This window comes from Ambystoma mexicanum, chromosome 9 (genome assembly GCF_040938575.1).
Source record: "Ambystoma mexicanum isolate Mex_15411 chromosome 9, UKY_AmexF1_1, whole genome shotgun sequence".
Classification (NCBI taxonomy): Eukaryota; Metazoa; Chordata; class Amphibia; order Caudata; family Ambystomatidae; genus Ambystoma; species Ambystoma mexicanum.
Window position 1 is genome coordinate 23,637,135 of NC_090931.1, and position 576,716 is coordinate 24,213,850.

Here is a 576,716-nt window from a genome sequence, read left to right on the forward strand (position 1 = left end):
AGCACACCACATAAACATAGCAGTGCCACACTCAGTATTAGCACTCCTCCTCTGGGGTAAAACACAACACCTATCTGCTGCACATCTCACCAAATATGAAAAACTGCTCCTCTCTGCCACCAACATAACTCTCATCAGATGTGCCCCACTCAACCTGCATTCCTCCTACCCACACCTGATGACAGACACCTGCACGACTGCCTTGCAGCTGTTGATGTTGTATCATCACCATGAAATATTCCCCTCATTTTCTTTGTTGACAGTTCTTGTCTTAGAGATTCAACAGGTAGTATCCAGGCAGGGTTTGCCATTTGCTTCTCATTTCTAGTGTTAGAAGCTTTTCAGCTCCCATCAATACGATCAGCACAAGTTGCTGAACTCATTACCCTCACACAGGCTTGCACAATCGCCACGCAATGCACAGCCACTATTCACACTGAGTCACGGTATGCCATTGGTATCTCACACAACCTTGGGACCCTCTGGAAACAAAGAGGTTACATAACTGCACAAGGTATTCCCATTCTCAATGCACCCTATGTTGAAGCCCTGCTCAATGTGATCTTGCTACCTAACGAGTTTGCCATTGTGAAGTGTAAGGCCCACACTCGACTTTCTAACACCACCTCACAGGGTAACACGCTGGCTGATGGTCATGCGAAAAATGCCGCCCTCCATGACCCTCAGGCTCCTGATTATGTGCCACTGTTTCTTCTCTCTTTTGAGGACCCCATAGCATCTCTTTCCATCCTGGCGGACCTCCAAGAGGTGGCCCCCCAGGCCGAGAAACATGGCAGGGAAAGTAAAGGATGTATTTGTTGCTCTGATCGCCTATGGCATGATAACTCGGGCCGGTTTGTGGCCTCACTCTCGTTATTGCCATATCTAGCACATGTTGCTCACTCTGTGTCCTATTCAAGTGAGTGAACAATTACCTTAGAGGTCCAGAAATATGTGCTTGCTTCTAAGTTTCCCTCCATTGCTGAGAAATACTGTGCTCACTGCCCAACATGTCTCACGTTCAACCCTGGAAAGCATGTTGAACTCTTACTCCTAAGAGCCCTTTAAGATGAGGTATCAATACTCAGAGGCGGATGGGGATGCAGAAGTTACTCAAACATCAATAATCAAAGTTACTCAGTTTGGCAAAGTGCGTTTCTGTTTTAATATCAATTATCTAAAACAGGGAGTACAACGGGCATCATCTGATGCTGCATGGATCCATCTCCAACCATTTCATAAAAAACAGCTCTTTTATAACAAAAAATCATCACCGCTGACATTATACTATGTGGCAAACTACAAAACTTATGAGTACCTGTGGTTGGCTCTCAGTGAACATCCATGTATATGTTCTAGAAAGCCACTGGTTATGATTGGGTACCTAAGTCAGGTGGACATCAAAACCCACCCCCAATAACTGGTCATCATTGTCATCATTAAATACATAACAATTAATTGGTTCTTCACACTATAGGGCTCTTCATTACACAGACCACTATGATTGGTTCGGCACCCTTGTACCCCTCTAGAATATTCCACAAGCTAGCAGCATGCAGGCTACCATCCCCTGTGCATGGAAGCTGGGCGTGATCATGTCTACTCTCCAATTAACCCACTATCTTTCAACACTCCTTCAGTTTATCAGACAATTCATCTTTTGAACTTGGGCTTGTAACTGTTGACTTCATGTGGGAAATAAAGGGAGTATAGCTCTGTCTTTCAGTTTCGGCACAGCCTGACCCAAGCTATTTCGATCTCACCCATTTGACTTGAAGACCACTGTTTTCAAGCTTTTTGCAGCGTTTAATCCTATTAAACGATGAACTGTAGAAACCTTTAATGCTGCTTCAAAAACAAGAGCGTTCCTTTCTCACATTTGTTGTAGCCTTTTTGACAGGCATCAGTTTCACTGTGGTCTTATCTGCTTGGTTCTGGGCCAGCCCCATCTTCTCTGAAACTTGCCTTGCCATCTGGAATTTCCAACTGCGCCACTCATTTGAAAGTATTTTTCTTGTTCATGAGGTCTCAGGCCTGCTAAAGTGTGTTGTGGAATCATCCATGTTATATACATTCCTATGTATATACATTGGCGTATCACCACAATCTAATTTACTACATAGCAAGCCTCATGAATACGTTTCCCTACTTGTGTTTTAGCAACTGTGCACGTGTAAACTGATTAACAATTTCTTCAACGTTTCTGTAGCATGAGCATCTTCATCTCGAGCCTGAAATTTGCTCATCTGTACCATCTGTTCTTCAATTCTTAGAGAATACTGTTATGTTTCTTCGGTCCATTCAGCCTCAAGATACGTTTACTCCTATTTCATGTGACATCACCAGACTCCTTTCTTTGTTCAAATGCACATTTCTTCCGGTACTTCATCCAAAAGAATACTATGTCTTTGTGCATTTAGGTAGGGTTTCTTCAAAGGATATCTTGTATCAAAGGTTCTCTGCAGTATTGGTATACTAACTGGGACTGCACATTTTGTCATCTCTAGTTCCCAACATATAGGCAACATAGGGGCGCAGCTTGGAGTGAGGATATCTGACTGTCCCTCTACACTCCCCCCTCTGGGAGATTCATCAACCACTTCCTTATCAATCTTTAAATCAAGACATCCTACTCTGAAAAATTGTTTCTCCGAGACCCAAATCTTCACAACACCTTTCAGGCAGCCTGCTGATTTGACATGCTCATCAACGCTCCAGGTCATAAGAGCAGTGTCCAGTAGGACTACAGTAGACCATTCTTCCCACGTACTTCTTCCATTGTCTTGGATACAAAAACTTTGTACCTTCAGGTGCGTGTATGCTGGTTTTCACATAGTCTCTGATTTCTTCATTTGTTAGTTCCTTAGTCTTCCATCCTGATTCAACATCAATCATGATCTTCATTCCTACAGCTTTCTTTGCAGTCTTCTTGCACTAAGTGATTATAATTCTGATCACAAAAAATCCAAGCATGATCATCACCAACAGGGCTCCAAGAAACTTGAACATGTCTGCTATCCATTGTGGAACCCATGAGAAAACTGCTCCAAACCAACTGTCATAAGCGATGTCTTCCACTTCATCAATCATCTGTACGTGTAGGTCTGTCAACATGGATATGGCCTCTGTCAAGGTGCCATTCTCGTCGTCATGAGAAGGTACAAATGTGCAACATGATTCTTCAATTGTGGCACAAACACCTCCATCCATAGCTGCAATCATGCCTAGAACATGAAGAGTCATCAGTCTTATGGCTCTCAGCTCCTCCTTGATTGCATTGAATCCTTTTATGGTAGTGTTGATCATTTGCAGAAGCTCCCATCTGGTTATTTGCAACCATTTCGTATTTGCATCCGTATGGATTCTGCACATGAAGATTATTGTGAATATCAATGAGGTCTTGCTGAACAGTCTGTGTTCATATTGAATATAAACAAAAGCTTCTATTGATTTTGAATCTGCAGGGGTACATGATAAGGACACCCCTCTTCAGCTACCCACCGGGGTCCCAGCAGCTAAAACCTCTGTCACTCTGCATCCAGCCCTCCTCGATGACAAAGTTCTGCAACCGGTACAAAGGTAAAACTTGAGATGTGCAGCCACCATCTCACCTGACATCAACAGGTGAACCACACCTTCCAGCAGTACGCCACTGCTACACCTCTCTCCTACGGGTGGCCTATCCCTCTCAAAAGTTTGCTACACTTGTCTCCTATGGGTGGCCCATCACTCTGAAAGGTGTTTGTCACCAAGCAGCTACAATAACGCTGCACACCTGGAGAGTAGGTCTATAAGTGATCCAGTCCAAAGGGGTTTGGAGGCCAGCAGAATGTGCCCAGTGACCCAGCTGATTTCTTCCAGCTCTGCGCATCTGTCATTGTTATTCTAGTGGGGATCCTGAACTTTTGCATCATCATCTCTCCTGTCTACCAGGCCCTGTAATGACACACACTCTCTGGAACCTTTGGGCATAAGGCCCCAATCCCCATAGGGTTGGACTCCTGAATCTAGGAATAGCGCTGCTATTGCATCATTGAATCTGAATTGTTCCCACATGTTGCTGTTCCTTGCCATGCTATTGGCTCTGTGTCATGATGCCTGCCCCCGGGAAGCCAGACCAGGCCCAGCAACCCCGGAAGCAGGCATCATGCCACTTGGAGCATGCCCAAAAACCCCAGTTAGGGGCTGTTTGGGTGCAGTCCTGGCGCCTATGGCGCCAGGCTCATAAGGATAAAGTCAGTCCTGGCGCCATGGGCGCCAGGCTCATTACAGAAAACTTACCTAATGCAGACCATGCTGCATACTTACCTGGTGCAGACCATGCTGCACGAAGCCACAAGCCAAATGGGGCTTAGGAGGGACTATTTTACCTAAGGGACTACTTTTTTCTTGGGTGGGGGCTGTGGAAGAATACTTACCTGGGACTTCTTCCTAGGCTATTTAAACCACGCCCGGACAGCCACACGTGCTTCGCGTTATTCTGCATTCAGCAGCGTAACGCTCACAGTGCCTCCAGCTTCTTCCAGTCTTCAGCCACGCCCACTTCAGTCCTTGACCACCTGGAAACGAAAAGAAAGAAGGAGAAGAGGTTCAAACTTGAAACCTTACCTGAATTCTTGATCCATCGCACCGTCGATCTTGAAGAAGGAGTCATCGCACGTGCATCTTCACGCACCTCGCAGCGCCGCGCTGCACTCACCATCCAGTGCAGCTTTTCCTCACTCCATCGGAGACTCTGCATTTCCACACTGCTCTCCGATATCTAAGGGGACAAGAAAAGCCAGGTGAGCACGGGAATGCAAAAGGGCAATACAAACTACCCCCAAAGACTTACCGGATTACCACGGGGGGTACTCACATCATTTCGGGTCGGCGCAGTTAACTCTGCATCAACGCCGTACCCCAGCCCCTAAGGGGAAAACCACTATAGACTTACCTGACTCTCACCAACTGCCCTTTGGACTCTTCGTGGTGGTTAAGTCGGCAACCTACAAGGAATCGGAAAGAGTGAAGATCAGACATTTGAACTCTTACAAACTATTGGATCCTAGAGTCAATACTGGAACTCACCAATTCCTCCACGCCAGTGAAGTAACTGGTCGTCTACGCGCCCCTGCGCTCGATGCAGGATGGAGAGCCCACCTTTCTAAACCATCAGGTGAGAACAAGAGGGAACATCGGGAGTGGTCAGTGGGCAGACAACGGGAGTGGAAGGTGGGTTAACGCTCGAATTACGGGAGGTTAATTCCCTTTCTCCTTTGCAGAAAGATATTCATAAGAGCCGACAAACGAAGTAAGTGGGGGTGTCCAGTCAGTCATCTCGGCTCAATGTGGCACCAGGCCTGTCCAGATCGACGTCCCCGTGGGAACCAGTTGAGCGTAACAGAACGCAAAGCCTACCCACAAATACCCACCTGGGCGTCATGGAGACCTCGGAAACGGATCAGTTGGCCCAATTATTAGGGGAATTAAGGGCCGAAGTGCATTCCGCCCGTCAAGAAACTAATGCCCTCAGGAGAGAACTGATAGTATCAAAAGAACAAACCGATGATTTGGCCAGACAACTATTGCAAAGCCAGGCTGGACAAACACCTCTGCCAGGACTTGGGGCAAGTCCAGCTCCTGTACCACTGAGTAGCCCGGTGCAGATAAATCTACCTGGAGCCGTTCCCTTGGCTCCGCCTGAACGCTTTGCCAGAGACCCAAAAAGGTTTGCTATATTCATGAATCAATGCCGCTTGCACTTTTTATGTAGACCTGGAGCCTTCCCGAATGATCAGGCCAAGGTGGCCTTTGTGCTGTCATATCTCAGCGGCAGTGCGGCGGATCGATCCATTCCACTAGTCAATCAGGATGACACGATTCTTCGAGATTTCCAGGGTTTTCGAACAAGCATGGAAAGACTATTCGCCCGACACTCCCAAGGACAGGCTTTGGATAACAAACTTTTATCCTTACGACAAGGTAATCAGGATCTTTTATCTTACATTGCAACCTTTAACAGATTAGTAGTGGAAACCGAATGGCCTGAAGCCAAGCGAATCACGTTATTCCATCGAGGGCTTCGAGGAGAACTCAAAGATGTTTTAGCCCAAATAGTGAGCCCGCCTCAGGACTGTGCTGAATATATAGATTTAGTGGTCCAGTTGGATCACAGACTTCAAACCAGAAAGGCTGACCGAACCAAGTTTGAGAATAGGGTGTTGATTAAAACCCACGTAAGCTCCAAGGGAGTAGATGCCCCATAACCTATGCAACTTGGGGGGGTTAGAGGACCCCTAACGCAGAAGGAAAGAGAAAGAAGACGACAACTGCAATTATGTCTCTATTGCGGAGCTACCAGGCATTTCCTTCGGAACTGCCCAGTAAAACCACCCAAGAAAACTATAGGAGCAGCAGACGAAAGCCATTTAGAACCTGACTCGGGAAATGATCAAGCCCGGCAAGTGTAGAGTTCCGCTTGCCGAGCCTAAAGAAGGACACTCTGACCTCGCATTTCACCATACCCATGGTCTTTGTAGATCCAGATCAACCATCACGCATGCACGCGGTAAAGGCGTACGTTGATAGTGGAGCCATAGGAAACTATTTGGACTGTGAATTGGCTTCCAGGATGAATCTATCTCTCATCCGAAAGACCACTGCCGATGTCGTCACCACAGTGGATGGAACGGAAATTGTCTCTGGGCCCGTAACTCATTCCACTGCAGAAATGACATTGCTGGGTCAAGATGGGCACCGAGAGGTTATTGTGTTTGATTTGATCAAGGCCCCACAGTTCCAACTAATACTGGGAATACCTTGGTTAGAAAAACATAATCCCTGCATTGATTGGCGAGAGAAGAGACTAACCTTCCCAGAATGTGCTCACACCTGCTACCCTAAGAAAACTCAAAACTCAGCCCTGGCCCCAGTAATCCCAGCTGCCACGCAATTACCTGCTGTATACCAAGACTTTCAGGATGTCTTCCAAAAGGAACAGGCAAACACTTTACCACCTCACAGATCGTATGATTGTCAAATAGATCTTGTACCGGGAGCACAACCACCTTGCAGCAGAATCTATGCCCTTACGGAACCCGAAAATCTCCACTTGCGCCAGTACCTTGACCAGTACCTTGCTAATGGTTTCATTCGCCCGTCCAAGTCTCCTGCATCTTCAGCTTTGTTCTTCATACCAAAAAAGGAAGGCGACCTTAGAACATGCATAGACTACCGCGCTCTGAATCAGATAACCATCAAGAATCGATACCCATTACCTTTGATATCTGAACTACTAGACCAGGTGAAGGTCGCTTGTATATACACTAAACTAGACCTTCGGGGGGGCACATCATCTGGTACGTGTCAAAGAGGGCGATGAATGGAAGACTGCTTTTCGCACCAAGTACGGATTATTTGAGTACCAGGTGATGCCTTTCGGACTATGCAATGCACCAGCAGCCTTCCAATTCTTCATGAATGATGTCCTCCGAGAGCTCATCGATGTTTGTGTGGTCGTTTACATTGACGATATTTTAGTATACTCCTTATCAGAATCTGATCATGTAAAGCACGTCCGAGCAATCCTAGAGAAGTTACGCCAGCATAAACTATATGCTAAACTGGAAAAGTGCGTCTTTCACACTACGGAAGTGGAATTCCTTGGATTTATTCTGACCCCGAGAGGAATCAGGATGGATACACGTAAGGTGGATGCAATTCTTAATTGGCCTTCGCCAACTTCAGTCAAAGGCGTCCAAAGCATGCTTGGCTTTGCCAATTTCTACCGCAGGTTTATCCCGGACTTCTCACACATTGTGCATCCCATTACTACGCTATTGCGAAAGAATAAACGCTTTGTGTGGACAGAGGAAGCCGAAAACGCCTTCCAAGAGTTAAACGCAAAATTCACATCTGCCCCTGTATTAAGACACCCGCGCCCTGAGCTTCCATACATAGTGGAAATGGATGCATCCAGTTCAGCCATGGGAGCAGTGCTCTCCCAAAGGGATCCCGAAACTAACCAGCTTCATCCAGTGGCATTCTGGTCAAGAAAGTTTTCGGCTCCCGAATTACCGCCATTACCGACAAGGAGCTGTTAGCCATCAAGTCCGCCTTCAAGGCTTGGCGGCACTATCTGCTGGGTGCCAGACATACCATCATGGTCGTCACTGATCACCGAAACTTGCAATACCTAAAGACTGCTAAGGCCCAATCTTCGCGCCAACTCCGTTGGGCATTATTCTTCGCCGAGTTTGATTTTGTAATAACCTATCGACCAGGTTGTAAAAATGGTAAAGCAGACGCCTTGTCCCAAATTGGAATGGGAGAAAAAGAAATAGCCTTGGAACCTGTACCCATAATTTCCGAACAAAGGATCCTTGGCCTGACGTCCATACATTCACTGGACGACATTCAAGAAAAGATCCACCAGCTCTTTGTTCAGTTGCCTTACAGGACTGGGCCAAGAAAGGTCCAGAGTATTCTGTCACCGATGATTTACCTTATTACCAAGGCCGGCTATTTCTGCCACAAAAGGAATTACAAGAACTTATCATTTCCCGGTATCATGATACCTTACTGGAAGGACATCCTGGTATTGCAAAAACTGAAGCCAAAATTAAGAAACAATTCTGGTGGCCCACCTGGTGCAAAGACATTAAATTGTTTGTCATGTCTTGTGGCATTTGCGCCCAAAATAAAAGTCAAAAGAAAAGACCCGCTGGACTATTGCAACCTTTGGATATCCCACCCACTCCTTGGCATACCTTGTCATTAGACTTTATAACAGATCTACCCCCGTGCAATGGCTTTAACACCATTTTAGTTATTGTGGACCTTTTTTCCAAAATGGCTCACTTTATTCCTTTAAAAGGGATACCTTCAGCTTTAGTCCTGGCCAAAGAGTTCCTTGAAAACATTGTTCGCCTACACGGCTTTCCATCCGTGTTGATTTCGGACCGGGGCAGTCAATTCATTTCGCATTTTTGGAGAAAATGCTGCCAATTGGCGCAGATAGATGTTAGGCTTTCCACCAGTCACCACCCTCAGACTGACGGTCAAACAGAGAGGACCAACCAGACTCTTGAGCAGTACTTGCGTTGTATGCTACATCAGTCTGAGGGTACCTGGAAAGACATTCTTTGGATTGCCGAGTATGCGTACAATAATTCCGTACACTCGGGAACCGGACAAAGTCCTTTTTTTACCATCTATGGACACCATCCTCGAACCTCGGACCTTGATTCGCCCCAACTCTTGGAGATGCCTGCGGTGGACCATCTCCACACTGTTATTACACAAGCCTTTAAGGAAGCAACTGCACATTTGCGAAAGGCTAAGGAAAAATACAAGAAAGATGCGGATCTGCACAGGAGTGAAGCACCGCAATACCAGATAGGGGACCAAGTATGGTTGGCCACTAAGTACATCCCACTCAAGGGAACAAGGACCTTTAACCCTAGGTATTTAGGACCTTACTCCATCAAGGCCATCATTAACCCGGTGGCTGTCAAGTTGGACCTACCTGCTCATATGCGGATTCATCCCGTTTTTCACGTATCCCTTTTGAAGCCAGTACAACCTGGAACAAGACTAACCAAACCTCCGGACCCCATCCTCATAGACGGAGAGCCCGATTTTGAGGTTAAGAGCATCTTGGACTCAAAAATAAAGTGAGATCAAAAATATTTTATCTAATCGACTGGAAAGGCTACGGTCCTCAGGAAAGGTCTTGGGAACCTAGTGACCACGTGCATGCACCTCAATTAGTGAAGAGGTTCCACCGAGAATTTCCTAACAAACCAAGGCCAGGGGCAAGAACGACTTTAGGAGGGGCCTTGAGGGGGAGTTCTGTCATGATGCCTGCCCCCGGGAAGCCAGACCAGGCCCAGCAACCCCGGAAGCAGGCATCATGCCATTTGAAGCATTCCCAAAAACCCCAGTTAGGGGCTGTTTGGGTGCAGTCCTGGCACCTATGGCGCCAGGCTCATAAGGATAAAGTCAGTCCTGGCGCCATGGGCGCCAGGCTCATTACAGAAAACTTACCTAATGCAGACCATGCTGCATACTCACCTGGTGCAGACCATGCTGCACGAAGCCACAAGCCAAATGGGGCTTAGGAGGGACTATTTTACCTAGGGGACTACTTTTTTCTTGGGTGAGGGCTGTGGAAGAATACTTACCTGGGACTTCTTCCTAGGCTATTTAAACCACGCCCGGACAGCCACACGTGCTTCGCGTTATTCTGCATTCAGCAGCGTAACGCTCACCGTGCCTCCAGCATCTTCCAGTCTTCAGCCACGCCCGCTTCAGTCCTGGACCACCTGGAAATGAAAAGAAAGAAGGAGAAGAGGTTCAAACTTGAAACCTTACCTGAATTCTTGATCCATCGCGCCGTCGATCTTGAAGAAGGAGTCATCGCACGCGCATCGTCACGCACCTCGCAGCGCCGCGCTGCCCTCACCATCCAGTGCAGCTTTTCCTCACTCCATCGCAGACTCTGCATTTCCACACCGCTCTCCGATATCTAAGGGGACAAGAAAAGCCAGGTGAGCACGGGAATGCAAAAGGGCAATACAAACTACCCCCAAAGACTTACCGGATTACCACGGGGGGTACTCACCTCATCTCAGGTCAGCGCAGTTAACTCTGCATCATCGCCGTACCCCGGCCCCTAAGGGGAAAACCACTATAGACTTACCTGACTCTCACCAACTGCCCTTTGGACTCTTCGTGGTGGTTAAGTCAGCAACCTACAAGGAATCGGAAAGAGTGAAGATCAGACATTTGAACTCTTACAAACTATTGGATCCTAGAGTCAATACTGGAACTCACCAATTCCTCCACGCCAGTGAAGTAACTGGTCGTCTACGCGCCCCTGCGCTCGATGCAGGATGGAGAGCCCACCTTTCTAAACCATCAGGTGAGAACAAGAGGGAACATCGGGAGTGGTCAGTGGGCAGACAACAGGAGTGGAAGGTGGGTTAACGCTCGAATTACGGGAGGTTAATTCCCTTTCTCCCTTGCAGAAAGATATTCATACGAGCCGACAAACGAAGTAAGTGGGGGTGTCCAGTCAGTCATCTCGGCTCAACGTGGCACCAGGCCTGTCCAGATCGACGTCCCCGTGGGAACCAGGTGAGCGTAACACTCTGCCTCCACCTACCACCGCCATACTACACCCAGATACCAACACCTTCCTCAACTTCTCTTGGGCCTACGCTGATCTAATACATGTCTCTGATTGCTATATATGCTCCCACACTCTTATGTATGCCAGTGGGGGGATTCCCTTCATTCCAGTCCCATTCAATCTTGCTGAATGGTGTTTTGATCTCCTGATCAATGACTATTCTTGTCCCAATAAGACCCACCCCTATTCCCAGGGATTCTTCTACCCCAGCTACTCCAATACTTTACCTCCCAAAATACTGACCGCATTAGTTGCACACGCTCTTCATTCTTTCAGGATGATAGGCACCCTGCCTTCAATGTGTATCACATTAACCACCTATGTCCTTAACCAAAGTGCTATCACCACCACCTATAACCTCTCAGCTGTCAGTGGGATAGGAAAGTTTCATGGTAATGGCACACCTAGCACTGCAGAGGGTTATATTTCTTTTGTGGGGTTAGCACCTACTAATGGCTGCCAGTTTACTGGACTGGCCAGTGCACCATTTGGGTCATTCAGCCAGCAATCTGCAATTTGTCTCTTTTTCCAGAGGCTCACTACACACCCTGCCAGTCCAAACACAACACCTTGAGAAGGTTTAAAGGCCTCATAGTGTTCCTGGTCCCGAGCATTTGCTCTACAATCAACAGGGACGATCTTCATGCCCAATCACTACTCCTCAAACAGGTAGCCAACAACACTGCCAAAGGAATACAGATTCTTAGAAGAAAACATATTGTACTCAGAACTCTGGTCCTCCAGAATAGAATGGTGCTTAATTATTTACTAGCTGCCCAAGGGCGTACCTGTACAATTATAGGACAAGAATGCTGCACATGGGAACCCAATAACACCTCCAAGGTTGAGGATGTCATAAATACCTCTCAGGGGTTGGTACTACCTTACATGATATAAACTAAAGTTATGCTGGCTCACTGTTAACTTAGTTTACAAACACTTTTGTTTCACTGGGCTCTTCCATTCTGGTATGAATTTTTGAATTGAGGCCTTAGAGATCGACAATCTATCTCTGAAACAACTTCATTTTGGTGACAATCCCTGTGGCTATGCACCCTATTCCTACGTCACACATGTACCTGGGCATCTTTGAGTGATGCTATGCCCCAATCCTGCTCCCTGTGGTCTCTGCCCTGTCTCAGGGACAACCAAATGTCAGGTTGATGTGGCAAGATCGTTATGCTATGCTATGCTATGCTATGCTATGCTATGCGATGGTATGCTACAGTATGCTCTCTCATACATTTAGGCCACAGATCCTCCATTTTGACTTTCCCTCTGTTTCCCTCTGCCTCCCTCTTCCCCCCTCTACACTCCAATCCTCTGACATGCCCTAACCCCTCCTGGGGGTGATTAGACCATGACCCTGTAACAAGGCAAAGGGACACGCCTGGCATTCTCTTCCGCTTGCTCTCTACATGTATAGCAATAGCACCATATATGGTAGATAACAGTAGAGTTTCTGCGAATGCTGCTTATACATAGCACAACACGATGTACCCACCCAATGTCCCACAAGGCTTCGTCACAAGGTCACAAGTGAGATGTTGATAGCACAACACGATGTACCCATCCAATGTCCCACAAGGCTTCGTCACAAGGTCACAAGTGAGATGTTGATAGCACAACACGATGTACCCATCCAATGTCCCACAAGGCTTCGTCACAAGGTCACAAGTGAGATGTTGATAGCACAACACGATGTACCCATCCAATGTCCCACAAGGCTTCGTCACAAGGTCACAAGTGAGATGTTGATAGCACAACACGATGTACCCATCCAATGTCCCACAAGGCTTCGTCACAAGGTCACAAGTGAGATGTTGATAGCACAACACGATGTACCCATCCAATGTCCCACAAGGCTTCGTCACAAGGTCACAAGTGAGATGTTGATAGCACAACACGATGTACCCATCCAATGTCCCACAAGGCTTCGTCACAAGGTCACAAGTGAGATGTTGATAGCACAACACGATGTACCCATCCAATGTCCCACAAGGCTTCGTCACAAGGTCACAAGTGAGATGTTGATAGCACAACACGATGTACCCATCCAATGTCCCACAAGGCTTCGTCACAAGGTCACAAGTGAGATGTTGATAGCGCAACACGATGTACCCATCCAATGTCCCACAAGGCTTCGTCACAAGGTCACAAGTGAGATGTTGATAGCGCAACACGATGTACCCATCCAATGTCCCACAAGGCTTCGTCACAAGGTCACAAGTGAGATGTTGATAGCGCAACACGATGTACCCATCCAATGTCCCACAAGGCTTCGTCACAAGGTCACAAGTGAGATGTTGATAGCGCAACACGATGTACCCATCCAATGTCCCACAAGGCTTTGTCACAAGGTCACAAGTGAGATGTTGACAGCTATTGCCAAATGTTTGCAATTTAATGTCAAGTATGTCCAATCATTGTGCAAATGTTATAATATATTAGTGATTGCTTGCATAGGATATGCTATATAACCTGTGCTTTAAGGGCTGTCCCTTGAGAGCTCTGAGTGCTGACTGCCTGCCACTTGTCCTGCAGTATTTTCCTGCTTAACAGCTGATAACTCTGCATGCTGCGTATTTTCTATCTAATAAAAAGAAGCTTGGTTTACCCATCAGTCTGTGTCTAATCTCCTTATTTGCTGCACACCAAAGCTGGGGCGCAAGTGCTTCTTGGAGATGGGCTGCTTCTGCTACCTGAGAATCAAAACTAAGTAGTGTGGCAACGTCCCCGGCCAAAGACTGATGTTCAAGTTTCTTTATGAAACACCATGTCGGGAGACAGATGGATACGTCATCTGCATCGCCGTCCCCTCCCCCACCTCCATACTGAAGAATCAAAGTGAGGGCAACATTCGTGGAGCCTGTCCCCTCTCCACCACGATATCTTGGAAGTAAAAGATTGTATATACTCAGAAAACCGTACCAGCCTTATCTTGAAGTAATCGAAGAGGAGTTGAGCGTGCAGGATCAAGAATAACTAAACCTGTTGTGACAAGGGTGAAATCAAATGACATCTCTGTTGGCACTGACACACATAGACATATTAGACATGAAGCAGATACACATCCACCATGAAGCTACACAAACAATAGGTCAAACTGCACTTAGACCTGAGAATATGCTTGCATCTAATAGGTTAGAAAACATAAACTCTATATACGCTGAAATCCAAGGCGCATGAGAATACACATAAAGCCTGCTTAATGCAAAATAGCAATAAGGAAGAGTGGCCATGTAGAACAAGATGGACGGCGCAGTCTCAGTCGAGTAAGTGGAAGGCGCAGTCTCTCCAGGACTGAAATCTCTACACTGGCTCCCAGTGGCTGCGAGAATTAAGTTCAAAACCCTCTGCATTGTCCACAAGGCCTTCTGGGGCCTGGGGCCTAAATACCTTCAACTCTCTCTTCCTAAATATCTTCCTTCCCGAGCCCTACGCTCATCCGTCTCCAACTCCCTCAGGGTCAGCCGCTTCTCGAAGCAACGAGCTGGGGGTAGATCTCTCTCCGCGGCAGGGGCCTCCCTCTGGAACAGCCTTCCTGCCTCCCTGAAACTTGAGGAGAACCATCTCCGGTTCCGGAAGCACCTCAAAACCTTCCTCTTCACTTCTGCTTTCTCTCTCCCTCTCCCCTGCTAAATTCTTCACCTAAACTGCACTGATTCTGCAACTGGGCCACTCTCACCGACCTCGGTCCTGGGCACAGTCACTCTTCACTTGCACTGCCTCCCTGGCAACCCCTGCACTGCGGGACTGTCTCTGTATCCCTACAGCCCCCCCCCCCCAGCACTTGTCTGCACTTACCTTGCACTTGCCACCAGCTGGCCCTATTTATTTATTATTTTATCTCTATTCTACTTATTTGTACTGCACTCCCCCCTCCCCCTTCCCCTTGCACTTTTTCCCTTCACCCTACCCCTGCACTTGCGCGGTCTGAATGACACCTGGCCTAGTAGGATCGTTGTCTGTCTTCCCCTTGTTTCCCCCCTCCCTGCCTCGTCGCGCCTTGAAACACTTGTGTATAGGCGCGTTACAAATGCCATATCATATCATATCATATCATTAGGGAAGACGTAAAGTCTGCAAGTGGAAGAGGCCTGCTGAAATAAGCTGAAATCACTGGCCCAGTGTAATGCTTTAGACTAAAACATGGCGTTTGTGCGCAGTGCATTTTGGGCGCTCCCATAGACATAATGGGCATTTTATTCAGGCCTCAGTGAAAGCTGCATGTGATGTGAACTAGTAGCATGGTTTGTATTATTCCACTGACAAACATGTTTTCTTGCTTCTGCATTGTTTCAAGGACTGTTTTGAAGAAGGTGCCAAATGGTATTTGATAATTGTGTGAGGGAATCTTGCAAAGCTGAAGAAAAGTTATGTAACTGTTTTTGTGCTTTCATGAGAAAGGGAAGAGTTTTGCCTCTTGGGGTTATCATGAGTCACTCCGGCTATTGGGCCCATGGGAACTGTTAACAGGTAAAGACTTTGAAAGCCAGAAAGTTCTAAAAAATGCCATCATCCATTTCCGGATGGTTTAAAATGAGGGGCATCAGAGCAGTCAGTCAGAACGCTTCTTTGGAAGAGTGGACACACGGCTTCCAGGCCCGTTGACTCAGTAATCTCTCTGCCTGCCTGTTTTGGGGCTTTTCAGTGCATTCCTTGCGAGATGAGGATTATTTTCCAGTTGCTTCAACAGTGAAGTATTAGAAAAACTTTACATTCCTTATATGTGCAGTAATAAACATTAATTTATTATATTTACTGCATATATTCATTCATGTATGCTTTTTGGAATAAAGGGCTGTAAAAGGGCCATTTTACAGTTTTAAATGAGTTTTTGTCTCCATAATTGCCCTTCAGTGTTCAAGGTTTCTTCATTGTGCGCGCTGGGGCTGTGAAATACTTTCTGTGCACATTTGATTCAAAACATATGGCGCTGTGAGCAGGGGTGCCTTGTGATGAGGAATTCCAGGCATCCAGGAATCTGTGCTTGAACACTGAAGGACATTTGTTATGCTAAAAGGGAGGTTTTTGATCTTTCCTTGTAGTGGGAGCCACGCAGTTTTGATAAGTGTTTTGTGTGTGCGCTTTGCGTGACTGCATTTATGTTGCTGCGAATATATTTCTGTGAATAGATCATTGTAAATTATTATAAATATGAATACATTGTTTATAAAAATTGAAGGGGTCTTTCACATGCAGAGATTGTCTTAGTGTTGTGATTCCAGGCTGGGCCAACAGCCCATATGATACATTCGCACAGTGCTGAGTGAGCTGTGGGATGCAAGCTTATAATGGTAGGCAGGACCCATGGAGGTTGGGTCTTGTTTACATCAGGTTTCAGTGGAAAAGGTAAAGGAATTTGCTGAGTTAGGAAGAGGGGGGTGGATTTTATGGCATGCTTATACAAAAATGCACCATAGAAATGTTGAATTAAGCGAAGATATTTTATCTTTGGAGAAATAGTTAACTGCTGAGAAACACATTTCACTGATACAGCAATTACAATTGAAAATATGGCTTGATAAAGCAAATAAATACCAAGGAGTTGCTGAAAGGGCAGCTGTCAGGGTTGATCGGTATAAATATAGAAAAAAGTTAAGTAACATAAACAAGAATGAACGTTGCTGCTGTAACTGCCACTGCGGGGCAGAATGGGACCCAGATAAATGGGATGGTGATATTTGAAATTCTACGGACTCAGAATGTAACCCAGAGGTGGAAACAGAATCGGAATTGAAACCTGAAAAAAATTAAGTCACTGCCAATCCAGTAATGAGGTATAGGGCTGGCCCCATCCCCATAACCCGGGAGGAGGGGTTGTGGATTTGACTACACTAAAAGATTACACAAAACAGGAAGTGGGTGCGATTATTATTCAGTTTAGGCAGAAGTCAGGGGAGCCTTTACTCACACGGATGGTGCGGATTGCTCAATGAGGGTGCCGAGGGCCTGTTGGTAGACTCCACTGACTCCCTGCTCTTCCTACTTTTATCCAATGACACCAATATACAAGAAGTATTGTGGGAAGGGCTCCACCAAATGCAAAAGGCCAAGCTTCGCAGGTGTCACTGTTGCACCTCGCAGCCCAAGGGTGTAATCGCAAATATCCTATTACCACAGATTGGCCCAGTGAAGAGAAAAAGTGGTATATGGTAAAATAGGCAATTCAGAAAATCAGAGAGCATGCTATGAAGGGGGCAATTTGTGTAAATGAACTGTTACGTATGGGCGTGGTGCTACTGTCAGTGTCAACCGGAAATGTGGTTGTAAGAACTTCCCCATCCGCATATAAGAGTGCCATTATGACTTTGTTAGTGGGTATGACTGGGAAGACAACTGATGAGGTGGTGGATGCGATTCGTCAATTGTCAGATCTGGGTGAATGGGCCAAAGGGAGGACAGACCGAGAGAGAGAGAGGGGTGCAGTGAGAGAAGAACAGAGGGCAGGAGACAAGATGCCAGAGAATCCCGAGTGTCAAGAAAGGACATGTTTTTGGCATTGTTGAAAGATGGTGAGCCACGGGACGAGATTGATGGTATTGAAACCAGGCAGATGTACGAGTTATACAAAAAGAGAGGGCTTGTTGGGAAGGAGCACTATGAACAAGTTAAGAGGCAGGTGGTGACTAAGCCAAAAAGGGACACTTCACCTTCAGCGCCTCCTGAGGAGGAGTCGGGAGAAGGGTCTATGGGGACCACCTCCCAATACCAGCCAACATATTCTTATTTGAGAAAAGTGGTGAGTGCAATGTTAGAGTCTGAGTCCGGATACACTCATTCCAAATTTGACTAGGATTATAGCCACACCCCAGCAGTTTCAGCTTGTATAAAAGTTGACAGACATCCTCGTGTTAATGTTAAGATATTTTGGAAGCCATAAGGAAATTTCAGACACTGCGGAGAATATATAGAGACAGGAGTGTTACGCCAGTTACTACTGCTTGGAATAATCCAGTCTGCCCTGTGAAAAAGGGGGATGGGAGCTGGAGAATGACAGTGAATTATAGATAATTGAACAAATACACTCCCTTTTAATCCCTGCAGTTCCCGATGCTGCCACGTTGGTTGAGAACGTACGAACATTTGAGGAAACCTGGTATGCTGTGTTAGATTTTGTGAATGCCTTTCTCTCTGCGCCAATTGTTGAGGAGTACCAGGAGCAGTTTACATTTTCCTGGGGTGGGCGTCAGTACATCCTAACAAGATTGCCTATGGGGTACTTGCATTGTCTACGCATCTGTCACCTGCTGGTGGCAGAACATTTGGACAAAATACCATGCAAACCTGTCGTACAGATTTTGCATTACATTGACTACATTTTGATTCAGGGCAAAGATGAGCTAAGTGTGTGAAATCAGTTAGAAGTAATCATTGACCGGTTGAAGAAGGAAGCATGGGAGATTAACCAACACAATTCAAGGGCCAGCCGAGACTGTAGTATTTTGGGGAATTCGGTGGCATAATGGGCATCAAGAGATGGTGCCAAAGGGGAGATAATGGATATTTGAATTTATCACTCCAGTGAACAAATCACAAGCTCAACGGTTTATAGGGCTGTTTGGAATTTGGAGACAGCATATACCACATTTAGGGCAAATGTTGGCCCCACTTTACAAAGTGATGTGAAAGAAGTATGAGTTTGAGTGGGGTGAGGCGCAGCAAAGAGCGTTTGTTTTGGCAAAAAACACAGTGCAGTGTGTGATTGATTTGTGGCCTTGGAAGTCAGGAGAAGTGGAATTGAATATGTCTGTACAAGAAAATTATGCTAACTGGAGTCTATGACAAGAGCAAGACCGAAATCGTGTTCCGTCTGGATTTTGGAGACAGAAATTACCCGTGGTTGGTGATCTGTACACCCCATTTGAGAAGCAATTGCTAGCTTGCTATTGGGATCTTGTTAATACTGAGCAAATGACAGTCCTCATTACGACCCTGGCGGAAAGCGACTGACCGGAGCGCCACAGCGTAAATAGCGTTTCCGCCATTGCACGAAGGAGCAAAGTGCGGCCCATTCCGACCCATCGGGCACGAGCACCACGGCATGGCGGAAGTGCAAAGTCCGCGATGGCGGAAATGACCCCAAAACGGCCCACACCGCCGCCGTACGGCGCCCTAGGTGCAATACCGCCACCCCTCTTAGCGGTCACCACAGTGTGCGCCTACCGGAAAGTACGGTGCCCGGAAATATACGGAAACGGAAGTTAAAACATGGGCCCGGAACGGGAAACATCCCGGCGTACACCTATAAATACACTAAAACCACACAACCACTAAAATCACTACCCTGAAACACACCCCAACCCGTCAACCACCCTAGCGAAACCAAGAAAAATGGGAAAAGTAGCGAAGAAAGCGTGCGACCGCAAGCGGCAGGTCCACTTCTCCCGTGAGGAACTCACCGTGCTAACAGAGACCCTCCAGGAGAATGCTGCCGTCGTCTTCTGCACGCAAATGACCAGGACGGCACTTGCAAACAAGAAGGCCATATGGGCTCTGGTGGCACAGCGGGTAAGTGCGGTGGGGACCGCACCCCGCACCCCACAGCAATGCCGCAAGCGATGGGACGACCTGCGGATACGCGTCCGCAGCATACTCTCTGCCAACCGCAACATTGCCACAGCCACCGGGGGAGGTCCTGAATCACCCATCAAGTTGACCCCCTGGGAAGAAATCTGTGCCTCCACTATCGGAATGGAGAGCATAGAGGGAGTCGGAGGGATGGAGAAAGGAGTGCAGACATCCGAAGATTCAGGTAGGTGGGCCAGATAAAACAATGCCAAATCCACACAGTCCATCCATGTGAAGTACCATGCGTCCACATAGTGCAACAGAAACACATGTCCAGGAGAACGTCCACACACATCGGCCTGATAGCGCACGTTAAAACCCACAATAAATACATAAATAATTAAAAACCCCTAATACATGCACTACACGTGCAGCAGGCACACCCTAACTGCAGGCTGCCAAACAACTGCACCCTCACTCCACACACAAATCAAAGCACCTCCAAGGCCCCGACCCAAATCACCCTCAGGTACCACCCCAATGCATGTGATACAATGCCATTCCAATTCCCACAGACCCATCAATAACCCTCGCCCTCCTTTACTCCACCACAGGGTCCGATCCAAACGACGAGCTACAGGACACCCCTACCAGCACACCTGCAAAGAGGGCCAAGACCAACGGCCAGAGACCCTCCACCTCAGCTGCACGCATCAAGACACGGCAGCAGCACAAATCAGGTGGCAGCACAGAGGAGGGAACATCAACAGGCACCCCAGCAGCCAGCATGCCCACAACACCACCACCACAGGTCCCCCCAATGGATGCCACAGAAGGCACTGCCTCTGGTGGCAGCAGCACCATAGGTGACACCCCATTGATGGCAGCATGCTCCGACACAGAAAACGGGGATGCCGAAGTCAGATCCATCCATGACCTGTCCCAATCCCCCTGTCTGTCCCATCCCGTACAACATGAGGATACCACGCAGGGGCACCCACAAGACGACGACTGGCCATCCCCCACAAGCCCTGTGGCAAGGCAACATGAGGTCAACAGCCCCTCTGTGACACCCCCGCAAATGGCCATGGCCCAGCAGAGGCAACAGTCCCTCGACCAGTTGATCGAACAACAGCAGCAACTGGCCACGCTCCTCAAGGACCATGCTGATGAATGTGGGGGCACTAAGGCAGACATAGAAACATCAACTGAGACACTTAGGGCACAAATCGAGAGTAGCACCGAGAGCCTGAGAGTCCAAATGGAGAGAAGCACCGAGAGCCTCAGGGGGGAACTGCATGCGACGGCCAAGGACGTATGTGCCGAACTTGCCGCAGTGCGCCGTGTGCTCACTGAGCTCTCGCAAACCCTTAGGGACATGCATGGACGTGAGCAGGCAGACACATCATCCGTTGCAAGTTCCGTCCAGGGCAGCCCCCAACGTAGATCTGGAAGGAACCTGCGCTCCACAGGCAGGGGTGCCCCTGATACCCGCAGAGGGGGCTTGCAATAGCGACTGCCCACTGACAATGAGCATCTTTGGACACTGGTGTTCGGGGGGGAGGTAGGAGGGTGGAGGGGGTGTGTTGGGCTCACTTGGGTGGCGGGTCGATAGGGTGTTCAACATGACATCACATATGCCATAAAAAGTGCACGATCAACCAATGAGATGTGTGGACATTGATCTTTGTGTACTAGGCCATCATAGGCGTACAGTCCATATTGTGCATGTCCCAGACACACGCAGTGCCACGAGTCCCGTGTCCATGTATCAGCCACCAGGCGTGAGTGCTAGAAGCATACATCAATGAGATGCTGACGAATGTCACGGGCCTCCGGTGCCTCGCAGACTCCATGAGGTGCTGCCACATCCCCACCCTCATCATGACCATCTTCAGGTGCTTGCAGTTCTGCGTCAGGGGGCATGGGCACATTTCTACGTACGCACATGTTGTGGAGCATGACACATGCCATCACCATCTTTGCAACCTTCTCATGGCGGTACAGGAGTGCCCCGCCAGACCTGCTGAGGCAGCGGAAACGGCCCTTCAGTAGGCCGAATGCCTGTTCTATGACTACACGGGTACGTGAGGGGGCATGGTTGTAGTCCTCCTCATGCTGGTCCCGTGGGTTCCGGACTGGTGTGAGGAGCCATCTCTTCAGTGGATATCCAGCATCACCTGTATGTGGACGAGAAACGTATGATGTGGAATGCCATTGATACGTACGCACACCCCCCCCCTTCCTGCCAGGTCATTGCCAATTCACATACCCCACATCATCATGCATGTAATGAGACTCACCGAGTAGCCAGGATCTGTTCCCTGCGTGTCGCTCCATGTAGCGTGGTATTGTAGAGTTCCTCAAGACCATAGAATCATGGGTTGATCCAGGGAATCGGGCACAACAATGTGTAATGATCCTGTTGGAGTCACACACCATTTGTACATTCAGGGAATGAAATTGTTTTCGGTTGCGGTACTGGGCCTCCATGGCATGTGGGACGACCAATTCAACATGGGTGCAGTCGATGGCACCAATGCAACCCGGTATGCCGGCAAGTGCATGGAATCCCACTTTCGTGTTTGTAATTTCCTGCTCCGAGCGTGGTAGGGAGATGTAGTCGTCTGCGTGCTGCAGGAGGGCATCGAGCACTTGCAATAGTGTCCGTGAGAACAGTGGCTGAGAAATGCCATGCAACTGTCCGACTGTGTGCTGGTAGGTGCCTGTGGCCAGGAAGTGGAGTACAGACACCACCTTCAGTAGGGGTGGGATGGCGGTTGGGCTATCTATCATGCTGACAAGGTCAGCCTGTGTCATGTCCACAATGGCGGCTATGGTGTCCCGGTCCAAACGGTAGAGGGTGTGGATCTGCTCATCAGTGAGGTTGAACGGATGTGCTCGGAGGCGTGGGATTGCGGGCTGCCTGCGTGGTGGTAGTGGCTGTGCTGGTGGGCCTTGCTGGCCCTGCCTTGGCCTCCTCCTCCTCCTGCGTCTCCTCCGTGCTGCTGGTTGTAGTTGGTGTTCGTCTTCTTCTTGGAGTTGGAGCACTTGCAGTGCTATCAGGGTCCCCAGGGCCAACATCGCGAGTCCTGCCGGTAGCATTTCGGTGTGGTTGTGGGAGGAGACTGGCTGTGCAATTTATGTGTTTTCAGGCTGTATGGCCTCCACCTGTGGTGATTCATTCCACCTGTGCAAACTGCTCTCCCCTTTGGCCGAGCACGTCACGCGCACAACGCTGCAATTCGGGGAATGGTATCTTGCTATTGCTATCATGTATTTGTACCCGATGGCCGTGTAAGATTGGTTGATATGTTCATTCTGCTGTGGTCCCATTGTTTCCCATACTATCTGTGCAGTCGCGAACAGACTTGTGAAGGGTCAGTGGAACGTAGTACTCGAGTAACGGTGGGCCCTCATGCATCACTGTACCGAGTTGCAACGACGGGCGGGGCGTCCCATTCGTGGGTGAAGGCAGTTGCCATTTTCACACACAGCCGCACTCGATGGAATAATTAGTGATTTCAAATGGCCACAGATGCCTTTCCGACGTGGTGTTGCAAATGAGGAATTCGAAGGGCGGCGCTTTCGGTTTCCAGCTAGCGGCGAGGAGATGCCCACAGGTCTGACTGCAAATATAACGTTCTATTGTTCAATGTCCTTGAGACAGGGCCCATGGCGAGGGAGCAATGATTGATATGAATAGTTTGGGATGCGCAATATCTACGTGGGCGATGAGGCCGGCCGTTCCCAAATACATGTTACTTCACAACACTGGAATTACGGGCTGGGGCACTGTGGATTTTGCAGGCTGCATAACGCACAGACTCAATGGATGTTTCTAATGTTATGTGAGTAATTATTCAGGCGTTTTGATCCCGGGATGAGGGAATGATGAATGGATGCATGGGCAGGTGATTTGATACAGAGTTTGCCATGTACAGGGCTTCTTGGGATCTATCCGCCTCCCCTACGCTATGTGATGCAGGGCTGCCATAGTGGGACCATCGTCTATCTGGCCTTGTTGAGCCCTCCCTGTCTCGAGGCGCCCTCAGACACTTGTGTCCATGCACGTTAACATTCCCATCTGATGGATTCTGTTTTGACAGACGCATGCACAGGTACACTCGTTTGTGATGGTGTTTGCACCTCGATATAGATGGTTATGAGTCGCAAGTGGTTTTGGGGTGGTGATGATCCTTTTGAGTGGGCTAGCATGCATATGGCTGTGGATTTCGTGTGATCATTGAAGTGAGTTGTTCGAATGTAGTTCTGATGGCCATTCTGTTCTTTTTCTTTTCTTTTGGTTGACAGGTATCTCCTCCCCTTTTGCCACTGCCATCTGTATGCCACTCCTGCAGATGGATTTTACTCCCGACACCTGCTGCTTCGTGTTAATCAGTGGAGCAGCATTACGATCTTATGGGACGATCGCCAATGGGCCACATGCCCTTACGCAGTACTGGTGGCTCGGAGCAACATTTCGGCCTTTCAGCTGGACTAGTGCCTCCCCATTGGGACGGCCCTGCGGTTCTGTGCGCTTCCATGTTGCCTTTTCGTACGTGAATGTGGCTCTGTGTACCATGGGGGAACAGGGCGACACACAAGTAGTGGCTGGTCATTTCTTGCGGATGCAGCCCACAATGGTGATTAGTGTTTTGGAGTTCATGGCCTGATGGCTGTATGGGCTTGGTGACTTTGATGTGCATAAATTTCTATTCTGATTTGGCCCGTGTAGCGTTTTTCTTTGCAAGTGATGTGGCATATGCCTATTTGGGGGGCGATGTATTGTGAGGAGATCTGCATTGGGTTCCAGCTTCGGGGTTTAGTTGCGTGGTACTGTACTGGGCGCGTTTGCCTACTAAGCCCGTGAGGTCAGGGATGGGGGCTGCCTATATGACAGTTTGAATGTTGTCATGCTCAGGGGCGGGGGATTGGGTTTTGTGTAACAGATGCCGGTCAGCCAGGTGGACTGGTGGAATGATGTGATTTTCGGAATATTGCTGGTCACAGGTGCCTGTGTTTGCGTGCGTTTCTTGGTGGGGGACTGTGGTCATGTCCATTGGGATGGCTTCTGTATTCGTGCCATCTGTGCCCTGCAGCTCCCATTGGCCCCTCTTGTGTTTCTTTTGTTCGTTGGCATGCATGGGTGACTTGTACATTTCAATGGTTGCATTGTGACTTCATTGCACCTACGGGGAGTTGTACTTTGTGGGCAGGGAGCGGTGTACAGGCACTCAGTGGGGCCGTTTACGGTTGATTCGCGATGCCGTACTTCTCGCCATGGCGGAATGGTACATTACGCCATGCCTGATGGCGTTAGGTACATGTCCGCTAGGGTCGGAATTGGCGTACCCTTGCGCCATGGTGGTGTTTGCGGTTTGGCATGGCGCGCGCGCGCGTGCTTGGTGCAGTTAGCGTTGGCGTTCACTACGGTGTCGCTAATGGCTTCGTACTTTGCGGTGACGGGTCATAGTCGCACCGAGCGCTATTCGATGGCGGTATTGCATTTCCGCCATCGTTTTTCGATTTCCGCCAGGGTCGTAATGAGGGCCACTGTCATGATGTACTGATCCGGCCGAAATACCAATTATGCAGTGGGCTTTAAATTCTCCTAAAACACACAGGATAGGAGAAGCACAAGAAGCCAGTATAATCAAGTGGAAATGATATATCCAAAATAGAGCAAAATCAGGAAAGGGGGGGGTTGCGAAACTATATGAGCAAGTGGCAAATATACCACCCTAGACTACATCCTGCAGGACATGAGAGAGTCTCCAGTTAAATGGGGTATACATTATGGGGATTTGATGGTAGAACAGACAGAACATGCTTGGTTCACTGACAGCTCAGCCCGTTATGTTGGAACTGAGCATTATTGGAAAGCGATGTCATAAAATCCCAAGACAAAAAAGATCTTAACAACATCAGGTAAAGGGAAGAGCAGTCAGTTTGCAAATCTTCATGCAGTATATCAAGTTTTGAAATAAGAAATACCTGGTCAATGTCATTTGTACACAGATTCGTGGTTAGTGGGTAATGGGCTAGTGGTGTGGCTGCCAACATGGCAGACTAATAAGTGGAAAATTCACTACAAAGAATTGTGGGGAAAGCAAATGTGGCACCATATCTGGGAAATGCTTTCACAAAGTGAGGTAACAGTGTATAGAATAATGGTTCAATTCTGTTGCAGACAAACACACCAAGATTCCCTCTCTAGACAAAGAGGATTAGGAGGGCGTTTTTGAGAGTTTGGCCTAGTGAGCTCACCAGAAATGTTGACACATGTGAGAGAAAGCTACTTGCAGGTGGGCACAAGCTCAGGGTTTAATATCCCTTGGGTGGTAGTGAAAACGATAATTTTGCAATGTCCCTGTCAGCATCAGCAGCATAGACCCATCCCTCATATTGTCCTGGGCACTTTATAAAGAGGTAAGTTCCCAGGCCAAATCTGGCAGATCGATTCTATCGGTCCTAGGCCAATCAGTAAAGGTGGTCAGTGTGCATGTGCTATTGTGGACACTTGTTCTGGAATTTCTGATGGTGCTGCCATGTAATAGAGCCACGCAACTGATCACCATTCCATTGTTAGATCGGATTACGTTGTGTTACGGTGTGCTCTTGCAAATTCAGAGTGACAATGGCTCACACTGTAAGATGATTCAGGAATATTGTCAGGAAAAGAACACTGAGTCGCTCTATCATATACCACATCACCCTGAAGTGGCAGGTTTGATTGAACGCTGGAATAATTTGTTGAAGTCGCAATCGTGCAAATGAGGCAATGGCAGCCTAGCAGACTGGCATGATCGTGTGGTTGATGCTGTGCAAATTGTGAATAATAGACCATTGACTGAGAATGAGATACCTTTGATGCGAGTGGTAACACCAGCATTACAGATGCAACATAATTCAGCTGAAGAGACTCTGTTATTCTGGGAGATAACTGCAAAAACAAAGGGGCTGATTCATCAAATTAATTGCGCTGAAAAACAGAGATTTGTGCGCCATTCTGTCTGCAAATCCCTGTTTAACAAATGGGGATTTGTGGGCAGAATGGCGCACAAATCCCCATTTTTCGGTGCAAAAAATTCCATGAATCAGCCCCTAAGTGCCCTCAATTGACGGACACTCCCGTCCCATGCACACCCTTGTCACTGGTAAATGCCAGTCAAAAGTTAAAGGAATTTATTGAAGTGTAATATTTCTCAGTAGATATAATTATGATTATAATTCTAATAGATCTGACTTGTCTAATTTCAACTCAATTCTGGGAAAATATTTCCCTTCATCAGGAGAAAATAGACTTTACGTTCAATCAATTAATTGATGATTCTTTAAAACTTCAAGAGTATCTAAAAGGTAGAGGAAATATTGCATCAGTCACTAATATACCATTCTAAATATTTGATCATTTGTGGTAGGAAAGCAACTACATAAAAGTCACCTGCGTTTTAGGATGTTCAAACATAGTTGGTATACATCTGATTCATGAATTCCTCTTGTAATCCGACTATTGTAACTGATTACTGGGTCTTTTTGAAAAGTAAGAAATTAAGTAAATAAATAAAGAGGTGTCTCCCCATGGTGACCATCTGTCATGAGAATAGTCAGGAAAATATACCTCTTGAGGGGTAGCCTCAGTGGGGATAAAATTCTTGTTCCAATGTTGGGTGCTCTTGCGGGCGTCAAAACTGCCACTTTCGGCATTAATTCATGAAACATACATTGATTACGTTTTTTCGTGTCACAAGTAGATGTGTGCAACACCCAAATGGGGTACCCTTTGTATGGATGATGTATGTTGTTTCCACGAATCACATTGTGGCAGCAGTCACAGTTGTTGCACGGTACAGTGCCATTGTAGTTTCTTTTCTTCATTCTTTAATGTCCAAAGTCTTCTTTAATAAGGTGGTCACGTAATGATTTGCTTTTACTGTAAGCAAATAATGGAGGACTCGGAAATAACTTAGCTAATGTTGGATCAAAAAGATTTCACTGTTACAGACATCGACTTGTGACACGAAAAACGTAATTTATGGAATCAAATACCCATTGCCGAGTATTGTACGTCGGGGTGACAACAAGAAAAGCCAAAACACGATGGTGCGAGCACAAATCAAATATCAGACTATCATCTGAGATACCACCAGTAGCACAACATTTCAATCAACTAAGACACTCAGCAGCACAAATCCAGTTTATTCTTTTGGAGCATGTTGTGTTACCCAGGAGAGGATGTAACCTCAATAGACTGATGCAGCAAAGAGAAATACACTGCGATGCCCAACTAGACTCGATGAACCCACGTGGGACGGATCTTGAATAGGATCTGAATTGTTTTCTATAGACCTGTACTTTATCCTGACCATAAGAATGTCTCCTAATGATTTAATTGTTGAATGATATAAGGACTACTACCTGCCTTACCCCTCACTGATTATTGCCGATATTTAACAACCACACGCACTGATTTTACCTGTATTGGAGATTAGATATGTAGAAATATAACTAGTATTGAAGCGATCATCTCTTATATGGACACTATCTAGTTTACATTAAATTTAGCTATGACTCATAAACGCCAATTATAGTGACAGCTACAGACCCTTAAATGGACAATTTAGAACATTTTAGACACTATGAAACACAGTCTAAAACGGCGCTCACATTCATCTGTTGAGTCGGCCATATTTAGAAACACACAGGCACCCATGTCGCCTAGCAGCGAAAACCGTGATTGAGAGTGAGGAGAGAGAGCCCCTGCATACCGGAGTCAGCGAGGAACTCTGCCACTGCAGGTATGCAACAGGCGATGTAATTAATAGCTAGCAGCTCAATCGGTGGAAATATGAAATGTGCAGACAAACGCTGGCACATCAGATACAACCTCTTATCAGACTATACTTATTATTAGGAACAACCTGCCCCGATCGTAACTTGTTACACGTCACAGAGCTCCAAACTCAATCTGCGAGCCACTCGAAGCGGCGTCCATGACAACCACCAGCCCAATGTGAGTACGGAGCATGAAATATATATAATTAACTAGTAGCTGCATGTGTGACTGTCATAGAATGCTAAGAGAGTATCCCAGCGACGTTATCTACTATAATTATTCACATGTTGGTCCACAGACATGCTCTGATGTACCCAGAGAAAGCCAAATATTACCTGATCCGTATGCTTACCAGATAGAGAGGGCAACCAAGTTCATCCATTAAAACAGGGATTTTGGAGTATAGGTGAGTTAACATCATAGAATGTGAAAACAATAAGACAAATTAGTTAGCTGACATTTTCCGCTCTCCAAGTGAGACCCAGCACTACATTTAGCGACTGGCCCCACAAAAGACCGTTATAGACGTCACATCTCAAAATACTCATGCCTTTTCATTTTTGCTGGCAGACACATTGATTGGACTGCTGAAAACGCATGCAGCACACAACCAATCGTGGTCACACACACCTTGAGGTCAGTGACAACAGTTGATTGATCTGTTATAGTTTAATTCTGTTGAGAATACAATGATTTACATGGTACTTATATACACTTATTCCTATTTTTAGAAATTCAGCTATTCCCTCAGATATCCATACCTGAAGAAGGGCACATTGGCCCGAAACACATAGTAAAACAAATAGGTGGAGTTCACCAGAGAGATCTTCTCTCTTCAAGAACTCTAAAGACTTGAGTGTATTGTGATATTTGATCCCTAGAAGAATCACCAATCTCAATTGCTTATGACAAGAGAAACTATTGTTACTATATGTGATCAATATGCATGTTTATGTCAAATGTATTTCCTATGTCAAGAAGCTCACATGCTTGTGATTTCTACTGTTCATCTCTCATAACAAGATGTATGTCATATCTTGACCTTTTTCTTGATTAATTTAAAGAAGACGATTTTCAGAAGCTCTAAAGTCTCAATCGAAAGACTTTAAAGAAACTCCTATTGGGGTAAAACAGCACAGGGGAAACCCCAAACACACATGTTACCAAGACCACTCATTTGGAATCTAACCATAGACCAAGCTCTCTAGATGAATGCAAATATTTAATCATTAGGCATGTTTACATCTAATCAATGAATTTGAATTACATTTTCTGTTATAAATCCCTCCTGATGAGCCAAAAGATTTGGTGAAACACGTGTAGAGGGCACTACTATATAAGAACAATTTTTGGAGGATCATTTTTGGAATAAAACAGCCTCATGATACAACAAACATGATTTTTGGAACATCATTTAACCTATAGTTAGCGTTAACTTTAGGTGCGCTAGAAGGTGACTTGAAAATTCTGTTCTTCATAAATTGTGACACACTCGGCAGTCTGAGTGTTACTAGTCACCACCAAGCAGCACCCAAATTACCTTTATCAAAATAAAAACACTGTCAACCAAAGACCAATTTGCTATCAATTGTATTTGAGACTGCAAATGTATAAACAATTTAATTTCATTTTAATACAAATCAACCAAAGAAAGTTTTTGATGTTTTTCCACCTTTGGAATTTGAACAATTTATGTTTGGATGCAAATTGATTAACAATTACATTATTGAAAGTGTGGCCTGTTCTTTGCCCTCCGTTGCTCACAGTTCACCATTCATTTTCACTATTTCACGATCTTGTAGTCACAATCTTGAAAGGCGCACCTAAGGGAACACTTTGTATAGATAAATGTTGTTTACTCAACTATTGAATTATTGAAATTCATGAGTGCACCTCAACCTCAGATCATATTTGAGAAATTAAATGGAGTCAGGGAGATTACTATCAGATTACAGAGTCAAAAAGGGAAGAAGGGCAGGGCATATGCTATCTGAACGACACAAGGCCTAGTAAAATCGTTGTTTCGTCCTCCCTATGTCACCCCCCCCCCCTTGTCTTGTTGTGCCTATCAACACTTGTGTACAGGTGCGTTATAAATGCCATATCATATCATACACTCAGCCTGACCCAGAAACCCCTCTATGACCTGATGACCACAACCACAGACCTGTCTGCTCTAAAGACCTACTTCCATAGTTAGCGTTGGGGGTATGTGACTCCAGAATGTCGACATTTCAGCTAGAAGAAGACAATGATGACCCTGTAAGCCTGCAATGCCTGAGGAGGGGAAGTGAAGTAATCTACATAGAACTGGATGGACTCCGGCATTGGCCCCATGAGTTCAAAGGCAAAATTGCCCGACATACGGTGGGAGAGACATTTTTAGAAGACCATCCAGATTTATACTTTGTTCTTGACAGACCCCACTTTTGCTTTCCAATTGACGCTCACTTATTTATTGTCCCCAAATGAAGATACTAAACCAACAATTCTTGTTTGTGGCTTCCTTCTTAACACCTGGTGTTCTATGTGCCATTTGGTGTCAGATGTGGGACTGAGAAGGCTTAGATTGGTTAGCTGACTGGAGATACCAATACCAAGACAAACTCAAAGGCAAACAAGCCTACCCTCCTAACATTGGACAAAAAGTGCATTTCTTCTCCTCTTAGTTTACCTGGATTTGAAACAAAATGGTTTCTCCTCTATGGGCCATGGCTCAGCCACCTACTTATGACCAGCAAAGGGTCACGTTTCATTGCCACGCAACCCAAAGTGTCCACCACCCTGACTCTGAAGGTGGGCACCTGAACATCCACACTGACAAGATCTTAAAGGACCCTTTTTAGATTCACCAAGAGGACTCGACATGCCCGTCTACTTACTGACAATCAGGACTCTGACACACTCTGGGATTCCGAAGCTGGAATCAGTGCAAAAATCACATGTTCTAAAATAAGACCACAGCTCCATAGGGAGGAGCAAGTGGGGAGAAATGTGGATTCTTCATCAGCCTGTGTGAGGGGTTAGAAATGTCAGGCGGACAATGTTTAGATGATTTCTCAAATTGTGCCATTTTATTCAACTATAAGATTAAACAAACGCCTCACTATTCCTACCCTGACGAGGATTTCCTTGCCTGTCAAAACGAAAGTGAAACACTCTAACAGAGGATATCTGGCCCTCACACTTAAACATAAAATACACAAAACTATATATGACAATTCACAACAACTCTTAACACTGGCATTTCCAATATGTACAGTCTTCTTTGTAACCTGGGTGAACTCCCCTTCCACAGGTTTGAAGTTAGGTTTTAATTCCAAAGTTCAACAAAAAAGAAACAAGGAAATCCAGGTTTGCGACAGAGTTCCAATTCAGTTCTTGTCTCTACTCTACTTTTACAACTTCCGATTGTTCGACAATCAACGGTAGATGTTGTATTGCTTTCACTCACATGCGAGTGATTCTTCTTGGCTACAGTTGCCTGCCTGTGTTCGTGTGAGAGTTCAGAACGCTCCGTCACACTCACAGGCTTCTGTAATGCTTGCATCGTGGATTGCAGGACTTGGACTGCTTCGGGGTCCGTTTTGACACGCACTCACTTCCTCTGTGAAGGTCTTCACAACCCCACCACATAGTCAGAGAGCTGCTCTCACTCCCGGGACCTTCAGCTGCACGCCAACACTTGGCTCCAGTCCCCAGCACGCTTCTGGCTGCACAATCTATGCAATTAGGTTCACATGGGGAAAAGCAGTCTTGCTTCACATCTTCTGCTGCACAACATCTGCACTTGAGATTTTGGGGAAACAGGACTCTCTCAGGACAGGTAGTTGAAATGTGCTTGGATAAAGTCCTGGCATCCCTTTTGTTTACCCACTTCTGTCTGGATTTCCAACGCCGTGCTTTGCTGCTGCTACTTCTGTGACCACTGAGATCACAGTTCCATTTCCATCTACATCTAATGGCCTGCACCTGAGGGGGCCTTTTCAACATCTCTGCTTCCCTTAGGTGTGGGCCATTAGACTGAACAGGCTGATTACTACGACTGCATTCATCTTCAGCCCTCTTCCTCTCCCAGCACTCAGGGGATTATGGGACTTGCAGCCCCAACCAAAAAAATGTGTTGTTTTATAAACTTCTTATTTTTAAATGTATATCTATTGTTCTTAAATGCATCTAAAGAAGAATCATTATGGTTTGTTTGAAAGTGGAAGTCAATTTGTTTAAGCCATTATTTTCAGGTTTTCCTCTTCCTATACCGTTGGGAGTAAAGGGGATTTTTAACCTTAAAGCTTTCAAATGGCCTTTTCATTTAAAGGTGTCCTATCAGCTTTACCCATATCCACAGGTTTACTATGTGCTTCAAATGTATAACTACAATAAGCCATTACCTGTCTTGGCACCTTTAAAATGTTCTTCCCTTTCATGGAGAGATACAGTGTCTCATCCCACAGAATCTCCTCACCACCCTGGGGTGGGGTCTCCCCCCAGGTGATCCTCCCGCAGTACAGCAACCCCAGGGCTGGGATCAGGAAGCACCTGCCTTTCACTGGCCACCTCGGGGGAGTCTGTAGGTAGTTGTTTAGTGAGGGATCCATATGATTCCTGACACATGGTTCTGGGAATCACCAGGGCAATCACTCAGGGGCCCAGGTGTCATTCTGCCGGTTGAGGTTGGGGGAGGGATAGGGGAGGATGCTTTCAGAACTATGTCCTGGCGCAGGAGAACCACATTGCCTCATCACAGGCTAATCTCGAGGGTCCAGTCACTCTCCAACCCGCCGGCCCCACAGTGCAGACAAACCTGGAAGCTGAAAACCTGGTACTAGTGTGCAGGCTAATAAGAAGGCTCCCTTCACCAACTGAAAGAGCCGAAAGCCTACCCTAGCTAGACCCAAACCACCCACACTGAAAACAAGTCCTTGCCAATAAGGTATACACTTTCTATGCAATAAAGGAAGGTCGCTTGTACAGTGCCATTGTTCCTGCCGTTCACCCTGCACATTTAAGGAGTTATACTTTTAGTGCCACAGAACTTGTGGCAAGCGCTGTGAGGATATCATATTTCCAGTCTATGATGTCCCAAATGCAGGGTTACTGATGAGGGGAGCAGCATTACAGCAGAGCAGCACATTCCTATGGCGTGGAGGCAAAGTGTCAACATTCCAGCTTGCAAGTTCTACCAGTTCATGTAAAATGGATCTGCTTTCCTTTCTCCACTTGGAAACCCCAGAGCCCTCAGATAAGTGCAGGCACCTCAGGGAAAGAAAGAGAAACAAAATAAATCCAAGATGGCAGAAAAGCCCCAAATAGGTTTGACCCAACACCCTGGGCCCAACGTAGCCTAGGTTCACGCAGGAAAGCTATTCAATCCCAACACTCACTCAAATACCACTCCCAGGTGCAGACCCTCAGTGAAAGCTCCACCTGTAGGTAGGAGGGAACACCGTATACATGCAACTGTCCCCAAAAGTGGGAGGAAGGAGCAGAAGGCTGAAGAGGGAAGAGCGATGGAGGAATTAGTGGCTGGAAAGTTTGAAGAGGCAGCAGCATTAGCGAGCAAGAGGTGCTCGTGAGAGCTGAGAAGGTCAGGGGGAAGGTGGTAACATCAGGAGCAGAGAGTGGGCAGAGGGTGGTGGTGATACACAATGCTGAGGAGGAGGTGGTAACATCAGGAGCAGAGAGTGGGCAGAGGGTGGTGGTGATACACAATGCTGAGGAGGAGGTGGTAACATCAGGAGCAGAGAGTGGGCAGAGGGTGGTGGTGATACACAATGCTGAGGAGGAGGTGGTAACATCAGGAGCAGAGAGTGGGCAGAGGGTGGTGGTGATACACAATGCTGAGGAGGAGGTGGTAACATCAGGAGCAGAGAGTGGGCAGAGGGTGGTGGTGATACACAATGCTGAGGAGGAGGTGGTAACATCAGGAGCAGAGAGTGGGCAGAGGGTGGTGGTGATAAACAATGCTGAGGAGGAGGTGGTAACATCAGGAGCAGAGAGTGGGCAGAGGGTGGTGGTGATAAACAATGCTGAGGAGGAGGTGGTAACATCAGGAGCAGAGAGTGGGCAGAGGGTGGTGGTGATACACAATGCTGAGGAGGAGGTGGTAACATCAGGAGCAGAGAATGGGCAGAGGTTGGTGGTGATAAACAATGCTGAGGAGGAGGTGGTAAAATCATGAGCAGAGAGTGGGCAGAGGGTGGTGGTGATAAACAATGCTGAGGAGGAGGTGGTCACATCATGAGCAGAGAGTGGGCAGAGGGTGGTGGTGATAAACAATGCTGAGGAGGAGGTGGTAACATCATGAGCAGAGAGTGGGCAGAGGGTGGTGGTGATACACAATGCTGAGGAGGAGGTGGTAACATCAGGAGCAGAGAGTGGGCAGAGGGTGGTGGTGATACACAATGCTGAGGAGGAGGTGGTAACATCAGGAGCAGAGAGTGGGCAGAGGGTGGTGGTGATACACAATGCTGAGGAGGAGGTGGTAACATCAGGAGCAGAGAATGGGCAGAGGTTGGTGGTGATAAACAATGCTGAGGAGGAGGTGGTAAAATCATGAGCAGAGAGTGGGCAGAGGGTGGTGGTGATAAACAATGCTGAGGAGGAGGTGGTCACATCATGAGCAGAGAGTGGGCAGAGGGTGGTGGTGATAAACAATGCTGAGGAGGAGGTGGTAACATCAGGAGCAGAGAGTGGGCAGAGGGTGGTGGTGATACACAATGCTGAGGAGGAGGTGGTAACATCAGGAGCAGAGAGTGGGCAGAGGGTGGTGGTGATACACAATGCTGAGGAGGAGGTGGTAACATCAGGAGCAGAGAGTGGGCAGAGGGTGGTGGTGATACACAATGCTGAGGAGGAGGTGGTAACATCATGAGCAGAGAGTGGGCAGAGGGTGGTGGTGATACACAATGCTGAGGAGGAGGTGGTAACATCAGGAGCAGAGAGTGGGCAGAGGGTGGTGGTGATACACAATGCTGAGGAGGAGGTGGTAACATCAGGAGCAGAGAGTGGGCAGAGGGTGGTGGTGATACACAATGCTGAGGAGGAGGTGGTAACATCAGGAGCAGAGAGTGGGCAGAGGGTGGTGGTGATACACAATGCTGAGGAGGAGGTGGTAACATCAGGAGCAGAGAGTGGGCAGAGGGTGGTGGTGATACACAATGCTGAGGAGGAGGTGGTAACATCAGGAGCAGAGAGTGGGCAGAGGGTGGTGGTGATAAACAATGCTGAGGAGGAGGTGGTAACATCAGGAGCAGAGAGTGGGCAGAGGGTGGTGGTGATACACAATGCTGAGGAGGAGGTGGTAACATCATGAGCAGAGAGTGGGCAGAGGGTGGTGGTGATAAACAATGCTGAGGAGGAGGTGGTAACATCAGGAGCAGAGAGTGGGCAGAGGGTGGTGGTGATAAACAATGCTGAGGAGGAGGTGGTAACATCATGAGCAGAGAGTGGGCAGAGGGTGGTGGTGATAAACAATGCTGAGGAGGAGGTGGTAACATCATGAGCAGAGAGTGGGCAGAGGGTGGTGGTGATACACAATGCTGAGGAGGAGGTGGTAACATCAGGAGCAGAGAGTGGGCAGAGGGTGGTGGTGATACACAATGCTGAGGAGGAGGTGGTAACATCAGGAGCAGAGAGTGGGCAGAGGGTGGTGGTGATACACAATGCTGAGGAGGAGGTGGTAACATCATGAGCAGAGAGTGGGCAGAGGTTGGTGGTGATACACAATGCTGAGGAGGAGGTGGTAACATCATGAGCAGAGAGTGGGCAGAGGTTGGTGGTGATACACAATGCTGAGGAGGAGGTGGTAACATCATGAGCAGAGAGTGGGCAGAGGGTGGTGGTGATACACAATGTTGAGGAGGAGGCGGTAACATCAGGAGCAGAGAGTGGGCAGAGGGTGGTGGTGATACACAATGTTGAGGAGGAGGCGGTAACATCAGGAGCAGAGAGTGGGCAGAGGGTGGTGGTGATACACAATGCTGAGGAGGAGGTGGTAACATCAGGAGCAGAGAGTGGGCAGAGGGTGGTGGTGATAAACAATGTTGAGGAGGAGGTGGTAACATTAAGGGGCAAACATGGAGCAAAAGAGACAAAAGAGGTGGCGGGAGTCGAGAATGTGAAGGAGGAGTTGGCAATATTAGGGGATGAGGGTGGTCAGCAGTAGGTGGTGGGAAAGAAGAATCAAAATAAGGGGTTCCAAGAACAGTGAAGAAAACTGAACAATAAGAGCTGCTCAGCATTAAGGCAACACGAGAGGTGGTGATCGGAGGGAGACAGGAACAGGGGCTGGGGGTGACATCAGGGCCCAGACATTGGAAAGAGATGGCAAAAGGACGGGGACCAGTTAAGGTGGCAGAATCCAGGGCTTTGAAGGAGAGTGTGGGCTTCAGCTCCCAGGAGTGACCCAGAAGCAGTACCACCTGAGGTAGAAAGCTGTAGCGAGGAGGTGGGAGGAAGGGCGGGACACACAGGGGGCGAGTAGGAAGCTTTCAGTGGTCCTTGTCAGCACTAGGCAGGACCAGACAGTGCAGGAGGAATGGGACGGGCACAGGTAGGGTACGATGAAATAGAAGGTAGAGGGGGTGAATTCCAGGGTGTACTCCGCCTGACCCAAGGACCCCCCACTTGCTTTCCCTGTTCACAATGACCAGAGAACTGTCTGCTCACAAGACTTGGTCCTAGAGTTAATTGTGCCGTGCAGGATGCCAGAAAACCTTCAACCCAGCTAGACAGATGAAAATGGGTTGTGTACCCCTAAATCTGCTAAGCTAGAGGAGGAGAGGTGAAGTAACCCCTCAAAAACTGTGTGGACTCTGACATTGTCTTCATTAACCAATTTCTTGCATCAGGTGGGACAGATATTTGTGCACCATCCTGAATCGTATTTTCTTCGAGGAGACCCCCCTTTTGCATTTCAGTCCCCACACTTGTTCGTATTCCCCAACTCACATTACTGAACTGACAATACTTGATCTTGGCATCCAACTTGACCCCGGGTGCCCCAGGTGACACTCGCTTTCCCTGCATCTCATCTGTGGCGTGAGTCTATTCCACAGTCACTAGCACTGTAGTTCGTATCTCTATTGTACTCTTGCTTCCGTTCAGTGTCTCGGGATGTGTGTATTTATCTAGTAGTATATATGATATCTATGATTTACTTTTTACCACTGCTTCTATCTCACTGCAGACACAGCTCCATTTCCTGGTGCCAGTATTTGTTAGTATTTCTCTTTTTTACGACCTATATCTCAGGATGCCCAAACTTCCCCTCACTATGTAACCAGAGTCCCTGGTGTTATCGCTCACCGTTACCTCAGTACCTCTCGCTCTCTATAGTTCAGTCAGTATGTCTTTAATCCTAAGTCTGTGTTTCAGGCCCTCAGTGTCCCTGGATATCTTTATGCATCTTAGTATCACCATATCCCAAGCGTACTTGTTCGCAGAATCTCTGTGGCTAAATAGCCCTGTGCCATCAGTCTAGTCCACGGTCTTCACAGCACTAGCTATTTGTTTCAATGTCTCCATCTCAGAGTCTTCATATCTCTGGCCATTTCTCTGTGTATCTCTTGCCCAGTCATCCTCACCTCTAGGTGTCATATATCTGTATTTCAGTATTGCCCTACGTTACTATCTTTCACACTATCCCCACATTTTAGCATCCTCTCTCACCCAGAGCCAGCCTTAGGGGGGGCGAGCCGGGCGACCTCCCGGGGCGCCACACCCCCAGGGCGCCATTAGCCCCCGCCACGCCAGCTCAAGGGAGTCTTTCAAGGGTTCCCCCGAGCTGGACATCGCAGCAAAGTCCTCGGCGAAGCAGAACCATCACAAGGCAGCTGACCTGCGCTTCGCTCGCCTCGCCCCGTGCCCGTGGGCACTGCTCAGCACTGATCGGGACATCTGGCCTTGTTTACACTCTGAATAGGATTTTTGAATCGGGCGACACGAGGCCTGCCCCTCAGATGGCCGCCGCCGGGCCTGTTGTTCAGGGGGTTCTAGGTCACTAGCTCAGCTGCTGCCGCTCCCTTTTCATCGGGGCAGCACCCGCATAACTTCCCGTGCCTGGTCTACATATTCCAACGCAGCAGCATGGTATCGCATCCCTGCCATATTACACTCAGACGAATGTTCTCATATGTGTACCGGCTAAGCCTCGCCCATATGAACTGTATGTATTACAAGCGTAACTGCAAATTGTTTCCGTTTCATACGCTGCTCTATCTTGAATTGTTATAAGCACCACTGTCGTTATCCATAAGCCACACGAGCTATTTTGATCACACGACATACAGGCTTTGATGTAGAACTGGTTGTACCACTCAACTGTTTATATCATGTCATAGGCCACACATGAGATCACGATGCACAGGCTCTAGCAGTGTTTAATGCTAATATAGAACTGTACTGCTATTGAACTGTTACATTTATGGAGCAAACGCCCCTCTATGTACGTGCAGATTTTGTACTCACGAAGTTATTTTGCATTTGGTTAACCTATACCCAACTCCTATCACACCGACTACCTAAAGCTCTAGCCCATTCACTACAGTGTACGAAAAGAAACACTATAACTAATTGGACACTCCACCATGTTGACTAAGGTCACTCCCACTGCACACAATGCACGCCCTAACACACTTGCATTCCTTGCCACCCTCTACGTAGCCACCCACCTGGCATAGACAGTCTCTCACCCAACCATGATTTCTATCAATCCTCCTCACACACATCGCTATCGCTCCTTAGTGCTGCACTCCCAGGATCGCTCCAGAGAGGAGACTGAAGCATCCCTCATCCCTGTTGACATTGCCCTCCCATTGTCCCAGCCCCCTAACACATATGCCAGACATCACAGACTTAGAAGCCGTACACTACCTACATTCCTAATCGGCTCCCCATTACCTTCCACCAGAAGAAACCTCAGACTAAGCAGCCGCACTGCTCCAAGACCTCCCACCCACCGCAGCCTGCTCAGCTGCTACAATACCACCCTACATTAACCGTGCACCTGCACGCACCAAGCCTTGCATCCTCCTACACAGAACCAAACCAGCCAGCCAACAACCAAAAGCAAAGAAAAACACACCCCACCCGCACCTCAAATGTGCATGACTTAACGTACGTTCACTTCCTGCACATGTCCTGGAAATAAATGACCTCATATCCAGGCAAACTTTGGACTTACTAGGCATCAAGGAAACCTGGTTACATGACGCTTCCGGCCCTGCTGTCACACGAGCCCTACCTCCAGGTTATACTATCCTTAGACAGGATCGACTTCACAAAATAGGGGGAGGAGTAGCCCTTATCTACAAAAATACTCTAACCATCGGGCCCATTACTAGCACTTGGTAAGGTAATGCAGACTTCCTATCAGCCAAATTAACCCTTTCACCCAATGACACCATCAACCTGCACATCTTATACTGGCTCCCAGGCCTCCCCTCCAACTTTCAAGATCACCTCACCCAACTACTTAGCAACAACATCAAAAATCCTCTAAAATCTTACTCCTCAGGGATTTGAATTTAGGCTCCAATGACCCTAAGGACAAACCCGCCACAGTACTAGTGAAAGATTTGGGAGACCTGCACTTTACCCAAAATGTTTTGAGCCCGACTCACTCCAAAGGCCGCACCCTAGATTGGATAATGGATCACAGTTGTGCATCTTCCATCACTTTGAATTCTGCCTACACCTGGACGGACTACACATGCATTCAGTTCACTATCCCCACAGTCCCCAACACCAAAACCCTCACACACGCCCACCAGCACAAGCAAGAAGCTCCAAAAAACATAATGCGGATAACCTCCGACCATACCTTGACACCCCATGTCTAGCACCCCCATTCTCAAAGGATCCCAACATAATAGCGGACATCATTAAAGATACACGCACCAATGCTATAAACTCCTTAGCACCACTCGAAAGTAAGAAAGAAAAAAGATGTTTCCACTGCAACTTATGGTTTACAGACAAGCTCCATGCCCTTCGCTCACATAAACGTGAAGCGTGAAGCACTTAAAAATTGGCAGGCTAAGCCCAATGACTCAACCGAAAAATAACTTCAAACAGATAGCTTCACATTACAAAGAAGCGATCATCTCCGCCAAAGCCAATTCCTTCAATGACAGGATCTCTAAAGCGAACTCCCAAACCAAAAAGATATTCACCATCTTCAACTAATTTATCACACCTCCAACTAGCACAGATGAGATCATTAAGTATAAATCCTGGTGTACTAGCATCCAGACCGCTTTGCTTAATAAAATAGACCTCCTCCAAAAACGAATTCAAGACCATTACACAGCCCTCCCCAGCCAACAGCTGCCCCCACCATCCCAAACCACACACTCCCCCACTCTCAGTTTTCGTTTAGGGACACCTCGGAATCAGAGGTCATTGATCTCATTAACCATCTCAAGCCGTCCCTCTGCAATGGGGACATTTGCCCTCCCAAAATCATCAAGGAATGTGCCAAGTATCTCGCCCCATCCTAACAGCTTTCATAAATGCCTCTTTCAGATCAGGTATTGTTCCTGACAGCCTCAAAGAAGCTTGGGTATGCCCCCTCCTAAAAAAGACCTTCATTAGACCCAGCACAGCCCAATAACTATAGGCTGATAACCACCGTCCCATTCCTTCTCAAAATTCTCAACAAGGCGGCTCATAACCAGATCCAACTCTACTTGGAATCCAATTCCATATTAGATAAGAGACAATCTGGGTTCTGCAAAGGTCACGGAACTGATATGGTCTTACTAGACCTAAAGAACCAAATCACTCAGATCTTGGACAAGGTTAAACCAGCCCTCCTCCTACTCCTCGATCTCTCTGCTGCCTTTGATCTGGTTGATCACAAGACGCTGACCACACACCACACACAAGCGGCCCACTTCAAAAAAGCAACCACATGGATCACCTCCTTCCTTGAGGGCAGAGCAATGAAGGTATTCTCCAACATAACGAATGCCAACCCCACCACCATCCACTGTTGAGTCCCTCAAGGCTCTTGCACAGCCCTGACTCTGTACAACCTTTTTAGAAAGCCTCTCTTTGACTTACTTGATTCACTGGGTAGAGCATATACTAATTATGCTGACGATACCCAAATACTCTAACCACTGTCTGGGTCTTACTGTGAAAACAGAATCAAAAATATCGAGGCTGAGTACCCCAAAAGGAAATACACCGAACACGGTTTACAAAGGAACATACCAAGTACTTTATTCTATACTGAATCCAGTTACAAAAACAGAGCAAAATCAGATAAATATCGGCCCTCAGTACAACACAACGAACTCCAGCGTGGTTCAGTGTGTTCAGTGAGAGAGGTTGTACATTAGAATGCATTTGCTTTTTATACACTTGGTGGGCAGAACGTCCAGCCCCACTTTGGGTTAATATTCCATGTAATATATCACCGATCTAGGGTTCGTGCCAAGTCTCGAACAACCACATATAACTGGTTTGCCTTTAATACATGTAATGTATCAACAAGCCTATGCAATAACTGTGTATTCTAAGATTTCCCATGCAGGTCTTCTCAAGCATTAATACAATGTGTAAAACAAGTGTTCTACGTTCAGTATTTGAATACATTTTTTCAACATATGCTCGTGGGTTAGTTTCGTTGCACAAGTAATCCTTTTACACACAGGTCATGAAGGACAAGGTCTCAGTTCACAACCTCAACAAGTGGCCTGCAGGCAAGTTACATATTAGCTATGTACAGAAGTCAAGACGACCATGTTGTATTTTGGAATGACATCGTCCACCATTTTAACTCACAGGGTGACTTTTACAAAGCGAATCCTACAATGGCGGATTGGCCTAAAATGGCAGCTTACAATGATTTAAGGTCAGGACCTTGCAACATGGATTCTCTCGCAAGCAACTTTCGAGCAGCGTAGGCCAATATACATATATTTATTGCAATAGGAGGCACGATATAATTTCTCTTTTGACAAACCCTCCTTTTGGCCTATGCCAAGTGCAAAAACTACTGTGGATCTCCTTGCAAATAACTCCATGCATCATCGTCCATGCACCCGGAATCACTGTCGGAAATATCTATTGCCATTAGGTCATTGGCTAAAATATCTTTCAACACATATTCTTTGGAAGTTTTATCCGGGGCATACATTACATTTTATGTCCTATCGAACCTATCGCTTGTGTGCAACATCTCCCTAGCATCGAACACATACCAGGTAGACACTGAATACAGCAACAAAGAAACAACAGGATTCCCAACATAATTAGCAAGACCGAAAGTACCTTCCAACCCCAAGATCGCAAGAAGTCCCAGAACCAAGCGCTTAGATCCCAGTTTCCCTCGGGAACATGCACGTCGGAACTAAGGACGTGCAGATCCTGTATTACCTTGAAGATAGTTGGGGAGGAATCTGGGTGAAAACACAGCAAGCGGACCCCTCTAATTTACAAACTCCACCACGCTCAGCCAGAATGACATCTAATGCCATTCGGTTTAGAAGTGCTACTAATCTTATCGCCTTTTGTTCTAAAATCATATTATAGAGTATGTCCGTGGTCTGGTTGATGGTTCTCTCCAGTACTCTTGCTAGTTTTCTGATATCTTCTGAATTCGCTATTTGCCCCCAAAATGGCACAACTGATTTAACTATATCTCCCAATATTTGTGCTGGGGTGTCAACATTCTCGTCCCGCCGTGGACGAGTCTTTGAAACTTCTCTTGTACTAGCTATAAACACCCCAGGCAACAGGATCCCTAAATAACAGGTTCCCTGTCAATCCCTGGGCAACCATGGGAATGCTACATTACCGCCGACAAAGTAGACAGGTTTGCCTACATACAAAGGTCTGTTTTCCCAAGTCAAATTTGCAATGTTGGCACAACCTAGAAAATTTCCCGTTGACAGAGTTCCATTCCTTTGTATGCAAAAAGAAACTGAATCGGGGCTATGATTAACAGTGTAAGAAGGAGGCATGGCATCATTATTGCCTATTGGAGCCATTTTAAAGGAAATCAAAGATTGGAAAGGATGAGACAATTTATCAGAAGGCCTAATAGAAGCAACATTCGGTTTACTCCTGTTTGCGAAAAGCGAGCATCCCAGGGGAGTTAAAACACGTTTCTCAAAATTATTCAAATTGGTGCAATCAAAGTTCCCTGAGATGCTGTCATTCCACCGGCCAAAGAACAGTGCTCTAAGAAAAGCATAGCAAGCAGTTGTCAAAGGTAAAGGATGAATATACCAACCTAGCCCCTTATCCCTGTGTTGCGGTAAACGTGAGCAGACCCAACAGTTAGATTTGTTAAAAATGGCATGCGTAGCATTCATGATAAGCAGTGGAGTGTTATTGTGGTACCTGTGCTGAGAGTCCCTAGGGGACAGAGTATGCAAATGTACAAAGGGAGTAGGAACAATAGGTGCACTTTCAGTAGGCAACAAAAGTTCTAAAGAATGAGTTTCCTCGAGGTACCACACTCCTAAAGCAGCGACTATTAAAAACCCAAAAATCATTATAAAAATACAGCAATACATTTTCGGGGCCCAGGCATTTTGTCCATTGTCCGACCCCCTTATTTACAAGTCCCATTCGAGCGGTAGCGGTAGCAGGCATTGTAGTCTTCAAACGGATACTCCAAAGTTCGTTGCTGGCGACCTCCCGGTTGAGCGACTTCTTAGTCCTTCCACAACCCTAGCCAACAGAATCCCCTTTCTCAAATTTTTGGGCAAAACAAAAACGAGCCCTCGTTGATCCTTTTCTTCTTCAAATTGCACAGCCGAACCGTGCCGTAAGTCTATCAGATGCACAGCAAAACTGTGCCATAAGTCTATTTCCTCGGACGTAGATTGTACCTTACATTTCCCAGTACTGATTGATCCGGAAACAATATGTCGTCACTTCCTGCTGGAAGCAACGTGTCGGAAGCAAGTGAAGGTGCCGAATTTGAAATGGCAGTTTCCGGATGCAAAACCTTTGGAGAGTGTGGAGACAAAATGGCAGCTTCCCCAAGCCTCACAGGCTCAGAGAGATTCTCTGACACACTCTCAGTGCTACTTACTGCTTTGGGATCGTTGGTTGCAGTATCAGCGAGGGGTTCTGTTTCTTCTGTAACATGTGGCACAGGGTGAGGAAGTTTCTTGATGTGGGACGCGTGGACCCAGTTCTTTCTCCCAGCAACCCGCACCGCTGTCTGGGTGACCAACAGGACTTGGAATGGCCCACGCCAACAAGTCACGAGGCAAGAAGAGCGCTCGAACGATTTGATGAGCACCCAACTTCCAGGCCGTATGCTGTGGCCCAGGCCCTCGTATCGCACAGGTAAAGCTTCTCGTACCTGGTGATAAATCAAATACAGGTTTTTAGTCAACTGGCTACAATAATCTGAAAGTAATACATTTTCAACATTTCTCAATGAATTACATTTGGGAAGGTTCCAAATATCGGCAGGTCTCCCCATTAGCACCTCAAATCGAGAGAGCCCAGTCTTAGTTTGAGGGGTTGTACACACGGATAACAACACGATCGGTAAGGCGTCGGGCCATTTTAGTTTGATGCCGGCACACGTCTTAGCGAGCTTGTTCTTGATGATACCATTTTGTCTTTCTACTAGTCCGGCGCTCTGAGCATGTCTGGCCGAATGGAACCGTTTGCCATTTCGTAATGCCGCACATATCTGCAGAATTACAGCAGCGACAAAATGTGGACCATTGTCCGACCAGATATATCTTGGTAGCCCGAATCGTGGGAAGTATTCCCTTAACATGATTTTTGCAGTCGTCATAGCTGTAGCATCTTTAACAGGGAAAGCCTCAACCCATTTACTAAAGGCGCAGATAATCACCAGCACATATTTCCTATTATCACATTGTTCCATTTCAATGAAGCCAAAGTGGATCACTTCGAAGGGGACAGAGGGTGGCCCAAAACTTCCCCTTGGAGTTACTGTCCCCTTTCCCACATTGTGTTGTAGGCAAATCATGCAATCCTGGACGTAGTGCTGGGCAATTTTCGAAATCTTGTCATTTACCCAAACTTTCTCTAACATTTTTGTCATCTTCTGGGCACATATATGCGTAGGACCATGGGCTATGATGACCATCATCATTACATACACGTCAGGGAGTAGCCATTTCCCTTCCACTATATCCACCCAACACCCATCATCATCAAGTTTCTCCAAGCCTTCAGCCCACCTTTTGGATTCTTCTAACGTGGCATCAGCTTGGATATCCCGTACAGACCCAACACCCTCATCCATCGCATAAGCATTTACAGTCTCCATTGAAACATACATCTCCGTATGGGGATCGGTAGCAGTTTGTCCATCTATCTGATCAGCGAAAGCATTCCCTTTCCCTATATCATCTGTAATCTTTCGATGTGCTGCACATTTCATAATTGCTAACTGAGTAGGGAGCGCAAGCGCTGAGAGTAGTTTTACGATTAGGGAGCTATGTTGAATTTTGGTGCCATGTGAAGTTAGGAACCCTCTCTCTGACCAAAGTCTCCCAAAGTTGTGAACCACGCCAAAGTCATACTGACTATCGGTATATATATTTACTGCAAGCCCTTCGGAAAGTTCACAAGCTCGGGTCAGTGCTATTGTCATGCACAACAGATCAGCTACACGACTACGCACCACCCTGCTTAATACCCCGACACACACTGCTAGACTCCCCGGGTCACAGTCCACCTCCCAAGCTATCCCTTCACCTGTGGTGCGGGGGAGTCTTCATCGGCGGTGGTTTCAGGCCGTGCGCAGGGGCCGGCCCAGTTTGTTGCCTCGTTTCCATTGGCAACTCCCATGGAGACTACGGTCGGGCTGGAGCACCCGATCGCGGTTACTTCCTGGTTCCGCGTCGGCTTCACGATCACGTGCTCAGGGTTCCGCTCACGTGATTGGGAGCCGGCACACGTAAAAGCCGGGAAGTTTGAATCGCTCACCGCTTCACAGCTGTCTCACGACTCTGTTCGGCGTTGTTTTGCGTTGTTTTGCTGCATCGGATCTTGGTAGCACCCTCAGACTTCCCTTGGACACAGGCCGTAAGTTTGTACCATATAATTCTTTTTTCTGGAATTATAGTTTTAAATTTTGCAATAATTCTATCAGGCCAATTTAGTATTGCCTGAGGCGGTCTTTCACCAGCTGGCCTTTCTCCATCGAGTCTAGTTATATTCACCCATGTATCTCCCAACCCTGGTACGTCGTCTATAGTTCTAATTTGCTTCCACAAATCTACGGGCAGGAGTACAGGGAATAACAGATCAATGTCGCCTAAGGTGAACACCGAGGATTGCAAGATGGACTCTATTTCTTTATAGAATCCTGTCGGATTTTTCCTAATATCAGGAATAGATTGCCTAATAGTATTCACATCCTGTCTTGAGAACGGGACATGAACAAACTGTGATACATAATGTGCGGAAATGTTCACAGCAACTATATTATGACCAGCATTGGCCGCAACCTCAACCTTTCGGACAAATGTCGGAGGGACCTCTCTCATAGGCAACTGAGAAGTAGGCAACTCCGAATGCTTACTAAGCAACAGAGCTAAATCGAGCGCTAAAGCAGTCGAAGAAATGTCAAGTGAAAAAGCTCTCTTGTAAATACTCAATAACTCTGTGGGACAACTAATCTTTCTTTTTACACAATCATCCTGTAGGTACTCTATCATTACCTGTATCATTTTCCTCTGCATTTCTGGTGTATACTGACTATACGTGTCATTTACTTCAACTGGAGTTATTGAAATATCCGAAATCCATCTAAGTGCATCTTTCGCACAAATTTGTGCTTCCTCAGATATCGATTTACGACAAGGAAGGAACCGTTTCTGTGCATACATATTTTCCTCCTCGTCATCCTCATTCTGTAACTTTTCTAACTCCTTTCTATACCCAAATAACCTCTCGACATGCTCATTTTCCTTCTCCACAGTGTCTCTAGAAAACGCTAGAGTATTTAGATCCCTTAACCCTTGCGGAAGATCCGCATTATTTAATTTTCCCCACATTATACATAACTGAATCCCTAAACCTTCAATAAAAACATTTTTCTTAGGAAAATTATCCATATTACAAAGTGTGGCAAAAACACCAGCTTGATCATCCTTCTCCATACAATGCTTAGCCCATGCAATTAACTCACGTTTCTTCTCCGATGGTACAGTATTGCGAGTAGCAACCTTAGACCCTGCACCTCTATCGATTACAAGCGGCTCAGGACCACTTGGAAGAGAGGGAGCAGGCAAATTCAATGGAAGTACTGTAACTGGTGTGATAAGAAGAGGTGGAAGAGCTGGAGAAAAGGGAACATCAGGAGGAGCAAGAACAACAGGAACAACAGCAGGTGGAGCAGGAATAACAGGAGGAAGAGGCAAAGCAGCAGGAAGAGGAACATACGGAGGTGGCGCAGAAGCACCAGGCCTTCGTTCATTTAATAATTTATCTATAAATTCATTTTAAGTATGGAGGTCTTTGTACGGATATATTTTTTGAATTCCAAGTGAGAAAGCCCTGTCCATATTTCTAGCTGATTCAGAATGTTTATCTTGGTCATAAAATAATGCTTTTTCGGCGTTCGTCTTATGACGGCGTGCATGCTTCTCTCTACTTTTAAGTTGTTGCAACGCTTCTTTTTTCCAATTCTGCAAGATATCAAATGCTCAGGTCGAGCCTTTTTCTTTAATAGAATTGACTCTAAATACTCAATACGAGGGATTTCGAAACTACCATTGATTGGCCACTGAAGTTCGGAGGCGTGTCTGGTTTGTCTGTGCCAAATGTCATTAAATACTATACTTCCAATGCCATGCTTTCAGTACGTAGCACATTGCGGCGACCCCTCCTGTGGTGCCGGACGGCTACATTCCAAAGATTGTTTATCGCTGCAGAACAATGCCCTGAAGCAGGTAGACAATTTCCCAAGCATATCAAATTATTGTTGTTACCTGGTCAATAATTGTGTCTGCAGATACAATGCGCCAAATTCACATTTTCAGGGTTGAATTAAGTTGGGTTACGACTCACCTGAACAAACCTAAGGAGGTCCGATCGGATTTCAAAGAATCTTACCTAACTAATCTTACCTCGTGTATGGTGATTTCGGCAGATCTGCTCGCCTCGATAAGTGGACCCTCGTCAAGATGCCGTCTCAGACCAAGAGCTAATCGTCCAGGGATCGGGACGCGCAGCACTGCTGAGGTGTAGCTTCTCATTCAGTGGGGCCCCTTTTTTTCACACCGTCCGATCCCGGTCCGATAGCGTGTGTCAACCTTCAATAATCCGGCATCAATCTTGAGGGTCCCTATTCGGGCGCCAACTGTGAAAACAGAATCAAAAATATCAAGGCTGAGTACCCCGAAAGGAAATACACCGAACACGGGTTACAAAAGAACATATAAAGTAATTTATTCTATACTGAATCCAGTTACAAAAACAGAGCAAAATCAGCTAGCTATCGGCCCTCAGTACAACACAACAAACTCCAGCGTGGTTCAGAGTGTTCAGTGAGAGACGATGTACATTAGAATGCATTCGCTTTTTATACACTTGGTGGGCACGATGTCCAGCCCCACTTCGGGTTAATATTCCATGTAATACATCACCGATCTAGGGTTCGTGCCAAGTCTCGAACAACCGCATATAACTGGTTTGGCTTTAATACATGTATCAACAAGCGTATGCAATAACTGTGTATTCTAAGATTTCCCATGCAGGTCTTCTCAAACATTAATACAATGTAGTAAAACAAGTGTTCTACGTTCAGTATTTGAATACATTGTTCAACATATGCTTGTGGATTAGTTTCGTTGCACGAGTAATCCTTTTACACACAGGTCAACGAAGGACAAGGGGCCTCATTACGACCCAGGCGGTAAGTTACCGCCTGGGTCGTACCTTTACCACCATGGCGTAAACTACGTTTACGCCATGGTGGTTGGCGGACTTACCGCCCCATTCCGAGGTTGGCGGGGCGGTAAGTCCCCAATCCCCATTTACCCTTCCCCATTCCCATTTTTGCCCCATAGGGCATAATGGGAGTGGGGAAGGCGTTAATTACGCCACCGTAAATTACGGTGGCGTAATTAACAACATGGTCCCTTAGTGCCATGGATTTTAACACCTGCTAAAAGCAGGTGTTAAAACCTCCATGGCGCTAAGGGACCTCGGAATCAGGCGGTAAGGGTCGGTGCTGTTTACGCCGCCGTAAACCCCTTACCGCCTGGGTCCTAATGAGGCCCAAGGTCTCAGTTCACGACCTCAACAAGTGGCCTGCAGGCAAGTTACATATTAGCTATCTACTAAAATGGAGGATTGGCCTAAAATGGCGGCTTACATTGATTTAAGGTCTGGACCTTGCAACACGGTTTCTCTCGCAGGCGACTTTCGAGCAGCTTGGCATAGGCCAATATACATATATTTATTGCAATAGGAGGCACAATATAATTTCTCTTTTTACATTACGACCAAAACTCCACCACATTACATAAAATTTACTCCACAATCCATGCTTGGATGGCGGCCAACGGCCTATGCCTAAACGGGGATAAAACAGAAATTCTTATCCTCAGATTAAAAGTCACCTTAGCCAAACTTGACATCCAATACTCCAATTTCAACATTGACAATTCTATCATCCCAGTCTCGTCGTCTGTCAAGATGCTAGGCGTTCACATTGATGCTACTCTATCAATGAACAAACAAGTCAGTGCCATCGCCTCCGCCTCAGCATACAGCACCAAACTCATAAATGCCATAAAACCTTACCTCTCTAAACCAAACTGCCTTGCAATAGATAGAGCAACCATAGGCTCCAAACTAGACTATTGTAATGCCCTCCTAGCCGCCACATCCACAAAAAGTCTAAGCAGACTCCAAACTACCCAAAACAATGCCCTTAAAGCAGCACTAAGCATCCCTAGATGGGACCACATCTCTCAAGCCAGACAGGCAGCACAGTGGCTTCCTATTAAAGACTGCATCACACTCAAAATCCTCACTATCACGCACAAATGCATCAACCACACAGCACCTTCATACCTAACAGAATCAATATCCAGAAAATCCTCCATGCGTTCCGCAATAATGCAGTACGCCAATCAACTCCATATCCCTCACATCCGCAGAGCCAAAGCAGGAGAGATTAGCTTCTCCTACATAGCCCCGAAACTATGGAACTCACTACCTATCACCCTCAGAGGTGAAACCTCCGTCCCAGCTTTCCGCAAGAACCTCAAAACTTCCTTTGCTAACTAACCCTTCCTCTCTATCCTTACACTTTCTTTCACCTCCTAATTTTCCTCAATTGTAATTGTATATACTTTGTATGTAAATACTACACTATTTGTGAAGTATAAATGTATAACTGTAACAATGATTGCCACTCCCTGTAACAAGCACCACAATGCCTTAGGGCTGCTGCACAATTTACACATTTGAATAAATAAATAATTACATTAGTATCTCAATAAAACCCTCAGTGTAAGACTTTCATTCTTAGTGTCTCCATCTTTTTGAATTCTTTTCTTATCTGCATCTGCCCCCCGTGTCATTACCTTGTAATACTGGATGCATCTGCACCACTGTCTCATTACCTCTGTAATACTGAATGCATCTGTACCACAGTCTCATTACCTCTGTAATACTGGATGCATCTGTAGCACTGTCTCATTACCTGCGTAATGCTGGATGCATGTGTGCCCCTGTCTCACTACCTCCATAATACTGGATGCATGTGTACCCCTGTCTCATTACCTCCGTAATACTGGATGCATGTGGTCCCCTGTCTCATTACCTCTGTAATACTGGATGCATCTGCACCACTGTCTCATTACCTCTGTAATACTGGATGCATCTGCACACCTGTCCCATTACCTCTGTAATACTGGATGCATGTCTGCCCCTGTCTCATTACATCTGTAATAATGAATGCATCTGCACCACTGTCTCATTACCTCCGTAATACTCTATGCATCTGTGCCACTGTCTCATTACCTCCGTAATACCCTATGCATCTGTACCACTGTCTCATTACCTCAGTAATACTGGATGAATCTGCACCACTGTCTCATTACCTCTGTAATACTGGATGCATCTGCACACCTGTCCCATTACCTAAGTAATACTGGATGCATGTCTGCCCCTGTCTCATTACCTCTGTAATAATGAATGCATCTGCACCACTGTCTCATTACCTCTGTAATACTGGATGCATCTGTAGCACTGTCTCATTACCTCTGTAATACTGAATGCATCTGTACCACAGTCTCATTATCTCTGTAATACTGGATGCATCTGTAGCACCGTCTCATTACCTGTGTAATACTGGATGCATGTGTGCCCCTGTCTCACTACCTCCGTAATACTGGGCGCATCTGTACCACTGTCTCATTACCTCAGTAATACTGGATGCATCTGCACCACTGTCTCATTACCTCAGTAATACTGGATGCATCTGCACCACTGTCTCATTACCTTTGTAATACTGGATGCATCTGTATCGCTGTCCCATTACCTCTGTAATACTGAATGCATCTGTACCACTGTCTCATTACCTCTGTAATACTGAATGTATCTGTACCACTGTCTCATTACCTCAGTAATACTGGATGCATCTGCACGACTGTCTCATTACCTCTGTAATACTGGATGCATCTGTAGCACTGTCTCATTACCTGCGTAATACTGGATGCATGTGTGCCCCTGTCCACTACCTCCATAATACTGGATGCATGTGTACCCCTGTCTCATTACCTCCGTAATACTGGATGCATGTGGTCCCCTGTCTCATTACCTCCGTAATATTGGGTGCATCTGCACCACTGTCTCATTACCTCTGTAATACTGGATGCATCTGCACACCTGTCCCATTACCTCTGTAATACTGGATGCATGTCTGCCCCTGTCTCATTACCTCTGTAATAATGAATGCATCTGCACCACTGTCTCATTACCTCTGTAATACTCTATGCATCTGTACCACTGTCTCATCACCTGCGTCATACTGGATGCATCTGTACCACTGTCTCATTACGTCAGTAATACTGGATGCATCTGCACCACTGTCTCATTACCTCTGTAATACTGAATGCATCTGTACCACAGTCTCATTACCTCTGTAATATTGGATGCATCTGTAGCACTGTCTCATTACCTGTGTAATACTGGATGCATGTGTGCCCTTGTTCCACTACCTCCGTAATACTGGATGCATCTGTACCACTGTCTCATTACCTCAGTAATACTGGATGCATCTGCACCACTGTCTCATTACCTCTGCAATACTGGATGCATCTGCACCACTTTCACATTACCTTTGTAATACTGGATGCATCTGTAGCACTGTCTCATAACCTGCGTAATACTGGATGCATGTGTGCCCCTGTCCCACTACCTCCATTATACTGGATGCATGTGTACCCCTGTCTCATTACCTCCGTAATACTGGATGCATGTGGTCCCCTGTCTCATTACCTCCGTAATACTGGATGCATCTGCACCACTGTCTCATTACCTCTGAAATACTGGATGCATATCCACACCTGTCCCATTACCTCTGTAATACTGGATGCATGTCTGCCCCTGTCTCATTACCTCTGTAATATTGAATGCATCTGCACCACTGTCTCATTACCTCTGTAATATTGAATGCATCTGCACCACTGTCTCATTACCTCTGTAATACTGGATGCATCTGTAGCACTGTCTCATTACCTGTGTAATACTGGATGCATTTGTGCCCCTGTCTCATTACCGCCGTAATACTGGATGCATCTGCACCACTGACTCATTACCTCTGTACTATTCTATGCATCTGTACCACTGTCTCATTACCTGCGTAATACTGTATGCATCTGTACCACTGTTTCATTACGTCAGTAATACTGGATGCATCTGTACCACTGTCTCATTACCTCTGTAATACTGAATGCATCTGTACCACAGTCTCATTACCTCTGTAATACTGGATGCATCTGTAGCACTGTCTCATTACCTGTGTAATACTGGATGCATGTGTGCCCCTGTCACACTACCTCCGTAATACTGGATGCATCTGTACCACTGTCTCATTACCTCAGTAATACTGGATGCATCTGCACCACTGTCTCATTACGTCCGTAATACTGGATGCATCTGTACCACTGTCTCATTACCTTAGTAATACTGGCTGCATCTGCACCACTGTCTCATTACCTCTGTAATACTGTATGCATCTGTACCACTGTCTCATTACCTGCGTAATACTGGACGCATCTGTACCACTGTCTCATTACCTCAGTAATACTGGATGCATCTGTACCACTGTCTCATTACCTCTGTAATACTGAATGCATCTGTACCACAGTCTCATTACCTCTGTAATACTGGATGCATGTGTACCCCTGTCTCATTACCTCCGTAATACTGGATGCATGTGGTCCCCTGTCTCATTACCTCCGTAATACTGGATGCATGTGGTCCCCTGTCTCATTACCTCCGTAATACTGGATGCATCTGCACCACTGTCTCATTACCTCCGTAATACTGGATGCATCTGCACACCTGTCCCATTACCTCTGTAATACTGGATGCATGTCTGCCCCTGTCTCATTACCTCTGTAATAATGAATGCATCTGCACCACTGTCTCATTACCTCTGTAATACTCTATCCATCTGTACCACTGTCTCATTACCTGCGTAATACTGTATGCATCTGTACCACTGTCTCATTATGTCAGTAATACTGGATGCATCTGAGCCACTGTCTCATTACCTCTGTAATACTGAATGCATCTGTACCTCAGTCTCATTACCTCAGTAATACTGGATGCATCTGTAGCACTGTCTCATTACCTTTGTAATACTGGATGCATCTGTATCGCTGTCCCATTACCTCTGTAATACTGGATGCATCTGCACCACTGTCTCATTACCTCTGTAATATTGGATGCATCTGTAGCACTGTCTCATTACCTGTTTAATACTGGATGCATGTGTGCCCTTGTCCCACTACCTCCGTAATACTGGATGCATATGCACCACTGTCTCATTACCTCAGTAATACTGGATGCATCTGCACCACTTTCACATTACCTCTGTAATACTGGATGCATCTGTAGCACTGTCTCATTACCTGCGTAATACTGGATGCATGTGTGCCCCTGTCCCACTACTTCTATTATACTGGATGCATGTGTACCCCTGTCTCATTACCTCCGTAATACTGGATGCATGTGGTCCCCTGTCTCATTACCTCCGTAATACTGGATGCATCTGCACCACTGTCTCATTACCTCTGCAATACTGGATGCATATGCACACCTGTCCCATTACCTCTGTAATACTGGATGCATGTCTGCCCCTGTCTCATTACCTCTGTAATATTGAATGCATCTGCACCACTGTCTCATTACCTCTGTAATATTGGATGCATCTGTAGCACTGTCTCATTACCTGTGTAATACTGGATGCATTTGTGCCCCTGTCTCATTACCGCCGTAATACTGGATGCATCTGCACAACTGACTCATTACCTCTGTAATATTCTATGCATCTGTACCACTGTCTCATTACCTGCGTAATACTGTATGCATCTGTACCACTGTTTCATTATGTCAGTAATACTGGATGCATCTGTACCACTGTCTCATTAACTCTTTAATACTGAATGCATCTGTACCACAGTCTCATTACCTCTGTAATACTGGATGCATCTGTAGCACTGTCTCATTACCTGCGTAATACTGGATGCATGTGTGCCCCTGTCCCACTACCTTCATTATACTGGATGCATGTGTACCCCTGTCTCATTACCTCCGTAATACTGGATGCATGTGGTCCCCTGTCTCATTACCTCCGTAATACTGGATGCATCTGCACCACTGTCTTATTACCTCTGCAATACTGGATGCATATCCACACCTGTCCCATTACCTCTGTAATACTGGATGCATGTCTGCCCCTGTCTCATTACCTCTGTAATATTGAATGCATCTGCACCACTGTCTCATTACCTCTGTAATATTGAATGCATCTGCACCACTGTCTCATTACCTCTGTAATACTGGATGCATCTGCACACCTGTCCCATTACCTCTGTAATACTGGATGCATGTCTGCCCCTGTCTCATTACCTCTGTAATAATGAATGCATCTGCACCACTGTCTCATTACCTCTGTAATACTGGATGCATCTGTAGCACTGTCTCATTACCTGTGTCATACTGGATGCATCTGTACCACTGTCTCATTACCTCTGTAATACTGAATGCATCTGTACCACAGTCTCATTACCTCTGTAATACTGGATGCCTCTGTAGCACTGTCTCATTACCTGCGTAATACTGGATGCATGTGTACCCCTGTCTCATTACCTCCGTAATACTGGATGCATCTGCACCACTGTCTCATTACCTCCGTAATACTGGATGCATCTGCACCACTGTCTCATTACCTCCGTAATACTGGATGCATCTGCACCACTGTCTCATTACCTCTGTAATACTGAATGCATCTGTGCCACAGTCTCATTACCTCTGTAATACTGGATGCATCTGCACCACTGACTCATTACCTCTGTAATACTCTATGCATCTGTACCACTGTCTCCTTACCTGCGTAATACTGTATGCATCTGTACCACTGTCTCATTACCTTGTAATACTGGATGCATCTGCACCACTGTCTCATTATCTCTGTAATACTAAATGCATCTGTACCTCAGTCTCATTACCTCAGTAATACTGGATGTATCTGCAGCACTGTCTCATTACCTTTGTAATACTGGATGCATCTGTATCGCTGTCCCATTACCTCTGTAATACTGGATGCATCTGCACCACTGTCTCATTACCTCTGTAATTTTGGATGCATCTGTAGCACTGTCTCATTACCTGTGTAATACTGGATGCATGTGTGCCCTTGTCTCACTACCTCCGTAATACTGGATGCATCTGTACCACTGTCTCATTACCTCAGTAATACTGGATGCATCTACACCACTGTCTCATTACCTCAGTAATACTGGATGCATCTGCACTACTTTCTCATTACCTCTGTAATACTGGATGCATCTGTAGCACTGTCTCATTACCTGCGTAATACTGGATGCATGTGTGCCCCTGTCCCACTACTTCTATTATACTGGATGCATGTGTACCCCTGTCTCATTACCTCCGTAATACTGGATGCATGTGGTCCCCTGTCTCATTACCTCCGTAATACTGGATGCATCTGCACCACTGTCTCATTACCTCTGCAATACTGGATGCATATGCACACCTGTCCCATTACCTCTGTAATACTGGATGCATGTCTGCCCCTGTCTCATTACCTCTGTAATATTGAATGCATCTGCACCACTGTCTCATTACCTCTGTAATATTGGATGCATCTGTAGCACTGTCTCATTACCTGTGTAATACTGGATGCATTTGTGCCCCTGTCTCATTACCGCCGTAATACTGGATGCATCTGCACCACTGACTCATTACCTCTGTAATATTCTATGCATCTGTACCACTGTCTCATTACCTGCGTAATACTGTATGCATCTGTACCACTGTTTCATTACGTCAGTAATACTAGATGCATCTGTACCACTGTCTCATTAACTCTGTAATACTGAATGCATCTGTACCACAGTCTCATTACCTCTGTAATACTGGATGCATCTGTAGCACTGTCTCATTACCTGCGTAATACTGGATGCATGTGTGCCCCTGTCCCACTACCTTCATTATACTGGATGCATGTGTACCCCTGTCTCATTACCTCCGTAATACTGGATGCATGTGGTCCCCTGTCTCATTACCTCCGTAATACTGGATGCATCTGCACCACTGTCTCATTACCTCTGCAATACTGGATGCATATCCACACCTGTCCCATTACCTCTGTAATACTGGATGCATGTCTGCCCCTGTCTCATTACCTCTGTAATATTGAATGCATCTGCACCACTGTCTCATTACCTCTGTAATATTGAATGCATCTGCACCACTGTCTCATTACCTCTGTAATACTGGATGCATCTGCACACTTGTCCCATTACCTCTGTAATACTGGATGCATGTCTGCCCCTGTCTCATTACCTCTGTAATAATGAATGCATCTGCACCACTGTCTCATTACCTCTGTAATACTGGATGCATCTGTAGCACTGTCTCATTACCTGTGTCATACTGGATGCATCTGTACCACTGTCTCATTACCTCTGTAATACTGAATGCATCTGTACCACAGTCTCATTACCTCTGTAATACTGGATGCATCTGTAGCACTGTCTCATTACCTGCGTAATACTGGATGCATGTGTACCCCTGTCTCATTACCTCCGTAATACTGGATGCATGTGGTCCCCTGTCTCATTACCTCCGTAATACTGGATGCATCTGCACCACTGTCTCATTACCTCTGTAATACTGGATGCATCTGCACACCTGTCCCATTACCTCTGTAATACTGGATGCATGTCTGCCCCTGTCTCATTACCTCTGTAATAATGAATGCATCTGCACCACTGTCTCATTACCTCCGTAATACTGGATGCATCTGCACCACTGTCTCATTACCTCTGTAATACTGGATGCATCTGCACACTTGTCCCATTACCTCTGTAATACTGGATGCATGTCTGCCCCTGTCTCATTACCTCTGTAATAATGAATGCATCTGCACCACTGTCTCATTACCTCTGTAATACTGAATGCATCTGTGCCACAGTCTCATTACCTCTGTAATACTGGATGCATCTGCACCACTGACTCATTACCTCTGTAATACTCTATGCATCTGTACCACTGTCTCCTTACCTGCGTAATACTGTATGCATCTGTACCACTGTCTCATTACCTTGTAATACTGGATGCATCTGCACCACTGTCTCATTATCTCTGTAATACTGAATGCATCTGTACCACAGTCTCATTACCTCTGTAATACTGGATGCATCTGTAGCACTGTCTCATTACCTGTGTCATACTGGATGCATCTGTACCACTGTCTCATTACCTCTGTAATACTTAATGCATCTGTACCACAGTCTCATTACCTCTGTAATACTGGATGCATCTGTAGCACTGTCTCATTACCTGCGTAATACTGGATGCATGTGTGCCCCGGTCTCACTACCTCCATAATACTGGATGCATGTGTACCCCTGTCTCATTACCTCCGTAATACTGGATGCATGTGGTCCCCTGTCTCATTACCTCTATAATACTGGATGCATCTGCACCACTGTCAAATTACCTCTGTAATACTGGATGCATCTGCACACCTGTCCCATTACCTCTGTATTACTGGATGCATGTCTGCCCCTGTCTCATTACATCTGTAATAATGAATGCATCTGCACCACTGTCTCATTACCTCCGTAATACTGGATGCATCTGCACCACTGTCTCATTACCTCTGTAATACTGGATGCATCTGCACACCTGTCCCATTACCTAAGTAATACTGGATGCATGTCTGCCCCTGTCTCATTACCTCTGTAATAATGAATGCATCTGCACCACTGTCTCATTACCTCTGTAATACTGGATGCATCTGTAGCACTGTCTCATTACCTCTGTAATATTGAATGCATCTGTGCCACAGTCTCATTACCTCTGTAATACTGGATGCATCTGCACCACTGACTCATTACCTCTGTAATACTCTATGCATCTGTACCACTGTCTCATTACCTGCGTAATACTGTATGCATCTGTACCACTGTCTCATTACGTCAGTAATACTGGATGCATCTGTACCACTGTCTCATTACCTCTGTAATTCAGAATGCATCTGTACCACAGTCTCATTACCTCTGTAACACTGGATGCATCTGCACCACTGACTCATTACCTCTGTAATACTCTATGCATCTGTACCACTGTCTCATCACCTGCGTAATACTGTATGCATCTGTACCACTGTCTCATTACCTCTGTAATACTGAATGCATCTGTACCATAGTCTCATTACCTCTGTAATAGTGGATGCATCTGCACCACTGACTCATTACCTCTGTAATAGTCTATGCATCTGCACACCTGTCCCATTACCTCTGTAATACTGGATGCATGTCTGCCCCTGTCTCATTACCTCTGTAATAATGAATGCATCTGCACGACTGTCTCATTACCTCTGTAATACTCTATGCATCTGTGCCACTGTCTCATTACGTCAGTAATACTGGATGCATCTGTACCACTGTCTCATTACGTCAGTAATACTGGATGCATCTGTACCACTGTCTCATTACCTCTGTAATACTGAATGCATCTGTACCACAGTCTCATTATCTCTGTAATACTGGATGCATCTGTAGCACTGTCTCATTACCTGTGTAATCCTGGATGCATGTGTGCCCCTGTCTCACTACCTCTGTAATACTGGATGCATCTGCACACCTGTCACATTACCTCTGTAATACTGGATGCATCTGCACCACTGTCTCATTACCTCAGTAATACTGGATGCATCTGCACCACTGTCTCATTACCTTTGTAATACTGGATGCATCTGTATCGCTGTCCCATTACCTCTGTAATACTGAATGCATCTGTACCACTGTCTCATTACCTCTGTACTACTGAATGCATGTCTGCCCCTGTCTCATTACCTCTGTAATAATGAATGCATCTGCACCACTGTCTCATTACCTCTGTAATACTCTATGCATCTGTGCCACTGTCTCATTACCTGCGTAATACTGTATGCATTTGTACCACTGTCTCATTACGTCAGTAATACTGGATGCATCTGCACCACTGTCTCATTACCTTTGTAATACTGGATGCATCTGTATCGCTGTCCCATTACCTCTGTAATACTGGATGCATCTGCACACCTGTCCCATTACCTCTGTAATACTGGATGCATGTCTGCCCCTGTCTCATTACCTCTGTAATAATGAATGCATCTGCACCACTGTCTCATTACCTCTGTAATACTCTATGCATCTGTGCCACTGTCTCATTACCTGCGTAATACTGTATGCATCTGTACCACTGTCTCATTACGTCAGTAATACTGGATGCATCTGTACCACTGTCTCATTACCTCTGTAATACTGAATGCATCTGTACCACAGTCTCATTATCTCTGTAATACTGGATGCATCTGTAGCACTGTCTCATTACCTGTGTAATACTGGATGCATGTGTGCCCCTGTCTCACTACCTCTGTAATACTGGATGCATCTGTACCACTGTCTCATTACCTCAGTAATACTGGATGCATCTGCACCACTGTCTCATTACCTCAGTAATACTGGATGCATCTGCACCACTGTCTCATTACCTTTGTAATACTGGATGCATCTGTATCGCTGTCCCATTACCTCTGTAATACTGAATGCATCTGTACCACTGTCTCATTACCTCTGTAATACTGAATGTATCTGTACCACTGTCTCATTACCTCAGTAATACTGGATGCATCTGCACCACTGTCTCATTACCTCAGTAATACTGGATGCATCTGCACCACTGTCTCATTACCTTTGTAATACTGGATGCATCTGTATCGCTGTCCCATTACCTCTGTAATACTGAATGCATCTGTACCACTGTCTCATTACCTCTGTAATACTGAATGTATCTGTACCACTGTCTCATTACCTCAGTAATACTGGATGCATCTGCACCACTGTCTCATTACCTCTATAATACTGGATGCATCTGTAGCACTGTCTCATTACCTGCGTAATACTGGATGCATGTGTGCCCCTGTCCACTACCTCCATAATACTGGATGCATGTGTACCCCTGTCTCATTACCTCCGTAATACTGGATGCATGTGGTCCCCTGTCTCATTACCTCCGTAATACTGGATGCATCTGCACCACTGTCCCATTACCTCTGTAATACTGAATGCATCTGTACCACTGTCTCATTACCTCTGTAATACTGAATACATGTCTGCCCCTGTCTCATTACCTCTGTAATAATGAATGCATCTGCACCACTGTCTCATTACCTCTGTAATACTCTATGCATCTGTGCCACTGTCTCATTACCTGCGTAATACTGTATGCATCTGTACCACTGTCTCATTACGTCAGTAATACTGGATGCATCTGCACCACTGTCTCATTACCTTTGTAATACTGGATGCATCTGTATCGCTGTCCCATTACCTCTGTAATACTGGATGCATCTGCGCACCTGTCCCATTACCTCTGTAATACTGGATGCATGTCTGCCCCTGTCTCATTACCTCTGTAATAATGAATGCATCTGCACCACTGTCTCATTACCTCTGTAATACTCTATGCATCTGTGTCACTGTCTCATTACCTGCGTAATACTGTATGCATCTGTACCACTGTCTCATTACGTCAGTAATACTGGATGCATCTGTACCACTGTCTCATTACCTCTGTAATACTGAATGCATCTGTACCACAGTCTCATTATCTCTGTAATACTGGATGCATCTGTAGCACTGTCTCATTACCTGTGTAATACTGGATGCATGTGTGCCCCTGTCTCACTACCTCCGTAATACTGGGTGCATCTGTACCACTGTCTCATTACCTCAGTAATACTGGATGCATCTGCACCACTGTCTCATTACCTCAGTAATACTGGATGCATCTGCACCACTGTCTCATTACCTTTGTAATACTGGATGCATCTGTATCGTTGTCCCATTACCTCTGTAATACTGAATGCATCTGTACCACTGTCTCATTACCTCTGTAATACTGAATGTATCTGTACCACTGTCTCATTACCTCAGTAATACTGGATGCATCTGCACCACTGTCTCATTACCTCTGTAATACTTGATGCATCTGTAGCACTGTCTCATTACCTGCGTAATACTGGATGCATGTGTGCCCCTGTCCACTACCTCCATAATACTGAATGCATCTGTACCACTGTCTCATTACCTCTGTAATACTGAATGTATCTGTACCACTGTCTCATTACCTCAGTAATACTGGATGCATCTGCACCACTGTCTCATTACCTCTGTAATACTTGATGCATCTGTAGCACTGTCTCATTACCTCCGTAATACTGCATGCATGTGGTCCCCTGTCTCATTACCTCCGTAATATTGGGTGCATCTGCACCACTGTCTCATTACCTCTGTAATACTGGATGCATCTGCACACCTGTCCCATTACCTCTGTAATACTGGATGCATGTCTGCCCCTGTCTCATTACCTCTGTAATAATGAATGCATCTGCACCACTGTCTCATTACCTCTGTAATACTCTATGCATCTGTACCACTGTCTCATCACCTGCGTCATACTGGATGCATCTGTACCACTGTCTCATTACGTCAGTAATACTGGATGCATCTGTAGCACTGTCTCATTACCTGTGTAATACTGGATGCATGTGTGCCCTTGTTCCACTACCTCCGTAATACTGGATGCATCTGTACCACTGTCTCATTACCTCAGTAATACTGGATGCATCTGCACCACTGTCTCATTACCTCTGCAATACTGGATGCATCTGCACCACTTTCACATTACCTTTGTAATACTGGGTGCATCTGTAGCACTGTCTCATAACCTGCGTAATACTGGATGCATGTGTGCCCCTGTCCCACTACCTCCATTATACTGGATGCATGTGTACCCCTGTCTCATTACCTCCGTAATACTGGATGCATGTGGTCCCCTGTCTCATTACCTCCGTAATACTGGATGCATCTGCACCACTGTCTCATTACCTCTGCAATACTGGATGCATATCCACACCTGTCCCATTACCTCTGTAATACTGGATGCATGTCTGCCCCTGTCTCATTACCTCTGTAATATTGAATGCATCTGCACCACTGTCTCATTACCTCTGTAATATTGAATGCATCTGCACCACTGTCTCATTACCTCTGTAATACTGGATGCATCTGTAGCACTGTCTCCTTACCTGTGTAATACTGGATGCATTTGTGCCCCTGTCTCATTACCGCCGTAATACTGGATGCATCTGCACCACTGACTCATTACCTCTGTAATATTCTATGCATCTGTACCACTGTCTCATTACCTGCGTAATACTGTATGCATCTGTACCACTGTTTCATTACGTCAGTAATACTGGATGCATCTGTACCACTGTCTCATTACCTCTGTAATACTGAATGCATCTGTACCACAGTCTCATTACCTCTGTAATACTGGATGCATCTGTAGCACTGTCTCATTACCTGTGTAATACTGGATGCATGTGTGCCCCTGTCACACTACCTCCGTAATACTGGATGCATCTGTACCACTGTCTCATTACCTCAGTAATACTGGATGCATCTGCACCACTGTCTCATTACGTCCGTAATACTGGATGCATCTGTACCACTGTCTCATTACCTTAGTAATACTGGCTGCATCTGCACCACTGTCTCATTACCTCTGTAATACTGTATGCATCTGTACCACTGTCTCATTACCTGCGTAATACTGGACACATCTGTACCACTGTCTCATTACCTCAGTAATACTGGATGCATCTGTACCACTGTCTCATTACCTCTGTAATACTGAATGCATCTGTACCACAGTCTCATTACCTCTGTAATACTGGATGCATGTGTACCCCTGTCTCATTACCTCCGTAATACTGGATGCATGTGGTCCCCTGTCTCATTACCTCCGTAATACTGGATGCATGTGGTCCCCTGTCTCATTACCTCCGTAATACTGGATGCATTTGCACCACTGTCTCATTACCTCCGTAATACTGGATGCATCTGCACCACTGTCTCATTACCTCTGTAATACTGGATGCATCTGCACACCTGTCCCATTACCTCTGTAATACTGGATGCATGTCTGCCCCTGTCTCATTACCTCTGTAATAATGAATGCATCTGCACCACTGTCTCATTACCTCTGTAATACTCTATTCATCTGTACCACTGTCTCATTACCTGCGTAATACTGTATGCATCTGTACCACTGTCTCATTACGTCAGTAATACTGGATGCATCTGAGCCACTGTCTCATTACCTCTGTAATACTGAATGCATCTGTACCTCAGTCTCATTACCTCAGTAATACTGGATGCATCTGCAGCACTGTCTCATTACCTTTGTAATACTGGATGCATCTGTATCGCTGTCCCATTACCTCTGTAATACTGGATGCATCTGCACCACTGTCTCATTACCTCTGTAATATTGGATGCATCTGTAGCACTGTCTCATTACCTGTGTAATACTGGATGCATGTGTGCCCTTGTTCCACTACCTCCGTAATACTGGATGCATCTGTACCACTGTCTCATTACCTCAGTAATACGGGATGCATCTGCACCACTGTCTCATTACCTCTGCAATACTGGATGCATCTGCACCACTTTCACATTACCTTTATAATACTGGATGCATCTGTAGCACTGTCTCATAACCTGCGTAATACTGGATGCATGTGTGCCCCTGTCCCACTACCTCCATTATACTGGATGCATGTGTACCCCTGTCTCATTACCTCCGTAATACTGGATGCATGTGGTCCCCTGTCTCATTACCTCCGTAATACTGGATGCATCTGCACCACTGTCTCATTACCTCTGCAATACTGGATGCATATCCACACCTGTCCCATTACCTCTGTAATACTGGATGCATGTCTGCCCCTGTCTCATTACCTCTGTAATATTGAATGCATCTGCACCACTGTCTCATTACCTCTGTAATATTGAATGCATCTCCACCACTGTCTCATTACCTCTGTAATACTGGATGCATCTGTAGCACTGTCTCATTACCTGTGTAATACTGGATGCATGTGTGCCCCTGTCTCATTACCGCCGTAATACTGGATGCATCTGCACCACTGACTCATTACCTCTGTAATATTCTATGCATCTGTACCACTGTCTCATTACCTGCGTAATACTGTATGCATCTGTACCACTGTTTCATTACGTCAGTAATACTGGATGCATCTGTACCACTGTCTCATTACCTCTGTAATACTGAATGCATCTGTACCACAGTCTCATTACCTCTGTAATACTGGATGCATCTGTAGCACTGTCTCATTACCTGTGTAATACTGGATGCATGTGTGCCCCTGTCACACTACCTCCGTAATACTGGATGCATCTGTACCACTGTCTCATTACCTCAGTAATACTGGATACATCTGCACCACTGTCTCATTACGTCCGTAATACTGGATGCATCTGTACCACTGTCTCATTACCTTAGTAATACTGGCTGCATCTGCACCACTGGCTCATTACCTCTGTAATACTGTATGCATCTGTACCACTGTCTCATTACCTGCGTAATACTGGACACATCTGTACCACTGTCTCATTACCTCAGTAATACTGGATGCATCTGTACCACTGTCTCATTACCTCTGTAATACTGAATGCATCTGTACCACAGTCTCATTACCTCTGTAATACTGGATGCATGTGTACCCCTGTCTCATTACCTCCGTAATACTGGATGCATGTGGTCCCCTGTCTCATTACCTCCGTAATACTGGATGCATGTGGTCCCCTGTCTCATTACCTCCGTAATACTGGATGCATTTGCACCACTGTCTCATTACCTCCGTAATACTGGATGCATCTGCACCACTGTCTCATTACCTCTGTAATACTGGATGCATCTGCACACCTGTCCCATTACCTCTGTAATACTGGATGCATGTCTGCCCCTGTCTCATTACCTCTGTAATAATGAATGCATCTGCACCACTGTCTCATTACCTCTGTAATACTCTATGCATCTGCACCACTGTCTCATTACCTGCGTAATACTGTATGCATCTGTACCACTGTCTCATTACGTCAGTAATACTGGATGCATCTGAGCCACTGTCTCATTACCTCTGTAATACTGAATGCATCTGTACCTCAGTCTCATTACCTCAGTAATACTGGATGCATCTGCAGCACTGTCTCATTACCTTTGTAATACTGGATGCATCTGTATCGCTGTCCCATTACCTCTGTAATACTGGATGCATCTGCACCACTGTCTCATTACCTCTGTAATATTGGATGCATCTGTAGCACTGTCTCATTACCTGTGTAATACTGGATGCATGTGTGCCCTTGTCTCACTACCTCCGTAATACTGGATGCATCTGTACCACTGTCTCATTACCTCAGTAATACTGGATGCATCTGCACCACTGTCTCATTACCTCAGTAATACTGGATGCATCTGCAACACTTTCTCATTACCTCTGTAATACTGGATGCATCTGTAGCACTGTCTCATTACCTGCGTAATACTGGATGCATGTGTGCCCCTGTCCCACTACTTCTATTATACTGGATGCATGTGTACCCCTGTCTCATTACCTCCGTAATACTGGATGCATGTGGTCCCCTGTCTCATTACCTCCGTAATACTGGATGCATCTGCACCACTGTCTCATTACCTCTGCAATACTGGATGCATATGCACACCTGTCCCATTACCTCTGTAATACTGGATGCATGTCTGCCCCTGTCTCATTACCTCTGTAATATTGAATGCATCTGCACCACTGTCTCATTACCTCTGTAATATTGGATGCATCTGTAGCACTGTCTCATTACCTGTGTAATACTGGATGCATTTGTGCCCCTGTCTCATTACCGCCGTAATACTGGATGCATCTGCACCACTGACTCATTACCTCTGTAATATTCTATGCATCTGTACCACTGTCTCATTACCTGCGTAATACTGTATGCATCTGTACCACTGTTTCATTACGTCAGTAATACTGGATGCATCTGTACCACTGTCTCATTAACTCTGTAATACTGAATGCATCTGTACCACAGTCTCATTACCTCTGTAATACTGGATGCATCTGTAGCACTGTCTCATTACCTGCGTAATACTGGATGCATGTGTGCCCCTGTCCCACTACCTTCATTATACTGGATGCATGTGTACCCCTGTCTCATTACCTCCGTAATACTGGATGCATGTGGTCCCCTGTCTCATTACCTCCGTAATACTGGATGCATCTGCACCACTGTCTCATTACCTCTGCAATACTGGGTTTATATCCACACCTGTCCCATTACCTCTGTAATACTGGATGCATGTCTGCCCCTGTCTCATTACCTCTGTAATATTGAATGCATCTGCACCACTGTCTCATTACCTCTGTAATATTGAATGCATCTGCACCACTGTCTCATTACCTCTGTAATACTGGATGCATCTGCACACCTGTCCCATTACCTCTGTAATACTGGATGCATGTCTGCCCCTGTCTCATTACCTCTGTAATAATGAATGCATCTGCACCACTGTCTCATTACCTCTGTAATACTGGATGCATCTGTAGCACTGTCTCATTACCTGTGTCATACTGGATGCATCTGTACCACTGTCTCATTACCTCTGTAATACTGAATGCATCTGTACCACAGTCTCATTACCTCTGTAATACTGGATGCATCTGTAGCACTGTCTCATTACCTGCGTAATACTGGATGCATGTGTACCCCTGTCTCATTACCTGCGTAATACTGGATGCATGTGTACCCCTGTCTCATTACCTCCGTAATACTGGATCCATGTCTGCCCCTGTCTCATTACCTCTGTAATAATGAATGCATCTGCACCACTGTCTCATTACCTCCGTAATACTGGATGCATCTGCACCACTGTCTCATTACCTCTGTAATAATGAATGCATCTGCACCACTGTCTCATTACCTCTGTACTACTGGATGCATCTGTAGCACTGTCTCATTACCTCTGTAATACTGAATGCATCTGTGCCACAGTCTCATTACCTCTGTAATACTGGATGCATCTGCACCACTGACTCATTACCTCTGTAATACTCTATGCATCTGTACCACTGTCTCATTACCTGCGTAATACTGTATGCATCTGTACCACTGTCTCATTACCTTGTAATACTGGATGCATCTGCACCACTGTCTCATTACCTCTGTAATACTGAATGCATCTGTACCACAGTCTCATTACCTCTGTAATACTGGATGCATCTGTAGCACTGTCTCATTACCTGTGTCATACTGGATGCATCTGTACCACTGACTCATTACCTCTGTAATATTCTATGCATCTGTACCACTGTCTCATTACCTGCGTAATACTGTATGCATCTGTACCACTGTTTCATTACGTCAGTAATACTGGATGCATCTGTACCACTGTCTCATTAACTCTGTAATACTGAATGCATCTGTACCACAGTTTCATTACCTCTGTAATACTGGATGCATCTGTAGCACTGTCTCATTACCTGCGTAATACTGGATGCATGTGTGCCCCTGTCCCACTACCTTCATTATACTGGATGCATGTGTACCCCTGTCTCATTACCTCCGTAATACTGGATGCATGTGGTCCCCTGTCTCATTACCTCCGTAATACTGGATGCATCTGCACCACTGTCTCATTACCTCTGCAATACTGGGTGCATATCCACACCTGTCCCATTACCTCTGTAATACTGGATGCATGTCTGCCCCTGTCTCATTACCTCTGTAATATTGAATGCATCTGCACCACTGTCTCATTACCTCTGTAATATTGAATGCATCTGCACCACTGTCTCATTACCTCTGTAATACTGGATGCATGTCTGCCCCTGTCTCATTACCTCTGTAATAATGAATGCATCTGCACCACTGTCTCATTACCTCTGTAATACTGGATGCATCTGTAGCAGTGTCTCATTACCTCTGTAATACTGAATGCATGTCTGCCCCTGTCTCATTACCTCTGTAATATTGAATGCATGTCTGCCCCTGTCTCATTACCTCTGTAATATTGAATGTATCTGCACCACTGTCTCATTACCTCTGTAATATTGAATGCATCTGCACCACTGTCTCATTACCTCTGTAATACTGGATGCATGTCTGCCCCTGTCTCATTACCTCTGTAATAATGAATGCATCTGCACCACTGTCTCATTACCTCTGTAATACTGGATGCATCTGTAGCACTGTCTCATTACCTGTGTCATACTGGATGCATCTGTACCACTGTCTCATTACCTCTGTAATACTGAATGCATCTATACCACAGTCTCATTACCTCTGTAATACTGGATGCATCTGTAGCACTGTCTCATTACCTGCGTAATACTGGATGCATGTGTACCCCTGTCTCATTACCTCCGTAATACTGGATGCATGTGGTCCCCTGTCTCATTACCTCCGTAATACTGGATGCATCTGCACCACTGTCTCATTACCTCTGTAATACTGGATGCATCTGCACACCTGTCCCATTACCTCTGTAATACTGGATGCATGTCTGCCCCTGTCTCATTACCTCTGTAATAATGAATGCATCTGCACCACTGTCTCATTACCTCTGTAATACTGGGTGCATCTGTACCACTGTCTCATTACCTCAGTAATACTGGATGCATCTGCACCACTGTCTCATTACCTCCGTAATACTGGATGCATCTGCACCACTGTCTCATTACCTCTGTAATACTGGATGCATCTGCACACCTGTCCCATTACCTCTGTAATACTGGATGCATGTCTGCCCCTGTCTCATTACCTCTGTAATAATGAATGCATCTGCACCACTGTCTCATTACCTCCGTAATACTGGATGCATCTGCACCACTGTCTCATTACCTCTGTAATACTGGATGCATCTGCACACCTGTCCCATTACCTCTGTAATACTGGATGCATGTCTGCCCCTGTCTCATTACCTCTGTAATAATGAATGCATCTGCACCACTGTCTCATTACCTCTGTAATACTCTATCCATCTGTACCACAGTCTCATTACCTTGTAATACTGGATGCATCTGCACCACTGTCTCATTACCTTGTAATACTGGATGCATCTGTACCACTGTCTCATTACCTTGTAATACTGGATGCATCTGCACCACTGTCTCATTGCCTCTGTAATACTGAATGCATCTGTACCACAGTCTCATTACCTCTGTAATACTGGATGCATCTGTAGCACTGTCTCATTACCTGTGTCATACTGGATGCATCTGTACCACTGTCTCATTACCTCTGTAATACTTAATACATCTGTACCACAGTCTCATTACCTCTGTAATACTGGATGCATCTGTAGCACTGTCTCATTACCTGCGTAATTCTGGATGCATGTGTGCCCCTGTCTCACTACCTCCATAATACTGGATGCATGTGTACCCCTGTGTCATTACCTCCGTAATACTGGATGCATGTGGTCCCCTGTCTCATTACCTCTGTAATACTGGATGCATCTGCACCACTGTCTCATTACCTCTGTAATACTGGATGCATCTGCACACCTGTCCCATTACCTCTGTAATACTGGATGCATCTGTAGCAGTGTCTCATTACCTCTGTAATACTGAATGCATCTGTGCCACAGTCTCATTACCTCTGTAATACTGGATGCATCTGCACCACTGACTCATTACCTCTGTAATACTCTATGCATCTGTACCACTGTCTCATTACCTGCGTAATATTGTATGCATCTGTACCACTGTCTCATTACCTTGTAATACTGGATGCATCTGCACCACTGTCTCATTGCCTCTGTAATACTGAATGCATCTGTACCACAGTCTCATTACCTCTGTAATACTGGATGCATCTGTAGCACTGTCTCATTACCTGTGTCATACTGGATGCATCTGTACCACTGTCTCATTACCTCTGTAATACTTAATACATCTGTACCACAGTCTCATTACCTCTGTAATACTGGATGCATCTGTAGCACTGTCTCATTACCTGCGTAATACTGGATGCATGTGTGCCCCTGTCTCACTACCTCCATAATACTGGATGCATGTGTACCCCTGTGTCATTACCTCCGTAATACTGGATGCATGTGGTCCCCTGTCTCATTACCTCTGTAATACTGGATGCATCTGCACCACTGTCTCATTACCTCTGTAATACTGGATGCATCTGCACACCTGTCCCATTACCTCTGTAATACTGGATGCATGTCTGCCCCTGTCTCATTACCTCTGTAATAATGAATGCATCTGCACCACTGTCTCATTACCTCTGTAATACTGGATGCATCTGTAGCACTGTCTCATTACCTCTGTAATATTGAATGCATCTGTGCCACAGTCTCATTACCTCTGTAATACTGGATGCATCTGTAGCACTGTCTCATTACCTCTGTAATATTGAATGCATCTGTGCCACAGTCTCATTACCTCTGTAATACTGGATGCATCTGCACCACTGACTCATTACCTCTGTAATACTCTATGCATCTGTACCACTGTCTCATTACCTGCGTAATACTGTATGCATCTGTACCACTGTCTCATTACGTCAGTAATACTGGATGCATCTGTACCACTGTCTCATTACCTCTGTAATTCAGAATGCATCTGTACCACAGTCTCATTACCTCTGTAACACTGCATGAATCTGCACCACTGACTCATTACCTCTGTAATACTCTATGCATCTGTACCACTGTCTCATCACCTGCGTAATACTGTATGCATCTGTACCACTGTCTCATTATGTCAGTAATACTGGATGCATCTGTACCACAGTCGCATTACCTCTGTAATACTGAATGCATCTGTACCATAGTCTCATTACCTCTGTAATAGTGGATGCATCTGCACCACTGACTCATTACCTCTGTAATACTCTATGCATCTGTACCACTGTCTCATTACCTGCGTAATACTGTATGCATCTGTACCAGTGTCTCATTACGTTAGTAATACTGGATGCATCTGTACCACTGTCTCATTACCTCTGTAATACTGAATGCATCTGTACCACAGTCTCATTACCTCTGTAATACTGGATGCATGTGTACCCCTGTCTCATTACCTCCATAATACTGGATGCATGTGGTCCCCTGTCTCAATACCTCCGTAATACTGGATGCATCTGCACCACTGTCTCATTACCTCTGTAATACTGGATGCATCTGCACACCTGTCCCATTACCTCTGTAATACTGGATGCATGTCTGCCCCTGTCTCATTACCTCTGTAATAATGAATGCATCTGCACGACTGTCTCATTACCTCTGTAATACTCTGTAATACTGGATGCATCTGTAGCACTGTCTCATTACCTGTGTAATCCTGGATGCATGTGTGCCCCTGTCTCACTACCTCTGTAATACTGGATGCATCTGCACACCTGTCCCATTACCTCTGTAATACTGGATGCATCTGCACCACTGTCTCATTACCTCAGTAATACTGGATGCATCTGCACCACTGTCTCATTACCTTTGTAATACTGGATGCATCTGTATCGCTGTCCCATTACCTCTGTAATACTGGATGCATCTGCACCACTGTCACATTACCTCTGTAATACTCTATGCATCTGTGCCACTGTCTCATTACCTGCGTAATACTGTATGCATCTGTACCACTGTCTCATTACGTCAGTAATACTGGATGCATCTGCACCACTTTCTCATTACCTTTGTAATACTGGATGCATCTGTATCGCTGTCCCATTACCTCTGTAATACTGGATGCATCTGCACACCTGTCCCATTACCTCTGTAATACTGGATGCATGTCTGCCCCTGTCTCATTACCTCTGTAATACTGAATGCATCTGTACCACAGTCTCATTATCTCTGTAATACTGGATGCATCTGTAGCACTGTCTCATTACCTGTGTAATACTGAATGCATCTGTACCACAGTCTCATTATCTCTGTAATACTGGATGCATCTGTAGCACTGTCTCATTACCTGTGTAATACTGGATGCATGTGTGCCCCTGTCTCACTACCTCTGTAATACTGGATGCATCTGTACCACTGTCTCATTACCTCAGTAATACTGGATGCATCTGCACCACTGTCTCATTACCTGTGTAATACTGGATGTATGTGTGCCCCTGTCTCACTACCTCCGTAATACTGGATGCATATATACCACTGTCTCATTACCTCAGAAATACTGGATGCATCTGCACCACTGTCTCATTACCTCAGTAATACTGAATGTATCTGTACCACTGTCTCATTACCTCAGTAATACTGGATGCATCTGCACCACTGTCTCATTACCTCTGTAATACTGGATGCATCTGTAGCACTGTCTCATTACCTGCGTAATACTGAATGCATGTGTGCCCCTGTCCACTACCTCCATAATACTGGATGCATGTGTACCCCTGTCTCATTACCTCCGTAATACTGGATGCATGTGGAACCCTTTCTCATTACCTCCGTAATACTGGATGCATCTGTATCGCTATCTCATTACCTCTGTAATACTGAATGCATGTCTGCCCCTGTCTCATTACCTCTGTAATAATGAATGCATCTGCACCACTGTCTCATTACCTCTGTAATACTCTATGCATCTGTACCACTGTCTCATTACCTGCGTCATACTGGATGCATCTGTACCACTGTCTCATTACGTCAGTAACACTGGATGCACCTGTACCACTCTCTCATTACCTCTGTAATACTGAATGCATCTGTACCACAGTCTCATGACCTCTGTAATACTGGATGCATCTGTACCACAGTCTCATTACCTGTGTAATACTGGATGCATGTGTGCCCCTGTCTCACTACCTCCGTAATACTGGATGCATCTGTACCACTGTCTCATTACCTCAGTAATACTGGATGCATCTGTAGCACTGTCTCATTACCTGCGTCATACTGGATGCATGTGTGCCCCTGTCCCACTACCTCTATAATACTGGATGCATGTGTACCCCTGTCTCATTACCTCCGTAATACTGGATGCATGTGGTCCCCTGTCTCATTACCTCCGTAATACTGGATGCATCTGCACACCTGTCCCATTACCTCTGTAATACTGGATGCATGTCTGCCCCTGTCTCATTACCTCTGTAATATTGAATGCATCTGCACCACTGTCTCATTACCTCTGTAGTACTGGATGCATCTGTAGCACTGTCTCATTACCTGTGTAATACTGGATGCATTTGTGCCCCTGTCTCATTAGCACCGTAATACTGGATGCATCTGCACCACTGACTCATTACCTCTGTAATATTCTATGCATCTGTACCACTGTCTCATTACCTGCGTAATACTGTATGCATTTGTACCACTGTTTCATTACGTACCACTGTCTCATTACCTCTGTAATACTGAATGCATCTGTACCACAGTCTCATTACCTCTGTAATACTGGATGCATCTGTAGCACTGTCTCATTACCTGTGGAACACATGCATGCATGTGTGCCCCTGTCTCACTACCTCCGTAATACTGGATGCAGCTGTACCGCTGCCTCATTACCTCAGTAATACTGGATGCATCTGCACCACTGTCTCATTACGTCCGTAATACTGGAAGCATCTGTACCACTGTCTCATTACCTTAGTAATACTGGCTGCATCTGCACCACTGTCTCATTACCTCTGTAATACTGTATGCATCTGTACCACTGTCTCATTACCTGCGTAATACTGGACGCATCTGTACCGCTGTCTCATTACCTCAGTAATACTGGATGCATTTGTACCACTGTCTCATTACCTCTGTAATACTGAATGCATCGGTACCACAGTCGCATTACCTCTGTAATACTGGATGCATCTGTAGCACTGTCTCATTACCTGTGTAATACTGGATGCATGTGTGTCCCTGTCTCACTACCTCCGTAATACTGGATGCATCTGTACCACTGTCTCATTACCTCTGTAATACTGGCTGTATCTGTACCACTGTCTCATTACCTCAGTAATACTGGCTGTATCTGCACCACTGTCTCATTACCTCTGCAATACTGGATGCATGTGTTCACTGTTGCTGCATTCCCATCACCATACATTCACTTTGTGACATTTACCTATTTATTTATTTATTTATTTATTTATTTATTTATTTATTTATTGATTGATTGATTGATTTATAGGGAGCTGAAGCCCACAGGTATCAGGGCACACAAACAAAAACACAGTGGACAAACATAAAGGCACAGGACAAAAGCGCAGGAAGAACAGCGTGTCAATGAAACGGCATTCGTTCAAGGTAGACTTAAAAGATTTTAGATATATAGAGCAGTCTTGAGTTTCTGACACAAGATGCGTATTCCTTTATCAGCCTAAACTCCAGAGGCAGGGCATTCCCGATCTTAGCAGCCCTGATAGAGTAAGCTCTTCACAAGCAATCGGCGAGGCCGAATTTGGGAATTTTCATCTCCACCAAGGTGGTTGAGCGTAGTTTCCTCGTGGCTCATAAAGAGGGACCAAGTCCTTACTATAGATTGGAGTGGTGCCAAATAGCGCTCTTTGGGTCAGTGCAGCAGCCTTGAGTTCTAGCCGAGCAGTAACCGGGGGCCAATGAAGATCTCTCCAGCTATCTGAGATATGCTCTCTTCTAGATTTCTTCGCAATATTGCGGACTGCATTGTTTTGAAGGATTTGCAGAGCTTGCATTTTTTTTATTGGCTCTGACAAACAGAGCATTGCTGTGGTCCAATCTAGAGATAATCACTGAACGAGCAACCGAGGAGCAGTTGGGCGCTGACAGGACGAGGCACAGTTTCACAGCAGCCGAAGATAGTATGATCTATTCTTTACTGTCCGATTGATGTGGGCATCTGCACTGAGTAATGGGCCGAGATAGAAGCCCAGGAGCTTAATACTCTTTGAAACCGAGATTGGGCAGCCATGGATAGAGAATGGTCGATAGTTAGAGTGTCATTTTGATCAAGCATGCGTGGTACCAAAGACCAGCAACTCGCTCTTATCTCCATTTAGACACATCCAGTTCTTACTCATCCAGGTCTCAATGTGGTGATAGGTGGTCTGAAGAAGGTTTGCGTCCTTGGCATAATCCCCTGATAACTCAAGTACTAGCTGGGTGTCATCAGTATACTTTGAGAAATGCACTCCAAGCTCATCCAACATATAACAGAAAGGTTGGATATAAAGGTTGAACAGCAGAGGGGACATACATGATCCCTGAGGAGCTCCACGACAATTGGGAGAGAAGAAAGAGGTGGCCTCACCCCAACACACCCAGATTGTAAGATTCAGAAGGAAGGATTTCACCCATAGAATAGAATCAGGGTTGCAACAGCCCTGTTTCTCTAATACAAGCAAGAGTTGATCATGATCGAGGCGATCGAAACCTGCTGATAAGTCCAAAAGAACCAACAAGCCAGAGTGACAAATATCGGAGATTTCCAGCATGTGTGTCTGTAATTCTAGCAAAGCAGTCGCGGTACCGTGACGAGGTCTGAAACCAGACTGTCTTGGGTGCAAGATATTACATTTCTCAACAAATGCGTGCATTTGACTGGTGGCACTTTTATCAAGTAGCATAAGGAGGAAATGGCGGTTGGTGATGGGACGAAGCTTACTGGGTCATTAGGGTGAAGTCCTGGCTTTTTAATCAGAGGGTGACAGTAGCTTTTTTTAATAGAATCGGGGACTTTGTTGTTAGAGAAAGAGGAGTTGACAAATCTTGTCAAAAAAGGAGCAAAGAGTACCTTAGGATCTTGGATAAGGTTTATCTGGAATAGTATTCTCTGAACACTGGGAAGGACGCATGGTGGAGAGGGGAGCCATCATATCACCGAGAGAGTCAGGAGCGCACATAAACATACATTCCAGCATATTAATCAAGGGGGTTGGGCCAGCGGGGGACAGAGGGGAGGGTGTTTCTCAATCAGGAGTTTAGCCCTGATTTTGTCCCTCGCCTTATCTACCTTAGCATTAAAGGCGCACTGTATGTCAGAACATACTTGGTCCGTGGGGACTATAGCTATGGAAAGGGCACTAGGCTTTTCTAAAGATCCAATAATCTGAAAGAGCTTTTTAGAGCAGTTATTAGCTTCCTCAATTTGTTGTAAAAGGTTTTCTTTTTTGTTTCTTGGATAGCTGTCCTATAGGCTTTTTCTAGGGTCTTCATTTATCTTTATTGTGAGTGGAAGGACATTTAAGTCATTTAGTCTCGGCCTGATGTTTTCCAATTTTCAATTGGCACAGATCTTGTGCAAACCAATTCTGATGGGAAGGGTTGTCTCTAACCAGCTTATGCCTAACTAGGGCCATGCTATTCAGCATAGAGAGCATAGACATAATGAAGGTGTCAGTAAGAGTAGAAGGAGAATCCGAGTCAGACTTGACTGACCTAATGCACTCCAAACAGTCTTTCAAATCTAGCTGTGTACCTTTGGTAAAGTTCTGTTTTTTTTACGGTTTTCTGCGGGTTGGGTAGTTTAGGAAGTGGGGTAGGAATGGAGACTATGAAAGAGATATGAAAGTGGTTACACCAAATACATACATACATGGAGGGGTGACCACTGCCTTTACGAGGAGATTGTTTGCAAGAACCCAGTCAAGGGTGTGACCTTTGATGTGAGTGGGAGCACTATTGAGGACATGGAAATTGGCGTTACTTACTGCATTTCCTGAGGTGGCTGCTTGTTTGTCGGCGGCACACTCATTAGGCCAGCGATTAAAGTCCCCCACCAGCAATGTGGAGCAGTTCTTAAGTGAACTTCTTCTGTCTTTCACTTCTTTCAAAATTCACTATGTCATAAAAGGGGGAGGGGTGCTCCCCTTTGGCTCCACTTATTTTATTAACTATATAGTTTCCCCTACTCCACCCTTAAGCCTAACGTTTACCTCATACAGCTAACCTCATACAGCTAACCTCAACCATAACTCTTGTCTTAAATTTGCCCTAATCCTAATCCTTCCCCAATCCAGTGCCCCAAACCTTCTCCTTACCACTACCCTTAAATCTAACCATAAACTAAACCCTGGCGCTAACCCTAAAACACCCACTTTTAAAATTCACTTTGTCCTTAATGAGTGGGAGGGAGGGTCTCCAGTAATCTCCCTTCTTTTCTTCTCCTTATACCTACCACAATCCCCAAAATCCCTAGCACTAACCCTTTTTTCACCCCACCTTTGAATCTAACCCTTAACTAAACTCTTACCCTAACCCTGGTCTTAACGCTAACCCTTTCCCTCGCCCTAACTCTAAACCTCAACTTGACCATTTGAAGATATCGACGAGGTAAACACAAGGAGAAGGAAATGTAGAAGAAGTGAGTGTGGAAGAGGTTTTGGGGCAAAGTACATTGGGGAGACTTGTCATACATACTCTGTGTACTCACTATTTGTAGCTCACTACCTGTGTTGTATTGCATCTGTCTTGGTCTGTGTGGTGCTATTTCACTATCTTTCATATCATCATATCATCATCTTTATTCCCATCTAGCTCGCCCTCCCAAGCTCTAGCTCGCACTAATTCTAGATCCAAGAAGCTATTTCTGTATCCCTTTGCCCCCCCATTATTCGTATATGTTGCCCTGAATGTATCGTTCTATCTCAGCAGCTTTATGTCACTAGTTCTGTGTCATCATCTGTATTGCTGGTACATCCTTTTCAACTATACAGACAGAAAACGTGTGAAAACTGAATTAAAAGAAACACAAAAAATGTAAACAAAGAAGAAAACGGGGAAAAGAAAAGCCCCTGAATTAAAAGGGCAAAACATTCAACTTCATGACATCTTAAGACAAACTATAGAAACAAAAGATAACATGAACCCACAAAGTATGAACTCACATTGAAATCGCAATTGTAATTCAGAACCTATGGATTTGGGGCTCCCATTTGGGCTCCAAGACTTCTCTTCCATAGGCCCCAAGAGAAGCACCTTTATTGGGCCACTGCATATTGCAGCACACTGTCGGGCAGTAAGGCTTGCTTGACCATCCTAGTTCCCGTCCATGGAAGGGGATTTCTCTGCCGTGTTTCCCAAAGTTCTCTTCAGATGGGGCAAACAGGAGTCATGGTCTCTGGGGAACGGTGGCTACATACGCAATGAGGAGAACTTTTCATAGCCAGGGCCTTGGCCCAATGGGCTATCGTTGCACGAAACTGGGGGCAACCCAATCAGAACTGCATGAATAAGCTGTCAATAGCCGGCCATGCCCCAGTCCTTCCCGGTTCCTTCTTCAGGATGGTGAATACGCCAGTCCTGTCGCCCAGCCCCTCCCTGCATCAGAAGCTGACTGGAAGAAGGAAAAGGAGCCATACCTTGGAAAAGAACAGGATGCCCAAGGGGAGGAGACACGGGGTGCAGAACAAGGAAGACACCAGCAGGGAAGAAGAGGGACATTTCAGGAAGAGAGGAAAGAGGACCGAAGCAATGAAGCCTTGAGTTCTTAACATCAACACACACAAGAAGGAGGGGACCAGTTGCTTTAGAGGCATTGAACATGGGAAGGCGGGTGCAGAACGTTTTGATGTGCCTAGGAGAGAGTTAGCCACCTACTGATACTCCTGGAGGCCCCCCCCTGCCATCTTGGAAAAGGCCTGGTTGGACTGCTCCACTTGCTGGCACCATGATGCAATGGGTGCCTGTTTTCCAGTAGAGGAGCACGGCCTACAGGCCTCTCATTCAGATGCCCAGAGAAGAGCGTGGGTGGTCCTAGTGGGAGCACTGGAAGGCAACGCCAACACACTGTGCTGCTGCATAGGCACAGAAAGGGACCCGAGCGATTCTATGCTGTTTCGCGGGGGCAAAGGTCAGCTGTACAGGACAGACTACAGCAGCACCCTGCCAGTGGGGAAGAGTACATGCGAGCAAGTGACAGCAATGTGCCCCCTCCCCCACTCCACAGAGACTTGGGCTTCCACAGGGTGAGTGGGTAGAAAAGGCTAATATGATATGATATGATATGGCATTTGTAACGCGCCTATACACAAGTGTTTCAAGGCGCGACGAGGCAGGGAGGGGGGAACAAGGGGGAAAGACAGACAACGATCCTACTAGGCCATGTGTCATTCAGATCGCGCAAGTGCAGGGGTAGGGGGAAGGGAAAAAGTGCAAGGGGAAAGGGAGAGGGGGAAGTGCTGAACAGGGTAAGTAGAATAAAACATAAATAAATAAATAGGGCCAGCTGGTGGCAAGTGCAAGGTAAGTGCAGACAAGTGCTGGGAGGGGGGGCTGTAGGGATGCAGAGACAGTCCCGCAGTGCAGGGGTTGCCAGGGAGGCAGTGCAAGTGTAGAGTGGCTGGGCCAAGGACCGAGGTCGGTGAGAGTGGCCCAGGTGCAGGTTCAGTGCAGTTTCAATGAAGAATTTAGCAGGGGAGAGGGAGAGAGAAAGCAGAAGCAAAGAGGAAGGTTTTGAGGTGCTTCCGGAACCGAAGATGGTTCTCCTCAAGTTTCAGGGAGGCAGGAAGGCTGTTCCAGAGGGAGGCCCCTGCCGCAGAGAGAGATCTACCCCCAGCTCGTTGCTTCGAGAAGCGGCTGACCCTGAGGGAGTTGGAGACAGATTAGCGAAGGGCTCGGGAAGGAAGATATTTAGGAAGAGAGAGTTGAAGGTATTTAGGCCCCAGGCCCCAGAAGGCCTTGTGGACAATGCAAAGGGTTTTGAACTTAATCCTCGCAGCCACAGGGAGCCAGTGTAGAGATTTCAGTCCTGGAGAGATACGGTCCCTGGGCTTGAGGCCAAGGACAAGTCTCACAGTCCTCTTCCGGATGAGTTGCAGAGGGCGGAGAGTGGAGGCAGGCAGATTAAGATAGAGGCTGTTACAGTAGTCCAGCTTCGAGAGAACCAGGGCTCTGGAGACCGGGAGCTTCTGGGGGAAGGAGAGGAAGGGAAGAATACCTCTGAGGAGGTGCAGCTGGTAGTGTGACTTCTTAGAGACGTCAGATATATGAGGAGAGAAGGAGAGTGTGGAGTCGAAGATGACCCCGAGGTTTTTTGCCTTGCAAGTAGGAGCAGGAAGCGGGCCAAGAGAGGCTGGCCAGAGCGCTGCAGGGAAGGAGGGAGTGGGTGTGCCGATGAGTAGAATCTCAGTCTTACTGGCATTAAGGCAGAGGTCATTGGCGGCACACCATTCCTGGATAGCAGACAGACAGTCGGAGATGAGGGAAGGAGAGGAGGAGGCCGAGGGTAGCCTGAAAATGAGCTGGGTATCGTCCGCATAGCACTGAAAGTTGGGGCAGAGAGTGGCGATGCGGTGGGCAAGGAGTGAATAACAGTTCCATAAGGTGCAGTTGAATTACAGGCTTTGAAGAGTGAATGGCCGGTCGATACCCATTCAAAAAAAGGAACCTAGTCAGCCAAGATGGTAACGGGGGTCACACATGTCTTCAAACACTGATTGCAAATGAAGCGCCGAGAAGGAAGAGGACTCAAATAGATGGAACTGATTCAGAGAGCACACGATTCAGTTGGGACACATGGAACACGTGGTGTACCTCCCATGGGTAGCATTAGATGCACGCCATAAACATGATGACATGGAGCCAGTTTGGTGGCCAAGCACTTGGTAGCCCAGGCACTGGGCTAGACAGACTTTCCTTGTCTTATGTGGCACAAGATACAGTATCTCTCAGGCCATTGTCAGTGCTCGGTCCCTTGCAGTCTTGGATGTCCTGGAAACCTGGGGGCATTAGGGCACATGTCTGACATATCGGATGTGGTGTCACTTCTGGTGCTGGCTCCTTAGACAGAGGAAATGCAGAAGGAAAAGTGCAAGGATGTAGATCATGAATGTAAAAATATAGGCGGTGTCGCAGTAGATGAATGCAAGGTGCCAGTGGATGAATGTGTGGGGCCATTGGATGAATGTGTGGGGCCATTGGATGAATGTGTGGGGCCATTGGATGAATGTGTGGGGCCATTGGATGAATGTGTGGGGCCAGTGGATGAATGTGAGGTGCCAGTGGAAGAATGTGAGGTGCCAGTGGATGAATGTGAGGTGCCAGTGGATGAATGTGATGGGCCAGTGGATGAATGTGTGGTGCCAGTGGATGAATGTGAGGTGCCAGTGGATGAATGTGTGGTGCCAGTGGATGAATGTGTGGTGCCAGTGGATGAATGTGTGGTGCCAGTGGATGAATGTGATGTGCCAGTGAATGTGTGGGGCCAGTGGATGAATGTGTGGGGCCATTGGATGAATGTGTGGTGCCAGTGGATGAATGTGTGGTGCCAGTGGATGAATGTGTGGTGCCAGTGGATGAATGCGACGCACCAGTGGATGAATGCGTGGGGCAAGTGGATGAATGTGTGGGGCCAGTGGATGAATGTGTGGTTCGGTGGATGACTGTGACATGCCAGTGGATGAATGTGAGGTGCCAGTGGATGAATGTGTGGGGGCAGTGGATGAATGTGACGCACTAGTGAATGAATGTGACACGCCAGTGGATGAATGTGTGGTGCAAGTGGATAAATGTGAGGTGCCAGTGGATGAATGTGTGGGGGCAGTGGATGAATGTGACGCACTAGTGAATGAATGTGACACGCCAGTGGATGAATGTGTGATGCAAGTGGATAAATGTGAGGTGCCAGTGGATGAATGTGTGGGGGCAGTGGATGAATGTGACGCACTAGTGAATGAATGTGACACGCCAGTGGATGAATGTGTGGTGCAAGTGGATAAATGTGAGGTGCCAGTGGATGAATGTGTGGTTCGGTGGATGACTGTGACATGCCAGTGGATGAATGTGAGGTGCCAGTGGATGAATGTGAGGTGCCAGTGGATGAATGTGTGGGGCCAGTGGATGACTGTGACATGCCAGTGGATGAATGTGTGGTTCCAGTGGATGAATGTGAGGTGCCAGTGAATGAATGTGAGGTGCCAGTGGATGAATGTGAGGTGCCAGTGGATGAATGTGTGGTGCCAGTGGATGAATGTGATGTGCCAGTGGATGAATGTGAGGTGCCAGTGGATGAATGTTGGGGCCAGTGGATGAATGTGTGGGGCCAGTGGATGAATGTGTGGGGCCAGTGGATGAATGTGACGCACTAGTGAATGAATGTGACACGCCAGTGGATGAATGTGTGGTGCAAGTGGATAAATGTGAGGTGCCAGTGGATGAATGTGTGGTTCGGTGGATGACTGTGACATGCCAGTGGATGAATGTGTGGTTCCAGTGGATGAATGTGAGGTGCCAGTGGATGAATGTGAGGTGCCAGTGGATGAATGTGTGGGGCCAGTGGATGAATGTGTGGTTCCAGTGGATGAATGTGAGGTGCCAGTGGATGAATGTGATGTGCCAGTGGATGAATGTGAGGTGCCAGTGGATGAATGTGAGGTGCAAGTGGATGAATGTGAGGTGCCAGTGGATGAATGTGAGGTGCCAGTGGATGAGTGTGTGGTGCAAGTGGATAAATGTGAGGTGCCAGTGGATGAATGTGTGGTTCCAGTGGATGAATGTGAGGTGCCAGTGAATGAATGTGAGGTGCCAGTGGATGAATGTAAGGTGCCAGTGGATGAATGTGTGGTGCCAGTGGATGAATGCGTGGGGGCAGTGCATGACTGTGACGTGCCAGTGGATGAATGTGATGTGCCAGTGGATGAATGTGTGGGGCCAGTAGATGAATGGGTGGTGCAAGTGGATGAATGTGTGGTGCAAGCAGATGAATGTGAGGTGCCAGTGGATGAATGTGTGGTGCCGGTGGATGAATGTGATGCACCAGTGGATGAATGTGACATGCAAGTAGATGAATGTGTGGTGCAAGTAGATGAATGTGTGGTGCAAGTGGATGAATGTGTGGTGCAAGCAGATAAATGTGAGGTGCCAGTGGATGAATGTGTGGTGCAGGTGGATGAATGTGATGCACCAGTGGATGAATGTGACATGCAAGTAGATGAATGTGTGGGGCCAGTAGATGAATGTGTGGTGCAAGTGGATGAATGTGTGGTGCAAGCAGATAAATGTGAGGTGCCAGTGGATGAATGTGTGGGGCCAGTGGATGAATGTGATGCACCAGTGGATGAATGTGTGGTGCAAGTGGATAAATGTGAGGTGCCAGTGGATGAATGTGTGGGGCCAGTGGATGAATGTGTGGTGCCAGTGGATGAATGTGAGGTGCCAGTGGATGAATGTGAGGTGCCAGTGGATGAATGCGTGGTGCTAGTGGATGAATATGAGGTGCCAGTGGATGAATATGAGGTGCCAGTGGATGAATGTGAGGTGCCAGTGGATGAATGTGAGGTGCTAGTGGATGAATATGAGGTGCCAGTGGATGAATGTGAGGTGCCAGTGGATGAATGTGTGGTGCAAGTGGATACTTGTGAGGTGCCAGTGGATGAATGTGTGGGGGCAGTGGATGAATGTGACACACTAGTGAATGAATGTGACACGCCAGTGGATGAATGTGTGGTGCAAGTGGATAAATGTGAGGTGCCAGTGGATGAATGTGTGGGGGCAGTGGATGAATGTGACGCACTAGTGAATGAATGTGACACGCCAGTGGATGAATGAGTGGTGCAAGTGGATAAATGTGAGGTGCCAGTGGATGAATGTGTGGGGGCAGTGGATGAATGTGACGCACTAGTGAATGAATGTGACACGCCAGTGGATGAATGTGTGGTGCAAGTGGATAAATGTGAGGTGCCAGTGGATGAATGTGTGGTTCGGTGGATGACTGTGACATGCCAGTGGATGAATGTGAGGTGCCAGTGGATGAATGTGAGGTGCCAGTGGATGAATGTGTGGGGCCAGTGGATGACTGTGACATGCCAGTGGATGAATGTGTGGTTCCAGTGGATGAATGTGAGGTGCCAGTGAATGAATGTGAGGTGCCAGTGGATGAATGTGAGCTGCCAGTGGATGAATGTGTGGTGCCAGTGGATGAATGTGATGTGCCAGTGGATGAATGTGAGGTGCCAGGGGATGAATGTTGGGGCCAGTGGATGAATGTGTGGGGCCAGTGGATGAATGTGTGGGGCCAGTGGATGAATGTGTGGGGCCAGTGGATACATGTGAGGTACCAGTGGTTGAATGTGTAGGGGCAGTGGATGAATGTGACGCACTAGTGAATGAATGTGACACGCCAGTGGATGAATGTGTGGTGCAAGTGGATAAATGTGAGGTGCCAGTGGATGAATGTGTGGTTCGGTGGATGACTGTGACATGCCAGTGGTTGAATGTGTAGGGGCAGTGGATGAATGTGACGCACTAGTGAATGAATGTGACACGCCAGTGGATGAATGTGTGGTTCCAGTGGATGAATGTGAGGTGCCAGTGAATGAATGTGAGGTGCCAGTGGATGAATGTGATGTGCCAGTGGATGAATGTGAGGTGCAAATGGATGAATGTGAGGTGCCAGTGGATGAATGTGAGGTGCCAGTGGATGAGTGTGTGGTGCAAGTGGATAAATGTGAGGTGCCAGTGGATGAATGTGAGGTGCCACTGGATGAATGTGAGGTGCCAGTGGATGAATGTGAGGTGCAAGTGGATGAATGTGAGGTGCCAGTGGATGAATGTGAGGTGCCAGTGGATGAGTGTGTGGTGCAAGTGGATAAATGTGAGGTGCCAGTGGATGAATGTGAGGTGCCACTGGATGAATGTGAGGTGCCAGTGGATGAATGTGAGGTGCAAGTGGATGAATGTGAGGTGCCAGTGGATGAATGTGAGGTGCCAGTGGATGAGTGTGTGGTGCCAGTGGATAAATGTGAGGTGCCAGTGGATGAATGTGAGGTGCCACTGGATGAATGCGTGGGGCAGTGGATGACTGTGACGTGCCAGTGGATGAATGTGATGTGCCAGTGGATGAATGTGTGGGGCCAGTAGATGAATGTGTGGTGCAAGTGGATGAATGTGTGGTGCAAGCAGATGAATGTGAGGTGCCAGTGGATGAATGTGTGGTGCCGGTGGATGAATGTGATGCACCAGTGGATGAATGTGACATGCAAGTAGATGAATGTGTGGTGCAAGTGGATGAATGTGTGGTGCAAGCAGATAAATGTGAGGTGCCAGTGGATGAATGTGTGGTGCAGGTGGATGAATGTGATGCACCAGTGGATGAATGTGACATGCAAGTAGATGAATGTGTGGGGCCAGTAGATGAATGTGTGGTGCAAGTGGATGAATGTGTGGTGCAAGCAGATAAATGTGAGGTGCCAGTGGATGAATGTGTGGGGCCAGTGGATGAATGTGATGCACCAGTGGATGAATGTGAGGTGCCAGTGGATGAATGCGTGGTGCCAGTGAATTAATGTGAGGTGCCAGTGGATGAATGCGTGGTGCTAGTGGATGAATATGAGGTGCCAGTGGATGAATATGAGGTGCCAGTGGATGAATGTGAGGTGCCAGTGGATGAATGTGTGGTGCCGGTGGATGAATGTGATGCACCAGTGGATGAATGTGACATGCAAGTAGATGAATGTGTGGTGCAAGTGGATGAATGTGTGGTGCAAGCAGATAAATGTGAGGTGCCAGTGGATGAATGTGTGGTGCAGGTGGATGAATGTGATGCACCAGTGGATGAATGTGACATGCAAGTAGATGAATGTGTGGGGCCAGTAGATGAATGTGTGGTGCAAGTGGATGAATGTGTGGTGCAAGCAGATAAATGTGAGGTGCCAGTGGATGAATGTGTGGGGCCAGTGGATGAATGTGATGCACCAGTGGATGAATGTGAGGTGCCAGTGGATGAATGCGTGGTGCCAGTGAATTAATGTGAGGTGCCAGTGGATGAATGCGTGGTGCTAGTGGATGAATATGAGGTGCCAGTGGATGAATATGAGGTGCCAGTGGATGAATGTGAGGTGCCAGTGGATGAATGTGAGGTGCTAGTGGATGAATATGAGGTGCCAGTGGATGAATGTGAGGTGCCAGTGAATGAATGTGTGGTGCCAGTGAATTAATGTGAGGTGCCAGTGGATGAATGTGATGGGCCAGTGGATGAATGTGTGGGGCCAGTGGATGAATATGATGTGCCAGTGGATGAATGTGTGGTGCCAGTGGATGAATGTGTGGGGCCAGTGGATGAATATGAGGTGCCAGTGGATGAATGTGAGGTGCCAGTGGTTGAATGTGTGGGGGCAGTGGATGAATGTGACGCACTAGTGAATGAATGTGACACGCCAGTGGATGAATGTGTGGTGCAAGTGGATACATGTGAGGTGCCAGTGGATGAATGTGTGGTTCGGTGGATGACTGTGACATGCCAGTGGATGAATGTGTGGTTCCAGTGGATGAATGTGAGGTGCCAGTGGATGAATGTGAGGTGCCAGTGGATGAATGTGTGGGGCCAGTGGATGAATGTGTGGTTCCAGTGGATGAATGTGAGGTGCCAGTGGATGAGTGTGTGGTGCCAGTGGATAAATGTGAGGTGCCAGTGGATGACTGTGACATGCCAGTGGATGAATGTGTGGTTCCAGTGGATGAATGTGAGGTGCCAGTGAATGAATGTGAGGTGCCAGTGGATGAATGTGAGGTGCCAGTGGATGAATGTGAGGTGCCAGTGGATGAATGCGTGGGGGCAGTGGATGACTGTGACGTGCCAGTGGATGAATGTGACGTGCCAGTGGATGAATGTGTGGTGCCAGTGGATGAATGTGAGGTGCTAGTGGATGAATGTGTGGTGCCAGAGGATGAATGTGAGGTGCCAGTGGATGAATGTGTGGTGCCAGTGGATGAATGTGAGGTGCCAGTGGATGAATGTGTGGTGCCAGTGGATGAATGTGAGGTGCCAGTGGATGAATGTGAGGTGCCAGTGGATGAATGTTGGGGCCAGTGGATGAATGTGTGGGGCCAGTGGATGAATGTGTGGGGCCAGTGGATACTTGTGAGGTACCAGTGGTTGAATGTGTAGGGGCAGTGGATGAATGTGACGCACTAGTGAATGAATGTGACACGCCAGTGGATGAATGTGTGGTGCAAGTGGATAAATGTGAGGTGCCAGTGGATGAATGTGTGGTTCGGTGGATGACTGTGACATGCCAGTGGATGAATGTGTGGTTCCAGTGGATGAATGTGAGGTGCCAGTGGATGAATGTGAGGTGCCAGTGGATGAATGTGTGGGGCCAGTGGATGAATGTGTGGTTCCAGTGGATGAATGTGAGGTGCCAGTGAATGAATGTGAGGTGCCAGTGGATGAATGTGATGTGCCAGTGGATGAATGTGAGGTGCCAGTGGATGAATGTGAGGTGCCAGTGGATGAATGTGAGGTGCCAGTGGATGAGTGTGTGGTGCAAGTGGATAAATGTGAGGTGCCAGTGGATGACTGTGACATGCCAGTGGATGAATGTGTGGTTCCAGTGGATGAATGTGAGGTGCCAGTGAATGAATGTGAGGTGCCAGTGGATGAATGTGTGGTGCCAGTGGATGAATGCGTGGGGGCAGTGCACGACTGTGACGTGCCAGTGGATGAATGTGATGTGCCAGTGGATGAATGTGTGGGGCCAGTAGATGAATGGGTGGTGCAAGTGGATGAATGTGTGGTGCAAGCAGATGAATGTGAGGTGCCAGTGGATGAATGTGTGGTGCCGGTGGATGAATGTGATGCACCAGTGGATGAATGTGACATGCAAGTAGATGAATGTGTGGTGCAAGTAGATGAATGTGTGGTGCAAGTGGATGAATGTGTGGTGCAAGCAGATAAATGTGAGGTGCCAGTGGATGAATGTGTGGTGCAGGTGGATGAATGTGATGCACCAGTGGATGAATGTGACATGCAAGTAGATGAATGTGTGGGGCCAGTAGATGAATGTGTGGTGCAAGTGGATGAATGTGTGGTGCAAGCAGATAAATGTGAGGTGCCAGTGGATGAATGTGTGGGGCCAGTGGATGAATGTGTGGTGCAAGTGGATAAATGTGAGGTGCCAGTGGATGAATGCGTGGTGCCAGTGGATGAATGTGTGGTGCCAGTGGATGAATGTGAGGTGCCAGTGGATGAATCTGAGGTGCCAGTGGATGAATGCGTGGTGCTAGTGGATGAATATGAGGTGCCAGTGGATGAATATGAGGTGCCAGTGGATGAATGTGAGGTGCCAGTGGATGAATGTGAGGTGCTAGTGGATGAATATGAGGTGCCAGTGGATGAATGTGAGGTGCCAGTTAATGAATGTGTGGTGCAAGTGGATACTTGTGAGGTGCCAGTGGATGAATGTGTGGGGGCAGTGGATGAATGTGACACACTAGTGAATGAATGTGACACGCAAGTGGATGAATGTGTGGTGCAAGTGGATAAATGTGAGGTGCCAGTAGATGAATGTGTGGGGGCAGTGGATGAATGTGACGCACTAGTGAATGAATGTGACACGCCAGTGGATGAATGTGTGGTGTAAGTGGATAAATGTGAGGTGCCAGTGGATGAATGTGTGGGGGCAGTGGATGAATGTGACGCACTAGTGAATGAATGTGACACGCCAGTGGATGAATGTGTGGTGCAAGTGGATAAATGTGAGGTGCCAGTGGATGAATGTGTGGTTCGGTGGATGACTGTGACATGCCAGTGGATGAATGTGAGGTGCCAGTGGATGAATGTGAGGTGCCAGTGGATGAATGTGTGGGGCCAGTGGATGACTGTGACATGCCAGTGGATGAATGTGTGGTTCCAGTGGATGAATGTGAGGTGCCAGTGAATGAATGTGAGGTGCCAGTGGATGAATGTGAGGTGCCAGTGGATGAATGTGTGGTGCCAGTGGATGAATGTGATGTGCCAGTGGATGAATGTGAGGTGCCAGGGGATGAATGTGTGGGGCCAGTGGATGAATGTGTGGGGCCAGTGGATGAATGTGTGGGGCCAGTGGATACATGTGAGGTACCAGTGGTTGAATGTGTAGGGGCAGTGGATGAATGTGACGCACTAGTAAATGAATGTGACACGCCAGTGGATGAATGTGTTGTGCAAGTGGATAAATGTGAGGTGCCAGTGGATGAATGTGTGGTTCGGTGGATGACTGTGACATGCCAGTGGATGAATGTGTGGTTCCAGTGGATGAATGTGAGGTGCCAGTGGATGAATGTGAGGTGCCAGTGGATGAATGTGTGGTTCCAGTGGATGAATGTGAGGTGCCACTGGATGAATGTGAGGTGCCAGGGAATGAATGTGAGGTGCAAGTGGATGAATGTGAGGTGCCAGTGGATGAATGTGAGGTGCCAGTGGATGAGTGTGTGGTGCCAGTGGATAAATGTGAGGTGCCAGTGGATGAATGTGTGGGGGCAGTGGATGAATGTGACGCACTAGTGAATGAATGTGACACGCCACTGGATGAATGTGAGGTGCCAGGGAATGAATGTGAGGTGCAAGTGGATGAATGTGAGGTGCCAGTGGATGAATGTGAGGTGCCAGTGGATGAGTGTGTGGTGCAAGTGGATGAATGTGAGGTGCCAGGGGATGAATGTTGGGGCCAGTGGATGAATGTGTGGGGCCAGTGGATGAATGTGTGGGGCCAGTGGATGAATGTGTGGGGCCAGTGGATACATGTGAGGTACCAGTGGTTGAATGTGTAGGGGCAGTGGATGAATGTGACGCACTAGTAAATGAATGTGACACGCCAGTGGATGAATGTGTGGTGCAAGTGGATAAATGTGAGGTGCCAGTGGATGAATGTGTGGTTCTGTGGATGACTGTGACATGCCAGTGGATGAATGTGTGGTTCCAGTGGATGAATGTGAGGTGCCAGTGGATGAATGTGAGGTGCCAGTGGATGAATGTGTGGTTCCAGTGGATGAATGTGAGGTGCCACTGGATGAATGTGAGGTGCCAGGGAATGAATGTGAGGTGCAAGTGGATGAATGTGAGGTGCCAGTGGATGAATGTGAGGTGCCAGTGGATGAGTGTGTGGTGCAAGTGGATAAATGTGAGGTGCCAGTGGATGAATGTGAGGTGCCACTGGATGAATGTGAGGTGCCAGTGGATGAATGTGAGGTGCAAGTGGATGAATGTGAGGTGCCAGTGGATGAATGTGAGGTGCCAGTGGATGAGTGTGTGGTGCCAGTGGATGAATGCGTGGGGGCAGTGGATGACTGTGACGTGCCAGTGGATGAATGTGATGTGCCAGTGGATGAATGTGTGGGGCCAGTAGATGAATGTGTGGTGCAAGTGGATGAATGTGTGGTGCAAGCAGATGAATGTGAGGTGCCAGTGGATGAATGTGTGGTGCCGGTGGATGAATGTGATGCACCAGTGGATGAATGTGACATGCAAGTAGATGAATGTGTGGTGCAAGTAGATGAATGTGTGGTGCAAGTGGATGAATGTGTGGTGCAAGCAGATAAATGTGAGGTGCCAGTGGATGAATGTGTGGTGCAGGTGGATGAATGTGATGCACCAGTGGATGAATGTGACATGCAAGTAGATGAATGTGTGGAGCCAGTAGATGAATGTGTGGTGCAAGTGGATGAATGTGTGGTGCAAGCAGATAAATGTGAGGTGCCAGTGGATGAATGTGTGGGGCCAGTGGATGAATGTGATGCACCAGTGGATGAATGTGTGGTGCAAGTGGATAAATGTGAGGTGCCAGTGGATGAATGTGTGGTGCCAGTGGATGAATGTGAGGTGCCAGTGGATGAATGTGAGGTGCCAGTGGATGAATGTGAGGTGCCAGTGGATGAATGCGTGGTGCTAGTGGATGAATATGAGGTGCCAGTGGATGAATATGAGGTGCCAGTGGATGAATGTGAGGTGCCAGTGGATGAATGTGTGGTGCCAGTGAATTAATGTGAGGTGCCAGTGGATGAATGTGAGGTGCCAGTGGATGAATGTGAGGTGCTAGTGGATGAATGTGAGGTGCCAGTGGATGAATGTGTGGTGCCAGTGGATGAATGTGTGGTGCCAGTGGATGAATGTGAGGTGCCAGTGGATGAATGCGTGGTGCCAGTGGATGAATATGAGGTGCCAGTGGATGAATATGAGGTGCCAGTGGATGAATGTGAGGTGCCAGTGGATGAATGTGAGGTGCCAGTGAATGAATGTGTGGTGCCAGTGAATTAATGTGAGGTGCCAGTGGATGAATGTGATGGGCCAGTGGATGAATGTGTGGGGCCAGTGGATGAATATGATGTGCCAGTGGATGAATGTGTGGTGCCAGTGGATGAATGTGTGGGGGCAGTGGATGAATGTGACGCACTAGTGAATGAATGTGACACGCCAGTGGATGAATGTGTGGTGCAAGTGGATACATGTGAGGTGCCAGTGGATGAATGTGTGGTTCGGTGGATGACTGTGACATGCCAGTGGATGACTGTGACATGCCAGTGGATGAATGTGTGGTTCCAGTGGATGAATGTGTGGTTCCAGTGGATGAATGTGTGGGGCCAGTGGAAGAATGTGTGGTTCCAGTGGATGAATGTGAGGTGCCAGTGGATGAATGTGAGGTGCCAGTGGATGAATGTGAGGTCCAAGTGGATGAATGTGAGGTGCCAGTGGATGAGTGTGTGGTGCCAGTGGATAAATGTGAGGTGCCAGTGGATGACTGTGACATGCCAGTGGATGAATGTGTGGTTCCAGTGGATGAATGTGAGGTGCCAGTGAATGAATGTGAGGTGCCAGTGGATGAATGTGAGGTGCCAGTGGATGAATGTGAGGTGCCAGTGGATGAATGTGTGGGGCCAGTGGATGAATATGAGGTGCCAGTGGATGAATGTGTGGTGCCAGTGGATGAATGTGACATGCCAGTAGATGAATGTGTGGTGCAAGCGGATAAATGTGAGGTGCCAGTGGATGAATGTGTGGTTCGGTGGATGAATGTGTGGTGCCAGTGAATGAATGTGAGGTGCCAGTGGATGAATTTGATGTGCCAGTGGATGAATGTGAGGTGCAAGTGGATGAATGTGAGGTGCCACTGGATGAATGTGAGGTGCCAGTGGATGAGTGTGTGGTGCCAGTGGATAAATGTGAGGTGCCAGTGGATGACTGTGACATGCCAGTAGATGAATGTGTGGTGCAAGCGGATAAATGTGAGGTGCCAGTGGATGAATGTGTGGTTCAGTGGATGAATGTGTGGGGCCAGTGGATGAATGTGAGGTGCCAGTGGATGAATTTGATGTGCCAGTGGATGAATGTGAGGTGCCAGTGGATGAATGTGAGGTGCCAGTGGATGACTGTGACATGCCAGTGGATGAATGTGTGGTTCCAGTGGATGAATGTGAGGTGCCAGTGGATGAATGTGATGTGCCAGTGGATGACTGTGACATGCCAGTGGATGAATGTGTGGTTCCAGTGGATGAATGTGAGGTGCCAGTGGATGAATGTGATGTGCCAGTGGATGAATGTGAGGTGCAAGTGGATGAATGTGAGGTTCCAGTGGATGAATGTGATGTGCCAGTGGATGACTGTGACATGCCAGTAGATGAATGTGTGGTGCAAGCGGATAAATGTGAGGTGCCAGAGGATGAATGTGTGGGGCCAGTGGATGAATGTGTGGGGCCAGTAGATGAATGTGTGGTGCAAGTGGATGAATGTGTGGTGCAAGCAGATAAATGTGAGGTGCCAGTGGATGAATGTGTGGTGCCAGTGGATGAATGTGATGCACCAGTGGATGAATGTGACATGCAAGTAGATGAATGTGTGGTGCAAGTGGATGAATGTGTGGTGCAAGTGGATGAATGTGTGTTGCAAGCAGATAAATGTGAGGTACCAGTGGATGAATGTGTGGTGCAAGTGGATAAATGTGAGGTGCCAGTGGATGAATGTGTGGTGCTAGTGGATGAATGTGAGGTGCCAGTGGATGAATGCGAGGTGCCAGTGGATGAATGTGTGGTGCCAGTGGATGAATGTGAGGTGCCAGTGGATGAATGTGTGAAGCGAGTGGTTGAATGTGTGGTGCCAGTGGATAAATGTGTGAAGCGAGTGGTTGAATGTGAGGTGCCAGTGGATGCATGTGAGGTGCCAGTGGTTGAATGTGTGGTTCCAGTGGATGAATGTGTGGGGCCAGTGGATGAATGTGTGGTGCAAGTGGATACATGTGTGGTGCCAGAGGATGAATGTGTGGTGCCAGTGGATGAATGTGAGGTGCCAGTGGGTGAATGTGTGAAGCGAGTGGTTGAATGTGAGGTGCCAGTGGATGCATGTGAGGTGCCAGTGGATGAATGTGTGGTTCCAGTGGATGAATGTGTGGGGCCAGTGGATGAATGTGTGGTGCAAGTGGATACATGTGTGGTGCCAGAGGATGAATGTGTGGTGCCAGTGGATGAATGTGAGGTGCCAGTGGGTGAATGTGTGGGGGCAGTGGATGAATGTGACGCACTAGTGAATGAATGTGACACGCCAGTGGATGAATGTGAGGTGCAAGCGGATGAATGTGTGGTTCGGTGGATGAATGTGTGGTGCAAGTGGATGAATGTGACGTGCCAGTGGATGAATGTGAGGTGCCAGTGAATGAATGTGTGGTGCCAGTGAATTAATGTGAGGTGCCAGTGGATGAATGTGTGGGGCCAGTGGATGAATGTGAGGTGCCAGTGGATGAATGTGTGGTGCCAGTGGATGAATGTGAGGTGCCAGTGAATGAATGTGTGGTGCCAGTGGATGAATGTGTGGGGCCAGTGGATGAATGTGAGGTGCCAGTGGATGAATGTGTGGTGCCAGTGGATGAATGTGTGGTGCCAAGTGATGAATGTGTGGTGCTAGTGGATGAATGTGTGGGGCCAGTGGATGAATGTGACATGCCAGTGGATGAATGTGTGGTTCCAGTGGATGAATGTGAGGTGCCAGTGGATGACTGTGGCATGCCAGTGGATGAATGTGTGGTTCCAGTGGATGAATGTGAGGTGCCAGTGGATGAATGTGTGGTGCTAGTGGATGAATGTGTGGGGCCAGTGGATGAATGTGAGGTGCCAGTGGATGAATGTGTGGTGCCAGTGGATGAATGTGTGGTGCAAGTGGATACATGTGAGGTGCCAGAGGATGAATGTGTGGTGCCAGTGGATGAATGTGAGGTGCCAGTGGGTGAATGTGTGGGGGCAGTGGATGAATGTGACACGCCCGTGGATGAATGTGAGGTGCAAGCGGATGAATGTGTGGTTCGGTGGATGAATGTGTGGTGCCAGTGGATGAATGTGAGGTGCCAGTGGGTGAATGTGTGGGGGCAGTGGATGAATGTGACACGCCAGTGGATGAATGTGAGGTGCAAGCGGATGAATGTGTGGTTCGGTGGATGAATGTGTGGTGCCAGTGGATGAATGTGACGTGCCAGTGGATGAATGTGTGGTGCCCGTGGATGAATGTGAGGTGCCAGTGGATGAATGTGTGGTGCCAGTGGATGAATGTGTGGTGCCAGTGGATGAATGTGACGTGCCAGTGGATGAATGTGTGGTGCCCGTGGATGAATGTGAGGTGCCAGTGAATGAATGTGATGTGCCAGTGGATGAATGTGAGGTGCCAGTGGATGAATGTGTGGTGCCAGTGGATGAATGTGTGGTGCCAGTGGATGAATGTGACGCACTAGTGAATGAATGTGACATGCCAGTGGATGAATGTGAGGTGCCAGTGGATGAATGTGAGGTGCCAGTGGATGAATGTGTGGGGCCAGTGGATGACTGTGACCTGCCAGTGGATGAATGTGTGGTTCCAGTGGATGAATGTGAGGTGCCAGTGAATGAATGTGAGGTGCCAGTGGATGAATGTGAGGTGCCAGTGGATGAATGTGAGGTGCCAGTGGATGAATGTGTGGTGCCAGTGGATGAATGTGAGATGCCAGTGGATGAATGTTGGGGCCAGTGGATGAATGTGTGGGGCCAGTGGATGAATGTGTGGGGCCAGTGGATACTTGTGAGGTACCAGTGGTTGAATGTGTAGGGGCAGTGGATGAATGTGACGCACTAGTGAATGAATGTGACACGCCAGTGGATGAATGTGTGGTGCAAGTGGATAAATGTGAGGTGCCAGAGGATGAATGTGTGGTTCGGTGGATGACTGTGACATGCCAGTGGATGAATGTGTGGTTCCAGTGGATGAATGTGAGGTGCCAGTGGATGAATGTGAGGTGCCAATGGATGAATGTGTGGGGCCAGTGGATGAATGTGTGGTTCCAGTGGATGAATGTGAGGTGCCAGTGAATGAATGTGAGGTGCCAGTGGATGAATGTGATGTGCCAGTGGATGAATGTGAGGTGCCAGTGGATGAATGTGAGGTGCAAGTGGATGAATGTGAGGTGCCAGTGGATGAATGTGAGGTGCCAGTGGATGAGTGTGTGGTGCAAGTGGATAAATGTGAGGTGCCAGTGGATGACTGTGACATGCCAGTGGATGAATGTGTGGTTCCAGTGGATGAATGTGTGGGGCCAGTGGATGAATGTGTGGTGCAAGTGGATACATGTGTGGTGCCAGAGGATGAATGTGTGGTGCCAGTGGATGAATGTGAGGTGCCAGTGGGTGAATGTGTGGGGGCAGTGGATGAATGTGACGCACTAGTGAATGAATGTGACACGCCAGTGGATGAATGTGAGGTGCAAGCGGATGAATGTGTGGTTCGGTGGATGAATGTGTGGTGCAAGTGGATGAATGTGACGTGCCAGTGGATGAATGTGAGGTGCCAGTGAATGAATGTGTGGTGCCAGTGAATTAATGTGAGGTGCCAGTGGATGAATGTGTGGGGCCAGTGGATGAATGTGAGGTGCCAGTGGATGAATGTGTGGTGCCAGTGGATGATTGTGAGGTGCCAGTGAATGAATGTGTGGTGCCAGTGAATTAATGTGAGGTGCCAGTGGATGAATGTGTGGGGCCAGTGGATGAATGTGAGGTGCCAGTGGATGAATGTGTGGTGCTAGTGGATGAATGTGTGGGGCCAGTGGATGAATGTGAGGTGCCAGTGGATGAATGTGTGGTGCCAGTGGATGAATGTGTGGTGCAAGTGGATACATGTGAGGTGCCAGAGGATGAATGTGTGGTGCCAGTGGATGAATGTGAGGTGCCAGTGGGTGAATGTGTGGGGGCAGTGGATGAATGTGACACGCCCGTGGATGAATGTGAGGTGCAAGCGGATGAATGTGTGGTTCGGTGGATGAATGTGTGGTGCCAGTGGATGAATGTGAGGTGCCAGTGGGTGAATGTGTGGGGGCAGTGGATGAATGTGACACGCCAGTGGATGAATGTGAGGTGCAAGCGGATGAATGTGTGGTTCGGTGGATGAATGTGTGGTGCCAGTGGATGAATGTGACGTGCCAGTGGATGAATGTGTGGTGCCCGTGGATGAATGTGAGGTGCCAGTGGATGAATGTGTGGTGCCAGTGGATGAATGTGTGGTGCCAGTGGATGAATGTGACGTGCCAGTGGATGAATGTGTGGTGCCCGTGGATGAATGTGAGGTGCCAGTGAATGAATGTGATGTGCCAGTAGATGAATGTGAGGTGCCAGTGGATGAATGTGTGGTGCCAGTGGATGAATGTGTGGTGCCAGTGGATGAATGTGACGCACTAGTGAATGAATGTGACATGCCAGTGGATGAATGTGAGGTGCCAGTGGATGAATGTGAGGTGCCAGTGGATGAATGTGTGGGGCCAGTGGATGACTGTGACATGCCAGTGGATGAATGTGTGGTTCCAGTGGATGAATGTGAGGTGCCAGTGAATGAATGTGAGGTGCCAGTGGATGAATGTGAGGTGCCAGTGGATGAATGTGTGGTGCCAGTGGATGAATGTGATGTGCCAGTGGATGAATGTGAGATGCCAGTGGATGAATGTTGGGGCCAGTGGATGAATGTGTGGGGCCAGTGGATGAATGTGTGGGGCCAGTGGATAAATGTGTGGGGCCAGTGGATACTTGTGAGGTACCAGTGGTTGAATGTGTAGGGGCAGTGGATGAATGTGACGCACTAGTGAATGAATGTGACACGCCAGTGGATGAATGTGTGGTGCAAGTGGATAAATGTGAGGTGCCAGAGGATGAATGTGTGGTTCGGTGGATGACTGTGACATGCCAGTGGATGAATGTGTGGTTCCAGTGGATGAATGTGAGGTGCCAGTGGATGAATGTGAGGTGCCAGTGGATGAATGTGTGGGGCCAGTGGATGAATGTGTGGTTCCAGTGGATGAATGTGAGGTGCCAGTGAATGAATGTGAGGTGCCAGTGGATGAATGTGATGTGCCAGTGGATGAATGTGAGGTGCCAGTGGATGAATGTGAGGTGCAAGTGGATGAATGTGAGGTGCCAGTGGATGAATGTGAGGTGCCAGTGGATGAGTGTGTGGTGCAAGTGGATAAATGTGAGGTGCCAGTGGATGACTGTGACATGCCAGTGGATGAATGTGTGGTTCCAGTGGATGAATGTGAGGTGCCAGTGAATGAATGTGAGGTGCCAGTGGATGAATGTAAGGTGCCAGTGGATGAATGTGTGGTGCCAGTGGATGAATGTGTGGTGCAAGCGGATAAATGTGATGTGCCAGTGGATGAATGTGTGGGGCCAGTAGATGAATGTGTGGTGCAAGTGGATGAACGTGTGGTGCAAGCAGATAAATGTGAGGTGCCAGTGGATGAATGTGTGGTGCCAGTGGATGAATGCGTGGGGGCAGTGGATGACTGTGACGTGCCAGTGGATGAATGTGATGTGCCAGTGGATGAATGTGACGTGCCAGTGGATGAATGTGTGGTGCAAGCGGATAAATGTGATGTGCCAGTGGATGAATGTGTGGGGCCAGTAGATGAATGTGTGGTGCAAGTGGATGAATGTGTGGTGCAAGCAGATAAATGTGAGGTGCCAGTGGATGAATGTGTGGTGCCGGTGGATGAATGTGATGCACCAGTGGATGAATGTGACATGCAAGTAGATGAATGTGTGGTGCAAGTAGATGAATGTGTGGTGCAAGTGGATGAATGTGTGGTGCAAGCAGATAAATGTGAGGTGCCAGTGGATGAATGTGTGGTGCCGGTGGATGAATGTGATGCACCAGTGGATGAATGTGACATGCAAGTAGATGAATGTGTGGGGCCAGTAGATGAATGTGTGGTGCAAGTGGATGAATGTGTGGTGCAAGTGGATGAATGTGTGGTGCAAGCAGATAAATGTGAGGTGCCAGTGAATGAATGTGTGGGGCCAGTGGATGAATGTGATGCACCAGTGGATGAATGTGTGGTGCAAGTGGATAAATGTGAGGTGCCAGTGGATGAATGCGTGGTGCCAGTGGATGAATGTGTGGTGCCAGTGGATGAATGTGTGGTGCCAGTGGATGAATGTGAGGTGCCAGTGGATGAATGTGAGGTGCCAGTGGATGAATGCATGGTGCTAGTGGATGAATATGAGGTGCCAGTGTATGAATGTGAGGTGCCAGTGGATGAATGTGAGGTGCCAGTGGATGAATGTGAGGTGCCAGTGGATGAATGCGTGGTGCTAGTGGATGAATATGAGGTGCCAGTGGATGAATATGAGGTGCCAGTGGATGAATGTGAGGTGCCAGTGGATGAATGTGAGGTGCTAGTGGATGAATATGAGGTGCCAGTGGATGAATGTGAGGTGCCAGTGGATGAATATGAGGTGCCAGTGGATGAATGTGAGGTGCCAGTGGATGAATGTGATGGGCCAGTGGATGAATGTGTGGGGCCAGTGGATGAATATCATGTGCCAGTGGATGAATGTGTGGTGCCAGTGGATGAATGTGTGGGTCCAGTGAATGAATGTGTGGGGCCAGTGGATGAATGTGTGGGGCCATTGCATGAATGCAACACACCAGTGGATGAATGTGTGGTGCAAGTAGATGAATGTGTGGTGCCACTGGATGAATGCGTGGGGCAAGTGGATACTTGTGAGGTGCCAGTGGTTGAATGCGTGGGGGCAGTGGATGAATGTGACGCACTAGTGAATGAATGTGACACGCCAGTGGATGAATGTGTGATGCAAGTGGATGATTGTGAGGTGCCAGTGGATGAATGTGTGGGGCCAGTGGATGAATGTGTGGGGCCAATGGATGAATGTGTGGGGCCAGTGGATGAATGTGTGGGGCCAGTGGATACTTGTGAGGTGCCAGTGGTTGAATGTGTGGGGGCAGTGGATGAATGTGACGCACTAGTGAATGAATGTGACACGCAGTGGATGAATGTGTGGTGCAAGTGGATAAATGTGAGGTTCCAGTGGATGAATGTGTGGTTCGGTGGATGACTGTGACATGCCAGTGGATGAATGTGTGGTTCCAGTGGATGAATGTGAGGTGCCAGTGGATGAATGTGAGGTGCCAGTGGATGAATGTGAGGTGCCAGTGAATGAATGTGAGGTGCCAGTGGATGAATGTGATGTGCCAGTGGATGAATGTGAGGTGCCAGTGGATGAATGTGAGGTGCAAGTGGATGAATGTGAGGTGCCAGTGGATGAATGTGAGGTGCCAGTGGATGAGTGTGTGGTGCCAGTGGATAAATGTGAGGTGCCAGTGGATGACTGTGACATGCCAGTGGATGAATGTGTGGTTCCAGTGGATGAATGTGAGGTGCCAGTGAATGAATGTGAGGTGCCAGTGGAAGAATGTGAGGTGCCAGTGGATGAATGTGATGTGCCAGTGGATGAATGTGAGGTGCCAGTGGATGAATGCGTGGGGGCAGTGGATGACTGTGACTTGCCAGTGGATGAATGTGTGGTGCCAGTGTATGAATGTGATGTGCCAGTGGATGAATGTGACGTGCCAGCGGATGAATGTGTGATGCAAGCGGATAAATGTGAGGTGCCAGAGGATGAATGTGTGGGGCCAGTAGATGAATGTGTGGGGCCAGTGGATGAATGTGTGGGGCCAGTAGATGAATGTGTGGTGCAAGTGGATGAATGTGTGGTGCAAGCAGATAAATGTGAGGTGCCAGTGGATGAATGTGTGGTGCCGGTGGATGAATGTGATGCACCAGTGGATGAATGTGACATGCAAGTAGATGAATGTGTGGTGCAAGTGGATGAATGTGTGGTGCAAGTGGATGAATGTGTGGTGCAAGCAGATAAATGTGAGGTGCCAGTGGATGAATGTGTGGGGCCAGTGGATGAATGTGATGCACCAGTGGATGAATGCGTGGTGCCAGTGGATGAATGTGTGGTGCCAGTGGATGAATGTGAGGTGCCAGTGGATGAATGTGAGGTGCCAGTGGATGAATGCGTGGTGCTAGTGGATGAATGTGAGGTGCCAGTGGATGAATGTGAGGTGCCAGTGGATGAATGTGAGGTGCCAGTGGATGAATGTGTGGTGCAAGCGGATAAATGTGAGGTGCTAGTGGATGAATGTGATGGGCCAGTGGATGAATGTGTGTGTCCAGTGGATGAATGTGATGTGCCAGTGGATGAATGTGTGGTGCCAGTGGATGAATGTGATGTGCCAGTGAATGTGTGGGACCAGTGGATGAATGTGTGGTGCCAGTGGATGAATGTGTGGTGCCAGTGGATGAATGTGAGGTACCAGTGGATGAATGTGATGTGCCAGTGAATGTGTGGGGCCATTGGATGAATGCGACACACCAGTGGATGAATGTGTGGTGCAAGTAGATGAATGTGTGGTGCCAGTGGATGAATGCATGGGGCAAGTGGATGAATGTGTGGGGCCAGGGGATACTTGTGAGGTGCCAGTGGTTGAATGCGTGGGGGCAGTGGATGAATGTGACGCACTAGTGAATGAATGTGACACGCCAGTGGATGAATGTGTGGTGCAAGTGGATAAATGTGAGGTGCCAGTGGATGAATGTGTGGGGCCAGTGATTGAATGTGTGGGGCCAGTGGATGAATGTGTGGGGCCAGTGGATGAATGTGTGGGGCCAGTGGATACTTGTCAGGTGCCAGTGGTTGAATGCGTGGGGGCAGTGGATGAATGTGACGCACTAGTGAATGAATGTGACACGCCAGTGGATGAATGTGTGGTGCAAGTGGATAAATGTGAGGTGCCAGTGGATGAATGTGTGGTTCGGTGGATGAATGTGAGGTGCCAGTGAATGAATGTGAGGTGCCAGTGGATGAATGTGATGTGCCAGTGGATGAATGTGAGGTGCCAGTGGATGAGTGTGTGGTGCAAGTGGATAAATGTGAGGTGCCAGTGGATGACTGTGTGGTTCCAGTGGATGAATGTGAGGTGCCAGTGAATGAATGTGTGGGGCCAGTGGATGAATGTGATGCACCAGTGGATGAATGCGTGGTGCCAGTGGATGAATGTGTGGTGCCAGTGGATGAATGTGAGGTGCCAGTGGATGAATGTGAGGTGCCAGTGGATGAATGCGTGGTGCTAGTGGATGAATGTGTGGTGCCAGTGGATGAATGTGAGGTGCCAGTGGATGAATGTGAGGTGCCAGTGGATGAATGTGTGGTGCTAGTGGATGAATGTGAGGTGCCAGTGGATGAATGTGAGGTGCCAGTGGATGAATGTGAGGTGCCAGTGGATGAATGTGAGGTGCCAGTGGATGAATGTGATGGGCCAGTGGATGAATGTGTGTGTCCAGTGGATGAATGTGATGTGCCAGTGGATGAATGTGTGGTGCCAGTGGATGAATGTGATATGCCAGTGAATGTGTGGGGCCAGTGGATGAATGTGTGGGGCCATTGGATGAATGTGTGGTGCCAATCGATGAATGTGTGGTGCCAGTGGATGAATGTGAGGTGCCAGTGGATGAATGTGATGTGCCAGTGAATGTGTGGGGCCATTGGATGAATGCGTGGGGCAAGTGGATGAATGTGTGGGGCCAGGGGATACTTGTGAGGTGCCAGTGGATGAATGTGTGGGGCCAGTGGATGAATGTGTGGGGCCAGTGGATACTTGTCAGGTGCCAGTGGTTGAATGCGTGGGGGCAGTGGATGAATGTGACGCACTAGTGAATGAATGTGACACGCCAGTGGATGAATGTGTGGTGCAAGTAGATGAATGTGTGGTGCCAGTGGATGAATGCGTGGGGCAAGTGGATGAATGTGTTGGGCCAGGGGATACTTGTGAGGTGCCAGTGGATGAATGTGTGGGGCCAGTGGATGAATGTGTGGGGCCAGTGGATACTTGTCAGGTGCCAGTGGTTGAATGCGTGGGGCCAGTGGATGAATGTGACGCACTAGTGAATGAATGTGACACGCCAGTGGATGAATGTGTGGTGCAAGTGGATAAATGTGAGGTGCCAGTGGATGAATGTGTGGTTCGGTGGATGAGTGTGTGGGGCCAGTGGATGAATGTGTGGTTCCAGTGGATGAATGTGAGGTGCCAGTGAATGAATGTGAGGTGCCAGTGGATGAGTGTGTGGTGCAAGTGGATAAATGTGAGGTGCCAGTGGATGACTGTGACATGCCAGTGGATGAATGTGTGGTTCCAGTGGATGAATGTGAGGTGCCAGTGAATGAATGTGAGGTGCCAGTGGATGAATGTGAGGTGCCAGTGGATGAATGTGTGGTGCCAGTGGATGAATGTGATGTGCCAGTGGATGAATGTGTGGTGCCAGTGGATGAATGTGATGTGCCAGTGGATGAATGTGACGTGCCAGTGGATGAATGTGTGGTGCCAGTGGATGAATGTGACATGCCAGTAGATGAATGTGACGTGCCAGTGGATGAATGTGTGGTGCCAGTGGATGAATGTGTGGTGCAAGCGGATAAATGTGAGGTGCCAGTGGATGAATGTGTGGTGCAAGCGGATAAATGTGAGGTGCCAGTGGATGAATGTGATGGGCCAGTGGATGAATGTGTGTGTCCAGTGGATGAATGTGATGTGCCAGTGGATGAATGTGTGGTGCCAGTGGATGAATGTGATGTGCCAGTGAATGTGTGGGGCCAGTGGATGAATGTGTGGTGCCAGTGGATGAATGTGTGGTGCCAGTGGATGAATGTGAGGTGCCAGTGGATGAATGTGATGTGCCAGTGAATGTGTGGGGCCATTGGATGAATGTGACACACCAGTGGATGAATGTGTGGTGCAAGTAGATGAATGTGTGGTGCCAGTGGATGAATGCGTGGGGCAAGTGGATGAATGTGTGGGGCCAGTGGTTGAATGCGTGGGGGCAGTGGATGAATGTGACGCACTAGTGAATGAATGTGACACGCCAGTGGATGAATCTGAGGTGCCAGTGAATGAATGTGAGGTGCCAGTGGATGAATGTGATGTGCCAGTGGATGAATGTGAGGTGCCAGTGGATGAATGTGAGGTGCATGTGGATGAATGTGAGGTGCCAGTGGATGAATGTGAGGTGCCAGTGGATGAGTGTGTGGTGCAAGTGGATAAATGTGAGGTGCCAGTGGATGACTGTGACATGCCAGTGGATGAATGTGTGGTTCCAGTGGATGAATGTGAGGTGCCAGTGAATGAATGTGTGGGGCCAGTGGATGAATGTGATGCACCAGTGGATGAATGCGTGGTGCCAGTGGATGAATGTGTGGTGCCAGTGGATGAATGTGAGGTGCCAGTGGATGAATGTGAGGTGCCAGTGGATGAATGCGTGGTGCTAGTGGATGAATGTGTGGTGCCAGTGGATGAATGTGAGGTGCCAGTGGATGAATGTGAGGTGCCAGTCGATGAATGTGAGGTGCCAGTGGATGAATGCGTGGTGCTAGTGGATGAATGTGAGGTGCCAGTGGATGAATGTGAGGTGCAAGTGGATGAATGTGAGGTGGCAGTGGATGAATGTGAGGTGCCAGTGGATGAATGTGATGGGCCAGTGGATGAATGTGTGTGTCCAGTGGATGAATGTGATGTGCCAGTGGATGAATGTGTGGTGCCAGTGGATGAATGTGATGTGCCAGTGAATGTGTGGGGCCAGTGGATGAATGTGTGGGGCCATTGGATGAATGTGTGGTGCCAGTGGATGAATGTGTGGTGCCAGTGGATGAATGTGAGGTGCCAGTGGATGAATGTGATGTGCCAGTGATTGTGTGGGGCCATTGGATGAATGCGACACACCAGTGGATGAATGTGTGGTGCAAGTAGATGAATGTGTGGTGCCAGTGGATGAATGCGTGGGGCAAGTGGATGAATGTGTGGGGCCAGTGGATGAATGTGTGGGGCCAGTGGATACTTGTCAGGTGCCAGTGGTTGAATGCGTGGGGGCAGTGGATGAATGTGACGCACTAGTGAATGAATGTGACACGCCAGTGGATGAATGTGTGGTTCGGTGGATGAGTGTGTGGGGCCAGTGGATGAATGTGTGGTTCCAGTGGATGAATGTGAGGTGCCAGTGAATGAATGTGAGGTGCCAGTGGATGAATGTGAGGTGCCAGTGGATGAGTGTGTGGTGCAAGTGGATAAATGTGAGGCGCCAGTGGATGACTGTGACATGCCAGTGGATGAATGTGTGGTTCCAGTGGATGAATGTGAGGTGCCAGTGAATGAATGTGAGGTGCCAGTGGATGAATGTGAGGTGCCAGTGGATGAATGTGATGTGCCAGTGGATGAATGTGTGGTGCCAGTGGATGAATGTGACGTGCCAGTGGATGAATGTGTGGTGCCAGTGGATGAATGTGACATGCCAGTAGATGAATGTGTGGTGCAAGCGGATAAATGTGAGGTGCCAGAGGATGAATGTGTGGGGCCAGTGGATGAATGTGTGGGGCCAGTAGATGAATGTGTGGTGCAAGTGGATGAATGTGTGGTGCAAGCAGATCAATGTGAGGTGCCAGTGGATGAATGTGTGGTGCCAGTGGATGAATGTGATGCACCAGTGGATGAATGTGAAATGCAAGTAGATGAATGTGTGGTGCAAGTGGATGAATGTGAGGTGCCAGTGGATGAATGTGTGGTGCTAGTGGATGAATGTGTGGTGCAAGTGGATAAATGTGAGGTTCCAGTGGATGAATGTGTGGTGCTAGTGGATGAATGTGAGGTGCCAGTGGATGAATGTGAGGTGCCAGTGGATGAATGTGTGGTGCCAGTGGATGAATGTGAGGTGCCAATGGATGAATGTGTGAAGCCAGTGGTTGAATGTGTGGTGCCAGGGGATAAATGTGAGGTGCCAGTGGATGTTTGTGAGGTGCCAGTGGATGAATGTGAGTTGCCAGTGGATGAATGTGTGAAACGAGTGGATGAATGTGTGGTGCAAGTGGATGAATGTGAGGTGCCAATGAGTGAAGCGAGTGGATGAATGTGTGGTGCCAGTGGATGAATGTGTGAAGCGAGTGGTTGAATGTGTGGTGCCAGTGGATAAATGTGAGGTGCCAGTGGATGAATGTGAGTTGCCAGTGGATGAATGTGTGAAACGAGTGGTTGAATGTGAGGTGGCAGTGGATGCATGTGAGGTGCCAGTGGATGAATGTGTGGTTCCAGTGGATGAATGTGTGGGGCCAGTGGATGAATGTGTGGTGCAAGTGGATACATGTGTGGTGCCAGAGGATGAATGTGTGGTGCCAGTGGATGAATGTGACGCACTAGTGAATGAATGTGACACGCCAGTGGATGAATGTTAGGTGCAAGCGGATGAATGTGTGGTTCGGTGGATGAATGTGTGGTGCAAGTGGATGAATGTGACATGCCAGTGGATGAATGTGTGGTGCCAGTGGATGAATGTGAGGTGCCAGTGAATGAATGTGTGGTGCCAGTGAATTAATGTGAGGTGCCAGTGGATGAATGTGTGGGGCCAGTGGATGAATGTGAGGTGCCAGTGGATGAATGTGTGGTGCCAGTGGATGAATGTGAGGTGCCAGTGAATGAATGTGTGGTGCCAGTGAATTAATGTGAGGTGCCAGTGGATGAATGTGTGGGGCCAGTGGATGAATGTGAGGTGCCAGTGGATGAATGTGAGGTGCCAGTGGATGAATGTGTGGTGCCAGTGGATGAATGTGTGGTGCTAGTGGATGAATGTGTGGGGCCAGTGGATGAATGTGACATGCAGTGGATGAATGTGTGGTTCCAGTGGATGAATGTGAGGTGCCAGTGGATGACTGTGACATGCCAGTGGATGAATGTGTGGTTCCAGTGGATGAATGTGAGGTGCCAGTGGATGAATGTGTGGTGCTAGTGGATGAATGTGTGGGGCCAGTGGATGAATGTGAGGTGCCAGTGGATGAATGTGTGGTGCCAGTGGATGAATGTGTGGTGCAAGTGGATACATGTGCGGTGCCAGAGGATGAATATGTGGTGCCAGTGGATGAATGTGAGGTGCCAGTGGGTGAATGTGTGGGGGCAGTGGATGAATGTGACGCACTAGTGAATGAATGTGACACGCCAGTGGATGAACGTGAGGTGCAAGCGGATGAATGTGTGGTTCGGTGGATGAATGTGTGGTGCCAGTGGATGAATGTGACGTGCCAGTGGATGAATGTGTGGTGCCCGTGGATGAATGTGATGTGCCAGTGGATGAATGTGAGGTGCCAGTGAATTAATGTGAGGTGCCAGTGGATGAATGTGATGTGCCAGTGGATGAATGTGAGGTGCCAGTGGATGAATGTGACACGCCAGTGGATGAATGTGTGGTGCCAGTGGATGAATGTGATGTGCCAGTGGATGAATGTGAGGTGCCAGTGGATGAATGTGTGGTGCCAGTGGATGAATGTGAGGTGCCAGTGGAAGAATGTGATGTGCCAGTGGATGAATGTGAGGTGCCAGTGGATGAATGTGTGGTGCCAGTGGATGAATGTGTGGTGCAAGCGGATGAATGTGAGGTGCCAGTGGAAGAATGTGATGTGCCAGTGGATGCATGTGAGGTGCCAGTGGATGAATGTGTGGTGCCAGTGGATGAATGGGTGGTGCCAGTGGATGAATGCGTGGTGCTAGTGGATGAATGTGTGGTGCCAGCGGATGAATGTGTGGTGCCAGTGGATGAATGTGTGGGGCCAGTGGATAAATGTGATGGGCCAGTGGATGAATGTGAGGTGCCAGTGGATAAAAGTGAGGTGCCAGTGGATGAATGTGACGTGCCAGTGGATGAATGTGTGGTGCCAGTGGATGAATGTGTGGTGCCAGTGGATGAATGTGTGGTGCCAGTGGATGAATGTGATGGGCCAGTGGAAGAATGTGATGTGCCAGTGGATGAATGTGAGGTGCCAGTGGATGAAAGTGCGGTGCCAGTGAATGAATGTGAGGTGCCAGTGGATGAATGTGAGGTGCCAGTGAATGAATGTGAGGTGCCAGTGGATGAATGTGCGGTGCCAGTGGATGAATGTGAGGTGCCAGTGGATGAATGTGAGGTGCCAGTGGATGAATGTGAGGTGCCAGTGAATGAATGTGAGGTGCCAGTGGATGAATGTGTGGTTCGGTGGATGAATGTGTGGTGCCAGTGGATGAATGTGACGTGCCAGTGGATGAATGTGTGGTGCTAGTGGATGAATGTGTGGTTCGGTGGATGAATGTGTGGTGCTAGTGGATGAATGTGAGGTGCCAGTGGATGAATGTGATGTGCCAGTGGATGAATGTGTGGTTCGGTGGATGAATGTGTGGTGCCAGTGGATGAATGTGACGTGCCAGTGGATGAATGTGAGGTGCCAGTGGATGAATGTGTGGTGCCAGTGGATGAATGTGTGGTGCCAGTGGATGAATGTGTGGTGCCAGTGGATGAATGTGAGGTGCCAGTGGATGAATGTGTGGTGCCAGTGGATGAATGTGAGGTGCCAGTGGATGAATGTGTGGTGCCAGTGGATGAATGTGAGGTGCCAGTGGATGAATGTGATGTGCCAGTGGATGAATGTGTGGTTCGGTGGATGAATGTGTGGGGCCAGTGGATGAATGTGAGGTGCCAGTGGATGAATTTGTGGTGCCAGTGGATGAATGTGTGGTGCCAGTGGATGAATGTGATGTGCCAGTGGATGAATGTGTGGTGCCAGTGGATGAATGCGTGGTTCCAGTGGATGAATGCGTGGTTCCAGTGGATGAATGTGTGGTGCCAGTGGATGAATGTGAGGTGCCAGTTGGATGAATGTGTGGTTCGGTGGATGAATGTGTGGGGCCAGTGGATGAATGTGAGGTGCCAGTGGATGAATGTGTGGTGCCAGTGGATGAATGTGTGGTGCCAGTGGATGAATGTGATGTGCCAGTGGATGAATGTGTGGTGCCAGTGGATGAATGCGTGGTTCCAGTGGATGAATGCGTGGTTCCAGTGGATGAATGTGTGGTGCCAGTGGATGAATGTGAGGTGCCAGTTGGAATGCCTGCAATGGTAATAGTGTAGCTGCTGATGTCCTCTCTGCATTTCCTCTGAGGACGAGACCCAGTCAAAAGTGCCTTGTAAATATTCAGAGCCTTACAGCGAAAGAACTAGAACCGGACCATGTTTTGAGTCCCCTGTTGGGATGATATTACATGGCAAACCATGTAAATGCATGATGCGCATGAGTGAAGCCTGGGTCATACCCAGGACAGATGGTCGGCTAGTAATGGGTGTGAAATTAGCCATTTTGGAAAATTAATCAACTGTGACTATGATGGAGTTTTTCACTTTGGGATGAGAACGGTCAATTTTGAAACCCATTGAAACGCTGTACCAGGGGTCCTGGGGCTTCTCTAAAGATTGTAAGATTCCCACAGGTCTGGATACCATTAAATGGGCACATGTAGGACGTGTGGAGACACAGGGGGCAACATCCTTCTTCATGGATGGCTTTGCCATGGCTGGGGTTAAGAAACAACTCGAAAACAGGTTCCAAGATTTGTGGGTCTTTATAAAAAAAACAAGCATTGCAAAACTAGGGACTAGTGTTTAACTGAGGCAAGCAAAGGGAAATTCAACACGATAGAATAATGTTGGTTTCTCTACAGGACAATGGTGTTCCTTGCTCTTTTCTCTTTCTTAGGATCTGCCTCCCTGGCTGCAAGGAAAGTCTCCCTCAGTGCTTGGGGTTTTAAGTGTCCCACCCTTCTTTCTAGGCAGTGTTTATGATAGATTTGGCTTTTGTAGGTGTCAGGGTGGTTCCAACTTGTCTCCAGGAAGTACTGACACCAGCACCACTCCTGGTTCCTTCGGGCGTCAGACTGTTGAAAATCCTTTACAGGATCGCGGTGGATCCTGGCGGCATTCGGCTAGACCTTTTTGCCGTACTGCTACAAACGATGCTGGCCGTTACTCTCCCCACTAAACTGGGATCATCTCCAGTGACTTGGATCTCAACTCTGCATCTTTCCACTTGCTCCCTTTATTTTATACTTTTCACTTCCTTGTGGTACTCTCTACTCTTCTGCTGACTTTCACCACGCGTTCATCTGACTCTTTCCTTCCTCGCCTCCTCCTCACATTGTCACAGTACTCTGCTCTTTTCCTCCTCCGCACCTATAATGCTTTCTCTGGTATACCTCCTCCACCCCACCTTTCTCTGTCACTCTCTCTCTCTCCTCCTCCTCCTCCTCCTCCAAGTGGCTGCTCTTTGCCTCTTTCACTGTCTTTCTTCCCCTTTCCACCCATAGTCATACCCTCTTCCTTCTAACTACTCTTTTCCCCTCTGTCGCCTCCTCTTCTCTTCTCGTAAGAATTGCCTCCCCTACTCCTCCTCTCCTGTTCCTTCACTTCTACCTCTCTAACACCTTCCTTCTACCACTTCACCAAACAGGGCCATTAGTTTCTTGTCTTTTTTTGATGCTCCCATCTAGATAGGTCTTTGCAGGAACCTTAACTTTAAAGTGTAAAGACCTTTCCTGATCAGACGCCCTGGTGGGCCCACATCGGCATTGTCCTGGCTTCTTGGTTGACTTGGTATTTGGCCCTAATTGACATGTTATTTCTTTCTGAGCTGGCCAATTCACTTTGAAAAGTGGGGAGGACCTGGTCCCATTTTGAGTTATACTGGTAGATCAGGCTTTATGGTGACTTCAAGGGTGCATCATCCTGGAGTTCTACCTCAATCTGGGCCTTGGAGTAGGCTTATTGCTCACCATGGAAGTATGAGGTTGGTACCAGTTTCATGCACAGATTGTCTGGATGCACTAGCTGATGACTGTTTGAGTCGATGAGTGCCGTCACAGTTCACCATCTACTTTGAATGTCTACCAGGTATGACAAACACTGTGATGTCTTGACAGTAGTGATGATTGTAGGAGTAGCCCACTAAAGTATTCACAGACCTGAAGGTAAATACAGAGCTCTGTGTAGCCAGAGGGCAAACACCTCTGGGCCTGTAGATGAAGGGTCAGAATCAGGAATGCTGATATCCTCAGGAAGGCAAATTGAAGGGAAGCGAAGTATGAAGATGGAGAAATCCAATGGAACAAATTGCGAGGTTGGAGAGGATCGCAGATAATCAGAAGGAGGCAGAATGCGGAACGGGAAGACAACAAGAACAGAAAGGGATCCGAGAGTAGGGAGGCTCACCGCGAGAACAAGAAGAGGGCTACTTAAGAAGGTACGAAGAAAAAGGATGGAATTACGGTGAAGGTTTCAGAAACGAGGAAGGAAAAGCATAGCCGCATTGTCCGTTTGATTGAGGATGGAATGTGGACTTTAAGGCATGTTCTATTCCTAAAGATAAACAAAGACAAGTCCAAAAAGGCTGAAGTATATTGTGGTCCATGGTTTGACAGGATGGTTTTTGGCAGTCCATGAAGGTGAAATATGGTATGAAGAAAACAAGTATCCATTTGTGATGCTGATGGTAGTTTAGGCAAAGGCAAGAAATGCGCCACTTTAGTCATGGAATCAACAGTGACCATTATTGTGATATTTCTGGAGGAAGGAGGTAAGTCCACTATGAAGCCGGCTGAGATGTGCTCCCATGGTTGAGAGGGCAAAGGAGGATTAACCATCTTTCCCAAGGGTGATCTAGGAGGTGTTTTCATTTGTATACAGATAATACAAGCTGTGACGTAGTCCTTCACGCGTTCTAACATTTTAGGTCGCCGGAAGTGGTGTGCTTTCAGATCATATGTGGTACAAATGTCGGGATGTCCGTCAGTCTTATGATCATGGCATAGCTGCAGGATTTCTGGTCTTAGTTTAGGAGTGGGAGAATATAGCTGTTGTCCATGGAAGAGAACGTTGTGTTCTTCTTGTAGTTCGTGGCCCGGCATATCTTTTAGAATTGAAGAGTTGGCGGTCTTGCTTTTACCTTTTGATTATCTGCAGTAAATCAGTCACAAAAAAAGGAAAGATGGTTTTGGAGACATCCTTTTAGAAGACAGCGAATTACATTTGTCTATATTGTGTCTGGATAAGGCATCTATCATTTATTATACTTTCCGGGGAAGAATGCAAAGCTGATATCGTAGGAAGAGAACAAATAAGTCCGCCTGGTCTGGTGACTGTCTGACCCTAAGAGCAAATGTCTCCATTCCTTACATGCCTTCTTGATAGCCAAAAGCTATTTTTCAGAAGGAGGCAGAATGCTGAATGGGAAAGACAACAGGAGCAGAAGGGGAGCCGAGAGTAAGGAGGCTCACCGCGAGGACAAGAAGAGGGCTGGTTAATAAGGTGCGAAGAAAAAGGACGAGAATTACAGCAAAGGCTGCAGAAAGGAGGAAGGATAAGCATAGTGATGCTTTAGAAGAAAGGGTCAGTGCTCACAGAAGCAGAAGCGACAAAGAGACCTACCTGTGCTCTCACCTAATGTTTCTGTGGTGTTCTGTCTTTGCGACGTGATGCAGCGTGAACACCATATTGGAAAGGACTAAAACGATCACGTGGAACGTTATGGAGTTCATCAGTCGCAGTCTTGAGGAGAAAGAACAATATCCAGGGTATCCTCCTTTCCATTTGTGCCATAAGGATCTGTATGACGTATGCTTCCTACCATAAGGATCTGTATGACGTATGCTTCCTACCATAAGGATCTGTATGACATATGCTTCCTAACAATGTCACACACTCATCCTTTCCCTGGCACCATTTGCCAGCATCTCCAGTTCTTCAGGTCCGGTCTCTTGAGGTTTCCTAGGATCCAACCATCATTGCTGCACTTTTGATAGATCTGCATCTCGGAAGCAGTAACAGGTGTCTCTTGGTTCCTCCCCTGGTTTATCTTTGCAATTGCATGCAACATAGCCACGTTTTAGACAAACCTAACACTTGACGACTTGTTGATTGAAGTTTCCAGGGAAAGTGTTCTGTAAGATCGCACCACTCCTTCTTTGAAATGTGACAATGGACCCTGGTGAAAATCCCCCTTGTGTGAGATTCCCACACTGCATGCAACAGTGGGTCTGTAAGACTGGACGCTCTTTTCAGTAACACAGCAACCCCCTCCATTGGTGGAATTTAGAGTTATCCTGGCCAGGACTGACGGCCTCTCTGAAGTCTTATCATTCTGTGTACAGCCAGTTCCACAATGGTGTAACTTGCACACTGGCAGCTGAAGTGATGGACACAGTGAATTGCAGAATTGTCCTAATGCCCAGGTGCCTTTGACTTCTTTGAAGACCAGGCCCTCTATCTACTTGGTTAGCGTGTGCTGTATCAGGTAATATGGCTACCTTTGCATTGCTGAAGTTTGAAACTTAGGTCCTGGATCTGCTGACTGTGATATTTTGGGTCATGCGCCAACTGTTCAACAACACCCGTCTTTATTTCTCCATAGGTGGCCTTGCCACCCAGGTTCAAGATTGTCGAGGCGGGCTGTAATTCCCCAGTCAAAAGGTGGGTGCTGGATTTGTCTCAATGTTCTCTTTCCTTCCTAATGGTCACGATGATCCTTATGAAATGAGTGAAGAAGGCTCTCAGGTCTTCTCCTGAGCAGCACCAGTGGTGGGTGTGGTGCACTTCAAGGCTGGGCCTCAGCTTCCTTCAGTTCGTCAATGATCTTCAGCTGCCCCAACATCAAGTCATTTTGGATCCATTCCAGTGCCATCTTGGTCTTGGAATTTCTGCTGAATGGCCATGGTCTCCCTCTTTCTCTGAGAGCTCACTGGGGAAGAGGGGGTGGTGCTTTGGTCTCCTGGGAGGTTGTTCGCTCTGTCTGCCTTTTCTTGCTCTTGGTCAGGTTCCCTCTTTATTTCAAGCTTCATCCCATTTTCAGTGAGTCCCTCTTTAACTGGGCCCATGGCCTGACTAAGAATCCCCTGTACTGAGACCATTTTGCTTTGGCTCCCGGCGGCCATTTTTGGTTGGTTTGGTATCCACGAGTGCAGACAGATTTTCCTTAACTTATGGAGGTCGGGAGAACCTCAATCTTTGCATCTTTCTGATAGACTTTCATTTGGCAGGACCAAAGGTCTGATTTTTCCCTGTTGTTAATATCTGGAAATGGGTTTTCTTCCCTTGTGACAAAGGTGTGACCAGACTCAACATCTGAGTTTAGGGACATAGGTGAGGGCCTGCTTGACCTGTTGCTGGACCCTCTCCTTATCCCCCAGGACTAAAATTCAAAAGGCAAAGTTCTAATCTACTTAATTTCGTCCTACCCAGTGCAGATGGAACCTTTAAGTTGACCTTTACTGGGCCAATATCTGCAGCCTCACCTCAGACACCAAATGCCACAGCCAATGGATCATCAGAAGAACTGAAGCCACCCCCTACTAAAAGATGATGCTTTAACTGAGGCCTAGAAAGCAGAATTAAATGCAAACAGATAACATAGGCTACCCCACCTGACTACGGTCCTCGTCCTCGCCTCTCTCCCTTAGGCTTGGCCTTCCTCCTGGCAAATGCAAGGTCACTCACAGTCTTTTGTGTTTTCAGTGCCCCACGCTTCTCTCTTGACATGTTGATCCTCATCTCCAGGAAACACCAATTCCACCCTGGTTGCTTGGGCTATAGAGACAGAGGTCAGGGGTCAAACTCTTATTAAGATGATCTTTTGCAGGAATACACTGGGCCATGGTTCTTTTAGGCTTATCTCTTGCCAGGATTTCAGAGGCCTTCTTGGATATTACTACTAAGCTAGAAGCCTCTCCAGTGACTTGGGTCTCAGCACGGTCCGCTCTCGTCTTAATTCCCTCTCAGGTCCTTTCCACTTCCTTGGGGTTCTTTCTACTCGTCTCAGTGACCATCATCACCTCCTTTGATTCTTTCCTGCCTCCATTCCTCACCAATAAATCCCCATGTTCCACGTGACTGAACCTTTTCTCAGCCACTCCCCTTCATCTCTCACTGCCAATTCTCTGTACTGATACTATCCCTCCTCCTTAATACTGCTCCTCTTCACCTTTCCTATCTCTTCCACTCTATGAGAATGTTCTTTCCTCCTCGTCATCCAAACAGTTGTTTCCTTCCACCCACACTTTGCTCCTTGCAACTCCACCGAGTACGGCTCTTCTTCTCTCATATCCAACTCCTGACTCCCACACTCCCCATTTCTCCCCACCCCTTAAATACACCAGGGGACCTCTCAAGAGGTTAAGGAACCACTGATGATGAAATGAGCCGGTCCTGGGAATGCAGCTCACGTTGAAGCTCTACACATTTCCGACCTGCGTTTACTCTGGGAGCGGACCCCAGTGCAGATCCCAGAAGGAGAACATATTATACACACATGTCCCAGAGCTCTGTTTGCCGCACCGGCAGGGTTGGTTTAGAGTTGCTCCAGTGTGGAAGGCGTGTGCATCTTTGCTCTGCACAGGCTCTTCAGCCTCTCCATGACACGCCGTGGTGTCAATGCCACTTGGTCATTCCTAGCATTACAATGTGTTTTCTGATCTCCGCAGAAGTCCATACGGGCGTGTCTGTCTCCTGCCTTTAATGGCGATTGGGAGACCAGCTTTCATAAGAACAATGTCACGTGCATTTATATTTATCATAAAATCAAGTGTATTGTCTCACCTGATTCCCATGGGCTTATCCAAATTAAAGTGCATCCTGAACAACACACAACTCTCATGGGTGTTCTTAGAAATCAGAAAAGGGTCATGTATGTTGAGTCTGCATTCTGGGGAACAGGGCTTATTTCATTAAGTGTACTCTATGTAACCTCTTTGAAAGGTCTCACCCTGGATTTTAGGGGTGACCTAGATGGCTATATAGATACATGTTCTCCTTCTCTTATACTTCTTGAGCCATGGACTTTTAGAAAGCCACCTTTTAGGCAATCCCACATGTGCTTCCCAGCCAGTCAGGAGTTATCAAAGTCTAGGGAGTGTGGGACAGACTTTGGGGAGCTTCACAGAACCTCTGCGTTCCTCCTCCTGGCCCTGCATCATGGAGCAGATGGTGACACCTGGCCCCCAAAATCACCCCAGTCCTTCCCACAGACAATGATATGTGTCTTTGTCACACCCCAAAATGAAAATAAAACAAATTCAGCAGTGGCTCCCTGCCAGCAGTACCTGGGCAAAGTAGCCGTGACATAGGTGAATGGCCAGCTGTTGCAAGTACCGAATGGCCAGCTGTTGCAAGTGCTGAATGGCCAGCTGTTGCAAGTGCTGAATGGTTCAAACATGAGGATGATCTTCATGGAGAACTACACCATCACGGATTGATTGATTGATTGATTGATTGATTGATTGATTGAGAGTTTTATATTGCGTGACATAACGCAACTTAATCGTATCTAGGTGCAGTTGACACAGAGAATCACAAAGAGGTACACGTTTCAAGACAGTTTATCTAGGTAGTTGTCAAAATCCAATTTATTAAAAAGATGTGTTTTTATCATTTTGCAGAACTTAGAAAAAGACTCCTGATCTTCATAGAAGACTATTCCATAATTTGGGTCCACACACTGAAAATCTGTGATCTCTTCTATATACACAGGAGGAGGAGGGGATGGACAACAACGTATCCCCAGATTGAAGGGCCAAAGTTGGTGTGTATAGGCTCAGCTTCTCTGCCAAGTATGGGGGGGCGGTGAGGTTAGTATATCATACACAAAATCTTGAGGTTGATCCTATCCTCCACTGCAAGCCAGTGGAGGGGTGCCTCAGCCTGAGATGGGTGAGGACTTACTCACTCCAAACACTAATCTGACCGGAGCATTCTGAGTCTTCTGGAGTCAATGGGTTTGTTTTGCTGCAGCACCAGCTAGCAAGCTGTTGCAATAATTCAGCTGTTAATTTACCAAGGCTCCCACCACTGCCGCATAGTCCTTCCCAGGAACAAACAGAAGACCTCCCATAAAAGGCAAAAAGAGTACAAGACAGCCTCTACTTTGGCCCCAGTTTGACCTTCGCTGCTCAAGTTTTTCTGCAATATGCAGCCAAGATTCAGACCTACCCAGGTAAACCAGCTTTCCCTGCTCCGAGGCATAGGACCTACTGAGGTAAAGCAGCCTTCCCTGCTCCGAGGCATAGGACCTACTGAGGTAAAGCAGCCTTCCCTGCTCCGAGGTATAGGACCTACTGAGGTAAACCAGCCTACCCTGCTCCGAGGCCGCAGTAGGGCTCTGCCCAGTACCTATCAGAAGAACAGCACCTGTTGAAGTACTGACATCTTAGAAAACATGGACAGTAAGGTACCCATTGAGGAAACCATATCGACACTTGAGACAGAATGACGATTGTCGGAATGCAATCCCTGAAGAAGCTAAAAAGATACTGAAGGAAGACAAATGGTGACGTCACAAGAACCCGATTGACTCACATATACAAGATATGATGACCTGTGAATGATGAAAAGAGATGAAACACCATGGACAAGTAACATACTGAGCCTTAAGTGAAATAATCGATGTAAAAATGTCAGAAATTATGCCACATGCACGATGAAGCTATTCAGTTAGTTTAAACGTGTACATATGCAAGGAACCGCAAGAAGCAAGAAATCGTGAGGCTTGCTTATGCTTAATAGTAAAATAGATTGCGGCAAGCGCCACCTATACATGTGTACCTCAAAAGGAGCACTTTCTATATGTATACTTCCACTACGCACAAAAGCAGAATCAACCAAATGTTACTAAAGGTCTGAAGTGGAGAGTTTTGCAGCAAACAAATCGAGAGTTAAAGACAGAGAGAAATTGAGATGAAGGTAAATCGTGCCAAGAAGCCAAGGTCGTATCGGCTGAAATAGACCAGCAGTGGATACAATTAATAAGAAGAAGAACTTTGTATCCTGTTCAGAAAGGTCAAGATAAGCCACAGATGGCAGATGGCTGGCAGAATTAAATCAAATACACGAAATTGCATAAAGAATAAGACGATTTCACGGTGTTGAAATCACGTGACCAGACCAGCAGGAAGGGATGAAACTTTCACACCTATGCGTGGACCTGTGCCATGCACAGACGCCTTAACTTTTCCAGACCAAGAAGCAGTCTCGAGGCCAACCACAAAGAAATAATTGACACATGACCACTGAGGTGATGATTGATTGTAGCAATAATTGGAGGGAAGCTGGGGGTGCAGACAAACTCCCTGCACCTGGCCGGCTATTCTGCACGCTGCTAAGCAAGTGGAAAAGTTTGAGTGGGGCCGATGCCAACCCAATCATAGTGGACCAAGTAATCTAGGGTCCTATAGTTAGTAGAACCAATGAGACGTCGTACTTTTAGTGGCGTCTACAGTAGCCATTTTGAAGAAAGGGCTTAGATGCCCCACCTGACAGTGTTTATCCAATCCCCACTCCCCGTTACAATATACAGATATAGTGCCTATATTAAAGTTACCTTCCTAGAACCAATAGAGTTGCATGCTAAAGTTTTAAGAGTTACACGTCAGTAATGACGAGTTTTTGTTATAAATACTATGTTTAATCTGAAATTAATTGGAGTTGAAGCAAGAAGGAAGAGCAAACGTTTGCTGATATTCATAAACTTCCCGTTTTTTGTACTTGTCATTTAACGGACTCCCTTTGCCAAACTATCGGTCGTCATTATTGATTTGATGCAAGGGTATTAATCTGCATCACCATCCATTTTAAGGGTGCTGCTGCTCATCGTAAAGTGCTGTTGGGAAACCCCCAGTCCTATGGGCGGCTGGGGTCCTACTGCAAAAAGGCACAGGACATACTGAGGTAAACCAGCCTTCCCTGCTCCAAGGCATAGGACATACTGAGGTAAACCAGCCTTCCCTGCTCCAGGCATAGGACATACTGAGGTAAACCAGCATTCCCTGCCCCAACACATGGGACATACTGAGGTAAACCAGCCTTCCCTGCTCCAAGGCATAGGACATACTGAGGTAAACCAACATTCCTTACTACAAGGCATAGGACATACTGAGGTAAGCCAGCCTTCCCTGCTTCAAGGCATAGGACATACTGAGGTAAACCAACATTCCTTACTAAAAGGCACAGGACATACTGAGGTAAGCCAGCCTTCCCTGCTTCAAGGCATAGGACATACTGAGGTAAACCAGCCTTCCCTGCCTCAAGGCATTGGACATACTGAGGTAAACCACCCTTCCTTGCTTCAAGGCATAGCACATACTGAGGTAAACCAGCATTCCCTGCTCCAAGGCATAGGACATACTGAGTTAGGCCAGCCTTCCTTGCTTCAAGGCATAGGACATACTGAGGTAAACCAGCCTTCCCTGCCTCAAGGCATAGGACATACTGAGGTAAACCAACATTCCTTACTACAAGGCATAGGACATACTGAGGTAAACCAGCATTCCCTGCTCCAAGGCATAGGACATACTGAGTTAGGCCAGCCTTCCTTGCTTCAAGGCATAGGACATACTGAGGCAAGCCAGCCTTCCCTGCTCCGAGGCATAGGACATACTGATGTAAACCAACATTCCTTACTACAAGGCATAGGACATACTGAGTTAGGCCAGCCTTCCTTGCTTCAAGGCATAGGACATACTGAGATAAACCAGCCTTCCCTGCTCCAAGGCATAGGACATACTGAGGTAAACCAGCTTTCCCTGCTCCGAGGCATAGGACATACTGATGTAAACCAACATTCCTTACTACAAGGCATAGGACATACTGAGTTAGGCCAGCCTTCCTTGCTTCAAGGCATAGGACATACTGAGATAAACCAGCCTTCCCTGCTCCAAGGCACAGGACATACTGAGGTAAACCAGCCTTCCCTGCTCCAGGCATAGGACATACTGAGGTAAACCAGCCTTCCCTCTGCCAAGGCATAGGACATACTGAAGTAAGCCAGCCTTCCCTGCTTCAAGGCATAGGACATACTGAGGTAAACCAGCCTTCCCTGCTTCAAGGCATAGGACATACTAAGGTAAACCACCCTTCCCTGCTTCAAGGCATAGGACATACTGAGGTAAACCACCCTTCCCTGCTTCAAGGCATAGGACATACTGAGGTAAACCACCCTTCCCTGCTTCAAGGCATAGGACACACTGAGGTAAACCAGCCTTGCCTGCTCCAAGGCATAGGACATACTGAAGTAAACCAGCCTTCCCTGCTCCAGGCACAGGACATACTGAGGTAAACCAGCCTTCCCTGCTCCAGGCATAGGACATACTGAGGTAAACCAGCCTTCCCTGCTCCAAGGCATAGGACATACTGAGGTAAACCAGCCTTCTTCTCAGCCTTCACCAACATGGGGTGGTCAAGTAGACATTGTTGTTGAGATGTTGAACATGCTATTTGTGGTGTTTAGATAACAGGAGAATATTGTGCAAGTAAGCAGTGCCTTGTACATTTAATGAGTCTGAGAATATGTCAACCAGCTGAGATGTTACTGATTCCCAAGAGCCTGACCCTATATTCATATGTGCCAAAGGGTGACCAAAAGGCAATATTCCACTTATCACCATCATTTATTTAGAGCTTTTGGTAAAGCCCTCAAAGCTCCATCTCCCAAAATATCTTGGCCTGCCAGAGGCCTTCCCCAATGTCCACGAGTCACGGGTATGGCACATCCCAAATGTAGAGTTAGCCATGATTGTGTAATATGTACAGTGGCAAAGGTTTGCTATTGTCTTAAACAGTAAAAACTGAAACCAAAATGGAGATCTGGATGTCATGATAAATGTGCTGGCAAGACGCCGAACCCTTGAACCAGAACTTAGGAAGGGGGAGGATACAAGTCTCGGCCTCAACTATATGAGCAATGCCAGGAATGTGTTGATCAAACACAGGGACCATCCATTTCCAATACAAAAGGGCGACCCTATTGCCCAGTTGATTTGTAAACCCATTTCTAGACCAGACTTACTGGAGCGCCCTGGACTTCCACCTGTGCTGTGGTTGCCTGTCTGGCTCTAGCGAATCCCAACCGAGTGACTCAGGGGGCCAGTCACCCCCACGTGCAAGTTAATCATGGTCACGGGGGTATGGGGAGTCTCACCTGGACACCTTCTCTTAGTCCCTGGCACATGGCCGGGGACAGTCACAGAAACACCTTGAATGCTCCCCTTCCCAACTGGCAGAGACTGACCCTCACTAAGATAAGACCCACAGCCCCAGCATTGGAAAAAGCACATCCCCGTTAAGCAGAATCAGGCTCATTCAAACAGTAGATGGTGTTTAGATACTGATACAAGTCAGCCCGCAACATCAAGGAATCAAGGAAGTCTGCTAGCAACATCAAGAAAGTCTGCCCGCAACATCAAGAGAGTCTACTAGCAGCATCAAGGAAGTCTGCTAGCAGCATCAAGGAAGTCTGCTAGCAGCATCAAGAAAGTCTGCTAGCAGCATCACGGAAGTCTGCTAGCATCATCAAGGAAGTCTGCTAGCAGCATCAATGCGACACATGCTCAGCCCTGGAGTCCCACAGACACAATGCTGCAAATGTGTGGCTTTCACAAGAAATCGAGTTACACATGCATTGACTCGCAGCTGAGTGTTTCCTCGCAGGGGGTACACCACAACCTGACTGCATGCACACATTATGATATGATATGATTGTTTATTTATATAGCGCCTATACACAGAAGTGTTTCTCCTAGAGAAACAAGGAGTTTTAACAATTTACCGAGGGGTTCCAAAGTATTACATTCACAAGCAGGAAGATACGGGTACTTTACATGAGCAGAACAGCATGAGCGAGTCAGGGCAGGCAGAATGAATTCCATGTGGTGGACAGTTCAGTAATAGTCTTGGTCAGTGCACATAGGCCATGCCATTCTCAGGTGCACTCAGGAAAACACAACACAAAGCAACCAGAGTACAAAGGTGCAGAACCCCACCAAGAGTCCCACCCATGGTGAGCAGAAAGAGTGATATACAACTCAGCCCTCACAGTAAGTTGGTATGGATTGTTGGACTGGTTTTGAGAGGTGGAAAGGTTGTGTTGAGGAGTGATACTAGGAGTGATAAGAATGTGCTGAATGAAAAAGGCGGAGATTGAAGAGGAGGAGGTAGTAGGAGCAGGAAATGAGCTGGTAATTACAGGAGAAGAGGTAGTTACAGGTGCAGTGGGTAGTAAAATAGGAGATGGTAACAACGGAGTAAGAGTGGTAACAACAGGGAAGGAGGTGGTAACAGAGGTGGTGTAGGATGTAATAGCTGATGTGAGAGCAGTGAAGAGGAAGTAGGAGGGCAACCCCTACCCACAAAGAATAGGAATGCAAGAGGAGACTGGGTTGGCCTCAGGCTGAAGAATGAGACACAGTCTGGGAGAACTAAAGGGGATTAGTCGGGTTCACCGTGGGGGATCCCAAGTCTTGGGGAGCAAAGGGTCCCTTGAAGAGTGGCACAGTGCTAGTGAACAGAGCTGTTAACACCTAGGTCCATCTCCAACTGGTGGAGACTCTGCTTTTATACCCAGAGATGGTTGAGGTGACAATCCTACTGACAGAGAGACTTTTGTCGTTTTTGGAACAAGGACAGAAGAAATGGTTCAGGAACTTCTGGGAAGCATACAGCAAACTACTACCAGATGAATCTTGAGGGTTTGTGGAAACCTATGAAACCCGTGTGGCCAATGACAGGTAAGTCGCAGATGAGGTTTTTGTATCTTGTATGTTTTTTTGGCATACCCCTTGTGTTAATTTATTTTTTGTGATAGTAAACCTGGTCAACAGTATCTTCAGGGTTCAGTCACCTGGGAATCCTGTGCGGACCTCCTGACACACATCCCAGCCAGATCTAAAGCTTCCTTCAGAGGTGCCAGAAAATCTACAGGAGTTTCCTAATGTTGCCACCACCCAGAGCAATGACTCACACTTTAAAAGTACCTAGGAAATGGAGGACAGGCCGAGCCAGGTCTCGAGCGTGTTGAAAAGCAAAGATTATTCTGTAAGACATAGAAAATTGCCAACATAAGTGGCAAAACTCGGTTGCAATTACTGGTGCTCAAGTTCCCCCAACGCACCGTTCTAGAAATGGCTCACTCATAGCTCATCACTGCACATTTGCAGTGTCTTAGACCAAGGGCAATGTGCATTCCCCTTCTTCCTGGCCTGGATGTATCATCATTTTGAGCAGCAGAGGTTTCCAGGGCTTGTCTATGCACCCTGACCTTTAATGATGTCCTCTTCACTTGCATTGGGGGTCGGATAATGGGATCCTTAGCTTCTTCAAGAGCGGGAAACTAGCCTGTCTTAGTCTGGACCAACCCACCCTACACCTTAATAATAAGCTGTTTCCTTATGAGAAAAACAATGCAATAATATAACAGGAGTGCTTGGCTATTAGGTGGGCAGTAGAAACTTTAAACTACTACCTAGAGGGATGCCAATTCTGCCCTATGAGGGATAACACAACCGCAGGAATCATCGGATTATGCATGAGTGTCTGAGACAACAGATGCATGTGTCTTATTCAGACACAGATTGGATGAATCACAATCTAATGCCGATGCTTTAAGCAGGAACCTAATATCCTAATTTGAGGTCACAGGGTCAGGGTGCGTCCGTTACTGCCCAGGCAGAAGGCCCATCCTCGGGAACAATCATTGAGGAAATCACTACCCAAGAATAACTATACAGGGAGGCAGGTGCTTCCTGATTTTGATGGTCTTAGGACGGCGTTCCAGAGTGAATGTTGTGGAGTAAAGAGGGCAGGACGAGAAGAGCAAGAAAGAGAGAACCTGCATTGGCCAAGCCAACTAGGCCACATAGTGAAAAAGATACAGAACCGGAGGTGGTTCAGCCAGGGAGGGCATCATGTGGAACATACAAGGTTCAGTGGAAAGGCTGTTAGAGAACTTGTTGGGCTCCTTATGTTATGTTATCTTGCACTTGCATAGCGCCTAGTAACATAGTTCATGGTGTGAAAGCGCTTCTTCCTGTCAGTGAGAAAAAGGAGGAGTATCTTAGAACATTCTGACCTTTCGTGTGTACTCCACCTGCTCCCCCGGTCCACCCCACCCGTACATGTTCACTTCTTCGCCAGGGGTCTACACCTCATTGTGTTTGCGATCATTGTAAACTAGGGTTTTTTCTCCCCTCGCAGGATTTTCAAACTTAGGTGGCCTCTCCACTGGGTACCTGATACGCATTATTGTGTTCACTGTGTCCTGAATTGTGGTTAACTAGGGCCTGCCGCTCTCTTCCTGTCCGCTTGCGCTCGTCCTGTCTTCCCCCCAGTCCCTCCTATTCCATGGTGCTCTCCATCTCACCTATCTTTTCTAACAGCTTCTCCATTAACTATCCTGCTCTCCTCACTAAATTTGGTAGGAAAAAGTTTAAAAAGTACATCCTGGTCTCCAACCGAGGCCTCCCTATCGCTGACACCTACACCAGTGCCTCCTCCAAAGAAACTCTCACCGACATCATCTTTGTCGTTCCCTCGCCAGACCTATGAACCCTTCATATGGTCTCTGTGCTCTCTCCTTTCTCTTCTTCTCCCATTAATGGTGGCACCCGGTGGGATGCCCTGCTGGCCTCCTTCCACTCCTCTAAGGTCATCATTAATGTCTATGCTCATCCAACTTCTTTTCCTCTCCTGCTGTCCTCCCTCCTCTGTCCTCAGCTTGCTTGCCTCCACCCTCCCTCCCTGTCCCCTCTCGCTCTCCCTCTTCACCTCCGCAGGACATACCTCTGATCTGTACCGCTCCCCGGATGTCCTTCAAAGATGGCAACCTTCTCCACATTGCCACTCTTAACTCTCTCTCTGCCGTCAAACATTCCTCCAATATCTGCCACCTTCTTGTGGAACTGGACCTTGACGTTCTCGGTCTGACTGAGACATGGTTCACGGCCAGCTCTGACACACTCTTACCTGACGGTTACAAGATCCTCTCCATGCCCAGGCCCAACCTTGCTGGGGGGGTGTGGCCCTTATCCTCCCTGAGTGGATTCCTGCCACTGTTGCTCCCACGCAGACCTACTCCTCTTTTGATAGTCTTGTCTGCCGACTCTCTCTCTCTCTCCTAGCCATTCCCTTACCGTGGCTAATATCCATCGGCCTCCTGGTCAAATTTCCTCCTTCCTCTCTGAGTGGGCGGACCTCCCCTCCTCACTCCTGTCCTCAACCACTCAACTCCTCCTTCTTGGAGACTTCAACATCCACCTGGATGCCTCCTGTCCCCCCTCTGGACTCTTTCGCAACCTCTGCGACTCTTTCTCACTCTCTATTCTCCCGTCTGGGCCGACCCATTCTGCAGGGCACACTCTTGATGCTCTGATCTCCTCTGGCCTTCCCCTCTCTGTCCCTCTCTACACTCCTCTCTCTTGGAGTGATCACTTTCTCCTATCCTCCCACCACACCTTCCCTACCCAACAGGCAAAGCCACCCTCAGCACTGCCACCTTCCTTCTCGGTCATCCGACCCATGAAGCGCGTGTCAGTTGAGGCTTTCACTGCCACCTTCTCGCCCCCTTTTCCCCCTTCGGCTTACACCCACCCTGACACAGCCCTCTCCACTCTGCTATATCTTATACTCTTGATATCCTTGCCCCTGTCATGAGAATCCGCCTGAAGCCCAAAGCCAAATGTAACTCCTGGTATGACTCGGATCTCGTCACCCTTAAACGCAAGTGCAGGGTGGCGGAGAGGAAATGGCATGCTTCATGTTCATCCTCTCCCAAACTGGCCTGCCGCCTGCTCCAAAGGCAATACCGGCTCTCCGTTCTCACTAAGAAGAGAGCCCTTATCCAAGCCCGCATCTCTGCGGCACCTAACAATTCGGCCGAACTCTTTAAAATCTGCAAGGAGCTGGCCAACCCTGCTGCAGTCTCTACCTCTCCTGTCCCCTCCCAGGAGCTCTGCACAGCACTGGCCTCTCACTTCATTTCTAAAACTCAGAACATCCTGTCCTCACTCTCCTCCTATCACCCCCCCCCTCTATTCCCTGCTCTTCCGCTGGCCCTTCTGCAGCCACCCCTCCTCTCCCCTTCTCTGCCTTTCATTTTTTTCTGCTGACAAGGTTTCGAGACAAGTCCGATCTATGAAAGTCTCGTCAAAACAGGTCCACCCCTGTTCCTCCAAAACTATCAAGGACCACATTGACTCATTAGCTCCTGCCCTTGCTGACTTCTGCAATCACTCCTTCGCCTCTGGAGTCTTCCCATCCCCTCTCAAGCACTCCCTTGTGCACCCCCTTCTTAAGAAACCCTCTTTCGACCCCACCTGCCCAGCTAACTATCGCCCAATCTCTATCACTCCCTTCCTGGGCAAGCTACTGGAGAAACTGGCCATCTCCCAGCTCAATCTCCATGCTGAATCTGCTGGTAGTCTTCATGACCATCAGTCTGGCTTCAGAGCTGCCAGAAGCATGGAAACAGCTCTTCTGAACATCTGTGAGGACCTGCTCCCGAACCTTGACTCTAACACTCCATGTGCTCTCATTTTGCTTGATCTCTCTTCTGCCTTTGATACTGTCAACCATACCATCCTGCTCAACCGTCTCCATGATAACCTGGGTATTACTGGTCAGGCTCTGGCCTGGCTGACCTCTTTCCTCTCCAATCGACCACCCCAGGTCCAACTGGGGTCCTTCCTCTCTGACATCTTTTTCTCTACCTGCGGTGCCCCCCAGGGATCTAACCTCTCTCTCTGGCTTTTCATCCAGTATCTGGTACTTCTCGCGCACCGCATCGCCGCTCTCTGCCCCAACTTTCAGTGTTATGCGAATGATACCCAGCTCACTTTCAGGCTACCCTCGGCCTCCTCTTCTCCTTCCCTCATCTCTGACTGTCTTTCTGCTACCCAGGACTGGTGTGCCGCCAATGACCTCTGCCTTAATGCCAGCAAGACTGAGATTCTACTCATCGGCACACCCTCCTTCCCTGCAGCTCTCTGGCTGGCCTCACTTGGCCCTCTTCCTGCTCCTACCTGCAAGGCAAAAAACCTCAGTGTCATCTTCGACTTCACACTCTCCTTCTCTCCTCACATAGCCGACGTCTCTAAGAAGTCACACTACCAGCTTCACCTCCTCAGAGGTACCCTTCCTTTCCTCTCCTCCCCCCAGAAGCTCATTGTCTCTAGAGCCCTAGTTCTCTCGAAGCTGGACTACTGTAACAGCCTCTATCTAAATCTGCCTGCCTCTACTCTCCGCCCTTTGCAACTCATACAGAACAGGACTGCGAGACTTGTCCTTGGCCTCAAGCCCAGGGACCGTATCTTTCCAGGACTGAAATCACTACACTGGCTCCCAGTGATGTGAGGATCAAGTTCAAAACCCTCTGCATTGTCCACAAGGCCTTCTGGGGCCTAGGGCCAAAATACCTTCAACTCTCTTTTCCTAAATATCTTCCTTCTCAAGCTCTTCGCTCATCCGCCTCCAACTCCCTCAGGGTCAGCCGCTTCTCCAAACAACGAGTTGGGACCAGATCTCTCTCCGCTGCAGGGGCCTCCCTCTGGAACAGCCTTCCTGCCTCCCTGAAACTTGAGGAGAACCATCTCCGGTTCCGGAAGCACCTCAAAAACTTCCTCTTTGCTTCTGCTTTCTCTCCCCCTCACCCCTGCTGAATTCCTGGCTGACACTGCACTGGTTACCTGGTCACCCTTTCTGATCTCGGGCCCAGGCCCCACCAGTTGCACACCTGCACTGCCTCTCTGGCAACTTCTGCACTTGGGGACTGTTTTCTGTATCCCTACAGAAATGGGGAAGGCTCTTCCGTTTACTTATCATAACTGTGCAGCGTTTCCCCCAGTGTTTGGGCAGCGGTAGGGCTTCCAGTGTTAAGATACTCTTGTGCGCTGATGTATTCAGAGACGGAATTGGGACAGAACAAGATGGAGCTCTCTGCCCTTTGAGTGCCGCCAATCTCCCGACGTGAGCCGCAGTGTTCGCAGCTTCCTCTGCAACTGGGGGAGGATGGGTCTCAGACTTACACAGAGCGCTGCTTGTTGCATATCACATAGAGAAACACTGGGGCTCATTGGAAGTCTGGCGGTCCGGAAATAAGGTGGCTGGTAGCAACGTACCAGCACCCCTTCTGGACCACCAGACTACGAGAATGCCTGCAGAGACCATTGCTCCCGACAGGTGTGACCTGCCGGGAGCAGCGGCCCCGGCAGGCATGGTTTTCACAGAGGCACCGGCACCTATAGGACTCCACGGGAATGGGGACTTATAGTTCGCACCGCCTGACATCCCGGGCCGCCGGGACTTGTAATATCCTGGTGGCACCGGGAAATCATGTGGTGGAAACAGTGTTACGAGGTTGGCGGCACCGGCGGGTTACAGCCGACCTCGTAATGAGGTCCACTGTCTCTATACGTGCAGCTGACTTCACAGAATGCCTCTGACAGTCGTCCTTGGCTGAACAGCCAAAACTCAGCGAAAGCTGTATACATGTCACATGCTTTGCACACATTTTACTGTCAGGGTGCATATTTTGACAGATGAGGGGATCATCATTCCAAGTGTGCATTCCATGTATGTTCTGCAGGAATGCATGTTTGAATCACTGGCACTTTGTTTTATATGAAAACCAGACAGCATCCAATATTCAAGGCACTCACATTATTAGACTCTGGCTCCTGCCCTCCTGCCCTTAGTCCCACCCACACCACTGACAATCTACCCCGATGGAAAGGGGTGGGCAGGGTGGGCGAGTGGGGGGGCTTGTCCCAGTAAAATGTGTCCATTTCCAGCACTGGATATATTGGGGGAGGGTCGAGGCTTGCAAGACTGCCTGAGCTGAGGCACTCTGTCTGTCTCTGCCAAGCGACGGGGACTGTGGGAGAGGGACCCAAAGACCCTCCCCATTCTGCCTCAGGCCCATCACCCACTATCTGTGGGTGGTCTCCAGAGCCAGTGTTGCAAACATTACACAGAACACACAAACACTACCAGAGTTCCACAGAGTTCAGGAAAAAAGATATATTTGATTTGTCTACAAGCCAATATCTCAAGTTTGGTGCATGTGATTCTTAACATGTTTAAAGCATGCACGATGTCAAGGTCAAGTGTACAAATTTCCAGAAAACACACAAAAAATGAAGCAGGCACTTTTGGGAACTTTTCACTATGGGTGTGTTTGTTTATTTATTTATTTATTTATTTATTTATTTATTTTTTTAAGACCTTGTGACCGTGTGACAAAATTGAACACGAACACACAGAAATGCCATTTTGCAAGCCACATTATCAGTAAACAGACATTTGTGTAAGAATATGGATTTTCTGTGACCATTCCTTAAAAAACCACATTTTATTTTGCTACAAAGTTTGTGAGAATGCATGGCTGTTTTAGATATACCTCTTCCAGGCAGCGGCAATTAATATGAGTTTCCTGGTAGTAACACACGCTACACAGTTCAGACTTTTGCATTTGGAAGCAATGTGGAGGATTGTGTCTGTGACGTCATTTACACCTTCTGAGTACACATGAGCATGAGGAGTATGCACGAGTAGACGTCAATGCACTCCCACATGTAGATCTGTAGCCCAGTTTCCTAGAAACTCTGCTATAGGCGATTTAGGAAACATGGGAACACGAGTGTGCAATTTACCAGCCTTGCTGGTCTGAAAGATGACCCATGAAGCAGACAGGCGAACCACCACCATTGTGCGAAGTATCGTGTGAAGGCAAGAATGATTTCCATGCCCCTACCCAGAGTTTGGTGTCAGTAATAGTAAGTAATAGTTTATTTGTAAAGCGCTTAAACACAAGTGAAGTGCATCAAAGCACCTGTGAATCACTGCAGACTATCACAGGATTGCTCATACCACAACCTGCACACCTGCCGTCACTTTCATGCACATGCTGGTTTTCTATTTCTCATGGTGGTACAATCTATCTGAAAGAGAGAGAGAGAGAGAGAGAGAGAGAAAGAGAGAGAGAGAAAGAGAGGGAGAGAGTGATATGGCACATGTATGCAAATGGCCTAGGGTTGAAGGGCAGGGTTACGGTCTGTTTTGCCTTGGAAGGCCCACTCCCACCTTCAACCGACTAAATGACTCCCCTCCAAGAACTCCTACCACCTTACAAACACAACCCACCCCCCCTCCACAGAGGACCACCACAGGCCTAGCCGTGAGCACATGAACACTAACTGAGCCACGACTAAGCTCTCCTCTTTAGCCTCATTGCACTCTCCCACATCCACGGCTAATCAGACCCAAAGTTCTCCAGTCAGATCGTGGTCTCTTCCCTGTGGATAACAGACTCCCAAGTTCCTCTGCCAAACCCATACGAAGCAGATTTGCGCTCAGGAACCGGGTACTTCAGACCTGCACCCATTAACACCAGAGGTTTCACATCTGCCTTTCCTACTGTCCCACTAATAACCCCCCACCCTCCTTTTTCTTACAAAGCCACCCAAAGTGATGCCACCAATCGTGGCAGAAGGGGGCTACACAAAAACACTTCCATCACATTACAAACCAGCTTCAAGGTTGAGGTATCAGTGCCACCTACTGTCTCCAGTCTCCATTCTCATCAGCAGTTCCACAAACTCAATTTCTAAGCCCTCACTTTCAGTCAGGAAGATACGCCCTCGTAGCTCCAGTTTCATCCTAACCCCTCCCTCTATCAGTCTGTCATCGGTTACTCCCCAGGGTCTTTCTTCTCCCTCTCCCGTTCTCTCAGTTCAGCATTTCTTACCCGGGTCCACCAGGGTCTTTCTTCTGTCTTTCCAATTCTATCAGTTCAGCGTATTTTACCCAGTTTCACCAGGGTCTTTCTTCTCTCTCTCCTGTTCTCTCAGTTCAGCGTTTCTTACCCGGGTCCACCAGGGTCTTTCTTCTCTCTCTCCAGTTCTCTCAATTCAGTGTTTCTTACCCGGGTCCACCTGAGTCTTTCTTCTCTCTTTCCCATTCTCTCAGTTCAGCGTATCTTACCCAGTTTCACCAGGGTCTTTCTTCTCTCTCTCCCATTCTCTCAGTTCAGCATATCTTATCCGGGTCCACCAGGGTCTTTCTTCTCTCTCTCCCGTTCTCTCAGTTCAGCATATCTTACCCGGGTCCACCAGGGTCTTTTTTCTCTCTCTCATGTTCTCTCAGTTCAGCGTATCTTACTCGGGTCCACCAGGTCTTCCTTCTCTGTCTCCCGTTCTCTCAGTTCAGCGTATCCACCAGGGTCTTTTTTCTCTGTCTCCCGTTCTCTCAGTTCAGCGTATGTTACCCAGATCCACTATTGCTGTCACTTTTCTTATGACCTCCCTCCCACCCCCTTCGATGTGCACCCCGCCTGCCCAGAATCATGAATAGGTCTATACCTCACCCACAGCTCAAACCGTTTCTAAAACGGTATCTGTTTTCTTTAATGGCACCTCTCCCGCTACCTCCTTTTTTCATCCAACCAGAGAAACCCTCTGCTCCACTTGCACAAACACAGCCGATAGCTCACTCAGTTCATTGGTTCTTTCTCTGGTTCTGACCCCTGCTCCCTCCATTTTCCTCCACTTGCCAGCACTGCAATTCCCTTCTCTGCAGTTTCTGATTGGATTAGTACCCGCGTCTTCACAGCTTTCCACCAATGGGTCTGCTCTTTCTTCCCCCATGCATCCCTGAACTCCTTAGTTCATCATGGTCCATTCTCCCTCTGCTTTCTACCCTTGCTCTCTGCAAGGTCCTCACTCGCCTGCTTTTCAGAAGTTCATCTGCCAGTGCCACCTTGGTGCCATCCTGTTATCCTCTGCCCATTGCTCCTGTCTGCTGCATACCCTTCCTTTAAAGTTACTAGACTTTCCAAATGGCATCTGCCATTCCAGCGTTCCCATCCCCCTGAAGACCGCTCTAATGGCCCAACATTGCAAGCAAGTGTCATCTTTATTGCATCTATGTTAGGGCACCTACTGGAAGGGGGCAGGCAGTTCACATATGAAAACATAACCTTGTCTCCCATCAATCTCGAGACCCGACGTCTTTTGCCAAATCTAGACCTAGGCATTGGTCGATCTCCCTGCCTGGAGCATGGCCGCAGGATCCCATCAATATTCTGGCCTGAGAGATCCTAGCCACAGCACTGGGGGGTTACTTTGCAGTATTGAGCTGCTGGAGATGCTGGAAGCAGAACCAAAGGGTGGGTGTTGCTATCTTGGCGTACATGATAGATTCTAAGTTGATGAGACCCTGGTGTGGAGCGTGATAGAGGTTAGAGCTAAGATCCTGGTTTGCAGTATAGTGATAACCTTGGCCTACAGGAAAGATCCTTAAGTGGTGAGATCATGGTGTGGTGCGTGATAGAGGCAGGACATAAGATCCTTATTTTGAGTATAGTGATAACCTTGGCATACAGGAAAGATCCTGGTGTGGCGCGGGAATTAAGTGTTCGTGTAAAGCGCTGGAAGGTTCTCATTTGTAAATCTAAATGCCGATCGCTCCGCCTTCTTGTGATAAGTGGCAATTAGTCTTCAGTCATGTTAAACCTGACGGAGGTTATCACACGTGCATGGCGACGAGCGCTGCATGGCCTTTAATGGCCTTATTCATCTCTCAGTTTGTTACATAGGCTGAAGACCGAACCCCCGAAGGCTTGGAATGTGAAGGACTACCCTGCGGGAGTCTAACCGGCTGAGGCTGGGTGAGTTCAAGACAAATAAGCATAGATTACTAAATAATGACTGTGGGGGCTGTGTAGCTGATACCACCTGCTTATATTCTGTTATTAGGTTGGACGGACATACAAGACTGCTTTATAGCGTCTAAGGTTCATACCAGGTAAATCTTATGGAGCTAATTGGTGAGCGCACTATATCAATGTTGTTTCGTAAGAGATACTAAATGGAAGTAATATTATGATTTGGTATTTACTTACAGATGAAAAAGTGACTGTAGATTGTTTGTGAAGAAAGACCACTCAAAGCCCTGAAGATGGATATTGTATATCAGAAACGTGTTGGCAATATGTAACACGCATGTTTGAGTTGAATGTCTGTAAAAACAGAGCTTTGTGTAGAGGAGAATTGTTTCTTACTCTCCTTAGAAATTAGTTTCCTAGTACTAAATGTTTGATGTCATTTTCAAAGTAAGGATTTCGGAGTGACAGCACCCTGACAATAAATAGTGGTGATTGGTTTCAAGTGAGCCTCTCCAATATTGAAATTCATTTATGAAAATACCCATTTAAGCTTGTATTGTTTATTATCCTTGGCCTCAAGCTCAGGGATTGTATCTCTCCAGCTCTGAAATCTCTCCAGTGGCTCCGGTGGCTGGAAGAATCAAGTTCAAGACCCTCTGCATCATCCACAAGGCTTTCTGGGGCCTGAGACCACTATACCTCCAACTTTCCCTTCCAAAACATCTTCCTTCTCGAGCCCTCCGCTCACCCACCTCCAATTCTCTGAGACTCAGGCGCTTCTCCAAGCAGAGATTTGGGGGCAGATCTATCTCCTCGACTGGGGCCTCCCTCTGGAATATTTTCCCTGCCTCTCTCAAACTTAAGCAGAACCACCACTGTTTCTGGAAGCCACTCAATACCTTCCTTTTTTCTTCCACTTTCTCCCTTCCTCTCCCCTGCTGATGCACCTGACTGCTCCGCGCACTGGTCACCTGGTCACCCTCTGAACTTGGGCCCAGGCTCCTGCAGGTCTAGTTGCCCTTGCACTTCCTCCGAGCTCCCCAGCACTAAGGGTCTGTATCTGCAACCCTACAGTCCCTTCTCGCTGCACGTATTTATTTATTTATTTATGTGGCTTTATAAAGTGCCCAGTGGCCCAGAGGCATCATGGCGCTGTTACAGTATATTCACTTAGATACAGCTTCAGACAGGTACTTCAAAGGCAGAATTGCAGGTTCAGTTACAATGTTCAAAAACGAGTGTAGTGTTCCATGGTTACAGAGGAACAGCCTTACACACAATCAGGTACAGTCTAATTGAATAGCCTGGTTTTTAGCACCTTTCTGAACGCCGTGAGAGAGTGTTCTTTTCTTAGGTTGAGTGGGAGGGCATTCCACGCTTTTAGGGCTAGCACTTCGAAGCTGTTGCCTCCGGCTCTGGCTCTGTTGAATGTCAGGGCTGAGAGTAGGTGAGAGTATAGGTCTCGATTTGGTCTGTGGACGGTCACCTGACGTATTCGTTCTGCTAGGTAGGATGGGGCGGTCTGAGAGAGGCACCTGTGTATAATTGCTAGGGCTTTGAATATTATGCGCTCTTTGACCGGGAGCCAATGGGTGTCTTTTTTAGCCTGAGATATGTGCTCCCTCCTAGGGATATTTAGGGCTGCCCTAAGGGCGTTGTTTTGCGTAGTTTGCAGTTTGTTGATGTTATTGGCGGATGTGTCTAGGAGTAGGATGTTGCAGTAGTCCAGCTTTGCGCCAACGGTAGCTCTTGCAATGTTGAGGCATCTTTTTTGGCGATAGGTGGGGTTTCACTGCTTTTATGATTATTGTCGTGAGAGCAGCAGATGATGAAATGGATCTGACTTGTCTTTCCATTGATAAGGTGGAATTCAAGCACACTCCAAGGGTTTTCACTGCATCAGAGACTGCAATAAGAGTGTTCTCAATACTGAAGGAACTGTATTTGTCATCTAGTTTTTTTAGGGACTCTTTGGGGCCTACCAGTAGAATCTCTGTTTTATCCCCATTTAGACATAGGCCATTGGCTGCCATCCAGGCCTGGATGCAAGCATATGTCTTTTGGAGAGTGTTGGGGTCTTGCTCATAGTCACCTGATAGCGGGAGGATAATTTGTGTGTCATCTGCATAGTTGATAAAGGCTATGCCAGACTCTTCTAGGTAACTGAACAGGGGGAGAGTGAAGAGATTATAGAGCCACCCGCTGGCTGCACTTCTGAGTTAACTGAACTTCACCCTTCCCTTCCCCCTCACTTCCCTCTTCCCCCGTTAGGATTGTTATTTTGTCCTCCCTTCGTTTCGCCCTCCTTGTCTTGTCATGCCTAGAAACACTTGTGTACAGGCGTGCCATAAATGCCACATCATATCATATCATATGCAAACAGCTATGAAGAGCAACTGCAGTTTATCCCCATAGCTCTCAATTGGATGCGGATGTGTTGGTGGTGTAGACTTTTATATATTGGTAACAGAATTACAGAATGGCACTCCTTGCTGGGCGTAAAGACTATTTGTAAATGACTGTACATGTTCTGCCCTCTCTAATCATCTTCATAAGAGCTCATGCTATGCACATGTATGTAAATATTATCTACAGGGGAGTCACATCGTGACTGGCAGCTTCTTGGCAGTGACATAGCTCTGTGAACATTGACTGTTCTGGGGTTGCAACTATACACATGATCACACAGCACTGCAAGTGATTACATTGCACTCAGCACTGCGAGTGATGACGCCACGCTGACAGTGTAGTGTTCGCACAGCACTGACATGCCTGCTTCATTGCATGTGCAGTTGAATATCAGTGCTAAAATGAACCAATAAACAGCACACTAACAACTAACATGTGAAACAGTGACCACAGTGTGGGGAGGAGATCCACTATGTCACCTCTTCACATGCGTCTTCAAGAAGGCATGTACCCAGGGCCGGCCTTAGGGAAGTTCCGCCCGAGCGACCGCCCAGGGCTTCATTAGCCCCGCGCCACGCCAGCTCAGGGAGTCTTTCACGGTCTCCCCTGAGCTGGCATGGTGGGACAAGGAGTGGCAGCTGCCCTATTCTCATAAAATGTGCCCGCGGGGTGCATTTGATGACAATAGGGTGCTGATGCTTTCGTATCAGCACCTATTAAAAAATTGGGCCCACACCCGCATAACCAGGGGCATGCAGGGGGTGCACATTTCTGTTTTGTTGCACGGGGCGATGCCCGGCCCTGCATGTACTCCAGCCTGGGCTCTTTTAGAGTGGCACACACCAAGAACACATGACAGGAAGAGGAGGCGGGCCTTCGAGAGAAAGGGGACGAAATGGCAGTGGCGTGTCTGGGCACCAAAAGGGCCCTCCTTCGTGTATCTAGAGCAGGTTGCTGAAGCTCGGTTCATCTTCACGATGCAGAAGTCATGGAGACTAGTCCCCCAAGGGATATCCCAGTGTCAACAGGTCCATCCAGTATCATCCTCTCCTGCAAGGAATAGGAAAGAGTTAGCGCAGTGAAGACAGTGGGCAGTCTGTGGGAACAGTAACCCCAACAGCCCAAAGCGTGCACACACCCTACACCCTACACCCTAAACCACAGGGGATGAAAGGGAAAAGCGCTGTGCAAGGAGTTGCTGATTCCACTGGACTATCCATCAAACCACACCCAGGAAGTACTAGACTGTGGTGTCAGGTTTCAGCCACTATCAAGCATTTGCACTTAATGCAAATGGTTGCCCTTTGACTCTGCAACAGAATGAGTTGGGAAACTACCATAATACTTGCTATCTAACAGGATTTCACTATTCGGCAATGTTTACAGTGTGTGGACATTCTTTCTAGGTACAAATATATCAAAACAAAATATAGACTTCTAAAATATTCTTCTAAAACGAAACAGTGCATACATTCTCACATAGTGCCCCTCGGAAATCGCAATAAAACAAAAGCAAATAATTGCAGAATTCATGGGGAAGGAAGTGGATAACAGCCCATGTCCCTTAGGCCACTCCACTGTCTCTCGCTCTTCCTCCTTAAACATTTTTATTTTAATTGACATATCTTTACCAGCTATTGGGGAAACATATTTAGCACCATTTCTCTGTAAAATATTTACTGTGAACTGGATATCAAAATTAAGAGCCAAAGGTCAGAAGAGAGCTTCTACTGCCACCAGTATCCTGCTCCTATACATTTTAAAGAAAGGCATCAGAAAGATTGTGAGTTCATATCTTTTTAAGCCTCGACCAAATGAAAAACACACAACACTGGAAAAAGAAGAATACATGGAGTCTGGTGATATGATTTCTTCCTGGATACCAAGAACCCCACAGGCCTGAATATAGAGGAAGAGCAGCATCTGCTTCTGCGTTAATTCACTGCTGCTAACATATTGATCCATTATTTTCTTCTCTTGGGGAATTCCTTATAGCAGAATATTAATCGGTTGTTCGCATGTAATAAGCATGTGCGAAACAAATGATACAAATGCAATGAGGTACAATATTGGAAGAAATAACTGCAAATAACAAAGCACATTTGAGCCAAGGATCTATCAAGGAGAAGGAGTACTGGAAGCAACCTCTTAAATTTCGTGCTATCATTGAGGTGTGACTTGATACGTTGGAAGTGTTTTCCTCGGCTTGACTAGCGAGAAGTGTGTTGTGAGCAGTGGAGTGTGTGGCAAATGAGATCTGGAGAAATAGCCCGGCCGAGGCACTGTAGCCAGGTTGTCGCAGAAAGGCAGACTTCCTTGGCGGTAATTCCCCGGTGTGCCATATTTGGGTTCGAGGAAACAGATGGGCTGAAAATCCCCGTCCAGTGAAGCTGGTGAGGCAGGTGAAGCTGCTGTGCAGTGCAGCCCCTTGGGAACCTGGGGGCCCCAGGCCGGGGAGGCAGTGAATCGTGCCACACGCCAAGGCCGAGGGATGTTTTTAGAGCGGGACTTGTGTCTCCTTGTTGGTAAAATCCAGGTGCTGTCCTAGGGCAACCTTTGTTTCAACCGTGTCCCCATTGTCACACACAGGCAGGCCCTGTTCTGTATGCGTGATGTTCAATTCATTATTGAAAGTGGCGGATCAGGGCAAGCTCTCACTTTTGGTGATGCTTGACCTATCAGCCGCCTTCGATACAATCAACCATACAATCCTTTTGGACAGATTAAGAATGGTTGGGAGGTTTCTAAGCATGTCATTTGGTGGTTTACATGTTTTTTGGAGAGGCGTCAACAATGTATCAGACTGGGAGCCTTTACATCACATCCCAACACAGTAGAATGTGGGGTTCCACAGGGGTCATCATTGTCACATCTTCTTTTTAATGTGTATCTCCGACTGGTTATGGAAATTCTGAGACGAAATGGAATAAGTTTCCAATCCTACGCTGACGATACTCAGATTTTCATCATATCATCACAATTGACAAGGTTGAGGAAACCTTTGCCAAGATCAGTGAATGCCTTCAAGAGATTGGTGACTGGATGGCTTTTAATCCATTGCAACTGAATGCATCTAAGACAGAGTTAATCCTGTTTGACCCTGAGCACCTGGCAGCCAACATAAAATATCTGTCACTTCCAAAGCTACTAGTAGTAGAACTTAGGTTTTCCACTAAAGTTAAAATTCTTGGCTGCATATGGCAGGACAACTTGGGTAGTGAAAGCCAGGTTGGAGCCAATGCGAAGGCTATTTTTTACTCCCTACGACTTCTTCGGCAAACTCTCCCCTATATTCCAGAAGAGGACCATGCGTTGGTGGTACGAGAACTCACGACTACCCACTCAGACTATTTTAATAGTCCACTGTTGGGCATTCCAAAAAAACAACTCTGTGGACTGCAAAGAGGGCAGAATGCAGCAGTTAGGTTGATTTATGGACTAAATAAAACTGCTCGTGTCCCCCTTTTGTCGCCTACTTCATTGTCATCAGTTGAGGACTGCATTCAATTCAATGTAGCATGTTTGGTATTTAAGTGTGTGAATAACCTAGCACCGGATTACCTGAAAGATATGCTTCCACACTATCGACCATCCAGATGTCTCCGCTCAAGGGACTATGCTCTGCTAGCTATCCCCCTCACCCCCATTTGTGTCCAGAGGGGATAGAAGATTTGCTGTGTTTGGTCCCAGACTCTGGAATAGTTTACCCAGGGAAATCAGGACCTTGTGCTCATTGTTTCAGTTCCGAAAAGCCCTAAACACGTTTTTGTTTAAATAAAGTAGACCATCCCTGGAGGTTAGAACATGATGCCTTTTTGGATGGAATGTGGGTACTATTGCATTTCTGTTAAATCGTTCTCAGCATAAAGTCATCTGTGCCGTTATACGGTTTGGCCCGTTTCAAGCTCATTATAAATTCTTCAAATCAAATCAAATCAAATCAATTCAGTGCTTATTTAAGTGCTACACTTACCGGAAAGTGCTTTTGAGCAAGTGGACTTTGTTGGAGTTTGGGGGGTGTTTCCAATGATATGTTCCCACCTTTTCTACTTTTATTGTCCCACTTGTAAAAAGTAGAGGGATTGAGAGGTGAAGCAGTGTTTGCTTGCCAGTTAGCAGGCCAGGCGACCGATTATCTCTGAAGTTAACCTGCAGTTGGTACAGTTTGCACCTCCAGAGGAATGTATGATCTGCAAGGTAAAGTTGGGTGGGTGGGGAGCCTGGTTCCCCTATAGGCCCACGCGTGGGTCAGCCCTCTTTGCTGCTGCCATTGATGCATCTCGCGACTTCACTGGCCACCTCCACTCCAGCTGCTGCTGATGGATGTGACTGTCTGCCACCCAGTATTAGGATTGATGCTTTCACCTGCACTGTGTGACTGCTCCTGTTTTATGCAAGGAGCAGTCTGTGACCTCTAAGGTATTGCTGGAGGGGATGGATGACCCTCGAGTAAGAAGGCCCTGCACTGTCATAGAACTATCAAGCAGTATTTCCCCGCCATTAATGATCCTGGTGCTTAATCCAGTCAAGGTATAACAGAGTCAAGGGGGTTGGTGGCCTTAACCACCAGGGCAAGAGATTTCAAGGAAGCATTGGAGATGATGAAATGTTGGCAGGAGTGGACGTATCCTTGTCAAAAGAGGTGGCAATAACTATAAGACTGTGGCCCTGTATCTGTCTTTACAGTCCTTATCCTCCAATCCCAAGATGTGTACAGATAGTATCAGACCCACCTCAATTGATTCCCCTGTGGCCACTACTTCGCAAATCTCCAAGGTTTATAGGGGGTGGAGGGAACCGGAGCCTGGGCCCTGCATACATTTAGTGTTAAGTTCCATTATGGACATGTATGACAACATTAGGGATGAAGTAAGGCAGCATACAATCATCTTGAATTCCATCGATTCATGATTGGATCAATGGAACCTGAGTGATCTATATGCTATGATCGATTATGCACATCATGAAGGAGTAGCGCGGCCCCAAGTTATTCCGAGCCCAGTGCTCATTGAGTCACTCTCTTTACTAATTGAGAAGATTAATAGCAAGGGAATCTTCCCCTCGAAGTGGAAGGAGAATTTGGCAGATGATGGGCTACGGGGCAAGCCCATGCATGAAAAGAGTAAGACATTGACTTTCATTCAGTAGCAAGGGCTTCATCAACAGACATTGAGAACAGGGACCAGAGTAGGGACGGAACAAAGGAAATGGACATGCATTTGAGATGCCTTGGAGGGGGTGAAAGGAATGTTATTGATTGTCAACCTTTGCACTGTAGGGTTGAGGACAAATCTACTCAGAGTGACTTGCCAAGTTCCTTGGAGGCGGGACTGGGGAACAATGGATATCTAAGTGTTTTGCTTAGAATTACAGTGGGTTAGTGGCCTCTACAGTTCTTCATAAAGGAACCCCCTGTATTAAATATTCCTGGAAAATTAACTTTGGATTCTTATTGTTAAATTGCTAAAAAACTGTTCTAAATAGACAGAATATTCTAGATGTATTTTTAAATATACCTAAACTCCAGTTGATTACCTCTACTGATATAGATCAAGTCGAATTTTTTGATGAGTCTAGGCTGGATCTAATTGCCTCGAATATTCTCTCAAGGACTATTTGAGAATTAATCTTATTTGAGGTGGAGAATTTTAGAGTGATGGGGTATGACCATAGGACGGATTTTGGATGGGAACTGCAGCAATTTAAAAAAAGCGGCCACCTTTGAATGACTATGTCATTGATCTGTAACCCCCGCACCCAAAGAACCTCAGATAAGGTTTAAATTCACTAATGCAGACCATTATGAGCGCAAGGTAATAAATCACGTTAAACAGTTCAAGAGCGATGTGAAGGATTGGTCTTGAGTTTGGCAGCAGCTTTAAACAAAGATCCGTGTCAGTGGAGAGGGACCTCTCAGCGCCTTTAATCAAATTGATATCCTGGAGATCCTTTTGTGGAATAGCAGAGGGAATGGCCAGTTATTATGTAATGAAGCCTTGGGCTATTTTCTAAGACAGTTTGTAATAGTTACCTTACAAGATGTATGGCTTACCGCAGCTATTTCTTGGGATGGCTATAGTATTAGTCAACAGTTGGCCTCTCAGGGTCTGCTTGGTCATCCTTCTTGGGGCCTTGTGACTGCAGTAGTAACTCCTTGGGTTGGAATTTTAAAGGAGTTCATTCAGATACATACGGGTTGCTGGTGAACTCGTTTGTGATAGAAGAAGGCATTGGGTTGTGTAATCTCTTTATTGCAAACATTTACTGGAATCTGAAAAGAATCTCCATTGTACTGTTTTTGAACCAAGTATCATCAATTTTGGGGAAGTGGTATTTGAAGGTTTTGGGAGGCCTTATTCTTCTGATAGGGGATTTTAATTCTAACCTAGATAAGGCAGGTGATATGGAGAGGATGGGGGATGAGTTATTACATTTTAATCAATCAAAGAAGTCAACAATATAATACCTTTTTTTTTTTGGGTGACAACCAGTTTTTTCAACATAATAAGGATTGCTGTGGAACATGGAGTCCCCATTGAAAGGAATCCCCTATCACTATTGTAGCAGTACTCAAAAAGTGTAACACTCTCCCAGGATACAAGTGGTTGAACACGGAATAAAAGAAAAGGATATCCCCTGAGGAATGTCTGACGTAAAAGGTCTTCTTGACAGAAACATGTTGGGTTTGATGTAAAAACACAACAAATAGACCTATATGAATTTTATATATTGGCACTTTTGTGTTGTAAAGACAATTGTTCAATGGTATTTTTCTAATGTGTATTGTTGTATTGAACATGTCTGTATTGTGACTTATGGAGTGGGGTCTAATCAAAAAAGAAATGATTCCTTAAAAAAATGTTGTAGCGTTTTTGTATCATATTTTCTACTGTGCATTGAATGAAATAAAAAACAAGTGCATATTTTATACTGAATAAACTGTGTGTATATTATATTCTGTTGAAAAAACCAGTTGTCACCAAAAAACGGTATTATATTGTTGACTTCTTTTGTGATTCAATTTAATAACGTCTTTCCCAAGACAATGGAGTCAGAATGGTCTTGCAATTTACCAGTTCTTAGGGAATTGGCTTTGACCTGTATAGTATTGGATGAGTTATTACTCCATGTCTCATCACCAATGACGTGAGGAAAGAGTGGTTGGAGTTTATTGGTAAATGGTGTCTGGTATCTTCACATGGTAATGTGGCTGGGGATCTAGAGTTTTGCGATACTTGGTCTAACCAAATTTAATTCTCCAAAATAAATGATGCATTGGTCAACTAAGAATGAATCCTACTTTGTTTAAGATTTAGCATCGCTAAGGCATATTTAAGTGATCATAGTATGCTAAGGACACAGTTCCACTTGGCTCGTGCACAGGAGGTTGGGGAAGGCACTTCTGTTGGGTGCGTCAACTCAGCGGGTAACTGCATTCAGTGGCCCAGGCACACCCCCTTTAAGCTAAATGATGTAATTGCTAAGGAGATTTTGAGTCGGGATGAGAAGGGTGTAAATGAGCTAACTTTGCCTTTGACCTTTACATTGTTTTTGTAGGAGTTGATCCCTGCTATTCATAAGGATAAGAAATTGGTCAAATGACCCATGTGCATACATTTGATTTGGAGGTGCATAATAAAAAGATGTTTTAAGAAGGGACCTCAAGATAAGGAACTCAAAATGGGCCATGAGCTGCGACAGCACATTTTCTATATGGGTGATTAAGAAGTTGAATAACTACCATGCTGTCGGTCCCAATGGCCTGACTAATTCAATCTTAAAACAGGATCCAAAATTATGGCCAACTGTCCTCTATTCCCTTTTGAATATTATTAACAGTGGAAATAACCATCATCCTGGTCTTTCTCTTAAGTAGTCCCTATATTTAAAAAGGGTAGCAGAAAAGATCCCTTGAATTATAGGCCCATCACACTTTTAGATGTTGACAATACAATCTTTGGGTCCTTGATACTCTGAGAACTTGAACATTGGGCCATGTGAACAGTTAATATTAATATGTTTCAATTGCGCTGGAGGTAAAGAATAGGAACACATCCTAATGCCCTAATTTTGGCCTTATTACAACATAAGGCGAGCAGATCTATTGCGACTAATATCTTTCTTTGTTTTGTTAACTTTTCGTCAGTCTTTATGTGGTCAATAGGGACTTGTTGTTGTTACAAGTCTCTCCCCTTCTCACCTGTTTTTCCTGTTTGCTTGCGACCTTCTTTTGTGACTTCTTTCGCACGGTCTCGGATTTGTATAAGCCCGTGCGTGGGTTTTCGGATTCCAGCATGCTTCGTTCAGATTGCCCAGGACGGAACCAGGAAGGAACAATGTCCACGCGCGGAGGCACGGAAGCCGTGACTCAAGCGCGGGCGGAAATCCAGGAAAGTTCGGTAAAGTTTGAAGGATGAAAGGAAAGGAGGAAGAATCAAGGAACCGGGAAATAGAATTCAGGAAATTAGCCCTGAGCGAACTCCGGCAGCACACGTCCAGCTACGGCGAGCAGTGGCGTTGAGACACGCAGAGCCGCGGCAGTGTGTCTGTTTAGTATTGCGCCGAGCGTGGAACCTAAAGGCTGGCAAGCTGCATTTCGTATTCGACGGACATGTTGGCATGGTTACTGCATTCAGTGCTCTATGGGTCAGGACCACGAGGTCCAAAAGGGATGCAGGCGACGGTTCATGACAGCATGCCTCCTCTGAAACCCAGCTCCTCCGGGTTTGCCTGGATGGATAAGGTGGTATCTTCGAATCAGCCTGGGGGCATTCATGTTTGATATGGGTTCCCAGGTGCGCTCACTAGGTGGATATCCTTTCCATTCGACTAGATATTGCAGCTGACCACGTCGGTACCTAGAATCACAAATTCTGGAGACCTCGTATTCGAGTTGGTCATTGACAATCACTGGAGTAGATCTTGGAGCAGTTCGAGAGGGTTGAACATATGGCTTCAACAGAGAAGTATGGAAGACTGGGTGGATCCTTTTCCATGATTCTGGTAGTCAGAGCCGAAAGGCCACTGGATTGACAATTTGTTTTATAGGAAAGGGACTGTAATACCTGGGAGCCAATTTATTTGGTCGTTGGTGATGTGGGAGGAGTTTTGAGGATAACCAAACCTTATCACTTATTCAGTAGGAAGATCCTGGTCTTCTTTTGGAGTCAGCATAATGTTTAACATCTCTTCGGGCCCTTTCTAGGTTTTCTTTAGCTTCTTTGTGCACATTGATTAGTGTTTCAATCAAGAAATCAACCGTAGGAACTGGGGTTGGATGTGGAAGAATGGATGGTAGGACTGAAGGATGAAATCCTTGACTACAGAAAAAGGGACTGGTTTTGAAAGCTGAATGATCCGAATGTTGTATGCGAATTTAGCCACAGGTATTAAGAGTGACCAATCATCCTGGACCTTGGTGGCGAAGCAATGAAGATATTGTTCCAGAGTTTAATTTACTCACTCAGTAGCTCCACTGGTCTGTGGATGATAACCCAAAGACAAGGCACACTGGATTCCCAGTATACAACATAACTGGTTCCAGAACTGCGATATGTACTGGGGCCCTCTATCAGAAATGATCTTGGAAGGTAGCCCATGAAGCCGGAATATGTGTTCCAGGAAAATTCCAGCAAGTTCAGATGAGGATGGCAGTTTGTATAAAGGTGTAAAATGAGCCATATGAGTGAACAAATCAATGGTAAACATTATAGTTGTGCAGCCCCTGGAAGAGGGTAGTTCCACGTTGAAATCCATGGCGATGATTTCCCAGGGTCTTGTTGGTATTGCCAGTTGGAGCAGGAGACCTGCTGGTCTTTTGTTATCATGTTTGTTCTGATTGCAGACCGCACATGTCTGGATATGGATCTTGATATCATCCTTCATCGTTGGCCACCAAAAATGTCTTTGTATTAGATGGAGAGTGTTGGTGATGCCACTGTGTCCTGAATGGAAAGTATCATGACATACGCTTGCGATTTTTTGTCACAGTCCAGGAGTGGGAATGACCAAGCGATTGTCCTTGAACAGGTATCCGTCCTTTGTTTTGAGATTCCATCAATCGTTTCTCTTAAACTCCTTCCAAGGTTCAGAGGACTGGGTTTGAATTTGAATATCCTCCAGGAGGGTAATTGCTTGGGCAACAAATATTGTGTGGGGAAACATTTTAGGAAAGGTCCGATCCTCAAGGGGTTCATAGTCAGGACGCCTGAATAAGGCATCGGCTATAATGTTGTGTGTTCCAGGGAAGTGATGGGTTTGGAATTGGTATTGAGCAAAAAAGAAGGCCCAGCGGGCTTGGCAACTGTTTCTACATTCTAGGGATTGCAGTACTTGGAGATTCCGATGGTCTGTGCAGACTTGAACCGGGTGTTTAGCTCCCAGAAGGAGATGACGCCAATCAGTGAAGGCCTGACGGATGGCTAACAATTCCTTCTCCAGGACGGAATAATGGGTTTCACTGGGAGTCAAGGTGTGGGAGAGATATGCGATGGGGTGTTCTAGTTTGTCGCCAGGTTCCTGTTTCAGGATGCCCCAATGGCATAGTTGGAAGCATCAGTTTCGACAATGAAGGGTCTGTCTGTGTCAGGTTGAGCAAGGATGGGAGCTTGTGTGATCTCCGACTTTAATCGTTGAAACGCCAAATTTTGGACTGAGGTCCACTGAAAGGGGGTGTCCTTTTTTAACAATGTAACAATAGGATGATCAATCTCCGAAAATGCTGGAATAAACTTTCTGTAGAAGTTAGCAAGCCCCAGGAAGGATTGAATTTGCTTTACGCTAGTGGGAACAGGCCAAGATAGAATGGGATCAACCTTCGAAGAGTCCATTCCAATCCCCTTTTGGCTAAGAACAAATCCGAGATAGTGAACACTAGATACGTGAAAAAGGAATTTCTCGGGTTTGGCCAGGAGTTTATGTTCCCGTAGACGTTGTAAGACTGCCCTTACGTGCTCTTCATGTTCATGATGGTCCTTGGAGTAGATCAGTATGTTGTCTAGATATACAATGACGAAGAGGAACAGCATATCAGAAAATACCCGATCCATAAAGCGTTGGAAGACTGCTGGGGCATTAGCAAGTCCAAAGGGCATAACTAGATATTCAAAATGGCCGAAGGGTGTTCTAAAAGCTGTCTTCCATTTGTCGCCTTCCTTTATACAAATAAGATGGTAAGTGCACCTGAGGTCTAGTTTTGTGAAGATGACAGCACCTCTGACGGCTTCCAGGATTTCTGAGATGAGAGGCAATGGATAACGGTCCTTAAGAGTGCATTGGTTAAGGCCACGGTAATCGAGACATGGCCTAAGCTCCTTGGAATCCTTCTTGGGAACAGAAAATAGTGAGGCGCCCGCCGGGGACTTGCATGGTCGAATAGTTCTGTTTTCCAGATTGGTATCCAGGTATTCCCAGAGTGCCCTCTTTTCAGGTTCTGACAAGATAAACATTCTTCCAAACGGAATTACTGCTGAAGGTTCGGTATCAATGGCACAATCTTCAGGTCTGTGGGGTGGTAGAGCTTGAACTATGGCAGTTGAGAACACATCTTTGTATGCCTGATAGGCCCTGGGAATCTGGATGACGTTAGAGATGGTGACTGGTATTTGTTGATTTTCTTGGAAGTCTTCAGAGGGCTTTGGTAAGGTGTTCAAGGACAAACAGTGAGACATACAATGTTCCGAACCAAGAAATATAGAGCCTGCTGCCCAATTGATATAAGGATTATGCTTCTGTAACCAGGACATGCCTAAAACCATTGGATAGTGGGCAGATCTTATAATATCAAATTTAATCCTCTCTTGATGGTGGTTAATGGAGAGAAAAATCTCCTTGGTTTGAAGGGTTATGGGTCCTGAAGACAGGGGTCTTCCATCAATTTCATCAAAAGGGTGCATAGTCTCTCGTGTTTCGCATGGAATGTGATGAGTTGTGACCCAATCATGATCTATGAATATGCCAATGGCTCCGCAATCCACTAATGCAAGGATGGGGTAGGATTATTTCTTGGAAGGCGATAGAAAGGCCTGTAGAATCACAAGGTTATTTTGTCCAGGAGAGTTCAAGGAAGGAATTGATGTGGAGCAGACATCATTCTCTCGAAACTGTGCCCCATCTAGGATCGGGAGCTGGCGTTTCCCGAACGCCGTGGAGGAGCAATAGGGCACTCTCTGACAAGATGTTTATCGGAGGCGCAATACATGCAGAGACCAGTGTGAATACGGCGCATCCTTTCTTGTGGGGTAATGGGTCCACAGAATGCCCCCAGTTGCATGGGTTCTGGATCTGAGGTCAGAGAAACTGCGGGTTCTGGGCTAGAATAGTGGTCTATGACAGCCTTTTGGAATGATGATTTCAACTTCTTTTTCTCTGCCTTTCTTTCCTGGATTCGAACATCAATTTGCAAGGAAAGGTCCAAGAGGGCCTGGAAGGAATTAGGGTGAGCTACCCTGGCTAGCTTGTCCTTTATTTCTTCATTCAAGCCTATCAAGTAGACGTTCTTGAGCGCTGTAAACCTGCTCAGGACAATCAAACATGGCCTTTAGGGCTTCCACAAATCCATTGTAATCATCCAGGAGGGCGTCACCCGAATTGACTAGGGGAGTTGTCCAGGTTAATGCGTTGCCAGTGAGGTGCGATATCATAAACCCCACCTTTGCTCTAGGGGTGGAAAAGTAGTAGGGCTTAAAGGTGAAATGCACCAAGCATGAATCAAGGAAGGCACGAAGGGTCTTTGGAGAGCCATCATATTTGTCCACCACTCCTCCCAATAACACACTTTCCTTGGTAGCAGAATCATGAGACAATACTAGCTGATTTAAGGCAGCGTTCTAAGCTTTAAGGTTTTGAACTTCTGTGGTGAGTTCCTGCATGCCTCGCATGAGGTCTTGAACCGCGGCTTCCATCCCTGTATCCGTATCGATTTTTAGGTGTCTCAATCTGTCACAAGTCTCTCCCCTTCTCACCTGTTTGTCCTGTTTGCTTGCAACCTTCTTTTGTGACTTCTTTCGCATGGTCCAGGATTTATATAAGCCTGTGCGTGGGTCTTCGGATTCCAGCGTGCTTCGTTCAGTTTGTCCAGGATGGAACCAGGAAGGAACAATGTCCGCGCACGGAGGCACGGAAGCAGTGACTCGAGCGCAGGCGAAAAACCAGGAAAGTTCGGTAAAGTTTGAAGGATGAAAGGAAAGGAGGAGGAATCAAGGAAACCGGGAAATAGAATTCAGGAAATTAGCCCAGAGCGAACTCTGGCAGCACACGTCCAGCTACGGCGAGCAGTAGCGTTGGGACGCGCAGAGCCGCGGGGGTGTATCTGTTTAGTAGTGCGTCGAGCGTGGAACGTAAAGGCTGGCAGGCTGCATTTCGTATTCGATGGCAATGTTGGGAGGGTTACTGCATTCAGTGCTCTATGGGTCAGGGACCACAAGGTCCAAAAGGGACGCAGGTGACGGTTCATGACAGCTGTGGGCTAAAGTGGATAGGTGGAGTCTTCCAGGTGGCATTTTGGATACATCTTCATTCAGGCAGCAGGTTGAGAGTTAGACCCGATCAGGAGGGGAATTGGTCTTAAGAAATCCACACCTCAAAGGGCATCTGCCAAGGTTGTATCCTGGCTCTGTGTTTCTTTAGTATCTTCCTTTTGGACATCGGGGATGTTTTGGAGAATTGTTCACTTGTTTCTCCAAGATTGGGAGAACAGCGTCTGCATTCTCTCGCCTATTTGGAGATGTTCTCCTAATTAACTACACACAAGTGGGCACACAGAGACTTTTGACAGGGCTTGAGTCCTATGTGAACTCGAAAGACATCATCATTTTCAAAAGAAAAAATGAAAATTCTGAGGTTACGTCACTTCAAAAAATGATAACATTCTACTTGCCATTTAGGAATGTCGAAGTAGGTGATAGTGGAACATTTTGTATATCTGGGTACTCCTATTTTCAAAAACCCTAACAAAAACGCCCTGTCCTCCTATCTAAGATTAAGATGGTGTCCATGATCTCCAAATGGCAGAAAATGAAGAGTAAATATGGCCAATTTCTCTTCAAACACAGGCTAAATATTTTGGGCCTCATAACAAGTTGGGCAGTATCCCGGCAGTAATTCCACCGGGATACTGCCCAACGCAAATAGCATTACTGCAACTCGGTTTGGCACTATTTGTGAAGAGGAGTAGACTTTCTCTCCCTTTGGTGACAGACAGGTGAATATGGCATTTAGGGCCCATGCCCCGCCCTCCTGTCTAAACATTGTAAAAGGTAGAAATATTGTACATTGGGGCAGCCATGTTGCCCTTATCCCAAACAGGTACATTAGGAAGTAGGTATAAAGTAAATTGAAGTTGGCATAGAATAGATGAAAGAGGTATATATATACACATGTATTTAAGAGATGAGGAAATTATTACATGGCACACATTGATTTATGATAACATATCAGAATAAGGCTCATATGATAACAAAAGGGATCCATTCATTTTAAAATAGAAGCCATAGCATGCATTACAAATAAATGCAGGTCTAAAAGCCCCATGAACATTTACATTTCTGAAAAACACTGAAATATAGGTTCTGTGTGGAAGCTCAGACAAGTAGCAACTCAAGCTAAGGTTATAGAGAAAAGGGTGGATCTGGGCAAGCCAGGTGAAAGAATTGGCAGAATCAAATGGTAGAGTAGTTTATTTTCAACAGTGCTGCTCTCAAATGAAACTGGCATAAAGTCACACAAAAGATAAAGTAGAGAAATTAGGTAATGAAAAAAGAAACACTCAGCTAATATATATCGGGAGGCCAGATCTTTGGAGTATGTGTCATTTCCAAAACCTGCTTCAAAACCGGTTCTTAAAATTGCGAAATTTGTCTCGTGTTCACTGAAATAAGGAATAACCTGAGTCATATTGACAAGAAATAATCATGTGTTTCAGAAAGCTTTCATGTCCACTGAAAGAAACTGATGCATTTCGCCCATAAGAAACCTGGCCTATTCTATTGTAAGGTTTATATTAAAACAGGAAGAACCATTGTGCAATACTGTGCTTTCTATAAAAGTGTGTTGAAGGTGGAAAAACTCTGAGTATTCCGTGCTAACTGAACATCTGTGGCAAGAGAAATTCTTCCAGCCAGCTGTAAAGAAAATATAGGCTTTTTGTTTTCTGCACAATTACGTCTCTGAATGGCTTATATTGAGTTATTACTGAGAAGTGACCTCTTCATCATTAGCGCCAGATCCCTAGTTGCGGGTGGGGCGGTAAGTCTCCATTCCCATTGGGTATATTGGAACCAATGGGGCATTTTGGGTGCTATTACCACAGCGCTAATAGCGTCACGGTAATAGCACCGTAAATTGTCGGAAAGTGGCAACACTTACCTCCAGCTCAAAGCAGGAGGTAAATCTCCAGCTTTCCGCCCGAACTCAGGATTGGGCAGGGCGGTAATGCAGCAGTAATAGCGTTACCCCTTCATTTGTAATGCTTGCTGCCCACCCGGGTATGAGGCCCCATGTGTCTAAGGTGATCCCAACAATGTTTTATGGGATTGAAACTCTGGTTTGATTGGGATGAGGTTGAACTCTTGGAAGCCCTCCAATGGTGAGTAGTGCTCCAACTGCCGCAATGTGTGCCAAGAGGAACTGTTAGACTAGAATTCGGCCTGAGTTCATTGAAAGCAAGACTTACATGGAATGCCCTCCTTCTTTTTAGACACTTTTTTGCTCCTTCTAAATATTCCTTATTTGAGGATCTTAGTAGTCTCTATAGGAAGCATGAATAGTTCAGTTCCTGGTGCACGAAATGCGAGGATGTCCTAAGGCTGACTGGGTTGAAATGTGGGAGTCACTTGGGAAATACAGGCTGTACCAGGACTTGCTTCTAGAACACAGACAGTGGGGTTCCTTGCTTCACTCCTTAAAAAGGTTCCCCAATACGAAATGGCACCAGGACTTTCTGCGATTGAGGATGAATTTATTTATAGCCCAAGAAATTGTGAACTTAAGGGATATGATGTCTATTTATACTGTGGAACGTAGATTTTGTCAGCTTCCAGATACTGTGGAATCTGTTAGACACATCTTATGACAATGTGCTACACTGAGGAGGGTGAGGCAGTTGCTTTTAGAAAAGCAATTGAGAGAATGGAGACTAATTGATGAAGAAGTACTTTGGTGTAGGATTTTCTGGGTTCTTCTACTCCAATGATTTTAGCCATATTGAGAGTTCTAAGCTATTTGGGCCTACTTGAGGGTTCCCATTAGTTGTGAGGGAAGGAGAGTAATGGATTTGTGTGCATGACGGAAAAGTAACCTTTTCTCCCCGTTGAGGATAATTGAAAATTAGCCTTTTCTCCTTGTAGTAGATTTTAAGGGTGGCAAGAAAGAAGAGCGTGTGTTTGATGCCCACCGATTGAGTTTCTTCTCCACAGAATAAAATGAGAGTCTAGCTTCGAGAACCACCCTTGTGAAGTCAGGGAACTGTGCAAAGTCACTTTGTACTGCAAAAATGATCAATCACTTGCACTAAATTTGCACTGCAAAAATACACTTTGCAGAGTTTTATGAATCATGGTATGTGTCACTTTGAACCATGCAAATATTCCATGAATCTGGCCCTATTTCTATTTCTCCAGGGAGACTTTCCTCCATGCCGCCTGCTGGATTGCGTCACAGTATCTATAGTTTAGGAACCTAGCAGCAATTATGTGTAGTGGGGCTCCTGGAGGAGCCACACAGCCTGGGACGCTATGCACTTGTCAATCGAGAACAATCTGGAAAGACCAAAGGATCCCACCCACAATGGTCTGGAACAACTTCACCAGGTATAGGTCGATACACTGCCCTCCAACTGTTTCAGGGACACCGAAAATGCGCACATTATTCCGTTTAGACCTCCCCTCCTCATCTTCCACTAATTTCTCGAGAAGTTTGGTCTTTCTTTGGAGGTCAGAGATGTGCCTTTGCATCTTGGAGGAATTGCAGCATTTTCAGTATGTTTTTATATTTTGAAGCTGAGCTTCAGTAGATGGGTCTATGTGACATTGTTCAAAAAGATGGTTTAACAAAGTAAGTTTAAGTATAAGGTGATGCATTCCTGTGAGGTGACTGTTGAGTCAAATTCTCTGTGATGTCACTTCGGTTAACCCTATTGTTTTGGTTGAAAGACCCCACAGCTTATGTCTTTAAATTGCCTAAGGGCTGCAGGAGGGGTGGTGTAGTGAGTGATCGATCATGAGTTACACTTAGTTTACAGCACACCACGTGGATCGTTTATTTTCAGTTTCCATTGATCGCTGTGCCAGTGGAAGAGTTTGGTATACAGAAAACAAACACGACTTGTTGACTCACCCTGTCATTGTCCCGTGAAGTCCATACGATTCCTCATTGCTCTTCTACAGGAACAGAACAGTTTTCCTTGTTTTCAGAAGGAATGGCCAGGTAATCCGTGCTGAGGTCAGGGTACAAACAAGGAAAGGCACTACGTCATTACATGGAAAACCTTGAGAAAAGTCACTGCAGGTGCTTTACATGGCATGACTAAAATACTACTTTCCCCATCAGTAGTCTGGCAGAGTTAATTTCCGGATCTATGCACGTGGAAATGGCCATTACCGCATGCGGAAATCTGAGGGACTCTGCGGCATTAGGCCTGCACCACTCGACTGGTGGTAAAACATTCAGAGTTCTCTGCGATTTTGCATAATGTACTTTGGAAAATCAGTATATCATAGGTTGGCACTCAGTGAAAAAAAAAGCAATGTCCATCCCTGTTTGGAGGATGTAAATGAAACGGGTACAGAAGCGGTTATTTCCCACGCCCATTAATACACAGTAATGGCCCATATGTGTGATGCGAATGATGTCAGAAGGAGTGCAGGTGAGATGCCAATGACCCCCCCAGAACATTGTCAAGGGTTGCACTGGGGCAAAGGGGGTGACGTACTTAACATTTGTTACCCCACTGTTTGAAATGTGAAATAACGCCTGCCTTTGATCCACTCTGCAGACATAGTTACTGTCCCACCCTCTATGGGTGATGCTAGGACTCGTGCCACCTCCCAAATGGGCACCGGCCATGGATGGTCTGGCCACCTACCTGTCCTGTTCCCTATCCCAGCTGCCCATCAAACACATTCATACTCCCGCCTGCTACCCAGGGCCATTCTCAGTCCAACACAGCTCCAAGCCACATTCACAGAAGCATCTGCCTCCCGCATTCAGTATACTGCCCACCATTCACAATCCAACCCACTGGCCACCATCCACACTCAAATCCACTGGCCACTTCATTCACACTCCAGCACACTGCCCACATCATTCACACTCCACCCACTTCCCAGCATTCACACTCCAGCCCACTGCCCACCAATCACACTCCAGCCCACTGCCGCCACTCACAATCCAACCCAATGGCCACCATCCACACTCAAATCCACTGCCCATTTCATGCACACTCCACCCACAGCACGCCATTCACATTCCAGCCCACTGCCCACCAATCACACTCCAGCCTACTGCCGCCACTCACAATCCAACCCAATGGCCACCATCCACACTCAAATCCGCTGCCCCCTCCATCCGTGCACACTCCACCCACAGCACGCCATTCACACTCCAGCCCACTGCCACCATTTACAATCAAGCCCACTGCCCACATCATTCGCACTCCAGCCCACTGCCACCATTTACAATCAAGCCCACTGCCCACATCATTCACACTCCAGTACACTGCCCACATCATTCATACTCCATCCACTGCCCACCAATCACACTCCACACCACTGCCCACCATTCACAATCCACCCCACTTCCACCATTCACAATTCAGCCTACGGCCCACATCATTCACACTCCAGCACACTGCCCACATCATTCACACTCCACCCACTTCCCAGCATTCACACTCCATCCCACTGCCCACCAATCACACTCCAGCCCACTACCGCCACTCACAATCCAGCCCACTGCCCACCATTCACACTCTAGTCCACTGCCCACAGCATTCACACTCCAGCACACAGCCCACATCATTCACACTCCAGCCACTTCCCAGCATTCACACTCCAGTCCACTGCCCACATCATTCACACTCCAGTCCACTGCTCACTTCCATTCACACTCCACCCACTGCCACCATTCACAATCAAGCCCGCTGCCCACCAGTCACACTCCAGACCACTGCCCACGATACATAATCCAACCCATTGCCCAACACCCATACTCGAATCCACTACCCATTTCATTCACACTCCGCCCACAGCCCACCATTCACACTCCAGCCCACTGCCCACATCATTCACACTTCAGCCACTTCCCAGCAATCACACTCCAGCCCACCATTCACACTTCAGACCACTGCCACCATTTTCAATCAAGCCCACTTCACAGCATTCACACTCCATCCCACTGCCCACCAATCACACTCCAACCCACTACCGCCACTCACAATCCAGCCCACTGCCCACCATTCACACTCTAGTCCACTGCCCACAGCATTCACACTCCAGCACACGGCCCACATCATTCACACTCCAGCCACTTCCCAGCATTCACACTCCAGCCCACTGCCCACATCATTCACACTCCAGTCCACTGCCCACTTCCATTCACACTCCACCCACTGCCACCATTCACAATCAAGTCCGCTGCGCACCAGTCACACTCCAGACCACTGCCCACGATTCATAATCCAACTCATTGCCCAGCACCCATACTCGAATCCACTACCCACTTCATTCACACTCCATCCACAGCCCACCATTCACACTCCAGCCCACTGCCCACATCATTTACACTTCAGCCACTTCCCAGCAATCACACTCCAGCCCACCATTCACACTTCAGACCACTGCCACCATTTTCAATCAAGCCCACTGCCCACCATTCAAACTCTAGTCCACTGCCCACATCATTCACACTCCATCCCACTGCCCACATAATTCACACTCCAGTCCACTGGTCAGAATTCACAATCCAACCCACTGCCTAGCACCAACACTCTAATCCCCTGCCCACTTCATACACACTCCACCCACAGCCCACCATTCACACTCCAGCCCACTTCCATCATTCACAATCCAGGCTATTGCCCACCATTCACACTCCAGCCCACTGTCACCATTCACACTCCAGCCCACTTCCATCATTCACAATCCAGGCCATTGCCCACCATTCACACTCCAGCCCACTGTCACCATTCACAATCCAGCCCACTGCCCACCATTCACACTCTAGTCCACTGCCCACATCATTCACACTCCAGCACACTGCCCACCATTCACAATCCAACCCACTGCCCACTATTCACAATCCAACCCACTTCCCACTTCATTCACACTCCACCCACAACTCACCATTCACACTCCAGCCTGCTGCCACCACTCACAATCCATCCCACTGCCCACCGTTGACACTCCAGTCCGCTGTGACCATTCACAATCCAGCCCACTGCCCATCATTCACACTCCAGTTCACTGCCCACATAATTCACACTCCAGCCCACTGCCCACACAATTCACACTCCAGCCCACTGCCCACACAATTCACACTCCAGCCCACTGCCCACCATTCACAATCCAACCCACTACACACCATTCACAATCCAACCCACTGCCCACTTCATTCACACTCCACCACAGCCCACCATTCCCACTCCAGCCTGCTGCCACCATTCACAATCCATCCCACTGCCCACCATTCACACTCCAGTTCACTGCCCACATAATTCACACTACAGCCCACTGCCCACACAATTCACACTCCAGCCCACTGCCCACCATTCACACTCGAATACACTGCCCACTTCATTCACACTCCACCCACAGCCCACCATTCACACTCCAGCCTGCTGCCACCATTCACAATCCATCCCACTGCCCACCATTGACACTCCAGTCCGCTGCCACCATTCACAATCCAGCCCACTGCCCATCATTCACACTCCAGTTCACTGCCCACATAAGTCACACTCCAGCCCAATGCCCACACAATTCACTCTCCAGCCCACTGCCCACCATGCACAATCCAACCCACTGCCCACCATTCACAATCCAACCCACTGCCCACTTCCTTCACACTCCAACCACAGCCCACCCACCATTCACACTCCAGCCTGCTGCCACCATTCACAATCCATCCCACTGCCCACCATTCACACTCCGGTTCACTGCCCACATAATTCACACTCGAGCCCACTGCCCACACAATTCACTCTCCAGCCCACTGCCCACCCTTCACAATCCAACCCACTGCCCACCATTCACAATCCAAACCACTGCCCACTTCATTCACACTCCACCCACAGCCCACCCACCATTCACACTCCAGCCTGCCGCCACCATTCACAATCCATCCCACTGCCCACCATTCACACTCCGGTTCACTGCCCACATAATTCACACTCCAGCCCACTGCCCACACAATTCACTCTCCAGCCCACTGCCCACCCTTCACAATCCAACCCACTGCCCACCATTCACAATCCAAACCACTGCCCACTTCATTCACACTCCACCCACAGCCCACCCACCATTCACACTCCAGCCTGCCACCACCATTCACAATCCATCCCACTGCCCACCATTCACACTCCGGTTCACTGCCCACATAATTCACACTCCAGCCTACTGCTCACGCAATTCACACTCCAGCCCACTGCTACCATTCGCACTCCAGCCCACTGCCACCATTCATAATTCAGTCCTCTGCTCTCATACCCACACTCCAGTTCACTGCCCACATCATTCACACTCCAGCCCACTGCCCACATCATTCACACTCCAGCCCACTGCACACCATTCACAATCCAGTCCCCTGCCCACATAATTCACATTCCAATCCACTGCCCATATACTTCACACTCCAGCCCACTGCCCACAATTCACAATCCAACCCACTGCCCACCATTCACACTCGAATCCACTGCCCACTTCATTCACACTCCACCCACAGCCCACCATTCACACTCCAGCCCACTGCCACCATTCACAATTCAGTCCACTGCCCACATCATTCACACTCCAGCCCACTGCCGCCATTCACAATTCACTCCACTGCCCACATCATTCACACTCCAGCCCACTGCGCACCATTCACAATCCAGCCCCCTGCCCACATAATTCACATTCCAATCCACTGCCCATATACTTCACACTCCAGCACAATGCCCACCATTCACAATCCAACCCACTGCCCACCATTCACACACGAATCCACTGCCCACTTCATTCACACTCCACCCACAGCCCACCATTCGCACTCCAGTCCACTGCCACCATTCCCAATTCAGCCCACGGTCCACATCATTCACACTCCAGCACACTGCTCACATCATTCACACTCCTCCCACTTCCCAGCATTCACACTCCAGCCCACTGCCCACCAATCACACTCTAGCCCACTACCGCCACTCACAATCCAGCCCACTGCCCACCATTCACACTCTAGTCCACTGCCCACAGCATTCACACTCCAGCACACGGCCCACATCATTCACACTCCAGCCACTTCCCAGCATTCACACTCCAGCCCACTGCCCACATCATTCACACTCCAGTCCACTGCCCACTTCCATTCACACTCCACCCACTGCCACCATTCACAATCAAGGCCGCTGCCCACCAGTCACACTCCAGACCACGGCCCACGATTCATAATCCAACCCATTGCCCAGCACCCATACTCAAATCCACTACCCACTTCATTCACACTCCACCCACAGCCCACCATTCACACTCCAGCCCACTGCCCACATCATTCACACTTCAGCCACTTCCCAGCAATCACACTCCAGCCCACCATTCACACTTCAGACCACTGCCACCATTCTCAATCAAGCCCAATGCCCACCATTCAAACTCTAGTCCACTGTCCACATCATTCACACTCCAGCCCACTGCGCACCATTCACAATCCATTCCCCTGCCCACATAATTCACATTCCAATCCACTGCCCATATACTTCACACTCCAGCCCACTGCCCACAATTCACAATCCAACCCACTGCCCACCATTCACACTCGAATCCACTGCCCACTTCATTCACACTCCACCCACAGCCCACCATTCACACTCCAGCTCACTGCCGCCATTCACAATTCAGTCCACTGCCCATATCATTCACAATCCAGCCCCCTGCACACATAATTCACATTCCAATCCACTGCTCATATACTTCACACTCCAGCACACTGCCCACCATTCACAATCCAACCCACTGCCCAGCATTCACACTCGAATCCACTGCCCACATCATTCACACTCCACCCACTTCCCAGCATTCACACTCCAGCCCACTGCCCACCAATCACACCCCAGCCCACTACCGCCACTCACAATCCAGCCCACTGCCCACCATGCACAATCCAACCCACTGCCCACCATTCACAATCCAACCCACTGCCCACTTCCTTCACACTCCTCCCACAGCCCACCATTCACACTCTAGCCCACTGCCCACATCATTCACACTTCAGCCACTTCCCAGCAATCACACTCCAGCCCACCATTCACACTTCAGACCACTGCCACCATTCTCAATCAAGCCCAATGCCCACCATTCAAACTCTAGTCCACTGCTCACATCATTCACACTCCATCCCACTGCCCACATAATTCACACTCCAGCCCACTGGTCAGCATTCACAATCCAACCCACTGCCCATCACCAACACTCGAATCCCCTGCCCACTTCATTCACACTCCACCCACAGACTGCCATTCACACTCCAGCCCACTTTCACCATTCACAATCCAGGCCATTGCCCACCATTCACACTCCAGCCCACTGTCACCATTCACAATCCAGCCCACTGCCCACCATTCACACTCAAGTCCACTGCCCTCATCATTCACACTCCAGCACACTGCCCACCATTCACAATCCAACCCACTGCCCACTATTCACAATCCATCCCACTGCCCACCGTTGACACTCCAGTCTGCTGCCACCATTCACAATCAAGCCCACTGGCCATCATTCACACTCCAGTTCACTGCCCACATAATTCACACTCCAGCCCACTGCCCACACAATTCACTCCAGCCCACTGCCAACCATTCACACTCCACCCACAGCCCACCATTCACACTCCAGCCCACTATTACCATTCACAATCCAGGCCATGGCCCACCATTCATACTCCAGCCCACTGCCCACCATTCACACTTTAGTCCACTGCCCACATCATTCACACTCCAGCACACTGCCCACCATTCACAATCCAACCCACTGCCCACCATTCACACTCCACCCACAGCCCACCATTCACAATCCAGCCCACTGCCCATCATTCACACTCCAGTTCACTGCCCACATAATTCACACTACAGCCCACTGCCCACACAATTCACACTCCAGCCCACTGCCCACCATTCACAATCCAGTCCACTGTCCACTTCATTCATACTCCACCCACAGCCCAGCATTCAAACTCTAGTCCACTGCTCACATCATTCACACTCCATCCCACTGCCCACATAATTAACACTCCAGCCCACTGGTCAGCATTCACAATCCAACCCATTGCCCATCACCAACACTCGAATCCCCTGCCCACTTCATTCACACTCCACCCACAGCCTGCCATTCACACTCCAGCCCACTTCCACCATTCACAATCCAGGCCATTGCCCACCATTCACACTCCAGCCCACTGTCACCATTCACAATCCAGCCCACTGCCCACCATTCACACTCAAGTCCACTGCCCTCATCATTCACACTCCAGCACACTGCCCACCATTCACAATCCAACCCACTGCCCACTATTCACAATCCATCCCACTGCCCACCGTTGACACTCCAGTCTGCTGCCACCATTCACAATCAAGCCCACTGGCCATCATTCACACTCCAGTTCACTGCCCACATAATTCACACTCCAGCCCACTGCCCACACAATTCACTCCAGCCCACTGCCAACCATTCACACTCCACCCACAGCCCACCATTCACACTCCAGCCCACTTCTACCATTCACAATCCAGGCCATGGCCCACCATTCATACTCCAGCCCACTGCCCACCATTCACACTTTAGTCCACTGCCCACATCATTCACACTCCAGCACACTGCCCACCATTCACAATCCAACCCACTGCCCACCATTCACACTCCACCCACAGCCCACCATTCACAATCCAGCCCACTGCCCATCATTCACACTCCAGTTCACTGCCCACATAATTCACACTACAGCCCACTGCCCACACAATTCACACTCCAGCCCACTGCCCACCATTCACAATCCAGTCCACTGTCCACTTCATTCATACTCCACCCACAGCCCAGCATTCATACTCCAGGCCATTGCCCACCATTCACACTCCAGCCCACTGTCACCATTCACAATCCAGCCCACTGCCCACCATTCACACTCTAGTCCACTGCCCACATCATTCACACTCCATCCCACTGCCCACATAATTCACACTCCAGCACACTGCCCACCATTTACAATCCAACCCACAGCCCACTATTCACAATCCAACCCACTGCCCACTTCATTCACACACCACCCAAAGCCCACCATTCACACTCCAGCCTGCTGCCACCCCAGCCTGCTGCCACCATTCACAATCCATCCCACTGCCCACCGTTGACACTCCAGTCCGCTGCCACCATTCACAATCCAGCCCACTGCCCATCATTCACACTCCAGTTCACTGCCCACATAATTCACACTCCAGCCCACTGCCCACACAATTCACACTCCAGCCCACTGCCCACACAATTCACACTCCAGCCCACTGCCCACCATTCACAATCCAACCCACTGCCCACTTCATTCACACTCCACCCACAGCCCACCATTCACACTCCAGCCTGTTGCCACCATTCACAATCCATCCCACTGCCCACCATTCACACTCCAGTTCACTGCCCACATAATTCACACTACAGCCCCCTGCCCACACAATTCACACTCCAGCCCACTGCCCACCATTCTCAATCCAGTCCACTGTACACTTCATTCATACTCCACCCACAGACCACCATTCATACTCCAGCCCACTGCTACCATTCACAATCCAGCCCACTGCCCACCATTCACAATCAAACCCACTGCACACATCATTCACACTCGAGCACACTGCCCACATCATTCACACTCCAGCCCATTCACACTCCAGCTCACTGTGCAGCATTCACAATCCAGCCCCCTGCACACATAATTCACATTCCAATCCACTGCCCATATACTTCACACTCCAGCCCACTGCCCACCATTCACAATCCAACCCACTGCCCACCATTCACACTCGAATCCACTGCCCACTTCATTCACACTCCACCCACAGCCCACCATTCACACTCCAGCCCGCTGCCACCATTCACAATCCATCCCACTGCCCACCGTTGACACTCCAGTCCGCTGCCACCATTCACAATCCAGCCCACTGCGATCATTCATACTCCAGTTCACTGCCCACATAATTCACACACCAGCCCAATGCCCACACAATTCACTCTCCAGCCCACTGCCCACCATTCACAATCCAACCCACTGCCCACCATTCACAATCCAACCCACTGCCCACTTCATTCACACTCCACCCACAGCCCACCCACCATTCACACTCCAGCCTGCTGCCACCATTCACAATCGATCCCACTGCCCACCATTCACACTCCGGTTCACTGCCCACATAATTCACACTCCAGCCCACTGCCTACACAATTCACTCTCCAGCCCACTGCCCACCATTCACAATCCAACCCACTGCCCACCATTCACAATCCAACCCACTGCCCACTTCATTCACACTCCACCCTCAGCCCACCCACCATTCACACTCCAGCCTGCTGCCACCATTCACAATCCATCCCACTGCCCACCATTCACACTCCGGTTCACTGACCACATAATTCACACTCCAGCCCACTGCCCACACAATTCACACTCCAGCCCACTGCTACCATTCAAACTCCAGCCCACTGGCACCATTCACAATTCAGTCCTCTGCTCTCATACGCACACTCCAGTTCACTGCCCACATCATTCACACTCCAGCCCACTGCCCACATAATTCACATTCCAATTCACTGTCCATATACTTCACACTCCAGCACACTGCCCACCATTCACAATCCAACCCACTGCCCACCATTCACACTCGAATCCACTGCCCACTTCATTCACACTCCACCCACAGCCCACCATTCACACTCCAGCCCACTGCCCACATCATTCACACTTCAGCCACTTCCCAGCAATCACACTCCAGCCCACCATTCACACTTCAGACCACTGCCACCATTCTCAATCAAGCCCAATGCCCACCATTCAAACTCTAGTCCACTGTCCACATCATTCACACTCCAGCCCACTGCCCACATAATTCACATTCCAATCCACTGCCCATATACTTCACACTCCAGCCCACTGCCCACAATTCACAATCCAACCCACTTCCCACCATTCACACTCGAATCCACTGCCCACTTCATTCACACTTCACCCACAGCCCACCATTCACACTCCAGCCCACTGTCCACACAATTCACAGTCCAGCCCACTGCCCACCATTCACAATCCAACCCACTGCCCACCATTCACAATCCAACCCACTGCCCACTTCATTCACACTCCACCCACAGCCCACCATTCACACTCCAGCCTGCTGCCACCATTCACAATCCATCCCACTGCCCACCATTCACACTCCAGTTCACTGCCCACATAATTCACACTACAGCCCACTGCCCACACAATTCACACTCCAGCCCACTGCCCACCATTCACAATCCAGTCCACTGTCCGCTTCATTCATACTCCACCCACAGCCCACCATTCATACTCCAGCCCACTGCTACCATTCACAATCCAGCCCACTGCCCACCATTCACAGTCAAACCCACTGCACACATCATTCACACTCGAGTACACTGCCCACATCATTCACACTCCAGCCCATTCACACTCCAGCCCACTGTGCAGCATTCACAATCCATCCCCCTGCACACATAATTCACATTCCAATCCACTGCCCATATACTTCACACTCCAGCCCACTGCCCACCATTCACAATCCAACCCACTGCCCACCATTCACACTCGAATCCACTGCCCACTTCATTCACACTCCACCCACAGCCCACCATTCACACTCCAGCCCGCTGCCACCATTCACAATCGAGCCCACTGCCCATCATTCACACTCCAGTTCACTGCCCATATAATTCACACACCAGCCCAATGCCCACACAATTCACTCTCCAGCCCACTGCCCACCATTCACAATCCAACCCACTGCCCACCATTCACAATCCAACCCACTGCCCACCATTCACAATCCAACCCACTGCCCACCATTCACACTCGAATCCACTGCCCACTTCATTCACACTCCACCCACAGCCCACCATTCACACTCCAGCCCGCTGCCACCATTCACAATCCATCCCACTGCCCACCGTTGACACTCCAGTCCGCTGCCACCATTCACAATCCATCCCACTGCCCACCATTCACACTCTGGTTCACTGCCCACATAATTCACACTCCAGCCCACTGCCCACACAATTCACTCTCCAGCCCACTGCCCACCATTCACAATCCAACCCACTGCCCACCATTCACAATCCAACCCACTGCCCACTTCATTCACACTCCACCCAAAGCCCACCCACCATTCACACTCCAGCCTGCTGCCACCATTCACAATCCATCCCACTGCCCACCATTCACTGGTTCACTGTCCACATAATTCACACTCCAGCCACTGCCCACACAATTCACACTCCAGCCCACTGCTACCATTCACACTCCAGCCCGCTGCCACCATTCACAATTCAGTCCTCTGCTCTCATACGCACACTCCAGTTCACTGCCCACATCATTCACACTCCAGCCCCCTGCCCACATAATTCACATTCCAATCCACTGCCCATATACTTCACACTCCAGCACACTGCCCACCATTCACAATCCAACCCACTGCCCACCTTTCACACTCGAATCCACTGCCCACTTCATTCACACTCCACCCACAGCCCACCATTCACACTCCAGCCCACTGCCACCATTCAAAATTCAGTCCACTGCCCACATCATTCACACTCCAGCCACATCCCAGCAATCACACTCCAGCCCATCATTCACACTTCAGACCACTGCCACCATTCTCAATCAAGCCCACTGCCCACCATTCACACTCCAGCTCACTGCCACCATTCACAATCCAGCCATCTGCTCTCATACCCACACTCCAGTTCACTGCCCACATCATTCACACTGCAGCCCACTGCCCACATCATTCACACTCCAGCCCACTGGTCAGCATTCACAATCCAACCCACTGCCCACCATTCACAATACAACCCTCTGCCCAGTTCATTCACACTCCACCCACAGCCCACCATTCACACTCCAGCCTGCTGCCACCATTCGCAATCAATCCCACTGCCCACCGTTGACACTCTGTCCGCTGCCACCATTCACAATCCAGCCCACTGCCCATCATTCACACTCCAGTTCATTGCCCACATAATTCACAGTCTAGCCCAGTGCCCACACAATTCACACTCCAGCCCACTGCCCACCATTCGCAATCCAACCCACTGCCCACCATTCACAATCCAACCCACTGCCCAACAGTCACACTCAAATCCACTGCCCACTTCATTCACACTCGACCCTCAGCCCACCATTCACACTCCAGCCCACTGCCACCATTCAAAATTCATAATTCAGTCCTCTGCTCCCATACCCACACTCCAGTTCACTGCCCACATCATTCACACTCCAGCCCACTGCCCACATCATTCACACTCCAGCCCACTGCACACCATTCACAATCCAGCCCCCTGCCCACATAATTCACATTCCAATCCACTGCCCATATATTTCACATTCCAGCCCACTGCCCACCATTCACAATCCAACCCACTGCCCACCATTCACAGTCAAACCCACTGCACACATCATTCACACTCGAGTACACTGCCCACATCATTCACACTCCAGCCCATTCACACTCCAGCCCACTGTGCAGCATTCACAATCCATCCCCCTGCACACATAATTCACATTCCAATCCACTGCCCATATACTTCACACTCCAGCCCACTGCCCACCATTCACAATCCAACCCACTGCCCACCATTCACACTCGAATCCACTGCCCACTTCATTCACACTCCACCCACAGCCCACCATTCACACTCCAGCCCGCTGCCACCATTCACAATCGAGCCCACTGCCCATCATTCACACTCCAGTTCACTGCCCATATAATTCACACACCAGCCCAATGCCCACACAATTCACTCTCCAGCCCACTGCCCACCATTCACAATCCAACCCACTGCCCACCATTCACAATCCAACCCACTGCCCACCATTCACAATCCAACCCACTGCCCACCATTCACACTCGAATCCACTGCCCACTTCATTCACACTCCACCCACAGCCCACCATTCACACTCCAGCCCGCTGCCACCATTCACAATCCATCCCACTGCCCACCGTTGACACTCCAGTCCGCTGCCACCATTCACAATCCATCCCACTGCCCACCATTCACACTCTGGTTCACTGCCCACATAATTCACACTCCAGCCCACTGCCCACACAATTCACTCTCCAGCCCACTGCCCACCATTCACAATCCAACCCACTGCCCACCATTCACAATCCAACCCACTGCCCACTTCATTCACACTCCACCCAAAGCCCACCCACCATTCACACTCCAGCCTGCTGCCACCATTCACAATCCATCCCACTGCCCACCATTCACTGGTTCACTGTCCACATAATTCACACTCCAGCCACTGCCCACACAATTCACACTCCAGCCCACTGCTACCATTCACACTCCAGCCCACTGCCACCATTCACAATTCAGTCCTCTGCTCTCATACGCACACTCCAGTTCACTGCCCACATCATTCACACTCCAGCCCCCTGCCCACATAATTCACATTCCAATCCACTGCCCATATACTTCACACTCCAGCACACTGCCCACCATTCACAATCCAACCCACTGCCCACCTTTCACACTCGAATCCACTGCCCACTTCATTCACACTCCACCCACAGCCCACCATTCACACTCCAGCCCACTGCCACCATTCAAAATTCAGTCCACTGCCCACATCATTCACACTCCAGCCACATCCCAGCAATCACACCCCAGCCCATCATTCACACTTCAGACCACTGCCACCATTCTCAATCAAGCCCACTGCCCACCATTCACACTCCAGCTCACTGCCACCATTCACAATCCAGCCATCTGCTCTCATACCCACACTCCAGTTCACTGCCCACATCATTCACACTGCAGCCCACTGCCCACATCATTCACACTCCAGCCCACTGGTCAGCATTCACAATCCAACCCACTGCCCACCATTCACAATACAACCCTCTGCCCAGTTCATTCACACTCCACCCACAGCCCACCATTCACACTCCAGCCTGCTGCCACCATTCGCAATCAATCCCACTGCCCACCGTTGACACTCTGTCCGCTGCCACCATTCACAATCCAGCCCACTGCCCATCATTCACACTCCAGTTCATTGCCCACATAATTCACAGTCTAGCCCAGTGCCCACACAATTCACACTCCAGCCCACTGCCCACCATTCGCAATCCAACCCACTGCCCACCATTCACAATCCAACCCACTGCCCAACAGTCACACTCAAATCCACTGCCCACTTCATTCACACTCCACCCTCAGCCCACCATTCACACTCCAGCCCACTGCCACCATTCAAAATTCATAATTCAGTCCTCTGCTCCCATACCCACACTCCAGTTCACTGCCCACATCATTCACACTCCAGCCCACTGCCCACATCATTCACACTCCAGCCCACTGCACACCATTCACAATCCAGCCCCCTGCCCACATAATTCACATTCCAATCCACTGCCCATATATTTCACACTCCAGCCCACTGCCCACCATTCACAATCCAACCCACTGCCCACCATCCACACTCAAATCCACTGCCCACTTCATTCACACTCCACCCACAGCCCACCATTCACACTCCAGCCCACTGTCACCATTCACAATTCAGTCCATGGCCTACATCATTCACACTCCAGCCCACTGCCCACATCATTCATACTGCAGTCCACTGCCCACATCATTCACACTCCAGTCCACTGCCCACATCATTCACGCTCCAGGCCACTGCCCACCATTCACAAGCCAGCCTCCTGCCCACATAATTCACATTCCACTCCACTGCCCATATACTTCACACTCCCGCCCACTGCACACCATTCACAATCCAACCCACTGCCCACCATTCACACTCGAATCCACTGCCCACTTCATTCACACTCCACCCACAGCCCACCATTCACACTCCAGCCCACTGCCCACATCATTCACACTCCAGCCCACTGCACACCATTCACAATCCAACCCACTGCCCACCATTCACACTCGAATCCACTGCCCACTTCATTCACACTCCACCCACAGCCCACCATTCACACTCCAGCCCACTGCCCACATCATTCACACTCCAGCCCACTGCACACCATTCACAATCCAGCCCCCTGCCCACATAATTCACATTCCACTCCACTGCCCATATACTTCACACTCCCGCCCACTGCACACCATTCACAATCCAACCCACTGCCCACCATTCACACTCGAATCCACTGCCCACTTCATTCACACTCCACCCACAGCCCACCATTCACACTCCAGCCCACTGTCACCATTCACAATTCAGTCCACTGCCTACATCATTCACACTCCACCCAAAGCCCACCCACCATTCACACTCCAGCCCATTGCCCACACTAGTCACACTCCAACCCACTGCCCACCATTCACAGTCACACCACCTCCCAGACCCATTCAGACTCTACCCCACTGCCGCCTGCATCTTTCACATTGAGCTCCATTGCCAAAACCATTCATAGGCTCACATTCCAGGATGTCTGACTCGGAGTTCCATCCTCCCCAAAGTCAACACATCGAACGCAGCTGATTTGGATAATCTGAGATAACTATTATTATATAGACATGACATAATTAGTATACCATCATGCTTAGCCACTGTATGGATGGATAAGAGGTTATGGTGGGGCTATTGTTTGTTAAGGAAGAATGGACGTATCAGCGGTCGACTCACTGACAGCAGATACATCGTGGTCAAGGGGAGTTGGACGGTGTCCTAATGGTCAGACTTGTGGTCTGGCTCAGAGCAGAGGAACTGCAGAGAACAGTGAGACTGCTGCTATGTATTATGTAAAGAGTGGGTTTGCTACCATAACCTGCGCACACAAACAGAATTGTTAAAGCTCATTGAGCATTATTTAATGCAAATCAAAACAGCCGACACGTGTTTCGAGCCACAACGCTCTTCTTCCAAGGCTTGTGGGAGCGTGAATCGAAAAACGAAATACTATAAACTTACGTGATTAGAGAATTCAAAAGTACAAGGTGCATTCACCGGCTCCACTATATAGTTGCAATTACAATTAGACTCAGCGTTTCCGCACGTATTAGTAGTATTTATAGTATTTGTTTTTCGATTCAAGCTCCCATAAGCCTTGGAAGAAGAGCGTTGTGGCTCGAAACACGTGTCGGCTGTTTTGATTTGCATTAAATAATGCTCAATGAGCTTTAACAGTTCTGTTTGTGTGCGCAGGTTATGGTAGCAAACCCACTCTTAACAATTCCCTTGACGTAGCCACCTTGGCAGGGTGACTACAACCTGCTCCCATTTGAAGCCCCATAACACACCTTATTTTCGTCAGGGCATCTAACCTCAACTGTCCACCACTGCCAACATGTCTAAATATGTATTATGTCTGAAGGCTAGCACAGGGTCACACTGAAGGTTGGTGAAGGACAGGCAGGCGGTGGAGATGCGGGATCCGGGCATGGGAGCAGAGGGCAGATGATAAGGGAAGAAAGTCTTGGTTCTACTCACGGGCTCTCTTGAGAAACCTCCTCGTTCTTGGAGACCTTCCGGTAGCAGTATACCATCTCTACCAGCAGCCAGAACGTGAGGAAGACCAGGAGGATGTACATCATGATCTCGGAGACAACAGCGGTAAAGTCCTCGCCAGCTGCACCAAGCAAAGACATCATCTGTGCACGAGCTCCATTGCATTGCAGCAAAGCCATGGCATCTGTCAAGCTTGTGGGATGTTACAGCCACATCCAGAGGCACGATGCAGCAGCCGGTGTGTGGGACCTCCTGGGCATGCATGTCCCAGGCACATCCAGAGGCACGATCCACCACCCGGTGTGTAGGACCTCCTGGGCATGCATGTCCCAGGCACATCCAGAGGCACGATGCACCACCCGGTGTGTGGGACCTCCTGGGCATGCATGTCCCAGGCACATCCAGAGGCACGATCCACCACCCGGTGTGTAGGACCTCCTGGGCATGCATGTCCCAGGCACATCCAGAGGCACGATGCACCACCCGGTGTGTGGGACCTCCTGGGCATGCATGTCCCAGGCACATCCAGAGTCACGATGCACCACCCGTGTGTGGGACCTCCTGGGCATGCAACTGACACAGAGGTGTCACAGGCAGGGTCGCATGTACTGCTGAGCCCTTAAAACTTCTTCCTGCCCTGCGTGATCCTGACACAGGAAACTATTACCCCCACAAGGCACAGTAGCTTTAGATATCTGTGAGGCTGACCTATGACTCTCGATGTGCAGTCTGAAGCCCTTTACCTGAGTGATGATGGAATCTGATCCACTCTCTTTCTGCCAGGAGCACAGAACTCCAACTTCTCTTTTACTTTCAAGAACACTGAGTTCTGACTCCTCTTTGACCTTGGGTACAATGAGCTCTGACCCCATCTCTCCCTACGAGGGACATTGAGCTTTGAACACCTTTCTTCCTAGGAGGGACTCTGCTTATACCCAAGGTGCCTGAGCTCCAGCACCACCCCTCCCTGGAGGGAGATAAAGCTTGCACTCTGCATATACCCACGGTGACTGAGCTCCAGTCCCACCCCTCCCTGCAGGGAGACTAAGCTCACACTCTGCATATACCCACGGTGACTGAGCTCCAGTCCCACCACTCTCTGCAGGGAGACTAAGCTTGCACTCTGCATATACCCACGGTGACTGAGCTCCAGTCCCACCCCTCCCTGCAGGGAGACTAAGCTCACACTCTGCATATACCCACAGTGACTGAGCTCCAGTCCCACCCCTCCCTGCAGGGAGACTAAGCTTGCCCTTTGTATATACCCATGGTGACTGAGCTCCAGCCCCACCCATCCCTGCATGGAGACTAAGCTCGAACTCTGCATTTATCCACGGTGACTGTGCTCCAGGCCCAACCCTCCCCACAGGGAGAATTAGCTTGCACTCTGAATATACCCATGGTGACTGAGCTCCAGCCCGACCCCTCTCCTCAGAGAGACTAAGTTCGCCCTGTGCTTATACCCAAGGTGACTGAGCTCCAGTTCCACCCCTCCGTGGATGGAGACTAAGCTCGCACCCTGCTTATACCCAAGGTGACTGATCTCCAGCCCCACACCTCCCTGTGGGAGACTTAGCTTGCACTCTGTATATACCCAAGGTGACTGAGCTCCAGCCCCAGACCTCCCCGCAGGGAGACTAAGCTCGCACTTTGCATATACCCATGGTGACTGAGCTCCAGCCCCACCCCTCCCAGCAGGGAGACCAAGCTTGCACTCTGCATATACAATGGTGACTGAGCTTCAGCCCCACCCCTCCCCTCAGGGAGACTAAGCTTGCACTCTGCTTAGACCCAAGGTGACTGAGCTCCAGTCCCACCCCACCCTGCAGAGAGACTAAGATTGCACTCTGCATATACCCACGGTGACTGAGCTCCAGCCCCACACCTCCCCAAAGGGAGACTAACCTTGCACTCTGCTTAGACCCAAGATGACCGAGCTCCAGCCCCACCCCTCACTGCAGGAAGACTAAGCTGACACCCTGCTTATACCCATGGTGACTGAGCTCCAGCCCCACACTGCCCCCCAAGGAGACTAACCTCACACTCTGCTTATACCCATGGTGATTGGGCTCCATCCACACTCCTCCCTGCAGAGAGACTTAGCTTGCACTCTGAATATACCCATGGCGACTAAGCTCTAGCCCCACCCCTCTCTGCAGGGAGACTTACCTTGCATTCTGTATATAGTCATGTCGACTGAGCTCTAGCCCCATCCCTCCCCGCAGGGAGACCAATCTTGCACTCTGCATATACCAATGGTGACTGAGCTCCAGTCCCACCCCTCCCCGCAGGGAGGCTAAGCTTGTACTCTCCATGTACTCCTGGTGACTGCGCTCCAGTTCCACCCCTCCTCACAGAGAGACTAAGCTCGCACTCTGCATATACACAGGGTGACTGAGATCCAGCCCCACTGCTTCCCACAGGGAGACTAAGCTTGCAATCTGCATATACTCACAGTGATTAAGCTCCAGCGCCACCCCTCCCCTCAGGGAGCCTAAGCTCGCACTCTGCATATACCCAGGGTGACTGAGCTCCAGCCCCACCCCTCCATGCAGGTAGACGTAGCTTGAACTCTACATATACCCATGGTGACTGAGCTCCTGACTCACCACTCCCCAGAGGTAGACTGAACTCACACTCTGCTGCATATACGCATGATGACTGAGCTCCAGCCTCACCACTCCCCAGAGGTAGACTGAACTCACACTTTGCTGCATATACCCATGGTGACTGAGCTTCAGCCTCACAACTTCCCGCAGGGAGACTGAACTCACACTCTGCTGCACATGCTCTTAGCGACTGAGCTCTAGCCCCAACCTTCCCTGCAGGGAGACTTAGCTTGTACTCTGGATATACCAAGGGGACTGAGATCAAGCCCCACCCCTCCACAAAGGCAGACCAATCAGCACTTTACTCTTACCCTCCTCTGTCACGACCAGGTGGATGACCCTTGAACTCCGCACAGAAGGCCGGTGGATTTCAAACTTGAGTTCCCGGGTGATGTTGCAGGTGAAGGTTCCAGAATCATTCAAGGTCACGTTGTGAATGGTGATAGAGACATCCTGCATGTCTTTGCTGCCGTCCCATTGGAGGCGCCCATGGAAGGGACTCACGCGCTCCAGTGGCCCCTTGCTGTACTCATAAATCTGAGTTGGGAGAAACAGAAAAAGGTGAGTCCTGTGAACTCCACCAAAAGGCCAAACAACTGCTGTGAGTCGCCATTTCATAAATATGTCCAATGTACAACACACTTCACCCTTTAAGTTCACCAAGGTGGGTTTCGTTGCACACAATAGTGGTCATTCCAATTAGATATCCTCCGAAATGAGAGGTAGAGGAGAGGGTCAGGATTAAATTGAGTGCAGGTTGCCTCTCAGACACCCTCGGTCACGTTCTGTCTTTACAGCATGTAAGGAGTTAACTCAAACCCTTACATGGACCACTGATTTTTATTTATTTATTTTATTTATCACATTTGTTGTACGTCCAAACCCAGGGGTATCACAGCGTAGTTTTACAGGTACACTTGGTATATATTGTAACATATACAGAATATTTATAATGGTTGCGTCTAGTTACATAAACAACTAACTTCGTTCCATAATACATTGGCTTAAATGGTGTAGTCTTGTTATTTAGATAGAACGCTTTGATACTTAGTGGAAACTCATCATGATGGTGCAGACTCAACTCGTCGACAGACGTGCAATCTAGTGGTTGTGTAGCAATTGGGTTACAATCTTACAATCAATGACATTACCTACAGTACTTATATACACTGCAGAGAGGAGGTGAGTATTTGTTAAATTGGCAAGTTTTAAGGCGTTTCTTGAATTTGTTGATGGAAGGGTCATTGATAATATTAACTGGGAGTGTGTTCCAAATTCTAGGGGCTGCTACGGGGAAGCTGGAGCTGCCTGTTCTTGCTTTCTTGAAGCGAGGGATGAGTAGGAGTGTGTTTGCATTAGATCTAAGAGTTCTGGTTGTGGTTTTAAGGCATAGGCTTTTATTGAGATAGCTGGGGGCGTTACCTGAGACACATTTATGTGTGAGGGTAAGAGTGTTGTGGAGTATCCTGGCTTGAATAGGTAGCCAGTGTACCTCTCTCCTGTGTTGAGATATGTGATCCCTTTTTTATGCCTAGCGCTGCTCTTAGCGCTTTATTCTGAAGTTGCATTTTGTTTATATATTTTTTTTTAGGTTCCTAGTAATAGTATGTTACAATAGTCCATCTTAGCTAAAATGAGGCCTCTAGCGAGGGTAATGCAGTTAAGTTGTGTTAGGAAGGGTCAGCTCAAAGCAATGAGTTGGGCGGTATAGGCTGTGGATGAAGCAAGTGCACTAATGTGTTTGCACACAGTAAGATTAGAGTCCAGATTGACCCCTAGGGTTTTTATTTGGTTGGAGATAGTGATTGGGGTGCTGTCAATGACTATAGCTGTGTATTGTGGGTGAAATTCGGGTAATTAGACGGGTGAACCTACTGTAAGGATCTATGTTTTTTCTCTGTTTAAACAGCGACTGTTCGCCGCCATCCAATTCTGGATGATGGAGTATATTTTATTCACACAAATAGTATCCTGTTCAAAGTTGCCTGATATTGGGATAAGTATTTGTGTGTCGTTAGAGAAATTGGTATATATTACTCCCATTTCATCTAGCACTGCAAAGAGTAACTTGGTGTACACGTCATAGAGTGTTGGGGAGAGGCAGGATCCTTGAGGAACTCCTAGCTGGACTGAGATGGAGTCTGCTACTTCTCCTATCGCTACTCTGGATGTGCAGTCTGAGAGGAATGATTTAATCCAGGCGGTGGCTTCCTTGGAGAAGTGGAAATTGTTGACTAAGGTAAGGCATAGTTTATTAAGATCTACTGAATCGAATGCCGCAGATAGGTCAAGTAGTAGGAGGATGCATAGTTTTCCTGAGTCCCTGATTGCGTCCATCTGTTTTTTTAGATCCAACAATGCTGTCTCAGTGCTGTGTCTGGGGAGGAAGCCTGATTGTCTTTCCCCTACCAGCTGATTATTTCCGAGGTGGGATTGGACTTGGGTGTAGGCAATTGTATCTATGATTTTAAGTAGAAAGGGGACTGTGGTGATGTCTCTATAATTGGTGGGGTCTAAAGTGGGTTTTTTGAGAAGAGGGGTAACCCAAGCTTCTTTGATGTTACTTGGGATGGTATTAGTGTTGAATTATGCATTAACAAAATAAGTAATGGTGGGTACTAAGGTGGGGGTGCAGTCCTTAACTAGTTTGGCAGGAAAATGATCTCCTTTACAGTTGGAGGGTTTGAGTGAAGCTATAGTTTTTAGTACTTGATCTGTGGTCACTGGAGTAAAATGGAATTCTGGTATATTAGTTGTGGTAACTGTGAGTGACAGGGGGGCTAGCTCTGTGGTGGTTCCTAGTATTGTTTTCTTGTAAATCAATATTATTTTGCAGAGTATTTATTTTGATGGCTAGTGCGTCTTGGATGGTGGTACACCATACTTTGCTTACTTTGTGCTGGGAGGGAGGATGGATGTTTCTAATTCTTTGATGATAGTGAATAACTCTTTGCTATTTGAGGTGGCATCTGTGATGTGCACGCTTAGGGAATTTGCCTTCTGGGTATATACTTCAAATTTGTAGGATTTGGATGCTAGCTGAAGTTCTTTTTGGGTTTCACTTGTGGGTTTTCTTCTGAAGAGGTGATCTAAAGCTCTTTTTTTTCCTTCTTTGTTCAATGAGGTCATCATTGAACTATGTGTTACTGCGCTTACCATTAGGTTGTTTAGATCTGAGAGGGGCTATTTCGTCGATAGCTGTCTTCAGGAAGGTATGATAGTGTAATGAGATATCATCAGGGTTGGGATCGACTGGTGGTCGAGTATTAATTAACTGATTGGGCAGAGGAGTTTGGTTTTCAGGAGTGAGTTTCCTTGAATGTCTTAGAGTAGGTAATGTGGGTGTGGTAGGAGGAGTGGGGTCCCTCGTTGTGATAATATTGAATCTAATGAGGATGTGGTCGGTCCAGGCCATTTCTATGATGTCTTCTAGGAGGACTGTGGCGTTCAGTGTTAGAATCCAGTCGAGGATGTGTCCTTTTCGGTGAGTTGGGGCGTTAACAATTTGTTTAAATTGCATTTCTGGGAATGCATTGTGGAAGGCTGTAGCTTTGAGGTCAGATTGGTCATTGTATGCCAGTTTAGTGTCTCCTAAGAGAATGAATTTGGTATTGGGTTTGAGGAGTGGAGATATGAGCAGGGGTAGATCAATATCTGGGTTATTGGTAGAGCTGGGAGCTCTGTAGACTATTAAGAAGCTAATGGTGGTTTTGGGGTCTACGGCTTTAGCTTAAGGGAAAGGAGTTTGTAACCTGGTAACTTTTCCATTTTACCCTCTCTGAACTGGAGAGGAATGTTGTAGATAATGGCAACTCCTCCTCCATTGGCCTCCTGGCGATCTGATCTAAGTAATGTATAGCCAGGTGGTATCGCTAGTGTGAGCAATGGGCCTGATGCTGAATGGAGCCAGGTTTTGGTTGTTACTAAAAAATCGAGTTTATATTCAAGAATGAGGTTGTGTATGTCAGTGGCGTGTGCACCTAAAGACCTGACATTGAGTAGGGCACCCTTTAATGGTTCAGTGACTGGTGGGGAACACCTATTTTGGGTTATAGGTAATAGTGGGGGCAGTGGGATGCTGCATTGGATATTCTGGATATTGTGTTTGGCTTTGGAATGGGATGATGAGCTGCAGTTAGCGGTAGGATGATAACATACTGATGATGACGTTTACCCCCCCCCCTTCTAAAGGCATCTCATCCTCCTCTGTGCAGCACTTTCTGATGCTCTCCCCACGGTCTCCACCTCAGTGCATCATTTCTTTATAGGGAAGAATAAATAATATATTCTAATTTCCGCGAACCAGACATTAGGGTCCAAACCAATTACAATGGCGGTTACTAAAACAAATGTTAAGTGAACAGCGTGGACCGCCAACCTGTGACGTGTGTGCACTGCAGTCCCTCAGTAGAATGTTCATTGTTTGTCCTGCAAAGTGCAAATAAATGTGTAAAAATCCAGGTGGACCCTTGTTTACATGCACTATTTACACTTCAGAGTGGAAACACACGTAAATGCTTCCTTCCCTGTACGTATTGCGGGAGGCATCTGCTATGGATTCATGTGGAATCCACCAGTTAGTATTGACTGATGGAGGATTCCATAAGAATCCAGTGCATTCACTCCACCATCGAAATCACACATGGTGGACAAGATGGAAATGTGCATCGGCCTCCATACTCATGTAGCACCTTCCATGCTTAATCTAGCGCCTTCCATGCTCATGTAGTGAAAAATCCTCCATAATGTCAAATGAAATATAAAACTATGCATAGGTTTGAGCACATATTTAACACTTCATCTCTGGAGGATAGCTCAGGGGCAACGTGCTTGCCTTGGAAGCAAGATGAAACAGAGCAACACATGTTCAATCCGCAGGTCCGGGCTTAGAAACCTTTGGATGTTAAGCAAGTTATAAATAACCAATTAAATAAATACATACATTAAGAATTTGACTTTGGAATGACCCCATTGTATTTTCTATAAACACACTAATAGTTTTTCTCTGAATTCTGGATATCTCTGTGATACTTTTAGGGAGCTGGTGTGAGCTGTGAGTCCGGATATGCATGAAGATTATTGTGACACACTCCCCTGCACAGGATGATTCTACAGGCCTACTCTTTGCCCTGCAGGGGACCCCCAACTTTGAGGAATCAGGAGGAGAAGCCTGAGCGACTTTCCGTACATCTGGTACGGTGGTCCTTTCTCTGCCAGATGCCCCCTTGCTGAGGGCTGGCATATACAGCTTCCTAGGCAGGTGGTCATCAGAACAGAAAACCCAAAAGAGGCAGAAGCTCTTATCTTGTGGGCAAATTCCAGCAAATAAGCACTGGATTCATTAGAGAAGTTGGAGGGCTTGATGAGCCGTTCTAGCAGTGTGAGGAATTCGACCATCTGCACGGGGAGCGTGTGCTCACCTGGGCTTTTTTGATTTTTTAATAATGAAAATGAATGATGAGAGACCAATCTCTGAGAAATGTGTGCGGCCATTCTGCACCCATTTCATTTGCTTCCCACACAAAACACATAATCACATGTACTCCTGGAAGACACAGCCTACAGGCGCGGTCTTCCCCTGTCATATTCAGCTGGAATTTGACAGCCCCGGGTACATCAAAGCATGTCCAGGAGGGGGAAGGCACACCTTCCTCCAGCCATGAGCAGCCTAACTTAAATATCAAAGGCTCCATGGATCTGCATTCCTTTTGTCTAATCCAGGTGGTGGCAGTGCATACTAACAAAATAATTGAGGCAAGCCTGAGAGGCTTGGGTGGTGGAAGACACAACAGGAAGGCGGGACTAACACCCCTTTGGTATGCAATGTGTCAACTTGAAGCTAGTTCCCATCACTCTGTATGAAGGCAGTGAAATGCATGTCTGGGACCACTGTTTACCGTAGGCAAACCCCGGCAGTGCAGACTACTTTCAGAGGGTAGAAGTATGTGGTTTGGGGGAGACAGAAAGTCTGCTGCCAGCACATACTTCAAGGGAGAACCTACGCTTTAATCAAGAGTCACATAGGGCTCAGTTAACAAGAGAGACACTTTGATCTACAACAGACAGGAAGCTGGGTGGGACTTAGGTATGTGTTGTCATCCCTTGGCTGTCCTGTTGCAGAACACTCTGGTCCTGACCTCATGCATAACAGAAGATTGTTGGTGGGGACCCAGGATGTGTTCATTAAGGTAGGCTTAGCCTGCACCAATCACTGGGGGCCATTGGGATTTAAAAGAGGGCTGAACCCCTCACTTAGGAGATCATCCACCAATTTCGAAAGGAGTAAGACAAAGGACTCATTTGGACCAGGGCTGAAGGTGCAGTCTACCTTACATCTTCCGCCAGTGAAGGAAGGCCATGATTTCCAAGAGGGAAGCAAGATCTCTCCCCTAAACATCTCTCAGGAAACAGAGGGAGATACCAGACTCAGAGGACCCGTCCAGCAGCCCAAGAACCATTACCCAGCCAGCACACAGCGTGCCCTCCTGGGTTCTGCCAGCAAACTTCCTAGGTGAGAAGTGCCGGAGAGTCTCTGGACAAAGGGCAAGGCTGTTGCCTGCAATCACTCTCCTGAGCTTTGGGCCGTCCACCTTCAAAGGACGATGCAATCCCTGAAAAGAAGTTTGGAGGAGTGACTGTTAGAAAAGATTTCATATTTGAATGTAATTTTCTCTCCATGTGTCAACCTCCAAACTTTTTGCTGTTGTTTTACACCCTGATCTAACCTTTGCCAGAGAAGCGCAGCCCTCAGCCGCACTCCTCTGGGCTTTCGCTCACTTCTTATGGGGAAACTGACATGCCCTTAAGACAGTCAGTACTGGGAGACTTTGTTTCCCTTAGTCCTTTCCTCATGTTGCAGCTTTTGTGCAACATGTAACAAGAGTGCAATGTAACATACTTTACCGCACCCTCGGGTCTCTAGTCATTCCAAAGGCCCTAGAAACTCTTGCTGGATTTATTATGAACTGTGCAGATGTGTCACGGACAGGACTGGTGGCAGATATCGTTTATCTTATGTTTTGAACCCTTTTTTGCCATGTTATCCGTGCTTACCGCGTTTGGCACAAATAGTTGGCCTGGCTCCAAAATGGCCATGCCACGAGGTTCTTTGTCCTGTCCTTTGGCCATCTTGCCCCTTCACCTTCCCCAGGTCGAGCCGACCTGGGTTAGTCCTTATTTGGTCATGCACTTTCCTGTGAAATCCAAAGCTTTTGCGGGCTTCTGCATGCCTTGTGTGTGTGCCTCCAGGATGTGGGCTGGGATGTCTGTTCCCAATACACATCCTGGGTGCCGTGATTGGTCCACGTATGGAGTGAGTGTTTGTGAGCAGATCTCCCATTGGGTCCTCTCTGTTTTGGCACAAAGGGAACTCTGGATAAGAGGAGGCCGAAAACACCACTACCATGTCGATCTCCTGAGTCCACACGAACAAAGGATAAGGAGCCAAGTATCCTGCAAAAATAAGCCGAGTCGAGGAACCGCTGGTGGCCCGCTGGAAGGTTTGGCACCTTGAGCCCGCTGTCGTTCTGCGAGACCACTCTGCATCTGATCGTCCTAGAAGGTCTGTGAAGGCGCTTGGACCCATTGGAATAGTGGGACCAACTATTCCCGGCACCTTCATCAAACCCTGGAAGTAAGCCTCTTCGGAAGTGTCCCTGGGCCAACCAGTTAGCTGAACAGCTTACGCAGGACGTTTGCTCTGTCATCGCCGCAGTTTCCAGGAAGCCCTCGAAACTTGGTATACTGCTTGCTCTGTGTCCACGGCACCCTCACACCGAATTTCGTACACTTGGCATTCCCAGATCTGAAGTGGGTCGAGTGCGCCCGGACCGGTGTAAACGTGGTTACCGTGTTGCCCTGCTGTGGCAACGACCTGTGCAAGTTCGCTGGACGTGTGACCCTCTTGACCCTGAAGCCTGCTACCGCGGAAACTACACGGTGTCGAGACGTCCTGGTTGTCGCATCCGAACTTGCCAGTGAAGTGGACTGAACTGGCGAAGTCTGGGTCTGCCTGCGTTGGGGACCGGTGAGTAGTCCATACCCCAACCGGTGGCCCCTCACGCAGGAGCCCATTTCTTTTCCGCCGCTGTTGCGAAATAGCGACTCTATCCCGCACTCTCAACCTGCCTCTGCCCGCAAGTGGAGGTCCTGCTTGAATAGTGAGGAATTCTTCTTCATCGACCTTATCCGCCTTCCTGAGCTGCTAGTGACCCTTGAAGAGACCCTATTTTGTCCCGTGGCACGAGCTTGTGCATGTACTATTGAGCATAAGGCTCCTCTCTTCATAGGACTTGGACTGCCTCTTAGTTAGGTGTATTCTTGATGTGGAACTGGGTCTAAAGATTACTTGCACTGCCTGTTTTCCTCCCCATCTAGGCGGTCTACATATTTAGTGCTTCTTAATCTGTTAGACCCCTCTGGTCTTGTATATATATTGTGTTGATTGTGATGTGTTGGTTTACTTCAGTATTATTTTGATTCTTTGCTACGGTCTATAGTACAAAGGCCTCGTTATGAATGTGTCTATATTTTTAATATAACACCTGTCTGGAGTAATTTGTAAGTGTCCTTGCTTTGTGTGCTCATTGAGGTCTTTCAGTCACCCTCACCCCTCTTGAGACTAAGTCTTAACCGCCTGCCATTGCTACCCATGATTGGGAGGTTACCCTGTTCCAAGAAACTAGGTTGGCCTTCTGAACCTCTGCCCCAGCAGGTCAGAGTTCAAAAATCCATCTTAACAGTGACACAAGCATCACCCAGCGTCCATCTTTTAAGGACATTTTTTGAGACAGTTGAGTCCCTGAACAGCATCTGGCTGCATCGCCGACTTTTGTCACGCCACAGTCACAAGAGCCGTTTGAGCCGCCTCGAACGGCATTCCAGATCTGCCAACCAGCACAGAGTCAACGATTCTTGGCCCTGGGCCACCGCGCCGGCCAGCTTGCAAACATCCGTCCAGCCTCGCTTACCGAACTGCTTGCCATCTCATACCTGCAGCTGTTGCCAACCACTAACTCTGTCTCAGGAGCTGTGAAGCACCCTGGAACCTCCTCGATGCTGTCAAGCACCAAGAACTTCTTAAGCACCAGGTACATGGTGGTTCTGCCCCGCTGGTCCTTCTCTGCAGGCCCCTAGACAGTTATGACCATTTTGCAACTTTGGTACTGAAACCAAATAACCTTGAACAGTAAGACTGATTACTGTACCAAGTACACTCCTGTCAGTATCCAGAGTGCATCCCTTTCCTACATGAAACTGTTCCCTGTGTTCCTTTACAGGGTGGATTGTATTTTGTAGTGTGCTAGAACTGTCTGTTGTAGTAATAATAAAGTAGATATTTTTAACAACCTTGATGGACAGTCACTTTTATCATTGGGTAATAATTGTATTTTCGCTGTGTTGCAACTAACCAACGATCCACGACCTTGCGGAGATACGCCTGCTGTTCTGTCCACGTTACCAAAATTAGACAAGGAGGTCTTATAATTTACTTGTATTCCAGTCTGTTTGGATCCCTTCTGGTGTACTAGAGGTGAAGGGCTGATTGATGATCTAGAAATCGCTATTCATCCCGGGACCACTGGTGCCCCGGAAGTGGATTCATCAGAAGCAGGTAATTTAAGAGGTCAATATTGCAGGGAGACAAGGGCAGTTCCTCTAGTGGGAGGGGCGATGGTACTTGCAGTTGGGAGCACAGGGTTCCGATATCACCGAGTAAGAATGGCTGGGTTGTAGAGGAGAGGAGCAATGAGCCTCCCTGATGGCAGATGTTAAAATGGTAAATAGTTATAGAGACAACCAAAGAGGAATCGCACGTGCAGTAGAGAAGAGATGAGGAGAGCATGAGTCAAGGACTGAAGGATCAAGGAACACAGGGAGAGTAATACATACAGACAGTATCAGTACTAACAGGAGGTCAAAACTGAAAGTTGTCAGATAGACTCAAGAGTCTGCTCGGCTTAAATTGCTTCTGTGTATCAGGCATGGACATCGACACAGGACTAGAGAAGGACAGGAGAAGACTTGCTCCCAAATACCCTCTTAAATGTGTAATCTAATGAGAAGGAAAGCATTAAAAACAGTGCAGCTCATCAAACATGCCTGGACCTGGCCCCCATCCTCCCATTTCCACCTGCTCTATATTCCATAACCAGGCATGTCAGGCAGAGAAAAGAGACTCCTAAAGGATGGATGGAGACGGAAGCTACTGCTAGCAAGACCCAAATACACAACAATTTCAAAAAAGGTAGCAGGTGCTCCTCTCCAGAATGAACATAGCATGATAACCTGTTCTTTTTTGCTCACTGTACCTTTCATGGGAAATATTCATTTGCATATCAGTCTTTGTCCCGCCCGTATGGGCAGTCCAGCACCGAAATGCTACGGCAATTCCTCTCTGAACAAGAGTACAAACAGCAACCCCATACACGTGTTTCAGCCTTGTTGGGCCTCATCAATGAGGTGAAGCTGTGCCTCTCTAAGTACAGTGAGCAGGGAGTCCACGTCTGGTTGCCCCCAGGTAACTCAGGGTGAACAACCGCAAGTGCCCTCTAAGGGACGAAAGGTACTATATTCCAAAGTCTCTGGAAAACCTTTTCATATACATTTTGCCTTTTTTCACCACTTCAGAAGAAACAGCTAAAAGAAATAACTCAGACTGTGGGTTTTGCAGGACTAGCAGGGTTTATGCGATGCCCATGGCAACAAAGTTGAACAACTTCTAAGACTCAAGTGAGGGCAGAAAGAGATTTGTTTCACCGGCAACAATAGTGAGGGAAACATTTTCTATTATGAGTCATCTGTGCACAGACTGCGGAACACACCCACCCACTGCCCAGATGCAAAGTGGCACATACGTCATGGAACATTGAGTTGAGTAAAGAGCGATGGAAGACAACGTTAATGAACTTCATTCTCTTGTTCCTATGAATGCTGGGGAATTAAAAAGATGCAAATTCCATGTGGTGAAAGAAGCGTCACAGGCTTCCCACGGCATATTCTAACTTCTAATTCATGTTCTGTGTACACTCCCAAAGGGGGGAGGGCACCTACATGTCAAGGGCCATTGAGAATTTCATAATGGTGGCAGGCCCAGCCATACCCACATGCCCTGGCAGTATCAGCCCACATGGCCCCAATCCCAGAGTAGCCAAGCTTGCACTTCACAGGTGCAACCAATACCCCAACAATCTACCCAAAGGGAAAGATATCAGCCTTAAAATACAGCTAGCCTAGTCAGCCAGGGCCACAGCAGTGGAGAGCCGGCAGGGACAGACAGCAGGACCCGGAAGACCTTGAGTGAGGAGACCTTGAGGATTGACACCTGGCAAGAGGATGTTCTGGTGATTGGTAAGGTGAGAAGGGTATTTCTTTGAGAAGACAAAGTCTGGCATTGGGAAAGAACTTCTGTTTAGAGGAGGGAAATGGGGTTAGTATTGTCCAGATTTATTGGAGAGAGATAAAGAAATAGAGAGAATGATTGGGAGCAAAGAAAGGGAGGTACCAGCTGGGGGCGGAAAGCAAAGCACACCTGGAAAGAGCAGCAGAGGACGATTGTGCAGGGAATGGATCTTATCAAGAAGGCAATGGTAAAAAGATGTTGTGGTGTTCAATGAAGACTGAAATATTAATTTGGAAAGTAAGTTGGAGAAACTCTAAGAGAGAGGAAGCGGGAGACACCACATGCAAGGAGCACAAGAGAGATCTTGATGGGAGAGAAAGAAGTGATCTATTGATTGGGAGAGAGAGAAGATAGACAACATTTCAAAGAGAAGAGGAAAGAGGAGAAGGAGGCCAGATAGGAAAGTTGTCTTGGGGATAAAGAGAAGGATCAATATCGCGAAGATGACCATTGGTGTGGAAATCACAAAGGAGCGGACTCGAAGACAGGGGGCATTATAGAGGGTCAGGAGAATTACCATCAGAGTAGAGAGTCATTGTGGCAGGAGAAGAAAAAGAGATGTTGTCAAAATATTGAGGAAGAGACTGAGCTGCTCGGACCATCAGTAGCAGCGGAGAGAAGGAGAGGCCATCCTCGTAGAAAGCAAGAGTATGTTGGCTCTGAAGTACCACTTTGATCAAGTGGTGAGGGTAGCGGTAGGTGTGGAAACAAGATGGTGCCACCTCACCCGAAGGAGAACATGTAAGGTTGAACCGCTGCATTCATCTTAACAACTTTGTTATGTTATCCTAACTTCAGTTTAGTAGTTATGTTTGGATGAAACTGATAACACTTTGTAATTCATATATTCGTGTATTCTTTTTCACAGGTGTTTGGCAGATTAACCAAAATAATGTGTTTTACATCATGCTGTGAAAGTACAGTCAAGATAAAAAAAATAAAATTGGTTCACTTGGGGTATGGTGGGCAAAGATGTTAAGTCCAATTGGTAACCTTAGTAACCGGCACGTGTTTTAATGTCCAGCAGAGGATGGTGGCATGGGCACAGGTCCAAATCGTATTTGCCAAAATCACAAATCATAAATGTGGTTGTCAATTGGCTCAATCCCTCCCACGGCTTCCTCAGGGTTGCACTCATGCATTGTTCAGGGAACAGTGGCGGTCTATGTGGCCCTCAGTTTCTTGTTCAATTATGAAATTTGGTGGTTTTCTGAAGTCGCATTAGCATTGTTGGGGGGCCTTCTATTTGTCAGGTAGATGAAAACCTGCTCCGCCATCCGGTGTCTCCGCGAAGGGTAGATAGTGTGACACCCCTCAATTGGAAGCAGGGAGGCAATCATGTGTTCAGTCACGAAGGAGACGGGCCCCAGGGAGAACACTGACATGAGAAGTAGGGGGGGAGGGGGCAGAAGTATAGGGGCAGTCTCTTCCAGCGAATGCAGCAAGGGAGCACCAGACTGTTTCAAAAGCACAGACCTTGTCTTAGTCTGGCAGGAAGCTCCCACCTCTCCATTAGGCTACAAACCCATGGAAAAGGCAGCGATTAGGAGCAGCCGGGGAGCATCCGCCTACATAGGAACCGTGAATCCATGGGCTGGGAAATCCTGTCAACTAATGAGGGAGCCAGGGGACTGGACAATCCTATCCTCTGAAGCCCAAGGAGGGGAGACCTTTGGACACTCCCTTTGTTTTGCTTTTGAAAGGACTTGGAGTTGTTGATCTTCTTCTGTCACCAGAGGATGCATTTATCTTAAAATTTGAAACACTGAGTATCTTTTCTGAGAACCCTTTTGGACAAGAGCGGTAGTCAGTGTTTTTTTTTTACCCTTTCGTGAGACTGCCACTGACCCCTATATCCCATTATACCCTGACACTTGCAGCTGTCACACTGACACCTTATTTTCTTCTATTTCACAAGCGTCCCGAGACATTGCATTATCTTTTGAGCAAGTCTTTAGTAAACACTCTTGAAGTAGTACTTGGTGTCTGGTCTCCTTTCTGGGAACACAGTGGCAGTAGTGCTAGCCGACCTGTCACATTAGGTATATGCGCCATCACTAAGGTGCCTGGGTCTCAGTTGCAGGTGGCTCTCAAGCAACATATCCACGCGTCTATGTTCACGCCAGCTAAATGTTGGCGGCACCAGGGAGCCGAGATGCATCTACAAAGGAGAAAGCGAAGCCATTTTGATACCATTTGTTGATGAGCAGCTAAGGCAAGTGGGCTTCCTGCCCCGAGGCCCCACTAGTCTACCTGTGCCCTCCCTAAGACACTAAATCATTCACACAACAAGATGGCAGCTGCTTCCGCAGTGACTTATAGACAATCCCTTTTCTGGAGCTGAATGTTGTGAAGCTCAGCTGTACCCCGAGGCCTGCTGCCCGCGACCCATTCCAGGCAAGAGGTCAGAAAATGGCGGACTCTTAGAGAATCATTCTTCGTCCCTCTACACTAGCCGATTATTTCTATATGGAAAGGGTGGTGGGCCCCGCCTGCCAACATGGATCCATCACCAGTAATTACAGATAGCTCAAGAGCGACAAGAGTCCATTGCATCTTTAAGTGCTGCATGCCAAGGGTTTTATGTCGCGGTGGAAGATTCTGCTCCATACCGGTCCATTAGAGCTCGACCTTGCGTTGTCGTTTGACACGTATGGTGCTGTAGCCAGTGACGCATTCCTGCTAACCTGGTGCTGAAAGCTTAGGTGGTACTCATCTGCAGTATAAATTTGAGCTGAAGGAGTGGGTAGTGTTACCGACCCGTACAGTGCGCTTCCCACCTACTTGTCAGAGGTTGATATTGATATTGATATTTTATTTCTATCGCGCTCGTACACAAGTGTTTCAGAGCGCGACGAGGCAAGGGAGGGGAACAAGGGAGAACAAAACAACAGTCTTACTAGGGCCAGTGACATTGAGAACGTGCAAGTGCATGGGAGAGGGGGAGGGGAAAAGTGCATGGAAGGGGGGGAGAAGTGGAGAGTACAGAGCAAAGGAGAAACAGATAAATAATAACAAATAAATAAATAATAAAGGCAACAAACAGTGGTAGTGCAGCCAGCAATTGGCAAGTGCTGGGTTTAAGGCAGCAGACAGGGTAGGTCTGATAAGTACAGGAAGAAAAAAAGGGGGGCTGTATGGGTTCAGATACAGACCCCAGTGCAAGGGGTGGCCCAGAGGCAGTGTGGGAGGGTGACAGGGTGAGTAGGTGCCTGGGCCCAAAGGACAGAGGGTGGCCAGGTGCATGGTGCCAGAAGAGAACAGATCAGCAGGGGAGGGGGGAGCAAAGGCAGAAGCAAAGAGGAAGGTCATGAGGTGCTTCCGGAACCGGAGATGGTTCTCCTCAAGCTTTAGAGTGGCAGGGAGGCTGTTCCAAAGGGAAGCACCAGCCGAATAAAGGCAGTGCAGCCAGGTTCAGGTGCCATTCCTAAACCTCGCTGAATACGCGCATATTCGGACTATATTGACTCGTTACCCCTCATGGTGACTGCAGATTGACATCTTTGAACCACCTGGGTGTATTTTGAGTTAATATTTATATACCTAAGCTCCTGCTGCCCGCTACCCTTCTGGGCACTGTGGATTCTCTATCTTTGAGCCGTTTGGGTTTTATTTAATTCCTCTTCTCCAGAACTCTTACTGCCCTGTACTCCCTTTGGTGACGGCGGATCATTTCTTGGAGCCATTGGGGTGTACCATATCGAGGCGGAAGCTTAAGCCTCGTACTGGGCACAGCGCTACCTATCATGAAACTTTGCAGTACATTGAAGGTGAACAAAAAGAATGGGACTGGCACAGGTGAGGTGGCCACTGGGGAAATGTGTACTCAGACTTATCCTGTAAAGGGAATTAAGAGCACTGACTTCTTCACTAAACAACAGGCTGAGGCTGAAATCCATGAGGAGCCAGTGATCCCTGGCGATCCTTTCAGTGAGGCGGCCTCTACCTCAGCGGACGTCGACAATAACAATTTGCTTCTGAATTTATGTTACAGTCTGGAAGGACACATTTCTAACACGGAGCGTGTCAGACCTACAGAGGCATCATCTTGTACCAATATTGCTCCTATTCTAGAGGCATGTTCTCCTATTGATTTATCTGTAAATGCGAACATTCCTGCCTCGGAGAGACTTTCCTGTTCACCTTGCTTGACTGGTTTGGCAGACGGTTCTACTAGTATAAGTATTGAAACCCAGGATCATGTATCCTTGCTTGATAATCATGAATGTGCAAATTGTACAATTAGCAACACATTTGAGGAACTAGATGTACATAAAACTACTACAGGTTTTGCGCTGAAAATCATGTTGAAATGTTGTCAAGTTGAGAAGAATGCTGAAAATCTGGAAGCTATGTTGAAAGCGAATACTGTGGGTAGCACTGTTGTACCTTGGTTATCTAATATAGACGTGCCATCAAAATCTCATCTAGCCGTCTCTGACCCTATACACTTAGAGATCAGTTGAGATTATGGCAGGGAGCGATTATGATGGAAAGGATCAGTGTCCAATGTCAACTAGGGAGCGGAGAAGGAAGCAGAAACGAATTACTGACTCTAGGGTAAATGAACCCCTTGAGGGGGGGAGGGGTTGGTAAAAGAAATTATCTTCTGCTAGTGCAAAATAAACAATCTCTCTCTAAACGCGCAAGAAAGAAGGTGGCCAGAAGGGCAAAAAGGATGGCCCTTAAAACTGGCAACCTCACAATTTAGCTGCTTGGGTCCTCAATGAAAAAAGAAAACTCTAAGGCCAATCCCACCACTATAGTAGCCCAAGTCATGGATGAGGATTCCAGCACTAGCTCCTCTGACCAAACTATCACTACCTTTGATAGCGGTATAATCTCTACTAAAACCCCTGCTCATAAGGTTACGCTGAGAGGCCGTGTTCTGGGGGAGCCCCATGTCTTAACAAACTATCCCAAGGTGATCAATGATAGGGCACCATGTCGGGAAAAAGGCGCCTCTCCCTAAGAGATTGTTCACTATCTCTGGCATCTCCAACAAAAGGCAATAGCCTATAAACAGAGGTAGGCTGGAGCTCCTCCATTGAGGCTCGTCAAGAGCGGGGACTTCAAGCTTGCTGAACAGGGCCCTCATCGAGTTACTAAGGTCCACTCTTTCTCAGAAGCAGTGGTAGCACTTATTCGTGACTGTACAACTGAGTTGAAAAAGATTGGACATGCGCTGGATGGTGGATGTGGGGCGAATGAATTTGTGAAATTTAGGGGGAGGAAAAACAATGATAGGGCTGTCACCCAGGATGCAACAAAAACCCCTGCCAGCAAAGAGGCCAGTGTGACATCTCATTGGGAATGGCTTTCTTCTTTTTTACCACCAATATCTAATTCTAAATGAGGTCATTTTACCTTTTATTCCTGGAATACACGTGGTCCCCATCATCCTTTTGGGTCTTCTGGCTCCTATAGTCTCCTTGCTTTGATGGTTATACCACACATTACAATCATGCAAAAAAAGGAGAAAGGGCAAGGCCCTATGGTGGCTTGGCCATTTGGGTAATGAAGGATATTCATTCGGCCAAATGTATGCTGGTGACGAGGAACCCTAATGTTCTCATGGTGGAAATACAGCTGGAGGGAGACTACCACGTGCTATTGATTAATGGATGTGATCCGCTTGGGGATGATTGTACGATGGCTATTCAAATGGATATCTTTAATTGTTCAACCGATAAATAAGCTGTTGATGGAAATGTCAATGTGATTCTTGGGGGTGATCTTAATGCCGATATTATTGGGCATAATCAGCTGAAATGTTTGAATGCTGATTCCTGTGGTGGTGGCCAGGCTAAATCTGAGAGGTGGAAAACATGTATTGCTGATGTTGAATTTGCTCAGACTTATTGGCACTACATGGCCCAATGCCTTGTATTCCTCCACCTTGGGTTATCTGTGCTTTAGTGACAAGATCTTTGCCCTATTAGCCAACTTTCAAATGCTTGGTAACTCTTTCAGTGATCATTCAATGCTGGTTTGCACTCTCGTGTTGGAGAAAAAGAAGTTGCAGGTCTATGATAGATTGGTGAAGTTGCTGGGCAAGTAAAGGTAATAGGCTAGGCTGCTCGGATAGAAACCTTGCCAAGGCAAGCTTATGGATTTGAGGACTATATGTTGAACATATAGCTAAGTTTACTGTGGAAGAGATCTCATGTTGGATATCGTCTTGTATGCAAAATTTGATGCCAATAGGGGAAACATTACTGCCCTATAAGCATGGTCTGCATAACCAGAGACCATTTGATAAGGTGATATACAGTATGAAGAAATAATGCACAGAGAACTAAGAGCGAGAGATCGCTGTAACTTACCCCTTGATGTACTCTCTAGTGAGAAACGCAAGATTAAAAATACATTCAGGAATTGGGTACGTAGATATCGGGCCTCTGATAACAACATTGACTGGCAACACATGGTACGTTTATTACTAGATGGGGACACAAACATTTCTGGGCAAATTATAAGTCAGCTACCAATAGTGGTAAGCAGGAACTTATATGTACTATTGACAGTCCTGCTTGGGTTATCTTTCTCTATGATCATTTTAAAGGGAAGATGATCTGCCTCGGAAATAAAACCAACACCTAATCTGATAATTAATTGTGATGATATTATTGCTATTATTAAACAAATGAAATCTTCTGGAGCCCCAGGCCTGGATGGTCTGTGTAGCGTTGTTATCAAGGATAACCCTGACATCTGGGATGATATTTTTGCAATAGTCTACGCCAAGATAATTGACACTGGTGTGATTCCTAACTCATGGAGTACATCTAACATCATACCAGTGTTTAGAAATGGCCAACGTAATCTCCCAGAGAATTATCGCCCTTTTGGCCCTAACATATGTGCCCAGCAAAATCGCTTGTGCCCTGATCCTTAAAGAGATTAATGCCTGGATAGCCAGAGATAACATACTCAATAGAGTCCAAACTGGGTTCCGAAAAGGCTGCTCCACCAATGATAACATCTTCATTGTAAACACTCTGATTGAGCAAGCCAATTGCGGGGATGAGCCCCCCCTGTACCTGTTATTCGTGGACTTCTCATCCGCGTTTCACATGGTTGATAGAATCAAATTATGGGCGAAATTAGAAATGGTGGACATGCCAGAACATCTCCTCTATGCATGTAAGATGGTGTACGAGGACAATACGGCTATGGTCAGGCTGAACAACCAAGGCCTGATGTCAGGACTGATCTCCGTCAGAAAGGGTGCCAGGCAGGGGTGTGCTTTGGCACCTACATTGTTTGACCTGTTTACGGCTGACTTTGGGGGCATCTTTATGGAAAAACAAAATGCTTTCCCAAAACTTGGTAATCTCAAAATTGGGTGGATTGGCTACGCCAATGATCTTATTATATTTGACAACACCAATATCAGCATTTGTCACAGTACTACGGCTGTCTGCGAGTTTGCTGAGTTAAATGGTTTGAAAATTAATCTTTAGAAAACCCAATTTATGGCTGTTGGTCGAAAGTGCTGTAAAAAGACTTTAATTTCTTGCCCTTTTGGGTGACATAAAAAGGGTCCCTTGGTATAAGTATGTGGGCCATGAGGTAATTGCAGGTATAAAAAGAGTGAATGGGACGCTACAACACAATTAAAGAGTACAATGGCCGCTGTGATGTCCCTCTCGACGCGGACTGCAGGTTATAGCCTTCTCAGTAATCTTAACTTATACAAACAGAAACTATCTGCAGCCTTTTTGTATGCACTAGAGACATTCTACTTGGATTAATCCTCTTGGGCTGACCTCACGGAAGGTCTTATTTGGAGAAGACTACTGGGGCTCACCAACTATACTCCTAGAGAAGCAGTCCGATTGAAGATGGGATTAATCTCTCCGTCTGCACTTATTGAATTTAACAGAGCTAAGCTGTTCATCAAGATCAAATGTGCTCGACCTAGTTCCTTCTTGTTCATCCTTCAAGCCTCATTAGAGGGTGGGAAAGTCGCTGCACTGAATAAATTCCGGATAGAAATCAGCAATGCTTTGGAGAAATAGGCTGGTCAGTCTGTTGGGAGCACGGAGAAGGAGCCATGCTTATGTCACTCAAAGAGTGTCTGGAGAAATGGGACTGGGTGATGAGACATGAAAGGGTTTCTAGTATGAGGTCTTTGAGATTTTTCGCTCTGATGTTTTTTTTGTATGAACAGCCCCACATTTACTTAAAGCTATTGCCCTGTGCTGTTTGTTACACGTAGAATATTCCTGAACATAAGAGTTGATTGTTTGGATATTCTAGAGATTAAAGGTGCCTGGATGGATATCCCCCTGGAGGAAATGATGTGCAGAATGTGCCTTGATAGACATATTGTTGAATCTGCTAGAAACGTCTCGAGAAACTGTCCAACCATGAGACCGGTGTTTGAACGTTACCTCACTAAATTTGTGGAAAATCTTGAATCCATTACCAGGTAACCATTCTGGCTGAGATGTCTGTCGGGCTACACTCAAGGCCTTAATATCGCTTTTACTCAGGTTTGGAAGAGTGTTTAGAAATATCTGATGAAATTTGAAGAAGTCAAATTGATAGCAGATCTCTAACCTTTTGCTCTGATGTAGCTCTTCCCCTTTCGTTTTTTTCTTTTGTTTCTATTCTTCTACGTTTGCTATGACTATTCTGTAGTTTCATTCGCACAAAAAACTCTCCAAATGTCTGAAGCTTGACATATGGTATTCCTTGAAACTGTATACAGACGAATTTTAGAAATATATGTTATTATTTGTGATTGATTTTAATCTATAAGGCTCCTGTTTTATGTTTCTTGTCTATTGTTGTTTGTCTGTGAGAGTTGCATATTATATGTAAAACTTGTAAATGATGTGACTGCATAGTTTTCATAATATTGTGTACATGTGTAAATGTTAAGTTTTGATATATGGGTTTGTGTTAAAGTTTTATAACTATATACTCAATAAAAAATAAAAAAAATACAAAATATATTTAGGCGAGAATGCGCACTGGTGAAGGCAACACGCTTCCAACGCTTGGAAGCTAATGAGATAGCATTGATAGTTCTGCGTCGGTAGCCCCACAAAACAAAAAAACATTTTCATCGAATTCATGAAAAGCAAGAGGTCTGTGTTACTGGTGCTGGATGCCACTGGAACGGTGCTTTACTATCCCACCAGAATAGCGCGTGCAGACTTGCCGTGTCAAATCAATGGACTTCACCCACCGAGGGCAGCCATGTTGCCCTCAACACAAAATACACGGCTGAGCGGCACCGTTTCCAATTGGTCAAAATGAAGCACCAGAAGAGAGACTATTGCTAGATAATAAAGTCTAGGTACCCCCCAAAGATGAATAAGACACCGAAAACCCTTCCCCGCAGGGCCTGGGAAGTGGATCTTGGGCTCCTGACACTTACAGGACAGTCAGAAGAAAATTGCTGCTTTAGTGGAAGGGACAATGAATATGTTTTTTTTTTTAACTATTTAATAGAATTTAGCATTCCCCTTCGTTTCCCCTTTTAAGCTACTGGATGCATAACCCTACCCCTGTGGAGAACATTAGAGTAACAAGGGGCATAGTTATATAATTGAGAGACCATATGCCTAGCCGAGAGACGCAGACGGTATGGGTAAACCTCCCCCTCTTCTGCAGGCTGCCATGGGGTCCCATTGTTTAGCTGCTCTTTTAACACATGAAATGGGCAGCCTTGGCCAGAGGAATGGCCAGCGTATGGCGCTGAAGGAGCCACAACAACCTTTCTCTTGCCCCATCGTATGCAGTCCTTTCTTTGTTTCTACCTTATTCTCTCTGCCAGCAGAGGCGACTGGGGCATGACGTTGCCTCAAGCAAACATGACACAGTGGCCCACAGTTGGAAAGGGAAACACATTCCTTTTTGTGACAGAATGAGTAGTACCCAAGAGGGAGTTTTTTGGAAAACATGTCTCGTAAAGGGTGCTTTTTAAGGAATATGTGTTCAGTAACACTGTTCAAAACGCCCTGCTGCACTGGGAAGTAACTAATCAAAGTAGCCCAATATCACCACAACACGGGCCCAGGTTGCCCCCTACGCGTTGCCCTGTAGGCATTACTTGAAGGGCATGACCTATAAGGGCGGCCAGGGTCACGTCTCTGCTTTTAGGAAGGCCTTACCTTCCAAGCAGAACAGGAAACGTAGAGAGAAGGGTTGTCTGGATCTGGGGAAGGCTCGCCTCTGTAGCTTAAAGAAACGTTCATGACGTCCGATCGGCTTATAACCAATCAAAACACAAGCTTCAAAATGGGAAATCATGGAGTGTATGGATCAGGAGCCAGCCTACAGAAACCTTGCACAGCTGCACAGCTGCACAGTGTTAGCACCAGCGCAACCTCTCCACCATGACAAGGGCAGTTTTGCATGGTATTAGAACTAGGGGAAAAAATGCCCTTGTGGAAACAACGTACCCGTCAATAATAAAAACAAGACTCGTGTGAGACCCGCAATCTCCTCCAATAGCGCCATATACGTCCCTCCCCATAGTGCTCTAATGTCCCGTTATACAGCAGGGTGCCACATATAGCACCACCGTAGAGGGCCTATGACTCCTGTGTGAATACCTCGGAAGGCACCCAGAAACCAACGCCATACAGGCAGACTCCCCTTACCCCAACAGACTCCTGTGTCAATAGTTAGGACAGCGCCTGAAAACCAACACTATATGTGCAGACACTCCACAGACTCCTGAATGGATAGCTAGGACAGCACACACAAAAGTAACACCATACGGGCAGACACCACACAGACTCCTGTGTGGATAGTTAGGACCTCACCCAAACAACAACAAATTATGGTCAGACACGTCACAAACTCCTATGTGGATAGTTCGGAGAGTACCTCAAAACCAACACCATATAGGTAGACACACCACAGACTCTTGTGTGGATAGCTAAGACAGAACCCAAAAAACAACACCTTATGGCCAGACACCCACAGACTCCTGTGTGGATAGCTAGCAAAGCACCCAAACCAAAAGCATTTGGGCAGACACCCCACATACCCCACTGGGGATAGCTAGGACAGCACTAAAAAAGCAATGCCATATGGGCAGACACTCCACAGACTCCTGTGTGAATAACTAGGACAGCACCTAAAACCACCACTTCATGGGCAGACACCACACAGACTCCTGTGTGGATAGCTATGACAGTACCTCAGAGCCAACTCCATATGAGCAGACACCTCACAGAGTCCTGTGTGGATAGCTATGACAGTACCTCAGAGCCAACTCCATATGAGCAGACACCTCACAGACTCCTGTGTGGATAGCTATGACAGTACCTCAGAGCCAACTCCATATGAGCAGACACCTCACAGACTCCTGTGTGGATAGCTATGACAGTACCTAGAGCCAACTCCATATGAGGAGACACCTCACAGACTCCTGTGTGGATAGCTATGACAGTACCTCAGAGCCAACTCCATATGAGCAGACACCTCACAGACTCCTGTGTGGATAGCTATGACAGTACCTCAGAGCCAACTCCATATGAGCAGACACCACACAGACTCCTGTGTGGATAGCTATGACAGTACCTCAAGACCAACACCATATGTGCAGACACCACACAGACTCCTGTGGGGATAGCTATGACAGTACCTCAGAGCCAACTCCATATGAGCAGACACCACACAGACTCCTGTGTGGATAGCTATGACAGTACCTCAGAGCCAACTCCATATGAGCAGACACCACACAGACTCCTGTGTGGATAGCTATGACAGTACCTCAAGACCAACACCATATGTGCAGACACCACACAGACTCCTGTGTGGATAGCTATGACAGTACCTCAAGACCAACACCATATGTGCAGACACCACACAGACTCCTGTGTGGATAGCTATGACAGTGCCTCAGAGCCAACTCCATATGAGCAGACACCACACAGACTCCTGTGTGGATAGCTATGACAGTACCTCAGAGCCAACTCCGTATGAGCAGACACCACACAGACTCCTGTGTGGATAGCTATGACAGTACCTCAAGACCAACACCATATGTGTAGACACCACACAGACTCCTGTGTGGATAGCTATGTCAGTACCTCAGAGCCAACTCCATATGAGCAGACACCTCACAGACTCCTGTGTGGATAGCTATGACAGTACCTCAGAGCCAACTCCATATGAGCAGACACCACACAGATTCCTGTGTGGATAGCTATGACAGTACCTCAGAGCCAACTCCATATGAGCAGACACCTCACAGACTCCTGTGTTTATAGCTATGACAGTACCTCAAGACCAACACCATATGTGCAGACACCACACAGACTCCTGTGTGGATAGCTATGACAGTACCTCAGAGCCAACTCCATATGAGCAGACACCTCACAGACTCCTGTGTGGAAAGCTATGACAGTACCTCAAGACCAACACCATATGTGCAGACACCTCACAGACTCCTGTGTGGATAGCCATGACAGTACTTCAAGACCAACACCATATGAGCAGACACCTCACAGACTCCTTTGTGGATAGCCATGACAGTACTTCAGAACCAACACCATATGAGCAGACACCTCACAGACTCCTGCGTGGATAACTATGACAGTACCTCAAGACCAACACCATATGAGCAGACACCTCACAGACTCCTTTGTGGATAGCTATGACAGTACCTCAGAGCCAACTCCATATGAGCAGACACCTCACAGACTCCTGTGTGGATAGCTATGACAGTACCTCAGAGCCAACGCCATATGAGCAGACACCACACAGACTCTTGTGTGGATAGCTATGACAGTACCTCAAGACCAACACCATATGTGCAGACACCACAATGACTCCTGTGTGGATAGCTATGACAGTACCTCAGAGCCAACTCCATATGAGCAGGCACCTCACAGACTCCTGTGTGGATAGCTATGACAGCACCTCAGAGCCAACTCCATATGAGCAGACACCTCACAGACTCCTGTGTGGATAGCTATGACAGTACCTCAGAGCCAACTCCATATGAGCAGACACTACACAGACTCCTGTGTGGATAGCTATGACAGTACCTCAAGACCAACACCATATGTGCAGGCACCCACAGACTCCTGCGTGGATAGCTATGACAGTACCTCAAGACCAACACCATATGAGCAGACACCTCACAGACTCCTGCGTGGATAGCTATGACAGTACCTCAAGACCAACACCATATGAGCAGACACCTCACAGACTCCTTTGTGGATAGCTATGACAGTACCTCAGAGCCAACTCCATATGAGCAGACACCTCAAAGACTCCTGTGTGGATAGCTATGACAGTACCTCAGAGCCAACTCCATATGAGCAGACACCACACAGACTCCTGTGTGGATAGCTATGACAGTACCTCAATACCAACACCATATGTGCAGACACCACACAGACTCCTTTGTGGATAGCTATGACAGTACTTCAGAACCAACTCCATATGGCCAAGCACCCACAGACTCCTGCGTGGATAGCTAGCAAAGCACCCAAACCAAAAGCATTTGGGCAGACACCCCACATACCCCACCAGGGATAGCTAGGAGAGCACTAAAAAAGAAACGCCATATGGGCAGACACCACACAGACTCCTGTGTGGATAGCTATGACAGTACCTCAGAACCAACTCCATATGAGCAGACACCCACAGACTCCTTATGCATTCACATTGAATAAAAGACGGCAGTTCTATAGCACCAGTGAAGAAGGTGTATACATACTGTGTATAGCTAGTACAGCACACACAAACAAACACCACATGGGCAGATTTCCCACAAACTCTTGTGCGGGCACCAAGGACAGTACCAAAACACCATGCGATCAGACACCCACAGATAGTAAATAACACATGCCAGCTATATAGCACCATTGTAGGCAGCACATACACAAATGGCTCAGATTCCTGGGCCTCTCATATGCCAGGGCCACCACAATACCCAGGAACCCCATGCCCAGGGCCTTGCACACGTCAAGTGCAGGGTCTCTGCTGCGAGACCCCATCGCCCAGGAACATGAACACGTCAAGTGCACGGTCTATGCTGCATGACCCCCGTGCCCAAGGCCTTTCACAAGTCAAGCGGTCTCTGCTGCGAGACCCCAGTTCCCAGCGCCTTTCGCAAGTCAATCAGTCTCTGCTGCGAGACCCCAGTCCCCAGCGCCTTTCGCAAGTCAAGCAGTCTCTGCTGCGAGACCCCAGTCCCCAGCGCCTTTCGCAAGTCAATCAGTCTCTGCTGCGAGACCCCAGTCCCCAGCGCCTTTCGCAAGTCAAGCAGTCTCTGCTGCGAGACCCCAGTCCGCAAGGCCTTGCACATGTCAAGCACAGGGTCTCTGGTGGTGTAGCTACATGTTGGACAGTATAGAGAGCCTGCAGTTTAGGAAACACACACACACATACACACAGAAAAACGCACACACTGACTCACACACGTTCTTTATCAAGTATATGAATCTGTGCAAAACTATGTGTTTTGCTGAGGACTAAAGTTTTCAAAATATCTAAGAAAACTCTGCAAAAACATTAAATATGAGATTCTGCCAGGGGGAGTGCGGGGGGAGGATTAGGGTTTGCTATTGGCACCCACGCTCCCTCTATGCTGGTGCATGCAATCGCTGTGGAGCGCGCTGCACTGCTATGATTGGAGCAATCCTGTGATGATGAGGTAGCACCGCCTTCATGTCGGTTTCTGTGGCTCGTGGCTGCTGTCAATCAGACTCTATTATGCTGCAGCCTCTGCCTGCTACAAGAGGCTTTCTGACACTATTCAGTGCCCTCACATCTGTCCTTCAAATGCACCAGAATGGCCATCTTGTTGGTCCCTTATGGTGTGCACTTTGCAAAGCAATAATGAGAATGCAAGGCTAATATGTAGGTAGCATAGGCCAAGACCCCCAGCAGCCAAGGGTCACGGGAGAAGTGGCTCTAAGCCAATCAGATGTCAGGACTTCCAGGAGCACATCCTTATGAACACTTTAGTAATAGTCCTATTAAAATGCTCCTGGAATCTGTGTTGCATCCTGAGAAGTGTGTGTCAGAGGGTCAAGTGAAAGACTCACAAGGATGTTGTCGCCCCCTTCGGGCTTGTAGTACCACTCCACAAAGGTGTCGGCAGAAACCTCCTCCCTCTTCATGCAGGAGATGCAGAGAAGCTTCATGGAGGAGCCCTGGACCACCTGGTTGTCTGAAGGCACTTCCACACACACGGGGGAGCCGAAATGCACTGCAACCAATCAAAAGAGAGAATTGCTGGTGAGTGAGCAGAAGCAGAAAGCAAACAAACCAACCACAAGAAGACCCTTTGGGGTGCACATGACACGTAGAGCGTAGGTTTTTAGGTGAGCTCAGGCAGAGTTTCTGCAATCGGTTGACCCTTTCGTTTAAGACCTTGGTCGCATAATCTGATTGGTTGGTGGCTTTTTTGGTAGTGATCAACAGGTCTTGGGTACTTTCCATGACACACATTGGATGCAACCTGTCTCTAGACTCTCACGTATTCTCTCTCTCTCCGGAGTGCCCTTACATTGCTCCCTCGACCATTGGCCCTCCATTAGTAGAAGGTGCTCCGTCGGAGGGGTCGGTAATGCGAGGCAGAAAACTCTTTGAAGACCTTTCAAAATATGCCACTGTATTTTAAAAGAAAGTGCTTCAAAACGCCTCACTTTCCCTACTCTGCTGAGGAATTCCTGGCCTATTCTAAAGGCTAAAGGAACACACTCTAGCACAGGATAACCGGCCACAACAAACACATGAATACAATGCATGGCAATTCAACAGAACATAAACCATATGTACATTTCCTAAGTGACCTTCTGAGGTCCTGGGTGATCTTCCTTCCCCAAGATTTAAAGTCACTTCACCAAAATGTTCAGCCTTGAAAAGTAAATGTCTTAACTTTGTTCTTAAAGATGTAAAATGAATTCAAAAGTTAATCAACAAAAGTTCCAATTGTAACACATCTCCTTTTAACAACAGTTCCACTAGCAACCCAGCTCCTCCTTTTAGGTGAAGTTTTCCACTTTTCACTTCAAGCAAAATAGCCCCCATGGTAATCCTGGCCACAATGCTTTGTCAATCCCACAGGAAGATGTGCCACAGTTCAAAACAAAACGCAATAACTGAAGCTCCTACTTCCACAATTATACACAACGTCAAATGACAAGAAAGCGTTTACAATACTTCAACCTCTTCAGGTAGGCTAGGCACTCTTCAAACTATTTTCTTCAAAGAGGGAAGCCTCTTAGCCTCTCTTGTCTGACTGTCAACAATGGTAACCTGAGTTTTATTTTTATTTATTCATGCGTTTGCATTTGTCTAGCGCACACCTGCCTGGGGGCATTGAGGTGCTGAAAGGTAGGCTCACTTAGTACATGTCATACATAATTGCTTAGTATACAGCAGGTAAGTACTTGAGTGTGTAGTTTACAATCAGTACATACAGAAGTTATCATAGGTCAATGCATATAGCCGATACACCACATTGAAGCATACAATCATGAGGAGAGTGTACATGTGGGGAGTTTAGTTGATGAGTGTGGCTTTTAGCAGTTTGCGGAAGGCAGGGTATGACTTTTCGTTCCTTAGTGCCGTAGGAAGGGCGTCCCAGTTTTTAGGTGCTAGGTGTTGGAAGCTGGACCCTCCGGCTTTGCATCTTTTGAATGTGGGTACATATATCTGATTTGTCAGGTGAGATCTGGTAGGTCTGGTGGAGGCATTGAGGGTGATCCTTTCAGATTGATAGGGCGGAGCGTCTGAGGAGAGGCATCTGTGGTTGATTGCCATGGATTTGAAGAGTATGCATTCTTTTGTTGGCAGCCAGTGGGCATCTTTCCTGGCCTGAGAGATGTGTTCTCTTTTTTAAATGCTCAGAGCTGCTCTCAGGGCATTACTCTGGGTGACTTGCATTTTTTTTAGGTTTTTTGTCGAGGTGCCTAAGGAAAGGGCATTGCAATAGTCCAATTTGGTGCCTGCTGTGGCTCTGGCTATTGGCAGGCAGTTTTTGTGGAGAGAAATGGTTTCACAGCATTAATTATTTTGGTGGTGAGCGCAGCGGAGGACACTATGGCGTTGACCTGCATGACATGGACATAATAGAGTCAAGGTAAACTCCTAGAGTTTTTACTGCAGCTGAAACTGAAATGGTGGAGTTGTCTATAATAAAGGTTTTGTATTGGGATGGGAGTTTGTTTAGTGTTTCTTTGGTGCCAGCTATGAGGATATCTGTTTTATCTCTGTTTAGGCAGAGACCTTTGGCTGCCATCCAGGTTTGGATGGCTGTGTAGATCTTGGTCAGTGCCGCAGCATCTTGTTCATAGATGCCTGTGAGGGGGAGTAGGACTTGGGTATCGTCGGCATAGTTGGTGTAAGCTATGTCCCGACGATCGAGGTCATTGAAGAGTGTGAGTGTGAAAATATTGGATAGTGTAGGGACTCCACAATGGATGATGGTAGGGATGCCGCATGCTGAGTCCGAGGAGACTTTCATGTGCTGACCCTCTAGGAAGGATGTGACACAGGAGATGGCTTGCGGCGAAAAGTGGGCTTCGTTTTTTAATTGCGTGCCTAGGATGTCATGGTTAACCAGATCATTTGCCTTCAAGACTCCCTTCTCTCTGGCCTCCACAGTCTTGGGCATTACAGGTTGAGTTTACTTCAAAATGTTCTTCACATGCATCCAATTCCCCTTCCCCAACTTTACCTGCACCTTTCTGCCAGCTTTCAGCCCAACAATTACCCAGAAGCCTTGGTGCCACTCTCGTAACATCAAGTAACAGTTGTATACTTGTTGGTTTATGCCAATTTAACTTCACAGTGTTTCTGGATTCGTTTAAACTCTGTGAAAGGTTACGTTTCACTCTTAGCATGGGGTACTCTTGGCTTTAGGCAATGTTCGTTCTTTGAATGAAAGATGTATTCATTGTATACAAAGTATAAGGTTCAGTCTTTCAGGAGAAACCAAACTTAGACACACAAGACCGCTTTTTGATGTAATGTTAAAGCTTTAAAAGTGTTTGTGAAATTGTATTCCCATAGAAGCAAAGCAGCAAGTTCAGGCCTCCTTCGGGAATCACAATAAGGCACAAACAACCATTAGTTAATCTAGTTTTTGCACAATAAATATTGTAACTTTGAAAATGTCACCCTTAAGTGTTCTGCAATGGGCTTCACAGTGTTCCCCTTTCTTAACGAGGGACACACAACCACTCCTTGAGCATGTATAGTCTTTAGAAAGTGGAACAAAGGGTTGTAACAGCGTTACCCTCTGACATGAGTATGCAGCCTTTTTCTCAATACGTGTGTTACACATTCCATGGTTGAATGTATCTTTAATGCAGTGGTCCACTTATCCTCGCTGAAAATCTTATGCAAGTGGCAAAGGGGGGTATACAGTCTTTTCATCTACAGTTGTTTCAACAAGGTGATGTTTATTGAAAAATGTTAACTGAAAATGTTTTCCATTGAAAAAATCTTTCAAAGAACATAAAAAAAATAGATTTATGGATGTTTGGGTGGGGGCAAGGGTTCAATTTTAAAAATGGGGATTTGAAGGGGACCCCCCAATAAAAATAAACACTACACAAGTTGTGTAGTGCTGCTGAAATGCATTTTAACTGTATGGAATCGATTTCAGCACTGAACAGCTCCCTCTGACTTGTGTAGTTTTAGCGAGTAATGTCAGGCCTGGGGACTTTTATTTTATTGGAGGATTGGTGAGGGACCCCCCATTAAAAAATAAAATAAAAATCTCAAGTGGACTCGCTGACACTACACAAGCTAGAGGGAGCTGTCCAGTGGTGGATTAGATTGTTATTTTTTGCAATCAACTTCAGTACTGGACAGCTCTCTGTAGTGTTATAACGTTATGCATGTTTCAGCGATTTTCCATTAAATAAATGAAAAGTGTTTATATAACAAAACTCTATTCGATGAAAGGGTTTTGATGTATAAACATCTCCCACTTTATATATGGAAAGTCGTTGAAACATCTTTCACTAAAGCACATTCGATGTAACATCACCTTGATGTACATTTTTCGATGCAAAGACATGTACTGTAAAGGAGCTGGTTACTGTTACCGGCAAGGCTGGCTCAATTCTTTAGAATGCTGTGCTACACTCACTGGCTTCTGAAGTCATTTCTTCTGTGGGCTGCATTGCTTTCACAAATTCTACTAAAACTTCGACTGCTTCTGGCTCACTGGGGAATCACACCCTTCTCCTGTACAGGTGTCTCCGGTCCAGCCACACATCTTCGGAGTTTGCTTCACAACTGATACCCTCGACTTGGCAATTACTTCTTGCATCTGTGTTCGACACGGAAGCAGCTCGGCAACCATGACAATCAGGCTCACATGTGGAAAACTGTTTCTCCAACACGTCTTCCACTGTGCAGCCTCTGCACTTGAGACTTTGGGAAGACAGGACTATCTCAGAACAAGCATGTGAAATTTGCTGTCTCCATGTTACAGCATCCCTCTTGTTCTACCACTTCTGCTTGGTTTGCCAGCCATGTGTCTTCCTTCTGCTTCCACTGCCACAGCCTTCTCTCCAGCCACCCCCCTTGTCTAAACCAGTGCTCGCTGTCTCCCGGGTTCAGTGATAATTTTCAGGTGTGGGCTATTAGCCTTAATTGCCTGACTAATGCAATGGCTACTAGGCTTAATTGCATGAACTGCATTCCTCCTCAGCCCTCTTCCTCGTCTCAGTCCATCTAGGTTTCTGGGACTTGTAGTTTCTGTCCACAAAGTTAGGTTTCAGGATATCTGAATTACTGTTAAGGGTAGGTTTAATTCCCTTAAAGTTATTAAGAGAGGGGCTATGAAGATTAACCTTAACAATGAAAGCTAAATTATTGAAAAACAACATATCCCCATTACTTTGTAGTGCACCTTTGAGTTGGAAGAAGGTGTTTAGTTTGGGATACCAAAAAGGATCTTTCTTTTGGTAAAGTGTGCTCAGATTTTATAATATTAAGGTCCACAACTCTAGATCTAATGTGAGGGTAAGGGACAATAAAATGACAGTAACCCATGACCTCTGTAGGTACCTCAGGAAGAATCTTCCTTCCAGAGGAAAATACTGTGTCTCGTCCCTCGGAATCTCCTCATCACCCTGGGCCCTGTCTCCTCCCAGGTGATCCTCCCGCAGTACACCACCCCCAAGGTCAGGATCAGGAAGCATCTGCCTTTCCCTTGGCACCTGGGAGGAGAATTTAGGCAGGGTTTCAGTGAGGGGTACATGGGATTCTTCACACCTGTCTCTGGCATGCACCAAAACGGTTTCTGTCTTTATTTTGTATCTTCTTTCTATTATTGTCTGTTTCTCTCTCATATGCATGCCTTGTGTGTTTCGTGTGAGGCACAGATGCAATGCAGCGCAAGTTCATCGATCAATCAATATTCGAAAGACATGGAAACAAATCAAATACTTACAAGAGAAATGAAGCCATAAACTGCACCATCAGCACCGCCGCCATCTACCCAGGTAGCGGATGCACACGATGCCATCGCCACCTCCACCGTCTTCATCTTCATCATCATCAATGTAGGGAAAGCTGAGGATGCCACCACCATCATCACTGTCATCAACTTATGCAGTAGATGCATTGGGTGGTCCCCCACCATCATGGTTACCTATTAAGGTAGTATATGCTCAGCATGCCACAAACGTTGTCATCATTATAATTATCAATGGATGCAACAGATGCTCAGAGCTCAGGGCTATCCGCCACAATCATCATTATCCACTAAGGTAGGATAATCTCATGGTGCCACCATTGCCACCTTCATCATCAGCTACTGAAGTAAGAGATGCTCAAGGTTCCAACATCATCCTCATTGTCATTAATCAAGGTAGGAGATGTTTAGACACGGTCATCGTCATCTACTGAGAGGGGATGCCCAAAGTGCCACCACCATCATCATCATGTACCAATGTAGGAGATTCTCAGAGTGCTACCACCATCATGTACTGACAGAGGAGATGTACACAAAGCCACCACTATCGTCATCATCATCTTCGTCTACTGAGGTAGAAGCTCAGGGTGTCACCACCACCATCATCATCTACTGAGGCATGAAATGCGCAGAATGTCATCACAATATCTCGCTTCTCACACTTTTAAACCTTTAACCACAGCCCATGTTGTGATAAATAGTTGGAAACATGAGTGGTTTTAAATTATTCTTCTGTTATCTCCAGGAAGAAGTCGGTATCAATGCACTATAAATATCTAAGATCTCCTCCTGAATGACACGATCACTGTATCCTCAAAAAGGGTCTTTAATCCACACAGCTTTGAAGGTTGCACTCACAATAGCAGTGGACTTTGAGTCCAAAGGAAACTGGGCTTACTTTGAAAGGAAGTAATGTAACTCATTCTTTCAAAAACGAAATTGTGATTATTGTTAACCCTGAGGACACGGGAGGGTGATGATTACCAGGGAAACGCAATATTGAGAAAATGAGGTGAATCATTTGTTAATTATGATTGGCTTACATTGGTTTAGGTAATGATCCAACCATGGAAGTGAAAGAACGATTACAACCCCCCCTTGCAAGAGAGCTGAAATACCAGGGTGGAGAAGGGAGCCGGCGGCAGGAGGCATTAGTTAAATGAAGACCATTGTGATGAAATAACTAATGCTTTGCAGGAGTAGAGGGATGAGCAGCAGCTAAACAGCCTACTCAGCCCCACACTACCACACAACCATCAGTGACACCAATCATAAAGGTGAAACGGACATGGCATGATGGGTGCACCTCCGTCACATCATTTGGTGGCACAGGCCGAGGGAAGCTAATACTCTTCTGGAAGAGGGTAGGGTTGGGTCACAGGGCAACTGGGACACACAGCATGGTGCACAAGCAGGAGCGGCACGTGGCACAGCTTGGGACAGGGAGTGCATGTCTGAGTGTATGGTGTTCACAAGCAGCTCAAAGCAGAAATCAGGGCCCAGCCTTGCTCCTTGAGTATGCCGTTGCTAGGGAAGCCCAATGCAGAATATTCAGGGAAATGGTGAGCCCTTTAGTTGTGCGCTCCCTCTCCAGGAAGTTGTCTGGCACCTACAGGAAGTCCTCCACCGCTAATGCAGGGTTCTGGTTCCACTGCCACAGCATCTGTTCTAAACTGTTCCTGGAGATGGTCAGTGGACAGAGCTCTCCTCAGCCTTGGATGTCTTCCGTCTTCATCTCTATTTGTATTTGTATCTTATTGAATTTATCAAGCACCTTTCGTCAAAGCGTTGAACAATGAAAAAGAATCCAGAAACAGTCCAATAAAAATGAAACAAATGAGTGGGGGATTACATCAACAGAGAGAAGGCAGAGAAAGTATGATTTTATTTGTTTAAGAAGAAAGAGACAAAAGAAGGTAGAGTTTAAGATTAGTTTGGGAAATGCAAAGAGATGAAGAGGAGCAAAGTGAGAGAGGAAGGGCGTTCAAGTGTTCAGGAGTCAAAAGAGAAAAAGAGCGGAAAAGAGAGAGGCACAGGGGGGCTTAGAAAGAGTCAAGAGAAAAAGATTCTGAGATGGCAAGGGGAGTGAGGGAACATTAATCACGAGTAGGGAGGAGAGGGGCCAGGCCAGAGGTGCATTTGAAGAGGATCGAGGAAAAGATGTGATTTGAAGGAAAGTAGGGAAATTGAGAGTAGGGAGGATGTAATAGCAGACCCAGGGGGTAGAGGGAAAAGGAGGCGAACAGAGGAGTTATAGATCGAGCGAAGAGAGAAAAGGTGACAGGCAGGGAGACCAAGCAATACAGATGAATAATGGTCGATAGAAGAAAAGTCAAGGGAAAGAGAAGACATTTTGTAGCGTGAAAGGGAAGATAAACACGAGCGCAGCAAATGTTAAACAAAGCATTGCGGCAGGAACGGGAAATAGAGGAGATATGAAGGTACAAAGAAAGGGAAGGGTCAAAGATAACAGCCAGGTTGCACCCAGAGAGTGAAAAGGAAAGAGAGGATGCGGGAAGGACAGATAGGGGGAGTGGTAGATGAGATAGTAGAAGGGGGAAGAACAGAACCCTTCACTTTTTCAGAGATTGAAATGTAGACAATGGGAAGACATCCAGTTCTGCACAGCTAAGAGACAGTTTGAGACAGTGCAGAGCATAATCGAAGGAAGAGAAAGAGAGAAAGATCTGTGTGTCATCAGCGTAAAGGTGAAAGGAGGAGATAAGGGCAGTGAGAGTAGCGGTGTAGAGAGAAAAATGAACAGGGCTGAATACCAAGCCTTGAGGGACAGCATAGAGAAGAGGGAGTGAGGAAGAAGAGTGTCCAGCCCAAGTGACAGAATAAGTCTGTTGCAAAAGATAAGAACGGAACCATGTGGGAGCAGACCCAGAGATACCCAAAGTGGAAACATAAGAAGGGAGTGGTCCACAGTGTCAAACGATGCAGATAGATCAAGAAGAACAAGAACAGAGGAAAGCTAGAAGTGACGGGCTGCAAGGAGAGAACTAGAAACATGAAGAAGGACAGTTTTGGTGGAGTGAGAAGGTGGAAACTAGACTTTACGGGAGGGAGAAGAGAATAACGAGTCAAATAATTTGTTTCCTGGTTATAGGCTGCCCGTTCAAGCATTTTAGAGGGAAAAGCGAGAAGGGAAATAAGGCAGAAATTAGCTGGGTAAGACGGATTAAGAGATGTTTTTTCCAGGACAGGGAGAATCAGCGCATGCCTGAAAGCCGCAGGAAAGCAAGAATGTAAAAGGGAGGAATTAATGAGAGAACCTCTATGGACGAGAACTTTGGAATGGACTGCACTCATAACAGAGGTCCAAACGTGTATTCTTCTTCTTCTCATGATGGTCCAAATAGATTTACATAAATAGTGCTGCATGGGATTCGTCAAAAGCAAGTCTGATGTAAGGGGTCCATTCCGTGCTGTTGTAACAAGTGTGTCTCATGACATCACACTCAGGATGCCTCGGCTTGCAGGAAATGGAGAGGGTGACAAAAAAGGAAGAGAGTCCTAACAGAAACAGAGATGGCGAAACCATTTTCAAGGCCTACTTTCCCTCTCTGGTTTCTCTCATTTCACCCCCTTCTCATGCCTGTTTACCTCAAATGGACTCCAGCGGTCAGCACCCTGGTGCGAGGGAAGCTTTGATATGACAAAGCTGCCCATTGAAGCACTGATTCCCATGAGATCTCATGGGGAAAGTGTCCGTGTGCTAAGAGGAGGTGTTGCGCTTCCTGCACATGAATCAAAGAGGCACAATCCAGGCTCTGGTCCAACATTGTAGCTGTGGAGACAGTCACACCAGGGACATGTGTACATCCATCCTGTCAGAGATAAGTCCTCCTCATAAAGCTGACACTACTATGATACTGAATTGCTGCGGCTGTATAATTATGTACCCTTAACAGTCTTATATTTAAGGATGGACGTGCCACCAGACTGACCAAGGGGTATATCTTATTATTATCATTTAGATCAGAGGTGCAGGAGATTAAAAAGCCACCTCTGACTGCAGGGACGTCTTGGTTGTATGTTTTTTCATCGAGGTGAATTACTTTGTCGCTTTTTTTCATGTATTCTTTTTTTAATGAGGTTGTCCCTTTCATAGCCCCCTACCCACCGCTCACCCAGCCCATGCCCTTACAAATGCCTTATACCCTTTACTACCAACCATAACTATTTAAATTACTTTACCACATGTAATAGCATAAAAATAAATTACCACGAAGTAATGCATTTTGATGTAACAGCGGTATATGGTCCTAGCATCGGCCAAGGATGCTCATGGGACCGTTGAACCTGCTCTGTGCCACTGCAGGGCGGGAACTTTCCATGTCAGAAGAGTGATTATAGCAAAGGTACATGTGCACACTATCATTTTGGCACAGAGCATTTATGAAAGGGAAATTACCTGCTTCATTCTATTAGATAAAAATAATAAAGTAAGGGTTCTTACAACATTGCAGGTGGCATTCTGTCACAAACATCCAATGGTTCTTGAGATTGACATATCCAAGACATATATGGGAATCATATATGGGAATCTAACCACTGGCTGAGAAGACAGGTCAGTGGCATTGCTAATTCCATACTGCAGCGATATCTTCATTCACAGAATGGATTCACACCTATATACTGAAAAATGCATGTTTATTTAGAAAGTTCTCCTTCCATACTGCATACTGGCATGCTATAAATACATTGGATTGGAAATATCCAGCCAATCCACTTGGGAAACGTTGAAGTTGAGAACGCTGACTTCTAAGACCACCTGGGAGTCTGTTTAGATCAGTAGTCTTCAAACTATTTAATGCCAAGGCCCCTTGAGTAAAAATATTGCTGGGGGGTCCCACAGAGGCCATTTCTGCATATATTTTCTATTAAAAGCTGTCGCCGTGCACCCTTTTGGAAGAGTCTTGCACCTCCTCCTGGACACCCTTCAGGCCCCCAGTTTAAATAGCACTGGTTTAAATAAGGAGGGTGGGTGCACAACACTTTCTGAAACAGTATGGCAGGAAGCCAATTTACCAAAGCTTGGAGATACAGAGGTTGTGTGTCAATTCTTCCGTGCTCTGCGGAGCTGAGCTGTGGGGATACTCAGATATCAGGAAGTTGGAGTAAAGAGAGATCGCATTTTGACAGCTGAGCTGTGGGGATACTCAGAGCTCAGGAAGTTGGAGTAAAGAGAGATCGCATTTTGACAGCTGAGCTGTGGGGATACTCAGATATCAGGAAGTTGGAGTATAGAGAGATCCGCATTTTGACAGCTGAGCTGTGGGGATACTCAGATATCAGGAAGTTGGAGTAAAGAGAGATCGCATTTTGACAGCTGAGCTGTGGGGATACTCAGAGCTCAGGAAGTTGGAGTAAAGAGAGATCGCATTTTGACAGCTGAGCTGTGGGGATACTCAGAGCTCAGGAAGTTGGAGTAAAGAGAGATCGCATTTTGACAGCTGAGCTGTGGGGATACTCAGATATCAGGAAGTTGGAGTAAAGAGAGATCGCATTTTGACAGCTGAGCTGTGGGGATACTCAGATATCAGGAAGTTGGAGTAAAGAGAGATCGCATTTTGACAGCTGAGCTGTGGGGATACTCAGATATCAGGAAGTTGGAGTAAAGAGAGATCGCATTTTGTATTTGTATTTATTGTATTTATTTTATTTCTATAGCGCAAAGCCAGGCCCAAGGGCAACCGGGCGCATAGCATGGTAAGGCAATTACATTATATTTACAAGTAGAGGAGCAGTACATTAAATATCATCCTAACAGTCCCGAAAAATTGCAACAAGTAAACAATAAACATTACAAATCAGGCATCGATCATCAGTGCAAGTAGGGTCCCAGAAGGCCCATTCAATAAAGAGGAGCAGTTGTTAGTAGGAGGTAACTAACCAAAGCTTGGCTTTGTGTTTGAATTGGTTGAAAGAAGGTAGGGTTCTAATCAGGAGTGGTACGGTGTTCCAGAGCTTGGCTGCCAGGACAGGGAAGCTGGCGCCTCCAGCAGATTGAAGCTTAAATCTGGGGATCGCTAGACCTTGGTTTTGTGCAGATCTGAGTGCTCGTGCTGGTGTACAATGAGTGAAGCGCGAGGCTAGGTATGAGGGAGCCTGGTGGTTGACGCATTTGTAGGTGAGGGCCAATGCTTTCAGGGAGATCCTTTGGGCGACTGAGAGCCAGTTGAGGTTCTTCCTGGTTTCTGAAATGTGGGCAGATCGGGGGATGTTGAGGGCTGCTCTAATGGCATTATTTTGGGTCGTCTGGAGTTTATTAAGATTACCCTGGTTGGTACCCTGGTACAATGCATTGCAGTAGTCCAGTTTGGACATGACCAGGGTCCTGGCCAAGGTGATGCAGTTCTGGGCCGTGAGGAAAGGGCGGCAGACTGAGATCAATTTGCAGGTGTAAGCAGACACGGAGGCCACCGCATTGGTTTGTCTAGTGAGTGTCAAGGAGGCGTCCAAGTATATACCCAGAGTTTTGGTGTCTTTGGATACTTTAATCAGATTGCCATCAATGTTGAAGGAGCCGAATAGATGACTTAGTTTGTTAAGTCTCTGTTGTGAGCCTAAAATGAGAAGCTCAGTCTTGTCATCGTTGAGGCACAGTTCATGCTGAGCCATCCAAGCCTGTATGACAAGGTAAATGTCATTAAGGGCTTTGGAATCAGCAATATAGTCACCAGTGATGGGTATGAGTATCTGGGTGTCATCAGCATAGTTAGTGTAGGTGACACCCAGATAGTCAAGCACGTCAAATAAAGGTTTGGTGAAGACATTGTAGAGGGTTGGGGAGACACAAGAACCCTGCGGGACTTCACACGGGACTGGTGTGGGATCGGCCGATGCAGTGGGAGAGAAAACTCTCATGTGCCTATTGTCAAGGAATGACCTGATCCAATTGGATGCATTGTCAGAGAAGTGGGCCGCTGACTTCAGATGCCTGCATAGTATTTGGTGATTGACCAAATCAAAGGCAGCTGATAGATCCAGAAGTAGTAGAAGGGCCAATTTACCGTTGTCTTTAAGGTCATCAATTTGAGTTTTGAGATCAAGTAAAGCTGTTTCAGTCCCGTGCTTAGGTCTGAAGCCAGATTGTCTTGAGCCAAGGAGGTTATTGGTTTCTAAGTAATTCTGAATCTGCAAGTAAGCTGCTCTGTCGAGTATTTTAAGAAGGAACGGTACGGTGGTAATCAGTCTATAGTTAGTTGGTATTTCAGGGTCTAGAGTCGTTTTTTTAGGAGGGGGATGACCCATGCGTCCTTTAAGTTGTTAGGTACCGTGCCTGTTAGGAATGAGGAGTTAATGAAGGCAGTTATAAAGGGAGCAAGGTCATGTGCTGCTTCCTTGATGATGGGTGCTGGGCAGGAGTCACCTTGGCAGTTAGAGGGTTTTAGATTGCAAATGATGTTTTCGACCTCCAGGATGGTGACTGGGGTGAAACTAAAAGGGGTGTGAGTAAATGAGGCCGTCGGAGTATAGGAAGGTTTGGTGGGGGGGTTGGTGAGTAGGGTGTTTTGTTTGGCGTTCATTTTAGATTGTAAAGTGGTAATTTTGGAGAGGAGGGCGTTTTGGATGTTATTGCACCATTTACTGTCTTTAGTGCAGGTGTCAGGAGCAGGGGATTGGGATTCCAATTCTTTAAGGATTTTAAATAATTCCTTAGTGTTGGATTCCGCTTGAACGATGCGTTGGTTATAGGTCTCCTTTTTGGCTTGTAGGATCGCCTCTTTGTAGTTATGGGTAGTAATGATGAGGTGATCTTTGTTAAGGTCACAGGGGTGACTCCTCCAAAGTGATTCAGCCTTGCGTTTTCTTTGCGTAGAGTTCTTAGCTGCGGTGTGAACCAAGAGTTCAGGTGGGCCTGTTGTTTGGCTTTCCGTAGTTTGAGTGGTGCTATATTGTCGATGGCTTTGAGCAGTGTTTGATTGAAGATGTCTACTAGGGCTGTGGGGTCATTATGTTGGGACACGCATTTGTTCAGGATGGGAAGGATAAGAGGGAGGAGTTTATCCTTAGTGATGTCTTTTTTGTTCCTAGTGGGAATGGCTGGAGCTATGGTAGGAGCAGTGTGGGGGTTGGTCGCTGGTAAGTGGAAGATGATAATGTGATGGTCGGACCAGGCGCAGGCGTGGTTGGAGCTTATGGTTGTGTTGCAGTTAAGGTCAGTAATCCAATCGAGCGTCCTGCCCTTAATATGAGTGGGTTTGTCAATGCGTTGTTGGAAGCCTAGATTAGCTAATGTGATAGCTACTTCAGAGGCCAAGTGATCCTTAGTGTCGAGAAGGCCCAGGTTGAGGTCGCCTAGTAGCAGTACCTTAGAGTTGGGTTTCGTATTGACGGTCAGAATGGCCGTGATCTCATCTATGAAAGAGTCAAGTGGTCCTGGAGGTCTATAGATAAGGTGGATGGTGGCAGTGTTGGTAGGAGATAGGGTGAGTTTCACAGAGAGGGATTCTGCGGAGCTGAGCTCAGTGTTGGGGATGGTTCTGAGAGTGATGTTATTTCTGTGTATAAATGCGACTCCACCTCCTTTAGATGTAGTTTGACGGTCCGCTCTAGTGATAGAGTAACCGATGGGGATGGCGAGGGCAAAGAGTGGGCCAGAGGCAGCATGTAGCCAAGTTTCCGTAATGGCTAAGAAGTCGAGGTTTTGAGTGGTGATAAGGTCAGAGATGTCCAACGCGTGGGCCGTGATAGATCTAGCATTGATGAGGGCGCCCTTGAGTTCTTTGGTAGAGAAGATACATGGGGAAGGTGGTATAATCTGTGTAGTGGGAGTGTTGTGAGTGTGCTGAGTGCCAGCGGCACGAGGGGCACGAGGCAATCTGGATCCCAGTCTAAGATTCCTGACTTGGAGCGTGCACGGTTGATTGGGTGTAGGTTTGGTGTCAAAGTTTTGGAGCCAAAGGGCGGGATCATTAAGGTATGGGTTGCTAGAGGGCATAGTGAGAGAGAGTGGGGTGGCGTGACAGTGGTTAATCTTAGCAGTACTGGAGGTGGGGGGGCAGAGCAATGTGGCAATGGTAAGCCCTGCTATGGTAGCAAGAATTAGGTGGCTGCTGGATGGCAGTGGCCGCATATCGTAAGCCAATTGTCCTAACCGTCTGTACAATGGAGTGGGGGAACACTGGAAGGTATGTGGAGGGGTTCTGCACTGGTCCGCGTACAGTTTGCTAGGTGAATACATGTACAAGTAGCAACCGGAGGCTCAAAGGCAGTGGTTCAGCTAGTCTGGCAGGGTGGGTACATAGGCAAATGCAATCAATGACTCAAGGCAGAGGTTTGGCTGGTCTGACAGTTGAGCTGTGGGGATACTCAGATATCAGGAAGTTGGAGTAAAGAGAGATTGCATTTTGACAGCTGAGCTGTGGGGATACTCAGAGCTCAGGAAATTGGAGTAAAGAGAGATTCGCATTTTGAAGAAGAGGTTCTCACTTCCGATTGCCACACAATCGATTTCTCTAAGATCAGAGTTAGGGGTTGATGGGGTAGTATACGTTGCCAAACTAAAACCTCTTGTGTACCTGTATAAGATTATGACAATGGAGCCTTTATCTTCTTATAAATCAGCATTGGTAGATGTTCTTGCACAAAGTGGAGCAGGGAAGCTCAACTGGGTTCTTTAAGTCACCGATCTAAGTGTGAAATTGGGGTGATGGCCAAATTAGGGGTCTTGCTATTGGCAGCTGTCACACGTATTTAGGGTGGAGATGCAAGATTTGTCAAACTCAGAAAGATGACTCGCTGCATTAAAGTGTGCATGGCCAAAGTGAAGCCTTTTGCACGAGCAAAAAGGGCTTAAAATAAAACATATGGAAGAAAAATAGCAAAAACCACTTCATAAGAACATGTAGGGTTAAAACACAGGGAAACAGCAGAATATATATATATATATATATAGTCCATCTAGCAGGCTCATGAACAAGAGTATGATGAATACAGAAGAAAGCAGCTCATTAATCTTCAATGAAGCCCCGCCCCAGACACCACGCGTCGCGCAGAAATAATTGATGAGTCAGCCGAGTGTACGGATGCCCCGAATAAATCAGAACTAACATTGGTAAGGGAGGAGAACAGCTCTCCCTATCCCCTCGCATCATTTCCTGCAAACCATCGGTTAAATGTGCCTGGCTGACGCCACGTCCAATATGCAAATGAGGCAGACCCTTTTCTCACGGGGTATGCCTGTCCATGCGCCAGTGACGTCAAGAATGGGGGGTACATTCAAATATAGTAGAAAACGCCTCAGTGGCACTTGACAGATGTTCAAAAGGTACCTCTGAGGTAGTTGAGGTGGGAGGCTTTACGTGCAGTGTTCTGTGTAACTTTTCTTGGTCACCAAAGTCACTATGGCTTGAGCACGGTCCCTGTCCCAAGTCCTGACTTTGTCCCGCGTTTTCTCTGCCGCACGGTAGGGAAGGGGAGCCTATCCCCTGTATCCCAATGTATAGGAACTTGAATACTGTGACTAGCAGTCAGGCCATTGGTAACTATCTGGGAACCCAGAGAGACTTTGAACTCCGCACTCAGTCTCAATATGTGGAGAAAGTACGGCTCCTAAGAAGGAGATGCGTAGATTAAGACCATTGTGGTCATCGAAATAGTTATGAAACATTTTGTTTTTAAATTGGGATTTTATGAAATGACAGTTGATATGTTTTAAACATTTTTGTAGCCAAGACAATGATTTTGTATTATTATATTGTGATGGTTTTATTCCTCTATTATGTGGATTTTATGGTGTGTGTACGGAAAACAATGTGTTTACCCACATACAAGTCCATATTAAGCATTTGCAGCTGGGGAAGGACACTGCACCAATCAGGTAGCTGGAAATGCAGGCAAGAAAACATAGTGCTGCCATCTTGATTGTGGGAAGGCAATGGAAGCCCTTCCCCGTTGCCATCCCATACCCCCAGGGCCGGTCTTAGACCAGAGTGCACCTCAGGCGGGAAGCAAACCATTGGCACCCCCCCAAACAAATGACAACAATATAAATTGTATGTTACAAATGGAGTGCATTATGCATACATTACAATGGCGACAAAGATAAGGTTAATAGCCGACAATTATTACGAGATGGCCAGCCGCCAGGGAGCTTAAACACGACATTCCCATTGAAGAGCTCTAAACCCTTCTTTGTCAGCAAATGGGTGATATGGCAGAACCAGTGTTAGAGGTCAACGAGGTGATAACACTTCTGTATATACCGTGGGAAGAGAAAATGCAGCTTGTAATGCAATCTCTGCAAACTGCACGTTTTAAGCCTCAGAATGACAGTAAGGAAATTAATATATTGCAAGACTGCTGACTGGCAACCTGGGGCAGCTGCTGGGGGCCCCCTGAAACTTGAGACCCCTTTCAGTTGAAAAAGTTGAAAGACCCTGTTGCCGTCCCTCTACTCAAGTACAGTGGCCTTCTTTTTTTATTTTTTTTATTTTGTATTTAATCAATAAAAAGATTTTTACAAAAGTCTTTTGTCATTTCGATCACAAGTTCATACGCGAGTACAGTATGTGGCCTTCAACCTGCATTCACCACCCATGTAAACTACAGAGGCCTAGGAAGCCAAGGTTCACCACCCTCTATCGCAGTGATCTTAAAAGCTTCACATATAGAGCAGCATTGTCATTTCTTAGACACTAGCACCCTTAGCAGATTGGTTAGTTCCAACAGGAGGTCAAAAGTCTCAGGAAAATGCATGATTTTTAGGAATAAAGGAATCAATGATATTGTCATACTGTGGTGTTACATTGAGTTTTGGTGGCAATATGATGAGGGCATTCTGCTTTCTGTGGTCATTTCTTTTTAGTTCTGGTTGTGTTTATCAAGTGCTTCAAAAGAAACCAGAATCTGTTTCAGTGTTTTGTCATTTTTCATTCAGAAAAACTACTGATAACTGTTTTTTCACTGAATACAACGAAGTTGCTTTTACTGCTTCATGTATGCCATGTTGAAGTAGCAACATTAAAGGTTATCTAAAGTTATTGAAGGCAGAAATATTTTACACACAAGAAACACATTGCTTTAATTAGAAGTATAATGTCATTTATTATTGGCCTTTTACAATCCTATTGATTCACAGTTGGCTGATTTTCTCTTCATGAATGTTAAAGGACATTGAGCAAAACCTTGCTTTAGGGTAGCTTTTAGAGAGAATTGATATTTATTTATTTTTTGCATTTATCAGCGCACAAAAGCCTTCGGCATCTAGGCGCTAGTGACAGAAAGTGCAAAGTACATGTTGCAAAGGGCAAGAACACTCATGTTAGTTAATAGGTGTGTGCGCAGACTGGCAAAACCTCACCTCATGGTACGGGGGGCTACATCTGGCGTGCAAATGAGAAAAAGTAGGATCCATACAGACTGGCAAAGCCTCGCCTCATGGTACAGGGAGCTGCATCAGGCATGCAGACAAGCACATGAGACAAAATGGGAATGAGTAGGTATGAGTTGGGTAAACAACAAATGCAGAATAGGGCTAAATTAAGACTCAGAATCAGTATTTACAGTTAGGTAAAAAAAAAACATATACAGCATCAAAGTCAAAAGTTGCAGGCAGGTAAGAATGAAAAATACCACACAATGCTGAATGCTGGATCAAAGTCAGTAGTTGCAGGCGGAGAGATAAAGGGGTAGTCGGCATGGTATGCAAGCTGTGCTAGTTTACACGATACATAAGTACGGCACCTGTGGGCTTGAAAAACAAATCTAGGTCACGATAAGGCAAGATAGAAACGTTTAATGGAACGTACCCAATACGCCCCTTTGTCTTGTGTTATTAGTTATGATAATACATAAATATCCCATTTATGTATAGCGCTTCAGGCCAGATTCATGCCTGCCAAGCACTGGAAAAAAAGGCGACGTATTGACCACTGAATTATGAAGCGTTGAGTCAGGCCACATGGGAGTCAAAGCTGTGACTGCTGCAGGTTGAACAGAGATGTCTGAAGCAAGCTCATAATAAGTCAATGAAAATGACAGACCTAAACATGGTATTGATTACAAATAGAAGGAGAATAAACATGGTGGGCATGAGCACTAACAGCTGTGGAAGGTGGAGGCAACGATGTGTGTTCACATCTTTGTCGTATACTAGAACATGTGTGCTGCACGCCGACCCCAATTCCCAAGTTGGGCTTGCCTGTTTCAAAAGCCCAGCCAGAGCACACATGATGTTGAAGCGGGTCCCATAATTAGTATACAGGAGAAGAGGCAATCGTGCACCCGGCTATGACTTACTCCGCTCCACATCATGAGGTCCAGGTCATCCTTTTTGGAGTGCAAATATAACTGGCCTGGTCACTGCACCTTGTCCCGTCTCCCCACTGAGCCACGGCCCGGAAAGTGACATTTGGGCTGCAATGCAATGTTGACAACAGCTGCATTAAGGTGACCCATTGCCCCGGGGACGCAGAGCAGGTCCCATGGAGACTGCACCGAGGTTGTGATTGTTTGGGGATAGTGAAGACAGAATAAAGTATGGCAACAGGAGATCTCTGAAAATTAAGAGAAAGCTATCTGCAGAAGAGACTTGAAAAGTACAGATATTTATCAAAGAAAGAACATTATATCTTGAGTCATTTTGCACAGGCTCACGTGGGAGAAGCCCCACAGTACAAGTAATGAGGAGTAACAGTAATTCGAACCCAGGTGTCGAGGTGAGCATCATTGTCAGCAGAATCTAGGTGGACTTATAGCTCGCCTCGTTGACATTTGCTGATCTAAGCATTTGCTGATTCCATAGAAGCTGTGAAGATGTCCACTCACGAGGACCTAGAAATTCAGTTCACAGATGGACAATAATAGCAGGGTGAAGAATGTCAAGGTGAGGAGGAGGCACGTGCGATGAGGCCTGGCTGCCCGGCCCAGGGACCTGAAAAGCAACAAATGTTGCTTTTTACTTACTTGCATCATAAACATCCGGGGCTTGCAGATCCCTGGTAGCCTGGCTTTGCTGGACCTGCAGCAACAGGCATCCTCCCTGCAGTCAATGCACTCAGATTGAGGAGTAGCACTTTGTGTATATAGAGATAGTAACATCACCCCTGGTAACGTCTGTAGTGTACTTTATGAAATTAAATGATTCGTGCAGCAGCAGCATCATGACGGCGATCAGCAGTGTTCGATCCACTTGGAGGACTCAGACTGCTAGCGCTGCGCCCCTACAGGCTGGCACGTCAGGCAGCCGCCTGCATGGTCTAATGCAAAGACCGGGCCTGCATACCCCCACCATCTCCCCAGCCCCCCAAGACATCTCGCACCCCCCTCACACTCCACAGTTACCTGCTGGTCCGGAGCTTTGTGCTCTGGTGCTCGTCCCACCCGTCGCCTTAGACATAGAAAAGGGACACTGTTTTAATTTATTTATAACAGCATGCTAAGTGTATAGGAATCTAGGCACTAGTTACATATATAGGTTCAGTGGAGGGGTCAAATTTACAGTGCAAAAGTTAGTTGAAGAGATGCTTTTTAAGATTCTTTCTGAACATCAGGTAGAATGGGTCAGCCTGCAAGTACCGGAGGAGGTTGTTCCACAGGCTGGCTGCACAGATTGGGAAGTTGGAGCCCCCTATGGCTCATTTGTGGTTGTATTTTGGTATATTCAGGCAGCTTTTGTGGGCCAATTGCTAGGTCCTCATGGGGACTTGTCTTTGAAGTTTCTGGGTGAGGTAAGTCGGAACGTAATTGGATAAGCAGCCGTGGGTGATGGAGAGAGTCTTGAATTTGATTCTCTCTCTGATTGGCAGCCAGTGAATAGTTCTCCTGGCTTCAGAGATGTGGGCATGTTTACCCAAGTCCATAGCAGCCCCTAGGGCATTGTTTTGTGTGACTTGTAGTTTTTTCGACAGTGCTTTTTCTGTTTACTATGGTGACACCCATCTGTTTTGTTTTACTGGAGATTGGTCTCACGCAATGTGCACAGAGCCCATCTGCAGTAAAATAATTAAATAAAAATAAATGTATTTGAATCCCAGGATGCAAATAGCAATCACCCCACTTAGGGGTGTGTGACAAAACAACTTCCTGGGCACCTCCTTGTCCAATTATGGTAACGTGGACGGAATGGCAGGCTTATCTCCAAATGGCAGTTGATCATTGGATAGTTGCAATACAGCAAACATTCTATTATTACCCAATGATAAAAGGGGCTGTCCACTCAAGGTTCTATTCAAATATCCACTTTATTATTATTACAACAGACATTTCTAGCACACTCCAAAATACAACCCACCTTGTAAAGGAATGCAGAGGGCAGGCAGTTTCAAAGAAGGAAAAGGGATGCACTCTGGATACTGACAGGAGGGTAGTCGCTATAGTAATTCATCACAATAGTTCAAGGATACATGGCTTCAACACAAAGGGAACAATGGGTTGTAAAATGTCATTAGAGGCTTTCGGAGAAGGACCAGGGGGACAGAAGCACAATGTACCTTGTGCTGTATGAGTCCTTGGTGCTCGACAGGGACGAGTTGGCTTCAGGGCGCTTTGCAGTTTCTGTGACAGAGTTCAAGATGGGAGACAGCTGCGGGTAACTGGCAGCAGGCAGTTCAGCGAGCAAAGCTGGACCGACAGTGGCAGGCTAGCCTACACGGCAGCTCTGGGTCAGTAATCATTTTCTCCTTGCTGGTCGGTGGTTCGTAAGCACTAGTCGAGATGTCTTGGATGGCTTTATCAACTACGGCATAACAACAGTCAGCAGTGCAGTTGACTACAGCTCCAGGGGCTCGACTGGCTCGTAAATGTCCTTTAAAGAAGACGTCGGTAGATGCTTGTCAATGCACTCCTCCTAGCTTCTTCACTGGGCCTGTGTCGTCTTTTAAGGTAAATGGCTCGAAGCTGAGGAGAGTGTTGCAGGTAACTGCCTTGTCCTTGGTTTCGTTCAGAGACTCTCTGGCACTTCCCACCTAGGAAGCTTGCTGCAGAGCCTGGCAGGACACGCTGTGTGCTGGCTGGGAACCAGTTCTGGAGCTGTTTTGAGGGTCCTCTGGATTCAGTATCTCCCCCTTTTCCCAGGGAGATGTGTAGAGGAGGGATTGTGCCTCACTCTTGGAGGTCTTGGCCTTCCTTTACTGGCAGAAGGTGTAAGGCAGACTGTACCTTCAGCCAGGGTCCAATACCGAGTTCTTCGTGTCTTTGGATGATCTGCCCAAAAGAGGGGCTCAACCTTCTTGTAAAGACAAATGGACCACAGGGATTGGTGTAGACTAAGCCTACCTTAATGAACCAATCCTGGGTCCCCACCAACAATCTCCTGTACGCATTAGGTCATAACCAGAGTGCTTTGCAACAGAAAAGGTAAAGTGGTGTGTTGTGATTAACTTTGCATTCATCTGGTGCAAGTGACTAGAATCTTGAGATGGAATGCAGGGCTTAGAATGTTTATCTATGAGTGAGTTCCAGGTTTGTGAGTTGCAAGGATGTAAGCCCTGAGAGAGGATGCCGGTGGGTGTCCTATGTCCCCTTTTACTTACCTGACTCTAAGAACTGTATTTGGTGTACCTAAACCTAAGTAAATAAGTTAACAGTTCACTGGAGTGTCAGAGTCATTTGTGGCCAAACCCTGAACCCAACACTGGCGACGAGGATGAAGCTGGCTGTGCTGGGGGGACAGCACCAAAGAGAGACACCCACCGCCCCCCTAAGAGAAGTGATTCTCTCTCAGGCAAGAGCGCTGGATGGCTGTGAGGCACTGCAAGTGCAGTGAGGGCAATAGAGGCCCAGACAGAGGTGCTACAGAGGCAGAGGGGGCACGAAAGGCCCAGACAGAGGCGCTACGAAGGCACTGGAATAACAGAGCAGCTATGGATGTAAAGGTGCTGCATGAGGCAGTGGAGAGGTTCTGCCAGGGCAGTGAGGCGCTACAATGGGCAATGAGATGTTGCAGAGGCAGTGAGGCGCTGCATGAAGAGGTGCTGCGAGGGCAGTTAGGCGCTGCAACAGGCAGTGAAGAGGCGCTGCAGAGACAGTGAAGCGCTGCTAGGGGCAGTGAGATGCTACAGAGGCAGTGAGGCGCTGCATGAAGAAGTGCTGCAAGGGCAGTGAGGTGCTGCAACAGGCAGTGAAGACGCGCTGCAGGGGCAGTGAGGTGCTGCGTTAGGCAGTGAAGAGGTGCTGCGTGAGGCAGTGAAGAGGTGCTGCATGAGGCAGTGAAGAGATTCTGCAAGGGCAGTGAGGCACTGCAAGATGCAGTTAAGAGGTGCTGCAAGAGGCAGTCAAGAGGCGCTGCAAGAGGCAGTGAGTGGTCGCTGCGAGGGCAGTGAAGTGCTGCACGGGGCAGTGAAGAGGCACTGCATAGGGAGTGAAGAGGCACTTCAGTGACAAGGGTGTGCAGTGGGGACAAGAAGTTCTAGTGTTGAAAGGTACAACGGTCTGCTGTAAAGTGCAGTGGGCTCTGTGAGACTTATGGTTATTAGAAGGAGCTGTGAAGTTCATTGGAGCAGCAAGGTTCATTCATTCATTGACATGGTGAAGTTCAAGGTGGCAGTCTCTCATAAAGCATTTAAGAGAATTGAGACTGTACAGACATTCAGAAGAGTTGGAAGTTGTTAATGGATCTAGGAGGGGCCTGGGGCCCATGGACTGTGCAAACATCTGTTGCGCCAAGGCTACAAGCTATTGGTCATAGTGAAGGCAGCTGAGATCACTGACAAAGTTATCCGATGTCAGCGCTTACCTTTGACTGGAACCGAAGGTTGCTGCGGTTGGCTTGAGTGGAGTCCTGGAGTTCGGCATGAGTGCTGCAGCGGGAGGCCTGACTCAGTTATGAAGTTTGATGGGGATGGGAGCTCTGTGTTCCTCCGTTACTCTCTATGCAATGGTGAAGTAGGAGAGAATGCAGAGGTGCAGGCGATTAGAGTTGAGATACTAGAGCTGATATATATTTGTTTATTAGAGTGATGTTGTAGGTACATGTCTCTCTCTTTAATTGAGTTATGTAGTTTAACATATTTCTCTCCACAGGCGGACTACTGTCCATTACATGTGTTGCATGTGTAAAAAGGTGCAATGGTTGAGGTGAACCGTTGAGCGGACTACTGTCCATTACATGTGTTGCATGTGTAAAAAGGTGCAATGGTTGAGGTGAACCGTTGAGCGGACTACTGTCCATTACATGTGTTGCATGTGTGAAAAGGTGCAATGGTTGAGGTGAACCGTTGAGCGGACTACTGTCCATTACATGTGTTGCATGTGTAAAAAGGTGCAATGGTTGAGGTGAACCGTTGAGCGGACTACTGTCCATTACATGTGTTGCATGTGTAAAAAGGTGCAATGGTTGAGGTGAACCGTTGAGCGGACTACTGTCCATTACATGTGTTGCATGTGTAAAAAGGTGCAATGGTTGAGGTGAACCGTTGAGCGGACTACTGTCCATTACATGTGTTGCATGTGTAAAAAGGTGCAATGGTTGAGGTGAACCGTTGAGCGGACTACTGTCCATTACATGTGTTGCATGTGTGAAAAGGTGCAATGGTTGAGGTGAACCGTTGAGCGGACTACTGTCCATTACATGTGTTGCATGTGTGAAAAGGTGCAATGGTTGTGGTGAACCATTGAGCGGACTACTGTCCATTACACTGTCTGTATAAAAAGGGAAATGTTGTTCCTAGACTTTGGTGCCATTGTTTTGGCATATGTTGGTAGACATGTACGCGGTGATGTGTGAGTGAAATAAGATATTAAGGTTTTGAGTGTTTATTAAATCTTCATTAGAGTTATTAAGTTGATAACAGTGTTCATCATTAGCTGTTCTATGTAGGCATATTAATATGTTCTCTCCACAGGTTGACTTTTAATTTTAATCCACAGATGGACATTGATGTTAATGTTAATAGATTTTGAAGTGGTGACAGGGTCTAAACCTTTTGGAGTTGGTTGTGGTTATATATGAAATGCTTTGAATAATCTTTTGTTTTTCAGGTGGGACTTTACTGGACAAATCTTTTGATGAAATATTGATCTTGCCACCGATACTTTACTGTTCTTGTTGTTGTCCCTATAGGGGAAAGATATGTTGTGATTAACTTTGCATTCATCTGGTGCAAGTGACTAGAATCTTGAGATGGAATGGAGGGCTTAGAATGTTTATCTATGAGTGAGTTCCAGGTTTGCGAGTTGCAAGGATGTAAGCCCTGAGAGAGGATGCCGGTGGGTGTCCTATGTCCCCTTTTACTTACCTGACTCTAAGAACTGTATTTGGTGTACTTAAACTTAAGTAAATAAGTTAACAGTTCACTGGAGTGTCAGAGTCATTTGTGGCCAAACCCTGAACTCAACATGGTGAAACATGTAACACTAAGTCCCACCCATCTGCCTGTCTGTTGTGGATCAAAGGGTCCCCCTGGTTAATGGAGTTCTCTGTGGTTCTTGAGTAAAGCAGCAGTCTCCCTTGAAGCTGCGGCAAGACCAGACTTTCTGGCTCCGTCAATCCATCAATTTTCACCTTCTGAATGGGGTCTCCCTGCGGGGATGACTACAGTAAACATGCAGTACCAAACATGACATTTCAATGTCAATAGATACTGAGGGCGGGAGCTGGCATCAGGTACACACAGTGCATATGAAAGGGTGTTAGGGTTTCCTGTCTCCTTTGTTAGCCTCTGCAGCCAGGCCCCATGTGGGCCTGTATGGAGTACACACTGTTAGTGTGTTGGGATAGGGCAGATCCATGATGAGTGTGTTAATTAATTGAGCTGGCCATGGCAGGTGGAACGTTTGGCCCTCCCTTTTCTGAGATGACCTGGTGTACTCCTGGCTGTCATATCCCAAATAAATATGACAGGAGGGACTGCGCCTGTAGGCTGTGTACCCCCAGAGTACACATGTCTATGTGTATGCCGTGCGGTGAGCATAGGAAAATGTTTACAGATTAGACCCATACATTTTCTGGATGGTTGATCTACCATCGCCCAATATAATTTTAAATAAAAAAAAGCCAGGCAGGTGCACACCCACTGTGCGTATGGTTGAATCCCTCACAGTTAGACTGGCAACAGCAAAATGCCAGTCTAGTCACGTAATAACACTTATCATGCATGCTTGCCCAGAGTAATATGCCATGCCACAGTAAGAAATAGCTAGACTACATGCCCCAAAATCCAAGACTAGCCACGTAAAAACGTGCATCATGTTTACTTTAATATAGATTTCCAGGAACAAATTGCCATGTCACAGTAAGAAATGGCTAGTCTTGCTGCACCCATAAGCCAGTCTAGTCAGGTAATAACACATATCATGCTTGCATTATCAGAGATGCCCAGTAAATAAAAAATATCATGCCACAGTAACAAATGGATAGGCTGTCTGCAGCAAAATGCAATCTAGCAACACAGTAACACCCATCATGTTTGCTTTATCATAGATGCACAGTAAAAAATGTCATGCAACAGTAAGAAATTGGTAGACAGGCTGGACTGAAATTCCAGTCTAGCCAGCCATGCAATGACACTTATCATACTTGCTTTCTTTTAGATGCTCAGTAAAAATTGCATGCCACAGATGTATAGACTAGCTACACCTAAAGGCTATTGGAGCCATGTAAAAACACATATAATGCTTGCTTGATCCCTCACCTGCTCATCTGCCGATCCCAGATCAGCACAAACACACTCCTATTCACACAACATTCACTTGCTCATTCACACACGCACCCATTCACCATACACCTGCCCATTCACATGCACACCCATACATCGTGCATTCACTCATTCACACACGCACCCATTCACCATACACCTGCCCATTCACATGCACACCCATACATCGTGCATTCACTCATTCACACACGCACCCATTCACCACACACCTGCCCATTCACATGCACACCCATACATCGTGCATTCACTCATTCACACACGCACCCATTCACCATACACCTACCCATTCACATGCACACCCATACATCGTGCATTCACTCATTCACACACGCACCCATTCACCATACACCTGCCTATTCACATGCACACCCATACATCGTGCATTCACTCATTCACACACGCACCCATTCACCATACACCTGCCCATTCACATGCACACCCATACATCGTGCATTCACTCATTCACACCCACATAATATATAATAAGAGTTCTACTACCTGCAGCCCCAGTCTGGACCCTGCTCTGCTCCTTCAGCGATTCAATGAAAGCCCCCCTCCCCTGCTCCTGTGCAGCACAAAGAGGAACCAGGAAGCAAAGTGCGCTTCTTGCTCGTGAACATGCATGCAGGAGTCAGGAGCACTCCACTGTCAGTGCCCGATCTGTCTGAATATGCAGGGATGCACACAAACACCCATTAGCACATTCAGAGGTGCGATTCCACAGCCTGCATCTCCAATGGACCATGCAAGGCTGGGAAAGCAAAAATATCCCGTACTTGCATGGTCCATTGAACATGTGTGCCTGGCAATTAAACTGTCGAAGGGAAACCATGTTTCCTTTTGGCACTTTAAGCCAACCCAGAAGCACTCCCTCAGTGCAGAAAGCAGCCGGGGGAGCACTCAGTGTTTTGACTGGGCTGACGCAGCTTCTCCATGATGGGCGAGGGTGTTGGCGGGTTAGCGTTCCCTCCCCCATTACGGTCATCCCTCCCAGAACTCAACTGCAAATGATTGAATGAGAGCTACCCATGACAGACGCCTCAGAGAGATGACTCTGCCTGCTTGAGCGTCTCCAGGAATGAGCTCTTTTACTCTCTTGTTCAACCAGCAGTCACACACAACCACACTCTCGCTCCAACTGCTGTCTCTTCCTAGGCACCAAAAGACCTGTGGCGTTCACAATCACAGCCTCATTCTAAATGAGGCGGACACAGATAAAATGCATGGATCAAGTCATTTTGCACCTTTCTCTCCCTCGTCCCCATTCTTTGATGATTGCCTGGATGGTGCAGGAACCCTGCAAGGACTTTCCCTGTGGGGTTCGCCAGATATCCGGAGAACCTGAGGCCTGGATGTCTGCAGATGGTGCTCTTTGTTTCTATGACCACCAACAATGACTACCATGTTTCTCAAGGCAGTCACCCGGGGTGATCATGTGTGCATAGCAGGGATTAATACACATTCACTCCATGCAGTGGGTACATGCCTGGGAACCCGGGGTTCAACAGGATTCCCATGCTTGTCCCGGCTACATGCAGTCGATTCCGAGATCAGAGCTTGGAGCACAGTCGGGCTGTTTCTGCTGGATTCTCTGGCGTGTAAAGAATGAGCTTGCTGGTAGTGGGATCTTGGGATCTAGTTCAGTGAATCTTTGAAGATAGCTTGACAATCCTGGGAGTGTATTCAATCTATCTCAAGAAACTTAAGAAGGACATACGGGGCTCCAACCCAAGCCTTCCTATTGCAGACACCCATGTCACGGCTTCTGGCAGAGAGACTCTCACAGACATCCTCTTTTTCATTAACTCACCTGACCTATGGACTCGCTACATGGGCTCTCCTATCGCCTCTTCTCCCATTAATGGTGGCACTCGCGGGAAGGTTCTCCTTGACCTCTTCGACATTTCCAGAGTCATCATCAATTTTTATCTCAATGGCACCATCACGGTTCAGGGTCCTCAACCCAACCTCCTTCTCTTCGATAGTCTCCTCCCTCACCTCTCTAACCTCACCTCTGCCTCTGGCCAGGCTCCCTTGCCTTCTGTGCCATCCTCCTCCTCTGTACAGGTGCCCCACCCTGCCCTACTGCCCCGGCTCCCTTGTCGGCCTTTGCTCCTTTGCCACTATATCCCTGTCCCTCTTACCACCCTCTGGGGGACCACTGTCCCCTGTCCCCCCAGAGGAAGATCCTCAAAGATGGCAAGCTGCTCCACATTGCCACTCTTAACACCCGCTCTGCCATCAAACACTTGTCTGACATCTGCAACCTCTTCGAACTGATGGATCTGGATGGGCTCGCATCACTGAGACCTGGTTCAAGGATAGCTCTGCCACAAGCTTTGACACACTCCTCCCTGAAGGCTACAAAATCCTCTCTCCGCCCAGGCCTAAGAAGACAGGTGGGGGAGTGGCACTTATTTTCCCAGAATGGATACCTGGGTCCATCACCTTACTCAGGCCTACTCCTCCTTCGAGTGCCTAGTTTGCAGACTATCACTATCCCCAAAATCTTCTCTCATTATGGCAACCTTCTATCGGTCACCAGGTCAGTCCACCCTCTTTCTCTCGAATGGTCTGACCTGGCTTTCTCTCTACTCTCCTCCTCCTGTCATATCCTCCTGATGGGTGATCTCAACATCCACCTGGACTCTCCTGTCTCCTCAGGACCATTCTGCAACCTATTCCACTCTCTCTCGCTCTCTATCCTACCCTCTGGCTCCACGCACACTGCGGGCCACACATTGGAGGCCCTCATCTCTACTGACACCCCTCTCTCTATCCCCTTTACTACCTCTCTCTCCTGGACTGACCACTCTCTTCTCTCCACACACCTGAAGCTCTCCTCTCCTCTTGCAGCTACACACCTGGCATGGCCACTCAGCTTCAAAGTCACCAGAACCACAATAAAAGTGACAGTGGCTGCCTTTGCTCTACCTACCCTCCTCCTCCCATTCCTGTGGCTGACTCCCACCCTGACACAGCCCTCGCTAACCTCAAGCTCTCTATCGTCAACATCCTTGACATTCTTGCCCCTGTCATGAGGGTCTGACTGAAGCTTTCCAAAAAGTGCAACTCTTGGTACAACTCCGATCTGGCTGCCCTTAAACACAAGTGTAGGGCTGCTGAGCGGAAATGGAACTCATCGGGCGGACCCTCTGGTAAACTGGCCTGCCACCTCCTTCAAAGGCAATATCGACTCTGCATCCACACCAAGAAAAGAGTCTTTATTCAAGCCTGCATCTCTACTGCTTCAAAAAACACAGTCAAACTTTTCAAAGTCTGCAAGGAACTCGCCAATCCTGCTGCAGCCTCTTCTTCTGTCACACCCACCCAGGACCTTTGCTCGGCCCTGGCTGCACACTTCACCACAAAAACCCAAGACATCCTTTCCTCCCTCTCTTCCACACCAGAGCATACAGCAACACCAGAGCCTCCCTTTGACCCCCTCCACTTACCCTCACATCTCTCTCACCCGTCACACCTGATGAGGTCACCAGACAAGTCTGATCTATGAAGGCTTCATCCAAACAGGTGGACCCCAGACCCTCTAAAACCATTAAAGACAATATTGACTCCCTCACCCCAATCTTGGCTGATCTCTGCAATCTCTCCTTTTCCACTGGAGTTTTCCCAACTGCCCTTAAGCACTCCCTAGTGCACCCTCTTCTCAAGGAATCAACTACCAACCCCTCCATCCTGGCAAACTACTGCTCTATCTCTATCACTCAGTTCCTGGGCAAACTCCTGGAGAAGTTGGCTATTTCTGAGCTGACCCTCCACAGTGAATCTATTGGCTGCTTCCATGACCATCATTCTGGCTTTAGAGCATCAAGAGGCATGGAAACTGCTCTTCTGAACACCTGTGAAGACCTGCTCTCTAATCTCAACACTAACACTGCCTCTGTCCTCATTCTCCTTGACCTCTCGTCTGCCTTTGACACAGTTAACCACAACATCCTGATCGCACTTCTATGTGACACCTTGAGAATCACAGGTCAGGTTCTGGCATGGTTAATCACCTTTGTCTCAGACCGCCCATCCCAGGTGGAACTCGGAGCCTTTCTTTCGATCTTATCTTTCTCAACCTGTGGCGTTCCTGTGGTTCTTCAATGTCTAAATGGCTGCCCTGGCACGTGTGATTGCCACTTTCACCTCTAACTTCCAGTGTTATGTGGATGACATGCAACTATCTTTCAGGCTACCCTCAGCCGCCTCCTCCTCTCCGATCATATCTGACTGTCCGCTATTCAGTCATGGTGAGCTGCAAACACAACCTCTGAATTAACGCCAGTAAGACTCGCATTGGGACCCCTGCTCCCTCTTTCCCACTTTCACTCTGTCTGGCCTCCCTTGGCCCTACGCCCACACCCACCTGCCAGGCTAAAAACCCTGGGGTTATCTTCAACTCCACTCTCTCCTTCTCCTCTCACATTTTGGACATCTCCAAGAAGTCTATCAGCTACACCTCCTCAGAGGTACTCTACCTTTTCTCATTTTCCCCCAGAAGCTCACTGTCTCCAGAGCGCTGGTTCTCTCCAGACTGGACTATTGCAACAGCCTCTTCATCAACCTCGCTTCTTCTGCCCTGCAACCTCTGCAACTCATCCAGAACAGAACAGCAAGACTTATCCTTGGCCTCAATCCCAGGGACCGCATCTTTCTGGTGCTGAAATCTCATTATTGGGTACCTGTGGCTGCAAGGATCAAGTTCAAGACTCTCTGCATTATCCACAAGGCTTTCTGGGGCCTGGGACCTACCTATCTGCAACGTGGCCTACCTAAATACTGTCCCTCACGAGCCCTCCGCTCTTCTACCTCCAACCTTCCGCGAGTGAGCCGTTTCTCCAAGCAGAGATTTGGAGGGAGATCCTTATCCTCAGCAGATGCCTCCTTCTGGAATAGCCTCCTTGCCACCCTCCATCTTGAGCCTGATCTTCTTAAGTTCCGGAAGCTTCTCAAGACCTTCCTCGTCTCCTCTTCCTTCTCTCTCCCTCATCTCGGCTAACCTAGCTCTCTGCTCTTTCCCTCTCTCCCTCCTCTTCCTTATAGGATGCTGACTGGCCGCCTGGTGTACCTCAGAGTCTCACAGGTCCCGGGTACCCCGGCAGTCCCCTCTTGCACTTGCCTCAGGGCCCTAAACCCCAACCACCTTCACTGCACTTGGGGAAATAACCCAAGAGAGTGGCTCTCACTGCACTTACCTCATTTTCCACATACCGGGTCCACTTGGACCTCCCCTCCCCCTCCCCCTGTGACCATTTGTGCACCTGCACAATCCGAATGTCCCGTGCTTGAAGATTGTCTGTACCGTTCGCCCTGTCTTCACCCCTTAATTGCACTGGTAATAGTGCAGAGTCGCCGCCAGGCCTATCTGCTGTGTCTGAACTGTTAGATGTATTATAGGCACTTACTCTGCCTGTGCAGACTATTATCGTCTCAGAATTTCAAGGGCTCTGAGTGACTGTTTGTCCCCATGTTCCCACCCTCCTTGAGTGCTTTGAAACACTTGCCAGTGCATAGAGCTTTATAAATAAACAATACCATACCAAGCCTACCCAGCATGCTCACGACTGAGGTGAAGTTATTCTGTGAAATACATTTGAGCAGATCATTAGTCTGACCTGATTGAAAAAACAATTCTGAGGTTGCAGTGGTTTCTGTTTCTGTATAAACAAGACAGGTCCGCCGAGACAACTCGTGCAGCTGTGCACGGGTGCCTGGCAAACTGCACACCACAGCAACTTTAATAAAGAAGCGAGTCAGCATCCCAGAGCAAGACATTTAAGCCAAAGCCGACCAATAGCTTTCTGATGAATGGCTCCTTGAAACCTGCTGACATCACACACCAGCCTGGCCTCCATTTATTTATGTAGGCATTTATTTAGGCAGTTGTAGAGCGCGCCGAACCCAAGGGCATCTGGGGGCTGGTTAGAGTAAAGCATGATGGAGGCAGGCGCAATTGTTACTTGCATTCGCCAAGTCTTCGTTCTGGCATCAGGTACCTTTCACCCCAGTGGGTGCCAGAAGTATAGCTCAGAGCCCTGCTGGGATACAGGCCGTGCACTCACCCACCCCGTCCATGACCCCTCTGATGGAGGTATGGCCACGCATGGGCAGCAGGATCATTTAGCTCAAGCTCGCTGCTCGCTTGTGTACCCCAGGAAGCAGCGTTCGATGCTCTGCCTTGGGTGGAGACCCCCTGCTGAACATGCCCCTCCCCCACTTTCGGCAGCAGTGCAATAACTAGCCGAATCGTGTACTAACTCAACAGAAAGTGAGCAGCAGTCGCTTTCAGATAGTTTCGGGCTGAACCCAGGAAATCGGGGGACACCCCAGAAGGCCACTGTGGCGCCACCTGATTCCCAGGGGGCTGGAATACAATCAGCCAGAGGTCAAGTTCTCATTTATGAACGGTGCAAGAAGACATTTTCACACTCTCCTTGGTTTCCACATTCGCCCCTTTAAAAGACAAACGCTGCATTCCCCCGAATAAAGCAGCAATCAAAGGGAGGCTCGCAAAATATCTTTTGGGGTTATGCCCCCCCCCAAGGCAACCATTGCCATTTTCCGCATTGGATGGAGCAGATCAGAAAGCTATTCAATGGATTGCTGTGTGTGCAGTGCCCCTTCCAGCCTGTAGAGACATACCTGCCAACATCCTGTGGCCAAAAAGATGTAGGATTGTTCAAGTTTCAAAAACCACACTTTGCATAACAATGCATATGTATTCCTGCAGTGCAAGATGAATAACTGAACAACATGTGGACTGATACCCCCCTCAGCCTGATAGGCAGATGCTGTGTGATGGGGATGCACTCTGCCCCTTGCCCTCACCTGAGGCCTGTCCCGGCAAGAGTGCAGCACAGAGTCAAGTAACTGTCAGGTCAGTGGATTGGTCTGAGCCCAATCACTCAAAGTAATCACTTACCCGCCACCGCACGGGCAGACTAACTAATGTGTTGCCTGCTTTGTCCTGCAGCTGCCTCAGAGTCACATACATTACCGGCCCCTGTGCAAAGCAGTAGGATCTGTCACCCAAATCTGTAGGCGGTAGGACTACAGCCTAAATCAGTAGGGTTGGCGGGTATGGAGGTTTTGGGGTACCAGACACTGCATGGCCTGTGGAGTTGGGGCAGCAGAAAATCCCTCGGAGCAACAGCACCAATAGGACGCTTCCCTGACTTGGGGTAAAATGGCCGACAGTGAGTGCTCTGTTAAATCCTCCGGCTCTGCACACGGCATTTGTCTCCCAACGGGCTTCAGTTCCACCCTGAAGGTTACTTAGATGATCTGCAGCTGGTCTGCGTGCACGATGGGGCAACAGGGAATGGACGGATGTGGTGCATTAACTTCACATTAGGAGGAAACATAGACATCGATTGCAAGGCAACGCGCTGCAGAACCGAGAACGGAACTGCTCCACACTGTTTCCTACCAACCCCCACATGGGAATAACAAGAACAGCTTTATTTTTTGAAGGTCAGTAACGTAGTGCGAGTACGGATTAAAGTAGATCAGTTTTAGCAGACGCAGCTGACGGTATGGGGGGGGGCACTTGATACATGCCAACATTCCGATGCACATGGGAGGGAGATTTTATCAGAGAAATCGGGAGAAGTACATTTTCCCATAGGAATGCATTGGGGCTAGAATTATTTTAGGCGTGAGAACGTGAAAAATAGGACTATTTTCCACTGAAATATCGGGAGTCTCCTGCATAAATCAGGAGGGTTGGCATGTCTGCTATTTCAAAGTGATAGTTGCGGGGACCCCCTTGCTTAGAACAGAAAGCACTCTGGGCCGCCCGTGAGGTACACAATCCATTGTAATGGACACAAAGAAATACAGCCTGCGATAATAGCCGCAGATTATCACGCGATTGCCAACCAGCCGGGAGCTGAAACAGTAAATGCCCACTGAAAAGCTATGAATCCTTCTTTGTCAGAAAGTGGCTGATGCGGAGGGACCGGTGTTAGAAGACAATGGGCCTCATTACGACTGTGGCGGTACAGTGACAACGGCACCGGTAGTGCTACCGGCACCGTTGTTACCGTACCACCACATCACAAGTTCTGCTTGAGGGTACCCTTACAGCCACCTGGTCTGACCACGCGGCCGTACCGGCACCTGCAAGCAGAACTAAATGGTAGCAACCGTACCATTATGAACGGTACCGATGCTACCATCCTCCCCATTCCCATTTGAGCCCTATGGGGGCTCAAATGGGAATGGGGAATGTACAGGCTCCTGCTACCGTGCAAGGGGAATTACCAGGTCTGCCGAGGTCGGAATGGCCCAGTGATTCCCCTTTCGTGGGAGCCGGAGCCGAGTTTGGGGATAGCCATGCCGGTGCAACTGGCATGGCTACCTCCAACCTCGTAATGAGACCCAATGAGGTGATAACTCTTCTGTATACCCCGAAGGAAGTGACAGCTGGACGGGCTCCAGCAAATGCAGCTTGTAAGGTGAGCGCTGCAAAGTGCACTTTCAAGGTCCCAGAACCAAAGTAATACATAAAGGAATATATTGCTGTGTTACAAAACTACTGACTGGAAACTTGAGGGCCGCTGCTGCCCCCCTCCGCTTCCTTAGGCTCTCAACCCATTTTAACTGAAAAAGATGAAAGGCCCAGGCACTGTCCCTCAGTTTTAGCTTAAGAGATGAGGGTGTATATGGTTAAATATTATTAATTTCATCACTGTGCATCCAAGTGTGTGTTGAAGCACCGATTACTCCATGAAGATCTTCCTTCAACGAGTCCTCCTCCTCCTCCTCACAGTCCATCCTCTTGAGGGCTGTCCCCACTCAAGGCAGGCACCTTAGTATCCTTAAACACAACCCTGAGAATGGGTGACAGTAAGAGGAGGTGCACCCTCAGATCCTCTTGGAAGAGTACCAGGCAGTAACCCCAAATATCATACACTCCCGTTTGGGTGGCCTGGGCAGGAACCTAGAACAGTGATGAGGAAGAGGTGATCTCTGTGCACTGAAGATTGCTGGTAGGTAATTGATGCATTGCCACTTCACCCACTTCCTCATCCCAGGAAGTGCCCCTGTGGTGGCCCCCTGAGGCACCAGGCAATGTTGATACCCCCTCAAGCAGCCTAGGAGGAGCCCAACCCCTGGCAGGCTTGAGCCTGGGGAATGGAGGGACGGTGAGCCAGAGCTGATTCACAGGGCACAGGGATTGCCACCCTAGTCCAGTGACTAACGGTGCCAGCGGAGGCGTCTGACAAGAGTGTCTGTCAGGCAGACAGACAGAAGCTAGGATCCGATGCCCACTGGGGTAAGACACGCTTCACCAGGTGCTAGAAGTGATACCTTGCCCACAGAAGGAAAACACACAGCATACCGCCACCCCGGAATCCGGAAACCACCGGAGAACCGGTGCCTGAGCCAATCCTGACATGGGTGCGTGGCTCCACTACCCTCTATACGTGTGGTGGGGGGACGGGGCGGATCCTCGCGTCTGTCTGCTGCAGAGGAGAGGTGACTTGTAGAAGTTGGACAGCAAGACAAAGCTCTGGGGCACAGCTCAATCCTCTGTGTGCCCACTCCACCTTGAGAATAAACTCAGACTGGGATAAGAGTGGAGTGGAACACTCTCTGTGCGTCCACTCCACATTGAGAATGAGCTCAGCCTGGATTAGCCAGTGGATAAGCTAGGAGTGGAGTGAAACACTCTCTGTGCGTCCACTCCACATTGAGAATGAGCTCAGCCTGGACTAGCCAGTGGATAAGCTAGGAGTGGAGTGGAACACTCTCTGTGCGTCCACTCCACCTTGAGAATGAACTCAGCCTGGACTAGCCAGTGGATAAGATAAGAGTGGAGTGAAACACTCTCTGAGCGTCCACTCCACCTTGAGAATGAACTCAGAATGGGATAGACAGTTGATAAGATAAGAGTGGAGTGGAACACTCTCTGAGCGTCCACTCCACCTTGAGAATGAACTCAGAATGGGATAGACAGTTGATAAGATTGGAGTGGAACACTCTCTGAGTGCAGCAGGCGCAGAAGAGGTACAACGATTTTCAGGAACATCCTGGGAGCAGAACTCACCCCACTCACTCTGTGCGCACCTCCTCTTGTGCAGCTTCAGCTGTCTTCTCATTGGTACGCGCACACAACCGACACTAAGCACAGCTTTACCCTCACAAAAACTCTACACATAGATAATGCCTGTAGCCTATTAGTAAGAGGACTGGGTAGCCTTTGGACTGGCTCCTTAATGTGCACATTACTCTCTAATCTCGGGAGGATAGCTCAGGGGCAACATGCTCGCCTTGGAAGCAAGACGGCAGGGAGCACCACAGGTTCGATCCCCGGGTCTGCGCTTAGAAAACTCTGGGTATTAAGTGCGTTATGAATAACCTATCATATCTAATGTGAATGCAATGAGTGCTTTTTCTACTGGAAACACTGGCGCAGGAATGCACCATCAGATGGCCCCTCAGAGCTATATGACATGTTATTTATTTATTTATTTATTTACTCATTTTTACATTTGTTACACGCCCAGACCCTGGGGTATCACAGCGTGGTTACAGACATCTTGCTAATTTTTCATACATTTAAAAAAAAAGACAAAAGTAATAGAAGCGTACAGAGAGTTATTTACAGTCGGCAGATCATACAGAATGAACAAAATAATGACAGGTTGGACAGAAATAGGTTGCTCTAGTACCGAGTCGCAAAGCACTAGTATTGGTTAAACAACCAGGTGTTCAGCTGTTTTTTGAAACCGGGGAAGAAGATCTCTTCTTTGATGTTGATTGGGAGGGTGTTCCAATGTTTAGGGGCTAGGACGTGAAAGCTGCTACCCCTACTCTGGTATTCTTGTAGCGGGGTGTCACCAGATTTTGACTGTCATTTGATCTAAGTGTTCTGATGTTTTATTTATTTTTTCTGAATGGCATTGTTAAGATAGATTGGGGCTTTTTTGGCAATACATTTATCTGTTATGCAGAGAGTTTTTAAGATAATTCTAGCTTTGATAGGTAGCCAATGGGCATTGTTCCTGATCTTGGAGGAGATGGGTCGCGCTTTTGTATCCCTAATGCTGCCCTTACAGCTTTATTTTGCAAACGTTGCAGTTTGCTGAGGTTAGTGTTGGAAGTTCCTAGCAGCAGCGCGTTGCTCTAGTCCAACTTAGGAGCAGGCTGCAGGCCAGTTTGTCAGAAGACGCACAAGAAGAACATCGAGAGTATCAGAGATAGAGGAGTGGGGCATGGAGAGGGCTGTGTCAGGGGGTGAGTCAGCCAGAGGAGGAGGAGGGGGAGAGAAAGTGGCAGCGAAAGCCTCAACTGACACATGCTTCATGGATCGGATGACCGAGAAGGTAGGTGGCAGTGCTGGAGTTGGCTTAGCCTGAGGGTTAGAAAGGGAAAGATGGGAGGAAAGGAGGGAGTGATCACTCGAGGAGAGAGGACTGGTCAGAGGGATGGAGAGGGGGAGGTCAGAGGAGATCAGAACATCCAGAGTGTGCCCTGCAGAGTGAGTCGCGGCAGAGGGGAGAATAGAAAGAGAGAGAGAATCACAGAAGTCACACAAAAATCCAGAGGAGGAACAGGGAGCATCCAGATGGATGTTGTGGTCACTAAGAAGGAGGAATTGAGTGCTTGAGGCGAGGAGGGAGGAGGAGAGGTCCACCCACTCAGAGAGGAATGAAGTGATCTGACCAGATGGCCGATAGATAGTAGCCACGGTAAGAGAGTGGCCAGGAGAGAGAGAAAGCTTTCAGGCAAGGCATTTGAAAGAGGAGTGGGATGCAATTACTTCCTTCTGTTGAAAGGTGGCAGCAGAGTGCACCTCAAATGCGCACAACAGGACACATCAGGGAACCAGCAGCTGACATGAAAACACTAGAGCGCTGAGGTGGGTTCAGGTCAGCTTAGGTAGGACAGAGGTAGAACTCATCAAGAAGTTGGGAAGTTGTGGGGGGGTGATAGAGAGAGTGCTAAAGAGGATTCAGGTCAGTTCGTACAGGATTCAGGCAAAAGCAATCAAGAAGTAGGGAAGTGGGAGTGAGTGATGCAGAGAGTGCTAAAGAGGATTCGGGTCAGCTCGGCTAGGGTTCAGGCAAAAGTAATCAAGAAATAGGGAATTTGGGTGAGTGATAGAGAGAGTGCTAAAGAGGATTCGAGTCAGCTCGGCTAGGGTTCAGGCAAAAGTAATCAAGAAATAGGGAATTTGGGTGAGTGATAGAGAGAGTGCTAAAGAGGATTGAGGTCAGCTCGGGTAGGATTCAGGCAAAAGTAATCAAGAAATAGGGAATTGGGGTGAGTGACAGAGAGAGTGCTAAAGAGGCTTCAGTTCAGCTCGGGTAGGATTCAGGCAAAAGCAATCAAGAAGTAGGGAAGTGGGAGTGAGTGATGCAGAGAGTGCTAAAGAGGATTCGGGTCAGCTCGGCTAGGGTTCAGGCAAAAGTAATCAAGAAATAGGGAATTTGGGTGAGTGATAGAGGGAGTGCTAAAGAGGATGGAGGTCAGCTCGGGTAGGAGGATTCAGGCAAAAGTAATCGAGAAATAGGGAATTTGGGTGAGTGATAGAGAGAGTGCTAAAGAGGATTCAGGTCAGCTCGGGTAGGATTCAGGCAAAGGTAATCAAGAAGTAGGGAGTGGGAGTGAGTCATAGTGTGCTAAAGAGGATTCTGTTCAGCTGAGACATCACTCGGGATGATAGCACAGTGGCAACGTGCTCGGAAGCAAGACGACCGGAGAATCACATGTTCGATCCCCGGGTCCACGCTTAGAAACCTCTGGGTATTAAGCGCGTTATAAATAACCTATTACAATTTACAATCACTCCCTTGTATTGGATCACGCCCACGCCCTTGTTAATTTACGAGTATTGTACAGTTTGGAATATATACAGCGCCTTGGAAATAACGGGCGCTGCTGTATACATGATGCAATGAAAAATAAATACAACACATTAAAGAGCTTTGCTGTAAGATTCTGTTTTACTTGAAGGATATATGAAAAAACGACACACCCCTTGAGTAAGCTGGATTCTACATTATCGAAAAATGTCATTTTCCATATCTCGCGGTCTTTCAAGATATTCAACAGCTTTTATTAATCACAGACCAAAGTTCAATGCGTGGGCAGTAACTTCTCTAAATGGCAAAACTCTCATACAAATGTTGCAGACGTGCAACTTTTTGCTTTTGCAATAATGGAAAGAAATGGGCAAATGGTTCAGTGCAGACCACATGAGCTGAAGGCGCATGCGTCATTCTCAAGCGACCCCTGCTGGGCATGAAGCGCACATCCATATTTCTTCTTGACTTCTTCCGGATTGTCCTTCCTAACCCGTTACTAATTTCCCGGGCATCACAACTCATGAGCTATCCTCTCAGATGGGAATACTTGTGGAGTTTAGGTTTGTGGGGACTGGTGCTGCGTAGACTGGACAATTAGTACAGATGCAGGTATAACTTTCATGTATATATGAAAACCTTATTACTGGCTGCCCAGTGGCCCTACCAGTGGCCGTACCGGTGGCTGCACGGCGTCCATGCCAGTGGCTGCCCAGTGTCCCTACCAGTGGCTGCCCTGTGTCCATGCCAGTGGCTGCCCTGTGTCCATACCACTGGCTGCACGGTGTCCATGCCAGTGGCTGCCGGGTGTCCATACCACTGGCTGCCCGGTGTTCCTACCAGTGGCTGCCCTGTGACCATTCCAGTGACTGCCCAGTGTCCCTACCAGTGGCTGCCCTGTGTACATACCACTGGCTGCCCAGTGTCCCTATCAGTGGCTGCCCAGTGTCCCTGCCAGTGTCTGCCCAGTGTCCCTGCCAGTGGCTGCCCTGTGTACACTCCAGTGGCTGACCTGTGTCTATTCCAGTGGCCGATGGTTGTCCTGTGACCATTCCAGTGACTGCCCTGAGTCCATTCCAGTGACTGCCCTGTGTCCACTCCAGTAGCTGCCCCATCCCACTGCCTGCCCAGTGTCCATTCCAGTGGATGCCGGCGTCCAGACCATTGGTTGCCCCGTGTCCACTCCAGTGGCTGCCCCGTGTCCATTCCAGTGACTGTCCTGTGTCCACTCCAGTGGCTGACCTGTATCTATTCCAGTGGCCGATGGTTGCCCGGTGTCCATACCACTGGCTGCCCAGTGTCCTTACCAGTGGCTGCCCGGTGTCCCTACCACTGGCTGCCCAGTGTCCCTACCAGTGGCTGCCATGTGTCCCTGCCAGTGGCTGCCCAGTGTCCCTACCAGTGGCTGCCCTGTGTCCATACCACTGGCTGCCCAGTGTCCCTACCAGTGGCTGCCCAGTGTCCCTACCACTGGCTGCCCAGTGTCCCTACCAGTGGCTGCCCAGTGTCCAAGTGGCTGCCCTGTGTCCATACCACTGGCTGCCCAGTGTCCCTACCAGTGGCTGCCCAGTGTCCATACCAGTGGCTGCCCAGTGTCCCTACCACTGGCTGCACGGTGTCCCTACCAGTGGCTGCCCTGTGTCCCTGCCAGTGGCTGCACTGTGTCCATGCCAGTGGCTGCCCTGTGTCCATACCAGTGACTGCACTGCATCCATCTCACTGCCTGCCCAGTGTCCATTCCAGTGACTGCTCTGTGTCCTTACCAGTGGCTGCCCCGTGTCCACTCCAGTGGCTGCCCTGTATCGATTTCAGTGGACGATGGTTGCCCTGTGACCATTCCAGTGACTGCCCAGTGTCCATTCCAGTGACTGCCCTGTGTCCACTCCAGTAGCTGCCCAATGTCCATCCCACTGCCTGCCCAGTGTCCATTCCAGTGGCTGCCGGTGTCCAGACCAATGGTTGCCCCGTGCCCACTCCAGTGGCTGCCCCGTGTCCATTCCAGTGACTGTCCTGTGTCCACTCCAGTGGCTGACCTGTATCTATTCCAGTGGCCGATGGTTGCCCTGTGTCCATACCACTGGCTGCCCAGTTTCCCTACCAGTGGCTGCCCAGTGTCCCTACCAGTGGCTGCCATGTGTCCCTGCCAGTGGCTGCCCAGTGTCCCTACCAGTGGCTGCCCTGTGTCCCTGCCAGTGGCTGCCCAGTGTCCCTACCAGTGGCTGCCCTGTGTCCATACCACTGGCTGCACGGTGTCCATGCCAGTGGCTGCCCGGTGTCTATACCACTGGCTGCCCGGTGTCCCTACCAGTGGCTCCCCTGTGTCCATACCACTGGCTGCACAGTGTCCCTACCAGTGGCTGCCCCATGTCCCTACCACTGGCTGCCCAGTGTCCCTACCAGTGACTGCCCAGTGTCCCTACCAGTGGCTGCCCTGTGTCCATACTACTGGCTGCCCAGTGTCCATACCACTAGCTGCCCTGTGTCCATACCAGTGGCCGATGGTTGCCCTTTGTCCATACCACTGGCTACCCTGTGTCCATACCAGTGGCTGCACTGCATCCATCCCACTGCCTGCCCAGTGTCCATTCCAGTGACTGCCCTGTGTCCACTCCACTGGATGCCCTGTGTCCATCCCACTGCCTGCCCAGTGTCCATTCCAGTGACTGCCCTGTGTCCACTCCAGTGGATGCCCCGTGTCCATCCCACTGCCTGCCCAGTGTCCATTCCAGTGGCTGCCCTGTGTCCATACCAGTGGCTGCCCCGTGCCCACTCCAGTGGCTGCCCTGTGTCTATTCCAGTGGCCGATGGTTGCCCTGTAACCATTCCAGTGACTGCCAAGTGTCAGTACCAGTGGATGCCCAGTGTCCCTGCCAGTGGCTGCCCTGTGTACACTCCAGTGGCTGACCTGCGTCTCTTCCAGTGGCTGATGGTTGCCCTGTGTCCATACCAGTGGCTACCCAGTGTCCATACCAGTGGCTTCCCTGTGTCCATACCAGTGACTGCACCGCATCCATCCCACTGCCTGCCCAGTGTCCATTCCAGTGACTGCCCTGTGTCCATACCAGTGGCTGCCCCGTGTCCACTCCAGTGGCTACCCTGTGTCAATTCCAGTGGCCGATGGTTGCCCTGTGACCATTCCAGTGACTGCCCTGTGTCCATTCCAGTGACTGCCCTGTGTCCACTCCAGTAGCTGCCCCATGTCCATCCCACTGCCTGCCCAGTGTCCATTCCAGTGACTGCCCTGTGCCCACTCCAGTGGCTGCCCTGTGTCTATTCCAGTGGCCAGTGGCTGCCCTGTGTCCACTCCAGTGGCTGCCCAGTGTCCATTCCAGTGATTGCCCTGTGTCCATACCAGTGGCTGCCGTGTGTCCATCCCACTGCCTGCCCAGGGTCCATTCCAATGACTGCCCTGTGTCCACTCCAGTGTCTGCCCTGTGTCTATTCCAGTGGCCAATGGTTGACCTGTGTCCATACCAGTGGCTACCCAGTGTCCATACCAGTGGCTGCCCCGTGTCCATACCAGTGGCTGCCCAGTGTCCATTCCAGTGACTGCCCTGTGTCCACTCCAGTGTCTGCCCTGTGTCTATTCCAGTGGCCAATGGTTGCTCTGTGTCCATACCACTCCCTGCGCAGTGTCCATACCAGTGGCTGCCCCGTGTACATCCCACTGCTTGCCCAGTGTCCATTCCAGTGACTGCCCTGTGTCCATACCAGTGGCTGCCCCGTGCCCACTCCAGTGGCTGCCCTGTGTCTATTCCAGTGGCCGATGGTTGCCCTGTGACCATTCCAGTGACTCCCTAGTGTCCCTACCAGTGGCTGCCCTGTGTACATACCACTGGCTGCCCAGTGTCCCTACCAGTGGCTGCCCAGTGTCCCTACCAGTGTCTGCCCAGTGTCCCTGCCAGTGGCTGCCCTGTGTACACTCCAGTGGCTGACCTGCGTCTATTCCAGTGGCTGATGGTTGCCCTGTGTCCATACCAGTGGCTACCCAGTGTCCATACCAGTGGCTTCCCTGTGTCCATACCAGTGACTGCACCGCATCCATTCCACTGCCTGCCCAGTGTCCATTCCAGTGACTGCCCTGTGTCCATACCAGTGGCTGCCCCGTGTCCACTCCAGTGGCTGCCCTGTGTCAATTCCAGTGGCCGATGGTTGCCCTGTGACCATTCCAGTGACTGCCCTGTGTCCATTCCAGTGACTGCCCTGTGTCCACTCCAGTAGCTGCCCCATGTCCATCCCACTGCCTGCCCAGTGTCCATTCCAGTGACTGCCCTGTGTCCACTCCAGTGGCTGCCCTGTGTCTATTCCAGTGGCCAGTGGCTGCCCTGTGTCCACTCCAGTGGCTGCCCAGTGTCCATTCCAGTGACTGCCCTGTGTCCATACCAGTGGCTGCTGTGTGTCCATCCCACTGCCTGCCCAGTGTCCATTCCAGTGACTGCCCTGTGTCCACTCCAGTGTCTGCCCTGTGTCTATTCCAGTGGCCAATGGTTGCCCTGTGTCCATACCACTCCCTGCCCAGTGTCCATACCAGTGGCTGCCCCATGTCCATCCCACTGCCTGCCCAGTGTCCATTCCAATGGCTGCCCAGTGTCCATACCAGTGGCTGCCCAGTGTCCACTCCAGTGGTTGCCCTGCGTCTATTCCAGTGGCCAATGGTTGACCTGTGTCCATACCAGTGGCTACCCAGTGTCCATATCAGTGGCTGCCCTGTGTCCATACCAGTGGCTGCCCTGTGTCCACTCCAGTAGCTGCCCTGTGTCTATTACAGTGGCCAAAGGTTGCCCTATGTCCATACCACTGCCTGCCCAGTGTCCATCCCAGTGGCTGCCCCATGTCCATCCCACTGCCTGCCCAGTGTCCATTCCAGTGGCTGCACTGTGTCCATCCCGGTGGCTGCCCTGTGTCCAATCCAGTGGCTGCCCTGTGTCCATACCAGTGGCAGCCCTGTGTCCACTCCAGTGGCTGCCCTGTGTCTTTTCCAATGGCCAATGGTTGCCCTGTGTCCATACCACTGCCTGCCATGTGTCCATACCAGTGGCTGCCCTATGTCCATCCCACTGCCTGCCCAGTGTCCATTCCAGTGTCTGCCCTGTGTACATCCCAGTGGCTGCCCAGTGTCCAATCCAGTGGCTGCCCTCTGTCTATTCCAGTGGATGCCGCTGTCCATTCCAGTGGCTGCCCGGTGTACAGACCACCGGCTGCCCTGTATCCACCCCAGTGTCTGCCCTGCATCCATTCCAGTGGCTCCCTGGTGTACATACCAGTCGCTGCCCAGCGTCAATTCCAGTGGTTGCCATGTGTCCACTCCAGTGACTGCCCTGTGTCCACTCGAGTGGCTGCCCTGTGTCTATTCCAGTGACTGCCCTGTGTCCAATCCAGTGGCTGCCCTGTGTCCACTCCAGTGAAGGCCCTGTGTTCACTCCAGTGGCTGCCCTGTGTCTATTCCAGTGGACAATGGTTGCCCTGTGTCCATACCAGTGGCTACCCAGTGGCCATACCAGTGGCTGCCCTGTGTCCATACCAGTGACTGCCCTGTGTCCACGCCAGTGGCTGCCCTGTGTCTATCCCAGTGGCCAATGGTTGCCCTGTGTCCATACCACTGCCTGCCCAGTGCCCCTACCAGTGGCTGCCCAGTGTCCCTACCAGTGTCTGCCCAGTGTCCCTGCCAGTGGCTGCCCTGTGTACACTCCAGTGGATGACCTGTGTCTATTCCAGTGGCTGATGGTTGCCCTGTGTCCATACCAGTGGCTACCCAGTGTCCATACCAGTGGCTTCCCTGTGTCCATACCAGTGACTACACCGCATCCATCCCACTGCCTGCCCAGTGTCCATTCCAGTGACTGCCCTGTGTCCATACCAGTGGCTGCCCCGTGTCCACTCCAGTGGCTGCCCTGTGTCAATTCCAGTGGCCGATGGTGTCCCTGTGACCATTTCAGTGACTGCCCTGTGTCCATTCCAGTGACTGCCCTGTGTCCACTCCAGTAGCTGCCCCATGTCCATCCCACTGCCTGCTCAGTGTCCATTCCAGTGGATGCCGGTGTCCAGACCAATGGTTGCCCCGTGTCCACTCCAGTGGTTGCCCCGTGTCCATTCCAGTGACTGTCCTGTGTCCACTCCAGTGGCTGACCTGTATCTATTCCAGTGGCCGATGGTTACCCTGTGTCCATACCAATGGCTGCCCAGTGTCCCTACCAGTGGCTGCCCGGTGTCCCTACCACTGGCTGCCCAGTGTCCCTACCAGTGGCTGCCATGTGTCCCTTCCAGTGGCTGCCCAGTGTCCCTACCAGTGGCTGCCCAGTGTCCACACCAGTGGCTGCCCCATGTCCACTCCAGTGGCTGCCCCGTGTCCATACCAATGGCTGTCCCGTGTCCATCGCAACTGCCTGCCCAGTGTCCACTCTGGTGACTGCCGAGTGTCCATTCCAGTGACTGCCCCGTGTCCACTCCAGTGGCTGCCCCGTGTCCATACCAGTGGCTGCCCTGTGTCCATCCCAGTGACTGCCCTGTGTCCACTCCAGTAGCTGCCCCATGTCCATCCCACTGCCTGCCCAGTGTCCATTCCAGTGACTGCCCAGTGTACAGACCACCGGCTGCCCTGTATCCACCCCAGTGTCTGCCCTGCATCCATTCCAGTGGCTCCCTGGTGTACATACCAGTCGCTGCCCGGCGTCAATTACAGTGGTTGCCATGTGTCCACTCCAGTGACTGCCCTGTGTCCACTCGAGTGGCTGCCCTGTGTATATTCCAGTGACTGCCATGTGTCCACTCCAGTGGCTGCCCTGTGTCTATTCCAGTGGCCAATGGTTGCCTTGTGTCCATACCAGTGGCTACCCAGTGGCCATACCAGTGGCTGCCTGTGTCCATACCAGTAACTGCCCTGTGTCCACACCAGTGGCTGCCCTGTGTCATGATGCCAACCTCTAAGGAGGCAGACATCATTTTCCCCAGGGAAGTCTCAGCGGGCCCAAGTCGGGGCCCTTTGGACTCAGTCCTGGCGCCTTAGGCGCCAGGCTCATAGCGGACCCCAGTCCTGGCGCCTTAGGCGCCAGGCTCATAGAAGAGGATATGTGTTTAAGTACTTGGGTGCACACTTACCTGATGCAGACCTTGCTGCTTCATCCAGGCCCTCTTGAGGCCTGAATGGGACTACTTAACCTGTAGGACTACTTCACCACCCGGGTGTGGTCGGGGAAGGATACATACCTGATTGGTGGAAGGATACATACCAGGAACTTCTTCCAAGGCTATTTAAACCCCACCCGAACAGCCACACGTGCTTCGCGTTGTTCTGCACCTAGCAGCTGGACGCTCACCGTGTCAGCTCCTGCATCCTGATTTCAGCCACGCCTGCCAGCACCCTGGAACACCTGCAAGGGGAGAAAGGAAGAGAATAGGAGAAGAAAAGCCCTTACCTGCTAAATCTGCATCCCGGAGTCATTTCTCCAACGGCCCTGAAAAGGAAGACATCATTTTAAAGGCATTTTGTTTCGATCGCTGCAGCGCTGCATTTTACTCACCTTTGCAAGGCGCTTCCATCTTCAGCAGCGATCTTCCGGATTCAGCTACGCCCCGGCGCCTAGAGGAAAAAAGACAAGAACAAAGGTGAGAGGGAGAAAAGGAATAAGGAAAGCTCAGTTTCCTTTTAAGTCTTACCTGTTGGATTATTCCCACTGCATTTTGGGTCCTGCCGCTTCCTGGCATCTCCGGACCCCGGCCCCTATGGGGAAAAAAGACAAAGACATTGAATGAGCGAATGCAAAGACATTACCTGAGCGCTCATCCAGAACTGTTTCACTTCGGGTCGGCGCCATATCTCCGGCACTCCGAACCCCGGCCCCTAAGGGGAAAAAGACATAAGCATTAGCGCTTGCTGCAATTAGACAACGAACATTATTATTAAGCTTGAACTTTTGAACAGAACTTTTACAGCGCCTTACCTGAACAGTCAAGCTTACCTGAACTCCCATCAATTCTCAATCCAGTGAAGTAACTGGGTTTCAACGCGCCCCTGCATCAGAAGCAGGATGGAGAGCTCATCCTTCCAAACCCTAAGGTGAGGCTTCACGGGGAATCGTGGAGGAGGTATCGTGGAGGGTTGGTAGGGAGTGGGAGGCTTGAGCATTGTTCCACAGTTGGTAATACTCCCTTTTCACGCACAGGAGGGTATCCAACGAGCCAGGGAAGCCAGAATAGAGGGGCCCTTCCTGTCCATCTTCAGAGTTCTGCGCCTTCGACGCCGCGCCTCCGTGGGAACCAGGTGAGCGTTACAGAACGCGAAGCCTTACCACAATTTCCCACTTGGGCGCTATGGAGACTTCCGAGACAGATCAGCTGGCCCATCTTTTAGGGGAATTAAGGGCAGAAGTGCACTCAGCCCGCCAGGAGACTAATGCTCTCAGAAGGGACCTAATCCTATCCAAGGAAAGAACTGATGATCTGGCCAAAAGGTTATTGCAGGGCCAGGCAGAGCACACTCCTTTACCTGTTTCCGGAGATATTTCTACAACAATGGGTTCGAATAACCCGGTACAAATCAATCTACCTGGACACATGCCTTTGGCCCCGCCGGAACGTTTTGCGGGGGATCCCAAGAAATATGCCGTTTTTATGAACCAATGCCGTTTACACTTTTTATGCAGGCCCGGGGCCTTCCCCAACGACCAGACCAAAGTAGCCTTTGTACTATCTTACCTCAGTGGCTGTGCTGCCGATTGGTCTATTCCATTGGTAAATCAGGATGATCCCATTCTCCGGGATTTCCAGGGCTTCCAGGCCAGCATGGAAAGATTGTTCGCTCGACACTCGCAGGGACAGGCCCTTGACAACGAACTGCTATCCTTACGACAAGGTAATCAGGATCTTTTGTCCTATATCGCCACCTTTAATAGACTAGTTGTGGAAACCGGATGGCCTGAAAATAAAAGGATCACATTGTTTCATCGAGGCCTGCGCGGAGAGCTTAAAGATGTTATAGCTCAGATAGTAGATCCACCCCAGGCCTGCGCAGACTACATAGACTTAGTGGTTCAACTTGATCACAGACTTCAAAATAGAAAAGCAGATCGGCTCAAGTATGAAACCAGAGTACCTATCAAGACCCACGTTAACTCCAAGAGTACTGACGTTTCCGAACCTATGCAAATTGGCAGTGTTAAAGGACCATTAACGCAGAAGGAACGAGAGAGAAGGCGACAAATGCAACTTTGTCTGTATTGCGGAACTTCCGGTCACTTTCTTCAAAGTTGTCCAGTTAAACCACCCAAGAAGGTGGTTGGAGCCACTGATAACGAGTTATTGACACCTGGTTCAGGAAACGACCTAGCCCGACAAGCGTAGGGGTCCGCTTGCCGAGCTTGAAAACAAACTCTTTGACCTCGCATTTTGTCATGCCAATGGTGCTTGCGAACCCAAAACAGCCTCAGCAGTTGCATGCAATAAAAGCATACATAGACAGTGGAGCTATTGGAAATTACATAGACCGTGAATTGGCTTCCAGGATTAAGCTCCTCTCCGCCCGAAAGTAACCCAAGATGTAATTACTACAGTTGATGGAACCGAAATAGCCTCAGGGCCTGTAACGCATTCCACAGTTGAAATCACTCTGGTGGGTCAGGACGGACATCGGGAAGCAATCGTGTTTGATGTGATCAAGGCCCCACAATTTCAAGTACTTCTTGGAATCCCTTGGTTAGAAACACATAATCCGAGAATAGACTGGCGAGCAAAGAAGATAACTTTTCCTGATTGTGAACCAACCTGTTACCCAAGGAATCCAGCTATGGGTCTAGCCTCTGTAACTTCCACCCCTGTACAGCTACCATCTGAATACCAAGAATTCCAAGACGTTTTTCAGAAAGAGCAGGCTAACACCTTACCTCCCCATCGATCTTACGATTGCCAAATCGACTTGGTACCCAATGCACAACTACCTTGTAGTAGGATTTATGCTCTTACTGAACCTGAGAACCTGCATTTGCGCCAGTATTTGGATCAATACCTGGCCAATGGTTTCATTCGCCCATCAAAGTCACCAGTCCCTTCCGCTTTGTTCTTCGTACCTAAAAAGGAAGGAGACCTTAGGGCCTGTATTGACTACCGCGCCCTAAATCAGATAACGATTAAGAATCGTTACCCTTTGCCCCTGATACCTGAGCTTATCGACCAAGTAAAAGATGCTCGTGTGTACACCAAGCTAGATCTCCGAGGAGCTTACCACCTGGTACGTATAAAAGAGGGCGACGAGTGGAAGACTGCATTCCGCACCAAATTTGGGCTCTTCGAATATCAAGTAATGCCCTTCGGTTTGTGCAACGCACCTGCCGCCTTTCAGTACTTCATGAATGATGTTCTTCGGGAACTTATCGATGTTTGTGTCATCGTTTATATTGACGACATCCTGGTGTATTCCTCCTCAGAATCTGATCACAGAAACCATGTAAGGGCAGTTCTTGAGAAATTGCGCCAGCACTAATTATTTGCCAATCTTGAAAAATGCGTTTTTCATACCACAGAAGTGGAGTTTCTCGGATTCATCCTGACACCTCAAGGAATCGGAATGGACTCGCGGAAAGTGGACGCCATTCTCAAATGGCCATCTCCTAGCTCTGTGAAGGGAGTGCAAAGCATGCTTGGCTTTGCCAATTTCTATCGAAGGTTCATCCCGGAATTTTCTCGAACTGTTCAACCCATCACAGCTCTCCTAAAGAAAAACAAACGCTTTGAATGGACTCTTGAGGCTGAACAAGCCTTTCAGGACCTGAAAACCAAATTCACCTCTGCATCTGTATTGAAGCACCCGCGCCCAGATCTCCCTTACATCGTGGAAACCGATGCATCCAGTTCGGCCATGGGAGCTGTCCTGTCGCAAAGAGACCCAGAAACTAACCAACTACACCCTGTAGCCTTTTGGTCCAGAAAATTCTCTCCACCTGAACTCAATTACGCAATTACCGACAAAGAACTACTGGCTATTAAATCAGCTTTCAAGACTTGGCGTCACTATCTTCTCGGTGCAAGACACACCATCACCGTAATTACGGACCACAGAAATTTGCAGTATTTAAAGACGGCCAAAGCTCAATCTTCGCGACAACTCCGATGGGCTTTATTCTTTGCGGAATTTGATTTTGTAATTACCTATCGCCCTGGCTGCAAGAATGGTAAGGCAGATGCCTTATCCCGGATAGGCATGGAAGAACCCAATTCGAGTTTAGAACCTGTGCCAATCATACCGGAACAAAGAATTCTGGGCTTGACTTCATTGCAAACCATTGAGGACATCCAAGCTCAAGTAAAACAGCTTTTTGACTCTTCTGCCTTACTGGAATGGAGTCAAAAGGGTCCTCACTACACCGTTAAGGATGATTTACCCTACTTCCAAGAGCGGTTATTTCTGCCAAGTAAAGAATTGCAGGAACTTGTCATTACCCGTCATCATGAATCATTAATGGAAGGGCACCCCGGTATCGCGAAAACAGAAGAAAAGATCAAACGCCACTTCTGGTGGCCTTCTTGGAGAAAAGACATAAAGTCATTTGTGTTGTCTTGCGGAATCTGTGCCCAAAATAAGAGTCAAAAGAAAAGGCCAGCCGGCCTACTTCAACCTTTGGACATTCCACCAGCACCTTGGCACACCTTGTCAATGGACTTTATAACTGACCTGCCTCCTTGTGGTGGTTACAACACGATTCTCGTAATAGTGGATCTATTCTCCGAATTGGCCCATTTTATCCCTTTAAAAGGATTGCCGTCAGCTTCCACCTTGGCCAAGGAATTTATGGAAAATATAGTGCGGTTACATGGTTTCCCTTCCATATTAGTCTCAGACGGTGGAAGTCAATTTATCTCCCACTTTTGGAAGAAATGTTGCCAACTAGCACAAATAGACGTGCGGTTATCCACCAGCCACCACCCCCAGACCGACGGACAAACCGAGAGAACCAATCAGACTCTCGAGCAATATCTGCGGTGCATGTTACACCAATCCGAGTTGAATTGGAAGGACATCCTTTGGATTGCAGAATATGCATACAACAATTCAGTGCATGCTGGAACCGGACAGACTCCTTTTTATACCCTGTATGGTCACCATCCTCGGACCTCTGACCTAGATCCACCTCTGACCCTGGAGATGCCTGCAGTAAATCACCTACATTCCACAATAACCCAAGCCTTCAAAGAAGCTACAACCCACTTACAGCAAGCCAAGAAAAAGTATAAAGAAAACGCTGATTTGCACCGAAGTAAAACTCCTCCTTACCAAGTAGGAGATCAGGTATGGCTAGCAACTAAACATCTACCCCTCAAGGGTCAGCGAACTTTTAATCCCAGATTCATTGGGCCTTACCCCATCAAAGCTATTATCAACCCAGTGGCCTTTAAACTCGACTTACCATCCAACATGCGGATTCATCCCGTTTTTCACGCATCTCTTCTAAAACCAGTACAACCTGGAACCAGACTGTCTGAGCCCCCAGGCCCTGTCCAAATTGATGGAGAATTAGAATTCGAAGTGAAAGACATTTTAGATTCCAAGATAGTTAAGTCGAAACTCTTCTATCTTGTTGATTGGAAAGGATATGGACCTCAGGAAAGATCTTGGGAACCCAGTAACTATGTTCACGCACCACGATTAATTCAAAGATTCCATCGAAGATTCCCGCACAAACCAAAACCCCCGGAGGAAAAGACCTTGGGAGGGGCCTTGAGGGGGGTACTGTCATGATGCCTACCTCTAAGGAGCCAGGCCGGGCCCAGCAACCCCAGAGGCAGACATCATTTTCCCCAGGGAAGTCTCAGCGGGCCCAAGTCGGGGCCCTTTGGACTCAGTCCTGGCGCCTTAGGCGCCAGGCTCATAGCGGACCCCAGTCCTGGCGCCTTAGGCGCCAGGCTCATAGAAGAGGATATGTGTTTAAGTACTTGGGTGCACACTTACCTGATGCAGACCTTGCTGCTTCATCCAGGCCCTCTTGAGGCCTGAATGGGACTACTTAACCTGTAGGACTACTTCACCACCCGGGTGTGGTCGGGGAAGGATACATACCTGATTGGTGGAAGGATACATACCAGGAACTTCTTCCAAGGCTATTTAAACCCCACCCGAACAGAAACACATGCTTCGCGTTGTTCTGCACCTAGCAGCTGGACGCTCACCGTGTCAGCTCCTGCATCCTGACTTCAGCCACGCCTGCCAGCACCCTGGAACACCTGCAAGGGGAGAAAGGAAGAGAATAGGAGAAGAAAAGCCCTTACCTGCTAAATCTGCATCCCGGAGTCATTTCTCCAACGGCCCTGAAAAGGAAGACATCATTTTAAAGGCATTTCCTTTCGATCGCTGCAGCGCTGCATTTTACTCACCTTTGCAAGGCGCTTCCATCTTCAGCAGCGATCTTCCGGATTCAGCTACGCCCCGGCGCCTAGAGGAAAAAAGACAAGAACAAAGGTGAGAGGGAGAAAAGGAATAAGGAAAGCTCAGTTTCCTTTTAAGTCTTACCTGTTGGATTATTCCCACTGCATTTCGGGTCCTGCCGCTTCCTGGCATCTCCGGACCCCGGCCCCTATGGGGAAAAAAGACAAAGACATTGAATGAGCGAATGCAAAGACATTACCTGAGCGCTCATCCAGAACTGTTTCACTTCGGGTCGGCGCCATATCTCCGGCACTCCGAACCCCGGCCCCTAAGGGGAAAAAGACATAAGCATTAGCGCTTGCTGCAATTAGACAACGAACATTATTATTAAGCTTGAACTTTTGAACAGAACTTTTACAGTGCCTTACCTGAACAGTCAAGCTTACCTGAACTCCCATCAATCCTCAATCCAGTGAAGTAACTGGGTTTCAACGCGCCCCTGCATCAGAAGCAGGATGGAGAGCTCATCCTTCCAAACCCTAAGGTGAGGCTTCACGGGGAATCGTGGAGGAGGTATCGTGGAGGGTTGGAAGGGAGTGGGAGGCTTGAGCATTGTTCCACAGTTGGTAATACTCCCTTTTCACGCACAGGAGGGTATCCAACGAGCCAGAATAGAGGGGCCCTTCCTGTCCATCTTCAGAGTTCTGCGCCTTCGACGCCGCGCCTCTGTGGGAACCAGGTGAGCGTTACACCCTGTGTCTATCCCAGTGGCCAATGGTTGCCCTGTGTCCATACCACTGCCTACCCAGTGTCCATACCAGTGGCTGCCCTGTGTTCCATCCCACTGCCTGCCCAGTGTCCATTCCAGTGGCTGCCCTGTGTCCATTCCAGTGGCTGCCCTGTGTCCAATCCAGTGGCTGCCCAGTGTCTATTCCAATGGCCAATGGTTGCCCTGTGTCTATACCAGTGGCTGCCCAGTGTCCATACCAGTGGCTGCCCCGTGTCCATACCAGTGACTGCCCTGTGTCCACTCCAGTGGCTGCCCTGAGTCTATTCCAGTGGACAATGGTTGCCCTGTGTCCATACCACTGCCTGTCCATTGTCCATACCAGTGGCTGCCCCATGTCAATCCCACTGCCTGCCCAGTGCCCATTCCAGTGGCTGCCCTGTGTCCATCCCAGTGGCTGCCATGTGTCCAATCCAGTGGCTGCCCTCTGTCCATTCCAGTTGATGCCAGTGTCCATTCCAGCGGCTGCCCGGTGTCCAAACCACCGGTTGCCCTATATCCACCCCAGTATCTGCCCTGCGTCCATTGCAGTGGCTCCCTGGTGTCCATACCAGTCGCTGCTCGGCGTCAATTCCAGTGGATGCCCTGTGTCCACTCCAGTGACTGCCCTGTTTCCACTCCAGTGGCTGCCCTGTGTCTATTCCAGTGACTGCCCTGTGTCCACTCCAGTGAGTGATCTGTGTCTATTCCAGTGGCCAATGGTTGCCCTGTGTCCATACCAGTGGCTACCCAGTGTCCATACCAGTGGCTGCCCTGTGTTTATTCCAGTGGCCAATGGTCGCCCTGTGTCCATACCACTGCCTGACCAGTGTCCATACCAGTGGCTGCCCCGTGTCCATCCCACTGCCTGCCCAGTGTCCATTCCAGTGACTGCTCTGTGTCCATCCAGTGGCTGCCCTGTGTCCAATCCAGTGGCTGCCATGTGTCTTTTCCAGTGGCCAATGGTTGCCCTGTGTCATACCAGTGGATACCCAGTGTCCATACCAGTGACTGCCATGTGTCAATACCAGTGGCTGCCCTGCGTCTACTCCAGTGGCTGCCCTGTGTCTATTCCAGTGGCCAATGGTTGCCCTGTGTCCATACCACTGCCTGCCCAGTGTCCATACCAGTGGCTGCCCCATGTCCATCCTACTGCCTGCCCAGTGTCCATTCCAGTGGCTGCCATGTGCCCATCCCAGTGGCTGCCCTGTGTCCAATCCAGTGGCTGCCCTCTGTCCACTCCAGTAGATGCCGGTGTCCATTCCAGCAACCACCCCAGTGTCAGCCCTGCGTCCATTCCAGTGGCTCCCTGGTGTCCATACCAGTTGCTGCCCGGCGTCAATTCCAGTGGCTGCCCTGTTTCCATACCAGTGGCTGCCCTGCATCCATTCCAGTGGCTGCCCTGAGTCTATTCCAATGGCCAATGGTTGCCCTGTGTCCATACCACTGCCTGTCCAGTGTCCATACCAGTGGCTGCCCCGTGTCAATCCCACTGCCTGACCAGGGTCCATTCCAGTGGCTGCCCTGTGTCCATCCCAGTGGCTGCCCTGTGTCCAATCCAGTGGCTTCCCTCTGTCCATTCCAGTGGATGCCAGTGTCCATTTTAGCGGCTGCCCGGTGTCCAGACCACCGGCTGCCCTATATCCACCCCAGTATCTGCCCTGCGTCCATTGCAATGGCTCCCTGGTGTCCATACCAGTCGCTGCTCGGCGTCAATTCCAGTGGCTGCCCTGTGTCCACTCCAGTGACTGCCCTGTGTCCATACCAGTGGCTACCCAGTGTCCATACCAGTGGCTGCCCCGTGTCCATACCAGTGGCTGCCCTGTGTTTATTCCAGTGGCCAATGGTCACCCTGTGTCCATACCACTGCCTGACCAGTGTCCATACCAGTGGCTGCCTCGTGTCCATCCCACTGCCTGCCCAGTGTCCATTCCAGTGGCTGCCCTGTGTCCATCCAGTGGCTGCCCTGTGTCCAATCCAGTGGCTGCCATGTGTCTATTCCAGTGGCCAATGGTTGCCCTGTGTCATACCAGTGGATACCCAGTGTCCATACCAGTGACTGCCATGTGTCAATACCAGTGGCTGCCCTGTGTCTACTCCAGTGGCTGCCCTGTGTCTATTCCAGTGGCCAATGGTTGCCCTGTGTCCATACCACTGCCTGCCCAGTGTCCATACCAGTGGCTGCCCCATGTCCATCCTCCTGCCTGCGCAGTGTCCATTCCAGTGGCTGCCATGTGTCCATCCCAGTGGCTTCCCTGTGTCCAATCCAGTGGCTGCCCTCTGTCCACTCCAGTAGATGCCGGTGTCCATTCCAGCAACCACCCCAGTGTCAGCCCTGCGTCCATTCCAGTGGCTCCCTGGTGTCCATACCAGTCGCTGCCCGGCGTCATTTCCAGTGGCTACGCAGTATCCATTCCAGTGTCAGCCCTGTGTCCATACCAGTGGCTGCCCTGCATCCATTCCAGTGTCTACTCAGTGTCCACCCCAGTGGCTGCCCTGTGTCCATTCCAGTGACTGACCTCTGTCCATTTCAGTGACTGCCTGGTGTCCATCCCAGTGGCTTCCCATTGTTCATTCCAGTGGATGCCCTCTGAACATTCCAGTGGCTGTCAGTGTCCATTCCAGTGGCTGCCCAGTGTCCATTCCAGTGGCTGCTCTTTGTCCTTTCCACTGGCTGCCCTGTCTCCATTCCACTGGCTGCCCTGTCTCCATTCCACTGGCTGCCCAGCGTCCTCAAAGTATTAATAGCACTGGCTGATGCAAGAGACCTAAAAACGTCCTGCATATGATGGCACAGAATGCCAGGGGTTGGCCTGGTTATGCAACATATATTGTGTTATGTTGTGGTATATCATTTTGTTCGTGCTTTGTGATGCTATTTGTGTAGTGTTGATTTAGGAACTGATGTGGTATATGTCGTGTTGTATGATGGGCAGTGATACTGTGTGTTCTGCAGAAGTTTGCAGACTGTGCAATGATTCCTTATGTAATTCAGGACATAGACACTCGTCCAAAGCATGTAAGGGCTTTGTTACAAAATTGTGTGTGCTATTTTATTTATTTATTGTATTTCTTACATTTGTAGAGTGCATAAAAACCCAAAGGCGTCCAGGTGCTGTGAGCATAGAGGCATGGTGAAAGATACGTACAGGTCAGGTATGCACATGCGGTTCCATGTCCGATCAGATCAGTTAAAGAGAAATGTTTTGAGTTTTTTTCTGAAGATAATCAGCGAGTTCTCCATTCTGAGGTGGGAACAGAAGGTGCTCCAGAGTGCGATGGCGTGGGCGGGAAGCTGGATCCTCCTGCTCTGGAATTTAGGGGTGTGCAGGAGGTTGGCATAGGCAGTTCTGGTGGGTCTGGAAGAAGTTGGTTTGGTAATGCGCCCTGAGAGGTGTTGGGGAGCAGTGTTATTGATACAGGGGTGGGTTAAGGTATGAATTTTGAAGGTGATTCTGTCCTTCACTGGCAGCCGGCATCTCTCCTGGCTTGAGGGATGTGGTCTGATTCTTTTAGGCCCAGGGTGGCACGGAGGGCATTGTTTTGAACAGTTTGTAGTTTATTCAGGTTACCTTTGGAGGTGCCGGCAAGGAGAGAGTTGCAAGAATCCAACTTGGGCGATGTTGATGCAACTGTCAGTGGAGAGGTATGGGCGGCAGCCGTTGATGAGTTTGCTGGTATATGCTGATGAGGAGGTGATGTAATTCACATGCTTGGTGAGTGTAAGAGTCCAAGTGGATGCACAAGGTTTTGACTACTGGGGAAACCGAACGGTGTTGTTGTCAATAGTCAAGTGGGAGTATTCGGGTTCTAGGTTGGCTAGGTGGGCTGGGTTGCCAACAAGAAGGAGCTTAGTTTTATCATAATTCCGACAAAGCCCATGGGTCGCCATCCAGGATTGGACAGATTCATAGATGCAGTTAATTTTGTCAGTGTTTTGGTGATGATGCGGGAGAGTGGGATGAGGATCTGGGTGTTGTCGGCATAGTTGGTATATTTGATTTGGCGGGAGTCAAGGAGGTAACGACATTGTAAAGGGTGGGGTAAATGCATGAGCGTTGGAGGACCCCACAGGTGATGGCGGTTGGGATCGGAGGAGTGGTTGTCTGCAAAAACACATGAAGAAGTGCGGTCGGACAAAAAAGATGAGAGCCATTGGCATGCTTCGGGGGAGAATAGGGTGGCTGTGGAGTGGTAGTTGCAGAGTATGCTATGGTCACCCAAGTCAAAGGCCACAGGTATGTCTAGTAGCATGAGGAGAGCGAGGTTGCCAGAGTCGCGGGCATCATCTAGCTGATTTTTTAGGTCCAGGAGTGCAGTCTCAGTGCCAAGATCAGGGCGGAAGCTGAATTGGTGAGGTTTGAGGAGGTGGTGCTTTTCTAGGTGCTCTTGGACCTGGATACAGCCAGCACATCGATTATTTTCAAGAGGAATAAAACGGAAGTGATAGGCCTGTAGTTGGCAGGGATGGCAGGGTCCAGGGAGGTATTCTCCAGGAGGGGGATGATCCAGGCTTCTTTGATGGTGGATGGGATGGAGCAGGTGTCGAATGATGCATTGATGATGGCAGTGATGAGAGGGATCAGGGGCTCAGAGTGTCCTTTGATGAGGGGGGCTTGGCAGATATCTGCTTTGCATATGGAGAGCTGGAAGCTGTTGAGGCTGTTGAGGAGTGATGTAACCTCTTGAGTGGCGATGTGGCTGAATTTGAAGAGCGGGGTGCTGCACAGCTGTGTAGATGGTGGAGAAGTGGTTGAGGCGGGGGCATTGAGGAAGGCATGTTTGTGCTGGATATTGGTTTGAAGGAGGGAGATTTTGTCCCCGAAGACTTGCTGCACGTTATTGCACCAGGCATCATCTTTGGAGACAGTGGAGGGGGGAGGGCAGAGGACTCTAGGTCTCGGAGGATTTGGAAGAGTTCACAAGAGTCTGATTTTGCGTTAGCAATTCTGGAGGAGTAGAGGATGCTTTGGCAAGGTGGATGGCTTTTTCATAGGCTTTGTCATTGGAGGCAAATCTGGTCTTGTTCTCAATGGAGTGGCATGGGAGACAGGCACGTTCGCTGGCACGCTTCTTGGAGCGGAAGGTGTGGAGCTCAAGGAGGGTGTCCACAGCTGTGGTGAGGATGGTATTGTATAGCGTGACAAGTTTGCTGATGTCGTTGCGAGTGGTGGTGGGTTGGGGGTTGAGGTTTGAGGAGGCATAGGATGTGGTCGCTGGTGAGGTTGTGGGTGCACCAGGAGTAAGTGGGTGGGGGCTGGACTGGGTTCTGCATGAACGCCCGCTGGATAGCTATGAATTCTTCTTTGTAAGCAAGTGGCTGACATTGAAGAACCAGTTTTGAAAGGCAGCGAGGTGATAACACTTCTTTGTAACCCTAGGGAAGGGATGGATGAAGGGCTCCAGCAAACACAGCTTGTAAGGTGAGTACTGCAAAGGACACAGTGTACGCCCCAGAATGAAAGTAATGTATAAAGGAATATATTGCTGTGCCATTAGACTGCTGTTTGACAATATGGGAGCAATTGCTGTGGGCCCCACTGAGGCGCGAGGCCCCTTTCATTTGAAAACGTTTTAAGGCCCTGACATTGTCCCTGCACGGCATGATGTCGTTAGCTGAAACCATTGAGTTGTGCAGACAATGGGTCCAGGGAAATACCAGGGAGCCAAACCCTTTGAGGCCAAGGGTGCATGAGAGAACGGCTGGTGGTCAGTGTCACTCTTCATGGGTAAACTTCCAGCCAAGACCCGGCCTCCTAAAGCACAAATCCCTTCCAAGAGATGAACACCCTTAAGCCTTAGGGTCAGGGGATCTGCGCTATATAAATTCTTTAGTGAATAAACACACCTGCGAAGGCAGAGTGTGCTCCCACGAGTCGCAAAAAGACACGAAATGCAAAACATTGCACTAGGGTGCACTGAGGCATAGAAACAAGGAATAGTTGAGCACTATCACGCATACAGAACTAACGCCACCCTGTGCTAGGGCAATATCTCTTCTCTCGCTCTGTCTTTATTTTGCGCTCTCGCTCTCTAAATCTATACCGGTCTGCATAGGTCTATGCCAGGTTCAGTCTCTGCCAGTGTCAGCCGCTGTCACTCTCTCTGTCAATCTACATCTATCAGTCTGTCGGTCCTTGTCAGTATCTCTCTTCCAGTCACTGTCATTCTCTCCAGGTCAGGGTCAGTCTGTGTCGCTCTCTCTGTCAGTATCAGCAAATGGCTGTCAGTGTCAGTCTCTCTCTGAGTCAGTTTCGATATCCCAGGGTCTGTGTCAGTCAGTCTCTCTCTGTCAGTCTGTGTGAGTTTCTCTCTCTGGCAGTGTCAAGATGTGCCAGTCTTTGACTTTGCCGGTCGTTGTCAGTTTCTGTCAGTGCCATTTCAATCAGTCTCTCCGTGTCAGGCAGTCTCTGTCAGTGTCAGACTCTCTCAGTTATAGACTCCCCCTCTTTTGATCTTTCATTATCAATATCTGTCATTTCTTTCAGTGCCAGTCCCCCTGACAGTGTCTCTAACAATGGCCTTGTGAGTCAACGTACGTGTATGTCAGTCTAAATCTACCCCAGTGCCTGTCTCTGCAAGTTTGTGTCTATGTTAGTCTCTCTATGTCAGTCTCTTTGCAGCAAAATACATACTACTCTGCAGGTGTACAGGGATGAGGTATGGCTAGACCGCCCTCTCTTCCCCATACAACTACTAATCCGGCAGTGGTCCCAATCATAACCACCTCCTTTGCCTCTTCCATAATGTGGGCTGAGGGCCTTGCATGCTTTCAGATGTGGCGTGATCTGGTAACAGAAGCAACCACAACAGCTTTATTACAATGGATCCAAAATAAAAGAATGTCCAGCCAAGAGTCTCGAAAAATAGGAACTTAAATAAAACAATCAGCACAAACAGATGAATTGAAAACACCAGCATCCCACCAGTGTAAAATGAACACAGAGAATGCAAAACTTTGATGTGAAAGGGCGCCCTGTGTTGATAAGCAGCGGTGCTCAGGCAATAGAATTAGCAGCAATTTAAATTGCTCAAGGAAAGGCATAAAAGGGGACGTAACAAGTCCCTGTGGCCATTTAAAATGGAACAATGGGTCATAACTTCTTCAAAATATCTTCGTTTGTGTCTTTGGGTGATAAACAGTGTTGGGCTTGGCTTCTAGTGGGCATTGAGTCTGTTCAATGTGCATGCTCTCTTTGGCTCGAGTCAGCGTTTGTGACAGTTGAGTCGAACAACCGTTCAGGACACCAATCAAGTCGGTGGTGGGATGATGCTTCTGCTGGGTCATGTAAACGGGCAAGTGAGTGATTTTCAGCAGGTTGAGTCAATGTAGCAAACGATTCAAAGGATCATAGAGTGTCAAAAGCAGCACTGCAGGTCCTGTTGCTGCTCAAAGTGTGTTAGGTGTGGTCAAAACAACTTGAAGACTTCTCGAGGTGGTGAAAAAGTGTCCAAGCTGCTTCTGGAACTCAGGGTTGCTGGGAGGCCAATCGAGTGTCCCTACGACAAGGTGAATTTCTCAGTACTTCACTTGCACTCCACGAGGCTGTCTGGCACCTACATGGGGTACTTCACCTCCAGTACAGGATCCTGGATCCAGTGCAACAGCGAGCTGAGAGGCATTGATCCAGAGCTGGTTTCACCCTGTTTCGCTGGGGATGGTTATGGGGCAGAGCTTGCCACTGCCTTGCATGTCTTGGATGCCTTGTGTCTTCACCTCTTGGGCAGGTGTCATTGGGATGGGCTATATTCCCAACAAGGATACAGGTGAATTATTTGCGTTCTTCTCAAAGTCCAGAGATGTATCAAAGCAGGTGGGTGTTTCCCCACCGTATAAAGGTGAAATGTCACAGGGATGGATCCAAGCCAAGTATTCTGTAAATGGTCCAATCTAGGATGTTGTCCTAGATGCCTTTAGACTTCTGAAATCATACAGTGAGTGCCTCGTCATGATGGAAATGTGGAGGTCAGGGAATTGTACAGAGCCCTAGCAGAAACCAAGGTGGTAGAATCCCTCTCCTATCCTCCCTCAATCCTCTGGCTACTGTAACTCTGTCCTCTTCACGTGTCTGCTGGCTTCTCCTGTGGCTAGCATTCTGTATGAGTGTGGCTTTGTTTTGTTAGTGTTTCCTCTAAAGCACTGATTCCCGGGGGACGTCTTGGGGAGGATACCTGTACTCTGAGAGGATGGTCTTGCCATACCCGCAGGAGGATCCTGGCCATTGTCTCACGTGCGAGTTTTGGAGACATCAGCCCAGATGGCTAATACACATCAGCCCTGTCATATCTGAAGCCTTGCTCACAGAGTTGACACTTGTATGATCTCAAATTGCGGTATAGTCGATTGAGTTTATCAGCCACCACTCCACAACCAGGCATGGCTAATATTTAAAGATCAACATGCCATCAGACTGACTAATGTACCCAGGCCTCTAGATAAAGTTTGTACCAGGCCTTTTTATGCATGAAAATGTTGTAAATATGTCAGCTTTATTTTTTTCCTGTGTACATTTGCGCACACGTTCAGAGCAGAAGGCAGTGCACAGGTCAGGTTACTTGACAGAAACAGGAACACTTCTTTTGATTTTTATCTACATGATGGATGTAATTGCAAGCCATGGAGTAAAGCTTCTGAAACAGAATGTATTTCTCTGAAGACTTTCAAAAAAGTAACTGCACACTCTGATAAAAGGCATTGTTTCTTTCCGTTCAGCTTCTGCTGGGTTGTGTGTAGTGGGGTCTACCCTCCTTTGATAAAATCATCAAACCCATTGAAGAGGAGGACCTTATTATGTCATCAACCCCTCCAAAAAAAACTAACAATAAGGCCAGAAGTGTCTTTGTCATCCACGAAATTCAGTAAAAAGACACACACAATTTTTGCAGTTGATAAGAACATACAAAATAAAAAATTGAAAAAAAACGATTCACAAATCAAGAAAATGAAAAATATGAATGTGACTCATTCCGCTTCAAATTCAACAGCAAATCATTTCATAAAAGCCATCAATCTGCCTTCAAAATCGAGTCTACTGGCATCAACTGCTCTAGTTAAAAAAGACACTAAAATCTCTTTAACAAAAAAAACGAAGAAACAGCTAAGGAAGCTCCAATAACAGCTTATCCTGCTTTGGATGAGTTAGTCAAACTGTAGAAAAGCAAAAAAATCGACGTCACCCAGAAGTTGTCCTACAGCCCATTCGAACAATATTGATTTCTTGGATAGTGATACCAATGCTGCCCGTAGAAGCGGAGTCTCCCTTACTTTCTATGAGCAAAGGTGTTTGGAAATTCGGAAAGTGGTAGACACATACTTAGAAACACATGATAAGCATCACACCAATTGTTCAGAACATCTGAAAATTCCACAGCAAATGAAGAATCAGGGAGCCTCCTATAACATTGAATCAAAGCAAGCTCTAAAATGTAAACATGATTGTCATATTGAGAGGAAAAAGCCTATGGCCCTCATTAGGACCCTGGCGTTAAGGGGTTAACGGCGCCGTAAAAGGCTGCGGCGCCGTTAACCCCTTAACGCCTTACTATGAGGTCCCTTTGCAGCTCCCGACCTGAACGGCTGGTCTGGACCAGCCGTTAAAGTAGGGACCCGCAAAGGGACCTTGATGGCAATTACGGTACTGCAATTTGCGGTACCGTAATTGCCGCCTTCCCCATTACCATTGAGCCCTATGGGGCAAAAATGGAAATGGGGAAGGGCCATGGAGAAAGGGGGAATTACCGCCCCGCAAACCTTGGAATGGGGTGGTAATTCCCGCTTTCTCCATGGCAGACTCCGACATGGACCATGGTGCGAATAGCACCATGGTTTAGCGCCGGAGTCCTAATGAGGGCCTATATCTCCCTCTGTTGAGAGGCAACCAGAACAAAATATTCATTCAATAGCACAAGAGCGAGAAGATTCCCGCTCTTCCAAGCTCCATCAGCTCATAATGAAATGCCGACGAGGTCTGTACCGCAAATATGATCTCAATAGAACAAGCCTTTTAGTCATCCTTGATGATATTCCAAGTTTAGAAGACATTTCATCAATTGACATACACCAAGTAGAATTTCCAGATGAAAATGATTTTACAGATACAATATTGTGGATTAGGTCTGGGGTAATCTTGAATATGATATGGAAGGCTAGAATGGTAATCTTTGATTTGGGTTTTGTGATTGCACACGCTGCCTCCACTGATCCTTCTATGAACTTGAGAGGGACTATAAATCCCTTACCGGTCCTGTCGTCAATATCAAAGACAAAAAGTATAGAAGTGGCAGGTAGATCATTACAACTCTGAAGCAGTAATAATCCGAACAACAACATGACTTGCTGTTGTTGTGCTTAGCAGCCATAACAATTCAATAAACAACCCTCCGTCCAATTGCATTTGGTGAGCTGGAATTCACGAGGGCACTCCCATCTAATGGCCGATTCAGATAACTTGCTAAATACTTTTGATATAATTGCACTTCAAGAAACTTGGTTATTAGAGACCCCTCTTTGGAATTACCATCAACTAAGTCTTTTACTGGCAAAACGGGCAAATAAAGGGAGACCACCGTCAGGTTTAATAGTGGCTGTCAAATTAAGCTCTGGGATATCACTAGAACCATGGTTGACACCAAATCATTAAATTCAAGCAGTTAAAATTCAACTGATGTCAAGAACAATAGCATTGATCAATGTATAATGGAATCCAGTAGGCATCACTCCCAACAGATTATTTAAAGATCTAGAAATGATATTCAATCTCATATCTCGATCTAGAGAAATCACAAATGCCATATTAGTGGGAGATTTGAACCTGCATGGGCTAGTGGAGGTGACTACTGCAACATATTCCCTAGGTGATCAATGTATTTTTTTTCATTGAACAAAGAAACATGAGAATGGTTAATGGCTATTTACCTGGGGGCCTGCTCCCCAAAAGCACCTCGAGAAGGGGTACCCCAGAATCAACCATTGACTATATCTATGTAGACAGCAACTTATTTGCACAAGTAGAGGATTTCTAAATCATTAAACAAAATTCCAGTGACCATTACATGTTATCAATAAAATGGTCCTGGAACTCCAACCTGACTACTGGCTCTGTAGCTACGTTTAAGGCTCTGTTACTGTTAAACCGGAGAAAGAAACCGATTTAGGTGGAACAAACCAAAGCTAACTACGTTAGATAGGCGCCTTGGACAAATACAAAATGTGGCGACCAAAAATAGCAATCTTTTAGGTCAACAATATACAACAATTCTACAACAATTGATGACATTTCCATCGCTGTTGAAAAAAATGAACTTAAAAAATAAGCACACATTCGATCCTCAATGAAAAGCCAGAAAAATGCAATTCCGACGAGAAAAGAAACTATCCCGAGTTCTTCATTTGAAGGAAAGAGAGGAGGCGCTAAAATCATTAAAAACAAAATACAAAAACTGGTTGAGAGCACGCAAAGCAAATCTATTCCAAGCTGATGGAGAAGCTATGGTAAAAGCAATTGCAACCAAAAATTCTGCGCAGATGCAGGCATTGCTTAATCAACGCAGTGAGACTGGCCAAACTGTGCTCCAGATAATCATAGTCTCTGAACAGCAATGGGTAGAGCACTTTACAAACGTATATGCTGCCTGCTAAACAGAAGAGATCGACCATAGGAAAAAATATCGAACAGATTCTATATACAAATCACGGAGGAGGAAATCCAGTATTACATTCAGAAATGTAGTAGATCCAGAGTGCCAGGTCCTGATGGATTAAGCAACGCAATGTTTAAAGAACATCCCAGACATGGACCTTGATTCTTAATACCATCTCTACTCATATTATTATTCAAACCAATTGCGTACCAAAGTCCTGGAAACACTCAATACTAATTCTCATCTATAAAAAGGGCGATCGAGAGAACCCAGTGAACTATAGGCCTATTGCCTTGTTAGTCGCTCTTGGGAAGATATTTGCACAGTGCATACGAAAAGATATTAATGAATGGCTGAACAAATCGGACAATCTTGACCCATTCCAAACAGGTTTTGTGGCTGGAATGGGCATGGCCATTAATTTAATAACGTTTACTGCATTAAAATCGCTTTGCCTGTCCCAAAAACAGCCGCTATATCTAGCATTTAGAGACTTCCGGCCCGCATTTGATTCCATCTCGCAACCGTTGCTCTTAAATAAATTGCAGAAAGCGGGCTTCCTTAAATCTATCATTGCCTTAATTAAAACAGAACACTACATACTGAAACCTCAATACATGTGAGACTCACTTTGGATGTGCTGCTATCTGCCCCAGTTTCCACACACAGTGGCCTGAAGCAGGGGTGCATTTTGGCCTCAACGCTCTTTAACTTCGTAATCTTAGACCTCAAGGAAGAACTCTGCAAAGTCATCGCTGATGCCCGCAAGCTAACATCGCAAAACATATCATGGTTGCTGTGTGCAGATGACCTAGTGTTGTCTAAAACACCCAAATGTTTACAGAAACTATTAGAAATGCTAGCCTTGTATGCAAAACATAATTTGTAAATTAAGTTAGAAAAAACATAAAATCATGTATTGCACTTCTCCCAGCATGATAAAAGAATCTCATACCTGCTCGCTACAGGAAATACCCCTACATATAGTTCATCACTATACCTATTTAGGTATTAAGATAACCGATCAGATCGGTGCAGTGATGAGCAGTATTTCCTTGATATTAAGAACAAACTCACTACAGCAATATCTCTTGCCAAAATCATCCAGGGCAAGTATGGCAAATTCTCAGATGTACCAGATCTTACTTACTATAACCTAAAAGTAGTACCCACTCTGCTGTATGGGTCAGAGACCCCAAAAATCGTCAAGAATAGATACTGGCAAAATCTGGAAGGCACATTTTGGCGCCGGATACAGAAGCTCCCGCATTGCGTACCAGTGGCGATGAGTAGATTTGCACTGGGTTTGTCCGCACTTCATACTATATATACCTAGAAGCTATGTTCCCTTTTAAGAAAATGTTTATTAACATCAAACTCAAATACCTTATTAGGCATACTACGTAGATATATGGTCATTCTACCAATAAATGTGTTGCCACGTGGCAAACAACCACTTGTAAAGTATTGTCGAGAGCGGACATAACACTAGATCTTCTACTAAATAATCCAACACGTGCAAGTTAAATTATATCAAGTAGACTGGATCAAAACTTTACAGATATGCTCAGAATATTGCAACTTTAAAAACAAGCCATTTAAAGTTAAAAGATATTGCGTGTTGGCTGGTTATCTGGACAAAAGTCCGTCACCTCGTCATAGGAGTGCATTTCTGCAGCTTAGATTTAACCTGTGGCCCACACTTGATGTTTTGGATAAACGCAGATTGATTAACAAAGATGAAAACATCTGTGGATTTTGCAAAAATACCAATCAACAAGAGACGTTAACAGACCTATTTACAGAATGTCCCATGCTCAACCGAAAACGGGAGCAACATCTAAAACATGTTTTGAAGGATTTCAGGATCATGTCTTCGGAATCTTTATGGCAGCAGATCTTTTGCACCAAGTATGCATCTGGAAGGGCAGCAGCAGGAAGGTGCACAGAAGCACTGCAATCTGATCACAAATAAGAACAAAACATGTTCTTGACGGAAAATGCGATGGACCGTGTGCACGTGATAGAATTATAAGACTCTATCTTGCTTACCACGAGTCCCAGAAAAAAAGAAAAGGCTGTACGGAACGATTGACCATAATAATATCACAAACAACAGGATGCTATAACCTTGCAATTATGTAACTAGCAGTGCAACTTAAAATATAACTAATTAATGGAAATAAACTAATATGCACGCAAACAAGTTTAAAAAACGAAAACATTTTGGAGTTTAACTTGATGTAACCATGCTGGTACTTTGTAAATTGAGTCATTTTATTGAACCTTATGTATCAATTATGATGATGTCGTAGAATGTTACTCTATTTGTAGTGATGTTTTAATATGCTTAAGCTTATATTTTAATTATTAATTCAGAGTTTGCCTTGATGTAACAATGCTGTTACTTTACAAATCTAGTCTTTCTATTGAACCTTACGTATTAACTATGATGATATTAATGAATGTTAGTCTTCCTGTAGTTGTAATGTTTTAACATGCAATTTTGTACATTGAAAAGCTGAATTATTTTAATCAAATGAATACAAATTAAATAAAATTTCAAAGGCTGATAGATTAGAGTTTGTAAAAGCAATCTCTTATCCTCAAGTTTGGGAAGACTCCTGCCCAATACTTGAGGAGGTTTAGATAATACAAAAAGAATGTATGACCTATGTAAGTTTTGTTGCAGATTCTCTGAAAAACTTGAGTGGCTGGATAGAAGGCTATCAGGTAACCACGTTTGAGGGCATGGTCAATTTGGTCATGCTTGAACATATTTTTGCCTCGTGTCCCCCAGAGCTTAAGCAGCATTTGGCTGACTCAAAGGAGTTAAATCCAAAGAGGCTAGCCATTGCTGCTGACTCGTGGGTTTCACATAGAGTGTCCCATAAGGACAAGCCTGCTTCAGGTAAGAAGGAGGAGGGAAAGAAGCAGAAATAGAAAGAGGGTGGGGAAACTGATAAAACTATGTCCAAGAAGGCCCACAAAAAAGCTTAATAAGGGGAAGTCATCAGCATCAGGTCAGGGTAGTGGGACTAACCCTCCCAAGCAAGTAAGTGGCTACTCTAAGCCTCCCTATGTGTCAAGTGACAGTGGGGCGTGTTACACTTGTGAAAAGTGACTACAGAAAGAGAGACCCCAAATGTAAGGGTAAGACCTTGGGGGTCCACTGTGCCAGTCTGGCCTTATCTCAGTATGAGGAAGAATAGATGGCAGGGTGTCCTTCCCTTTAGACTACATTCCCTCAGAGGAAGAGTCTGAAGTTACTCTAGTTTCCTTGGAGACTAGCAGTGCTGGAGCATTGGCTCCCATCCCAGTCCTATTGTATAGTGAACATTATGTTGAGGATAGTGTTCAGGTAGGAGGTGTAACTAACCCCAAGTTAGGAACACTGTGCCCAGTCCTGCTGATGTAGCCTCCTTCCTGGTAAACCCACTGGTTATTGCCAGAGTTCCTGTAGGGGATACTCAGTTGGCTGGGAGGCCCTCTCTTAGTGTTCCAGTAGCACCTGTCATTCAAACTGTGAATAGAGAAATGGTAAGGACATCTGTCAATGTCAGGAGAGTGGTTCCTAGAAGAGTGCAGGGTGATTTGAGCCTTCAAGACGTAGGTCCTGATAGGCCCTCACCAGACCCTTCAAGCACTATGTCTCAAAATCCGGCTGTCGTAGCCAAGCCTAAGAGAAGGCCTAGGCCTAAGGGGAAACCCATGGCCAGTGGAGTCTGAAACAGAGGCATATGAAAGGAGAATATTGCCCCTGCCTTCCCTACAACTGCTGTTGAGGTAGTTGGAAGAGTCCCTATACCAAGTTTGGAAGAAGGACCCCCAGAAAACCTTGAATCCTATGGGCCTCCTCAGATGCCTAGTATACATGTAGAGGAGAGTCCAAGGAGAGCAAGAAGTATGGGCCAACAAAAAAGGAAACATCATGGTTAGGCCTATGGAGAACAGCCTGCTTCCAATTAGATGATTCTCCTCCAGTGAAGCAAAGAATTCTCCAGGATGGTGAGTTACTGCAAAGTAAGCCCACAGAGCCCACCAGAGCAAAACTTGAGAGGTTGAAGGTTACTCAGGTTGTGAGGCGCTTCCTCCTACAGCTCGTGTGTGACATTCCCCTGGTGATGAACCCTAGTGTCAGGATGTCACTTGTGTGATCTAACACACATTCCTTCTGGCCCATGATGGGGGTTTCAGAGGAAAACCATTGTAGAAGTCCCATTCTCTGCCACCAGGTTGACAGGGATGAGACAGGAATTCAATTATTCCAGAGTTCACTTTCAGGAGTGAACTCCTTGCTACCAGAGACAAGGCCTAATGTTATTATCCCTTTGACTCTGGAGACCTCAGGCAATAGGTTGCATGTGGTTATTACTGATCATAGTCCCATATGTCCTTGCGCCAACCCACAGGGAATGACTGCCAAGTCAGTCATTGACACCATGCTGACTGACAGCAACAGAGGTAGCTCCTCTGCTGTGCTCAGCAATGGTCAGACCCAGTGTAGGGATGGTGACGGAACCTGTCAAGTGTCACTGAGCTGTCATCCACAGGATGGTCTAAGAGCGAGATCTGTTAGATCTCTCAGGAGTTTGATTGAAGCTCTCAGTGCGCCCCAGATAAGGAGGTGGGAGCTTCTCCTGTCACACATGTTCAGTAAATCCCTGACCACCTGTCAGTGGTCTGGGCCTTGCCATGTTTCACAGCTTGGCAAGGTAAACTATTCACAAGGCATTGCTGTACCTGTCCAGGTTACCATAATGTTTTCTATGAATAGCATGAAGGATTCTATCTTGAGAGATAGCATAGGAGCCCTGCATATGACTACAGGAAGGGAGATAGAGACATCTGTGTCTCTCCCTACCCTGTGCCTCAGCAGTCCTGCTAAGGGCTCCAGTGAGGATAAACTAGTGTCTCCTCACCTGACCCCGCATCAGCAAGGTGAGCTGGAGAGTTTGCTGAGGCAATCTCCCCTCTTGTTGTCACTGACACCCTTTATAACAGGATGGTGGGAACCAGACTGTATACTGGGAATAAGTGAACCCACCAAGATTGGGTATTGTGGTGCTTCAGAATCAAGACAAAGTTCTGACAGTTGGTGTGAGATCCACCCTGCGTTGGAAAAAGGAGTGTCTGAGCTTTCTAGCTGTCAAGAGTTCAGGTCTGGTCTAAGGACTGAAGGGATATACAGGTAAAGCCAGTTTTGGATTCTGTATGGACAATAGAGCTATGTGTTCTGTCGCCAAGACAGAGGCACACTCTTCACTAAGAGGTAACACCTTAGTGGATCAGCTCTGTACTGAAAAGTACAGTTGTTGTTATGATAGCTCTGCAGGGCATGGCAAAATATACCTGTCAGTCTGTGCTGAGGAGGAGAGAGCAGTTTCAGCCTTTTCAGAGCCCTACTTCAGTGTAAGGTCTTCTGGATTGGTGGCTGCAACTGACACCTGTCAACTGAGCTTAGCCCCTGTATGGGAAAGTGGATCTCAGCAAAACATGTCTGGATGATATGGCAGACTCAACCCCCACTTGGAAGGGACTGGGTCTGACTCGAGACACTGGGTGTCAGGACCTTCATCAGGCCAGCTTGTTGAGGAAGATAGCCATGTGTCAAACTGAACAGGAGCCATTGACCTTCCTCATGCATGAGGTTGGAGTATGTGGGGACAAGATGCAACCTCTTGTTAGTGATGTACTCCATGTACTGAACTGGGCATCCCCCCACTACCCAAGCCCAAGTGCGGACTTTCCTGGGCCTCACTGGGAAATACAGGAGTAAAGTGGCAGCCTATAGAAATATAGCTGTCCCTCTCACTGACCTCACTACTCATAGGGGACCTAAAGAGTTCTTATGGACTCCTTAGTGTGAGAAGGTCTTCACTGGCCTGAAGGAATCCCCAGGCCAGGCCCCTGGTTTAAGGGCACCTGATTGAAAGAGACTGTTCTCAGTGCAGACAGGTGTCTATGACACTGGGATAATGGGAATACTTTCACAGCTAAATGACAGAGGTGAGGAATGAACACCATATATGTCTAATCAGATACCAGTTTAGGAATGGAGAACGCAGTTGGCCCAAGGTAGAGAGGAGTTGTTTTTCCATTGTATGGTGCCTTAGGAAGTTGAGGTCCTACCTCCATGGGAATCACTTCACTGTGTATGCTCCCCCTAAGCCTTTGAAGTGGTTGATCGATGTTAAGGGAGAGAATCCAAAGTGGCTCGGGTGGTTCATGAGTCTGCAGGCCTTGAACTTCATGGGCATAAGCCAGATCCCAAATGTAGCAATGCTTATGGGCTGTTCAACAGGGATAAACGACTGGAACAGAGGACCCATCCAGGGGTGGATTAGCTCCCGCTGTCCCTTGATCTGGAGGGGCGTGTGTTAGGAAAGATTCTCTTTACTGCACCTTTCCTTCCATCTTTATGGAACCCCCAAACTTGTTGGTTTTATTTTTGAATCTGACATGCACTTTTCACATTGCAGTGAAACCTTATGCTTCACTGTACTGGCCTTTGCGCACATGTTATGGGGAAACTGCTATGTCTTTCAGGCTGTCAGTACTGGGAAACCTTGTTTCCCTTAGTCATGTTACTGTGTTACTACTTTTGGTTACTTTTGTATCATTTATGGTAACATTATATCCTTGTGCACAGCAGCTTACACTGTCAGAATAATGGGGTGCATTTTTGTTGTGCCCTAGACTAACACTCAGAGGCTTTTTGGTTACTCTAGGTGTGCTAAAAGGATAGGATGGTGGGAGCAGTGACTTTTCCCCACTTTTTGTGGATTTTTGTTTTAGCTTTACCGCGTTTACCGCCTTTGGCTCCTAACTGCAGTTACTGGTCAAACATGGCCGTGCCACGAGATTTTTCACCTGTTCTTTTGCCATCTTGTTCTTTAGCCTTCTTATTGGCCTTAGAGGCCAGGACAATCCTTATGCGGACTTCCAGTACCCTGGAAAGCAGGAGCTTTTGGTGGGCTACTGGAGGTCTATTTGTGTTTGCTGGCAGGATGTGGGCTGGGCCTGTCTGACCACAATCCACAAACTGGTTTTGGTGTGTTTGTGTGGTATGCATGAATGTTTCCAACAGTGGTACTGATTGGACCACTGCTTGGGTGTGTGTGTGTGTGTGGGCTAGTCCTGCCATTGGCCAGTGAGGGTAGCTGCTCTTAGCTGGCTTTTACGATAATAAGAAGACCCAACACCTATTCTCCAGAGATCCTGGAGAAACCTGAAGGAGCCAAGTATCCTGTCCACCTGTAAGACCCCACAAAGAAACCTGAGACCCAATTGAAGGAGAAAGGCAACCAACTTCTGCTGCTGTTCTGGAAGATCCCTGACTTCCTTGTGATCTTTAGTGGTCCTGCGAAGGAGCTCTGACCCTTGGAGTGGAGGGAACATCCATTCCTGATGTCTGCTCGGTGCCCTGCCAAAGGAAGCCTTCTGAAGTGCCCGGGAACCGTCCTGCGGCTGAACAGCTTTGTTTTTGGGCTACTGTGCTGCCGGCATCAAGTACTGAGTTTCGACCTGAAACTTGGGGATCCTCAGCTGGCCTTGCAAGACTACCTCCTGCGAGATTTCGGCGCCATAGCCTCAAGGGTACCTGAGATAGGAGGGAAAGTTCGACAGCAAAGTCCTTTTGCATTGCCCTGCTGTGGTGACCACCGTCCGAAAGAGCTTACCTGACCTGAGTGCAGTCCTGAGAGGGGGGCTGCATTGAGCTTTGCTGCATTCTTCAATTGAGAGTCCTTGCAACAGTGAAAGACACCAACCGGAGATCAGCTCGGACCTGCAACCCCTGTGAATCGAGGACTGTGACTTTCATCGGGAAAAGCAACACCGGACGCTCTTCCTTTGTTTTGCCAAGTCTGGGGAGGAATACGAGTACGGGAGGTAAGTTACATAGTTTCCAGCCTACCCCTATACTCCCATTATAAGTCAATGGGCTTATAATAAAGCTTATTTATAACAATATTGGTTTTGCCATTGGTTGCTTGTGCAAGACATCTGACTGTTGTGGCTACTTTTGGGCATTAGTTTAACTTGAACCCTAGCCATAAGAACCCTTCACTGGACCCCAGAGACCCTACCTGCATTTTATCCTGCATCTAAACTTCTGTGGAACTTTAACTTGAACTATTGTGCAAAAGGCCCCAGCCAATTTAGGGCTGGACAATGTTAGTTAATGATCATCTCTGTGGACCTTTTTGTGCATAATAATATTCTAACCTTTCCTGTGCAGGAGTTTCTGATGTGAATGTATATATATATATATATATACATATATATGTATATATATATATATATATATATATATATATATATATATATATATATATATATATATATATATATATATATATTATATATATTTAGTTTGATAGTGTTGTGTAATAAGTCTACCTGCTTTCATTTTTTGTATAGTGTGTTTTGGCCATAAATAAATAACTGTATTTTTATACATCCTGTCTAAGTGTGATCTGTGATTCCGATTGCGGGACCTCACTGTGGATCATTTACAAGAAATTTGCCTAGTCTGCCTGTCACTGGTTCCTGAACTGGTTTGGTTACCGCTTCCCAGAGTTGTTCCTGTCACAATAGATGTTGGCTTTCGATACATCTGTCCACCAGGCCAGAGTTAAAAAGTCAGTCTTAAAACAGATCATTTTTACACTTATCATTTTACACACTGTTTTTATAATTGGAGTGTAAATAAAATGATGACCATGCACGGTCTAGTTTACATCCATTCCACCTTGAAGTCAATGGGGTACATTAATATAAGTGGTCAGTGACAGCAGAGTCTTTGCTCAAGGGTGAGTGATTGTCATTACACCAATCACAGGTGTTCTAGCCTCTCTCAAATCTTCAATACTACAATTAAAACATCCAAAACCTGACTCTCCAGGAAGTGCAAGCTCTGTTAAAAAAAAAAAAAAACTAATGAAATGTACATTTGTAATTGAAACAGAAACTCAGCAAAACCTGTCCCTTTGATAATCCAGATAGGTATTTAACTTTATGTAGCGCTTCATACAGTCGATACTCAGTTTACCGACCTCTGAAGGAGGTTAGCCAATAAGATAGCCCAGCCAGCTGAGCGCTTGTTGCTGCGATCAGTGTATGATCTGTAGGTTGCAGGTTTGAATCCTGGCCAGGCCAACTCAGCTGTTCATCCTTTTGAGGTAGATAAAGGAGTACCAACTTTGGTTTGGTGATAATTGTGATAAATATGTTCGATGTACAGTGATTTGCCGAAAGCGCTGCATAATTAACAATTGACCATGAGATTAGGTATAGAATTTAGCATGGAGTTCTTGCTTCTCTGCACTGTTGCATCATAACATTGGCAAACCATTAGGTTTTAATAGCTCAAGAAATGAGGACTTTCATTTAACATCAAAAGACAATTCTGCTAGTGAGCCGCAAAACACCCAATGCAATTCATGTTTGCTTTCCTATGCAATTAACCAGGTTTGTGTGTTTTCAAGATTTAAATATATACAGGCGAGATCAAATGGCCAGACCTTAGAGAAATAATGAAAGGTGTATTCTGCCACGATGCAGAAAGCCGCCGCATGGTAATGATTTCCATACAGTTTTTGTACACGTCGGCTGGATGTCACATACATTTTACTCTCTTGCAAAGGAGAAAAGTCATTTTTACTCTCTTGAAATCACATTTACTCTCATCTATCTTATAGTAATGTGTCAGAGGTGCTGAATGTGAAGAAACCGCCATTGACTGCTGTCAATGTAACAAACAATAGGGGAGCCCCTGTGTGCAAGTGTGAGTGGGGGCAAAGTATGTAGAATTTACAAAAACCGACAAAGGGGTACTCACACTCGAGACAGTCCTAGATTCTGTCCGACATTCAAATTAAATCTCCATAGTAATTTAAAGGCTAGTGTTTGCGAGGCAAATCACTGGGGATACACCAAGGGAGCAGTCTGAGAAGTGCTAACCATAAATTTATTGTTGAAAGCATCATTTTTTTGAGATTTTACACAATTTCTAAAGCAAAAAATAAGTAGAATAGAGCAATTGAAAAAATTAAAGAAAAACAGAACATTCATCACAAATATATCAAGTGCAAAAGAAGGGATAACATATTAATCACATCAAGATAAAACAATTATTACAGGCTACCCATAGTTCCTGCAACATAAGGCCTACCAGGGTGTATAAAAAATTACCCTGGTAGGTATGTAAAAAGAATATTATTTTAGCTGAGTTTGTATATTTAATCTGCCAACGTGTGGGAAAGAATCAAAAGTTTGTTCCTAAAGGGAACAACATATATATAAATCACGTTTCGGCATGCCAAACTGGCATCAGTAGTCAGAGCCTTCCTCAGGGCAGGATGGAGGTGAGTTGATAGTATCACCCTAGAGGGGGCAGAAAAAAGGGAATACTTAAGTCATATAGACAGGCTGCTATACAGACAACTTCAGAGGGATATCATATTTCAAGTGTATGCTGTCAATTCCTGAGGATCAGACGCAATTGCTCTGACATTCAGGATTTTTACCATCATGCTCATGATTTGGACAATAGATTGACCCAGAGAGGATATCCACGCCACATCATATCCAAATCTAAGAAATGTGCCAGATTTTATAACGGAGGCACTATTGGCCCCCGAAATGAAATCACCAGATACCCACCCCAGGACCACCTGTGTCATTACACACGGCACCCACTCTATGAAAATCAAGAAATTGATTTCTAAATATTGGCCACTTACCAGCCTATGCCTACAGGATGAACCATTCCCCAGATTTGCCTTCAAACATGGCAAGAATCTAAGGGACCACCTTGTACACTCTAGGTTCTTAAAACCTGCACCGAGAGAGGGACTATGGAATTTGAGAAGTGCTGTGGGCCACTTTGCCCGTGGCAATTGCACTGCGTGCAAATACACTAAAAAAACTAAAGATTTCATGGTGAATGGAAAACCTTGGACCTTGGACCCTACGCAATCTAACAAATTGCAAAAGCAAGCAAGTAGTGTACATCATCGAATGTCCATGCGGCCTCAGGTACGTGGGTCAGACCATGCGTGCTGCCCACATCAGAATCTGCGAACACCGGTCGAGGATTCGTTGTAAAACCCTAAGTGCCCCATTGGTGAGTCACTACATGGAATTCCACCATTCGGTCGATGATATTACCTGGTGGATCGCTGACATCGTTGTACATTCTTCGAATGCCCTTACGAGCCTTCTACAAAAAGAGGCCAGGTGGATCCATCGTCTTGATACCTTTCAGAATGGTCTCAATGAAGAGTTCATACCCCCCATATGACTGGACATACTGATGATACAGTTACATTGTGCGGACATCGGTGCCCTTGATGGTGACTCTGTATGATTACTGTACCATGCTGTAGGGCCATGACAGTCGTAGCATTCCCCCCCCCACAGCCTGTCCTCCACAACCAGCTCTAACTCAGCGGGCTCCTGCAGCACACTCGGCCATACCGCACACCAGGGCTGGTATGTTTACATACGGGGCTAGCAACCCCGCCCCCTTTCCATTGGCTGCTTAGCCCGCGCTCCGAGCACCAGACGCCGGACGCTTGCTCCACCCTCTTGACGAGGACTGGGGTTACCGTGACAACCCCCTCGTATCCAACAAGCCGGCGCTAATCTATCACAGCTGCCGGTTCCGAACAGGACCTTCGGTCAGCCATTTCACCCCAGCATGACGAGGCACTCTGTCCTCTGGCTTCAACTCAGTGAACCGAGTTAGCAGAACGTGGCGTCATTTCCACAGGGATTTTGCACAGACGAATACAACCTCTGCTGTTTTCTACTTTCGTACACTGGTAAGTTTTCCAGTTTATTCTGGGTTTCAGCAACAGCCCCTGCCCGCTTCTTTACATGGTTCCTTTCATATGGCTTCTCCACATAGTTGTTACTGTGTTTCCGCCTAGGTCCAGCACAAGCGCTCATACAGTGTTTTTGCCTTTCCAGGTTAGGTGTGCTTGCTCATTATAGCACCCTTGGTGACTACTGACTCCATCTTTATTTACTGAAGACGGACGTGTTTTCCTTTCCATCTAACTCTTCGGACAAGTTCTACCCGGAGCATTTCACTACTAAGGTACCTTTTACGTGTGTCTCTGCCCCACCGGGCCTGTTACTGTTAAATACCAATAACATAAATCCTTTTTAAACCTTGATATTAGCACTATGCTATGCTCATATCCACATATGGGCTTTCATGCACCCGTATACTTATACCATGCTTTTATAAACCTGCATGCCGTCTCCGCGTTATGCTCCTCTATAGGATCCCTCACCATTCACTCTATGACCCTGTCTGGGCACCTCACACTCCTTTTACTTATTGTAGTGCTTGTTCTTTAGTTATATTCATTATTCAGAGTGCTACCTTTCAGATAAAATAATCAGGAGCAATACCACAACATGCTCCGATGGCGTCCGACAAACTCCTTCACTGACTGTTCGCTCTTTCTATGAATTTTACTCTCACTAAGGCTGTATTCTCTCCACAGCATTTTCAGAAGCGTGACCCAGGTGCGCTCTACCTTTTTCTTTCTACTTGGCTGCATTGTTACACAGCGTACGAAGTTCAATAGGTTTGGAAAAGTAGCCTTCTACGGACTGCACTCCGTTCTTTAATCTATACTGGGTGAGTGGTCCGTATATTTATGACAGCATACACTTGAATTATGATATCCCTCTGAAGTTGTCTGTATAGCAGCCTGTCTAAGTATTCCCTTTTTTCTGCCCCCTCTAGGGTGATACTATCAACTCACCTCCATCCTGCCCTGAGGAAGGCTCTGACTACTGATGCCAGTTTGGCATGCCGAAACGTGATTTATATATATATGTTGTTCCCTTTAGGAACAAACTTTTGATTCTTTCCCACACGTTGGCAGATTAAATATACAAACTCAGCTAAAATAATATTCTTTTTACATACCTACCAGGGTAATTTTTTATACACCCTGGTAGGCCTTATGTTGCAGGAACTATGGGTAGCCTGTAATAATTGTTTTATCTTGATGTTATTAATATGTTATCCCTTCTTTTGCACTTGATATATTTGTGATGAATGTTCTGTTTTTCTTTATTTTTTCAATTGCTCTATTCTACTTATTTTTTGCTTTAGAAATTGTGTAAAATCTCAAAAAAACTATGCTTTCAACAATACATTTATGGTTAGCACTTCTCAGACTGCTCCCTTGGTGTATCCCCAGTGATTTGCCTCGCAAACACTAGCCTTTAAATTACTATGGAGATTTAATTTGAATGTCGGACAGAATCTAGGACTGTCTCGAGTGTGAGTACCCCTTTGTCGGTTTTTGTAAATTCTACTGACTGCTGTCAGGCATGACCATGTGACCTTTGAACCAGCCCTTTACCACTGCAGGACTAGTGCTGACGGTGTCTGCAGATTATCTCACGGAGAAACACTTTTTTGGAATATAATGTTGCCATATATAATTATTTGAAAGGGGGGTCTGGTTAACTGACCTCTATTTCAGAAAAGAAATTGCATGCACCACATTAATTAATAGAACATGTAAAAAGCTATGGATTTTACACCCTGCAGTTGTCAATCAGCCACCCTCGTCAGTGTTAGTCTGTCACTGAGGCGCAGCCAGGATTGTCTAACAAGTGGGGCCTGAAGCTAATATAGTTGTGCTCGCTGCAGTGACATCGACATCTGTAAAAGGCCACAAAGCGCTGCTGAGTGGGCATTTACAGACTTTGGGTGGGCCTTGCCCACTCAGGCCCTGCCCCATCTCTGCCTCTGGTCTGTGAGTCTCTTTCTTTGTCAGTCTGTCAGTCTGTCAGTATCGGTGTCAATCTCTCTCAGTGTCAGTTCTTTCCATCGCTACCTGTTTGTCTCTCATTGTCAGTGTCAGCCTCTGTCAGTGTCAATCTCTCAGTATCAGTCTCTCTGATCCAGTCCTTCTAAGTGTTAGTCCATCTTATTGTCAGTCTATCAGTGTCTGCCTCTGTCAGTGTCAGTCTCTATCAGTGTGTTTCAGTGTCAGCCTCTCTCTGCCTCTGTCAGTGTCAGCCGCTGTCAGTGTTAGTCTCTATCCGTGTTAGTCTCTGTGTCAGCCTCTATCAGGGTGAGGCAGTGTCAGCTTCTGTCAGTGTCAGCCTCTGTCAGTGTCATTCTCTATCAGTGTGTGTCAGTGTCAGCCTCTATTAGTGTCAGACTCTGTCAGTATCAATCTAACAGTGCCAGCCTCTGTCAGTGTCAGTCTCTATCAGTGTTTGTCAGTGTCAGCCTCTATAAGTGTCAGCCTCTGTCAGTATCAGCCTCTGTCAGTGTAGCTTATGTCAGTGTCAACCGCTATGTATCAGTCGCTCTGCTCCAGTACTTCTAAGTGTTAGTCCATCTTATTGTCAGTCTATGTGAGTGGCAGTCTATCTATGTCAGCCTCTGTCACTTTCAGCCTCTGTCAGTCTCTATCAGTGTGTGTCAGTGTCAGCCTCTGTCAGTGTCAGTCTCTATCAGTGTCAGTGTGTGTCAGTGTCAGTCTCTGTCAGTGTCAGCATCTGTCAGTGCTAGCCCCTGTCAGTGTCAACCTCTCAGTGATAGTCTCCCTGTGCCAGTCCTTCTAAGTGTTAGTCCATCGTATTTGCAGTCCGTGTCAGTGGCAGTCAATCAGTGTCAGCCTCTGTCAGTATCAGTCTCTGTCAGTGTCAGTCTCAATATTGTCAGTCTCTTTCAGTGTGTGTCAGTGTCAGCCTCTTTCCGTGCCAATCATTCAGTATCAGTCTCTCTGTGCCAGCCCTTCTAATTGTTAGTCCATCATATGTTCAGTCTCTGTCAGTGTCAGTCTATCAGTGTCAGCCTCTGTCAGTGTCAGCCTCTGTCAGTTTCAGTCTCTGTCAGTGTCACTCTATCAGTGCCAGCCTCTGTCAGTGATGGCCTCTGTCAGTATCAGTCTCTGTCAGTGTCAGTCTATCAGTGTCAGCCTCTTCCAATCAGTCTCTGTCAGTGTCATTCAATTTTTTTATTTTTTTATTTACTTGTTTGAATCAATTCAAGATGTTTACAAGGGATGCATACATTTGTTTGCCGATTATTTAAGATCCTCTATTTCTTTCAGTGCATTCTGTAGAATTTTTGCCATGGCAATAGCCCATGCTGTCTTTTCTCCTGAAATCAGGCGGGCCCACCAAACGTCCTCCTCACAAAGCATGGATGGAGAGATCAGCCGGTTCACGGACAAGTCATGAGATGATGTCTTAAAGTCTCAGGGTATTGCTGGTCTTTACATAGTCTGCATTTATTCGAACTTGAGAGGGATCTTATTTCCAGAATTTCATTAGTAGCGAGAAGATTTATTTGTGCTCTTAAGAAAATATTCCTCAAAGTCTTGTTTGGGAATTGTTTAATGTATTATTGGACTTGATTTAGTTTTTTTACGGTCATCGGAAAATGGCGTAACAATTTGTTTTCTGCCGCACGTTCGTGAGTATGAATCCAGTCCAATTCCTCCATTTTTTTCTTGATTCTTTGTGGATTCATGATTCGATCTTCCACGGTAAATTGAATCCAACTGAGTCTTTGTGTTGTTGACCCAGTTGTTCAACATTTTGCAACATTTTGCAGTAGCCTCCTTTTACCTCCTTATCGATCAAATGATAGGTCGGAGACTTTCTTGAACCAAGGTTTTCCTATAGAGCCGCATGCTGCTGAATTCTACCGTTGCTTTCAGCGAGAGTAAACCCAGTTCCTGTCTTATAGCTGCAATGGAAGTTGACTTGGGAAGGCTTAATACCGATCTCTAAAAGTAGCCTTCCAGCTGTGGCCATATATTACTTGGGATGTTTGGCATCAGCCCCATGTAATAAAAATGGAACCACCTTCGCTTTGTAAAATTTTATTGCTGGCAGAAGCGTGAACCGGCCAAATTCTTTGTCTTTCGCTCGGGTTTGAGATGTCAAATTTCGTGTCTTTTCCCATAGAGCTTACTGCACTTTTGATTCAAATCTTGAACTATCAAGCATGACTCCTGGGTACTTGAATTGATGGACTCTTTCAATTTGAGATCCTTCCAGGTTCCACTTTAGATTTTCATTCCTTTTGCTGGACTTTTCGAAAATCATAATCTTTGTTTTTTCTTTATTTATTTCCAGATTGTTTAAGCGTATGTATTTCGCAAAGTTGTTAAGTTGCATTTGGAGGCCAAAAGGTGTTTGATCCAAAAGTGTCAGTCTATCAGTGTCCACTACTTTCAGTGTCAGCCTCTGTCAGTGTCAACCTCTGTCAGTATCAGTCTCTGTCAGCCTCTGTCAGTGTCAGCCTCTGTCAGTGTGTGTCAGTGTCAGTGTTTGCCCTGTTGTCAATCCCCTTTATTGTCTTGTGTTGACCCCTGTTCGTGGCAGAATTGCTGTGTGAGTCTCTGTCAATGCTATTCTCTCTGAGGGTCGGTGTCAGCCTCTGTCAGTCTGTAAATATCTCTCTGGCCATGTCTGTCAGTCTCTGTCCGTGTCAGTTTGTCTCAATATAAGTGTCAGGCTGTCGTTATCAGTTAGCCTCTAAATTGTTAATCTGTCTCATTATCTGACAATGGCAGTCTCTGTCAGTATGTCTCTGCCAGTGCTCTTGTTGGTCAGCAGCAGTCTCTCTTGCTCAGTTTCAGTCTGTGAATTGTCAGTTGCGTTGAGTCTCTGTCTATCAGTGTCAGTTTTAGCTAATCGCTTATAGTCAGTCTCTGTCAGTGTCAGACTGTCAGTGTCAGGCACGCCCTGTCAGCCTTTCAGAGTCTTAGTGCCAGTCAATCTCTCTCAGGCTCTCTGTGTCATTCGCTCACTCTCTATCAGTGTCACTTACTGTTATTCAGCCTCTCTTTGACCCACTGTTCCTATCTTTTCTATGTCACTACCTGGCTTCCCTTCTCTGTGGCAGTGCCAGTCTCTGTCAGTGTTAGTGTCTCTCTGTCAGTGGCAATCAGTCTGTAAGTCTTTCAGTGTCAATCTGTCTCTCTGTGACAGCTCTCCCTGTCTAGTCCCCATGAGTGTTAGTCTCTCCCCCTGTCAGTGCAGCTGTTTCGTTTTCCTGCTGGGGTTCTGCTGTGTGTGGGTGTCATTCTCTGTCAGTGCAGCTGTTTCCTTTTCCTGCTGGGGCTCTGCTGTTTGTGGGTGTCATTCTCTGTCAGTGCAGCTGTTTCCTTTTCTTGTGTGGGCTCTCCTGTGTGTGGGTGTTTCTCACTGTCAGTGCAGCCGTTTCCTTTTCCTGTTGGGCTCTGCTGTGTGTGGGCGTCTCTCCCTGTCAGTGCAGCTGTTTCCTTTTCCTGCTGCTGGGGCTCTGCTGTGTGTGGGTGTCTCTCCCTGTCAGTGCAGCTGTTTCCTTTTCCTTCTGGGGCTGAGTTGTTTGTGGGTGTCTCTCTCTGTGTCAGTGCAGCGGTTTCCTTTTCCTGCTGGGGCTCTGCTGTGTGTGGGTGTCTCTCCCTGTCAATGCAGCTGTTTCCTTTTCCTGCTGGGGCTCTGCTGTGTGTGGGTGTATCTCCCTGTTAGTGCAGCTGTTTCCTTTTCCTGCTGGGGCGCTGCTGTGTGTGGGTCTCTCTGTCAATGCAGCTGTTTCCTTTTCATGCTGGGGTTCTGCTGTGTGTGGGTGTCTCTCTGTGTCAGTGCAGCTGTTTCCTTTTCCTGCTGGGGCTCTGCTGTATGTGGGTCTTTCCCTCTGCCAGTGCTGCTGTTTCCTTTTCCTGCTGGGGCTCTGCTGTGTGTGGGTGTCTCTGTCAATGCAGCTGTTTCCTTTTCCTGCTGGGGTACTGCTGTGTGTGTGTCTCTCTGTGTCAGTGCAGCTGTTTCCTTTTCCTGCTGGGGCTCTGCTGTGTGTGGGTCTTTCGCCCTGTCAGTGCAGCTGCTTCCTTTTCCTGCTGGGGCTCTGCTGTGTGTGGGTGTCTCTCTGTCAGTGCAGCTGCTTCCTTTTCCTGCTGGGGCTCTACTGTGTGTGGGTGTCTCTCTCCGTCAGTGCAGCTGTTTCCTTTTCCTGCTGGGGCTCTGCTGTGTGTGGGTGTCTCTCTGTCAGTGCAGCTATTTCATTTTCATGATGGGGTTTTGCTGTGTGTGGGTGTCTCTCTGTGTCAGTGCAGCTGTTTCCTTTTCCTGCTGGGGCTCTGCTGTGTGCGGGTGTCTCTCCCTGTCGCTGCAGCTGTTTCCTTTTCCTGTTGGGGGCCTGCTGTGTGTGGGTGTCTCTCTTTGTCAGTGCAGCTGCTTCCTTTTCCTGCTGGGGCTCTGCTGTGTGTGGGTGTCTCTCTCTGTGCAGCTGTTTCCTTTTCCTGCTGCTGGGGCTCTGCTGTGTGTGGGTGTCTCTACCTGTCAGTGCAGCTTTTTCCTTTTCCTGCTGGGGCTCTGCTGTGTGTGGGTGTCTCTCCCTGTCAGTGCAGTTGTTTACTTTTCCTGCTGGGGCTCTGCTGTGTGTGGGTGTCTCTCCCTGTCAGTGCAGCGGTTTCCTTTTCCTGCTGTGGCTCTGCTGTGTGTGGGTCTTTTCCCCTGTCAGTGCAGCTGTTTCCTTTTCCTGCTGGGGCTCTGCTGTGTGTTGGTGTCTCTCCCTGTCACTGCAGCTGTTTCTTTTTCCTGTTGGAGGCCTGCTGTGTGTTGGTGTCTCTCCCTGTTAGTGCAGCTGTTTCCTTTTCCTGCTGGGGCTCTGCTGTGTGTGGGTGTCTCTGTCAGTGCAGCTGTTTCCTTTTCCTGCTGGGGTTATGCTGTGTGTGGGTATCTCTCTGTGTCAGTGCAGCTGTTTCCTTTCCCTGATGGGGCTCTGCTGTGTGTGGGCCTTTCTCCCTGTCAGTGCAGCTGCTTCCTTTTCCTGCTGGGGCTCTGCTGTGTGTGGGTGTCTCTCTCTGTCAGTGCAGATGTTTCCTTTTCCTGCTGGGGCTCTGCTGTGTGTGGGTGTCTCTCTGTCAGTAAAGCTGTTTCATTGTCATGATGGGGTTCTGCTGTGTGTGGGTGTCTCTCCCTGTCAGTGCAGCTGCTTCCTTTTCCTAATGGGGCTCTGCTGTGTGTGGGTGTATCTTCTTGTCAGTGCAGCTGTTTCCTTTTCCTGCTGGGGCTCTGTTGTGTGTGCGTGTCTCTCCCTGTCACTGCAGCTGTTTCCTTTTCTTGTTGGGGCCTGCTGTGTGTGGGTGTCTCTCTTTGCAGTGCAGCTGCTTCCATTTCCTGCTGGGGATCTGCTGTGTGTGGGTGTCTCTCTCTGTCAGTGCAGCTGTTTCCCTTTCTTGTTGGGGCTCTGCTGTGTGTGGGTGTCTCTCCCTGTAAGTGCAGCTGTTTCCCTTTCCTGCTGGGGATCTGCTGTGTGTGGGTGTCTCTCCCTGTCAGTGCAGCTGTTTCCTTTTCCTGCTGGGGCTCTGCTGTGTGTGGGTGTCTCTCTGTCAGTGCAGCTGTTTCATTTTCATGATGGGGTTTCGCTGTGTGTGGGTGTCTCTCTGTGTCAGTGGAACTGTTTTCTTTTCCTGCTGGGGCTCTTCTGTGTGTGGGTGTCTCTCCCTGTCAGTGCAGCTGTTTCCTTTTCCTGCTGGGGCTCTGCGGTGTGTGGGTGTCTGTCAGTGCAGCTGTTTCCTTTTCCTGCTGGGGCTCGGCTCTGTGTGGGTGTCTCTCTGTCAGTGCAGCTTTTCATTTCCATGATGGGGGTTTGCTGTGAGTGGGTGTCTCTCTGTATCAGTTCAACTGTTTCCTTTTCCTGCGGGGGCTCTGCTGTGTGTGGGTGTCTCTCCTGTCACTGCAGCTGTTTCCTTTTCCTGTTGGGGTCCTGCTATGTGTGGGTGTCTCTCTTTGTCAGTGCAGCTGCTTCCTTTTCCTTCTGGGGCTCTGTTGTGTGTGGGTGTCTCTCTGTCATTGCAGCTGCTTCCTTTTCCCAATGGGGCTCTGCTGTGTGTGGGTGACTCTTCTTGTCAGTGCAGCTGTTTCTTTTTCCTGCTGGGGCTCTGCTGTGTGTTGGTGTCTCTCCTTGTCACTGCAGCTGTTTCCTTTTCCTGTTGGGGGCCTGCTGTGTGTGGGTTTCTCTCTTTGTCAGTGCAGCTGCTTCCTTTTCCTGCTGGGGCTCTGCTCTGTGTGGGTGTCTCTCTGTCGGTGCAGCTGTTTCCTTTTCCTGTTGGGGCTCTGATGTGTGTGGGTGTCTCTCTCTGTCAGTGCAGCTGTTTCCTTTTCCTGTTGGGGCTCTGCTGTGTGTGGGTGTCTCTCCCTGTCAGTGCAGCTGTTTCCTTTTCCTTCTGGGGCTCTGCTGTGTGTGGGTGTCTCTCTCTGTCAGTGCAGGTGTTTCCTTTTCCTGCTGGGGCTCTGCTGTGTGTTGGTGTCTCTCTGTCAGTACAGCTGTTTCATTTTCATGATGGGGTTTTGCTGTGTGTGGGTGTCTCTCTGTGTCAGTGCAACTGTTTCCTTTTCCTGCTGGGGCTTTGCTGTGTGTGGGTGCCTCTCCCTGTCAGTGCAGCTGTTTCCTTTTCCTGCTGGGGCTCTGCTGTGTGTGGGTCTCTCTCCCTGTCAGTGCAGTTGTTTCCTTTTCCTGCTGGGGCTCTGCTGTGTGTGGGTGTTTCTCACTGTCAGTGCAGCAGTTTCCTGGTCCTGTTGGGGGCCTGCTATGTGTGGGTGCCTCTCCCTGTCAGTGCAGCTGTTTCCTTTTCCTGCTGGGGCTGTGCTGTGTGTGGGTGTCTCTCCCTGTCAGTGCAGCTGTTTCCTTTTCATGCTGGGGCTCTGCTGTGTGTGGGTGTCTCTCCCTGTCACTGCAGCTGTTTCCTTTTCCTGTTGGGGGCCTGCCATGTGTGGATGTCTCTCTTTGTCAGTGCAGCTGCTTCATTTTCCTGCAGGGGCTCTGCTGTGTGGGTGTCCCTCCCTGTCACTGCAGCTGTTTCCTTTTCCTGTTGGGGGCCTGCTGTGTGTGGGTGTCCCTCTTTGTCAGTGCAGCTGCTTCCTTTTCCTGATGGGGCTCTGCTGTGTGTGGGTGTCTCTCTGTAAGTGCAGCTTTTTCATTTTCATTATGGGGTTTTGCTGTGTGTGGGTGTCTCTCTGTCTCAGTGCAACAATTTCCTTTTCCGGTTGGGGCTCTGCTGTGTGTGGGTGTCTCTCCCTGTCAGTGCAGCTGTTTCCTTTTCCTGCTGGGGCTCTGCTGTGTGTGGGTGTCTCTCCCTGTCAGTGCAGCTGTTTCCTTTTCGTGCTGGGGCTTTGCTGTGTGTGGGTGTCTCTCCCTGTCACTGCAGCTGTTTCCTTTTCCTGTTGGGGGCCTGCTATGTGTGGATGTCTCTCTTTGTCAGTGTAGCTGCTTAATTTTCCTGCAGGGGCTCTGCTGTGTGTGGGTGTCCCTCCCTGTCACTGCAGCTGTTACCTTTTCCTGTTGGGGGCCTGCTGTGTGTGGGTGTCCCTCTTTGTCAGTGCAGCTGCTTCCTTTTCCTGCTGGGGCTCTGCTGTGTGTGGGTGTCTCTCTCTGTCAGTGCAGCTGTTTCCTTTTCCTGCTGCTGGGGCTCTGCTGTGTGTGGGTGTCTCTCCCTGTCAGTGCAGCTGTTTCCTTTTCCTGCTGGGGTTCTGCTAAGTGTGGGTTTCTCTCCCTGTCAGTCCAGTTGTTTCCTTTTCCTGCTGGGGCTCTGCTGTGTGTGGGTGTCTCTCCCTGTCAGTGCAGCCGTTTCCTTTTCCTGCTGGGGCTGAGTTGTGTGTGGGTGTCTCTCTCTGTCAGTGCAGCTGTTTCCTTTTCCTGCTGGGTTTCTGCTGTGAGTGGGTGTCTCTCTGTGTCAGTGCACCTGTTTCATTTTCCTGCTGTGGCTCTGCTGAGTGTGGGTCTTTCCCCCTGTCAGTGCAGCTGTTTCCTTTTCCTGCTGGGGCTCTGCTGTGTGTGGGTGTCTCTCCCTATCACTGCAGCTGTTTATTTTTCCTGTTGCGGGCCTGCTGTGTGTGGGTGTCTCTCCCTGTTAGTGCAGCTGTTTCCTTTTCCTGCTGGGGCTCTGCTGTGTGTGGGTGTCTCTGTCATTGCAGCTGTTTCCTTTTCCTGCTGGGGTTCTGCTGTGTGTGGGTATCTCTTTGTGTCAGTGCAGCTGCTTCCTTTCCCTGCTGGGGCTCTGTTGTGTGTGGGCCTTTCTCCCTGTCAGTGCAGCTACTTCCTTTTCCTTCTGGGGCTCTGCTGTGTGTGGGTGTCCCTCTCTGTCAGTGCAGATGTTTCCTTTTCCTGCTGGGGCTCTGCTGTGTGTGGGTGTCTCTCTGTCAGTGCAGCTGTTTCATTTTCATGACGGGGTTCTGCTGTGTGTGGGTGTCTCTCTCTGTCAGTGCAGCTGTTTCCTTTTCCTGCTGGGGCTTTGCTGTGTGTGGGTGTTTCTCTGTCAGTGCAACTGTTTCATTTTCCGCTGGGGCTCTGCTGTGTGTGGGTCTTTCTCCCTGTCAGTGCAGCTGCTTCCTTTTCCTAATGGGGCTCTGCTGTGTGTGGGTGTCTCTCCTTGTCAGTGCAGCTGTTTCCTTTTCCTGCTGGGGCTCTGCTGTGTGTGCATGTCTCTCCCTGTCACTGCAGCTGTTTCCTTTTCTTGTTGGGGCCTGCTGTGTGTGGGTGTCTCTCTTTGTGTCTCTCTTTGTCAGTGCAGCTGCTTCCATTTCCTGCTGGGGATATGCTGTGTGTGGGTGTCTCTCTCTGTCAGTGCAGCTGTTTCCTTTTCCTGTTTGGGCTCTGCTGTGTGTGGGTGTCTCTCCCTGTAAGTGCAGCTGTTTCCCTTTCCTGCTGGGGATCTGCTGTGTGTGGGTGTCTCTCTCTGTCAGTGCAGCTGTTTCCTTTTCCTGCTGGGGCTCTGCTGTGTGTGGGTGTCTCTCTGTCAGTGCAGCTGTTTCATATTCATGATGAGGTTTTGCTGTGTGTGGGTGTCTCTCTGTGTAGGTGCAACTGTTTCCTTTTCCTGCTGGGGGTCTGCTGTGTGTGGGTATCTCTCCCTGTCAGTGCAGCTGTTTCCTTTTCCTGCTGGGGCTCTGTGGTGTGTGGGTGTCTCTCCCTGTCAGTGTAGCTTTTTCCTTTTCCTGCTGGGTCTCTGCTGTGTGTGGGTGTCTCTCCCTGTCACTGCAGCTGTTTCCTTTTCCTGTTGGGGGCCTGCTGTGTGTGGATGTCTCTCTCTGTCAGTGCAGCTGTTTCCTTTTCCTGCTGGGGCTCTGTTGTGTGTGGGTGTCTCTCTGTCAGTGCAGCTGTTTCATTTCCATGCTGGGGTTTTGCTGTGTGTGGGTGTCTCTCCCTGTCAGTGCAGCTGTTTCCTTTTCCTGCTGGGAATCTGCTGTGTGGGTGTCTCTCCCTGTCAGTGCAGCTGTTTCCTTTTCCTGCTGGGGCTCTGCTGTGTGTGGGTGTCTCTCCCTGTCACTGCATCTGTTTCCTTTTCCTGTTGGAGGCCTGCTGTGTGTGGATGTCTCTCTTTGTCAGTGCAGCTGATTCCTTTTCCTGCTGGGGCTCTGCTGTGTGTGGGTGTCTCTCCCTGTCAGTGCAGCTGTTTCCTTTTCCTGCTGTGGCTGAGTTGTGTGTGGGTGTCTCTCTCTGTCAGTGAAGCGGTTTCCTTTTCCTGTTGGAGGCCTGCTGTGTGTGGATGTCTCTCTTTGTCAGTGCAGCTGATTCCTTTTCCTGCTGGGGCTCTGCTGTGTGTGGGTGTCTCTCCCTGTCACTGCAGCTGTTTCCTTTTCCTGTTGGGGGCCTGCTGTGTGTGGATGTCTCTCTCTGTCAGTGCAGCTGTTTCCTTTTCCTGCTGGGGCTCTGTTGTGTGTGGGTGTCTCTCTGTCAGTGCAGCTGTTTCATTTCCATGCTGGGGTTTTGCTGTGTGTGGGTGTCTCTCCCTGTCACTGCATCTGTTTCCTTTTCCTGTTGGAGGCCTGCTGTGTGTGGATGTCTCTCTTTGTCAGTGCAGCTGATTCCTTTTCCTGCTGGGGCTCTGCTGTGTGTGGGTGTCTCTCCCTGTCACTGCAGCTGTTTCCTTTTCCTGTTGGGGGCCTGCTGTGTGTGGATGTCTCTCTCTGTCAGTGCAGCTGTTTCCTTTTCCTGCTGGGGCTCTGTTGTGTGTGGGTGTCTCTCTGTCAGTGCAGCTGTTTCATTTCCATGCTGGGGTTTTGCTGTGTGTGGGTGTCTCTCCCTGTCAGTGCAGCTGTTTCCTTTTCCTGCTGGGAATCTGCTGTGTGGGTGTCTCTCCCTGTCAGTGCAGCTGTTTCCTTTTCCTGCTGGGGCTCTGCTGTGTGTGGGTGTCTCTCCCTGTCACTGCATCTGTTTCCTTTTCCTGTTGGAGGCCTGCTGTGTGTGGATGTCTCTCTTTGTCAGTGCAGCTGATTCCTTTTCCTGCTGGGGCTCTGCTGTGTGTGGGTGTCTCTCCCTGTCAGTGCAGCTGTTTCCTTTTCCTGCTGTGGCTGAGTTGTGTGTGGGTGTCTCTCTCTGTCAGTGAAGCGGTTTCCTTTTCCTGCTGGGGTTCTTCTGTGCGTAGGTGCCTCTATGTGTCAGTGCAGCTGTTTCATTTTCCTGCTGGGGTTCTGCTGTGTGTGGGTGTCTCTCTCACTCTATCAATGCAGCTGTTTCCTTTTCCTGCTGGGGCTCTGCTGTGTGTGGGTGTCTCTCCTGTCACTGCAGCTGTTTCCTTTTCCTGTTGGGGGCCTGCTGTGTGTGGGTGTCTCTCTTTGTCAGTGTGGCTGCTTCCTTTTCCTTCTGGGGCTCTGTTGTGTGTGGGTGTCTCTCTGTCAGTGCAGCTGCTTCCTTTTCCTAATGGGGCTCTGCTGTGTGTGGGTGTCTCTTCTTGTCAGTGCAGCTGTTTCCTTTTCCTGCTGGGGCTCTGCTGTGTGTGGGTGTCTCTCCCTGTCACTCCAGCTGTTTCCTTTTCCTGTTGGGGGCCTGCTGTGTTTGGGTGTCTCTCTTTGTCAGTGCAGCTGCTTCCTTTTCCTGCTGGGGCTCTGCTGTGTGTGGGTGTTTCTCACTGTCAGTGCAGCAGTTTCCTGGTCCTGTTGGGGGCCTGCTATGTGTGGGTGCCTCTCCCTGTCAGTGCAGCTGTTTCCTTTTCCTGCTGGGGCTGTGCTGTGTGTGGGTGTCTCTCCCTGTCAGTGCAGCTGTTTCCTTTTCGTGCTGGGGCTCTGCTGTGTGTGGGTGTCTCTCCCTGTCACTGCAGCTGTTTCCTTTTCCTGTTGGGGGCCTGCTATGTGTGGATGTCTCTCTTTGTCAGTGCAGCTGCTTCATTTTCCTGCAGGGGCTCTGCTGTGTGGGTGTCCCTCCCTGTCACTGCAGCTGTTTCCTTTTCCTGTTGGGGGCCTGCTGTGTGTGGGTGTCCCTCTTTGTCAGTGCAGCTGCTTCCTTTTCCTGATGGGGCTCTGCTGTGTGTGGGTGTCTCTCTGTAAGTGCAGCTTTTTCATTTTCATTATGGGGTTTTGCTGTGTGTGGGTGTCTCTCCCTGTCAGTGCAGCTGTTTCCTTTTCCTGCTGGGAATCTGCTGTGTGGGTGTCTCTCCCTGTCAGTGCAGCTGTTTCCTTTTCCTGCTGGGGCTCTGCTGTGTGTGGGTGTCTCTCCCTGTCACTGCATCTGTTTCCTTTTCCTGTTGGAGGCCTGCTGTGTGTGGATGTCTCTCTTTGTCAGTGCAGCTGATTCCTTTTCCTGCTGGGGCTCTGCTGTGTGTGGGTGTCTCTCCCTGTCAGTGCAGCTGTTTCCTTTTCCTGCTGTGGCTGAGTTGTGTGTGGGTGTCTCTCTCTGTCAGTGAAGCGGTTTCCTTTTCCTGCTGGGGTTCTTCTGTGCGTAGGTGCCTCTATGTGTCAGTGCAGCTGTTTCATTTTCCTGCTGGGGTTCTGCTGTGTGTGGGTGTCTCTCTCACTCTATCAATGCAGCTGTTTCCTTTTCCTGCTGGGGCTCTGCTGTGTGTGGGTGTCTCTCCTGTCACTGCAGCTGTTTCCTTTTCCTGTTGGGGGCCTGCTGTGTGTGGGTGTCTCTCTTTGTCAGTGTGGCTGCTTCCTTTTCCTTCTGGGGCTCTGTTGTGTGTGGGTGTCTCTCTGTCAGTGCAGCTGCTTCCTTTTCCTAATGGGGCTCTGCTGTGTGTGGGTGTCTCTTCTTGTCAGTGCAGCTGTTTCCTTTTCCTGCTGGGGCTCTGCTGTGTGTGGGTGTCTCTCCCTGTCACTCCAGCTGTTTCCTTTTCCTGTTGGGGGCCTGCTGTGTTTGGGTGTCTCTCTTTGTCAGTGCAGCTGCTTCCTTTTCCTGCTGGGGCTCTGCTGTGTGTGGGTGTTTCTCACTGTCAGTGCAGCAGTTTCCTGGTCCTGTTGGGGGCCTGCTATGTGTGGGTGCCTCTCCCTGTCAGTGCAGCTGTTTCCTTTTCCTGCTGGGGCTGTGCTGTGTGTGGGTGTCTCTCCCTGTCAGTGCAGCTGTTTCCTTTTCGTGCTGGGGCTCTGCTGTGTGTGGGTGTCTCTCCCTGTCACTGCAGCTGTTTCCTTTTCCTGTTGGGGGCCTGCTATGTGTGGATGTCTCTCTTTGTCAGTGCAGCTGCTTCATTTTCCTGCAGGGGCTCTGCTGTGTGGGTGTCCCTCCCTGTCACTGCAGCTGTTTCCTTTTCCTGTTGGGGGCCTGCTGTGTGTGGGTGTCCCTCTTTGTCAGTGCAGCTGCTTCCTTTTCCTGATGGGGCTCTGCTGTGTGTGGGTGTCTCTCTGTAAGTGCAGCTTTTTCATTTTCATTATGGGGTTTTGCTGTGTGTGGGTGTCTCTCTGTCTCAGTGCAACAATTTCCTTTTCCGGTTGGGGCTCTGCTGTGTGTGGGTGTCTCTCCCTGTCAGTGCAGCTGTTTCCTTTTCCTGCTGGGGCTCTGCTGTGTGTGGGTGTCTCTCCCTGTCAGTGCAGCTGTTTCCTTTTCGTGCTGGGGCTCTGCTGTGTGTGGGTGTCTCTCCCTGTCACTGCAGCTGTTTCCTTTTCCTGTTGGGGGCCTGCTATGTGTGGATGTCTCTCTTTGTCAGTGTAGCTGCTTAATTTTCCTGCAGGGGCTCTGCTGTGTGTGGGTGTCCCTCCCTGTCACTGCAGCTGTTACCTTTTCCTGTTGGGGGCCTGCTGTGTGTGGGTGTCCCTCTTTGTCAGTGCAGCTGCTTCCTTTTCCTGCTGCTGGGGCTCTGCTGTGTGTGGGTGTCTCTCCCTGTCAGTGCAGCTGTTTCCTTTTCCTGCTGGGGTTCTGCTAAGTGTGGGTTTCTCTCCCTGTCAGTCCAGTTGTTTCCTTTTCCTGCTGGGGCTCTGCTGTGTGTGGGTGTCTCTCCCTGTCAGTGCAGCCGTTTCCTTTTCCTGCTGGGGCTGAGTTGTGTGTGGGTGTCTCTCTCTGTCAGTGCAGCTGTTTCCTTTTCCTGCTGGGTTTCTGCTGTGAGTGGGTGTCTCTCTGTGTCAGTGCACCTGTTTTATTTTCCTGCTGTGGCTCTGCTGAGTGTGGGTCTTTCCCCCTGTCAGTGCAGCTGTTTCCTTTTCCTGCTGGGGCTCTGCTGTGTGTGGGTGTCTCTCCCTATCACTGCAGCTGTTTCCTTTTCCTGCTGGGGCTCTGCTGTGTGTGGGTGTCTCTCCCTATCACTGCAGCTGTTTATTTTTCCTGTTGCGGGCCTGCTGTGTGTGGGTGTCTCTCCCTGTTAGTGCAGCTGTTTCCTTTTCCTGCTGGGGTTCTGCTGTGTGTGGGTATCTCTCTGTGTCAGTGCAGCTGCTTCCTTTCCCTGCTGGGGCTCTGTTGTGTGTGGGCCTTTCTCCCTGTCAGTGCAGCTACTTCCTTTTCCTTCTGGGGCTCTGCTGTGTGTGGGTGTCCCTCTCTGTCAGTGCAGATGTTTCCTTTTCCTGCTGGGGCTCTGCTGTGTGTGGGTGTCTCTCTGTCAGTGCAGCTGTTTCATTTTCATGACGGGGTTCTGCTGTGTGTGGGTGTCTCTCTCTGTCAGTGCAGCTGTTTCCTTTTCCTGCTGGGGCTTTGCTGTGTGTGGGTGTTTCTCTGTCAGTGCAACTGTTTCATTTTCCGCTGGGGCTCTGCTGTGTGTGGGTCTTTCTCCCTGTCAGTGCAGCTGCTTCCTTTTCCTAATGGGGCTCTGCTGTGTGTGGGTGTCTCTCCTTGTCAGTGCAGCTGTTTCCTTTTCCTGCTGGGGCTCTGCTGTGTGTGCATGTCTCTCCCTGTCACTGCAGCTGTTTCCTTTTCTTGTTGGGGCCTGCTGTGTGTGGGTGTCTCTCTTTGTGTCTCTCTTTGTCAGTGCAGCTGCTTCCATTTCCTGCTGGGGATATGCTGTGTGTGGGTGTCTCTCTCTGTCAGTGCAGCTGTTTCCTTTTCCTGTTTGGGCTCTGCTGTGTGTGGGTGTCTCTCCCTGTAAGTGCAGCTGTTTCCCTTTCCTGCTGGGGATCTGCTGTGTGTGGGTGTCTCTCTCTGTCAGTGCAGCTGTTTCCTTTTCCTGCTGGGGCTCTGCTGTGTGTGGGTGTCTTTCTGTCAGTGCAGCTGTTTCATATTCATGATGAGGTTTTGCTGTGTGTGGGTGTCTCTCTGTGTCAGTGCAACTGTTTCCTTTTCCTGCTGGGGGTCTGCTGTGTGTGGGTATCTCTCCCTGTCAGTGCAGCTGTTTCCTTTTCCTGCTGGGGCTCTGTGGTGTGTGGGTGTCTCTCCCTGTCAGTGTAGCTTTTTCCTTTTCCTGCTGGGTCTCTGCTGTGTGTGGGTGTCTCTCCCTGTCACTGCAGCTGTTTCCTTTTCCTGTTGGGGGCCTGCTGTGTGTGGATGTCTCTCTCTGTCAGTGCAGCTGTTTCCTTTTCCTGCTGGGGCTCTGTTGTGTGTGGGTGTCTCTCTGTCAGTGCAGCTGTTTCATTTCCATGCTGGGGTTTTGCTGTGTGTGGGTGTCTCTCCCTGTCAGTGCAGCTGTTTCCTTTTCCTGCTGGGAATCTGCTGTGTGGGTGTCTCTCCCTGTCAGTGCAGCTGTTTCCTTTTCCTGCTGGGGCTCTGCTGTGTGTGGGTGTCTCTCCCTGTCACTGCATCTGTTTCCTTTTCCTGTTGGAGGCCTGCTGTGTGTGGATGTCTCTCTTTGTCAGTGCAGCTGATTCCTTTTCCTGCTGGGGCTCTGCTGTGTGTGGGTGTCTCTCCCTGTCAGTGCAGCTGTTTCCTTTTCCTGCTGTGGCTGAGTTGTGTGTGGGTGTCTCTCTCTGTCAGTGAAGCGGTTTCCTTTTCCTGCTGGGGTTCTTCTGTGCGTAGGTGCCTCTATGTGTCAGTGCAGCTGTTTCATTTTCCTGCTGGGGTTCTGCTGTGTGTGGGTGTCTCTCTCACTCTATCAATGCAGCTGTTTCCTTTTCCTGCTGGGGCTCTGCTGTGTGTGGGTGTCTCTCCTGTAACTGCAGCTGTTTCCTTTTCCTGTTGGGGGCCTGCTGTGTGTGGGTGTCTCTCTTTGTCAGTGTGGCTGCTTCCTTTTCCTTCTGGGGCTCTGTTGTGTGTGGGTGTCTCTCTGTCAGTGCAGCTGCTTCCTTTTCCTAATGGGGCTCTGCTGTGTGTGGGTGTCTCTTCTTGTCAGTGCAGCTGTTTCCTTTTCCTGCTGGGGCTCTGCTGTGTGTGGGTGTCTCTCCCTGTCACTCCAGCTGTTTCCTTTTCCTGTTGGGGGCCTGCTGTGTTTGGGTGTCTCTCTTTGTCAGTGCAGCTGCTTCCTTTTCCTGCTGGGGCTCTGCTGTGTGTGGGTGTCTCTCCCTGTCAGTGCAGCTGTTTCCTTTTCCTGCTGTGGCTGAGTTGTGTGTGGGTGTCTCTCTCTGTCAGTGAAGCGGTTTCCTTTTCCTGCTGGGGTTCTTCTGTGCGTAGGTGCCTCTATGTGTCAGTGCAGCTGTTTCATTTTCCTGCTGGGGTTCTGCTGTGTGTGGGTGTCTCTCTCACTCTATCAATGCAGCTGTTTCCTTTTCCTGCTGGGGCTCTGCTGTGTGTGGGTGTCTCTCCTGTCACTGCAGCTGTTTCCTTTTCCTGTTGGGGGCCTGCTGTGTGTGGGTGTCTCTCTTTGTCAGTTTGGCTGCTTCCTTTTCCTTCTGGGGCTCTGTTGTGTGTGGGTGTCTCTCTGTCAGTGCAGCTGCTTCCTTTTCCTAATGGGGCTCTGCTGTGTGTGGGTGTCTCTTCTTGTCAGTGCAGCTGTTTCCTTTTCCTGCTGGGGCTCTGCTGTGTGTGGGTGTCTCTCCCTGTCACTCCAGCTGTTTCCTTTTCCTGTTGGGGGCCTGCTGTGTTTGGGTGTCTCTCTTTGTCAGTGCAGCTGCTTCCTTTTCCTGCTGGGGCTCTGCTGTGTGTGGGTGTCTCTGTCAGTGCAGCTGTTTCCTTTTCCTGCTGGGGCTCTGCTGTGTGGGTGTCTCTCCCTGTCAGTGCAGCTGTTTCCTTTTCCTGCTGGGGCTCTGCTGTGTTTGGGTGTCTCTTCCTGTCACTCCAGCTGTTTCCTTTTCCTGTTGGGGGCCTGATGTGTGTGGGTGTCTCTCTTTGTCAGTGCAGCTGCTTCCTTTTCCTGCTGGGGCTCTGCTGTGTGTGGGTGTCTCTCCCTGTCAGTGCAGCTGCTTCATTTTCCTGCTGGGGCTCTGCTGTGTGGGTGTCTCTCCCTGTCAGTTGAGCGGTTTCCTTTTCCTGCTGGGGCTCTGCTGTGTGTGGGTGTCTCTCCCTGTCACTGCATCTGTTTCCTTTTCCTGTTGGGGGCCTGCTGTGTGTGGATGTCTCTCTTTGTCAGTGCAGCTGATTCCCTTTCCTGCTGGGGCTCTGCTGTGTGTGGGTGTCTCCCCCTGTCAATGCAGCTGTTTCGCTGTTCCTTTTCCTGCTGGTGCTCTGCTGTGTGTGGGTGTCTCTCCCTGTCACTGCAGTTGTTTCCTTTTCCTGCTGTGGCTGAGTTGTGTGTGGGTGTCTCTCTCTGTCAGTGAAGCGGTTTCCTTTTCCTGCTGGGGTTCTTCTGTGTGTAGGTGCCTCTATGTGTCAGTGCAGCTGTTTCATTTTCCTGCTGGGATTCTGCTGTGTGTGGGTGTCTCTCTCTCTCTATCAGTGCAGCTGTTTCTGTTTCCTGCTGGGGCTCTGCTGTGTGTGGGTGTCACTCCTGTCACTGCAGCTGTTTCCTTTTCTTGTTGGGGCCTGCTGTGTGTGGGTGTCTCTCTTTGTGTCTCTCTTTGTCAGTGCAGCTGCTTCCATTTCCTGCTGGGGATATGCTGTGTGTGGGTGTCTCTCTCTGTCAGTGCAGCTGTTTCCTTTTCCTGTTTGGGCTCTGCTGTGTGTGGGTGTCTCTCCCTGTAAGTGCAGCTGTTTCCCTTTCCTGCTGGGGATCTGCTGTGTGTGGGTGTCTCTCTCTGTCAGTGCAGCTGTTTCCTTTTCCTGCTGGGGCTCTGCTGTGTGTGGGTGTCTCTCTGTCAGTGCAGCTGTTTCATATTCATGATGAGGTTTTGCTGTGTGTGGGTGTCTCTCTGTGTCAGTGCAACTGTTTCCTTTTCCTGCTGGGGGTCTGCTGTGTGTGGGTATCTCTCCCTGTCAGTGCAGCTGTTTCCTTTTCCTGCTGGGGCTCTGTGGTGTGTGGGTGTCTCTCCCTGTCAGTGTAGCTTTTTCCTTTTCCTGCTGGGCCTCTGCTGTGTGTGGGTGTCTCTCCCTGTCACTGCAGCTGTTTCCTTTTCCTGTTGGGGGCCTGCTGTGTGTGGATGTCTCTCTCTGTCAGTGCAGCTGTTTCCTTTTCCTGCTGGGGCTCTGTTGTGTGTGGGTGTCTCTCTGTCAGTGCAGCTGTTTCATTTCCATGCTGGGGTTTTGCTGTGTGTGGGTGTCTCTCCCTGTCAGTGCAGCTGTTTCCTTTTCCTGCTGGGAATCTGCTGTGTGGGTGTCTCTCCCTGTCAGTGCAGCTGTTTCCTTTTCCTGCTGGGGCTCTGCTGTGTGTGGGTGTCTCTCCCTGTCACTGCATCTGTTTCCTTTTCCTGTTGGAGGCCTGCTGTGTGTGGATGTCTCTCTTTGTCAGTGCAGCTGATTCCTTTTCCTGCTGGGGCTCTGCTGTGTGTGGGTGTCTCTCCCTGTCAGTGCAGCTGTTTCCTTTTCCTGCTGTGGCTGAGTTGTGTGTGGGTGTCTCTCTCTGTCAGTGAAGCGGTTTCCTTTTCCTGCTGGGGTTCTTCTGTGCGTAGGTGCCTCTATGTGTCAGTGCAGCTGTTTCATTTTCCTGCTGGGGTTCTGCTGTGTGTGGGTGTCTCTCTCACTCTATCAATGCAGCTGTTTCCTTTTCCTGCTGGGGCTCTGCTGTGTGTGGGTGTCTCTCCTGTCACTGCAGCTGTTTCCTTTTCCTGTTGGGGGCCTGCTGTGTGTGGGTGTCTCTCTTTGTCAGTGTGGCTGCTTCCTTTTCCTTCTGGGGCTCTGTTGTGTGTGGGTGTCTCTCTGTCAGTGCAGCTGCTTCCTTTTCCTAATGGGGCTCTGCTGTGTGTGGGTGTCTCTTCTTGTCAGTGCAGCTGTTTCCTTTTCCTGCTGGGGCTCTGCTGTGTGTGGGTGTCTCTCCCTGTCACTCCAGCTGTTTCCTTTTCCTGTTGGGGGCCTGCTGTGTTTGGGTGTCTCTCTTTGTCAGTGCAGCTGCTTCCTTTTCCTGCTGGGGCTCTGCTGTGTGTGGGTGTCTCTCCCTGTCAGTGCAGCTGTTTCCTTTTCCTGCTGTGGCTGAGTTGTGTGTGGGTGTCTCTCTCTGTCAGTGAAGCGGTTTCCTTTTCCTGCTAGGGTTCTTCTGTGCGTAGGTGCCTCTATGTGTCAGTGCAGCTGTTTCATTTTCCTGCTGGGGTTCTGCTGTGTGTGGGTGTCTCTCTCACTCTATCAATGCAGCTGTTTCCTTTTCCTGCTGGGGCTCTGCTGTGTGTGGGTGTCTCTCCCTGTCAGTGCAGCTGCTTCATTTTCCTGCTGGGGCTCTGCTGTGTGGGTGTCTCTCCCTGTCAGTGCAGCTGCTTCATTTTCCTGCTGGGGCTCTGCTGTGTGTGGGTGTCTCTCCCTGTCACTGCATCTGTTTCCTTTTCCTGTTGGGGGCCTGCTGTGTGTGGATGTCTCTCTTTGTCAGTGCAGCTGATTCCCTTTCCTGCTGGGGCTCTGCTGTGTGTGGGTGTCTCCCCCTGTCAATGCAGCTGTTTCGCTGTTCCTTTTCGTGCTGGGGCTCTGCTGTGTGTGGGTGTCTCTCCCTGTCACTGCAGTTGTTTCCTTTTCCTGCTGTGGCTGAGTTGTGTGTGGGTGTCTCTCTCTGTCAGTGAAGCGGTTTCCTTTTCCTGCTCGGGTTCTTCTGTGTGTAGGTGCCTCTATGTGTCAGAGCAGCTGTTTCATTTTCCTGCTGGGGTTCTGCTGTGTGTGGGTGTCTCTCTCTCTCTATCAGTGCAGCTGTTTCTGTTTCCTGCTGGGGCTCTGCTGTGTGTGGGTGTCACTCCTGTCACTGCAGCTGTTTCCTTTTCTTGTTGGGGCCTGCTGTGTGTGGGTGTCTCTCTTTGTCAGTGCAGCTGCTTCCTTTTCCTGCTGGGGCTCTGCTGTGTGTGGGTGTCTCTGTCAGTGCAGCTGTTTCCTTTTCCTGTTGGGGCTCTGTGTTGTGTGGGTGTCTCTCCCTGTCAGTGCAGCTGTTTCCTTTTCCTGTTGGGATCCTGCTGTGTGTGGGTGTCTCTCTTTGTCAGTGTGGCTGCTTCCTTTTCCTTCTGGGGCTCTGTTGTGTGTGGGTGTCTCTCTGTCAGTGCAGCTGCTTCCTTTTCCTAATGGGGCTCTGCTGTGTGTGGGTGTCTCTTCTTGTCAGTGCAACTGTTTCCTTTTCCTGCTGGGGCTCGGCTGTGTGTGGGTGTCTCTCCCTGTCACTCCAGCTGTTTCCTTTTCCTGTTAGGGGCCTGCTGTGTGTGGGTGTCTATCTTTGTTAGTGCAGCTGCTTCCTTTTCCTGCTGGGGCTCTGCTGTGTGTGGGTGTCTCTGTCAGTGCAGCTGTTTCCTTTTCCTGTTGGGGCTCTGTGGTGTGTGGGTGTCTCTCCCTGTCAGTGCAGCTGTTTCCTTTTCCTGCTGGGTCTCTGCTGTGTGTTGGTGTCTCTCCCTGTCACTTCAGCTGTTTCCTTTTCCTGTTGGGGGCCTGCTGTGTGTGGATGTCTCTCTCTGTCAGTGCAGCTGTTTCCTTTTCCTGCTGGGGCTCTGCTGTGTGTGGGTGTCTCTCTGTCAGTGCAGCTGTTTCATTTCCATGCTGGGATTTTGCTGTGTGTGGGTGTCTCTCTGTGTCAGTGCAACTGTTTCCTTTTCCTGCTGGGGCTCTGCTGTGTGGGTGTCTCTCCCTGTCAGTGCAGCTGTTTCCTTTTCCTGCTGGGGCTCTGCTGTGTGTGGGTGTCTCTCCCTGTCAGTGCAGCTGTTTCCTTTTCCTGCTGGGGCTCTGCTGTGTGTGGGTGTCTCTCCCTGTCAGTGCAGCTGTTTCCTTTTCCTGCTGGGGCTCTGCTTTGTGTGGGTGTCTCTCCCTGTCACTGCAGTTGTTTCCTTTTCCTGCTGTGGCTGAGTTGTGTGTGGGTGTCTCTCTCTGTCAGTGAAGCGGTTTCCTTTTCCTGCTGGGGTTCTTCTGTGTGTAGGTGCCTCTATGTGTCAGTGCAGCTGTTTCATTTTCCTGCTGGGGTTCTGCTGTGTGTGGATGTCTCTCCCTGTCAGTGCAGCTGTTTCCTTTTCCTGCTGGGGCTCTGCTGTGTGTGGGTGTCTCTCCCTGTCAGTGCAGTTGTTTACTTTTCCTGCTGGGGCTCTGCTGTGTGTGGGTGTCTCTCCCTGTCAGTGCAGCTGTTTCCTTTTCCGGCTGGGGCTGAGTTGTGTGTGGGTGTCTCTCTCTGTCAGTGCAGCTGTTTCCTTTTCCTGCTGGGTTTCTGCTGTGAGTGGGTGTCTCTCTGTGTCAGTGCACCTGTTTCATTTTCCTGCTGTGGCTCTGCTGTGTGTGGGTCTTTCCTCCTGACAGTGCAGCTGTTTCCTTTTCCTGCTGGGGCTCTACTGTGTGTTGGTGTCTCTCCCTGTCACTGCAGCTGTTTCTTTTTCCTGTTGGGGGCCTGCTGTGTGTGGGTGTCTCTCCCTGTTAGTGCAGCTGTTTCCTTTTCCCGCTGGGGCTCTGCTGTGTGTGGGTGTCTCTTTCAGTGCAGCTGTTTCCTTTTCCTGCTGGGGTTCTGCTGTGTGTGGGTATCTCTCTGTGTCAGTGCAGCTGTTTCCTTAACCTGCTGGGGCTCTGCTGTGTGTGGGCCTTTCTCCCTGTCAGTGCAGCTGCTTCCTTTTCCTAATGGGGCTCTGCTGTGTGTGGGTGTCTCTCCTTGTCAGTGCAGCTGTTTCCTTTTCCTGCTGGGGCTCTGCTGTGTGTGCATGTCTCTCCCTGTCACTGCAGCTGTTTCCTTTTCTTGTTGGGGCCTGCTGTGTGTGGGTGTCTCTCTTTGTGTCTCTCTTTGTCAGTGCAGCTGCTTCCATTTCCTGCTGGGGATATGCTGTGTGTGGGTGTCTCTCTCTGTCAGTGCAGCTGTTTCCTTTTCCTGTTTGGGCTCTGCTGTGTGTGGGTGTCTCTCCCTGTAAGTGCAGCTGTTTCCCTTTCCTGCTGGGGATCTGCTGTGTGTGGGTGTCTCTCTCTGTCAGTGCAGCTGTTTCCTTTTCCTGCTGGGGCTCTGCTGTGTGTGGGTGTCTTTCTGTCAGTGCAGCTGTTTCATATTCATGATGAGGTTTTGCTGTGTGTGGGTGTCTCTCTGTGTCAGTGCAACTGTTTCCTTTTCCTGCTGGGGGTCTGCTGTGTGTGGGTATCTCTCCCTGTCAGTGCAGCTGTTTCCTTTTCCTGCTGGGGCTCTGTGGTGTGTGGGTGTCTCTCCCTGTCAGTGTAGCTTTTTCCTTTTCCTGCTGGGTCTCTGCTGTGTGTGGGTGTCTCTCCCTGTCACTGCAGCTGTTTCCTTTTCCTGTTGGGGGCCTGCTGTGTGTGGATGTCTCTCTCTGTCAGTGCAGCTGTTTCCTTTTCCTGCTGGGGCTCTGTTGTGTGTGGGTGTCTCTCTGTCAGTGCAGCTGTTTCATTTCCATGCTGGGGTTTTGCTGTGTGTGGGTGTCTCTCCCTGTCAGTGCAGCTGTTTCCTTTTCCTGCTGGGAATCTGCTGTGTGGGTGTCTCTCCCTGTCAGTGCAGCTGTTTCCTTTTCCTGCTGGGGCTCTGCTGTGTGTGGGTGTCTCTCCCTGTCACTGCATCTGTTTCCTTTTCCTGTTGGAGGCCTGCTGTGTGTGGATGTCTCTCTTTGTCAGTGCAGCTGATTCCTTTTCCTGCTGGGGCTCTGCTGTGTGTGGGTGTCTCTCCCTGTCAGTGCAGCTGTTTCCTTTTCCTGCTGTGGCTGAGTTGTGTGTGGGTGTCTCTCTCTGTCAGTGAAGCGGTTTCCTTTTCCTGCTGGGGTTCTTCTGTGCGTAGGTGCCTCTATGTGTCAGTGCAGCTGTTTCATTTTCCTGCTGGGGTTCTGCTGTGTGTGGGTGTCTCTCTCACTCTATCAATGCAGCTGTTTCCTTTTCCTGCTGGGGCTCTGCTGTGTGTGGGTGTCTCTCCTGTAACTGCAGCTGTTTCCTTTTCCTGTTGGGGGCCTGCTGTGTGTGGGTGTCTCTCTTTGTCAGTGTGGCTGCTTCCTTTTCCTTCTGGGGCTCTGTTGTGTGTGGGTGTCTCTCTGTCAGTGCAGCTGCTTCCTTTTCCTAATGGGGCTCTGCTGTGTGTGGGTGTCTCTTCTTGTCAGTGCAGCTGTTTCCTTTTCCTGCTGGGGCTCTGCTGTGTGTGGGTGTCTCTCCCTGTCACTCCAGCTGTTTCCTTTTCCTGTTGGGGGCCTGCTGTGTTTGGGTGTCTCTCTTTGTCAGTGCAGCTGCTTCCTTTTCCTGCTGGGGCTCTGCTGTGTGTGGGTGTCTCTCCCTGTCAGTGCAGCTGTTTCCTTTTCCTGCTGTGGCTGAGTTGTGTGTGGGTGTCTCTCTCTGTCAGTGAAGCGGTTTCCTTTTCCTGCTGGGGTTCTTCTGTGCGTAGGTGCCTCTATGTGTCAGTGCAGCTGTTTCATTTTCCTGCTGGGGTTCTGCTGTGTGTGGGTGTCTCTCTCACTCTATCAATGCAGCTGTTTCCTTTTCCTGCTGGGGCTCTGCTGTGTGTGGGTGTCTCTCCTGTCACTGCAGCTGTTTCCTTTTCCTGTTGGGGGCCTGCTGTGTGTGGGTGTCTCTCTTTGTCAGTTTGGCTGCTTCCTTTTCCTTCTGGGGCTCTGTTGTGTGTGGGTGTCTCTCTGTCAGTGCAGCTGCTTCCTTTTCCTAATGGGGCTCTGCTGTGTGTGGGTGTCTCTTCTTGTCAGTGCAGCTGTTTCCTTTTCCTGCTGGGGCTCTGCTGTGTGTGGGTGTCTCTCCCTGTCACTCCAGCTGTTTCCTTTTCCTGTTGGGGGCCTGCTGTGTTTGGGTGTCTCTCTTTGTCAGTGCAGCTGCTTCCTTTTCCTGCTGGGGCTCTGCTGTGTGTGGGTGTCTCTGTCAGTGCAGCTGTTTCCTTTTCCTGCTGGGGCTCTGCTGTGTGGGTGTCTCTCCCTGTCAGTGCAGCTGTTTCCTTTTCCTGCTGGGGCTCTGCTGTGTTTGGGTGTCTCTTCCTGTCACTCCAGCTGTTTCCTTTTCCTGTTGGGGGCCTGATGTGTGTGGGTGTCTCTCTTTGTCAGTGCAGCTGCTTCCTTTTCCTGCTGGGGCTCTGCTGTGTGTGGGTGTCTCTCCCTGTCAGTGCAGCTGCTTCATTTTCCTGCTGGGGCTCTGCTGTGTGGGTGTCTCTCCCTGTCAGTTGAGCGGTTTCCTTTTCCTGCTGGGGCTCTGCTGTGTGTGGGTGTCTCTCCCTGTCACTGCATCTGTTTCCTTTTCCTGTTGGGGGCCTGCTGTGTGTGGATGTCTCTCTTTGTCAGTGCAGCTGATTCCCTTTCCTGCTGGGGCTCTGCTGTGTGTGGGTGTCTCCCCCTGTCAATGCAGCTGTTTCGCTGTTCCTTTTCCTGCTGGTGCTCTGCTGTGTGTGGGTGTCTCTCCCTGTCACTGCAGTTGTTTCCTTTTCCTGCTGTGGCTGAGTTGTGTGTGGGTGTCTCTCTCTGTCAGTGAAGCGGTTTCCTTTTCCTGCTGGGGTTCTTCTGTGTGTAGGTGCCTCTATGTGTCAGTGCAGCTGTTTCATTTTCCTGCTGGGATTCTGCTGTGTGTGGGTGTCTCTCTCTCTCTATCAGTGCAGCTGTTTCTGTTTCCTGCTGGGGCTCTGCTGTGTGTGGGTGTCACTCCTGTCACTGCAGCTGTTTCCTTTTCTTGTTGGGGCCTGCTGTGTGTGGGTGTCTCTCTTTGTGTCTCTCTTTGTCAGTGCAGCTGCTTCCATTTCCTGCTGGGGATATGCTGTGTGTGGGTGTCTCTCTCTGTCAGTGCAGCTGTTTCCTTTTCCTGTTTGGGCTCTGCTGTGTGTGGGTGTCTCTCCCTGTAAGTGCAGCTGTTTCCCTTTCCTGCTGGGGATCTGCTGTGTGTGGGTGTCTCTCTCTGTCAGTGCAGCTGTTTCCTTTTCCTGCTGGGGCTCTGCTGTGTGTGGGTGTCTCTCTGTCAGTGCAGCTGTTTCATATTCATGATGAGGTTTTGCTGTGTGTGGGTGTCTCTCTGTGTCAGTGCAACTGTTTCCTTTTCCTGCTGGGGGTCTGCTGTGTGTGGGTATCTCTCCCTGTCAGTGCAGCTGTTTCCTTTTCCTGCTGGGGCTCTGTGGTGTGTGGGTGTCTCTCCCTGTCAGTGTAGCTTTTTCCTTTTCCTGCTGGGCCTCTGCTGTGTGTGGGTGTCTCTCCCTGTCACTGCAGCTGTTTCCTTTTCCTGTTGGGGGCCTGCTGTGTGTGGATGTCTCTCTCTGTCAGTGCAGCTGTTTCCTTTTCCTGCTGGGGCTCTGTTGTGTGTGGGTGTCTCTCTGTCAGTGCAGCTGTTTCATTTCCATGCTGGGGTTTTGCTGTGTGTGGGTGTCTCTCCCTGTCAGTGCAGCTGTTTCCTTTTCCTGCTGGGAATCTGCTGTGTGGGTGTCTCTCCCTGTCAGTGCAGCTGTTTCCTTTTCCTGCTGGGGCTCTGCTGTGTGTGGGTGTCTCTCCCTGTCACTGCATCTGTTTCCTTTTCCTGTTGGAGGCCTGCTGTGTGTGGATGTCTCTCTTTGTCAGTGCAGCTGATTCCTTTTCCTGCTGGGGCTCTGCTGTGTGTGGGTGTCTCTCCCTGTCAGTGCAGCTGTTTCCTTTTCCTGCTGTGGCTGAGTTGTGTGTGGGTGTCTCTCTCTGTCAGTGAAGCGGTTTCCTTTTCCTGCTGGGGTTCTTCTGTGCGTAGGTGCCTCTATGTGTCAGTGCAGCTGTTTCATTTTCCTGCTGGGGTTCTGCTGTGTGTGGGTGTCTCTCTCACTCTATCAATGCAGCTGTTTCCTTTTCCTGCTGGGGCTCTGCTGTGTGTGGGTGTCTCTCCTGTCACTGCAGCTGTTTCCTTTTCCTGTTGGGGGCCTGCTGTGTGTGGGTGTCTCTCTTTGTCAGTGTGGCTGCTTCCTTTTCCTTCTGGGGCTCTGTTGTGTGTGGGTGTCTCTCTGTCAGTGCAGCTGCTTCCTTTTCCTAATGGGGCTCTGCTGTGTGTGGGTGTCTCTTCTTGTCAGTGCAGCTGTTTCCTTTTCCTGCTGGGGCTCTGCTGTGTGTGGGTGTCTCTCCCTGTCACTCCAGCTGTTTCCTTTTCCTGTTGGGGGCCTGCTGTGTTTGGGTGTCTCTCTTTGTCAGTGCAGCTGCTTCCTTTTCCTGCTGGGGCTCTGCTGTGTGTGGGTGTCTCTCCCTGTCAGTGCAGCTGTTTCCTTTTCCTGCTGTGGCTGAGTTGTGTGTGGGTGTCTCTCTCTGTCAGTGAAGCGGTTTCCTTTTCCTGCTAGGGTTCTTCTGTGCGTAGGTGCCTCTATGTGTCAGTGCAGCTGTTTCATTTTCCTGCTGGGGTTCTGCTGTGTGTGGGTGTCTCTCTCACTCTATCAATGCAGCTGTTTCCTTTTCCTGCTGGGGCTCTGCTGTGTGTGGGTGTCTCTCCCTGTCAGTGCAGCTGCTTCATTTTCCTGCTGGGGCTCTGCTGTGTGGGTGTCTCTCCCTGTCAGTGCAGCTGCTTCATTTTCCTGCTGGGGCTCTGCTGTGTGTGGGTGTCTCTCCCTGTCACTGCATCTGTTTCCTTTTCCTGTTGGGGGCCTGCTGTGTGTGGATGTCTCTCTTTGTCAGTGCAGCTGATTCCCTTTCCTGCTGGGGCTCTGCTGTGTGTGGGTGTCTCCCCCTGTCAATGCAGCTGTTTCGCTGTTCCTTTTCGTGCTGGGGCTCTGCTGTGTGTGGGTGTCTCTCCCTGTCACTGCAGTTGTTTCCTTTTCCTGCTGTGGCTGAGTTGTGTGTGGGTGTCTCTCTCTGTCAGTGAAGCGGTTTCCTTTTCCTGCTCGGGTTCTTCTGTGTGTAGGTGCCTCTATGTGTCAGAGCAGCTGTTTCATTTTCCTGCTGGGGTTCTGCTGTGTGTGGGTGTCTCTCTCTCTCTATCAGTGCAGCTGTTTCTGTTTCCTGCTGGGGCTCTGCTGTGTGTGGGTGTCACTCCTGTCACTGCAGCTGTTTCCTTTTCTTGTTGGGGCCTGCTGTGTGTGGGTGTCTCTCTTTGTCAGTGCAGCTGCTTCCTTTTCCTGCTGGGGCTCTGCTGTGTGTGGGTGTCTCTGTCAGTGCAGCTGTTTCCTTTTCCTGTTGGGGCTCTGTGTTGTGTGGGTGTCTCTCCCTGTCAGTGCAGCTGTTTCCTTTTCCTGTTGGGATCCTGCTGTGTGTGGGTGTCTCTCTTTGTCAGTGTGGCTGCTTCCTTTTCCTTCTGGGGCTCTGTTGTGTGTGGGTGTCTCTCTGTCAGTGCAGCTGCTTCCTTTTCCTAATGGGGCTCTGCTGTGTGTGGGTGTCTCTTCTTGTCAGTGCAACTGTTTCCTTTTCCTGCTGGGGCTCGGCTGTGTGTGGGTGTCTCTCCCTGTCACTCCAGCTGTTTCCTTTTCCTGTTAGGGGCCTGCTGTGTGTGGGTGTCTATCTTTGTTAGTGCAGCTGCTTCCTTTTCCTGCTGGGGCTCTGCTGTGTGTGGGTGTCTCTGTCAGTGCAGCTGTTTCCTTTTCCTGTTGGGGCTCTGTGGTGTGTGGGTGTCTCTCCCTGTCAGTGCAGCTGTTTCCTTTTCCTGCTGGGTCTCTGCTGTGTGTTGGTGTCTCTCCCTGTCACTTCAGCTGTTTCCTTTTCCTGTTGGGGGCCTGCTGTGTGTGGATGTCTCTCTCTGTCAGTGCAGCTGTTTCCTTTTCCTGCTGGGGCTCTGCTGTGTGTGGGTGTCTCTCTGTCAGTGCAGCTGTTTCATTTCCATGCTGGGATTTTGCTGTGTGTGGGTGTCTCTCTGTGTCAGTGCAACTGTTTCCTTTTCCTGCTGGGGCTCTGCTGTGTGGGTGTCTCTCCCTGTCAGTGCAGCTGTTTCCTTTTCCTGCTGGGGCTCTGCTGTGTGTGGGTGTCTCTCCCTGTCAGTGCAGCTGTTTCCTTTTCCTGCTGGGGCTCTGCTGTGTGTGGGTGTCTCTCCCTGTCAGTGCAGCTGTTTCCTTTTCCTGCTGGGGCTCTGCTTTGTGTGGGTGTCTCTCCCTGTCACTGCAGTTGTTTCCTTTTCCTGCTGTGGCTGAGTTGTGTGTGGGTGTCTCTCTCTGTCAGTGAAGCGGTTTCCTTTTCCTGCTGGGGTTCTTCTGTGTGTAGGTGCCTCTATGTGTCAGTGCAGCTGTTTCATTTTCCTGCTGGGGTTCTGCTGTGTGTGGATGTCTCTCCCTGTCAGTGCAGCTGTTTCCTTTTCCTGCTGGGGCTCTGCTGTGTGTGGGTGTCTCTCCCTGTCAGTGCAGTTGTTTACTTTTCCTGCTGGGGCTCTGCTGTGTGTGGGTGTCTCTCCCTGTCAGTGCAGCTGTTTCCTTTTCCGGCTGGGGCTGAGTTGTGTGTGGGTGTCTCTCTCTGTCAGTGCAGCTGTTTCCTTTTCCTGCTGGGTTTCTGCTGTGAGTGGGTGTCTCTCTGTGTCAGTGCACCTGTTTCATTTTCCTGCTGTGGCTCTGCTGTGTGTGGGTCTTTCCTCCTGACAGTGCAGCTGTTTCCTTTTCCTGCTGGGGCTCTACTGTGTGTTGGTGTCTCTCCCTGTCACTGCAGCTGTTTCTTTTTCCTGTTGGGGGCCTGCTGTGTGTGGGTGTCTCTCCCTGTTAGTGCAGCTGTTTCCTTTTCCCGCTGGGGCTCTGCTGTGTGTGGGTGTCTCTTTCAGTGCAGCTGTTTCCTTTTCCTGCTGGGGTTCTGCTGTGTGTGGGTATCTCTCTGTGTCAGTGCAGCTGTTTCCTTAACCTGCTGGGGCTCTGCTGTGTGTGGGCCTTTCTCCCTGTCAGTGCAGCTGCTTCCTTTTCCTGCTGGGGCTCTGCTGTGTGTGGGTGTCTCTCCCTGTCACTGCAGTTGTTTCCTTTTCCTGCTGTGGCTGAGTTGTGTGTGGGTGTCTCTCTCTGTCAGTGAAGCGGTTTCCTTTTCCTGCTGGGGTTCTTCTGTGTGTAGGTGTCTCTATGTGTCAGTGCAGCTGTTTCAATTTCCTGCTGGGGTTCTGCTGTGTGTGGGTGTCTCTCCCTGTGAGTGCAGCTGTTTCCTTTTCCTGCTGGGGCTCTGCTGTGTGTGGGTGTCTCTCCCTGTCAGTGCAGTTGTTTACTTTTCCTGCTGGGGCTCTGCTGTGTGTGGGTGTCTCTCCCTGTCAGTGCAGCCGTTTCCTTTTCCTGCTGGGGCTGAGTTGTGTGTGGGTGTCTCTTTCTGTCAGTGCAGCTGTTTCCTTTTCCTGCTGGGTTTCTGCTGTGAGTGGGTGTCTCTCTGTGTCAGTGCACCTGTTTCATTTTCCTGCTGTGGCTCTGCTGTGTGTGGGTCTTTCCTCCTGACAGTGCAGCTGTTTCCTTTTCCTGCTGGGGCTCTGCTGTGTGTTGGTGTCTCTCCCTGTCACTGCAGCTGTTTCTTTTTCCTGTTGGGGGCCTGCTGTGTGTGGGTGTCTCTCCCTGTTAGTGCAGCTGTTTCCTTTTCCCGCTGGGGCTCTGCTGTGTGTGGGTGTCTCTTTCAGTGCAGCTGTTTCCTTTTCCTGCTGGGGTTCTGCTGTGTGTGGGTATCTCTCTGTGTCAGTGCAGCTGTTTCCTTAACCTGCTGGGGCTCTGCTGTGTGTGGGCCTTTCTCCCTGTCAGTGCAGCTGCTTCCTTTTCCTGCTGGGGCTCTGCTGTGTGTGGGCGTCTCTCTCTGTCAGTGCAGATGTTTCCTTTTCCTGCTGGGGCTCTGCTGTTTGTGGGTGTCTCTCTGTCAGTACAGCTGTTTCATTGTCATGATGGGGTTCTGCTGTGTGTGGGTGTCTCTCCCTGTCAGTGCAGCTGCTTCCTTTTCCTAATGGGGCTCTGCTGTGTGTGGGTGTCTCTTCTTGTCAGTGCAGCTGTTTCCTTTTCCTGCTGGGGCTCTGTTGTGTGTGCGTGTCTCTCCCTGTCACTGCAGCTGTTTCCTTTTCTTGTTGGGGCGTGCTGTGTGTGGGTGTCTCTCTTTGTCAGTGCAGCTGCTCCCATTTCCTGCTGGGGATCTGCTGTGTGTGGGTGTCTCTCTCTGTCAGTGCAGCTGTTTCCCTTTCCTGTTGGGGCTCTGCTGTGTGTGGGTGTCTCTCCCTGTAAGTGCAGCTGTTTCCCTTTCCTGCTGGGGATCTGCTGTGTGTGGGTGTCTCTCTCTGTCAGTGCAGCTGTTTCCTTTTCCTGCTGGGGCTCTGCTGTGTGTGGGTGTCTCTCTGTCAGTGCAGCTGTTTCATTTTCCTGCTGGGGATCTGCTGTGTGTGGGTGTCTCTCCCTGTAAGTGCAGCTGTTTCCCTTTCCTGCTGGGGCTCTGCTGTGTGTGGGTGTCTCTCTGTCAGTGCAGCTGTTTCATTTTCCTGCTGGGGATCTGCTGTGTGTGGGTGTCTCTCTCTGTCAGTGCAGCTGTTTCCTTTTCCTGCTGGGGATCTGCTGTGTGTGGGTGTCTCTCTCTGTCAGTGCAGCTGTTTCATTTTCCTGCTGGGGCTCTGCTGTGTGGGTGTCTCTCCCTGTCAGTGCAGCTGCTTCATTTTCCTGCTGGGGCTCTGCTGTGTGTGGGTGTCTCTCCCTGTCACTGCATCTGTTTCCTTTTCCTGTTGGGGGCCTGCTGTGTGTGGATGTCTCTCTTTGTCAGTGCAGCTGATTCCCTTTCCTGCTGGGGCTCTGCTGTGTGTGGGTGTCTCCCCCTGTCAATGCAGCTGTTTCGCTGTTCCTTTTCGTGCTGGGGCTCTGCTGTGTGTGGGTGTCTCTCCCTGTCACTGCAGTTGTTTCCTTTTCCTGCTGTGGCTGAGTTGTGTGTGGGTGTCTCTCTCTGTCAGTGAAGCGGTTTCCTTTTCCTGCTCGGGTTCTTCTGTGTGTAGGTGCCTCTATGTGTCAGAGCAGCTGTTTCATTTTCCTGCTGGGGTTCTGCTGTGTGTGGGTGTCTCTCTCTCTTTATCAGTGCAGCTGTTTCTGTTTCCTGCTGGGGCTCTGCTGTGTGTGGGTGTCACTCCTGTCACTGCAGCTGTTTCCTTTTCTTGTTGGGGCCTGCTGTGTGTGGGTGTCTCTCTTTGTCAGTGCAGCTGCTTCCTTTTCCTGCTGGGGCTCTGCTGTGTGTGGGTGTCTCTGTCAGTGCAGCTGTTTCCTTTTCCTGTTGGGGCTCTGTGTTGTGTGGGTGTCTCTCCCTGTCAGTGCAGCTGTTTCCTTTTCCTGTTGGGATCCTGCTGTGTGTGGGTGTCTCTCTTTGTCAGTGTGGCTGCTTCCTTTTCCTTCTGGGGCTCTGTTGTGTGTGGGTGTCTCTCTGTCAGTGCAGCTGCTTCCTTTTCCTAATGGGGCTCTGCTGTGTGTGGGTGTCTCTTCTTGTCAGTGCAACTGTTTCCTTTTCCTGCTGGGGCTCGGCTGTGTGTGGGTGTCTCTCCCTGTCACTCCAGCTGTTTCCTTTTCCTGTTAGGGGCCTGCTGTGTGTGGGTGTCTATCTTTGTTAGTGCAGCTGCTTCCTTTTCCTGCTGGGGCTCTGCTGTGTGTGGGTGTCTCTGTCAGTGCAGCTGTTTCCTTTTCCTGTTGGGGCTCTGTGGTGTGTGGGTGTCTCTCCCTGTCAGTGCAGCTGTTTCCTTTTCCTGCTGGGTCTCTGCTGTGTGTTGGTGTCTCTCCCTGTCACTTCAGCTGTTTCCTTTTCCTGTTGGGGGCCTGCTGTGTGTGGATGTCTCTCTCTGTCAGTGCAGCTGTTTCCATTTCCTGCTGGGGCTCTGCTGTGTGTGGGTGTCTCTCTGTCAGTGCAGCTGTTTCATTTCCATGCTGGGATTTTGCTGTGTGTGGGTGTCTCTCTGTGTCAGTGCAACTGTTTCCTTTTCCTGCTGGGGCTCTGCTGTGTGGGTGTCTCTCCCTGTCAGTGCAGCTGTTTCCTTTTCCTGCTGGGGCTCTGCTGTGTGTGGGTGTCTCTCCCTGTCAGTGCAGCTGTTTCCTTTTCCTGCTGGGGCTCTGCTGTGTGTGGGTGTCTCTCCCTGTCAGTGCAGCTGTTTCCTTTTCCTGCTGGGGCTCTGCTTTGTGTGGGTGTCTCTCCCTGTCACTGCAGTTGTTTCCTTTTCCTGCTGTGGCTGAGTTGTGTGTGGGTGTCTCTCTCTGTCAGTGAAGCGGTTTCCTTTTCCTGCTGGGGTTCTTCTGTGTGTAGGTGCCTCTATGTGTCAGTGCAGCTGTTTCATTTTCCTGCTGGGGTTCTGCTGTGTGTGGATGTCTCTCCCTGTCAGTGCAGCTGTTTCCTTTTCCTGCTGGGGCTCTGCTGTGTGTGGGTGTCTCTCCCTGTCAGTGCAGTTGTTTACTTTTCCTGCTGGGGCTCTGCTGTGTGTGGGTGTCTCTCCCTGTCAGTGCAGCCGTTTCCTTTTCCTGCTGGGGCTGAGTTGTGTGTGGGTGTCTCTCTCTGTCAGTGCAGCTGTTTCCTTTTCCTGCTGGGTTTCTGCTGTGAGTGGGTGTCTCTCTGTGTCAGTGCACCTGTTTCATTTTCCTGCTGTGGCTCTGCTGTGTGTGGGTCTTTCCTCCTGACAGTGCAGTTGTTTCCTTTTCCTGCTGGGGCTCTACTGTGTGTTGGTGTCTCTCCCTGTCACTGCAGCTGTTTCTTTTTCCTGTTGGGGGCCTGCTGTGTGTGGGTGTCTCTCCCTGTTAGTGCAGCTGTTTCCTTTTCCCGCTGGGGCTCTGCTGTGTGTGGGTGTCTCTTTCAGTGCAGCTGTTTCCTTTTCCTGCTGGGGTTCTGCTGTGTGTGGGTATCTCTCTGTGTCAGTGCAGCTGTTTCCTTAACCTGCTGGGGCTCTGCTGTGTGTGGGCCTTTCACCCTGTCAGTGCAGCTGCTTCCTTTTCCTGCTGGGGCTCTGCTGTGTGTGGGCGTCTCTCTCTGTCAGTGCAGATGTTTCCTTTTCCTGCTGGGGCTCTGCTGTTTGTGGGTGTCTCTCTGTCAGTACAGCTGTTTCATTGTCATGATGGGGTTCTGCTGTGTGTGGGTGTCTCTCCCTGTCAGTGCAGCTGCTTCCTTTTCCTAATGGGGCTCTGCTGTGTGTGGGTGTCTCTTCTTGTCAGTGCAGCTGTTTCCTTTTCCTGCTGGGGCTCTGTTGTGTGTGCGTGTCTCTCCCTGTCACTGCAGCTGTTTCCTTTTCTTGTTGGGGCGTGCTGTGTGTGGGTGTCTCTCTTTGTCAGTGCAGCTGCTCCCATTTCCTGCTGGGGATCTGCTGTGTGTGGGTGTCTCTCTCTGTCAGTGCAGCTGTTTCCCTTTCCTGTTGGGGCTCTGCTGTGTGTGGGTGTCTCTCCCTGTAAGTGCAGCTGTTTCCCTTTCCTGCTGGGGATCTGCTGTGTGTGGGTGTCTCTCTCTGTCAGTGCAGCTGTTTCCTTTTCCTGCTGGGGCTCTGCTGTGTGTGGGTGTCTCTCTGTCAGTGCAGCTGTTTCATTTTCATGATGGGGTTTCGCTGTGTGTGGGTGTCTCTCTGTGTCAGTGGAACTGTTTCCTTTTCCTGCTGGGGCTCTTCTGTGTGTGGGTGTCTCTCCCTGTCAGTGCAGCTGTTTCCTTTTCCTGCTGGGGCTCTGCGGTGTGTGGGTGTCTGTCAGTGCAGCTGTTTCCTTTTCCTGTTGGGGGCCTGCTGTGTTTGGGTGTCTCTCTTTGTCAGTGCAGCTGCTTCCTTTTCCTGCTGGGGCTCTGCTGTGTGTGGGTGGCTCTGTCGGTGCAGCTGTTTCCTTTTCCTGCTGGGGCTCTGCTGTGTGGGTGTCTCTCCCTGTCAGTGCAGCTGTTTCCTTTTCCTGCTGGGGCTCTGCTGTGTTTGGGTGTCTCTTCCTGTCACTCCAGCTGTTTCCTTTTCCTGTTGGGGGCCTGATGTGTGTGGGTGTCTCTCTTTGTCAGTGCAGCTGCTTCCTTTTCCTGCTGGGGCTCTGCTGTGTGTGGGTGTCTCTCCCTGTCAGTGCAGCTGCTTCATTTTCCTGCTGGGGCTCTGCTGTGTGGGTGTCTCTCCCTGTCAGTTGAGCGGTTTCCTTTTCCTGCTGGGGCTCTGCTGTGTGTGGGTGTCTCTCCCTGTCACTGCATCTGTTTCCTTTTCCTGTTGGGGGCCTGCTGTGTGTGGATGTCTCTCTTTGTCAGTGCAGCTGATTCCCTTTCCTGCTGGGGCTCTGCTGTGTGTGGGTGTCTCCCCCTGTCAATGCAGCTGTTTCGCTGTTCCTTTTCCTGCTGGTGCTCTGCTGTGTGTGGGTGTCTCTCCCTGTCACTGCAGTTGTTTCCTTTTCCTGCTGTGGCTGAGTTGTGTGTGGGTGTCTCTCTCTGTCAGTGAAGCGGTTTCCTTTTCCTGCTGGGGTTCTTCTGTGTGTAGGTGCCTCTATGTGTCAGTGCAGCTGTTTCATTTTCCTGCTGGGGTTCTGCTGTGTGTGGGTGTCTCTCTCTCTCTGTCAGTGCAGCTGTTTCTGTTTCCTGCTGGGGCTCTGCTGTGTGTGGGTGTCACTCCTGTCACTGCAGCTGTTTCCTTTTCTTGTTGGGGCCTGCTGTGTGTGGGTGTCTCTCTTTGTGTCTCTCTTTGTCAGTGCAGCTGCTTCCATTTCCTGCTGGGGATATGCTGTGTGTGGGTGTCTCTCTCTGTCAGTGCAGCTGTTTCCTTTTCCTGTTTGGGCTCTGCTGTGTGTGGGTGTCTCTCCCTGTAAGTGCAGCTGTTTCCCTTTCCTGCTGGGGATCTGCTGTGTGTGGGTGTCTCTCTCTGTCAGTGCAGCTGTTTCCTTTTCCTGCTGGGGCTCTGCTGTGTGTGGGTGTCTCTCTGTCAGTGCAGCTGTTTCATATTCATGATGAGGTTTTGCTGTGTGTGGGTGTCTCTCTGTGTCAGTGCAACTGTTTCCTTTTCCTGCTGGGGGTCTGCTGTGTGTGGGTATCTCTCCCTGTCAGTGCAGCTGTTTCCTTTTCCTGCTGGGGCTCTGTGGTGTGTGGGTGTCTCTCCCTGTCAGTGTAGCTTTTTCCTTTTCCTGCTCATGTGTCTCTGCTGTGTGTGGGTGTCTCTCCCTGTCACTGCAGCTGTTTCCTTTTCCTGTTGGGGGCCTGCTGTGTGTGGATGTCTCTCTCTGTCAGTGCAGCTGTTTCCTTTTCCTGCTGGGGCTCTGTTGTGTGTGGGTGTCTCTCTGTCAGTGCAGCTGTTTCATTTCCATGCTGGGGTTTTGCTGTGTGTGGGTGTCTCTCCCTGTCAGTGCAGCTGTTTCCTTTTCCTGCTGGGAATCTGCTGTGTGGGTGTCTCTCCCTGTCAGTGCAGCTGTTTCCTTTTCCTGCTGGGGCTCTGCTGTGTGTGGGTGTCTCTCCCTGTCACTGCATCTGTTTCCTTTTCCTGTTGGAGGCCTGCTGTGTGTGGATGTCTCTCTTTGTCAGTGCAGCTGATTCCTTTTCCTGCTGGGGCTCTGCTGTGTGTGGGTGTCTCTCCCTGTCAGTGCAGCTGTTTCCTTTTCCTCCTGTGGCTGAGTTGTGTGTGGGTGTCTCTCTCTGTCAGTGAAGCGGTTTCCTTTTCCTGCTGGGGTTCTTCTGTGCGTAGGTGCCTCTATGTGTCAGTGCAGCTGTTTCATTTTCCTGCTGGGGTTCTGCTGTGTGTGGGTGTCTCTCTCACTCTATCAATGCAGCTGTTTCCTTTTCCTGCTGGGGCTCTGCTGTGTGTGGGTGTCTCTCCTGTCACTGCAGCTGTTTCCTTTTCCTGTTGGGGGCCTGCTGTGTGTGGGTGTCTCTCTTTGTCAGTGTGGCTGCTTCCTTTTCCTTCTGGGGCTCTGTTGTGTGTGGGTGTCTCTCTGTCAGTGCAGCTGCTTCCTTTTCCTAATGGGGCTCTGCTGTGTGTGGGTGTCTCTTCTTGTCAGTGCAGCTGTTTCCTTTTCCTGCTGGGGCTCTGCTGTGTGTGGGTGTCTCTCCCTGTCACTCCAGCTGTTTCCTTTTCCTGTTGGGGGCCTGCTGTGTTTGGGTGTCTCTCTTTGTCAGTGCAGCTGCTTCCTTTTCCTGCTGGGGCTCTGCTGTGTGTGGGTGTCTCTCCCTGTCAGTGCAGCTGTTTCCTTTTCCTGCTGTGGCTGAGTTGTGTGTGGGTGTCTCTCTCTGTCAGTGAAGCGGTTTCCTTTTCCTGCTAGGGTTCTTCTGTGCGTAGGTGCCTCTATGTGTCAGTGCAGCTGTTTCATTTTCCTGCTGGGGTTCTGCTGTGTGTGGGTGTCTCTCTCACTCTATCAATGCAGCTGTTTCCTTTTCCTGCTGGGGCTCTGCTGTGTGTGGGTGTCTCTCCTGTCACTGCAGCTGTTTCCTTTTCCTGTTGGGGGCCTGCTGTGTGTGGGTGTCTCTCTTTGTCAGTTTGGCTGCTTCCTTTTCCTTCTGGGGCTCTGTTGTGTGTGGGTGTCTCTCTGTCAGTGCAGCTGCTTCCTTTTCCTAATGGGGCTCTGCTGTGTGTGGGTGTCTCTTCTTGTCAGTGCAGCTGTTTCCTTTTCCTGCTGGGGCTCTGCTGTGTGTGGGTGTCTCTCCCTGTCACTCCAGCTGTTTCCTTTTCCTGTTGGGGGCCTGCTGTGTTTGGGTGTCTCTCTTTGTCAGTGCAGCTGCTTCCTTTTCCTGCTGGGGCTCTGCTGTGTGTGGGTGTCTCTGTCAGTGCAGCTGTTTCCTTTTCCTGCTGGGGCTCTGCTGTGTGGGTGTCTCTCCCTGTCAGTGCAGCTGTTTCCTTTTCCTGCTGGGGCTCTGCTGTGTTTGGGTGTCTCTTCCTGTCACTCCAGCTGTTTCCTTTTCCTGTTGGGGGCCTGATGTGTGTGGGTGTCTCTCTTTGTCAGTGCAGCTGCTTCCTTTTCCTGCTGGGGCTCTGCTGTGTGTGGGTGTCTCTCCCTGTCAGTGCAGCTGCTTCATTTTCCTGCTGGGGCTCTGCTGTGTGGGTGTCTCTCCCTGTCAGTGCAGCTGCTTCATTTTCCTGCTGGGGCTCTGCTGTGTGTGGGTGTCTCTCCCTGTCACTGCATCTGTTTCCTTTTCCTGTTGGGGGCCTGCTGTGTGTGGATGTCTCTCTTTGTCAGTGCAGCTGATTCCCTTTCCTGCTGGGGCTCTGCTGTGTGTGGGTGTCTCCCCCTGTCAATGCAGCTGTTTCGCTGTTCCTTTTCGTGCTGGGGCTCTGCTGTGTGTGGGTGTCTCTCCCTGTCACTGCAGTTGTTTCCTTTTCCTGCTGTGGCTGAGTTGTGTGTGGGTGTCTCTCTCTGTCAGTGAAGCGGTTTCCTTTTCCTGCTCGGGTTCTTCTGTGTGTAGGTGCCTCTATGTGTCAGAGCAGCTGTTTCATTTTCCTGCTGGGGTTCTGCTGTGTGTGGGTGTCTCTCTCTCTCTATCAGTGCAGCTGTTTCTGTTTCCTGCTGGGGCTCTGCTGTGTGTGGGTGTCACTCCTGTCACTGCAGCTGTTTCCTTTTCTTTTTGGGGCCTGCTGTGTGTGGGTGTCTCTCTTTGTCAGTGCAGCTGCTTCCTTTTCCTGCTGGGGCTCTGCTGTGTGTGGGTGTCTCTGTCAGTGCAGCTGTTTCCTTTTCCTGTTGGGGCTCTGTGTTGTGTGGGTGTCTCTCCCTGTCAGTGCAGCTGTTTCCTTTTCCTGTTGGGATCCTGCTGTGTGTGGGTGTCTCTCTTTGTCAGTGTGGCTGCTTCCTTTTCCATCTGGGGCTCTGTTGTGTGTGGGTGTCTCTCTGTCAGTGCAGCTGCTTCCTTTTCCTAATGGGGCTCTGCTGTGTGTGGGTGTCTCTTCTTGTCAGTGCAACTGTTTCCTTTTCCTGCTGGGGCTCGGCTGTGTGTGGGTGTCTCTCCCTGTCACTCCAGCTGTTTCCTTTTCCTATTAGGGGCCTGCTGTGTGTGGGTGTCTATCTTTGTTAGTGCAGCTGCTTCCTTTTCCTGCTGGGGCTCTGCTGTGTGTGGGTGTCTCTGTCAGTGCAGCTGTTTCCTTTTCCTGTTGGGGCTCTGTGGTGTGTGGGTGTCTCTCCCTGTCAGTGCAGCTGTTTCCTTTTCCTGCTGGGTCTCTGCTGTGTGTTGGTGTCTCTCCCTGTCACTTCAGCTGTTTCCTTTTCCTGTTGGGGGCCTGCTGTGTGTGGATGTCTCTCTCTGTCAGTGCAGCTGTTTCCTTTTCCTGCTGGGGCTCTGCTGTGTGTGGGTGTCTCTCTGTCAGTGCAGCTGTTTCATTTCCATGCTGGGATTTTGCTGTGTGTGGGTGTCTCTCTGTGTCAGTGCAACTGTTTCCTTTTCCTGCTGGGGCTCTGCTGTGTGGGTGTCTCTCCCTGTCAGTGCAGCTGTTTCCTTTTCCTGCTGGGGCTCTGCTGTGTGTGGGTGTCTCTCCCTGTCAGTGCAGCTGTTTCCTTTTCCTGCTGGGGCTCTGCTGTGTGTGGGTGTCTCTCCCTGTCAGTGCAGCTGTTTCCTTTTCCTGCTGGGGCTCTGCTTTGTGTGGGTGTCTCTCCCTGTCACTGCAGTTGTTTCCTTTTCCTGCTGTGGCTGAGTTGTGTGTGGGTGTCTCTCTCTGTCAGTGAAGCGGTTTCCTTTTCCTGCTGGGGTTCTTCTGTGTGTAGGTGCCTCTATGTGTCAGTGCAGCTGTTTCATTTTCCTGCTGGGGTTCTGCTGTGTGTGGATGTCTCTCCCTGTCAGTGCAGCTGTTTCCTTTTCCTGCTGGGGCTCTGCTGTGTGTGGGTGTCTCTCCCTGTCAGTGCAGTTGTTTACTTTTCCTGCTGGGGCTCTGCTGTGTGTGGGTGTCTCTCCCTGTCAGTGCAGCCGTTTCCTTTTCCTGCTGGGGCTGAGTTGTGTGTGGGTGTCTCTCCCTGTCAGTGCAGCTGTTTCCTTTTCCTGCTGGGTCTCTGCTGTGTGTTGGTGTCTCTCCCTGTCACTTCAGCTGTTTCCTTTTCCTGTTGGGGGCCTGCTGTGTGTGGATGTCTCTCTCTGTCAGTGCAGCTGTTTCCTTTTCCTGCTGGGGCTCTGCTGTGTGTGGGTGTCTCTCTGTCAGTGCAGCTGTTTCATTTCCATGCTGGGATTTTGCTGTGTGTGGGTGTCTCTCTGTGTCAGTGCAACTGTTTCCTTTTCCTGCTGGGGCTCTGCTGTGTGGGTGTCTCTCCCTGTCAGTGCAGCTGTTTCCTTTTCCTGCTGGGGCTCTGCTGTGTGTGGGTGTCTCTCCCTGTCAGTGCAGCTGTTTCCTTTTCCTGCTGGGGCTCTGCTGTGTGTGGGTGTCTCTCCCTGTCAGTGCAGCTGTTTCCTTTTCCTGCTGAGGCTCTGCTTTGTGTGGGTGTCTCTCCCTGTCACTGCAGTTGTTTCCTTTTCCTGCTGTGGCTGAGTTGTGTGTGGGTGTCTCTCTCTGTCAGTGAAGCGGTTTCCTTTTCCTGCTGGGGTTCTTCTGTGTGTAGGTGCCTCTATGTGTCAGTGCAGCTGTTTCATTTTCCTGCTGGGGTTCTGCTGTGTGTGGATGTCTCTCCCTGTCAGTGCAGCTGTTTCCTTTTCCTGCTGGGGCTCTGCTGTGTGTGGGTGTCTCTCCCTGTCAGTGCAGTTGTTTACTTTTCCTGCTGGGGCTCTGCTGTGTGTGGGTGTCTCTCCCTGTCAGTGCAGCCGTTTCCTTTTCCTGCTGGGGCTGAGTTGTGTGTGGGTGTCTCTCTCTGTCAGTGCAGCTGTTTCCTTTTCCTGCTGGGTTTCTGCTGTGAGTGGGTGTCTCTCTGTGTCAGTGCACCTGTTTCATTTTCCTGCTGTGGCTCTGCTGTGTGTGGGTCTTTCCTCCTGACAGTGCAGCTGTTTCCTTTTCCTGCTGGGGCTCTACTGTGTGTTGGTGTCTCTCCCTGTCACTGCAGCTGTTTCTTTTTCCTGTTGGGGGCCTGCTGTGTGTGGGTGTCTCTCCCTGTTAGTGCAGCTGTTTCCTTTTCCCGCTGGGGCTCTGCTGTGTGTGGGTGTCTCTTTCAGTGCAGCTGTTTCCTTTTCCTGCTGGGGTTCTGCTGTGTGTGGGTATCTCTCTGTGTCAGTGCAGCTGTTTCCTTAACCTGCTGGGGCTCTGCTGTGTGTGGGCCTTTCTCCCTGTCAGTGCAGCTGCTTCCTTTTCCTGCTGGGGCTCTGCTGTGTGTGGGTGTCTCTCCCTGTCACTGCAGTTGTTTCCTTTTCCTGCTGTGGCTGAGTTGTGTGTGGGTGTCTCTCTCTGTCAGTGAAGCGGTTTCCTTTTCCTGCTGGGGTTCTTCTGTGTGTAGGTGTCTCTATGTGTCAGTGCAGCTGTTTCAATTTCCTGCTGGGGTTCTGCTGTGTGTGGGTGTCTCTCCCTGTGAGTGCAGCTGTTTCCTTTTCCTGCTGGGGCTCTGCTGTGTGTGGGTGTCTCTCCCTGTCAGTGCAGTTGTTTACTTTTCCTGCTGGGGCTCTGCTGTGTGTGGGTGTCTCTCCCTGTCAGTGCAGCCGTTTCCTTTTCCTGCTGGGGCTGAGTTGTGTGTGGGTGTCTCTCTCTGTCAGTGCAGCTGTTTCCTTTTCCTGCTGGGTTTCTGCTGTGAGTGGGTGTCTCTCTGTGTCAGTGCACCTGTTTCATTTTCCTGCTGTGGCTCTGCTGTGTGTGGGTCTTTCCTCCTGACAGTGCAGCTGTTTCCTTTTCCTGCTGGGGCTCTGCTGTGTGTTGGTGTCTCTCCCTGTCACTGCAGCTGTTTCTTTTTCCTGTTGGGGGCCTGCTGTGTGTGGGTGTCTCTCCCTGTTAGTGCAGCTGTTTCCTTTTCCCGCTGGGGCTCTGCTGTGTGTGGGTGTCTCTTTCAGTGCAGCTGTTTCCTTTTCCTGCTGGGGTTCTGCTGTGTGTGGGTATCTCTCTGTGTCAGTGCAGCTGTTTCCTTAACCTGCTGGGGCTCTGCTGTGTGTGGGCCTTTCTCCCTGTCAGTGCAGCTGCTTCCTTTTCCTGCTGGGGCTCTGCTGTGTGTGGGCGTCTCTCTCTGTCAGTGCAGATGTTTCCTTTTCCTGCTGGGGCTCTGCTGTGTGTGGGTGTCTCTCCCTGTCACTGCATCTGTTTCCTTTTCCTGTTGGGGGCCTGCTGTGTGTGGATGTCTCTCTTTGTCAGTGCAGCTGATTCCCTTTCCTGCTGGGGCTCTGCTGTGTGTGGGTGTCTCCCCCTGTCAATGCAGCTGTTTCGCTGTTCCTTTTCGTGCTGGGGCTCTGCTGTGTGTGGGTGTCTCTCCCTGTCACTGCAGTTGTTTCCTTTTCCTGCTGTGGCTGAGTTGTGTGTGGGTGTCTCTCTCTGTCAGTGAAGCGGTTTCCTTTTCCTGCTCGGGTTCTTCTGTGTGTAGGTGCCTCTATGTGTCAGAGCAGCTGTTTCATTTTCCTGCTGGGGTTCTGCTGTGTGTGGGTGTCTCTCTCTCTCTATCAGTGCAGCTGTTTCTGTTTCCTGCTGGGGCTCTGCTGTGTGTGGGTGTCACTCCTGTCACTGCAGCTGTTTCCTTTTCTTTTTGGGGCCTGCTGTGTGTGGGTGTCTCTCTTTGTCAGTGCAGCTGCTTCCTTTTCCTGCTGGGGCTCTGCTGTGTGTGGGTGTCTCTGTCAGTGCAGCTGTTTCCTTTTCCTGTTGGGGCTCTGTGTTGTGTGGGTGTCTCTCCCTGTCAGTGCAGCTGTTTCCTTTTCCTGTTGGGATCCTGCTGTGTGTGGGTGTCTCTCTTTGTCAGTGTGGCTGCTTCCTTTTCCATCTGGGGCTCTGTTGTGTGTGGGTGTCTCTCTGTCAGTGCAGCTGCTTCCTTTTCCTAATGGGGCTCTGCTGTGTGTGGGTGTCTCTTCTTGTCAGTGCAACTGTTTCCTTTTCCTGCTGGGGCTCGGCTGTGTGTGGGTGTCTCTCCCTGTCACTCCAGCTGTTTCCTTTTCCTATTAGGGGCCTGCTGTGTGTGGGTGTCTATCTTTGTTAGTGCAGCTGCTTCCTTTTCCTGCTGGGGCTCTGCTGTGTGTGGGTGTCTCTGTCAGTGCAGCTGTTTCCTTTTCCTGTTGGGGCTCTGTGGTGTGTGGGTGTCTCTCCCTGTCAGTGCAGCTGTTTCCTTTTCCTGCTGGGTCTCTGCTGTGTGTTGGTGTCTCTCCCTGTCACTTCAGCTGTTTCCTTTTCCTGTTGGGGGCCTGCTGTGTGTGGATGTCTCTCTCTGTCAGTGCAGCTGTTTCCTTTTCCTGCTGGGGCTCTGCTGTGCGTGGGTGTCTCTCTGTCAGTGCAGCTGTTTCATTTCCATGCTGGGATTTTGCTGTGTGTGGGTGTCTCTCTGTGTCAGTGCAACTGTTTCCTTTTCCTGCTGGGGCTCTGCTGTGTGGGTGTCTCTCCCTGTCAGTGCAGCTGTTTCCTTTTCCTGCTGGGGCTCTGCTGTGTGTGGGTGTCTCTCCCTGTCAGTGCAGCTGTTTCCTTTTCCTGCTGGGGCTCTGCTGTGTGTGGGTGTCTCTCCCTGTCAGTGCAGCTGTTTCCTTTTCCTGCTGGGGCTCTGCTTTGTGTGGGTGTCTCTCCCTGTCACTGCAGTTGTTTCCTTTTCCTGCTGTGGCTGAGTTGTGTGTGGGTGTCTCTCTCTGTCAGTGAAGCGGTTTCCTTTTCCTGCTGGGGTTCTTCTGTGTGTAGGTGCCTCTATGTGTCAGTGCAGCTGTTTCATTTTCCTGCTGGGGTTCTGCTGTGTGTGGATGTCTCTCCCTGTCAGTGCAGCTGTTTCCTTTTCCTGCTGGGGCTCTGCTGTGTGTGGGTGTCTCTCCCTGTCAGTGCAGTTGTTTACTTTTCCTGCTGGGGCTCTGCTGTGTGTGGGTGTCTCTCCCTGTCAGTGCAGCCGTTTCCTTTTCCTGCTGGGGCTGAGTTGTGTGTGGGTGTCTCTCCCTGTCAGTGCAGCTGTTTCCTTTTCCTGCTGGGTCTCTGCTGTGTGTTGGTGTCTCTCCCTGTCACTTCAGCTGTTTCCTTTTCCTGTTGGGGGCCTGCTGTGTGTGGATGTCTCTCTCTGTCAGTGCAGCTGTTTCCTTTTCCTGCTGGGGCTCTGCTGTGTGTGGGTGTCTCTCTGTCAGTGCAGCTGTTTCATTTCCATGCTGGGATTTTGCTGTGTGTGGGTGTCTCTCTGTGTCAGTGCAACTGTTTCCTTTTCCTGCTGGGGCTCTGCTGTGTGGGTGTCTCTCCCTGTCAGTGCAGCTGTTTCCTTTTCCTGCTGGGGCTCTGCTGTGTGTGGGTGTCTCTCCCTGTCAGTGCAGCTGTTTCCTTTTCCTGCTGGGGCTCTGCTGTGTGTGGGTGTCTCTCCCTGTCAGTGCAGCTGTTTCCTTTTCCTGCTGAGGCTCTGCTTTGTGTGGGTGTCTCTCCCTGTCACTGCAGTTGTTTCCTTTTCCTGCTGTGGCTGAGTTGTGTGTGGGTGTCTCTCTCTGTCAGTGAAGCGGTTTCCTTTTCCTGCTGGGGTTCTTCTGTGTGTAGGTGCCTCTATGTGTCAGTGCAGCTGTTTCATTTTCCTGCTGGGGTTCTGCTGTGTGTGGATGTCTCTCCCTGTCAGTGCAGCTGTTTCCTTTTCCTGCTGGGGCTCTGCTGTGTGTGGGTGTCTCTCCCTGTCAGTGCAGTTGTTTACTTTTCCTGCTGGGGCTCTGCTGTGTGTGGGTGTCTCTCCCTGTCAGTGCAGCCGTTTCCTTTTCCTGCTGGGGCTGAGTTGTGTGTGGGTGTCTCTCTCTGTCAGTGCAGCTGTTTCCTTTTCCTGCTGGGTTTCTGCTGTGAGTGGGTGTCTCTCTGTGTCAGTGCACCTGTTTCATTTTCCTGCTGTGGCTCTGCTGTGTGTGGGTCTTTCCTCCTGACAGTGCAGCTGTTTCCTTTTCCTGCTGGGGCTCTACTGTGTGTTGGTGTCTCTCCCTGTCACTGCAGCTGTTTCTTTTTCCTGTTGGGGGCCTGCTGTGTGTGGGTGTCTCTCCCTGTTAGTGCAGCTGTTTCCTTTTCCCGCTGGGGCTCTGCTGTGTGTGGGTGTCTCTTTCAGTGCAGCTGTTTCCTTTTCCTGCTGGGGTTCTGCTGTGTGTGGGTATCTCTCTGTGTCAGTGCAGCTGTTTCCTTAACCTGCTGGGGCTCTGCTGTGTGTGGGCCTTTCTCCCTGTCAGTGCAGCTGCTTCCTTTTCCTGCTGGGGCTCTGCTGTGTGTGGGTGTCTCTCCCTGTCACTGCAGTTGTTTCCTTTTCCTGCTGTGGCTGAGTTGTGTGTGGGTGTCTCTCTCTGTCAGTGAAGCGGTTTCCTTTTCCTGCTGGGGTTCTTCTGTGTGTAGGTGTCTCTATGTGTCAGTGCAGCTGTTTCAATTTCCTGCTGGGGTTCTGCTGTGTGTGGGTGTCTCTCCCTGTGAGTGCAGCTGTTTCCTTTTCCTGCTGGGGCTCTGCTGTGTGTGGGTGTCTCTCCCTGTCAGTGCAGTTGTTTACTTTTCCTGCTGGGGCTCTGCTGTGTGTGGGTGTCTCTCCCTGTCAGTGCAGCCGTTTCCTTTTCCTGCTGGGGCTGAGTTGTGTGTGGGTGTCTCTCTCTGTCAGTGCAGCTGTTTCCTTTTCCTGCTGGGTTTCTGCTGTGAGTGGGTGTCTCTCTGTGTCAGTGCACCTGTTTCATTTTCCTGCTGTGGCTCTGCTGTGTGTGGGTCTTTCCTCCTGACAGTGCAGCTGTTTCCTTTTCCTGCTGGGGCTCTGCTGTGTGTTGGTGTCTCTCCCTGTCACTGCAGCTGTTTCTTTTTCCTGTTGGGGGCCTGCTGTGTGTGGGTGTCTCTCCCTGTTAGTGCAGCTGTTTCCTTTTCCCGCTGGGGCTCTGCTGTGTGTGGGTGTCTCTTTCAGTGCAGCTGTTTCCTTTTCCTGCTGGGGTTCTGCTGTGTGTGGGTATCTCTCTGTGTCAGTGCAGCTGTTTCCTTAACCTGCTGGGGCTCTGCTGTGTGTGGGCCTTTCTCCCTGTCAGTGCAGCTGCTTCCTTTTCCTGCTGGGGCTCTGCTGTGTGTGGGCGTCTCTCTCTGTCAGTGCAGATGTTTCCTTTTCCTGCTGGGGCTCTGCTGTTTGTGGGTGTCTCTCTGTCAGTACAGCTGTTTCATTGTCATGATGGGGTTCTGCTGTGTGTGGGTGTCTCTCCCTGTCAGTGCAGCTGCTTCCTTTTCCTAATGGGGCTCTGCTGTGTGTGGGTGTCTCTTCTTGTCAGTGCAGCTGTTTCCTTTTCCTGCTGGGGCTCTGTTGTGTGTGCGTGTCTCTCCCTGTCACTGCAGCTGTTTCCTTTTCTTGTTGGGGCGTGCTGTGTGTGGGTGTCTCTCTTTGTCAGTGCAGCTGCTCCCATTTCCTGCTGGGGATCTGCTGTGTGTGGGTGTCTCTCTCTGTCAGTGCAGCTGTTTCCCTTTCCTGTTGGGGCTCTGCTGTGTGTGGGTGTCTCTCCCTGTAAGTGCAGCTGTTTCCCTTTCCTGCTGGGGATCTGCTGTGTGTGGGTGTCTCTCTCTGTCAGTGCAGCTGTTTCCTTTTCCTGCTGGGGCTCTGCTGTGTGTGGGTGTCTCTCTGTCAGTGCAGCTGTTTCATTTTCATGATGGGGTTTCGCTGTGTGTGGGTGTCTCTCTGTGTCAGTGGAACTGTTTCCTTTTCCTGCTGGGGCTCTTCTGTGTGTGGGTGTCTCTCCCTGTCAGTGCAGCTGTTTCCTTTTCCTGCTGGGGCTCTGCGGTGTGTGGGTGTCTGTCAGTGCAGCTGTTTCCTTTTCCTGCTTGGGCTCTGCTGTGTGTGGGTGTCTCTCCCTGTCACTGCAGCTGTTTCCTTTTCCTGTTGGGGGCCTGCTGTGTGTGGATGTCTCTCTCTGTCGGTGCAGCTGTTTCCTTTTCCTGCTGGGGCTCGGCTCTGTGTGGGTGTCTCTCTGTCAGGGCAGCTGTTTCATTTCCATGATGGGGGTTTGCTGTGAGTGGGTGTCTCTCTGTGTCAGTTCAACTGTTTCCTCTTCCCGCTGGGGTTCTGCTGTGTGTGGGTGTCTCTCCTGTCACTGCAGCTGTTTCCTTTTCCTGTTGGGGGCCTGCTGTGTGTGGGTTTCTCTCTTTGTCAGTGAAGCTGCTTCCTTTTCCTTCTGGGGCTCTGTTGTGTGTGGGTGTCTCTCTGTCAGTGCAGCTGCTTCCTTTTCCTAATGGGGCTCTGCTGTGTGTGGGTGTCTCTCCCTGTCACTCCAGCTGTTTCCTTTTTCTGTTAGGGGCCTGCTGTGTGTGGGTGTCTCTCTTTGTCAGTGCAGCTGCTTCCTTTTCCTGCTGGGGCTCTGCTGTGTGTGGGTGTCTCTGTAAGTGCAGCTGTTTCCTTTTCCTGTTGGGGCTCTGTGGCGTGTGGGTGTCTCTCCCTGTCAGTGAAGCTGTTTCCTTTTCCTGCTGGGTCTCTGCTGTGTGTGGGTGTCTCTCCCTGTCACTGCAGCTGTTTCCTTTTCCTGTTGGGGGCCTGCTGTGTGTGGATGTCTCTCTCTGTCAGTGCAGCTGTTTCCTTTTCCTGCTGGGGCTCTGCTGCGTGTGGGTGTCTCTCTGTCAGTGCAGCTGTTACATTTCCATGCTGGGATTTTGCTGTGTGTGGGTGTCTCTCTGTGTCAGTGCAACTGTTTCCTTTTCCTGCTGGGGCTCTGCTGTGTGTGGGTGTCTCTCCCTGTCACTGCAGCTGTTTCCTTTTCCTGTTGGGGGCCTGCTGTGTGTGGGTGTCTCTCTTTGTCAGTGCAGCTGCTTCCTTTTCCTGCTGGGGCTCTTCTGTTTGTGGGTGTCTCTCCCTGTCAGTGCAGCTGTTTCCTTTTCCTGCTGGGGCTCTGCTGTGTGGGTGTCTCTCCCTTTCAGTGCAACTGTTTCCTTTTCCTGCTGGGGCTCTGCTGTGTGTGGGTGTCTCCCCCTGTCACTGCATCTGTTTTCTTTTCCTGTTGGGGGCCTGCTGTGTGTGGATGTCTCTCTTTGTAAGTGCAGCTGATTCCCTTTCCTGCTGGGGCTCTGCTGTTTGTGGGTGTCTCTCCCTGTCGGTGCAGCTGTTTCCTTTTCCTGCTGGGGCTCTGCTGTGTGTGGGTGTCCCTCCCTGTCACTGCAGTTGTTTCCTTTTCCTGCTGTGGCTGAGTTGTGTGTGGGTGTCTCTCTCTGTCAGTGAAGCGGTTTCCTTTTCCTGCTGGGGTTCTTCTGTGTGTAGGTGCCTCTATGTGTCAGTGCAGCTGTTTCATTTTCCTGCTGGGGTTCTGCTGTGTGTGGGTGTCTCTCCCTGCCAGTGCAGCTGTTTCCTTTTCCTGCTGGGGCTCTGCTGTGTGTGGGTGTCTCTCCCTGTCAGTGCAGTTGTTTACTTTTCCTGCTGGGGCTCTGCTGCGTGTGGGTGTCTCTCTGTCAGTGCAGCTGTTACATTTCCATGCTGGGATTTTGCTGTGTGTGGGTGTCTCTCTGTGTCAGTGCAACTGTTTCCTTTTCCTGCTGGGGCTCTGCTGTGTGTGGGTGTCTCTCCCTGTCACTGCAGCTGTTTCCTTTTCCTGTTGGGGGCCTGCTGTGTGTGGGTGTCTCTCTTTGTCAGTGCAGCTGCTTCCTTTTCCTGCTGGGGCTCTTCTGTTTGTGGGTGTCTCTCCCTGTCAGTGCAGCTGTTTCCTTTTCCTGCTGGGGCTCTGCTGTGTGGGTGTCTCTCCCTTTCAGTGCAACTGTTTCCTTTTCCTGCTGGGGCTCTGCTGTGTGTGGGTGTCTCCCCCTGTCACTGCATCTGTTTTCTTTTCCTGTTGGGGGCCTGCTGTGTGTGGATGTCTCTCTTTGTAAGTGCAGCTGATTCCCTTTCCTGCTGGGGCTCTGCTGTTTGTGGGTGTCTCTCCCTGTCAGTGCAGCTGTTTCCTTTTCCTGCTGGGGCTCTGCTGTGTGTGGGTGTCCCTCCCTGTCACTGCAGTTGTTTCCTTTTCCTGCTGTGGCTGAGTTGTGTGTGGGTGTCTCTCTCTGTCAGTGAAGCGGTTTCCTTTTCCTGCTGGGGTTCTTCTGTGTGTAGGTGCCTCTATGTGTCAGTGCAGCTGTTTCATTTTCCTGCTGGGGTTCTGCTGTGTGTGGGTGTCTCTCCCTGCCAGTGCAGCTGTTTCCTTTTCCTGCTGGGGCTCTGCTGTGTGTGGGTGTCTCTCCCTGTCAGTGCAGTTGTTTACTTTTCCTGCTGGGGCTCTGCTGTGTGTGGGTGTCTCTCTCTGTCAGTGCAGCTGTTTCCTTTTCCTGCTGGGTTTCTGCTGTGAGTGGGTGTCTCTCTGTGTCAGTGCACCTGTTTCATTTTCCTGCTCTGGCTCTGCTGTGTGTGCGTCTTTCCCCCTGTCAGTGCAGCTGTTTCCTTTTCCTGCTGGGGCTCTGCTGTGTGTTGGTGTCTCTCCCTGTCACTGCAGCTGTTTATTTTTCCTGTTGTGGGCCTGCTGTGTGTGGGTGTCTCTCCCTGTTAGTGCAGCTGTTTCCTTTTCCTGCTGGGGCTCTGCTGTGTGTGGGTGTCTCTGTCAGTGCAGCTGTTTCCTTTTCCTGCTGGGGTTCTGCTGTGTGTGGGTATCACTCTGTGTCAGTGCAGCTGTTTCCTTTCCTTGCTGGGGGTCTGCTGTGTGTGGGCCTTTCTCCCTGTCAGTGCAGCTGCTTCCTTTTCCTGCTGGGGCTCTGCTGTGTGCGGGTGTCTCTCTCTGTCAGTGCAGATGTTTCCTTTTCCTGCTGGGGCTCTGCTGTGTGTGGGTGTCTCTCTGTCAGTACAGCTGCTTCCTTTTCCTAATGGGGCTCTGCTGTGTGTGGGTGTCTCTCTCTATCAGTGCAGCTGTTTCCTTTTCCTGCTGGGGCTCTGTTGTGTGTGCGTGTCTCTCCCTGTCACTACAGCTGTTTCCTTTTCTTGTTGGGGCCTGCTGTGTGTGGGTGTCTCTCTTTGTCAGTGCAGCTGCTCCCATTTCCTGCTGGGGATCTGCTGTGTGTGGGTGTCTCTCTCTGTCAGTGCAGCTGTTTCCCTTTCCTGTTGGGGCTCTGCTGTGTGTGGGTGTCTCTCCCTGTAAGTGTAGCTGTTTCCCTTTCATGCTGGGGATCTGCTGTGTGTGGGTGTCTCTCTCTGTCAGTGCAGCTGTTTCCTTTTCCTGCTGGGGCTCTGCTGTGTGTGGGTGTCTCTCTGTCAGTGCAGCTGTTTCATTTTCATGATGGGGTTTTGCTGTGTGTGGGTGTCTCTCTGTGTCAGTGGAACTGTTTCCTTTTCCTGCTGGGGCTCTTCTGTGTGTGGGTGTCTCTCCCTGTCAGTGCAGCTGTTTCCTTTTCCTGCTGGGGCTTTGCGGTGTGTGGGTGTCTGTCAGTGCAGCTGTTTCCTTTTCCAGCTGGGGCTCTGCTGTGTGTGGGTGTCTCTCCCTGTCACTGCAGCTGTTTCCTTTTCCTGTTGGGGGCCTGCTGTGTGTGGATGTCTCTCTCTGTCGGTGCAGCTGTTTCCTTTTCCTGCTGGGGCTCGGCTCTGTGTGGGTGTCTCTCTGTCAGTGCAGCTGTTTCATTTCCATGATGGGGGTTTGCTGTGAGTGGGTGTCTATCTGTGTCAGTTCAACTGTTTCCTCTTCCCGCTGGGGTTCTGCTGTGTGTGGGTGTCTCTCCTGTCACTGCAGCTGTTTCCTTTTCCTGTTGGGGGCCTGCTGTGTGTGGGTTTCTCTCTTTGTCAGTGAAGCCGCTTCCTTTTCCTTCTGGGGCTCTGTTGTGTGTGGGTGTCTCTCTGTCAGTGCAGCTGCTTCCTTTTCCTAATGGGGCTCTGCTGTGTGTGGGTGTCTCTCCCTGTCACTCCAGCTGTTTCCTTTTCCTGTTAGGGGCCTGCTGTGTGTGGGTGTCTCTCTTTGTCAGTGCAGTTGCTTCCTTTTCCTGCAGGGGCTCTGCTGTGTGTGGGTGTCTCTGTCAGTGCAGCTGTTTCCTTTTCCTGTTGGGGCTCTGTGGCGTGTGGGTGTCTCTCCCTGTCAGTGAAGCTGTTTCCTTTTCCTGCTGGGTCTCTGCTGTGTGTGGGTGTCTCTCCCTGTCACTGCAGCTGTTTCCTTTTCCTGTTGGGGGCCTGCTGTGTGTGGATGTCTCTCTCTGTCAGTGCAGCTGTTTCCTTTTCCTGCTGGGGCTCTGCTGTGTGTGGGTGTCTCTCTGTCAGTGCAGCTGTTACATTTCCATGCTGGGATTTTGCTGTGTGTGGGTGTCTCTCTGTGTCAGTGCAACTGTTTCCTTTTCCTGCTGGGGCTCTGCTGTGTGTGGGTGTCTCTCCCTGTCACTGCAGCTGTTTCCTTTTCCTGTTGGGGGCCTGCTGTGTGTGGGTGTCTCTCTTTGTCAGTGCAGCTGCTTCCTTTTCCTGCTGGGGCTCTTCTGTTTGTGGGTGTCTCTCCCTGTCAGTGCAGCTGTTTCCTTTTCCTGCTGGGGCTCTGCTGTGTGGGTGTCTCTCCCTTTCAGTGCAACTGTTTCCTTTTCCTGCTGGGGCTCTGCTGTGTGTGGGTGTCTCTCCCTGTCACTGCATCTGTTTTCTTTTCCTGTTGGGGGCCTGCTGTGTGTGGATGTCTCTCTTTGTCAGTGCAGCTGATTCCCTTTCCTGCTGGGGCTCTGCTGTTTGTGGGTGTCTCTCCCTGTCAGTGCAGCTGTTTCCTTTTCCTGCTGGGGCTCTGCTGTGTGTGGGTGTCCCTCCCTGTCACTGCAGTTGTTTCCTTTTCCTGCTGTGGCTGAGTTGTGTGTGGGTGTCTCTCTCTGTCAGTGAAGCGGTTTCCTTTTCCTGCTGGGGTTCTTCTGTGTGTAGGTGCCTCTATGTGTCAGTGCAGCTGTTTCATTTTCCTGCTGGGGTTCTGCTGTGTGTGGGTGTCTCTCCCTGCCAGTGCAGCTGTTTCCTTTTCCTGCTGGGGCTCTGCTGTGTGTGGGTGTCTCTCCCTGTCAGTGCAGTTGTTTACTTTTCCTGCTGGGGCTCTGCTGTGTGTGGGTGTCTCTCCCTGTCAGTGCAGCCATTTCATTTTCCTGCTGGGGCTGAGTTGTGTGTGGGTGTCTCTCTCTGTCAGTGCAGCTGTTTCCTTTTCCTGCTGGGTTTCTGCTGTGAGTGGGTGTCTCTCTGTGTCAGTGCACCTGTTTCATTTTCCTGCTCTGGCTCTGCTGTGTGTGCGTCTTTCCCCCTGTCAGTGCAGCTGTTTCCTTTTCCTGCTGGGGCTCTGCTGTGTGTTGGTGTCTCTCCCTGTCACTGCAGCTGTTTATTTTTCCTGTTGGGGGCCTGCTGTGTGTGGGTGTCTCTCCCTGTTAGTGCAGCTGTTTCCTTTTCCTGCTGGGGCTCTGCTGTGTGTGGGTGTCTCTGTCAGTGCAGCTGTTTCCTTTTCCTGCTGGGGTTCTGCTGTGTGTGGGTATCTCTCTGTGTCAGTGCAGCTGTTTCCTTTCCTTGCTGGGGGTCTGCTGTGTGTGGGCCTTTCTCCCTGTCAGTGCAGCTGCTTCCTTTTCCTGCTGGGGCTCTGCTGTGTGTGGGTGTCTCTCTCTGTCAGTGCAGATGTTTCCTTTTCCTACTGGGGCTCTGCTGTGTGTGGGTGTCTCTCTGTCAGTACAGCTGCTTCCTTTTCCTAATGGGGCTCTGCTGTGTGTGGGTGTCTCTTCTTGTCAGTGCAGCTGTTTCCTTTTCCTGCTGGGGCTCTGTTGTGTGTGCGTGTCTCTCCCTGTCACTGCAGCTGTTTCCTTTTCTTGTTGGGGCCTGCTGTGTGTGGGTGTCTCTCTTTGTCAGTGCAGCTGCTCCCATTTCCTGCTGGGGATCTGCTGTGTGTGGGTGTCTCTCTCTGTCAGTGCAGCTGTTTCCCTTTCCTGTTGGGGCTCTGCTGTGTGTGGGTGTCTCTCCCTGTAAATGCAGCTGTTTCCCTTTCCTGCTGGGGATCTGCTGTGTGTGGGTGTCTCTCTCTGTCAGTGCAGCTGTTTCCTTTTCCTGCTGGGGCTCTGCTGTGTGTGGGTGTCTCTCTGTCAGTGCAGCTGTTTCATTTTCATGATGGGGTTTCGCTGTGTGTGGGTGTCTCTCTGTGTCAGTGGAACTGTTTCCTTTTCCTGCTGGGGCTCTTCTGTGTGTGGGTGTCTTTCCTGTCAGTGCAGCTGTTTCCTTTTCCTGCTGGGGCTCTGCGGTGTGTGGGTGTCTGTCAGTGCAGCTGTTTCCTTTTCCTGCTGGGGCTCTGCTGTGTGTGGGTGTCTCTCACTGTCACTGCAGCTGTTTCCTTTTCCTGTTGTGAACATGCTGTGTGTGGATGTCTCTCTCTGTCAGTGCAGCTGTTTCCTTTTCCTGCTGGGGCTCGGCTCTGTGTGGGTGTCTCTCTGTCAGTGCAGCTGTTTCATTTCCATGATGGGGGTTTGCTGTGAGTGGGTGTCTCTCTGTGTCAGTTCAACTGTTTCCTTTTCCTGCTGGGGCTCTGCTGTGTGTGGGTGTCTCTCCTGTCACTGCAGCTGTTTCCTTTTCCTGCTGGGTTTATGCTGTGTGTGGGTGTCTCTCCCTGTCAATGCAGCTGTTTCCTTTTCCTGCTGTGGCTCTGCTGTGTGGGGGTGTATCTCCCTCTTAGTGCAGCTGTTTCCTTTTCCTGCTGGGGCGCTGCTGTGTGTGGGTGTCTCTGTCAATGCAGCTGTTTCCTTTTCCTGCTGGGGTTCTGCTGTGAGTGGGTGTCTCTCTGTGTCAGTGCAACTGTTTCCGTTTCCTGCTGGGGCTATGCTGTATGTGGGTCTTTCCCCTAGTCAGTGCTGCTGTTTCCTTTTCCTGCTGGGGCTCTGCTGTGTGTGGGTGTCTGTGTCAATGCAGCTGTTTCCTTTTCCTGCTGGGGTACTGCTGTGTGTGAGTGTCTCTCTGTGTCAGTGCAGCTGTTCCCTTTTCCTGCTGGGGTTCTGCTGTGTGTGGGTGTCTCTCTGTGTCAGTGCAGCTGTTTCCTTTTCCTGCTGGGGCTCTGCTGTATGTGGGTCTTTCCCCCTGTCAGTGCTGCTGTTTCCTTTTCCTGCTGGGGCTCTGCTGTGTGTGTCTCTCTGTCAATGCAGCTGTTTCCTTTTCCTGCTGGGGTACTGCTGTGTGTGAGTGTCTCTCTGTGTCAGTGCAGCTGTTTCCTTTTCCTGCAGGGGCTCTGCTGTGTGTGGGTCTTTCGCCCTGTCAGTGCAGCTGCTTCCCTTTCCTGCTGGGGCTCTGCTGTGTGTGGGTGTCTCTCTGTCAGTGCAGCTGCTTCCTTTTCCTGCTGGGGCTCTACTGTGTGTGGGTGTCTCTCCTTGTCAGTGCAGCTGTTTCCATTTCCTGCTGGGGCTCTGCTGTGTGTGGGTGTCTCTCTGTCAGTGCAGCTGTTTCATTTTCATGATGGGGTTTTGCTGTGTGTGGGTGTCTCTCTGTGTCAGTGCAACTGTTTCCTTTTCCTGTTGGGGCTCTGCTGTGTGTGGGTGTCTCTCCCTGTCAGTGCAGCTGTTTCCTTTTCCTGCTGGGGCTCTGCTGTGTGCGGGTGTCTCTCCCTGTCAGTGCAGCTGTTTCCTTTTCCTGTTGGGGGCCTGCTATGTGTGGATGTCTCTCTTTGTCAGTGCAGCTGCTTCATTTTCCTGCTGGGGCTCTGCTGTGTGTGGGTGTCTCTCCCTGTCAGTGCAGCTGTTTCCTTTTCCTGTTGGGGGCCTGCTGTGTGTGGGTGTCTCTCTTTGTCAGTGCAGCTGCTTCCTTTTCCTGCTGGGGCTCTGCTGTGTGTGGGTGTCTCTCTCTGTCAGTGCAGCTGTTTCCTTTTCCTGCTGCTGGGGCTCTGCTGTGTGTGGGTGTCTCTCTCTGTCAGTGCAGCTGTTTCCTTTTCCTGCTGGGGCTCTGCTGTGTGTGGGTGTATCTCCCTATCAGTGCAGTTGTTTCCTTTTCCTGCTGGGGCTCTGCTGTGTGTGGGTGTCTCTCCCTGTCAGTGCAGCCGTTTCCTTTTCCTGCTGGGGCTGAGTTGTGTGTGGGTGACTCTCTCTGTCAGTGCAGCTGTTTCCTTTTCCTGCTGGGTTTCAGCTGTGAGTGGGTGTCTCTTTGTGTCAGTGCACCTGTTTTATTTTCCTGCAATGGCTCTGCTGTGTGTGGGTGTCTCTGTCAGTGCAGCTGTTTCCTTTTCCTGCTGGGGTTCTGCTGTGTGTGGGTATCTCTCTGTGTCAGTGAAGCTGTTTCCTTTCCCTGCTGGGGCTCTGCTGTGTGTGGGCCTTTCTCCCTGTCAGTGCAGTTGCTTCCTTTTCCTGCTGGGGCTCTGCTGTGTGTGGGTGTCTCTCTGTAAGTGCAGCTGTTTCATTTTCATGATGGGGTTCTGCTGTGTGTGGGTGTATCTCTCTGTCAGTACAGATGTTTCCTTTTCCTCATGGGGCTCTGCTGCGTGTGGGTGTCTCTCTGTCAGTGCAACTGTTTCATTTTCCTGCTGGGGCTCTGCTGTGTGTGGGTCTTTCTCCCTGTCAGTGCAGCTGGTTCCTTTTCCTAATGGGGCTCTGCTGTGTGTGGGTGTCTCTCCTTGTCAGTGCAGCTGTTTCCTTTTCCTGCTGGGGCTCTGCCGTGTGTGTGTGTGTGTGTCTCTCCCTGTCACTGCAGCTGTTTCCTTTTCTTGTTGGGGCCTGCTGTGTGTGGGTGTCTCTCTTTGTCAGTGCAGCTGCTTCGATTTCCTGCTGGGGATCTGCTGTGTGTGGGTGTCTCTCTCTGTCAGTGCAGCTGTTTCCCTTTCCTGTTGGGGCTCTGCTGTGTGTGGGTGTCTCTCCATGTAAGTGCAGCTGTTTCCCTTTCCTGCTGGGCATCTGCTGTGTGTGGGTGTCTCTCGCTGTCAGTGCAGCTGTTCCTTTTCCTGCTGGGGCTCTGCTGTGTGTGGGTGTCTCTCCCTGTCAGTGCAGCTGTTTCCTTTTCCTGCTGGGGCTCTTCTGTGTGTGAGTGTCTCTCTCTGTCAGTGCAGCTGTTTCATTTTCATGATGGGGTTTTACTGTGTGTGGGTGTCTCTCTGTGTCAGTGCAACTGTTTCCTTTTCCTGCCGGGGCTCTGCTGTGTGTGGGTGTCTCTCCCTGTCAGTGCAGCTGTTTCCTTTTCCTGCTGGGGCTCTTCTGTGTGTGAGTGTCTCTCTCTGTCAGTGCAGCTGTTTCATTTTCATGATGGGGTTTTACTGTGTGTGGGTGTCTCTCTGTGTCAGTGCAACTGTTTCCTTTTCCTGCTGGGGCTCTGCTTTGTGTGGGTGTCTGTCCCTGTCAGTGCAGCTGTTTCCTTTTCCTGCTGGGGCTCTGCGATGTGTGGGTGTCTCTCCCTGTCAGTGCAGCTGTTTCCTTTTCTTGCTGGGGCTCTTCTGTGTGTGGGTGTCTCTCCCTGTCACTGCAGCTGTTTCCTTTTCCTGTTGGGGGCCTGCTGTGTGTGGATGTCTCTCTCTGTCAGTGCAGCTGTTTCCTTTTCCTGCTGGGGCTCTGCTGTGAGTGGGTGATTCTCTGTCAGTGCAGCTGTTTCATTTCCATGATGGGTTTTTGCTGTGTGTGGGTGTCTCTCTGTGTCAGTGCAACTGTTTCCTTTTCCTGCCGGGGCTCTGCTGTGTGTGGGTGTCTCTCCTGTCACTGCAGCTGTTTCCTTTTCCTGTTGGGGGCCTGCTGTGTGTGGGTGTCTCTCTTTGTCAGTGCAGCTGCTTCCTTTTCCTTCTGGGGCTCTGTTGTGTGTGGGTGTCTCTCTGTCAGTGCAGCTGCTTCCTTTTCCTAATGGGGCTGTCCTGTGTGTGGGTGTCTCTTCTTGTCAGTGCAGCTGTTTCATTTTCCTGCTGGGGCTCTGCTGTGTGTGGGTGTCTCTCCCTGTCACTGCAGCTGTTTCCTTTTCCTGTTGGGGGCCTGCTGTGTGTGGGTGTCTCTCTTTGTCAATGCAGCAGCTTCCTTTTCCTGCTGGGGCTCTGCTGTGTGTGGGTGTCTCTCTCTGTCAGTGCAGCTGTTTCCTTTTCCTGTTGGGGCTCTGCTGTGTGTGAGTGTCTCTCCCTGTCAGTGCAGCTGTTTCCTTTTCCTTCCGGGGCTCTGCTGTGTGTGGGTGTCTCTCCCTGTCAGTGCAGATGTTTCCTTTTCCTTCTGGGGCTCTGCTGTGTGTGGGTGTCTCTCTCTGTCAGTGCAGCTGTTTCCTTTTCCTTCTGGGGCTCTGCTGTGTGTTGGTGTCTCTCTGTCAGTGCAGCTGTTTCATTTTCATGATGGGGTTTTGCTGTGTGTGGGTGTCTCTCTGTGTCAGTGCAACTGTTTCCTTTTCCTGCCGGGGCTCTGCTGTGTGTGGGTGTCTCTCCCTGTCAGTGCAGCTGTTTCGTTTTCATGATGGGGTTTTGCTGTGTGCGGGTATCTCTCTGTGTCAGTGCAACAGTTTCCTTTTCCTGCTGGGGCTCTGCTATGTGTGGGTGTCTCTCCCTGTCAGTGCAGCTGTTTCCTTTTCCTGCTCGGGCTCTGCTGTGTGGGTGTCTCTCTGTGTCAGTGCAGCTGTTTCCTTTTCCTGCTGGGGCTCTGCTGTGTGTGGGTATTTCGCCCTGTCAGTGCAGCTGCTTCCTTTTCCTGCTGGGGCTCTGCTGTGTGTGGGTGTCTCTCTGTCAGTGCAGCTGCTTCCTTTTCCTGCTGGGGCTCTACTGTGTGTGGGTGTTTCTCACTGTCAGTGCAGCTGCTTCCTTTTCCTGCTGGGGCTCTGCTGTGTGTTGGTTTTTCTCACTGTCAGTGCAGCTGCTTCCTTTTCCTGCTGGGGCTCTGCTGTGTGTGGGTGTCTCTCTCTGTCAGTGCAGCAGTTTCCTTTTCCTGCTGGGGCTCTGCTGTGTGTGGGTGTCTCTCTGTCAGTGCAGCTGTTTCATTTTCATGATGGGGCTTTGCTGTGTGCGGGTATCTCTCTGTGTCAGTGCAGCTGTTTCCTTTTCCTGCTTGGGCTCTGCTGTGTGGGTGTCTCTCTGTGTCAGTGCAGCTGTTTCCTTTTCCTGCTGGGGCTCTGCTGTGTGTGGGTCTTTCGCCCTGTCAGTGCAGCTGCTTCCTTTTCCTGCTAGGGCTCTGCTGTGTGTGGGTGTCTCTCTGTCAGTGCAGCTGCTTCCTTTTCCTGCTGGGGCTCTACTGTGTGTGGGTGTCTCTCTCCGTCAGTGCAGCTGTTTCCTTTTCCTGCTGGGGCTCTGCTGTGTGTGGGTGTCTCTCTGTCAGTCATTTTCATGATGGGGTTTTGCTGTGTGTGGGTGTCTCTCTGTGTCAGTGCAACTGTTTCCTTTTCCTGTTGGGGCTCTGCTGTGTGTGGGGTTCTCTCTCTGTCAGTGCAGCTGTTTCCTTTTCCTGCTGGGGCTCTGCTGTGTGTGGGTGTCTCTCCCTTTCAGTGCAGCTGTTTCCTTTTCGTGCTGGGGCTCTGCTGTGTGTGGGTGTCTCTCCCTGTCACTGCAGCTGTTTCCCTTTCCTGTTGGGGTCCTGCTGTGTGTGGGTGGCTCTCTTTGTCAGTGCAGCAGCTTCCTTTTCCTGCTGGGGCTCTGCTGTGTGTGGGTGTCTCTGTCAGTGCAGCTGTTTCCTTTTCCTGCTGCTGGGGCTCTGCTGTGTGTGGGTGTCTCTCCCTGTCAATGCAGCTGTTTCCTTTTCTTGCTGGGTCTCTGCTGTGTGTGGGTGTCTCTCCCTGTCAGTGCAGTTGTTTCCTTTTCCTGCTGGGGCTCTGCTGTGTGTGGGTGTCTCTCCCTGTCAGTGCAGCTGTTTCCTTTTCCTGCTGGGGCTGAGTTGTGTGTGGGTGTCTCTCTCTGTCAGTGCATCTGTTTCCTTTTCCTGCTGGGTTTCTGCTGTGAGTGGGTGTCGCTCTGTGTCAGTGCACCTGTTTCATTTTCCTGCTGTGGCTCTCCTGTGTGTGGGTCTTTCCCCCTGTCAGTGCAGCTGTTTCCTTTTCCTGCTGGGGCTCTGCTGTGTGTGGGTGTCTTTCCCTATGCCTGCAGCTGTTTCTTTTTCCTGTTGGGGGCCTGATGTGTGTGGGTATCTCTCTGTGTCAGTGCAGCGGTTTCCTTTCCCTGCTGGGGCTCTGCTGTGTGTGGGCCTTTCTCCCTGTCAGTGCAGTGCTTCCTTTTCCTGCTGGGGCTCTGCTGTGTGTGGGTGTCTCTCTCTGTCAGTGCAGATGTTTCCTTTTCCTGCTGGGGCTCTGCTGTGTGTGGGTGTCTCTCTGTCAGTGCAGCTGTTTGATTGTCATGATGGGGTTCTGCTGTGTGTGGGTGTCTCTCTGTCAGTGCAACTGTTTCATTTTCCTGCTGGGGCTCTGCTGTGTGTGGGCCTTTCTCCCTGTCAGTGCAACTGTTTCATTTTCCTGCTGGGGCTCTGCTGTGTGTGGGTCTTTCTCCATGTCAGTGCAGCTGCTTCCTTTTCCTAATGGGGCTCTGCTGTGTGTGGGTGTCTCTCCTTGTCAGTGCAGCTGTTACCTTTTCCTGCTGGGGCTCTGATGTGTGTGCATGTCTCTCCCTGTCAGTGCAGTTGTTTCCTTTTCCTGCTGGGGCTCTGCTGTGTGTGGGTGTCTCTCCCTGTCAATGCAGCTGTTTCCTTTTCCTGCTGGGTTTCTGCTGTGAGTGGGTGTCTCTCTGTGTCAGTGCACCTGTTTCATTTTCCTGCTGTGGCTCTGCTGTGTGTGGGTCTTTCCCCCTGTCAGTGCAGCTGTTTTCTTTTCCTGTTGGGGCTCTGCTGTGTGTGGGTGTCTCTCCCTATCACTGCAGCTGTTTCTTTTTCCTGTTGGGGGCCTGATGTGTGTGGGTGTCTCTCCCTGTTAGTGCAGCTGTTTCCTTTTCCTGCTGGGGCTCTGCTGTGTGTGGGTGTCTCTGTCAGTGCAGCTGTTTCCTTTTCCTGCTGGGGTGCTGCTGTGTGTGGGTATCTCTCTGTGTCAGTGCAGCTGTTTCCTTTCCCTGCTGGGGCTCTGCTGTGTGTGGGCCTTTCTCCCTGTCAGTGCAGCTGCATCCTTTTCCTGCTGGGGCTCTGCTGTGTGTGGGTGTCTCTCTCTGTCAGTGCAGATGTTTCCTTTTCCTGCTGGGGCTCTGCTGTGTGTGGGTGTCTCTCTGTCAGTGCAGCTGTTTCATTGTCATGATGGGGTTCTGCTGTGTGTGGGTGTCTCTCTGTCAGTGCAACTGTTTCATTTTCCTGCTGGGGCTCTGCTGTGTGTGGGTATTTCTCCCTGTCAGTGCAACTGTTTCATTTTCCTGCTGGGGCTCTGCTGTGTGTGGGTCTTTCTCCCTGTCAGTGCAGCTGCTTCCTTTTCCTAATGGGGCTCTGCTGTGTGTGGGTGTCTCTCCTTGTCAGTGCAGCTGTTTCCTTTTCCTGCTGGGGCTCTGCTGTGTGTGGGTGTCTCTCCCTGTCAGTGCAGTTGTTTCCTTTTCCTGCTGGGGCTCTGCTGTGTGTGGGTGTCTCTCCCTGTCAGTGCAGTTGTTTCCTTTTCCTGCTGGGGCTCTGCTGTGTGTGGGTGTCTCTCCCTGTCAATGCAGCTGTTTCCTTTTCCTGCTGGGTTTCTGCTGTGAGTGGGTGTCTCTCTGTGTCAGTGCACCTGTTTCATTTTCCTGCTGTGGCTCTGCTGTGTGTGGGTCTTTCCCCCTGTCAGTGCAGCTGTTTCCTTTTCCTGTTGGGGCTCTGCTGTGTGTGGGTGTCTCTCCCTATCACTGCAGCTGTTTCTTTTTCCTGTTGGGGGCCTGATGTGTGTGGGTGTCTCTCCCTGTTAGTGCAGCTGTTTCCTTTTCCTGCTGGGGCTCTGCTGTGTGTGGGTGTCTCTGTCAGTGCAGCTGTTTCCTTTTCCTGCTGGGGTTCTGCTGTGTGTGGGTATCTCTCTGTGTCAGTCCTTATGTTTCCTTTCCCTGCTGGGGCTCTGCTGTGTGTGGGCCTTTCTCCCTGTCAGTGCAGCTGCATCCTTTTCCTGCTGGGGCTCTGCTGTGTGTGGGTGTCTCTCTCTGTCAGTGCAGATGTTTCCTTTTCCTGCTGGGGCTCTGCTGTGTGTGGGTGTCTCTCTGTCAGTGCAGCTGTTTCATTGTCATGATGGGGTTCTGCTGTATGTGGGTGTCTCTCTGTCAGTGCAACTGTTTCATTTTCCTGCTGGGGCTCTGCTGTGTGTGGGTATTTCTCCCTGTCGGTGCAACTGTTTCATTTTCCTGCTGGGGCTCTGCTGTGTGTGGGTCTTTCTCCCTGTCAGTGCAGCTGCTTCCTTTTCCTAATGGGGCTCTGCTGTGTGTGGGTGTCTCTCCTTGTCAGTGCAGCTGTTTCCTTTTCCTGCTGGGGCTCTGCTGTGTGTGGGTGTCTCTCCCTGTCAGTGCAGTTGTTTCCTTTTCCTGCTGGGGCTCTGCTGTGTGTGGGTGTCTCTCACCTGTCAGTGCAGTCGTTTCCTTTTCCTGCTGGGGCTGAGTTGTGTGTGGGTGTCTCTCTCTGTCAGTGCAGCTGTTTCCTTTTCCTGCTGGGTTTCTGCTGTGAGTGGGTGTCTCTCTTTGTCAGTGCAGCTGCTTCCTTTTCCTTCTGGGGCTCTGTTGTGTGTGGGTGTCTCTCTGTCAGTGCAGCTGCTTCCTTTTCCTAATGGGGCTCTGCTGTGTGTGGGTGTCTCTTCTTGTCAGTGCAGCTGTTTCATTTTCCTGCTGCGGCTATGCTGTGTGTGGGTGTCTCTCCCTGTCACTGCAGCTGTTTCCTTTTCCTGTTGGGGGCCTGCTGTGTGTGGGTGTCTCTCTTTGTCAATGCAGCTGCTTCCTTTTCCTGTTGGGGCTCTGCTGTGTGTGGGTGTCTATCTCTGTCAGTGCAGCTGTTTCCTTTTCCTGTTGGGGCTCTGCTGTGTGTGGGTGTCTCTTCTTGTCAGTGCAGCTGTTTCATTTTCCTGCTGGGGCTATGCTGTGTGTGGGTGTCTCTCCCTGTCACTGCAGCTGTTTCCTTTTCCTGTTGGGGGCCTGCTGTGTGTGGGTGTCTCTCTTTGTCAATGCAGCTGCTTCCTTTTCCTGTTGGGGCTCTGCTGTGTGTGGGTGTCTATCTCTGTCAGTGCACCTGTTTCCTTTTCCTGTTGGGGCTCTGTTGTGTGTGGGTGTCTCTCTCTGTCAGTGCAGCTGTTTCCATTTCCTGTTGGGGCTCTGCTGTGTGTGGGTGTCTCTCCCTGTCAGTGCAGCTGTTTCCTTTTCTTTCTGGGGCTCTGCTGTGTGTTGGTGTTTCTCTGTCAGTGCAGCTGTTTCATTTTCATAATTGGGTTTTGCTGTGTGTGGGTGTCTCTCTGTGTCAGTGCAACTGTTTCCTTTTCCTGCTGGGGCTCTGCTGTGTGTGGGTGTCTCTCCCTGTCAGTGCAGTTGTTTCCTTTTCCTGCTGGGGCTCTGCTGTGTGTGGGTGTCTCTCCCTGTCAGTGCAGTCGTTTCCTTTTCCTGCTGGGGCTGAGTTGTGTGTGGGTGTCTCTCTGTCAGTGCAGCTGTTTCCTTTTCCTGCTGGGTTTCTGCTGTGAGTGGGTGTCTCTCTTTGTCAGTGCAGCTGCTTCCTTTTCCTTCTGGGGCTCTGTTGTGTGTGGGTGTCTCTCTGTCAGTGCAGCTGCTTCCTTTTCCTAATGGGGCTCTGCTGTGTGTGGGTGTCTCTTCTTGTCAGTGCAGCTGTTTCATTTTCCTGCTGCGGCTATGCTGTGTGTGGGTGTCTCTCCCTGTCACTGCAGCTGTTTCCTTTTCCTGTTGGGGGCCTGCTGTGTGTGGGTGTCTCTCTTTGTCAATGCAGCTGCTTCCTTTTCCTGTTGGGGCTCTGCTGTGTGTGGGTGTCTATCTCTGTCAGTGCAGCTGTTTCCTTTTCCTGTTGGGGCTCTGTTGTGTGTGGGTGTCTCTCTCTGTCAGTGCAGCTGTTTCCTTTTCCTGTTGGGGCTCTGCTGTGTGTGGGTGTCTCTTCTTGTCAGTGCAGCTGTTTCATTTTCCTGCTGGGGCTATGATGTGTGTGGGTGTCTCTCCCTGTCACTGCAGCTGTTTCCTTTTCCTGTTGGGGGCCTGCTGTGTGTGGGTGTCTCTCTTTGTCAATGCAGCTGCTTCCTTTTCCTGTTGGGGCTCTGCTGTGTGTGGGTGTCTATCTCTGTCAGTGCACCTGTTTCCTTTTCCTGTTGGGGCTCTGTTGTGTGTGGGTGTCTCTCTCTGTCAGTGCAGCTGTTTCCTTTTCCTGTTGGGGCTCTGCTGTGTGTGGGTGTCTCTCCCTGTCAGTGCAGCTGTTTCCTTTTCTTTCTGGGGCTCTGCTGTGTGTTGGTGTCTCTCTGTCAGTGCAGCTGTTTCATTTTCATAATTGGGTTTTGCTGTGTGTGGGTGTCTCTCTGTGTCAGTGCAACTGTTTCCTTTTCCTGCTGGGGCTCTGCTGTGTTTGGGTGTCTCTCCCTGTCAGTGCAGTTGTTTCCTTTTTTTGCTGGGGCTCTGCTGTGTGTGGGTGTTTCTCACTGTCAGTGCAGCTGCTTCCTTTTCCTGCTGGGGCTCTGCTGTGTGTGGGTGTCTCTCTCTGTCAGTGCAGCAGTTTCCTTTTCCTGCTGGGGCTCTGCTGTGTGTGGGTGTCTCGATGTCAGTGCAGCTTTTTCATTTTTATGATGGGGTTTTGCTGAGTGCGGGTGTCTTTCTGTGTCAGTGCAACTGTTTCCTTTTCCTGCTGGGGCTCTGCTGTGTGTGGGTGTCTCTCCTGTCAGTGCAGCTGTTTCCTTTTCCTGCTCGGGCTCTGCTGTGTGGGTGTCTCTCTGTGTCAGTGCAGCTGTTTCCTTTTCCTGCTGGGGCTCTGCTCTGTGTGGGTCTTTCGCCCTGTCAGTGCAGCTGCTTCCTTTTCCTGCTGCGGCTCTGCTGTGTGTGGGTGTCTCTCTGTCAGTGCAGCTGTTTCCTTTTCCTGCTGGGGCTCTACTGTGTGTGGGTGTATCTCTCCGTCAGTGCAGCTGTTTCCTTTTCCTGCTGGGGCTCTGCTATGTGTGGGTGTCTCTCTATCAGTGCAGCGGTTTCATTTTCATGATGGGGTTTTGCTGTGTGTGGGTGTCTCTCTGTGTCAGTGCAACTGTTTCCTTTTCCTGTTGGGGCTCTGCTGTGTGTGGGTGTCTCTCTCTGTCAGTGCAGTTGTTTCCTTTTCCTGCTGGGGCTCTGCTGTGTGTGGGTGTCTCTCCCTGTCAGTGCAGCTGTTTCCTTTTCGTGCTGGGGGCCTGCTATGTGTGGATGTCTCTCTTTGTCAGTGCAGCAGCTTCATTTTCCTGCTGGGGCTCTGCTGTGTGTGGGTGTCTCTCCCTGTCACTGCAGCTGTTTCCTTTTCCTGTTGGGGGCCTGCTGTGTGTGGTTGTCTCTCTTTGTCAGTGCAGCTGCTTCCTTTTCCTGCTGGGGCTCTGCTGTGTGTGGGTGTCTCTCTCTGTCAGTGCAGCTGTTTCCTTTTCCTGCTGCTGGGGCTCTGATGTGTGTGGGTGTCTCTCCCTGTCAGTGCAGCTGTTTCCTTTTCCTGCTGGGGCTCTGCTGTGTGTGGGTGTCTCTCCCTGTCAGTGCAGTTGTTTCCTTTTCCTGCTGGGGCTCTGCTGTGTGTGGGTGTCTCTCCCTGTCAGTGCAGCCATTTCCTTTTCCTGCTGGGGCTCAGTTGTGTGTGGGTGTCTCTCTCTGTCAATGCAGCTGTTTCCTTTTCCTGCTGGGTTTCTGCTGTGAGTGGGTGTCTCTCTGTGTCAGTGCACCTGTTTCATTTTCCTGCTGTGGCTCTGCTGTGTGTGGGTCTTTCCCCCTGTCAGTGCAGCTGTTTCCTTTTCCTGTTGGGGCTCTGCTGTGTGTGGGTGTCTCTCCCTATCACTGCAGCTGTTTCTTTTTCCTGTTGGGGGCCTGATGTGTGTGGGTGTCTCTCCCTGTCAGTGCAGCTGTTTCCTTTCCCTGCTGGGGCTCTGCTGTGTGTGGGCCTTTCTCCCTGTCAGTGCAGCTGCATCCTTTTCCTGCTGGGGCTCTGCTGTGTGTGGGTGTCTCTCTCTGTCAGTGCAGATGTTTCCTTTTCCTGCTGGGGCTCTGCTGTGTGTGGGTGTCTCTCTGTCAGTGCAGCTGTTTCATTGTCATGATGGGGTTCTGCTGTGTGTGGGTGTCTCTCTGTCAGTGCAACTGTTTCATTTTCCTGCTGGGGCTCTGCTGTGTGTGGGTATTTCTACCTTTCAGTGCAACTGTTTCATTTTCCTGCTGGGGCTCTGCTGTGTGTGGGTCTTTCTCCCTGTCAGTGCAGCTGCTTCCTTTTCCTAATGGGGCTCTGCTGTGGGTGGGTGTCTCTCCTTGTCAGTGCAGCTGTTTCCTTTTCCTGCTGGGGCTCTGCTGTGTGTGGGTGTCTCTCCCTGTCAGTGCAGCTGTTTCCTTTTCCTGCTGGGGCTCTGCTGTGTGTGGGTGTCTCTCCCTGTCAGTGCAGTTGTTTCCTTTTCCTGCTGGGGCTCTGCTGTGTGTGGGTGACTCTCCCTGTCAGTGCAGCCGTTTCCTTTTCCTGCTGGGGCTGAGTTGTGTGTGGGTGTCTCTCCCTGTCAGTGCAGCTGTTTCCTTTTCCTGCTGGGGCTCTGCTGTGTGTGGGTGTCTCTCCCTGTCAGTGCAGTTGTTTCCTTTTCCTGCTGGGGCTCTGCTGTGTGTGGGTGTCTCTCCCTGTCAGTGCAGTTGTTTCCTTTTCCTGCTGGGGCTCTGCTGTGTGTGGGTGTCTCTCCCTGTCAGTGCAGCTGTTTCCTTTTCCTGCTGGGTTTCTGCTGTGAGTGGGTGTCTCTCGGTGTCAGTGCACCTGTTTCCTTTTCCTGCTGGGGCTCTGCTGTGTGTGGGTGTCTCTCCCTGTCAGTGCAGCCGTTTCCTTTTCCTGCTGGGGCTGAGTTGTGTGTGGGTGTCTCGCTCTGTCAGTGCAGTTGTTTCTTCTTCCTGCTGGGGCTCTGCTGTGTGTGGGTGTCTCTCCCTATCACTGCAGCTGTTTCTTTTTCCTGTTGGGGGCCTGCTGTGTGTGGGTGTCTCTCCCTGTTAGTGCAGCTGTTTCCTTTTCCTGCTGGGGCTCTGCTGTGTGTGGGTGTCTCTGTCAGTGCAGCTGTTTCCATTTCCTGCTGGGGTTCTGCTGTGTGTGGGTATCTCTCTGTGTCAGTGCAGCTGTTTCCTTTCCCTGCTGGGGCTCTGCTGTGTGTGGGCCTTTCTCCCTGTCAGTGCAGCTGCTTCCTTTTCCTGCTGGGGCTCTGCTGTGTGTGGGTGTCTCTCTCTGTCAGTGCAGATGTTTCCTTTTCCTGCTGGGGCTCTGCTGTGTGTGGGTGTCTCTCTGTCAGTGCAGCTGTTTCATTGTCATGATGGGGTTCTGCTGTGTGTGGGTGTCTCTCTGTCAGTGCAACTGTTTCATTTTCCTGCTGGGACTCTGCTGTGTGTGGGTCTTTCTCCCTGTCAGTGCAGCTGCTTCCTTTTCCTAATGGGGCTCTGTTGTGTGTGGGTGTCTCTCCTTGTCAGTGCAGCTGTTTCCTTTTCCTGCTGGGGCTCTGCTGTGTGTGCGTGTCTCTCCCTGTCACTGCAGATGTTCCCTTTTCTTGTTGGGGCCTGCTGTGTGTGGGTGTCTCTCTTTGTCAGTGCAGCTGCTTCCATTTCCTGCTGGGGATCTGCTGTGTGTGGGTGTCTCTCTCTGTCAGTGCAGCTATTTCCTTTTTCTGTTGGTGCTCTGCTGTGTGTGGGTGTCTCTCCCTGTAAGTGCGGCTGTTTCCCTTTCCTGCTGGGGATCTGCTGTGTGTGGGTGTCTCTATCTGTCGGTGCAGCTGTTTCCTTTTCCCGCTGGGGCTCTGCTGTGTGTGGGTGTCTCTCTGTCAGTGCAGCTGTTTCATTTTCATGATGTGGTTTTGCTGTGTGTGGGTGTCTCTCTGTGTCAGTGCGACTGTTTCCTTTTCCTGCTGGGGCTCTGCTGTGTGTGGGTGTCTCTCCCTGTCAGTGCAGCTGTATCCTTTTCCTGCTGGGGCTCTGCGGTGGGTGGTTGTCTCTCCCTGTCAATGCAGTTGTTTCCTTTTCCTGCTGGGGCTCTGCTGTGTGTGGGTTCCTCTCCCTGTCACTGCAGCTGTTTCCTTTTCCTGTTGGGGGCCTGCTGTGTGTGGATGTCTCTCTCTGTCAGTGCAGCTGTTTCATTTTCCTGCTGGGGCTCTGCTGTGTGTGGGTGTCTCTCTGTCAGTGCAGCTGTTTCATTTCCATGATGGGGTTTTGCTGTGTGTGGGTGTCTCTCTGTGTCAGTGCAACTGTTTCCTTTTTCTGCTGGGGCTCTGCTGTGTGTGGGTGTCTCTCCTGTCACTGCAGTTGTTTCCTTTTCCTGTTGGGGGCCTGCTGTGTGTGGGTGTCTCTCTTTGTCAGTGCAGTTGCTTCCTTTTCCTTCTGGGGCTCTGTTGTGTGTGGGTGTCTCTCTGTCAGTGCAGCTGCTTCCTTTTCCTAATGGGGCTCTGCTGTGTGTGGGTGTCTCTTCTTGTCAGTGCAGCTGTTTCCTTTTCCTGCTGGGGCTCTGCTGTGTGTGGGTGTCTCTCTGTCAGTGCAGCTGTTTCATTTTCATGATGGGGTTTTGCTGTGTGTGGGTGTCTCTCTGTGTCAGTGCGACTGTTTCCTTTTCCTGCTGGGGCTCTGCTGTGTGTGCGTGTCTCTCCCTGTCAGTGCAGCTGTTTCCTTTTCCTGCTGGGGCTCTGCGGTGTGTGGTTGTCTCTCCCTGTCAGTGCAGCTGTTTCCTTTTCCTGCTGGGGCTCTGCTGTGTGTGGGTGTCTCTCCCTGTCACTGCAGCTGTTTCCTTTTCCTGTTGGGGGCCTGCTGTGTGTGGATGTCTCTCTCTGTCAGTGCAGCTGTTTCATTTTCCTGCTGGGGCTCTGCTGTGTGTGGGTGTCTCTCTGTCAGTGCAGCTGTTTCATTTCCATGATGGGGTTTTGCTGTGTGTGGGTGTCTCTCTGTGTCAGTGCAACCGTTTCCTTTTTCTGCTGGGGCTCTGCTGTGTGTGGGTGTCTCTCCTGTCACTGCAGCTGTTTCCTTTTCCTGTTTGGGGGCCTGCTGTGTGTGGGTGTCTCTCTTTGTCAGTGCAGCTGCTTCCTTTTCCTTCTGGGGCTCTGTTGTGTGTGGGTGTCTCTCTGTCAGTGCAGCTGCTTCCTTTTCCTAATGGGGCTCTGCTGTGTGTGGGTGTCTCTTCTTGTCAGTGCAGCTGTTTCCTTTTCCTGCTGGGGCTCTACTGTGTGTGGGTGTCTCTCCCTGTCACTGCAGCTGTTTCCTTTTCCTGTTGGGGGCCTGCTATGTGTGGGTGTCTCTCTTTGTCAGTGCAGCTGCTTCCTTTTCCTGCTGGGGCTCTGCTGTGTGTGGGTGTCTCTGTCAGTGCAGCTGTTTCCTTTTCCTGTTGGGGCTCTGCTGTGTGTGGGTGTCTCTCTCTGTCAGTGCAGCTGTTCCCTTTTCCTGTTGGGGCTCTGCTGTCTGTGGGTGTCTCTCCCTGTCAGAGCAGCTGTTTCCTTTTCCTTCTGGGGCTCTGCTGTGTGTTGGTGTCTGTCAGTGCAGCTGTTTCATTTTCATGATGGGGTTTTGCTGTGTGTGGGTGTCTCTCTGTGTCAGTGCAACTGTTTCCTTTTCCTGCTGTGGCTCTGCTGTGTGTGGGTGTCTCTCCCTGTCAGTGCAGCTGTTTCCTTTTCCTGCTGGGGCTCTGCTGTGTGTGGGTCTCTCTCCCTGTCAGTGCAGCTGTTTCCTTTTCCTGCTGGGGCTCTGCTGTGTATGGGTGTTTCTCACTGTCAGTGCAGCTGCTTCCTTTTCCTGCTGGGGCTCTGCTGTGTGTGGGTGTCTCTCTCTGTCAGTGCACCAGTTTCCTTTTCCTGCTGGGGCTCTGCTGTGTGTGGGTGTCTCTCTGTCAGTGCAGCTGTTTCATTTTCATGATGGGGTTTTGCTGTGTGCGGGTGTCTCTCTGTGTCAGTGCAACTGTTTCCTTTTCCTGCTGGGGCTCTGCTGTGTGTGTGTTTTTCTCTCTGTCAGTGCAGCTGTCTCCTTTTCCTGCTGGCGCTCTGTTGTGTGTGGGTGGGGAAGGCTCTAGCCTCTGGAGCCAGGCCCTGAGTACACACTGCTGTCTCTTCCTTCTTAATGTTTCCTTGCGTTGTGGTAGGGTCTTAAGAGCTGTGCAAAGGGGACACATGTGTGACTTTATGTGCACCCCAGCCCCTATCACACAGACATCCTTAGTGGATTATATTTAAATACTGAGCAGGGGTCTGCACCCTTTAGTTCTGCAATTTTTTTTTAGTGCCACCCCGGTCACCCTTAGCCAGCTTGGCCAATGAAGAGGGACTGTTTGTCTGAAAGCATCTGGCGCGCCAGGTCCACTGGTTACAGACCCTTCAATAGCATCAATGACTGGAGTAAGGAAGACAGACAGACAGGCAGCTCTTCTCGCAATCCTCCCACAAACTGCAGTGGGGTCTATGGGATCCCCGTCCACATGAAACGAGAAGCTTACCCATGAAGAGGCAGCTGTCCTCAGAATGCAGGTATGAGTTATGTGGGAACATGCCAGACAAGAAAGCAGGATCCTGGCTATGAGGGGTCCCTGCCACAGCCTGCAGAGTTGTGCCCGGGGCCTTCTCAGCTTTGAAAGTCAAGGCAGGGGGTCCCTGAGGCTGAACTTGCTCTGAGTAGGGGAGTTAGGAAGGTGCCCACTGTTAGGGAGAATTTTCCTTCTAAGGCTAATTTCCCTCACTTAGTGAGTCCCCCAGCAGCTTTGCTGGATTTCTGGAGTTTATTTTTTCCACCTGGTAAGAGTGTACATCCTTTTTCCACTTTTATGTGTTTTGGCCTATGTGTTTTTACTCATTGTGTGATCTTGGGCACTGGAGCACACCACTACAGGTGCCCCTGTTCTTGTATGGGTTACACAGCACCTTTAGTGCAGTAACCCAGGGTTGTCTTTCAGACTTCCTTCTGACTCCATTTCGCTGGGGCTGACTACTGTCCCCCAGAGAAAGGTAAAGTTGCCATTTACTTTACATAGTCATTTTTACCACAGACCCAGTACACCCCATTTTACATGGAGTACTGGAAAGGGCTAATCTGTACCCCTTTTCTGTCTGTACCTCCCTGAGCATTATTTCGCTCTTTTAACATTTAGACTTGGCTGGTGGCAGTGGTATCTACCCTAAATTTTCTACCGCGATTATATTAGATAAACGTGGTACTGTTCTTGGCTATTGTATTAGCCTCAAACATAAACTCGCTTGACCAAATCGTCTTTCTTTTGGCTCCGGTTGGGTTTATTCGCCATTTCTTTTTGTTAAAGTCCTTCCTGTGTTTTACTTTGCGCGGCAAACTAGGTTTGCCTTCTTTGTTCACCGTCTTTTGGTGGGCTTCTGCAGAGAAGCCCTCCTCTTGGCACCTGGGTGTCTAGGTGGGCTGAATGTGAGGGAGGGGTGAAGTCACCCCCTGCACAGGGTATCCTAGGAAAACCAAGTCGCACTTTTCCATGATTGGTTGAGGTGGTTGTCCCGGATGGACAACCCCCCTGCTGCGTGATTGACAGCCAGGCTGTGTGAATGGGGGTTTTGCGCATAAAAGGCAGGTCTCTTGGGCTAGAAGTCAGAGTCGCCTCTGGAACTATAAGGAACCGAAGAGAAGCGGAGAGAACGACGGCTGCTGCAACTACCCCGTCCTGGTGAAGCCCTGCTGCAGTCCTGGGCTATCTACTCTTCAATGACTAAGAGAAGATCCAGTCCGGAGTCTTCTTCCCTTGAGCCTGGTGGGGATAACCAGCTCCTCTTCTTCAGCCAGAGATCTACGCCGTGGTCGAAATCGCTGCACACTGCTGTAGTGGTCCGGATAGCCACCTGCCGAGCCTCTCCTGTTTTTAAGGAGCGCACCTTTTATACGTTGTCGCTGCTGCCGGCTTCATCCCTGTGTGGTCCAGACCCCCTTCAGACGTCCTCCTTCACAACGAAGCTCCAGGAATCGTGGGTCTGCGGGAAACCAACAGGAACAACTGCCAGGGCACAAGCTGCACCATTGGAATAAGGTACTGTGCTCTACTCGAGGAAACTGGGTGAATCCCTTTTTCTTCATCTTCAAGGCTCGCCCTTGTCTTCCCTCCTTCTTATAACGTTTGCTTCCGAACATTGACAATATCCAAGTACTTTTGGGCTACACTGAATCGTGAACTGTCTAACGGTGTGATCTTCGGCAACAGGTCTCTGGTGTCACTTAACCCTGGCTCCGACCCTTTGACTTTTAAACTCCTGTTTCTGAGTGTTTCTCGATGCTGTCTGCCTAATCTAAATATTGCCTGTGATTTTTGCCTCCAACTCCCTCTGGGTATCTCAGGTGCTAAGTGTGTTTTTGCCCCGGTAGCATTTCATTTCACGGATACGTATTTATTGAGTAGACCGAACTGTCTAAAAGTGATCGCAACCGTTTCCGCTGTATCTTGTTTTGTTCATAACACCCTGTGTTTCATTCAAACACAGGGTACTCACCTTGAGACATACTGTACAAAGTGAATTGGTTAGTTCTAGTATATTTAACGTGTGGTTTTGTTTAAAGTTTAATAGAGGTGTTGTGTTTATAACTGATGGTTTGAAAATAAATGTACTTATATTTTTTACCTGAAACCTTGAGTCAGTGTTTGTTTGAGTCACAGTAATTGTGGTCCCTTTGTGTAATCTCTGCTACTGCTCATATACTCTTGAGATAAGCCTGGCTGCTCTGCTACTGCTATCACTATAACTTAGTAGTACGGGCTTGTACCAAAGGTAAAACTTGTATTGCCACCTGTGGTCTTAATTCTGTGTAGTGGTCCCTATGGGCACTGCACAGGATTCTGCCTAACACATGGTGTACAGCGGTGGGATTTGGAAGTAGAGTGATTACACTTATAGTACTGCTGTTGCTTGGGTTCAACTAACCACAAGGCTAACACCACAAATTCTATTTAACTGAGAAATCATGTCAGATATGGAAAACTACACTGAAGAGAGTGTTTTACTCTATACTGCTGAGGTTCTTAGAACCATGTGTACAGATAAGAATCTCTCTGGTAACAGAAAACAATCTGAACTGGTTGCAAAGTTAATGGGAAAAAGTCTGGAGAGTGGGTCAGAAGGGCCTACTACTCCAGCCAATGTGGATTTTGATGTTTCTGATTCTGAGAGTGTTAATTTAGAAGAAGTAGATGAGTCCTTGCTAGGAAACCCTACAACTCCTTTGCCTGCTCAGAATGCACAACCTCTGTCCACAGGGACCCCTACAGGTCCTACACTTACTCCTGAATGTATTGCACTTGAGAAAAAGAGACTTGAATTAGAAGTGAAACGTATTGATGCACAAACTGCCATGAAACATCAAGAGTTAAGGCTCAGAGAAATGGAGCTGAATCATGAACTAGAAATGAAGAAACTATCTCTAGAAAATGTTTCTCTCCCAGAGTCTTCTAGGTCTTCTAGCCCTAAGAGACCCTGTATGCCAAAGGAAATGATTGGTATGTATGAGACTAAACTTGATGTTTTGGATTGGTTAGCACTGTTTGAGTACAATCATGGAATTGAGGGTATCTCAGGGAATCAGTTGATTCCTTGGCTTTTCTCAAAGGCTCCCCCCTTTTGCAAGTGATGCTGTAATGGATTTGGGGGGGCAGGATAAGCAGGATTATGAGTGTGTGAAACTAGCATTAATAGCTAGGTTTGGGAAGACCCCTTCCCAGTATCTTAAGAGGTTTAGAACCCTCAAAAAGCATGAGGGTACCCCTTGGGCTACCTGGGTGTGTGACTGTTTGAAAAACTTAGATGGTTGGGTTAAGGGTTACAAAGTGAACACCTGTGAAGGTTTGAGGAATCTTGTAATATTGGAGTCTATTTTTGATGCCTGCTCTCCTGAGTTTATACAGCACTTGGCTGATTCAAAGGAGAAAGAGCCTAAGAAGTTAGCTAAGGCTGCTGACTTGTGGGTTTCCAACAGGGCTACTCACAAGGAGTCTGGGGCAACTCAGAAGAAGGAAGAGGGAAAGCAGTCCAAGAAAGACAACAAGGGGAATTCCAATAATTCCAATCCAAAAGAGGGCCACAAACATAACCAGGGTATGCCACAAGGTAAACTGAATCAGGCTAGTGTCCCACCTGGTTCCACATCAGATGGAGGTCAGAGCAAGCCCCCATTCCAGAGAGCATTTGGGAAATGCTTTGTGTGTGGATTGCCTGGCCATGTGAAAGGAGATCCCAAGTGTAAGGGTAAATCTTCAGGGATCAACACTGTCTCCTTAGCCTTCTCCCAGGTGGATGAAGTACCTATGACAAGTGGAAACGTTCAGCTACTAGCTGATGAGCCCATGGGAGTCTCAGCTAGTGTTTCTTTAGTGTCCTTGGGTCTTTGGGAACAACATAACTTAGATGTCTACAACTCAATCCCAGATAATTCTAAAGAGTATTACAAAGATAGTGTTCTTGTGAATGGTCAGGAGACCCCTGCCATCAGAGACACTGGGGCCAGCATAACTGTGGTTGATGAATGTTTTTTCAAGGTGGAAGATGTTGCTATGGCACCCAAACACCTAACCAAGTTAGCTAGAGGCCCTGTGCAAATGGTTCCCCAGTTACCAGCTCTCATACAGTGTAATGACATGACTGTCAGGATACCTGTAAGTGTGCAAAATAACGTACCTTGGAGGGTCCTGTTGGGTTGTGTCTAGTACCCCCACACCCCCCAGTAGAAGGAAGCAGGAGCTCACAAGGTCTGCAAGGGAGAGAACCTTGAGAGGCTCTCCTGGGGACATGATAGAGGAAGCTATCACCCCAAGTCCACATGACTTACTTACTGCCATTGCAGGGCAAGAAAAGACAAAAGGGAAAGCTAAGTCAGTGAGCAAGAAACCAGCAAGCACTCCTGTGCCCAGGAGGACGTCTCTGAGACTGTCCAAAGTCACACCTGTGACTCCCACACCAGCTGAGGCTGAGTGTGAGGTTCAACTCTGTATGGTCAAACTAGATACTGAGGAATCAGATCTAGAAGAGTATCTTACCTTGGTAGGAGAACTTGACCCTGTTGACCATCCTGAGCTGCAGTCTTTACTGGCAGAAGGTGTACCCAACAGGGAGGATTTCAGCAAGGGACAAAGAGAGTGTCCTACCTTGGAAGGTCTTCACCAACAGTCCACTTCTCAGGTCAATGGGACTGAGCCTGAGAAGTATAGGTTGCACTGGGAAGATGGCCTCTTCTACAGTGAACCAACTGAGTGAACCCCTGGAGACTACAAAAGACTGGTAGTACCTCTAGTGAACCGACTCCAGTTTTTGCAGTTAGCCCATGAGGTACCTTTGGCTGGTCACTTAAGTTTTAAGAAGACCAAGGAAAGGTTATCTCTGCACTTCTACTGGCCTAAGATGGGTACAGAAGTAGACAAATTCTGCAGAAGCTGCCACACTTGCCAAACCTCTGGCAAGAGTGGGTCCAAATATGTGGCCCCCTTGGTGCCTCTCCCAGTGGTTGGAGTTCCTTTTGAGAGGGTGGGGATTGACATTGTTGGTCCTCTTCACCCTCCCACATATTCAGGCAACAGGTTTATCCTGGTTGTAGTGGACCATGCCACTAGATTTCCTGAAGCCATACCTATGAGGACTGTTATGGCTCCGGCTGTGGCTAAGGCCCTACTTGGTATTTTTACCAGAGAAGGTTTTCCTAAGGAGGTGATATCTGACAGGGGATCACATTTTTTGTCCCACTACATGCAAACCATGTGGAAAACCTGTGGAGTTACCTACAAGTTCTCAACTGCCTAGCACCCCCAAACCAATGGCCTGGTAGAGAGGTTTAACAGAACTATGAAGAGCATGATAGGTGCTTTAGAAGAACCCCTTAGAAGAAAGTGGGACCTTCTACTGCCATGCCTTCTCTTTGCTTATAGAGAAGTACCTCAGGAGGCAGTAGGATTTAGTCCCTTCGAACCTCTCTATGGCCATCCAGTCAGAGGTCCATTGGCCCTGATTAAGGAGGGGTTGGAGAGTGCTCCTTCCCCCAAGCCAGTCAGAGTGACTGACTATGTGATAGGTCTCCGGAGGAGAATGTCACACATGATGGCAGAGGCAAGTGATAACTTGAGGGCTGGTCAAGATCTGGTCAAGCATTGGCATGACCAGAAGGCTAACATGGTTGAGTTTCCTAAAGACCAGCTTGTTCTTGTTATGGCCCACACAAGGCAGAGTGCCTTGCAGGACAAATGGATAGGACCCTTCAAGGTTGTGGGTAAACTTGGAGAGGTGAACTATCTGTTGGACTTAGGCAACCCTAAAGAGGCTCCCAGAGTCTTTCACACCAACTGTTTAAACGCTTAGTTCTCTAGACCTGACATAGGAGCTCTGCTTCTAGCTTCAGCTCAGGAGGAGGAGGAGAGTGAACCTCTGCCTGACCACCTCAGAGGCTTACCTTTAGATGAGCAAGTGGAAGGAGTCAATCTCTCTTCCAGTCTCACATCTGACCAGGAGGATGAGTGCAAGTTACTGTTAAATCAGTTTGCTTCCCTGTTCTCACTTTCACCAGGCTTGACCCCTTGGGGCCAGCATGACATATACACTGGTGACTGTTTACCTGTCAAAAGCAGGGGGTACAGAATGTCGGACAATATCAGATCCCACATAAGGAATGAGGTCAGCAAGATGCTTGAACTCGAGGTTATAGAGCCCTCTACTAGCCCATGGTCTAGCCTAGTTGTGCTTGTACCAAAGGCAGGATCCAAGGAGTTGAGATTCTGCGTGGACTATAGAGCTCTAAATGCAGTCACCACGACTGATGCCCATCCTTTGCCAAGGACAGATGAACTGGTGGACAAACTTGGTGCAGCCAAGTACCTCAGCACATTTGACCTAACGTCAGGATATTGGCAAATAGCCCTGACAGACCATGCCAAGGAGAAAACTGCATTCTCAACTCCAGCTGGCCTCTACCAATTCAAGGTGATGCCTTTTGGATTAAAGACTGCACCTGCTACATTTCAGAGGATGGTCAATCAAGTTCTGAATGGGATGGAGGACTTCTGCATGGCATACTTGGATGACATTGCAGTGTTCAGCCCTACATGGAAAGAACATATTGAACACCTAGTTTATGTATTGCAGGCTCTGGAACAGGCCCATCTGACCATAAAGGCAAGCAAATGTCAAATTGGTCAGAGCTCAGTGGTCTACCTTGGACATGAAGTAGGGGGATGTGAAATAAGGCCATTGCCTAGCAAAGTACAAGCTGTACAAAACTGGGCCACCCCTACTACTTGAACGCAATAAGAGCCCTCTTAGGTCTTACTGGGTACTATAGGAACTTCATAGAGAAGTATGGGACCATAGCTTCTCCCTTGAATGTCATCCCCTCTCCCAAATTTCCTAAAAAGGTCAGGTGGAATGAGGAGTGCAATCAAGCCTTTGAAGGTCTAAAGAAAACCCTTTGTCAAGCTCCAGTCCTAAGAGCTCCTGACTACACCAACCCTTCATTGTACAAACTGATGCTTCTAATGTAGGTATAGGTGCAGTCCTTAGTCAACTGGACGAGAAAGGTAGGGAGCACCCCATTTGTTTCGCCAGCAGGAAGTTAAAGGATCCTGAGACAAGGTGGGCAACAATAGAACATGCATGTTTTGCTATTGTGTGGTCACTGAAGAGGTTTAGACCATACTTGTATGGATCTACCTTCATCATTCAGACTGACCACCAACCCTTGAGATGGCTGATGCAAATGAAAGGGGAAAACCCAAAATTACTCAGATGGTTGATCTTCCTGCAAGGATTTAATTTTTCCATTGAGCACAGAGTCGGAAGTGACCACCAAAATTCTGATGGTCTCTCTAGGATGTTTGTAACCGACTAGAGGTATGAGATCCATCCAGGAGTGGATTAAATCCTCCTGTCCCTTAGTCTGGGGGGCTGAGTGTTAGGGAGAATTCTCCTTCTAGGGCTAATTTCCCTCACCTAGTGAGTCCCCCAGCAGCTTTGCCGGATTTCTGGAGTTTATTTTTTCCACCTGGTAACAGTGTACATCCTTTTTCCACTCTTACATGTGTTTTGGCCTATGTGTTTTTACTCATTGTGTGATCTTGGGCACTGGAGCACACCACTACAGGTGCCCCTGTTCTTGTATGGGTTACACAGCACCTTTAGTGCAGTAACCCAGGGTTGTCTTTCAGACTTCCTTTTGACTCTATTTCGCTGGGGCTGACTACTGTCCCCCAGAGAACGGTAAAGTTGCCATTTACTTTACATAGTCATTTTTACCACAGACCCAGTACACCCCATCTTACATGGAGTACTGGAAAGGGCTAATCTGTACCCCTTTTCTGTCTGTACCTCCCTGAGCATTGTTTCGCTCTTTTACATTTAGACTTGGCTGGTGGCAGTGGTATCTACCCTAACTTTTCTACCGCGATTATATTAGATAAACGTGGTACTGTTCTTGGCTATTATATTAGCCTCGAACATAAACCCGCTTGACCAAATCGTCTTTCTTTTGGCTCCGGTTGGGTTTATTCGCGATTTCTTTTTGTTAAAGTCCTTCCTGTGTTTTACTTTGCGCGGCAAACTAGGTTTGCCTTCTTTGTTCACCGTCTTTTGGTGGGCTTCTGCAGAGAAGCCCTCCTCTTGGCACCTGGGTGTCTAGGTGGGCTGAATGTGAGGGAGGGGTGAAGTCACCCCCTGCACAGGGTATCCTAGGAAAACCAAGTCGCACTTTTCCATGATTGGTTGAGGTGGTTGTCCCGGATGGACAACCCCCCTGCTGCGTGATTGACAGCCAGGCTGTGTGAATGGGGGTTTTGCGCATAAAAGGCAGGTCTCTTGGGCTAGAAGTCAGAGTCGCCTCTAGAACTACAAGGAACCGAAGAGAAGCGGAGAGAACAACCGCTGCTGCAACTATCCCGTCCCGGTGAAGCCCTGCTGCAGCCCTGAGCTATCTACCCTTCAACGACTAAGAGAAGATCCAGTCCGGAGTCTTCTTCCCTTGAGCCTGGTGGGGATAACCAGCTCATCTTCTTCAGTCAGTGATCTCCGCCGTGGTCGAAATCTCTGCACACTGCTGTAGTGGTCCGGATAGCCACCTGCCGAGCCTCTCCTGGTCTTTTTAAGGAGCGCACCTTTTATTTGTTGTCGCTGCTGCCGGCTTCATCCCTGTGTGGTGCAGACCCCCTTCAGACATCCTCCTTCACAACAAAGCTCCAGGAATCGTGGGTCTGCGGGAAACCAACAGGAACAACTGCCAGGGCACCAGCGGCATCGTTGGAATAAGGTACTGTGTCCTACTCGAGGAAACTGGGTGAATCCCTTTTTCTTCATCTTCAAGGCTCTCCCTTGTCTTCCCTCCTTCTTATAACGTTTGCTTCCGAACATTGACAATATCAAAGTACTTTTCGGCTTCACTGAATCATAAACTGTCTAACGGTGTGATCTTCGGCAACAGGTCTCCGTGTCACTTAACCCTGGCTCCGACCCTTTGACTTTTGAACTCCTGTTTCTGAGTGTTTCTCGATGCTGTCTGCCTAACCTAAAAATTGCCTGTGATTTTTGCCTCCAACTCCCTCTCGGTATCTCAGGTTCTAAATGTGTTTTTGCCCCGGTAGCATTTCATGTCACGGATAAACGTTTATTGAGTAGACCAAACTGTCAAAAAGTCATCGCAACCGTATCCGCGGTATCTTTTTTTTTTTTTTTTTTTTTATTTGTTTTGGCTTAAGCCTTTACAAAAGGAAAAACAATACAAAACAATTTGCATTAAATACAAAAAAAGACAAAACTTGTGTTAAAATTTCTTACTGTCCACCAACCCTGCCAAATTTTTCTAGTCCTGTGAATTCCATGCTTAGGTACATTTATCCTTTGGATCGTTGTGTTAGATTGTCAGACCACTTTCTATTAGCACCTGGATTGCTGCAAACGTAAGTGCAGCATTTTTCCCTGAGATAATTCTGTCCCAGAGGAAGTCTGTAAGTATGTCTTCCTCCCTCCGTACCAGACCTCCGAAGAATCTTAGTCGCTGAGGCCAAGTGCCTTCACAATCCATCAGGATATGCTTTAACGTTTGTTTGGCAGGGTTTGAGCAGATTGAGCACAATTTTATTGCCATCTGTCCTTGATTACGTTTTACCAGAACAGCCCCACAGTGGACGAGGTTCAATCTCATTCTGAGGAAGTCTGAACGCAATTTTCTATTTGGAGATTTCAGTAGATAGCATGAGAGAGAACCAAGTTTCTTTTCTCCCTTCAAAAATATGTTTTGAGTTGGGTCCTCTCTTACTTTCTCCACTGTTTTGATCCAGTCCCGTTCTTCTAGTCTGCATTTTACTTTAAGTGGATTTAGAGCCAGAGTTTCTTCATTTAGATTTAGTTTCTTTAGTATTTCCAACGTTTTCCTTTCCAGCGTAATGAGAATAGTGGATTTTTTCAATAGTACTTCGTGTTTGAGGTCTCCATACAACGTCGAGTCCTTGCTTAGTGTTATTTCCCTGAACAGTGAAATGAGCTTCCAGTCGGCCATACAGTTTAGAGATTTTAGGCCTAGTTCAAATCTTAGGCTTTTTAAGGATGCACAGTTTGGGAGACCCAAAACTCTTTTCCAGAGGCGACCCTCATAGCTGTCCCAGTTTATGAACCAAAGATCCGGTTTTGCTTCTAGTCCGTATAGAACAACTGGAACAACTTTGGCGAGATAGAACTTTATCAGAGGCAAAATGGAGAACTTACAAAATTTGTAGTTTAGCTTAATCATCTGTGATGTGAATTGGGTTATTTTAACTGACACTTCTTTTTCTACTTTGTATATTGCTGGATGGGCATAGATGTTATATCCCAAATATTTTATGGTTTCTACTGTTTTGATCCGTTCTCCTCCCATGTTCCAATTTATGTATTTTGCTTTTGACAATGAGTGTTTGAAAATCAAAATGTTTGATTTAGATGGATTGACTGTCAATTTGTTTAGTCCTACATATTCGTTCAGTTTGTCAAGTAGGTGTTGTAGCCCAATTGGTGTTCTATCGAGGAGAACTATATCATCCGCGTACGCCAACCAGCAGATTTTCCTCCCATTTAGTGTTGGGCTTATCAAGGCAGACGTTTCTAGAAAATGGCCCATATCTGCCAGGAACAAGTTGAAGAACAGAGGCGCCCCCAAACACCCTTGTCTTACACCTCTATTAACTTCAACTAGTCTAGACAGATGACCCATTGCGTCGAGCCGTATTCTTAGGTTGGTGTTTTTATGAAGTTCCACTAAAATTGATAGAAGAGATTCTGGCATTCCCCAGTTCCGGAGTTTGTTCCACAATAGGACTCGTTCAACCTGATCGAAAGCTTTAGACAGATCTATCCAGGCTCCGTACAGCATTTGTTTTTTCCCCCCTCTCTTTTGCTCATTCAAGATGTTTAGAATCAGGTCATTAATAGATGTTGAGTGGCCTTTGCGGAATCCTGTTTGAAAGCGTGATAGAATATTAAAATCATCGACCCATTTCGAGACATGAGACAGTAATAGTTTCATGAAGACTTTGCTTTCAATGTCCAGCAATGCTATCGGTCTGTAGTTCATTGGTATACGCCGATCCCCAGATTTAAAGAAAGGTACTATAAGGGCCGTTTTCCAAGATGCTGGAAAGGTTCGTTGCTTTAGTATTTCTTTAAAGAGAGCGGATAATAACTTTGACCACAATGTTGGTTCGCTTTTCAGTGCCTGATAGGTCAAGCCGTTTAGACCCGATGCTTTAGATGATGAGGAACTGGTTATAATTTCCCGTATGTCTTCTTCACAGAAATTAAGTTGCCAATGGATATCTGGTTTGGGTCTAAATTCGCGGATGTCGTCGCTCTTATATGTCTCTGTCAGGTAGCTCACCCAGTCATCTTCTGAAACTAGGTTACATAATGATTGTGTGTGCTCCCCTTCGAACTGGTTCATTACTTCCCAGAAGTTCTTGCTATTTTTTTCTCTGAGTGTTTTAAGTATGTGCTCGCCATCTGTTTGTGTCCGAAGAGCATTGTGCGAGATCGACCATGCTTTGTAATTGGCTTTTTGGATTCTTATTTCAGTTTTCATATCCTCCACTGAAAGTCCTGCCTTTTTGATGTCTCTTAACGTTTTCCTATGCTCTCTTTTTCTTCTTTGTGTGGATTCGTCAAAGGCATGCAGGTGTTTCTGTTTGGCTTCTCCCGCTAAGTATTTGGGTGCTAGAGTTGCCCATAGAAAGTTGGTAAATTGGTGTGGATCGCATTGTGATTTCCATATGTGTTCAGGAATCATTTTGAGTTTTCCATTTAAATTAGTTCCCCCATCTTTATATTTTACGACTCTAAGTTTTCCTTTCTTCCCCTCAAGCAACTGTAGTTCTCGTTCAGCTTCTGTTGTTAGAATATTTTCGAGTGACAACTCCAGTCTACTGTGGTCACTACCAGACTCCTGTTTTATTTGTAGTGTATAGGGCAAAGCATGCAGAGTTTTTGAAACAAAGATATAGTCTAAGGCTGAGGATGAGTTCCCTCTTCTCCAGGTTATATATGGTTCTTTTGCACCCTCCTGTGAGCCCACTACCATATGGAGGTCCCATTGTTCCATAAAATCCTGCCATTGTTTTCCCAGAGTAATTTTCCTATGTGTTGCTCGATCTCGGTCTCCTTTTAGGGGATATATGCAATTCGTATTGAAGTCTCCAGCTACCACAATCTTACTAGAAACTAGAGTTGTTTTTAGCAGTTCGAATAGAGATGCTAAATTCTCTAGAAAACAGTCTAGTTTCGATGTTGCAGGGTTCCAGTAAATGTTTACAAAGACCCAAATTGTGGTAGTTTCTTGTATAGATACTTCCGCTCTGCATGCCTGAATGCCCTGGGGATTATTCCATATTTCCTTTACATTTTTAAAGACTTGGTTATTTAGTGCTATTAGTAAGCCTCCTGAGGGCCGGCCCAGTGCTTTTTGTACGGCTGACAAACAATGAACCATATACCCTTCGATGTTTAGCGGATTAACCAACCAGGTTTCTTGTAAAAGAATCGCATCCCCCTGATTGAATAAGTATGACCTTGTTTCTTTGCCTCTGATGACGCTAGAGCCTCTTGTGTTCCAACTAAAGATGTTAACATGGTTCTTTCTAAAGTCTTTGTGTGCCCAAGCCCAGCTTCTTCAGAACTTCTGACAATATGTCTGGTAGGAGCATAAGGGTGTTTTCTTTTGCTTTGAGATCTTTTTCTAAACTACCTTGCTTTGTGAGGATTACCTCATTTTGATATATTGTTTCTTTGTTTGGGCATGGGAGAATGCGGTGTTTGGCCATAATGTTGTTTTTCTTGTCATTGTATGAAACTTCCAGTCCATAGGATTCCAACTCAATTGAGTTTCGCAGGATATCATTTCTTGCGTTCGCTGAAGTCATAATGAGTTCAACCAGGAATGGATCACTTGACAACGGAAATTTCACGCTTTCGATGTCGTTGGATTTTAAAGAGTGAAGGTCTCCTATTTTTTGTATTATGTTCAGAATCACTCCCCGGTTTAAAGATTTATAGTGGCCGTGGTTTGAGCGCAATCTCAACCAAATCCTTTCATTGGCATTTCCCACTGATGTGTTTTCAGTTGGTTTATCGCATATTTCGGAGAGTGTGTGGATACCTGCAGCATTCTCCTCACGATACATCTGGGTAACGAGTTTGACAAATTTCCCTTCTCCGTTTTTGATTTGGTTGTCATTTATTTCAGGTGTATTTTTCCCCGGCATGTTTGCTGGAACAGTTACACCTGGAAGGGTTGTGCTTGGGTCCTTGAAAGCCAACGGCTTCTTTGTTAAAAAGATGGGGGCAATTTTCCTGTTTTCCTGTTGATTTGTGGCAGTGACATTCCCACAAGTTCTATTTACTACAGACTGCCTTATTTTTTGTGTGAAAATTGGGGCCCATTTGACTGCTTTGGCTATGTTCTCTTTTTGAGGTTGAGCGACTAGGTTTTTTTTTCTTGTTGTTTCCTCTAGGTTCATCTGTTTTTCCAGATCCTTTCCAATCTCTATGTTTTTCTGTTTTAGATTGTTTTTTTGTCCTGTCAGCTCCTCTGTTTGTAAGCCAATGCTTGCTTTCGTTATTGGAACTATATCGTCCAATTGTTTGTCTTTAGTTAAATTGATCTTTGTACAGATATCAATTTTGGCCTTCTGGTTTCCTTTTCCTATTTTAAGTTTATTTTTTTTTTTGTGCCGATATGAGGGGTTTTAGAGTCGCCCACCATGGTGTCCTGCTCCTCACTAGTCCCGACGGATAGTATTTTTCCCTGGATCTTACCTTTGTCTTTTCCAATTTTATTTTGCTTCGGCCCTTTATTGTGTTTATTTTTGTTTTTAGACTGTGAAGATTTAGAGCTCTTTCTCTTTGCCAAGTGATTTCTCCTTTTTCGTCTGCCTCTTGATGTTTGTTCCCCTTGTTCTTGCCATTCCTAGGTTTTCCTACCTGATTGGCTTTTTGGTTATCAGATTTAGTTTCTTTTGTGTTTTTTCCAATATCTGCCTCTTCCTCTAGTAATGTAGCTAATCTTAAGAATTCTTCCATTATTGAATCTGAAAGTGGGGTGTCCTCCAATGAGTATTCCTGAATTTTTTCTGGGGTTTCTTCTATTTGAACTGGGGGCAGTTGTCCCTTCAAGGTTGACAAAATCTCTTTCAAAAGTGTGTTGTTTTGGTTTTCAGTTTGATTTTTTTCTTTCAGTGATTGCTGGATAGAGGAGATGTCAAGTCCTTGTTTTACAATCTCAATATTCAGTGCCTGAATTGGGGTGCTCAGTTTTGTATTGATGGCATTTGCCAGGCCCACTAAAGTAGAGTCACAAAGAGAAATTTCTTTAGTCATTTCTAGCAATGTCCCATTTTGCGATTGGACTTCTCCTTTTAGCATCTCAAAGACTGAAACCAATGAGCTAAGAACAAAGTTCAGTGCGTTCAATGTGTCTGTATTTGGATGTGTTGTTATTTCTTCATCGTCTTTTCTTTCTGAATCCCTTTGTTCTAGCATTAGCTGTACAACAGCTGATGAAGATTGTGAGTTTTGTGGGGTTGGGATGAATGCGTTGTCTTCCTCAGATGAGGTACAGGTTTCTTTTTCCAGGTGTGCTGCAACAATGTGTATTTCTGTGCTAGAAGTCGGGGTTTGAGAGTGTCTTGGTTCTTCCCAAAGAATGAGGGATTCGCCTTCGATGTCACTGTGGCTTTTATATCGTTTCTTCCCGAAATGATTTTCTATTTTGCTTTGTATTTTTCTTGTTGAGATAGTGTATTCCAACCCTGTTTTCCAATTATTCATTATAGCGATATTTGGATTTTTCTCTATCTGACTTTTTGTCGGAGTACTATGATTTTCATCCGCATGTACCAGTACTTGGATTTCTTGTCCATTCATCAGATTAGCATTCTCCTGAGCGAATTGAGCAGTTGGTATGATCACTTCACAGCTTTGATTTAAATACGATCCATTCCCTGCCCCTTCCATGTCTTTGGTGCTACGGAGTTTCATCAAGTTTTAGTTTAATCAACAATCTGTGATGTATACACCGTTTGTTGGTAGAAAGTGATAAGCAATGTGTCTACACTTTCAATAAGTCTGGGGTAGTTAGTCACTTTACGTCAGAAGTGCTCACTACCAAGGGTGAAGGTGTAGTGCTAAATAGTCACTTTAGTTATATCAGACCCGAGGAAAAAGGACTTTTATCGGGTCGTAATTAGACAATACAGCGTGATCAAAGGATATAATTTCCCGCAGTCTCACGTTGTATGAACAGGTATTATAAACGATGTAGACCTTACCTCGAGTTCACCTCGGCTATTGTTGGCTAATGTTGGTTCTCCTGCAAATCACATGTAGATTTTTGCGCCAACTGCGCCAAACAGCCGCACAACAGTCACTGGGCTTTACTCCAGCCGGGCTTCACGCCACAAGGGTGGTTGCCTTAGTCCTTTGTAGGCGACCGCGATCACGTGATCCAGTCACGTGTTGCTCCTACCCCGCCTCCTCCAGGAAGCACGCTGATGCATTGGGAGGAGCGGCAAACACACACAGTGCTGGATTGAATGCACTTCCCTCAGAGTGAAATACAGCTCTCTTCACGGGTGAGTTTTTCCTGCGAACAGATAGCGCACTGGGCGGGCGGCTGCCTTAGTCCTTTGTAGGCGACCGCGATCACGTGATCCAGTCACGTGTTGCTCCTACCCCGCCTCCTCCAGGAAGCACGCTGATGTGTTGGGAGGAGCGGCAAACACACACAGTGCTGGATTGAATGCACTTCCCTCAGAGTGAAATACAGCTCTCTTCACGGGTGAGTTTTTCCTGCGAACAGATAGCGCACTGGGCGGGCGGCTGCCTTAGTCCTTTGTAGGCGACCGCGATCACGTGATCCAGTCACGTGTTGCTCCTACCCCGCCTCCTCCAGGAAGCACGCTGATGCGTTGGGAGGAGCGGCAAACACACACAGTGCTGGATTGAATGCACTTCCCTCAGAGTGAAATACAGCTCTCTTCACGGGTGAGTTTTTCCTGCGAACAGATAGCGCACTGGGCGGGCGGCTGCCTTAGTCCTTTGTAGGCGACCGCGATCACGTGATCCAGTCACGTGTTGCTCCTACCCCGCCTCCTCCAGGAAGCACGCTGATGCGTTGGGAGGAGCGGCAAACACACACAGTGCTGGATTGAATGCACTTCCCTCAGAGTGAAATACAGCTCTCTTCACGGGTGAGTTTTTCCTGCGAACAGATAGCGGTATCTTGTTTTGTTCATAACACCCTGTGTTTCATTCAAACACAGGGTACTTACCTTGAGACTTACTGTACAAAGTGAATTGGTTAGTTGTATATTTAACGTGTGGTTTTGTTTAAAGTTTAATAGAGGTGTTGTGTTTATAACTGATCGTTTAAAAATAAATGTACTTATACTTTTTTCCTGAAACCTTGAGTCAGTGTTTCTTTGAGTCACAGTAATTGTGGTCCCTTTGTGTAATCTCTACTACTGCTCATATACTCTTGAGATAAGCCTGGCTGCTCCGCCACTGCTACCACTCTGACATAGTAGTACAGGCTTGTACCAAAGGTAAAACTTGTATTGCCACCTGTGGTCTTAATTGTGTGTAGTGGTCGCTAAGGGCACTGCCCAGGATTCTGCCTAACACCTACCTGGGAAGCTTCCAGGAAGACGGCTTCAGCGGGGGCACAGTTTCAGTTCAAGCATCTAATCAAGAGTGGGCACCTGGCCTTCCCTAGCCTGTCATCCCTACCATGTAACCCCTTGGCTCCCATCTTCCAGTAGTGTGCATGAATGCGAGGCAACACACCCTAGACTGGGGAGCAGCACTCGGACAGCACAAGAGGCTAGAGCGCTGCAGGTCACTGGGCGCCACTTTCAATGTTGGGTTAATACGCCATATAAATAACACATCATTATCGTTATTACCATTTCAGTTAAACAGGGCACACATTCACAGCATAACGAGGGCGCACAGGGTATAAACAGAGGATGGCCACCACACCTCAAAGAGAAGCTCTGGGGGCTCAGATCTGTCGCCATGCACACAGGCACCCAGGGCACCGGCGTCCCCACGTCCAAGAACAGCTCAGCGCCATCCTTGGAAAGCAGCCAGAGACAACGGAAAGAACAGGAAGCCACGTGCAGGCGACCAAGGAAGAACAGGTGCACAAACTACGCGGGCTGCCGAAACAGCCCCAAAACCAACAAGATCAGCACTGCACAGAACGTCACGTTCATCCATCCCATCCATTCCCTTTCTCGCATGTGCCTAACGTGTCACTCCAATACAGCGACTTGCATGGAACGCCCCCCACCCTGTAGTGCCGCGCTCCAGCCCCCAGATCTCCGTGTGCGCTATGTTAACACCCAGTGCTGGTCATTGGGCCGGCTCTCGCCGGATCCGAGATCCGGCACCAGATGTGAAGCCGGATCTCGGGATCCGGCCAGAGTCAGCCGCCCAAACACCAAACCCATGCTCTCCAGCTGGGTTTCGAGGAGAGAGAGAAAAAAAAAAAAACAATCCCGCAATGGCATGGCGTAGGGGGGCGGAGCAGGTCATTGCCGCCATTGGCGCTCTTCTGGCTCCGCCCCCCTACGTACCACAACAGCAGTACACCGGAACAGTCCTTCTTAAGGAAGGCTGTCCTGCACTTTCACTAGGAGTTCTTCATGCAGGCACCACAGCCGGGCCCGCGAGGGTGGGGGCTGTGGTGCTCCGAGCAGTCTGCTCCGAGCAGCACAGCCCCCACCCTCGTGGGCCCGGCAAATCTACTCTGCTCTGTGCGAGGACAGTGCACACAGAGTAGATTTCTTTGTGCTTTGTGCTCAGTGCTCGCACAGGGTATTTGCTTTGAATGCAAAATTCAGGGTTCCTATGCTTTTATTTTAAATGAAACCGCTCCAAAACGGTTTCATTTTAAAATAGTGTAGAATGAAGTTCAAACTTGCACTTTTACTGCACTGCACTGAACGTTTCCCTAAACAGCAGGCACTAGGGTGGCACTTTCCCACAAGGCAGTGATGACATCACGTCATTCACATTTTACCCGCCCCTTTTTTAATGTAAATATTTTTAATGGCTCTTAATTCCTGGGTTAATTGAAATGCAAATGGTTGTCCTTGGGAGGTGATGGTCACGTTTTTAACTGCAAACATGACCATCATGACCCCAGGAACAAAGCTTTAGCATTTGAATGAAGCCAGGAGTCAGAGCATTACAGCTGGACCCTGAGGCTCAAAAGGAGCCAGGGCTGTGGAGCCGCCCAGACAAACAAAGCAGCAGGTGGCAGCGCCGTGCCGTGTACATGGCCACTTCAGTTTGCAGAGTGGCTGTGCTGGAGGCAGGTTGTCCCTACGAAACTGCGTCCCGCACAGCCACTCTGCAAACTGCAGGACAGAGTCCCTAATTGCGGGACAATCCCACGAAATCAGGGACAATCGGACACCCCAGCAGGCACATGTGTTTTGGGGTTTGTGTTGTGCGTGGGAGGGTGCGGCGGTGGCGGTGGGGTTTGTGGGGAGTGGTAATAATCATATTTTGGGGGCACCAGCACCATGGAAGTGTTTAAAGTGGAATTGATATATAGCTTGAAAAAAAAGTAGCATGAAAGAAATCGCTGTTTTAAACTATTATTTTGGACATTTCCTTTGATCGGAGGTCACCTGCCAGCTCCGGCCCTCTAACCCCGCCTCCTCAGACACTGCCCACCCCCAAAACTCCACCCCCATCTCGGGCCTTGTGGGATCCCCCACCAGATTTTTTCCATTTCCACCACTGTAAACACCTGCACGCATATACACTTTACTCACGAGGGGTCCCCGTTTCATCTCTCCCCCACCCCCACCCACGCTATGCATGCAGTCACTCACCCATGAGAAGGAGGAGGGCGGCGGCGGGGCACAGCAGGCCCTGTGGGTCCATGGTGTCTCTCCCTGCGCCGGGTGGTCTCTGGGGTCCTCGGGCTAGCCTCCACACTGCTCCTCTTTATTTCCGTGTGCTAGTGCCTAGTATACCCCTGAGAGGGAGGGAGGGGGCAAGGGGCCAGGCTGCCTCCGCCTGGAGCAAGGGTGTGTGTGTGTGTGTGTTCAGTGGTTCAGCACCATGGAGAGGGTTCAGCTCTCGTTCTGGTTCCACAGCCGGGTTCGGCTCCAGCACAGTCTACTGTGTTCCAGAAAGTTCTACTCTAGCCCAGTCTGCTGCAGTCCGAAAAGTTCGACTCTAGCACAGTCTGCCGAGGTCCGGATAGTTCGGCTCCAGCACAGTCTGCCGAGGTCCGGATAGTTCGGCTCTAGCCCAGTCTGCCGAGGTCCGATAGTTCGGCTCTAGCACAGTTTGCTGAGGTCCGATAGTTCGGCTTTAGCACAGTCTGCCGAGGTCCGGATAGTTCGGCTCTAGCCCAGTCTGCCGAGGTCCGATAGTTCGGCTCTAGCACAGTCTGCTGAGGTCCAGATAGTTCGGCGGCACTTTCAACCAACAGCGGTCCTCCGTAGTCCCAGTATCCATGGACCTTCCACGGCAGCACCCCCTCCTGTCAGAGACAAAGTAGAAAATGAATACATAAGAACTCGGCACACACCGAGGAATACGGTACCCAAAGTGTTAACGCACAGGTGATCTGCTAGGCTACCAAGCCCCCCCCCCAGCCCTCCCCGTTTCATCCATTCCCTCCTTCTGCCGCTCAGCACCCCTAAAATCAGCAAAGGCGTTCCTCAAAGAAAGGGGCACACCCCCCTTCTGGGGTCAGCCTGTGGGGCTGTCCCCCACAGAGGGCAGGTGAACACATGTCCACTTCTGAGGTCTCTGAGTCTGTCCCCCCACCTAGGGGAGGTGAACACATACCCTCGCCTGGGGTCTAAGTGAGAGACAGTCAACACATAGCCCTATCTGGGGTCTCTGAGTCTGTCACCCACAGAGGGCAAGTGAACAAATATCCACTTCTGGGGTCTCTGAGTCTGCCACCCACAGTGGTGGGTGAACACATAGCCCCTCCTGGAGTCTTTGAGTCTGCCACCCACAGTGGTGGGTGAACCTATCACTCTCTTGTGGCAGGAAGGGTGGCGCCCCGAGAACGCGAGATGAATGGAGCACTATTCCTCCGGGGGTCTGGAAGAGGTTCGGGGGTCTACAGAGAGGAGGGGCACGCTGCACTCTTTCCGCGCTGCTACTGGGGAGGGGGTGGGGACAGGGTAACATATGACCCCTTCTGGGCTCTGACAGGGGGATAGGCGAAGCTGGATGCCCAAGGAAGGTGCACACGTCACTCCCCTGGGGCTCAGGCCATGGAGGGGGGTAGCCCACTTTATGAAGCAGGACACCTCTCCCCCCCTGACATCAGACTGTAGACCCCCCCCCGTGCATCGCCGCAAGTCCCCCATGCAGCACGATGGCACAGAATCGCGGGTCTCCGGATTCCCAGCTCCCAGAGGAAGTCCCCATCAGCCCCCTCACCCCACCCCTCCTGCCTCCTCTGCCCCGGGTGAGCCATCTTACCCAGCCTCGCGACGAGCCGAGTCCCTTCACTTCCCTCTGTTTGTTCTCAGCCAGTGCTCCCTCCCCATGGGCTGAGCATGCGCAGAAACTCCCCCATCTCTCACCAGAGAGGACCAAGGAGCGAGGCAACCTCTCTCTGGCAGAGGATGCTCTGCCAACCCGCCCCTCCCCGCCATCAGTACAGAGCAGTTTTACCCTGGCAAAGGGTACTCAGTCAAGACCCCCTCAATCCCCAGCCATCCTTACAGAGCAGCAATACCCTGGCAGAGGATCCCCAGCCACCCCCCCCTACATGCCCTCCAGCAATCCTTACAGAGCAGCAATACCCTGGCAGAGGATCCCCTGCCACCCCCCTACACGCCCCCCCACCCAGCCATCCTTACAGAGCAGCAATACCCTGGCAGAGGATCCCCTGCCACCCCCCCCCTACATGCCCTCCAGCAATCCTTACAGAGCAGCAATACCCTGGCAGAGGATCCCCTGCCACCCCCCTACACGCCCCCCCACCCAGCCATCCTTACAGAGCAGCAATACCCTGGCAGAGGATCCCCTGCCACCCCCCCCCTACATGCCCTCCAGCAATCCTTACAGAGCAGCAATACCCTGGCAGAGGATCCCCAGCCACCCCCCTACACGCCCCCCAGCAATCCTTACAGGCAGGGGAGTTGCTAGGTCTGGAAAAGACCCGGGGCTAAGCTGATGTCGGAACTGTTGGGACTGGGGGCTAGCTAGTCTTTTGGCTGTAGCTCCTGAGATTCTATCCGGGGCTACAACCAAAAGATCAGGGGCTATAGCCCCCTTAGCCCCCCCCTAGCAACGCCCCTGCTTACAGAGCAGCAATACCCTGGCAGAGGATACCCAGCCACCCACCCTCCTACACCCCCCCACTCATCCGCACAGTGCAATGTTACCCTGGCAGAGTATCCCCAGCCACCCCTCCCCCCTACACGCCCCCCCCAGCCATCCGTACAGAGCAGCAATACCCTGGCAAAGGGTGCCCAGTCAAGACCCCCTCAATCCCCAGCCATTCGTACAGAGCAGCCTTACCCTGGCAGAGGATCCCCAGCCACCCCTCCTACACGCCCCCCCAGCCATCCTTACAGAGCAGCAATACCCTGGCAGAGGATCCCCACCCACCCCCCCCTACACGCCCCCACCCAGCCATCCTTACAGAGCAGCAATACCCTGGCAGAGGATCCCCAGCCACCCACCCTCCTACACCCCCCCACTCATCCGCACAGTGCAATGTTACCCTGGCAGAGTATCCCCAGCCACCCCTCCCCCCTACACGCCCCCCCAGCCATCCGTACAGAGCAGCAATACCCTGGCAGAGTATCCCCTGCCACCCCCCCTACATGCCCCCCCAGCAATCCTTACAGAGCAGCAATACCCTGGCAGAGGATCCCCTGCCACCCCCCCTACATGCCTCCCCAGCAATCCTTACAGAGCAGCAATACCCTGGCAGAGTATCCCCTGCCACTCCCCCTACACGCCCCCCCAGCCATCCTTACAGAGCAGCAATACCCTGGCAGAGGATCCCCAGCCACCCACCCTCCTACACCCCCCCACTCATCCGCACAGTGCAATGTTACCCTGGCAGAGTATCCCCAGCCACCCCTCCCCCCTACACGCCCCCCCCAGCCATCCGTACAGAGCAGCAATACCCTGGCAGAGTATCCCCTGCCACCCCCCCTACATGCCCCCCCAGCAATCCTTACAGAGCAGCAATACCCTGGCAGAGGATCCCCTGCCACCCCCCCTACATGCCTCCCCAGCAATCCTTACAGAGCAGCAATACCCTGGCAGAGTATCCCCTGCCACTCCCCCTACACGCCCCCCCAGCCATCCTTACAGAGCAGCAATACCCTGGCAGAGGATCCCCAGCCACCCACCCTCCTACACCCCCCCACTCATCCGCACAGTGCAATGTTACCCTGGCAGAGGATCCCCAGCCACCCCTCCCCCCTACACGCCCCCCCAGCCATCCGTACAGAGCAGCAATACCCTGGCAGAGGATCCCCAGCCACCCCTCCCCCCTACACGCCCCCTCAGTAATCCGTAAAGAGCAGCAATACTCTGGAAGAGGATGCTACAGAAAGGCCTCCCAACAGCAGAATTTCCCCTCCCCCACCCATCACAGAGTGCTTCAGTCAAACACTATCTTCTCTCTGAGAAAGTCACCGCCTACCCAGACTTAAGATACTTAGAGGCCAGACATGCTCACCCTTCCCCAAGCCTAGAAAGTACCCACCGCCCTCTCAAGACAGAACCAACTCAAACCCTGACGCAGGCTACAGAAGGCGTGGCCTCCATGTCCACACGTTGCACGCCCTCCCCAGTCACAGGATGGTATAATCCCTACCAGTTTCTCCATAGAGAGGGCCGATGGCTCCGGAGGGTCTCTACCAGTGCCTCCCCAACCCCAGGCTACAGGAGGTGCAGCCCCCCTGTGCATGCAGAGGCCATCTCGTCCCCGATGCAGGAGGCAGAGCCCCCCCCCACACACACAAACACAAAGCAAGCCCCAGAGGCACAAGGCATCACTACGCAGTGCTATCGACACACCACAACACATGCAACCCAACACAAAACCACACAACGCCATGCCATGCAACACAACACAACACAACACATTACTATGCAACACTATAACACACCATGCCATACACCACACCACAACGCATTACTATGCAAAACAACACAAAACTGCATAATGCCATGCAACACAACACACTGAAGCATATTACTATGCAACACAACACATAACTACACAACCTCATGCCATACAACACAACACACAACTACATAACACACCACCATACCATACAACACAACATAGTACTATGCAACACAGCCATGGAATGCAACAAACCACATCACTATGCAACACACAACACCATGCCATACAATACACAGAGCAATGCAACACAGCACAAAACGTATTCAATAATCCAAAACAATATAACACATCACTATGCAAAACAACACAACACAATACTATGCAATACAACACAAGACATTACTATGCAATATTATCCATGAGAGAGACATGCAGGGGTCCAGCAGCGCATGGACACTTGAACTCTGTAGCCAGATGTGAACCATGCACGAGAGAGAGACATGCAGGGATCCAGCAGCGCATGGACACATAGACCTCTGTAGCCAGATGTGAACCATGCACGAGAGAGACATGCAGGGGTCCAGCAGCGCATGGACACATAGACCTCTGTAGCCAGATGTGAACCATGCACGAGAGATACTTGCAGGGGTCCAGCAGTGCATGGACACATAGACCACTGCAGCCAGATGTGAACCATGCACGAGAGAGACATGCAGGGGTCCACCAGCGCAATCACACATAGAACTCTGTAGCCAGATGTGAACCATGCACGAGAGAGAGACATGCAGGGATCCAGCAGCGCATGGACACATAGACCTCTGTAGCCAGATGTGAACCATGCACGTGAGAGACATGCAGGGGTCCAGCAGCGCATGGACACGTAGACCTCTGTAGCCAGATGTGAACCATGCACGAGAGAGACATGCAGGGGTCCAGCAGCGCATGGACACATAGACCTCTGTAGCCAGATGTGAACCATGCACAAGATATACTTGCAGGGGTCCAGCAGTGCATGAACACACAGACCTCTGTAGCCAGATGGGAACCATGCACGAGAGAGGCATGCAGGAGACCAGCAGCGCATGGACACACAGACCACTGCAGCCAGATGTGAACCATGCACAAGAGAGACATGCAGGGGTCCAGCCGCGCATGGACACATAGACCTCTGTAGCCAGATGTGAACCATGCACGAGAGATACTAGCAGGGGTCCAGCAGCGCATGGACACATAGACCACTGCAGCCAGATGTGAACCATGCACGAGAGAGACATGCAGGGGACCAGCAGCGCATGGACACTTGACCTCTGTAGCCAGATGTGAACCATGTCCCGAGAGAGACATGCAGGGGTCCAGCAGCGCATGGGCACATAGACCACTGTAGCCAGATGTGAACCACGCACAAGAGAGACATGCAGGGGTCCAGCAGCGCATGGACACATAGACCTCTGTAGCCAGATGTGAACCATGCACGAGAGACACATACAGGGGGCCACCAGCGCATGCACACATAGCCCTCTGTAGCCAGATGTGAACCATGCACGAGAGAGACATGCAGGAGTCCAGCAGCGCATGGACACTTGAACTCTGTAGCCAGATGTGTACCATGCACGAGAGAGACATGCAGGGGTCCAGCAGTGCATGGACACATAGACCTCTGTAGCCAGATGTGAACCATGCACGAGAGAGACATGCAGGGGTCCAGCAGCGCATGGACACATAGACCTCTGAAGCCAGATTTGAACCATGCACGAGAGAGACATGCAGGGGCCCACCAGTGCATGCACACATAGACCTCTGTAGCCAGATGTGAACCATGCACGAGAGAGACACGCAGGGGCCCATCGGCGCATGGACACATAGACCTCTGTAGCCAGATGTGAACCATGCACGAGAGAGACACGCAGGGGCCCAGCAGCGCATGGACACATAGACCCCTGTAGCCAGATGTGAGCAATGCACAAGAGAGACATGCAGGGGTCCAGCAGCGCATGGACACATAGACCTCTGTAGCCAGATGTGAACCATGCACGAGAGAGACATGCAGGGGTCCAGCAGCGCATGAACACATAGACCTCTGTAGCCAGATGTGAACCATGCACGAGAGAGGCATGCAGGGGCCCAGCAGCGCATGGACACATAGACCTCTGTAGCCAGATGTGAACCATGCACGAGAGAGACATGCAGGGGCCCATCAGCGCATGGACACATAGACCCCTGTAGCCAGATGTGAACCATGAACGAGAGAGGCATGCAGGGGCCCAGCAGCGCATGGACACATAGACCTCTGTAGCCAGATGTGAACCATGCATGAGAGAGAAATGCAGGGGCCCAGCAGCGCATGGACACATAGACCCCTGTAGCCAGATGTGAACCATGCACGAGAGAGACATGCAGTGGTCCAGCAGCGCATGGACACATAGACCTCTGTAGACAGATGTAAACCATGCACGAGAGAGACATGCAGGGGCCCACCAGCGCATGCACACATAGACCTCTGTAGCCAGATGTGAACCATGTATGAGAGAGACATGCAGTGGCCCAGCAGCGCATGGACACATAGACCTCTGTAGCCAGATGTGAACCATGCACGAGAGAAACATGCAGGGGTCCAGCAGTGCATGGACACATAAACATCTGTAGCCAGATGTGAAGCATGCGCAAGAGAGACATAGAGGGGTCCAGCAGCGCATGGACACATGAACCTCTGTAGCCAGATGTGAACCGTGGACGAGAGATACATGCAGGGGTCCAGCAGTGCATGGACATATAGGACTCTGTAGCCAGATGTGACCCATGCACGCGAGAGACATGCAGGGGTCCACCAGTGAATGGACACATAGACCACTGTAGCCAGATGTGAACCATGCATGAGAGATACTTGCAGGTGTCCAGCAGTGCCTGGACACATAGACCTCTGTAGCCAGATGTAAACCATGTACGAGAGATACTTACAGGGGTCCAGCAGCGCATGGACACATAGACCTCTGTATTCAGATATGAACCATGTACGAGAGAGACATGCAGGGGTCCAGCAGCGCATGGACACTTGACCTCTGTAGCCAGATGTGAACCATGCACAATAGAGACATGCAGGGGTCGGGCAGCGCATGGACACATAGACCTCTGTAGCCAGATTTGAACCATGCACGAGAGAGACATGCAGGGGCCCACCAGTGCATGCACACATAGACCTCTGTAGCCAGATGTGAACCATGCACGAGAGAGTCACACAGGGGCCCATCAGCGCATGGACACTTGACCTATGTAGCCAGATGTGAACCATGCACGAGAGAAACTTGCAGGGGTTCAGCAGCAAATGGACACATAGACCTCTGTAGCCAGATGTGAACCATGCACGAGAGATACTTGCAAGGGTCCAGCAGCGCATGGACACATAACTCTCTGTAGCCAGATGTGAACCATGCACAAGAGAGACATAGAGGGGTCCAGCAGCACATGGACACATAGACCTCTGTAGCCAGATGTGAACCGTGCACGAGAGATACTTGCAGGGGTCCACCAGCGCATGGACACATAGACCACTGTAGCCAGATGTGAACCATGCACAAGAGATACTTGCAGGGGTCCACCAGCGCATGGACACATAGACCACTGTAGCCAGATGTGAACCATGCACAAGAGAGACATGCAGGGGTCCACCAGTGCATGGACACATAGACCTCTGTAGCCAGATGTGAACCATGCACGAGAGAGACATGCAGGGGTCCAGCAGCGCATGGACACATAGACCACTGTAGCCAGTTGTGAACCATGCACGAGAGAGACATGCAGGGGTCCAGCAGAGCATGGACACATAGACCTCTGTAGCCAGATGTGAACCATGCACGAGAGAGACATGCAGGGGTCCAGCAGAGCATGGACACTTGACCTCTGTAGCCAGATGTGAACCATGCACGAGAGAGACATACAGGCATCCAGCAGCGCATGCACACACAGACCTCTGTAGCTAGATGTGAGTCATGTGACCCATGCATGAGAGATACTTGCAGGGGTCCAGCAGCGCATGGACACATAGACCTCTGTAACCAGATGTGAACCATGCACGAGAGAGACATGAAGGGTTCCAGCAGCGCATGGACACTTGACCTCTGTAGCCAGATGTGAACCATGCAAGAGAGAGACATGCAGGGGTCCAGCAGCAAATGGACACATAGACCTCTGTAGCCAGATGTGAACCGTGCACGAGAGATACTTGCAGGGATCCACCAGCGCATGGACACATAGACCCCTGTAGCCAGATGTGAACCATGCACGAGAGAGACATGCAGGGGTACAGCAGCGAATGGACACATAGACCACTGTAGCCAGATGTGGACCATGCACGAGAGATACTTACAGGGGTCCAGCAGCGCATGGACACATAGACCACTGAAGCCAGATGTGAACCATGCACAAGAGAGACATAGAGGGGTCCAGCAGTGCATGGACACATAGACCTCTGTAGCCAGATGTGAACCGTGCACGAGAGATACGTGCAGGGGTCCACCAGCGCATGGACACATAGACCCCTGTAGCCAGATGTGAACCATGCACGAGAGAGACATGCAGGGGTACAGCAGCGCATGGACACATAGACCACTGTAGCCAGATGTGAACCATGCACGAGAGATACTTGCAGGGGTCCAGCAGTGCATGGACACATAGACCACTGCAGCCAGATGTGAACCATGCACGAGAGAGACATGCAGGGGCCCAGCAGCGCATGGACACATAGACCTCTGTAGCCAGATGTGAACCATGCATGAGAGAGACATGCAGGGGTCCAGCCGCGCACGGACACATAGACCTCTGTAGCCAGATGTGAACCATGCACGAGAGATACTTGCAGGGGTCCAGCAGCACATGGACACATAGACCACTGCAGCCAGATGTGAACCATGCACAAGAGAGACATGCAGGGGACCAGCAGCACATGGACACTTGACCTCTGTAGCCAGATGTGAACCATGCCCGAGAGAGACATGCAGGGGTCCAGCAGCGCATGGGCACTTGAACTCTGTAGCTAGATGTGAAGCATGCACGAGAGAGACATGCAGGGGTCCAGCAGCGCATGGACACTTGACCTCTGTAGCCAGATGTGAACCATGCACGAGAGAGACATGCAGGCGGGCACCAGCGCATGCACACATAGCCCTCTGTAGCCAGATGTGAACCATGCACGAGAGAGACATGCAGGAGTCCAGCAGCGCATGGACACTTGAACTCTGTAGCTAGATGTGAAGCATGCACGAGAGAGACATGCAGGGGTCCAGCAGCGCATGGACACTTGACCTCTGTAGCCAGATGTGAACCATGCACGAGAGAGACATGCAGGGGTCCAGCAGCAAATGGACACATAGACCTCTGTAGCCAGATGTGAACCGTGCACGAGAGATACTTGCAGGGGTCCACCAGCGCATGGACACATAGACCCCTGTAGCCAGATGTGAACCATGCACGAGAGAGACATGCAAGGGTACAGCAGCGCATGGACACATAGACCACTGTAGCCAGATGTGAACCATGCACGAGAGATACTTTCAGGGGTCCAGCAGCGCATGGACACATAGACCACTGCAGCCAGATGTGAACCATGCACAAGAGAGACATAGAGGGGTCCAGCAGTGCATGGACACATAGACCTCTGTAGCCAGATGTGAACCGTGCACGAGAGATACTTGCAGGGATCCACCAGCGCATGGACACATAGACCCCTGTAGCCAGATGTGAACCATGCACGAGAGAGACATGCAGGGGTACAGCAGCGCATGGACACATAGACCACTGTAGCCAGATGTGAACCATGCACGAGAGATACTTGCAGGGGTCCAGCAGCGCATGGACACATAGACCACTGCAGCCAGATGTGAACCATGCACAAGAGAGACATGCAGGGGCCCAGCAGCGCATGGACACATAGACCTCTGTAGCCAGTTGTGAACCATGCATGAGAGAGACATGCAGGGGCCCAGCAGTGCATGGACACATAAACATCTATAGCCAGATGTGAAGCATGCGCAAGATAGACATAGAGGGGTCCAGCAGCGCATGGACACATGAACCTCTGTAGCCAGATGTGAACCATGGACGAGAGATACATGCAGGGGTCCAGCAGTGCATGGACATATAGGACTCTGTAGCCAGATGTGACCCATGCACGAGAGAGACATGCAGGGGTCCACCAGTGAATGGACACATAGACCACTGTAGCCAGATGTGAACCATGCATGAGAGATACTTGCAGGTGTCCAGTCCAGCAGTGCATGGACACATAGACCTCTGTAGCCAGATGTGAACCATGTACGAGAGATACTTGGAGGGGTCCAGCAGTGCATGGACACATAGACCTCTGTAGCCAGATGTGAAGCATGCACGAAAGAGAAATGCAAGGGCCCAGCAGCACATGGACACATAGACCCCTGTAGCCAGATGTGAACCATGCACGAGAGAGACATGCAGTGGTCCAGCAGTGCATGGACACATATACCTCTGTAGCCAGATGTGAACCGTGCATGAGAGAGACATGCAGGGGCCCAGCAGTGCATGGACACATAAACATCTATAGCCAGATGTGAAGCATGCGCAAGAGAGACATAGAGGGGTCCAGCAGCGCATGGACACATGAACCTCTGTAGCCAGATGTGAACCATGGACGAGAGATACATGCAGGGGTCCAGCAGTGCATGGACATATAGGACTCTGTAGCCAGATGTGACCCATGCACGAGAGAGACATGCAGGGGTCAACCAGTGAATGGACACATAGACCACTGTAGCCAGATGTGAACCATGCATGAGAGATACTTGCAGGTGTCCAGCAGTGCATAGACACATAGACCTCTGTAGCCAGATGTGAACTATGTACGAGAGATACTTGGAGGGGTCCAGCAGTGCATGGACACATAGACCTCTGTATTCAGATATGAACGATGTACGAGAGAGACATGCAGGGGTCCAGCAGCGCATGGACACTTGACCTCTGTAGCCAGATGTGAACCATGCACAATAGAGACATGCAGGGGTCGGGCAGCGTATGGACACTTGACCTCTGTAGCCAGATGTGAACCATGCACGAGAGATACTTGCAGGGGTCCAGCAGCAAATGGACACATAGACCTCTGTAGCCAGATGTGAACCATGCACGAGAGATACTTGCAAGGGTCCAGCAGCGCATGGACACATAACCCTCTGTAGCCAGATGTGAACCATGCACAAGAGAGACATAGAGGGGTCCAGCAGCGCATGGACACATAGACCTTTGTAGCCAGATGTGAACCGTGCATGAGAGATACTTGCAGGGGTCCACCAGCGCATGGACACATAGACCACTGTAGCCAGATGTGAACCATGCACAAGAGATACTTGCAGGGGTCCACCAGCGCATGGACACATAGACCACTGTAGCCAGATGTTAACCATGCACAAGAGAGACATGCAGGGTCCATCAGCGCATGGACACATAGACCTCTGTAGCCAGATGTCAACCATGCACAAGAGATACTTGCAGGGGTCCACCAGCGCATGGACACATAGACCTCTGTAGCCAGATGTGAACCATGCACGAGAGAGACATGCAGGGGTCCAGCAGAGCATGGACACTTGACCTCTGTAGCCAGATGTGAACCATGCACGAGAGAGACATACAAGCATCCAGCAGCGCATGCACACACAGACCTCTGTAGCTAGATGTGAGTCATGTGACCCATGCATGAGAGATACTTGCAGGGGTCCAGCAGCGCATGGACACATAGACCTCTGTAACCAGATGTGAACCATGCACGAGAGAGACATGAAGGGTTCCAGCAGCGCATGGACACTTGACCTCTGTAGCCAGATGTGAACCATGCACGAGAGAGACATGCAGGGGTCCAGCAGCAAATGGACACATAGACCTCTGTAGCCAGATGTGAACCATGCACGAGAGATACTTGCAGGGATCCACCAGCGCATGGACGCATAGACCCCTGTAGCCAGATGTGAACCATGCACGAGAGAGACATGCAGGGGTACAGCAGCGAATGGACACATAGACCACTGTAGCCAGATGTGGACCATGCACGAGAGATACTTACAGGGGTCCAGCAGCGCATGGACACATAGACCACTGCAGCCAGATGTGAACCATGCACAAGAGAGACATAGAGGGGTCCAGCAGTGCATGGACACATAGACCTCTGTAGCCAGATGTGAACCGTGCACGAGAGATACGTGCAGGGATCCACCAGCTCATGGACACATAGAACCCTGTAGCCAGATGTGAACCATGCACGAGAGAGACATGCAGGGGTACAGCAGCGCATGGACACATAGACCACTGTAGCCAGATGTGAACCATGCACGAGAGATACTTGCAGGGGTCCAGCAGTGCATGGACACATAGACCACTGCAGCCAGATGTGAACCATGCACGAGAGAGACATGCAGGGGCCCAGCAGCGCATGGACACATAGACCTCTGTAGCCAGATGTGAACCATGCATGAGAGAGACATGCAGGGGTCCAGCCGCGCACGGACACATAGACCTCTGTAGCCAGATGTGAACCATGCACGAGAGATACTTGCAGGGGTCCAGCAGCGCATGGACACATAGACCACTGCAGCCAGATGTGAACCATGCACAAGAGAGACATGCAGGGGACCAGCAGCGCATGGACACTTGACCTCTGTAGCCAGATGTGAACCATGCCCGAGAGAGACATGCAGGGGTCCAGCAGCGCATGGGCACATAGACCACTGTAGCCAGATGTGAACCACGCACGAGAGAGTCATGCAGGGGTCCAGCAGCGCATGGACACATAGACCTCTGTAGCCAGATGTGAACCATGCACGAGAGAGACATGCAGGCGGGCACCAGCGCATGCACACATAGCCCTCTGTAGCCAGATGTGAACCATGCACGAGAGAGACATGCAGGAGTCCAGCAGCGCATGGACACTTGAACTCTGTAGCTAGATGTGAAGCATGCACGAGAGAGACATGCAGGGGTCCAGCAGCGCATGGACACTTGACCTCTGTAGCCAGATGTGAACCATGCACGAGAGAGACATGCAGGGGTCCAGCAGCAAATGGACACATAGACCTCTGTAGCCAGATGTGAACCGTGCACGAGAGATACTTGCAGGGGTCCACCAGCGCATGGACACATAGACCCCTGTAGCCAGATGTGAACCATGCACGAGAGAGACATGCAAGGGTACAGCAGCGCATGGACACATAGACCACTGTAGCCAGATGTGAACCATGCACGAGAGATACTTTCAGGGGTCCAGCAGCGCATGGACACATAGACCACTGCAGCCAGATGTGAACCATGCACAAGAGAGACATAGAGGGGTCCAGCAGTGCATGGACACATAGACCTCTGTAGCCAGATGTGAACCGTGCACGAGAGATACTTGCAGGGATCCACCAGCGCATGGACACATAGACCCATGTAGCCAGATGTGAACCATGCACGAGAGAGACATGCAGGGGTACAGCAGCGCATGGACACATAGACCACTGTAGCCAGATGTGAACCATGCACGAGAGATACTTGCAGGGGTCCAGCAGCGCATGGACACATAGACCACTGCAGCCAGATGTGAACCATGCACAAGAGAGACATGCAGGGGCCCAGCAGCGCATGGACACATAGACCTCTGTAGCCAGATGTGAACCATGCATGAGAGAGACATGCAGGGGCCCAGCAGTGCATGGACACATAAACATCTATAGCCAGATGTGAAGCATGCGCGAGAGAGACATAGAGGGGTCCAGCAGCGCATGGACACATGAACCTCTGTAGCCAGATGTGAACCATGGACGAGAGATACATGCAGGGGTCCAGCAGTGCATGGACATATAGGACTCTGTAGCCAGATGTGACCCATGCACGAGAGAGACATGCAGGGGTCCACCAGTGAATGGACACATAGACCACTGTAGCCAGATGTGAACCATGCATGAGAGATACTTGCAGGTGTCCAGTCCAGCAGTGCATGGACACATAGACCTCTGTAGCCAGATGTGAACCGTGTACGAGAGATACTTGGAGGGGTCCAGCAGTGCATGGACACATAGACCTCTGTAGCCAGATGTGAAGCATGCACGAAAGAGAAATGCAAGGGCCCAGCAGCACATGGACACATAGACCCCTGTAGCCAGATGTGAACCATGCACGAGAGAGACATGCAGTGGTCCAGCAGTGCATGGACACATATACCTCTGTAGCCAGATGTGAACCATGCATGAGAGAGACATGCAGGGGCCCAGCAGTGCATGGACACATAAACATCTATAGCCAGATGTGAAGCATGCGCAAGAGAGACATAGAGGGGTCCAGCAGCGCATGGACACATGAACCTCTGTAGCCAGATGTGAACCATGGACGAGAGATACATGCAGGGGTCCAGCAGTGCATGGACATATAGGACTCTGTAGCCAGATGTGACCCATGCACGAGAGAGACATGCAGGGGTCCACCAGTGAATGGACACATAGACCACTGTAGCCAGATGTGAACCATGCATGAGAGATACTTGCAGGTGTCCAGCAGTGCATGGACACATAGACCTCTGTAGCCAGATGTGAACCATGTACGAGAGATACTTGGAGGGGTCCAGCAGTGCATGGACACATAGACCTCTGTATTCAGATATGAACGATGTACGAGAGAGACATGCAGGGGTCCAGCAGCGCATGGACACTTGACCTCTGTAGCCAGATGTGAACCATGCACAATAGAGACATGCAGGGGTCGGGCAGCGCATGGACACATAGACCTCTGTAGCCAGATGTGAACCATGCACGAGAGATACTTGCAGGGGTCCAGAAGCAAATGGACACATAGACCTCTGTAGCCAGATGTGAACCATGCACGAGAGATACTTGCAAGGGTCCAGCAGCGCATGAACACATAACCCTCTGTAGCCAGATGTGAACCATGCACAAGAGAGAGATAGAGGGGTCCAGCAGCGCATGGACACATAGACCTTTGTAGCCAGATGTGAACCGTGCATGAGAGATACTTGCAGGAGTCCACCAGCGCATGGACACATAGACCACTGTAGCCAGATGTGAACCATGCACAAGAGATACTTGCAGGGGTCCACCAGCGCATGGACACATAGACCACTGTAGCCAGATGTGAACCATGCACAAGAGAGACATGCAGGGGTCCATCAGCGCATGGACACATTGACCTCTGTAGCCAGATGTGAACCATGCACGAGAGAGACATGCAGGGGTCCAGCAGTGCATGGACACTTGACCTCTGTAGCCAGATGTGAACCATGCACGTGAGAGACATGCAGGGGTCCTGCAGCGCATGGACACTTGACCTTTGTAGCCAGATGTGAACCATGCACGAGAGAGACATGCAGGCATCCAGCAGCGCATGCACACACAGACCTCTGTAGCTAGATGTGACCCATGCATGAGAGATACTTGCAGGGGTCCAGCAGCGCATGGACACATAGACCTATGTAACCAGATGTGAACCATGCACGAGAGAGACATGAAGGGTTCCAGCAGCGTATGGACACTTGACCTCTGTAGCCAGATGTGAACCATGCACGAGAGAGACATGCAGGGGTCCAGCAGCAAATGGACACATAGACCTCTGTAGCCAGATGTGAACCATGCACGAGAGAAACTTGCAAGGGTCCAGCAGCGCATGGACACATAACCCTCTGTAGCCAGATGTGAACCATGCACAAGAGAGATATAGAGGGGTCCAGCAGTGCATGGACACATAGACCTCTGTAGCCAGATGTGAACCGTGCACGAGAGATACTTGCAGGGGTCCACCAGCACATGGACACATAGAACCCTGTAGACATTTGTGAACCATGCACGAGAGAGACATGCAGGGGTACAGCAGCGCATGGACACATAGACTTCTTTAGCCAGATGTGAACCATGCACGAGAGAGACACACAGGGGCCCATCAGCGCATGGACACATAGTCCTCTGTAGCCAGATGTGAACCATGCATGAGAGAGACATGCAGGGGTCCAGCAGTGCATGGACACATAGACATCTGTAGCCAGATGTGAACCATGCACGAGAGATACTTGCAGTGGTCCAGCAGCGCATGGATACATAGACCACTGTAGCCAGATGTAACCCATGCACGAGAGAGACTTGCAGGGATCCAGCAGCGCATGTCCACACAGACATCTGTAGCCAGATGTGACCCATGCATGAGATTGACATGCAGGGGTCCAGCAGCAAATGTACACACAGACCTCTGTAGCCAGATGTGAACCATGCACGAGAGAGACATAGACCTCTGTAGCCAGATGTGAACCATGCACGAGAGAGACATGCAGGGGTCCAGCAGCGCATGGACACATAGACCTCTGTTGCCAGATGTGAACCATGCACGAGAGAGACATGCAGGGATCCAGCAGCGTATGGACACATAGACCTCTTTCGCGCCCTGATGCTTGCGAGCTCCGGCGCGTTACAAATATATAAATAAATAAATAAATAAATAAATGTGAACCATGCACGAGAGAGACATGCATGGGTCCAGCAAAGCCATGCACAAGAGATACTTGCAGGGGTCCAGCAGTGCATGGGCACATAGACCACTGTAGCCAGATGTGAACCACGCACGAGAGAGGCATGCAGGGGTCCAGCAGGGCATGGACACATAGACCTCTGTAGCCAGATATGACCTATGCACGAGAGAGACATGCAGGGGTCCAGCAGCGCATGAACACAGACCTCTGTAGCCAGATGTGAATCATGCACGAGAGAGACATGCAGGGGTCCAGCAGCGCATGGACACACAGACCTCTGTAGCCAGATGTGAACCATGCACGAGAGAGACATAGACCTCTGTAGCCAGATGTGAACCATGCACGAGAGAGACATGCAGCGGTCCAGCAGCGCATGGACACATAGACCTCTGTTGCCAGATGTGAACCATGCACGAGAGAGACATGCAGGGATTCAGCAGCGTATGGACACATAGACCTCTGTAGCCAGATGTGAACCATGCACGAGAGAGACATGCATGGGTCCAGCAAAGCCATGCACAAGAGATACTTGCAGGGGTCCAGCAGTGCATGGACACGCAGACCTCTGTAGGCATATGTGAACCACGCACGAGCGAGACATGAAGGGGTCCACCAGCGCATGGACACATAGACCTCTGTAGCCAGATGTGAACCACGCACGAGAGAGACATGCAGGGATCCAGCAGCGCATGGTCACATAGACCTTTGTAAACAGATGTGAACCACGCACGAGAGAGACATACAGGGGCCCAGCAGCGCATGGACACATAGACATCTGTAGCCAGATGTGAACCACGCACGAGAGAGACATGCAGGGGTCCAGCAGCACATGGACACAAAGACCTCTGTAGCTAGACGTGAACCACGCAGGAGAGAGACATGCAGGGGTACAGCAGCGCATGGACACAGAGACCTCTGTAGCCAGATGTGAACCACACACGAGAGAGACATGCAGGGGTCCAGCAGCGCATGGACACATAGACCTCTGTAGCCAGATGTGAACCATGCACGAGAGAGACATGCAGGGGTCCAGCAGCGCATGGGCACATAGACCACTGTAGCCAGATGTGAACCACGCACGAGAGAGGCATGCAGGGGTCCAGCAGGGCATGGACACATAGACCTCTGTAGCCAGATATGACCTATGCACGAGAGAGACATGCAGGGGTCCAGCAGCGCATGAACAGAGACCTCTGTAACCAGATGTGAATCATGCACGAGAGAGTCATGCAGGGGTCCTTCAGCGCATGGACACACAGACCTCTGTAGCCAGATGTGAACCATGCATGAGAGAGACATGCAGGGGTCCAGCAGCGCATGGGCACATAGACCTCTGTAGCCAGATGTGACCCATGCACGAGAGAGACATGCAGGGGCCCACCAGCGCATGCACACATAGACCTCTGTAGCCAGATGTGAACCATGCACGAGAGAGACATGCAGGAATCCAGCAGCGCATGGACACATAGACCTCTGTAGCCAGATGTGAACCATGCACGAGAGAGACATGCAGGCGTCCAGCAGCGCATGGACACATAGACCTCTGTAGCCAGATGTGAACCATGCATGAGACAGACATGCAGGTGTCCAGCAGCACATGGACACATAGACTTCTGTAGCCAGATGTGAACCATGAACAAGAGAGATATGCAGGGTCCACCAGCGCATGCACACATAGACCTCTGCTCTGTAGCCAGATGTGAACCATGCATGAGAGAGACATGCAGGGATCCAGCAGCGCATGGACACATAGACCTTTGTAGCCAGATGTGAACCATGCATGAGAGAGACATGCAGGGATCCAGCAGCGCATGGACAAATAGACCTCTGTAGCCAGATGTGAACCATGCATGAGAGAGACATGCAGGGGTCCAGCAGCGCATGGACACATAGACCTCTCTAGCCAGATGTGAACCATGCATGAGAGAGACACTGGCAGGGGTCCACCAGCCCATGGACACATAGACCACTGTAGCCAGATGTGAACCAAGCATGAGAGACATGCAGGGGTCCAGCTGTGCCTGGACACATAGACCTCTGTACCCAGATGTGAACCATGCACAAGAGATACTTGCAAGGGTCCACCAGTGAATGCACACATAGGCCACTGTAGACAGATGTGATCCATGCACGAGAGACATGCAGAGGTCCAGCTGTGCCTGGACACATATACCTCTCTACCCAGATGTGAACCATGCACGAGAGATACTTACAGGGGTCCACCAGTGAATGGACACATAGAACACTGTAGCCAGATGTGATCCATGCACGAGAGACATGCAGGGGTCCAGCTGTGCCTGGACACATAGACCTCTGTACCCAGATGTGAACCATGTGTTAGAAATGATATGATATGGTTTCGTCCTCATTGTATATGTTGGCCTATGCCCAGTCGCTTTGCAAGGGAAACCGAATTACAAGGTCATGACCTCAAGTGAATCGAGCCTCCATTTTAGGTTAGAAACGCCATTTTAGTTTATTGTACAAAGTCACCCTGTAGTCTAAAATGGCCGTCTCGTATGCTCTTGTTCTTGCCTTAACCTCTTCAACCTCTGTAGGAAGGTTAATGTCCAACCTGCCTTCAGGCTACATGTTAGGGTCATGTAGACCTTGTCCTTTGTTGTCCTCGGGATCAGGGGATTACTTGAATTAGCAATGTTAAACTACAAGTATACAAGAACAATACTGCTATCCAAATACGAGATGCGAAACATTTGTTTGATCTGTATTAAAACGATACGTAAAGAGTGTAACATTAAATTAAAGAATAATAGTGTGTGTTAGTAAATGTATTCAAAAGAAAACCGCATGCACGAGATATGTAAATTAGGAAAACGAACCTGGCGCGACCCTAGCCCAGTGTATTATTAACTTGTAAGAGGCTGGACATCATTATAACAAACTGTATGAATACGCTGATGTCCAGCTAGCAAATTCGGCTCACTGCTCACATTGAACCCTGCTGGTGGTCTCTGTGATATATTGACAGCCAAATAGCTTTTTGTGTACTTTGTTCAATACTGTTCAGTTTTGTAATAAAGATTCTGGGAATCTTTATAAGCCCGTGTCTGTGTATTTTCATTTGCTTGGTGTAACAGCATTAATAATGTATTTTTCTGATTCCACAGATGGCGCTCGAATAGGAACCCTCAAGATTGACTTCGTCTCATTGAAGGTTTGCTCGGCTATCGGACCGGATCGGACGGTACCAACAGAAATGGCCACTCTAGACGAGAAGCAAATTCCTCAACGAAACTGCACGATCCGATCCCTGAATGGTGAGCTGTAGCCCGAGACGATGTCTTGACGAGGGTCCATATATCGAGGTGGGTAAATTTGCCGAAAATCACCAGACACGTGGGTCCTTAGCATTGTCCTTAGTAACCCGATCAGGCCTCCCAGTCCTTTGGTCAGGTGAATCATGTCCCGATTCTTAATCTAACCCTGACAATTTGAATTTGGAGCATTGTACTCGCAAGAACAATTATTTAACCAGGTAACACCAGAACTTTGATATGCCTGGGAAATTGTCTGCCTGCTTTAGGGCATTATTCCGCAGCGACAGACAATCCTTGGAAGATAGCCGCCCCGCACCACAGGAGGGGTCGCCGGCATGTACTATGTACTGTAAGAAAAGCTTTGGTAGTATAGCATTTAATGACATTTGGCACAGACAGACCAGACATAATTCTAATCTTCGGTGGCCAACCAATGGTAGTTTTGAAATCCCTCGTATAGATTATCTAGAGTCAGTATTAGTAAAGAAAAAGGCTAGACCTGCAGCATTTGACGCATTGCACAGTTGGAAAACAGAAGCTTTGCGGCAACAAAAGAGTAGAGAGAAACATATGCGTAGACATATGACAATTGTCGAAAAGGCACGGTTATATGATCAAAATAAACAATTGGAGTCAGTTAGGAATACGGACAGGGCATTTCAATTAGGCATTCAGAAAATCTACCCTTCAAAAGATTTTCATACATCAGATGAATTGATTAATAAACTTTTGCATGAACGAAGGCCCCATGCCTCCGTGCCCCCCCCGTATGTCCCTCCTCCCGGCGCTTTGCCCCTTCCCGTTGTTGATCCCCCTCCTTTAGTTCCCCCGGTCCTCCCTGCTGTTCTTCCTGTTGTTCTCCCAGTCGTTGCTCCTTTGCCTGCCCCCTTGCCTCCACCTGTTGATATTCAGAATGTGCCTACTCTTCCTCTTCCAAGTGATTCTGCATCGCTTGTAGTAGACCAGGGAGCGAGACCAAGGGGTGTGACTTGTAATACTGTGTCCCCAGACAAAAAGAGTCAATTGATTGCTTGGGGTAAACATTGTATGGAGAAGGGTGAACAAGCTGATGTTTTTTCCACACTCGAAAATTTAAAAGGTATTCCTGAGAAAAATGTTTTTATTGAAGGATTAGGGACTCATTTGAGTATAATGTGGAATAGATTAAATTATGTAGATTTCCCACAAGGGTTACGGGATTTGAACGCCTTAGCATTGTCCAGAGATACTGCAGAGAAGGTATATGAGCATGTTGAGAGGATTTTTGAGTATAGGAAGGAGTTGGAAGGGTTACAGAATGAGGAAGCAGATGGTGGTAGTTTAGGTATTATGTACTTACAGTAACGGTTTTCTCCTCGCCGTGAATTAAAAGGTGAGGAAGCGCAAATTTGTATAAAGGATGCGATAAGATGGATTTCGGATATGTCGATAACTCCAGATGAAGTATATAACACATATAGTCAGTATGCGTTAGAAATGCAAAAGAAAGTGATACAGGTAATGGTAGAGTACTGGCAGAACGAGTGCGTAAATAGAAAGATTTGTTGTCCCGCAGAATTGTTGAGTGTTTATAAGAGAGCTTTTTCGGTTGATACTTCTTCGACTGCTTTAGCGCTCGACTTGACTCTGTTGCTTAGTAAGCGTTCTGAGTTGCCTACATCTCAGTTGCCTATGAGAGAGGTTCCCCCGACATTTGTCCCGAAGTTTGAGGTTGCAGCTAATGCTGCACAGGGTATACTCGCTGTGAACATTCCTGCACATTATGTATCACAGTTTGTTCACGTCCCGTTTTCAAGACAGGAAGTGAACACCATAAAGCAATCTATTCCCTATATAAGAAAGAATCCTACTGGGTTCTATAAAGAAATAGAGTCGGTCTTACAGTTAAGTGATATTGACCTATTATTTCCCGTACTCCTGCCAGTCGATTTGTGGAAACAGATTAGGACTATAGATGACATACCTGGGTTGGGAGATACATGGGATAACATGGTTAGGCTAGATAGAGAAAGACCAGCTGGAGAACGACTGCCTCAAGTGATATTAACCTTGCCTGATAGAATCATTGTAAAATTGAAAACTATAGTTCCTGAAAAAATAATCATTTGGGACAAGCTTACGGCCTGTGTCCAAGGAAAGTCTGAGGGTGCTACCGATTTGTTCAATCGGTTCGAGCAGGTATTTTCAGATTTCAGTGGACAAGACTTAGGCACAGAGCCAGGATAAAGGCTGTTTGTCGACAAATTTGTACGTGGATTGCTGCCTGACATCCAGTTACAGATTATGGCCCTCATTACAAGTCAGGCGTTAAGGGGTTAACGGCGCCATAAAGAGCGTCGGCGCCGTTAAACCCTTAACGCCTGATTACAAGTGTCCCTTTGCGGGTTGGTGTTTAACGCCTGCTTTTAGCAGGCGTTAAAAATCCAACCCGCAAAGGGACTTTGGAGCTAATTACGGCACCGTAATTTACGGTGCCGTAATTAGCGCCTTCCCCATTCCCATTATGCCCTATGGGGGCAAAAATGGGAATGGGGAAGGGGCCATGGTGAATGGGGAATTACCGCCCCGCCAACCTTGGAATGGGGCGGTAATTCCGCCATCCACCATGGCGGAGTCGGTGAGTTACCGGCATGGACCATGGTGCTAATAGCACCATGGTCCACTACCTGACTCGCAATGAGGGCCTATGTCTTCTGAAAGCGCTTGGCAGGCGAAGTCTCAATCAGAAGTACTGCATATGGCTCAGTACTATGAAAATCGTGTGAATACTGAAAAGGAAAAACTTGAGAAAAAAAAGGGTGACCTGAAAACAAAAGTTTTATTGCAACAGATTGTTAAAAGCCCTAGAGGGGGTAACCAATTTAGAGGTCAGTACATTCCACAGGGAAGTGCGCCCTTGGCTCCGGTAACCATTAACCAGTGTGCCTATTGTTGGCAGGAAGGCTACTGGCGCGCACAATGTCCGACCTTGCAGCAAAGGTCATTTGGGAACATGGGTAGACGATCCAGAGGTCGCCCAGGTGCAGGGGGCCCTGGCAGAGGTCAGTTTGCACCAGAACCACAGCAACCTCCCTCACAAGATAAGCACGTTTCGAATGTGGATAATAAAAACATTTTTGATCACCCTTCTGCCGCGTATCTCTCTGAAGAGCTTCCTTTTGATAGTATTCTGTTTCGCTAGGATTGCCCGAAGCAGGATTTGGAACCAACGCCTATTCCCATTCATCAGAAAGGCCCCTACATTGAGATGGCGGTGGGAAATAGGAAGCATCTATTTTTAGTAGATACAGGAGCACAGAAATGTTCCATTGATCATTCACGGGTTCCAAATACTCCCCTGTCAGGGCAGTCCAACGTTTCCGTAGGGTTTTCAGGCACACCTCTAGTTTATCCGGTCTCTTTGCCGGTACCGATAACACTGGGTCCCTTCACGGAACATTGTCCATTTCTACTTACCACAAACTGTGGGGAGAACTTGCTGGGGCTAAATTTGTTGAAGGCATTGCATGCAGACCTTTACCGCAAGAATTCAGTAATGTTCCAGAATGCTTCTGGGCAATTGATGATAATGATGTGGGCATTCTTCAAATTGAACCTGTTAAAATTATTTTGAAACATGGAGTAAAATTGCCTGCATCCCGCAATATAAGATCTCAGTTGAAGGCGAACAGGCTTTGAAATGTATAGTTTCTGATTTTGTACATTGTGGAGTAATTGAGGAAATTACGGGTAGCCTATGTAACAGCCCTATTTAGCCAGTATACAAAAAAGGTGGTAATGCGATTCCCTTTCGTTTTATAAATGATTTACGTGCTATTAACAAAATTGTGGCTCCTCAATTTCCTATTGTATGTACCTGATGTTACACCGATACTAACCATAATTCCGGCTTCTGACACTCATTTTAGCGTTGTTGATCTTAAAAAAACGCGTTTTTCAGTATTCCCATACACAAGGATAGCAGGTATTTGTTTGTGTTTACCCTAGGTGGACGCTCGTTTGCATTCACTCGTGCACCACAAGGGTACACTTAGAGTCCAAGTATTTATTGTAGGGCATTGAAAGAGCAGCTCAATACTCTCGAGTTGCCTACTACTTGCACATTACTACAGTATGTAGATGACCTCCTCTTGCCTGCTGATTCTGAGAGCGCCTGCAAAGAAGGCACCGTGTTGTTGCTTTGTCATCTAGAGAAACATGGCCACAAAGCTTCACTTAAAAAATTCCAATATTGTTGTCAGGAGGTGGCCTATTTAGGCTACCTCCTGACAAAGGAGGGAAGACGGTTGACACCTGAACGAATAAAGACTAATTCTGGCATGTCTGTCCCAAATACGCAGAAGGAAGTTAGAGCCCTGATAGGTATGGCTTCTTACTGCAGATTGTGGATCCCTAACTTTTCGTTACTGATTAAACCAATGTGGCTTTGACAAAGAAGGGCATTTCTTTGCCTTTGCCATGGACTTTGGAACACCAGACAGCATTTGATTTGCTCAAATCCGCACTGTGTTCAGCGCCGGTTTTAGGAACCCCGAATTATGACAAGGCCTTTGTATTGTTTGTGCATGAACGTGATGGATGTGCTTTGGCTGTATTAACGCAGGAGCATGGAAGGAAGAATAGGCCGTGCGGCTACTATTCCTCTGCCCTTGATCCTGAAGCATGCGCTTTGCCAAGATGTTTGCGCGCTGTCGCTGCTGCGTCTGTAAAACAGAGTGAGGGAATGGTCCTGGGTCTTGCGTTAACCCTAATGGTACCTCACTCTGTAGATATTCTATTGAATAGAACTCAAACGCAACACCTCACTTCTGCACGATTGACAAGATATGAACTAATCTTGTTTGCCCCCCACATTCAAATTCAGAAGTGTTGGGTATTAAATCCGGCTGAACGATTACCTGTCTTGCAAAATACTGTTGATGGTGACGAAACGTCACACGATTGCCTTAATGTGACAGAACAAGAGACTAAAGGCAGATGCTAACATAGAGTAAACTAAGAGATGGATCGAGGGTGCAAGGAGATTGGATGATGATGGGTGTTGGGTGGACAATATTGAAGGAAAATGGTTACTCCCTGACGCCTACATTACAATGATGGTTATTATGGCTCATGGTCCGACACATGTTTGTGCACGTAAATTGACAAAAATGCTACACAGTGTATGGGCCAATGATAAGATTTTCAAAACCGCTGAGCATTTTGTCCAATGGTGCATGATCTGCTTGCAGCATAATGTAGGAAAAGGTACCTCGACTCCTAGAGGAAGTTTCGCTCCACCTTCTGTCCCGTTTGAGGTTATTCACTTTGATTTTATTGAAATAGAACGTTGTAACAATCTTAAATATGTGTTGGTTGTCATTTGTGCCTTTAGTAAGTGGGTTGAGGCCTTCCCGGTTAGACATGCAACGGCCATAACCACGGCAAAAAACTTTGTTGAAAGAGTTTTTTCCTAGGTTCAGGCTGCCGAGAGTCATCTGGTCGGATAAAGGGCCACACTTTATCGCTACTGTAATCCTACAAATTTGCAAAGGATTGCAGATTGATAAACGGTTCCATTCGGCCAGACATGCCCAAAGTGCCAGATTAGTGGAAAGGCATAACGGCATTATAAAGAACAAACTCGCTAAGACGTGTGCTGGCACCAAGCTAAAATGGCCGGACGCCTTACTGATCGTGTTACCGTCGATGAGAACAACCCCTCAAACTAAGACTGGGCTCTCTCCCTTTGAGGTGGTAATGGGGAGACCTGCTAATATTTGTGGTTTGCCAAAAAGCAGTTCACTACGGGACATAGAAAATGTGCTTCTTTCAGATTACTGTAACCAGTTGACTAAAAATCTTTTTTCAATTTATCACCAGGTGCGAGAGGCATTACCTGTATGCTACGAGGGTCCCGGTCACAGTCTACGACCGGGGGACTGGATCCTCACAAAGGTTTTTGAGAGGTCGTCTTGCCTTGCACCTCGGTGGAGGGGCCCCTACCAAGTCCTGCTAGTCACTCAGACTGCTGTGCGGGTAGCGGGTCGTAAGAACTGGATCCATGCGATGCACACCAAACGGATCCCACAGCCCGTGCCATACGATACAGAAGATACAGAATCATTTCCCACTGCTGTAACTAGTGTGCCTGAAATAGCAACAACCAACAAGGGAGAATCGGAGACCGCTCCGGAATCCGCAAGGCCAGATAAAACGGCCATCTTGTCTCCGCACTCCCCAACAGTGGAACTTCCGGATCAATCCTTTTCTGATCCCATTTCCATTAATTCGCCACTTCCAGGAGGAAGTGACGACACTTTGTCCTCATCAGAAACTGTGAAATATAATTTGTGTCCAAGGAAGTAAACGTGCAGCATGATCTGACTGTGCGATTGGAAAAAAATAATTTGAGGGCTTGTCTTTTGGCCCGACTGTACGGGAAGATTCTGTTGGCTAAGGGTTGTGGGAAAGACATTAAGAAGACGCGCGACTCGAGTCGCCAGCAAACTAACAATTGGTGTTTTTTCGGTTGAAGACTACAATGCCTGCACCCGCTACCGCTCGTACCGAACTATTAGATAAAAATGTGACTACCAGAGACAATAATCAAGCATGTAAAGGGACCCCTAAAGTGTATTGTTGCCTTTTTGTGATAATTACTGGATTTTTAGTAACTGTTGGTTTTGGGTTATGGTATCTGGAGGAAGCATATCCGCTAGAGGACTTTTTACCTATTGAAAATGTATCTGTTATCACCACTCCTTCCGTGCAATTGCATACTTTATCGCCTAGAGATTCTTTGCATAAACAGAACTATCAGAATAATACCCTTTTGTTAATAATGAATGCCACTCATGCAATTTTAAATAAGAACAATTGCTGGATCTGTTCTCCCCCAACATGGGGATAAAGGGCTAGGTTGATATATTCATCCTTTACCTTTGACAACTGCCTGTTACGCTTCTCTTAGAGCACTATTTTTTGGCTGATGGAATGACAGCATCTCAGGGAACTTTGATGTTACAAATTTGAATAGTTTTGAAAAACATGTTTTGATGCCCCTGGGATGCTTGCTTTTTGCAAACAGAAGTAAGCCAAATGTTGTTTCTGTTAGGCCCTCTGATACATTGTCTCATCCTTTTCAGTCTTTAATCTCTTTCAAAATGGCTCCCATAGGCAATAAGGATGCCACGCCTTCATCATATTCTGTTAACCATAGCCCCGATTCAGTATCCTTCTGCATACAGAGCAATGGAACACGGTCAATGGGTAATTTTAGAAAGTGCGCCAACGTTGCGAATTTGACTAGTGAGAACAGACCTCTGTACGTAGGCGAACCTGTCTATTTTGTTTACGGTAACGTGGCATTTCCATGGTTGCCCAGGGATTGTCAAGGAACCTGCTATTTAGGGATTCTACTACCTGGGGTATTTATTGCCAGTACTGCAGAAGTTTCGAAAACTTGTCCATGACGAGGTGTGAAAGGGGATACTCCAGCGCAAACTCTAGGAGATATCATGAAATCCTTTGTGCCATTTTTTGGGCAAATTACGAATTCAGAAGATATCAGGGGACTAGCGAGAGTATTGGAGAGAACCATCAATCCGACCACTGACATACTCTATAATATGACATTAGAACAGAAAGCAATAAGATTAGTGGCTCTTCAGAACCGGATGGCATTAGATGTCATTCTGGCCGAGCGTGGAGGAGTATGTAAATTAGTGGGGTCCGCTTGCTGCGTTTACGTACCAGACTTCTCTCCGACAATCTTTAGGGCTATCCAAAATCTACATGTTCTTAGTTCAGAAGTACATGTTCCTGAGGGAAACTGGGAACTTAGTGCATGGTTTTGGGACCTCCTACGGTCATGGGGATGGAAGTTGTTATCGGCCCTGCTGATTATCTTGGGAAGTTTTCTGTTTCTTTGCTGTTGTATACAGTGTCTCCCTGGTATATGCTCAGTATTAGGGGGATGTTGCGCGCAAGCAACAAGTGTATTAGGGTATAAAATATACGCCCCAGAGAAGGTTTCCAAAGAGTATGTGTTAAAAGAATCTCTGGTGTCAGATGTAATGGCAATAGCTGTCAGACAATGATTTGGGATGTATAGATGTTGAAATGTGGAGTTAGTCGTAAAGTGATTGAAGGTATTTTAGCGTTTGGCATAGGCCAAAAGGAGGGTTTGTTAGAACTGATATAATATTGTTTCGTCCTCATTGTATATGTTGGCCTATGCCCAGTCGCTTTGCGAGGGAAACCGAATTACAAGTTCGTGACCTCAAGTGAATCGAGCCTCCATTTTAGGTTAGAACCGGCATTTTAGTTTATTGTACAAAGTCACCCTGTAGTCTAAAATGGCCGTCTCGTGTGCTCTTGTTCTTGCCTTAACCTCTTCAACCTCTGTAGGAGGGTTAATGTCCAACCTGCCTTCAGGCTACATGTTAGGGTCATGTAGACCTTGTCCTTTGTTGACCTCGGGATCAGGGGATTACTTGAATTAGCAATGTTAAACTACAAGTATACAAGAACAATAATGCTATCCAAATACAACATGCTAAACATTTGTTTGATCTGTATTAAAACGATAGGTAAAGACTGTAACGTTAAATTAAAGAATAAAAGTGTGTGTTAGTAAATGTATTCAAAAGTAAACCGCATGCACGAGATATGTAAATTAGGAAAACAAACCTGGCCCGACCCTAGCCCAGTGTATAATTAACTTGTAAGAGGATGGACATCATTATAACAAACTTTATAAATACGCTGTTGTCCAGCTAGCAAATTCTGCTCACTGCTCACATTGAACCCTGCTGGTGGTCTCTGTGATATATTGACAGTCAAATAGCTATTTGTGTACTTTGTTCAATACTGTTCAGTTTTGTAATAAAGATTCTGGGAATCTTTATAAGTCTGTGTCGGTGTATTTTCCTTTGCTTGGTGTAACAGCCTTAATATTGTATTTTTCTCATTCCACACATGCACAAGAGATACTTGCAGGGGTCCACCAGTGAATGGACAGATAGACCACTGTAGCCAGATGTGAACCATGCGCAAGCGAGACATGCAGGGGTCCACCAGCACATGGACACAGAGACCTCTGTAGCCGGAAGAGAACCGTGCACGAGAGATACTTGCAGGGGTTCAGCAGTGCATGGCCTTATAGGACTCTGTAGCCAGATGTGACCCATGCACGAGAGAAACATGCAGGGGTCCAGCAGTGCATTGACACATAGCCCTCTATAGCCAGATGTGAACCATGCACGAGAGATACTTGCAGGGGTCCAGCAGCGCATGGACACACAGACCTCTGTAGCCAGATGTGAACCATGCACAAGAGAGACATGCAGGGGTCCAGCAGCACATGGACACTTGACCTATGTAGCCAGATGTGAACCATGCACGAGAGAGACATGCGGGGGTCCAGCAGCGCATAGACATATAGACCTCTGTAGCCAGATGTGAACCATGGACAAGATATACCTGCAGGGTTCCAGCAGTGCATGAACACACAGACCTCTGTAGCCAGATCAGACGCATGCACGAGAGAGACATGCAGGGGTCCAGCAGCGCATGGATCACAGACCTCCATAGCCAGATGTGAACCATGCACAATAGAGACTTGCAGGGGTCCAGCAGTGCATGGACATATAGACCTCTGTAGCCAGATGTGAACCATGCACAAGAGAGACTTGCAGCGGTCCAGCAGTGCATGGACATATAGAGCTCTGTAGCCAGATGTGAACAATGCACAAGAGAGACATGCAGGGGTCCAGCAGCGCATTGACACATAGCCCTCTGAAGCCAGATGTGAACCATGCACGAGAGATACTTGCAGGGGTCCAGCAGTGTATGGGCATATAGGACTCTTTAGCCAGATGTGAACCATGCACGAGAGAGACATACAGGGGTCCACCTGTGCATGGACACATAGACCTCTGTAGCCAGATGTGACCCATGCACGAGAGAGACATGCAGGGGTCCAGTAGTGCATGGACACATAGACCTCTGTAGCCAGATGTGAACCACGCACGAGAGATACTTGCAGGGGTCCAGCAGCACATGGACGCACAGACCTCTGTAGCCAGATGTGACCCATGCACGTGAGAGACATGCAGGGGTCCAGCAGCGCATGCACACATAGACCTCTGTAGCCAGATGTGAACCATGCACGAGAGAGACATGCAGGGGTCCAGCAGCGCATGGACACATAGACCTCTGTATCCAGATGTGAACCATGCACGAGAGAGACATGCAGGGGTCCAGCCGCGCATGGACACATAGACCTCTGTAGCCAGATGTAAACCATGCACGAGAGAGACATTCAGGGATCCAGCAGAGCATGGACACATAGACCTCTCTAGCAAGATGTGAACCATGCACGAGAGATACTTGCAGGGGTCCAGCAGCGCATGAACACAGAAACCTCTGTAGCCAGATGTGAACCATGCACGAGAGTGGCATGCAGGGGTCCAGCAGCACATGGACACATAGACCTCAGTTATTAAGTACGTGGTACATGATTGGCTCTCAAACTATAAGGCCCTTCATGATATGACCTTCTACTATTGGTTGGTACGCTTGTACCCGTGTGGAACAATCGCTCACTAGCAGCACGTAAGCTGGCACCCAAGGTGTCAGTGGGTGGACTTGACCATTTCTCCTCACCCAATTAGCCCACCATCTCTCAACACTCATGCCTTCTGCCATCCAGACTGTCTTTGACCTTGTCCTTGCAAACTATCATTGCTCCTGAGAACAAAGGAGTATAGGCACATTTTATTGCAGTTCAGGTCTGCACGCCCAACATCTATTTCCATCCTTGGCTCATGTGACAGGAGACCGTATTTCATCCTGTTTTGCAGCATTTAATTGTCTTGAATTAATAAACTTGGCACTCATGTGTTGTTTCTTGCACCTTAACACGGGCTAATTCAGCTTCTCACATTCACTGTTCTCCAAGGATAGATAACCAGTTCTTGGCTGCTCCATCCTTGGACACCAGGCCAGATAGCTACTCCAGGTCTTTCCTTGATCTTTCTTGCTGCAACACACAGCCCTTCTATGCTTCTTTCTTCACAGGTCTGAGCTTAAAAATATGTACACAGATGACCAGAATTCCATTAAATGGTGGCACTGCCTTCAGTCTATTCACTATGTATAGGCATCCTTTTATGATTACTTAGTCTACTTGTGTTGCTGCATCTGTACAATTATAAAACGGCTCTGCAGTGCGCTTCACACATGCAAACTTTATTTCTCGTATGAAAGTTTACTTGATTCTTTACTTCGTCATCTGGGTCTATAAGGTCTATTTATTCTCTTCTTCAGCCAATCTTCTCAGTGCGTCATGCTTGCTTCTTGTGACGTCACCAACTACTCTTTCTCTCATGATATGATATGATATGATATGGCATTTATAACGCGCCCATACACAAGTGTTTCGAGGTGCAACGAGGCAAGGGAGGGGAACAAAGGGAAGACACACAGCGATCTTACTAGGCCAGGTGTCATTCAGATTGTGCAAGTGCATGGGAAGGGGGAAAGGGAAAAGTGTGTGGAGGAAGGGAGAGGGGAAAGTGCAGTTCATGGGATATTCCTCATATTCCTTCAGGGATCTCCTCCAAGAGACCGTTGTCTCTGCGTGGGTACATCACATAGGGTCTTCTCAATGGATACTTTGTCTCAAAGGCTCTCTGTGGAATTGGCACCATCACTGGTGTTGTGCATGTCGTAATTTCCGTTTTTCAACATATAGGCAACATGGGGGCGGGACTTCCTGCTGAGGCATTCAGCTGCTCCTCTGCAATGCGTTTCCTCCTTCTCGACTCCTCCTCCATGGCCTACATCTACCTCTCTCCTCCACCTCCATGCCATACTTCTTGTCATTCTCTCCACCTCCTCCATGCCCTGCTTATCATCCTTCTCTCCTTCTCCAAGATGCTCTATTTATCTTCCTTTTCTTCTCCTCCTTGTCCTATGTCCCCTCCTTCCCTCCTCCTCCATGCCCTACTTCTCCTCATCTGCATTCCTCCTCCATGTCCTACTTCTCTTCCTTCTGTCCTCCTCTTGCATGTCCTACTTCAACTCCTTCTCTGCCCCTCCTCCATGCTGTACTTTTCCATCTCTCCTCCTCCCCCTTGCCCTACTTCTCCTCATTCTCTCTTCCACCTGCATGCCCTACTTCTTCTCCTTCTCCATTCCCTACTTTTCCTCCTTCTCTCCTCCTCCTTTCCCTACTTCTCCTCCTTCTCTCCTTCTGCTCAATTTCCTCCTCCTCCTCCATCTCTCGTCCTCCTCAATACCTACTTCTCCTCCTTCTCTCCTCCTCCATGTCCTCCTTCTCCTAATTCATGCCCCACTTCTCCACCTTCTCCCATCCATGCCCCCTTCTCCTGTTTTTTATCCTCCTCCTCTGTGCCCTATTTCTCCACGTCTCTTCTCCTCTGTGTCCTACATCTCCTCCTTCTCTCCTCTTCCATGACCTACTTCCCCTCCTTCTCTCCTCCTCCTCCACCTCCTCCTCCTCCATTCCATACTTTTCATCCTTCTCTCTTCCTCCTGCTTGCCCTACGTCTCCTCCTTTTCTCCTCCTCCCAGATGCCCTACTTCCTTCTCCCCCTTCTCTCCTCCGCTGACATGCCATACTTCTCATCCTTCTCTCCTCCTCCTTGCCCTACATCCCCTCCTTCTATCCTCCGCCATGCTCTACTTCTCCTCCTGTATTCTTTCTCCATGTCCTACTTCTCCTCCTTCTCTCCTCCTCTTCCATGCCGTACCTCTCCTTTTCTCTCCTCCTCCTCCATTCCCTACTTCTCTTCTTTCTCTAATCCTCCTCCCTCATGGCCCACTTCTCTCTTCATTCTCCATGCCCCACTTCTCCTCCTGCTCCCCCAAACCCTACTTATCGTCATTCTCTCTTCCTTCTCCATGACCTACTTCTTCTCCTTCTCTCCTCCTCCTCCTTCACACCCTACATCTCCTCTTTCTCTCTTCCTCCTCCATGCCCTATTGCTCCTCCTCCTCCATGCCCTATTTCTCCTCCATCTCGCTTCCACCTCCATGTCCTACTTCTCCTCCTGCTCTACTCTTCCTTGCCCTACTTCTACTCCTTCTCTATTCCTCTTCCATGTCTATTTCTTCTCCTTGTCTCCTCCTCCATTCCCTATTTCTCCTCCTCCAATCCCTAATGGTCCTCCTTCTCTCTTCCTCCTCTGTGCCCTACTTTGCCTCCTTCTCTCCCCCCTCGAAGCCCTACTTCTCCTCCTTCTCTCTTTCTGTTTCATGCCTACGTCTTCTCCTTGTCTCCTCCTCCTCCATGCCCACTTCTCCTCCTTCTCTCCTCCTCCATGCCCTAATGCTCCTCCTTCTCTCCTTCTCCTCCATGCCCTACTTATCCTCCCTCTTTCTAACTCCCCCATGCCATACTTCTCCTTGCCCTTTCCTCCTCCTCAATGTCTTACTTATCTCTCCCCCTCCATGCCATACTTCTTCTCCTTCTCTTCTCACCATGCCCTACTTTTCTCTCCACATTCATGCCCTACCACTCCTCCTTCTCTTTTCCTCCTCCATGCCATACATCACCATCTTCTCTCCTCCTGCATGCCCTACTTCCCATCCTTCTCTCTTCCTCCTCCATGTCCTACTTCTCCTCCTTTTCTCCTCCTCCATCTCCTACTTCTCCCCTTCTCTCTTCCTACTCCATGCCCCCCTTGTCTCTTCCTCCTCCACGCCTACTTCTTCTCCTTGTCTCCTCCTCCTCCATGCCCTCCTTCTCTCCTCCTCCTCCTCCATGCCCTACTTCTCCTCTTTCTCTCCTCCTCCATGCCCTACTTCTCCTCCTTCTCTCCTCGTCCATGCCCTATTTCTCCTTTCTCTCTTCCTCCTCCATGTCCTACTTCTCCCCTCCTCCTCACGCCCTACTTCTCCTCCTTCTCTCCTCCTCCTTCTCCATGACCTACTTCTCATCCTTCCCTCTTCCTACACCATGCCCTCCTTCTAAGCTCCAACAAGAAGCATTACTTCTCCACCTTCTCTCCTCCTCTGACATGCCATACTTCTCTTCTTTCTCTCCTCCTCCATACCCTAAGTCCCCTCCTTCTCTCCTACTCCATGCCCTACTCTCCCCCTTCAGTATTCCTCCTTCATGTCCTACTTCTCCTCCTTCTCTCCTCCTCTTCCATGTCCTACTTCTCCTCCTTCTCTCCCCTCCTCCATGCCCTATTTGTCCTCCTTCTCTTCTCCTCCTCTGTGCCCTCCTCTCCATGTATATCCTCTTCCTCTCTTCACTACTTCTCTTCATTCTCTACTCCTCCTCCCCATGCCCTACTTCTCTCTTCATCCTCCATGCCCTACTTCTCCTCTGTCTCCCATCCACCATGCCATACCTCTCCTCCTTCTATCTTCCTCTTCCATGCCCTACTGCTCCCCCTTCTATCCCTTCTCCTCCATGCCCTACTTCTTCTCCTTGTCTCCTCCCCCTCCATGCCCTACTTCTCCCCCTTCTCTCCCCCTCCATGCCAAACTTCTCCTCCTTCTCTCCTCCATGCCCTACTTCTTCTCCTTCTATCTTCCTCCTCCATGCCCTACTTCTCCTCCTTGTCTCTCCCTCCTCCATGCCTACTTCTTCTCCATGTCTCCTCCTCCTCCTCCATGCCCTACTTCTCCTCCTTCTCTCTTCCTCCATGCTCTAATGCTCCTCCTTCACACCTGCTTCCTCCATGCCATACTTCTCCTCCTTCTTTCCTCCACCTCCATGTCCTACTTCTCTCCCCTCCTCCATGCCACACTTCTCCTCCTTCTATCCTCTCCATGCACTGTCTCTCTCCTCATTCATGCCCTACCACTACCCCTTCTCTCTTCCTCCTCCATGTCCTGCTTCTCATTCTCTCCTCCTCCATGCCCTACTTCTCCTTCTCTCCTCCATGCCCTACTTCTCGCTCCTCATTCATGCCCAACTTCTCCTCCTTCTCTCCTCCTCCTCCTCTGTGCTCTACTTCTCCGTCTCTCCTCCTCGATGCCCTACTTCTCCTCCTTGTCTCTCCCTCCTCCATGCCTACTTCTTCTCCTTGTCTCCTCCTCCTCCTCCATGCCCTACTTCTCCTCCTTCTCTCCTCCTCAATGCTCTAATGTTCCTCCTTCACACCGGATTCCTCCATGCCATACTTCTCCTCCTTCTTTCCTCCACCTCCATGTCCTACTTCTCTCCCCTCCTCCATGCCACACTTCTCCTCCTTCTATCCTCTCCATGCACTGTCTCTCTCCTCATTCATGCCCTACCACTACCCCTTCTCTCTTCCTCCTCCATGTCCTGCTTCTCATTCTCTCCTCCTCCATGCCTTACTTCTCCTTCTCTCCTCCATGCCCTACTTCTCCCTCCTCATTCATGCCCGACTTCTCCTCCTTCTCTCCTCCTCCTCCTCTGTGCTCTACTTCTCCGTCTCTCCTCCTGGATGCCCTACTTCTCGCTCCTCATTCATGGCTTACTTCTCCTCCTTCTCTCCTTCTCTCCTCCATGTCTTATCTGATCTACTCTCCACTGTCTGCGTTTCTCTCACGTTGCTATAATGCACTGCCATATTCCAAACCTTGCCTTCCGTGCACCTCTGCACCCTCCCCACGCCCCCCCCCGGGGCCAGATTGAGCAATCGCTTGACTTTAGGGAGATGTGTGAGTGGGGTGGGCATGATCTGCACAGACCCAGGATTCCCGAGTGTTGATGAGAGCACGGGGGAGTGCCACCCGGCCCCACTAGCTGAGGTTCCAGCATCTGTGCCTCGGCCATAATGGAAACCCTTGGCCCATGGTTCCTGTCTCCTCTCTGCAGCGGCCGCCCGCGCCTGTAAAAAGCATCACTCCTAGTATCTGCAAATTGGAACTCGCGGGTCCCCGAACGCATTTATGTGAAACACTTGCAACCCATAATCTTTTGGAGATGCATGTTTGCCTGACTATACCACGTGGTTCGTGGATGCCTGCGATGGGGTTCACCTCCCATTCCGAGCCCCCACATCCGTGACTTCCATTTAAGGGGTGGATGAAAGTCCCTTGCTGGAGGCTGAGTGATGGGACTTGGGTGACTCTGGGGGGCAAGCCCCCAGAGTTGCTTCATTATGTAGGCCCCGGGGGATCCCTCAGCCCAAGTGATCCCCAAGTCTGTTAGCCCCAAAGACTCACCAACATACCAAGACCGCAAAGTCCTGATAGAGCCACGCACTGGGAAACTGGGTGTGGTGTTATTCTAGAAGTTGGCTCCCATGCACAGAGTACTAGTGACACTCTAGAAGTTGGTTCCCGTGCACAGAGTACTAGTGACACTCTAGAAGTTGGCTCTAGAAGTTGACTCCCATGCACAGAGTACTAGTGACACTCTAGACTTTGGCTCCCGTGCACAGAGTAGTAGTGGCACTTTAGAAGTTGGCTCCCGTGCACAGAGTACTAGTGACACTCTAGAAGTTGGCTCCTGCGCACAGAGTACTAGTGACACTCTAGAAGTTGGCTCCCATGCACAGAGTACTAGTGACACTCTGGAAGTTGGCTCCTGTGCACAGAGAACTTGTGACACTCTAGAAGTTGGGTGGGTCCCTTGCACATAGTATTAGTGATACTCTAGAAGTTGGTTCCCATGCACAGAGTACTAGTGACACTCCAGAAGTTGGCTCCCATGCACAGAGTACTAGTGACACTCTAGAAGTTGGCTCCTGCGCACAGAGTACTAGTGACACTCTAGAAGTTGGCTCTAGAAGTTGGCTCCCATGCACAGAGTACTAGTGACACTCTAGAAGTTGGCTCCCGTGCACAGAGTACTAGTGCCAATCTAGAAGTTGTCTCCCGTGCACAGAGTACTAGTGACACTCTAGAAGTTGGCTCCCGCACACAGAGTACTAGTGACACTCTAGAAGTTGGCTCTAGAAGATGGCTCCCACGCACAGAGTACTAGTGACACTCTAGAAGTTGGCTCCCGTGCACAGAGTACTAGTGACACTCTAGAAGTTGGCTACCGTGCACAGAGTACTAGTGACACTCTCGAAGTTGGTTCCCGCGCACTGAGTACTAGTGACACTCTAGAAGTTGGCTCCCGTGCACAGAGTACTAGTGACACTCTAGAAGTTGGCTCTAGAAGTTGGCTCCCATGCACAGAGTACTAGTGACACTCTAGAAGTTGGCTCCCGTGCACAGAGTACTAGTGACACTCTAGAAGTTGGCTCCCACGCACAGAGTACTAGTGACACTCTATAAGTTGGCTCTAGAAGTTGGCTCCCATGCACAGAGTACTAGTGACACTCTAGAAGTTGGCTCCCATGCACAGAGTACTAGTGGCACTCTAGAAGTTGGCTCCCGTGCACAGAGTACTAGTGACACTCTAGAAGTTGGCTCCCATGCACAGAGTACTAGTGACACTCTAGAAGTTGGCTACCGTGCACAGAGTACCAGTGACACTCTCGAAGTTGGCTCCCGCGCACTGAGTACTAGTGACACTCTAGAAGTTGGCTCCCATGCACAGAGTACTAGTGACACTCTAGAAGTTGTCTCCTGTGCACACAGTACTAGTGACACTCTATGAGCCAATGCTCTAGAAGTTGACTCCCTTGCACATAGTACTAGTGACACTCTAGAAGTTGGCTCCCATGCACAGAGAACTTGTGACACTCTAGAAGTTGGGTGGGTCCCTTGCACATAGTATTAGTGATACTCTAGAAGTTGGTTCCCATGCACAGAGTACTAGTGACACTTTAGAAGTTGGCTCCCATGCACAGAGTACTAGTGACACTCTAGAAGTTGGCTCCCATGCACAGAGTTCTAGTGGCACTGAGTACTAGTGACGCTCTAGAAGTTGACTCCCTTGCACAGAGTACTAGTGGCACTCTAGAAGTTGGCTCCCATGCACAGAGTACCAGTGACACTCTAGAAGTTTGCTCCCATGCACAGAGTACTAGTGATGCTCTAGAAGTTGGCTCCCTTGCACAGAGTACTAGTGGCACTCTAAAAGTTGAAGTCCATGCACAGTGTACTGGTGTTACTCTAGAAGTTAGCACCCATGCACAGAATTCTTGTGTTATTGTAGAAGTTAGCGCCCATGCACAGAGTACTGGTTTTACCCTAGAAGTTGGCATCCATATACAGAGTCCTGGTGTTACTCTAGAAGTTAGTGCCGATTTACAGAGTACTAGTGCTACTCTAGACGTTAGCACCCATATACAGAGTACCATTGGTACTCTAAAAGTTAGCATCCATGTACAGAGTACTAGTGACACTCTAAAAGTTAGCGCCCATTCACAAAATATTGGTGTTACTCTAGAAGTTGGTGCCCATGCACAGCATAGTACTCTAGAAATTAGCACCCTTGCACAGAGCACTGATACAGTTCTAGAAGTTAGTGCCCATGCACAAAGTACTAGTGCCACTCTAGACATTAGCACCCATGCACAGAGTACTGGTGTTGCTCTAGAAGTTAGCGCCCATGCAGAAGTTAGTAAGAGAAGTACGTTTAACTATTGTCAGTCTTCTATGTAGACACATCTGCATGCTGGTACACAATTAAAGATGCAATGGGAAAATAGGTAAATGGAAGCCCACAAAATTGCAAACTGTGCAACCAGAACACTGTGACCCACAGCCAGGCTCCGCATTGAGACACTGCACATGGTGCAGGCAGGCCGTTCTTCCTGCTGTAAATGGCTCTGCTACAGCGCTTGCCTAATCGTGATTGTGTTAAGTGTGCAGGCACAAAATGGCTGACTCACACGGGTTTATGGAGCACAGTCCGGCCTCCATGTGTAATGCACTAATATTGATCAATTGCTTGGCACGCACTGGGGTGGCTAATTGATCGTGCCACTGCACCTGTGAGGCAAGCAAATCATGTAGACGGTGTTTGGTAGCCAAGGGGGCCTCCATGGGGCCTGCGCCATGACTGTGCATGGGGTCTGCCAGCTTGATTTATTTTACTCGCCCCTCCCCTTGCCTGGGGCCTGTCTCCATGGGCTGTTCACCAGCTGCCCATTACTGGGGAGCAGAGCGGGATAAAATGAATGTCTGATGCATGGGCGTCATTGTTTCAGGAACCTCGCATGCCACCTTCCTTCCTTAGCCGGATGTGCCATTGAGGAAAGGTACTGGCATATGCAAATGAGCCTTCTGCTGCCTCCAAAAGGTGCATTCTCGCGGAACTGCGTGCTGCCCCAGGCCCTCTCTGACGAGGGATCATGGGAGTCGTAGTAAGGAACATCTGGAGGGCCACAGGTTGCAGAACTCTGTTTTAGTTCCACCCCTTTGTGTTGCTGTTAGTGTGTCACCTCCTGTGGGGTGGTGGGGTACCTGCGCAGAGGTGTGCTGCCACTCGGGAGCCCAGGTGCGCTTCATTGACTGGGCCCACACCGGCCGTACCTGCAAATATCAAGCCTAGGAAGGCGATTAAGGACCAGGCACAGCTCTTCATCCGATACCCCCACCCCTTTCAGAAGTTGTGCCCACAGGCCTTCCTGATAACACCACCTTGAGCTGGGCCCAGTCATGGACATGTAGACAGGCAGCTGGGGAGGGGGGCCTGAGAGCGAATATCTCCGGGGTTCCCCAGTTCACGGGCACTGGCCTAATCTAACACTCCCGCCCCCCCCCCCCCCATCTCCCCTCAGCTGCAGGGGGCACGGATAGCTGAGCTTCGCATGCAATGAGGTCAAACTTACAGCGCCCAGTGGATGCCCAGGGAAGGTGTCCACCGACAGGATGAGGCTGCGTGCGCTTCGCCACTGGTGCCACCGTCCACCTCGAGGCCCTGAACAGGGCGGCCTCGATGCCCTCCCAGCACACGGGTCTTGATTGGCAGGTCTTAGTGAAATGAGTTTGCATAAAGCCCATCTCACAGGCCAATGGCAGAAGTGGACTCAGGCGCAGCCGTGGAGCTTTTTATAGAACACTCAATAATATGCCATGCTCTTGCGAGTCGGTGCCAACAATGTACACATGCCCTCATGGTGGGTATCAGGTCACACGCGGCTTGCGGCATTGTTGGTAAAAATACCCCCGCATGCTCAAGATGGCTGCGCCAGCAGGGCTCTGCTGGGCACTGCTTTCCACACAAATGGCTGTTCCTGTATCCAGGGAATGCAGTTCTTCATGCAGCGGGGTAACCCCCCAGAGGAACAACAAAGAACGCGCGCCTTGGCTTGAAGACTTCCGCCCACACAGGCCCCTGTCCCCGTGCAGAGGGCACAGCACAGGCCCCTGTCCCCGTGCAGAGAGGGGGCGCAGCACAACCCCCTGTCCCCGTGCAGAGAGGGGGCGCATCAAGTATGTGTTGGCTAAATGTGTGCCCGCACAGGCCCCTGTCCCCGTACAGAGAGAAGGCGCAGCACAAGCCCCAGTCCCCGTGCAGAGAGAGGGCGCAGCACAAGCCCCAGTCCCCGTGCAGAGAGAGGGCGCAGCACAAGCCCCAGTCCCCGTGCAGAGAGAGGGCGCAGCACATATGTGTTGGCTAAATGTGTTTGCTTTTCCCTACGAGCAATGGGCAGGAAAATAAGCAGCCTAGCTCCCTGTAAAGCTTTCTGCATCATTTATTTCCGACAACCTCTCGACCTGTGGTGTTCCAGAGGTGAGTGAAAGCAAATGTGTGTGGCCACAAGTTCCATTGAAGTCAATGGGAAGTAATACACACTTTAGCTGGAGATAAAGGTTTGCCTGGATGACCGTCCAAAATGAAGTGCCTGGAGGACAAGAGCAGGGCACAAGTCTTACAAAATAGTGTTGGGGTGTCCATGTATGCAGCGGCCCAGCGTGACGCCGTAGGAAGTGAAAACAGGAACATGAAACATGCACATTTCATTCAACTGGACGCTCCTATTTGAAGAAAGTGCATGGGACAAAAGCACATTTGCCTTCCTCAACACACCACAAGATAAAACACGGGATTATGCCATTTCCACGCAGTGTCCCAGGTGAGCTGTGTGATCCCCTGACCCCTCTGGGCCTTTTCTGATATTGGACCATGTCCTCATGTGCCACCAGACCCTACATACTGCCTTGATTCCCTGAATCCCTTCTTTCCTCTTCCCCTCCCTCCACCCGCCTCCCAGCCCTTCCCCACCCGTGATTGGCTAGTTCCCTGGTCTTAACTGTCCTCCCAGGGCAGCCCTATGCCCGGCAGCCCCAGTGGCTAAGGGCCCCAAGGCAAAGGGTGGCCCCAAGGCAAAGGACGGTTACAACAGAGGCGGCTCCATATAGTGTCTGCAGGTGTCTGCAGGGGAAGGAAGTGGCCTGCCATCAACCAGCAGCAACAAATAATTTAGGGGTGGCCAGGGTGTGGAGTAGAGCAATCACTCTACTCTGGAAGCCCTGCCACATAACAAACCTGCTTACATTGTGATAGTACTGTGATTATTAGCTTGTCCCTTCTAGCTAGAATTGTGAACATTAGTCTGTGTCACATCTAGAGAGTATTGTAAATGTTAGCAAGTACCACATTGAGACAGAATTATGAACATTAGCCTGTGTCACATCTAGAGAGTATTGTAAATGTTAGCAAGTACCACTTTGAGACAGAATTATGAACATTAGCCTGTGTCACATCTAGAGAGTATTGTAAATGTTAGCAAGTACCACATTTAGATAGAATTGTAAACATTAGCCTGCGCCAGACCCATACAGAACTGTGAGTGATAGCAAGTACCACATTTAGATAGAATTGTAAACATTAGCCTGCGCCAGACCCATACAGAACTGTGAGTGATAGCAAGTACCGCATTTAGCTAGAATTGTGAATATTAGCCTGTGTCACATTAAGATAGATTTTTGAATGTTAGCCAGTGCCACACTTAGATAGAATTGTGAACATTACCCTGCAACGAACCCAGACAGAACTGTGAATATTAGCATGTGCCACATTTAGATAACATTGTCATAGCATTGTCAACATTAGCCTGGGTAGCCTTTCCTTCCTGTAACACCCTGTAACAGCCAACAGGGTTCCCAGAGTAATTCAAGGCGCATTCCCAGTTTAGTACAGGGACATTGAGCATACACAGTTCCACATAGGGACATTGACACAATTTAGCACAGGGACAATGAGCATAAAGAGTTCAGCACAGGGGCATTGAGCATACACAGTTTGGCACAGGGACACTGAGCAACCCAGTTCAGCACAGGGACATTGAGCATACCCAGTTCAGCACAAGGACATTGAGCATACATAGTTCAGCACAAGGACACTGAGCATAAACAGTTCAGCGCGGGGACATTGAGCATACCCAGTTCAGTGCAGGTACACTGAACATACACAATTCAGCACAGGGACAATGAGCATAAACAGTTCAGCACAGGGACATTGAGCATTCCCAGTTCAGTGCAGGGACACTGAGCATACCCAGTTCAGCACAGGGACACTGAGCAACCCAGTTCGGCACAGGGACATTGAGCATACACAGTTCAGTGCAGGTACACTGAACATACACAATTCAGCACAGGGACAATGAGCATAAACAGTTCAGCACAGGGACATTGAGCATTCCCAGTTCAGCGCAGGTACACTGCGTATACACAATTCAGCGCAGGGACACTGAGCATACCAAGTTCCGCAGAGGGACACTGGGCATACATAGTTCAGCACAGGGACACTGAGCATACCCAGTTCTGCAAAGGGACACTGAGCAAACACAGTTCAGCACAGGGACACTGATCATACGCAATTCCGCACAGGGGCATTGATCATACGCAATTCCGCACATGGACATTAACACAATTCAGCAGAGGGACACTGAACATACACAGTTCAGCACAGGGACACTGAACATACGCAGTTCAGCACAGTGACAGTGACCATACACAGTTCAGCGCAGGGACAGTGAGCATACACAGTTCAGCACAGGGACAGTGAGCATACACAGTTCAGAGCAGGGACACTGAGCATACCCAGTTCAGAGCAGGGACACTGAGCATACCCAGTTCAGAGCAGGGACACTGAGCATACCCAGTTCAGGGCAGGGACACTGGGCATACATAGTTCAGCACATGGACACTGAGCATTCGCCGTTCAGCACAGGGACACTGAATATACACAATTCAGCGCAGGGACACTGAGCATACCAAGTTCCGCAGAGGGACACTGGGCGTACATAGTTCAGCACAGGGACACTGAGCATAAACAGTTCAGAGCAGGGACACTGAGCATACCCAGTTCTGCAAAGGGACACTGATCATACACAGTTCAGCGCAGGGACACTGAATATACACAATTCAGCGCAGGGACACTGAGCATACCAAGTTCCGCAGAGGGACACTGGGCGTACATAGTTCAGCACAGGGACACTGAGCATAAACAGTTCAGAGCAGGGACACTGAGCATACCCAGTTCCGCAGAGGGACACTGGGCGTACATAGTTCAGCACAGGGACACTGAACATACACAGTTCAGCACAGGGACACTGATCATACACAATTCAGCGCAGGGACACTGAGCATACCCAATTCTGCAAAGGGACACTGAGCAAACACAGTTCCACACAAGGACACTGAGCCTACACAGTTCCGCACAGGGACATTGACACAATTCAGCAGAGGGACACTGAAATACACAGTTCAGCACAGGGACACTGAGCATACCCAATTCTGCAAAGGGACACTGAGCAAACACAGTTCCACACAAGGACACTGAGCCTACACAGTTCCGCACAGGGACATTGACACAATTCAGCACAGGGACACTGAACTTATACAGTTCAGCACAGGGACACTGAGCATAAACAGTTCAGCACAGGGACACTGAGCATAAACAGTTCAGCACAGGGACACTGAGCATAAACAGTTCAGCACAGGGGCATTGAGCATTCGCAGTTCCAATCAGGGACAGTGACCATACGCAGTTCCGCACAAGGGCACTAAGCATAAACAGTTCAGCAGAGGGACACTGAGCATGAACAGATCCGCACAGGGACATTGACACAATTCAGCACAGGGACACTGAGCATACCCAGTTTTGCAGAGGGACACTGAGCACACACAGTTCAGCACAGGGACACTGAGCATAAACAGTTCAGCACAGAGACATTGAGCATAAACAGTTCAGCACAGGGACAGTGAGCATACACAGTTCAGCACAGGGACACTGAGCATTACACAATTTCGCACAGGGACATTGACACAATTCAGCAAAGGGACACTGAGCATACCCAGTTCAGCACAGGGACACTGAGCATTCCCAGTTCAGTGCAGGGACACTGAGCATTACACAATTCCACACAGGGACATTGACACAATTCAGCACAGGGACACAGAGCATACCCAGTTCAGCACAGGGACACTGAGCATTCCCAGTTCAGCGCAGAGACACAGAGCATACGCAGTTCAGCACAGGGACACTGAGCATTCATAGTTCAGTGCAGAGACACTGAGCATAAACAGTTCAGCGCAGGGACACTGAGCAAACACAGTTCAGCACAGGGACACTGAGCATTCCCAGTTCAGCACAGGGACACTGAGCATTCCCAGTTCAGCACAGGGACACTGAGCATTCATAGTTCAGTGCAGAGACACTGAGCATAAACAGGTCAGCGCAGGGACACTGAGCAAACACAGTTCAGCACAGGGACACTGAGCATTCATAGTTCAGTGCAGAGACACTGAGCATAAACAGTTCAGCGCAGGGACACTGAGCATACCCAGTTCAGTGCAGGGGGACGAAGCATACCCAGTTCCGCAGAGGGACACTCACACGAGAGGTAAGAGCTGGAGCACTGTAGCTGTGGGCAAACCCCCAGAGCTTCCATGAAGAGGTAAGAGCTGGAGCACGGTAGCGGTGGGCAAATCCCCAGAGCTTCCATCAAGAGGTAAGAGCTGGAGCACCGTAGCGGTGGGCAAATCCCCAGAGCTTCCATCAAGAGGTAAGAGCTGGAGCACCGTAGCGGTGGGCAAATCCCCACAACTTCCATCAAGAGGTAAGTGCTGGAGCACAGTAGCGGTGGGCAAATCCCCAGAGCTTCCATCAAGCGGTAAGAGCTGGAGCACCGGAGCAGTGGGAAAACCCCCAGAGCTTCCAGCAAGAGGTAAGAGCTTGAGCACCGGAGCGGTGGGCGAACCCCCAGAGCTTCCATCGAGAGGTAGGAGCTGGAGCACAGTAGTTGTGGGCGAATCCCCAGAGCTTCCATCGAGAGGTAAGAGCTGGAGCACCGGAGCGGTGGGCGAACCCCCAGAGCTTCCATCGAGAGGTAGGAGCTGGAGCACAGTAGTTGTGGGCGAATCCCCAGAGCTTCCATCGAGAGGTAAGAGCTGGAGCACCGGAGCGGTGGGCGAACCCCCAGAGCTTCCATCGAGAGGTAGGAGCTGGAGCACCGGAGTGGTGGCCAAATCTTCAGAGCTTCCATTAAGAGGTAAGAGCTGGAGCACCGGAGAGGTGGGCCAATCCCCAGAGCTTCCATCAAGAGGTAAGTAGTCTTTGTTTACCTAGACGCCCAAGTTCTACTTCCTCGCAACCTGGCTGTCACACTGTCCTGGACTTAATTTTCTAATCTGTCATTCATTTGCCATTTAGACTTACATTTGTACACATTTGCCGAGAAAGATTTCAGAAAAGATATGTGGCAGGTCCTTGTTTTGAGTTCATGTTATTTTGAATTTCTTTAAAATTCTTGCATTGTTATTTCCATTTATAAATGTAGTAGTACAACCACAATGCGCAGTACAAATTGAAGTTAAAAAATGGCCTGCAAGCTGCTTTCAGTCATTGTTTGGTGCATGTCTGAAGTTTCAAGAATGTAGGACAAGATTACATCTACATTTCAACAAAATCATTCTTTTAGCTAAGGATGCAGGCAATGGTTCTTCATTGCGAAGACAACACAATCAGTTCATGCACCAGCAGTAGACAGCCAGCTGCTCAGAGGTTTAATCAGAGGTTTGCTCAGATCACAGTGCAGCCAGAAGAGGACCTGCTTTGTGGTCAGTGTTGGGAAAAGTGTGAGTTTATTTATAACAATAGCTTTCCTAATTAAAAACTGTACTACTGCAATGTAAGACAAACTACAAAAAAACTGCTTGCATCATATTTGAATGAGCTACATTTATAATTCGGGGCATGCAGAGCTTACGAATTCACAGTAATTTGGTAAACTGGGCATATACACACTGATATTAACACTACATATGGTTATCCATTCTTGTATGAAATGTATATTAAATTACACTTGTAACCATATATTTCTTAGTGTACAGAGGAACAATACTATGGGATGTCACTTCCTGTTTTGTAAAGGGGTGAAAGGCCACGGGCCATCATTTCCTGTGATGTCACTTGGGGCGCGGTCAAATGACATCACTTCCTGTTATGTCATCAGAGGTTAAGTGTCATGTGATGTCACTTTAACTACCTCTGGCATTTTGAGAAAATGACGTCCATGCTCTTACTACTTTGTAAAGCTGGCCTTGTGTTTCGAGATCTGCACATGATCCCCCTTTTTTAAGCAATGTTTGTGTGTCCTTTTTTAAAAGTCTTTCACTGTAAAGCTTTTTCCAGACCTCAAAGGAATTTGGGGTGTTACAGCCGCATCAGTGGTTTTAATAGATCTATGAGGCGTGTTGTTATACACATTTATACATGTGGGTAATGCCTCCACATAGCGATGGGTGTTTTTAGCCATGAAGAAACCCCAGAGTCATGTTTTTAAAGTGTTTATAAACCGGTCTAAAATAGCGGCCTTAACTTCGGAGTGTGTTATGAAGTGATGTACCCTGTGTTGTTTTCGAAGACTCTACAGGGGTTTATTTAAAAACTCCTTACTGGCATCTGTCTGTAGTTTAACAGGTACTCGCCCGCTGCTAAATATGATATGCCAGGACCCATCTTGTTTTTTAAAGCTTCGACCTAGGCATATTTTGAAAGGACGTAGATGAGGGCTAGAATTTTTGGAAAACCGTTGTTGTCACCCTTGAACTGGATCATATCCATAATGTCTGGCTGCCATTGTAGATGGATGTCAGGTACCACAGTCATTTGCCATTTCAAATGTTTTTGGGCCTGCTTGTGCAGCGCATAGGCCTCCTCCTCCACAGGCCACACCTCGACATCACCACTTGACACATTCTTTCCATCGGTTCGAGGTTTACGATACAAGGTTTCAACCCCTGCATAACTACCAACACCCCCTGCATCGTAATATATTTTTAACCGTTTTACGCCTGGACATGGTCGCCCCATAACCGCTGACCATAAAGACACAGGTATGTTTTATCAACAGCAGATTTGTATTCACATTTAAAACAGCAATTTAGATTGACATTTTTATTTACATTACATGTTAGGTTTTGAGATGCTGTAGTCCGATCAGTCAGGATACAGTGTCCATAATGTCTTCTGTTATTTGAGAGCTCTGAGACCTATGGGTGCGTAGCGCTATATAAGAAATAAATTATTATTATTATTATTATTATTATTATTATTATTATTATAGTACGCACAATTACTTCATAGACACACTTAATTTCAACATGTTGATAATTAAGCATGTCAACATTCCAGTAGGCAATCATTTTTTATTTCCTGCAAGTAAGCGTAAATACCTATGAAAACATCTACGTTCACAATCTTCCTAGGTCAGTTTGTGTGAGGAATTTGGCCGTCCGCACAGTGGGTGTGTGCTCACCTGGGCTTTTTTGAAATTTTATAAGAAATTGAATGATGGTAGGTCAACCTCTGGAAAATGTGGGGGCTAATCCTATTCTCATTGCACGACATACACTTTGACCCATGTGCTCTGGGTGGACACAGCCTGTGAAAACAAAATCAAAATATCGAGGCTGAGTACCCCAAAAGTAAATACACCGAACACGGGTTACAAAGGAACATACAAAGTACTTTATTTTATACTGAATCCAGTTACGAAGAACAGAGCAAAATCAGATAGCTATCAGCCCTCAGTGCAACACAACGAACTCCAGCGTGGTTCAGTGTGTTCAGTGAGAGACGCTGTACATTAGAATGCATTGGTCTCTTATACTCTTCGTGAGCACGATGTCCAGCCCTACTTCGGGTTAATATTCCGCTAATACATCATCGATCTAGGGTTCATGCCGAGTTTCGCACATCCACATGTAACTGGTTTGCTTTTAATACATATATCAACAAGCCTATACAGCAACTGTGTATTCTGGGATTTCCCATGAAGGTCTTCTCAAACATTAATACAATGTAGTTAAACAAGTTTTCTACGTTCAGTATTTGAATACATTGTTATTAACATATGCTCGCGGATTAGTTTCATTGCACAAGTAATCCTTTATACACAGGTCAACGAAGGACAAGGTCTCAGTTCACGACCTCAACAAGTGGCCTGCAGGCAAGTTACATATTAGCTACATACAGAGGTCAAGACGGCCATGTTGTATTTGGGAATGACATCGTCCACCATTTTAACCCACAGGGTGACTTTACAGAGTGAACCTAAAATGGCGAATTGACCTAAAATGGCGGCTTACATTGATTTTAAGGTCAGGACCTTGCAAATCAGATTTCTTCGCAAGCGATTTATAAGCAGCTTGGCGTAGGCCAATATACATACATTTATTGCGATAGGAGGCACGATATAATTTCTCATTTGACAAACCCTCCTTTTGGCCTATGCCAAGTGCTAAAACTACGTTGGATCTCCTTGCAAATAACTCCATGCATGATCGTCCATTCACCCTGAATCGCTGTCGGAAATATCTACTGCCATTAGGTAATTCGCTAAAATTTCTTTCAACACATATTCTTTGCAAGTTTTATCTGAGGCATACACTTTATGTCCTATCGTACCTATCGCTTGTGCGCAACATCCCCCTAGCATCGAACATATACTAGGTAGACACTGAATACAGCAACAAAGAAACAACAGGATTCCCAAAATAATCAGCAAGACCGAAAGTACGCAAGAAGTCCCAGAACCAAGCGCAAAGATCCCAGTTTCCCTTGGGAACATGCACTTCTGAACTAAGGACGTGCAGATTCTGTATTGCCTTGAAGATGGTTGGGGAGGAATTGGAAAGGATGAGACAGTCTATCAGTAGGCCTAATAGAAGCAACGTTAGGTTTACTCCTGTTTGCGAAAAGCGAGCATCCCAGGAGAGTCAACACACGTTTCTCAAAACTATTCAAATTGGTGCCATCAAAGTTCCCTGAGATGCTATCATTCCAACGGCCAAAGAACAGTGCTCTAAGAGAAGCATAACAAGCAGTTGTCAAAGGTAAAGGATGAATATGCCAACCTAGCCCCTTATCCCAGTGTTGCGGTAAATGTGAGCAGACCCAACAGTTAGACTTATTAGAAATGGCATGCATAGCATTCATGATAAGTAGCAGCGTATTATTGTGGTACCTTTGTCTATGCTGAGAGTCCCTAGGGGACAGAGTATGCAAATGTACAAAGGGAGTAGGAACAGTAGGTACATTTTCAGTGGGCAAAAAGGATTCTAAAGGATGCATTTCTTCAAGGTACCACAATCCTAAGACAGTGACTATTAAAAACCCAAATATCATTATAAAAACACAGCAATACATTTTCGGGGCCCAAGCATATTGTCCATTGTCCTGGTTGGTCACCCCCTCATTTACAAGTCCCATACGAGTGGTAGCAGTGGCAGGCATTGTAGTCTTTAAATGTATAACCCCAATGTTCGTTGCTGGCTTCCCGGCCGCGTAACTTCTTAGTCCTTCCACAACCCTAGCCAACACAATCCCCTTTCTCAAATTTGGGGCAAAAACAAGCCCTCGATGATCCTTAACTTCTTCGAATGCACAGCCGAACCGTGCCGTGAGTCTATTTTCTTGGACTCAGATTGTACCTTGCTTTTCCTAGTACTGATTGATCCAGAAACAATGTGTCGTCACTTCCCGTTGGAAGCAATGTATCAGAGACAAGTGAAGATGCCGAATTTAGAACAGCAGTTTCCGGATGCAAAACTTTTGGAGAGTGTGGAGACAAAATGGCTGTTTCCCCAAGCCTCACGGGCTCAGAATAATTCTCCGACACACTCTCAGCGCTATTTACTGCTTTGGGATCATTGGTTGCAGCATTAGCGAGGGGTTCTGTTTCTTCTGTAACGTGTGACAATGGGTGAGGAAGTTTCTTGACATGGGACGCGTGAATCCAGTTCTTTCTTCCAGAGACCCGCACCGCTGTTTGGGTGACCAACAGGACCTGGAATGGGCCACGCCAGTGAGGCGCAAGGCAGGAAGAGCGCTCAAATGCCTTGATGAGCACCCAACTTCCAGGCCATATACTGTGGCCCGGGCCCTCGTATCGCACAGGTAAAGCCTCTAGTACCTGTTGATAAATCAAATACAGGTTTTTAGTGAACTGGCTGCAATAATCTGAATAGTAATACATTTTCAACATTTCTTAACGAGTTACATTTAGGAAGGTTCCAGATATTGGCAGGTCTCCCCATTACCACCTCAAATGGAGAGAGCCCAGTCTTAGTTTGAGGGGTTGTACGCATGGATAATAACACGTGTCTGGCCATTTTAATTTAGTGCCGGCACACGTTTTAGCGAGCTTGTTCTTGATGATACCGTTGTGTCTTTTTACTAGTCTGGCGCTCTGAGCATGTCTGGCCGAATTGAACCTTTTGTCGATCTGTAATGCCGCACATATCGGCCGAATTACAGCAGCGACAAAATGTGGACCGTTGTCTGACCAGATAACTCTTGGTAGCCCGAACCGCGGGAAGGACTCCTTTAACATGGTTTTTGCACTAGTCATGGCTTTAGCATCTTTAACGGGGAAAGCCTCAACCCATTTAATAAAAAGCACAGATGACCACCAGCACATATTTTTTGTTGTTACATCGTTCCATTTCAATAAAGTCAAAGTGGATAACTTCAAAGGGGACCAAGGGTGGCCCAAAACTTCCCCTTGGCGTTGCTGTCCCCTTTCCCACATTGTGTTGTAGGCAAATCATACAATCCTGGACATAGCGCTGGGCAATTTTTGAATTTTTTGTCATTTGCCCAAACTTTTTGTAACATCTTTGTCATTTTCTGGGCACATACATGCGTAGGACCATGGGCCATGATGACCATCATCATTATATACGCGTCAGGGAGTAGCCATATCCCTTCAACTATTTCCACCCAACACCCGTCATCATCAAGTTTCCCCAAGCCTTCACCCCACCTCTTGGATTCTTCTAACGTGGCATCAGCTTGGATATCCTGTACAGACCCAACACCCTCATCCATTGCATAAGCCTTTTACAGTCTCCCTTGAAACATACATCTCCATAAGGGGATCGGTAGCAGTTTGTCTAGCTATCTGATCAGCGAAAGCATTCCCTTTCCCTATGTCATCTGTAATCTTTCGATGTGCTGCACATTTCATAACTGCTAACTGAGTAGGGAGCGCAAGCGCTGAGAGTAGTTGTACTATTAGGGAGCCATGTTGAATTTTAGTGCTATGTGAAGTTAGGGACCCTCTCTCTGACCAAAGTCTCCCAAAGTTGTGAACCACCCCAAAGGCATACTGACTATCAGTATATATGTTTAATGCAAGCCCTTTGGAAAGTTCACAAGCTCGGGTCAATGCTATAATCTCTGCGGCCTGCGCAGAGTTATGCGTGATTCTCTTGGTTTCCACGACCGTGCTTAATGTGGTGATTAGATAAGCAGCTGTGGATGTACCATCTGGAAGTTTGAAGCAGGAGCCATTACAGAACAGCTCACCTTGCGGATTATCCAAAGGAGTGTCTTTCAAATCAATTCTACCCTTTGTTTCTTGTTCGGTAGTATACAGGCAATCATGTGACTCTTCATCGCAGCAAGTAGTACCTTGCGGGAAAGGTAGGAGTCCAGCCGGATTAAGAACACAACACCTCCTAATTTGAATGTGAGGAGCAAACAAGATCAATTCATGTCTCGTCAACCGTGCAGAAGTGAGGTGTTGCGTTTGGGTTCGGTTCAGTAGAACATCTACAGAGTGAGGCACCATCAGGGTTAGATCATGGCCTAGGACCATTCCCTCACTCTGTTTTACAGACGCAGCAGCGACAGCTCGCAAACATCTTGGCAAAGCACATGCTAAAGGATCAGGGGCGGAAGAAAAGTAACTGCACGGCCTATTCTTCCCTCCATGTTCCTGCGTTAATACAGCCAAAGCACATCCATCACATTCATGCACAAACAACACAAAGGCCTTTTCATAGTTTGGTGTGCCCAAATCTGGTGCAGAGCATAATGCAGTTTTAAGCAAGTCAAGTGATTGCTGGTGTTCCGCGTTCCATGGCAATGGTGAAGAAATGCCCTTCTTTGTCAAAGCCAACATCGTTTTGATCACTAGTGAAAAATTTGGGATCCACAACCTACAGTAAGAAGCCATACCTGTCACAGAGTTCCCCCCTTCTCACCTGAGACCGATCCTTGCTGGACTCCGTGGGCGGTGTCTTCTTGCAGACAGACCTGGACTTGAATAAGGCTGAGCGAGTCTCTTCTGACTCCAGCGTGCATTTAAGATTCTGGGATGCAGCAATCCGGGGATCCGGTAAACGAAGAAGACGTGCTGATGGCGCACGAGTCCAGGAAGCAAGAGGAAAAGGGAAAGGGGCAAGGAATGGAAGTAGAAAAGCTAGGAACCAGGAAAGCAATACTGCAAACTACGGAGCACACGTCTGATCGCTATTTGGCAATAGCATTGAGATGCGCGGAGCCGCGGGGTCTATTCATAGAATACGTTACGCCCAATGTATAGACCGCGTAAGGCGTGTCACGCTGGACGGCCATGTTGGGAGTGTCAGGGAATGCAAGGCCCGTTGCGATAAGGACCAGGAAGACCAAAAGGGGTGCATCCTGTGGGTCATGACAGAATGCCTCCTCCGAAAACCTGTTCCTCCAGGTTTGCCTGGGTGTAAGAGGTGGTATCTTAACAACCAAATCAGCTCAGCTGGAGATGAGACGAAGGAACTTTTCCACCTTTTTAGATCCTGGGAGAAACCAACTGCTTGTTGCCTCCCTATAAAACCGACTAATGATGACTGTGAACGGGTACAGAAGGCCTTCGCAGCTAAACTATTAAAAGCCCAAGACAAAATTAAATTAGAAGCAATAGCCGCCCTGTCGTCTGCACAAATGCCTATCCCAATACCCGCCGAGACACACCATACTTGCATACAATCGCCCCAAACTCAGTCAGGTTCCTTATCAAGCAGGGATACTCAACCAGGTCCTGTTTCAGGTTTCATCTTCAGAGAATCCTCCGCTGCTGATATTTTGCATATCCTTAAGTCTATGCACCCCACTAACTGTCAGGGTGAATTACACCATCTAAATTCATCTTGGAACATAAGGAACTTTTCGCACCTTTTCTCTGCAGATTTGCAAACGCTTCGTTCCGAACAGGTGTGATTCCCCAATCAATAAAGAACGTAGCAGTCTCACCACTGCTAAAAAAAGCAGGTGTTGATCCCACTGATGTGGCAAACCTAAGGCCTATCACCAACATCCTGTTTTCCTTAAAACTTATTGATAAGATAGCAACCATCTAGCTACAGGCCCATGTCCAGACGGCTGGCATCTTGCATGCTAAGCAGTCAGGTTTCAGAAGCCCTCATGGCACAGAAAGTGCACTTCTGGACCTGCAGACATATATGCTCTCTAGACTAGAAGATAGCAAGTCGGGGCTGCTGATGTTGTTAGACTTATCGGCAGCTTTTGACTGTTGGAGGCCTCTCCGATAATGCCATAACCTGGGTGAGGGCATTCCTGGAAGGTCGTCGGTCACAGGTGCATTGGGGAGACAGACCTCTGGGTCACAAACTATAACATGTGGTGTGCCCCAGGGGGCATGTCTTTCCCCACTGTTGTTCAACATCTACACCTTTCCTCTCTGTTATGAATTAGATCTCTTCCAGACCTTTTTCTGTAACTATGCAGATGACTTCCAGCTGGTCCTTAACATTACTGGCGATTACGACATAGATCAATGTGCAGTAAACGCGGTTTATCAACTGATTAAACAGTGGATGTCCACCAACTGGTTATGTCTGGACGCTACAAAGACAGAGCTCATGATCTTTGGCCCACCCCAGACACAAATCAAGCTGGGGCAGGAATATACTGGTTTTACGATAGATGGTAGCTTCATCAACACTGTGCAGAAAGTAAAAACCTTGGGCACATACATGGACAGCAGTGTAGACTGCGAAGCACATGTTGCAGCCATTACTGTTAGCACTAATTACCACCTCAATGTGCTTAGGCAAGTTGCGCCTCTAGTTTCGGTCGAAAACCGTATCAGGCTCATGAGAGCTGTTATCTTGCCTCGTATTGATTACTGCAATGCACTCTTAGGTGGTGCAAGTAAAGCAGAAATCCAGGAGTTACAAAAAATTCAAAATAAAGCTATTCGCATCATTTTCCAAATGAAGCGTTCAGAACCCACTACTGTAGCCAGAAAAAAATTGCATTGGCTTCCTGTGGAACGCAGAATTCAATTTAAATTGATAACTATATGCCACAAATGCATCTTTGGCAGTGCTCCTGCTTACCTTAAGGACGTCATTGGCATTTACCAGCCCAAGAGAAACCTCAGGTCAGCTGAAGGCTATCTTTTGGTACAGCACCGAGTTAAACGCTCCCGAGGCTCTGGAAGGGCCTTTCACACCCAGGGAGCTAAGGCATGGAATGCATTGCCCATATCCCTGCGCAAGACAACAGATCTTCTTGCTTTTCGAAAAACAATTGAAAACGCATCTCTTTTATTAGAGTAATCCCCTGCGGTAGTCTTCACTGTACTCTGCTCTCTCGGCACCTGGATGCCTACGGGCTTTGGCGCGGTATAAGCACAATAACAATAACAATAACAATAACAATATCTTCTGAGAAGTCGAGGGGTATTCAGATTATAAAGTGGTTCCCAAGTTCTTTCACTGGGGGGATATACTTTCCATTCAACCAGATATTGAAGCTGCCCCCGTTTATACCTGGAGTCGCATATCCGGGACACTTCATATTCTAGTTGATTGTCCACCACCACAGTAGTGGGTCTGGATTATTTCCGGGAGGATTGAATGTAAGGTTTTAATAAGGAGGTGTTAAAAACTGGGTGAATCTTTTTCCAGGATTCTGGTAACTTGAGCTGGTATGAGACTGGGTTTATAATTTCCTTGATGGAAAATGGACCATAATACCGGGGAGCCAATTTGTTTGGCCGTAGATGTCGGGGTAGTAATTTCGAGGACAACCAGACTTGATCTCCAACTGAATAAGAAGGCCCGGGTCTTCTTTTGGAATGCGCATATCTCTTGGTCTGTGTTCTGGCCTTCTCTAAGTGCTCTTTGGTCACCTTATGTATGTTGATGAGTGTTTCAATCAAGGAGTCGACAGTAGGTACCGGTGTGGGTTGTGGAAGAACAGAGGGCAGAACTGATGGATGGAATCCTTGGCTGCAATAAAAGGGGCTGGTCTTAACTGCTGAATGATCGGAATTGTGTAGGTGAATTCAGCCACGGGTATCAGGAGCGACCAGTCATCCTGAACCTTAGTAGCAAAAAATCGAAGATATTGTTCCAGAGTTTGATTAGCACGTTATGTGGCCCCTTTGGTTTGAGGGTGATAACCTGATGAAAGAGCGTGTTGGATTCCTAATATTTGACAGGGGTGTTTCCAGAATTGTGAGACATATTGAGGTCTTCGATTGGAAATTATCTTGGAAGGAAGTCCATGAAGGCGGAATATGAGCTCCAGGAAGATTCCAGCCAGTTCAGATGAGGATGGTAGCTTATTGAGGGGTGTGAAATGAGCCATATGAGTGAACAAGTCAATGGTGACCATGATGGTGGTATACCCTCTGGAAGGCGGAAATTCCACAATGAAGTCTGTAGCGATAAATTCCCATGGCCTTGTTGGCAGTGCGGGTTGTAGCAGAAGACCCGCCGGCCTCTTGTTGTCATGTTTATTCTGACTACAGATTGCACAGGCTCGGACGTATAGTTGTACGTCAGTCTTCATTTTAGGCCACCAAAATTGTCTTTGTATGAGGTGGAGGGTGTTGGTGATGACACGATGTCCGGAGTGAAGGGTATCATGACAGAGGCTTATTATTCTTTGTTGTAATTTTTGTGTAGGAATGAGCAGAGCGTTGTCCTTGAACAAATATCCTTCCTTGACTCTCAGGTTCCATTGATTCTTTCTTGAAATATTCTTCCAGAGTTCAGAGGATTGGGTTTGGACTCAGATTTCTTCCAGGAGGTTGACTGCTTGGGCTACAAAAATCTTGTGGGGAAACATCTTAGGATAGGCCTTATCTTTGGTAGTTTCATAGTCAGGCCGTCGAGATAAGGCGTCAGCAATCAAGTTTTGTGATTCAAGAACATGAGTGATGTGGAACTGGTACTGGGCAAAGAAGAAGGCCCAACGAGCCTGACGACTGTTCTGACACTCTAATGACTGTAGAATTTGAAGATTTTGGTGGTCCGTGCGGATCGGGACTGGACATCTTGCTCCCAGGAGTAGATGTCGCCACTAGGTGAAGGGTTGACGGATGGCTAAAAATTATTTTTCCAGGATGGGGTAGTGTGTCTCACTGGGAGTCAGGGTTTGTGAAAGGTAAGCAATGGGGTGTTCTAGTTTATCCTCAAATTCTTGCTTCAACACCGCTCCAATAGTGTAGTTAGAGGCATCCGTTTCCACAAGTAATGGTCGATCAATGTCGAATTGGGCCAAAATGGGAGCTTGAGTAAATATTGTCTTCAAGAGTTAGAATGCCTTATCTTGCGGAATAGACCAGGTAAAGGGGGCTGTCTTTCTTCAGGAGAGCAACAATTGGTTGAACAATCTCAGAGAAGGTGGGTATAAACATCCGGTAGAAATTGGCAAGCCCCAGGAAGGATTGAACTTGTTTCACGGACGTGGGAGCAGGCCAGGATAATATAGCCTTTACCTTTGAAGGGTCCATGTCAATTCCCTCTGGAGTAAAGATAAATCCTAGGCAATGAACAGAAGCAACGTGAAACAGACATTTCTCGGGTTTGGCCAAGAGTTTATGTTCACAGAGTCGTTGTAGTAATGCCTTTACGTGCTCTTCATGCTTTAGAAGGTCCTTGGAGTAGATCATAATGTCATCCAGGTAGACGTTGACAAAGAGGAATAGCATGTCAGAGAACACCCTTTCCATAAAACGTTGAAAGACTGCTGGGGCATTAGCTAATCCAAAGGGCATGACCAGATATTCGAAGTGATCAAAGGGTGTACTGAATGCTGTTTTCCATTCGTCTCCTTCCCGGATACGAATCAAATGAAAGGCATTCCAGTTTCGTGAAAATCACAGCGCCTCTGACCGCTTCCAGGATATCCGAGATTAATGGTAAAGGGTACCGGTCCTTGAGGGTGCATTGATTTAATCCACGTTAATCGAGGCAGGGTCTGAGTTCCTTAGTGTCCTTCATAGGAACAAAGAACAATGAAGCTCCGGCTGGAGATTTTGAAGGTCTTATGGTGCCCTTCTCAAGGTTGGTATCCAAGTATTCTCGGAGGGCCTTTTTCTCAGGTTCGGAAAGAATGAACATCCTATCAAAAGGAATCACCGCTGAGGGATCCGTGTCGATGGCGCAGTCTTCAGGCCTATGAGGGGGTAAGGCCTGGACTATGGCAGTTGAGAACACATCAACAAATCCCTGATAGTCCTTAGGAACCTGCACGATATTGGAAGCCATGAAAGGTGGTTGATGGTCTATTGGTGGTTCTTTGGAGGGGTCAAGGAGGGATTCAGGATTAGACAGTAAGACATACAAAACTCTGAGCCAAGGAATAGTGATCCTGCTGTCCAATTGATATACGGATTGTGTTTCTGTAACCAGGGCATGCCCAGTACCATGGGGTAATGAGCTGACTTAATAATGTCAAATCGAATCCGCTCTTGGTGGTGGTTAATTGAAAGCTGGATCTCTTTGGTCTGCAGGGTTATGGGCCCCGAAGTGAGGGGTCTTCCATCGATCGCTTCCACCGGCTGCATGATGCTTCGTGTTTCGTGTGGGATGTGGTAACTAAAAACCCAATCTTGATCAATGAATATTCCCATAGCCCCGCAGTCCACCAAGGCCAAAACAGGATAGGTCTTATTCCCGGAGGTTGATAGGAAGGCCTGTAGTATCACTAGATTGTTTTGTCCAGGAGAGTTCAAGGATGAAATTGATGTGGAGCAAACATCTCTCTCCCGAAGCCCTGCTCCATCTAGGATCGGGAGTTGCCATTTCCCGAACGCCGAGGAGGGGCCAGAGGGCATTCTCTAACCAAGTGTTTGTCTGAGGCACAATACATGCACAACCCCGTATTAATCCTTCTCATCCTTTCTTGCGGGGATATGGGTCCGCGGAAGGCTCCTATCTGCATGGGTTCCGGTTCGGTGACTGATCCAGCGTTTGTGTCAGATTTGGAGGTACTCTCAAAGGACACCTTCGGAGGGTTTCCCCTAGATTTTTTCTTTTCTGCCTTCCTTTCCTGGATGCGAAAGTTTATTTGCATGGCAAGGTCCATAAGAGCCTGGAATGAGTTCGTTCGGGCCACTCTGGCTAACTCATCTTTAATCTCCTCATTTAGTCCTCTCGTGAAAAGGGTAAAACTTGCCTCCGGAGACCAAACAGCTTCCTTGAGCAATTGCTTGAAGCGGGTTACATACGTGAGCACATCCTGGGATCCCTGCTGAAAGTCTAAGAGGCGTTCCTGGGCACTAAAGACCTGCTCAGAGCGATCAAACATGGTCTTTAGGGCCTGTATGAAACCATCGTAGTCATCTAGGAGAGTGTCGCCGGAGTTAACTAGGGGTGTAGCCCAGGTTAAAGCATTTCCGGAAAAGGTGAGAGATTATGAACCCCACCTTAGCCCTAGGAGTGGAAAAGTAATAGGATTTAAATGTAAAGTGAACCAAACATGAGTCCAGGAATCCACAAAGGGTTTTTGCCGACCCATCGTATTTGTCAACAATGGCGCCCAGTAACACACTTTCCTTTGCGGCTGAATCACGGGATAGAACTAATTGCTTGAGAGCAGCGTTTTCCGCCTTTAAATTCTGCACCTCGGTGGTTAATTCTTGCATACCTCGCATCAGGTCCTGGACGGCCGCTTCCATGTCGACTTCGAGTGCGGTCGGTAGGCGTCTCAAACTGTCACGGAGTTCCCCCCTTCTCACCTGAGACCGATCCTCGCTGGACTCCGTGGGTGGTGTCTTCTTGCCGACAGACCTGGACTTGAATAAGGCTGAGTGAGTCTCTTCCGACTCCAGCGTGCGTTTATGATTCCGGAATGCAGCAATCCGGGGATCCCGGAAACGAAGAAGACGTGCTGATGGCACACGAGTCCAGGAAGCAAGAGGAAAAGGGAAAGGGGCAAGGAATGGAAGTAGAAAAGCTAGGAACCAGGAAAGCAATACTGCGAACTACGGAGCACACGTTTGATCGCTACTTGGCAATAGCAATAAGACGCGCGGAGCCGCAGGGGTGCGGTCTATTAGTAGAATACGTTATGTCCAACGTATAGACCGCAGAAGGCGTGTCACGCTGGACGGCCATGTTGGGAGTGTCAGGCAATGCAAGGCCTGTTGCCATAAGGACAAGGAAGACCAAAAGGGGCGCGTCCTGTGGGTCGTGACAAAACCTATCAAGGCTCTAACTTCCTTCTGTGTATTTGGGACAGACATGCCAGAAATGTGTTTTATTCTTTAAGGTGTCAATCTTCTTCCCTCCTTTGACAGGAGATAGCCTAAATAGGCGACCTCCTGGCAACAATATTGAAACTTTTTAAGCAAAGCTTTGTGACCATGCTTAGGTAGATGGATAAGCAATAACACTGTGCCTTCCTTACAGGCGCTCTCAGAGTCAGCAGCTAAAAGCAAGTCATCAACATACTGAAGCAATGTACAAGTAGGGGGCAATTCAAGGGTATCAAGCTGTTCTTTCAACGCCCTACTATAGATGCTAAGACTCTCTGTGTACCCTTGAGGTGCACGAGTAAATGTGAACGAGCGTCCCCCTAAGGTGAACGCGAACAAGTAGCTACTATCCTTGTCTATAGGAATACTAAAGAAAGCATTCTTTAGATCCACAACACTAAAGTAAGTAGCTGTAGCTGGAATCATGCTTAAGATTGTCGTCACATCAGGCACAATTGTAAATTGTGGAGCGACGACTTTATTAATGGCACGTAAATCAATTATATAACAAAATGGAATTGCATTATCGCCTTTCTTGTACACTGGTAAAATCGGACTATTGCACAAACTTCCTGAAATTTCTTCGATCACCCCGCGATGCACAAAATCGGAAACAATGCATTTCAAAGCTCGCTCGCCCTCAACTGAAATCTTATACTGGGGAATGCGTTGCAGCTCAATTCCATGTTTCAAAACTATCTTAACAGGTTCAATCTGTAAACCACCGACATCATTGTCGTCAACAGCCCACAAGCTCTCTGGTACATTAATGAATTCTGGAGGCAAAGGTCTAGTCAGGAATTGCGAGACAGAAAATTACTGTGGTGAAATCGTCAAGCGCACTCCATCAGAAGAACAATAAATCACTGCATTTAATTCTTTTAACAGATTCAACCCCAGCAAGTTCTCTCCACAATTCAAAGTCAACAGAAATGGACAGTAGTCCGTAAAGGGACCCAAAGAAATGGGTACCGGAGAAGAAACCGGACAAACAAATGGTGTGCCAGAAAACTCTACAGAAACATTGGTTTGCCCTGACAGTGGAATATTTGGAACCCGCGAATGATCAATGGAACACTTCTGTGCTCCAGTGTCTATCAAAAACTGATGTTTCCTATTTCCCACCACCATTTCAACATAGGGACCTTTCTGATTGACGGGAATAGGTGTAGGTTTCAAACCCTGCTTTGGGCAATCCTAAGGAAACAGAATCTCATCAAAAGGCTCTTCAGATAAATATGCAGCAGAATGATGATCAAATATGTTCCTGGTGTCCACACTCGAAGTCTGATTATCCTGTGAAAATGTTTGCTGAGCATCCTGTGTAAACTGACCTCTACCAGGGCCCCTACACCCGGGCGACCTCTGGATCATCTACCCATATTGGATCATCTACCATCTACCATCTGGATCACCTCTCCCTCCCTACCCCACAGGCAAAGCCACCCTCATCACTGCCACCCACCTTCTCGGTCATCCGACCCATGAAGCGCGTGTCAGTTGAGGCTTTCGCTGCCACCTTATCGCCCCCCCTGCCCCCTTCGGCTGACTCCCACCCTGACACAGCGCTCTCCACGCTCCACTCTGCTATATCTGATACTCTTGATATACTTGCCCCTGTCATGAGAATCTGCCTGAAGCCCAAAGCCAAATGTAACTCCTGGTATGACTCAGATCTCGTCACCCTAAAACGCAAGTGCAGGGTGGCCTAGAGGAAATGGCGTGCTTCATGTTCATCCTCTGACAAACTGGCCTGCAGCCTGCTCCAAAGGCAATACCATCTCTCTGTTCTCACCAAGAAGAGAGCCCTTATCCAAGCCCACATCTCTGCGGCATCTAACAATTCGGCCGAACTCTTTAAAATCTGCAAGGAGCTGGCCAACCCTGCTGCAGCCTCTACCTCTCCTGTCCCATGCCCCCTGCACGGCACTGGCCTCTCACTTCATCTCTAAAACTCAGGACATCCTGTCCTCACTCTCCTCCTATCACCTCCCTCCCTCTCTTCCCGGCTCTTCCTCTGGCCCTTCTGCAGCCACCCCTCCTCCATCCTTCTCTGCCTTTCCCCTTTTCTCTGCTGACGAGGTTTCCAGACAAGTCCGATCTATGAAAGTCTCGTCTAAACAGATTCACCCCTGTTCCTCCAAAACTATCAAGGACCACATCAACTCCCTGGCTCCTGCCCATGCTGACTTTTGCAACCACTCCTTCCCCTCTGGAGTCTTCCCATCTCCCCTTAAGCACTCCCTTGTGCACCCTCTTCTTAAGAAACCCTCTTCCGACCCCTCCTGCCCGACTAACTATCGGCCAATCTCCATCACTCCCTTCCTGGGCAAGCTCCTGGAGAAACTGGCCATCTGCCAGCTTAACCTCCACGCTGAATCTGTTGGTAGTCTTCATGACCATCAATCTGGCTTCAGAGCTGCCAGAAGCACGGAAACTGCTCTCCTGAACATCCGTGAGGACCTGCTCTCGAACCTCGACTCCAACACTCTGTGTGTTCTCATTCTGCTCGATCTCTCTTCTGCCTTTGACACTGTCAACCATGCCATCCTGCTCAACCGTCTCCGTGACAACCTGGGTATCACTGGTCAGGCTCTGGCGTGGCTGACCTCTTTCCTTTCCAATCGACCCTCCCAGGTCCAACTGGGTCCTTCCTCTCTGACATCTTTTTCTCTACCTGTGGTGTCCCCCAGGGATCTAATCTCTCTCGCTGGCTTTTCAACCAGTATCTGGCACTCCTTGCCCACCGCATCGCCGCTCTCTGCCCCAACTTTCAGTGCTATGCGGATGATACCCAGCTCATTTTCAGGCTACCCTCGGCCTCCTCCTCTCCTTCCCTCATCTCTGACTGTCTATCTGCTGTCCAGGAATGGTGTGCCGCCAATGACCTCTGCCTTAATGCCAGTAAGACTGAGATTCTACTCATCGGCGCACCCACTCCCTCCTTCCCTGCAGCTCTCTTGCCAGCCTCTCTTGGCCCTCTTCCTGCTCCTACCTGCAAGGCAAAAAACTTCGAGGTCATCTTCCACTCCACACTCTCCTTCTCTCCTCATATATCTGATTTCTCTAAGAAGTCAAACTACCAGCTGCACCTCCTCAGAGGTATTCTTCCCTTCCTCTCCTTCCCCCAGAAGCTCACTGTCTCCCGAGCCCTGGTTCTCTCGAAGCTGGACTACTGTAACAGCCTCTATCTTAATCTGCTTGTCTCCACTCTCCGCCCTCTGCAACTCATCCAGAACAGGACTGCGAGACTTGTCCTTGGCCTCAAGCCCAGGGACCGTATCTCTCCAGGACTGAAATCTCTACACTGGCTCCCAGTGGCTGCTAGGATTAAGTTCAAAACCCTCTGCATTGTCCACAAGGTCTTCTGGGGCCTGGGGCCTAAATACATTCAACTCTATCTTCCTAAATATCTTCCTTCCTGATCCCTTCGCTCATCCGTCTCCAACTCCCTCAGGGTCAGCCGCTTCTCGAAGCAACAAGCTGGGGGTAGATCTCTCTCCGCGGCAGGGGCCTCCCTTTGGAACAGCCTTCCTGCCTCCCTGAAACTTGAGGAGAACCATGTCCGGTTCCGGAAGCACCTCAAAACCTTCCTCTTTGCTTCTGCTTTCTCTCTCCCCTGCTAAATTCTTCACTGAAACTGCACTGAATCTGCAACTAGGCCATTCTCTCCGACCTCGGTCCTTGGCCCAGCCACTCTCCTTTTGCACTGTCTCCCTGGCAACCCCTGCACTGCGGGACTGTCTCTGTATCCCTACAGCCCCCCCTCCCCAGCACTTGTCTGCACCTACCTTGCACTTGCCACCAGCTGGCCATATTATTTATTTTTTACTCTACTCACCCTGTACTGCACTTCCCCCCTCCCCTTCCCCTTGCACTTTTCCCTCCCCCCTACCCCTGCACTTGCGCGATCTAAATGACACCTGGCCTAGTAGGATCGTTGTCTGTCTTCCCCTTGTCCCCCCTCCCTGCCTCGTCGCGCCTTGAAACACTTGTGTATAGGCGCGTTACAAATGCCATATCATATCATATCATATCATATTCCCAACGTGTTGTTCGACCTTTGTCAAAGGACGGGGCATTATGCACGCCAATGACCCTCTTGACGACAATAGGCGCACTGGTTAATGTTCACAGGACCCAAGGGCACATTCTGGGGCCTCTAACAATTTGCTGTAATAGCACTTTAGTCTTCAAATCACCTTTTCGTTTTTCAACTCTATCTTTTTCATTATTGACACGGTTCTCATAGTACTGAGCCATGTGCAGTACTTCTGATTGCGACTTCACCTGCAAAGCGCTCTCAGGAGACATAATTTGTGACTGTATGTCAGGCAGCAATCCACGCACAAATTTGTCCACAAATAACCTTTCCCCAGACTCTGTGCATAGGTCTTGTCCGCTGAAATCGGAGAATACCTGACCGAACCGATTAAAGAACTCGGTAGCACCCTCAGACTTCCCTTGGACACAAGCCGTAAGTTTGTCCCAAATAATTATTTTCTCTGGAATTATAGTTTTCAATTTTGCAATGATTCTATCAGTCAAAGTTAGTATCACCTGAGGCGGTCTTTCGCCAGCTGGCCTTTCTCCATCGAGTCTAGTTATATTCACCCATGTATCTCCCAACCCTGGCACGTCGTCTATAGTTCTAACTTGTTTCCACAAATCTACGGGCAGGAGTACAGGAAATAACAGATCAATATCTCCTAAGGTGAACACTGAGGACTGCAAGACGGACTCAATTTCTTTATAGAATCCTGTTGGATTTTTCCTAATATCAGGAATAGATTGCCTAACAGTATTCACTTCCTGTCTTGAGAACGGTAAGTGAACGAACTGCGAGACATAATGTGCAGGAATGTTCACAGAGACTACATTTGTTGCAGGATCAGCCGCAATCTCAGCCTTTGGGACAAATGTCGGAGGAACCTCTCTCATAGGCAACTGAGAAGTAGGTGACCTCGAACGCTTACTAAGCAACAGAGCTAAATCGAGCGCTAAAGCAGTCGAAGAAGTGTCAAGTGAAAAAGCTCTCTTATGAATACTCAATAACTCTGTGGGACAACTAATCTTTCTTTTTACACAATCATCCTGTAGGTACTCTATCATTACCTGTATCACTTTCCTCTGTGTTTCTGGCGTATACTGACTATACGTGTCATATACTTCAACTGGAGTTATCAACATATCTGAAATCCATCTAAGCGCGTCCTTCGTACAAATTTGTGTTTCCTCAGATATCAATTTACGACAAGGAAGGAACCGTTTCTGCACATACACACTTTCCCCCTCGTAATCCTCATTCTGCAACTTTTCTAACTCCTTCCTATACCAAAATAACCTCTCGACATGCACATTTACTTTCTCCACAGTGTCTCTAGAAAACGCTAAAGTATTTAGATCCCTTAACCCTAGCAGGAGATCTGTATTATTTGATTTTCCCCACATTACACATAAATGAATCCCTAAACCTTCAATAAAAAAACATTTTTCTCAGGAAAATTATCCATATTACAAAGTGTGGCAAAAACATTAGCTTGATCATCCCTCTCCATAGAATGTTTAGCCCATGCAATCAAATCACGTTTCTTCTCTGGTGGTACAGTATTGCGAGTGACAACCTTCGACCCTGCACCTCGATCGACTACAAGCGACTCAGGACCACTTGGAAGAGAGGGAACAGGCACATTCAATGGAGGTACTATAACTGGTGCGATAAGAAGAGGTGGAGGAGCTGGAGGAAGGGGAACATTAGGAGGAGCAGGAACAACGGGAACAACAGCAGGTAGAGCAGGAATAGCAGGAGGAAGAGGCAAAGCAGCAGGAAGAGGAACATACGGAGGTGGCGCAGAGGCACCAGGCCTTCGTTCATTTAACAATTTGTCTATGAATTCATCGGAAGCATGGAGGTCTTTGGAAGGATAGATTTTCTGGATTCCAAGTTAGAAAGCCCTATCCATATTCCTAGTTGATTCAGAATGTTTATCTTGGTCATACAATAATGCCTTTTCGGCGTTCGTTTTATGACGGCGCGCATGTTTTTCTCTACTTTTAAGTTGCTGCAAAGCTTCTTTTTTCCAATTCTGCAAAACATCAAATGCTGCAGGTCTAGCCTTTTTCTTTAATAGAATTGACTCTAAATACTCAATACGAGGGATTTCAAAACTTCCATTGATTGGCCACTGAAGTTGGGAGGCATGTCTGGTTTGTCTGTGCCAAATGTCATTAAAAACTATACTTCCAATGCCATGCTTACAGTACATAGTACATGCCGACGATCCCTCCTGTGGTGCGGGTCAGCTAAATTCAAAAGATTGTCTATCGCTGCGGAACAACACCGTGAAGCAGGTAGACAATTTCCCAGGCATATCAAATTATTGGTGTTACCTGGTCAATAATTGTGTCTGCAGATACAATGTGCCAAATTCCAATTATCAGGGTTGAATTAAGAGTCGGGTCACGACTCACCTGAACAAACCTAAGGAGGTCCGATCGGATTTCAAAGAATCTTACCTAACTAATCTTACCTCGTGTATGGTGATTTTGGCAAATCTGCCCGCCTCGATAAGTGGACCCTCGTCAAGATGCCGTCTCGGACCACAAGCTAATCGTCCAGGGATCGGGTCATGCAGCGCTGCTGAGGTGTCACGTCTCATTCAGTGGGGCCCCTTTTTGTCACACCGTCCGATCCCGGTCCGATAGCCTGCGTCAACCTTCAACAATCCGGCATCAATCTTGAGGATCCCTATTCGGGCGCCAACTGTGAAAACAAAATCAAAATATCGAGGCTGAGTACCCCAAAAGGAAATACACCGAACACGGGTTACAAAGGAACATGAAAAGTACTTTATTTTATACTGAATCCAGTTACGAAGAACATAGCAAAATCAGATAGCTTTCGGCCCTCAGTGCAACACAACAAACTCCAGCGTGGTTCAGTGTGTTTAGTGAGAGACGCTATGAATTAGAATGCTTTGGTCTCTTATACTCTTCGTGAGCACGATGTCCAGCCCTACTTCGGGTTAATATTCTGCTAATACATCACCGATCTAGAGTTCACGCCGAGTTTCACACATCTACATGTAACTGGTTTGCTTTTAATACATATATCAACAAGCAAATACGGCAACTGTGTATTCTGGGATTTCCCATGCAGATCTTCTCAAACATTAATACATTGTAGTTAAACAAGTGTTCTACGATCAGTATTTGAATACATTGTTCTTAACATATGCTCGCGGATTAGTTTCATTGCATGAGTAATCCTTTATACACTGGTCAACGAAGGACAAGGTCTCAGTTCACGACCTCAACAAGTGGCCTGCAGGCAAGTTACATATTAGCTACATACAGAGGTCAAGACGGCCATGTTGTATTTCGGAATGACATCGTCCACCCTTTTAACTCACAGGCTGACTTTACAAAGCAAACCTAAAATGGTGGATTGACCTAAAATGGCGGCTTACATTGATTTTAAGGTCAGGACCTTGCAACACGGATTTCTTCGCAAGCGATTTATAAGCAGCTTGGCGTAGGCCAATATACATATATTTATTGTGATAGGAGGCACGATATAATTTCTCATTTGACAAGCCTACAAGCTCAGTCCTCCCTGTTATAATTAGTGGCGATCTAACAGGTGCAGTACATGATGCATCTCCAGGAGGGGGAGGGCCAAACCTTCCCCCTGCCATGGCCAGCCTAATTACTATCAATGGCTCCATGGATCCACCTTGTCAGTTTGTTTACCATCTGCAGATGGTGGCAGCAATTAACATAATTAACATACCAATAGAATATACTTCAAACAGGCCCACATGGGGCCTGGCTGCAGAGGTTTAACAAAGGAGACAGGAAACCCAAACAACCTTTGATATGCACTGTGTCAATGTGAAGTCAGCTCTCGCCTCTCATTATCAAGGGCAATGACCTGTCATGTCACTGCCCTTATGAGATTATTTGAATTTGCAGTGTTAGTATCCTGGAACTAGGTTTCTTTCCATTTTAATATAATATGTGGCTTTTGCACAGCTAGATTCGATTTTAGTATTAACTGTATACATTACCTTATTTTTAGAATCGTTGTTGAAATAGTTTAGAACTTTGGGGGAATGATATTGCTTACTGTGGATTTGTGGATGTCAAAGGCTCCATTGTACAACACACCTGCATTATGTATTGGGAACTACAGATCCCATCAGACTTGTAGTCCCTCAGCACATACTTATTTGTTATCAGGCTGGTCAGCGCCAGAGCGGCAGGGTCCAGCAAGTCTGTGAAAGTCTGCACGTGATGCACCGGCGCTGACCGCTCTTTCATTTCATTCCCCCTTGCCTTGAAATAACCTGGTGTGTATCGGTTCCTCAGGCCGTGCTGGAACAAGGTAAGATGTCTGAGCAGTGTCTGATCCCACAGTCCACATTCTCTCGAACTGTGCTCCCGTCTGTCCTATGCCTACAGTGAAGCATCTGCAAATAACAAGGGGGGTCCTGGGAGACTCTCTGCCAGACATGAGACCTGGTTTCAAGAGCCTTACCCAGAGTCTTTAGCTCACTATCTTTCACAGAGGAGAAATATCCTAAACATATCAGTCTTTGTCCTGCCCTGGGGAGGTCCAGCACCAAAATGCTAGGCAATTCCCCTCTGAACAAGAGTACCAACAGTTACCCCAGACGTGTTTTTCGGTCTGGTTGAACCTCATTAGTAGGGTGTAGCTGTGCCTCTCTAAGAATAGTGAGCAAGGGGTTCACGTCTGGATGCCCCTAGTAACTTAGGGTGAGACCCAAAGTTACTTGAAATATGCAAATAACAAGGGGGGTCCTGGGAGACTCTTTGCCAGACACGAGTCTTGGTTACAAGAGCCTTACCCAGAGTCTTTAGCTCACTATCTTTCACAGAGGAGAAATATCCTAAACATATCACTCTTTGTCCTGCCCTGGGGCAGTCCAGCACCGAAACGCTAGGCAATTCTCCACTGAACAAGAGTACTAACAGCAACCCCAGACACATGTTTCACTCTAAGTTACTAGGGGAATCCAGACATAGACCCCTTGCTCAATATTCTTAGAGAGGCACAGCTACACCCTACTGATGAGGTCCAACCAGACCGAAACACGTGTCTGGGGTTGCTGTTGGTACTCTTGTTCAGAGGAGAATTGCCTAGCATTTTGGTGCTGGACTGCCCCAGGGCAGGACCAAGACTGATATGTTTGGGATATTTCTTCTCTGTGAAACATAGTGAGCTAAAGACTCCGGGTAAGTCTCTTGTAACCAGGACTCATGTCTGGCAGAGAGTCTCCCAGGACCCCCCTTTTTATTTGCATATTTCAAGTAACTGTGGGTCTCATCCTAAGTTACTAGGGGAATCCAGACGTGGACCCCTTGCTCACTAGTCTTAGAGAGGCACAGCTACACCCGAATGATGAGGTCCAACCAGACCAAAACATGTGTCTGGGGTTGCTGTTGGTACTCTTGTTCAGAGGAGAATTGCCTAGCATTTCGGTGCTGGATTGCCCCAGGGCAGGACAAAGACTGATATGTTTGGGATATTTCTTCTCTGTGAAAGATAGTGAGCTAAAGACTCCGGGTAAGTCTCTTGTAACCAGGACTCATGTCTGGCAGAGAGTCTCCCAGGACCCCCTTTTTCTTTGCATATTTCAAGTAACTTTGGGTCTCACCCTAAGTTACTAGGGGAATCCAGACGTGGACCCCTTGCTCACTAGTCTTAGAGAGGCACAGCTACACCCTACTGATGAGGTTCAACCAGACCGAAACACGTGTCTGGGTTTGCTCTTGGTACTCTTGTTCAGAGGAAAATTGCCTAGCATTTCGGTGCTGGACTGCCCCAAGGCAGGACAAAGACTGATATGTTTAGAATTTTTCTTCTCTGTGAAAGATAGTGAGCTAAAGACTCTGGTTAAGGGTCTTGTAACAAGGACTCATGTCTGGCAGAGAGTATCCCAGGACCCCCCTTGTTATTCACAGTGAAGCATCTTACAGAGATAGTTCCCTCTGGGTCTTCACAATTGTCGGAACGTATGCCCTGTGAGACTCCTGAGTCCTGTCCTGATAAACCTAGAGAAATTAACCAAAAGTGTGTTAATATTCCCTTACTTAACACCCGGTCCATAGATAGACATGCCATAGATGTTAGGGATCACATGCTGGAACAGGAAATAGACATTATGTGCCTTACTGAAACATGGCTATGAGATTCCTGGGGCCCTAGCATCCATCTGGCAACACCTACGGACTGTGTGTTCTATGGCAAAAACAGAGATAGCGGGAGGGGAGGGGGAGTGGCATGCTTGGCACGAAAAAATCCAAATCTTGTTCAAATCCCTAAAACATGCGCAGGGTATCCACACCGACCCTAATAACTGTGTTAATATTGTTCTCATATATCATTCGCCTACTGACATGCCTCTCTTCTGAGCCTCATTAGACAAGCCCAACAGTTCCACTGTAGTGTTGGGGGACTTTAGCAGGTGGCTTGGTAACCCTCTGGACCCTGAAGCAGTCCATCTTGAACAGCCTTTTGGAGCTAATACCTTTATGGTCCATAGTGAGGAGCCAACCCATAAACTGGGTAACGTGTTAGATTGGGTCGCTGCAAGGAACTTGGTGATCAGCCCGATATGCCCACGTTATACCATGTGTCTTAGTCAGACCACGTCTTGGTGACTTTTAATCTGAAATACTTTGCATTGAAGGTCAGAGTACTGTTGTGTTTATGTGGTGAGTGCCAGTGCAGTCTACCTATCTACATAATCCCACTGGCTAAGCAGCACAAAGACCAGCTGAAAAACAACATGTCTTTCAAAAACCATCTACTGGGATGAAGCAAATTAAATTCAACCCAGTTGACACTCAATTGCAATTCAATATTATTTATTAACATGTTTAGAAAAAATCATTATAAAAAATATACACAATCATCAATATCAATATCAATAAATTTGTAAACCAATCCACCAAATTCATCTATGGACTGATGCGATGTAACATTCCCATCTAAAACCACAACAAACCACACATCAACCATACCACATTCATACTCAAACCATTCATCAAATCACTCAATTATAATAAATATTTCATCACTGTAAAAACGGTCATACTAAAATACAACATTACAATGTTGGTCCATTATTAATATGAACCATGCATTTTTCACTGCTGAGTCAGTCTTTAATAATACAATCTATTCTGACTCAAGCTTGTTTCACATAAGGCTGTTTACAATTAACAGTCCATTCCCCAACCCGACATGTTTCTTTCTGTATAAATTTTGGTTAACAGCAATTTTTCAGGGGCACTATGGTCCAGCGTGGTCAGGTGGAGTACAGATGGAGAAACGGAGAACGTGTAGACTACACCAACAAAGCTCACCTAAATATAAACATAAAAACACAACATCAATCAGGCTAAATTGCTTGAGTTATTAGATTGATCATTACAACCACCGCACCAAATAATGAACGGGGTGTAGAGAAGGGTTATAAGTACCCCACATCTACCTCTACCACTAGGGAGAACATGAGAACCGGAATACGGAACCATAAAGGAAACACCATATTAATTGGTATATCCAAAATAATACCACCATCACCAACACCACGTGACATATCAGGACTTCCAGAACCAATAAGGTAGCTCCCCGAATAGAGGTGCGACCGACCATTACCAAGTCGTGTGTCATGCACAAAAAAGAGGGAGGTCTCCGGGCTAGATCACCACAGACCAAACACTTACAATGGATCTTCTGTGAGTTTCTCGATCCGTACCACCGGTGAGTATCACCCCAACATGGTACACAAACAGCAGTAGCGTTAGTCGTGTCACACACTCATAAACGAAGAGGGAGGTGGACCCAGTTCTATAGAATCTGTGCATACACCTTGGTCAATTATAGACCACCTGCAAACAAAATGGCGGAACATAATCAGTCTGTAACCATAATAAAATTGTCAAGTAAAGACACCTTTATTACCACCTATACAAGTGATGTCTTAACTTAAATGGATAGGGTATAAACGGGGTAAATAACATCCCAAAAAGAAGGTATCTACCCTAAAGTCATGCACGCATTACTTCGGCTTACCTCGATCTTCGAGGTATAACACTCTCCGCTGTATGCATAAATTTGAACTGCATCCTAGCAAACATCACTCCATCGGACAGCAACAAGAGCGTGGTCAATGTCATTCGGACCAAAGCTCTTAGGCGTTACTACGGGAGCAAAAGGCGACAAAATAAAGACACATAATGGGTCTAGTCACTGTCAAAAATTGCTCAGATCAACTGATCAACATAACCAACCATCTTAGTGACGAATCATACGTCTACGAGAAAACGCTACTCATGGGAACAAGGGCAGCCCCCCTGCCCCGATTGGGACGGGAACACTAGTCAATACGGGAAAACAAGCCGGAGTAGCTAAAAAAACAATTCAACCCGTACAACCTCAATACCATCAGCGTCATCAGCAGAAACACCAGTTGCAGCCCAGTTTGCCTGAATAACTCCAAGATGTGCTCCGATGGACGCCGTAGTGGTCCTGTGAATCAACACGTCCAGCGTTCAGGCGCAGCACTACCGGATGATATACGTATTCGCCTGATCACGTGGCGGTCACGTGACATAAATTTTAGAGCGTAGGGAAATACAAGCCCCTCAGTCATTACTCGGACACGGCATCTCGCCGTAGCGTTGCATTACAACATTTTCAGCTGCGTTAACAAGATTAAATGGGTGGGAACCGCCATCTTCATCAGAGAAATGTTATTGTAAGTAAATGGATGGGTATCCATATACAAAATAAGACGTGATACAGTGATATTGCTTCACAAAATACTCAAATGGCAATTCATCAAGGTGAACAGTACCCAGACAAAAGGGGACCAAGGGGGGTATACTGTATACCCCCTCACCATCACGTTCATGTAATGAAAGGTCTACCGTCAGCTAGAAAGCAAATTATGTCCAAATCATCCTTCACATAATGGTGGCTCTACAATTAGAGTGGCCTAGGACATGAAGCAACAACAGCTAGAAATTCCAAATTATTGCCTCTTTTAAACCAACCACATGGCTTTTACTCAAGAAAATGAGTTTGGTTTCCTCCCTCAATAAGGTCTGTTTATCCACAGAAATGTTATTAGTGACAACGCCTTTCTTCAATACTGTCCACCTCAGCTCGTCACAACCATGATTCCGCATTATAAAATGCCCTACCATGGGAGCTGTCAAGTTCCTTAATCTGATACAACTCCTATGTTCACTAATACGGATTTTGATTTTGCGTTCTGTTTTGCCGATGTATATTTTGTGGCAAGGACACCAGATAGCATATATAACATAGCTTGAGTTGCAGTTAGAGAACTCCCTTTGAGCCCAAGGTCTTGCAAGCCCAATGTCAACCTTGGTGGTACGTTTCGTTAGGGGGCAACATACACACATGCCACAAGGAGTATGTCCTCGCAATTTGGGTAGCCCCCACTGTTGGGTAATGGTGGTTTGCTTGTCAGATTTAATGCTAATGTCATTCCTACTCACCATCTCCTTAACATTACGTCCCCTTTTGAAAGAACATCGTGGACTGGCCACAGGTATTTTGGCTTGTGCGAGACGGTGCCAATGTTTCTTGATAATCTTGACCACATGATTAGACAGATGGTTAAAGGTACTGACAAAGACCAGAGGGTCAGATTCAGAAGGACTGGATTTAGGTCTATATTCCAGCAAGGCCTCCCAATGGTTGTTTGAAGCTCTCTTAAATGATCTTTTAACAATCTTGTTGGGATACCCTCGCTGGGTCAGGTTGTGACTCAAAATTGAAGTTTCAGACTCAAGCCTGTTCCTCTCACTGCTATTCCGTTTGAGTCGTAAAAATTGCCCAAATGGTAAATTGTCCCCCAAAGCCTTTGGATGAAAACTATCATATCTGAGAAGAGAGGTTCTGTAAGTGGTTTTATGGAAAGGTTTAATCCCAACAAATTGGTAGATGAATCGGAAAAGACGGTTAACTCCAAGAAATCTATCTGTTCCTTATGAAAATTCATAGTGAACTTCAAAAAGGGATTGATCCCATTCAGCCATTGAAAGAAAGCCAGTAGAGTAGTTTGATCACCATGCCAAATGAACAGTACATCATCAATGTACCTACGCCACAACGAGATATGATCTCTGAAAATATTATTTACACTGTAGACACTCATGTGTTCCACATAGTCCACATAAAGATTAGCCAAAGAAGGTGCCACAGCCGAACCCATGGCAGTACCATGGATCTGTTGATAAAAGCAGCCATCAAATTGAAAATAATTTTAAGTAAGAGCCAACTCCGTACACCATAATATAAAAGAATTTGGTGTCACGCCGGAGTTGCGTTTAGTTAGTAGCAATTCTTCGATAACATCAGTGTGGAAACTTGAGGGATTTTCGTGTACAATGAGACAATATCCATAGTGACAAGGATATCATCATGTGGATTGAAATGTAAATTCTCAATTAATTTAATCACTGCCATCGAATCTTGAGCATAAGAAGTCATTTTGCTAACAAACCCTTTTAAAAAAGAGTCAGCAAATTTCGCTAATGGTTCCAACACTGTGTTTGTGCCTGACACTATCGGTCTCCCCGGAGGGTTTGAAAGTGTCTTATGGATTTCAGGCAAAATATAAAACAGGGGAACACTAGGATCCTTCTTAACTAGATACTCGGCTTCCTTCCGGGTTATCCAATGTCTGTCTTTTGCTTTCTCACCTTTGTGGGCGATGAGGTTCATCAGGCGTCCCGTTGGATCTTGTTCAACTAGTTTGTAAAAGGAAGTCTCTGAAAGTTGTCTTAGGCATTCTGTAACATACTCTTCTTGATTCAGCAATACAATCGCGCCACCCTTATCAGCACTGCGTATTACTATTGATGTATTATTGTTAAGGGAATCAAAAGCTTTTTTCTTCATCATAGAGCTGAAGGCTGGTCCTCCCGGGTCAAGGTGCCAGTAAGGCTGGATAGCAAATTCTAGCTAGGATCCTGGATCCACAGCACTCCTAAGCCGATGCGGCACTAGAATTGGCTATCCTGCCTTACTGGCACCCTGACCCGGGAGGACCAGCCTTCAGCTCTATCAAGAGCCTAATCTCGACTCAATTGGCCCTGAAAAAGACTTAGGTCGAAACACGCGTCGGCTGTGTGCACTCACCTATGTTGAACAACTGGCATTATCTGCCACATGAATGTTTTTAGATGCTCTGGTGTATTTTGAAACCAATAATAAAGCGACAATTCTTAGACACCAACATGACTTTTCTGACCTGATGATGAACCGAAACCACTAGCAAATCAGCTAAATCCTTGGACTATTCAATCCTCCCAGCGCCTAACATCATCCACGGGTTTGCCATCTCACCTACTCATACAGTGTAGAAATGTTTGACCATAGCACATCAAGTGGCCCTTGATTTCATTATGCCACAATGCCACTATGAATGCTTTGTTGTAATGTGTCTATCTTTCTCACCTCCCTGGCATGCTGTTCAAAATGCTAAAATTCAGGAAACTACTCAAAATCTGACTCTTCGACACAGAACCAAAATGAATCCAGTACCTCCAAAGCCAAGCCCCCTAGTCAGGCTAAATCCAAGTGACCAAGTTCACAGCAAAAGAGATGAAGGAGGATCAAACACTAACACCAGACAGGAGATTGAGAGCTTAGAACTCCTAGGGAAGGGGACCATCCCGAAGAACAAAGGGAGACAATGCTAGACAGAGCACTCTTACGATCAAAAAACGACTGATAACCGTAGCAATCTCCACCTGGTTGGCAGAGGCCCTCACCTCCTGTCCCCCCCCACGGAGCCCCAGACAGCCTCAGATATAGGCCACCACCTCACGCAGAACTGGGCGAATGAACCTCAGGGGAATGCTCCAACAGACAACAAGCCCATAGAAAGAACACAAGAAAGACGCCCGAAAGCATGAGATAACCCCACTAACCGAACCGCTAAAACCTCAACTCTTGGCACACACCTCTCAAATGCTAAACAAACACAACCACTCTCCTCCACCCCAAAACACAAGCACTTCACTGAACTGCAACAACAAAACAAACCACACATATAATCGCACAACAGCACATGGGAGCCCACAGATCTGGAAACTGCACCCATGCTCAGCGAACGCCGCTAGCCAAACTGAAGCTGCCAACAGAACACCTCTAATCTCACTCTACATTTATCGCAGTACACCCACCAACCGATCCTACCCTCTTAACTTTCAGAGCTGTCAAAGTGCCAGGGGACCACTGTGGCTTTGATAGTGTGTTTTATAAATATCTTTTAACATAACACAGCATAACATTGAGCCTGATTGTGCCAGATAATCTGACTGGAGAGATTTAACTGAAGGGACTACCGGGTTGCTAAGTTTGGCAATAACTCAAACAAACACTCTTACCCATCTCCGGATATGGCATATAAAATAGAACAATAGTGGGTTTGAGATATCACAGCCTGTGTTGGTGTGCTGACAAATCAACAAATGTTTGAATTGTTTGTTGATTTGACTGCTCACCATCAGAGGTTGTGATAGCTCGAACCCCTATTGTTCTATTATATATAACCTGACTGTGCCAGACAGCCTGATTGTGCAAGATAGCACCATTTTGCTTCTAAACAGATTGTGCCAGCTAGCCTGACTGTGCCAGTTAGCAGCATTCCACATTTGGCCTGGTTGCACCAGATAGCATGATTGTTCCAGATTGCAGGATTTCACATTTAGCCGGATTGTGCCAGAGAGCAGCATTACACATTTAGCCCGATTGTGCCAGATAGACTGACTGTGCCAGATAGCGGCATTTCGCATTTAGCCTGTTTGTTCCAGATAGACTGATTATCCCAGGTGTCTCACATCAAGAGAACTATTTGTGAGCAATAGCTCACAACTAGGTAGACTGTACTCTGTAAAAGCTAGTCCACATACAATTGCAGACATGAGCCAGCATCACAATTAGACAGAATTGTGAAAATTAGCATTGCCTCTCATCTAGACTGAACTGTGTAGATTAGCATTGCATCACATCTAGATAGAATTGTGAAGATTAGCATTGAATCACATCTGGACAGAATTGTGAACATTAGCACTGTGTCACACCTAGACAGAACTGTGAAGATTAGTATGTGTCACATCTATATAGAATTGTAAAGATTAGCTCACGTCACATCCAGAAGGAATTGTGAAGATTAGCTCACGTCACATCCAGACAGAATTGTGAAGATTAGCACTGCGTCACATCCGGACAGAATTCTGAAGATTAGAATTGCGTCACAACCAGACAGAAATGTGAAATTAGCATTGTGTCACATCTAGACAGAATTGTAATACCAGCTTGCATCACATCAAGACAGAATTGTAATGATTAGCTCATGTCACATCTAGACAGAATTGTAAAGATTAGCATGCGTTGCCTCTAAATAGCGATGCCACTAACCAACCCCACTAAACAATATCTCCCCTCTGCATACAACTCTCACACTCTACACAAACACAAACACAACCACACCTCCAAAATACTACAAACGGCACACACTTCACTACATTGCAACAACAAAACATAACACACATAGCCTTGCACAACAACGCATGACGGCTACCAACCGAAAAACACTCCTAAGCTCAGTGAACAGTGTTAACCAAACTGAGGCTACCAACAGCAAATCACAGCTCTCTTGCTCTTTCTCCCGCTCAACCTTACTAACCCATCCCACTCTCTTCCCTTCTCAGATCCGCCTGAGTGTCAGGGACCACTACGGTGGTGATAGGGCACCATATCAATATCCTACCACAACATAACATGGAGCATTGTGAGATTCCAGTTCTCAGTAAATACAAAATGCTAGGAGTCCCAAGAATCGATTACTGTAAAGACTTACTGGGAGGTGCAGATAAAACCAGCTTCGCAAAACTACAAGTGCTTCAAAATTATGCTATCCGCATCACAAAAAATTGCCAGGCAATTCCCACGTTTCTGAACTGCGGAGAGAACTACACTGGTTGCCTGTGACATCCTGCATACAGTTCAAACTACTTACCTTGGTGCATAAACGCCTGTATGGCAATGTACCTGTCGATCTTGCTGAGAGAATAGCCAAATACAAACCCAGCACAACTCTGAAGTCCTCAGGGAGCAAGTTACTTGCATGTACCAAAGAAGATGTGCCTTGAGCAATGGAAGATCCGTTGTAACGACAGCCCCCAAAGCATGGAATACCTGACCCATGGCTCTTCGACAGGAAGTGAACTTCTTGCGCTTTCCTAAACAACTAAAGAACTTCCTGTTTACATAAATCCCAGAGGCCTAACCGCCCCCCCCCCGCTGTATCTTGTGCCTCATATTCCATCCTGAGTCTAACTGTGTGCCCTGATGCATGTGGGCTTTGGCACTGTATAAATAAATAACTAAATAGAAACTAAATAAATAATAAATGCGCATATCAGCCAATGTAACTCCCTAAAAATAGGTAACTAGCATCCTTAAAAAAGCTTAGGGAGAATGTAAGGGTTGTTGTGGGTACTGAAGGGCTGCTGGGCTCATTGAAACGTTGTGTGCATTTAAGATGCGATGTGTGGATGGAAGTGTGTGTGTGCACACTGAAGAGTTGCTGTCAGAACTGCAGGGGTGCTGTTCGTCTTTAGGGAGTGTCATAAGAATTGAAGAGCTGGCCTGATTATTTAAGAGCTGTGTGCATTGAGGGGTTGCTGTGTGCTTTGAATACTCTGTGTGAGCATTGCAGGGTTGTTGTGTAGGATGACCCTCCCGCCCCCCACATCCTGGTGACAGTGGGGTCAGCGCTGGGAAAACGATAGGAAGTGAGCAATGCCAAACCTCTTCACAGTTTCCCAATTCCGGGCATGAAAAAAGCCACCCAGTCTTTTTTTGTCCTTAGAGTTCTGGAACTTGTAGTTTTGTCTCTTCTGTGTTTAACTTTAAGACTGCATGCCCAGAATTCCAAGATAAAACTGCAGCTGTTCGTTAGATTTAATGATTCATAAAACAGAATCATAATTGCGGAGAAGTGATTTGACACATCTGGATAGATAGCACAGCAAGTTTAACACTCATCCTTGACATCCCGGCAAGATCAACACAACTCAGCCTTTCACCCTTCGGGGATTGGATAAATCGAGTACCGCTCTGTGGGATAATGATGTCATGTGTTATTTCAGTGCTCTGAGGCCCATCAGTGACGTGTGGAGCCTGTATAAGAAATAGACATTATGTTCCAGTCTTATGAAGCATGCACCGCTGCATAGACTCGGCAGGTGGCAGTATTGTCACTTGCTGCAAGAGTTTGTTTAAACGGCGAGAGTCGGTGTTGGCGCCCGCCTGTGTTTATTTATTTCCTGTAGCGCTACCAGTCAGCTTGCAATTACTTCTGAGCGCTAATCAGCACAGGTATTCGTAATCAACTATAAAGGTAGTCTCGACAGGGTATTCCGCGGATTTTAAGAAAGCTTGTGTGGGTGGCTAGAGGTATGGTGCAAAAGAGGGAAGGGCGTGAGGGGTGTAGGGCGTAGGCTGGGAGCAGGGAACATACAGAAAGGGCACCCGTCAGTGAGCCTGATCAGCTATAAGATTCCTGTCCTCCTTCAGCAGGTGTCCCAAATGGCAGTAAGTGAAGCCAGCCCTCCCTCCCTGCAGAGTTTGCTTTTCTGCATCTGCCTGCAGACTAGAGACTTCAGCTAGGCAGTGAGAATTGGGCAACGTTGGGCCCTGAAGCCCCCAGACCTGGACATGGGGGGATTTTGAGCTGGGGGAGAGTGTGTAGAAATGTGACCTCCTTTCTCGAGGTCTCCAGCAAGCAGTGTGAGGGGTGGAGTGCAGCTTCCACGATGGCTCTTTGTTGAAGTTTAGCCCCAGACTGGCGTGCAGAGCTGGAAATGGAAAGAAATGACATCAGGATGCCAGCTTAGAGGGGGAGGCGGAAGGTGATGGGGGCAGACGTGTGGCAGGTAAGCAGGGATGGCATTTCACCAAAATGCCAGGGTTAGCGGACGTGACATCACATGACCTTTGACCTCCGATGGCATCACAGAAAGTGATTTCACCCCACCCTGAAATGACATCACGGGAAACGATGGAAAACAACCGTTCACCCCTTGACAAAACAGGAAGTGGAATCACATAGCATTGTGCCTAAGCAGAGCCAGCCTTTGGGGGGGGCGAACCGGGTGACCGGCCGGGGCGCCATGGACCCCAAGGCGCCATAAGCCCCCACCACGCCAGCTCGAGGGAGTCTTTCAAGGGCTCCCCCGAGCTGGCGTTGAGGGAGAAGGCATGGCAGGTAGCATTTTGCTGTTGAAAGTGCCCGCCACCGCGGGTGCCTTTAACAGCAAAAACTCACCATTGGCCCCCCCACCACGCCAGCTCGGGGGAGTCTTTCAAAGGCTCCTCCGAGCTGGCGTGGTGGCAGAAGGCATGGCAGGCGCCTCATTGTCATTGAATGAACCCGCGGCGGCGTGCTCATTCAATGACAACGGGGTGCTAACGCACCCTATTCACACCACTGCCTCCTCGCCGGAGCGAGGAGGTTTAAGGAAAACAAAAAAAGAAAAAAGTGGCCCCTCCTGGCCCTGCCCCCTTTTGCCCTGCCCCCTGCTAACCAGGGCGAGGGGGGCGCCAATTTGCCCAGGGCGCTGCTGCCCTTAAGGCCGGCCCTGTGCTTAAGTACACTACAGTAAATATTGTCACAATATCACTGTAATGCAGTGGTGTTCAGAATGTTTAGGCCTGCCCCCCACCCCAAGTAAAATGTGGGCAGGCCAGGCCCCCCAAAATGCCTAATGGACAGTAAGTCCAAAACGCTGTGAATATTTGCATGCCATCATCGCACCCCACTCCCAGTATAGTCCCTGGGATCACCAACCAGTTCCCATCAGAGTCTCTGGGCTCCCTCATCCCACCACAGACCCTGGGCTCTCCCCATCCTGCTCCCACCACTATCCCATGGCTCCTGCCCATCCTGCTCCCACCATAGTCCCTGGGCTCCCCCACCCTGCTCCCAGCACAGTCCCAGGGCCTGTGGCGGTTGAATTTTTTAAGTGGAGGGGCATAAATATTTCCCCCAGATATGCCATAGCGAACGAGCGCAGCAAGGGAGCCCCAAACCAATTAAGGGGGTCAGATGGTTTTCCCCCAGGATTTTTTTTAATAGTGGCTTCAAATGTTCCATTTTAGAGCATACTTCTAAAAAAATGGGGTAAAAAGGCAAACAGTTTGCAATTGGCGCTGTGGAGTCCAGGAGGCAGGCATGATATTTTTTACTGGACATCTATGTTAGATATCCAGTAAAAAGATACCATCCCTGTCCCCTGGGCCTCTCCGTGCCTAACACAATCAACATGATTGTGTCTGTATGCAAGGCGCTGGGGGTCCCAGGGGTAAAGCATGGTATTTTTGACTGGACATCTATGATAGATGTCCAGTAAAAAAAATACCATCCCTGTGCACTGGGCTCCACATCACCTCAGAAGGAGAGCTGATTTTAGCAGGTGGGTAGGGGGATTGTGCAACAAAGATATTTAGGCATTTTTAAAATGCCTTTGTTGTACAACCCCACCACTCGCCACAATCAGCTCAATGGACCAACACACACACACAAACACACACACACACACACACACTCACCCTATCCTTCATCTCCGATCCAAGTATTTTCCCTAGTGCTCCAGTTCCACATCATGAATGGGAAGCAAGAGCGCATGAGTGCTGAAATGCCCCGCTCCAGGCTGCACTGTCCGTATATCCGAGGAAGCACAGGAGCTCCCCTCACACGTACAGACATGCAGTTCCCCAGCCAGCATTTCCACTGAGCTATGCAAGGCTGATCAAGCAAAAAGCCCCAGACTTGCATGGCTCAGTGATCATGTGCGGCTGGGGAACTGAACTGTCAAAGTGAAACAGTGTTTCCCTTTGACAGTTCAGCCAGCCTAGCAGCACTCCCACAGCTGGAAAAAGCAAGTGAGGGAGTGCTCCATAATGGGACTGGGTGCCACTGGGTTGACGCCCCCTTGCCCATTATAGATGAGCCGCCAGGCTCGGACTGGTCTATAGGGCAATAGGGCAATGGCAAACTAAAAATGCAAAATGCTAGTGTGGGCCAATTTTTTGGGTCAAAATGGGTCACTTTTCGTGCCCAATGTGGGCCAGTTTGATGCATTACTTCATTATGCAACTAGAAGTTTTGACCGTTGTTGCTGAATAAATGTTATTTAAATATCACAATTTGCTTAAATTTTAACAAAAAAACACATCCGTGGGTACTATTCAAACAGTCTGTCACTAAAGGAATGAATAATCACTGCACTATGGTTACGACCCATGAGACCCATTAGAGCGGTAACTCTCTGCACGTAACCTATGCTCTGACGGGACGAGGCGCACTTGTGACTTTTTTCCTCTCCCCCTCGCACTTCCTGTTCTGTGCACCTGCACGATATGAATGCACCACGCCTAGTACGATCATTTGTCTTGTCGTCCTTATGTCTTCCCCTCCCATGCATGGTTGCGCTTTGAAACACTTGTGTATAAGCGGATAATAAATAAACAATCAATCAATCAACGAACTGCGGGTCACTTTTTCATTGGTGCAGAGACGGTTTTATGCTCCAGTCTGACCCTGTGAGCCACCCCTCCCCATTTCCTCTATTTGGAAAATGTTTTTGTACATTTCAGCATGGTGTCTCAAACCCTCCCACCCCCGCGGGAATGCGCCTGTGCCTTCTTGGGGGGTGCGCGAGACAATTTGAAGACCTCTGCTATAATGTGGTATACATTTCATACAAGAATGAATCGCCAAATGTATTGTGAATATCCGTGTGTAGAGGCCCATATTACCAAATGACTGTGAATGCAAGCAGACGTACAAGGCCAAATGATAATGACGTGTTATTATACAGCACTTAAACTTAAACATTTCATATAGAACAAATGTACACACAATATCGCCCAACCTTTATTGGAACTCATTTATAGACCTCACAAGGATGAAAAGCTGAGTTGGCCTTGCTGGGATTCGAACCTGCAACCCGCAAATCACACACACATCGGATCAGCAAGCGCTCAACCCACTGATCTATCTTACCGGCAATAGCTATCTTACTGGGTATAGTAAATTGAGCAATTACACGTCTGGATGTTCTCAAAGTCAAAAGCAAATTACACTCTGTAGTGGATACCATTAAACTGGTAACTGAGATTTAAGAGCAGGCCAGTTCATCTGCAGGTCTGGTGCAAAGTTGGCCACATGTCAAACCTGCGTGGATCTACTTTTCAGACTTCCGAGGTTGGCAAAATACATACCATTGAGAGGGTTCATAACAGTATATTAAAAAATGTAGAGCAGTACAGGGAAAGCTGGGCTAGGCAGATGAAGCTGGAGACCCCACAGTGCATTGGCTGGGCACAAGAAACTGGAAACCTCACTGTACATTGGCTGGGCACAGGAAACTGGAAACCTCACAGTGCATTGGCTGGGCTAGACAGAGGAAGCTGGAGACACTGCAATACATTGGTTGGACTAGGCAAATGAAACTGGAGACCCCACAGTAGATTGGCTGGACTAGGCATAGGTAGCTAGAGACCCCAATGTGCATTGGTTTGGCTAGGCAGATGAAGCCGGAGACCTTGCGGTACATTGGCTGGACTAGGCAGAGGAAGCCGGAGACCCCTTAGTATATAGGTTGGACTAGGCAGAGAATGCTGGGGACCCCACAATGCATTGGCTTGGCTAGGCAGAGGAAGACAGAGACCTTGCCCTACATTGGCTGTACTAGGCAGATGAAGCTGTAGACCCCGCAGTATATTGGCTGAGATAGACAGAGGAAACTGGTACACCACAGTACATTGGCTGGGCTAGGCAGAGGTAACCCGAGACCTCACAGTACATTGGCTGGGCTAGGCAGAGGAAATGGGAGACCCCACAGTACATTGGCTGGGCTAGGCAGAGGAAACGGGAGACCCCACAGTACATTGGCTAGGCTAGGCTGAGTAAAATGGAGACCAACTCAAGAAATTAGTGGGAATGGAGGCAAGGCCTTGGGCAGAGATACAGTTGACCATAGTACACCACTGTCGACTATTGCAAGAGAAAAATAAGAAGGAAGAGGCTAGGAAGCTTGAGGAAGTTAAGTTTGTTCTGTAGAAACCGACAAAATACGGCATAGAGGGTGCAGTATTGACAAGCGGAGAAGGGCTGGGAATGCAGCAACAGGCAATGGGCGCATCACTGGCAAATAATGAACGCCAGATGGGTTCATGCCAAGAGGCCGAGGGATGCGCTTCAGAGGGAGAGGTAATTTTCAAAATAATCAAGGTGGCTTTCAGAATATGCAGAATGATAATCAACATATGCAAGGGGGGTTTAATAAAAAAGGGCAAGTTAGAAAAGTACCTCCTATATGGTGGACATGTGGTATGGCAGGACATGTTGCGCGCATTTGTGGAAGTCAAGGGTTTGTACAGAGAGGCAAATTTCAAGATCAGGCAGTGTATCAAGCGCAAGCACCGTAAATGCGGCAAGCACAACAGGCATAACAAGCACCATTGAATCTACCGCAAGGACAGTCACAGCATGCACCCATGCAGATACAATGGAATGCAAACACAGGGCAGTTATTGACTCCTTGAATAGGGGACGCATCTGTGGTGGGAGGAAGTCCATTCACAGGTACAGTGATGAGCACAGATCCACAATAGGACAGCTCACAGGTTGACATGATGTGTTAAGTACTATCCGTAACACCAAACCCCCAAGAGGAACCAAGGGTTGATGTGACAATAAGAAGCAAATTGTTTTCTTTTTTAGTAGACACTGGGGCAACTCTCTTGTGTATACAGGAGGAAAAATTCCATTATCGGGAAATGCCATCAATGTTCAGGGATTCTCCAGAGCTACAAGTAGAGCTCCTTTTACTAATTAATTACTAGTCTCAATAGGAGAATATGACATGGCTGTTGCATTATTGTATTCGCGACAGACACCAGTTAATATTCTGGGATGAGATTTAATGACAAAGCTTAATATGGCACTCTCTTTTACTGATAATGGCATATTGTGTTCTACTCCAGGGATACACTATTTAAACAGGGCACATGGCCCTACGAGGAGTGTCAATGGAAACTGAAGTCTTCCTTCATGGGATACGCATTTTGTTAACATGGCTCCCGGCTTAGTGGGAAAGACTATCGGAATACCTGATGAGTTTTTATTCAGGGCACAGATACCTATGGATGAAGAGTGGGGACAGATTATTTCCTTAGAACTAGTTGCAGCCATAGTGCAAGGGGAATTGGCCATGCTTGAAGGATTTGACAAGTGCAGGCCATGGAGAACAGTGATCGCCATTGGGGAATGGTATAGACTGACGGACATCACAGAAGAGGATATATTTAAACATGATCCAGCAGACGATGAAGTAGTCTTTGAAATGAATATCACATATTGGATCAGAATAGAGAAAAGAGACATCCCATGGAAAATGATGATAGTACGGCACCGTCCAGCATATTTTGAGGATTGACTTAGAAAAAGTGCCAGCCTCGTTATCGACTTTGGGCCCCTATGACATAGTCCTATTGAAGGGGGTAGGAGAAGTTAAGATTAAACAGAAGCCAGGAGCAATTTTTCCTCAAGCAAGACAGTACTCCATGCCTCGAGAGGTGGATGAGGGTTTTTTCAAACTATTTCCGCACTAACAGAACAGGGTATATTAGTGACGTCAGAGTCACCGTGCAATACTGCAGTGTACCCTGTGAAAAAAATCAAAGGGGGGATCATGGCGTTCAATCCAGGACATGAGACCAATTAACCAGATTGTAGAGGCAGAATTTCCTCTAGTTCCAAATCCTGCGATACTATGTAGTATCCCAGTAGAGGCACGATATGTCACGGTGATTGACTTGAAATATGCATTTTTCTCAATCCCATTGCATAAAAACTCCCAAGATTTAACATTATTTACTTTCCGCCAAACTAAGCTGAAAAACACTCATTTACCCCAAGGGTATTGTGATTCTCCATCAATCTTTAATATGAAAAGTGTTGTGCTGCAGTATGTAGATGATATTTTGTTTTGTAGCATGACAGACGATGAGTGCAGACAGGACTCGATTCAGTTAATGATTATCCTAGCAGATAAGGGATATAAAGTGGACTAAGAGAAGTTACAGAACTGTCAAGAAGAGGTGTTGAACATAGACCAGCTGATTTCACATGAAGGAAAAAAGGTCTCAACTGAAAGGGCTGAGGCAATTATGAAAACAGAAAAACTGCACACAATAAAGCAAATGCAGCAGTTTCTGGGACTATGCAACTATTTTAGAGCATGGGTATTTGATTATAGTTCATACACGAAAGCACTTTTGCAGGCTCTAAAAAAGGCACAGGTAAACAAGGATAAAATATAATTGACTGAACAAATGGAGGATTTGTTTGAAGAATTAAAGAAAGCAATTTGTACAGCTCCAGTTGTAGGAATTCCCAATTATTCTTAGGAGTTCTACTTGTTTTCACACATAAATGGGACAGTTATGAGTTTAGTGCTTACACAGAAGACCACATTGGGGTACAAACCTATGGCATATTACAGTGGGATTTTAGATTCAGTTATGAGAGGACACTTTCCTTGTGAACAATCGCTGGCAGCCACCGTGTTCAGCATTGAAAAATCTATGAGCATTCTAATGGGGTGTTCCATGACATTATTTGTTGAGCATGCTTTGTTTGCCATTTTGGAAAAACCTAAAGGTACGTTGACATCCCAGAGAGCATCTGCATATGAAGTTGTTATATATAATCGTGCGATTCAAATAGTCAGGTACAGAATAGTGAACCCTGCCACATTTGTATCTGAGCCCGTGGCACAGGGTGACCATGTGCATGACTGCACAAGTTATGAAGAGTCATATGATGACATACCGCGTGTAAAAGAAAGCGCGCTGTCGGAAGGGGGATTCTCTTTATTCATAGGTCGTCAAAAATCAATCAAATTAATGGAGAAAACTGACTGGGTCAGCTGTAGTGAGGCATAGAGAAAATTGGGAATTTGAAATTGTGGCAAGCATAAGGCTGACATCTCACTTTTCGGCACAGGCATCAGAATTGGTGGCGCTGATTATCATGCTTGAGAAATACAAAGGTGAAGAAGTGATGGTGTACAGTGACTCTGCCTATGTGATATCGACTGCACGCAGGGCTAGCACGTTGGAAAAGGAGGGGCTACCTTCGAGCGGATGGCACTCCTGCGTAACATGCAGCATTATTTGACAGACATATTAAGGCACTACAGCTCGAAGCAGCCATTGCAATAGTTAAATGCGCAGAACATACTTAGAGAGCTGATTTATTTTCACGTGGAAACAAAGTCGAGGGCGAACAAGCCAAAAGGCTTGCACCTTCTTCAGACATCTCGAGTTTTGACACTTCTTACATAGGAAAGGGGGAAATGATGGTTGTAATACTGAAAAAAGGTTTAACCATTTCCCAAGAACACAGTTAATGGAAATTCAAAGCAGTGCACTGCAGGAAGAACAAGAATTCTAGCAACGGAGGGGGTGCTCCTTATCACTTTCTGAAGCATTGTGGTGGCAAGATAATACTGGGAAGCCAGTAATGTCAGTAGCATTATTAAGGGTGGCACTTGAACAGCTGCATTACCCTGTGCATGTAACTAGGGAAAGCCTTCCAGTAGCTATTGTGGAGGATTTGTTTGTACCAAATCTGTTAGAACACGTTGCTTTTTATGCTGTAAATTGCATTGTATGTCAAAAGTTGACTCCTGAGACACACAGTGTGAACAATCAGGGGAGTAATCCCTCGACCGAATGGTACTTTTCAGCATTTAAATATTGATTATGTTGACATGCTGCAAATATGTAGTGGATACCAGTATATGATAGTGGTGGTGTGTTCCTTTTCGATATGGATCAAAGCAGGTCCATGTACACATCCTGACGCCACTTGCGCAGAGAGGTTTTTAGTGCGAGAACTATTTCCAAGATGGGGAGTATGTGAGGTGCTAAGATCCGACAATGGCCCACATTTTGTTAATAAATTATTTGAACAGATTAGCTTGTTCTTGAATATAAAACACACGTATGCTTATTACCCGCAAGAGAACGTAATATATGTGAGAGACTCAACGGTCTTCTCAAGGAGAGACTTGCTAAATTAAAATGTCATTGCTGTATTGCCTGCCCATAGAAGTATATGCATTAAGGAATCAGCCTGTGTTGGACCACCAGCTCACACCAGCTCACACCCTATGAACTAGTAACAAGGAGGCGAATGGGAAAGCCTCTGACTCCTACAACGAGGACTAGAAATGATGCCCAGAAGACAGCAGAATTGTTAGGAAATTAATTACTTGCGTATTTGACATGTATGACCGCTAGTATCTCTGTCATTTCAGATCAATTCAAGCGCAAGAGGTGTTGGTTTCAGGACACAGATGAAGACCATTCAGCAACCAGACCTGAAAAACATTTATCAGTACCTAAACTTTGTGAAGGAGATGCTATGCTAGTACGAACCTTCACTAGGAAGTAGCACGAGCTGTGTTTCAGTGGACCCTATATCGTGGAAAACATCACTCCCTCAGCAGTAAAAGTCCAAGAACAACGCGCATGGATTTACCTCTGTGACGTCAATCCATTTGCTGGTGAGATTGGAACACCCCCACCCAATTCGTAAGCAAGTCAACACGAAGTAGTTCAGCACGTGCAGACTCGATCGATGACGAGGAAGAAGGATGTTGAAACTACTGGTTGAATAAATGCAAGTGTGCATTTGGACTGTGTCTCCCACGGGACACTCTTTACAGATATTATAGCAGGAGTATGAAAGCAATCATTCTTGATCCACAGGAATCTTTTGAAAATGAACGTTAGAAAGTTGTGGATATAACACGATTATGCCTGAACGACAACATTTGATTAAATACTGGAAGATTGAGCAGTTTACCGACTCATTTCTTACTGAATTTGTCTATGGACAACCAAGTGGTCGTATCTGATGTCGACATTCACCATCTCTTGCTTAATGTCTTTGTTTTTATTCTTTTGACATATCTTGCACTTGTGGGGAGAAGTACTGATATTTGTGTTTTCTTGCACGACCGTGAACCCATAGACCTGGGTCCTTTAAGATGAGGTAGCAATACTTAGAGATGGATGGGGATGCAGAACGTACTCATACATCAATAATCAAACTGACTCAGGAAGTTGGCAAAACAAAGTACTGTTTTATTTGCAATTATCTAAAACTGGGAGTTACAACGGACATCAACGTACGTTTGCTCGATTTCTCTCAAAATATTTCATGAAAAAACAAAATTCTCATACTAAGAATGTGACGCTACTGATGTCATACTATGTGGCAAACTACAAAAAACTACTTGGAGATGCGATAGGCTTACAGGGAACATCTAAATATATGTTCCATACTAACGTGGTAGTGATTGGGTCTCTAACATCAGGTGGACAACTAAGCCCTCGTCTAGTGCAAGTCATCTTAATCGTCACAAAATACATGATGATCCATTGGTTATATGAACTATAGGGCTCTCTGTTGCATGGAACTCTATAATTGGTTGGCATGCTTGTACCATTCTGGAATATTCCACCCACGAGCAGCACACAGGCTGGTACCCCAGGTGCCTGTGGGCTGGTCTTGACCATGGCTTCCCACCCAATTAGTCTGACATCTGTTGTGTCACAATTTCCGGTTCCAAACAAATATGCAACATGGGGGCAGAGCTTTTGGCAGGGGCTTTTTGGCTCTTCCTCGACACTCCCCCCTCTGGGCGATTCATCAACCACTCTCTCATCACTCTTCACATCAAGACATCCTCGTCTGAGGAAATGCTTCTTTGGAGTCCATATCTTTATGACTCCTTTCAGTCATCCTGCTGATTTCACATGCTCATGAACACTCCAGGCCATAAGACTACATTGCCCTTTGGGACTGCAGAAAATCTATCTCCCCACATACTTCTTGTGGTTCTTTGGATACAGGAACTTTGTTCGCTCAGATGCATGAATGCTGGCCTTTAAGTAGTCTCTGATTTCTTTATCTGTCAGCTCTTTATGTTCAAATCCTGATTGGACATCAATCACACTCTTCCAACTGCTTTCTTCGCAGTCTTCTTGCATTGTGTGATTATTATCCTGATCAAACAAAACCCAGACATGATCATCACCAACAGGGCTCCAAGGAATTTGTAAATGTTTGCCATCCATTTGGAACCCATGAGAAAATTGACACGAACCAGCTGTCTTCAGCAATGTCTTCCACTTCGTCTCCCATCTTGACGTGTATGTTTGTCAGCATCGTTATGGCCTCTGTCAAGGTGCCATTCTCATCGTCATGAGAAGGTGTGAATGTGCAGCATGATTCTACGATTTTGGCACAAACACCTGCATCCATAGCTATAATCATATCCAGGACATATCTGTTCTGAAGAGTCATCAGTCGTATGGCTCTCAGCTCCTCCTTGATAGCATTGAATCCCTTTATGGTGGTGTTGATCGTCTGCAGAAGCTACCATCTGGTTATCTGTAAACATTTGTCATTAGTCATCACCTCGATCCTGGGCATAAAGATTGTAGTGAATATTGCTGAAGTCTGACCGAACAATCTATGTTCATATGGAATGGCATCAGAAGCTTCTATCGATTTAGCTTAGAAATATTTCTCTCTCTTCATTCGATTCAAGAGCTCAGCAGATCTCTTTTTCCTCAGGTGAGCATCTGCTTATGGAACTCGCAAATGTTCAGATCACTCTTTGCATTCACCAACGCTGGAACATGAATGATCATGATGGAGCGTAGTCCTCCCCAATCTCTGTGCAGCGTCATGTAGGGTCTGGCTCCGCAGGCCCAATAGTGATCCATTATCACTACTGTCCCGTCCTTCATTCCTGGCACATCAAAGATTCATCCACACTGTTGATTTTCTCCAACTTTCCTGGTGCCATTGTTTCTGAAACACAGTTCTGCACTAGCCAAAGGCATTATATGCAATGGCCCTCCATTGTCTTCAACACATGTTAGAAGCTTTGCATGTCTCGGCTAGTGAGGTTTGCATCCATTTTCCACTTGTTCAATAACTGGCTTCTGATGACCAGTTACTGCCACATCTCTGCATACAACCATGCCTTCTTCCCAGCTGTCTGAAGAACGTACTGTTCCCCAAATTCAAATCTGGCCGCTTTCCTTGCAGCTTCAAACTTCTTCATCATTCTTTCCTTAGCGGTTGAGTTTCCTGTTTATCTCCAGTCTGATTCCAGCTCCCTTCATGCCTGGCTGTTCATATTTTATCACATGATTTTTGGAGTGTGCTCTTTCTCTTGTCTTCAAATCTTGAATGAACATAATCATCTTCATCTGGGGAGGTCCATTTGTCACCCATACCAAGGATGCTGTTTGACCCTGGGACTGACCTCTTGTATGATAGAGTGCAAGGTGAGTGAGGCAATGTGCTGTTTGAACATCCATTTCAAAAGCTATGAATATCTTAGACTTTCCCATATCATAAGGCAGGAGTGTGCATACATAGCAATCCTCTCAGGAGTTATTTTTCCCACCTCTTTCATGTGCTGATACCACATGTTGTTCCCAAAATGTGCTGTACTGTCTCAATAATCATTTAATTCATAATCATCCTCTGTTGCACTTCTCTTAGGTCTCTTTCTTGCCAGATGAGCTCCTATAAGCAACTCATGAAACACATCAGTATACATTCTTCGTACTGGGAGAATCATAGGGACACTTGTCAGAGAAATCAGTGCCTTCACATGAGCTACTGGAGTAGGAACTATCACATAAGGCCTTGGCCTTCTCACAGTGTCTAGTTCTGCAAAGTTAACTGAAGTGGGAAGGGTTAATGGAACTCCTACCCATCTGGAACCATTGAAGTAAACAGTGTGGATCAATAGAAACAGAAAAAAGAGAATGGATGCTGAACAGGCATAAATTATGCACCAATATATTAGGTTCCGCCATCGATGTCTCTCCACAAGTCATTGGGCCTCATTACACGGAAGGCGGTAAGGGTTAACGGTCACCGGTAATGGTACCGGTGACCGTTAACCCTTACCGCCTTACTATGAGGTCCCTTTGCGGGAACCGACATTAACGGCTGGTGTAGACCAGCCGTTAAAGTAGGGACCCGCAAAGGGACCAGGGTGCTAATTACGGTGCCGCAATTTGCGGTACTGTAATTAGCACCTTCCCCATTCCCATTATGCCCTATGGGGCAAAAAAGGGAATGGGGAAGGGCAATGGAGGAAGGGGGAATTACCGCCCCGCCAACCTTGGAATAGGACGGTAATTCCCCTTTCCTCTAAGGCGGTTCTGGTAATTTCCCGGCATGGACCAAGGTGCTAATAGCACCTTGGTCCACCGCCTACCGTGTAATGAGGCCCATTGACTCTGCTCATGTTCTGGAACTGCAATATGCTCTATAGACCACATGATTGCCTGTAATTACTTTTATGGATGGAAACACTAATTTTAGTCAGGCAATCTCATAGCGGCTCCGGTAGTTGTCGAATTTGCTCTATGATCTCCTAAAGTAATCGGCTGATTGCTGGATGATTTATAGGATCTTGCATTAACACATAAGTGTTAGTGTTTCACCAAACAAGATAAGGATGCACATGAAGCAAATAGTAATAGGTCATGACAAGTAGTTAGTGGGCATCGTCATAAGATAGGACCATCTGTGCGTCCGGAAAGATGTTCAGGTTTTATTCTGATCTGCTCTATAATTGCTGCCAATAACCATCTAATCGCCGGGCCATTTTTAGGTTCTGGACACGTCAGTGAGTATAAATATGAAGGCAGGAAGAAGTGTATGTCAACATCTGATAGCACCATGGGCACCTCCAAAGAGAAACTCAGTGAGAAAAGAGTCGGGGAACTGCTCCCTCTTCCAGTCGTTGAACAGAAAGTCCGAATGGGCATTCTTCTCCTTGACATGCTTCCCAATGGGTTGGGGGTGTGTTGGCCTCACCAGTGTAGACTTTCATGTCTCCTAGGTGTATCCAAGCTTGTCTCCCTTGGACTTTAACTGCTGATGGAGTAATATCCTCCACAATGAAAGGGCCGCTAGATCGGGGCTTGTGCCACTTTCTTGTGAAATTCCTTATTAGAACCTTATCTCCAGTAAACAATTAATCAGATCTGGTTGTTGTATGATCTTCATCAGTGTTCTGAGACCGACACCCCATCCGCTTGACTTGATCTGAAATGACAGAGATAATAGCGGCCATAAATGTTAAGTAATCATGAAGCTCATCTCCAAACAATTCTGCAGTTGGCTGGGTATCACTCCTGGTTCTCGATGGAGGAGTTAGAGGCATTCTCATTCGCCTCCCTGTAATTCATTTGTGGGGTTTGAGGCGGTGGTCAGAGTCGGGCTGATGTCTTAATGCATATAATGCAAGGGGCAGGCAATGCAGCCACCCCTTTTTCATGGTCAGTTTCAACTTTGCTATTCTCTCCTTCAGCAGACCGTTGAGTCTCTAACATATCCTGTTCGCTTGTGGATGATAAGCAGAAGAAAACGTGTGTTTATAACTAAGCAATAAGCTAATTTTCTCAAATACATCATTCACAAAATGGGGGCCATTGTCTGATCTCAACACCTAACACACTCCCCATCTGGGAAATACTTCTCGGACTAAAAACTTTGCAGTGCAAGTTGCGTCAGGATGTGTGCCTGGACCAGCTTCAATCCATCTCGAGAACAGACACACTACCACTATCATATACCTATATCCATTACAGACCTGCAGCATATCAACCTTATTAATATGTAAATGCTGAAAAGGGACATTTGGTCAATCAATTACTCCTCTGACTGTTTTCAGTGTTTGCCTAGCAGTAATCCTTTGACATACAATGCAATTTACTAATAAAAAGCAATGTGTTCTAGAAGGTTCGGTATGAACCAGTCCTCCGCAATGGTTGCTGCGAGGCTCTCCTTAGTGGCATGCGCAGGGTAGTGCAGCTGTAATAAAGCCACCCTTAATAAGGCTACAGGCATCACCAGTTTACCAGTGATGTCTTGTCACCACAGTGTTTCGGAAGGGGATAAAGAACACCCCCTCTGCGTCCACAGGTCTTTCTCTTCCTGTGGAGCTCCACCTTGCACCTCCATTTACTGCTTCGTGACAAATGATTAAAGCTTTAATTCACAACCATTACTACAACCATTTTCTCTTTCACACCAGGAGTATTAAAACTAGAAATGTATGCAACTCTTTTGCCCTCTTCATCTGCGGCTTGGTTTCCACGTATAATAAAGTCAGTCCTCTTGTAGTACTTTAATAAGCCTGTCCAATAATGCAGTGTTTTGCACTGGAGGTAAACCCTCCTTTTCCAACGTGCTAACCATGCGTGCATGGTTGACGTCATGTAGGTGGAGTCACTGTACACCGTCGCTTCCTGCCCTGCGTGATTCTCGAGCAGGACAATAAGAGCCACCAATTATGCAGCCTGTGTTGAAAAATGAGGCGGTAGTCTCACACTTGCTACCACTTCAAATTCCCCATTGGCTCTGTGTCTTACCACAGCTGTGCCTGAATGCCTTTCTCCATCAGGTTGATTGATCTTCGAAGAAGCATCAATAAAAAGAACCTCCCCAGCTGTTGTGCATTCTCCTTTACCCTCGGGATCTTGTCATAAAACTCTTTATAGTTTGAGCAATCATGCACTTGTTCATCCTCTGCCACTGGTTCGGCTACGAACATGGCAGGATTTACCATTTTACACCTGACTATTTTGATTGCTAGATTTGATTTGACCACCTCATAAGCAGAAGCTCTTTGAGACGTCAATGTACCCTTAGTCTTCTCCAAAACATCAAAAAAAGAATGCTCAACGAATAACGCATGGAACACCTCATCACTATGGTTGCAGATTTCTTGATAGTGAACGCGGCTGCTGTCAGCGATTGTTCGCAAGGGAAGTGACCCCTCATAACTGGGTCCAGAATACCACTGTAATATGATAGGGGTTTGTACCCCAGTGTAGTTCTCTGTGTGAGTACTGCTGTCATGACTGTCCCATTTGTGTGCTACAATAAAAAGAACTCAGAATAATTGGGAATTCCTAAAACTGGAGCTTTGCAAATTGCCTTTTTAGTATTTCAAACCCTTCCTCCATCTCCTCAGTCCATTCAATGTTTTCCTTATTCACCTGTGCCTTTTTCGGGGCCTGCAACAAAGGTCTTGTGTATGAACTATAATCAAATACCCATACTCTAACATAATTACATAGTCCTAAAAACTGCTGCATATGCTTTATTGTGTACGGTTTTTACATTTTCAAGATCTAACTTCCTTTCCTTCATGTGAGATTAACTGTACTATGTACAACACCTCTTCTTGGAAGTACTGCAATTTCTCTTTGTCCACCTTATATCCTTTGTTTGCTAAAATAATCTTTAGCTTAATTGAGTCTCATCTGCAGTCTTCTTCTGTTGTGCTACAGACCAAAATATAATCTACGTACTGCCACACGATACTTGGCAAATCAATATTGCTTAAGTCCATCTGAAGGACCCTATTGAATATTGATGGAGACTCACAGTACCCCCGTGGCAAACATGTAATTTTTTTAGCTTAGTCTGACAGAACGTAAATGACATAAGATCTTCGGAATCTTTATGCAACGGATTGAGAAAAATGCATTTTTCTAGCCAATCACTAAAATATCATGCTTCCGGGCGAATGCTGCACAGAGTCGCCACAGGATTTGGAATTAGTGGGAACTCTGCCTCTACAATCTGGTTTATCAGTCTCATATCCTCAATTAAATGCCATGATCCACCTTTTGATTTCTTGATGGGATACACTGCAGAATTTCATGGTGACTCTGACATCACTAAGCTATCTTGTTGCATCATAGACAATGTGGTCTTAAAAATACCCTTGTCTGCCTCTCAAGACATAGGCCCTCATTACAAGTGAGGCGGTGGACCATGGTGCTATTAGCACCATGGTCCATGCCGGATTCCGCCATGGTGGATGGCGGAATTACCGCCCCATTCTAAGGTGAGTGGGGCGGTAATTCCCCATTCACCATTTGCCCTTCCCCATTCCCATTTTTGCCCCATAGGGCATAATGGGGATGGGGAAGGCGCTAATTACGGCACCGTAAATTACGGTGTCGTAATTAGCACCAAGGTCGCTTAGCGCCTTGGACTTTAACGCCTGCAAAAAGCAGGTGTTGAAGTGTGAATCAGGCGTTAAGGGTTAACGGCGCTGACGGCGCTGTTAAACCCTTAACGCCTGACTTGTAATGAGGGCCATAGGATATTGCCTTAGTTGAGGTAAAATTGCTCCTGGTTTCAACTTCTTTTTAATTTCTCCCACCCCTTTTAACAGGCCTACATCATAAGGGCCCGTAGTCCATTAAGAAATTGGTACTTTCTCCATATCCTAATCTACAAATGTGGGACGTTGCTGCACTATCAACATATTTTGTGGAATCACCAATCTTTCTGTCCTGATCCAATACGTAATGCTCATTTGAACACTACTTCGTCATCTGATGAGTCGTCTTTAAACATATCCTCATCCGTGACATCAGTCAATCTATATCCTTCCGTGACATCAGTCAATCACTGTTCTCCATGGCCTGCCCTCATCATCAAATCCTTCGAACATGGCCAATTCCCCTCACAGTATGTATGCCTGTAAATCTAAGGGAAAGCACTCTCCCCCCTCTTCGTCCATAGGTATCTGTGGCCTGAATAGAAATTCATCAGGTATTCTCATAATCTTGCCCACTAAACTGGGTAACCATGTTAACAAAAATGCGTAGCCCATAGTGAAACACTTTGGGTTTGTAGGGGAGGAATGGTCCAAAAGACCCCCCCTTGCCTACACCTCCACCCCAGGTGAGGGCCATGGCTCATCGGGCCTCCCCTCCTTACCACCAGGGCCCAGGTGGTGGATGGCTCACCTGCTGAAGACATTGCCCGCACGTATAGAATTTAGCTAGGCCTCAGAAACCATTTTGTCCACTAAAAATGGTGTGAGCTCAGCGCACTGTAGCGCGGCCCCCACCTTCGAAAAGTTTCAGTTATCCCTGTCGCCGCGGCACCCTGGCAGATCCGCTGCGAGCCCGTTCCCACGAACAAGACGGACATGAGCTAGCGTAATACACTAACATTGGGCCTCATTACACGGAAGGCGGTAATCCAGGGTGCTATTAGCACCCTGGACCATGCCGGTAAATTACCGGCACCGCCTTGGCGGAAAGGGGATTTACCGCCCCATTCCAAGGTTGGAGGGGCAGTAAATCCCCTTTCCGCCATTGCCCTTCCCCATTCCCATTTCTGCCCCATAGGGCTCTATGGGAATGGGGAAGGCGCTAATTACGGCACCGCAATTTTGCGGTGCCGTAATTAGCTCCGAGGTCCCTTAGCGGGTTGGTACTTAACGCCTGCAAGAAGCAGGCGTTAATTCCTCCAACCCGCAAAGGGACCTCGTAGTACGGCGGTAAGGGTTAACGGTCACCGTTGCCATTAACGGTGACCGTTAACCCTTACCGCCGTCCGTGTAATGAGGCCCATTGTAACAGTTCACCTTCCGCAGTGTATCATCGCTCCCAGCATGACCCGGCCAGCAGGCCTGGGCAATGGAAAGAACAGTAAAATGGTCATCAGATGGCAGAAAGTCTCTATATATTAATGCCAAGACCACTTGCAAAGTATGCTTTTCTCCACAAAATCTCTTATATTACAAAAGCCTGTAAAATGTATAAACATAAGAAAGCATGCTTCCATGATATAAGCAATGGCGAGCCCACACCATTGCAGTTGGGTGCTAATAATAAAGGAGCGTTCCAGGGATCTATTTGTTACGTGCATCACTGGGAAACCTACCCTCCATGGTTTTGCGCCATAACCGAGCTAATGCTGCTAGAGTACACGAGAAGCCATACTGTGGACTCATATGAAGGATGCGCGAGAATGCACTTGTCATGTGTGTATGTCTAAGCCCCTTATGTGCCACCACCGTCACGTACAGTGGCGGGTCATTTTCTATGTACTCCACCAACCTGACTACTACCTCACTTACTGCAAATGTATATGCATATAACTAAATACTGTAGTTGTTAAAACATAGTGTACGAATACGGTGCTCAGACTGGGTATAATCGAGACACATCCAGCAAAGTTGAAATGCATGTTTTAAAGTGATTTGAATAAGTATTATAGAGTGTTCAAATGTTTGTGATGTTTTTACCTAAAGTCGGCAACACACGAGGGAGATACCTTTGTGAATACGTGCAAGGCCATTCCCCCTCCAACCCTGCGAAGGCTGCCAAAACATGAGAGCAGAGGCCCGCGCCGCGCTGCTCCACCTCCCCCAACCAGACTGGAGCCGCTTCAAAGATTTGTAGCCCCCTCTGCAGCACCCAAGGCCGCGGCCCGCCACCTGCATTATTTACAGCACAGCAGTAAACCTCTGCCTGAACACACACTTCCAAAGGCGCCCCCTCGTAATTCCCACAACCCACCGGATCATCTTAGACTTATGGCCCTGTGCAATCAGGACACCCAACACTTTGACAACACACAGCGGAACATCCATAACAACTTCTAACAAGACAGAAAGACCTGTACCGCCCGTCCCAGGCCCTGAAGCTTAGCACCTCGACCTATGGCCCCGGTCAACAGGACACTGGTAACCATGTCCTGACGTATTACCATCAGACCCCTCACAAGGTGCATTCCTCCTGTGTTGCGTTAACCTGTAGAATAACCTATTGGAAGATTTACTAAAGAAGATAATATTGCAATGACTGAATGACTGCGGTGTGCATGGCCTAGGGCAAATAAGTCAGGAAAAGACATTCATCTCTGACACTGGCCGCAATGGCACAACAAAACCGCCCGGATGAACTCAGCCAACCTGCCAGGCCCAGCCCAACCCACGAGGCTGACCAGTGACGTCTTCCAGCCAAAGCCAACCGCATCGCAGCAGCACCTATAGTTAGTCATCGCCACCCAATCCCATCGAACTTGTGCCCCCTATAGTATGTAGGTTCTTATGACGTTTTTTGTAAATATATACGCCTTTCTTTGCTATTGTCAGACAGAGCGCTCTCGGAGTTTGCAGAGTTCTTTGCATGCCCTATTCAGATTGATAAACTCCCATTTAAGCTCACCCGCACTCTGTCTTGGCCTTATTCCCATTCTGGGAGGGTCCTTCATTGTCTCTCATTGCGGGGAGGATCGTGCTGGCTGGGGACGCTTGCCTTCAGGTTCTAACAGCGTTCCTCGCAGAGCTATTTGCCCTGTAAATGCCATGATTAACTGGTGTCTGCCTTGAATACAACAACAGGACAGACATATCACACTCTCTTATTGAGAATGCAATTTCTCAGTAAAAGGAACTCTACTTGTAGCTCCAGAGAACCATTGAACATTCATGGCATTTCCCGATAACAAAGAATTTCCATCTCGTATACATGAGCGAGTTGTCTCTGTGTCTACTAAAAAAGAAAAGGATTTACTTCCTATGGTAACATAAACCCTTGGTTTCTGTTGAGGATCTGGCGTCACTGATAGTACTGAACACATCAAGTCACCCTGCAAGCTCTCCTATTGTGGGTACATATTCCCGTACCTGTTAAAGGATTCCACCCTCAATGGTGACACCCCTACTATAGGAGTCAACAACTGTCCTGTGTTTGGGCTCTGCTGTATCTGCATGGGTGCATGCTGTGACTGCCCTTGTGGCGTATTCAATGGTGCTTGCTGTGGTTGCAAAGCCTGTTCTGTTTGTGGTGTTTGTGCTTGATACACTGTCTGATCTTGGGTCAACCCGTCCCTACTTTGTGGGCTATATGATGGAGGATAAGCTGTCCCCCCTCTGGAGAATTGCCCATTCTGCACATACCCTTGGCTCCCACATGTTTGTACAATATGACCTGTCATTCCACATGTCCAACACACAGGAGGGGGTCTTCTAATTTGCCCACCCTGCATGCCTTGATTATCATTTTGGACATTCTGAAACCACTTTGGTTATTCTGAAAGTTTCCCTGATTATTCAGAAAACCTCTTCTGTGGAAGCCTTCTCTGCCCCAGGCATAAATCCATTCCCTCCTTGATCCAATTGCCATTGGTTATTCACCTGCGGCATGCCTGCTGTGTGTTGTGATCCTGGTCCTTCTCTGCTAGTTAACATTGCCCCTTCTATAGCAAATTTCAACAGCTTTTTCTGTTCTAGTTTGGCTTCCTCAAGCTTCCTAGCATCTTCCCTCTTTCGATTTTTCTCTTGCAACACTCAGAAATGGTGTGCAATGGCCAGCTGTATTTCTGGCCATGGCTTTGCTTCCATGCCCACCAGCTTCTTAAGCTGTCTCTCGACCTGATCTGGCAGACCCTGACAAAAAATATGATAGAATACAGGTATTGATTTACCTGAATGCTCTCAAGTTTCCCAAGACCAGTGTTCTTGAAAATTCTGAATGTAAGCCAGCAGATCTTCACCTTCCTGCATCTTAGATGCCATAATTGCGGCCATATCCGACGTATCAGGATATTGTACTCTAAGTGCTTTCCAGACTTTTGCTCTGCAAATATTAAATGGTGCCCCATCCTGCACTGTGTTCTGTGCTGTGACACTTCAGTATCCTGCTCTCGTCCAAATGTCATCAGCCCTATCCCCAAGGATAGCTGCTAGAAGACCCTTAATGACCCCTATAGCTCACATGTTTCCTCCTGTCATTTTCTCTAATTCATCAATCCATTTCCCAGCACCCGAAGTTATACTCAGGAGCGTACACCTTAGATTATCCTTATCCATCTGGGGCCACAGGAAATACTGGGTCTGGCCCCTCCTTTTTCTAACAAGGGAAATTGTGACATCCCAAAATCGTAATCGTCTCACGTCGTCTGCCTATTCATAGGAGGGACAATGGTTCCTGATTGCCTTCTTCCTGGTAATGACCTCAGCCTGCTCACAAGAGGTCACCTTTTATGTTGCTCTGGCCGCACCATAGGCTCTGGTGTCCTTTCTTTAGGCAGGTCCAAATCCGACCACCTCACTTACTTGTCTGTCTGAAAACACCCCTCGGGACCACACGCGCCACCCTCCTCCCACGGAAGGATTTCCTGCCTTCATCTGACATATCTTGTCCCCAACCAGAGGTGTTGCTAGGTCTGGAAAAGACAGGGCTATGCTATTGTCAGAACTGTTGGGACTAGGGGCTAGCCAGCCTTTTTGTTGTAGCTCCTGAGATTCTTTTGCCCTCTTAGCCCCCCCTAGCAATGCCTCTGGCCCCAACTAATGTGACTGTCATCCTTCTCATCTCTGTTTAGAGTCAGCCTGTCCAAAGACAAGGCTCTATGCTCAAGCCTAAACAGATCTCCCTCCTTGCCTCGTGATTGGGCACTTTCAGATCGATAGTCTTTCCCTTCACTTTTGGTCCTAATCTCCTGGTAAGCCTTCTCGGTTCTGTCTCCAATGCTTCCTATCTCAAAATTCTCCTCTAGATTTACTATAGAGGGTCCTGGCATCGGTTCTTGCCTCTATGTCCTCCCATAATACTACTGGACTTGGTTCCAGTAGCTCTTTCTCAATGCAATCAATGTTGCATGCCCTCTGCCTTCTCGTTTGTTCTATTTCCTCATTAAATTTTCTTAGTTTCTCTGCTTCCTCCCTAACCCTTTCCTCTTCCTGTCTTTTCACTTCCCTTCTCTCATTTTCCCTATGCACTTTGTCATCTGTGCGTCTTTGCATTCTTTTATCTCTTAACTTGTGTTCTTCTTCTTCTTCTCTTTTCTTTTCTAGCCTATCTCATTCTTCGATTGCTCTCTGCCTATTGTCATATTTTCTTTGCTCTTCTGCTCTCTCTTCCTTCCTTAACTGTTCCTCCTCATACATGTGCTCCCGTCTTTGTCTACTCTTTCTTTTATACTCATCTTCTTTTAATGGTTTCTCTTGATCCCTGTCTTTTTTTATCTTGCTCGTCTTGAACTTCCCCTTGCCGTTCTTCCTCAATGCTCTTCCCATCAAGTTTGAGCAATATCTGACCACCCATCCATCCATTCTGTATGAGTGCTAGCTCGTCAGCTTTGTCTTTTTCTCTTGTCCATCTCTTAGTTTCTCATTCTATATCTAGGGTCCCACCTGGCCTTTCACTTTTCTTTTTGTTTCGTGGGACTTTAGAGATCACATCTCTTTCTGGAGCTCTCTGTGAGCTGTCGTCACTGCTATACGCAGGCGGCTTATGTATCGGATTACTGTATCCTGTCGCTGCCTTAAGCTCTCTTAATGGATACAATCCTTCATCTTTCGCATTATCGCCATTTACTTCAGGCACGGTAGGTGGAGCAGAAGGCTCAACACCCCCCTCTTTACATTGGTTAAGCATCCAGTCTCCAGGAGCCGTTCCTCCATGTACGTTTTCCAAAGCTATAGGCTAGCTAACCTTTTTTCCTTTTTCTTTCCTATGTACGCAGCGTGCAAGTATGTGGTCATGTGTTGCAAAACTGCTTTTACCAGTGATCCCCCTTGTGGCCATGGCATGAACATTTTATCTGTGGTGCCCTTAACCCATTCTGCACTATATTGCTTACGCTTGGGTGCATGTATTGGCAGCTGTTTGCACAAGTGGATGAGCGGAGTAACATCCTCCATCATCATGACAAGTCACAATCGACTGTCAATACTTACCGTTATTTTACAAAGAAAAATACTTTTCATAAAAGCAATATAATATGAGCGTGCACGAATCTTGGCTGCTCGAAACCTCTATGTCTCACTTAACTTCAATCTACCTATTCAATCAATACCATTAACAACGAAATAAATAAATAATCTACCCTCAGCCTTTTACCACTATCTATTATGTGTCACTCTTCGACATTTCGTCTTTTCCTTAATACAATATACAAACAGACACACTGGCTGCCCAACATATATCTCTTCTCAGCGCTCCTCGCTGATTATTCTTGCCCCTAAAGTTACTCCAATCAGAGTGTCGGGATCATCTCCTCCTCAACCAGCCACCTTAGCCTTTGGTCCACCCAGCTGCTGGTAGAATCCGGGAGGGGAATTCCGTGAAAGAGGGACCCGTCCCACCTATCTAGTTGTGTCTTGCAAGAGCATGTTTGGCCGCTATCCACAGGAAGCCTTGAGGTCCTCCAGCTAAATGGCAGAGGACATCCGATATTCTGAGGCCCTTAAAAGCCCACTGGGTCGACAGATCTTTAACCATCCTACCTCTAGTACCACGTGAACCCATTGACCTGGGTCCTTTAAGACGAGGTAGCAATACTTAGAGATGGATGGGGATACAGAACTTACTCATACCCCAATAATCAAACCGACTCAGGAAGTTGGCAAAACAAAGTACTGTTTTATTTGCAATTATCTAAAACAGGGAGTTACAATGGGCATCAACAGACGTTCTCTTGATTTCTCTCAAAGTATTTCCTGAAAAAACAACATTCTTATACTAAAAGTTTGTCACTACTGAAGTCATACTATGTGGCAAACTACAAAAACCTACTTGGGGATGTGATAGGCTTACAGGGAACATCTAAGTATACATTCCATACTAAAGGGGTAGTGATTGGGTCTCTAACATCAGGTGGACAACTTGCTCTCCTCTAGTGCAAGTCATCTTCATCGTCACAAAATACATGACAATCCATTGGTTATACAAACTATAGGGCTCTTCTATAATTGGTTGGCACGCTTGTAACCTTCTGGAATATTCCACATGCTAGCAGCACACAGACTGGTAACCCAGGTACCTGTGGGCTGGTCTTGACCATGGCTCCCCACCCAATTAGTCTGACATCTATCATCACTCTTGCGGTCTGCCATTCAAGTAAGGCTTTAAACTTGCCCTTGCAGAAGCTCTCTGTGCCTGAGAATAAATGGGAGTGTGTCATGGTTTTATCTTCTGGTTTCAGTGTCGCTCGACCCAAAGTCTATTTCAATCTGACCATGTGACTTGAGACCGCGATTTTGAGTTCTTTGCTGCAGATAATATTATTAAATGATGAACTCTTGACACCTTCAGTGTATTTTCATTCCACCTCAAACAGAAGTTTGTTTCTTTCTCACGTTTATGTAACTACTTGACAGCCAACCAGGATCATAGTGGCTTTGACTCTTGGTGCTGGGCCAGCCAGCCTTTCTTGAATTCTCCTCTTAATTAGCTCTTTTCCAACTCTGCCACACTGAAAACCCTTTCTATTCACGGGGATCAAGCCTTACTAAAGTGCATCGTGGAACATGCAGGTTCTATACATTCCTGGGTATTTACATTGGCGCATCACTGTAATCTATTCACTACGTAGCCTGCCTCAAGATCACTTTGTCTACTTGCGTTACTGCATCTGTACAATTGTAAAATGACTTTGCATTTTCTTCAGTGTTTCTTTGCATGCGCATCATCTCGAGCCCAAAATGTTGCTCATCTTTGCAACATCCTCTTCAGATCTTATAGAATGTCTATGTTATTTTGTCTTACATATCTTTTCTGGCTGTGTCAGTACTGCTCTTCATGAAGACACCAGTCCTCTTTCTCCATCCATTTTCACACTTCTAGGACTCTGTCCAGAAGACCATCATATCTTCGTGAATGCATATAGGGCTTTCTCAATGGATACCTTCTTTCAAGAATCCTTTGCGGTACAGGCATTCTCACTGATACTGCACTTGTCGCAATTTCCGGTTCCCAACAAATAGGCAACATGGGGGCAGAGATTTTGGCACAGTCTTTTGGCTCTTCCGCTACAATCCTAAAAATTTTCCAGTTATACGGAGATTGCTCTCAGCTATCATTGAGCAAATTTTGTAATTACCGGAGCACTTAACGAATCTAATTAAAAAGGTGTATTCCTTCCTTAAAGAATAGTACACAGGCATAACATGGAATCCTGAAAGTGATACAGTGGCAGGAAACGTGCAAGCTCAGCGACGTATGGAAATCGCCGCTGGTGGGGACTAATGTATTGGTGCCTAATATATGTTTACACAGCAATTATTATTTGTTTTTCTGTTTTTACTGATGCATGCTGCCTACCTTGCTGGTCCAGAGAAAGCAACAGTCCCCTTGATTCTTCCCACACCAGTGACCTATGTAGAGTTAGATGGTACACGAAGACCAAGGCCATATGTGATTATCCCTACACCAATGACACGTGCAAGGTCACCAATTTCTCAGACAAGTGTCCCTATGATTCCCCCTGTAGGAAGGATGATGTCTGATGTACTTCATGAGCATATGAGAGGTCAATTCCAGGGTCAAATAGCATCGTTGGTATGGGTGACAGAATGGTCAGTACCAGAAGAAGAAGACTACGTTCAAGATTTGAAATCAAGAGCAAGAACACACACCAGAGATCATGTGATAAGATACAAACAGTTTGGAATGAAAAGAGCAGGAATCAGATGGGAGATAAACAGAAAGCTTAATTGCCAAGGAAAGACTGATGAAGAAATATGGAAATGCAAGGAGAGAGGCCAGATGCAAATCTGGGGAACAGTACTTTCACCAGACGGCTGTGAAGAAGGCATAGTTGGATGCAGACCAGTGGCAGTAACTGGACATCATAAATTAATTATTGAGCGTGTGGAGAAGGGATGCAAACCTCTCTGGCAGAAGCTTGCCAAGCTGCTGACATGGGTTGACGATAGAGCAGGCCCAGTACAGATATTGCCTCTGGCAAACACAGAGCTATGCTTCAGAAACAATGGCACAAGAAAAGTTGGAGAGAACCAACAATGTGGAGAAATCTTTGATGTACCAGGAATGAAGGTTGGGACAGTAGTGATAATGGACCACTGCTAGGCTTGTGGATCCAGAGCTTACATGAAGCTACACAGGGAATTGGGAGCATTGTGCTCCATATTGATTATTCATGTTCCAGCACTAGTGATTCCAAAAAGTGACTTGAACATTGTGGAGTTTTTAAAGGCTGTTGCACATCTGAGGAAGAGAAGATAACTTGAATGTCTCGATCGAACAAAGAGATGCCAAACGGTTAGACATAACCAGATGGGAGCTTCTGCAGACAATCAACACTACCATACATTGATTCAATGCTATCAAATAAGAGCTCAGAGCCATAAGAGTGACGATTCTCCAGAATAGATATGTCCTGGACATGATTACAGCCTTGGATGAAGGTGTTTGTGCCAAAATAAGGGAATCATGTTGCACATTCATTCCTGCCCACAATGAAAAGAATGGGACCTTGACAGAAGCCATAACATTGTTGACAACCTTGCATACCAAGATGGAAGATGATGCAGAAGATATTGCAGACAACAGCTGGTTTGCATCAATCTTCTCATGGGCACCATACTGGATGGCAAATATCTTTAAGTTCCTTGGAGCATTACTGCTGATGATAATGTGTGGATTCGGTGTGATCAAGATAATAATCACACAGTGCAAGAAGACAGCAAAGAAAGCAGTAGGAATGAAGATTACGATTGATGTTGAATCTGGATTTGAACCCAAGGAGCTGACCAATGAAGAGATCAGAGACTATATAAAGGCCAGTATTCATGCGCCAGAGGGAACAAAGTTCCTGTATCCAAGAGATGACAAGAAGTACGTGGGAAGATGGATCTATTGCAGCCCGAGTGGACAATGCAGTCTTCTCACCTGGAGTGTTGATGAACATGTAAATTTATCAGGATCTTTGAAAGGTGTGATGAAGATATGGTCTAGATGTGGAGGCTGGTGAGAGAGTGGTCGATGAATCAACCAGAGGGGAGAGTGTAGAGGAGCAGCCAAAAGCATCCACCGAAGGTCCCGCCCCTAACTTGCCTATCTGTTGGGAACCAGAAATAGTGACAAAGACGACACCTGTAATGATGCCTATAACACAAGCAGCCCTGGAAGCAAAGTATCCACTAAGGAAACCATTCTTTATGCATCAACAAAAGAGCTGACAGTCTCTTGGGAAGGATCCCTGAACAGCCCATGTAGACGGGCTCTGAACAGCACATGAAGATGGATGAAAGAAGAGACTGGTGACGTCACATGAAGCAAAGTGAGACACCTAAGAAGAGATGACAAGAATGAAGGTGGATAGACCATATAGAATCTGATGATGAAACTTTCATATGTCGAATGAAGATTGCACGTGTAAAGCACGGAAGAAAATGAAAAACATTTTATAATTGTAGAGATGCAGTAACACAAGTAGATGAAGTAATCATAAGGCTGGCTATATGTAGTGAATAGTGCAGGCGGTGCTGCCAAGGTACATGAATGCATAGGAATCTGGAAGTTCTACACTGTATTTAAGCAAATTAAAAACCCTGTCAATGTACGAGCTTGAAGTGTGGCGCAGCAGAATAAGCCTGGCTGGAGATGGAAGGAGAATCGAGAAGGTCTGCCTGGCCCAGTGCAAGAATTGGGGCAGCCAAAAAACTGGTTATCTATCATGACAAGATACAATGAACGAGAAGGCGAGAGCTGCGCTCCTGTTAAGGTGCGGCGGAAGGACAATGAGTGCCAGGTTTTATTCATTAAATGGTATTAAATATAACAAAGGAGCTCAAAACATGGTCTCCAGTCACATGGTCAGATGAAAAAAGACTTTGGTCATGCTACACTGAGACCAGAAGATGAAGCCATGTTCATACTCCTTTTAATTCCCAGGAGCAGTCATACTTGCAAGGCCGAGTTCAAAAGATTATTCCTGTGGCAGACAGCTTGAATGATGATAGATGATGGGCTAATTGGGTGGGGAAGCATGGTCAAGTCCATCCCACTGGCACCTGGGGTATCAGCTTGCATGCTGCTAACGAGTGGAATATTCCAGAAGGGTACAGGCGTGCCAGCCAATTATAAATGGCCATGTACCAAGGAACCCAATAGTTTAGAGATCCAATAAGATGTTGTGTATTTGATGACATTCCCAATGACTTGCACTAGGGTTGGGCAGAGTTGTCCACCTGACATTAGAGACCCAATCACAACACCAACCCCCATAGAAAGTATACCTCAATGTTTCCTGTTACCCAATCACAGTCCCACATAGGTTTTCTTAGTTTTCCACCTAGTATGACATCAATTATGATGAATCTTTAATATATAAGTGTGTTTTTTTCTGAAATATTCTGAGATCTTACTGGATGACATCCGATGAAGTCTGTTGTACTCCCTGTTTTAGATAAATGTTATTAAAACAGACATGGGCCTCATTACGACCTTCGCGGAATGGGTTAACAGGCTCTGCTAATGGAGGCAGACCCGTTAAACCCGTCCCGCAAAATTACGAGGTCCCCTCACGGGACCCGGTAGGGACACCTGGTAAAACCAGGCGTCGTTACCGGGTCCTGTGAGGGGAAGAGGGAGCTAACAATGGGCTGCTCGTAATCGGCCCATTGTTAGCTCCCTCTCCCATTCCCATTGAGCCCTATGGTGGCTCAGATGGGAATGGGAAAGGTATGGGCCCGGGTTCCCAGAGGGAGGAATCACCGGGCCCTCCGAACTCAGAATGGCCCGGTAATTCCCCATTCTGGGAACCCGGTAAAGGAGCCTGGTTTTGCGGCAGTCATGGAGCTATAGCTCCATGGTTACCGCCAAACTCGTAATGAGGCCCATAGTCTTTGCCAACTTCCTTATTCGGTTTTATCATTGATGTTTGAGGAATTTCTCCATCCCCATCCACCCTGTAGAGTATTACCTTGTCTTAAAGGACCTAAGGGTTCACGTGCATCAGTCCCTGGTGTTGGTAAGCGACTCATCATGGCTGCACCCCACAGTACCTCATCCACCTCCTGTAGCTGGAATGCCAGCTCGAGCACTTCAAACCAGTCAAAAATATCCCTCCCCAACTCGTAAGCCTGTACTTAATCTTTGGGGATGTGCCGTTGAGCCTTATCCCAGTGTACTGTAGGGCTGAGTGACCTCTGAACGGGCCCTTGAGATTCAGAGCCCACCCTCGGCCACCTTAAAATGAGATAGCTGCACCTTGAAGAGGATGAGGTGCAGGATTCTCTTACTCCAACACCAATCAATAAGGACAAGTCAATGGTTTGGCAAGGGAAGTTCGTTTAATGACAAGTGCAAAAAACGGGGAAACAAATGGAAATCATCAGAGCTGCGATCGCCTATCTTGCTTCAGCTTCCAAATTCTTCATGCAAACAGTAACTTTTATGGCAAATTCTCGTCATCATTGACGTGTAAAACTCATAAGTTTGACATGCAGTCTTATTGGTCGGGAAAGGTAACTTAAGTATATGTAGTATATCTGTGTATGGTAACAGAGTGTGGGGATTGGATAACTCTTATCGGGTGGGCATCTATGCCCATTCCTCTATATCACTCGTGATAGACGTCACTAAAAGTATGATGTCTTATTGGTTCTACTTGCTATAGGACCCTAGATTATTTGGTCCATCGTGATTGGGTCGGTTACACCCCTAGACATATATCTCCACTTTAATTAGCAGCATGCAGAATGGTCGCCCAGGTGCGGGATGGCCCACGATTCACCCTGCCTCCCTTCCATCAATCACTACCTTCAGGCTTATGTGTCAATTAGTTAGCTGGAGTGGTCTCGAACTGTATCTTCTTATCCGGAAAAGTTATGGCCTCCTCTGGGTTTGGATGACATCAGATGTGGGCACCGCTCCGCACCAGGCTGGTCAAGTGTCAGTTCCCCATGAATCGGCTTCAATTTCTCTCTATTTGTTTGTTAGATCCTTTATTCAGCCTCGCCACCTGCCTGGACCTCCTTATCTCGACCTTCACAGGGCAGGCTTCTATGCTCTTACGTTTCTATTCTTCAAAGTTGCTGCTCTCCTCCCTTCCTTGGGTTGACCTCAAATTCCTAGCCATGAGCTGCTTCTTGCTGAGTTTCGATTCCGCTCTTCTGTCTGACTTCGAGCTAACTTATGAATCCTGGCCTTTCCGTCCTCTATCATCCTAGGCTTACTTCTGCTTGTGTAAAATGAAGTCGCACTTGTATAGTGTGCTGCTTGAGGTAGATATATAGTTGGCGCTTGCCGCTCTATCCTCCTACTAAGCATTGCAAGCAGTATCGTTTCCTTAGCTTCTTGCGTTCCAAGCCTATTTACAGACATTTAGCTACTAACATACATCCATTCTGTTTAAATGGTTATGTTTCTACATAGTTCCACATTGTTTCTTCTTTCATGTGCATTACATCCTTATTCGCAAAATTTTGTCTTTGTTTATCACCTTTTGGTTATCGTTTCTTTCATCTGTGAGTCTGTCCGGCCCATTGTGACATCATCATTCGCCTCCAATGAGAGCTCTTTGAGTTTCTTCCGGGACCGTTTGTAAGTAGTCTTCATTTCACGTCAGCTGCTGGTACGGTTGTCTCAATGGGTATCGTGCAGCCCATGGTTGTCTGGTTATTGGTGCTTCATTAGGTATACAAGTCCTTCTGATGGGCACTGGACAGAGCCTTACTGTGGCTCTCTGTTGGTTTATTTGCTCCTTATACATCACATATCTTGTAGAGTATGCTTCTGGCATCTCAAAATGGGTGGCTGGAGTGCAGGCCATATTTGGGACCTCCTCTCCACACCCCCCTCTGGTCGGTTTATCGACCACTTCTTCTTCCTTCTTTATATCCCTCTTACTTGGATCTTCTGCATCCAATTCTTCATCTTCTGGGTTTGTACATGATGGTGCAAAAGTGTGTTTCTTTGGAGTCCATATTTTTATCACTCCTTTCAGGCTTCCTGCTGTTTTTACATGTTTGTCTTTGTTCCAGGTCATAAGCTGACACTGACCATTTGGGCTGCAATAGATCCATTTTCCTTCATAATGTCTACGTCTTCTGGGATACACAAATTTTGTTCCTTCTGGCACAAATTCGTTGGCCTTCACAAAGTCTCTTATTTCTTCATATGTTAGGTCTCTCAGCTTCCATCCTGGTTTGACATCAATCATGATCTTCATCCCAGTGGCTTTCTTCACACTTTTCTGGCATTGTGTGATGATTATCCTGATAACAAAAAATCCTAGTAGTATCATAAATAGCAGGGCTCCCAGAAACTTGAATATGTCTGCCATCCATTGTGGGACCTATGAAAATAGTGATCCAAACCAGCTGTCATCGTCAACTTCGTCAGTTTCATCAATCATCTGGTTCTGCAGATTTGTCAGCATACTTATGGCTTCTGTTAAATTTCCATTCTCTTCGTCATGCGAACATATGTGCAACACGATTCTCCAATTTTTGTGCAAACACCTCCATCCATCGCTGTGATCATGTCAAGTACATATCTGTTCTGGAGGGTCATCAGTCGGATTGCTCTTAGTTCTTCCTTAATAGCATTGAATCCTTTTATGGTGGTTTTAATAGTCTGCAATAACTCCCATCTGGTTATCTGCAACCATTTAGTATTTACTCCAACTTGGATACATGACATGAGGATCGTTGTGAACACTGATGAGGTGAGGCTGAAGAGCCTGTGTTCATGTGGGATTGCATGGAATGCCTCTTCTGATTTGGCAAAAAAGTAGTTTTCTCTCTTCATTCGGGATACCAGTTCTGCAGATCTCCTTTTCCTCAGGTGGGCATCTGCTTTTGGAAAGCTGTCAATGTTCAGGTCACTCTTCGGGATCACTTGTGCAGGAACATGGATGTTCACTATTGTGCATATGCCTCCACAATTTCTCGGCAGCCTTATGTATGCTTTGGATCCACACGCCCGATAATGATCCATAATTACTGCAGTTCCGTGAGTCATATCTGGAGCTTCAAAGAAGCGTCCGCAGTTCTGACTCTCTCCCATCCTCCTTGTGCCATTGTTCCTGAAGCACAATTTTGGGCTTTCCAGTGGCACTATCTGCAATGGTCCCCTTCTATCTTCGACCCAGGTTAGTAACTTTACCAACTTTGGCAATAGAGATTTGCACAGTTTTTGTGAGTTTTCTACTGCTTCTTTGCAGGTTCCAAGGACCATCCATGCTCGGCATATCACTACCTTTTTCCCATCCGTTTGGTGAAAGCACTGTTCCCCAAATATGCATTTGGCCTCTATTCTTCCAAATGTGGGCTTCTTCTGGAGTTTTTCCTTGGATGTTCAGTCTCGAGTTAATTTCCCATCTTGTTCCCGTTCCTTTCACTTCTTGCTTTTCATACCTGATCACGTGATTCCTGGTATGAGCTCTGTTTCTTGTCTTAATGTCCTGGACATAATCATCTTCATCGGGATATGCTGTTTCCGTTGCCCATATCACGGAGGCATCTTTTCCCATAAACTGTCCTCTGGTGTTGCACATTGCTACGTGTGACAAAAGTGTGCTGTCGGGACATCAATTTCTACAGCCACGAAGATCTTGGATTTTCCCATGCTGTATGGTAGGAGTGCACACACGAAGCATTCTCCTTCTGAATTTCGTCTTCCAACTTCTTTCATGTGCTGGTACCAAATGTGGTTCCCCAGATGCGCTGTGCTGTCCAGGTAATCGTTCAATTCATTGTTGTCTTCATGTGGGCTTCTCTTGATTCTTAATGTCTTCCTGTAGTTAGCTATAACTACATCTCTAACTGCGTCTGTGTGACTCTTCCGTGCTGGAGGGCTCCCAGGCATATCAATCCATGGTGCAGGCTTTTTAATCTGTGCCATTCGAGTGTCCACGATTCTGTCTGCTTCTTCCTGGTCCTCACGCATTTATTCTTTTCTGCATGTAAGTGCCCCTGTTATCCATCCTGACACAGGTCTTGCATATGGCCGAATATTAGGTCTAATGCTTGTCCCTTTGGTTGGAACTTGTGTGTTTGTTGATGCAGTCTCTGCGGGTTTATTTTTTAGTTCCTCATGGAGTTTCTTCATTCTAGCTATGAACGGGAATAAATGATCTATCAACATTTGCTTTCTTGCAGTGAATTCTCTCGTAGCCGCTTCTGTCTTCTCGATGGCTTTTGCTATGTCTGCATTAGTCGGCTTTCCACTTGTTTCTTTTGGTCTCTCTCATTGTTTTCTGAGGCTGATTGTTCGGCAGGCAGTCTGGTGCTCTCTGCTGCCTTTGCTTGGGGTTATGCAGCCATTGACACCTGCCCTAGTTCATGTGCCTTTAGTGTGTGGGTGTGTGTGTAGTGGTCAGTGCTATGTTTTCATTCGTTCTGATCTGACCCTGTCTCCAGCTTTTCTCTTCATTCGTTAACTCAAGTGTGTCTGTATCACTGCTAGTTACATTCAATTTTTGTTCATTTACCATAGCATCGGATTTTCTCAGGACTGGAATAACTATATAGGGTCTAGGCGCTTGTGTGGGACTCATACGTACATTATCAGGTGGGTGCACTGCAATTGGACCACTTTGTGCACCAATAAAGAATGCAGTTCTGATTGTTAAAGACAAAACGACAATGATAATCATCATGCATATACATATGATTGTGCGGTAAGACAGGTGGTAGCATTTCCTTCCAGGGAAGCGGGGGCGCTCCTCTGCTGGTGGGATGACCAGGTTACTGTTCTGGGCCCCCATTTTGATCATAGAAAAATGTCAATGTTCTATTCCTTTCGCTCACTCCATTGTTGGTTCTCGAAAGTTAGTGTCTTAAAGTGTCTGGTGCTTTGCGAGTGTTTTGTGGGTGACAATTGTCTCTGGATATGGGTTACAGTTCCCTTGCTAGACTATGGAAAAAAATTAGACTAAGGGCTTCATTACATGGTAGGCGGTAAGGGTTTAGCGGTACCGGTATTTTACTAGTTTTTACCGGTATTTACCCGGTACCGGTAAACCCTTACCGCCTTACTACGAGGTCCCTTTGCGGGTTGGAGAATTTAACGCCTGCTTTTTGCAGGCGTTAAAACCCAACTCGCAAAGGGACCAGGGAGCTAATTACGGTACCGCAATTTGCGTTGCCGTAATTAGCACCTTCCCCATTCCCATTATGCCCTATGGGGCAAAAATGGGAATGGGGAAGGGCAATGGGGGAAGGGGGAATTACTGCCCCACCAACCTTGGAATAGGGCAGTAATTCCCCTTTCCACCAAGTCGGTGCCAGTATTTTACCAGCATTGGTCCACCCCCGTCCGTGTAATGAGGCCCTAACCTTTGGCGAGTCACATTCATTGTGCATATTCAAAGTAGGTGAGATGACAGTTCATCCCCCGAATTTGCTTCAGTCCTGAGGACATGCTGGAACCTGTTCAATGCAAAGTCATAGAACACTAGCACTCAATCAAAATCAAAGTAAAAAAATAAGATAAAAAATGAAACAGTGAAGTTCTTGTCTCTACTTCCACGATCTGTCCCTCGGCAGAAGGTTTCACTGGAATCTCCTCAGATACTCTCTTTGAAAGTTGGACAGCTCCACTTGGAGCATGATACCATGGAGGAGCGTTCCCATATGCGCAACATTAGCTGGATCTCTGATGAAAGTGATGACATCAACCTCGGCAGGTCTCCCCACTATTATGGAAAGTCAGTGACTAGGCAAAACAGGATGTTATGCACCAATCGGCTGTCCTCGGGTGACAGGGAAATTTGTCCTGCTTGCTGGGTTCTGGATAACAGGTCTTTCCCTTGACGTGAACAGTCCCTGCACTTTCCTGCTGCATGGATTGCTACTAGGTAGTTCAGCTTGACCCACAGCTGGTTCAAATGTTCAGTGTTTGTTGGATCTCTGATGAATGTAAGCGTGTCAGTGGCTCTTCCGACAATAGCTGGGCACTCTTCTAACATGCGGAAGAAGAGTGTATTGACGAGTTCTTCTACTATTACTTGTGGTGGAAGCATTTGTGTCTTTATCACTGTGTTCGAGTAACTCAGCGAAGGCTTCCGCGATGACAGTCAGCAGTTGCAGGATTACTTTCTTGTTGGCAGGATCTTGAATAAAGTCTGTGATGCTGGTGACTCTCCCTACAAGTGATGGATATGTCTCCAGCACTAATTGAAAACAGGACAACACATCCCTTGTGATATTTCTGCTAGGTGACACCATTGATGCTGCAAGGCAATGTCCTGCTCTTTGATGAGTCGGGATGCTGTGTTTAGCTCTTTAGGCGGAAGTCTTTGATCACAATCTATTTGAGTCTTATTTTCTTCAACACTTCAGTGTGATTGCTCTACGAGTCCGAGTAATCAAACGTGTTGTGGCTTAGATGCGCAATTGTCTTCATCACCATACAACTAAGATGCATAGAGTGTCCGTTATGTCCTTATCCCCTTTTTGCTTAGAGGAACTGTCCAGTTTAAGCCACAACTTGCAAATAGGTTCTTTGTCTTGGCTTTTCTGCTCATGCATCCTTCTTCCTCGTCATGGATCTCGTCTGCACGTGCTGAGGTTCTTCCCCGTTGTCTGTAGTTTCTTCGCGGTGGGGTGCAGCTTGGGGGCTTTTTCTCCAATATAGGGCTTAATGTCATTGAGAAAAATCCATGCTCTCCTGCCCTGCAATTTGACTGCTGATGGAGTGCAGTCTTCTACGATGAAAGGTCCACTGAATCTCGGCTCATCCCACCTTTTCTTCGTGTGGTTCTTGATTAGGACTGCGTCGCCAGGGAACACGAGTGGTATGCAACGACCTCGAGCTGGGTCTGTTGCAGAGTCTTCTGTAATGCTTTGTGCTGTGCTGCACCCTTTTCGTCACAGCTGCAGCTGGTCTGAAATTACAGTAAGGCTGGATGTCATACAGTTCAAGTATTGTGACAATTCGGTTCCCAGGACCTCTTTGGTTGGCTGGGCATCACATCTAGCTCTATCTCGTGGGGTCAGAGGGGTATTCATTCTCCTTCCAATGACTATCTCGTGCGGCGTAAGATGATGGTTGGAGCCTCGTTGGTTCCGAAGAGCATACAATGCAAGTGGAAGGCAGTGCAAGCATTCCCTCTTTAGAGTAAGCTTCAACTTGGCTATCCTTTCCTTTAACAAGCCATTGAGCCTCTCACAAATACCATTACCTTCCAGATGATACGCCGACGAGAACTTGTGCTTCATACCAAGCAACAAGCTGATCTGTTCAAAGACTGAGTTAACAAAATGAGCCCCGTTGTCTGACCTCATCACCTCACACACCCCCCATCTAGGGAACACTTCCCTCACCAGGAATTTGGCTGCACAGGTTGAGTCTGGGTGTGTACAGGGACCTGCTTCTATCCATCTAGAGAATGGACACACCACTACAATTAAGTACCTGTACCCGTTACACACTTGGATCATGTCGACGTAGTAGATGTGTAAGTGCTGAAAAGGGCCATTTGGCTGGGGGAGGACTCCTCTCACTACTTTTAATGTGTGCCCAGAGGTGAATTGCTGGCAGATTATGCAGTTCACCATAAAGAATGCAACATGCTCTGCTAAATTCGATATGAACCATTCTTCCACGAGCGTTGCTGCTAGATTCTCTTTTGACATATGTAAGGGGTAATGCAATTGTTCCAGTGCTATTTTTAATAGGGCTATAGGCATGACTGGTTTACCAGTGCTGTCTTGCCACCATAATCCATCAGTGGGGTTTAAAGAACACCCTCGATGTTTCCAAAGGTTCTTTTCATCTTGTGGTGCCTCCCCTTGTAGCTCGATCAGTTGTGTCTGCCCCATGTTACTATAGGCCTCGGGTTTGGTTTGTGCCACCATCATTCGTTCATGGGTGCACGCCACTTCTACCTCCATGATTGTCTGACTTTTTGATGCCATATGCTTGACTTCTGTGTCTGCTGCGTGATTTCCACATGACACAAAATCTGTCCCGTGTGTATGGACGGCGCATTTCACGACCGCTGTGCCCACTGGGAGCTGTAGTGCCTTAATCAGCCTGTCCAATAAGGCTGTTTGCTGCACTGACGTGCCGTCCGCTCGGAGGCAGCCCCTCCTTTTCCAGCGCGCTAGGCCTGTGTGCACTGTGGATGTCACATAGGCATTGTCACTGTAAACCTTGTCTGCGTGATTCTCAATGGTGAGTATCAATGCCAATAACTCTAGAGCCTGTACTGAGTAATGAGATGGTATTCGTGCACTGATGAGCACTTGAAATTCTCCATTTGCTATGTGTTTCATCACAGCAACGCCTGAATATCTTTGTCCGTCTTCTTGGTCGATTCTTGAAGAACCATCAATGAAAACGATCTCTCCTGCTAGGGCGTTTTCTTTTACCCTTGGGATTTCATCATAGAATTCTTCGTAGTTTGCACAGTCGTGTATCGGCTCTCCTTCAGTGACTGGCTCAGCTATGCATGTAGCTGGGTTCACTGTTTTACATCAAACTATTTTGATTGATGGGTTAGATATAATCACCTCATACTCAAAATCTGTTTGAGTTGTCAGCATACCCTTTGGTTTCTCTAAGATGCCAAACAATGAGTGCTCGACGTATAACGTCATGGAACATCCCGTTACAATGGTTGTCGCTTTCTCCATGGTGAATGCTGCGGCAGCTAGGCTTTGTTCGCATGGGAATTGGCCTCTCATTACTGGGTCCAGATTCCCACTCTATTATGCCAGGGGCTTGTACCACAACAAGGTTTTTAGAGCAAGCACTGCCGTCATAACGCTGCCATTCGTGTGCGAGAACAGGTAGAATTCTTCTGCATAATTAGGAATTCCGAGGACTGGAGCTGTGCAAATTGCTCTCTTGAGTTCTGTAAACCCCTTTTCCATTGCCTCGGTCCACTCAATCTTTTCCTTTGTCATCTGGGCCTTCTTCAGGACCTGGAGCAAGGGCTTGGTATATGAGCTGTAATCGAAGACCTATGCTCTAACATAATTGCACAAGCCTAAAAAGCTCTGCATTTGCTTTACCGTGAGTGGCTTTGCCGTGTTCATGATAGCTTCAGCCCTTTCTGGGGTTACCTTTGTCCCCTCATGCGAAATTAACTGGCCTATGTACAGCACCTCCTGTTGACAATATTGCAGTTTTTCCTTGTCAGCATTATAGCCTTTCTCAGCCAGTATGGTCAGTAGCTGGACGGAATCGCGCCTGCATTGTTCTTCTGTTGTACTGCAGATTAGAATTTCATCTACATGCTGCAAGACGACACTTTCTACTGCAATATTGCTCAGGCCCATCTGAAGGACTCTGTTAAAGATGGACGGGGACTCACAGTACCCCTGTGGCAACCTTGTGCTTTTCAGACGCATTTGTCTGAATATGCACAATGTCAGATCTTGTGAATCACGGTGCAACGGGATTGAGAAAAAAGACATTTTTCAAGTCAATCACCATGAAATATTTTGCCTTGACGGGTATATTACATAAAATCGTTGAAGGATTAGGGACTAGAGGGAACTCGACTTCAACAATATCGTTTAACGCTCTTAAATCTTGGATTAAACGCCAAGACCCTCCTTTTGATTTCTTGACAGGATAAATCACAGTATTACATGGTGACTCTGACGTCACCAAGATGCCCTGGTCCATCATGGTGGAAATTGTCTTCGCGATCCCTTCATCCGCCTCTCTGAACATGGGATATTGTCATGCTCTTGGTAAAATTGCTCCTGGTTTCAATTTGATTTTTACTTCTCCCACCCCCTTTCGGATGCCTACGTCATATGGTCCTGTGGTCCATACTGAGACAGGCACCTGGACCATGTCGTCATCAAAGTATTCTGGACGTATCAGTGCCAACATCATTCTCTGGGGCACTTCTCTTTTGATCATTTTTACCCAAAATATGAGACTCACTTCTAGCCTTGTCTCTTATGAGTCTGTTAGTTCTTCAAACAGATCGTCATCAGTGACGTTGGTCACTGGATATCCTTTTTCGGTGGCAATAATCGCACACCATTGTCTGCCTTCATCATCGTAGCCTTCAACTAATGCTACCCTACTTCACACTGCTGCGGCATATATCATCAAGGGATATATTTGTCCCTCCTCTTCATGCATTGGTATTCTTGGCCTGAATAAAAATTTGTCTGGGGTTCTCCTGATTGTCTGTGAAGCCTGGTAATCCCACCATAAGTACACATATGCCATATGTGAAAACCTCAGGTTCCAGTGGTATAGTTCTCATAGCTCTGTGTCCTGAATAGGCTCTGATCATATCGCACACGTTCGAATAATGCATTCCCGGGATAGAGCATACTATGCCCTCCTCTGTAAACGAGATGGTCATATTCAATTTTGTCATTAGATCTCGACCCAGAATGTTTACTGGGTTCTGACGCGAATACAACAAAGGTAAATTCATTTTTCATTCCCCTATGGAGACTGGGAGTGCGTCTGTAAAGGGAACTCAACTGTGAGCTCCTGTAAAACTCTGAGTATCTATAGCCTCGCCGGACAAGGAAAATGTGCCTTCGTGTTGCCCCCGTGTCAACTAAGAAGGAATATTCTTTACCCCCTATGGCGACACTCACCCTAGGTTCCCTATTAGGGTCTGGTGTCACTGATAGGATAGAGCACATCAGGGTTCCCAGTGAACTGTCCTAGTTCATATATAAGTTAGGTCAACTGTATACTTGTGGATTTTCTCTATTCCCGGGGTTGCCTCCCCTTGCGGGTTGAACCCCCTGCTGTGTACCCTGCTGCATGCCTGGGCCTTGCTGCTGTACTGTGTGATTCTGTGCACCGCCCTGTTGGGAGAATTCAGGTGGATTCACTGTGCCCGTTCCCATCCCTAGGCTATTTTGCCACACTCCTTGGCTTCTGCACGAGGGGGCCAGATGCCCCGTCATTCCACACAGCCAACACACCGGCGGTGGTCGGGCTATTTGTCCATTTGACATATCTGGACTGCCCATCTCCAAGCTTTGAAAGCCTCCTTGATTTCTCTGGAAACTTCCCTGATTACTCTGCCATCCTCTTCCTCTAAATCCCCTTCCCCTTGGGTATTGTCCTACAAAACCCTGGTTATTTTGCTGTGGGATAGCCACCTGTTTTGCGTTCTGATCAGCTGGTCTATTTAGCATGGCTCCTTCGAGAGCATACTTGAATAATTTATTTTGCACTAGCTTTGCTTCCTCACCTTTACGAGTTGCCTCCTTTTTCCGATTCTTTTCTTGCAACAGTCTACAATAATGTGCAATCATCAACTATATTTCAGCCCAAGGTTTAGCCTCAACTCCTACCAATTCCTTAAGCTGTTTTTGTACAGGATCTGGTAACCCCTGGCATAAAATGTGGTAAAATACATGTATAGATTTTGTCCAAGATTCATGCATTTTGAGCACCCATGCGTCTTGGAAATTCTGGATATAAATTAACGGATCTTCTAACTCCTTCATTTTGTGAGTCATTATAGCTCGCATATCGGAAGTATCTGGGTAAAGCACTCATAGCGCTTTCCATACTGCTGCTCTGCAATTGTTGAATGGTGCTCCGTCGTGGGCAGTGTTAATTATGCTAACACCAGGGTACCCAGCCCGTGCCCATACATTGTCTGCTCTCTCACCGAGTATTGCAATCAGGAGACTTTTAATGTCCCCTATAGCTAACTTGACACCCCCTGTCATCTTTTCTAACTTGTGTATCCACTTACCAGCTCCCGATGTCTACATTGGAAGCTTGTTTTTCAAGTTCTCTCGATCCATGTGTGGCCATGTAATATATTGCGGTCTCGCTCCCCCCTTTTCTAGAAGCGGAAATTGAAACGCGCAGACTCCCTTCTCTTTCCCCATAGCTCTCCTGTCTATCGTTGGGGTAATATTCCCGCATCGCTGTCTACCTGGCAATGTCCTCAACCTGTCCGCATAGGCGGGTGTGGGCACCCCCCCTCTGACCATGGGTGTTCTTCGTGCCGGTCAGACTGTATGGCAGCCTCTGATGTCCTCTGTGAGGATTTGCAAGCTTCTGACCATCGTACCCCTTTGTCCCTTGGGAGCCGCTTTTCGCGCTGTCTCTCTTCTTCATTTGCCTCGCACTCCATCTCCTCTCCGGAGTCGGACATTGATTGTTCCCAATTCACGCAGCTCCTTGCGTCATCTTCGTTCTTACTGATTTCTAGCTTATCCAGGGGCAGTCTCCTGCTCCCACTACTTCGGGTGACGTCCTCAGTGTCATACAGCTGAGTGCTTTCCAAGTGCTCGTCTTCCCTTTCCCTTTGGGATATTGGTTCCAACCCCATTTCATCATATATTTTATCGATTGTCTACCCAAAGCTTCTGGTGTCGAAGTCATCTTCAATATTTGCCCCACTCGTTCCTGGTACTGAATAGTACGCAGGGAAGAATTCTTCTATGTTTTCCCATTCTACAACAGGATTGGGTTTTTTAACTTCCCGCTCCAGATATTCGAGATTGCGTGCCCTCTGTCCACGCTTACGTTCAATGTCATCATCGAATTATTTGCGCTTCCTCGCTTCTTCTCTGACCTTATCTTCTTCCCTTCTCCTTTCATTTCTACGTTCATCTGCCCTTCGAATTTCCTCATCTTTTCGCCTCTTTATCTTTTTTTCATGTACTCTTTGCTCTTCTTCCAACTTTTCCTGATTCTGTCTGTACTGGTCATAGGCTGCCTTCTGTTTGCGATCGAGCTGCTTTTCTTGCTCTTTGCGATATAGCTGTTCTCGCCTCAGCCTATCCTTAATTTTTATTCTCTCGTCCCTTATTTCCTTATCCTTCTCTTTCTCCTTTCTCTGTGTCTCATCAGACCTCTCTCTCGGTCTCACATCATCACTTCCTTTTCCATCGAGTTTCAACAATATCTGTCCTCCCATCCATTCATCTTTTGCGAATGCTATCCCATCAATTCTGTCTTTACTCCCTTTCCATTTCGTCCGTTCTCTCTCTTTATCGAGAGGTGCACTAATCTGTGCCTAATGCTTCCTCTCATCGTCACGTCTCTCCTTGTCCCTCTGGACTGCGGCGGTGAAATAAATTTCCTGATCCTTCTCCTTATTATCGTCACTACTGTACGTAGGTGACTCGTATGCGGGGTTGCTATGCCCTGTGGCTGCCATAAACTCCCTTAACAGGTAGAGTCCCTCTGACTTACTTTCCCCGGTTTCTGGTTCAGGCGGGGCTGGTGGTGCGGTAGGCGTCCCACTCCCCTCCGTCCATACATTTAATATCCACTCTGCAGGTGGCTCTTCCTCTTTCGACTGTTCAAACATTTTCCAAAGTTCTAGAACAGCGAGGCGTTTCTCTAGTTTTTTTTCCTGTATATGTGGCATGCAAATAAGTTGTCATATGTTGTAAGACGTCTTTAGATAAGGACCCGTTCTGTGGCCACGGCATAAACGTCTTGTGGGCGGTACCCTTAACCCACTCTGTACTGTATTTCTTAAGCTTGGGTGCATGCTTAGGCAATTGTTTACACAAGTGGGCTAAGGGAGTAATATCTTCGATGCTTGAATTCTGTTTCTAACAATACTTTCATACAATTTCACCACTCCCAACAATATGAGCGAGCACCAAATACTGCAAGCTCCAATCCAATCTTTTCCTGCAAAATTTTAATATCACCAATTTACTCGAGAATATCAATTCAGGTGCGATTCCCTCTCAACTATTGAATCGCGTAAAACCCCTAATCAATTTCGAACATCAAGTGGACAAATTTCTGTACATATGACACATCAACAGAACATGTATGACAAACGTTAAACAGACTAGACAGACACCAGCTGGACACATATATCTCTGCCTTCAAATCAATACCCCGACATGGAGTTTAAACAAACTCCTTTTATGACGTCTTTAATCGTCATAGTAGCCTATTTTTCCTCATTATGTGGGACTGTGAGTTCACGTTTCTTCTGACCGCTATATTAAATTGCAGGAACAAGACGTATCCTCTCTCTTCTCGGGTGTCCGCCCCAGTATCCTCTCTCTTTTCTCTCGGGTGTCTACCCCGGTATCCTCTCCCTTTATCTCAGGTGTTCACCCCGATATCCTTTCTCCTTATCTCAGGTGTTCACCCCGGTATACTCTCTCTTTATTCAATTATTCTAGAGGCATTATTCCCCTACATATATACAGTCTTCTCTACTCATGACTATTTTGTTTTCTCCACCTCCCTCGGTTACCTTTCCCCTTACTTGTTCTATTGCCTAGAAACATTTGCCAAAGCATCAATTTTCATTTCACTCACCGCTCGCATTGTTCCTCTCTGGATCCTCGGGATTACCGCCTCCTTTACCGCCTCCTTCAGTCTTTTCGTCCAATCGGCTGCCCGTAGGAATGAGAAGGGTTATGCTTTGTAAGGCAGGTTCCTTCAGACCCACAGCAGTTTTGTGATGGACTTACACTATCATTGTCCACGGGAAGCTTCTCAGTCTACTCAGCTGAATGGTGAAGGTCTTGCGATATTGCCAAAGATCTAGAGTTACTTTGTGTCGACGGTCAATAGGTGTCTTATCAATAATCAAAATTCACTAGTTGATGGTAAAACCATCCTCGTCGCTACCAAGTGTACTGGAGGGCTGAGTGACCTCTGAATGGGCCCAGGAGATTCAGAGCCCACCCTCCGGCACGGTAAAATGATATAGCTGCACCTTGAGGACGATGGGTTGCAGGATTCTCTTACTCCAACACCAATCAATAAGGACAAGTCAATGGTTTGGCAAAGGGAAGTCCATTTAATGACAAGTACGAAAAACGGGGAAACAAATGGAAATCATCAGAGCTGCGATCGCCTGTCTCGCTTCAACTTCCAAATTCTTCATGCAAACAGTAACTTTTATAGCAAATTCTTGTCATCATTGACGTGTAAAACTCATAAGTTTGACATGCAGTCTTACTGGTCGGGAAAGGTAACTTAAGTATAGGTACTATATCTGTATATGGTAACAGAGTGTGGGGATTGGATAACTCTTATCAGGTGGGCGTCTATGCCCATCCCTCTACATCACTCGTGATAGACGTCGCTAAAAGTATGATGTCTTATTGGTTCTACTTGCTATAGGACCCTAGATTATTTGGTACATCGTGATTGGGTCGGTTACACCCCTAGACATTAATCTTCACTTTAATTAGCAGCAGGCAGAATGGTCACCGAGATGCGGGATGACCCAAGATTCACCCTGCCTCCCTTCCATCAATCACTACCTTGAGGCCTATGAGTCAATTAGTTGGCTGAGAGTGGTCTCGGACTGTAACTTCTTATCCGGAAAAGTTATGGCCTCCTCTGAGTTTGGATGACATCAGATGTGGGCACTTCTCCTCGCCAGGCTGGTTACGTGTCAGTTCCCCATGAATCGGCTTCAATTTCTCTCTATTTGTGTGTTAGATCCTTTATTCAGCCTCGCCACCTGCCTGGACCTCCTTATCTCGACCTTCACAGGGCAGGCTTCTATGCTCTTACGTTTCGATTCTTCAAAGTTGCTGCTCTCCTCCCTTCCTTGGGTTGACCTCAAATTCCTAGCCATGAGCTGCTTCTTGCTGAGTTTCGATTCCGCTCTTCTGTCTGACTTTGAGCTAACTTATGAATCCTGGCCTTTCCGTCCTCTATCATCCTAGGCTTACTTCTGCTTGTGTAAAATGAAGTCGCACTTGTATAGTGTGCGGCTTGAGGTAGATATATAGTTGGCGCTTGCCGCTCTATCCTCCTACTAAGCATTGCAAGCAGTATCGTTTCCTTAGCTTCTTGCGTTCCAAGCCTATTTACAGGCATTTCGCCACTAACATACATCCATTCTGCTTAACTGGTTATGTTTCTACATAGTTCAGCATTGTTACTTCTTTTATGTGCATTACATCCTTATTCGCTACATTTTGTCTTTGTTTATCATCTTTTGGTTATCGTTTCTTTCATCTGTTAGTCTGTCCGGACCATTTTGACGTCAGCATTCACCTCCAATGAGAGCCCTTTGAGTCTCTTCAGGGACAGTTTGTAAGTAGTCTTCATTTCGTGTCAGCTGCTGGTACGGTTGTCTCAATGGGTATCGTGCGGCCCATGGTTGTCTGATTATTGGTGCTTCAGTCGGTATACAAGTCCTTCTGATGGGCAATGGATAGAGCCCTACTGTGGCTCTCTGTTGGTTTATTTGCTCCTTATATGTCACATATCTTCGCGAATATGCTTCTGGAATCTCAAAATGGGTGGCTGGAGTGCAGGCCATATTTGGGACCTCCTCTACACCAGGAACTCTGGTTTGAGCCACTACTGCTGTTCTCGTTGGAGGCGGCCCTGCTGGCCTCTTTCTGCTCTTCAACTGCCAGCTTGCGCATCTCTATGGTGACCTTGTCCCACTGTTTCTGTTCTTCTAGTGCCAGTCTCCTCTCCTCGAGCTGGAGCTTCCTAGCCGTAACCTCATATATAGCCAGAACCATTACTGGACCACTGTGGGATGCTACACTAGCCCCTGTCCTCACTGACACTATTGAGTGATGAGAAAACACACTTGCCCCCCGGTGGGATGATTGGTGAGAGACACTGCTCATGTGGTCTTCTTTGTCATTTACCCCCTCTGTAAGGTCTTGTCCTTTTGGGTACACAGGGCCTAGCGTGTCCCCTATGGTCTTCTCCCCAACGCCCCTCGCTTCTACCCAAGCTTGGAGGATGGTCAGCAACTCAGGTTTATTAACCTTAGTGCTGTGGGGAAGTCCCCTCTCTTGACATAAGACACGCAAGACATCCTTGGTCATGCCTTTTATACTCTCCATGTCAAGCTCCATGACTATTACTGTTACCTAGCAGTGACTAAACATTGCCTGCAACAGTATGTTTGATGCTGGGTGACCAAGTTGTGCGCAGGGCTCCAACTGATCCGACTGTTTGCCACCAATGTGACGAATCAACTTCTGGGCCACCAGTGCTCCAGGGATGAATATTGGTTTCTAAACCATCTATCAACCCCACACCTCTAGTACACCAGAAGGGATCTGAACAGATTGGAATACAAGTGAATTATACGACATCCTTTCCAATTTTTGGTAATGTGGATGGAACGGCAGGCTAATCTCTGCAATGTCATGGATCGTTGGTTAGTTGTAACATAGCAAAAATACAATTATTACCCAATGATAAAAGGTACTGTCCAGTCAAGGTTGTATAAATATATCTATTTTATTATTACTACAACAGACAGTTCTAGCACACTACAAATACGACCATTCTGCAAAGGAACACAGAGGACAAACAGTTTCACGAAGGAAAAGGGATGCACTCAGGATACTGACAGGAGGGCAGTTGGTAAAGCAATAAGTCTTACTGTTCAAGGTTATTTGATTCCAGCACCAAAGCTGAAGAAGTTCTTGGTGCTAGACAGCGTTGAGGCAGTTCCAGGGTGCTACGCTGCCCTTGAGACAAAGTTAGTGGTGGGAGACAGCTGTGGGTACCAGGCAGCAGGCAGTTCGGCAGGCGAGGCTGGACGGACTTCTGCAGGCTGTCCTGTGCGTCGGCTTAGGGCCAGGAATCGTCTCTGTGCTGGTTGGCATATCTGGAATGCTGGTCAAGGTGTCTCGGATGGCTCTGATGATTGCGGCGTGACAACAGTTAGCATTGCAGCCAGATACGGTTCGAGGGCTCGATTGTCTCAAAAATGTCCTTAAAAGATGGAAGCTGGATGATGCTTGTGTTGCAATCTTCCTAGCTTCTTCGCATGGCTCATATCCTTTCAAGGCGGATGGCCGAAACCTCAGGAGAGTGATTGCATGCAATGGCCTTGTCCTTTGTCTACAGACTCTCTCGAGCTTTCCACCTAGGAAGCTTGCTGGCAGAACCTAGCAGGACACTCTGTGTGCTGGTTGGGTACCAGATCTGAAGCTGCTGGACAGGTCCTCTGAGTCTGGTATCTCCCTCTGCTCCCTGGGAGATGTTTAGGGCAGGGATATTCCTTCCCTCTTGGAACTCCTAGCCTTCCTTCACTGGCAGAAGCTGTAAGGTAGACTGTACCTTCAACCCGGATCCAAATGAGTCCTTCTTCTTAGTCCTTTTGAAGTTTTCAGATGATCTGCTAAGTGAGGAGCATAGCTCTCTTTTAAAGCCAAATTGACCCCTGTGATTGGTGCAGGCTATGCCTACCTTAATAAACCAATGCTGGGTCCCCACCAACACTCTTCTGGTATGCATGAGGTCAAGACCAGGGTGCTCTGCAACAGGACAGACAAGGGGTGACAACATATACCTAAGTCCCACCCTTGAAGTTTGTGCTGGGAGCAGACTTCCTGTCTCCCCCAACCCACAATCTTCACCCCTCTGAAAGGGACCTGCTCTGTAGGGACACCTGCAGTAACTTCTGGACCCAGACGGGCTATTCACTGCCTTTCAAACAGAGAGGTCTGAACTAACCTCAAGTTGACACATTGCATATCAAAGGGGTGTCAGTCCCGCCTTCCTGTTGTCTTTTCAGCAACCAAGCCCACTCAGCAGGCTTGCCTCAATTATCTTGTTAGTATGCACTGCCACCAGCCAGAGGACAAAAGGAATGCAGATCTGTGAGGCCTTTGATATTTAAATTAGGCTGCCCATGCTGGAGGAAGGACTATGCATTTTGTGTGGGAAGCAGGTGAAATCTGCGTGGAATGCCCCCACACATTTCTCAGCGGTTGGTCTCCCATCATTCATTTTCATTATTAAAAAATCAAAAAAGCCCAGGCGAGCACACTCTCCCTGTGCGGATGGTCGAATTCTTCACACACTGGGGCTGGCCTATGCCAGGTGAGCAGACAAAGGTTTCAGCAGCACAAGGCAGGCTGGCCCTAAAAAGCACCACACACACACTGTCACTCCACGACCAGATGCATAAACAGGCATTTCTCTTGGTCGGAAGAAAGGCTCAAAACAAAATGGCTCTAAGCAGGGTTTTATGCATTATTACCCTGATGGTAACCACATAGGTGCATTAGAGAACTAATTTAGTAGAAGTGGCTACCACCCTAGTGTAGCCAAAACTAAGTCACAGCTGCCACCACCATACTGCACAAAACACTTTCAGGATGAGGAAGTCACTGTGGGTCTAAAATGTAATGCTTAAAATTTAGCTCTGCTCTGGTCGGTCTATTAAAGGTCATTCCAGAAAAAGGGTTGAGGTGTCTGGGGACTTCAGTAAACTCCCCTCTAGACCCAAAAGTAATGTAATAAAAATTCTAGAAGTCATCAAAACCTTTGGAGGTCTCATTTATGGAGCTAGAATGATACAATCTAATTCTGCTTCAGCATCCCAACGGTGGGGGGGGGGGGGGCAGAGGATCAGCGGATTACTGAAGTCCGGGCACAGCAGTGCTGTTCTGCATCATGCCTGGTGTATGTGTGATAGAGATTGAACTCATCAAACAGCACAGCATGGCTGGCATTGCCACTCTGGAGGCAAGTGAGCGAATAAGAGTGGGAGTAGAGGCTTCCATCCCTCTTGCACTCCGCTGCTCATGGGGCCACAAAGTATGAGACTATTTGAGCAGACAGTGGAACAGAATCCCCTTCCTGGGTGGCCAACTCACCCTAGGCCTGGAGTCTGGGCCTCTGAGCCTGCAGGCCTCTCCCTCTCAGCTTTCATCTCAGTGGCACTGTTTCCCAGTCACAGTCTGGGTCTCTCGCAGTCTGAATCTCTGTCACTGAGTATGACTCTTTGTCTTTCATTCTGATTCCCATCTCTTAGTCTCACAGTGCTGCCCCTGCTTCAGTCCTAGTCTCTCCGGTTCATTATTTAACTCCCCTCTCTCTCACTCTCTGTCTCATGGGCCCTCAGATCAAATCTGAATTGCCCAATCTCCCAAATTGTACATCTCTCATTCTGCGTCGTCTCTGTCTCTCATCTTCAGTGTTTCTTCAGCGCTTCATTCTCTGTTTTTAAATTTCAAGTCAGTCTCTTTCACATAATACATCCTTCGCAGAAGTCAGTCTGTTTCTCAATCTGTTGCTCTAAATCTTTTTCTCTCATATTATCTGTGCTTCATTCTCTGACTCTCATCTTCTGTTGCTCTTCCTTCCTCATCCTTCTTTCTTAGTCTCTCATTCTCCCATGCCCAGTCTCCAAATCTCTCTGTCTATGTTGCTCAATATCTCATTATCTGTCTCAGCGCCTCTATTTCTCCAGTTTAATCTCATTCTCTCATTGTCCTAGTCTCTCATTCTCCAGCTCTCATTCTCATTTTCTCATTCTTTGTGTGCCATTTTTGGTCCCTAAGTATCTTTATCTTTGTCTGTCACTGCCTGAATCTGAGTTTCAGTCTCTCAGAAGATTCTTAAGCTCTCATTCTAGCCTCTTATTCTCAGTGCAAGTCTGCCTCTCAGTCTGACATCCAAGCCTCAGTCTCTCACGTTGTAAGTCTCTTGTTCTCAGTGTCTCATTCTCAATGTCTCATGCCCAAGCCCCTCTTTCTCTTCCACACAATGTCTGATGGTGCACCTTAGTCTGGTTCTCATTCTCTCACTGTAAGTGTCAGACTCCTACTCACTCATATTCTTATTTTCTCACTCCTGGTCTCCAAGTCTCATTGTCTCCAGTGATCAATATTTCATTCTGAGTCTCAGTCCTTCTCTCAGTCTCCAGTCTCCGTCTCTAAATCTGAGTCTCAGTCAGACGGTTCTCAATCTCAGTCTACCTTTTCACTCTCAGTCTCCTGAACATCAGTCTCCATCTCTAAATCTGAGTCTCAGTCAGACGGTTCTCAATCTCAGTCTACCTTTTCACTCTCAGTCTCCTGAACATCAGTCTCCATCTCTAAATCTGAGTCTCAGTCAGACGGTTCTCAATCTCAGTCTACCTTTTCACTCTCAGTCTCCTGAACATCAGTCTCCATCTCTAAATCTGAGTCCCAGTCAGACGGTTCTCAATCTCAGTCTACCTTTTCACTCTCAGTCTCCTGAACATCAATCTCCATCTCTAAATCTGAGTCTCAGTCAGACGGTTCTCAATCTCAGTCTACCTTTTCACTCTCAGTCTCCTGACCATCAGTCTCCATCTATAAATCTGAGTCTCAGTCAGACGGTTCTCAATCTCAGTCTACCTTTTCACTCTCAGTCTCCTGACCATAATTCTCCATCTCTAAATCTGAGTCTCAGTCAGACGGTTCTCAATCTCAGTCTACCTTTTCACTCTCAGTCTCCTGAACATCAGTCTAAATCTCTAAATCTGAGTCTCAGTCAGTCGGTTCTCAATCTCAGTCTACCTTTTCACTCTCAGTCTCCTGAACATCAGTCTCCATCTCTAAATCTGAGTCTCAGTCAGATGGTTCTCAATCTCAGTCTACCTTTTCACTCTCAGTCTCCTGAAAATCAGTCTCCATCTCTAAATCTGAGTCTCAGTCAGACGGTTCTCAATCTCAGTCTACCTTTTCACTCTCAGTCTCCTGAACATCAGTCTCCATCTCTAAATCTGAGTCTCAATCAGACGGTTCTCAATCTCAGTCTACCTTTTCATTCTCAGTCTCCTGACCATCAGTTTCCATCTCTAAATCTGAGTCTCAGTCAGACGGTTCTCAATCTCAGTCTACCTTTTCACTCTCAGTCTCCTGACCATCAGTCTCCATCTATAAATCTGAGTCTCAGTCAGACGGTTCTCAATCTCAGTCTACCTTTTCACTCTCAGTCTCCTGAACATCAGTCTCCATCTCTAAATCTGAGTCTCAGTCAGTCGGTTCTCAATCTCAGTCTACCTTTTCACTCTCAGTCTCCTGAACATCAGTCTCCATCTCTAAATCTGAGTCTCAGTCAGATGGTTCTCAATCTCAGTCTACCTTTTCACTCTCAGTCTCCCGAAAATCAGTCTCCATCTCTAAATCTGAGTCTCAGTCAGACGGTTCTCAATCTCAGTCTACCTTTTCACTCTTAGTCTCCCGAACATCAGTCTCCATCTCTAAATCTGAGTCTCAGTCAGACGGTTCTCAATCTCAGTCTACCTTTTCACTCTCAGTCTCCTGACCATCAGTCTCCATCTCTAAATCTGAGTCTCAGTCAGACGGTTCTCAATCTCAGTCTACCTTTTCACTCTCAGTCTCCTGAACATCAGTCTCCATCTCTAAATCTGAGTCTCAGTCAGATGGTTCTCAATCTCAGTCTACCTTTTCACTCTCAGTCTCCTGAACATCAGTCTCCATCTCTAAATCTGAGTCTCAGTCAGACAGTTTCTCAATCTCAGTCTACATTTTCACGCTCCGTCTCCTGAACATCAGTCTCCATCTCTAAATCTGAGTCTGTTAGGGAGAATTCTCCACAATGGCTAATTTCCCTTACCTGTTGAGTCTCTCATCATCTTTTTACTTTGTGTCACACAGCACCTTTAGTGCAGTGACACAGGGTTGTCTTTTTAGACTTCCTCCTTCAAACTCCATTTTCTGGGACTGACTACTGTCTCCCAGAACATGTAAAGTTGCCATTGACTTTACTAGTCTTTTTAAACTTACAGACCCAGTACAACCTATCTTCCCATAGAGTACTGGAAGGGTTAATAGTTATCCCTTTTTGTCTGTTCCTCATGGAACATTATTTTGTTCCCCTTTCTCTAAAATTTGCCCGGTGGCAGTGGTATCTACCATTTTTATTCTACCGCGAGCTATGAATATAGCCTCTGTACTGTTAAAGGCCATGGTGGTAGCCTAAAACTCTAATCCGCTGGACCCCTTTTAATTTTATTTGGCTCCGGTCAGGTTTATTCGCCATTTCTTTTTGTAAAGGTATTTCTTGTGTTTTACTCTGCGCTCCAAACCAGGTTTGGTTCCTTTGTTCACTGTCCTTTGACGGGCTTTTGCACAGAAGCCCTCCTTAGGCACCTGAGTGTCTGGTTGGAAAGGATGTGAGGGAGGGGGTTGAGGCTCCCTCCACAGGGTCTCCTTGAAGTCTAGTGGACAGCCACCCTGTTGTGTGATTGACAGCCAGGCTGTGTAAATGGGAGAAAACTTCTAAAAAGCAGGTCTCTGTGACTTGGAAGGCAGAGTCGCCACTGGAACGAGAGAACCAACGGGGAGCTGAAGGAAGACGACTGCTGCAACTACTGGACATCCCGGTGAAGCCCTGCTGCAGGTCCAAATCGCCCGAAACTCCAAGGACAGAGAAAATCTGCAAGGAATATTCTTCCCTTGAGCTTGGTGGGACCAACCATCTCGCCAAACACCAAACGCTGGCCTTCCTCTCCTGGTCGAATTTGCTGTGCATTGCTGCAGTAAACCGGATAGCCAGGAGGAACGGCACCTGTTTGGGTTTTAAGGAGCGCACCTTTTAGTTAACGCTTTGCTCTGCTGCTGGCTTCTTCCCTGGGCAATGCAGAACCCTCCAGTCTTCATATTTCTTGTCACCACAACCGTCGCTTCAGGAACCGTGAGCCTGCAGGAACTTCCAGGAACCACTACCTCAGCTACAGCATTCTTCTTCATTTAAGGTACTGTTCAAATCCAGTCGTTCGTTCCGTCCGACCCTGGTCAAAGTGTTTGAAATATTTTGCCTCTCCGAAATCTTGTCCTTCTCTTCTCTTTTGAATAATTTTCCTCCGACCAACTTCGGTTTGCACTCTTGGCAAAGACTTAACCGCAAACTACTCTGAACTGTGTGATCCTCTGCAAAGACACTGAACCATTAACATTGGCCCAGGATTTTCTACTTGAATCCTAGTTGTAGTAAGCCTTTTCTAGATTGCCCTTGTTGGTGTTGTTGATTTTGGATAACCTTGTCTTTTCCTCCTTTTTAAATTGCTGGAGTGCCATTTTGCTCACACTTCATTTTGAATTTACCCTGTCCAGAATTGATTGGGGGTTATCATAGTGTATCAAGATTGTGATTTGATTTTCTGTTGCTTTATATTAGTGAACTGTTTTATAACTGATGGTGTAAATAAATGTATATTCTTTTACTGCCTGAAACTGCACTGAAACCTTGAATCAGTGTTTGTTTGAACCATAGTATTTACTGTCCTTTGTGTAACTATTGACACTGCTCACTTTACTCTTGAGATAAGTCTGGCTGCTCAGCCATCGCTACCACTTTACAGTGTAGTACAGGCTTGTAACAAAGGAGAATTTGTACTTACACTTGTAGTCTTAATTGTGTGTGGTGCTCCCAAAGGGTACTGTATGTCATATCATTCTGCCCAACACTGGTGTACAGTGGTGAGGATAAAGTATAGGGATTACACTTAGAGTGCTGCTATTACCTTGGCTCAACTAACCACAAGCCTAAACACCGCTAAAAGCAATTTTAATCATGTCTGATATGGAAAGCTACAGTCAGACGACCCTCCTTAATTACACTGTTGATCATTTAAAAATTCTGTGTAGAGAAAGGAATCTCTCTGTTAAAGGCAAAAAGTCAGAATTAATTGAAAGATTGTTGGAGAAACAAAGTCTGGAGATCGGGTCTGAAATACCTGCTCTTCCAGCAAATGTGGAAACTGATGAGGATAATGTGTCAATATGGATGAGTTAGACGAGGCAGATGTGTCTCACAATGTAGGCCCTATTGCTCCTCTGCTTGCTCAACAACCTCGACCTTTGGCTGCTGGGACCCCTACAGGTCCTACACTCAGTCCTGAATTCATTGCTCTAGAAAAGATGAGGCTTGAATTGGAGTTCAAACAAATTAATGCTCAAACTGAACAAAAGCATCACAAACTTAAGCTCAGAGAAATGGAGTTGAACCATGCACTAGAAATGAAGAAATTGTCTATTGAAAATGCTTCTCTCCCAGAGTCTTCCAGGTCTTCCAGTCCTAAGAGACCCCATATGCCTTAAGAAATTGTGGTTATCTATGAGGCTAAGCTTGATATTTTGGATTGTTGGCAATGTTTGAGTATAACCATGGGATTCAAGAGATTACAGGGAATCAGTTGCTTCCCTGGCTCTTCTATAGGCTTCCCACTGTTGCATCTGATGTTGTGATGGAGTTGGGGGAGGTGGATAGGATGTATTATGAGTGTGTGAAGCTAGCTTTAATTGCTAGATTTGGGAAGACCCCTTCCCAGTACCCTAAGAGGTTTAGGACCCTCAAAAAGCATGATGGTACCGTTTGGGCTACCTGGGTATGTGAATGTTTGAAGACCTTAGAGGGATGGATTAAGGGTTACAGAGTAAACATTTATGAAGGTATGAGAAATCTTGTTATGTTGGAGTCAATATATGATGCCTGCTCTCCTGATCTCAGACAGCACTTGGCTGATTCTAAGGAGATAGATCCTAAGAAGTTAGCTAAGGCTGATGACTTGTGGGTTGCCAACAGGGCCACTCACAAGGATTCTGTGGCAACTCAGAAGAAGGATGAGGGAAAACAGCCAAGGAAAGATAACAAGGAGAATTCTAATACCTCCAATCCAAAAGAGGGCCACAAACATAACAAGGGTAAGCCCCAAGGAAAACCGAATCAGGCTAGTGTACCTCCTGGAGCAAAACCAGAGGTGGGTCAGAACAAACCCCCATTCATCAAAACATTTGGTAAATTTTATGTTTGTGGGTCAACTGGCCATGTGAAAGGGGATCCCAGATGCAAGGGTAAACCTTCAGGGGTCCACACTGTCTCCTTAGCTTTCTCCCCAGAGGAGGAAGTACCCATGGCAAGTGGAAACTTTCACCTACTGGCTGATGAACCGATAAGAGTCTCAGCTAGTGTTTCTTTAGTGTCCCTGGGTTTGTGGGCACAACAGAAATTAGATGTCTATAATTCCATCCCAGATAATACTAAAGAGTATCATAAAGATAGTGTTCTTGTGAAGGGCCAGGAGACTCCTGCCGTTAGGGACACTGGGGCCAGCATAACTGTGGTGAATGAATCATTTTTCAAGGTAGAGGATGTTGCTAAGGCACCCAAACACCTTACCAAGTTAGCTGGAGGCCCTGTGCAAATGCTTCCCCAGTAACCAGCTCTCATCCAGTGCAATGACATGACTGTCAAGATACCTGTTAGTGCGCAGAGTGAAGTGCCTGGGAGAGTCCTGTTGGGTAATGACCTGAAAACTCTTTGAGTTGTGTTTAGTACCCCTAGGCCTCCCATTAAAAGGAGACAGGAGCTCACTAGGCCTGCAAGGGAGAGGACCTTGAGAGGCTCTCCACGGGAATTGATAGAGGAAACTATCACCCCCAGTCCAATGGATTTACTAACTACTATTTCCAAGAAGAAAGCGGCAAAGGGGAAACCTAAGACCTCCAAGAAGAAAGCAGCTAGCACCCCTGTGCTACCATCAAGGACATCCCCAAGATTGTCCAAAGTCATACCTGTGACTCCTCCACCAGCTGAGGCTGAGTGTGAGGTACAACCCTGTGTGGTTGATCCAGCTTCTGAAGAGTCAGATTTGGAAGAGGACCTTACTCTAGTTGGAAATGTGGATCCTGTTAACCATCCTGAGCTGCAGTCTTCACTGGCAGAAGGTGGACCCAACAGGGCAGACTTCAACAGAGGACAAAGAGAGTGTCCTACTCTAGAAGGTCTTCGACAACAGGCAGCTTCTCAGCTTGATGGGCAAGAGGCTGGGAAGCAAAGGTTGCACTGGGAAGATGGCCTCTTCTACAGTGAACTGACTGAGTCTATCCATGGGGACTGCAAAATACTTGTAGTGCCCCTAGAAAAGCGACTGTAGTTCCTACATTTGGCCCATGAAATACTTTTGGCTGGTCATTTGAGCTTCAAAAAGACCAAGGACAGGCTCTCTTTATACTTCTACTGGCCTAAAATGGGTGCAGAAGTTGACACATTCTGTGGAAGCTGTCACACTTGCCAAACCTCTGGAGTGGAGCCAAGAATGTGGCACTATTGATGCCTCTCCCAGTGGTGGGAGTTCCTTTTGAGAGGGTGGGAATCTACATTGTTGGTCCCCTAGACCCTACCACATCTTCAGGGAACAGGTTTATCCTGGTTGTAGTAGACCATGCAACTAGATATACTGAGGCAATACCTATGAGAACTGTTACGGCTTAGGCTGTGGCTAAGGAACTACTTGGTATTTTTACCAGAGTAGGGTTTCCTAAGGAAGTGATATCCGACAGGGGATCCAATTTTATGTCCCACTACATGCAAACCATGTGGAAAAACTGTGTTGTCACTTACAAGTTCTCTACAGCCTACCATCCACAAACCAATGGACTGGTAGAGAGGTTTAATTGTACTATGAAGAGCATGATAGGTGCTTTAGAGGAACCCCTTAAAAGAAAGTGGGACCTTCTACTGACATGCCTTTTCTTTGCTTATAGAGAAGTCCCTCAGGAGATAGTTGGATACAGTCCGTTTGACCTTCTCTATGTGTGAAAAGAGGAAAATAATATGAGGCCGGGGAACCCAAAGGAAACACACCAAACACTGGTTACAAAGGAACATACAAAGTACTTTATTTTAAGATCAAGCAATGCCAAAGTCAAATGACAGGTCAGATAGCTATCAGCCCTCAGTGCAACACAACGAACTTCAACGGGGTTCGATGTATTCAGTGAGAGACTGTACAATGGGACATTCAGGCTTTTATACATTTCTCCAGCCTGTTCTCCAACCCCTTCACGGGTTAACCATTCCATGAATGTATAACAGGTCTAGGGTCTCTGCCAGGTCAACTCTAATTTATTCATTAGTATGCGCATAGATCAGTTCCATTGATACAGGTAATCCATTTACATGCAGGTCAACAGAAGGACAAGGTCTCAGTTCACGACCCTAACAAGTGGCTTGCAGGCATGTTTTACATTAGCTATACGGAGGTCATGTCGACCAGGTTCTGTTCGGAATGGCATCGTCCCCCATTTTGATGTTCAGGGTGACTTTTACACAGCAAGAGAACCTAAAATGGCAGTTTGATTCAAGATGGCGACTTACATCAATTTCTAAGGTCAAGACCTTGCCGTAGAGAGTTATTCGCGTGCAGTTTTATGCGACTTGGCGTAGGCCAATATACATACAATCGTTTACACTAGGAGGCATAATTTAATATCCAGTTTGACAAACCCTCCTTTTGGCCTATGCCATGTGCTAAGACTACTTCTGATCTCCTTGCAAGTAACTCCATACGTCGTCGTCCATACACCCTGAATCGCTGTCAGAGATATCTATGGCCATCAGGTCGTTCACTAAGATCTCTTTTAACACATACTCCTTGGAAGTTTTATCCGGGGCGTATACTTTCTTTCCTATTGTACCCTTCGCCTGAGCACAACATCCCCCTAGCATCGAACATATACTAGGCAGACATTGGATACAACAACAAAGGAATAGCAGAACTCCCAAAATGATCAACAAAACTGAAAGTACCTTCCAAACCCAAGATCGCAAGAAATCCCAAAACCAAGCACTAAGATTCCAGTTCCCCTCGGGAACATGCACTTCTGAGCTAAGGATGTGCAGATTCTGAATTGCTTTGAAAATGGTTGGGGAGGAGTCTGGTACAAAAACACAGCAAGCGGACCCCACTAATTTACATACTCCATCACGTTCAGCCAGAATGACATCTAATGCCATCCGGTTCTGGAGTGCTACTAATCTTATCGCTTTCTGCTCTAATGTCATGTTATAGAGTATATCTGTGTCCGGTTGATGGTTCTCTCCAGTACTCTCATTAGTGTCCTGATGTCTTCGGAATTTGCTATCTGCCCCCAAAATGGCACAACTGATTTCGCTATATCTCCCATCACTTGTGCGGGGGTATCACCATACTCGTCCCGTCGTGGATGAGCCTTTGAAACTTCCCAAGTACTTGCTATGAATACCCCAGGTAACAGGATCCCTAAATAACAGGTTCCCTGCCAATCCCTGGGTAACCATGAAAATGCTACATTACCGCAAACGAAATAGACAGGTTCGCCCACATACAAAGGTCTGTTTTCCCCAGTCAAATTTGCAACGTTGGCACAGCCTTTAAAATCTCCTATTGACCGGGTACCATTCCTCTCTATGCAGAACGAAACTGAATCGGGGATATGGTTAACAGAGTAAGAAGGAGGCACGGCATCCTTATTGCCTATCAGAGCCATTTTAAAGGAAACCAAAGATTGGAAAGGACGAGATAGTCTATCAGAAGGCCTAATTGAAGCAACGTTGAGTTCGCTCCTATTTGCGAAAAGCGAGCATCCCAGGGAGTCAGAACACGTTTCTCAAAATCATTCAAATTAGTTCCATCGAAGTTCCCCGAGATGCTATCATTCCATCGGCCAAAGAACAGTGTTCTGAGAGAGGCATAACAAGCAGTCGTCAAAGGTAAGGGATGAATATACCAACCTAGCCCCTTATTCCCATGTTGCAGTAAATGTGAACAGATCCAACAATTGGTTTTGTTAAAAATGGCATGTGTTGAATTCATAATTAGCATCATAATATTATTGTGATACTTCTGTCTATGCTGAGAGTCTCTGGGTGACAGAGTATGCAGGTGTACAAAAGGAGTAAAAACAGTAGGTGCAATTTCAGTTGGCAAAAGAGGCTCTAGAGGATAAATCTCCTCAAAGTACCAGAATCATAAAGCAGTTACTATAAAAACCCCAATTATTATCATCAAAACACAGCAATATGTTTTCGGGGCGCAGGCACATTGTTCATTGTGCAAGTTGGTCACCCCCTTATTTACAAGTCCAATACGGGCAGTAGCGGTGGCAGGCACCGTAGTCTTCGGATGGAAAGCCCAATGTCCGTTGCTGGCGACCCCCCGGTCGCGCGGCTTCTTAGTCCTTCCCCAACCCTAGCCGTCAGAACCCCCTTTTTCAAATTTGGTCAAAAAGCAAGCCCTTGATGATTCTTTCCTTCTTTCGAATGCACAGTCGAACCGTGCTGTAGGTCTATTTTCTCCGTCGAAGATTATATCTGGTGGTCCCAGTACTGTTTGATCCGGAAATAAGGTAACGTCACTCCCTGAGGGAAGCAACGTATCAGAGGCAACGGAAGTTGCAGAATTCGAAGCAATGGTTTCCGGAAATGACTTTTCCAAAGAGTGTGGAGACAAAATGGATGGTTCCCCAAGCCCTGCGGGCTCAGAGAGATTCTCCGACTCACTCACAGTGCTATTTGCTGCCTCAGGATCATCGATTGCAGTGTTAGCGAGGGGTTCTGTTTCTTCTGTAACGTGCGGCGTCGGGTGAGGAAGTTTCTTGACATGCGTTGCATGTATCCAGTTCTTCTTTCCAGCCACCCGCACTGCCGTTTGGGTGACCAACAAGACCTGGAATGGTCCCCGCCAGCGAGGCGCGAGGCAAGAGGACCGTTCGTATGCCCTCATCAGGACCCAGCTTCCAGGCCGAATGTTGTGTCCTGGGCCTTCATAACGTACAGGTAAAGCTGATCGTACCTGATGATAAATAAAATACAGATTTTTAGTCAACTGGTTACAGTAGTCTGAAAGCAATACATTCTCAACATTTCTCAGTGCTTTAGGTTTCGGAAGACCCCAAATATTGGCAGGCATCCCCATCACCACCTCAAATGGAGAGAGCCCAGTCTTAGTTTGAGGGGTAGTGCGCATGGCTAATAACACGATCGGTAAGGCGTCCGGCCATTTTAGTTTGGTACCGGCACACATCTTAGCGAGTTTGTTCTTTAGAATACCATTATGTCTCTCCACCAACCCGGCACTTTGAGGATGTCTAGCCGAATGAAATTGCTTATCAATATATAGTGCCGTACATATCTGTAAAATTACAGCAGCAACAAAATGTGGACCATTGTCCGACCAGATGACTCTTGGCAACCCAAACCGCGGGAAGTACTCCTTTATCATAATTTTTGCAGTGGTCATGGCTGTAGCGTCTTTGACAGGGAAAGCCTCAACCCATTTACTGAAGGCGCAAATGACCACAAGAACATATTTTAAACTATTGCACCGCTCCATCTCAATAAAATCAAAATGTATCACTTCAAACGGGACAGAAGACGGCCCAAAACTACCCCTTGGAGTTATCGTCCCCTTCCCCACATTGTGCTGTAGGCAAATCATGCAATTTTGGACATAATGCTGAGCAATTTTCGAAATCTTATCATTTACCCAGACTTTCTCTAACATTTTCGTAATCTGTTGAGCACACACATGTGTGGGACCGTGTGCCATAGTAACCATCATGACTATGTAGGCATTAGGAAGCAACCATTTCCCTTCAACTGTGTCCACCCAACACCCGTCATCATCTAATTTCCCCAAGCCTTCAGCCCATTTCTTAGATTCTTCCATTGTGGCATCAGCTTGGATATCCCGCACAGACCCAATATCCTCGTTCATTACTTAGACATCCCTAGTTTCTCTTACAGTATACATTTCTGTGCGAAGATCTGTGTCAGTTTGCTGGCTATCTGATCAGCGAAAGCATTCCCTTTTCCTACATCGTCTGTGATCTTGCGATGCGCTGCGCATTTCATAATCGCTAACTGACTAGGGAGCGCGAGTGCCGAGAGCAATTGTACTATCAGGGGGCCATGTTGAATCTTGGTCCCATGTGAAGTTAGAAACCCTCTCTCTGACCAAAGTCTCCCAACGTTGTGAGCCGCCCCAAAGGCATACTGACTGTCAGTACATATATTCACTCTTAGCCCTTCGGAAAGCTCACAAGCTCGGGTTAATGCTATAATCTCTGCGTCCTGCGCAGAGTTATGTGTAATTCGCTTGGTCTCTACAACCGTGCTCAATGTAGTGACTGCATAAGCAGCTGTGGATGTACCATCCGGTAGTTTGAAACAGGAGCCATCACAAAAAAGCTCCCCTTGTGCATTATCCAAAGGAGTGTCCTTAAGGTCAATTCTGACCTTTGTTTCTTGTTCAGTAGTATACAGGCAGTCATGTGACTCATCATCACCGCAAACAGTATTTTGCGGGAAAGGCAGGAGTTCAGCCGGATTAAGAACACAACACCTCCTAATTTGTATGTGGGGAGCAATCAAAATTAACTCATATCTAGTCAATCTTGCAGAAGTGAGGTGTTGCGTTTGGGTTTTGTTCAATAGAACATCTACAGAGTGAGGCACCATCAGGGTTAGATCATGGCCTAGGACCATTCCCTCACTCTGTTTTACAGACGCGGCAGCAGCTGCGACAACTCGCAAACATCTTGGCAAAGCGCATGCGACAGGATCAAGGGCGGAAGAGTAGTAACCGCACGGCCTATTCTTCCCTCCATGTTCCTGCGTTAATACAGCCAAAGCACATCCATCACATTCATGCACAAACAACCCAAAGGCCTTGTTGTAATTTGGTGTACCCAAAACCGGTGCAGAGCATAATGCAGTCTTGAGAAGCTCAAATGATTGTTGATGTTCCGATTTCTATGGCAATGGCGAAGAAATGCCCTTCTTTGTCAAAGCCAACATCGGTTTTATCACTAGTGAAAAGTTTGGGATCCATAACCTACAGTAAGAAGCCATACCTATTAAGGCTCTGACTTCTTTCTGTGTACTTGGGACAGACATGCCAGAAATGTGTTTTATTCTTTCTGGTGTCAATCTTCTTCCCTCCTTTGACAGGAGGTAGCCTAAATAGGTGACCTCCTGTCAACAATATTGAAACTTTTTAAGCGAAGCTTTGTGACCATGCTTAGCTAGATGGATAAGCAATAACACAGTGCCCTCCTTACAGGCACTCTCAGAGTCAGCAGCTGGAAGCAAATCATCAACGTACTGAAGCAAAGTACAGGTAGAGGGCAGTTCAAGGGTATCAAGTTGTTCTTTCAAAGCCCTACTATAAATGCTAGGACTCTCTGTGTACCCTTGAGGTGCACGAATGTGAACGAGCGCCCCCCTAAGGTGAACGTGAACAAATATCTACTATCCTTGTGTATAGGAATACTAAAGAAAGCATTTTTCAGGTCCACAACACTAAAGTAAGTAGCCGTAGCTGGAATCATAGTTAATATCGTCGTCACATCAGGCACAATTGGAAATTGTGGAGCGACAACTCTATTGATGGCACGCAAATCAATTATAAAACAAAACGGAATAGCATTATCGCCTTTTTTGTACACGGGTAGGATCGAACTATTGCACAAACTTCCTGTAATCTCCTCAATCACCCCATGATGCACAAAATCGGAAGCAATGCTCTTCAAAGCTCGCTCACCATCAACCGAGATCTTATACTGCGGAATACGTGGCAGCTTAATACCATGTTTCAAAACTATTCTAACAGGCTCAATCTGTAGAACACCGACATCATTGTCGTCAGCCGCCCATAAACTCTCCGGGACATTACTGAATTCTGGTGGCAAAGAAGGTCTAGTCAAGAATTGTGAAACAGAAAACTGCTGTGGTGAAATCGTCAAACGCACTCCATCAGATGAACAATGAATTACCGCATTTAATTCCTTCAACAGATTCAACCCCAACACATTCTCTCCACAATTCGAAGTCAAAAGAAAGGGACAATGGTCCGTAAAGGGACCCAAAGAAATAGGTACTGGCGAAGAAACCGGACAAATGACTGGTGTGCCAGAAAACCCTACAGAGACATTGGTTTGCCCTGACAGAGAAATGTTTGGAACCCGAGAATGATCAATGGAGCACTTCTGTGCTCCAGTGTCTATCAAGAACTTATGTTTCCTATTTCCCACTACCATTTCAATGTAGGGACCTTTATGACTAACGGGAATAGGTGTAGGTTCCAAACCCTGCTTCGGGCAATCCTAACGAAACAGAATATCATCAGAAGGAAGCTCCTCAGAGAGGTAAGCAGCAGAAGGGTGATCAAATATGTTTCTAGTATCCACACTCGAAGTCTGATTGTCCTGTGAAAAAGGTTGCTGAGGATCCTGTGAAAACTGACCTCTACCAGGGCCCCCCACTCCGGGGGTCGTCTACCCATACTCCCAAATGTGTTATTCGACCTCTGTCGAAGGACGGGGCATTGTGCACGCCAATGACCCTCCTGCCGACAATAGGCACACTGGTTAATGTTCACAGGACCCAAGGGCACATTCCCTTGTGTAACATACTGGGCCTCATTCCGGGTTTGGAGGTAACCATGGAGTAAATTACTCCATGGTTGCCTCCAATACCGCTCCGACTGCTCCATGGTGAATGGAGTAATTTCCGGTCCATTCCAGGGTTGGAGGGACCGGTAATTCCCCATTCACCTTTTGCCCTTCCCCATTCCCATTTCAGCCCCATAGGGCTCAATGGGAATGGGGAAGGAGTAAATTACGGCACCGTAAATTACGGTGCCGTAATTTACTCCAAGGTCACTTTGCGGGTCCCGTAATTTACTCCTGCTAAAAGCAGGAGGTAAAGAGGGACCCGCAAAGAGAACTCGGAATACGGAGGTAAGGGATTACCGCCATCGGTGCCCTTACAGGCGCCGGTAATCCCTTACCTCCAACCTCGGAATGACCCCCACTGACCTCTAATCTCCGAACTACCCCCTCGGGGGCCTCTAACAATTTGTTGTAACAATACTTTAGTCTTTAAGTCTCCTTTTCTCTTTTCTACACTATCTTTTTAATTATTGACACGGTTCTCGTAGTACTGAGCCATGTGCAGTACTTCTGATTGGGATTTCGCCTGCCAAGCGCTCTCAGAAGACATAGGGCCTCATTCCGAGTACGGCGCTAACCAATGGCGCTATTAACGCCTTGGTTGACGCCGTACCCGGACCGGCAGCGCCTTGGTGGATGGCGGAATCACCGCCCCATTCCAAGGTTGGTGGGGCGGTAATTCCCCATTCACCAAGGCTCTTCCCCATTCCCAAATGAGCCCCCATAGGGCTCAATGGAATGGGGAAGATGCAAATAACGGTGACCGTTCATTACGGTCACCGTTATTGGCTTGGAGGCCCCTTTGCGCCCTCGACTTTAACACCTGCTCAAAGCAGGCGTTAAGGGCGAGGGCGCAGAGGGAACTCGGAGTATGGCGGTAAGGGAATACCGCCACCGGTCTCGTTACCGGTGGCCGCTATCCCTTACCGCCATACTCGGAATGAGGCCCATAATCTGTGACTGGATGTCAGGCAGCAATCCACGCACAAATTTATCCACAAATAACCTTTTCCCAGATTCTGTGCCTAAATCCGGTCCACTGAAGTCCGAGAATACTTGTTCAAACCGATTAAAGAACTCGGTGGCACCCTCAGATTTTCCTTGGACACAGGCCGTAAGCTTGTCCCAAATAATTCTTTTTTCGGGAATTATAGTTTTTAATTTTGCAATGATTCTGTCAGGCAAAGTGAGTATCACCTGAGGCGGTGTCTCACCAGCCGGCCTTTCCTCGTCAAGCCTAGTTATATTAGCCCACGTGTCTCCCAACCCAGGTGCATCATCTATTGTGCTAACCTGCTTCCACAAATCTATGGGCAGGAGTACAGGGAATAATAAGTCAATATTGCCTAGGGTGAACACTGAGGACTGCAAGACGGACTCTATCTCTTTATAGAATCCTGTCAGATTTTTCCTAATGTCGGGAATAGATTGCCTAATAGTGTTCACTTCCTGTCATGAAAACGGGACGTGAACAAACTGAGATACATAATGTGCAGGAATGTCCACAGCAGCTATACCTGCTGCAGCATTAGCGGCAATTTCAACTTTTGGGACAAATGTCGGAGGTACCTCTCTCATAGGCAACTGAGATATAGGCAAATCCGAATGCTTACTAAGCAACAGAGCTAAGTCGAGCGCTAAGGCAGTCGAAGAAGTGTCAAGTGAAAAAGCTCTCTTATAAATACCTAGTAACTCTGTGGGACAACTAACCTTCTTCCTCACATATTCATCCTGCAGGTACTCTACCATTACCTGAATCACCTTCCTCTGCATTTCTAGCGTATATTGACTATATGTGTCATATACCTCAACCCGAGTTATCGATAAATCCGAAATCCATCTAATCGCATCTTTTGTACAAATTTGTGCTTCCTCAGATGCCCATTTACGACACGGAAGAAATCGTTTCTGTACATACATACTCTCTTCTCCGTAGTCCTCATTCCGTAACTTCTCCAAATCTCTCCTATACTCAAACAACCTCTCAACATGCTCATGTACTTTCTCCACAGTATCTCTTGATAGTGCTAAAGTATTCAGATCCCGCAGCCCCTGTGGGAGATCCACATTATTTAATTTACCCCACGTTATGCTTAAATGAATCCCTAAACCTTCAATAAAAACATTTTTCTCAGGAAAATTGTCCATATTAGACAGTGTGGCAAAAACATTAGCTCGATCATCTCTCTCCATAAAATGCTTAGCCCATGCAAACAAATCCCGCTTTTTATCTGCAGGGACAGTATTACGAGTAACAACCTTCGTCCCTGCACTCCTATCAACTATGGTCGGTACAAAACCACTCGGGAGTGGAGGTGCAGGCAGATTCAATGGAGGTGTTATTACTGGTGCAATGGGAAGAGGTAGTAGAGCAGGCGGAGGAACAACAGCCGGAATAATAGGAGCAACAGGTTGAGCAGGGAGAGCAGGAATAACAGCAGGAAGAGGCAAAGCAACAGGAAGAGGATCATACGGAGGTGGTGCAGAGGCACCAGGCCTTCGCTCATTTAACAATTTGTCAAGAAACTCGTCAGAAACATGAAGGTCTTTAGAAGGATAGATTTTCTGAATACCGAGTGAGAAAGCCCTATCCATATTCTTAACTGACTCAGACGGTTTGTCCTGATCATATAACAACGCCTTTTCAGCGTTCGTTTTATGACGGCGTGCATGTTTTTCCCTAGTCTTAAGCTGCTGCAACGCTTCTTTTTTCCAATTCTGTAGAACATCAAATGCTGCAGGTCTGGCCTTTTTCTTTAACAAGACCGACTCTAAGTATTCAATACGAGGGATCTCAAAACTATCATTGATTGGCCATTGATGTTCGGAGGCATGTCTGGTTTGTCTGTGCCAAATATCATTAAATACTACACTTCCAATGCCATGTTTAAAATACATAGTAAACGCCGGCGACCCCTCCTGTGGTGCTGGCCGGCTAAATTCCAAAGATTGTCGATCGCTGCGGAATAATGCCCTAAGGCAGCTAGACAATTTCCCAGGCAATTCGCAAAAACTTGTTACCTGGTCAATAATTGTGTCTGCAGATACAATGCGCCAAATTCAAATTGTCAGGGTTAAATTAAGAGTCGGGTCACGACTCACCTGACCAAACCTAAGCAGGACCGTACGGTTTATCAAAGAACTTACCTAACGAATTTTACCTTGTGTTTGGTGATTTCGGCAAATCTACCCGCCTCAAAAGTGGACCCTCGTCAAGATGCCGTCTCAGACCGCACGGCTATCGTCCAAGGATCGGATCGTGCAGCGCTGTAGAGGTGTCGCGTCTCATTCAGTCGGGCCCGTAGTATCACACCGTCCGATCCCGGTCCGATAGCATGCATCAACCTTCAATGATCCGGCATCAATCTTGAGGGTCCCTATTCGGGCGCCAACTGTGAAAAGAGGAAAATAATATGAGGCCGGGGAACCCAAAGGAAACACACCAAACACCGGTTACAAAGGAACATACAAAGTACTTTATTTTAAGGTCAAGCAATGACAAAGTCAAATGACAGGTCAGATAGCTATCTATCGGCCCTCAGTGCAACACAACGAACTTCAACGGGGTTCGATGTATTCAGTGAGAGACTGTACATTGGGACATTCAGGCTTTTATACATTTCTCCAGCCTGTTGTTCAACCCCTTCACGGGTTAACCATTCCATGAATGTATAACAGGTCTAGGGTCTCTGCCAGGTTAACTCTAATTTATTCATTAGTACGGGCATAGATCAGTTCCGTTGATACAGGTTATCCATTTACATGCAGGTCAACAGAAGGACAAGGTCTCAGTTCACGACCCTAACAAGTGTCTTGCAGGCATACATTAGCTGTACGGAGGTCATGTCGACCAGGTTCTGTTCGGAATGGCATCATCCACCATTGTGATGTTCAGGGTGACTTTTACACAGCAAGAGAACCTAAAATGTCGGTTTGATTCAAGATGGCGACTTACATCAATTTCTAAGGTCAAGACCTTGCCGTAGAGAGTTATTCGCGTACAGTTTTATGCGACTTGGTGTAGGCCAATTTACATACAATCATTTACACTAGGAGGCATAATTTAATATCCAGTTTGACATATGGCCATCCAGTCAGAGGTCCTTTGGCCCTGATTAAGGAGGGGTTGAAGAGTGCTCCTTCCCCCAAACCAGTCAGAGTGACTGACTATGTGATAGGTCTCTGGAGGAGAATGTCACACATGATGGCAGACGCTAGTGATAACTTGAAAGCAGGTCAGGCTCTGGTCAAACATTGGTATGACCAGAAGGCCAACATGGTTGAGTTCGCTCAAGACCAGCTTGTACTAGTTATGGTGTCAACAAGGCAGAGGGATTTGCAGGACAAGTGGATAGGACCCTTCAAAGTTGTGGGAAAACTTGGAGAGGTGAACTATCTGGTGGACTTGGGCAGACCTAAGGAGGCTCCCAGAGTCTTTCACACCAACTGTTTGAAGGCATATGTCTCGAGTCCAGACGTGGGAGCTTTGCTTTTAGCTTCAGCTCAAGAAGAGGAGAGCGAACCTCTACCTGACTTACTCAGAGGCCAACCTTTAGACAAGAAAATAGAGGGAGTTCATCTCTCTTCTAATTTGACATCTGAACAACAGGAGGAGTGCAAGTTTCTGATAAATAAGTTTGCCTCCCTGTTTTCACTATCACCAGGTTTTACCCCTTGGGGCCAGCATGAGATTCTCACTGGTGACTGTTTGCCTGTGAAACGATGGGGGTATAGAATGTCAGACCATTTAAGAACCCACATAAAGGAGGAGGTCAGAAAGATGCTTGATCTTGGGGTTGTAGAGCCATCTACAAGTCCATGGTCTAGTCCAGTTGTTCAAGTACCAAAGGCAGGATCCAAGGAGTTGAGATGCCGTGTGGACTATAGAGCTCTAAATGCAGTCACAAATACTGATGCCCATCCTTTATCATGGACTGGTGTTCTGGTGGATAAACTTGGTGCAGCCAAGTACCTCAGTACATTTGACCTGACATCAGGCTATTGGCAAATAGCCCTAAAAGACCATGCCAAGAAGAAAACTGCATGTGCAACCCCAGCAGGCCTCTACCAGTTTAAGGTTATGCCTTTTGGATTAAAGAATGCACCTGCTACAGTCCAAAGGATGGTCAATCAAGTTTTGAATGGGATGGGAGACTTCTGCATGGCATACTTGGATGACATTGCAGTGTTCAGCCCTACTTGGAAAGAACATGTTTATCACTCAGGATATGTATTGCAGGCTCTTGAGCAGGCCCATCTGGCCATAAAGGCAAGTAAATGTCAAATGCGTCAGAGAAAAGTGGTCTACCTTGGTCATGAGGTAGGAGGAGGTGAAATAAGGTAATTGCCAAGCTGTACAAAACTGGGCCGCCCCTACTACCCAAACCCAGTTGAGAGCCTTCCTAGGTCTCAGTGGGTACTACAGGAATTTCATAGAGAACTATGGGACCATAGCTTCTCCCTTGAATGTAGTCTCCTCTCCAAAATTCCCTAAAAAGGTTAGATGGAATGAGGAGTGCACTCAAGCCTTTGAAAACCTGAAGAAAGCCCTTTGTCAAGCTCCAGTCCTAAGAGCTCCTGATTATTACCAACCCTTCATTGTGCAGACAGATGCCTCCAATATAGGTATAGGAGCAGTCCTTAGATAACTGGATGAGAAAGGTAGGGAGCACCACATTTGCTTCATCAGTAGGAAACTGAAGGAACCAGCAACAAGGTGGGCAAGCATAGAACGTGAATGCTTTGCCATTGTGTGGTCTCTGAAGAAGTTTAGACCGTACTTGTATGGATCTACTTTTGTGATTCAGACAGGCCACCAACCCTTGAGATGGTTAATGCACATGAAAGGGAGAACCCAAAACTACTAAGGTGGTCAATCTGCCTGCAAGGGTTTGATGTCACCATTGAGCACAGGTCAGGATGTCACCACCAAAATTCTGATGCTCTCTCTAGGATCTTTTTTAACCGACTAGAGTGAAGAGATTCATCCAGGAGTGCATTAAATCCTCCTGTCCCTTAGTCTGGGGGCGAGTGTTAGGGAGAATTCTCCAGAATGGCTAATTTCCCTTACCTGTTGAGTCCCTCAGCAGCTTTGCTGGATTTCTAGGATTTATTGTTGTCACCTGGTAAGAGTGTGAGCCTTTTTTCCCACTCTTACATGTATTTTGCTGTGTGTTGTACATTTTGTGCTCATGGTCTATGGAGTTTCACCTACTCCATAGGCTTCCATAGGCATCATCTTTTTACTTTGTGTCACACAGCACCTTTAGTGCAGTGACACAGGGTTGTCTTTTTAGACTTCCCCCTTCAAACTCCATTTTCTGGGACAGACTACTGTTTCCCAGAACATGTAAAGTTGCCATTGACTTTACTTGTCTTTTTAAACTTACAGACCCAGTACAACCTATCTTTCCATAGAGTACGGGAAGGGTTAATAGTTATCCCTTTGTGTCTGTTCCTCATGGAACATTATTTAATTCCTGTTTCTCTAATATGTGGCTGGTGGCAGTGGTATCTACCATTTTTATTCTACCGTGAGCTATGAAAATAGCCTCTGTAATGTTAGAGGTTATGGTGGTAGCCTCAAACTCTAATCCGCTGGACCCCTTTTAATTTTATTCGGTCGGTCGGGTTTATTCGCCATTTCTTTTTGTAAAGGTCTTTCTCGTGTTTTACTTTGTGTGCCAATACCAGGTTTGGTTCTTTGTTGGCCATCCTTTGGCGGGCTTCTGCACCGAAGCCCTCTTAGGCACCTGAGTGTCTGGGTGGACAGAATGTGAGAGAGGGGTTTGAGGCCCCATGCACAGGGTCTCCTTGGAGACCCAAGTCGCACTCTAGTTTGATTGGCTAGGTGGCTGTCCTGCCAGGAGAGCCACCCTGCTGTGTGATTGACAGCCAGGCTGTGTGAATGGGGGAAACTGCTTAAAAGCATGTCTCTGTGACTTGGAAGGCAGAGTCGCCACTGGAACGAGAGAACCAACGAGGAGCTGAAGGAAGACGGCTGCTGCAACTACTGGACATCCCGGTGAAGCCCTGCTGCAGGTCCGAATCGCCCAAAAATCGGACGACAGAGAAGATCTGCAAGGAATCTTCTTCCCTTGAGCTTGGTGGGACCAGCCAGCACGCCAAACACCAAACGCCGGCCTTCCTCTCCTGGTCGAATTTGCTGTGCATAGCTGCAGTAAACGGAATAGCCAGGAGGAAAGGAACCTGTTTGGGTTTTAAGGAGCGCACCTTTTATTCAACGCTTTGCTGTGCTGCTGGCTTCTTCCCTGTGCAGTGCAGGACCCTCCAGTCTTCCTCCTTCTTGTCACCACGACAGTCGCTTCAGGAACAGTGAGCCTGCAGGAACTTCCAGGTACTACTGCCTCAGCTACAGCAATCTTCTTCATAAATCCGGTCGTCCGTTCTGTCCGACCATGCTGAAAGTGTTTGAAATCTTTCGCCTCTCCAAAGGCTTGTCCTTCTCTTCTCCTATGAATAACTTTTCCTCCGACCAACTTCGTTTTGAACTCTTGGCAAATACTTAACCGTGAACTACTCTGAACTTTGTGATCCTCTGCAAAGACTCTGAACCATTAACATTGGGCCAGGCCTATTGACTTGAATCCTAGTTGTAGTAATTCTTTTCTAGATTGCCCTGCATATCACTTTTTGATTTTGTTGATTTTGGGTAACCTTGTCTTTTCCTCCCTTTTAAATTGCTGGAGTGCAATTTTGCTCACACTTCATTTTGTGCTTGACTTGTCCAGAATTGATTGGGGGTTATCATAGTGTATCAAGATTGTGATTTTCTGCTGCTTTATATTAGTGACTGTTTTATAATTGATGGTGTAAATGAATGTATATTCTTTTACTCAGAAACCTTGAATCAGTGTTTGTTTGAACCATAGTAATTGATGTCCTTTGTGTAATTTCTACTACTGCTCACTTGCTCTTGAAATAAGTGTGGCTGCTCAGCCACTGCTACCACTTTACTGTGTAGTACAGGCTTGTACCAAAGGTGAAATTGTACTTACACTTGTAGTCTTAATTGTGTGTGGTGTCACCAAAGTACTGCATGTGATTTTGCCTAACAGAGTCTCAGTCAGACAGTTTCTCAATCGCAGTCTACCTTTTCAATCCCAGTCTCTTGGCCTGTCTCCCAGTCTCAACAGGTCTTTCATTCTTTCACTCTTCCCAGTCTCTGTTTTTCTTACAGTTTCTCAATCTGTCACTTAGGCTCTTGGGCGAGCGGCCCAGCTTGCTGCAGTTTTAAGTTCGCGTGGATCTTAAGGTCATGGAACTTGCAGGTAAGCGACGAGTAGATCAGCGCCAGAAAGAACTGCTAGGTCATGCATGCTGCTCAGCATGTCCTCAATCACTTACATGAATATCGGTGCCCTCTTTGGATGGGGGTGGCTTGTAAACGGGTGCTGTGTCTTGCTGCGGCATCACGGTCTAAATGGCACCTGCGAACACGTGTACTTCTCTCATCTTTTATGTCTGTCTTCTGCTTATTATAATTGTTCATTTATAACGCACACAATACACAGGAGTGAGTTCTAAGCGCGGGATCGGCATTCGAACGGGCGTTGCTCTGCGTTGCCCCTGAGCTATCCTTCCTCCCCATGTTCTGGAGAGTAAATATTATATATATTTTTTTTTTAATATATTTTTATTGATTTTCTGAACAACAAAGAGCTCTGAAAAACGATTACATTAGGGCACATGCCGATATCAACTTCAAACAAAGACCGTAACTCTCCACTGTATTCACCCTCCTCCCCCCTCCCCTCAAAATCCCCCTTCTTGGGGCACAGGCTCCACATTTCCGTGGATAATTTCTTCGGGCAGCGCCGACCGGGCATATAAACAGACACAATGAATCAGCTTTCTTTAGAAGCGTAAAATAAGTTCAATCCTGAAACTGGTTTCGGGCCGGGTGGAGTGGCCATGTCACCTTTCTGGCTCGCAGTTTGTGCTGGCGAACACCTCCATGAATTGTAACCAGTCGGCCTCGAGCTGCGAGCTGGAGCCATGAAGTGCTGCTGTTAGTCTATCCATAAAATAAATGTCCTTGGCCACTGTCACCCATTCTCTCCTTGAGGGGAGTGCTGCTCTCTTCCATGTCCTGGCCCGTGCAGCCCTAGCTGCTAGGAGTAAGGAGTGTGTCAAGTCCGGGAGCTTCTCCCAGTGCTCATCCTTTTGCTGTAGCCCAAATAATAGTGTGAGTGGCTCCAATGGATAGACCCCTTCTCCCGCGTCCTTAAGCCAACTGAGCACCTCCGACTAATAAACTTGGACCTTCTCGCAGGACCACCACATGTGCCAATAGTTGGCCCTCTCTCCGCAACCATGCCAACACAACGGGGCAACGTCTGGGAACATCCTGGAGAGGGTGATCGGGTCATATTGCCACCTATGAAGAAGTTTGATGGCATGTGTCTTGTACTGGCAGGAAATAGATGTCTTGAATGCCCTGCTACATAATTTCCACCAGAGCCCATCCCCAATGTCCCAGCCCAGGTCCCTTTCCCATTTCCCTCTAAGACTTTTAATCAATCCCTCGTGGGGGATTAAGAGAGCTCCGTACAGGAGAGAGATAAGGCCTTTCATTTCCGTGTGGGAGTCTAGGATTTTCTCGATCGGGGTGAGCTTTCTTTGTATGCAGGGCTTTAGCTTTGGTTTCATGAGAATTCCCTTAAGGCGAAGGTATAGAAGTGGGGAGAGCCTGCCAATTCCCAGAGCCTCCTCGAGCTCCTGGATGCTTATGAAGGTGTCCTCCCTCACCAGTTGGCCGACCCTGCAGAGGCCTGCGTCGAACCATGACTGGTAGTGTTCGTGGCCTGGGATTTCCTCTAGCACTGGAGTGGACCAGATGTGGCTCAGGGGCGAGGGCCATGTCGTGACTTTCTCTCTATTTCCCTTCCCCGCTAGCGCTTTCCACATTGTACCCAGTATCGGGTGATCCCTGATTCTTTTGGGGAGCTTATTTAAAGGGACCCATAGCCATTCGCCTACGGTGACTGGGTGCAGGTAGTAGTTTTCAATGTATACCCATTGTTTATTGGGGTCCTCTCTAAAATGTGGGGCCAAGGCCCTAAGTTGGGCTGCCCTGTGGTAGACTGTCAAGTCCGGCAAGGCGACCCCCCCTCTATCTTTGGGGAGGGTGAGGGTCTCATACCCTATTCTGTGTCTCCGGCCCTGCCATATAAACTACATTATGCGCCTCTTGGCTTCTCTGAGGTATGTGTCTGGGGCTTCCAAGGGGAGCATCTGGAAGACATACAGCACTCTGGGGAGCAGGTTCATTTTTATGGCATTTATCCTTCCCATCCAGGAGAGCTGTCCCTTCCCCCAGCTCTCCATTTCTCTGAACAGTTTATCAAATAGTGGGGGGTAGTTGGCCTGGTTCAGATCCTCACCAGGGCGTACTATGTTGATCCCCAGGTATTTTATCCCTTCTGTACAGATCTGCAGGCGTAGTGGGATAAGTTCAGTAACATTTCTATCCGTATCAGAGGCAAATGGAGAAATCATGGACTTGCTAATATTCACCTTAAAGCCTGAGAATCGACCGTACCGTTCAATTTCCTGCAGGGCTGCCGGGACTGACCTTGTCAGTTCCCGGAGATGAAGCAAGATATCATCTGCGTAAAGACCCAGTTTAAAGGTACGTTCCCCCACCTCAATTCCCTGAACCCCTGGGGAGCCCCTGATATACTCTGCTAATACTTCCATTGTCATGGCGAAGAGGAGTGGGAAAGAGGGCAGCCCTGCCTCGTACCTCTTTGGAGGTGGAAGACTCGTGACAGACACCCATTGACTGTGACTCTGGCAGTTGGTGACACATATAAGGCTTTGATCGCTCGTATAATCCCAGTTCCCAGCCCCAGTTTCTTGAGTACCCCCTGGAGGAATCCCCAGTCGACCCGGTCGAACGCCTTCTCTGCGTCGATCGAGACCAAAACCGGGTTTCCACCCCTCGGCACTGCCTCCCTCATCAGATGTAGGTTCTTTCGCATTGTGTCGGCCCCCTGCCTACCCTGTATAAAACCCACCTGATCGGGATGAATTAGCCTCGGCATATGACCGTCCAGCCTAGTAGCAATGATCCTGGTGAATAGCTTTGCACCCACATTCAGGAGGGAAATAGGTCTGTAGGAGCGGCTATCTGCCGGGTCCTTCCCCTCCTTCGGGATTACTGTAATTAGCGCTTTGCCAAAGGATGTGGGCGCTCTGCCTGTCTCCATTATGTGCGAGAAGAGACCTGCCAGGAACCCTGCCAGGAGGCCCGAGAAGGCCTTGTAAAAGCCTGCCGTGAACCCATCCTCTCCTGGGGCCCTACCCCTCTTCAGGCCCGCTATAGCTCTTAGTACCTCCTCCTCCATTATCGGGGCATCGAGGATTGATGCTTCTAGGGGTTCAAGAGCCGGGAGGGTGACCCCCTTGAGATAATCATCCAAGGCTTCCTTTTCCGTCTCCCCCTCTCCCATACCGGGCCTCATAAAAAGACGCACATTTCTCTGCAATCTCTTCTGGGTCGGATACATCCCCTTCTTCCCCACTACTTAACCTCGCCACCCATCTATCCGCCCTCTGGCCTCGAAGTTTTGCTGCCAGCATGGCGTCCGCCTTGTCCCCTTTTTCATAGTATTTTTGACGTAAATGTTGGAGTCCCGCTACAATCTTGCCCATCTCCATTTCCCGCAATTCTTGTCTCTTTTCCCTTGCAATGCCCAGGTCCCTCTCTCTCTCTGTCTCCATCTTCCCCTCCGACCTTTCTAACGTAATTATCTCCGATCTTAATCTGTGGGTCAGGAGGGTCCTAACCCTTTTTTTGGAGGCCCCTTCACTAATTAGCCTACCCCTCGAGGTTGCCTTTGCCGCCTCCCACACAATCTCCCTGTTCACTTCCCCCGTGTCATTTACCGCAAAGAATTCTCTGATTGCTGTTGCCATTTCTTCCTTAAAGACCACGTCTCTCAACAGGAAATCGTTGCATTTCCATAGAGATTCCCTGGGTTTCAGGCCTCCAATACAGACGTCCGACCAGACCATATCGTGGTCTGACCAGCTAACGAGCCGAATCTCACAGGCCTCTATTCTGCTCATGTGCTGGTTTCCAATGAAAAGATAATCTAATCTAGTTCTGGTTCCGTGGGCCGCAGAGTGGAAGGTGTATCCCTTGCGCCTCGGGTGCAGCTCCCGCCATATGTCCACCAGCCCCTGCTCCCACATTATTTCCTGCAACGCCCCGTGAGGCGTCCCCCCACTGCTATTCGGAGGGCCTGCGTTCCCACTATGGTCCAGCTCTCGGTCCGCCCACATATTAAAGTCCCCCCCCAGGAGCAAAAGGCCATCTGCTTTAGCCGTCACCTCCCCCAGGGCCTCTTGAACAAATTCCCTCTGACCCGTGTTGGGGCAATATATTGCTGCAAGGGTGACTCTGGTATTATGTAACTTACCAGACACTACCAGGGCCCTCCCATCCTCCCTCTCCCAAGTGGACACTTCCATTAATTTCTGATTCCTATGAAGCAGGATACCGACTCCTCCTTTCTTTATGTGGCCGGATGCCCAGAAGGTCTGACCCACGTGTGGTCCAGGGATGGCCCTCTCCTCCACCCTTACCATCCTGGTTTCTTGTACAAACATTATATCCACTCTCCCGTTTCTCATTTCCCTTCCTAGAAGGGAGCGCTTTGTTGGGGAGTTAAGCCCCTTGACGTTAAGGGAGCCCATCCTAAGCGACTCGACCCGGCCCCTTTCTTCATTGTCTGCCATTGCTTCTCTCTGATGGATTAATTGTTTTCCCGGTCCTGTGAGAGCTGCCCCGCTTCTTTACCAAGCTGGATATGTCCTGTGCCCCAAGGTCTTTGTCCCCCATCCCCTTGCCTCTCCCCTCCCTTTTCTCTCCCTCTTGCATGACGCCTGCTAACGGGCAAGCCACCAGGGTGTGAGCGTGTTCCTGCACCGCAGTTCTCTTGATGAAACTCGCGTCCCCGGCCGGGGTTGCTAACAAACTAATCTTGATCTTCCAGTTGGTTTGTCTTACTTCACCTAGTCCCCTTCGGCCTCCGATGTCGGGGTGTTTGGTTTCCTGAATTTCCTTCTGCCCTTTGTCTTCTTCTTCGTGGCCCAAGGGCCCGCCGGTTCTCTCCTGGTGTCACCCGATGCTTGGGTGCCCACCTCGTCTTCCTCACCCAGGGCGACCCCCTTGATCACTTGCAGTACTTGCGAGGCCTCCTTGCCACTGGTCACTCTGTAGTCCACCCCAGCGCGTTCAAAGGACAGGGCGAAGGGGAAGGACCATCTGTATCTTATGTCTTGAGCAGTAAGCCACTGGGTGAGCGGACGACATTCTCTTCTGCGGGTGAACGTAAGATACGATAAGTCCTGGTACATCTTAATTGTGTCGCCTTCAAAAATAAAGCTCCCCAGCCTCTTTGCCTTCTCCAGGACCTCCATTTTCTCCCTGTAGCGGAGGAACCTCACCACGATGGACTTTGGGCCTCCACCCGCACCCCCTCCACCTCGATGCGCTCTCTCCAGCTGGACCTCTTTGCCCCCCTCTAACGTGAAGAGCTGGTTTATCAGGCCCTGGACCTTCCTCCCCACCTCCGCCGCTGCCTCCCCTCTCTCCTGCGACACACCCATGATACGCAGGTTGTTCCGGCGCTCTCTGTTTTCCAAATCGTCCATCTTCAAGGTTATGTCCTCATCTCTTATCTCTAGGTACGTTAGCCTCGCCTCGTATTTCATGTCCAGGAGGTCCGTCTGGAGGTGGTTGTTTTCCATCCCCTCCATTTTCTCCTCTAAGGTGTCCACCCTCCCCTTGAGATCCACTATGGACGCTTGTATATCTGTCCGGATTGCCTTGATCTTGTGGAGGATGTCCTTGAGATCCTCCCTCGTGAGTGGTGCAGGGGGGGGTTCGCCGCCTGAGGGCATGGTGTCTCTGGGGGCCTCCCTTGTGACTGAGTGGGGCTGTCGGAAGCGCTGGAGAGACGAGTTCGCCCCCAATGTCGGCGTGCTCTCCAGGGTCTGGGTGTCTTGACGCATCCAGGGGTGGTGCCTCTGTCCGGGGTCCTCTCGCGGGGGACCCTGTGGTATACACCACGAGTACACCACGGCCCAAGGCCCCCCCCATGCCTGGCGTGCTAAGGTCTTGCGTGGAGCGCCTCGTGTTGGGTAGCAGCTCTATGGGGGGGGCTGTGCCGTGTCGTCAGGTGGGACCTTCAGGGGGTAGGGTATCCAATCCGCACGGGAAAGGTTGTGCGGGAGGGGAGCCCGCTTTCACTGCATCCAGTCTGTCTCTTCCCGCCCACGCTCTCCTCACCTCCTCACTTCACAGTCACTGTGGGGGGTCCAGGACCGACAGTTTGGCTCGGGCTGCGGTAGATGGGGCTCTGGGTGGGCTATCTCCGGCGTGCTGAATGGCGCTCAACTTGTCCTCTCCGTAGCCAGTGGGGGCCCGGGCAACGTCCCCCAGAGTCTGTGACACCCGTCCGGTACCCCGCGTCGGCAGGGATCACGTGTGGAGGGTCCTCGCACCGTGCCTCCCTCGGTGGTGCTCCGGGCCGGTATCCTGGGTTGGCCGTTTCCTCCCGCGGGGGCGGCCGTCTGCGGGTCCTCGTGTGGGCCTCCATGTTTCTACGGGGACTCGGGAGGGGCCCTGGGCCTCCCAGGAACGAGGCTCCCCTTGGTGTGCTGGTGGGCGCTCTTCCGTTCCTCACCGTCCCCCGTACGTTGTTGAGGGGCGGGGGCCCGGGAAGCGCTTCTCCAGAGCCCGCGGCCCTCTATCTCGATGAGGGACCGTAGCCCCGTGCCTCTTATGTCGCCGCGCCTCCTCCGAGACCCGACCGTCCGGCCCAGGTCGTGAGCACAGGGTGGGGGCGCGCGGCTCCACTAGTCCTTGTCGCGGTGCCGCGGGGTCAGCCGCCCTCGGTGTCTGGGGCCTCTGGCGTCTCCGGTGCACACTAGCCTCCGGTGCTGGGGAGTGCTCTGTGGGCCTTTCTTGGGGCTCCGCTCCCGGTCTCACCACAGAAGGTCTTCACTGCGGATCTCGGGGTGGGGCCCGCTGCATGCAGAGGGGCTCTCCACTGGCTGGGCTCGGTAATCCAGGCCGGGGACTGGTCGCATCCACTAGGCCCTGCGGTGCATTCAGGAGCGCGGGACTTACACGTCCAGCATGTTCCGTGCCCCCTGGTGGTCCAAATGTTATATTTTGATTCTGAATTTGAATGTGAAATAGATGTTGTCGCAGACAAGCCAGACCTGCATCAATGCAGGACCATCGCTGCAAGCGACCCTAGGAACACTGTACAGTGTGTGTGTGGTAGGGGAGGTGGTGAGGGGGGGGCGGCAAGCTACATTCTAATCGCCTTGCGGAACTGACTAAAGATGCCCCAGTCCCGGGTGCCTCGGGGGAGGCATTGCAGTGTCTGGGGGCTGCCACTGAAAGGCGCCGGTCCCCCTGGCAAGAAATCTGCGCTTGGCATTCCCAGCAAGCGTTCATCCCGTGGCAAAGTATTGTGGATTTTCTTCGGAAGACACAAGAAGGTCAGAGTGTGCAAGCATTTACACATCAGGCATAAAAAGTTGACTTCAATCTGTCTTTTCGCAGGAAGCCAGTGTAGGGGGTGGCGCAGGGCAGCGGTGGAATTGCGACGTGATATTTGAAAAATCAATCAAACAGCGGCATTTTGGGCTCGATACAATGGGAGACCTATGCATGGCCCATTGCGATAATCCATGTTAGAGTGGATTAAGACGCCGGCTATAGCGCCATGAACTCGGGTTTCATGAGTCGAGTTGCTCTGCGTTTGAAGAAAGACACTTTCACCACTTGCTTAATCCGTGTGTCCAGACCCAGACCCCCTGCCAAAAGAAAGGAAGATGTTTCACTTTAGAGGCCCACGTCATAGAAAGTAGGGGCTTGCAGAAGCTTCTCCGGCTTGTCTACATGCTTTTAGGACCCAGAGGGGTGAAGCTGCAGCACTTTTTTGAGCACGGATAAGCACTTGCACAGGCAGATGGACCTCATGTTGCTGCCACTGGGTTCAAGGAGATCTGAGTGTCGTCTGCACGGGCATCGCGCCTGATCTTACATTGCCCACAGGCCCCAGGCAGTTTCTTGGCGATTGGTGGGGGCTATTGTGTACGCTTTACGTCCTGCTACGCGGTGACGTAAGGTGTGTTAAATAAAAGCCCTGCCCCCGCCACGAGGAGGCAGTTCTGGGCAGAATGCGAGCAATGTGTGTGTGCCTATTTCCTTGCGCTGCACAGCTAGGCCTCGGCCCGCAGGGCCCCACACGTTCTCTCCCTCGCCGGCGCATCGGCGGGAGAGAATAGAACACTGGTGACGAAGGAACGGCATACTAATGCACCACGTGCGTGAGCAACAACAAAACAAATACGCCCTCGACACGGGCACATTTTTGGAAACACGGTGGGGGGGCCCATCCCCCACAAATGTTTTTTTTTTCCATTACACCCATCTCGCCTACTGCAGCCATTCCTTGCTTGAACCCACCGACGGGTTTCTCACAAGAACTACACACATGGTGCATGCTCGATGCCAATGGATGGTTGGAGCCAGCCAACAGACCTACAGGCAGACCAGGCAACACAGAATCGCCAGCAACAATCTCCCTGAGGTGAGGAAATTTCGGCGCACGCTTTCTGCGACAGTCCATACATCAGCACATCATGGCGACAGGCCTATCCACACCCAGGCCTGGCACACCATCGAGGATTGCAGCCACTCTATCACCAGCAACACCATCCCCGTGACCGCAAGGGGGAACTACGATGGCATTTGGACTTTTCGACCCATATACTAACCCCTCATCAGTGGGCCTCCGATGGCTTTTGTGGGTCCAGAAATTTGAAATGGCTATGGACTGCAAGGACGTCACAACACCCAGGAAAATTAGGTCACACCTCCTACTCAACGTGGGTGACGAAGTCCTACACATCTTTAACTCGCTAGTCATCGGAGATGGCCTAGGCATCTACCAGCTAGCAAAGGACGCTCTCACAGCCCATTTTATGCCACAACTAAACCCGGACTAGGAGACTTGCATTTTCTGCACCACCATCCAGCTAGAAGAAGATACGCTCAACGCCTATCACACGAGACTCAGTAAACTTGCGCTCTCATGTGAGTTCGACAACGTTGAAAAAGAGATCAGATGCCAAATCATCAACGGCATGCACTCTGAAAAATTACGCAGGATGGTGTTGAGCGAAAAGGGCATCTCACTAGCCAGAATCCTTCAATACGGGTGTCAGAGGGAACTATCACATGCGAGTGCGGCATACATGAGCAAAATAAAAATACTAAAATACACCACCCTGCAGAAGCTCCAGCTAACACTGACGACAGCAACGATAGCGCAAATTACCAGCCGCCAACAGCCAAGAGAAGACCCAAATGACGCAAACACTTCACCTCAGTGGCAATCAAGGGTTCCAGGGCCTGCTGAATGTGGTTGGTGCCGAGGCAAACGTCACGGAAGGCAAAATTGCCCAGCACAAGGAATCACGTGCGGAGAATGTGGCCGGAAGGATCACTACGTGAGAGTCTGCAGATCGTCAGGGCCTGGACAACGCCCCCAGCCACAACAAGACAAAGGTACCCTGCGGAAAAAGAAACAGGCCAATGCCCGCCGCTTCGAGACAGCTAACTCAACCACCGACGAAGAAGTTGATGGCGACGGCGACACAACAAAAGAGACAGAAAGCGGACAACTGAGAAGAGGGAGGAAAGTGTACCTAGTCTCAACACTTCATCACAGAGGCACAGAGTCGACAAAAAGACAAAGAAGAGGGAAATGCCTAATGGCCATACAAGGCCAAGAGACACAAATGACAATTGATACTGGGGCATCAGTGAACGTTATGCCAGCGACCATGTTCCAAAAACTACGCCCCCCCAGTCCTAAAGTAGACAGACAGACGTGTACAGACAGTACATGTTTTCGTAATGGCCTATCCAGATTGGCATGCCCCAGACACTTCCCAACGCCATGCCCCATGCCTTTCCTCCCTACCACTCAGCCATTTCCCACAATCCCTAGCCTCAATCTGACCACTAAATTCATTGTTAAAGAATCTACCTCCTCCCCTGAAACCACCAACGCTATAGTACTACCTAAAACATACCCTGTCGTGGGTATGGATAGAATATCACACCTTAGATCACGGACCCAACACATCTACACGCAGCCCTCCATCACATACAGAACAACATTACAAATGCAGAACCCTAACACCAACCCAACTACCATAAAGACTCCAAATATCATTCAACCACCTAAATCTACCACAGCCTCAGTAGACAAGCCATTGCTTAGTCTCAAAAGTGCCCTTATAAACACCTGCTCTATCGGAGCACACGCCATTGAAATTCACAACCTCATTACGGAACATAATCTAGACCTATTGATGATAACTGAAACCTGGCTCCACCAAGCATCCGGACCCTCACTTGCACTGGCCATACCCCCTGATTACAATATTTTCAGAACTGATAGAACCCACACCGTAGGAGGTGGTGTAGCCATCATAGCCAGAAACAATACACAAATCAGATCTAGCCCAATTGAAGACATACCAGGATATGAACTCCTACTCACCAAACTGTCCATGAACGAGAAAACCACAATCAACATCATAGTGGCATACAGAACACCTAGCATCGCTAGTCACCCAGAAACCGACATCCCACTACTCACACCACTTTTCAAGCCTAACACTTAAATATATCCTTCTCAGAGACTTGAACCTAGGATTCAATGACGACTTAGACCCCAATGCTGCTAAGCTACACTCAGCACTCAAGGACATGAACTTCACTCAGCAAGTTAAGGATCCAACTCATGTCAAAGGCAGAACTCTGGACTGGATCCTATCACTTAACACCAATCTTAGTATAGATGCAATCAACCCGCTCAGCTGGACAGATCATCATTGCATCCACTTCACTCTTACTAGTGATAAACCTACCACCCCTACAATTAAAACAACTGACACTATCGAAACCAGAAACTCCCGCAAACCTACAGTAGAGAAATATGCACCAACCCTCAACAAACACCTCGAAACACCACCAACCAATAGCAATGACCCCAGCATCATTGCTGACTACTATCACAAATGCCTCACACTTTCCATCAATGAAGTAGCTCCCATCACATCCAAAGCACTTCGCACAGACAAAAAGAACCAACTCTGGTTTGACGAAGAATTAGTGTCTCTAGGAAGAACCAAACGTACCCTTGAACATGCTCACATCAAACACCCTACCCCAGACTCCACCATAGCCTTTAAGAATGCCAACAAAATATATAAAGCACCCATTATCGCGCACAAAGCCAACACCTATAGCACACGCATTAGCAATGCCACCTCAGACTCTAAAGACTTATTCGCCATTCTCAGGGAATTAGAAAATCCCATTCCCCCCACGACGCCCACCAACGTCAGTAAAGAATGGTGCACCACCATTCAATACGCGCTCTCAGCCAAAATCACGATGCTACAAAATAGAATCTCCATTAAAAGGCAATCGCTAGCAGAAAAAAAAACATCCATACCTCCACCCATCAACCCATCGGAAAAACCTAATACCTCATTCCATTTTGTTCCAGTCACCCAAGAAATAGTGTCTAACACCCTATCTAAATTAAAAGCCTCAAATTGCAAAGGAGACAGTGTCCCAGCATAATTAGTGAAAGACTGTTCCCCTATCTTATTCCTAGCATCACCAATGTTGTCAACGCCTCCTTCAATACCAACATGGTGCCAGCAAATATAAAAGAAGCATGGTTTACCCCTATCTTAAAAAAGCCCTCACTTGACCCCACAGTTCCCACAAACTACTGCTCAATAACAACCATTCCCTTTCTCCTGAAACTCATAGACAAAATAGCCGATACGCAAATTCAATCCCATCTCGAACAGAACAAACTCCTGGGAACTAGACAATCAGGCTTGAGACCCAATCACAGCACTGAAACAGCTCTTCTGGACTTGAAAAAACATATATACACTATTAGAGATTCTGGGAAACCCTGCATTCTACTGCTGTTAGATCTCTCTGCAGCATTCGCCCTTGTAGACCATGATAAACTATGCACATCCCTATCTAGCAACTTCAATTTCTCGAATGATGCCACCAAGTGGGTTAAATCCTTCCTCTCTGAACGGATGTCTAGAGTGGCTATAGGCAAGGAAGCTGCTGACCCTATACCAGTACCCATAGGTGTCCCCCAAGGATTGTGTCTTTCTCTCACACTATATAACGCCTACACAAAACTCCTCTTCTCCGCATTAGACGATATGGGTGTCATCTACACCAACTTTGCAGATGACACCCAGATCCTCATTCCCATCACAGGAGACTACAACCAAGACACCCTAACCATCAACAAAATCTCCTCTATCATACAAAACTGGATGGCACTCAACAGCCTCTGTCTTAATGATGAAAAGACAGAAGTCCTCATCGTTGGAACTCCAAACAAAATAGCAACCCTCCACTTAGACTACTCATCCATCAATATTGATGGCACCATATTGCCGGTACTCAAACAGGTGAAAACACTTGGAGTATACATAGATGCCAACCTCACTATGAACAAACACATCAGTATGCTTGCATCATCCACAGCATACACATCAAAACTCATAGCGTCAAGTCGACAATTCCTGACCCCGACTAATTGACTCACCCTGGCCAGAGCTCTGGTCCTGTCCAAGTTGGATTATTGTAATGTACTTCTTGCAGGGATCTCCACCACCAACCTTAACAAACTACAGCTACTACAAAATAAAGCGCTTAGAGCAGCACTAGGGATAAAAAAAAATACAACCATATATCTGAGGCTAGGCATGACGCCCACTGGCTGCCCATCCAAGCCAGAATAATCTTCAAAACACTATGTATCACCAATAAAGCACCACTCTACCTGAACAATGTACTAAAAAAAAAAGAAGATGCCAGATCCCTAAAATCCAATGACGGACAAAACCTAGTGACACCTAGGTACAACAACAACAAAGCAGGGGGTAGCAGTTTCTATGTCCTAGCTACCAAACACTGGATCTCCCTACCCACCTACATCAAAAAAGAGACCTCTTTCCCTATGTTCCAAAAATAATTGAAAACTTGGTTGTTCAACCTATTTTAGCACAAGCTTCCAACCAAACTATGACAACGATATTGTTAAATGACCATATATATATACCAATGTGTTTGTATCCTATCTGTGTATCCTATGCTCAACTAATGCCTGTGTACACCAATATATTTTCAAGATGTCTGTAACCACGCCATAATACCCCAGGGTCTGGCCATGTAACAAATGAATGAATAAATAAATAAATAAAACAGACATGCTTCTATTCGCCTTCGGGTGCAAAACCCCACTTCCGGTGGTAGGGCACTTTCGGACGACTCTCAGCAGAGACGACCGAACACTACAATCCAAAGTATATGTCATTGTCGCAGACATTGAATGCCTACTGAGTGGGGATGCAGCGGAAGACCTAGAATTAATACGCTTCATCTGTAACATAACAGACACAAAGGACATTGCCAGCCTACTTGACAAGCACCCTGGCCTCCTCAAGGGAATCGGATGCCTGAAAGGCAAACTCATTAAACTCCACATCGACAAATCAGTACAGTCACGAGCGGTGCATCACAGAAGGACACCCTTCCACATGAGAGACCAAGTCGAAAAGGAGCTGCAAGAACTTGAGAAAGCTGGTATCATAGAGGAAGTAACTGGGCCGGCACCGTGGGTATCACCCATGGTGGTGACTAAGAAGCCAATGCAACTGGGGAAGGTGAGGATCTGCATCGACATGCGCCTCCCCAATGCAGCTATCAAGCAGGAACAACACATCACCCCCACGCTTGACGAAATCATCACAGACCTCACTGGATCCAAGGTGTTCTCCAAGGGTGACCTCAATGCTGGGTACCATCAGCTAAAACTGCATCGAGACTCAAGATATATCACAACCTTCTCCACACACCTGGGCTTACGCCGATACAAAAGGCTGAGCTTCGGCATATCCTCAGTGGCCGAAGTCTTCCAGCAGGCCATCCAGGAGGTGATACAGGGCTTCCCGGGAGTACTCAATGTCAGTGATGACATTCTCATCCACGCCAGCGACAGGCAAGAACACATGCATCGCCACAAGATGGTACTTAGCAGGCTGGAGACTGCAGGGCTAACCATTCACCAGAAGAAGTGCAAGTTCATGAATGAAGAAATCACTTTTTTCAGCTATATGTTCAACGGTGCAGGAGTCTCAGCCCACACACAAAAAGTTGCGGACATCAAAGAAGCCTCACCCCCAACCACACCCACAGAAGTGCGGAGCTTCTTGGGGATGGCGACTTACTGTGGGAGATTCATCTCCAACTTGGAAACGATGTCCGAGCCACTCAGGGAACTCACTAAATCCAACACAAAATGGGTTTGGAGCCCCAACTCCCAGGAGGCTTTCGAGCAGATCAAGACCTCCCTATCAGCCGATACCACAATGGCATACTACGACCCCAGATTGTCGACGGAACTATACATTGATGCCAGTCCCGTCGGCCTTGGGGTGATCCTGGTCCAAGTTGCCCAGACAGGAAAAACAAAGCCGATTGCCTACGTGTCCCGTGCTTTTACTCCCACGGAACAACGCTACTGTCACATTGAGAAAGAGGCCATTGCGGTACTGTGGGGCTGCTGCCACTTTCACATATGCCTATATGGATGAAAATTCAAGGTATACACGGACCACAAGCCTCTCATCCCCATATTCACAGGATTCTCTTCACACCCCCCAGTTAGTATAGGGAAGTGGCTGCTACACCTGCAACAATACAAAATTGAATTAACATACCAACCTGGTACCAGCAACCCCACAGACTTCCTATCCAGGCACCCGAGAGTGGCCACGCCATGAGAAGTGAATATGGCAGAAGAAACCGATGAAACCAAGAGCAATCGGCATTGAGGACATTGTGCAAGCCACACAAGCTGACCCCTGCTGTGACCTTGTCAAGGACTCCATCATCTCTGGCGAATGGAAATCTTTCCTGCGAAACGTACACAATGGCACACCCAAATGCAGAGACTTCCTCACGGGTATATTCCCAGTACGACAAGACCTGTCTATCACCAAGGAAGGACTCATACTAAGAGGAGCTTGGATCGTCATGCCTTCCAGCCTACAAGGCAGAATCATTACGTTGGCTCACAAAGGTCACCAAGGCATGGTCAGGACCAAAGCCCGAACCCAGATATGGTTCCCGCATATTCACACCAAGGTAGAACAACTCATAACAGCATGTCTCCCGTGTCAGATCACAAGTGCGCCACTGAACTCCGAACCCATACAAGCGGCAGAGCGGCTGTCCTCAAGATGGGACACGATCAGCGTTGACTCCTGCACGGTCCAAGTAGGCACGTATCTGTTAGTAGCCATTGATGACTACTCAAGATATCCCGAGGTGGAGATCATGTCATCTACATTTGCAGAAATGGTAATGCCGGCTCTGGAGAAGATCTTCACCACCCATGGCCTACCACACCGCATCCACAGTGACAACGGAGCACCCTTCCAAGGGGCAGAAATCAAAAAATACCTGGATGATCTGAACATCCAATACCACCACATCACGCTGAAATGGCCACAAGCCAAGGGAGACGCAGAGAGGTTCATACAAACCCTCAACAAGGTGCTACGCCTATCCCGGGCGCACTTCAGCCCCTGGATGGTGGACCTTTACCGATTCCTAAGGAACTATAGAGTGACGCCCCACAGCACCCTGGGACTACCACCGGCAGACATCATGTATGGGACGGTGATAAATTCATCCATTCCACACCACCCAAGCAGGGGCACAGACACCTACAACAGGAAACGCACAAATCAAAGGAGGATCACAGCGAACGAGCGCATGAGCATCAAGAGACATGCAAAGGAATCCAGACACCAAGTTGGCAATCAAGTGTTGGTGAAGCGGAACCCCTCGAAAATGAAGCTGGACACCCAGTACAATGTGGTTCCCTGGACTATAACTCGACGACGAGGAACCAAGATAAGGATCACACGAGGGCAGGGACATATCACCAGGAATGCATCATGGTTCAAGGGAGTGCCACGACAAATGTGGACTGACGGGGACCAGCAGCCCTCAGAGAAAGCAGGATTGCCACTGGAAGACGAGTACCAACAACCTGAGGAGGAGTCGACCGAGGAGCACGGGACAGATGGACTGTTGGAGGAACCGAAGGATGCGTCTCCAAATAAGGCAGGTGAGCCGCAACAGGACACAAGCCCGGGGACAGCCCCTAGATGTGGGCGCTATGCCTTAAGGACTGCACCGGAAGCCCCAGAAAAGTTAAAAGACTATGGGCCTCATTAAGAGTTTGGAGGTCGCCATGGAGCTATTAGCTCCATGGCTGACTCCAACCGGATTCCTGCAACGGGGACTTACCGGGTCATTCCGACATAGGAGGACCCGGTAAGTCCTCCTTGCAGGAACCATTCCCATTTGAGCCCCCATAGGGCTCAATGGGAATGGGGATGGAGGTAACAACGGGCACATTATGAGTGTCCCGTTGTTACCTCGCTCTTCCCCTCGCGGGACCCGGAAAGGACGCCTGGTTTTACCAGGCGTCCGATCCGGGTCCCGCGAAGGGAACCTCATAATCAGCCCTGACAGAATGAAGGGGGCCGGTCCTGTACCGGCCCCCTTCATTCCATGAGCGCAAGCCTCGTAATGAGGCCCTATGAGTGGTAGGACCAGAATGCACAGTAGTTAAATTGAATCAGTTTGATATGATCCTATCTAGTATGTTGTGTTATAATTTGCTGGAAAAAAGGAGAAATGTTGTGTACGTCTTACGTCCCACGATGCAGTGACTTAAGGCGCGTTAAATAAAAGCCCCACCCCCGCCATAAGGAGGCAGTACCGGGCAGAAGGCGAGCAATGTGTGTGTGCCTACTTCCTTGCGCTGCGCAGCTAGGCCTCGGTCCGCGGGACCCCACACGTTCTCTCTCTCACCAGCGCATCAGCGGGAGAGAATAGAACAGGGGCTTGATGCCACCTGCAGCGCCCTGCCAGATAGGAAAGCCTGGAACCATGAAAGTACGGCTTCGAAATCTTAACCTAATGCTCGAGCCCTGGGAGTAGGGGTCAGGGGTGTGGGGTCCACTGCATTCTCCTTTGCCGCTTTCTAAAACACTGAATCTTAGGGGTCACAGCGTCCCGTCAGACACTGCTCATGAACCCGAGTAATGTGGAAGTGTGCTTGCACTTCTATGCTACAGATATTAACAGCCTGATAAAGCTGCTGACGTCAGGCCCCAGCAGCCAATGCAAGACGTTAGCAGTATTGAATCAGCCAGGGCAGGCTAACAGTCACGTGCTGAGCAGGCATTCCGCGCGCATGTTCTGTGAGCTGGCCCTCTGGGGCTGAATCAGATGCACGCCTATGGATGGAGAAGTCAGTACCAACTCAGAACTCTACAGCTGTTGGCTTTCCCACCGTCTGTTTTACCCACTCGCTGCTGCGCTCTGCCGCTTTGCAGCAGGCCCGGTGAGCACCTCTCAGTCTGCATGTTACCCCCATGTGCACCCACCGTTTCCCTCGCATGACCCCCACGCTGCCGAAGGTACCCGCGCGTCATTGCAGTGGCACCTTCAGCCACCGCCATGGAGCACTGGCACTGTGACCGCCATGGAGCACTGGCACAGCTCTGCCTGTTTTGCAAGACTCGCTGACCACAGGGCAGGCTGCATCTGGTTTTATTTCATGTACCGGCGCAGGCTGGATCCTTGATCCTGGTCCTGCGTGCTTGGTGGCCCAGGGCTGTTTTGTGTGTTGGACTCATGCCCCCAGGATGTTTGTCTGGTGTTGTGGTGCCTGTGGGATGTTTGTCTTTGTGCTATTTGTGTTTTATGGATGAGGGAAACATGGTTTTATTTGTTTTCATTTGTCTGCGCTCACCACGGACTTCAGGTGTTCCGTGGCGCGCAGGTATGTGAACTTGGCCATGAGTCTTGCGTGCACAGTTGCTCTCAGCGTGTCAGGAGTATACGAGCATCCATGTATTTTTTTCTTTTTAACTCTCTACAGAGGTTTTTCTCATATTGGTGGTTACTTTGAGGATTTTTTTTCTGAAGGGATCTTTCGATTTTCTCTGGTTAGTGCCCAGATCCTTAGGAAAGGGTGAGAATTAACATGAAGAAGTCTTCCAGCAAACCAAGCAGATGAGCGAAAAATATGCCGAAACCTCTATATGAACCAACATTACACCAATGGAAAACTACTGTAAATTATGAACTAAGAATTCATATTTATGAGTTCCGTGCTTGAGAGCTTGTGCATCTCCAATTGGATCATTTCAAGGCGGTGCCATTATTATTATTATTATTATTATTATTATTATTATTATTATTATTAGGTATGAGACAGTATAGTCCATGCATAACTCTCATAGCCCATAGATTTGCCTCAGACTTACGCCATCACCATGCTCACTGCGCCCCCAACCTAGCCTCCACTGCGCATTCAATCTCTCACCACTGCTCCTGCCCCTGTTCATTGTCCCTTGATGCTTAGTTCCTCGTCATTGCATCAGTGGCAACCTGGGGCACGCCGCCCGTGGCCTTGACCACTGGATCACTCGCCACTGCATCTGTGGCTCCGTGGGTCACACCATCTCTCGTGACCATGACCACTGGATCACTCGCCATTCCATCTGTGACTCCCTGGGTCATGCCGCCCATGGCTTCGAACACTGCATCACTCGCCACTGCATCTGTGGCTCCCTGGGTCACGTCGACCGCAACCACGGCCACTGGATCACTCGCCATTGCATCTGTGGCTCCCTGGGTCATGCCGCCCGCGGCCTCGACCACTGGATCACTCGTCATTGCAACTGTGGCTCCCTGAGTCACATCGCCCATGGCCTGGACCACTGGATCACTCGTCACTGCATCTGTGGCTCCCTGGGTCACGTCGACCGCGACCACGGCCACTGGATCACTCGCCATTGCATCTGTGGCTCCCTGGGTCATGCCGCCCGCGGCCTCGACCACTGGATCACTCGTCATTGCAACTGTGGCTCCCTGAGTCACATCGCCCATGGCCTGGACCACTTGATCACTCGTCACTGCATCTGTGGCTCCCTGGGTCACGCCGCCCATGGCCTCGACCACTGGATCAACCATCACTGCATCTGTGGCTCCCTGGGTCACGCCGCCCGAGGCTTCGACCACTGGATAACTCGTCACTGCATCTGTGGCTCCCTGGGTCACGCCGCCCGCAGCCTCGACTACTGGATCACTCATCATTGCATCTGTGGCTCCCTGGGTCACGCCGCCCACGGCCTCGACCACTGGATCACTCGTCACTGCATCTGTGGTTCCCTGGGTCACGCTGCCCGTGGCCTCAACCACTGGATCACTCGTCACTGCATCTGTGGCTCCCTGGTTCACGCCGCCCGCGGCCTCGACCACTGGATAACTCATCACTGCATCTGTGGCTCTCTGGGTCACGCCACCCACGGCAACAGCCACTGGATCACTGCAGCACACAGAGCCTGACCCAATGTGACCAAGAGCTCCAAAGCCCTGGTTTTTCACCGGATAATGTCCCCGAGCCCTCATAGCGAACCAGCCGCTATAGCATACGCTGAGGGCAACAAAGTTGCAAATAAAATGTGTACACATGTTTTAACCTAACACAATTTCATTTGTTAATGCCCATCCTGCATCACATTGCAAGCTCACAGGCCTCCACCAATGGCATTTGTTTATGCAGAAATGCATGAAACATGCTGAACCTTCACACTCCAGATACATCAATGTGATTATTAATTAGAAAATCGTTGAAGCCCCCCCTCACCCCTCAGTGTGCATGTATTCTGCACTTAGCGTTCCGCAGGTAGGGCTGCTCCCCCCCTTCCACTGCCTCCTAAACATGGTACACTTTCCCTAATGCCTCAACCTGCAGGGCGTCCACTACACCGAACTGTCGATCCCCCTTAAAGGGGAACCACGTATGTGGCTGTTTGCTGCACCCTCGGGAGCTCTAAGTCTTGGGATGATAAAACTGTATACGACAGCAATGGTCGATAAAAGAATGGCATTTTCCTCCTATGAAGTAAACATCAAGTTCTTAAGCTCATGTGCACACTGTGACGAACCCAGAGGTTACGCCCCTTCTCCCCCTCAAAGAAACACTGCTCCAGTAACTAAATCACACTCAAGCCAAACGCTTCCTGCAGCTTGCCCTGCTGTTAAAAGACACATACCAGACCAACGAGGATATCTCTGCAGAAGGGAATGAATTCCCAAGAGTTACAATGTTGCAATAAAGAATCCCGGAAGTCCTACAATGAATAAGAAGTACAATTCTACTGTGACGAGGAGGCCACACGAAGAGGTGCAGAACTGCTACCAACGTTCTAGTTGTTACCTGACAGCCAATAAAAAGAGAAGAGATACAAATGAATAGCAGTTGTAACAGCAGTCGTGGTGGCGTGAAGTCGTGAAGTGTTAACAGTGGAGGGGGACTGAGAGGTTGCTGAAGGCAACAAGAAAGGAAGAACCAGAAGTAAATGAAAGTTAAAGGTTTTCAACCGGCCCGGCATACCGGAGAAATACAGGGGCCTGGCGTTGGAATGCATATGGTATTCATGTCCTAAATAGCCAGCAACATATGAAAAGGAGAGAAGGCTGGTACGTGAGCGCTGACAGCATTCCTCACTACAGGCGAGGTATGCCAACTGGTGTGTACGTCGGTATCCAAACACAGGCAGCGTCTATTTATTTATTTTTTTATTGTTTATTTGTACAGCACTTATGTGCCTGAAAGCTCTGTAAGGCGGGAACGGAGCATGGGAATACAGTAGTCATTCTTAGGCCTTGAAGTTCTGAATGATCTAATAAAAAAGTAACTACCATACTAGGCCTGACAGCATTTCTCCTAGTGCAAGTACATGAAGTGTTACTGGCACAACCAGACTAGGCCGGGAAGACCAAGGTGGAACAAGACAGAACATACTAGTCCAACCAAGTAGATTTGGGTCATGCAGTGTGCAGACGTACGTGTGAGGGGGTGGGGGGGTTAAGTGCACCCAGTCAAACAGGATCCTGGGTTAAGTGCAGAGAGGTTACATCTCATGTGGAGTGTATGCTGAAAGTGCAGTTGTCTGAACATAGTGCTGAGGCTGGATGCAAGTGCACAGACTGGCGGGGGAGCCTGGGACCAGTGAGGCTCTGAAGGTGAACCATGCAACCAGTCAGTGAGACTGAACAGAGTTAGGGAAGGGAAGAGGGAGTGAGGCAGGTGAGAAAAAGAGAGGAGGTTAACAGGGGCGAGGGAGAGAGAAAGAGGAAGCGAAGAGGAAGGTCTTGAGAAGTTGCCAGAACTTAAGGAGCTCCGGCTCAAGACAGAGAGAGACACAGAGGCTGTTACAGAGGGAGGCACCTCCAGTGGATGAAGATCTACCCCCAAATCTCTGTTTGTGAAAGCGGCGGCTCACCCGCAGAGAGCTGGAGGAGGCCGAGCGGAAGGCTCCATAGGGAAAATGTTTAGGAAGAGAGCGTTGAAGATAGAGTGGGCCCTGGCCCCAGAAAGCCTTGTGGACTATGCAGAGGGTCTTCAACTTTAGGAGTCAGTGGAGGGATTTCAGTGCCCAAGAGATGCGGTCCCTGGGCTTGAGGCCAAGGATAAGTCTTGCAGTTCTGTTTTGGATGAGTTGAAGCAGACAGAGAGTAGAAGTAGGAAGATTGAGAAATAGGCTGTTGCAGTAGTCAAGCCTAAACAGAACCAGGGCTCTGGAGATGGTGAGCCTTTGGGGGAAGGTGATCAAAGTTAGAATACCTCTGGGCAGGTGCAGCTGATAGTGGTACTTTTTGGAAATGCCCGAGATTTGAGGAGAGAAGGAGAGAGTGGTGTTGAAGATGACCCCCGAATTTTCACCTTGTTAGTAGGTGGAGGCGCAGGGCCAAGGGAAGCTGGCCAGTGAGAAATTGGGAAAACAGGAGCAGGAGTCCCAATGAGGATGATCTCTGTCTTACTGGCATTTGGGAAGAGACCAGGACTGGGTTGCAGAGAGATAGTCAGGAATGAGGAGGAGGAGGAAGAGGCAGAGGGTAGCCTGAAAGAGAACTGCATGTCATCCGCATAACAGTGAAAGGTAGAGGTGAAGGTAGCAATCCTGTGGGTCAGAGGGGCCATGTAGACATTGAAGAAACATGGGGATAGGTTAGATCCCTGTGGGATGCCACAAGTAGAGAGAGTGACAGAGGAGAGGAAGGGCCCAAGTTCCACCTGGAAAGGATGGTCAGTTAGAAAGGAGGCAAGCCATGCCAGGGCTTGATCTGTGATGCCCAGTGTATCGCAGAGATGGGATATCAGGATATTGTGGTTTATCACATCGAAGGCAGAGGAGAGATCAAGAAGAATGAGGACAGAAGAAGAGTTAGAGTCACTATTTGAGAGCAGGCCTTCACAGGTATTCAGGAGGGCTGTTTCTGTGCCTCTGGATGCTCTGAAGCCAGACTGATTGTCATGTTGACAACCAACAGGTTCAGTCTGGAGGGTAAGCTGTGAGATAGCTAATTTCTCCAGGAGTTTGCCAAGGAAAGGAATGATAACGATCAGGTGATAATTTGCCAGGATAGAAGGGTGGGCAGAGGGTTTTTTGAGCAGAAGGCGCACAAGAGAGTGCTTGAGAGAAGTGGGGAAAACTCTAATGGCAGAGGAGAGGTTGCAGAGGTCTGCTAAGGCTGGAGCAAGAGAACCAATGTTATCCTTGATGGTTTTAGGAGGGCAACGGTCAACCTGTTTGGAGGAGGCTTTTATGAACCCGGCTTATCTAGAGCCCTCCGCAGGTGTGACAGGGGAGAGGGAGGGGGGATGCATGAGAGGGGCCCAGAAGATGTGGGTGCAGGCAAAGGTGTGGGGGAAAGAGAGGACTGGATGTCCTGTGTTTTGGTGGTGAAATGTGCAGCCAGGGCCGATCAATGGGCCTGGGTGGGTGCGGTAGAGGAGGAGGCTGCAGTAGGATTGGCCAGTTCCTTGCAGACTTTGAAGAGTTCAGCCATATTGTTAAATGCTGCTGACATGCAGGCTTGAATATAGACTGATTTCTTGGAGCGAATGCAGGGTCTGTATTGCCTTTGACGAAGGTGGCAGGCCAGTTTGTCAGATGGTGCACCTAAAGATCCCCATTTCCGTTCCGCTGCTCAGAATTTTCATTTAAGGGCAGCCAGTTCAGAGTCGTACTAAGAGTTGCACTTTTTCGAAGGCTTCAGACGGACCCTCATGACAGGGTCAAGAATGTCAAGAGTGTTGGAGATGGAGAGGTGAAAGTTTGAGTGAGAGGGTGTAGTGATAAGCAGTACCCGCACCTCCCTGGGATCCAGCCCTTTGTGCAAAGTAAATCACTCCTAATTACCTTCCCACACAAATAAGGTTTAAGACGCACGATGATCTCAGTCTGGAAAAAAGCCAATCACACAGAATATATGATGCTTGCATTTATTATCTACAGTGGCTAATGAAAACTAAGCAGCAATTTATAATAATGTGGAAATAGAAAGTGCAAGCTATATAATGCCAATTATCAATCACAGATGAATATGCAATTATTTGGTCTTACGCTCCTAATGAAATGTAGATGAAGGTACGATCTGATCACACCCAGGACCCTCGCCGCTACAGGTGCCCGGCACTCCTCAGAAGAGGAGGGGAGGACTGGCCAAGCCCCCACAGTCCTACACCAGAGCGGGGATGTGATGTTAGGAGTCTCGGCCCTGATAGTGCACAGCTGGTCGTCCAGGCACTGTTCTTCTTGATACACGCGTCTTTCCAACAGCCCAGGATGAGTCCCTCCTTCCCTGGTCCAAGTATAGTTCTCTTATTAGGAGCTGCACGTCAATCATCATGACGTGTCAGCTCTTCGAGAAGCTCCTAGGCTCACCCTTCCGGGCAGTAAACATGTTTTCGCTTGGAAAGTTACAAGACTGGAAACAGCCAGTCTTGGCTCCCAGGCTTCGGGCACTGTGTTTTGAAAAGATCAGACATTCTTGCCTTATCAGTGCACCTGACTCGCAGAGCGAAGACGAGCAAAGCTGTGCCTGGCTCCCAAGGGCTGCATAGAGCCTCTTGCAAATGTTAGATGTTTTATGTCTTCAGAAAAGGCCTTCGCAATTAACCCCTTGAAAGCATGCAGGCTCACCCAGTTCGAGAGTCCTGGTTGATGTCAGCATTTTCCTCCACGCTTCGAATAGGCTCTAATACACACAAGATAGCTCAGTGGGTTAGTGCAAATGCAGGTTACTGCAAGCGCCTAGCAGCTTATCACGACATTCCACCCCTTTCGAAGTGAGGCCTGAAAATGCTTACTCAGTTCCATGATCTGGAAGCATGCACAGTGTGCTGTAGGCCAATTAAGCGTTTCTCTAGCGCAGTCATTCTAGTATAAAGGAAAGACATTCTGCGCAAGAGCCCAATGAAGACGATAAGTATGAATATTAGGGAAATGAGCAACCACAGCAATGGGTGCAGTATTATATTAAGCAGCTTAGTGGAGGAGGGAGACCATCCAGTGAATATATCCCACCAGTGGTGAGTAGTAACTGATTGCAGATGGTCAGCAGTTTTGATCAATTGATTTCTGTCTATTATTAGTTTGTACTCTGCAGAGATAACTGAGGTAGCTAGCGTCTGGAAATCTTTCCAAGCAGTTTGAGCAAACTGTCTAATAGCTTGAAGCCGGGCAGTAATCACTCCATAGGATAGAGTCCAGTTAAGCAAATGCGTGAGCTCAGCATGCAGAGTAGTGTGAGACCACTGGGTTAAAGAATATAGGGTATGAGTAACAATGTCTAAGATAGTCACAACTTGATCTACGCAAAATACTTGAGGATTCCCTAATAACCTATAATTGTTAATAAGCAAGGAATGATTAGTAACTACGCAAGCTGTATGCTGATCTATTTGAAAGATGTCAGTTCCATTTATGTGGTATTGCATCCAGGTGCACTCCCCTGCTACGGGATGTATGCATGGGTCCGGAACCCTCCCAGTTAGGGGACACACCCACCCCTGATCCCAGGGCATGCAGGTGTGACTGTGGATGGTGTAGTTTTGGCTGTCTAACCATTCCCCTCGTATTTGCGGAACCCACCAGGAACCATTGATTTTCATAGGCAATACTATAAAAGGGCACCATATTTCTAGAGCATAAGCGGTCCTACTAACTTGCATTAACGCATGGCAGGTGTTATTCATGCAATCAAAAGCAAGCGGCTTAATCCATATGTTTGCTGGTAACTGTAGCTCTGTGTGCCAGTGGGTTGAAGATAGTCGCCCCCATTCGGAGCGGAAAGCCAACACCTGCTGATTTAGCAAAGTTTGCCATAAAATGCATCGTGTGTCTTTAGCAGTTTTGTTGACCTGTCCTATGGCAGAGAAAATGTCTTCATAGCTGAAATTCTGCCACTTCCAATGGTTGCCAATACTTGTAGCAGTGTTGCGCAGGGTAGGACTTATCAATGGGCCACACTGGGCCAGAAGTTTTATAGCGCTGCTGGCATCAGAACCCATAGTGGCTAACTTGTTGCGCACAGTTTCTATGTCAAAAGCATTTAAAGCCCCCGTTCCCACTCCCGCTGCACCCAAAATCAATGAATCTAAACCCCTAGCTACGCGCAATTTGGTGATGGGCCATAGAAATCGACTCCATTTATAGCAGCTTGGTAGTACTAAGGAGACATTGCCCCGTGACAAGTCTATGTCTAAGTGTACCTCTGAAATGATGGAAGCGTGCATCACATGTCTGCAATTTAAATGTTGTCTTACTACTGGAAAATCTAGCATGTTCACAGTTTCTACTTTGTGTGATTTGAAAAACACCATCCTCCAAGTGGGATGCCTACCATATACAATATTGTTTTTTGATACAAACACCATACTACCATCTGGTAGAGGCTGTTTCAACGTACAATTGTATGAAAGGCATTTGGTCAAGTTATAGTCCAGATAATCTTGGCGAGTACACTCATTGCAGTTCTTGGGGCAAAAGAAACATGAAACATCAAACAAATTATTTGATCCATTCGCTGAAACCTTTGGACCTAAGATTTCATAAGCGCCAGTCATATGAGTTAGTGATAAAAGGTGTCCGACAATGTGCCAATCTAGAACTCTCGCAGTTCCATGTGGATACTCATTTGTAACGCTTTTCTCACAGGTTACGGTGCGGTTGTAGTTATCACGCAGGACTGGAGCATCAGGTGTAGTGCATGCGATTCTCAGAGTCCATGTAGTGTCTTGCAATAACCCACTCTTTACAGAGAAAGCGTTGGTTTGGCAGGCCAGGAGCACCCACAGCAAGGCAAGTCCCATCCCCTTCATACTGCTCTACGTTCGTGGTGTGAGCCTAGTAGCGGGAAATATAAACAGGCACATCAGAATTATGCAAAAGTACAACATAAGTACTTCCAACACCTTGACTTAACACTTCCCCAGCCTCAGGATTTTTGTTAGGATGGTGCACCCACACCTTTTTTCCCGTGCTACCGAAGCCTCCTTCCCCCCTCAATGTAGTGTCTGGGGATTGCTTGCTTTCTACTACTAGGGGGACAACTGCTCGTTCACAAATCAATTGTGCAATTCGGTCATATTTGGTTGATGGTACTGCAGATGCACCAGCATTATGTAAAAGTACCGAAACAGTCCCTCTATAATCAGGATCAATCACACCTCCCAATATGTCAATGCCTTGTTTTGCCAGGCTGGATCGTGCAGCAATGCGTCCATAAGTGCCAGCCGGCAAATTGATGCCAACACCCAGCGAGATGGATTTGGTTTGCCCCGCTGGTATAACATCATCTTCACAGGTAGATAGATCAAGTCCAATGCTGCCTGCAGTCGCTTGCACAGGCAGCTTTGCTTCTTTGTCGGTTTTCCACACAACAAGAGTCTTTGTAGATTCCACTTTCTCACTTGTCAGTCTCACAAAGGGTGTCTGGCGATTTCCCAGTGGACGATTGTTCAGTTCAAACAGTGCTTGTGCCAGATGTTTGGACCACCCCTTGAGAGTGTGAGTCTTAGTCAGCTTCTTTATTTGTTGCTTGAGCAGCCCATTGCTACGTTCCACCAGAGCAGAGGATTCTGGTTATCGGCTGATGTGCAGTGTCCATTTTATGCCTTGCTCTAGTGCCCAGTCTTGCACATTGTGTCCAGCAAAATGGCTTCCTTGGTCTGATTGGATTTCATCCGGGATGCCATAGTGTCTGATGAGGTATTCCATGCCTTGCAAGGTAGCCCGTTGATCTGCATGGGCGACTGGATAAGCTAACAGCAGTCCAGAGTATGTATCAACACATAATGCTTTCCATTCTCGGGCGGTAAAGGGCCAATGTAGTCAACTTGCCATACGCTAGCAGCTCTTTCACCTCTTCTCAAAGGGTCTTGAGGCTTCCTCTCCAGAGGGTAGTGCTTCACTTCACTGCACACGGAACATTGGGAGGCAGCTTGTATGGCTTGATCCATGGTAATGGGCAATTGTCTCTTTTTTGCCCATTGATAAGTTCCTGTTTGCCCTAGATGCCCTGAGGTTTGGTGTGCCCAATCCGCCATCCCTTGCAGCACCTCAGCTTCTTGCGGTGTTGTCACTGGGTGAATCATTGCCATTTGGTCCACTTCATTGTTGAACAGGGCAGCCAGTGAGGTGTCAGGGGGCATGTGTGCATCGACATGCCCAATGCAGATTTTGCACCTCTCACCTTTGCACCACATCTCTTCCCAGATGTCTGGCCCTCCCCAGATCGGTGTGTTCTTGATCTGCCAACCATCTCTTCTCCATGCCGGTGCCCAATGTGTCAGGCCTTGATATGTGACCCAACTGTCTGTGTATATGTATGCAGTCTCTGTTTCCTTCACCTGTTCAATCACGGAGGCCACTGCTTGCAGTTCAGCATACTGACTTGATCCTCCCACACCTTCTCTCATTAGCAGTGTTTCTCGGTGGGGCTGGAATGCGACAGCTTGCCAGTGTCTTTGCCCTTTACCATAGTTTGCGGTGCCGTCCGTGAACCATGCAGACTTTTGTTCTTCTTCTGTCAATGTATCATAGGCGGGTGCGACTTTGAAGGGAGATTCTGGCAACGCCACAGGGGTGTTTGGTTCAGGCATCGCTTCCAGATCTACCGCCTCCAGCATTTGTTCTTGCAGTCTGGAAACCCCTGTGCGGCCAGCTTTCGCACGTTGCTGTAAATACCATTTCCATTTGACATGAGTGGCGTCTTGTGCTCTGCCACTTTTCCCATTTGCAGCAGTGTCACGCACCCAGCCCATGATTGGAATTTCTGTGCAAATTGTCACTGGTTGCTCGCCTGTGATTCTTTCAGTTTCAACTAGAGCCCAGTACACTGCAGCAACTTGTTTCTCAAGCGGAGTGTATCTTGTCATAGGATCTGTGAGTTTCCTTGACCAGAACCCCTGTGGCACTCTTTTCTGTCCTTGCTTTTGCCACAAGCTCCACACAGCCACGTCATTGTAGACAAGAATTTCCAATTCAAAAGGATCAGTTTTTGTCAGGGGCCCCAGCGTGATGTAATTTTGCAATGCGTCTTTAGCCTGTTGGAAGGAAGTCTGTTGCTCTAGGCCCCATGTAAAGTCATGTTTCTTTCTGGTGACTTTGTAAATGGGTTTCAGTATCAGGCTTAAATGAGGTATGTGATTTCGCCAAAACCCCATTAACCCAATGAATCTTTGTGCCTCTTTTTTATCTGCTGGTGGAGCCATCTGCTGAACCATATCAATTACCGGGTCAGGAATTTTCTTAACTGACCCAGACCAGATTGCACCTAGAAATTTCACCTCTTGAGCAGGCCCCTGTACCTTTTTGGGATTTATGGCCCAACCCCCGATTTTGCATGTGTGTGATCAACTTTTCAGCAGCGTTTTCTACATGTTCTTTCTCAACACTGGTCAGCATGATGTCATCAATGTAATGAGCAATAAATACATTATCCAATTGCACCATCTTTAAGTCTCTGGCAATTAATCCATGACACAGAGTGGGACTATGCACATACCCCTGGGGCAATTTAGTAAAGGTAAATTGTCTGTCTCCCCACGTGATAGCAAATTGGTCTTGTGATTCAGTGTCAAAATCAATGGAGAAAAATGCATTGGCCAGGTCAAGGACCACATGCCATTCACCCACTTCTCTCGTAAGGTTTTCAATCAGGGTGATGATGTCTGGCACCGCCGCAGCTAAGGGCGGCACCTTCTTGTTTAAAATGCGGTAATCAATTGTCAGACGCCATGTCCCATCCGGGCGGCGGACAGGCCAGATGGGCGAGTTGAATGGACTGACTGCCGGCCTGATTATGCCAGCTTTCACCAATGACTCAATAGTTTCACCAATCTCTTTATGTCCTCCTGGCAACCGGTACTGTTTCACGCACACTGGGTCAGCAGGAGGAGGTAAATGCAAGGGGGACCATTTGGCATGCCCAACCACAACGGGGTTAATAACTCTCACATGGATTTTTCGATTGCCAAAAACAAATTCGCCTAAATCTGTAGTCACACTTTTGCCCAACAATACATCCATGCCAAGGATGTACTCTGGTATATCTGCAATCAAAACATTTGCTGTGAAAGACAATCCCTCGCCAATTGACATTTTTACATTAAAGGCTTTTGCAACAGTTTCTGCTCCCCCATAACCATTGACCAAAACTCTGGGACCAGATAATTTACTGGGATTGCCATTCAGAATGGTTACCTCAGCTCCTGTGTCTAGTAGAGCCAAAACATGTTTTACTTTCTCATTCAAGTACAAGGTAAGTGGCACAAAAGGGCGTCTGTCTCTGGGACTAGTTCTCTTTATTAACCGTACCTCAAAGACAGAGCCAGCCCTTCAATCAAAAATGGGGTCTGGGACCTCCCACTTGTCCTTTGCCAAATCAGGGTAACCTTTTGCTCGCACTTTGGGCTTCAACACCTCCTCTTCAGAGGGTGCAGAGGGCTTAGTTTTTTCCAATCCCTGTCTTTTTAATTTTTTCCATTTCTCATGCAGCACAGATGTGGGTTTACCATCTATCTCTTCCCTTGGAATTCCTGCTTTTAGCAGGTCCACCCACATTTGTCTGCGTGTGATCTCGACAGTATCAGCTTTCTCTTTAGACTTTACATTTTTACCACGCTTTTTCTCTGAATCATTGTTTGCAGCCACTAGGCGCGCTGCTTTACGCACATCCAGCCCTTCTAATTGCCCTAACAGAAGTGCCACTTCACCAATGGCTTTGCCCTGCGCTGGACCCAGCAATGAAAGCAATGCGCCCTTCATGTGACTCGTGCATTTCTTAACAAACGTGCACGCATGCCAGCTGTAAACAACTCCATGTCAGGCCCTGCAAAATTTGCACTGTACAGTGCACACTGCAAACCCATCTCTCTAAGCTGATCTGTTGCTTCAGTTAGTGATTGCAACCGCCCCAACTCTCTTCCATATCCATTGGACTCCCATACAGAGTCATTAAGGCAGTCTGAAGCCAATTAAACAAGGAATGAGAACCTTGCTGTCCGAGCGCACCGCGCACTATCTGTCCCAACATCACATTAGTAGTGAGTGAACCCATCTTTAACAGTTCCTCTGGGGTTAAGAAGATACTATCGGCACCCGTGTCCCAGAGGCGAAGGAACCATCTCAGAAGTGCTTCACCTGGCTTCTGTCTAAATAACTTAGCAATCTCTAAAAGCTCTGTCTGTGTATAATCGCGGACAATCCTTGTATTCTGAATATTTGCGCCGCCAGCTTGGCCTTTTGACTTGTTAGTGATTAACAGCCGCGCTGGATAAACACATTTCTTTGGAGCACATTCCAGCTCCTCTTCATCAGAACAATTTAATTCAGCAAGTCTAATTTCAACAGACTCATTCCAGTCATATGCTTGCTCAGTTTCACTATCACTGACTTCACCCGACCATAAATTTGGGTCCCAGTTATCTTTCCTAATTAGCGCGCAAATCCTTATCTTTGACGGATTGCCCCGCCGCTGTCTGCGCTTGTGCGTGGCTACAAGCACAGCTAAAGAGGCACACCTGTCCTCCATCTGATCAGCCCGTTTAACGGACGATTCAAGGGTCTCTCTCATAATAATTTGTTGCTCTTGGAGCAGGGAAATCTCATCTGTTAATTTGCGAATCTGCGCATCTTTAAGCAATTCATTCTCATGCACCTTTCTGAGCGCCTGCAGGAATAACCAGCCTATGTTTCCTGCTGCCTTTAGCTCCCTTCTGCATCTCTCAAGCGGTAAACTCTCCAAGCACTTACTAATTACCGCCGGGGAAACATCATTTTCAAGCATGTCCCATGCCCTCGGTGCCGAGTACCGATGCAAAATATCTGCCACACCCGACCAAGCATTTGATGCCGGCCATCCTGGAATGTGACAGAGTGCACAATCTTCCCCATTGCATTCATCTTTTGCATGTTTTTTCCAGAATGGCATCGTGCTCGTAAACCCTGCTCACAGCGCCAAATGTAGTGATAAACAGTACCCGCACCTCCCTGGGATCCAGCCCTTTGTGCAAAGTAAATCACACCTAATTACCTTCCCACACAAATAAGGTTTAAGACGCACAATGATCTCAGTCTGGAAAAAAAGCCAATCACACAGAATATATGATGCTTGCATTTATTATCTACAGTGGCTAATGAAAACTAAGCAGCAATTTATAATAATGTGGAAATAGAAAGTGCAAGCTATATAATGCCAATTATCAATCACAGATGAATATGCAATTATTTGGTTTTACGCTCCTAATGAAATGTAGATGAAGGTACGATCTGATCACACCCAGGACCCTCGCCGCTACAGGTGCCCGGCACTCCTCAGAAGAGGAGGGGAGGACTGGCCAAGCCCCCACAGTCCTACACCAGAGCGGGGATGTGATGTTAGGAGTCTCGGCCCAGATAGTGCACAGCTGGTCGTCCAGGCACTGTTCTTCTTGATACGCGCGTCTTTCCAACAGCCCAGGATGAGTCCCCCCTTCCCTGGTCCAAGTATAGTTCTCTTATTAGGAGCTGCACGTCAATCATCATGACGTGTCAGCTCTTCGAGAAGCTTCTAGGCTCTCCCTTCCCGGCAGTAAACATGTTTTTTGCTTGGAAAGTTACAAGACTGGAAACAGCCAGTCTTGGCTCCCAGGCTTCGGGCACTGTGTTTTGAAAAGATCAGACATTCTTGCCTTATCAGTGCACCTGACTCGCAGAGCGAAGACGAGCAAAGCTGTGTCTGGCTCCCAAGGGCTGCGTAGAGCCTCTTGCAAATGCTAGATGTTTTATGTCTTCAGAAAAGGCCTTCGCAATTAACCCCTTGCAAGCATGCAGGCTCACCCAGTTCGAGAGTCCTGGTTGATGTCAGCATTTTCCTCCACGCTTCGAATAGGCTCTAATACACACAAGATAGCTCAGTGGGTTAGTGCAAATGCAGGTTACTGCAAACGCCTAGCAGCTTATCACGACAGAGGGCTGTGTCAGGGTGGGAGTCCGCTGCAGGAGTGGAAGGAGGAGAATAGGTGGAGGCAAAGGCAGCCATTGTCACTCTTTTCATGGGTCAGATGCCCTTGAAGGCAGGAGGTTGTGACATTTGTGCCAGTGCTAGAGGAGACGAGAGCTTCATGTGGGAAGAAAGAAGAGAGTGGTCAGTCCAGGAGAGTGAGGTAGTAAGACGGATAGAGAGAGGGATATCTGTGGAGATTAAAGCATCTAACATGTGGCCAGCAGTGTGCATTGGGGCAGAGGGTAGAATGGAGAGAGAAAGAGTTGAATAGGTTGCGGAAAGGACCAGAGGAATCATTAGGATCAGGATGGATGTTAAGATCCCTCAGAAAGAGGAGTTGGGAGGAGGAGGAAAGGAGAGAAGAAGCCAGGTCAGCCCATTCAGAGAGGAAGAGGGTGCGCTGGCTTGGTGGCCGATAGAAGGTGGCCAGAGTAAGAGAGAAGATAGGAGAGAGAGAGAGCCTGCAGACCAGGCATTCATAAGAAGAGTAGACCTGAGTGGGAATGTTGGAAACAGGAATCCACTCAGAAAATATCAGGACTACTCCCCCACCTGTCCTGTTAGGCCTGGGCACATAGAGGGTCTTGTAGCATTCAGGGAGAAGTGTGTCAAAACTCGTGACAGAGCTGTCCTTGAACCATGTCTCCATGAGGGCTAGAACATCGTGATCCAGGAGTTCAAGAAGATGGTAGAGATCAGAGGAGTGCTTGACCGCAGAGCGAGAGTTTAACGTGGCAATGTGGAGCACATTGCTGATTTGGAAAGACTTACGAGGGGTGTGCAGGGTATAGTGGTCCCCCCAGTGACTGGCAAGGGTGCCTGACAGATACAAGTAGGAAGAGGCTAAAGCGCAGAGGCTGACAAGGATGTCGGTGAGGGGAGCATAGGCAAAGGAGAAAAGACAGTATTAGATGGTGTTATGTATTGTAAATAAGTACATTAGCACAGCCATAGTCTAGATAGAACGTAGAATGTTAGAATGATAACAATAGGGCTCTGGAATGCAGAGGCTGCGAAATTCAGTTAGAAGATAAATAAAGAAGGGTACATGCGCAAGAGTTGGTGGGTCTATTTATTACTTAAATTCAAGAAACCACAACATAACAGATGGCAAGGGAGCCAGTGTGGGGGGGGAGGCACATGGGACAAGGGAGCAGCAGACGCATCGGCAGTGGAAGGCCAGGGCACCAAAGAGGTGGAGGCTGGCGTGGTTTTAGGAGCAGTGCGAGTAGACAAGAGAGCCGGTACAGTAGTAAGCAACAAGGGAAGCATTTAAGAGAGTAAAACACCACGCCATGAGAAAGCACACCAGAGACCCACTGCAAAGGACGTGTGGAACGGCCGTTGTCATTGAGAAGGTCAGCAGAGATGCACCGAGGAATGGGACATGAACACAGAAGGCGTTCGTCGGGAGCGTGTTGCTGCCTGGTGTTGCCTGCGACAGAAGAAAGCAGAACGACATCCCGCAGTCCTCACTGACACGGAACCCCGAAGAACCAGACAAGCTACACAGAAACCACTATAAAAGAGGTACATGACTGGAAGATCAGATTTTGGGGATTAGTGTGCTTGCTCTCTGCCAAAAGGGTTTTGAATAAGGTGAAGGAAGAGGAGGGGTAACCAACCTCCCTGCTGTTATAGAAAACCAGAAAAAAGAGAGGGGTAATGCAGTGCGGAAGATTGAACCCTGCCCTCCAGAAACAGTTGTATGTGTAACATTCGATTGGGGAACTGACACAGTTAAAAACAATAGATAGCCTCCAGACCACTCTTCCTCGTCGCAGTGACTCTGGGAAACCAACATTGACATTACTTGGCAATAAGGAAAAGCAAGCAGCTTGCCTCAGAAAGAAGAACACTGATTAAACTTGTAACTGGAAAGACCAGGGATCTGCATTGTCCCCCTTGGCATTATTGAAGCCTAGTCAGGGGAACAAAGTAGCCAGCTATGCTCCAGCATTAGCCAACTGCTTCATGCATGCCTACGAACAAGAGCATGCAATGAAGGAAATTAAGTACACCAGCCTTATTGTCAACTGGGCGCGCTTCATAGATGACATCATCCTGATATGGAAAGGGACTGAAGATGAACTAAACAAATACATGGATTACCTGAATGCTAACAACTATGGCATTGAACTAACTAGCCACATCAGCTCAGAACAAATAGACTTCTTGGATCTCAGGATTATGATAGAAGACAACAAAATTACAACCAGAACCTTCCGTAAACCAACGGAAGTGAACTCAACCCTGCATACACAAAGTAGCCACAGGAAGAGTGTCATACGAAATATCCCAAAAGGAGAATACATCCGGGCGAGAAGGAATTGTAACACAGACAAGTCCTTCACAGAAGAATGTGACCTACTGGACCGTAGATTCAGATGTCGAGGTTACTCCACCGAAAGCCTGACACCAGCAAGAGAGCAAGCTATGCACATTGAAAGATCTACATTGCTTTCACCCAAACCCAGAAGACAAGAGTGCAACCCCAAGATTAGATTTGTTACAAGATACAACCAAGACAGTCATGCCCTCCAAAAACTCCTGACCAAGCACTGGGAACTACTCCGTATGGATGAACATATTAAACCTCAATTAGAAACATACCCGAGCATGTCATTCAGCAGAGCACCAACTCTAAGGAACCTACTAAGCCCCTCCTTTCTCTCGGATAAACACATCACGGCACAGGACTGGCTCAGCAAGCAAACACCTATTGGCTTCACAAAATGCAGAACATGCTCAATGTGCAAGTATGCGACTCAAACCAAATGTGCCAAATTCACAGGTTGCCCAATATTCAAAATCACGGAGCACATTAACTGTAGAAGTAAATTTGTGATCTATGCTCTGATTTGCGAATGCAACAAAATATACATTGGCAGCACCATCCGAGAAACTCGCATCAGGATAAGGGAACATATGAACAGCATACATTCACAAGATCCAAAACTAGCACTGGTCAACCACTGGCAAAAGAACCACCAAATGGATGAGAAAAGCGAGATAAGGTTCATCGGACTGAAAATCGTCCGGCTGGGCCCGAGAGGAGGCGACAGAATCCAGAAACTCAGACAAGAAGAAGCGCGACTAATCTGCCACTTCAGATGTGTTAAAAATGGTTTAAACAAAGATCACGACCTCAATGTCTTTCTGTAACCTTCTCCATACACTTTTTCTGCCCCCACTCTGACATACCCCTATGGGCCTTACGCCGCCCTCACACCGCCCTGGAATGGACCAGGCCATTGGCCCTAACAACGAATACGACCAGACTTTTCTGACATCAATATCCTTAAAGCCACGACGGACCATCCGGAAGGCAAGATGCCTATGTCACACCTCGCGATGGACCCCCTTCCCTAGCCACTTAGGACCGTACCAGAGCCAACACAGGCTCCTCACCCCAACTAGGATTACCACCGTTTTCCCACCAACTCAAGATGGATCACCACCTAGACGCGTCCCCTTCCACTGCAAGACAGACCGCTATCGACCATCCATCTGGGCTTCCCCCAGCTCATCCAACCAGCATGGACTCCAGTTACCAACAACCTTACACTTTTTTGAGTACCCCCCTACGACCTCCCTCATTCGGGAGCATTCAACCAATCTTGGCCCCACATGGGCAATTCCAGCCAGTGTACCCTCTGTCACCCACAAGAGGCACACTAACAAACACAATGAGGATCTCCCTCATTCTAGTAACAAGAAAATTATCTTTATAGACTCCCTCAGGTTGTTACCCACCCCAATTGCTCTCACAGGGCCCCCTGTCCCAATTGGCACCCCCCCATTCTATTAGGGACCGCCACTGTTCAGATAAACACCGTTTCGTGCACACGTTGGTAATTGGTTTTTCGCACTCGTGCATGCGCGATTGCGTCCACAAGGACACTACCTATTCGCGCATGTGCGTTAGCATCCGCAGGGACACTACACACTCGCACATGCGCCGCCAGTCAAACATCGACAGTTTGGCGCATGCGCGAGTACATAATCATGGCGGCACTCCATTCCCCACTGAAGCCGCAGGGAGCAGCCCAACACGGGATTTACTCATACTCAGGTAAGCACTACCGCCCCCATCTTTTTCCCCCGCCCCAGCTCACCATAACAAGGGAGGGCTTTGCCTGCCTCACAATGCACGGACTATATGCCCATTCCGACAGGGAACAGCGTTTTTGGGCACATCCGATTACTACTTCCAGCTACTTATCAGCCACCACGGCACGGGAGTCTGCCAAGGGCTCTCACTATGCTCTCCATACTGAAATCTTAAAGCCATCCACAATTCTTCATCAAACCGCTAATTTCCCTATGAATTACTTTCAGAGCCCAACATGAGCCAGACTGCCTTAAGGACAGCCACTACAAACACGACAAGGACCCCACCCGGGGATCGCAGCATGACTTACTTGGTAAGAGGACCACCCTCCTCTCCAACATCTTTTCCTACCAATCGTCCTTTCCTACCCCTCTTGCTAACCTCTCTCTTTCTCTCCCCCTATTCATTTTCTTTCTTCCAACTGTTTTAATAATCCAACCATGAATGGAATGTACAATCATGTAATGCTTTTAATCTGTAACCACCACCTCACATCACCCACCACGTTTAATGAATGTAATTAAACATGCTTGTCACAAAATGTCATTTATCACACATCACCTTGCACTCTTGAATATTGTTCAGCCTTGAGAAAGACCCTTTGGGTCGAAACACGTGTCGGCTGACCGAGCTAGTGCATAAATTCCAGAACAGTGTTCTAAACACTCACCATTGTATTAAGAAGAACCGCTCAAAATACCATTAATAAAAGCGAACCTGTATCGCACTAACTACCGTGTTAGAAGGATTATTTATCCCGAAAATTGAAGCAAGATAACCAGGAGCAAACCCACTTCTCCTACGCACCAAATTGGGGTCCAGGCTAAACCCCAAACCACTCCTGTGATCTTGCGACACCAGAACAGTCCTCCAACCCATAATAAAAGTGGCGCTCAGCACGGGCAGGTTCCATTTCTAGAGCCAACCCAGACCCTCCAGAATACAAGAGGATCTTACTAAAAAATAAACACTTCAGTTCTCCGGTTACCAGAAGGAACATTGTGAACAAGAATTGAGGAGGGCTGCAGGAAAGCAGCCGAAGGACACTTTATTTTCTCCTTGTAGTACATATTGTAGCACCTAGAGTGTGAGGGTCCGATTAGGTTTTGGACACAGGACAGTGGACATTATTTTAGACATCTTGACAAGGACTATCTCCTTAGTTTGCAGTGTTGAGGCAGGGAAACCCCTCCTAGAGTTCCGGCTAGTGAGGCATTTATCCAACCCCTTTTATTATTTCAATTGAAGCTTTTGAGTAACCAAACAACCCTGTGTCTGTCTCTTAACTCCGACCCCTCACAATACCCATAGAGCACTGCTGTGTAGCTCTGATCTGGAGGTGAACTCCCAATGATGGCTCCTAGGTGGCACTCTGCTGGCGGGGCCTTTTTGCTGCAATGGCCTACATGGCTATCACGTTGCAGGCCGAAGGTATATTTTACCTTGCTTTTTTTCAAACCCACCATAAAATTGATGGTGCATGGTAAACACTGCCTTCTAAGAAAAATACCCCATGGTAAGTAAGTATGTATAAAGCATAGATGGAAAATTCGAGCTCACATGCAAATATAGAGGTAATGATCATATGTTAATTGATTACTGTCCTACAACAGAATCATCATTTGTTCTCCTAGGTGCTTCCACAGAGATCGGTTGCTTCTATAGGTGGGCCTGTGTCCTGTGTATGGATGCCAAGGCCCAATGTGATGGTACGGTGAGCAGTGCCACAGCACACCTTCCTCGCAAGTTTACAAGCTCTTCTCATTAACTCTGGGTACCAGCAGCTCAGTCCTGTCAGTTACTCTTGGGTTAAGTTTGCACCATATTCGATACCTGGTCAAGTGGTGTTGTTTGCAGTACCCAACGAGCTGAGCAGGCATACACCACACACCACTTCTCGGGGTATGCGTCAGCCTTAGGGTTCATGGCGATGACTTTGCCTTTTTATGTTTCGGACCATTCATCTATGGTTTCCAGACCCCTCTATTTCTTTCACTTTATGAAGGGCTTCTGTGCCGGTGGACTGGGACACATCCTCCCCTCATTCTCTCCGTCCCACCCCTTCATGTTCTGCTTGCTTCTGGGCAGCCAGGCTACATGCTGCTTGTCTGACACCCCCACCTCCTCTCTCACACAACATCAACACACTTTAATTGCATTCATTTAATGTACTACTTCCAAAATGCTGTATCTCAGCTGAGCTACTGTGTGTTGTTTGTCGGAAAAATGTCTTGCCACTGGTGACCGTTTGTTCTTAGTCCTGATGTTTCTCTTGTGTTCATTGCATCTTTCTTTCATCTTACGTGTAGTTTGTCCCACATAATATATGCCACATGGGCAACTCAAAGTGCACATTACTGATTTAGTATCACAGGTAGCTAAATGTCTGAGTTTGATTTTGGCCCCTGTAAGTGGGTGTCTCACGTAATCTCCTTTTGTGATGTTGTTGCAATTTCCACAGTGTTCCCAGTTTCTTGGTTTGTAATGTCCTTTGTCATTGATCTTGGGAATGTTATGCTTTCACCAACTGATCTCTAAAGTTTCTGCCTCTTTTATATGCTATAAGTGGCTTCTCTGGAAATAATTACTGCAGTTGATGATCCATTTGAATAATCCTCCAGTCTTTCCTTATCAAGCGAGTGAGCTGATGACTTTGACTTGAGTTTTTTAAAGTATATAGAAAGGGTATCTCCTGATTATCTGTTTTTTTCTTCAGTAGTTCATCTCTTGATGTTAGAGCAGATCTCTCTTTAGCTGCTGTTATCATATTCTCAGGATAGCCTCTCTCTGAGTATTTCGATGTCATTTTGTCCATTTCTACTGTTAGTGTGGATTCCAGTGATGTTATTCTTGCCGAAGAAGTTGACTATATGGTAGGTTGTCTCTTAGATGTTTTGGATGGTGGCTTCTGTAATGTAAGGTATTATTTACATCAGTTGGTTTGGTGAATAGGTTTGTGATGATTTCTCCATCCTTCAGTTCAAGTTCCACATCCAAATAATGGATCTTAGGTGTACCAGTCTCCATTGTGAACTTCATTCTGTCATTACCTGAATTCATGTACTTCAGGAATTTTTCCAGTTGTTCTTTGTCCTCTCTCCAGATCACAAAAACATTGTCAATGTATCTCATTCAACATATTAGTTTCGGGCCCCATTCTACATGTGTATTTATGTATTGCGATTCCAGATGGTGCATATTTAGGTTAGCGTAGGCAGGGACCATTGCTGAACCGATGGAGGTACCGAGGCTTGTAGGTAAAATTGGTGGTTAAATCTGAAGAAATTGTTATGTAATATAATTTTACCATTTCAAGTATGAATATTTTTTTGCCTTTGCAATCGTTCTCTTCTAGTAGCATCCATAGTAGTGCCTCTAGTCCATTGACATGTGGGGTAGATGTGTACAAGCTCGGCACATCAAATCTTACCAGGAGGTCATTCTCTTGAGATCCTGTATGTTGTGTATAACGTTAAGAAAGTGAGTGGCGTCCCGGAGGTACGTGTTGATCTTTTGTACAATTGGTTGAAAAACCTGACCCACGTGGATTGCCAGTGGGTCAAACACCCTGTCCATTCCTGCATCTATCGGTCTTAGACGAGGTTTTGCGAGTGGTTTATGAATTCTTGGGATGCCGTAAAGCACTGGTGTTATTGGGTTAGTTTTGAATAGGTATTGCTTCATTTTTTCTGAAATCCAACAGTTTTCCAGGGCGTTCTCTAGTATGGTCTCAATCATATTTGAAATTCTAGATGGGCGGTCCTCGTTAATCGGTATGTAGGTATCCCTGTCATTCAAAAGTGCCAGACACTGTGAGTTGTAGAAGGTGGTATCGATGACTACTATTGCTCCTCCTTCATCAGCAGTTTTCAATGTCAGTGTGCTGGCATCAGACAAGTGCTTAATACATGTACTCCGATGCTTCCTGATCTTATATTTCCTGACTATATTGTAGTAAATTTTTTTCAGTTGGCTCAGCATTTGGGTTTCAAAAAGTTTCAACGTTGTGTGTGTTTTGAATGGGAGGTTCAAAACATGGATGCGCGCAACCTAAAAGTAAACATAGTTTTGTGTCAGCCCATGGTGAGTGAATGTATCCTGTAGAACAGCTCGAGAGCGGATCATCTGGTCATTTTCTTATAATTTAAGTTTCTTACTTATGATTAGACAGAACCGACTTCCATAGAGCGTTCTCCCGATATCCGCGAGCAAACTGGACGGCGGGAGAGCAAAATGGCTTAATGCATTACTGTGACATCTGTGCGCGTGTGTGTGATGACGTCACATGTAAACAATTGACCTCATCACGTGGCGCGAATGTTCCTTAGTACGAAGTTGTATTGGAATAGAATTCATCCGATGGATTGTATCTAAGACCTACTAACATCAGGGTGTGTTTAACTTAACCCCCCTGACACCTCTTCCGAATGGTCTTGTTGATGAGAAATGTTTACAAAAGGCTTATGAGCGGTCACACAGAGGTTTATGAAGAGACACACAAAGGCTTATGAGAGGACACACACAGGCTTATGAGAAGAGACACGGAGGCATGTGAGAGGACACACAGAGGCTTATGAGCGCACACAAAGAGGCTTATGAGAGGACATACAGGAGCTTATGAGGGGGCACACAGAGGCTTATGAGCAGACACACAGAGGCTTATGAGCGTAAACACAGAGGCTTATGAGAGGACACACAGAGGCTTATGAGCGTAAACACAGAGGCTTAAGAGAGGACACACAGAGGCTTATGAGCGTAAACACAGAGGCTTATGAGAGGACACACAGAGGTTTATGAGAGGACACACAGAGGCTTTTGAGAGGACACACAGAGGCTTATGAGAGGACGGACAGAGGCTTATGAGAGGACACACAGAGGTTTATGAGAGGACACACAGAGGCTTATGAGAGGACACACAGAGGCTTGTGAGAGGACACACAGAGGCTTATGAGCGTAAACACAGAGGTTTAAGAGAGGACACACAGAGGCTTATGAGCGTAAACACAGAGGCTTAAGAGAGGACACACAGAGGCTTATGAGCGTAAACACAGAGGCTTATGAGCAGACACACAGAGGCTTATGAGCGTAAACACAGAGGCTTAAGAGAGGACACACAGAGGCTTATGAGCGTAAACACAGAGGCTTAAGAGAGGACATACAGAGGCTTATGAGCGTAAACACAGAGGCTTATGAGAGGACACACAGAGGTTTATGAGAGGACACACAGAGGCTTATGAGAGGACACACAGAGGCTTATGAGAGGACGGACAGAGGCTTATGAGAGGACACACAGAGGTTTATGAGAGGACACACAGAGGCTTATGAGAGGACACACAGAGGCTTATGAGAGGACACACAGAGGTTTCTGAGAGGACACACAGAGGCTTATGAGAGGACACACAGAGGCTTATGAGAGGACACACGAGGCTTATGAGAGGACACACAGGCTTATGAGCACACACACAGAGGCTTATGAGAGGACACACAGAGGCTTATTAGAGGACACACAGAGGCTTATTAGAGGACACACAGAGGCTTATTAGAGAACACACAGAGGCTTATGAGAGGACACACAGAGGCTTATGAGAGGACACACAGAGGCTTATGAGAGGACACACAGAGGCTTATGAGAGGACACACAGAGGCTTATTAGAGGACACCCAGAGGCTTATGAGAGGACACACAGAGGCTTATGAGAGGACACACAGAGGCTTATTAGAGGACACCCAGAGGCTTATGAGAGGACACACAGAGGCTTATGAGAGGACACACAGAGGCTTATTAGAGGACACCCAGAGGCTTATGAGAGGACACACAGAGGCTTATGAGAGGACACACAGAGGCTTATTAGAGGACACCCAGAGGCTTATGAGAGGACACACAGAGGCTTATGAGAGGACACACAGAGGCTTCTGAGAGGACACACAGAGGCTCATGAGAGGACACACAGAGGCTTATGAGAGGACACACAGAGGCTTATGAGAGGACACACAGAGGCTCATGAGAGGACACACAGAGGCTTATGAGAGGACACACAGAGGCTTATTAGAGGACACCCAGAGGCTTATGAGAGGACACACAGAGGCTTATGAGAGGACACACAGAGGCTTATTAGAGGACACACAGAGGCTTATGAGAGGACACACAGAGGCTTATGAGAGGACACACAGGAGCTTATGAGAGGACACACAGAGGCTTATGAGAGGACACACAGAGGCTTATGAGAGGACACACAGAGGCTTATGAGAGGACACACAGAGGCTTATGAGAGGACACACAGAGGCTTATGAGAGGACACACAGAGGCTTATGAGAGGACACACAGAGGCTTATGAGAGGACACACAGAGGCTTATGAGAGGACACACAGAGGCTTATTAGAGGACACACAGAGGCTCATGAGCAGACACACAGAGGCTTATGAGCAGACACACAGAGGCTTATTAGAGCACAAACAGAGGCTTATGAGAGGACGCACAGAGGCTTATGAGAGGACACACAGAGGCTTATGAGAGGACACACAGAGGCTTATTAGAGGACAAACAGAGGCTTATGAGAGGACACACAGAGGCTTATGAGAGGAGACACAGAGGCTTATTAGAGGACACACAGAGGCTTATGAGAGGACACACAGAGGCTTATTAGAGGACACACAGAGGCTTATGAGAGGACACACAGAGGCTTATGAGAGGACACACAGAGGCTTATGAGAGGACACACAGAGGCTTATTAGAGGACACACAGAGGCTTATGAGAGGACACACAGAGGCTTATGAGAGGACACACAGAGGCTTATGAGAGGACACACAGAGGCTTATGAGAGGACACACAGGAGCTTATGAGAGGACACACAGAGGCTTATGAGAGGACACACAGAGGCTTATGAGAGGACACACAGAGGCTTATGAGAGGACACACAGAGGCTTATGAGCAGACACACAGAGGCTTATGAGCAGACACACAGAGGCTTATTAGAGCACACACAGAGGCTTATGAGAGGACGCACAGAGGCTTATGAGAGGACACACAGAGGCTTATGAGAGGACACACAGAGGCTTATTAGAGGACAAACAGAGGCTTATGAGAGGACACACAGAGGCTTATGAGAGGAGACACAGAGGCTTATTAGAGGACACACAGAGGCTTATGAGAGGACACACAGAGGCTTATTAGAGGACACACAGAGGCTTATGAGAGGACACACAGAGGCTTATGAGAGGACACACAGAGGCTTATGAGAGGACACACAGAGGCTTATGAGAGGACACACAGAGGCTTATGAGATGACACACAGAGGCTTATGAGAGGACACACAGAAGCTTATGAGAGGACACACAGAGGCTTATGAGAGGACACACAGAGACTTATGAGAGGACGGACAGAGGCTTATGAGAGGACACACAGAGGCTTATGAGCACACACACAGAGGCTTATGAGCACACACACAGAGGCTTATGAGAGGACACACAGAGGCTTATTAGAGGACACATAGAGGCTTATGAGAGGACACACACAGGCTTATGGGAGGAGACACAGAGGCTTATGAGAGGACACACACAGGCTTATGAGAGGAGACACAGAGGCATGTGAGAGGACACACACAGGCTTATGAGAGGACACACAGAGGCTTATGAGAGGACGCACAGAGGCTTATGAGAGGACGGACAGAGGCTTATGAGAGGACACACAGAGGCTTATGAGCACACACACAGAGGCTTATGAGCACACACACAGAGGCTTATGAGAGGACACACAGAGGCTTATGAGAGGACACACACAGGCTTATGGGAGGAGACACAGAGGCTTATGAGAGGACACACACAGGCTTATGAGAGGAGACACAGAGGCATGTGAGAGGACACACACAGGCTTATGAGAGGAGACACAGAGGCTTATGAGAGGACACACACAGGCTTATGAGAGGACACACAGAGGCTTATGAGCGCACACAAAGAGGCTTATGAGGGGACACAAAGAGGCTTATGAGAGGACACACAGAGGCTTATGAGCGTAAACACAGAGGCTTATGAGAGGACACACAGAGGCTTATGAGAGGACACACAGAGGCTTATGAGAGGACACACAGAGGCTTATTAGAGGACACACAGAGGCTTATGAGAGGACACACAGAGGCTTATTAGAGGACACACAGAGGCTTATGAGAGGACACACAGAGGCTTATGAGAGGACACACAGGAGCTTATGAGAGGACACACAGAGGCTTATGAGAGGACACACAGAGGCTTATGAGAGGACACACAGAGGCTTATGAGAGGACACACAGAGGCTTATGAGAGGACACACAGAGGCTTATTAGAGGACACACAGAGGCTTATGAGCAGACACACAGAGGCTTATGAGCAGACACACAGAGGCTTATTAGAGCACACACAGAGGCTTATGAGAGGACGCACAGAGGCTTATGAGAGGACACACAGAGGCTTATGAGAGGACACACAGAGGCTTATTAGAGGACAAACAGAGGCTTATGAGGGGACACAAAGAGGCTTATGAGAGGACACACAGAGGCTTATGAGCGTAAACACAGAGGCTTATGAGCAGACACACAGAGGCTTATTAGAGCACACACAGAGGCTTATGAGAGGACGCACAGAGGCTTATGAGATGACGCACAGAGGCTTATGAGAGGACACACAGAAGCTTATGAGAGGACACACAGAGGCTTATGAGAGGACACACAGAGACTTATGAGAGGACGGACAGAGGCTTATGAGAGGACGCACAGAGGCTTATGAGAGGACGGACAGAGGCTTATGAGAGGACACACAGAGGCTTATGAGCACACACACAGAGGCTTATGAGCACACACACAGAGGCTTATGAGAGGACACACAGAGGCTTATTAGAGGACACACAGAGGCTTATGAGAGGACACACACAGGCTTATGAGAGGAGACACAGAGGCTTATGAGAGGACACACACAGGCTTATGAGAGGAGACACAGAGGCATGTGAGAGGACACACACAGGCTTATGAGAGGAGACACAGAGGCTTATGAGAGGACACACACAGGCTTATGAGAGGACACACAGAGGCTTATGAGCGCACACAAAGAGGCTTATGAGGGGACACAAAGACGCTTATGAGAGGACACACAGAGGCTTATGAGCGTAAACACAGAGGCTTATGAGAGGACACACAGAGGCTTATGAGCAGACACACAGAGGCTTATTAGAGGACACACAGAGGCTTATGAGAGGACACACAGAGGCTTATTAGAGGACACACAGAGGCTTATGAGGGGACACACAGAGGCTTATTAGAGGACACACAGAGGCTTATGAGAGGACACACAGAGGCTTATTTGAAGACACACAGAGGCTTATGAGAGGACACACAGAGGCTTATTAGAGGACACACAGAGGCTTATGAGAGGACACACAGAGGCTTATGAGAGGACACAAAGAGGCTTATGAGAGGACACACAGAGGCTTATGAGAGGACACACAGAGGCTTATGAGAGGACACACAGAGGCTTATGAGAGGACACAGAGGCATGTGAGAGGACACACAGAGGCTTATGAGCGCACACAAAGAGGCTTATGAGAGGACACACAGAGGCTTATGAGAGGAGACACAGAGGCTTATGAGAGGACACACAGAGGCTTATGAGAGGACACACAGAGGCTTATGAGAGGACACAGAGGCATGTGAGAGGACACACAGAGGCTTATGAGCGCACACAAAGAGGCTTATGAGAGGACACACAGAGGCTTATGAGAGGACACACACAGGCTTATGAGAGGAGACACAGAGGCATGTGAGAGGAGACACAGGGGCATGTGAGAGGACACACAGAGGCTTATGAGCGCACACAAAGAGGCTTATGAGAGGACACACAGAGGCTTATGAGAGGACACACAGAGGCTTATGAGAGGACACACAGAGGCTTATGAGAGGACACACAGAGGCTTATGAGAGAACACACAGAGGCTTATGAGAGGACACACAGAGGCTTATGAGAGGACACAGAGGCATGTGAGAGGACACACAGAGGCTTATGAGCGCACACAAAGAGGCTTATGAGAGGACACACAGAGGCTTATGAGAGGACACACACAGGCTTATGAGAGGAGACACAGAGGCATGTGAGAGGAGACACAGGGGCATGTGAGAGGACACACAGAGGCTTATGAGCGCACACAAAGAGGCTTATGAGAGGACACACAGAGGCTTATGAGAGGACACACAGAGGCTTATGAGAGGACACACAGAGGCTTATGAGAGGACACACAGAGGCTTATGAGAGAACACACAGAGGCTTATGAGAGGACACACAGAGGTTTATGAGCAGACACACAGAGGCTTATGAGAGGACACACAGAGACGTATTAGAGGACACACAGAGGCTTATGAGACGACACACAGAGGCTTATGAGCGCACACAAAGAGGCTTATGAGAGGACACACAGAGGCTTATGAGAGGACACACAGAGGCTTATGAGAGGACACACAGAGGCTTATGAGAGGACACACAGAGGCCTATGAGAGGACACACAGAGGCTTATGAGAGGACACACAGAGGCTTATGAGAGGACACACAGAGGCTTATGAGAGGACACACAGAGGCTTATGAGAGGACACACAGAGGCCTATGAGAGGACACACAGAGGCTTATGAGAGGACACATAGAGGCTTATGAGAGGACACACAGAGGCTTATGAGAGGAGACACAGAGGCTTATGAGAGGACACACAGCGGCTTATGAGAGGACACACAGAGGCTTTTGAGAGGACACACAGAGGCTTATTAGAGGACACACAGAGGCTTATGAGCACACAAACAGAGGCATATGAGATGACACACAGAGGCTTATGAGAGGACACACAGAGGCTTATGAGAGAACACACAGAGGCTTATGAGAGGACACACAGAGGCTTATGAGAGGACACAGAGGCATGTGAGAGGACACACAGAGGCTTATGAGCGCACACAAAGAGGCTTATGAGAGGACACACAGAGGCTTATGAGAGGACACACACAGGCTTATGAGAGGAGACACAGAGGCATGTGAGAGGAGACACAGGGGCATGTGAGAGGACACACAGAGGCTTATGAGCGCACACAAAGAGGCTTATGAGAGGACACACAGAGGCTTATGAGAGGACACACAGAGGCTTATGAGAGGACACACAGAGGCTTATGAGAGAACACACAGAGGCTTATGAGGGGACACACAGAGGCTTATTAGAGGACACACAGAGGCTTATGAGGGGACACAAAGAGGCTTATGAGCACACACACAGAGGCTTATGAGAGGACACACAGAGGTTTATGAGCAGACACACAGAGGCTTATGAGAGGACACACAGAGACGTATTAGAGGACACACAGAGGCTTATGAGACGACACACAGAGGCTTATGAGCGCACACAAAGAGGCTTATGAGAGGACACACAGAGGCTTATGAGAGGACACACAGAGGCTTATGAGAGGACACACAGAGGCTTATGAGAGGACACACAGAGGCTTATGAGAGGACACACAGAGGCCTATGAGAGGACACACAGAGGCTTATGAGAGGACACACAGAGGCTTATGAGAGGACACACAGAGGCTTATGAGAGGACACACAGAGGCTTATGAGAGGACACACAGAGGCCTATGAGAGGACACACAGAGGCTTATGAGAGGACACATAGAGGCTTATGAGAGGACACACAGAGGCTTGTGAGAGGACACACAGCGGCTTATGAGAGGACACACAGAGGCTTTTGAGAGGACACACAGAGGCTTATGAGAGGACACACAGAGGCTTATGAGAGGACACACAGAGGCTTATGAGAGGACACACAGAGGCTTATGAGCAGACACACAGAAGCATATTAGAGGACACACAAAGGCTTATGAGAGGACACACAGAGGTTTATGAGAGGACAGACAGAGGTTTATGAGAGGACACACAGAGGCTTATGAGAGGACACACAGAGGCTTATGAGAGGACACACAGAGGCTTATGAGCAGACACACAGAGGCTTATGAGATGACACACAGAGGCTTGTGAGAGGACACACAGAGGCTTGTGAGTGTACACAAAGAGGCTTATGAGAGGACACACAGAGGCTTATGAGAGGACACACAGAGGCTTATGAGAGGACACACAGAGGCTTATGAGAGGACACACAGAGGCTTATGAGATGACACACAGGGGCTTATGAGAGGACACACAGAGGCTTATGAGAGGACACACGGAGGCTTATGAGAGGACACACAGAGGCTTATGAGAGGACACACAAAGGCTTATGAGAGGACACACAGAGGCTTATGAGAGGACACACAGAGGCTTATGAGAGGACACACAGAGGCTTATGAGCAGACACACAGAAGCATATTAGAGGACACACAGAGGCTTATGAGAGGACACACAGAGGCTTATGAGAGGACACACAGAGGTTTATGAGAGGACGGACAGAGGTTTATGAGAGGACACACAGAGGCTTATGAGAGGACACACAGAGGCTTATGAGCAGACACACAGAGGCTTATGAGATGACACACAGAGGCTTGTGAGAGGACACACAGAGGCTTGTGAGAGGACGCACAGAGGCTTATGAGAGGACACACAGAGGCTTATGAGAGGACACACAGAGGCTTATGAGAGGACACACAGAGGCTTATGAGAGGACACACAGAGGCTTATGAGAGGACACACAGAGGCTTATGAGAGGACACACAGAGGCTTATTACAGGACACACAGAGGCTTATGAGAGGACACACAGAGGCTTATTAGAGGACACACAGAGGCTTATGAGCAGACACACAGAGGCTTATGAGATGACACACAGAGGCTTATGAGAGGACACACAGGAGCTTATGAGAGGACACGCAGAGGCTTATGAGAGGACACGCAGAGGCTTATTAGAGGACACGCAGAGGCTTATGAGAGGACACGCAAAGGCTTATGAGAGGACACGCAGAGGCTTATGAGAGGACACGCAGAGGCTTATTAGAGGACACGCAGAGGCTTATGAGAGGACACGCAGAGGCTTATGAGAGGACACGCAGAGGCTTATGAGAGGACACGCAAAGGCTTATGAGAGGACACACAGAGTCTTATGAGAGGACACACAGATGCTCATGAGAGGACACACAGAGGCTTATGAGAGGACACACAGAGGCTTATGAGAGGACACACAGAGGCTTATGAGAGGACACACAGAGGCTTATGAGAAGACACACAGAGGCTTATTAGAGGACACACAGAGGCTTATGAGAGGACACGCAGAGGCTTATGAGAGGACACACAGAGGCTTATGAGAGGACACACAGAGGCTTATGAGAGGACACAGAGGCATGTGAGAGGACACACAGAGGCTTCTGAGAGGACACACAGAGGCTTATGAGAGGACACAGAGGCATGTGAGAGGACACACAGAGGCTTCTGAGAGGACACACAGAGGCTTATGAGAGGACACACAGAGGCTTATGAGAGGACGGACAGAGGCTTCTGAGAGGACACACAGAGGCTTATGAGAGGACGGACATAGGCTTATGAGAGGACACACAGAGGCTTATGAGAGGACACACAGAGGCTTATGAGAGGACACACAGAGGCCTATGAGAGGACACACAGAGGCTTCTGAGAGGACACACAGAGGCCTATGAGAGGACACACAGAGGCTTCTGAGAGGACACACAGAGGCTTATGAGAGGACACACAGAGGCTTATGAGAGGACGGACAGAGGCTTCTGAGAGGACACACAGAGGCTTATGAGAGGACGGACAGAGGCATATGAGAGGACACACAGAGGTGAGTAGACACAAAGTGGCTGATTAGTGAACACTCACACTCATAACAACTGATGCACAGGCTTATGATCAGACAAACAGAGGCTCACAAGTGGGGACACACATGCTTATAAGTGAACGTACAGAGGCTTAACAACGGACACACAGGCTTGTGCACAGATACACAGACGCTTATGAGTGGACATGCACAAGCATAACAAGGGACACGCAGGGTTAAGAGACTCAAAGAGGGTATTAGCAGACATACACAGGCTTACACGTGGAAATACACAGGGTTAGGAGTGGGCGCACAGGCTCATGAGCAGACACACGGATGGGCTCATAAGTAAACACACACACACAAACATGCTTGTGAGCGTAAATACACAGGTGTAAGTAAACTTATGCTGGCATCAGCGCTTCTTTGGTTGCAGACATGGAGGCAACATCATGACAGTGATCAAAAATCCCCTGCTGGAAAATACAAAGGAAATGGCATTGCTTGCCAAGGTTTAGCCAATGGCCCAGCCCACGCAGGGGGCGCTAGAGGAACAGCTGGCATAGTGGGCTGCCCCGCTGGCCCCATGTCACCGGCTTGACTCTCCTGAGGGAGGCGGAAGGGCGTGCCATCAGGGACCGGCTGGAACCAGCTGGCCCTGAGGTGGCACTTACATATCACGGGCTGCAGGAGAGCCCCGGAAGAGATAGCCACCCTCCCTCCCCCCTGCTGAGTGTTGGGGCAAGGCGGTTTGGTGGGTTGAAGATGTGGCATGGTTCTGGGGCTTAAAAGTACTGGGATGTGGTTTTCTGTTACAGGTAAATATTGTCATGCAGGAGTGTTCCATGAACTAATGACAGTTTATTTCAAATAGGTGATGTTTGCCGTGTGTCTAATCATTTTCCTTTCTGTCTCAGGTGGAGTTACAGGGGCGGTCCAAGCCGAGAAGGAGTCGCGCTGCGGATGCTGCAGCCAGGATGGGGTTTGACGGCGCTGACACCATTACGGACAGTCCCGACTCCTCAAGAACTGGCTGCAGTGGCCTGGGGTAATTCGCTCCATATAAAGATGGCGGAGTCTACTGGCCTGGCAGAATGACAAGCAGGGGGCCCATGCCCACTACAACTGAGACCGGAATTGATGGTATCACCTGAAACGATGCCAAACCGAAGTAAAGGCTCACCAGTTTGTGGAACCCCGGAAATGGCGAGGGGGCACCCGGGGAGGTATTTTTGTATGCCAGATGTACATGCGGCCTGAGTAAGGCTAGGACGCAGGTCAGGTTGACTCCGATAACGTGATCATGTTTCTTCAAGCCTCGTAGGGGTTAGCCCCCGCAAAGATCCGGGCTATGCCTGTGCTTCCAAACCGAGGCAGCAAGGCGCCTGCTGCAACTTGCAAGCCAAAGGCTCCTAATGAAGCAAAACAGATCAGTGGGACAGTGTGCCTGCTGCGGAGATGTGTGATAAAGGTCAACATTCCTGCATGTCCGTCTCAAATCTTCACGCTTTTTATGTTCTCAAAATGAGTGCATTGAACACTTAAACATATTCATGGTTTGTGACCAAAATGCCTTATAAAAATCAGAAAAGATGCCCGAGCGTAGAGGGTTGAAACGAGGGGCATGTGTGCAGTAAAGGTGCACAGTTTCCAGGTAGCAATTGAAACGCATGGATTTATAAGTGAAATACACATTTAAAACATACCCCTTAATATTGCTTCCCTGGCCAAAGTCAAACGTCAGGATTGGCGGGGCCGCAGCGCACACAGGGGATACCTGAAAGAGAAGAGAACACCTCCCAGGCCCCTTCTTTCCCCAGGGTTGGGGCCGATGCATAATCCCTTTATGGGATCTACTCAGTAACATGCCCCAGGCCCCCACCTCACCCTCGGTCCTCACCTCACACCCCAACCTCTCACCTCACCACACCTCAACCCCAGCCTCCCAGCCATCCCCGGCCCTCACCTGACCCCCGGCCTCCCCATCTCACCTAACACACCTCACCACCGCAGCCCGTAGTCACTGCACCCCCAGCTTCCTACCTGACCCACCAGCCCACTACATCACCCCAATCCCTACATCACCAGACCAGGCCCCCACACCTCACCTCAGCCCCCCTCACCACCACACCCCATCCTGCGACCGCTCGCCACATACCCACCCCGGCTCTCACCTCACCCCCAGCCTCCCTATCTCACCCCCCCCATCCTCCCCACCTCACCGCCTGGCCCTCACCTCAACCCCGGCCTCCCCCTCTCACCTAACACACCTCACCACCGCAGCCAGTAGTCACTGCACCCACAGCTTCCTACCTGACACAGCAGCCCACTACATCACCCCAACCCCTGCATCACCACACCAGCCCCTCACACCTTACCCCAGCTCCCCTCACCACCGCACCCCAACTCATCCTTCGACCTCACCCCCAGCCTCCCCATCTCACCTAACACACCTCACCAATCCAGCCCATAGTGACTACACCCCCAGCCTCCAACCTAACCCCCCCAGCCTCATACATCACCCCAACCCCTACCTCACCACCCCAGCCCCCTCCTCAGACCCATTCCGCACCTCACTTCCCATCCCCCACCACGCCCCCAGGGCCCTACCCCACCCTCCCAGCCTCCACACTGCACCCCCAGGCCCCACCTCTCCCCTGAGCCCCCACCTCACCCTACAGCCACCACCTGCAACCCTCAGCACCCCACCTTACCCCTCCAACCCCCAGCTCACCACTCCAGCCAGTCTATCTCACGCCTCCCCCTAAGCCCCCCCGACCCCCTTCCACGCTCGCAGACTGCTGTCATTACACCCATGGATGACGGAAAGGGCAACTTGAGCTGCTGCTGGTATTTTAGTCTCATTTTGGGGATCATACTTGCTTGTTTTGCTTCAAAAACATTCAGCATCCGACAGTTAAAGGATAAATAAAAAACACTGGGTATAGGGGCTGAACGAGTCATTCGTGATTACACATATATAAATACATTTTTAAAAAAAACACACTATCTGTCCCCGGCTGATACTTGCTCACCTCGGAGGAATTTGGCAGAATACCAAATGCACTGTTTGTTAGAAGGGACACCCCAGTGTGCACCGCCCTTTGACACGATGCAACCAGGCTCTTCTTAAGGTGAAAGTTCACCAGCCGAGGTCTTGCCTGCATGCCACAAGTGGAGAGTCCTTTTGTACTCATAACACCCCACGTCCTCATGGAGAACCACTGAACACTCAAGGGATGCGTTTGAAGTGAGAAACATCGCTTGAAGGGACGGAGACCAGTGGAGACCCCATCCTCTTATCAAAGAGTTTATCAGACGCTCTTGTTGCCCGGGCAACAAACACCACTAAAAACAGAGGCACAACTGTCTGGGTGGAGGGTGACCTATTTCTGGAATGACACTACCCAGCAATCATCGATCTGGTTCAACTGTGTGGATTTCCACATGCTCCCTGCTTTGATTAGTCAATTGGCCTGAGCTAGGAATATTCCATTTTCAATTATTTCACAGAGAGAATAATTGCATGGCATGTTTGTGACACCTGTAAACAAAGCTGTTGAGTCACTACATGACTGTGGGCCCTATTCTGAGTTCAAGGCAAATACAGAAAAGTGTTCTTCAATGGAGGGAGAACACTTTTCTTAAAAACATGATACTCAAAGTAGGAATGGGTGCCCTGGCATCAAAGCCTGCCCTTTTGATGCGCCTGATTCATGTCTTGCCAGCAGCCCTAGCAACCATCAGGAGTGCAGGCCAGCCCTAGCAGACATCAGGAATGAAGGGCAGCCCTAGCAACCATCAGGAGTGCAAGGCAGCCCTAGCAATCATCAGGAGTACAGGGTAGCCCTAGCAACCATCAGGAATGCAGGGCAGCCCTAGCAACCATAAGGAGTGCAGGGCACTCCTAGCAACCATCAGGAATGCAGGTCAGTCCTAGCAACCGTCAGGAGTGCAGGGCAGCCCTAGCAACCATCAGGAGTGCAGGGCAGCCCTAGCAACTACAGGGAGTGCAGGGCAGCCCTAGCAGACATCAGGAATTAAGGGCAGCCCTAGCAACCATCAGGAGTGCAGGGCAGCCCTAGCAATCATCAGGAGTGCAGGGTAGCCCTAGCAACCATCAGGAATGAAGGGAAGCCCTAGCAACCATAAGGAGTGCAGGGCAGTCCTAGCAACCATCAGGAATGCAGGTCAGTCCTAGCAACTGTCAGGAGTGCAGGGCAGCCCTAGCAACCATCAGGAGTGCAGGGCAGCCCTAGCAACTACAGGGAGTGCAGGGCAGCCCTAGAAACCATCAGGAATGCAGGGCAGCCCTAGCAGCCATCAGGAATGCAGGGCAGTCCTAGCGACCATCAGGAATGCAGGTCAGCCCTAGCAACCGTCAGGAGTGCTGAGCAGCCCTAGCAACCATCAGGAGGAGTGCAGGGCAGCCCTAGCAACCATCAGGAGTGCAGGGCAGCCCTAGCAACCACCAGGAGGAGTGCAGGGCAGCCCTAGCAACCATCAGGAGGAGTGCAGGGCAGCCCTAGCAACCATCAGGAGTGCAGGGCAGTCCTAGCAACCATCAGGAATGCAGGTCAGTCCTAGCAACCGTCAGGAGTGCAGGGAGCCATAGCAACCATCAGGAATGCAGGGCAGCCCATGCAACCATCAGGAGTGCAGGGCAGCCCTAGCAACCATCAGGAGTGCAGGGCAGCCCTAGCAACTACATGGAGAGCAGGGCAGCCCTAGCAACCATCAGGAATGCAGGGCAGCCCTAGCAGCCATCAGGAATGCAGGGCAGTCCTAGCAACCATCAGGAATGCAGGTCAGCCCTAGCAACCGTCAGGAGTGCTGGGCAGCCCTAGCAACCACCAGGAGGAGTGCAGGGCAGCCCTAGCAACCATCAGGGATGCAGGCCAGCCCTAGCAACCATCAGGAGTGCAGGGCAGCCCTAGCAACCATCAGGAGTAGTGCAGGGCAGCCTTAGCAACCATCAGGAGTGCAGGGCAGTCCTAGCAACCATCAGGAATGCAGGTCAGTACTAGCAACCGTCAGGAGTGCAGGGAGCCCTAGCAACCATCAGGAATGCAGGGCAGTCCTAGCAACCGTCAGGAGTGCAGGGAGCCATAGCAACCATCAGGAATGCATGGCAGCCCATGCAACCATCAGGAGTGCAGGGCAGCCCTAGCAACCATCAGGAGTGCAGGGCAGCCCTAGCAACTACATGGAGAGCAGGGCAGCCCTAGCAACCATCAGGAATGCAGGGCAGCCCTAGCAGCCATCAGGAATGCAGGGCAGTCCTAGCAACCATCAGGAATGCAGGTCAGCCCTAGCAACCGTCAGGAGTGCTGGGCAGCCCTAGCAACCACCAGGAGGAGTGCAGGGCAGCCCTAGCAACCATCAGGGATGCAGGCCAGCCCTAGCAACCATCAGGAGTGCAGGGCAGCCCTAGCAACCGTCAGGAGTGCCGGGCAGCCCTAGCAAACACCAGGAGGAGTGCAGGGCAGCACTAGCAACCATCAGGGATGCAGGCCACCCCTAGCAATCATCAGGAGTGCAGGGTAGCCCTAGCAACCATCAGGAATGAAGGGAAGCCCTAGCAACCATAAGGAGTGCAGGGCAGTCCTAGCAACCATCAGGAATGCAGGTCAGTCCTAGCAACTGTCAGGAGTGCAGGGCAGCCCTAGCAACCATCAGGAGTGCAGGGCAGCCCTAGCAACTACAGGGAGTGCAGGGCAGCCCTAGAAACCATCAGGAATGCAGGGCAGCCCTAGCAGCCATCAGGAATGCAGGGCAGTCCTAGCGACCATCAGGAATGCAGGTCAGCCCTAGCAACCGTCAGGAGTGCTGAGCAGCCCTAGCAACCATCAGGAGGAGTGCAGGACAGCCCTAGCAAACATCAGGAGTGCAGGGCAGCCCTAGCAACCATCAGGAGTGCAGGGCAGCCCTAGCAACCATCAGGAGGAGTGCAGGGCAGCCCTAGCAACCATCAGGAGGAGTGCAGGGCAGCCCTAGCAACCATCAGGAGTGCAGGGCAGTCCTAGCAACCATCAGGAATGCAGGTCAGTCCTAGCAACCGTCAGGAGTGCAGGGAGCCATAGCAACCATCAGGAATGCAGGGCAGCCCATGCAACCATCAGGAGTGCAGGGCAGCCCTAGCAACCATCAGGAGTGCAGGGCAGCCCTAGCAACTACATGGAGAGCAGGGCAGCCCTAGCAACCATCAGGAATGCAGGGCAGCCCTAGCAGCCATCAGGAATGCAGGGCAGTCCTAGCAACCATCAGGAATGCAGGTCAGCCCTAGCAACCGTCAGGAGTGCTGGGCAGCCCTAGCAACCACCAGGAGGAGTGCAGGGCAGCCCTAGCAACCATCAGGGATGCAGGCCAGCCCTAGCAACCATCAGGAGTGCAGGGCAGCCCTAGCAACCATCAGGAGGAGTGCAGGGCAGCCCTAGCAACCATCAGGAGTGCAGGGCAGTCCAGCAACCATCAGGAATGCAGGTCAGTACTAGCAACCGTCAGGAGTGCAGGGAGCCCTAGCAACCATCAGGAATGCAGGGCAGTCCTAGCAACCGTCAGGAGTGCAGGGAGCCATAGCAACCATCAGGAATGCAGGGCAGCCCATGCAACCATCAGGAGTGCAGGGCAGCCCTAGCAACCATCAGGAGTGCAGGGCAGCCCTAGCAACTACATGGAGAGCAGGGCAGCCCTAGCAACCATCAGGAATGCAGGGCAGCCATCAGGAATGCAGGGCAGTCCTAGCAACCATCAGGAATGCAGGTCAGCCCTAGCAACCGTCAGGAGTGCTGGGCAGCCCTAGCAACCACCAGGAGGAGTGCAGGGCAGCCCTAGCAACCATCAGGGATGCAGGCCAGCCCTAGCAACCATCAGGAGTGCAGGGCAGCCCTAGCAACCATCAGGAGTGCAGGGCAGCCCTAGCAACCGTCAGGAGTGCTGGGCAGCCCTAGCAAACACCAGGAGGAGTGCAGGGCAGCCCTAGCAACCATCAGGGATGCAGGCCACCCCTAGCAATCATCAGGAGTGCAGGGCAGCCCTAGCAACGATCAGAAGGAGTGCAGGGCAGCCCTAGCAAGCATCAGGAGTGCAGGGCAGCCCTAGCAAGCATCAGGAGTGCAGGGCAGCCCTAGCAACCATCAGGAGGAGTGCAGGGCAGCCCTAGCAACCATCAGGGATGCAGGCCAGCCCTAGCAATCATCAGGAGTGCAGGGCAGCCCTAGCAACTACCAGGAGTGCAGGGCAGCCCTAGCAACCATCAGGAGTGCAGGGCAGCCCTAGCAACCATCAGGGGGAGTGCAGGGCAGCCCTTGCAACCATGAGGGATGCAGGCCAGCCCTAGCAATCATCAGGAGTGCAGTTCAGCCCTAGCAATCATCAGGAGTGCAGGGCAGCCCTAGCAACCATCAGGAGTGCAGGGCAGCCCTAGCAACCATCAGGAATGCAGGCCAGCCCTAGCAACCATCAGGAATGCAGGCCAGCCCTAGCAACCATCAGGAGGAGTGCAGGGCAGCCCTAGCAACCAGCAGGAGGAGTGCAGGGCAGCCCTAGCAACCATCAGAGTGCAGGGCAGTCCTAGCAACCATCAGGAATGCAGGTCAGTCCTAGCAACTGTCAGGAGTGCAGGGCAGCCCTAGCAACCATCAGGAGTGCAGGGCAGCCCTAGCAACTACAGGGAGTGCAGGGCAGCCCTAGAAACCATCAGGAATGCAGGGCAGCCCTAGCAGCCATCAGGAATGCAGGGCAGTCCTAGCGACCATCAGGAATGCAGGTCAGCCCTAGCAACCGTCAGGAGTGCTGAGCAGCCCTAGCAACCATCAGGAGGAGTGCAGGACAGCCCTAGCAAACATCAGGAGTGCAGGGCAGCCCTAGCAACCATCAGGAGTGCAGGGCAGCCCTAGCAACCATCAGGAGGAGTGCAGGGCAGCCCTAGCAACCATCAGGAGGAGTGCAGGGCAGCCCTAGCAACCATCAGGAGTGCAGGGCAGTCCTAGCAACCATCAGGAATGCAGGTCAGTCCTAGCAACCGTCAGGAGTGCAGGGAGCCATAGCAACCATCAGGAATGCAGGGCAGCCCATGCAACCATCAGGAGTGCAGGGCAGCCCTAGCAACCATCAGGAGTGCAGGGCAGCCCTAGCAACTACATGGAGAGCAGGGCAGCCCTAGCAACCATCAGGAATGCAGGGCAGCCCTAGCAGCCATCAGGAATGCAGGGCAGTCCTAGCAACCATCAGGAATGCAGGTCAGCCCTAGCAACCGTCAGGAGTGCTGGGCAGCCCTAGCAACCACCAGGAGGAGTGCAGGGCAGCCCTAGCAACCACCAGGGATGCAGGCCAGCCCTAGCAACCATCATGAGTGCAGGGCAGCCCTAGCAACCATCAGGAGGAGTGCAGGGCAGCCCTAGCAACCATCAGGAGTGCAGGGCAGTCCAGCAACCATCAGGAATGCAGGTCAGTACTAGCAACCGTCAGGAGTGCAGGGAGCCCTAGCAACCATCAGGAATGCAGGGCAGTCCTAGCAACCGTCAGGAGTGCAGGGAGCCATAGCAACCATCAGGAATGCAGGGCAGCCCATGCAACCATCAGGAGTGCAGGGCAGCCCTAGCAACCATCAGGAGTGCAGGGCAGCCCTAGCAACTACATGGAGAGCAGGGCAGCCCTAGCAACCATCAGGAATGCAGGGCAGCCCTAGCAGCCATCAGGAATGCAGGGCAGTCCTAGCAACCATCAGGAATGCAGGTCAGCCCTAGCAACCGTCAGGAGTGCTGGGCAGCCCTAGCAACCACCAGGAGGAGTGCAGGGCAGCCCTAGCAACCATCAGGGATGCAGGCCAGCCCTAGCAACCATCAGGAGTGCAGGGCAGCCCTAGCAACCATCAGGAGTGCAGGGCAGCCCTAGCAACCGTCAGGAGTGCTGGGCAGCCCTAGCAAACACCAGGAGGAGTGCAGGGCAGCCCTAGCAACCATCAGGGATGCAGGCCACCCCTAGCAATCATCAGGAGTGCAGGGCAGCCCTAGCAACGATCAGAAGGAGTGCAGGGCAGCCCTAGCAAGCATCAGGAGTGCAGGGCAGCCCTAGCAAGCATCAGGAGTGCAGGGCAGCCCTAGCAACCATCAGGAGGAGTGCAGGGCAGCCCTAGCAACCATCAGGGATGCAGGCCAGCCCTAGCAATCATCAGGAGTGCAGGGCAGCCCTAGCAACTACCAGGAGTGCAGGGCAGCCCTAGCAACCATCAGGAGTGCAGGGCAGCCCTAGCAACCATCAGGGGGAGTGCAGGGCAGCCCTTGCAACCATGAGGGATGCAGGCCAGCCCTAGCAATCATCAGGAGTGCAGTTCAGCCCTAGCAACCATCAGGAGTGCAGGGCAGCCCTAGCAACCATCAGGAGTGCAGGGCAGCCCTAGCAACCATCAGGAATGCAGGCCAGCCCTAGCAACCATCAGGAATGCAGGCCAGCCCTAGCAACCATCAGGAGGAGTGCAGGGCAGCCCTAGCAACCAGCAGGAGGAGTGCAGGGCAGCCCTAGCAACCATCAGAGTGCAGGGCAGTCCTAGCAACCATCAGGAATGCAGGTCAGTCCTAGCAACCGTCAGGAGTGCAGGGAGCCCTAGCAACCATCAGGAATGCAGGGCAGCCCTAGCAGCCATCAGGAGTGCAGGGCAGGCCTAGCAACTACAGGGAGTGCAGGGCAGCTCTAGCAACCATCAGGAATGCAGGGCAGCCCTAGCAGCCATCAGGAATGCGGGGCAGTCCTAGCAACCATCAGGAATGCAGGTCAGCCCTAGCAACCGTCAGGAGTGCTGGGCAGCCCTAGCAACCATCAGGAGGAGTGCAGGGCAGCCCTAGCAACCACCAGGGATGCAGGCCGGCCCTAGCAATCATCAGGAGTGCAGGGCAACCCTAGCAACCATCAGGAGTGCAGGGCAGCCCTAGCAACCAACAGGAGTGCAGGGCAGCCCTAGCAACCATCAGGAGGAGTGCAGGGCAGCCCTAGCAACCATCCGGAGTGCAGGGCAGCCCTAGCAACCATCAGGAGGAGTGCAGGGCAGCCCTAGCAACCATCAGGGATGCAGGCTCAGTCCTAGCAACCATCAGGAATGCAGGTCAGTCCTAGCAACCGTCAGGAGTGCAGGGAGCCCTAGCAACCATCAGGAATGCAGGGCAGCCCTAGCAGCCATCAGGGGTGCAGGGCAGGCCTAGCAACTACAGGGAGTGCAGGGCAGCTCTAGCAACCATCAGGAATGCAGGGCAGCCCTAGCAGCCATCAGGAATGCGGGGCAGTCCTAGCAACCATCAGGAATGCAGGTCAGCCCTAGCAACCGTCAGGAGTGCTGGGCAGCCCTAGCAACCATCAGGAGGAGTGCAGGGCAGCCCTAGCAACCACCAGGGATGCAGGCCAGCCTTAGCAATCATCAGGAGTGCAGGGCAACCCTAGCAACCATCAGGAGTGCAGGGCAGCCCTAGCAACCAACAGGAGTGCAGGGCAGCCCTAGCAACCATCAGGAGGAGTGCAGGGCAGCCCTAGCAACCATCCGGAGTGCAGGGCAGCCCTAGCAACCATCAGGAGGAGTGCAGGGCAGCCCTAGCAACCATCAGGGATGCAGGCCAGCCCTAGCAATCATCAGGAGTGCAGGGCAGCCCTAGCAACCATCAGGAGTGCAGGGCAGCCCTAGCAACCATCAGGAGGAGTGCAGGGCAGCCCTAGCAGCCATCAGGAATGCAGGACAGCCCTTGCAACCATCAGGGATGCAGACCAGCCCTAGCAATCATCAGGAGTGCAGGGCAGCCCTGGCAACCATCAGGAGTGCAGGGCAGCCCTAGCAACCATCAGGAGTGCAGGCCAGGCGTTGCAGGGAATTTCCTTCCAATGTCCTGATTTTGTAATAAAGGAGTTAAAATAACACCCACTGGATGCGTTTCCCTTTGTTAATTATGACATTTCTCAGACTACAGTAGCCCTTTCCCAATTTACAGGAAGTTAAGGACAGTTTAGTAAATTAGAAAAGAGTCTCCTTTAAAGTAATGTGTGCAGTGATACCGCTGCACACGGCGTCCGCAAAACGAGGGGTGTTAGCAGCGTGTGCAGCTCAAAAGCACAACATCTGCCCTCCGAACTTTCCAGCCGCCTCCGAATGGTGGAGCTGGAAACTGGAGGGAAGATTGCTGGCTTTTTACACTCCTTTTAACCTGAGCTCCGAATCAGGTCCCGAGCCTCGTGGGTGGGCCCTAGACTGAAGGTGCAGGACATTAATTCCCCTGTAACGCCCTCTATGAACAAATGTAGGTGATGAAAAAATCAGAAAATAGTGCCCCTGCGTTTCCGGAACACTTGAAAGCTGCGGGTCGCTCAAGATTATTTAGACTTCCTATGGAGGACATCCCTCTCCTTCATAATTCAACAAACTTTGTTCACTTCTAAGTGTCACACCTCTGAGGTTTCTAAGCATATCTTTTTGAAGTCTGCATTAGGAATCTTCAGATTACATAAATGTACCCAGCATTTCCGTGGACCAACAGCACAGATCCCACACAATTGCTCTTCCAGAACGGCCCTCAAGACCTGCTCCCCACCTGCTGAGCAACCTATGCCCCACTTTGAGTTATTTACCGCAGCGCCAGCAATGTACCCGCTCATGAAATGTACTGAGCGACGGAGAGAATCAACTCCAACAGACCACAGGACAGAATCCACGCCATAGAATGTACTGAGCGACGGAGAGAATCAACTCCAACAGACCACAGGACAGAATCCACGCCATAGAATGTACTGAGCGACGGAGAGAATCAACTCCAGCAGACCACAGGACAGAATCCACGCCATAGAATGTACTGAGCGACGGAGAGAATCAACTCCAACAGACCACAGGACAGAATCCACGCCATAGAATGTACTGAGCGACGGAGAGAATCAACTCCAACAGACCACAGGACAGAATCCACGCCATAGAATGTACTGAGCGACGGAGAGAATCAACTCCAACAGACCACAGGACAGAATCCACGCCATAGAATGTACTGAGCGACGGAGAGAATCAACTCCAGCAGACCACAGGACAGAATCCACGCCATAGAATGTACTGAGCGACGGAGAGAATCAACTCCAGCAGACCACAGGACAGAATCCACGCCATAGAATGTACTGAGCGACGGAGAGAATCAACTCCAACAGACCACAGGACAGAATCCACGCCATAGAATGTACTGAGCGACGGAGAGAATCAACTCCAGCAGACCACAGGACAGAATCCACGCCATAGAATGTACTGAGCGACGGAGAGAATAAACTCCAGCAGACCACAGGACAGAATCCACGCCATAGAATGTACTGAGCGACGGAGAGAATCAACTCCAACAGACCACAGGACAGAATCCACGCCATAGAATGTACTGAGCGACGGAGAGAATCAACTCCAACAGACCACAGGACAGAATCCACGCCATAGAATGTACTGAGCGACGGAGAGAATCAACTCCAACAGACCACAGGACAGAATCCACGCCATAGAATGTACTGAGCGACGGAGAGAATCAACTCCAACAGACCACAGGACAGAATCCACGCCATAGAATGTACTGAGCGACGGAGAGAATCAACTCCAACAGACCACAGGACAGAATCCACGCCATAGAATGTACTAAGCGACTGAGAGAATCAACTCCAGCAGACCACAGGACAGAATCCACGCCATAGAATGTACTGAGCGACGGAGAGAATCAACTCCAGCAGACCACAGGACAGAATCCACGCCATAGAATGTACTGAGCGACGGAGAGAATCAACTCCAACAGACCACAGGACAGAATCCACGCCATAGAATGTACTGAGCGACGGAGAGAATCAACTCCAACAGACCACAGGACAGAATCCACGCCATAGAATGTACTGAGCGACGGAGAGAATCAACTCCAACAGACCACAGGACAGAATCCACGCCATAGAATGTACTGAGCGACGGAGAGAATCAAC

General features: G+C 48.4%; 3 protein-coding genes across 4 annotated transcripts; 2 read left to right on the forward strand and 1 right to left on the reverse strand.

Moving 5' to 3' along the window:
• Positions 1 to 90,732: 90,732 nt before the first annotated feature.
• Positions 90,733 to 100,208, forward strand: LOC138487227 (titin homolog). Its single transcript, XM_069613864.1, has 16 exons — positions 90,733 to 91,027; positions 91,082 to 91,552; positions 92,132 to 92,308; positions 92,404 to 92,832; positions 93,179 to 93,796; positions 93,893 to 94,405; positions 94,669 to 94,887; positions 94,942 to 95,180; positions 95,500 to 95,725; positions 95,842 to 96,080; positions 96,254 to 96,563; positions 96,911 to 97,087; positions 97,458 to 97,694; positions 97,811 to 98,070; positions 98,244 to 99,120; positions 99,280 to 100,208. Exons 1-16 carry the CDS (start codon positions 90,733 to 90,735, stop codon positions 100,206 to 100,208), a joined length of 6,216 nt encoding a protein of 2,071 aa, XP_069469965.1.
• Positions 100,209 to 101,590: 1,382 nt separating this feature from the next.
• Positions 101,591 to 109,126, forward strand: LOC138487228 (extracellular matrix protein A-like). The gene is made up of 13 exons (XM_069613865.1): positions 101,591 to 101,945; positions 102,041 to 102,343; positions 102,747 to 103,154; positions 103,229 to 103,384; positions 103,502 to 103,636; positions 103,935 to 104,657; positions 105,165 to 105,362; positions 105,438 to 106,076; positions 106,165 to 106,425; positions 107,003 to 107,200; positions 107,590 to 108,102; positions 108,741 to 108,854; positions 108,972 to 109,126. The coding sequence occupies exons 1-13, from the start codon at positions 101,591 to 101,593 to the stop codon at positions 109,124 to 109,126; spliced, it is 4,158 nt and encodes a 1,385-aa protein (XP_069469966.1).
• Positions 109,127 to 129,008: 19,882 nt separating this feature from the next.
• On the reverse strand, positions 129,009 to 402,689 carry SCN3B (sodium voltage-gated channel beta subunit 3). Of its 2 annotated transcripts, none has more exons than XM_069614103.1 (7): positions 402,596 to 402,689; positions 362,899 to 363,557; positions 197,896 to 198,059; positions 171,774 to 171,999; positions 168,836 to 168,974; positions 152,256 to 152,355; positions 129,009 to 135,974 (listed from the first exon to the last, which is right to left on the reverse strand). In XM_069614103.1, exons 2-6 carry the CDS (start codon positions 362,948 to 362,950, stop codon positions 152,289 to 152,291), a joined length of 648 nt encoding a protein of 215 aa, XP_069470204.1. In that variant the 5' UTR covers positions 362,951 to 363,557; positions 402,596 to 402,689; the 3' UTR covers positions 129,009 to 135,974; positions 152,256 to 152,288. The 2 variants fall into 2 exon arrangements, with proteins under 2 accessions (XP_069470204.1, XP_069470203.1); XM_069614102.1 differs by lacking the exon at positions 402,596 to 402,689 and adding an exon at positions 364,520 to 364,638.
• Positions 402,690 to 576,716: the final 174,027 nt, after the last annotated feature.

Bases quoted from the DNA above. Each gene is read 5' to 3' on its own strand.
- LOC138487227 (XM_069613864.1), top strand. From the start codon at position 90,733: ATGTGTGGTTCTGTGGATGACTGTGACATGCCAGTGGATGAATGTGTG. The intron at 94,406-94,668 runs GTGAGGTGCAAG...GTGTGGGGCCAG, and splicing joins TGACACGCCAGTGGATGAAT to TGGATGAATGTGAGGTGCCA. The intron at 96,564-96,910 runs GTGAGGTGCAAG...GTGTGGGGCCAG, and splicing joins TGACACGCCAGTGGATGAAT to TGGATGAATGTGAGGTGCCA.
- LOC138487228 (XM_069613865.1), top strand. From the start codon at position 101,591: ATGGGGCAAGTGGATGAATGTGTGGGGCCAGGGGATACTTGTGAGGTG. The intron at 103,155-103,228 runs GTGAGGTGCCAG...GTGTGGTTCCAG, and splicing joins TGTGGTGCAAGTGGATAAAT to TGGATGAATGTGAGGTGCCA. The intron at 103,385-103,501 runs GTGAGGTGCCAG...GTGATGTGCCAG, and splicing joins TGAGGTGCCAGTGAATGAAT to TGGATGAATGTGACGTGCCA.
- SCN3B (XM_069614103.1), bottom strand. From the start codon at position 362,950: ATGGACCCACAGGGCCTGCTGTGCCCCGCCGCCGCCCTCCTCCTTCTC. The intron at 198,060-362,898 runs GTGAGTGACTGC...GATTGGTTGCAG, and splicing joins CGCCCTCCTCCTTCTCATGG to TGCATTTCGGCTCCCCCGTG. The intron at 172,000-197,895 runs GTGAGTCTTTCA...CTCCCAACTCAG, and splicing joins AAGGGGGCGACAACATCCTT to ATTTATGAGTACAGCAAGGG.